The 518,695-nt window shown below is 45.6% G+C and overlaps 2 protein-coding genes across 6 annotated transcripts; one reads left to right on the forward strand and one right to left on the reverse strand.

Moving 5' to 3' along the window:
- The first annotated feature begins 33,985 nt into the window (after positions 1-33,985).
- Positions 33,986-396,675, forward strand: FAM168A (family with sequence similarity 168 member A). Of its 5 annotated transcripts, none has more exons than XM_077840133.1 (10): positions 33,986-34,191; positions 70,880-70,964; positions 189,844-189,931; positions 339,792-339,872; positions 348,474-348,500; positions 358,819-358,944; positions 359,890-359,928; positions 372,452-372,594; positions 382,363-382,537; positions 395,334-396,675. In XM_077840133.1, exons 3-10 carry the CDS (start codon positions 189,862-189,864, stop codon positions 395,543-395,545), a joined length of 873 nt encoding a protein of 290 aa, XP_077696259.1. In that variant the 5' UTR covers positions 33,986-34,191; positions 70,880-70,964; positions 189,844-189,861; the 3' UTR covers positions 395,546-396,675. The 5 variants fall into 5 exon arrangements, with proteins under 5 accessions (XP_077696259.1, XP_077696331.1, XP_077696409.1 ...); XM_077840205.1 differs by lacking the exon at positions 395,334-396,675 and adding an exon at positions 386,866-391,606; XM_077840283.1 differs by lacking the exons at positions 359,890-359,928; positions 395,334-396,675 and adding exons at positions 385,476-385,606; positions 386,866-386,993.
- Positions 396,676-419,356: 22,681 nt separating this feature from the next.
- Positions 419,357-466,190, reverse strand: RELT (RELT TNF receptor). Its single transcript, XM_077808015.1, has 11 exons — positions 466,169-466,190; positions 456,171-456,253; positions 446,078-446,191; positions 445,444-445,622; positions 444,420-444,505; positions 439,710-439,967; positions 429,868-429,948; positions 429,396-429,477; positions 428,350-428,592; positions 426,732-426,912; positions 419,357-419,408 (listed from the first exon to the last, which is right to left on the reverse strand). The coding sequence occupies exons 1-11, from the start codon at positions 466,188-466,190 to the stop codon at positions 419,397-419,399; spliced, it is 1,341 nt and encodes a 446-aa protein (XP_077664141.1). The 3' UTR covers positions 419,357-419,396.
- Between the last annotated feature and the right edge of the window lie 52,505 nt (positions 466,191-518,695).

The raw sequence follows: 518,695 nt of genomic DNA on the forward strand, positions 1-518,695 counted from the left end.
CTTCCCAAAGTGGAAGACTTTCTACCTGAACAATGTTTGTACAGAGTAGATGCACATCTCTGCACCCCGAAGAGAAACACCCCACAGAGGCAGATAATTAAATTGCTTTAGGAACCTGTCACAGGCTCATAGAAAGGCAGGGAAATGGGGAGACTCGATGGGATGGTTTGATTCTTCTACTCGAGGAATTTAAAACAATGGCATGTTCTCACCTCTGAAAGGGCCTGAGACTTGCAAGCTGATGGGTAGAGGTTGAGAGGGAAGCTAGGGCTCGAGTCTCCACTGCATTCTACCTTGGGGCCATCATTTACACCTGCACCAAGTGAGCGTGAGATGCCACCGACTCAGAATTCTCTCCTCCCTTGCACTGGGTCTACAATGTTTGCACCACTGTATATTACGGTACAGAGTTCAAGGCCTGTCTCTGCTCTCACTTACACCAATGTAACTCCCTTGAATTCAGTGTAGTTCCTCCTGATTTACACCGTATAAGTGTAAAGAGAACCAGGCCTATGAAGTTTAAATCATATGCCTGGAAAACAAAGTAATATTTTCCTGTAAGTCAAATCTTAGGATACAGTTGTAATTTCATGTACCTCATGCTGGGTAATAACATGAGAAGACTCCATGCTTGTAAAACTAAATGGCTCTTTATTAAGAGAACTATTTACAGAGATGCTGCAACGGCAGCTAATATTCCAACCATGTGCACACAGACTGCCTTCCTGGTGCCTCCTGCAAGTTCCTCCCCCATACAACCTGAGCTTCTCTCTCCAAGTTCCATGAACGTTGCTACCATTGTGATCTGCGTTATGTGCCCAGGGGAGGAAAGGACTATAAGGCACCCACTTACTTCTCTGGTCAGGCTAATTGTATCATGGGGAAAGGTTGTTGCGGGGGGGGGCAGGGCAGAGCCTACACACACACACACACACACACACACACACCCCTCCAGCCAACACACCTGAGCCAATGCACAAAGTCATTTGCACCAGGCAAAGGGCTGGCAGTGTGTCATAGGGTTTACAAGTCCCCCACTAAGACTAAAGAGATGATGGAGCAGTACTGGGCCCCAAAAACCTCGCCCCTCAGCAGCTGCAGAGCATGCTTCCAATGGAGGACTTGCTTAAAATGAGATACGGTTGTCAAGATGGAGGAAGAGTGAAGGAGAGGCTATCTGCAGGAAGGAAGTCAATTAGTACCTTCTGGGACAGAGGAATCTGCAGGGGAAGGCCCTAGAATGTGGGTAAGGCCTAGGAGGGGGGGCAGCTATGTGCCTGACCCCTCTTTCTCTCCCATTCTCCCAGACCAGGGGGAAACCGCCAGGAAGGGAGCTGGGGAGCCCCAGTGGATGGTCTGAATTGCTGAGGCTGCTTGAACAACCTTCTGCAAGGAGGGAAGTAGAGGACTATGACCACACCCCAAATTGAAGAGAACACTGGAGGTAGCAAGTGCCCCAGAGGAGGCTGGTCTGGGGTGTCAGCTAGAGAAGACAGAAACATTCCCCACCCCTCCTCCCTTCGGCCCTGGGCTGGGACCTGATGGAGTGGGAGGGCCTGGGTCCCCCTACCATTCCCTCCACCTCGAGACTGACTGGGGAAATCTGCAGAAGGACAGACTGTAAATTGGCCCTAGGCCCACCCAGGACTTTAGAGTCTGTTGAGCTGCAGCCTGCCTGCTGGCCCCTAAATGCACCTTCCAACACACAGATTGCTTCCTCCACGGAGCACAGGGGGAACCAAGGATCCGATTGTCCCTGAATCATAGTTCAGGCCCTGGAGCAGCACAACTATGCGCACCCCTTAGGGCTCCTGGTAACTCTACAATCTAGCCCCTGCATCAGCTTTAATTACAAAGGGTGTCTGTTATAAATACAGGTTTCAGAGTCTTGCCGGCACCCAGTGCCGAGAGGCTGAACAACAGCTTGAGTTGGTTCGTTACCCGGTGTGCTACACCCAATAATCACAACGGGGTGGAGAAGCAGAAAAGTTTATTTGAAGCTTCAAATAGGTACAGGGAGATTTGAATCTCAAATCCTGTACCCAGAGCAGGAAGTTACACAGGCTTTTATACATCCTTTTCCCCAGCATACTTATCCAATAGCAAGCTGCCCCAAGTATCCATATAGCCAGCCAATCCAGTTCCCAGCTAGTTCCCTGGTTCTCTGTATCATTTGTTAAACTATACATAAAGCTGCTTTATTCAGCATTGTTCTTCCATATCTGCCCTGTGTGGCCTTGCTTAGTTTCAGGCAGTCTGACTGCAGCATATTGTTGCAGATCCTCAGCATAACTGCTGTGTGTGCCTCCAGGCGGGGGGGCCAAGGACACTTGGGCCTAGTACGCAGAGCTGCTGCGAGTGCCTCCAGGCGGGGGGGGGGGGCAAGGACACCTGGGCCTAGTGGAGGGGGCTTCATCGACACTCGTGGTCTTCCATCCCCTCGAGATACCTAGTGGCCATGCCCCAGTGTCCCCAACAAGACTAGCAGCCGTGTTAGTCTGTATCCGCAAAAAGAAAAGGAGGACTAGTGGCACCTTAGAGACTCAAATAAATTTGTTAGTCTCTAAGGTGCCACAAGTCCTCCTTTTCTTGTTACAAATACACATTTCACATGTGGCTGAGCAGAGGGGCTTGTCTACACAGCCCCCCAGTTTGGAGTTGGGGGTGTGGACTGCAGCACGCACCAGCACGCTGTGCTGTAACTTCTGTGTGTGGCGCAAACTAAAAGGTCCCTCGTTTGCCTAAACAGAGTCCTCTTGAAACAGGGCTAAGTTAACGTGAGCTAGCTACCTTTTAGTTTGTGCCTGGAGCGTCCCCACGTGGGAGTTACCGCACAGCATGCTAGGGCGTGCTGGAACTCATACACCCCACGCTGACCTGCCCGGCCCTGCAGGCAGGAGCCAGGGCTACACCATAAACGATACATCAGTATAACTACATTGCTCAAGGGTGTGAAAAATCCACACCCCTGTCTGGCGCAGCCATACCAGCCTCACCCCCCACGTAGACAGTTCTCTCCCGTAGAGCGTTCTCCTGTTAATACGGCTACTGCCTCTCGGGGAGGAGGATTAACTACGCCGATGGGAGAAGCTCTCCCGTTGCTGCAGTAATGTCTTCACAGAAGCACAACAGCGGCGCAGCTGCAGAGTTTTAAGTATAGACCTGCCCGTAGACGGAGAGGCAGTGTGGCCTTTCAAACTGGGCAGCCGATGAGGACGTCGATGCTGTGTGGTCTAATAGTGTGTAGCAGCTGCCATTTGGGTTGACACACCAAGGATTAAACAGGGGACCTTCAGAGCTAAAAGTATGAGTTGCTATAGTTTGAGCTAGATAACCAAGACTCTCTAGCTGATGTCTGTTACAGACTCATATCCTCCGCAGAGCGGTACACCGGGGACTTATAACATACACTCACCAGTAAGTTACAACTGGTTCTCACAGTGGTTGTGAAAACCTGGGTGGGTAGTTGAGAACTCAATCCAATGGCCAGTGAAGTCAATGGGAGGTCATTTGATTAGGCTCTTAATCGCTCTGAGCCTCAGTTTTATCATCTGTAAAATGGGGATTGTGATTATTTAAAATATAAATTAAACATTTTCAGGATTTAAATACATACTGAGTCATGCCCATAGATATACTCTCCGCAGAATATTTGTGTACGTATCTTATCAACTATATGTTATGTATACATACACAATCACAGCATATTATGCTGGAAGGTGTTAATGGCTGCTAAAAAGCTGGTCTTTGATCTATAGACAATCACATACCTTGTTAAAACCGATGAGTGTAGTAACCACCTTTTATTTAGACTAAATGGAAGGAGCAGTTAAATGCCGCTTTATGTCATGATAGGTGAAACAGTAGAAGCCACTGTACACGGCATTGGGCTACTGGGTAAGGTCTGAGTAACAGCTAACCCAGGTTGAGTAGCGGTTTTCTGGGGATTGCAAATGCAGGGGCCAGGGCATTGATTGGTTGGAGCTGTGGGGTCTATGTGAGTGAAAGGTGGAAAGCCAGAAATGTAGCCATGAGCGTGGAGCAGTGGCAGAGCACCTTGCGGCATAGGACTGGCCAGAAAGGCAGGCTTGGAAATTGGGAGCCAGGAAACTGCCTACTGTTGTTTGTACCCACTGTGTTCAGGGAAACAGGACTTTGTACATTCTTGGTAGATAAATGGTGTTTCACCAAAGACTGTACCACCCTCATATATCAATTTCTTCTGCTAGCAGAAACAGTCCAACAAGAGACCAAATATTGCCGAACTCCTTGGGTCCAAAAGGGGCAACAATATAAATTATGGACACACATATCTGCTCCCACAGTATTTAACATACCCAGGTGCGTGTCAATGCATACACTCTCACACAGGCAATTTTAAAGGGATGAAATACAAAGCTTTTCTAAGCGGTCTTTTCATTGCATCAGAGGCGAGAATGCTTTTTTCACATTGCACTGTTCGTATGTGGGAAACAATCTAGCCCAAGACGACTTAGCAAGGGAAATCCCCAGCGGCTGGCTGGTGTTACAAGGCTTAAAATACGAGTCTGGTTATTTATAGTCAAAGGCTGGGTTGATAATAATAATAAAGATGTTTAATAAGCATTTGGCAGCCCTAAATACAAAAGTCCTATATTCCAAGCAGGTTTTTTCAATATAAAGCCCTCTTTCTCCCCTCCCTTTCCTCCAGTGCTGGGTTTACTGAGTTGAACATCAGAAGGAATTACGTTAATCCAGCTGCTTGCAGGTTGATTACAAAGGGGCTAAATTGTGATTCTGTATCAGGTCTCCACTCAGCAAACCCCCTCCCCACACGTACAGAGTGATCATCAGATATCAAAACAATCTAGTTGTGCTAAGCCTTTTAGAAAGATGCATGTTTGGAAATCAGGCTTCAGGGTTGGGCCAGATGCTTTGTTCTACAATGAATTAATAACAAGACTCCCTTTGGAAGGGTAATAGTTCGGCTGAAAATTTTACTTGCTCCAGGCCATCTGCTAGTACTAGTTTGAACCTCGATGTATTCCACAGTTTGGTATAATAGTTCCCGAAGCTTTTTCTCCCTCATATTGTGAGCTCTGCCATAGGACTGGAATAATTTGTCTCCTTGACAGCAAAAGGACATGCTGCTGACTGAAATAAAGAGATGCTCTATTTAAAATGGCAGCAGATTGTCATGGTGCTGAAAATGTGTAGCATTGCACTAATGGGTTCTGGTTGGCTGCTGTCCTCAGCTGGTAGGGAGAGAGGACATCAAGTTTATTCCAAAGGTGGGGGCGGGGAGAGGGGAGAAGAACAGAAGTATAACCCAGAGGGAACAAAAAACAATGTACGCTGTGTTTGTTATAAGTTGGAGCAAATGTAGGACACATGTATTTAAAACAGCAAGTGATCAGATGTGAAACAGCATTAAAATATTGCTGTATTGTCCTGTTTTCGTGACATCGAAAAAAATGAATGAAGTTGGCCTAATATTTTAAGGGCTTGATTTTTTTTTTAACTGCTTTCATTTTGCAGGTACAAACGGCAGTTTTTAGGTGCCTGATTCTGACATCCGCATTGTGGTGTCATCAGAACTCACCCTCCTGTTTACCGTACTTTTGGAAATGTGCTTTGGGGGGCAGGGCAGGAGGTGACTGCAGTGAGGAAGGCCCCAGGAGGAGTCTGGGGCTAAAGCCCAAGGGCTCACTGTGCTCTGACAGGTGGGTAAATAGAGGGGCAAGAGGGCAGGTACTTCATTCATGGATGACCGTAAGGCCCTTTGAGACGCTCTGAGTGAAGGTGCAAGGGATTCATGTGTATTATTACCACTGTGCACAAAAGCTGTGGGGTGGACTGCACTGAAAATGCAGGAGGGCTCCATGTTGGAAACAAAGCAGCATGAGAAACCTTGTTGCCCTTCTGATTGCCTAGAGAGGACAAGCCCACCCGTCGTCATCCCAACAAAAAGAATCCTTACCAGAGGCAATGGCAGGACCAAGCCCCAGTCACCTGTAAGGTGTATTTTCCTGCCATCTAATGAGTCAGGTGGTTATTCCTACATGACTGGCAAAAGCTAGAGAGGGCAGAATAAAGGTGTGTGTGGGGGGGGAGCAGGACACAACATAAAATCACCATCAGCCCTTCATGCAAGAGGTCAAAAAGGAGTAGAAACAACAACTTTTCCTCGAGATTATTACTAATGAGACCACAGATTACTAAAAGAGAAGGAGTCTGAAACATCCATGTAGTTGGCCGGCTGCCCCACTCCAGGAGAGCAGGGGTTAAAAGCAGCCCTTGGAGAGAGCTGTGGCTGGGACCCAATTAGAAAAGGGGTTAAGAGCAACCACAGCTGTGGCCACACCCAATCAGGCCACAGCTGGCCCTGATATATGGGCTCAGGGAGGAGCTGGGTCAGTCTCACTCTAGCCTTGGGGTGGGAAGGGTCTAGCTGTGTGAGAGCAAGAAGAGCTGGAGTGCTCGGGCCAGGCGAGTCCCCAGGCTGAGGCCTGGCTAAAGGGTGGGGGGTACTGGGGCTGTAGGGAAAGGCAGGAGGTCCACCCCCCCTTGTCAATGATGAGTGGCCATCCCAGGCTAGAGTTTGCCCCAGAGAAAGGGGGCTAGATAGTGACTGGCAGTAGCCTCTGAGGCAAGGTGGGTATAGGGGTTTGGGGGCCCCCTGGGAGGGGAGACCCAGAGTGTGGGGACTGCTGGGGCAGAGCTCCAAGGTAAGGGGCACTGGGATCCAGGAGGGACATGGGGCCTGCGGCAGCTGAGATACTGGCCAGCGGGAGGTGCTCTGAGTGCTGGAACTGAGCTAATTCCTGGATGACCCCCAGGAGGCGCTGTGGCAGTAAGTCAGCGCCCTGCTACAATCCCATTTACACTTCACCATCTCTTTGGTGGGGATTCAAGTGAGTTATGTGCCCAGCTCTCATTGGAAGTCAATGGGATTGGGGTGCAACCTAAAATCTGAGCCTTTGCCCTTCGTTGAGCTTCCACAGTGAAAGTGGGCTGGTCACTTTCACTGACTGGGTTTCCGGTGCCCGCTCATTCTATCTTTCTCTAGTCAGGTCTTTCCCTGCACTCATTGTCCCTGTCCTAGCGGAACAACAGAGTGTTTTGCAGGTTGGGTTTCTAGCACAGAAGGGTCCTGAGCCAAAGTCAGTGTGGCCCAATAGATGGGGTCCTGGAGTAGGATTTAGGAGACCTGGATTTGGTGCCCAGCTCTGCCAGTGACTTGCTGTGTGACCTTGGACAAGTGACTTCATCTCTCTGGACCTATGTATAGTTTGTCAGCTCTTTGGGGGCAGGGACTGTGCGCACGGCGGCTCTGAGCGAGCCTTTGGTGCTACTGTAATACAAACCACAGTCATTTATGCTTCCCACCCCAGCATTCTCCCATCTCGGATCCGTTCCCCAATGCGGCAATAAAAGGGCTAGCTCCTCAAGGCCTCCCCACTGAATTTTTACTCGGGACTCCAGAACAATTAAAGAAGAGACAAGCACCAAAGAATCCATTCCAGGTTTTACTCTGAGACTGGTGGATGCTGGGACAGGACTTCCAGAGTCTAATCGGTACTGTGGGAACACTCAGGCTGGCTGGTTTGTTGATTGGTTTGTTGATTGCAGGAGCTCCAGGGGCCATAACAGAAAGCTTGTCCTGCAGTATTGCTAGGTAGGACACCTCTTTCAGATCCACTAGAGAGGAAAATTTTTGTGTGGGGAGATATTGCCCTTGGAGTGCCCAATCTTTTTATGGGCCTGACACACAGGGTTTCTGAGCCTCTGCCAAAAGATGCTTATTGCCCTGTCCCAATCCTCCCCCAGCAGGTCCAGATCATATGTGATCTACAATTCAGGTGTAAATCCGGTACTTTTCCCTGCCCTCAGGATGCTTGCTCCATAGTCAGAGATGAGAGAAGCAGGGGGGGCTGTGTCCTTGGGTCAGAGTCACATATTGATTTGTTCCTGAATCTCTGACAGCTTGCCGTCTGCGGTGTGATCTTTGTGAAATTGAGAGATACAAAGCATGGCACGTCACTGAAAGATTCTGCTAGTGGCAGAGACAGATGCTTTTTAGAATTACACCGAGTATGACCTGTAATGCTTGTGGAGTCAAGTGTACGTCTGTATATTGCTGGCAAATGTCTTACACTGCCTCGGGCTCTCAGTGCTTATTATATTCAGCTGAACAGCATTGAATGTATTGTGCGAGTTGCAAAATATTGCGCAACTTCCAATTATTCAGAAAGGGTTTGGTTTGCAGGGGTAGAGTGTTTATTTCATTGGAAGAGAAATCAGTGGATCGAGGCTCATGCTCTTCATAAATTTGGAGGCCAAAAGGGGCCATCGGGATAATCTAGTCTGACCGCCTGCGCAACATAGGTCGCAGGATTTTACCTAGTGATTCTTGCATCAGGCCCATGAGCTTCTGGTTGAACTTGCCTGGTCTCTCTCTATTTGCAATATGCATGTACAGGCTCAAATCCTCAGCAGCAGCACACAGCCCAAGCACCGGGCGGGCAGGACTCTGCAATGGCTTGAGAGGAAAAAAAAATCCCCTCTCCAGGCTGTGGAGGAGCTCCGTGGCTGCTGCTATAGCCATGAAGCTGCAGTCTAACTCCCACTATGCCCTCTGAGTGGATTTTCTGACCCCAGCCCTGCCCTTCCCACAGCTCACCTTGCAAAGCTCAGCACTGAACTGCCCAGGGGAACTCTCACCCTCTGAATCCTGTCCAGCCCCACACCCGCCTCCACAGCTGTAGGGGCAGGAGGAGGAGTCACCCCATGTAGCTGCTGTGATTGCTTGGAAGGAGAATGGATGAGGCCAGAACAAGGGGCAGCAAAACTTTAAAGGATGGATCAGCCCTTTCAGAGCTCTGGGCAAGCAGTTCTCTCTTCAGGACCTTGAGCCAGATTGCTGCTCCGCTGGGCAGTCCCCAGCTCCTGTGCCAAAATGTCCCTGCTCGAAGCCACCTCTCTGCCCCATCACGTAGCCTTTGTGTTCTGTAGGATGTGAGTCCAGGAGTTACTCAACCCCACCTGCATAGGCGTGGACTGCGTGGGTGCTCTGGGGCTGGAGCACCCCCATGGGGGGGGGGGGTGGAGTGGGTGCTCAGCACCTACCGGTGGCCCTGCAGATCAGCTCCTCCCCAGGGCCTCCGGCCCGCCACGGATCAGCAACCCAGAGCACCAGATCCTCCACTAGTGTAAACTGGTGTCTCTCCACTAACTTCAGTGGAGCTGCTTCCAGCGGAAGATCTGGCTAAAAGGAACTAAAGCATAGCGGGCAGACGGGGGATGGTGGAGAAGCTAATGTGGAAGCACAGGGGCTAAAGGAAGCATGGTCAAATGACTAACTGGAAGAGGTGGGTGGTATGGCTGGGCATTCTGTTAAAAAGGAAGGAGTTGTGGGGAATAGCTGGGTATTTAAAACCAATGTCCTGTCAAGAATAATTTGACAGCAGAGCTATGATTAGAACTCAGCAGTTCCTGATTCCCAGGCCTGTGATCAGGCCACCAGACTATCCTTTCTGATCCCCTGTCACTCACAAGGACATCATGTGGCTTCAAAGAGCTGCAGCTAGGGACAGGACACAATCTGGGGACCCGGACAGTCAAATTTCATTTTTTGTGGGGGGAGGAATCTCCAGACAGTTGCCTGTTCCAGAATTTGGTTGTGCAGAAATGCTGAGTTATAAACAATGGGCCAAGTTCTCAGCTGGCATAAGTCAGCATAGTTCCATTGCAGAGCTGTCCTGATTTATACCAGTGGAGGATCTGGCCCTGTGAGCATTCTATATTTCTATAGTTCACATCTGTTAGGAAGAAAGACTTCCAAACACACATCATATTGTGATTTGTTCTCCTAATGGCGAACAATAAATGCTAAGATAAAACAATTGCTCTTTTCCCAGTGTGTATATGTGCAATGCAAATGCTTATTTTGGGATATTTATTAATGAATTTCATGCATACTTATGAGACTTGGAGAAAGCAATTCCCTCCTGGATGTCGTTAGCATATTTGCTTTGCCTGTTAGAGTACACAAATAGAAGTCAAACACCTGAAATAGTTCAAACAGATTCTGGAGACAATTAACGCAGGAAATAAGATGTCAGGATCAAATTTAAAATTTTTATTAAAGCTAATGTTAAATTATATAGTACACAGGTTAAGAAAAGTATCTGTACATCTGTGTATTGTATTTGTGGATAATCCAAGTACTAAGTTTGTTTTAAAAGTCATAAGATACATATAGTGCGTAATCAGCAATAACCCAGATTTAGGTGAATAAATTTAAGAATACAGTTTAGATATTAGCATCCAAGTACTCGGGTACATCACTCATGAAAAGTTATACAGAGAGTTGGTTGTGGAAAGTAAATATAGCAATGAGTGAAGATGGTCCCTCAGTAATTGAGAATTGAGGGTAGGTTGTTCCTTTAGAAAATACAATACATGTGGAAAGTATTTCAGATACTTTCCTGATTGCACTTCTCATTGGCACGCCAGCTCATCCCTTCTGGTATTGCCGAGTCCGGTGATGTGTTCTATGTAGATGTCCCTTGGCCACCTGATGGCATCCGACACCATGAGTTGCCGCATCAGCAGAGCGTAGCGCTGACCGAGTCTGCCTTCTTTCAACACTTGCTCATTACTGGGGTCCCATGCACCCAGGGCTCGGACGATCAGTGCGTGTTACTGCACTGCCTTGTAACCTGCAAGGTAGAAGTACTTGGAGGCATCTAAAGAAAGCTGAGTAAGGGGAGAGGATGTCAGGAAATACATAGATATGCCCCCTAAAGGACTTCATGTGACAGGGAGCAAATCACACTGCTCAGGAGGATAGTACACTTATGGTCTTAGCCCAAGATGTCTTTGTGCCCTAGGGAAAATGAGGGGAGTAGTTAGATCAAAGGGCTGGGTGTTAGAACTCCTGAGCCTGTCGCTGACTTGCTAGGGAAGTGAATTCACCTCTCTGAGCCTTATTAAATTCTTCCTAGCTTTTGTTTATACATTGTCAATAGGAACAATAATACTTTCCACTTTTCCTAGATCTCAGCAGGAAGTGTGTCAGTATTATTCCAATTTGAAACCTGGGATTTAAGTAACTTCGCTTCGGAGTCGCTGGCAGAGAACCCATGTCTCTTGACTCATCGCTGCAGAATGCCACCTTCCTGCTTTACATGACATGTGCCAATCCATTCCTGAGGTGGGGAAGAGATCCATGGAAAATGGATCTTGAGTGGCTGTGGGCTGACCATGAGATGTCCCTGAGGTTAGATGTCCATGCAGATAATAGCTTTTTCTGTATCAGATGGAGGTGGGATGATTCCAGATGGAGCTGGCAGCTTGGATGGGATTGGCAGTTGGAAGGGATGGTGATTACTACCTATGTCATGGTCCAACCATTACTTTCTTCAGTTTGGGGTCAGGGCACTCCTTTGTCATCAAGGGAAGGGGCCTGTTTCAAAGATCCAGGACTGATGGAGCCAGTGTGTTTCCAAATGGCAATGTGGAGAGACAACTGGGCCTTCCAACAGACTAGGCCACTGATGGCCCGGTGGGACCTCAGTGGCTTTTTTTTCCTGCTCTAAATGCCCTCTTCCCCATACTCATCCTTACAAATGAAGTGAGCAGGGGAGATGGCTGCAGCAGTGGGAGAGGACAGAGCACCAGGCTGGAAGTCAAGAGACCCAAGTTCTTTCTTAGCTCTTTGGCTGTCCTGAGTACCCTTGGATAGTCATATCACCATTCAGTGCCTCAGTTTCTCCACCTGTAAAACAGGGAAATACAATAGCTACTTGATAATGGTTAGGCTGCTGGCACACTGAAATCATGCTAATCAATATGGTCTCATTGTTTCCTTGCACTCCCCCATCTGTCTGTATCTATCTGCTGTCTCTTATCTTATACTTCGAATTGCAAGCTCTTTGGAGCAGGGACTGTCTCTGTTCTGTGTTTGTACAGCGCCTAGCACACTGGGATCCTGGTTCATGACTGGGGCTCCTAGATGCTGTGGTAAGACAAATAATAATACCTCCTTTGCCAAGTGCTTGGAGTTCTGTGGATGAACTACTATATCAGAACAGGGCTAAGTTGCATGCTGAGTCCAATAGGAGCAAGAAGATTCTGCTGTCCCATAAGAATGGCCATACTGGGTCAGACCAATGGTCCATCTAGCCCAGTATCCTGTCTTCTGGTTGTGGCCAATGCCAGATGCTTTCAAGTGAATAAACAGAACAGTGCAATCATCAAGTGATCTATCCGCTGTCCAGTCCCAGCATCTTGGCCTATTACTGAAAAGGAGGTGGTCACAGATAGATGAAACTGAAGTCTAAGGGGCTGTGATCATTCACTATTTTCCTGTGTAACCCTCAGCCTGTAGTCTGCAAGTGAAATTCTTAAGTGGGAGAGGGACTCTAGTTTGTTCTTTTCAGACTGAGAATCTTAAGTGAGGGGAAAACAATAACAAATACATCTGATGAAGTGAGCTGTAGCTCACGAAAGCTCATGCTCAAATAAATTGGTTAGTCTCTAAGGTGCCACAAGTACTCCTTTTCTTTTTGCAAATACATCAAAGAAACTTGAAAAGGATAACTGACCCACAAGTCATCCAGGAGAGGGAAGAGGGAACTGTATGTAAATGGACTGAATACCTATCCTGTCCTCATCAGAGCAGCAGCCACTGAGCTAACATCTACCCTCAGCCCCTGCCAGGGGATTGCCTTTGTTGGTAACTCAGAAACAACAACACAACATGTATATCTGCTGAAGCTGCTTCACTGTGATTAACTGTCCCTAGAGTTTTCCTCTGGGGCCTTTTTTGTCCTAGATTCCTCTTCCTAGAGGCTCTCATGTCCCAGGTGGTGATAATGAGCCATACACCTGCTGCAATGATTCATCACAACTCCTGGCAGTGCAAGTGCAAGATTCTAACACCTGCTAACTAAGTGGGTCAGCAAAAAAGTTCTGTTAGCCAGTTATACTGAGCTTATTAAAGCCCCAAATCCTTCAACCACTTATGCATGTGTGTAGTGCCATTGACTTTAATGGGCCTATTTATGTGTCTAAAGTTAAGCATATGTGTTTACAAATCATAACAGACAGGAATTTTACTGATAAAAGTTTACTTTCTACGCTGTTTGGTTGTTTGTGTAGTTTGCAATTTGCTCAGTTTGACAACTTGAAAAAAGAAACGCATTCCGTTCCCTTTCTGGCTCTCATGTGTAAGTCTGCCAATGCTGCAGAGGAAGGCTTCAACCAAAGAAAGCTATTGTTTTAATTTCAAATGAACAAAGAAACCTAAAACATTTGTAAAATATTTTTCTACAATCCCGACATTTTCACACTAAACTGCCTGACTGACCTTCTAACGTATTATTATTGAATAGATATGTTGATAGATTACAGTGAAAACTGCCTTAATAGCTTACTCAGGGGACCACCAGTGGGTTGCTTATGGCCTTCTAATAAAGAGCTACCATAATCCAATTATAGACACCACTGTTCTACTCCATGTAGGCTTTTATACCATGCTCATCTCTGTAGTATCTGAGGCCCTGTCTACACGGGCAAGTTTCTGCGTAGTAAAGCAGCTTTCTGCACTGTAACTCCTGAGGTGCACACGCGGCCAAGCCACTGCGTGAGCAGAAACTGCGCAGTTGCAGCGCTGTAAAAAACCCACCCCGACGAGAGGCATAGAGCTTTCTGTGTCGGGGCTGTGGGGCCAGTGTAGACACCCTGGTCGATTACAGCGCTGAGACTGGCCTCCAGGAAGTGTCCCACAATGCCTGTTCTCACCTCTCTGGTCATCGGTTTGAACTCTACTGCCCTGCCCTCAGGTGACTGACCATTATCCCCATCCTGTAAATTCCTTGAGAATTTTGAAAGTCCCCTTCTTGTTTGCTCGGTGACGCATGCAGTGGTCTCGGTGCATCTTTCCAGGTAGCCGTGCCTGCTCTATGCACCAGGTGATCCCCCGCTTGGAGCAATGCCAAGCTGCTGGACTTTATCAGCGTTTGGGGAGAGGAGGCTGTGCAGTCCCAGCTGCGCTCCAGCCGTAGGAATTCTACCTACGGACAGATTTAACAATGCATGACAGAAAGGGGCTGTGATGGAGACACATTGAAGTGCAGGGTCAAAGTGAAGGAGCTGCAGAACACCTACCACAATGTGCGGAAGGGAAACCACTGCCCTGGTGCTGTGACCATGAGCTGCTGGCTCTACAAAGAGCTGGATGCGATACTCAGGGGCGGCCCCACCTCCACTGCAAAGACCACTGTGGATTCTTTGGTGGCTCACGTGCCAGTCGAGAGTGGACCGAGCCAGGAGGAGGAAATCTTGGATGAGGATGTGGAGGGGGGGCACCTAGAGGCAGAGGATGACTCAGAGGTCTGAGATGCATACAGCCAAGAACTCTTTTCTACCCAGGAGGAGGCTAGCCAGTCACAGCTGTCGGATGTTGGCGAAGTCCAAACAGGAAAGGAGGACCCTAGTAAGTGGATTTGATTTTGGGAATCACTGATGTGAGTTGTTGGGGGCAGGACAGTGGCAGAAAGCAGGCTTGTCTCCCACCACATGCCTAGTCTGAGCGGTGGAACAGGCTGTTGATAGACTCCCTCACTTCATGGGAATCTCCCTCAGAGATCTCCAGGAAGCTCTTGTGGAGATACTGAGCAATCTGCTGCCGCAGGTTCCTAGTCGGAGCTGCTTTGTTTCTTGCCCCATTAACATGGAACTTTCCCATGCCATCGTGGCATCACAGGGTGGGGGGGAGGGTACCATTGCTGCACACAGACAAGCATAGAGGCCAGGGCAGAAGCTGCAGGCTTGGAGAAGACCCTCCCTTGATTCCCTGCTCACCCTCAACAGCGAGATATCTTCCATAATGAACACATCCTGGGGAAAGTGTGCGGACAGGAATGATTATCAGGCCCCCTCTACAGTGCAGGCTGTCCCCAAGAGCCACGTGCCCAGTGTACAGTAGAGCCCAGGAAGGGTGATTTATCCTGCCCCTGCGGCTACTCACCATTTTGGGGGTCTTGTGGCTCATGTGTGCTTGCCTGGGGTCAGACAGTTAGTGACAGGTGTGTGAGTACTGGCTGGGTTTTAAATCACTGAATCAGTGTTGTGTGTGTTGCAAACAATACTGCTTCTGTAAAACGTTGCGTTTAAACTTCACAGAGATGACCTTGGGAGTTCAGCCTCCCTCTTTGTTATCGGCAGCAGAATGGCTGCGCAGAATTAGAAAGCTGCCACAAAGAACTAAGGAGGACTTTCTGTATGATGTTATGATGCGCTCCACTCCAGAGAAACAGGAATTGAAGGAATGATGGGACAGCAAGAAGAGGGATCGAAAGGAGAATGTGGCATGCCGGAATGAAGCCATGGAGCGGCTCTTAAAGGTTATGGAGCGCCAAGTGGACATGCTCCAGGCGATACTAATACTGCAAACTGAGCAGCTCTGCGCCTGCCCGCCCTCCCCTGCAGCCGCTGTTGCAAAACTCTTTCCCATGCTCCCCCTAGACACTGCCAACACACTCTTATAAACCTCCTGGCTCCAGTCTGTATGTGTGGCATTCCACTCCTGTCCCGTCACAGTCCAGCACTGCGGACTCCCAGTATCCACTGCACTCAACAGCCATCCCTCTGCAGTTTAGCCCTGATGAGGTACAGTGCCTGCTGCATTGTACTCAAAAGGAGGCAGTTTGATATGATCCATGGACATACACAAATCTTTAACTGTCCAAGGACCAACCTCCTCTTGAGACCGACCTTCCTTCCTTCATGCCCCCCTCACTGCTGATGGGTTTTTTTGTTTGACTCTCTCCTCCAGTTTTTTTAATAAAAGAATTGTTTTGGTTTGAAAGCAATCTTTATTCTATTAATTGAAAGCAAAAAGAGCCCTGCAAAGCAACATACAATTATGTTAAACAACATTTGCATCGTCTGAACCAATCACCTCCTAGCATTACGAGCACTGCACTCCTACACATAGCAACAAATATTAGTGGCTTTCAGCTTCAAATTGCTGCCTCAAGGCATCCCTGGTCCTTACAGACCTGCACTGCACCCCTCTAATAGCTATCGTCTCTGGCTGTTCAAAGTCAGCCTCCAGGCAGACAGCCTCTGTGGTCCAGTCCTGAGTGAAGCTTTCACCCTTCCCTTCACAAATATTATGGAGCATACAGCACACAGCTATAAGCATAGGAATATTGTCATGGGCTAGGTCCAGCCCCCCATATAGGCAGCGCCAGCGGGCCTTTAAAGAGCCAAAAGCACATTCTGCACTTGCTCAGCCTGTTGTTGAACTGCTCCTTGCTGCTGTCAAGGTTCCCTGTGTATGGCTTCATAAGCCATGGCATTAAGGGGTAGGTGGGGGTCTCCCAGGATCACAATGGGCATTTCAACTTCCGCTATAGTGATCTTCTGGTCTGGAAAGAAAGTTTCTGCTTGCAGCTTCCTGAACAGGCCAGTGTTCCAAAAGATGCATGTGTCATGGACCTTTCCGGACCAGCCTGCGTTAATGTCTATGAAATGCCCACGGTGATCCACAACCACTGAGAGAACAATTGAGAGATACCCCTGGTGATTAATGTACTCAGTGGCTAGGTGGTCTGGTGCCAGAATTGGAAAGTGCATGCTATCTGTTGCCCCTTCGCAGGTAGGGAAGTCCATTTGTGCAAAGCCATCCACAATGTCATGCATGTTGCCCCGAGTCACAGTCTTTTGGAGCAGGATGCGATTAATGGCCTTGCAGACTTCCGTCAACACAAGTCCAACAGTCGACTTTCCCACTCCGAACTGGCTAGCGACCGATCGGAAGCAGTCTGGAGTAGCCAGCTTCCACAGTGAGATCACCAAGTGCTTCTCCAACTGCAGGGCAGCTCTCATTCTTGTGCTGCAGGGCTGGGGCGAGACCACACAGTCCCATGAATGTGGCTTTCCTCATCTGAAAGATCTGCAGCCACTGCTCATCATCCCAGATGTGCATCGTGATGTGATCCCACCAGTCAGTGCTAGTTTTCTGAGCCCAAAAGCGGTGTTCCACTGTGGTCAGCAACTCCGTAAATGCCACACTCAATCTGGTGTCGCAGCTTCTTTGTGTGGTGAGATCAGTGTCAAACTTCTCTTGTCTTTGTAGTTTAAGGAATAACTCCACTGCTACTTGTGACGTGTTGGTCAGAGCTAGCAGCATATTGGTCAACAGTGCAGGATCCATTCCTGCAGACGGAAGAGGTAGAGCACGCAGTACGCAAACCATTGAAAGATGGCGCCAAATGTGGATGGAAGCACAGGGATTGCTGGGATGTGAAGCAATGCATCATGGGGCATTGGGACAGGACCCAGGATGCCCTTCAACCCCCTCCGCCTTCCCACAACTCTTAGCGGCAGCAGAGGAAGAGGTGCTCTGTGGGATAGCTGCCCAGAGTGCACCGCTCCAAATAGCGCCTCAAGTGTGAACGCGCTATTGCGTAGGCAGCTGTCAGTGTGAACACACAACAGTGGTTTCCCTTCAGTGCTCTCTGAGTGGCGCTGTAACTGCCGGCAATGTAACTCTGCCTGTGTAGACATGTCCTGAGTGCCTACCAATAGTGTATTAAGTAACAGACTAACCTCTTTCACATGTTTCTTCTGTCATCCTCTCCCCTGGGGGAGAAGTGTCTTGTTTTGTAATTGTTTTTATTATATATATTCACCTGCTGCTATCTGTTTATGTTAGAGAAGACAGGTCAAAGAAATGTGTCTTTGACTCAGAGCGGGCGGTTTATGGTGAGGTTTATGATAAAGCCGAGCTCCTGGGGAGTTCATTCTGCAGTCCCCTGAGAAAGCTCTGTCTCCTGATGGTAGAGTGTTCCATTGTACTAGAGGAGCAAAGGTGTCAACCATGGACTTCATCCCAGAGCTTCATGTAATCTAAATGACTAATATTAGTAATATAATAATTAGGGCTGTTGATTAATTGCAGTTAACTCATGCAATTAACTCAAAAAAATTAATCATGATTTAAAAATATTAATCACGATTAATCAGTTTTAATCGCACTGTTAAACAATAGAACACCAATTGAAATTTATTAACTATTTTTCGATGTTTTTCTACATTTTCAAATATATTGATTTAAATTGCAGCACAGAATACAAAGTGTACAGTGCTCACTTTATATTATTTTTATTACAAATATTTGCACTGTAAAAATGATATACAAAAGAAATAGTATTTTTCAATTCACCTCATACGAGTGTAAGCCCCAAGCAGATTACATAGATTCCTGGGACTGTCTGCTGGCAGCCTGTCCATCAAAACCTGTAAGCAGATTGGCATTAAAGGAGGTAACCAGGTGGAGGGGGGCGCTACACAAGTACTGTAGTGCAATCTCTTTATTGTGAAAGTGCAATTTACAAATGTAGATTTTTTTTGTAACATAACTGCTCTCTAAAACAAAACAGTGTAAAACTATAGAGCCTACAAGTCCACTCAGTCCTACTTCTGATTCAGCCAATCACTAAAACAAACAAAAGTTTGTTTACATTTACAGGAGGTAATGCTGCCGGCTTCTTATTTACAATGTCACCAGAAAGTGAGAACAGGTGTTCGCATGGGACTTTTATAGCCAGCACTGTAAGGTATTTACATGCCAGATATGCAAAACATTCATATGCCCCTTCATGCTTCGGCCACCATTCCAGAGGACATGCTTCCATGCTGATGATGCTTGTTAAAAAAAATAATGCATTAATTAAATTTTGACTGAACTCCTTGGGGGAGAATGGTATGTCTCCTGCTCTGTTTTACCCGCATTCTGCCATATATTTCATGTTAGAGCAGTGTCCGATGATGACCCAGCACATGTTCGTTTTAAGAAAACTTTCACTGAAGATTTGACAAAATGCAAAGAAGGTACCAATGTTTGATTACTAAACATAGCTACAGCATTGGACCCAAGGTTTAACAATCTGAAGTGCCTTCCAAAGTCTGAGGGATGAGGTGTGGAGCATGGTTTCAGAAGTTGTTAAAAGAGCAAAACTCCGATGCGAAAACTACAGAACCTGAATCATCAAAAAAGAAAAACAACCTTCTGCTGGTGGCATCTGACTCAGATGACGAAAGTGAACATGTGTCAGTCAGCACTGCTCTCGATTGTTATCGAGCAGAACCCATCATCAGCATGGACAAGTCCCCTGGAATGGTAGTTGAAGTGCATGTGGCATGTAAATGTCTTGCAATGCCGGCTTCAACAGAGCCATGAGAATGCCTGTTCTCACTTTCACATGACATTGACCACAAGAAGCAGACAGCATTATCTCCTGTAAATGTAAACAAACTTGTTTGTTTGAATGACTGGCTGAACAAGAAGTAGGACTGAGTGGACTTGTTGGCTCTAAAGTTTTAAACTGTTTTCTTTTTGATTGCAGTTATTCTTAGTTCATAATTCTACATTTGTAAGTTCAGCTTTCATGATAAAGAGATTGCACTACAGTACTTGTCTGAGGTGAATTGAAAAATACTATTTCTTTTGTTTTTTACAGCACAAATATTTAGAATCAAAAATAAATATAAAGTGAGCACTGTACACTTTGTGTTCTGTGTTGTAATTGAAATCAATATATTTGAAAATGTAGAAAACATCCAAAAATATTTCAGTAAATGGTATTCTATTATTGTTTAACAGTGTGATTAATCGTGATTAATTTTTTTAAATTGCTTGAAAGCCCTAATAATAATAATAATTTGTATGATGGTAACGCCTAGAGGCTCCAGCCATGATTGGGGCCCTGCTACGCTAGGTGGTGTGTACACATTCAGCCCCCAAGGGGTTGACATTTAAATCACATCGAGACTTAATTCTTCACCTCCCAACAGGAACGCTCCCACTGATTTTCCCAAAAGCTTTTTTTCTCAGTCAGAAAACTAAAGCACTCCTTCCCAGTAATGGAGCTCACCCAAACAATGAAGGCATCCCCAGCAGCAACAGTTTCAGCAGCTCCAGTCTGGAGAAGCACGCTATGAATATGAGACGGGTTTGGGGTTTTTTGGTCTTCGCTCTCCTGTGGCTGAAGGGATCTGACTAACAGATGCTCATGTTTGAATTGCTCTCTGTTCACTCTGGTTTTGCTTAGTGAGGAATGGCTCCTCGAAGGCTTTATGTAAATTTTTTATGTCTCTTGCTCTATAAAAAATTAACAGAACCTTCACATTTGTGGAAAATGCACTTCATAACTAGATGCGCTCACAGCAAAACCTGTAGCAGGCACCAGCACTGTAAGTCAAGCTCTCTTCTGAAAAGCCCTTCCCAATGTATGGTTTCTAATTCTTCAATTGCTTCCATAAGGACAATTAAGAAACTGGTTTTTGTTGCTACTTTACATGGTCATTGGAGACAGATTTTACTGTAGTCTAATCTAATCCCAATATTTATGTATCTGGATCTATCATCTAACCACAATATATATGTATGTACCTAGTATCTGGATATGCACACACTGAAATAAAGGCAGATTATACATATTGCATTGATATGAATATCTGACTTACACATATGTGGGCGTGTTCGAATAAGTGTATCTCTGTCAGCAGACAGTACTAACCCTGTTGTGTGCTGATTAAAAGCATCACTTACATGGTGCTTCTGTCAGCTCTCATGAGTGCCAGACCTGATTTAAAGTAACCCTCTGCTTGTTTTTATCCATAGGGTTACTAATCCCACGATATGGCATCTGATACTAGGCTTCCCTTCTCTTTTGGTTTTGATTCCTCTCTTGGAGCGATTGACCTTTAACAAACTATCTGGAGCTGCAGGCCAGTCACCTTGGATAAAAGACCTACTTTCTGGGGGACAAGTTGAAGGTGTTGCCATCTCTATATCTTCTTATGGACGCCAAAGGTTCATTCAGTCAACATGTAGGCCTTGGGATGATTCTCCTATGCACAAGAGCTCAGAATATTCATAAGTGTAATTTTAACACAATATTTGTGGACAATGCATATCGATGTCCTCCATTTTCCACCCTAGTATGACATTAGTAATGTTGAGGGTTGGGCTTGTTGCAGGAGTTAAAGCTTTAGGCATTCCTGGGCAAATCACTTAATCTTGCTGTGTCTCGGTTTGCCACCTGTAAAATGGGCTCATACACCTTTTCTCCACCCTTGCATGTCTGTCTTGTTTAGCTTGTAAACTCTCTGGGACAGGGACTGTCTCTTACTGTGTGTTTGTACAGCACTTAGTACAATGGAGCCTGAATCTCAGCTGGGGCCTTTAGATGCTACTGTCATCCTCATCAATAATGCACTCAGTTTTACTTGATCTTGTTCGAAGACCCTGATCCTGTAATTGGCTCTGCACAGGCAACCCCGTACTTCCATGCCGAACCCAATTGAAGTAAGTGGAACTCCGTACAAGCACATGGGCCCTCCCATGCAGTTCCAATTGCAGGATCAGGGCCCAAGGTATTACAAACGTGGTTCAAACGATTGGTTTTCACCCTTTCCGCATTTGGCTTTACAGTGCTGCGGAGTGTCTGTCAGCAGGAAGCAGGCTGTCTGGCCTTTGACTTCAGCAGGGGCAGAGTTAGGCCAACACTGAGCACTTTTGAAGCTCAGATGTGTAGGCAATAGGCCAGGTTGTCCATGTCCCTACACTTGGGACCTGCTTTGTTGCCAGATCACAACTGCAGCATCGTATGCTCGCTTTGCTCAGCTACAGAAGGTGCAGGGCCGGGGTACGCCCGCTCCAGTGGCTGCGTGCAGCTCCTTTGCCAGCTCCTCCCGCTCCTGATCTGCGTCATCGCATTTTAAAAAGCACATGCTTGTGAAAATCCACAGCTGGGAAAGTGATATAAAGACCTAGTTTTTGTTCTAAACAGCTGTGTGTCTCTTGAAGCTCAGTTTGTGAAAATGCACCGGTGCGTCTCATGGTGGAAGAGTGAGGTCATGTCACCTCTTTCTTGTTGAGTGTTCATAGTACAGTAGCAGGTAGAGACCGCCAACAGAGACTGGGGCACTGCACAAACACCCAAGAGACAGTCCCTGCTTCAAAGAGCTTATGAGGTGGAGAGACAAGTCGAACAAAGGCAGGGGTGCTGGAACACTTAATAGTGAGGGTGCTGAAAGCCAGCCCCCTTACCCTTGTCTGACCCCCACAGAGCTGGGGCTGGGAGCAGGGCTGTGCCTGTGGGAGGGGGGACCAGGACAGGGGTAAGGAGGCTGAGGCTGGGGTCACAGCTGGGGGTAGGCGTGGGGCCATGAGCGGAGCCCTGGGCGTGGGCTGGCAGCCAGGACCCTGGGCGTGGGGCTGGCAGCCATAGGCATGAGAACTAGGGCTGCACAGGGTGCTGCAGCACCTCCAGGTTTTACGCAGGGCTCTGCTGCCGGCCCAGGGTCCCGGCTGCCATCCCGTGCCCAGGGCTCCACTTCTGGCCCCGCCCCAGCCTTGGCTCCTATACCTCTATCTGGGTCCCCCCATCCTGGAGACACGGCCCTGCTCTCAGATCCAGCTCTGGAAGGTGGGCGGATAGACAGGAGTAAGAGGGCTGGCTTCCAGCAGCCCCACGATTAAAAGTGTTCCAGCGTGGGGTGGCAGCTGGGACCCTGGGTGTGGGGCCATCAGTGGAGCCCTGGGGACGGAGCAGCTGCTGGAACCCTGGCCTGGGCGCGGGGTAGCAGCCAGGACCCTGGGTATGGGGCTGTCAGAGGAGCCCCGGTTGTGGGGACCCTGGGTGAGGGGCCGGCAGCCGGGACCCTGGGCGAGGGGCCGGCAGCTGGGACCCTGCGAAAAACCTGGGGGTGCTGCAGAACCCCCCGCAGCCCTACTTCCTGCGCCTATGGACCAAGGGTGGGAATGGAAACAGAAGCCGGGATGGTGAAGTGACTTGCCCAAAGTCACACAGGAGATGATCAGTGACTGAACTCAGACTAGAACCCAGGTGTCCTGACTCTCTCCCAGTGCCTGATCCACTAGAACAAACTGCCTCATAAGTGACCTCTGGGCAAGGGAGCAAAAGATGTTAATATAAATATGAAAAGGAGGACTTGTGGCACCTTAGAGACTAACCAGTTTATTTGAGCATGAGCTGTCGTGAGCTACAGCTCACTTCATCGGATGCATACCGTGGAAACTGCAGCAGACATTATATACACACAGAGATCATGAAACAATACCTCCTCCCGCTCCACTGTCCTGCTGGTAATAGCTTATCTAAAGTGATCATCAAGTTGGGCCATTTCCAGCACAAATCCAGGTTTTTTCACCCTCCACCCCCCGACACACAAACTCACTCTCCTGCTGGTAATAGCCCATCCAAAGTGACCACTCTCTTCACAATGTGCATGATAATCAAGGTGGGCCATTTCCTGCACAAATCCAGGTTCTCTCACCCCCTCACCCCCCTCCAAAAACCACACACATAAACTCACTCTCCTGCTGGTAATAGCTTATCCAAAGTGACCACTCTCCCTACAATGTGCATGATAATCAAGGTGGGCCATTTTCAGCACAAATCCAGGTTTTCTCACCACCCCCACCCCCCGTACACACACAAACTCACTCTCCTGCTGGCAATAGCTCATCCAAACTGACCACTCTCCAAGTTTAAATCCAAGTTTAACCAGAATGTCTGGGGAGGGGAGGGTAGGAAAAAAAAAGGGGAAATAGGCTACCTTGCATAGTGACTTAGCCACTCCCAGTCTCTATTTAAGCCTAAATTAATAGTATCCAATTTGCAAATGAATTCCAATTCAGCGGTTTCTCGCTGGAGTCTGGATTTGAAGTTTTTTTGTTTTAAGATAGCGACCTTCATGTCTGTGATTGCGTGACCAGAGAGATTGAAGTGTTCTCCGACTGGTTTATGAATGTTATAATTCTTGACATCTGATTTGTGTCCATTTATTCTTTTACATAGAGACTGTCCAGTTTGACCAATGTAAATGGCAGAGGGGCATTGCTGGCACATGATGGCATATATCACATTGGTGGATGTGCAGGTGAACAAGCCTCTAATAGTGTGGCTGATGTTATTAGGCCCTGTGATGGTGTCCCCTGAATAGATATGTGGGCACAGTTGGCAACGGGCTTTGTTGCAAGGATAAGTTCCTGGGTTAGTGGTTCTGTTGTGTGGTATGTGGTTGTTGGTGAGTATTTGCTTCAGTTTGCGGGGCTGTCTGTAGGCAAGGACTGGCCTGTCTCCCAAGATTTGTGAGAGTGTTGGGTCATCCTTTGGGATAGGTTGTAGATCCTTAATAATGCGTTGGAAGGGTTTTAGTTGGGGGCTGAAGGTGACGGCTAGTGGCGTTCTGTTATTTTCTTTGTTAGGCCTGTCCTGTAGTAGGTGACTTCTGGGAACTCTTCTGGCTCTATCAATCTGTTTCTTCACTTCCGCAGGTGGGTATTGTAGTTGTAAGAAAGCTTGACTCTTTGGTTCCTCTCCTGTGGTGTCTAGGTACTACTGTGAGGGGTGTGTTAAGGGTCTGCCCCCATTGAGATCCATGGCAAAACTCTCAAGGGCTTAAAAAGGAACTGGATCATGCCTAATAGTACCTAAGGTAGCCCCTACTCATTCTCTGTTCAGAACTGATATTTACAGAAAGGTGAAGGTGAAGAAGTTTTCCGTCACACAGATTTAAATGGCACACACAAATGAGGCTGGAATTAATAGCTAATACCCGGTTTGGGAATCTTAGCTCCATAGACAGTTCAAACATAGGGGGACAAATTCTGGTCCTGCCCCAGCGCAGAAGCTGGACTAGATGACTTTCGAGGTCCCTTCCAGCCCTACAACTCTATGTTTATGCCCTGATTTACACCAATGCAGCCAATGGTCTTCTTATAGGTAAGGCTCAAGAATGGCTGATCAAGGAGGCTGATCAATAGATCAACCATTATTATCTGGGTTCTGATAGTGTCTCTACCACAGATTTCCTCTGTGCCTGACCTTGGGAAAGTCACTTGTAGGGTGAGATTTTCCAACATGCTCAGCACTGGCTTAATTTATTCCCATTGAAGTCACTGGTATAATTCCTGTTGACTCCATCAAAAATGGATTTGGGCCAACTAGCTGTATTAGATACTTGCTTGGCCCCTATTACCATAGTACTTGAGAATTTCCCAATCTCAAATGTATTTATCCTCACAACACCACGGGGGGAGGTAGGGAAGTGCACTGCTACCTAGAAATAGCAATAAGTAAACTGAAGTCAGGGGGACTGAGTTATCTATCTGCCGCCCTGACCGGAAAAACAGAGAAGTCTGCTGCTTGCCAGGGGCTAAGATTCGCGATGTGACGGAGAGACTGCCGAGACTTATCAAACCCTCGGACCACTACCCCTTCCTGCTTTTCCACGTGGGCACCAATGATACTGCCAAGAATGACCTTGAGCGGATCACTGCGTGACTACGTGGGAAGAAGGATAAGGGAGTTTGAGGCACAAGTGGTGTTCTCGTCCATCCTCCCCGTGAAAGGAAAAGGCCGGGGTAGGGACCGTCGAATCGTGGAAGTCAACGAATGGCTACGCAGGTGGTGTCAGAGAGAAGGCTTTGGATTCTTTGACCATGAGATGGTGTTCCATGAAGGAGGAGTGCTGGGCAGAGACAGGCTCCACCTAACGAAGAGAGGGAAGAGCATCTTTGCGAGCAGGCTGGCTAACCTAGTGAGGAGGGCTTTAAACTAGGTTCATCGGGGGAAGGAGACCAAAGCCCTGAGGTAAGTGGGCAAGCGGGATACCAGGAGGAAGCACAGGCAGGAACGTCTGTGAGGGGAGGGCTCCTGCCTCATACTGAGAATGAGGGGAGATCAGCAGGTTATCTCAAGTGCCTATATATAAATGCACAAAGCCTTGGAAACAAGCAGGGAGAACTGGAGGTCCTGGTGAAGGCAAGGAATTATGACGTGATTGGAATATCAGAAACTTGGTGGGATAACTCACATGACTGGAATACTGTCATGGATGGTTATAAACTGTTCAGGAAGGACAGGCAGGGCAGAAAAGGTGGGGGAGTAGCACTGTATGTAAGGGAGCAGTATGACTGCTCAGAGCTCCGGTACGAAACTGCAGAAAAACCTGAGTGTCTCTGGATTAAGTTTAGAAGTGTGAGCAACAAGAATGATGTAGTGGTGGGAGTCTGCTATAGACCACCGGACCAGGGGGATGAGGTGGATGAGGCTTTCTTCCGGCAACTCGCAGAAGCTACTAGATCGCACGCCCTGGTTCTCATGGGCGACTTCAATCACCCTGATATCTACTGGGAGAGCAATACAGCGGTGCACAGACAATCCAGGAAGTTTTTGGAAAATGTAGGGGACAATTTCCTGGTGCAAGTGCTGGAGGAGCCAACTAGGGGGAGAGCTTTTCTTGACCTGCTGCTCACAAACCGGGAAGAATTAGAAGGGGAAGCAAAAGTGGATGGGAATCTGGGAGGCAGTGACCATGAGTTGGTCGAGTTCAGGATCCTGACACAGGGAAGAAAGGTAAGCAGCAGAATACGGACCCTGGACTTCAGGAAAGCAGACTTCGACTCCCTCAGGGAACTGATGGGTAGGATCCCCTGGGGGAATAACATGAGGGGGAAAGGAGTCCAGGAGAGCTGGCTGTATTTCAAAGAATCCCTATTGAGATTACAGGGACAAACCATCCCGATGTGTCGAAAGAATAGTAAATATGGCAGGTGACCAGCTTGGCTTAACAGTGAAATCCTAGCGGATCTTAAACATAAAAAAGAAGCTTACAAGATGTGGAAGATTGGACAAATGACCAGGGAAAAGTATAAAAATGTTGCTCGGGCTTGTAGGAATGAAATCAGGAGGGCCAAATCGCACCTGGAGCTGCAGCTAGCAAGAGATGTTAAGAGTAACAAGAAGGGTTTCTTCAGGTATGTTGGCAACAAGAAGAAAGCCAAGGAAAGTATGGGCCCCTTACTGAATGAGGGAGGCAACCTAGTGACAGAGGATGTGGAAAAAGCTAATGTACTCAATGCTTTTTTTGCCTCTGTCTTCACGAACAAGGTCAGGTCCCAGTCTGCTGCGCTGGGCAACACAGCATGGGGAGTAGGTGACCAGCCCTCTGTGGAGAAAGAAGTGGTTAGGGACTATTTAGAAAAGCTGGACGTGCACAAGTCCATGGGGCCGGATGCGTTGCATCCAAGAGTGCTAAAGGAGTTGGCGGCTGTGATTGCAGAGCCATTGGCCATTATCTTTGAAAACTCATGGCGATCGGGGGAAGTCCCGGACGACTGGAAAAAGGTAAATGTAGTGCCCATCTTTAAAAAAGGGAAGAAGGAGGATCCTGGGAACTACAAGCCAGTCAGCCTCACCTCAGTCCCCGGAAAAATCATGGAGCAGGTCCTCAAGGAATCAATCCTGAAGCGCTTACACGAGAGGAAAGTGATCAGGAACAGTCAGCATGGATTCACCAAGGGAAGGTCATGCCTGACTAATCTAATCACCTTCTATGATGAGATTACTGGTTCTGTGGATGAAGGGAAAGCAGTGGATGTATTGTTTCTTGACTTTAGCAAAGCTTTTGACACAATCTCCTACAGTATTCTTGTCAGCAAGTTAAAGAAGTATGGGCTGGATGACTGCACTATAAGGTGGGTAGAAAGTTGGCTAATTGTCGGGCTCAACGGATAGTGATCAATGGCTCCATGTCTGGATGGCAGCCGGTATCAAGTGGAGTGCCCCAAGGGTCGGTCCTGGGGCCGGTTTTGTTCAATATCTTCATAAATGATCTCGAGGATGGTGTGGATTGCACTCTCAGCAAATTTGTGGATGATACTAAACTAGGAGGAGTGGTAGATACGGTGGCAGGTAGGGATAGGATACAGAGGGACCTAGACAAATTGGAGGATTGGGCGAAAAGAAATCTGATGAGGTTCAACAAGGATAAGTGCAGGGTCCTGCACTTATGATGGAAGAATCCAATGCACTGCTACAGACTAGGGACCGAATGGCTAGGCAGGAGTTCTGCAGAAAAGGACCTAGAGGTGACAGTGGACGAGAAGCTGGATATGAGTCAGCAGTGTGCCCTTGTTGCCAAGAAGGCCAATGGCATTTTGGGATGTATAAGTAGGGGCATAGCCAGCAGATGGAGGGATGTGATTGTTCCCCTCTATTCAACATTGGTGAGGCCTCATCTGGAGTACTGTGTCCAGTTTTGGGCCCCACACTACAAGAAGGATGTGGAAAAATTGGAGAGAGTCCAGCGAAGGGCAACAAAAATCATTAGGGGTCTGGAACACATGACTTATGAGGAGAGGCTGAGGAAACTGGGATTGTTTAGTCTGCAGAAGAGAAGAATAAGGGGGGATTTGATAGCTGCTCTCAACTACCTGAGAGGTGGTTCCAGAGAGGACGGATCTAGACTATTCTCAGTGGTAGAAGATGACAGGACAAGGAGTAATGGTCTCAAGTTGCAGTGGGGGAGGTTTAGGTTGGATATTAGGAAAAACTTTTTCACTAGGAGGGTGGTGAAACACTGGAATGCGTTACCTAGGGAGGTGGTAGAATCTCCTTCCTTAGAAGTTTTTAAGGTCAGGCTTGACAAAGCCCTGGCTGGGATGATTTAATTGGGGATTGGTCCTGCTTTGAGCAGGGGGTTGGATTAGATGACCTCCTGAGGTCCCTTCCAACCCTGATATTCTATGATTCTATGAAGGCAGATTTTGGCCAGCATAATTAATTTCTCCCCCCAGGTTTCTCCTGTCCTTGGCAGTTTATTCTCTGAGCTCTCTCTCACTCAGGTCTGTATGGAACGCAGAAGAAGAGGATGCAGTGCTTGTCTTCTAATGAAGTTGCTGTATTGAGGCAGTTATCCCTTTTCTGACAACGGGGTATTCTTTTACCTTCCCCGTGTGGTCAGAAATCCATCTTATAGGGTCACTGAAGAAATCTGAATATGCAGAGATAACTTCATTATTCTAAAAAGAAAAGGAGGACTTGTGGCACCTTAGAGACTAACAAATTTATTTGAGCATAAGCTTTCGTGAGCTACAGCGCACTTCATCGGATGAAAGCTTATGCTCAAATAAATTTGTTAGTCTCTGAGGTGCCACAAGTCCTCCTTTTCTTTTTGCGGATACAGACTAACACGGTTGCTACTCTGAAACCTTTCATTATTCTAGACTTCAGCCTAGATACGCACAAAGTGCTTTATCAAAGCAAACAGTTTACTATACACATGTTCTCTCTGCCAGTGGATATTTGCATCGCCCTTTTATTCTATGCCCAGTGAACAGCCTATTGGGCATAATAATGTGTGGAACGTTAGAGCAGTAAAGTAAGTGAAAGAGAGACTATGAATTTAAATTATGAAATGGTCTCTCAAAATTTCCATCTGAAAGAGGCACTAGTGGGTAAAATTATTCCTTATCTTACTTACTAGATAGCTATCCTATACAGCAAAATCCATGTTGTCAACCCCAAGCATTCAAAAATCATAGTCAGGCTCCCAAAAATCATGAAATTGGATAAAATAATTAAATCTTAAAAATGAATGTTTTTGGTCCTGTTCATTTTCCTAATGTTCTTTCAGCTTTTTGAGTTTACGTTTCCAAGCATTACTGTGCTACCATGAGGGATAATCTGCCTGCCTTCCTGAAATCCATTGTCTTTATTTTGCTGTTCTCCCTCCTACCATTCCTTAGAATCATGAACTCTGTTATTTCATGATCACTTTCAGGCAAGCCGCCTTCCACTTTCAAATTCTCAGCCAGTTCCTCCCTATTTTACAAAATCAAATCTAGAACAGCCTCTCCCCTAGTAGCTTTCTCTGTCTTTTGAAATAAAAATTTGTCTCCAATACATTCCAAGAACTTGTTGGATAATCTGTGCCCTGCTGTGTTATTTTCCCAACATATATAATAACCTGACACTTGGAGCTGGAGTGTTAAGAAAAAACCCAAATGTTGTGAGACATACTGGTGTAAAACTGAAGTGATTCAGAGGTGAATCAGGCACAATAATTGCAATCCAGAGCAGTCAGACCAGACCTGTTTATATTGGACTTGGTGATGTACCTGAAAGGGGAAAATAAATGTCAGCAAGAGTATTCTTCTTAAGTGACGTAAGGTTGGCACCTGTTCCAGTATTTCTATTCTGAATTAACTGGGGTGAGTCTTGCACCACTAAAAGTGGTGTTGTGACGTGACAATGTTTTTGTCTCAGTGTGATGGTGTTTTAATGCTGCACAATGACACAAAATCAATTAGCTGTGCTCTATTGTTATTATTATTAGGAATTGGCTGGTATGTATATAGTATGTACCTGTATAGGATAGAATCAGAACTGATCAATTGTGTGTAGTAGGCTCTGTAAGGCTAACTGCTATGGAAGACTCTCTTTTAGAAGAAGTGGTAGGGACCTGTGCTTCTGGAGAAGAGTTCCAGTGAAGCTCTGTGAAGTTCCATGTCTCTCTGGTGTGCAGCAGGTTGACCACTGTCAAGTCAAAATCGGGCACGGACTGGTTACATTTTTGCTCAGTATTTGCTGAGTGCTGAAAATGCTCGGTCTTGTATCGAACACAGAAGAAAACGTGGTTCATACCACAAGAAGTTTAGATTCCAGTCCAAGATTTCTCAATTTCCCTAGCAAGGCCTATTTTGATGGTGCAAATAATATACATCCTCTCTCTTTTTCCTGCGTTCTCCCCGTTATGAATGGTCATTCAGCTGTCTGCTGCAGTCCTCTGTTACAACAATGTGACTGGTACTTTCCAGTATGTCAAAGCAGGTTATATCTTACTGATACAAATTTTCTTTGTTTAATTTCTTTTAATTTATTTCCTTAAACTAGTTCCTTCCTTCCCCTTAAATTAAAAACAAATGTGATGGTGGGGTGAGGTACTCAAGCTCAGAAGAGCCCTAATGGTTGTTACATGGCCATCTTCCCCGTGTGCTAGAAATGCAAGCTTGCCAAGCCCTACTTCTTCTCTGTCACACACCCACCACATGACTGTAGCTTCTGTTTATCCTCCAGAACAAGAAATACAATAGCAAACATTAAAAAGTCATAATTTTACCAATAGTTACCATGCAGAGCATTCCCTTATACTCACAGGTAACTGTTGATATTGATTTCTTAACGACAAGCAATTTTCCTCAATGTATAATTTGGCATTAGGTTTCTGTCTTTTGTCAAAATGTCAAAAATTCTAATGTTGATGTGTGTATCTAGCTCCACAACACCTACTCCCAGATACTCTGCCAGGGTGACCCAGAGCACCAGGCTAGTCAATTACAGATGAGACAGAAAAAATTATGCAAGATCACAGCTAGGAAGGCATTTTAAGGAGCGCTTTGAAAGAGGACAGTGCTCCCTGTATGAGCCAGGGGATGTTCCAGCTGACAAGTAGTTTTGGGGGCTGTCAGGCTTCTGGCTCCTGGCCCCCGTGATTGCTGGGGCTGCTGGTGCTCCAGGCTGCATTCCTGCTGGGGTGACTGCCCCTTAGGGCTGCTGATGCTCCAGGATAGGTGTAGTTAGACTTCTATATGTGGGTGGGGGGGGGGGGCAGCTCTAGCTAGGCAAAGGGGGCCATGCGGGGGGAGGGTGAATTCCCTGCCTGACAGAGGCCTGCTGGGGGTGGGGGGCACGCTCCCCCATTCCCTTCCCAAACTAGGCTCACAGGGGTCTAGGGTGACCAGGTATCAAGTGTGAAAAATCAGGCCGGGGGTGGTGGGTAATAGCCATTGATGTAAGAAAAAGCCCTGAATATGGGACTGTCCCTATAAAATCTGGACATCTGGTCACCCTATAGGTGTCCGATGGTCCCCCGGGGGGGGGGGGGGGGGGCTGCAGCACCAGGTCTATTGAATTTAGCATGAGCTTTCGTGAGCTACAGCTCACTTCATCAGATACATACCGTGGAAACTGCAGCAGACTTTATATATACACAGAGAATATGAAACAATACCTCCTCCCACCCCACTGTCCTGCTGGTAATAGCTTATCTAAAGTAATCGTCAGGTTAGGCCATTTCCAGCACAAATCCAGGTTTTCTCACCCTCCACCCCCCCACACAAATTCACTCTCCTGCTGGTGATAGCCCATCCAAAGTGACAACTCTTTACACAATGTGCATGATAATGAAGTTAGGCCATTTCCTGCACAAATCCAGGTTCCCTCACTCCCTCACCCCCCTCCAAAAACCCACCCCCATACACACACAGACTCACTCTCCTGCTGGTAATAGCTCGTCCAAACTGACCACTCTCCAAGTTTAAATCCAAGTTAAACCAGAACATCTGGGGGGGGGGGGGGGAGGAAAAAACAAGAGGAAATAGGCTACCTTGCATAATGACTTAGCCACTCCCAGTCTCTATTTAAGCCTAAATTAATAGTATCCAATTTGCAAATGAATTCCAATTCAGCAGTTTCTCGCTGGAGTCTGGATTTGAAGTTTTTTTGTTTTAAGATAGCGACCTTCATGTCTGTGATTGCGTGACCAGAGAGATTGAAGTGTTCTCCGACTGGTTTATGAATGTTATAATTCTTGACATCTGATTTGTGTCCATTTATTCTTTTACGTAGAGACTGTCCAGTTTGACCAATGTACATGGCAGAGGGGCATTGCTGGCACATGATGGCATAAATCACATTGGTGGATGTGCAGGTGAACGAGCCTCTGATAGTGTGGCTGATGTTATTAGGCCCTGTGATGGTGTCCCCTGAATAGATATGTGGGCACAATTGGCAACGGGCTTTGTTGCAAGGATAAGTTCCTGGGTTAGTGGTTCTGTTGTGTGGTATGTGGTTGTTGGTGAGTATTTGCTTCAGGTTGCGGGGCTGCCTGTAGGCAAGGACTGGCCTGTCTCCCAAGATTTGTGAGAGTGTTGGGTCATCCTTTAGGATAGGTTGTAGATCCTTAATAATGCGATGGAGGGGTTTTAGTTGGGGGCTGAAGGTGACGGCTAGTGGCGTTCTGTTATTTTCTTTGTTAGGCCTGTCCTGCAGTAGGTAACTTCTGGGAACTCTTCTGGCTCTATCCATCTGTTTCTTTACTTCCGCAGGTGGGTATTGTAGTTGTAAGAAAGCTTGACAGAGATCTTGTAGGTGTTTGTCTCTGTCTGAGGGGTTGGAGCAAATGCGGTTGTATCGCAGAGCTTGGCTGTAGACGATGGATCGTGTGGTGTGGTCAGGGTGAAAGCTGGAGGCATGCAGGTAGGAATAGCGGTCAGTAGGTATACCGGAAACCTGACGATTACTTTAGATAAGCTATTACCAGCAGGACAGTGGGGTGGGAGGAGGTATTGTTTCATATTCTCTGTGTATATATAAAGTCTGCTGCAGTTTCCACGGTATGTATCTGATGAAGTGAGCTGTAGCTCACGAAAGCTCATGCTAAAATAAATTGGTTAGTCTCTAAGGTGCCACAAGTACTCCTTTTCTTTTTGCGAATACAGACTAACACGGCTGTTACTCTGAAACAGGTCTATTGACTACAAGTCCCAGCACGCCACACTCCATGACTACAGATCCCAGCATGCCGTGCTTCCGCAGCCTCCCAGAGCCAGCCTGTCTGTGACTACAGGTCCCAGCATGCCATGCACCCAGACGAGGCCGTGCGCCATGGCTACCGGTCCCGGCGTGCCGCACTCCGCCGGGATCCCTGTCCGCCCAGCTCTCCGCGTTCCGCGCCCCGTGCGCGTTGACTACATGCCCCAGCAGGCCGCGATCGCCGATCGCTCGGGCGCCCGACTGTCGCGGTCAGCGGAAGACTACAATTCCCAGCGTGCTCGACACCAAGTCCCTCCCCAGAACTACAACTCCCGGCATGCAACGCTCCTGCCTGCTCCTCCCTTGTCCCCGGGAAGACTGGCGCGCCCACTGAAGTACTACAGCTCCCACTGGGCTAACGCCCTCAAACTACAAGTCCCAGCATACACTGCCCCCGTTTTGGTCCTGGGGAAAATTACATGTGTGAGGGGAAGACTACAACTCCCAGCATGCCTCGCGACCGATGCCGCCTGGTGGCCTCGCCGTGCCCGGAGCGTGGCCTGCCGGGAGCTGTAGTTCGCGGCTGGTCTCTAACGGTCCCGCTGGTGGTACTCTTCCCCCCCTCCTCTCGGCCTGTCCCCTCCCCCACTCGCTGGCTGCTGTGGGAAGAGACAGGAGCCGAGGCGGAGGAGGGGGAAGCCGCGCAGCCACCGCCACGGACACCGGGAGCGGGGACGCCGCCGCCGCCGCCGGGGAGACCAGCCACCGTCTCGTTCGCCTGCAGGTGAGCGGTGAGGAGACCCCCCCGCCCAGGGGCCGCGACCGGGCGCCCGGGGCCACCGCATCCCGGGGTGGGCCGGGCACCGCTGGGCTGGGGAGCGGGTGGGGTGTGTGTGGGGGAGCTGGTGGGGGGCAGGGGGTGTGTGTGTGGGGGAGCTGGTGGGGGGGAGCTGGTGGGGGGCAGGGGGTGTGTGTGGGGGGGAGCTGGTGGGGGGGAGCTGATAGGGGCAGGGGGTGTGTGTGGGGGGAGCTGGTGGGGGGCAGGGGGTGTGTGTGGGGGGAGCTGGTGGGGGGGGCAGGGGGGTGTGTGTGGGGGGAGCTGGTGGGGGGGGCAGGGGGGTGTGTGTGGGGGGAGCTGGTGGGGGGGCAGGGGTGTGTGTGAGGGGGAGCTGGTGGGGGGGCAGGGGTGTGTGTGAGGGGGAGCTGGTGGGGGGGCAGGGGTGTGTGTGAGGGGGGAGCTGGTGGGGGGGCAGGGGTGTGTGTGAGGGGGAGCTGGTGGGGGGGCAGGGGTGTGTGTGAGGGGGGAGCTGGTTAGGGGGGCAGGGGTGTGTGTGAGAGGGGCAGGGGCTGTGTGTGGGGGGAGCTGGTTAGGGAGGCAGGGGGTATGTGGGGGGGAGCTGGTTAGGGGGGCAGGGGGTGCGGGTAGGGGGTGTGGGTAGGGGGAGCTGGTAGGGGGGGCAGGGTGTGTGTGTGGGGGAGCTGGGTAGGGGGGCAGGGGGTGTGTGGGTGGGGAGCTGGGTAAGGGGGCAGGGGGTGTGTGGGTGGGGAGCTGGTTGGGGGACGGGGTGTGTGTGTGTGTGGGGGAGTTGGTTAGGGGGGCAGGGTGTGTGTATGTGGGGGGGAGCTGGTATGGGGGCAGGGTGTGTGTGTGTGTGGGGAACTGGTAGGGGAGCAGGGGGTATGTCCGGGGGATCTGATAGGCGCTGGTATGTGGCGGGGGGGAGCTGGTAGGGGGACAGGCGGTGTGTGTGAGGGGAACTGGTACGGGGCAGGCGGTGTGTGTGGGGGATCTGATATGCGCTGGTATGGGGGCAGGAGGTATGTGGGGGGGCAGGGGTATGGGGGGGAGCTGGTATGGGGGCATGTGGGGGGGGGAAGCTGGAACTGGGGGTATGTCTGGGGGATCTGATATGTGCTGGTATGTGGTGGGGAGAGCTGGTACGGACGCAGGGGGTGTGTGGGGGGGGAGCTGCTAAAGGGGCAGGGGGCATGTGGGGGGGAGCTGCTAAAGGGGCAGGGGGTGTGTGGGGGGAGCTGCTAAAGGGGCAGGGGGTATGTTGGGGGGAGCTGGTGCGGACGCAGGGGGGCATGTGGGGGGGAGCTGCTAAAGGGGTAGGGGGGCATGTGGGGGGGGAGCTGGTATGGGGGCAGGGGGCGTGGGGGGGGAGCTGCTAAAGGTGCATGGGGTATGTTGGGGGGAGCTGGTGCGGATGCAGGGGCATGTGGGGGGGAGCTGCTAAAGGGGCAGGGAGTGTGTGGGGGGAGCTGGTGCAGACGCAGGGGGGCATGTGGGGGGAGCTGCTAAAGGGGCAGGGGGCGTGTGGGGGGCAGCTGGAACAGGGGTGGGGGTATCTCCGGGGGATCTGATATGCACTGCTATGTGCAGGGGAGCTGGTGCGGGTGCAGGGGGTATGTGTGGTGGGAGTTAGTAAGGGGTCAGGGGGTATGTGGGGTGGAGTTGGTAAGGGTGCAGAGGGCATGTGGGGGGAGCTGGTATGGCAGAGGGGGTCATCTGGGGGGAGGTGGTATGGGGAAGGGGGTCAGGGATATGTGGGGGGAACTGGCAGAAGGGAAGTAGGGGGAGATCATACAGGGCAGGGGGGACTATGAGGAGACCTGGCAGGGTGTGTTTGTGTGTGGGAAGCTGGTATGGAGCAGGATGCATGTCGAGAGAGCTGGTATAGGGTCAAGATTTATGTGAGGGGAGCTGGCAGGGTGCATGTGAAGCTGATAAGGTATATGTATGGGGAGCTGATATGGGGCATAGGGGTTGTGTGGGGAGCTGGCAGGGGTTATGGGGGAGCTGGTTTTGGGACACGGGGTATGGAGTGAGCCTGCATAGAGGAAGGGGGCAAGGGAGGAGCTGGCCAGACAGTCAGTTGGCATGGGGGCATATGGGGATTAGCTGGCACGGTGTGAGGGGAGCTCATGTAGAGGGCATGCAGCTGGCATGGATGTAGCATATGGACTGCCATGGGGTAGCATGTTGGTAGAGGGCTGCCATGGTGACATAAGGGGAAACTGGTATGTGTAAGAAACTGGCCCCGTGGGGCTGGCCTGGAGGAAGCTGCCATGTGGGTCTGGGGAGGCATGAAGGAAACAGTAGAGAGCTGGTATGTGAGAGGTAACAGAAGGGGTTTGACATGCATGTTTGGTAGGAGGGACCCTTTTTTAGCATTTTGAGGGAAATAGGGAGGTATATTAGGAAGGGTCTGGAAGGCATGGAGTACATGTGAAGGGCTGGAATGTGAGTAGCTCACGAAAGCTTATGCTCAAATAAATTGGTTAGTCTCTAAGGTGCCACAAGTACTCCTTTTCTTTTTGGGCAAATAATGGAGGTGCAGGCCTGTGGGAGATGGCAGCAGGAGAGAGCTTGGGGGATGGTGGTGGTAGTATGGTGGGGAGTTAGAAAGAAAGGTAACAGAGAGCTAAAGGTGGTGTATGGGGAGCTGGAATGATTGCCCTGAGCCCTTGTGATAGGCTACATTTTATCCATATAAACAATAAATATATTAATTGCAGGAGTTTGGCAGGAAAACAAATTGTATGTGGAAAGCTGGCAAAGGTGGTATGGGGAGGTAGCATAAGGGCAGCTGCTAAGGCGGTGGTTCTCAAACTTTTGTACTGGTGACCCCTTTCACATAGCAAGCCTCTGAGTGCAACCCCCCTAATAAATTAAAAATACTTTTTTATATATTTAACACCATTATAAATGCCGGAGGCAAAGTGGGGCTTGGGGTGGAGGCTGACAGCTCGTGAGCCCCCATGTAATAACCTCGTGACCCCCTGAGGGGTCCCGACCCCCAGTTTGAGAAGCCCTGTGCTAATGGAAAAGCTGGCAGGGGTGAGAGGAATTGGCAAGGGTTATGGTGGAGCTGGCAGGTGGTAGGAAGGAGTCATAGGGAGACTTGGCAACCATTCGGGGAAACAGGATCTGGCAAGAGCATGGAGGTGGGGGAGGTAATGTGGGTTTCATTCCAACTTTCACCTTTCCTTTTGGTGCTAAAAAGGGAATTAAATCATTGGGGTCTTGGTTAAGGTTATTTATTATTTCTCCTCTTTATAAAGGCTATGTTTTAAACCTAGGTTTGTGTAGGCTCTTGGAAATCCAGGTAGGTTGATACAAAAGGGCTGTTTTTAAAATTACGGGATGCTTCTGTTTTGCAGCATACAGTGCAGGAATGTGTGCTAAATGTAAAGGAGTGGGGGGCAAACAGTGTGGAAAATAAAAATGGACTGTTGTATCATTTTATAGTGGGGAAGAAATGAATTGTGCGGTCTCCCTAGCCTGTTTTGTGTTGTATTGGAATTCAGGGTTTAAAATGACACAGATTTGATGAGATTGAAGATGTCACCACATAACATCTGTAGTCTGAAAACAGAGATCACAAGGTTGAGAAATATAAGGCTGCATTAATTTTCCATCCATATACTATTTTACCAATGTAAAAAAAAGGAGCTAGGGTTTTATCTTCTTAAAAATGGATTGCTTGAAGATTTCATTTATTGGTATCATGGTTTTCAGGGCAATTAAGTCCACCATCATTATATTGTGGGCTAATAATACCAGAGAGGAGTCTTGGCTTCCTCAGTCTTTTATGTAAACAGAGGAGTGGTGAAATATGGAAATACAATAAATATTCATTGAAGAAGGTTTTGTACTGGTTATTTTTTTTTCTGCACTGCTTGATGACAAGCTTTCAGGTTATAGCTTGTATTTCCATAGATTGAATTTCATCTAAAAGGAATTCAGTTGTTGCTGAATACTGTCAAATGTAGAAAAATGAGCAGGTTGAGTGAATTTTTCTTCCCAGACAAAGGCATGTTGTGTTAACCAAAAAGAAACTCCGTTTATGTTTTAATCACAATATGATTTAAGATGAGGTAGTGTGTTTATTCTTACTGAGAAATTGTGATGGAGGAAAGTAGAACATTTTCAAGGAATGTGGATGATGGAAACATTTTGCTGGACTTGATTGCATCAACTACATTATTTCATGAATTGTTAACTGTAAAGTGGTTGTTGATTAGAACTCAAACTGAGTGGAGATGGTGAATGATGTAAAGAAAAATGGAAATTAGTACTATGAGATCAAAATTATTTTTTATTTTTTACTGAAGTGCACCTCTTTTAAATTTTAACTAGTTTTCTCTTGACCTTTACAGTTGAGTACATAAAACAAAACTGATATGCTTAATGTTTGTACTTACTAGATACGTACAATTATAGAAAGGACTTAAATCAGTTAACATTTTTTAAGCTACTATGAAAATTAGAGCTGCTATTTATATGTCTTAAATGAAAGTGAAGTAATCAAGTTACCTAGTAGTTCTTCCTAAACTTTTTCCAAGGTAAATAAAAATATTTGAATTCTCAGTTATATTCTGGCTGGTTGATTTAATTGATGGCTTAAAATTCTAACTTTAGATTTTTCATAATGATGAAATGATGTGGAGTGTGTGTGTGCATGTGTGTATGTATATACATATAATTTTAAATTTCAAATTTCCATGTTTATTATTTTACATACTCTTGTTAAGATGGGCCCTTTTTTCTGTCTGTAAAAATGTTGCATCCTTTTTGGTTGGTTAAAAATACTTGATTATGCTTATAGAAAGGGTTTGCTATGTGGTAAATAAAAGACATTTTGAACACATTTGTTTCATCCTTTTCTACTATGGAACAAGCATGTTGGAAGCTAAACAGCTTTATGGTGCATAGGGTTAGTTGTGAATTTGTTATTCATAATGGACTGTTTAGAGTGAAAAACATAAATGATACATGTGTGCAACACAGAAATTATGAAGTGAAATATCTATACATTGTTCTTCCTTAATGAAGCTGAATCTAATGCAACTGTTACTTTTTTATTCAGCTGATGCTAAATTACCTGTCAAATTCAGTGATGATTGAAGGTTGTAGTGGATGAACTACTCTTGATGATGATTTTAAAGAAATAATTGAGGGCAAAGCTGCAAGAAGAAATTAAAAATAAGTTTTCATGTCCCATTATATTAATAACCACTGAAGAGGTACCAGGAAAAAAAAATACTGCTCTCGCTGCATTTAAAAATATTTCTTAGGCAATTGAAAACACTTCAGTGAAACATTTCCGCTAAAGAGTCAATAGTATCTCAATTGGAAGTATAATTAAATTCAGATTTAATTTCATTATAGTTTTAATCATTCAATCTGACTGGAAGTGCAGATAAATTTCAGTATGGCCAAAAAATTGCCAAGATACCTTCCTTAGGTGGGTATGTGTGTATACTTCAGATTAACAGCCACTTCTGATGAATTTTAAAATGCAACAGTAATGGGTGGACATTTGATCTTTTGTAAAACGCTAGGTGGATGGATTTGATGAGGTTTTTAAAGGGAAATTTTTATATTTTTGTTTCTGAGATCACCTTCTTTCCTTCAGTGCAGATTATGATCTTCATTTGTTTTCCAGTCATGCCCTTTGGGCTTGATTATATCTGCAGAAGCCCTGATTTCCTTTTTTCCCAACCCAAATGCTTTGTGTGTTTCCCATTTTCTCGGTAATTCATAAAGTCTCTCCTTAGACCAGTGGTGCCCAAACTTTTCCTGTTGCACCCCCTTACCAGTAATGGAATCTGTCTTTGTCCCCCACTACATTACTGCACAGTTGGCTCAGTGAGGAGCTGGGCCTAGAAGGAATAAGGACAACGCTGTGGCTGGGGGTGGGGTGGAGTTGTGGCTGCTGGGGGTGGAATGGAGCTGGGTCCAAAGCTGGGCTGGGTGGTGCTCCCTTCCCTGAATGTTCCTCCACGCCCCCCCTACAGAGGTACACCCCGCTCTTTGGGGACCACTGCCTTAGACCCTATGTCTCTTAACTGTGGTAGTTCACTGATGAATTAGTCATACCAATGTTTACTTGTGTGCTGCTGGATAGTAGTCAGTTTTGTCAGGTTTCCCTTGGCTGGAGGGAAATCACTTGCTGCTTTGGATGACAGCATGAGCTTTGTTTCCTTTCACTCCAGAGCCAATAAACTTCAGAAAGGAGCAAGTTAATCTTTGTCTTGAGGTAGGAGAAATATCATACTGTTGTGCTTACCCCTCCTTCAAATACATTTTTATCATCTCAATGTTTGAAGTGTCCTCTAGAGTCTAGGGAACCATGAATAACAGGCCAATGTATTTAGACTATAGCGATTCTTTAAAGCATGAGCAGAGTACATCAATTGCTGTAGCAGTGAGAAAAATGCAAATGATTGGCTTAGGAAACAGATAATTTTCATGCTTCTCCTTTTACGATGATTCTGTCCCCTTTTGGTTTTGAGGGCGAGGGAGTATTGAGTGTGAAAGGATGGTAGTGACAATTATTTTTCTTAGATTTCTGTTGTTCACATCTCAGACTATTCTATAGCTCAACAACTAATAAATTTGATTAAATTATTCTAAAGTTTAAAAAAATTTAACTCCTATTCAAACCATGATTTTGTAGAAATACTTGATATAGTATCATTTAATGAGTCAGGTTGTTTTTATGCGGTTTTCTGTTGCTTTGAAGAAAAATGTAAATAGTCCAATAAGGTCTATTACCTCATTCACCTTGTCTCTCTAATAGTATTCCTAGTTCATTTCAAATGTCAACACCTTTGTTCTTTGCTTGTCCTACATTAATAGAATTTCTCTCAAACTATTCATGTAACCACATAAAAGTTGCTTCAGGTCACAAAACTGAAGGATAAATTAAAAACCTCTTTGAAATATTTTACCTGTTAACTTATGGTATTTAACTATTTGAATGAAAACAAATATATTGGATCTGAATTGGTCAGTATTAGAGCCAGAGCAGGTTTCCCAGCATTATTCTAACATGACTACAATACCTGTACTCAAATAGACATTGTTCTCAAGAGGTCTTTAAATAGTTATTGTCAGTTTCAGGACCATTGCACCTGTATTTTCCCCCTCATCATCCACCAAGGGTACCAATTTAAAGTCTCCCAGCCATTGCCTTGCCGCACTTCCTCCTGACTGGGGTTTTTCCAGGCTGCACAGTTCTCAACCTACATTGTGATGTACCAGAAAGCCAGACTGCTTAAACAGGCCAGCATCTGCACATTGCTTTCTCTCTGAAGACTATGAACTTTATAATTGCCAGCAGTTGCAAGTTACCCCACAGCTTTCTCTAAGCAAGCACATTTATTCTTAAAGCAAGTGCATTATAGAGAAAACATATTTAAAAGTACCTACCATCAGCTTTGTTCTTCTCAGGGAGTAACACACATTTTGTTCATCTGCTCTGAGATTAACAGACTTGCTTAAATTTCTGAACTCTTTGAGACAGATTGCTGTAAAGCATTGAGGCACTATTTTGGTGGTTTTGTAGGACATCATAACTAGTCATCTTTTGTCTGTAGTTGTTGAAAATGGATCTCCTAAATGCCTTCCACTGTCATGTCATCCATGCACGTTACTGTAGTATTCAGGTGATGAATGACAAATCAAATGTAAAGGGAAGAAGGTAAAGTGCCAGTGGTAAAAGCTCTGCTCTGTTTGACTGAATTCAACATAAATAATTTTTAAATCTGAAGATATAACTCTATGGGCTCAAGGAACGTTTTGTTTTTCCTCCACTACAACATCCAAAGTCCTGATCAGCAGAACTCGGCCATGTGCTGGACAGTCTGGTGAATCTGGACTGTTTTCATCTGGAAGCAGAGTGAAAGGATTTTTGCTGAAGAGTTTTTCACAGTATGTTTTTCATGGATGAGGTTGATTGGATTCAGCCTGGTTTGGCTGCCTTTGTGATATTGGATTTATGTTGTGGGCAGGATAGATGGATGGGAACAAATATGGTGTCTTGTCTTGGTGAGTTTCAGCCATTCTTTCTCACTGACTTTTTAGAGATGTTGGGCTAACTTCAGGCTTTGACTTCTACTTATGTGAGCAATTGTTAGGCCTCTTCTCAAGAAATTATTTATTTTGTAATGATAGACTAGTCTATCTCTCTGTCTTTAAGCTTTGTTTTGGAAGGAAGGTTATTAAAATGGTTGTGTCATGGCAGCTCTGGTATCATCTGTAGTGCTTGGCCTGTGAACAGTACCTTCTGGTTTCAGAGGCATAATGGTATGGCAAACTGAAAATTCAGATGCAAGCTTCATTTAAATTCAGAAATGGAGGTTTTTATTGGATTAGATAGGAAAATGAATAACACATTCAGCGTTTTATCCCATATATTATTTATTTTGTTGTTTCAATGTTACTCCAGTCTTTGCTGCAGATTATTGTACTGACAACGTATAGTTGAAATTAGAAATTGGGAAGGCTGAGGGAAAATTCGAGGTTTTGATAGCTGGATATAAAACAGTTTGGCCTTTTAGAGAGACAAGGGAAGTGAGGTAATGTCTTTTATTGGACCAACTTCTGTTGGTGAGAGTGACAAGCCAACAGAAGTTGGTTCAATAAAAGATATTACCTCACCCATCTTGTGTCTCTTATATCCTAGGACCAACAAAACTACAACTCACAGCATACAGTTTGGGCTTTTGGCACTTGGGAAGACATGTGGAGTTCATGTTAGAGCAATTGTTGATCACATGATAATGCAAGTAATACTAATTATCTGCCCTAGTGATGCCCAGCCCAATATCTAATGCTGCATCCAACAGTAAATATTTTGGCAAAAATGGTCAGTCATGAAATAGGTAGCCATTAGTGTTAACACACAAGTTAGATGGATGTGTCCATTCATACTTCTCTTACAGCTGTTATTTAAGGCTGTTTGCAACGTCTAAGAAAACTGTAACTAAATTAGGCGGCCCAGTTATTTTAAAACACACATCCTCTGCCTCCCCTTACATTATGTTTAAAACTTGTAGTTAAACCATGTTGTTACTGGGCTCCCAGACTCTGCGTTAGATGCAGTGTCTGCGTTATATTAGTTATATTTGGGTCACATTTGGAAGGTTTTCTTTGTAGTTACAAAGGTGAGAAACTTAATTAAAAAAAAGCAGCTTAGGTTCTGCTGCACAATTTTGTTGTGGATTCTGTACAAGTGTGGAATATATATTATCTGATTTTTTGGCAATGGATATTGGCTCAGTGCTGATTCTTAATCTGTCAGCTCTTTGATGCCATTCACCATGAGGAGGTGGTGGTGTGCCTGCAGATCCTTCCAAGGGTGGATGGGAATTGCAGAGAAGGTGGTTGTATATAAGTAGGGGCTGTATGGTTGTCACAGTGGTAAAAAATGTCATGGATACCTTCATATGTCTGTTTGTCTGAGGCTTTTCTTTGTGTCAGTGATTTTAATAACTGTACCTTGCAGCGGTGGCTCCTGTTCTGTGGGACTGGCTCAATGTTCCAGGTGTTGTGACCTGGACAACAAGGTTGCAGTGCTGTTTGGGTTTGGCCCAACTGCCCTTCCATCGTAAATTTTTAACAGTGAGGGTAATTAGTCATTGGAACAATATACCAAGGATTGTGGTGGATTCTCTATCACTGGCAATTTTTAAATCAAGATGAGATGGTTTTTCTAAAAGATATGCTTTAGGAATTATTTTGGGGAAATTGTATGGCCTGTATTGTACTGGAGCTCAGACTAGATGATCACAATGATCTCTTCTGGCTTTTGAGCACCACTTGCTCAAATTTGACCTGTCCGCTCCTCTGTCATAGTGGAGGAGAGCTGGGTAGAATCTCAGCAGCGCTGCAACTCCATGCATCAGGTCATAACACCTGGAGTGGGGAACTGGGCCCAGTCTTGTGTGGTAGGAGTTGCTGTTGTGGGGTGACAGGACCTGACAACCCCTGCAAAGTCCTTTGTACTTTAAATAGCACTCCCATTATTTTACACACTATTTCCCCCATACCCATGTCTTTTACTACATTTACTGTGACTGTGCTGTGATTTTTATTAATTAAAAATGTTGTGACAAATTTGTGGCCTTACATATTAAGGCAGTTACTCTGAGATTTAGTGAGATGGTCTAGGCTACAGTGCCTTTAATATTTTGATGTCCCCCTCAATTTTGTCCCTTTTCATTAGATTTATATAGTGTGGGCTCTTTGTTTTCCTAGTACTTGGCCATGATTAGGACTTGAATGAAAGCTAGATTTTTGAAACTCGTTCCAGATAAGTCTGAGATGTTGCTGGTTGAATAAGGAAAAAGATACAAAGGAGATAGTATAGATATCTTCCTCAATTGAGGGCATATCTGTTTGCTAACATGGCTCAGAACCTTAGGGGTTCTCAGCTATTGATGGGTTCCCAGGTAACAGCTGTAGCTAATATTGCTTTTTTTTATTTTAAGTTGGTTTGTCCAGTGCTACATTAACTTTGCCATGGTTATCTGTGACTTCAAATATTAGTACTACTTTGGTAGCACCTTCCATCCAAAGTTCTCAGAAACCGTGCAAATATTAATTAAGTAAGCCTCGCATTATCCGTATGACTGGGTGGTATTATCTCCATTTTATAGATGGGGAAACTGAAGCAGAGAGGTGAAGTGGCTTTCAGAAGTTACACAGAAAATTTTGGTCAGAGCCAGGAATATATTTCATAGTTCAGGGCCAGAAGAGACCATCTTGTCTGACCTCATTAATATCACTGATCATTAAGTTTCACCCAGATACCCTTCTGTTGAGCCTAGTAATTTGTGTTTAACTAAAGTATAACTAACTTCTGTTTGGCTGAAGCATATCTTCCAGAAAGGCATTCTTTTGAAGACACCAAGAGATAGAAAATTCACCAATTCCCTTGGCAGCTTGTTCCAATGGTTAATCACCTTTGCTGTTTTTTTTAAGGGCCTTATTGATTGAATTTGTCTGACTTCAGCTTCCAGCCATTGGTTTTTATTACGTCTTTCTCTGCTAGATTAAAGAACCTTTTATTACCTTGTATTTTCTGCCTGTGAAAATATTTATACACTGTGATCAAGTCACCTTTCACTCTTTGGTGAGCTAAACATACTGAGGTTTTTGAGTTTCACACTATAAGAATCAACTATCCTATTGGAGAATCCATATCTCCAACCGCATGTCTTAGTGAGTAGGAAGGTAGTCCAGTTGTTAGGATACTAGCTTGAGATTTCAATTCCTTGCACTGCCACAGACTTGCTGTGTGACCTTGGGCAAGTCTCTTGGGACAGGTGTAACTAAAAAGTTAGCTCAATCCAGCTACGTTGCTCAGGGGTGTGAAAAATCCACACCTCTAAGCGATGTAGTTATGATGGCCTAGTCCCTGGTATAAACAGCATTCTTCCATTGACCTAGCTACTGCCTCTTGGGGAGGTGGATTAACTACAGCGACAGGAGAACACCACCTGTCATGATAGTGAGTGTCTATGCTGATGCATGACAAATGCAGGTGCAGCGCTTCTAGTGAAGACATAGCCTTAGTTTCTTTTTGCCTCAGTTCATCTGCGCAATGGGGTTATCAGCACTGCCCTGCCTCTCAGGGGTAATTTGAGGATAAATACATTAAAGATTGTGAAGCATTCAGGTACTGTGGTGATAGGGACAATATAGATACCTATGATAGATATAACAAGACCATCCTTCTCCCATTTGTGACCTGCAGATTGGATTACTGCAGTGTCCTCTGTGGGGAGCTACTCTTTAAATTCACACAGAATTTTCAACTAGTGCCAAATGTGTGGCCCCCATCTAATTAGAAAGGTCTCTTGTAGGAAGCATAACACATCAGTGATGCATAGACTACTCTGGCTTCCTATTTGGTCCTGTGTACAGTTCAAGGTGGTGGTTTTGATCTATAAAACCCTTGTTTTGAATCCTATCTGCCTAGGAGAGTTCCTCTTTCCCCATGCTTTATATTGACAGATGAGATTAGTTAGGATTCGCTCACTGACAGTCTCTGTCTATATGGGAGGGCTTGGACACGATGTTCTCTCTGGGGATACTTGACTCTGGAATTTACTTTCCCTATTGATCAGACAAACCCAGAATTCATTGGCCTTCAAGGCAAGCCTCAAGGCCGATCTGATCACTTATGCTTTTGCCTGAGGTGGTGACTTTAGGGGGGGGTTTAAGTATCTTTAATGGCTCCGGGTGTTTTCTTTGACTGAGATTACATTTTTCTTGTTTAGTTATTTTAATTTCTGTGGGTTTATAATGCTCTACCCTAGAGATTGAAAAAGTTGTGTTATGAAAAATAACGTATTCACAGGCTTTTGGCTCATAATTGTCTCCTTTAGGCATTGACAGAATGCACAGAAATACAGGTTGTGGAAATCAGATGGCTATGTTGACTTGTTTACTGTGTTTTTCATGCTCTAGAAACCCAATAGGGGACCTTTTTGACCACAAAGCTCATAACTTGTTTCCATGAAAGGTTGTGTTTTCTACTTGGTTCACTTTATTTTACCTTGAGGACCAACTTGGCTACAAATAGTTTCTGTATCTTGGAAAATTTCAAAACAACTTCACTACTGAATTAAAAAGGAATATTAACTTCTGCATGTGTCAGGTTCTGTGGACTATTACACTTATTGAGCTTGTTCCACAGGACAGCCATGAATTTAGAAATCTCTATCAAGCCCATTAGTGTTGCATCTGAATACTTAACAACACTGTAACAAACCAAATTTAAGAAGAAATACTATTTGCCATCAGTCATAAGACACCTACCATTAACACCCGTACATCCCCACAAATGATAAATGCCTTCCCAGCTTCTGATCCTAAAAGTCAGGTTACACTGGTGCCTTGCACTAAATCTAAAAGGTGGGAGCCAATTCCAAAGTAGAGAGCGGTCCACTGAGAATTTCCTGCCACCTGCCCCCAGAATTCAACACAACGTGAATCCTCACTGAATTTCTTGGTAGCAAAGCCCCAGAAGCCTTGGTGCCCAGAGCCTAGAAGCTCTGACGTTATTATTGTGTGTGGATTTTTTACAGTCATTTTACAGTAGATTCTTATTCTGAACAAAGTGCCTGCACAGATGAAAGTTATACTCTATCAAACGTCTTTGGATAGCCAAATATCAGAAAACTAAATTTCTATGAAATTGGCATTTTAACTATGTACAGAAACATATCTTAAAGTACGTTCATGCCTACGCTGCGTAGTATCTGAGTGCCTTACAATTTTTAATGCATTTATCCTTACAATGCTCTCATGAGATATGTCAGTGCTATTATCCCCTCTTTACAAATGGGGGACTAAAGCAAAATGATTTGCCCAGAGTCACACACACACAGTCTGTGGCAGAGTCAGGGATTGAACTCAGGCTGAAACAATGGACTATCTTTTCTTTCATTACCAAAAAAATATAACCCTCCCTCTCCAAAAACACACAGGCACCCAAAGGATTTCTGTTTTTAACAGTTTCCTCCCTAGGCATCGTACATTGACAGTTTATGAGGGGTGGGCATTGGGAAAGACAACTAGAAATTACATGTAAAGGTGCATTCTCAGAATGAAATATTTGTATTTCTCACTGGGGACAAATAGTCTCTACAAGTCCTTTTTTTGGTAGAAAAAGCATGTAATAGGAGTATCCAAATGCTACTTAACATCACTTGGAAGTATCCAGGCCCTAATCCCACACTGTAGAAAAAGAGCCTGTTTAAATCAGAGCAGATTTTTGAAAGCCATGCTTCCTTCCAGAGCCTTAATGATAAGAAAAGGAGTACTTGTGGCACCTTAGAGACTAACCAATTTATTTGAGCATGAGCTTTCGGGAGCTACAGCTCACTTCATCGGATGCATACCGACTTCCACGGTATGCATCCGATGAAGTGAGCTGTAGCTCCCGAAAGCTCATGCTCAAATAAATTGGTTAGTCTCTAAGGTGCCACAAGTACTCCTTTTCTTTTTGCGAATACAGACTAACACGGCTGTTACTCTAAAACCTGTCTTAATGATAAGAAATGACCAACAGTCAATCTACTAGATCCCAAAGATCTTGAACGTTTTACATTTTAATTCAAGTGGACTAAAGGAAAATAAAAAACAACAAAAAAAAGGCAGCCATGGAGACAATGACCAGTCTCTAAATTTCTGTTGGTGGAATCCTGGTGGATAAATTTCTGGAATCCCCTTTATGTCGCTTGAGCTTACTATAAAGAGATTACAGATAAAATATTTCTCTTTTTTCAGTTTTACTTTGTATAGTCAGTTTTGCTGTTTCTTCCTTTAGACCAGTTTCCATGTTTATGTGGACTTTTCATGCAGCAGCAGGAAAAATAAAACTATTTTAAAACAAAGGAAAGTGTAATTATTAAACCACAAAAATTGGTAAGGAGAAACCTGGGGACAGGTGCAGTACCTGAAACTTCTTCCAAGTAATTTTTTTTTTAAGCTAACCAAATTTCAAGTTGACTGTATCCCTTTAACTTGGCAAGAAGTTGTCCTGAACCCAGTGTCCTAAAGGAAGTGTTCTTTTCCAGAATTTCTGGCCCAGTGTTTAGCCAGTAAATGTATGGTTGCTTCAACATTTGCGTCTTAAAAAAGCTTTCCTAATAGGGACAATTTATTCCTCGTTGTCGGAGTACCTCTAATACAGATTACTACCTTATAGAATTTTTTATAGAACGCATCTTTTGATTACCTCACACCTGCTAAAATGAGGGGAAAGAAAAAAAACCCTTGTATAACCTGGGATTGCAAACTCTAAAATACCATAATTTTGAGTCATATGGTTATTGCCGTGGTATCTGTACAGGGCAGTTAAGGTTGTTTGGGTGCCTTAACTCTGCATTTCCGTAGCTTAACATGTTTGGATTTTTTTTAAGTTTAACCTTAACTCTGAATTCCTTGACCTTATTATGCTTATTTTTGGAATAATTGCACCATTCCTGTAATGTGTTTTACTGTAAATTGATGATTGTGTACTCTCAAATGCAACTCCATCTTAATGTTTTTGTCTGGGAATATATACTAAGGGTCGTGAATAATACACAATGCAGTATGTTGATATTTTCTGAAACCCTTGAGTTTTAACAGTGAATAAACTGAAATTGTGAAGACTCTAATTCAGGTTGGTCCCTGTTAAGCTATTGACATTTTGTATGTAATGTATTTCTGCTATATTTAGTGTGATAAATGTAGGTAAAGTAAACCTTAGCAATGAAGACTATTATGACACAAATAATTAGTGTATGTATGTTGTGGTGTATGTGCTTTTTTTCCCCTGAACTCTTTTAGCATAACACAAAAGGAGCCATAAGATGGAGGTCTGTGCTGCAATTTCCAACAAATTGCTGCTTCTGGTAAATGATAATACAGTTTGAACCTCTTTGCAGCAGTGGATGAAACAATAGTTACAATAATGCTATTTTTCTGATAAGAGTTGCTTAAATGGGATGCTTGTTTTAATAATTTGCAGGATTTATAAATTATTGTGATTTTATTCTCATGGAAATAGCTGTATTTTGGCTCCTGTTGTTAATTTCTGTAATATGCTGGTTGATACACTCTTTTATCCTGGACAGCTCTGGACTAGTGTGATCAATATGCTTGGGTAATTAGCGTGATGCACAAACCATTTTCCTTAGCTTTGGCCTGGCAGGTGGTTACTAGGTAACTAGTTGGATTGTGCAGGAAAAATGCACAAAATTGATGACCACCCTATGATTAAAGACTAAATAGCTCATATTTTTGTGTGGATTGCAACTTTGAAATCATTGTAATTCAAAATTTGTTTTCTTTTAAAAAAAATATTCATCCAAGAAGTTCTGAAGACGCATTTTCTAAACGTTATTTTGTTTTGGCTTATCTACCGTAAGATTCACGTTCTTTCTCTTTCTGTGTCTCATATATTTTTGCTGTGCAATAAGCAGCCATTTTAAAAAAAAGTCTTAATACAAAAACATTGACAATAAACTGAATCTCAAATAACGAAGGATTATTTAAAGACTAGAGAGTAGTGGTGGTCTGAGCAGTGGCAGGGAATATGCAGTTCAGGGAAGAGTGGGGTGAAAAGGAGGGCTTCAGAGTTGTGCAGTAGGAGGTGTTGGAAAGGCTTCAGCTCTGCTCTCACTGACTCCATGGTAGGTCCTACACTCTTTCTTGTATCCTTTCCCCAGCTCCTCAACCTGTGGGTCCCAATCCAACAGCTAGCACTGTGTGGGGAGGTGGGCTGTGCTATACAACTTGTGAGACTGGAGATGAGGAGATGCTTCAGGGGCAGTGAAGGGACTAATGTGCAGACAGTGCATTCCGTGGCTGGGGTAATCAGTTTTAAGGAGCCAGAAGGAGGAGAATTGGGCTGTGGGTATATAGGGATGCTGAAAAATGATTTAAAAAAAACCCAACAAACCTCCAAAGAGGTTGAATGTCCTCAAACTTGGTAACGTGGAGTTAAGGTTGGCTGGGGGTGCCTCATGCAGAACACTGAGTTCTGCTACCCTAGGACTTTTGAAAACCAGAAAATAGAGCTAAGGTACATGCCACCTCTGCAACTCAACCTTAGCCCTGCTCCCAGGAGCTGGCGATGGCTCAGTAAGAGGGGGTGCCATAATAAGTAGACATGAGGAAATTCTGAGAGAATATGCCAATATTTGTGTTTTCATAGATTTTGAATTCCAGAATCTGTCTGCATACACTTCAAATGCCTTCATTGTGTTAGGTGTTCATTTTATTGAATGGTTGAGTGATTAGTTGGAGTAGATTGGCATAACTATTACTGTGATATGAGAGACGATATGAGAGGTGCATGCATACTTCCGAGGGTCATGTATGCCTCATTTCAGTGTTGAGTTCTGTAGGATTTGTTAGTAGTGGCACGGGGGGTGTGGGGGGGTCATCTTAAGAACATAAAAATGGCCGCACTGGGTCAGACCAAAGGTCCATCTGGCCCAGTATCCTGTCTTCCGACAGTGGCCAACGCTAGGTGCCCCAGAGGGAGTGAACAGAACAGGTAATCACCAAGTGATCCATCCCTTGTCGCCCATTCCCAGCTTCTGGCAAACAGAGGCTAGGGGCACCGTCCCTGTCCATCTTGTCATGTGGATTGTCAGAATGAGGTAGTGTATCCAGCAGTGGTCTGTGGAGCTTAGTGAGGGGTAAGTGAAGGCACTGTGGTTCACAGAAGGAACCTTCAGAGCAAGGGTGAAAAGGTGGTAACATTAGCAAGTCTGGGGTGATTTGTGTGGAGTAGGGTCAGGGTTTGAGTGTAGGCCACGTGTAGGTAGCTCCTAATTTCTACCTCTTACATAAACATGAATGTTGCCTTAGCAAAGATAAAATGGTAGACTTTGTCCTGCAGTGCTCATGTGCTGTGTTCCCAGAATGTTCTGTAGCATTTGTTTAAGTAGGGTGCTAGTACCTCTGGTGTTGACAGGTTTGGGCGTCACTGAAAGAAGCCAGAGTTAAAGTTGTGTTGCAGGGATGGTGACTACTTTAACTTAGTATTTGCTGATGATATTCCTCAGATGCTTCAGCAGAACAGAGATAAGTTAAGTACAGCATGGATTGACATTTCCATTAGAGTATGAAGCACTTTTATCCCAAAATTTCCCCAACCTAAAAAATGAACTTGTACCTTTTGATACACTCAAGACAGAGATATCCATTATAACTGCACATAATATTGTGTGTGAATAGATATTTAAAGTGGAGCTGGTAGCAATGAAGGTACTCTGAAAACTCAGGCCCTAGCTGTCTCAAGTTGGGTACCCAAAATTAGTGGATACATTTGAGACAATTTTGTACTTGTATCTCTGGGCCTCAGTTCCCAATCCATAAAATGGGGATACCAACACCAGCTAACCTAATTGGAATACTGTGAAGATAAATTTGTTCATATGGGTGAAGCACTAAGTCACCATTGTGACAGCACCACAGAAATGCTCAAGAGGAGGTTATAAATTTTGTATTCTGTTCAGGCTTTGGATGTTATGCAGTAAATAAGGCCTGGGGCCACACACTGAATAGGGATATAAGGAAACAGAATCATAGAAATGTTGGACTGGAAGAGCCCAATCTAAGCTGCAGTTCTGCAGAAAAGGACCTGGGGATTACAGTGGACGAGAAGCTGGATATGAGTCAACAGTGTGCCCTTGTTGCCAAGAAGGCTAATGGCATATTGGGCTGCATTAGTAGGAGCATTGCCAACAGATCGAGGGAAGTGATTATTCCCCTCTATTCAGCACTGGTGAGGCCACATCTGGAGTATTGCATCCAGTTTTGGGCCCCCCACTATAGAAAGGATGTGGACAAATTGGAGAGAGTCCAATGGAGGGCAACAAAAATGATTAGGGGACTGGAGAACATGCTTCATGGGGAGAGGCTGAGGGAACTGATCTTCTTAAGTCTGCAGAAGAGAAGAATGAGGGGGATTTGATAGCAGCCTTCAACTACCTGAAGGGGAGTTCCAAAGAGAATGGAGCTAGGCTGTTTTCAGTGGTGGCAGATGACAGAACAAGGAGCAATGGTCTCAAGTTGCAGTGGGGGAGGTCTAGGTTGGATATTAGGAAAAACTATTTCTCTAGGAGCGTGGTGAAGCACTGGAATGGGTTACCAAGGGAGGTGGTGGAATCTCTATCCTTAGAGGTTTTTAAGGCCCAGGTTGACAAAGCCCTGGCTGGGATGATTTCACTGAGGTTGGTCCTGCTTTGATTCTATGACCTCAATAGGTCATGTAGTCCAGCCCCCTGCACAGAGTCAGGAGTAAGTATAATCTAGACCATCCCTGGCAGGTGTTTGTCTAACCTGTTCTTAAAAACTTCTAATGATGGAGATTTCACAACCTCCCTGGGCAACTTATTGCAGTGCTTAACCCGCTTGACAGTTAGGAAGTTTTTCCTAATGCCCAACCTACACCTCCTAGCTAGGAAGAAGAGCTGGCTGAAACTTTTTTTAAAGTAGCTAACAAAATCATCCAAAGCATAGCACTTGGTGATGATGGGCATGTTTACTGCCCAGACATCTGTTAGGAAAATGCAGCAGGACACAGATTATCAAACAAGTTCTTGGAATGTATTGGAGACAACTTTTTATTACAGAAGTGGAGAAAATGACTAGGGGAGAGGCTGTTCTATATTTGATCCTGAAAAATAGGGAGGAATTGGATGAGCATTTGAAGGTGGAATGTCTGCCCTGGCCCTTACTGAAAATTGGACGGGTCTGTATACTATGGTGCTACATAAAAGTTTCACAAAGAAACTAAAACTTCCTCCCCATTGTGAAAACCTTACTTTGGGTTGACCATGTTCAACAGAACATATCCAGTAGTAGTGGCAGATATGACTTTATGTGGCAAAAATCAGTAATGGATAGATTGTCTCGAGTAAATATTTCTTTATTCTTCATAGTATAGGAGAAAATAATGCATCACCAATTAGAGAAACAAGAAAAAATTATGAATGCTGAAAGAAGCTGGGTTTAAGCCATGAACAGTTTCCTGCCTCCTTCCTCTCTCCAAAACCACATGTACCTGAAACAGATGCCAATTTCTGTTCATTTGACCTCTTCCTAACTGAGCCTGTAACTGTATGATATTATGTCAGATACAGTAGGAATGAAATACTGTCTCATCTTATTAGTGTTGTTTTAATTGATTAAAATAATGGTTGAAAGCACTCTGTAGCTGTTTTAAAAAGTAGATGAAATGGACTAACTAATCAAAATATGTTCACTTAATGACAACATAACTATTACTTTTTAAAAATGCTTCCTGTCAAAAGCCAGAGTTTAAACGTGCACTGAGTGCAATTTGTTAAAAACTGATAACAGCCAAGTGAAAATTGTCATCACTTTTAACCATGCTAGCTCACTCACCAGTGTTAGTTTTGTATTTTAATCTTTTATAACCCACTTAATTGTTGGATACTACAAAGAAATGTAAACCCATTGAAAGAAGTTAAATCACAAATAATCCTTCTACTGTTGAGTTAATTGCATACACGTTTGAGTTTTTCTAAAATAAATTATCTATTCAACTATTTCAGGCTCTGCTTGAGACTTGCACACCTGTGTCTAGCTTGTAGAGGATTTTCCTCATTAATTAAGAGCTCCTCTCTTGTGTTATTACTTAATTGGATGCCACAGGAGTCTGATGAAACAATGAAATACTCTTAATTGCATGCAAACCCCTGTAACAAATGCACCATGCTGTATGTGGTGTTTCTGTAGCTGGTTAGTGTCTAATAGCTGTGTTGGTCAACGAGTAAAAGCAGTCTCTACTTAATTCAGTACACAGTTGATTCAGTACCTTTTTCTTAGAAGTCAACTTGACCTGTTTGTCAGCTTTATTTTAAAAAAAAAAAATAAATAAATCCAAGGTCAAGTGTGTACAACTTAGAAAATTTAAGCAAGTTTAAGTTTGCTTAGTAGATGTATTGCTTAAAAGGGGAGTGCATTTCTCCATAATTCCAAACATGTAATTCTAACTGTAAAATAGTGCATGGTATTTTCTCCCTTGTATATACAAGGTTTGAAAATTTTCCGGGCTACGTGTTAGCCCAGGGGTCTCAAACTCAAATGACCATGAGGGCCACATGAGGAATAGTGCATTGGCCTGAGGGCTGCATCACTGACACCCCACCCTTGCTGCCCCCGGCCCCGCCCCCACTCCACCCCTTCCATGAGGCCCCACCTCTTCTCACCCGTTCCCTGCCCTCATTCCAACCCCTTCTCCGAAGTCCCCATCCCAACCCCCCCCCCCTGCCCCCAGGGGGAGCAGGAGGGGGGTGGGGTGTGGCAGGGGCTTAGGGCAGGGAGTTGAGGTGCAGGAGGTGTGCAGGGTACGGCAGGAGCTCAGGGCAGGGAGTTGAGGTGTGGGGTGCAGGGTGCGGCAGGGGGCTCCGGGCAGGGGGTTGGAGTGCAGGAGGTGTGCGGGATGCGACAGAGGACTCAGGGCAGGGAGTGCAGGAGGTGTGCGGCGGGGGGCTCAGGGCAGGGAGTGCAGGAGGTGTGCGGCGGGGGGCTCAGGGCAGGGAGTTGGGGTGTGGGGTGCAGGGTGCGGCAGGGGGCTCAGGGCAGGGAGTGCAGGAGGTGTGGGGTGCAGGAGGGGTGAGGGGTGCAGCAGGGGGTCGGGGTGCAGGGTGCGGTAGGGGGCTCAGGGCAGGGAGTTGGGGTGTGGGGTGCAAGAGGGGTGAGGAGTGCAGCAGGGGTTCGGGGTGCAGGGTGTGGCAGGCGGCTCCAGGCAGGGGGTTGGGGTGCAGAAGCTGTGTGGGGTGCAACAGGGGGCTCAGGGCAGGGAGTTGGGGTGCAGGAGGGGTGTGGCAGCGGGCGGGCAGGGAGTTGGGGTGCAGGAGGGGTTTGGGGTGCGGGCTCCAGCCCGGCGCCACTTACCTAGAGCGGCTCCGAGGTGGCAGCGGCATGCACTGGGGCCAGGGCAGGCTCGCTGCCTGCCTGCCTGCCTGCCCTGGCCCCGTGCCGCTCTGCTTCGCTCCGCTCTGTTCCAGGAAGCAGCTGGAACCACGTCCCTGGCGGGGCGTGGGGGGCGGGGCGGGGCGGGGGGTGGGCACACGGCTCTGTGTGCTGCTCTTGCTGCTCCTCCAGGTACCTTCTCTGAAGCTCCCATTTGCCGTGGTTCTCCGTTCCTGGCCAATGGGAGCTGCGGGGGGGCTGTGCCTGGAAGCGAGAGTAACTTGCGGAGTCCTCTTCCGCCGCTCTGGGGCCACAGGGGCATGGTTTCGGCCGCTTCAGGGAGCGGCGTGGGGCTCATGATGCCACTGGGTAGGCAGAGGGGCGCACAGGAGGGGAGCGCAGGGAGCTTGTCAGGCTGCATGAAAGAACCCCGCGGGCCGCATGTTTGAGACCCCTGTGCTAGCCGGAGGTTGGCATGAAAGATGGGAGAGGGGTTTGCCTGTGTGTTTAAGAGGTGTTCTAGTGAGAAGACCAGTTTTTGTGGCTATATCTCTTATAGTAGCCTCTGGCTAGTCAATGTCTGAAAATTTGAAGCCTTCTCTGTTTTCCTCTGACAGCTAGAAGGAATTTCTTGACCTGTTAAGGTGCTTATGTCTCCACTACTCTATTTTCTTGCAACTTCTGTTTTTATGATGGGGAACGGTTCTCCTCAGTGTCTCAGTCCCATGGCTGTCTCTGCCGCTCATACCTTTCCCAATCAGCAGAACAGTGTATTGTGCATAATTCATGTCAGTGTCACTGCTGCCCACAGAGTTCTGAATACCTGGAGTGGATCTGGCAAGTCTTTTTTATTTTGCTCAACTGCTTTGGTACACTCTAGCAGCAGCAGCTGAGACAATGTAACTACCTGCAGGCTTGGAAAGACAGAGCTGCCTCTTTTCACATTTGGAGGGTTTTATTCACAACCTTAGCAACTAGAAACACCCCCCAACCCCACCCCAAGTAGAAGCTTAAATTTGGCAGAAATTGCTAGGTTAAACTCCCACCTCCTTATATCTCTAGGGCAAGCTGGTTACTGGATACTGGCAAATTGACTTTTCAGGTTCTGCTTAGATAGGTAGTTGTCTATAATGCTGTTATAAGAAATGGACTGAAAGAGACCTGATCAGTTTTTGAACACTATTATTTTGTTGTGAAAATGCCCCCTGTTCAGTAGTATTTGCCAGTGTAATTTTCTTGGGAGGGTTATATTAGTCCAGTGGTTTTCAATCTTTTTTCGCTTGCAAACCCCTAAAAAATTTCAAATGGAGGTGTGGGTCCATTTGGAAATCTTAGACATAGTCTGCAGACCCCCAGGACTCCACGGACCACAAATTGAAAACAATTGTATTAGTCTAAACGAGTTTTAAATTTTTTTTTAATGATAAAGTTCCACCTCTGTCTTCAAAATTAAATTTTTGATTCTCTGCTTAAGTATTTGCTATTGACTTTGAGATGGAGGAGATATTATTTATCAAGAAATAGATTCTTGTTAGAGCAGGAGACCTGGAGTTGAGTGATCTGATTTATGTTCCTTGTTCTAACATGGGATTCTTCTATGACATTGGACAAATCATTTTCCCTTTCACTCAGAGGAGGTTATTAAGATGTAACTCACATGGTGGTTGTAAGATTTAACTTTTTTAAAGATTTTGAGATTTGTGGATGTAAGGTGTTGTGCATTGGTGTATCCCAGGAAAAAGGAATGGAATAACTATAGATTTGTTGGTATTGAAGATAATAAAGTGATAAGTAACAGTCAAAATGGATTTTTCAAGAACACATCGTGTCAAACCGACCCAGTAGCTTTCTTTGACAGAGTAACAAGCCTCGTGGATGGGGGGGAAGTGGTAGATGTGGTGTATCTTGACGTTAGTAAGGCTTTTGGTACTATCTTGCATGACCTTCTCATAAACAAACTAGGAAAATTACAACCTAGATGGAGGTACTATGAGGTGGGTGCATAACTGGTTGGAAAATCATTCCCAGAGAGTAGTTATCAGTGGTTCACAGACAAGCTGGAAGAGGATATAGAGTGGGGACCCACAGGGATCAGGTCTAGGTTTGGTTCTGTTCAATATCTTCATCAGTGATTTAGATAATGGCAGAGAGTGTACACTTACGAAGTTTGTGGACAATGCCAAGCTGGGAGGGTAATAAGTGCTTTGGAAGATAAGGTTAAAATTCAAAATGATCTGGACAAACTGGAGAAATGGTCTGAAGTAAATAGGGTGAAATTCAATAAGGACAAATGCAAAGTACTCAGGAAGGAACAATCAGTTGCACACTTACAAAATCGGAAATGACTGCCTAGGAAGGAGTACTGTGGAAAGGGATCTGGGGGTTATAGTAGACCACAAGCTAAATATGAGTGAACAATGTAACACTGTTGCAAAAAAAAGCAAACCTCATTCTGGGATGTATGAGCAGGAGTGTTGTAAGCAAGACACGAGAAGCAACTCTTCTGCTCTACTACTCTGTGCCTGTTAGGCCTCAGCTGGAATATTGTGTCCAGTTCTGGGTGCCACATTTCATGAAGGATGTGGATAAATTGGAAAAAGTTCAGAGAAAAGCAATAAAAATGAATAAAGGTCTAGAAAGCATGACCTATGAAGGAAGGTGGGAAACATTACGTTTGTTTAGTCTGGAGAAAAGGAGACTGAGAGGGGACATAACAGTTTTTAAGTACATAATACAAAGAGGAGAGAGAACAAGCTTAAATTGCAGCAAGGGAGGTTTAGGTTGGGCGTTAGAAAAAACTTCCTAACTGTCAGGGTAGTTAAGCACTGGAATAAATTGCCTAGGGAGGTTGTGGAATCTCCATCACTGTAGATTTTTAAGAGCATGTTCCACAAACACCTGTCAGGAATGATCTAGATTAGTGGCTCTCAACCTTTCTAGACTACTGTACCCCTTTCAGGTGTCTCATTCATCTTGTGTTCCCCCAAGTTACACCTCACTTAAAAACTACTTGCTTACAAAATCACATATAAAAATACAAAAGTGTCACAACACACTATTACTGAAAAATTGCGTACTTTCTCTTTTTTACCATATAAATATAAAATAAATTGATTTGAATATAAATATTGTACGTACGTTTCAGTGTAGTATATAGAGTAGTATAAACAAATAGTTGTATGAAACGTTCGTTTGTACTGACTTTGCTCGTGCTTTTTATGTAGCCTGTTGTAAAACTAAGCAAATATCTAGATGAGTTGATGTACCTCTTGGGTATGGGAACCCCTGCTTGAGAGCCATTGGTTTAGGTAATAGTCCTGCCATGAGTGCAGGGGATGGGACTAGATGACCTCTTGAGGTCTCTTCCAGACCTCCTCTCGAGGTCCCTTCCAGACCTACTATTTTATGTTTGGTAGCTTTTTTTAAAGGTGAAAGAGTGTTGAGGAAGTAAATTATAATAACCACTTATCTTTTATCCAGCTACCTTGAACCTCTAATTAAAAACTACCTGACAAGTATACTGTTCATAGATTCATATATTTCAAGGCCAGAAGGGACTACTGAGATCATCTGCTCTGATCTCCTGTACAACGTAGCCCATACAACTTCTCAAAATATATTGATGGAAAAACATCTGATCTTGATTTTAAAATTGCCAGTGATGGAGAATCCACCACAACCTTTGGCAAATAGTACCAATGGTTAATTACTCACACGATTAAAAAATTACATCTTATTTCCAATCTGAATTTGTCTAGTTTCAACTTCTAGCGATTGGACCTTTCTCTGCTAGATTGATGAGCCCATTAATAAATATTTGTTCCCCATGTAGGTATTAAATGTCTGTCAGAAGCTGGGACTGGATGGCAGGATGTGGATCACTCTATAATTGCTGTTCTGTTCATTCTCTCTGAAGCATCTGGCACTGGCCATTGCTGGAAGACAAGATACTGAGCTAGATGAACTGTGGCCATTCTTATGTTCTTACAGACTGTAATCAAATCACCCCTTAACCTTCTCTTTGGTCTTTTGAGTTTTTCAGTATTAGGAATGTTTTCTAATCCTGTAATCATTCTCATGGCTCTTCTCTGAAACTTCTCCAATTTATCAACATCCTTCTTGAATCCTGGGCAGCAGAACTAAGTAGTTTCTGTTTAACATCCTCCAGAGATATAAGTGGAGTGGAACGAGTGTTGTTATATTATGAGAAGATATCTGTTTTTCCCCAAATTCAGAACAGAAATATTTATTGAAAACTTCTGCCTTTTCTTCATTATGATTGATAATTCTATCATTTCCAACTGGTAATGAACCGATAGCATTGTCAGGATTCTTTTTGTTGCTAATATAGTTTAAAAATTCCTCTTTACTGTCCTTAACTGCTGGCCATAGATTTTTCCTTGTGTCCCTTTGCTTCCCTTATCAATTTTATACAATTCCTACTTTCTGATTCATATTAATTACTGTGAATTTTCTCTTTCTTTCATTTATTATGTATTATGTTTTAATTTTTTTATAACTACTGTCACATCACCTCTAAGCTGTTTTGTTTTTAACCAGTACAGTTCTTTGGGAATCTAGTAAGGTGTTTTTAATGATTCCAAATTATCATTCACTTTTTTTTTTGATTAAATTCTTCCTCCCAGCTGATTTGGCTCATAATTGTTTTCAACATTTTGAAATTGGCACTATTAAAGCAACGTGTGTGTATGTAAAACACACATTTGATGCTTGAAAATATTCCAGATGTATATTATATATGTAAATATATAGTATATTTAGCTTTGGATGAACTCAGACACCTCTGGACATAGGAGCAACTGTGTGGTTTGTTTCCATGGGCACTTTTGGGCTTTGAAGTAATGGTGTTGGCATCTGGTGCAATTGATTTGTCTTCAGTTCACATGATCACAATTTTGGTTAGTTTTACCGCATAGTGAGATTTTTCCTCAGTGGAGATAAAATTACTGGTGGGTGGTTGGTGTTTCTGACCCCGGAAAGGTTGGGATTTGAGATAATGTCCCTTCCTGAAATTTGGCATCAGTTTGGCTTCACCTGATAAGGAGATTGGGTTTACATAGAGACCTGTGCACTAGTAGGAGGCCTGGTAGTTTTCTTATGAAGTGGCTTTGGCCTTAATTAGGCCTAGGAATAAGATTGACCTGGCAAGATCAGGAGATGTCAGGATGCTATGGATTAGAGCGTCAAAAAGGAAGGAGGAAGCCTTTGACAGCCTGGAGCAGCCAATAGCCTGAAAACCATCCCTGTCCTATTTCCTCTTTCAACCACTACCAGGACAGTTTGTTTTTAGGAGCTATATCAAAGTTCAATACAGTTGCAGCCATTGGCCCATTCCTGTTTCCCTCTTTATCATCTTCTACCATTTGCAGTACTTTCTTTCTTAGCAGGGGTGTTGTGAGAATAAATTTATATTTGTAAAGTGCTTTAAAAAAAACCTGACAAATCACTGTGGTACGTACTTAAATGTAATTCTTGCCAGACAAACTTGATTGCTTTTTATAGGATTATAATATTTTAGAAGGGACTATAGTAGCTGTGATATATTTGGAAGTTGTGTCTTTAAAATCCTCTTCAGTCAGTAACAGGGATCTAAGGATGATCTCATAAGAACAGCCATACTGGGTCAGACCAGTGGTCCATCTAGCCCAGTATCCTGTCTTCCAACAGTGGCTGATAGGTGCTTTTGAGGGAGTGAACAGAACAAGGCACTTGATTGAGTGATCCATTCCCTGTCATCCAGTCCCAACTTCTAGCAGTCAGATGTTTAGGGACACCCAGAGCATGGGGTTGCATCCCTGACCATCTTGGCTAATAGCCACTGATGGATCTATCCTCCATGAACTTACTTATTCTTTTTTGAACCCAGTTATGCTTTTGGCCTTCAGAACATCCCCTGGCAATGAGTTCCACAGCTTGACTGTGTGTTGTGTGAAGTACTTCCTTATATTTATTTTAAACCTTCTGCCTATTTATTTCACTGGGTGGCTCCTGGTTCATTTGTTATGTGAAGCAGGAAATAACACTTCCCTATTCATGTTCTCCACACTACTCATGATTTTATTGACCTCTATCATATACCCCCTTAGTTTTCTCTTTTCCAAGCTGAACAATGCCAGTTTTTTAAATCTTTCCTCATATGGAAGCTGTTCCATATGTCTAATAATTTTTGTTGCCCCATTCTGTACTTGTTCTAATTCCAGTTGATCTTTTTTGAGATGGGGTTACCAGAACTGCAAGCAATATTCAAGATGTGGGTGTACCATGCAGTTATATAGTTGCATTGTGATGTATTCTGTCTTCTTATTATCTATCCCTTTCCTAATGGTTCCTAGCATTGTTAGCTTTTTTGATTGCCGCTGCACATTGAACTGATGTGTTCAGAGAGCTACCTGCAATGACTCCAATATCTTTGTTGAGTGGTGATGTACAAATTGCGGGTCTAAATTAGCTGTTAAATTGGGATTCTGTTTTCCAATGTGCATTACTTTGCATTTATCAACACTGAATTTCATCCGCCCAGTCACCCAGTTTTGTGACATCCCTTCTGCATATTCTCAGGAAGTGGTGTGTTTTTCTGTCCTTCCTCTTTTCTCCTTACCAGGTGTATTCCTTAACTCAATACTTGTCATTTTCCGACTCCTTCCTCTTGCTGTCAGATGGCCCTTCATTCACTTTTCTGGAGAATGAACCTAGTTTTCATCTGGAATATTGTTGTATTTTTGTTACCGTGGTCTTGGCTTTCATATTAAAACTGTTTTAACCCGGCTGATACTCTGAAACCTACATTTTTTTAATGTGTGTGTAAACTATTTGTCTGAGACTATTGGAGAACACAGGAAGCAGACACTGCATGTCACAATGTATAAATAGCTTTGCTGAGAGCATAACAAAGGCGCTGTTGTTTTATCGCAGAGCCAATCAAAGAAACATCAGAACCAATGATCATGCCTCTTGTAGTTGTGTGAATAGTGGACAGGGCAATATGATGATGATGTAACACTGAGGTTATGACTTTCACATGCACAATGTCGGGAAATCCTGGGCTGAGATTTCTATAGTGACATTATACCTGCCCCATGTCATGAGTATATACACTTTACAATTGGTCATTTATCACACTTGTGCAAAAGCACAATACTTGGGGCTTGAAAAATCCACTTTCCAAATAGAAAAATTTCCCAGATGAGTGCTTTCAACCCCTGCAGAATCTAAGCTCTTATTTAAAATAAAATTCTATTGTTTTTATACTTGCAAAGAACCCCTTCCAAATGTGAGCCAACTGATGTAGAGCTGTTTTCCTGAGACTGCAGGCAGACAGACATCCAGTGCTTTTGCTACTGCTCAGAGTTTTCCCAGACTGCAGCAGAATACTTTCCAGAACCCTGTGAGGAGCAATGGAACTGAGACGCTTTTGCTTGGGAAAGCTACTGTATGAGCAGCATTACATGAGAGACTGACATGGCAGCTGTTTACTAGGGAGGATGACTTAGAAATGGAGGGCCTCAACCCACTATTTCCCAAAAGACCCAGTCTTCTCTGACAGGGCCCTGTCCTGCACCTAAGGAGGTGGGCATGGTTCATGAATAAAGTTATCTAAAGAAACTGGGCATGTTGGACAGAGTCCTAACCACTCTCCTGTATTTCTGCAGAAAGATAATATTGTTCCTGTAATATGTCCCAAGGCAATTTCCTAAAAAAAGCTTATCCCAGTCATCCTGGATTTCCTCCAATCCTGAGCCTCCCTTTGGTCCCAAAGACAGGTTACCTGTTAAGGTCTTGCCCTGTCATCTCATATTAGCTGAGGGCTGGTCTACACTGAAAACTTACAATTGGCATAGCTATGTCTCTTAGGGATGTGAAAAATCCACACCCAGAGGTGACAGGTTCTTCTTAAAAGTGGGGGGAGCATGAGGCCCTGCCCCTCTTCTTCCCCCCCAAGGCCCCACGCCCTGGCCAAGCCAGAAGCTGAAGCCGGGCTGGGGATCTTGGGTCATTCCAACTGCCTGGGGTGGGAGAGCACGAGTGCAGCCCCCAGCCCATGTCCCTGCCTTCTGGGCCCCTCACCGAGGGCAGGTGGAGGGTATAAGGCTCACGTGGCTCTTACCCTGACCTGGCTTTGGGCCTGGCCTGGGGATAGTGCCTCGAGGGCCGAAGATTCGCAGCTGGGCCATGGTAAGAGCTACCCAAGCAGTGGTGGGGAGCTTTCAAAAGTGGGTGGGCCATGGCCCTTTCGCCCCTCCCCCGCATTCTGGCACCCATCCACAGTCCTAAAAGATGTAGTTATGCCAGCCTAACTCCTAGTATAGACAGTGTTTGGTGGATGGAAGAATTCTCTGTCAACCTAGCTACTGCCTCTCAGGGAGGTGGATTACCCTGTGCCGACAGGAGAACCCCTCCCATCAGCATTGATAGTGTCTACTCTGAAGCACTACAGTGACACCACTGTGCTGCTGTATTGGTTTAAGTGTAGACAGGTCCTTATTACTTGACCTCCCATTAAGTTGCTGGTTCCTCCCTGGAGTCTGTTTGATGCAAACTTCCACCTCCACCTCATGTTTAGATTCTTTGAATCCTTGGGTGATTCTGGTTGCAGTGTAGACTTAGCCAAAGACTTACGAAATCCACTATGGTCCTCCTTATGCAAATCTTAGGGCACATCTACACTATTGCTTAAATCAATCTAACTTATTTCGCTCAAGGGTGCGAAAAAGATCCCCCTCCCCCCGCCCCCCAAGCAACGCATGTTACAGCGACCTAAGTGCTGTCCACACCGATGCTGTGTCGGTGGGAGCCGCTCTCCCGCCAGCATAGCTTCCGCCTCTCGTGGAGGTGGTGTAATTATGCCATTTGGAGAGTGCTCTCCTGTCTGCATAGAGCATCTTCACCAGCTGTGCTACAGCGGCAGCTATGCTGATGTAGTGCTTCTAGTGTAGACCTGCCTTTAGTTATCTGGAAAGCTCTCAGCTATGCAGTGATGTGTGTGAGAGAATCCTGCTAGTTCTTCCTCCTTTGTCCATGGATCTTTTTAAGACAGATAAAACCTGAACTTTTGATTTTTATTTTTTTTAAGGGGAGGGGGCAGGACACACATTTTATGAAATCCCACAAAGCCTTTCAGGACTCTTGCATGTAAATAAGGGAAAGGAAGACAAACTCATTGTCTAGACGCAGGGAAATTTGCACCAGTGTAACTTGGTCAATTTAGTGACATCGGTGCAAGCCCTAATGCAGACTCCTTTCTCTGGTGCAAGCCGCATCTTACTCTGGTGTAGTGCATTTGTGCTGGGCATTTGAATCAGTGTAGGTACCCTGGTGCAAAACTCCCCAGTATAGAAAGGGCCTAAATTGCAGATCAATTTCTGCCCTTGTTTACGTTTGTTCAACCCTGCTGAAAACAACATAGGGCAAAGTTAGGCATGCTGAATCTTTGACTGTTTAAGCCAGTAAGAAATCAGCCTAACTTTGCTAGGCTGCCAGTTAGAAAAAACAATCATCAGACTTGTAAACTGAGCATTTTTAAATTGTCTGAGCTGGAGTCATTTGGACGATTCAGAAATGCTTTTTTATATATCTAATCTTAGCCCAACTGAAAGGGTGGTAAAGGCTTGTTATGAAGGAGGTGCATGAGGTTAAAGAATGAAAATATTTTGAGGCTCAAGGGCTTTGGAAGAAAACCTGCTGAGTTTGAGGCCTGTTTAAAAAAATGAATTAAAATCCCTAAGGTGAATCAATATTTCTGTTCTGATATAGCATGGCCTTCGTTCTTGGAGTAGTTGTGGGAGGCAGAATGAGGAAACTATGGGGATACTTTTGCAACTTCCATTTAGCAAATCCTACATAACAAAACAAAAGATTTGCCTAATAAGCAATGAAGACCTGTTCCATAGGAGTTCATTCATCATTTAAGGGAACTTCTGGGAACTCAAGTTTCCGAGCCCTCCTCACAACAGTCAGATCTGATCTTATCCCAGGCTTGTTTAGTACATTCTTTATGTCAGAAAAGGTGAAGCCTCTTACTTAATTAGTCACTCACAGTTTGTATGGCTAAGTTATGGTAGCTGGGATGTTTTTCTTTTTGAAAGTCATGGTTTGTTTGAATGAATAGTTGCTTCCTTTGTCTTAATGGTCAGGCCAGGAAAAGACAGTCAGCTTCATAAATGTAAGGGCACGTCTTCACTGGCAGCGCTTTAACGTGGCTTGTGTAGTTGCAGCACAGCGCTGGGAGAGAGTTAAAAAACCCATCTCCCCGAGGGGAACAGCTACCAGTGCTGGTGCACTGTCTACACTGGCATTTTACAGCGCTGAAACTTGCAGCGCTCAAGGGTGTGTTTTTTTTCAAGCCCCTGAGCAAGAAAGTTGCAGCGCTGTAAAGTGCCAGTGTAGACAAGCCTTAAGTTCCTCATTTGCTTTGGCATTTTTGACACTGCTTGTCACATTAGTCTGCAGCTGTTACAAAGAGGGTCTTTCTGTAGTGTAAAAAGCCTCTTGATGGAATACTGTAGCAAGCATGTGTACACATGGAGTTGGGTTTGCCCTCCAGGAACTACCCAGCATTTTAAGGATCTCACAGGACTGTAGTTTCAAGACATGTTTTGTGGCCCTGGAGAACTGATCAGTGTTGCTCATTGTCAGGTTCATTGTCAGTGTTTTCTTCTAACTTCCCTGCTCATTATTCATCAGTTCTGCTTGGCTTTAAGTTATCAATCTGCACTGTGAGACACACAACCTGTGGCTACACAGATGTTAACACTGATAATGTATTACGTTTCTTTCATAGAAGGACTCCATTACATAAGGGGAGACTGCTTGCATTGTAGTGTTAGGTGCCTGCTATGTTAAATGTGGCCTCTGTGAGTCTGCATGTGAAGGAATGGAGATTTTGAAGTAATTGGTTCTTGCTTTGTTTACCCTGTTCTGCTGTAATAATTTCAGAAGTCTGTCCACAGCATTCAAAGTGGGAATCTAAACCTAGCCATTGGCTAATAACACAATACATTTTATGTAAAAGTCTCAACTTCACACAGCAATTATTAAACCTGTCTACCAGGTAAATGATAGCCTGTGACTCCTCATAGTCATTTGTGCCCTGCTGCAAAATGAGATCTGTTTTCAAGAAACTATTTAGTCAATACTTAATTACTAGTTCATTCTTTTTATATACCTTTTGTATATAAATTAAATTTGGGGTAAATACAGTATCTGAATATGGAGTAATAGATAAGCATTTTCCTGCAATGCAATTTTTTTGCCTTAAATTACTACTGTATATAATTTTATGTTCACATGTTGGAAATCACCTTGGTCTATTTCCATGAGCAAGCACGTGTCTTGCTTAGCATTTTTTCCAGTCCAAATGAAATCTGTTATGAGTTTTGCTATTGTCTCTAACATCTTACATCACAAAGGGTGATACTTGAGTAACATATAATGTCTTTCACAGGATTTCCCTTTGGGCTAAATTCAATATTAACAAAGTGGACAAGGACAAATATATTCATTCATCTGTTCAGATCAGTTTTAAAAGAATTATAAAAATTAGAGATGGAAAAGCCAAATTAGATTACTGTATCTTGTCCACCTTCCACCTTTCCAGTTCAGGATTGTTCCCTATAGCAGCCTTGCTAAATTCTACTTGTCCAACCAAGGTGAGAGAAATATGAATCACTTTTTTGTTTATTATTATTTTCATTCTTGTGGGAAAGGACAGGTGATATTCTAGGTCGGCTGGTAAATTTTATTTCAATTTACAAGGCTACCTTTTGCTTTATTTTGTTTTACTTTGTCTTTTGTTTGGTAGGTTTCCATTACTTCTCTTGGGAATGGTGATCTTACCATTAGGAATGTTTCCTACTGTTAAACTGAAGTTCTTAATTTTGCCCTATTACTCCTATCTATTATAGGCATCACCTACATTTTGGAATAGCTCCTCAGACCACCATAATCAATTTTTCTCCTTGATGTTTACACTCTTCGTATGTTTTTAAACAGTTGTTCAGACATTAAGCCTGGGATATTCTTTCTTACACATTGGCCAAATTTATGTGACTCTGAAGATTCAAATAACTTAAATCCCTTTAAAGATAACTCATATCCTTTCCTCCTAGCAGGAGGGCTGCAAAAGTTAGTGTATTTTGTAAAAATAACTTTTAAAAATGGAAAAGGGACCAGAATAATTGGCTCTTAAGCATGGTAACCTTAGGGTCTGAGATAAAAATCAGCATGTCAATGCTAAGCATGTTTAATTCAACAAATTTATTTTAATACCCATCAAATCAAAATATTGTGTCATGCCTATGCTTGTGGTCATAAAGAAAGATGGTGAGATGGAACACCACCCAGATCAGCCTTCTGATTAAGGAGAATGTTTCTGTAACCACAATTATAGCTATAGGATTAGCATGTAAAATCCTAAATAGGAATATGTTTCACTAGAAAGGAAGGAATTAGAAGGAATTCACATGTAACATGTATATCTACTGCTTATCTACCGTTGATTAAAATGGGGGAGGGATAGTTCAGTGGTTGGAGCATTGGCCTGCTAAAGCCAGGGTTGTGAGTTCAATCCTTGAGGGGACCATTTAGGGATCTGGGGCAAAAATTGGGGATTGGTCCTGCTTTGAGCAGGGGGTTGGACTAGATGACCTCCTGAGGTCCCTTCCAAACCTGATATTCTATGATTCTATGAAAATGGTCAATATTCCCAGATACCTCTCATTTTTATTCATTGGCCAGCGTATGTTCTCTGATAGAGAAGACAAATGAAATGACATCATCTTCGTTTTCACACCAGTCTGGGCTGTAGCTATGCGTTTGCTTTGTGCAAAATGAATCAAAACTTTCCTTCGTCTTTGGAAAACATGAAAGCCCCATTGCTTAACATATGAAATTAGACTGCCACAGCACAAGAAAGTACGCTGTAATGAATGATTCTACACTTGCAGGGCAATGGACTATGTGACTAGTAGATCTTCTTAATCTCTTGAACAAGTATGATTCTGCTGTAATAAGGTTACATCTCTACTGTAAGGTGTTGTCAGGGTTCCTTCCTCACTCTGAACTCTAGGCTACAGATGTGGGGACATGCATGAAAGACCCCCTAAGCTTATTCTTACCAGCTTAGGTTAAAAACTTCCTCAAGGTGCAAACTTTGCCTTGTCCTTGAATCCTATGCTGCCACCCCCAAGCGTGTTAAACAAAGAACAGGGAAAGAGCCCACTTGGAGACGTCTTCCCCCCAAGCCCTACACCCCCTTTCCTGGGGAAGGCTTGATAAAAATCCTCACCAATTTGCATAGGTGAACACAGACCCAAACCCTTGGATCTTAAGAACAATGAAAAAGCAATCAGGTTCTTAAAAGAAGAATTTTAATTAAAGAAAAAGTAAAAGAATCACCTCTGTAAAATCAGGATGGTAAATACCTTACAGGGTAATCCGATTCAAAACATAGAGAATTCCTCTAGGCAAAACCTTAAGTTACAAAAAGACACAAAACCAGGAATATACATTCCAGTCAGCACAGCTATTTTACCAGCTATTAAACAAAAGAAAATCTAACTCATTTCTAGCTCCATTACTTACTAACTTAACAGAAGTTCTGAGGAGTTATGAAGAGCATTCCTGATCTGTTCCCGGCAAAAGCATCACACAGACAGACAGACCCTTTGTCCCTTTGTTGGATAACAAGATTTTTTTAAACATTCATACCTGCCACTTTTTATCTATGTAGTTGTTTAGGTTTTGATCTAAAAAAACTCCACATTATGGAGTCCCCATCCTAAGCTCAGGGCTACTTGACACACATTTAAAAACACAAGAATGTGCGAATTGCAAAATATAAGTAGTCCAAAGCAGTAGCACTATTCCTGTCTCCCATTCTACCACAACAACACATAACTTAATCACCACGAGTTTGTTATCTGTACAGCTGTATAACCACTCCCACGCTTTCCTACCTGACAGATACACCACTCTGAATGGTTTGACCCTCCACCAATGCATTCTCAAACAGAGGGACTTTGTAATACTTTGGTCTGTTTGTTTTTCAGAAAGAAACATGGCAGTGTGGCCTACTGCAATGTACAGTGACTTTATTTTAAAACAATCTTGTCAGAAGGAGGGTTGGTTTTAAAAATGTGGGGTGTATTAACTTTTTTCTCCAATTTATATGAAATATGTGTGTATAAGGGATAGCATGTTCAGGCCTGCGATAAATTAATTCCTTTAGCAAAAGCACTAAAGTTATACTGTTCTTTTGCCAATTTGGCACAGGAAAACTACTCAAATCTCAAGAGGAATGCTCTGCCAATGAAAAGTCTCTCTGTACTTTTTAGATTCAGCATACCATTCTGACTGGGAAAACATTTTTGAAAAATGAACTGCTTTGTTGCATTGACTTATTAACTTTATTACATTTAGGTTTTTTGTACACAGGAGAAAAGCAAACTCTTCTGCCAGTCAAGAACTGTTGGGTGTTTCCTCTACTCATGTGGCTGAAGGGATGAAGTGGCCTGTAGGATCTCCAGCTGCTTGCTGCTTTCCAGCAGGAGTGTTAGTCTTGCTATTAGCACTTAATTTCTTATTTTTTAAGTCACTTCTGTCGCTGCAGAAGCTGTTCTAAATCTTTTGCCAAAGATAGTTATTTAGGGAAAAACCAGAAAAAAACATTGCTAGGGAAGGATGTGCTTAAAATATTGGGCCTAACTGTAGATGTTAACTGCTAGTCCTTTTTCTCTCTTGCTCACAATCCGTTGCTCATCCTGATTCGCCAGGATAGCAGAATGTTTTGGTGAGGTAATGGTAATGGAGCCTGACCCTGGTGGTCTTGGAATAGCCACTTCAGGCCTTGTAAACATGATTAACTTCGAGCACATGAGCAGTTCCATGACTGCAAGGTAAACGCATTTAAAGTTAAGTAAGTGAGTGCACGATAGGGACCTCAAAGAGGATCTTTGGTGTAAATCAACATAAGTGGACTATATAAGAAATCAGCAGGGCTGGCTGGGGGCTACCGAGTTCTTTTCTCATGTCTTGCTTCTGCAACCCCTTCCATCCTTGTTCTCATCCCCTACTTCTGCCTTCCTGATTGTAAGCTTTTCCCTCTGATATGTGGCTTTTGTGAGTATACACACTGTGTCCTTCTCCTGTTGATCAGGCAGGGAGTGTCTTTTGGTTTCTTCTCAGTTGTTTTCCTCCCTCTTTGCAGGAAAGCAGCAGGAGCTCTCAGAGTTGCTTGGACTCTGGAAGGTGCATGAAAGAATTTCAGTGGCTTCTAAGAGCATCATAGTAATGTGAGTAACATGCTTTGCTCCCAGAGCTGACTTTGTCTTGCTCTATAAGGCTGGTTATACCTGGAGTTCTTAGAAGGAGGAAGTGAGGTGTCAGTAGAGGAAAGTAAATAGTGGTCTTATGTTCTCCTGACAGACGTTCTAGGTGGAAATTATTTTTCCTTCTCATATGAGACACGACAACATTATTGAGCTATTGGCCTCTGCCAACAATGCTGGCCTTCATTGTCCATTTGTCCAATATTCTCAAAAGGACCATCTCACTTTCTTCTTGTTAATATCAAGGAAGCCACTATGTCACAAACAAGGAATTGGAATTGCTCCCACATAAGTATAAGTTCATTTGGTTGGTATTATTGAACCAGCTGAGATGATTCACATATTTGGAATGTTACAATCAATGGTTGTAACCTATTTAGTAAAGATCAAAAGAGAGTGGCGCTGTATGTCAGACATTGCATTATCTGTTTCAAAATCACTGGTAACTGGGAAGAAAATGATCCTGAAAACCTGTGGATCAATGTCTCGCAGATAAAGCACAAGATGGAGTGTTGGTGTCTGCTAGAGACCACCAAATCACTCTAGGGAACAGGATGTCCAGCTCCTTACACACCTATCTATAATGTATAGGGGGAAAAAAGCTGCATGTTCATGGGGGACTCCAATTTTGAGTGACATGCTGGTGGCTCATGCTGCCTGTACCAAAACATTCTTTTGGAATTTCTAAATATTGTAAATGACAATTTCCTAGCTCAAAAAGTGTTGACTCCAACATGGGGGAATTCTATATTCGACCTCATCTTGACAAATATGTAGAAACTGTTCACAGAACTAAAAATTAATAGTAACTCAGTTACAAGTGATCATGACTTGTTTCAGCATTAGAAATGCATCAGAATAAAGTCCAGGTGCTTTAAAAAGGCCAATTTCTGTCTAGTACAATGGAGCCCAAATTTTTCCTGTCACGCCCCCCCTTACCAGTAATGGAATTTGTCCGTGCCCCTCCCCCCCCATTACTGCACAGCAAGGTTTCCTCAGCAGAGAAGCTTAGGATGAAGGCAGAGTTGGGGGCACAGCTGGGGATGGGGAAGGAGCTGGGGCTAGAGGCAGAGCTGGCCTGGGGGCAGAGAGGGAATGAGGGCAGAGCTGGGCTGGGGGCGGAGCAGGGGGCGGAGTGGAACTGCAGCTGGGGCTGGAGCTGCGCTTGGGGTGGAGCTGGACTGGGGGCAGAGTGGGGCTGGATGGTATTCCCTCCCTGCCCTCCCCACCCTGTTCAGGCTGGTTCAGGCCCCACCGCGCACCCCTCTGAATGTTCCTCAGCACCCCCTACTAAAGTTAGACATTTTTATATTAACATATCTGGATAGCTTTCATCCAAGACTTTTAAAAGAGCTGGATAAGGAGCTCACTGGACTGCTGCTGATTTTCAGTAAGACTTGGAACACAGGGCGAAGTTCCAGAAGAAAGCTAATGTTGTGCCAGTATTTTAAAAGGGTAAATGGAATGATGTTGGTAATTGTAGGCCTGTCAGTCTGACATTGATTCCAAGATAATGGACCAGCTGATACAAGACTTGATTAATCAAGAATTAAAGGAGGGGTAATATAATTAATGCCAGTCAACATGGGTTATGGAAAATAGATCCTAATTTAATATCTTTTTTTTGATGAGGTTACAAGTTTGGTTAATTAAGATAATAGTGTTGACATAATATACTTTGCCTTCTATAAGATTTTTGACTTGGTACTGCATGACATTTAGGTTCAAAAACTAGAAAGATATAAGTTAACATAACATACATTAAATGGATGAAAAGCTGGTTAATTGATAAGTCTCAAAATGCAATCAATTGTAAACTGGGAATCATCATCGGGAGGGTGTGTTTCCAGTGGGGTCCTGCAGGGACTGCATCTTGGCCTTATATTATTTAACATTTTTATCAATAACCTGGAACAAAACATAAAATCATCACTGATAATGTTTACAGATGACTCAGAAATGGGGGAAGTGGTAAATAATGAAGATGACAGTCACTGATATAGAGCAATCTGAATCTCTTGGTAAGATAGGTGCAAGCAAACAATATGTGTTTTAATATGGCTGAATATAAATGTTTCATCTAGGAACAAAGAATGTAGGCCATATGTACAGAATGGGGGACTCTTCAAAGCAGTGATTCTGAAAAAGTTTTGGGGGTTGTGGTGGATAATCAGTTGGATGTGAGCTCTCAGTATGATGCTGAGGCCAAAAAGGCTAATGTGGCCATTTGGTGCATAATCAGGGGAATCTCAAGTAGGAGTAGAGAGGTTATGTTACCTCTGTATCTAGCACTGGTGTGACCACTTCTGGAATACTGTTTCCAGATATAATGTCCGCAGTTCAAGAAGGATGTTGATAAATTGGAGAGGGTTCAGAGAAGAGCCCCAAGAATGGCCCAAAGGTTTAGAAAACATGCTGTATAGTGACAGACTCAAGAAGCTCTATCTATTTAGCGTATCAAAGAGAAGGTTAGGGAGTGACTTGGTCACAGTGTATAAGTACCTATATGGGGAACAGATATTTAGTAATGGGGTTGTCAGTCTAGCAGAGAAAGGTATAACATGGGTTGGAAGCTGAAACTACACAAATTCAGACTGGAAATCTGGCATACATTTTTAACAGTGAGGGTAATTAACCACTGGAACAATTTACCAAGGGTTGTGGTGGATACTCCATTATTGGCAATTTTTAAATCAAGATTGGATGTTTTTCTAAAAAAAAAAACAAAACCAAAAACTCTAGGAATTTATCTGGGCAAGTTCTGTGGTCCCTTCTGGCCTTTGTATCTGAGTCATCCTCTTTTAAATCTTTCTCTAAAACTCACCTTGGCTGTGATGCCTGTAAAACACTGACAGTTGTGTGTTGAGGCTGTTGCTCTTTACACTAATCTTTGTTTTACTGTTTCCTTTTCCTCTCTTCCCCTCTCCTCATTTATTTGTTTTGTCCACATATTGTCTCGTCATATGCCAAGGTTGTGAACTCTTTGATACAGGAACTATCCTTTATTTTAGTTGTGTGTGCAGCACCTAGTACCAGAGAGCTTTGTTTTGAGGCTTCTAGGTGCTACTGCAATATAAATAATAGATAGATTGCAGAGATTTTGGAACACTAATTTCCACTGTCTGTTCTCCAGTGATCCTGTGTTAAAGGAGTTCTAGATTGTTGGAATTGATGAATGTAGAACCTTACCTGAAAATGTGGCGTTCGAGGTAATGGTGCTAGGTGCTCAGAAACAATGGTGATGGTGTGGTATATGAACCTGAATAGAAAAGAATAATGTGTGGAAGACCTTCAGGAATTCTGGATTGGAATTCTGATTAAGCTGAGTTAGACTTACTGGATGACTTTCAGTTTTGAGAAATCTTTCTTAGTCACTAACTTTTAAAAAGTAGAAGGAAGGTTTAGCAAGGTGGGAAACTCTGAAACTCTAGTTGCTGCTGCCTGTCAGTCTTGAGCAGAGGAAGCACCAAACAGTGAGACTGAATATAAGGAAGGCTGCTTTGTTTATATCTATTCATATGATTATTATATCTTAAGACAAATGCATGGTGGATAGAATTGAATTTCTCCTATTTTTTAGTGCTTTAAATATATGTAAAGATGAATACAGCCCTTACTTTATATAAAAACAAACCATTGTCTATCTTGTAAAAAAAAATTAAAAAGCATTGAAAAATTCCATTAATGTTACTCCAACAAACATTGTGGTTTTATTTCCATATCTCACGCATTGCCGTAGGGTTTAGCAGGACTCCCCTTTCCCTCTGGAATTACTGTGTTCCTGAGCTTTAATAGCTTTACTGACTCAATATTTAATTAAAATGTTTATATTAAAAGTATTTTAAAAAATCCTTTCTATAGGCAAATTTTGCAACTCAATAGTAATATTGCTTATTATTTATAATTAACACCTTTCATCTAAAGATACTCATCTTCATAAAACATTTTTGTAAGTGTTATCCCCACTTTTCTCAAGGGTAAGTCCAGGCAGCCAAAGGTTGTTGTTACCTGCCAAAGCTCTCACAGCAAGTCAGTGAACCAAGTGAATACAGGGCCCAGATCTCCTTATTCCTATTCTTTTGCTCTAACTTCTTACATGCAGCTTCCATAGACTAAGTAAACAGCATTTAGAAGCTATCTGAGGTTTTTGGCCCAGAAAAGTAAAGAAAATAGCTGTATTAATACCAGTCTAGTTCTTTAAAATATGAAATTTTGTAACTTAATTTTATAGCACAGGGAAAGGGTGCAAGTGAGGAAGCTAAACAAACAAAAATGATACAAAGACGTATTTGACAATGTCACAAAGCAATGCATCCCCATAAGTTTTTCTATAAATAATGTTTTGTCTACTAAACAGTGAATGCCTCTTTTAGTGCCTGTGAAAGCGTCAGACTGACATGCATGGAAAGTCAACTGTTCTGTCCACGGTGTACAGGTAGTTTCACTGCAACTTCATACCACACTGAGCTCAGTGGGACCACTTATACAGTAGTTGTGAGGTTAATTCAATTGTTATGTTGCCCCTTCAGTCCTTTGTCCCTGTTTTCAATTATCATCCATGATTCCACTTTTGTATCACTTTTAATAACAATACCTTTATGCCATGAGATGACTGAGTCCAACAACTCACTTCACATGATTGCTGGACAGCGCTTGGAATGAACCTACTTTGTTCACTGGTAACTGGATCCAGATTTGAACTAGTAACCTAGGGACAAAAGGATTTGTGTACCAACTGCAGTTTCTTGAGAATACCCTGATTTTTACAGAGTTTAATTATCTCATTAATGCAACATTAATTTGACTTTGGCTAATCAGGGTTACATTTATTTAAAACAAATCTGTTTTGTTTTCTCTTTGTAGGAAGTGTAGAATATAACATGCATTGATACACTCACAAACTAGTGGTTGTTTTTTTCAGCACTAGATAAACTAATGGAAACAAAGATATACAGTATTGATTTTTTTTTTCCTGTGGTTTGTGAGGGGTTGTTAATCCAGCAGGTACACAAGAGCACTCATGTCTGTCTGCACAGTAATCTCTAATAAATTGACTTTAAACATTTTTTTTTTAGTCTGTAGTTTCAGTGACTTGATTTGTGGAGCAGATGATATCTCGTGGCATGTAATTACTCATTCTGGGGTTGTGTAAAAGGATGGAGGATGAATTTTGATGCATTATCTGTAACAGTAAACTTCTCTCCTATTATTCATACAGGTTTCCCTGTATGTCTTCTTTCTTATTATTTGATATAGAGGTTTGAGAGACCATTCTCTTATTATCAGGAAACAAAATTTATGGAACCAGATACTTGTAGTCCTGGTCCTGGCACATAAGATTGCTATAAGGCAATGATTTATGTTCTGAAGGCTAACTATTCTTTTCTCTTAGGGTTACTAAATTATAAACAGTTTAGTGTCCATAATGTGCTGCATCCTTCTTTTGTTTATGGTTGCGGGGGTGGGGGGAGGTGTCAAAATACACAGTGGATTATAAGGAGCTGGTTGTACTGAATGAGTTTTGGCACATCTTAACATCAGAGTAAGAGTCAGCAAGATGGTTGTTTATTAAGGAAATCATGTTGGGGTGCTAAAGTACTTTGCTATCGTGGTTGTAGGCCAGGTTTCTCAATACTGAAGTATTATTTTATCTTGGATTCCTGAAGGAACCAGGGTCTGAGGAAGAACCCTGGGGACTGACAGAATAGGCAGATAAATGTTGACAGTTACATTTCCATGAAAGGTACTTAATGTTTTTAGTCTTTGTTGTTTTCTCTGTACATACTCTTTGTTTTTGCAGTTGGGGCTTGCAATAGATGTCTTGTGGTCACTGATTTTTTTTTTCCACCCCCACATCCAGCCCCTTAAGGTTTTTTTTTTTTTCCTTCTGAGAATGTGTTTCTCATGGCAGTGCTGCATTTTGTGTAGGATTTGCAGGTGCCAGAGGCAGAAGGTGTCCACAGTGAGTATGGTTCAATGATGTGGCTGACTGGATGGGATGTGGCATGGTGTGCTTCCAAAAACTGTGTGAAGACAGCAAAATGTGGAGGACGTTTGCTGGCCAGTGACTCCGTGTTTACTGTGCATTGTGATGTGACTTCATGGTGCTTTGCACTGTGAAAATAATAATAAATAGGCTATCATATTCCATCTCTTAAGATTAAGAAAAGGAAATAGTTGTTATAGATGTGTCTAAAGGTTTAAACATTGCTCTTGTGGTATAGTTTGTGTGGTCAGAGGCTTTGGGACAGACGGCCATGATGGTTGGCTGTGCTGCTCTTCAGGAACTTCTCTTCAGCAGCTTCTTCCATTCAGTACAACGTAGTGGCAGAAACACAGTGGTTCCTGGTCTCATTGTGTTGAGTCCTCTTGTGACAGATTGGTGGATGGGCATTCTATGGCTCTTCATGTCATGACCCTGCTACAGTTGACATCTCTCTCTCTTTGCTTCCTCCCTATACGTCATCCTTGTCTGTCCTGTTATCTTGTTTCAGTTCTTATCTTGTCTTCTTATGTGTGGTACGCAAAGTCCTCTAAAACTATTATGTCAGTCTTCACCGAAAAGGCCCTTGTCCCGGGGAAGGCAGCAGCATCAGTATAGGATTCTCTGGATAAGAAAATGTAACTCTTTCTCAACAGACATTGCAGGTTGAGAAAGCTGTTGTCCTGAAAGCAGCGGTGGTCCATGAAATGCTAAAAGCTGCCTAACTTTCCTGGTCTAAAGTCCTGAAGAAAATGAACAAGCACAAATATAAAGGCTCCAGTATGACCAAAACACGTGAAGGGTGTCTGCCTCTCTTTCTTTTATTTATAATGCTACTTGTGATGCTATAAAGCTTGCCTCATGCACTTTCTTTTGTATTCTTATATCAAGAAGGGACCAAAAACTCAAATGTCTGGGATGTTAACAGCAACTTCAGATCATGAGTCCCCTTTGACTAACAGAAGCTGTTTGAAGAAGCTCTGTGCAACAAAGCCATCAAGGAGGTGATAGATTTAGTTACTGAAGGAAAAGTGGTTTCTATTCAAAGTTCAGACTCTATTGGGATTCCAGTTTTTGAAGCCACAAGCAGGCCTTTGCCCTGCTGAATCTGGTGTTACTTCTTGGGGTCATTTTTCTTCAACTGGCAGTGGAGCAAACAGTCTCTTCACATTTGCACCATACCAACAGCAATAAAGGCCTGTGTCATAAATATAAAGGGAAGGGTAAACCCCTCTGAAATCCCTCCTGGCCAGGGGAAAGCTCCTCTCACCTGTAAAGGGTTAAGAAGCTAAAGGTAACCTCGCTGGCACCTGACCAAAATAACCAATGAGGAGACAAGATACTTTCAAAAGCTGGGAGGAAGGAGAGAAACAAAGGGTCTGTGTGTCTGTCTATATGCTGGTTTCTGCCGGGGATAGACCAGGAATGGAGTCTTAGAACTTTTAGTAAGTAATCTAGCTAGGTACGTGTTAGATTATGATTTCTTTAAATGGCTGAGAAAAGAACTGTGCTGAGTAGAATAACTATTTCTGTCTGGGTATCCTTTTTGTAACTTAAGGTTTTGCCTAGAGGGGTTCTCTATGTTTTGAATCTAATTACCCTGTAAGGTATCTACCATCCTGATTTTACAGGGGGGATTTCTTTATTTCTATTTACTTCTATTTTTATTAAAAGTCTTCTTGTAAGAAAACTGAATGCTTTTTCATTGTTCTCAGATCCAAGGGTTTGGGTCTGTGGTCACCTATGCAAATTGGTGAGGCTTTTTATCCAACATTTCCCAGGAAAGGGGGGGTGCAAGTGTTGGGAGGACTGTTCATTGTTCTAAAGATCCAAGGGTCTGGGTCTGTAGTCACCTAGGCAAATTGGTGAGGCTTTTTACCAAACCTTGTCCAGGAAGTGGGGTGCAAGGTTTTGGGAAGTATTTTGGGGGGAAAGATGTGTCCAAACAGCTCTTCCCCAGTAACCAGTATTAGTTTGGTGGTGGTAGCGGCCAATCCAAGGACAACGGGTGGAATATTTTGTACCTTGGGGAAGTTTTGACCTAAGCTGGTAAAGATAAGCTTAGGAGGTTTTTCATGCAGGTCCCCACATCTGTACCCTAGAGTTCAGAGTAGGGGAGGAACCTTGACAGCCTGCCTGCCCAGACCACACCAGTCTTATTATAGGTGAGGTGGAAGGGCAAACTGAAACATTTCTGCAGTGTCTGGGCCATTACAACATTTGTTCTCCCTATTGGTCCATGTTGTCTTGTTTCTTGTAATGAGTTTGGCCCGGACACAGGCTACATTAGACTCTCTTCAGAAGCCTTTGATATCAAAGTGCAATGTCCTGGGTGCCCAAATCGGAGCACAGGCTTTTTTTTCCAGGTTCCCCAAGGCCCCCACAAGAGTTTGGGTGCTTCTTATTAGCTCACTATTTATCCTACCCAAGGGGTTAGTAAGATGATGCAGGATCTGCGAGGAAAACCTCCCTATTTTCATCCTAGGTGGTTTCCTATGGGAACTCTTGTATAAAATATTTAAATCTGAAGGAAGATCCAATTAGTTTTGTATGCACCTGCCAAGTTACTCAGATAATTTTTGGATCACATGGTCAAATGGGAAAGGTACTAACAAAACTATAGGTACTATAGGAAAGGTACTAACAAAACTGACCAAGAGCTGTGTTTTGTGTAGCTTATTCTATTTGTTGTGATCTAATATTGAGCTAAGAAATTAGTTTAAATACACAGAAATCCAGGGTTTTCCTTTTCTAACTTCTTAAAAATAGATATAAACTGGAATTAGTGTAACACCAAGGTAAAGATGTGTTTCACTTGTCCTTTCTGTGCTGTCAGGTAATTTGTGACTTTTCCCCATATCACTTCTGGCACCTTCTGGAGGTCTCATAGAATTTAAGACCAGAAGGGACCATCATGATCATCTATTATGACCTCCTGCACGCTGCAGGGCACAGAACCTCACCCGTCCACTCCTGTAATAGACTCATAACCTCTGTCTGAGTTACTGAAGTCCTCAAATCGTGATTTAAAAACTTCATGTTACAGAGAATCCACCATTTACTCTGCAAGTGACCTGTGCTTCATGCTACAAAGAGGCGACCCCCCTCTCCTCCCAGGGTCTCTGGCAATCTGACCCAAGGGAAAAGTTCCTTCCTGACCCCAAATATGGCGATCAGTTGGACCCTAAGCATGTCAGCAAGACGTGTCAGCCAGACACCTGACAAAGAATTCTCTGTAGTAACTCAGAGCCCTCCGCATCTAGTGTCCCATCTCTGGCTGTTGGGGATATTTGCTACTAGAGGTTGCAGATGGGCCACACACCGCTGTAGTCAGTCCCATCATACCATTCCCTTCATAAACTGATGAAGCTCAGTCTTGAAGCCAGTTAGGTATTTTGCCCCCACTGCTTCCCTTGGAAGGTTGTCCCAGAACTTCACCACCTCTGATGGTTAGAAACCTTTGCCTAATTTCAAGCCCAAACTTCTTGATGACAGTTTATATCCATTGGTTCTTGTGTCAGCATTGTCGTTTAACTTAAATAACTTCTCTCCCTCCTTGTTATTTATCCTTCTGCTATATTTATAGAGAGTAATCATATCTGTCCTCAGCCTTCATTTGGTTAGGCTAAACAAGCTAAGCTTTGTCTCCTCTCATAAAGTAGGTTTTCCATTCCTCAGATCATTCTAGTAGCCCTTTTCTGCAGCTGTACCAGTTTGAATTCATCTTTCTTAAACATGGAAGACCAGAATTGCATGTAGTATTCCAGATGAGGCCTCACCAGTACCTTGTATAATGGTACTCTCACTTCCCTGTCTCTACTGGAAGTACCTTGCCTGATACATCCTAGGATTGCATTAGCCTTTTTCACAGCTGCATCACATGGTGGCTCATAGTCAAGGGCGGTGGGTCGCATAGGCTGGGGAAGACTTTGCCTCCCCAAACAGCCGGGTGTGACCCTGCCCCCTGTCATGCTGCTCCCTGAGTGCTGCTCCAGTCCTCTGGCACTTGCCCCCCAGTGCTCCACTGGGGCTGCCTGCCTCTGCATGCTCTGGAGCTGGGGAGGCTGAGGCCACACGGCGCCCGTTGTCCTGGCGCTCCTTTGGGACTGGTGGGCTAGCTGCGGGACTGGGCTGGTGGTCACAATGGTGGTGGTGAGGCTCTCTGGGCTCCGGCATGGGTGGGAAGGAAGGGGAGGCTCGGCTCTGGCGGGGCCTCGGGCGGAAGGGACGGGGCTGGGGGCTAGCGTCCCCCAGCCAGCAGTTCACACGCTGCCTATGCTCATAGTCATCCTGTGATCAACCAATACACCCTAGGCTTTCTCCTCCTCTGCTGTTCCCAACTGATAAATCCCCAGTTTATAGCAAAAATTCTTGTTGTTACTCCCTGAGTGCATGACCTTGCACTTTGCTCCATTAAATTTTCTCCCATTTCTATTACTCCAGTTTTCAAGGTCGTCCAGATCTTGTTGTATGATATTCCAGTGCTCCTCCATGCTGATAATACTTCCCAACTTTGGGAAATCTACAGATTTTATTAGCACACTCCCATTTTTTTGTGCCAAGGTCATTACTAAAAATGTTAAATAAGATTGGTCCCAAGGCTGATTTTTGAGGAACTTCATTAGTAACTTCCCTCCAACCGGGGGGGAATCCCCTTCTTTTCCTATTTAATTAATAATTTCCCTCGTGGAACTGTATCAGATGTCTTATTGAAATCCAGATACAAGCTCACCCACCTTGTCTCTCTAATATCCTGGGACTGACACGGCTACAACAACACTTCATTACTGATATCCAGGTAGATTAGATCTACTGCATTTTCTTTGTCTAAAAAAATCAGTTATCTTCTCAAAGAAAGAGATCAGGTTGGTCTGGCATGATCTACCTTTTCTAAAATATTGTATTTTATCCAATTTACCCTTTATCTCTACATCCTTAACCATGTCCTCTTTGAAAATTTGTTCCAAGGCATTACATACAACTGAGGTCAAACCAACAGGGCGGTAGTTTTCCAGATCATCTTTTCCCCCTTTTAAAAAAATAGAAATCCTGTGACTGGAGAATTGTAAATATAGTATATATTCATTGAAAATCCTTGCTGTTGGGCTTGTGGTTTCACATGCCGGTTCCTTTAATATTCTTGGATGGAGATTATTTGGACCTCCTGATTTGGTCGAAGCTGTTTGAGCTTGACTTCCACCTTGGATGTGGTAATTTCTGCTTCCCTATCCTCATTTCCATTAGCCACCCTGCCACTGCCCCTAAGATCCTCATTACCCTTATTGAAAACTGAGGCAGAGTATTCATTTTGGTGTTGGACCATGTCTAGATTATCTTTACTCTCCACCCCATCCTCAGTGCTTAGTGGTCCCACTTCTTCTTTCCTTGTTTTCTTTTTATTTATATGGCTATAGAAGCTTTTACTATTGGATTTAATTCTGTTTGCAAGGTTCAACTCTGCTTGGCTTTTGGCAATTCTCATTTTTTCTCAACACTTTCTGAGAGGTAACTTTCCTGGCTGAACTTTCCTATCTTCCATGCCTTGTAGGCTTTCTGCTTTCTTTTAGTAAACTGTTTGAGATGCTTGCTCATTCAGTTTGGCCTGCAACCCTTCCCTATGAATTTTTTCCCTTGCTTGGGATGCGGGCTTCAGACAGTTTCTTCAACTTGCTGTAAAATAATTCCAAGCCTCCTCCACATTCATATCCTTGAGTACTTCAGTCCACTCCACTTCCCTAACTAATTCTGTTAATTTTTTTTAAGTTTGCCCGTCTTGAAATCAAGGACCCTAGTTGCAGATCTATTTTTGTTTATCCTTCCATTTAGTTTAAACTGAATTAGCTCACAATCACTTGAACCAAAGTTGTCCCCATCAGCCGCTTCTTCTATGAGCTTCTCACTACTTACCAATACTGAATCTAAAATGGCATCTCCTCTTGTTGGTTGGTGAAGAAATGTGTCAGCTATCACACACAAGAAAATCTGGGCTATACCAAAACTCATGGAAGATGGAAGAGATTCCAGAGGACTGGAAGAGAGGGCAAATTAGGACTGGTCTATCAAGGGAATAAGAACAACCCAGGGAATTACATATCAATCATCTTAATTTCAGTACGTGGAAAGATAATAGAGCTGTCAAGGTTCCTCCCCCACTCTGAACTCTAGGGTACAGATGTGGGGACCTGCATGAAAAACCTCCTAAGCTTATCTTTACCAGCTTAGGTCAAAACTTCCCCAAGGTACAAAATATTCCCCCCGTTGTCCTTGGACTGGCCGCTACCACCACCAAACTAATACTGGTTACTGGGGAAGAGCTGTTTGGACGCGTTCTTCCCCCCAAAATACTTCCCAAAACCTTGCACCCCACTTCCTGGACAAGGTTTGGTAAAAAGCCTCACCAATTTGCCTAGGTGACTACAGACCCAGACCCTTGGATCTTAAGAACAATGAACAATCCTCCCAACACTTGCACCCCCCCTTTCCTGGGAAATGTTGGATAAAAAGCCTCACCAATTTGCATAGGTGACCACAGACCCAAACCCTTGGATCTGAGAACAATGAAAAAGCATTCAGTTTTTTACAAGAAGACTTTTAATAAAAAAATAGAAGTAAATAGAAATAAAGAAATCCCCCCTGTAAAATCAGGATGGTAGATATCTTACAGGGTAATTAGATTCAAAAACATAGAGAACCCCTCTAGGCAAAACCTTAAGTTACAAAAAAGATACACAGACAGAAATAGTTATTCTATTCAGCACAATTCTTTTCTCAGCCATTTAAAGAAATCATAATCTAACACATACCTAGCTAGATTACTTACTAAAAGTTCTAAGACTCCATTCCTGGTCTATCCCCGGCCAAGACCCAGCATACAGACAGACACAGACCCTTTGATTCTCTCCCTCCTCCCAGCTTTTGAAAGTATCTTGTCTCCTCATTGGTCATTTTGGTCAGGTGCCAGCGAAGTTACCTTTAGCTTCTTAACCCTTTACAGGTGAGAGGAGCTTTCCCCTGGCCAGGAGGGATTTCAGAGGGGTTTACCCTTCCCTTTATATTTATGACAAGAGCAAATAATCAAAAAATCAGTTTGCAAACACTAGAAGATAATAAGGTGATAAGTAACAGTCAAAATGGATTTGTCAAGAACAAATCATGTCAAACCAGCCTAAGAGCTTTCTTTGACAGGGTAATGAGCCTTGTGGATGGGGGGAAGCAGTAGATGTGGTATATCTTGACTTTAGAAAGTCTCTTGATACTGTCTTGTATGACCTTCTCATAAACAAACTAGGGAAATATAGCCTAGAGGGAGCTACTATAAGGTGGGTGCATAACTGGTTGGAAAAACATTCCCAGAGAGTAGTTATCAGTGGTTCGCAGTCAAGCTGGAAGGGCTTATCGAGTGGGGTCCCGCAGGGATCAGTTCTGGATCTGGTGCAGTTCAATATCTTCATCAATGATTTAGATAATGGCTTAGAGTATGCTTATAACGTTTGCGGACAATAGCAAGTTGGGAGGGGGTGCAAGTGCTTTGGAGGATAGGATTAAAATTCAAAATGATCTGGACAAACTGGAGGAATGGTCTGAAGTAAATAGGGTGAAATTCAATAAGGACAAATGCAAAGTACTCCGCTTAGGAAGGAACAGTCAGTTGCACACTTACAAAATGGGAAATGACTGCCTAGGAAGGAGTACTGCAGAAAGGGATCTGGGGTCATAGTGGATCACAAGCCTAATATGGGTGAACAATGTAACACTGTTGCAAAAAAAGCAAACATCATTCTGGGATGTATGAGCAGGAGTGTTGTAAGCAAGATAGGAGAAGTAATTCTTCTGCTGTACTCCATGTTGATTAGGCCTAAGCTGGAGTATTGTGTGCTGTTCTGGGAAAGATGTGGCCAGATTGGAGAAAGTCCAGAGGAGAGCAACAAAAATGATTAAAAGTCTAGAAAACATGATATATGAGGGAAGATTGAAAAAATTGTTTGTTTAGTCTGGAGAAGAGAAGACTGAGAGGGTACATAACAGTCTTCAAGTACATAAAAGGTTGTTACGAGGAGGAGGGTGAAACCAGATCCTGGGGGTCTGTAGAAGACCTGAACACTATCCCAGTGGAGCCTCTGGTAGCTTTCTTCTCCAAAGTGATTTTGACCCAAACAGGTTTTGTTTTATTCATTCCGTCACTTCTAATTTCTTTACATTCTACCCTATCATTATGCTACTCCACCACCTTTACCTTTATTTGTCTTTCCTGAACAGCACGTACCCTTCACTATGCGTACTCCAGTCATGACTACTTTTCCACCATGTTTGCTATCCCTATAATATCTGGATTAACTTCCAGCACCAGTAGTTCTAGTTCCTCCATTTTGTTACCTAGGCTTCTTGCATTGGTGTACAAACATCTTAGCTGTTTCTGCTTGGCTTCACCTAGATTGCTTACCCTATTAGGTACAGTAATTCTATTGCCAGTATTGCCTACTTGACTGTTAACTTCATTGGTATTGGCACTGTCTTTTCTCTTGATGTTCATTCTCCTACCCTCTACTGTTCCTTTCTCCATTGCTGCATCCTCTCTTTCTTGATTTTCCTCCCTCTCAATATTAGTATCAGGCATGGAGATTACATGAGAATCTCCAAGTCATCTCCCCCAAATTTGTAGTTTAATCCTGTTTTAATCAGTTTTGACTGCTTCCACCCCAGAAGTCTATTTCCCTCCCTACTTAGGTGAAGTGCATCCCATGAATGTGTGAGTCCTCTGTCCATGAATGCCTCCTAGTGGTTGAATATCCCATATCCATCCATATAGCACCACTGCCTAAGCCATATGTTGATCATCATATTCTTGTTTTGCCTTTTCTCCTCCTGTAGGAACAGGTAGAATCCCACCTGAGCCTCCATTTCTTTAAGTGTCTTCCCAGCCTGGCATAGTCTCCCTTGAAGCATTCCAAGAAGAATTTAGCAATATGATTTATTCCCACATGTTGGACAATCAGTGGATTTTTTTCTGCTCCCATTAGGATTCTCTTCTGCCTCAGGCCCACGTCCCATATCTTAGCTCCTAACAGAGAGCAAACCCTTCTGTTCTCCAGATCAGCGCTGGTCACAAGGCTGTCCATAGCAGAAAGTCCCCAGTCACATAGACCTGCCTCTTCCTTGTGCTGGTGTGATTCTCCAGTCTTCCTCCTGTTTTATTTTGGCTGCAAGTCCTCTGTCTTTAGTTCTCCCTTGTCTTCTTCTGTGAGTCATCCTCTGTGTGCCTGGAGCTCTGAACTCTGGCTGTCTCCACTGATTCTTCCCCTCTTCTTGTAGGACTAGCTGCTTTTCTCTTCTTCTTTGCCCTCCCACCTTCTGTTACTGCCTGCTGCACTCCTTCTTCATTTTCCAGCTCAGCAGACCTGTTCCTGAGCTCTATTTCTCCTTCACTGCTGGTCTTTTCCTCTGCCTGGTTCTCGTAGTTGCATGCTTCCACTGGCCACTGTCCTCACCCAGCAGTCTCCCCTCAGAGTTCTCCAGTCCAGCTTGGATCTGTCTTGACTTTTCCCTTCAGCCTCCTCTTGCCTTCCCTCCATCATCTGCTTGAATCCCCTTCAAAACTCAACCATCGTTTCTGTCTGCATCTCCAAACCTCAGATCTTCTCCTCCATCAGCTCCATCAGGTGGTAGTTTATATAAAGGAAACTCTTTTCAGGTACCCGCTCCAGGATAATCTACATCCTGCAGCTTCCACATCCAGTCATCTTCATTATGTCACCCATTCCTTGGGTCACTACCGCTGCTGTATCTGTCATAGCATTCCCACCTAAGCTCCTGTCAAGAAAACAAAACAAAAAACCACACACACAACGAAAACAGAACACCACCCCCACCCACCCCTAAACTCCCGAGTTTTCAACTCTGTTTGCTGGCTCCCGAGCCACTGCTCCTGTACTGCTTGGCTACCTTTATAATCAGGGACACCCTGCCCCGAAATGAGGGTTCTACTGTGATCAAAGGCTCTGCTTCTCTCACAGCATGCTGCCTCCTACCAGCATCTGTAAACTGAAAAACAAAAATCAAACCAGCAAGCAAGCAAGCAAATTTTCATCAGACAGTCATGATTTGTATGACTCCTTCCATTTTCCTCTTCTCTGGCTGAATCACTGGTTTTCGTCTCTTTCTGCTGGCGTCTTTGCTCTTCCTTTATCTAGTCATGTACCTCTCCTCTTCCCCATATCTTTTCCTGTATTATCCTCCCAGCTATCTGTATTTCTGTGCTCTAACCCAGTGTTTCACAACCACTGTGCCTTTGGGCACAAACAGGTCTGTCGTGGAATTTTTTGAAAAATCTACACGTGAGAACAAAAAAAAAAATCTTCCCTTATATTTTAATTAATATCTGATCCAGATTGCATTCTGTACTTTTGCTCCTTGGATGAAGCCCCTTTCAAATATTATGCATGCATCGCATTCCATTCCCCAGAATGAGGTTAAGATAGCAAATATGAGTACTGTGGAATTGTGGGTGGGGAAGGGGGGAAAGCTGCATTCTGATTGGCTGTTTGCTTCACTCCCCTGCCGCCTCCAATGGCAGAGCAACCAATCGGAGCTCAATCTCCCTCTCTCCTCCCCCCTCCCCCCGTGAGCAACAGGTCGTCTCCTCTACCCTCCCCCTCCCTTCTGCAGTCGCCAGCCTGGGGTGGGAGAAAGAGCCTCTGGAGCTGCTCCCCAGCCTGGAAGGGGAGCAGGGACCTGCTGCAGCCCCCCAGGATTGGGAGGTGGGAAGAACCCTAGAAGAAGCAGAGGCGGGTGGGGGCTGGGTGTGAGGTGGAAAAACTGTGGAGGGGGGCAGAATGTGTGGGGAAATTGAAGGGTAGAACTGATGGGGGTTAGGTGGGTGTGGAGGCAGAACTGGTTGGGGCTAGGTGGGGGTGGGGCAGAATTGGGGTCTTGTTAGTGTGAATTTGTGAGTTGACTAAAACATCATTAACTGTATTGTACAGACTGTGGATGGCCAGGGTGGTGTGGTAAACAGCTTAACCCAAGGCAATAAGAGGAGAGTTCATTCAGAGACAATATGGTGGGGTGCTTCAAAATAATTAAAGGTATCAAGGTGTGCTGTGGCAGAGAAAAAGTTGGGAACCACTGCTCTAACCAGCAATGGCTCTGTTCTCTTCCATTGTTGGGTATATCTGTGCCCTGTAGTGGTTCAGTTAGATGCAGTGACACCAGCAGGGCAAGAAGTGTCATTGCATTTAGACTGGGTTTTACGCCCCTCTCCTTGAATAGGAGGAAATGCTTGGGTCAAGTTGATCTGCTTCCTTGAGACACAGATGAGCAGACGGGGCTATTGTCTTAGTGATGTTCTTTTCTCCTTAGGATAATGGAAGCAGTAAATTTTGTACATGATTTTCTCCCCTTTAATTTTTCACATGTAGCTCTGTATTAAAACGTTTTTTTATCCCTCTCAATTAAATACAAAGCTTTCTGCAGAGGACCTTGGAGTGCCAGAATTAAAAAGTCTGCAGGGGGTATAATTAACCAAAAGAAACAGTCTTTGTAAGGACTGATACTCTTTCCCTTCTGTCTGAAGGGAAGTTATAGATCACAGTGCATGTGGAATGGCAGAGGTGTGAGTGACATAAGGGCTTTTTCATTCCTGGTCGTTTCAGGTTTTCATTGTTGTCCGAAATGCTGGTTTTTACACAGCTGTTTAGAAGATAATGACTTTCACAGGAAGGACTGGCAAGTTTGCATGCCAGGCTTTTTTATTGTGATAGGCTTTTAGTAGGTCAAGGAAATGTACTCAGGAGGGCTCTTAAAGCAGGCTATGAAATCATTTTGCTTAGCTTTGTTTTATCACTTATTTTTAAATAAGGCTCCCTCTTCTCCTCAGGCTGCGGCTTTTCAAAGCTGCATGAGCAGAAGCAAAACAATAATGGCAATGTTTCTGCCAGCGTCAGCTAAATTCATATATAGTGTTACATATACTTAATCCACAATTGCACAGAGGTGTTAGTTATGGCTACTTTTCCTCTTGGTTTGGTATCTAATAGTCAAACAGAGCTCTTAGTATCAAGGAAGCGGGAGAAACAATTTACAGAACTAGAATGTATGTTCGGTTTCATTACGTTAACTGTGTCCTCTCTCTTTTCTGGGAAACCTCTGAGAAAGGTCTCTCTCCCCATGCAGTTAAACAAGACTTACTAGATTTGTTACAGATGTGTTCAGGAACCCTGAATAACTGTTTCCCTAAAAGGCAGTTCTTGCGTTCTCTCACACACCAATCCCTGTCCCCCAACAGCTTTCTGGACAAAATCGTTGAAGTAGCTATGATCATCCTACTCATATTTCCCCCTGCATTTGTATTTCTTAGAGTTCACTTTTAGACTGATCAGTCTATTTGCAGCTGAATTTCTCTAGCTAGATCACTCATTTCTAGTCCCATGTCCATGTATTGCTAATCGAGTGTTCTGCTTGAGGTCTTTTGATCCAAGTTTGGTTTATGTAGTGCCTCTTGCTCCTTTAGTCACTCCATGCTTCTCTTCTGACACTTCCCTGGGTTACCTCTACCCACTTTAGACTGAGCCTTTTTTCATGCTGTCGCATATGTGCTTGGTGTGTTCAGTGCATGACAACTTTCCTTCCCTCCAGCAGAAAAATGTTTTAAAAACTCATCTATTTCTTGAGGCAATAGGGGACTAATGCTTCTATTTGTTTTGTGTTGTATGATATTCTATCTGCTATGTCTTTAGATTGGAAGCAGCTTCAGGCAGAGACCTGTTTACCATTTGTCACATTACACCTACTATACAGCACTGCGTACACCAAAGTTGTTTAATAAATATAACATAGACTTTTGGATGTGCCTCCTTAGTCTCATTAAAATGAAACAGCCTGTAAGAATTCCAAGATACCATGATTCAAATGATAGGTTTTTACAAGTTGCTTGATTTTATAAATAGGAAAACAATTCTATCTTAACACTATTGTCTGGCTATATTTGTCTTTCCTAATCCATAGAACTGGACCTCATTTTGGACTGCACGGTACATACTTTTTTGATAGGCATGCAGTACATTCCCAGTCCTAGTGTTAGAACATGTTGGACACACAGACCGCACTTAAAAATCACCAGGTAGTTCTTTGTTATATATTTTTGCTGCAAAGCAAAATACAATTACTTTTCTTGAGGAAGGTGGAAAAAGGGCTAAGGTCTGTTGGGGAAATAAAAACGCAGTCTAAGTCATGAATTGAAGTCTTCCAACAGCTTGTTGGCTTGAAGCATAAGTCAGTGAACGTGTCTCAGCTATGCAGACAATTTATGAGCTCACACTGTAGCAAACACACTTAAGACAAACATGTAAATTGTGCTGTAGGGAACTATCTTGCACTGACAGAATGGTCAGGTAGATGACTTAATAGGTTTTTTCCCCATCTCTATAATGAATGCATGATTTAAATAAGTTATGCTAAGGAAATTAATTGTTTTTGTGTGGCATAAAAATCTGCCAAACTAAGGGCAAAACTTTTACTGGACTGCATTAAGTGCAGTTATCTTATTATTACTCCCAAACATATACAATGGCATAGAGTTCTTCACATATACCAAGCGACATAGCAATCATGAATGGGAACTGCTTTAATTTAGTTAGCATAAAAGAGTCTGGGTAGCAAGCAGTAGAAGGTTTTCCAGGTAAACCATATTCCTTACAGCCTTTTTTAGGTACTGATAGTTCAGAGTAACAGCATGACTGTAAGTCTATCATTAAACAGATTTATCACACAGCAGTAGAAACCATTTGAATGTGCAGTTTCTCTTCCCCTGAGATGATAGTTGTGCAACCCAGCATGTGCAACAAAACGGGATAAGACAGAATACAGACTTCCTGTGTGATCTTGGGCAGTCATTAGTCTAATCTCTTTATGCTTCAGTTCCTCATTTATCAAATGGGGATAATAGCACTTCCCTACCTCACAGGAGTGTTGGGAAGGTAAATTCTTAGACTGTGAGGTGCTCAGGCACTGTGGTGATGGGGGCCACGTAAGTACTTCAGACGGATATATAGCTACTGGAATCCCACTCTGCAGGCATGTTGTAGAGTTGATTTCAATTCTATTTAGAGACCCCTCTTCAGTCAAACTCATGGGACTATTTGAAGATATGTCTCTAGCTTGAGAGAAGGTGCGTTGGAGGTTCTTAGGCAGAAGACTTCACAGGCGTCTTATGTATTGCCTGTGCTCTGATGCTTAGGAATATTTCTCTTGCCAAATTCAGTTTAAAAAAAAATTCTGTGATATGTCACTAAAAGTGTACATGCGCTTCACACTGAATCAGACATGGCACGGTTCTCTCCCTTATAAATTTACATTTTAAACTGAATGGAAACAATACAACAGCTAAAGGAAGAGGTGTGAGTAGGATCACTAGAGATCAGATCTGGTTAAAGAAATGGATTTGCAGGACACATTTGGAGGAGAGGGAGGATGCTTTTTGTTCGAGAGAGATGCAATTCCAAGGGCAGGGGTCAGCATGAAAAAAAGAGTAGGAGAAGCAGATAAAGGGAGCAAGAAGAATAGAGGATTGGACAGGGTGTGAGGAGGAGATGCAAACACAGATATACGCAGAGTAGAGTTGTTTAGAGCAATGTGTAATCATTTTGAATGCATAGAACCATATGTTGCAGTCAAATTTGACATGGAAATTGAAGGGCACCACTGATATACTGGGAAAAATGAAATAGCAAGCATTACTTAAAATAGCTAAACCCATTCAGTTAACATCTTGTGCAGGAAGAATCTAATGTGTGGGTGAGGTGTAGTGTTATGTAAAATAGCTAATGACTGTATAATTTCCTGTCTATTCACTGACTGACCTGCAGCAGATGAAACAGATGGGATGGAGGTTAGAGCGCCATTAGAAGGAGTCTTTGCAGGGACTGGCCAGTTGAGTAGAGTGAGTTATTTAAAAGCCTAAATGTTGGCTGCTGTTAAGGTTGAAGAAGTCTGTCTATCTTCTCCACAGTAGCTTCAAGGAATTCTTGTACAGCTGAAATATTGTGGATGGCAAGATAGTGATTTTGGGTTGCTGTGGTATGTCTGAAAAAAGAAGAGCATTTCTCTGAATTTTGACTTATTTTCTCACTGAGGCTCTAATGTAGGCTATTATCTGTGCAATTGGTCTGTGCCCCTCATGGCTAGGATAATCAAGTGAGATAAATTGGGTCCACTGGTGGCAGAATGCCTTCCTAAGGGAAAGGCAGAATTTTGGCTTCACTTGTTTTGCTCCTGTCAAGGTTCCTCCCCCACTCTGAACTCTAGGGTACAGATGTGGGGACCTGCATGAAAAACCTCCTAAGCTTATTTTACCAGCTGGTAAAACTGGGTCAAAACTTCCCCAAGGTACAAAATATTCCACCCGTTGTCCTTGGATTGGCCACTACCACCACCAAACTAATACTGGTTACTGGGGAAGAGCTGTTTGGACGCGTCTTTCCCCCCAAAATACTTCCCAAAACCTTGCACCCCACTTCCTGGACAAGGTTTGGTAAAAAGCCTCACCAATTTGCCTAGGTGACTACAGACCCAGACCCTTGGATCTTAAGAACAATGAACAATCCTCCCAACACTTGCACCCCCCCTTTCCTGGGAAATGTTGGATAAAAAGCCTCACCAATTTGCATAGGTGACCACAGACCCAAACCCTTGGATCTGAGAACAATGAAAAAGCATTCAGTTTTCTTACAAGAAGACTTTTAATAGAAATAGAAGTAAATAGAAATAAAGAAATCCCCCCTGTAAAATCAGGATGGTAGATATCTTACAGGGTAATTAGATTCAAAAACATAGAGAACCCCTCTAGGCAAAACCTTAAGTTACAAAAAAGATACCCAGACAGAAATAGTTATTCTATTCAGCACAATTCTTTTCTCAGCCATTTAAAGAAATCATAATCTAACACATACCTGGCTAGATTACTTACTAAAAGTTCTAAGACTCCATTCCTGGTCTATCCCCGGCAGAAACCAGCATATAGACAGACACACAGACCCTTTGTTTCTCTCCCTCCTCCCAGCTTTTGAAAGTATCTTGTCTCCTCATTGGTCATTTTGGTCAGGTGCCAGCGAGGTCACCTTTAGCTTCTTAACCCTTTACAGGTGAGAGGAGCTTTCCCCTGGCCAGGAGGGATTTCAAAGGGGTTTACCCTTCCCTTTATATTTATGACAGCTCCCTCAGACATGCAATTAGCAGGCCCTTGCTCCAGAAATGTTGACAGTCCCACTAACTATTTTGCTGTCTCTAACCTACCCTTTTTGGACTAGGCCATTGAAAAGGTGGTGATGAGGTAACTCTGGCAGTATTTAGAGCCCTCAGATTGTTAATGTGAGGGGGGTGAAGGGAGAAGGTGTAGCAGTGTTTTGTGCTGTGACTTTTTTAACCTCTTCAGGTTGTGTTGTTTTGGTTATTTTGCATAATCACCAGATCAAGGTTGCCAGTGCCAGTATGATCTAGCAGGAGGGCACAAAAGCCCAACTTTATAACTACTGCCTTCTTTTTTGGGCTGAAGTCAGGTAGTATAATTTTTCCAAGTACTGCTTTGTGTCACTTGGCTGGACATGCTACAGGAAGGTTCAGCTCATACTCAGGTGTCTTATCAGATATAATTTGGTAACTATCTTTAAAAACAAAAAGCCAGGAACAAAGAATTCAATACTTGCTGAGCCTGAAAGCCTTCCAAAGTGGTGAATATATTTTCTTGTTATATTTTTCATATTCTCCATACTTTATCAATCACTTCTAGCAAAACATAAGCAAATGTGGCTTTGGCTTGTGGTTGTCACTTCAAGTGTCTGGAGAACTCCTGTGAGGTTTCCCCTGCTATTTCTAATACAGTGCAAATCAAATCAAGATAGCAATTATCCCAGACTTTTATCCAAGAGCGTATTAAATGAAATCTCACTTTAATATAAAATTAAGTATTTTCCTTAAGTAATAGCATCAAGATAACTAATATCTACATGCAGTAATTGTTAAAGCATACAATACTCATTTATGTAGAATGATTATCAGGAGCACAAATGAAAATCTAGCAGATGCAGAAAGAATGTGATTGCTTTAAACCATATTAAGGATATGAAATGCTTGTCAATCTTATCACCCTAAAAGAAATTATTTTCCAGAGGTCTTAGAAACTTAAAAACAGCCAAACCAGTGCACACCTATGTGATGGTCTCTGTCTAGTTGCATCTATTCCCTTTCCTTCCTGTTTCTTTGCTCACGCCTTGTCTACACTACAGAGTTTTGTCAGCATCAGACAGCTTTTGGCGACAAGACAGTGGAGGTGTACACACTCCAGTGCAACTTTTGTCGACGAAACTCTGTAGTGTAGACAAGGCCTTACTCTCACCTGTGCTGATTAGGAGACTTCTGTCCCCTCCCCAAGTCTTATTTGAGATGTGGCTTCTGCACCTTAGTCCTGTCTTAGTCAAGTGGCACTGGTTTCTAGCACCACCATCCTTTATTTCTGGCTACTGTCAGAATGGCTTTCTAGGCCTCCATCTGAGTGATGCAAGTTTTGCACTGCTCACACTGGTGCTGTCAGTGGGAGACACTCTACCACTGACATAGCTTCCGCTTCTCACGGAGGTGGAGTAATTATGCTGATGGGACAGCGTTGTAATGTAGACTTACCCTTTATCTGTGCATATTATACTGGCAGAGCACTCCTGTGGCTTGTCTGTACAGGATGTTGTTGTGTGGCAAGCTAGCGTCTGAATTTAGGGTGCACCAGCTTGTTGTGCAGTAACATCCCATGTGGACGCTGCCACAGCACACCCAGAAGTGCCAGAATGTGTTTCCGCTGCTACGATTTGTAAAGGGTAGTAAGTCAAACTACATTCTGGGACTTAGTGTGCCGTAGCAGTGTCCACGTGGGACGTTACAGCGTGGTAACCCTGTAGCGCTGGAGATTCTGAACACAGGTTACATCAGCAAAATTGTGTTATTTCTGGAATAGCAAATTCCAGCCACCTACACTCCCCCAAACAAAATAAGATATAGCAGCAAAAGTGCAGTTTTGATGGTATAAACTGCTTCCACGCTGGGGGCTTTTGCTGGCGTGATCACAAATCGTACCCCTTATTGATATAGCTGTAAATCTTACCTTATTTACCTCTTTTCCTTACTGCTGTGTTTTATTTACTTAAATTAGCCAGATTGATAATTCTGGGAGTGCAGGTGTCGTCAGCCTTAATTTAATTGTTCTTTCCCTTTTTCTCTAAAATTGAAAATAATTATTGTTATTACTAAATATATTGTGGTAGTGCCCAAAGGCCCTAGTCAGGACTTGGGCCCCATTGTGAGGGGCTCTGTACAAAGAGAAGACTATCCCTGATTTTGATGGGCTTACTGTCTAAAGATTCAAACAGAAAAAGAGAGAGGATGTGGGCAGAACATACAAGCAAATGAGTATGGTGAAGAATTGCCATAGTTTTGTTAGTTACATTTACTGCAGAGTTTTTAAAATAGGATGAGAACTAGAGAAGAAGAGAATAGGAAGCAGGAAGAAGGACAGTCACAGCATGTCACTTGTGTAGCCATGAGCAGCAAATTGGGTTTTCTAGACATCATGGCAGAGCTGCGTCTTGCAGAAGTGTGTGAAGGAGAATAAGTTAGTGAGCGTTCAGGTTTTATCAGGGAGAAAGCATGGAGATGTTTAAAGAAAAAACTGGTGGTCAGTGGCAATGGGGTAAGTGTCATGATAGGTAACTAATTCATCTGAGCAGGACAGAGCTAAGTTTTGAAGCACCTTAAAAGGTAAAGACAAGAAGTTTACATTTGATGTGGCACTGAAGAGGGAGCCAGTGGAGGGTTTCAAAAAGGAGGCTGATGTGGTCAGAGCAACGAGCCAAAATGATTTTAGCAGCACCAATCTATTGAATAGACTTGAGGGGAGGAAGGTTACAGTAGTCAAGGTCGGAAAGGAGGAGGTTGCAGACATTCAGATGTGAAATGATGAGAACTCAAATGAGACTTTATCTACTATCTCTGTGTGGACATAGAGGAAAGACTGGATTTTAGAGAGGTGTAAAAAAAATGCAAAGATTTAGAAATGGCCTGAATATAGAGGTCTAGTGGGAGGGCTGAAATAAAGAGGACTCCTAGGCTGTGGGCCTGAGTGACGGGGTGGATGGTGGTGTTGTCCACGATGGTTGGTGGAGAGGGGAGGGTGTGTTGGGAGACGATTAAGAGCTCAGTTTTGGCCATGTTGCATTTAAGATGGTGACTGGACATCCATAAAGAGATGTTGAAAAGAGTTGTTGAGATACAAGGCAGGATGAAGGGAGATAACTCATTAGTAGAGGCTGATTTGTGAATCCACAGCATTGTGACGCTAGTTAAAGCCATGATTGTGGGTAAGAGCAGATATTAGAGTTCCGACAAAGGAAGGAGAACCCCAAAAAGCAGGGTTGCAGGAAGAGGTTACAGTAGCAGTGTGCCCCTTACCTTCTGCCTTGACCTCCTATGAAGCAGCAAGGAAGCCAGGAGATGAGTAGAACAGTGAACCGCCTAATAATCTATAGGCTATAGATACTAATGTCATATAAATAATAAGGCTTGGAGGAAACTCTTCAACCCTATCAAAGGGGGCTTGTTTCCATGGAGGGGATGACTGCCAAGCAAAACCAATGATAGACATTCCTTCCGTCTAGTTGGTAAATTGAGGGAGGTGGGAAGGCTTGAAAATCCTCTTGCAATCCTCTATAAGTATATGGAGCCCAGCTAATGGTTAGTAGGAGTGAGGAGCTTTAGTGAGAGATTCATTAAGCAAGGCTGCTGACTTTGTAAGGCACAAAAGAATAGAGATAAGAAATGTTTTCAAACTCAGACTTAAATAAGTTTAGCATTTGGGCTTTATTTGCTGAATTAAGTAGCAGTTTCAGAGACGCATACTTTGTGGACATAAGACCAGAAAGACTGCTGAATGGAAAGGGGTCACTTGGCGGCATCAATTAATACAGCTCTTTTGGAAAGCTGAATCTTCACCCAGTGTTCCCAATGCTTTTCAACAAACTAGTCTTGTGGAGGAAGGAGAAAGAACTGCATGCTGGATGTTCTGTTCTTTCCCTTCCTTGCACCCAAACTTTTTTCTGCTATGCCTCTTCTCTTCCCCCCACCAAAAAATAATTAATTGCAGAGTTGTGTAATTGTCCCTGAAGTTCAGGGAACTGAAACTGCAGCATAAGTCATCTTGATAAATGACTGTATGCATTCATGCGATGAAATTAAAACAAGGCTGTTATTTTTTATAGTTCTTGAAGTGGTAAGACTACTCTGAGTACAAGATGTGCTTGAAGCGGGAGTAATGCTGTGATACTGCAAACCAGGATGTGATGCACTTTTCCATGTCCATTGTTTTTGATGGAAGTCACTTATAAGTTTATATATCTCCTGAAGATTATATTTGTTTGTATTAGAGGGTTCCTCATGACTTTGAAGTAGAGGACTCTGAGCTGCAAATGAGAAACTCTAATATAAACAGGAGTGATCTACAAGGAACAGGTGTGCTTATTATAAAGGAAAATACAGTAGTTCCTAGTTTTATCTGCCTTCGCTGTGCACTTTCTATAGGCTGATCTGTTACAGAACTGTTTTGTGTGATGCACTCTCTCAACATAATAATGTTAAGACTGTTAGAACATGTGAGCTACAGTAAGGCCATGCATGGGAACTGTAGCGGCATAGCTGTGACACTGTAGCAATGCCGGCATAACCTCGTTGTGTAGGCAAAGCCTGCATGGACAGAAGGCTTTTTTCCATCACTGTAGGAACACTGTCTCCCTGGGTGGATGGTAGCTAGAGGTTAGCTAAGGGTAACACTGGAGGTTAGGTCAGCAGAGCTATGGTGCTCAGCAGTGTGGATTTTTCATGTTGCTGAGTGCTGTACTGTAGCTATGTGAACCTAAATTTTAAGTGTGGACCAGGCCTAAAAGTGCTGGTGTTTGACTCTCTTCCAGAGGTGTAGGACGAATGGTGTGTGTATATCGTTTGTGAGAGGTGGCTCCAGGCACTTTAATAAAAGCTAAGATTTATATCTTCATTCTGGGCTTCCCTTTTGTTTCATATTTCACTCCCTTTCTTCTTGCTGCTATTGAAGCACCTTCTGTCTGGGAGGCTGAATGAGTCCTCAATAAGGCTATGTTTTAGTCATGGGTAATTTTAGTAAAAGACATGGACAGGTCACGGGCCGTAAACAAAAATTCACGGCCCGTGACCTGTCCATGACTTTTACTAAAAATACCTGCCGTGACTAAAACTTGGGTGGGGGGGTCTGCGGGTGCTCAGGGAGGGCGGTTAAGGGATGCTGGGGGAGGTGACCTGGAACCTCTGCTGGTACTGGGGGAGGAAGGGTTGGTGGGGCTGGCAGGGGCTTCCTACCCGGATCCATGTCTGGCAGCTCCTAGGCGGCGGAGGCAGGGGCCAGGGCAGGAGCTCCTCCACTGCTCCCGTCACAAGTGCCGGCTGCTGCAGCTCCCATTGACCAGGAACCGCAGCCAATGGGAGCTGCGGGGGCAGGGCCTGAGGGTGCTGGCAGCATGTGGTGCAGAGCCCCCCCGCCCCTCCACTGCCTAGGAGCTGTAGGGGGTCCCCCCACCACAGGTAAGCGTCCCCCTCACACTCCCCAATCCCCTGCCCCTAGCCCTGAGCCCGCTCCCATACTCCCAAACTGCTGCTGATGTCCCAGGGGCTGCCTGGCTCGGGCAGCCCCTGGGCCAGCACCAGCCGCTGCAGAAGTTACAGAGATCACGCAATCTGTGACTTACGTGACCTCCATGACAGACTCGCAGCCTTAGTCATCAGTCGCAGCAATGCTGTAGTTAAAGTTGAGATGGCCTTGCTGCTGTAAAGCAATTCTCAGAAATTTTATTTGAGCTATGTTCCATCATGCCTTGTCTTATCCTAAAGGTGACTTTTTATTTTTAAAGAAAAAGTTGTCTCAGTGGTTAGACTTTGAGAAATATTTAATGTGGATCTTTTGGTGCTTGGATAATTCAAAAACAACTTGGTTGTAAGATTTCAAATTTACCATGCTCACAGTCCTCAATAACGTGGGTGAGGTTAGGTAGGTGAACCGCAGAGCAAAAAAAATATCTTTGACTCTTCTTTGATGCATAAAGAACTCCATTTTTACTAAGCTTTTTTCCTGCCTTTATTTTATATTTTTAGAAATTCCAATTCTTTGCTTCCATGATTTTCTCTGTAGAACTTAAATTATATCACCAGAGACTGAAACCTGATCAGTACAGAGAGGAGAGGATGTTAAGTTTAGAACATTTTTTTTGTTAAAAACTGTTGAAGTATGAATTCCTGACAAGCAGCTGGATGAAAATCTTTCTATGAAAGATGCAACCTATTTCCCCCCCACAATTTGAGGGCTGGGAAAGCTGTAGCTCAGGTTTCAGCCTGTTGCAGTACTGCTGTCCTGTTCTAGTTCTCTTGACTTCCATATGGTTCTCTGGCAGGCTGGATAAAAAACATTTTTTTTTAAATTAATTTTTATTTAAATATTTTCCTTTTAAAAATATACCTATTTAAAATTAAATTTGAAATTGATAACCTGTGTTAAGATCTAAACGTACCATCACTTGTTAAAATAATTTAAATATTTAAGCATAGTATGTTTGCTACCAAAGATTTAAAGGAAGTCAAATCCATTTGACTGATGGAAGGCACTGGCTAAGCACCTGGAACCAGAGTTTGTTGAAGTGCCAAACCAGCTTTTGGCAGCAGTAGCCTCTTCTGTAAGTGCAGAGACATTGTTTTCTTCATTTCAATTTATTCAGCTAGTTCAGTTCAATAATTAATTCATTCAAAGTTGAGAAACCAATTGCAGGAAAGTTTGTTTTCCTCATCCAATCTATGAATAAAAACGAGGCCCGAGTGGATAAGATCTACTAGTTCTAAAACCTTGAAAAGACATGGTGGCCAGAAACAATAAGATCAGTTTATAACCTACAAGTAATACTTCCTTTGTTTAATAAATTGATTATTTTTAAATGCAAAACATGTTTGATAAATTTACTTTATTTTCTGGAATATCCAGCACATTTACTTAATTATAAAAAACAAATTTAAAAAGCTGGTTTTGTGACTTTTCAATTGAATTCCAGTTTTCATCCCAATGTAGATTGACACAAACCATGAGTTAAAAAAAAAAATCAACTGATAAATAAGAAATACATCATTTACCATTTTCTAACATATTTCTAAAAATTAAGAATCTGATTAAATGTATGTTAGGCTATAGAACTGCTTAAATAAATGTGTATAGATGCTATGTATCCTTCCAGTTATCAAAAAGAAGTACCAAATTTAGTGCACAGGATATACTTAATTATAATATGTTTTAATGGTTACCAACAAGTGAAAATCAGCATTTATTTAGGGGAATAACTTAAAAAGTACAAATGAAAAACAAATTAAAATAGGTTATTTAAACCAAGGTTTCCTGCTTGCTGATTAAAATTGTGATTGAAGTTGGTGATTTAAAAGACCAGTTGAAATCTGCTGCCCTTCTTCTGCAACAAAATGTAGAGAAGTCATAGATTTTTAAGGCCACAAGGGAATATTTTATCATTTAGTCTGACCTCTTTGAATAACATAGGCTATACTGAATGAAATTGTAATTCCTGCATCAAGCCCATAATTTCTTGGTGAGCTAGAGCATATCATTTCCAAAAACCATACAAACTTGATTTAAAGACTTCAAGTGATGGAGAATTCACTACACTCCTTCATATCAAGACTTCAGTATATCTAAGGAGAAAAACAAACAGCAAAACCAACCAACCTTTTCATTTTTCAAGGGGGACATATCTTGAGGTCGTCTTGATACATAATAAAAGTTCCTTAAAGAATTTCATATTACCCATGCATAATGTCTATTTGCTTAATAATATGTAAGCGGGGGAATAGTCCTGCTCTTGTGGGGAACTTTCCTGGCTTCTGCACTACCCCGGTGAAGTGCGCTAGCGAAAGGATCTGAGTCCTCTCTCCCACTTCCTTTACCCAGTGGCCTCCCTGCCCTTGAGGACTCCCCTTCCACTCTCCTGTCTGGCAGAGTCCTCGTAACCCCAACAAGGCTGGGCCCAGGATTCCTGGGGGGCTTAACCCCCAACCCTGCTGCGGTCACCTAGGACAGGGGCTAGGGTGTCCCCACTCCAGGGTACTCTCTTTGCACTGGGCACTTCTCTGATCCACTGACCATTACATACAAGTTAAAGCAAATGCAAGTTATTTAATCAACAATGAATTTTAAAAAGAATAAGGAAAAATGGGAAAGGTTAAAGGAAACACATCACCCCGCTCTGTGGCAGGGAACATCACAAACAGTGTCTCTGGAACGTCAGGGCGGTTCACAGTCTGTTCCTTGTAAGTCCCAGGCCTCCTGCTCAGGCCCTGGCTGTGCTGTAGGGATGCTGTGGGTTGGACACTCGCTCTGGTGGTAGCCTCAGGCTCTAAGTGATAGGACCCTTCTTCCCAGTGTCGCCCCCACCCTGCTCACCGCACCCAGCTCCAGACTGCTCCAGCCCCAGCTCCACCACTCGGTCTCTGCGCTGCTGCTGCTCTGCCTCCAGCTCCCTGGGCTGCTGCTCTGGCCCCTCTGACTCTGGTTCCTGCAGCTCTGCTCCCAGGACAGGTCTGCTCTGCAGGCTGCTTCTGTGGCTCTGCTCGCAGCACTGACCTGCTTCCTGGGCTGCTTTTCTGGCCCCTCTGGCTCTGGTTGCTGCAGCTCTGCTCCCAGGGCAAGTCTGCTCTCTCTGGGCTGTGCCTCTGGCTTTGGGGCTGCAGCTCTGCTCCCAGGACAGGGTCTGCTCTCTCTGGGCTGCTTTTCTGGTCCCTCTGGATCTGGCCCAGCTCTGCTCCACAGCTTAGCTTGGGCCCCTGCTTTCTCTTTAGCTCGGCCCCCACTCTGTCTGACCCACGCAATTGCAGCTCACATGGAGGACGGGACCTCCCTGGCCTCCTGACTCCCTGATTAGCCTGCTCACCGTGTCATTCAGGCTGACCTGGAGCATTGGCCTCTCCCCATTGTTCCTGGGGGCTGTCAGTCTCAGGGTCCTGATTCCCCATCGACCCTTCCCCCTTTTTAGTACTGGGAGCTAGCAACTAAAACACCCCCACTGAATGTTAATAAGGGGGCAACAGTCCCCTTACAAATAGGTGAAAAAAGTTTCTGTAACCATCTAAACCTTGGCATCTCACTCCCAGCCTGATGGTTGGCTATGGTAGTGATCCCATCTGGTATGTCTCCCTACTCCTTCTTCCTTACAAGCTGTACTTTTTAAACTTCCCTGTTTCTCCCTTTGTTGGGGGTGCAGATGGAGAGCACTTCTGTACTTGTTTCCCCACTCTTTGCTGCAAACATTGATGCTGTCTGTTTGATTGGAGCTCTCTTCAGCTGTGAAATCTATAATTCTATTTTTTGTTCTGCTGTTTTAGAATTGTGGAATGTTGGGAAGACTCTAAGTGCCCTGCAGCATTAGGCAGATTACTATCTGGATTATCTTCAGCACAACGAAATTCATATACAAGAGGTATCAGACCAATAGCTTACACTCACCCTCAGATTGCACCATTGTAGAGTAGACTGTTATATTAGATCCTTCTTCCTGCTTCCGCCATAGTGTTGCCAAATTGGTAATATTTTAAAACTGGACAATAGAAAAAGACAAACTTATTTTTAAACAAAAGCTTTACAAATAATGTAGAATGTAAACTGGTGCAGGGACTGTCCTTTTACCATTTGTTTCTATAGTGCCTAACATGATGGGGAAACCTGACCTGCTTAAGGCCTCTAGACACCAATAGATGATGCAGCAGAACCAAATGTACCATTACTTAGGAACAGGTGAAAATTACAGGCTTTTGGGGGCGGGGAGGGGAAGAGGATTCTGCCTGCTTGCTTCTCCTGCATTTTTTGCTGCATTCTAAGAATTCTGACCTTTAACTTTAACTTTAAAAAAAAAAAATTAGCTGCCAATATAGAGAGAGAACAGCAGAAACAGGTGTTCTGTTCCCCACTCAAACCAGCATTGTCCAACTCGACGTGGGTTTTGGCAATAGCAGCAGCAAAGGTGGCTACTCTGTACTCTTGCACCCCATTCACTTCACTTTGCACATACATTAAGCACATTAAATTATTAAGCACAGGCAAATTTTTTTAAAAGGAAAATTAAATGCAAAAAACCAATGTGAATATGTAATCCACATACCTCCTGGGTGTGGTGTTCTGTCCCATCTAGTAGCACTGAGACCGCTTAAAGAGAGAGAGATAAAAAGAGTCTGCTCTACAATCTTAGCTAAGAACCAGTTGGCTTTTAGCTCATGCACTAAGCTTCAAAGGTCCCAGGTTCGATCCCGCCTGCCAATGACCAGGGTCTGTTGGCATTACAAATGCAGTCTAAATGTCACACAGTGATCATAAAATGTCAGGAAATGCAAAAGTAAATGGTGTTTCTAGAGCCAAATCGTGTATATTTTATGGTATACATGTAACAAAAAAAGTGTAGTTATCTCCACATTTAACAAGAATCACATCACCTTATCAAGAAACAAAAATCTTTCTTCCAGGCCCTTCTTCTCACGCGTCTCAACTGCTACAGTTCTTCCTCTCCAGCTTTGATAAATCCCATGTTGCCTCACTTATATCCATTTTAAAATGCTACTGCAAAGATCATATTTGTGGCTCATTGCTTCAACGATAATCTCTTTGAATCCTCTGATGGTACCTACTTCTCCATTGCATCTAACACAGACTACTTGCCTTCACTCCCAAGGCTCTTTGCCACCAATCCCTGCCATGGCTATCATCGGTCATATTAAGATGCTGACCTCCACCACTGTGCAGCCAGTGATTCAAGCCTTTTTTCCCCCCCCCATTTGTGAATTTTCAGACAAATACCTTTTGTGCTTTCTTCTTTCTTTTCTCATGCATGGGAGTAGCTCCCCATAAACATCTGCAAAGCCACCTCATTGTCCTTCTTCAAAGCTCTCCTTAAAATGCTCCTCTGCCATGATACATACAAGAAACTCTGAGAATTATTAGGCAGTGGGTGTACTCAGACCACTGCTTTTCTTACTGACCAAGATTATCTCATTGTTACCTCGTGCTCCCACGTGTTCGTAGTACCCAACTGTTGTGTCACATTGTATACTTCAGTTGTAAACTTTTCAGGACAGGGTCTATCTGTTTGTTATGTGTTTGTGCAGTGCTTTGCACAACATGGCCCTGATTTGACTGAGACTTTAGGTATTACCACAATACAAACAATAATAGCATGTGTATGCAATGGAGCAGAATTAACAATGCTATGGCCATCTTCATGTTTGCATTTCCAGTTTAACTATACAACCTTAATGTAGATTTTAATTCTATTTTGAATATACGTTTTATGAAAAACTTTACAAAATGCAGTTGTATTGAAATGTGCTTACTAAAATTATTTGTCCTTTGTACTCTTGACTTTGTCATCTCTGATCATTACCTCAGTCTTGTCTGGGCATAAACTTGCTTGGTAAATCAATTGTAATGAATGATTTTAGTTCTTGGCCCTCTAGAATTTGGACTAAATTATTTCTGGGAAATAAAGATACACTACCATTAGTTTACCATTCTGAATTTTTCAGCCCAGTGCATAAGAATGACTGTTGCTTTACTCCTGAGTAGACTAACTGGATAATTGAGAATTACAACCTTGCATGAGTTCCATTGCCTAGTGGGCTGTATGTAGGTCATGTTACCCTAAGACATTATTTTGTATTCCAAAGAATCTTGAAAACTTTCACATGTTAACAAAGTGAAATCACAGTTTAAAAAACTACCACTTTTAAGTGGGTTATTAGAGTTGGTTGTTTCCCTAGATAGGGAGAGGAACATAGCTTACTGACTGATGATTTGAGCCTTTTCTTGGGCAATACTTTTGACCTGAATGAGATCTGAAAGTTCCTTAAAATATTGTTTCCAACCATTAGCCTCAGAGTGAATTGGGATTTTTTTGGATCAAGGCTACTCAGAAAGGAAATAAACAAAATGATATTCCAATAGTTGTTTTTATATCAATTGTCACAAAAAAAATCCATGTATATTTAAAAATGTCTTATCTTTGTCAGTGATTTAATAAACCTTTATAGTTAATTTTTACTTTGTTATTCTTATGCAATGTGTGTGTATGCAATTTGGCATATCGTTATAGGGCTTTGTTTAAACTCAGACTCTTTGGTCTGCACTTCAAAATGCACAGGAGATTTAATTCTCATGAACATTAACAGTGATTCTTCTTTGAGTGCTTGTTCATGTCAGTTCCAATCAGGTGTGTGTGTGCCGTGTGCACAGTTGCCAGAAAGTTTTCCCCTAGCTGCTCCCTTCGGGTCAGCTGTGGAGCCCCCTGGAGTAGTGCCTTCATGGCGCTCAATATATGATCCTGCCGACCCAGCCCCTCCTGAGTCCTCCTTACCACCAGTGACGGTTGTTGGAACTGCGATCGCTTGCCTAGCAAGTTCTTCCCTTAGTGTTCTTTCATATAGTTAGTTTAGCCTAGTTTAGTTGTAGTTAGTCTTAGTTGTTAGTGTAGATAGTGAGGTTTGGGAGCGGGGTTTCCCCAATCCCAACCCCTCTCCCCCCCCTTGGGCTCTGGGGTATACTGTTAGCCCAATTCTTTAAACCCTGTGGAACCTGCAGCAAGCCTATGTCAATGAGCGACCCCCAGGACTTGTGTCCGAAGTGTCTGGGGGAGGCTCACCAGACAGATAGGTGCAAGATCTGCAGGGCTTTCTGCCCCAGAACTAAAAAGGAGTGCGATTTCCAATTGAAGCAGTTGCTCATGCAATCCGCCCTTCATCCCCAGTCTGCTGCGGACTGCCAGGACCCCACACCGAGCGCTTCTCTACGGAGTGCCCTGACATCAGTACGTGACACAGTGCCGAGGAAGGACTCTAGTCGAAGAGACGCTCAGCACTAGTGATCTCTGGCACCGCATGATGCACAGATGACCTGGCACCGCTTGCATTCACTGGTGCCATACAAGTGGCATAGAAAAGCCGACAGGGGGCGCTCCCCTGTGCAGAAAGCAGCAGGACCCGTGGGTGCTGTAATGGTGCATCCCATGAAGGAGCACTTGGCGTCCAACCACCAAGAGTCAGCGCCGTCGACCTTGGTTCCCACTGGGGGACCGTCGAGTACAGTGCCCAGTGACTCCCAGGATGGGCAGTGCCAGGTGGAGGAGTTGGAGCTACCCTCCACCACGGACACTTTTGAAGCCGCCAGAGACTTAAAAGCGATGACGGCTCCTCAGCCCCCGGTGGTCAGAGATAAGCCTATGGCGCCGCTGCAACTGGCACCATGTAGAGGCAACCCGGCCATGATGCAGCGGTCATCCTCTCCTGCCTAGCATCGTTCGCCTTGGCACCACTCCAGATCTCCATTGACAAGACACTGTTCTTCGGTACCAGCAGAATGACGCTTCCCTTCCCCGGCACTGATGAGGGAGCGTCACCGATCCCCGGCTCTGAGAGAGGACTGGCACTGGACCCCCAGCAACGGTTCCCGGCCTGGGCACCTCGACTCCGGTCCCCCGCATCATCAGTTCAGCACAGGTCCCCGGTGCAGTACCATGCAGTGCCACCATGGTCATCACAGTCAAGATCTGTGTCTTTGGACTCGGACAGTGACTCGCACTATTCCCGTCGTAGCAGGCATAGATCCGACAAGCAATGGAGGGAGGCACCACTGGCATGGCAACCCCAGTGGCAGCCTCCAGTGCAATGGCCTTTTTGGACCCCCTGGACTTACCATCAGGCCTAGGGGTCCCTTTCCAGGGGCTCCCATTCAGTGGCCTTGGAGCACCGACCACCCCAGATAGTCAAGGACCGACTCATGGATCCGAGGCAACCTTGGCTCAAGCTCCACAGCCGGCCCAGATCGCTGCCGAGGCAACTCTGAGGCACGACCCATTACAAGGCCAGGCTACTGCCACCTCAGCTGTGGTCGCCACAGAGGCCCCAGATGCTGAACAGGAGGAGGGCAGTGAGCCAGTGGGTCAGGAGGATCCCGTACCACCTCTGGCCTCCTCATCTTCATCCCTGGGCGAGGCGCTGGCGGGAGCTTCAACCTTGGGCCCTCTCCCAATTGACCACAAGGCCCACCAGGACCTTCTATGAAGGATTGCCTATAATGTGGTGTTACAGGTGGAGGAGGTGGTCAAGCCCAAAGACCCATGGTCGACATCCTTGCGCCAGAGGGACCATCCAGGGTAGCTGTGCCACTAATAAAAACTATTCAGAGCAGTATTAAGACTCTGTGGCAGACCCCTGCCTCAATCCTGCCCACCACCAGTGGGATAGAGCACAAGTGCTTCGTTCCCTCCAAGGGGTACGAGTACCTGTTCTCTGACCTGCAACCATGCTCCCTAGTAGTATCAGCGGTGAATGAGAAAGTGAGAGTTCACCATGTGCATCAAGACTAACCAGTCCTGTGTGGGGAATTATCAGTTTGACTTGTAAAGGCCATAAAATTGATAAATCTCTACCACAACAACAACAATTTGTGTAGTGGGTGTGCTGAGAGCCACTGAATCAAACTGTAGACACTGTGTGTAATGAAAAGCACTTTAAGCCAGGGGGTGTGGCAGCACCCCCAGCACCCGTAGTTCCAGCACCTGTGGCTGTCCTAGGAACAGAACCCTCAAGCTTGCTTTCTTGCATTTACTTCAACCAGACTTGCAGCAATAGCTTGATGACCTATTAAATGACAGAAGGAGCATCTCTGGCAAGAAAGCGGAGGCCATGTTGATCAAGCTAGGGGAATATGACTGCTCTTCATTCCCTCTTAGCCCTGGTCTACACTAGGACTTTAGGTTGAATTTAGCAGCGTTAAATCGATGTAAACCTGCACCCGTCCACACAATGAAGCCCTTTATTTCGACTTAAAGGGCTCTTAAAATCGATTTCCTTACTCCACCCCTGACAAGTGGATTAGCGCTTAAATCGACGTTGCCGGCTCGAATTTGGGGTACTGTGGACACAATTCGACGGTATTGGCCTCCGGGAGCTATTCCAGAGTGCTCCATTGTGACCGCTCTGGACAGCACTCTCAACTCAGATGCACTGGCCAGGTAGACAGGAAAAGAACCGCGAACTTTTGAATCTCATTTCCTGTTTGGCCAGCGTGGCAAGCTGCAGGTGACCATGCAGAGCTCATCAGCACAGGTGACCATGATGGAGTCCCATAATCGCAAAAGAGCTCCAGCATGGACCGAACGTGAGGTACGGGATCTGATCGCTGTATGGGGAGAGGAATCCGTGCTATCAGAACTCCGTTCCAGTTTTTGAAATGCCAAAACCTTTGTCAAAATCTCCCAGGGCATGAAGGACAGAGGCCATAACAGGGATCCGAAGCAGTGCCGCATGAAACTGAAGGAGCTGAGGCAAGCCTACCAGAAAACCAGAGAGGCGAACGGCCGCTCCGGGTCAGAGCCCCAAACATGCCGCTTCTATGATGAGCTGCATGCCGTTTTAGGGGGTTCAGCCACCACTACCCCAGCCGTGTTGTTTGACTCCTTCAATGGAGATGGAGGCAACACGGAAGCAGGTTTTGGGGACGAAGAAGATGATGATGATGAGGATGAGGTTGTAGATAGCTCACAGCAAGCAAGCGGAGAAACCGGTTTTCCCGACAGCCAGGAACTGTTTCTCACCCTGGACCTGGAGCCAGTACCCCTCGAACCCACCCAAGGCTGCCTCCTGGACCCAGCAGGCGGAGAAGGGACCTCTGGTGAGTGTACCTTTTAAAATACTATACATGGTTTAAAAGCAAGCATGTGAAAGGATTACTTTGCCCTGGCATTCGCGGTTCTCCTAGATGTAGTCCTAAAGCCTTTGCAAAAGGTTTCTGGGGAGGGCAGCCTTATTGTGTCCTTCATGGTAGGACACTTTACCACTCCAGGCCAGTAACACGTACTCGGGAATCATTGTAGAACAAAGCATTGCAGTGTATGTTTGCTGGCATTCAAACAACATCCGTTCTTTATCTCTCTGTGTTATCCTCAGGAGAGTGAGATATAATTCATGGTCACCTGGTTGAAATAGAGTGCTTTTCTTCAGGGGACACTCAGAGGAGCCCATTCCTGCTGGGCTGTTTGCCTGTGGCTAAACAGAAATGTTCCCCGCTGTTAGCCACAGGGAGGGGGGAAGGTTGAGGGGGTAGTCACGCGGTGGGGGGAGTCAAAATGCAACCTTGTAACGAAAGCACATGTGCTATGTATGTAATGTTAACAGCAAGGTTTACCCTGAAAGAGTGTAGCCACTGTTTTATAAAAAGTGTCTTTTTAAATACCGCTGTCCCTTTTTTTTTTCCCACCAGCTGCATGTGTTTCAATGATCACAGGATCTTCTCCTTCCCAGAGGCTAGTGAAGCTTAGAAAGAAAAAAAAACACACTCGCGATGAAATGTTCTCCGAGCTCATGCTGTCCTCCCACACTGACAGAGCACAGACGAATGCGTGGAGGCAAATAATGTCAGAGTGCAGGAAAGCACAAAATGACCGGGAGGAGAGGTGGCGGGCTGAAGAGAGTAAGTGGCGGGCTGAAGAGAGTAAGTGGCGGGCTGAAGACAGGGCTGAAGCTCAAATGTGGCGGCAGCGTGATGAGAGGAGGCAGGATTCAATGCTGAGGCTGCTGCAGGACCAAACCAGTATGCTCCAGTGTATGATTGAGCTGCAGCAAAGGCAGCTGGAGCACAGACTGCCACTGCAGCCCCTCTGTAACCAACCGCCCTCCTCCCCAAGTTCCATAGCCTCCACGCCCAGATGCCCAAGAACGCAGTGGGGGGGCCTCCGGCCAACCAGCCACTCCACCACAGAGGATTGCCCCCCAAAAAAAGTCTGTCATTCAATAAATTTTAAAGTTGTAAACTTTTAAAGTGCTGTGCTTAAAGTGCTGTGTGGCATTTTCCTTCCCTCCTCCACCACCCCTCCTGGGCTACCTTGGTAGTCATCCCCCTATTTGTGTGATGAATGAATAAAGAATGCATGAATGTGAAGCAACAATGATTTTATTGCCTCTGCAAGCGATGATTGAAGGGAGGAGGGGCGGGTGGTTAGCTTACAGGGAAGTAGAGTGAAGCAAGGGGCGGGGGGTTTCATCAAGGAGAAACAAAGAGAACTTTCACACCGTAGCCTGGCTAGTCATGAAACTGGTTTTCAAAGCTTCTCTGATGCGTACCGCACCCTCCTGTGCTCTTCTAACCGCCCTGGTGTCTGGCTGCGCGTAACCAGCAGCCAGGCGATTTGCCTCAACCTCCCACCCCACCATAAACGTCTCCCCCTTACTCTCACAGATATTGTGGAGCACACAGCACGCAGTAATAACAGTGGGAATATTGGTTTCGCTGAGGTCTAAGCGAGTCAGTAAACTGCGCCAGCGTGCCTTTAAACATCCAAATGCACATTCTACCACCATTCTGCACTTGCTCAGCCTATAGTTGAACAGCTCCTGACTACTGTCCAGGCTGCCTGTGTACGGCTTCATGAGCAAGGGCATTAAGCGGTAGGCTGGGTCCCCAAGGATAACTATAGGCATTTCAACATCCCCAACAGTTATTTTCTGGTCTGGGAATAAAGTCCCTTCCTGCAGCTTTTGAAACAGACCTGAGTTCCTGAAGATGCGAGCATCATGCACCTTTCCCGGCCATCCCACATTGATGTTGGTGAAACGTCCCTTGTGATCCACCAGAGCTTGCAGCACTATCGAAAAGTACCCCTTGCGGTTTATGTACTCGGCGGCTTGGTGCTCCGGTGCCAAGATAGGAATATGGGTTCCGTCTATGGCCCCACCACAGTTAGGGAATCCCATTGCAGCAAAGCCATCCACTATGACCTGCACATTTCCCAGGGTCACTACCCTTGATATCAGCAGATCTTTGATTGCATGGGCTACTTGCATCACAGCAGCCCCCACAGTAGATTTGCCCACTCCAAATTGATTCCCAACTGACCGGTAGCTGTCTGGCGTTGCAAGTTTCCACAGGGCTATCGCCACTCGCTTCTCAACTGTGAGGGCTGCTCTCATCTTGGTATTCATGCGCCTCAGTGCAGGGGAAAGCAAGTCACAAAGTTCCATGAAAGTGCCCTTACGCATGCGAAAGTTTCTCAGCCACTGGGAATCGTCCCAGACCTGCAACACTATGCGGTCCCACCAGTCTGTGCTTGTTTCCCGAGCCCAGAATCGGCGTTCCAAAGCATAAACCTGCCCCATTAGCACCATGATGCATGCATTGGCAGGGCCCATGCTTTCAGAGAAATCTGTGTCCATGTCCTGATCACTCATGTGACCGCGCTGACGTTGCCTCCTCGCCCGGTATCACTTTGCCAGGTTCCGGTGCTGCATATACTGCTGGATAATGCGTGTGGTGTTTAATGTGCTCCTAATTGCCAAAGTGAGTTGAGCGGCCTCCATGCTTGCCTTGGTATGGCGTCCGCACAGAAAAAAGGCGCGGAATGATTGTCTGCCGTTGCTCTGACGGAGGGAGGGGCGACTGACGACACGGCTTACAGGGTTGGCTTCAGGGAGCTAAAATCAACAAAGGGGGTGTCTTTACATCAAGGAGTATTTCAGGCAGGACTTCACGGAGGGTTCCAATAAGAAATGGTGCACCTAAGTTATCGATCTTATTGGAACAAGGAGGTTAGCCTGGCCTCTGATTGATACATGGCTAGATTTACCTCGCTGCACCTTCTCTGTGAGTGACTGCAGTGTGACCTAGAGGAATGAGTCCCCTAGACAGGGGAGGAGGCAAATGAGTACAAAACAAATCTGGTCTATTTCTTGTTTTGACCCACTCCATCTATCTTTTACATCTTTGGCTGGCAGCAGACGGTGCAGAAGGACTGCATGCCATCCACATCTCATGGCTGCTCAGCAGAAGATGGTACAGTACGACTGCTAGCCATCCTCATCTCTTGCCTGCCTGGCAGAAGATGGTACAATACGACTACTAGCAATCCTCATCTCTTGCCTGCCTGGCAGAAGATGGTACAGTACGACTGCTAGCGGTCCGTATCGCCTACCCGCTCACCATAAGACGGTTCAATAGGACTGACTGCAGGACTAAAGAGAATGACCTGGTCAAGTCACTCCAAATTTAGTCCCTGCGCCCATGTCTGTCCAGGCGCTCCCAGCCGACGTGGCCAGGAGCACCTCGGACACGACGAGGACGACTACCAGTCGTATTGCACCGTCTGCTGCCAGAAGGCAATGGGTTGCTGCTACTGTGTAGCAAAGCCGTACCGCGTCTGCCAGCACCCAGGAGACATAGGTTGACGGTTACCTGAGCGGGCCCCATGCTTGCCGTGGTATGGCGTCTGCACAGGTAACTCAGGAAAAAAGGCACGAAACGATTGTCTGCCCTTGCTTTCACGGAGGGAGGGAGGGAACGGGGGCCTGACGATATGTACCCAGAACCACCCGCGACAATGTTTTAACCCCATCAGGCATTGGGATCTCAATCCAGAATTCCAATGGGCAGCGGAGACTGCGGGAACTGTGGGATAGCTACCCACAGTGCAACGCTCCGGAAGTCGACTCTAGCCTCGGTACTGTGGAAGCGCTCCGCCGAGTTAATGCACTTAATGCACTTAGAGCATTTTCTGTGGGGACACACACACTCGAATATATAAAACCGATTTCTAAAAAACCGACTTCTATAAATTCGACCTTATTCCGTAGTGTAGACATACCCTTAGACTCTGTCTGCTTCATCTTCTCAGGCATTCCAGAGGTCATGGAAGGGAAAGGTATCCTTGAAAGTAAATCTGCTTAGCACAGTTCTAGGCCTTTGAGGATTTAGCTCTTGAATTTTGTCCAATTTGCCCCAAGTATCAAAAAACCTTACGGGTTTTGAAAGCTTTTGGAACCTATAACTAGTCTGCCACTTCTTGCTTCATAGGAACTTTATTCCTGAAAAGACCATTGGTCCTTTGTCTGTGACCAATGCTGGATGTTTTAGTAGAGGGAAATTCCCATGATACCCCTAGATATGCAATAAGATACCACGTGGGGAAATTTCTTCCTCACCTTAGCTGAAGATGAGCTTGTACCCTGATGCATGAAGATTGACCCAATATTTTATGCTAGTAATTTTCCTTGCAAATGCTATTCTTACTTGCTTCTAATCCTTTAAAGGATATTAAGCCTCTTGCCTTAATATCTTGTGACTGTGAGATGCACGGGATAATTATACAGCACATAAACTGTGATTGTGGATTCCTAAGCTAGCCTTCACACTTACCATATCTTCCTTAGTTGACCTGATTAAACCTAAGGTGCCCTCTGCTGGTCCATAATACATGATGATGCTGTGTTACAGGAATACAACGTAATCAAATAGGAGGATGCAAACATTGCTCTGGACATCCCACAACAATTATTTTATGGCACACTGCAACTCAGTTTGTTAACATAGTGGCTTTCCATTTCTTTATGGCTGAGTACCACTGCCATACAATAGTTAGAAGAAGAAAAAAAATGTGAAATGGCTAGTGTTAGTAAGATGAGGCTTCCTATGACAAGAATGAAAAGCATCAAATGTCAGAAACTGGCAAAAAGAATATTGCTTTAAGGTTACAGATATAAACTGTGGGGAAGATATTGGGCACAAGAAGTTCTTAGTACTAAGAACTTCACCTGCTTGTGATCCCACACGCCTAAATAGCTTATCAATGGATGATGCAGATATTACTGTGAATTACTGAGTGTGTGCACCAAGATTGTTTTTTGGCTCTCTGTTCAGTGCAGTGTTTCTGGGTGTGGGATAAGATAATGTTCCTCCTCTTTCCCCACCCTTATGGCTTATTGGTGGGAAGAGGTTCCCATTGCTTCCTTTGCTTATCTCTAAAGGGTTGGTGAGTTCAGCAGCACCAGTTGCTTGCTCTTAGGCACATGGCAGCTCAGGGGCCAGTCTTGTGATTAAATCTGGTCTCAGAATGAGTGGAGCACTAATGTCCACTAGGCATACACACTCCGAGAATCGCACGTGACTGTCGCATTAGGAACTGAATACCCATTGTGTGTAGGCTTTCAGTCATATTTTTTTTTAAAGGAAGTGTAAATTTTCTGAGGAAAAAACAATACCCTAATCAGAACTGCACAAATCTCTCTTCAAAGCTAATGCAACAACATACTGTGAAAATACTAAGCATAGTGGGAATATAGCATAGTGGGAGATCCACTTGAATACTAAGTTCCTATTTTTCTAGAAAAGTACAATAGTGTTCTCAATACTTGCAGCCTTTAAGTGGCTAGAACTATTGTAGAGCAAAAGGCTGCACAGACCTTTTGATGGTGCCTTCCCACGGTGCACATCCTACATCGCTGCGCATACAAAAGCCTGGTTGGAGGTAGTGGCCTTTATAGCTGATGTGTAATTTACCACCTCTTCCTGGTGTGTTAGCCTTGTTTGTATTGATAAATGCATGTTCTCTGTGTATAGCCTGCAGATAATTCTGTAGGTCACATACAACGCTGCTTAACATACCTGTTCTTTATTAAGTACGTTTGAATTTGTGACTTTGGTTAATAAGCTACTACTCTCACAAATTCTATTGTTAACCAGTAAAGTCTGTATGTTCTGATTTATAGTGCCACAAGGGGTAAACTGATGTTAAAAGCATTAATTAGTCTTGGTTGACTGCAGAAAGAATTGAGTTGGAGTGAGACAGCTTTTGATTTAGCCCTTTGTAGGCTTTTGATTTTTGCCTAAGCTTGTTAAAGGGCCTGTATCTCTGACTTTTTTTTATGCCTGATTGTATAATTAGAGAGAGTTTAGTATGAAATATAATGATTGGGCTGACGGAGCCAGGGCCCCAGACCTAAGATGAGTTACAAATATTTTTTTTCAAGTTTTTCTTTTCTCTGGACAGTGATGTAAATCAGTTTGGTGAAATTTACATATACTTTAATGGAGAATTTTTCTCCTAATTCACAGGAGCTGCAAACTCCTGTAAATCTGTCAGTTATTTTAGATTTGTAGTAACTATGTAAGAGGGTCTGTTCTAAGTTTTCAGTGCCCTGGACACATTCTGAACATTACAATTGATCATAAACAGACTCTGGCATTTACCCAGTGAGCGCTGCCTCAGCAGTAACATCTATGTAACAGAAATATAACAAGCCCCACAATTAAATTACCATAGTCCCTCAACTGCCCCCTTCTTACAGGTTTTTGCAGGCCAGAAAGTACAGATGGGCCTTAGTACTTTTCCTGAATGTTATGCTTGGAGTTCTTAAGCGATTTGATTTGTGAACAGAAGCCGATATAGCTTAGTTTCTGTAGCACTCAGTACTATCTATCTGGGTGCTGGACAAAAGTTTAAGAACAAATAATTAAAATTAAATTAAATTGAAGTCTAGTTTTCCATACAAACCTCCATAAATTAGACTTGTTGATTCAAAAAAAGAATAGAGTTGGAACTGGTTTAGATGTTGCCTATATGTATATGATTTAAGATTTCCCTCCTTCTCTTGCAACACTCAACTCTGGTATAAATGATCACATCTGCTTATAAAAGAAAAATGTTGCTTCTTAGTTGGATTGAATTTGGTTCACACGTTTTAATGCTTGCCAGTAAAAAGACAGCATTTGCCCATAGTTGTCCCCACACCGTGGTATTTCAGTTCCTGAGATTATTTCCTTTTTATTAGTATGTAATGCTGTGCAGTAGCTGGGGCGTAGGTTAACTTGTTAGTGGTGACCCAATACAGAAATGCTTTTTAAAGGTACACAAACATGCATAAGGAAATCCACACATACTTTGCATCAACGGATCGCTAAGCTACATATAGTTTTAGGGAGTCCTAAAATGAGTGAGATGGTACAAAAATGATAAAAGGTTTAGAAAACCTCATCTGAGAGGAAAGATTAACAAAACTGAGCATGTTAGTCTTGAGAAAAGACTGGGGGGGAACCTGATAAGTCTTCAAATATGTTAAGGGTTGTTATAAAGAAGAAAGTGATTAATTGTTCTCCATGTCCCCTGAAAGTAGAACAAGAAGTAATGGATTTAATCTGCAGCAAGAGAGATTTAGGTTAGACATTAGGAAAAGCTTTCTAATGAAGTTCTGGAATAGGCTTCCAAGGGAGATTGTGGAATCCTCATCATTGGAGATTTTTCATAACAGGTTGGACGAATGCCTTCCAGGGATAGTCTAGGTTTACTTAGTCCTGCCTCAGTGCAGGGGGCTGGACCTGCGTGAGTGCAAGGTGTCCCTTTCAGAAATTTCAAAATTTCTAAGATTCTGTGATCTTCAACTTCTGTCGTTTAAAAGAAGACTTTCACTAAATCTGAAGATTTTTTTTAATTGATTCACTGCCAAGCTGATGTCCTCTTCCATAAATATTATTTTGAAAGGCTTTGGGCTCCTTTCATTGGTCATGATCTACTATAGTTAAAGTAATAAAGTAAATGTGTTGTAAGATTTATTTCTATACATATATTCTCTATAGGTTGGTTCATACTATTTTCACACAACCTGCTTCCTTTGCTCTTCTTGCTGCAAGTTTAGCCTTGCACCTCCTCACTGCCACCAGAAAAATTCTCATTATTCAGAAGAATTGATGCTTATTTTCTAATGTATTTATTTATCTACTTGGAAATAGAAATAGATTGGGTGGCTGATAGTTCTGACATTCCTTAATGAAGTCATAAAGCAAGACTGGGGCTTAGAATATCTCACCATTATCCCTGCTGCTCAGAGTTCTTGCTTGATGCCATTCATCAAGTTTTCCTGTCTTGTTGTCATGAAAAATGAAAATTCAGAACCACTTCAAATTGTTATGATTAACATATCATTCAGCCCAGTCCAATGAAAGCTTAGGGTCAAAGGAATAAACCTTTGTTATTTTGTAAAAGGCAAATTGTGATTGTCATTCAGTTTTCTTGGCAAGTCATAATTTAAATTTTTGACAGCTACATGGGTGAACAAATTGATATTAAATCCATGAGCAGGCAACCAAATGGCAGTTTTTGGGTGCCCAATTCTAAATGTTGGTGGAGCACAAATTTCTCAGTGGAAATAATGAGATAACAAAGTGGGCAAGAGGATTTGCAGGAGATTCTTCTCTATCCTCAAGTCCCCCAGAGCAGGCTGATAGGTTGCGCTTCTCAGTGAGGTTGACAAGAAGAATCAGTAGTAAATCTGCCAAATCTTGCTTAAACTAGATTTTTCAGTGTGTGTTTTAAGAGTACAGTTGGGAGCCATCATGCAAAAAGAAGCACTTGTTTTTAGACGTGTCTGATGCAGTTAAAATACATGGCTTATGCTGCACAAATGTGCACCTATATAAATGCCCCCAATTGCACGTGCTGCTTCACTGTCCACTTGTGCTTTAAGTACATGGAGGTTTTGTGCTTGCAGTTGCACACTCGTATTATCTTCGTGCTCAGTAGCATAATTGTCCCCTCCTATTTGTGCTTTCATTTTCAGTATGTAAACAAAACTTTTAATGGCTTTCCCCCCTCTTTCAAATAATGGCCTTTGTACCGAAGGAGAAAATTAGTAATAGCTGAAGGCAAATTTAATGATGCAAAGGCAAAATTTTTATAATAAGAAAAACTTCTACCAACCCTGTTCAGTTAGATACCGTTATAATTTCTCATTTCTGAAATACTTGCATTTCTAAAGGAGTTTAAAAATTAACCCTTTGCCTGTTTTAGTAGTAGTAGTAGTATTCATTTAGTATTATTCTCAATTATTAGTTTAAGGTAGTGTCTTTGTGTTGCTAGTTGCTTTCAAGACAGGCAAGAAAGAATGGTCTTTGCCCTGAAAACCTCACAGTCTAAGGAAACACAGATGTATTGACAGAGGGCGCAAGCAATAGGAAACATACTTTTTTTTCTCTTTGCTTTATACATGTCATCTAGATTCTCTGTAGACAGCAGGGCAGAAGTGGGTCTTCAAGAGGGACTTAAATGTGGTAAAGATATGGGTCTAAAGGATGAACTCAGGAAAGTCGTACTATGCATAGAAGACTCAGAAGTGTTTGTTTATTGCCAACAGTTGTTTTCATGAAACTTTGTTAGAATATTTGAATATTAGAATAAATTTATTAGAATATTCTTTCCTATCTTTTGTTAAAGGGACGTCACTTAAAATATTATACTTACTGATTGTCTTCAGTAGGCAGGAAAAGAATGCCACTCTGTCCAGAAGTTTAGCCTTTCTAACCCAAGGAGTTCAAAAATGATAAGTCAGGCTCCCCAAAAATGAGATTCTAAAAAAATTAATTGGGTTCTTATTTTAGCTGTGGGGTTTTTTAACCTGTAGGATGTATTTGAGTGATGTTTTCAAGCTTATCTCTGCAACAAAGAGGGCTTGAAAGGTTTTTTTTTTTTTTTTTTTTTTTTTTTAAGTGAATGCTGACATTTTAATATAATTTGTAGAATCATAATAATATAGGGCTGGAATGGACATCGAGTGGTCATCAAGTCCAGTCCCCTGCACTAAGGCAGGACCAAGTAAACCTAGACCATCCCTATCAAGTGTTTGTCCAACCTGTTCTTAAAAACCTCCAATGATGGATATTCCACAGTCTTCCTTGGAAGCCTATTCCAGAGCTTAATTAGAAAGTTTTTACTAATAGCTAGCTAAAACTTCCTTGCTGCAGACTAAGCCCATTACTTCTTATCCTACCTTAAGTGGACACAGAGAACAATTGATCACCATCCTCTTTACAACAGTCCTTAGCAGATTTGAGACCCCCTCAATCTTCTTTTCTCAAGACTAACCATGCCTTGTTTTTTCAACCTCTTCTCATAGGTCAGGTTTACTAAATCTTTTATAATTTTTGCTGCTCTCCTCTGGACGCTCTCCAATTTGTCCACATTTCTCGAAGTGTGGCACCCAGAATTGAATACAGCTCTCCAGCAGAGGCCTCACCAGTGCTGAGTACAGTGGGACGATTACCTCCCATGTCTTACATACCATGTTCCTGTTAATACACCCCAGAATTATATTAGCCTTTTCTTTTTGTGGATACAGACTAACACAGCTGCTACTCTGAAATCTTTGAGTATGGTCCTTCAGCCAGTTGTGCACCCACTTTATAATTTCATCTACACCACATTTCCCAAGTTTGTTAGACTGTCCTATGGGACTGTCTCAAAACCCTTACTGAAATCAAGATTAAAAAAAAAATGAGGAGTACTTGTGGCACATTAGTGACGAACAAATTTATTTGGGCATAAGCTTTCCTGGGCTAAAACCTCACCTGTCCTCCATGAGTTCTCAAATGTAATTGCTAATGGTTGCAAGACTGTTTCCTTTAGTTCCTAAAGTATCGTATGGGTATGTCTACACTACAAAATTAGGTCGAATTTATAGAAGTCGTTTTTTTAGAAATCTGTTTTATATATTTGAGTGTGTGTGTCCCCACAGAAAATGCTCTAAGTGCATTAAGTGAATTAACTCGGCGGAGTGCTTCCACAGTACCGAGGCAAGCGTCGACTTCCGGAGTGTTGCACTGTGGGTAGCTATCCCACAGTTCCTGCAGTCTCTGCTGCCCATTGGAATTCTGGGTTGAGATCCCAATGCCTGATGGGGTTAAAACATTGCCGCGGGTGGTTCTGGGTACATATCATCAGGCCCCCGTTCCCTCCCTCCCTCCCTCCATGGAAGCAAGGGCAGACAATCGTTTTGTGCCTTTTTTCCTGAGTTACCTGTGCAGACGCCATACCATGGCAAGCATGGAGCCCGCTCAGCTCACCATCACTATATGTCTCCTGGGTGCTGGCAGACACGGTACTGCATTGCTACACAGTAGCAGCAACCCATTGCCTTGTGGCAGCAGACGGTGCAATACGACTGGTAGCTGTCGTCGTCATGTCCGAGGTGCTCCTGGCCGCGTTGGCCGGGAGCGCCTGGACAGACATGGGTGCAGGGACTAAATTTGGAGTGACTTGATCAAGTCATTCTCTTTAGTCCTGCAGTCAGTCCTATTGAACCATCTTATGGTGAGCAGGCAGGCGATACGGATTGCTAGTAGTCCTATTGCATCATCTTCTGCCGGGCAGCCATGAGATGTGGATGGCTTGCAGTCCTTCTGCACCGTCTGCTGCCAGCCAAAGATGTAAAAGATAGATGGAGTGTATCAAAACAAGAAATAGATCAGATTTGTTTTGTACTCATTTGCCTCCTCCCCTGTCTAGGGGACTCATTCCTCTAGGTCACACTGCAGTCACTCACAGAGAAGGTGCAGCGAGGTAAATCTAGCCACGTATCAATCAGAGGCCAGACTAACCTCCTTGTTCCAATAAGAACAATAACTTAGGTGCAACATTTCTTATTGGAACCCTCTGTGAAGTCCTGCCTGAAATACTCCTTGATGTAAAGCCACCCCCTTTGTATTTAGCTCCCTGAAGCCAACCCTATAAGCCGTGTCGTCAGTCGCCCCTCCCTCCGTCAGAGCAACGGCAGACAATCGTTCCACGCCTTTTTTCTGTGCGGACGCCATACCAAGGCAAGCATGGAGGCCGCTCAACTCACTTTGGCAATTAGGAGCACATTAAACACCACACGCATTATCCAGTAGTATATGCAGCACCAGAACCTGGCAGAGCGATACCGGGTGAGTAGGCGACGTCAGCACGATTGCATGAGTGATCAGGACATGGACACAGATTTCTCTGAAAGCATGGGCCCTGCCAATGCATGCATCATGGTGCTAATGGGGCAGGTTCATGCTGTGGAACGCTGATTCTGGGCTCAGGAAACAAGCACAGACTGGTGGGACCGCAAAGTGTTGCAGGTCTGGGAAGATTCCCAGTGGCTGCGAAACTTTTGCATACGTAAGGGCACTTTCATGGAACTTTGTGACTTGCTTTCCCCTGCCCTGAAGCGCATGAATACCAAGATGAGAGCAGCCCTCACAGTTGAGAAGCGAGTGGCGATAGCCCTGTGGAAGCTTGCAACGCCAGACAGCTACCGGTCAGCTGGGAATCAATTTGGAGTGGGCAAATCTACTGTGGGGGCTGCTGTGATGCAAGTAGCCCATGCAATCAAAGATCTGCTGATATCAAGGGTAGTGACCCTGGGAAATGTGCAGGTCATAGTGGATGGCTTTGCTGCAATGGGATTCCCTAACTGTGGTGGGGCCACAGATGGAACCCATATCCCTATCTTGGCATCGGAGCACCAAGACGGTGAGTACATAAACCGCAAGGGGTACTTTTGGATAGTGCTGCAAGCTCTGGTGGATCACAAGGGACGTTTCACCAACATCAATGTGGGATGGCCGGGAAAGGTACATGACACTCGCATCTTCAGGAACTCTGGTCTGTTTCAAAAGCTACAGGAAGGGACTTTATTCCCAGACCAGAAAATAACTGTTGGGGATGTTGAAATGCCTATAGTTATCCTTGGGGACCCAGCCTACCCCTTAATGCCCTTGCTCATGAAGCCGTACACAGGCAGCCTGGACAGTAGTCAGGAGCTGTTCAACTACAGGCTGAGCAAGTGCAGAATGGTGGTAGAATGTGCATTTGGACGTTTAAAGGCGCGCTGGCGCAGTTTACTGACTCGCTTAGACCTCAGCGAAACCAATATTCCCACTGTTATTACTGCTTGCTGTGTGCTCCACAATATCTGTGAGAGTAAGGGGGAGATGTTTATGGTGGGGTGGGAGGTTGTGGCAAATCGCCTGGCTGCTGGTTACACGCAGCCAGACACCAGGGTGGTTAGAAGAGCACAGGAGGGCGCGGTACGCATCAGAGAAGAGTTGAAAACCAGTTTCATGACTAGCCAGGCTACGGTGTGAAAGTTCTCTTTGTTTCTCCTTGATGAAACCCCCCGCCCCTTGGTTCACTCTACTTCCCTGTAAGCTAACCACCCTCCCCGCCTCTCTTCGATCACCGCTTGCAGAGGCAATTAAGTCATTGTTGCTTCACATTCATGCATTCTTTATTCATTCATCACACAAATAGGGGGATGACTACCAAGGTAGCCCAGGAGGGGTGGTGGAGGAGGGAAGGAAAATGCCACACAGCACTTTAAAAGTTTACAACTTTAAAATTTATTGAATGCCAGCCTTCTTTTTTTTGGGCAATCCTCTGTGGTGGAGTGGCTGGTTGGCCGGTGGCCCCCCCACAGCATTCTTGGGCGTCTGGGCGTGGAGTCTATGGAACTTGGGGAGGAGGGCGGTTGGTTATACAGGGGCTGTAATGGCAGTCTGTGCTCCAGCTGCCTTTGCTGTAGCTCAACCATACACTGGAGCATACTGGTTTGATCCTCCAGCAGCCTCAGCATTGAATCCTGCCTCTTCTCATCACGCTGCCGCCACATTTGAGCTTCAGCCCTGTCTTCAGCCCGCCACTTATTCTCTTCAGCCCGCCACCTCTCCTCCCGGTCATTTTGTGCTTTCCTGCACTCTGACATTATTTGCCTCCATGCATTCGTCTGTGCTCTGCAGTGTGGGAGGATAGCATGAGCTCGGAGAACATTTCATCACGAGTGTGTTTTTTTTTCTTTCTAAGCTTCACTAGCCTCTGGAAAGGAGAAGATCCTGTGATCATTGAAACACATGCAGCTGGTGGAGGAAAAAAAAAGGGACAGCGGTATTTAAAAAGACACATTTTATAAAACAGTGGCTACAGTCTTTCAGGGTAAACCTTTCTGTTAACATTACATACATAGCACATGTGCTTTTGTTACAAGGTCGCATTTTGCCCCCCCCCTCCCCCACTGCGTGGCTACCCCCTCAACCCTCCCTCCTCCCGTGGCTAACAGCAGGGAACATTTCTGTTCAGCCGCAGGCAAACAGCCCAGCAGGAACGGGCTCCTCTGAGTGTCCCCTGAAGAAAAGCACCCTATTTCAGCCAGGTGACCATGAATGATATCTCACTCTTCTGAGGATAACACAGAGAGAATAAGAACGGATGTTGTTTGAATGCCAGCAAACATACACTGCAATGCTTTGTTGTACAATGATTCCCGAGTACGTGTTACTGGCCTGGAGTGGTAAAGTGTCCTACCATGAAGGACGCAATAAAGCTGCCTTCCCCAAAAACCTTTTGCAAAGGCTTTGGGGGTACATCCAGGAGAGCCGCGAATCCCAGGGCAAATTAATCCTTTCACATGCTTGCTTTTAAACCATGTGTAGTATTTTAAAAAGTACGCTCACCGGAGGTCCCTTCTCCGCCTGCCGGGTCCAGGAGGCAGCCTTGGGTGGGTTCGAGGGGTACTGGCTCCAGGTCCAGGGTGAGAAACAGTTCCTGGCTGTCGGGAAAACCGATTTCTCCACTTGCTTGCTCTGAGCTATTTACAACCTCCTCCTCCTCATCATCATCTTCGTCCCAAAACCTGCTTCCGTGTTGCCTCCATCTCCATTGAAGGAGTCAAACAACACGGCTGGGGTAGTGGTGGCTGAACCCCCTAAAACAGCATGCAGCTCATCATGAAGCGGCATGTTTGGGGCTCTGACCCAGAGCGGCCGTTCGCCCCTCTGGTTTTCTGGTAGGCTTGCCTCAGCTCCGTCAGTTTCACGCGGCACTACTTCGGATCCCTGTTATGGCCTCTGTCCTTCATGCCCTGGGAGATTTTGACAAAGGTTTTGGCATTTCAAAAACTGGAACGGAGTTCTGATAGCACAGATTCCTCTCCCCATACAGCGATCAGATCCCGTACCTCCCTTTCAATCCATGCTGGAGCTCTTTTGCGATTATGGGACTCCATCATGATCACCTCTGCTGATGAGCTCTGCATGGTCATCTGCAGCTTGCCACGCTGGCCAAACAGGAAATGAGATTCAAAAGTTCGCAGTTCTTTTTCTGTCTACCTGGCCAGTGCATCTGAGTTGAGAGTGCTGTCCAGAGCGGTCACAATGGAGCACTCTGGGATAGCTCCCGGAGGCCAATACCGTCGAATTGTGTCCACAGTACCCCAAATTTGACCCGGCAAGGCCGATTTAAGCGCTAATCCACTTGTCAGGGGTGGAGTACGGAAATCGATTTTAAGAGCCCTTTCAGTCGAAATAAGAGGGCTTCATTGTGTGGACGGGTGCAGGTTTACATCGATTTAACGTTGCTAAATTCGACCTAAATTCCTAGTGTAGACCAGGGCTATGATGAATTTAATCAGGCCCTACTGACTTAAATACCTTTAACCTATCTAAATATTCTTTAACCTATTGTTTCCCTATTTTGGCTTGTGTTCCTTCCTCTTTGTTGTTAATATGAATATGAATTGTGTCACCATTAACATTTTTAGTGAAGACTGAAGCAAAATAGGCATTAAACACCTCAGCCTCAGGTAGGCCTGAGTGTATGGCAAGGCATATAGTACATTTAGCAAAGATGGGGAGAAACTAATCTCCAAGGCTATTTTTCCCCTGTGTTTAGTTAATTTAAATAGACTGATGAAGGAATGAGAGAAGAGTGCAAGGTGTATTGGGAAGATGATGTAGGAGGTGTTGTATGATCTGTAGGTTTAGTCCTGTTTTTGCCCTGCTTTAATATTTTATTAACACTTTATTAACACTGTTCTATAGCTTTTGTAATGAGTTTAGACCCCAGAATAGATACAGCGAACACATTTGAATAGATAAATTACATAAAGTAGGAAGTACCAAGCCCCTCAGAGAAAATCAGTTGCCTTGTGTATCAATCTCCAATTCTTGTATAGCTGGGAATCAGAATGTTCATTTTTGGGGATGTGGCTGCAGAGGGCTTTATATAGGCTGGAGCTGCAGCTAATCTAAACGTTAAGTGATCTCTATATAATAATCCTAAAGGGGAATTGAAATTTCCTTTCAACTATGTTGCTTGGAGATATTAACAGTGAACATGTATAAAGCTAAATTACAAACACATTTAAAAACAAAATCATATTAACTTTGTTCATCCTTCACTTATCTACCAAAACTGAGCTAAGTTTAGGCTCCCAAAGTTCTGTATCTCTTGCTACAGCAGATAATACCATTAATGCTTAAAACGGAGTGAGGAATGCAACTTGATGATCTAATCTGCTATGGACATTAGAGATATCATAGGTAGGAGAAGAAACACAATGCTTAGAGCCTGAATTCAGATTCTGGTAAAAAAAAAAATATCAGTTTACCTTTAAGTACTGTGTGTCATTCCTTACTGTCATTCTCTTTGCAAAGGAAAAAGTCCTTGAGGGAGTAGGAGTACTTGTGGCACCTTAGAGACTAACAAATTTATTTGAGCATAAGCTTTCATGAGCTACAGCTTTATATGAGCATAATCTTTCATGAGCTACAGCTCACTTGGTGAGCTGTAGCTCACGAAAGCTTATGCTCAAATAAATTTGTTAGTCTCTAAGGTGCCACAAGTACTCCTTTTCTTTTTGCAAATACAGACTAACACAGCTGCTACTCTGAAACTTGAGGGAGTAGTCATCTTCCAGACAAGGTGTTGTCTAATAGATCACTATTTCTAGCGCAGCTTTAGGCAAAAGCAAAAGATTAAGCAGGCTTTTGTTTAAATCTTTATTAATATAAAATTGTCTACTAGGATATCCTATATAACACACTATACTTTTATCCATCTGTGTATATGCACCATTTACCTCTATTAAATGGCATGACAGACCTGCTCAGATGTTCATAAACTTGTCTCCTTTTAGTGACTGCAGGCTCTGGAGGCTTATCCCTACAGTGTGAATGTTTTACATTTCTTGCCCAGTACTAGAAACCTTAAACGGATTATTTAGTTTTGTTTTGAAGCTGTGCATTAAAATGAATCACTGAAGTTCATGATATGAACAGGGATTTCACTGGACCCACTTTTCTACAGCAGACTCGTAGCATGTCTTAATTGCAGATTCCCTTAGTGGATTCACACGAATATTTTCTGTAATTCCAAATATGAGCAGCCCATTTTTCAATTTCCAGGGTATTATATGGTCCGATACTACAGTAACTGGGGAGGGGAGCCTAGACAGACGGGTTCAGATTATGGTGGAAGTGGTCTTGAGGGAAAAGGAATGCCCTCTTGTTAGGGTAAGTTGTATAAAACCCACTTCTTCCTTTCTTCCAAAACGTGAGGGCAGAGTAGTTTGCTGTTTGAAGTTTAGATATTCCATAGAATCATAACAATGTAGGGAAGAAAGGGCCATTGAGAAGTCATCAAGTCCAGCCTGCTGGCTGAGGCAGGATCAACTAAACCTAGACTATCCTACAAGATGCTGTAGGTGTGCTACATAGTATTTTTCTCTCAGTGGGGAAGAAAAGTATTTTTTTTCTGTGTTAGTGCCATTTCTACCACTTGAGACCTGATCCCAAGCAATCTGAGGGGAAAAAAAAAGTTTGCTTTGCCTGTGCTTGGGAATAAAGGCTTTATGGAGTCATCCATGGCATTAGTAGAATTTCTCTGATCAGATTCTCTAAGGATAGCTATAGCATTAAGCCTCAAATTAGACAGGTAATCCCCCGTGGAGTCTTGACCTAGTCCTGAAATTACTCTCTCCTGCTTTTTGAGCCTTTGGGTTCCACTCCAATGTATTTTCCTCTTCATCAGGACCACTTGCTTAATTGCTGTGACTGCTAGGCAGAAATCTTTCTTACTCTTCTGTCTTACAAGATCTCCTTCTCTTCAGTTCCATCACAATAAAATAGTTACTGGAATTGTGCCAAGTCTTTAGCCCAAAGTGTCTTCTAGCTTTCATATTAAACAAGGAATAGTACTGCCAGATTTCCGTCCTAATCCCTCTTTTGAGGGACAAATAAATCAACACTGTCTAGATGCCACTGCGCTAAAATTTTTTATTTGCTTTAGAATGCAGTAATTTAAGACTGCTGGTTCCCTGTTCCACCTTTTCATCCCACACATAAAGGGCCTCAGAGTCTCTCCAAATCTACCATCGCTAGATGAATTAAATCTTGGGTGACAAAGGCAAACAATTTGGGAGTAGTTCTATGTCTCTTTGAAAAGGAGAGTTCATTCTACAGCCAGGTATGAAACAACATCTACTAAGATTTGCAGAGTAGATGCCTGGTGGCCCTCCTAATATATAGTCTAAGAATTGGTCATTTAGAACCTTGTTTCATATCTGATTCTACATTGAGAAACAAGATATTAAACATAGTTGCCAGCTGCTCTTTAGTTCTTGTGCATCTTATGGCTTGCTCTCTGCAACACATTTCCCTTAGGCCTATGTTGGAGAGCTTGTTAGATGGGGGATGGTTCCTTACATGTTAGATTTGGTTTTGAACAGAAGCGTTTGAACCCCAGGTTTCTCTGATCCTTCAGAATTTCCTTCAGTTTCTTGATTAAGACAATTGTTTATCCTTCCATTCTCCTTTGTTTTTTGGAAGAGTTTTTTGTGGAAAGCTTAGCTATTCCTTACATCTGCTTAAATGGGTGAAAGACCCAAGTCTTTCAGGTCTTCCCTAACAAATCTGACTTCTGGGGGCCAAGTGTGATAAGAACTTATCCTTTCAGAACTCTTCAGAAGATTTGTCTTTGTAGAGTAGCCTCTGGTCTCTTGCTTCTCAGATCGATGGAATTTCACTCTTGGTGTGAGAAGGTGCAATTCTTTTATAATTGCACCTGTTTACATCAGTGTTTTATTTCACCCCGTGCATTTGAGTGGAAACAGTTGGGATAAGATGGTTCATTAACAGCAGCTTTGAGATTCCAAAGATATGCTGGCACCAGCCTCAGAGGAGACTATAAATTCATTTTAGCTTGGAAGTGAGCTTTTGTTTTATGTCTGTCTGTAAGTGAGAGAGAGAGTATTACAGTAACTCCTCGCTTTATGTTGTAGTTATGTTTATGAAAAATGCTACTTTAAGCAAAATGATGTTAAGTGAATCCAATTTCCCCATAAGAATTAATGTAAGTGGGAGGGGTTAGGTTCCAAGGAAATCTTTTTTGCCAGATAAGACTTTATTTTTATATATATATATATATATATACACATACACACACACACACACACAGTAGAAGTTTTAAATAAACAATTTAATACTGTAGACAGCTATGATGATTGTGAAGCTTGGTTGAGGTGGTGAAGTCAGAGAATGGAAGGGGGGGGATATTTCCCAGCGAATGCCTTACTGCTAAATGATGAACTAGCACTCGGCTGAGCCCTCAAGGGTTAACACATTGTTGTTAATGTAGCCTCACACTCTACAAGGCACCACAAATGGAGGAAGGGGAGACAGCATGGCAAAGAAAGACAGAGATACACACCGTGTGTGTGTGTGTGAGAGAGAGTCGTGCATTGCCCCTTTAAGTTCGCTGACCCCCCCCCCCCCCAAGTACACTGAGTTTTTAAGAAGATCAGCAAGTTGAGACAGCAGCTGAAGCTCCCTCTGTCCTGAACCCTGCCCTGTCTCCCTCCCCCCTGCTCTGTGGAGAAGGGGTACCGAAGTGGAGGGGGAGGGGGACACCCTGACATCAGCATCCCTCTTCCCTCCCCCCGCCCACACAGCCAGCAGGAGGCTCCCGGGAGCAGCTCCAAGGCAGAGGGCAGGAGCAGCACATGGCAGTGGGGGGAGGGACAGCTGAACTGCCGGGCCATTGATAGCCTGCTAGGTGGCTACCGCACAGGGAACTTAAGGGAGCGGGGAGCTGATAGGGGGGCTGCCGGTCCACCCTGGTTCCAAGCCCCCACCAGCTAGCTGCAATGGGTTGCTCTTTCCGCAAGCAGTGAACAAAGCAGGCGGCTACCAAACAACGTTATAAGGGAGCATTGATCAGCAACGAAACAACGTTAACTGGGTTGACAAGTGAGGAGTTATTGTACACCACAAACAAAGGTTCAGGGAAGTTCAGTGTCATCTGGATCAATGTGTGATCAAGGAGAAGTCAGATATGCAAAAGATATTTTTAGAAAAATAAAAATTATAGTGGAGCAAAAAAAAAGTTATCTTAAAAGTTCACACTCTCTCTAGTTTCCATAGTCCTGTGCCTCTCCCCTGTGCACTTTGGGGAGTAGATTCCTTCCATTTCTTTTTATTCCTTCTCCATATATCGAAGAATGGGGCTAGTTGTCTGGATGGCAAGACTGGAGACCATCTTCTGATTCTCCTCAGAATTCAAAATGGCTCCTCTGAACTTGCTTGGAAGGCAGCAAGTATTAAAGCCTCATAGCTGCCTTTCTTCTCTGCTGACCACACCTCTCCTGACTGAATCTTTCCTCTGTCATGGGTCTAAAGCCAGGAGGTGGGGACTGTAGTGGAGAAAAAGCATTAGAAGGTCAAAGAAAGTAATTAAGGAAAGTAATTAGTTAATTATAATTAAAAAATACAGACTAACCAAAATTTGAAGATATTTTTTCCTTGGTGCTTCAGAGCATGTCTTGTCACCCATCTGTCTGTTTTTTACATTGTAAGCACAAGAGACAATGGGGGGCTTTGTTTGTATTTTGTGTCTTGTACAGAAATCAGTGCATAATCTTTACATACATTCCACATGCTGTAATTTCTAGTAAATAATAAAAACTAACTTCCCAGCAAGCCTGTAATTTTAGAAGGGTAGCTGGAGTTGCACACCACTAACTGCTCTTTGATTTCAGTCTCTAAAAATGTATCCTGAGTAATGTTTCTATTCCCCCTTCACCTCCATTTCAAAAAACCTTGTAGTCTAGGGAAGTTGCATTGGATTGGGAGCCAAAACACTGTGAGTTCTAGTCTCTTCTTCCAGTGATTACTGTTAATAATTCTAAGCACTAAGATGTCACCTTAGAAGTACCTGACCAGAACAGAATTTGTCATCTTAAAAGAACTTGAATAAAAGTGTAAATAGAATGGTCAGTCTAGCAACAACTATTAGCTTTGAACCTCCCTTCTTCATTCAGACAGAGGCAAAGTTACCAAAATTTGATCATAATTGCAGCCATCCTCATTTGGCTAGTCAAGATCCTTTCTCCTACCTCCTTTTACAATGGTCATTTAACATAATTATACTTAAGGCAGTGGTTCTCAACCTATTTACCATTGTGGGCCGCATATGCAGCTCTCTGTGTTATGTGGGCCACATCCACACTATATATCTACTACCCGTACATCTACAAAAACAGTACGGTTTAGTATTTGTTATATGATTGCCAATCTGAATCATATTACTAAGTACTTTTCATTTCAACACTGACAAATGTCTACCACGAGCATTTTAAATTAGCAATGTAAGTCAGAACATTAACTGTTAAAATTAATTAATTTACTGTACGGATGGCGTAGCATGGTGTATTGCCACCCTCGCTTCCGCACTGCTACTGGCGGCGCGGCTGAGCTGAGCTCCTGGAGAGCACGGCTGCGCAGCCTGCCTGTAAATGGGAAGCTGTGTTCAGTGCAGGGTGACCCCCCTCCCCGCCAGGGACTTCCCCCCTAGCCAGGAAAGGTTCCCCATCACCTAACCCCCATGGGACTGCTCCCCCTCCTCGCTCCCCCCCCCAGCGTCCCGCAACACTGGGCTGGTACATGTGCCCGCCCTGCAGAGGCAGGGTGTCCTGTCCACGGCAGAATGCCATTCTCCGCCCGCGCCCAGCGACCGCTCTCTCCAGGAGCCAGTCCCCCACCTAGGACCGCCCCCCCATCGATTTCCCCATCCCCCAAGGACTGCCACCCATCACTCAACCCCCCCATCCAGGGACTGTGCTCCAGTATCTAGCCCCCCATCCAGGGACCAGTCTGCCCACCTAGAGTATCCCACATGCACCAGCTGCACCTCCCTCCCCAGCCCTCTGCACTCTCCCTCCCCGTGCCCACCTTGCTTCTACCTTGGCTGCACATAACTCAGCCATGCAGTCTGCTGCTGCGATCCTAATGCCAGGAAGTCTGCTCCAGCTGGGGGTCACTGGACCTGCGATCCTGCCCGGCAGGCAGGTGCTGAGCATCGTGGCATCTTGCTTATGCTGCTGAATCTGGTCCTGACAGGGCGGCTGATGCTGGGCCTCAACCTGCGCCACTCCATTTTTGCAGCCCCCTGCTGGGTGTGTGCCCAGGGCAGGTGCCCCTCCCATCTTGCCCTAGTTATGATCCTGAATATGTCAGATGGGTCACAGCTGTGTGCTGATCGGACTGCAAGTGGCCCACAGGCCGCAGGTTGAGAATCACTGACTTAAGGTATTCTTAATCCTGTCTCAGCATCCCTTCCAGTTTTACATTTCTGTGGTTATTATTTATTTGTATTACTGTAGTGCCTAGAAGCCCTAGTCACAGACCAGGGCCCTGTTGTGCAAAGTGCTGTACAGAGAGCTTACAGCTGAGGTATATAACTGAAGAGACGACGGACGGTGACAGACAGATGGGAGTACAAGGAAACCGTATTGGTCAATGATATAGTGGGTGATCTCAGCACACCAATAGTCTAATTCTTGCCCAGGCAACAAAAATTATGTTAAAAATTGCTTTCTGTAGCTGCTCCAGATAAGCTTTATAAGACAGGCATTTTGTAATATTTTAGGGTGTGGTTTCCACTTCTGGAGTAATTTTTATAAGCCAAGAAAGGATATACCTGTGTAACCCTTCTGCCCATCAGAGTTGGCAGCAACAAGGGCTGGGTTCAATATCTAGGGGATCCATTCCAATAACACAATGCAAACTGGCTCGAGCCCCCACCCAGTGACCTGGGACAAATATATACCACCCCCGCTGGGTGCCTCCCAGAGGCAATACTTCCCCTCTCGCAAGCACCTAGTCTGAGTGTAGCAAAAAGCCTTTTAATAACAGAGAGAAACAATGTGGCATTATGTTGGGGAAACACCACCAACAGGATTCATAACACAACCCATGAGCAAAAAAACCCACCCCAAGCAAATTGGGGCATGCCCTTTCCGTTTGGTTCTTGAGTCCAGCAACCCCAAATTACACAAAGTCCCAAAAGTCCAATGACCCAAAAGTCTCTGTCCCGGGTCAGAGCAGCCCCAGACTTCAAAAGTTTTATCTGCAGAGCTTTATCTCCCAACGTGGGTGGAGATGGGGGCGGGGGTAAAAGGCACCTTACATGATCTGAAGCTGACCGCCCCACAGCTCCATAGGCCTTCGCTCCGCTCCACCAGCCGCCCCACGAACTGCTCCACTCCGCTTTGCGGCCCACAAGCAGCTCCCGCCATCCCACGAACTGCTCCGCTCCGTGTCCCACCAGCAGCTCCCGCCGTCCCATGAACTGCTCCACCAGCCTGTCCACAAGGCACTCCAGCCGTCCCGCAAACTTCTCCACAATATATCTTCAGGCTCCCCCACTACTTAACACAACACTCAGTGATTTCAGCTCTTAGGTGAATTCAGCTTGTAGTAGGGGAGCCTCAGTGCTGGTGCACTATTAGCCCAAAGTGAGCTCAGCAGCATATTATTAGACTCCTAATGAAATCAAAATTAGCTCTGATATTCCACAGTGGAGAGAGGAGGACGTGCAGTTAGCATGTAAGGCCCTCACCAAGGGGGCCCATGCCACCAAGTATTAATACTTGTCCCCAACCTCTCTCAATTCACAGAGTTTTGGAATCCATGACCCTTGCCTAGCGAGTGCTACTTAGTTGATGGTGAGTCCCTCCATCATAACAAAAGGCCAAGTACAGTTCTAAGCACAGTTCCCATAATCAGGGTAATAACAATTTATTCGTCCTGCCCCAATAACAGAGACACTGGGGATCCCACAGCAGCCAAAGTGACCATTTGGGCAGCTATGGCCTCATTCTAGGCGGGGTGGGTGTGCCTATGCAAATGAGATCGGCCCCTGAAGTTCTTTTCCACAACTTGCCACACCTCACCACCAGATGTCAGGGTGTAGCTCACCCTGACACTGCTTACATCTGCATTCCAGCTTCATAGAAACCCAGAATCTGAATTTCTTTCTTTAGCTTGACGTATTCTTTTCTGGTCTTGATTTCCTACCTCAGCTTCCTGATTGTTGCAAGGGTGTTCTCTCTCTGCTACTCTGTTCCATCAGCTTTCATTCTGACAGGCTCTTAAATTAATATCTCCATTGCCTGCCTTTGCTGCTTATAGCTTTCTCCAGCAGCAACACCAGAGTGAAATCAGCCTAATTCTTGTCAGTTTCACAGTTCCCCACAGAACATTGAATAGTGGCAGTGAAAACTGACAAGACTGTGGTCTGTTTTCACTCTTCCTCATCTTGGAAAAGTTCAGAGTAGAAGCAGCACCAAAGGCATTTTAGCTGTTTGCAGACCTGGGAAGATGGCACTACATTGGTTACCTGCAGGTCAAATTTAGAAGATTTTCTTTCAGTAGAAGTGACTGGCACTTGCCTGGAAATCTTCATACCCATCACAGGTGAGCAGATAGATGAGGTGAGCAGGTGACCATTAATAGATTGCAAATATTGTGTCTTACATCATGCTGAAGGATTTATTTTTTCTTCTTTTGCTGACATTTATTAAGACAGTCATTGGGAATTAGAATCTGGTTGAATGGCAAATCAGATTTAATTTGTTCAGATATGCTTAGTTTTTTGGGGTTGCTAAATACTTTATTTAATATTTTAAGGGATATGTTGCTGAGAATTCAAATCTGGACATCACTTTGCTTATTGCCTAAAATATTTCCTGTGACCTGTAAGGCATCTGCTTAAAAACCTAATTAATATAATGAAGCTGTATGGAAGGAAGCTGTCAGGGTGCTGCTGTTATAGCTTATTTACAATCAGTTGCTTCCCTTAATGTGGCCCTCCATTTAGTGTTCTTCCCTTAGATGTATAACTCTAACATGTCACTGGAGCATCCTTAGGTTCCCTTCCCCCATCAGTCTGTGCGGAGGAATGGTGAGCTATTCTCATCAGCAACATGCTCATTCCCTTCTAGCAAGTCTCAGTGTAATTCAGTTATGAATCATTGCTTTATTTGTCATGTCAAGCTCCAGCAGGATGGTTTAAAGTGCTTTTAGTCGGCAATAATTTGAGGCACTCTGCCAAGCCGTTCAGCTGTTGTCAGACCTGGCAGTGGCTGCAGCTGATATGATGATAAAACGCATTCTGACTGCAGATTATTTCAGTGGCTGTAGGAATGCTGTTCATTTTTGTGTGTGGCAGGCAATAAGAGCTAATTAACAAGCATATGAATTTGTTGGGTTTATCCCTGAGGATTAGAGAAGGAGTGGGTGTAGTTGAATCGATTAGAGGATTTCTTAGTGTCTTCTGTATTTATAAATTAAAATTCATTTTCTTGAATGCTATTTTATACTCAACTTTTTACTGAAAAATTATCAGCAAAATGTGAGTAGTCCAATCAGAATATATTCTATATGCAAGGAGGCTTTTATAATGTTCTGTGCGTCAAACAGAAATATAGTTTGCCTTAAGGAAGAACCTTAGGAGGATTTTTTTAAATTACCTGTACATTTGGCATTTACATAGATTTCGTTTGAATGTAGGATTCCAGTTGAGCTCCATCTAAGCATTGGTGGCTGCTAAATTTGGTTTAAATAATATCAGAGTTGCTCTGGAAAAGAAAAGTCATTTTAGCTAACTGTTGTTGAGACAAACAGTTCTAGCAATCTGTCTTTAATGTTCCAAAAACCTCTAGAAGAGGGTGGGGGAAGAGGATTTTAACTTTTGTATACTAAATCAGTTTTAGTCTGTTTGTTCTCAAACTTGAAAGAAGGTATGTATTATATATAGACTGGTTTTACATAGTATAATACTAAAATATGAACCATCATATTTCTCCTTATCATCTCTCTCTAAGGTTTAGCGTGTGAGTGTAAGTAAATATATACCCACACACATTCCTCTCCTTACTACCATCTCCTTGTTCTGGAACTCACTATCGATACAACAAGAAAATTGCAGGATTTCTTAAAACACTGCAGTTGCATTACTCTAAGCCTCCATTGTCCATATAATTTTAAAACACTCCTTTGTGTCTACCTTTCTGTTTTGAAATTCAGACATATACCTGTTACTCCTCTGTTCTCATCATGCTGTCCTCATTCTCTTAAATCCATGCTTTCTTTTTTTGGATCCCACCTACTAAATATGAGGCAGATTAAGAAAAAATTGCCAGGTTTATAGTATGCTTCCATGGTCTCACCACTTCTCTCTTCTGATAATCGCTTTCTGCCCTGCTTGGAACCTGGTGGCTTACAAATAAATAAAAATCAGCTTTTATTTGGAATAGTCATAAATCTGCTTGTTTGTTTTGGGCCATTTTGCAACAGGGCAAACAGAAAACAGGAAAAACAAAATGTAAACGTAGGGTGGCTGAGACAGTCTCTCATTCCCAGAAGAAGTGCTTCTGGTGGAGCTGAGCTACAGGCAGTTTTATGGGAACCATAGCCGAACTTCAAATGCTGCTCTCCTCTTGCATCATCCTCACACCAGTAACACAACACAGTCGCAGCCACTGACTGGAGACTTTGGAATGCGGTATTTATACTTGTGGTGGGTTGATGCATGGTGGCTAGCAGGGGGTCTTGTTCTGTACCATGGTACTGCTGCCCTCGAGGTTTAAACAATTTACGGACTAAGAGTGTTTCAGGCTCATAGTAAGGAGCTATAACCCAAGAGTGGGAATCCTGCAAGATCATATCTTTAAGGGGCAAAATTAGAAGGGAAATAATATTCCCTGTATTGAGCATGACAGAAGTCATCCATTTAAGAGAGGCTTGCCCTCTCAATATGAGGCGCTGACAGTCTGTTCTAATAACAGCTCAAATGTCCCTCATGAAGATTTTACTAAACAAGAGGGGACATGGTCCCACATTGCAGGTTGCACCTCCCTGGTGGCTCCTGAAGAAACCTCAGTGTCCAAAACTGGATGGAATTCATGCTGAAGTAGCATTGACTCTTGTTCTCAGTGCAGTTTCGCTGCCATTGAAGCTGCCAGTGTGGTCTGGATCTGAGCTATCTTATCTGCAAAGCAGCTTGAAAACTCACAGCAAGAAACTCAATTAGAAGGTAGCCTTTAGCCAAAATACATCCGATAGGGTAAAGAGCTAAAACAAAGTGTATAAAGGGTGATGTAAATCCATGCTCATAAAAGTTTGAGGCTGTGCTACTTTTACGCAGGTTTTGCCCTCAGTCTTCAGGGCAATGACAGATTTAGTGCAGAAAAGCTATTTACTTTTGAAAAATAAAACACAAAATCCTCCTTGTTCAGTGTAACGTTATTAACACTGAAAGATCTTTTTCATTGTGGACTGTTAGTTGTTGCAAAACTGGAAGTAACAAAGGGCAGTGATCAGGAATAGCTTTCCTGAGTAAAATGATCCATATTTTGTTCACCCTGCACAAACTACCAATGTTCTGGAAGAAGAATCCATATCCTACACACTTGAAGAACCTCAGTTTTGCCTTCACAGACTTTGACAAATAACTTAGATAATCATATGCAACAGGAATGGCCATCCTGGATCACACCAGTTGTCCTACTGGTCCAGTATCATGTATCTGATAGTGACCAGAACTAGGTGCTTCAGTGGTATATGCAAGAATACTTGTAGTGGGCAAATATGGAATAACCTGCCACTAGGAGAAGTTTCTTTCTAATGTCTTTTGATTGATGATTCAGACTATAACCTAAACATCAGAATTTGTAGCCCTTCTTTTAAAAACAACCGTTCTGATGTAATTGTGGATGTTCTCGTTATCCATAGTAATCTTAAGTTCCTTTTTTAACCATTCCAAGATCTTGGCCTCAATTACATTATTTTGAGTAATGAGTTTCACAGGCTAGTTATGTATTTGTGTAAAAATATTTTAATCAGTTTTTAATTTGTTGCCTGTCATTATGTCCTTTTGTTCTTGTATTATGAGAGGGTAAATAGTAGTACCTGATTTACTTTTTCTGTAGCATTTATTATTTGTATACCTCTTTTGTGTCCTTTCTTATTCTTCTCTATGCCATACAGTTGCAAACCTTTCAGCCTCTTTCCACATGGCAGTATTTCCTAGCATATTAGCCGTTCTTGTCAGCCATATTTGAACCTTTTTTAAGATGTAAAGAGATCATCTGTCACAAAGGTGGTAGGTATTGAACACAGTATAACTGGTGAGGGTTACCCATTGATTTCTAGAAAGGCACTATGACATTTTCAGTATTGTTTTTGATCCCGTTACTTTATACCAGTGTTTCTCAGTGTTCTCAGGTTGACAATCCTTTATTCAAAGTCAAAAAAAGTGAGGCCCCTTCCCTCCTTATTTTTATAGTAAATATAAGAGTTAAACTGTATCAGTGATAAAAATTATATAGGGTTATAATTGTTATGTTGTTTCAAAAGACTGACAGAGAATATTTGACCTTGAAGGATAAGGGTGTGTGGGTTTGACGCTGGCAGGCCAACTGGCAGCTCATGCCTAGGCCTCACTGAACAGTGACAAATTCATAGCTGGAAGCCAGTCTGGCTCACCAGTGTATTAGCATTGTTAAAATAGATGTTAAGTTTATAATTATGTGTTTAATGTTTAGACTTTATGAAATGCTTGTAGGATTCTTGTATTAATCTTACTTATAATATATATGTGTATCCAAATGTTATAAGTTAATATTTAATTGTTTGCTCAGTCCCTATAAAAGTATTTGCTCTGAAACGGTAAACCCAGTCAGGAGAGAAGTATTACCAAGTGTGAAATATTTGTTTACCACAAGGAGTGTCATCTCCCCTCCGACAAAAGAAGGCCCATAGACCCCAGACAAACCATTGTGCAACATCAGTGAACAAAAGACCTTGTTGTTTGCTCCCCCGCCCCCCCACACCCACGAAGAGGAGATGTGCACAAGCACTTGTTCCATCAGCTTGAACTTGGAGGGAAAGGGCATAAAAATCCTTGTCAAGAAGAAATTATTTATATGCTGCTTGAAATCTGAGGGGCAAAGATTTCTAAGCATAGGCAAGGGATCCCCAGCTGTTTGGCCTGGGTTAACCTAGAGGATTTATAGACCTTGCATATTGCAGCAGCTTCTATTACCTTTTGGAACCTAAAGGCTGTAACTCATTTGTATGTGTATGTTTATCTACTTTAACTTTGTAAATAACTCTTCTTCCTTTTTCCTAGTTAATAAATCTTGAATTACTTTATTACAAAATTGGTTAGAAATGTTGTCTGTGGTGAGAGATTTAGGGTGAGACTGGTCCTTTGGGACTGGGAGTAACCTGAATATTATTGTGATTTTGGTGTACGAGATCATCTGTCTGTCACAAAGGCAAGCTCAGATAAGTGGCAAGATAGATTGGAGTACCCAAGGGGACGGTCTGTAACTCCATGTCTGTAGTGCCTGAGGGGTTCATACTTAATACTTGGTTGGTGAAAACTAAGTTCGGGGTTTGTGCCCTGGTTTCTAACAGTCTGCCCATAGGTTGGTACTCACGTTCGTGAGCCATTCCAGACAGCTTGACAGTGGGGAGTGGAGGAATGAGATTTTCTTTGCTTTAGATTGTAATAAAATTTTCAGTGCTTCACAACTTTTTTTTTAACACCCTGGAGGTTGCAACCCACAGACTGAGGAACATTGTTGTGTATAACTCAATGTTTGTTGGTCACCATTGCTCATGGAACAGAGGTTTTCATTGAACCATCCACAGTAATGGCCAAATCTCCTTCCTGAGTGGTTACAGCTAATTTAGAACCCCAGCGTTGCGTGTGTGAGTGAGTTGTGGAAATTAGAAGGAATAATGTGTATTACCTTGTATCTGTCAACAGTGAATTTCTTTTGCCTTAGCTCTGTTAGGTCCTTCTGAAGCTCCTTAGTCTTTACTAATTTTGTCTAATCTAAACAATGTGTGATGCTGGCAGGCCAGATTCCAGCTCTTGTCCATGCTGCACGCATGAACTAAGAACTAACAAACTTATAGCTGTATGTTAGTTTTGCTCAAAATAGGTATTAGTCTTATCAGAATGTATTTAGTGTATAGACTCTATGAGATGAATGTAAAATGCGGCATGCATTAATCTCACTTGTAATGTCAATATTCCATGCTATAAGAAAATATGTAAGTTTTGCTTTATACCTTTAAAAATGTTTGCTCTGAACTTGTGAACCCAGGCACCAGAATTGTTCCCGCAGCCCATTCAGAAGAATTATCAAAATCAGATGGGCCCTCCAGGACCATTACAATACAAAGGATTACAATACCCAACGGCACCTTGGAAATGCTGCATGGAAGGAAGCTTGTCCGGTGGACTTAAAAGCACAGTTGCCAACTTTCAAGCGGTAAATAAGCACCCGACTTTCACAATAAACCAAAAATCAAGCTAATCCCATTTCAAGTCAAGGCCAAAACAAGCTAGTCCCTAAGAACTCCAACACTCTATGTGACTAGATCCCCCCGGCATGCAGTCTGGGACTGTGGTGGGCCCTCAGTGCACCCCTAACTGACCTCCCTTGCCCCTGCTTTCCCTTTGCCCCTGCTTGCTGGGAGCCGATCAAAAAAAAGAAGAAACAAGCTACAAGCCAAAAACTAGCCAACAAGCACCTCTCACAAGCCAATTAAGCAAAAAACAAGCCCAATTTCTGCTTTTTTTCCCACGGGCTTGACATGTCTGCTTGGAAGCTGAATGAAGGAAATAAAAGAAACTCACGGGAAATGTTCTCTCTCTCTTTTTGCTGTTTGAACATTGACAGGTCCGGAGACTCTTAACTGAGGCAGAAATCCCCAGGGTCCATCCTGAGAGACTCTTTGAATTGACAGATCACTACAACTCTGTCACTCTTAGGATTTAGATAACTCATTTGTGTATATATGTTTGCTTGCTTTAACCTGTAAATAACTCGTATTTCTTTTTTCCTAGTCAATAGACCTTTAGATAGTTTATTACAGGATTAGCTATAGGCATTGTCTTTGGTGTTAGATCTAAGAACATAAGAATGGCCCTTACTGGGTCAGACCAAAGGTCCATCTAGCCCAGTATCCTGTCTTCTGACAGTGGCCAGTGCCAGGTGCCCCAGAGGGAATGAACAGAACAGGTAGTCAACAAGTGATCCATCACATCGCCAATTCCCAGCTTCTGTCAAACAGAGGCTAGGGACACCATCCCTGCCCATCCTGGCTAGTAGCCGTTGATGGTCCTATCCTCCATGAATTTATCTAGTTCTTTTTTGAACCCTGTTATAGTCTTGGCCTTCACCACATCCTCTGGCAAGAAGTTCCACGGGTTGACTGTGCACTGTGTGGAAAAAATACTTCCTTTTGTTTGTTTAAACCTGCGGCATATTAATTTCATTTGGTGACCCCTAGTTCTTGTGTTATGAGGAAAAGTAAATAACACTTCCTTATTTACTTTCTCCACACCAGTCATGATTTTATAGACCTCTATCATATCCCCGCCCCCTTAGTCATCTCTTTTCCAAGCTGAAAAGTCCCAGTCTTACTAATCTATCCTCACACGGAAGCCATTCCATACCCCTAATAATTTTTGTTGCCTTTTTCTGAACCTTTTCCAATTCCAATATATCTTTTTTTTGAGATGGGGCGACCACATCTGCATGCAGTATTCAAGATGTGGACATGCCATGGATTTATATAGAGGCAATATGATATTTTCTGTCTTATTATCTATCCCTTCCTTAATGATTCCCAACATTCTGTTTGCTTTTTTGAGTGCCTCTGCACATTGATTGGATGTTTTCAGAGAACTCTCCACAATGACACCAAGATCTCTTTCTTGAGTGGTAACAGCTAATTTAGACCCCATCATTTTATATGTATAGTTGGAATTATGTTTTCCAATGGCCATTACTTTGCATTTATCAACATTGAATTTCATCTGCCATTTTGTTGTCCAGTCACTCAGTTTTGAGAGATCCTTTTGTAGCTCTTCACAGTCTGCCTGGGACTTAACTATCTTGAGTAGTTTTGTATCATCTGCAAATTTTACCACCTCACTGTTTACCCCTTTTTCCAGATCATTTATGAATATGTTGAATAGGACTGGGCCCAGTACACGATTTACCTCTCTCCATTCTGAAAACTGACCAATTATTCCTGCGCTTTGTTTCCTATCTTTTAACTAGTTACCAATCCATGAGAGCACCTTCCCTCTTATCCCATGACTGCTTACTTTGCTTGAGAGCCTTTGGTGAGAGACCTTGTCAAAGGCTTTCTGAAAATCTAAATACACTATATCCACTGGATCCCCCTTGTCCACATGCTTGTTGACCCCCTCAAAAAATTCTAGTATATTGATGAGGCATGATTTCCCTTTACAAAACCATGTTGACTCTTCCCCAACAAATTATGTTCATCTATGAGGCTGACAATTTTGTTCTTTACTATAGTTTTAACCAGTTTGACTGGTACTGAAGTCAGACTTACCAGCCTGTAATTGCCGGGGTCACCTCTGGAGTCCTTTAAAAAATTAGCATCACATTAGCTATCCTCCAGTCATTTGCTACAGAAGCTGATTTAAATGATAGGTTACAGATGACAGTTATTAGTCCTACAGTTTCACATTTGAGTTCCTTCATAACCCTTGGGTGAATACCATCTGGTCCTGTTGAGTTATTACTGTTTAGTGTATCATTTTGTTCCAAAACCACGAAAATTGAGGTGTCCTCTAATGACACCTCAATCTGGGACAGTTCCTCAGATTTGTCACCTAAAAAAAAATGGCTCAGGTTTAGGAATCTCCCTCACATCTCAACTGTGAAGACTGATGCAAAGAATTCATTTAGTTTCTCTTCAATGGCCTTATCGTCCTTGAGTGCTCCTTTAGCATCTTGATTGTCCAGTGGCCTTAGTGGTTGTTTAGCAGGCTTCCTGCTTCTGATAATGCTTAAAATTTTTTTGCTATTACTTTTTGAGTCTTAGGCTAGCTGTACTTCAAATTCTTTTTTGGCCTTCCTAATTATATTTCTACACTTCATTTGCCAGAGTTTATACTCCTTTCTATTTTCCTCACTAGGATTTAACTTCCACTTTTTAAAGGATGCCTTTTTGCCTCTCACTGCTTCTTTTACTTTGTTAGTTAGCCACGGTGGCTCTTCTTTGATTCTCTTACTGTGTTTTTTAATTTGGGGTATACATTTAGATTGAGCCTCTATTATGGTGTCTTTAAAAAGTTTTCATGCAGCTGGCACGGATTTTACTTTTGGTGCTGTCCCTTTTAATTTCTAACTAACCTCCTCATTTTTGTGTAGTTTCCCTTTGTGAAATTAAATGCTACAGTGTTGGGCCAATGTGGTGTTTTTCCCCGCCACAGGGATGTTTTAAATTTAATTATATTATGGTGACTATTACCAAGCCGTTCAGCTATACTCACCTCTTGGACCTGATCCTGTGCTTCACTTAGGACTAAATCAAGAATTGCCTCCCCTCTTGTGGGTTCTGGGACTAGCTGCTCAAAGAAGCAGTCATTTAAGGTGTCAAGCTCTTTATCTCTGCATCCTGTCCTGAGGTGATATGTACCCAGTCAATATGGGGATAGTTGAAATCCCCCATTATTATTGCGTTTTTAATTTTAATAGCCTCTCTAATCTCCCTGAGCATTTCACAGTCACTACACCATCCTGGTCAGGTGGTCGGTAATATATCCCTACTGCTATATTCTTATTATTCGAGCATGGAATTACTATCCGTTGAGATTCTATGGTACCAACTGATTTGGGGTGAGTGACTGATCTCTTGTGACTAGAAGCAACCTGAACATTTTGTGATTTTTGGTATAAGTAGCCATTTACCACTAAGTCCAGTTTGTCTGGGTGGCAAGATAGACTGGAGAGTCTAAGGGGACTTTCTGTGACTCTGTGGTAAAGATTGTTATAGTGATCCTGGAATTCACATTTGTTACTGGCTTAGTGAAATCTAATTATAGAACACCTCACCAGTTTGGGGTGTCTGCCCTGTTCTTGACAGTCTGCCTTGGTAGCACTCAGTCATGAGCCATTCCAGACAGTGTGACAATATAGTCTGGGCAAATGTTTCTACGTCTGTTTCATTCCGTTTTCCAGGCCAGTGATTAATATATTAACTCTGGTCCTAGTAAGGGATCGTGGGGCAACTCGCTGTTGACCTTTTAGCATGCTGAAAATTGAACATTTAATCCTACTCTGTTTTCTCCATTAGCTGGTTTCTAATCCATGACTGTTCCTTACCTCTCATCTATTGACTGCTTAGTTTCTATAGTAGCCTTTTGCAAGGGACTTTGTCAAGGGCTTTTTGAAAATCCAGAAAATTAAGGAAACTGGTTTCGCTTTATCCACTATGGTTTTTGACATGCGCAAAGAATTCTAGCTGATTTAGAGAAGTACAGGTTTTTTACAGAAGTTGTGCTGGTTTGTCCCTTTCACACCATGTTCATCTAGGTGTTTTAGAATTCTCTGTTTAATTATTATTTCAACCAGTTTACTTGATACTGAAGTAAGGCTTATTGATCTATAATTCCCAGGGTCACCCATGAGATTGCTTATTTTTGTAAGAACCACAGCTTCTTCATTCTTAAGTTCCCTCAGAATGCTCAGATTTCTGTCATCTAGTTTTACACACTTGTTGCGCGTTAATTTATCAATTTCTTCCATCACCACCTCTTTTTGGCATCTCAGTCTGATCGTGCCTCATCTTTACTACATGAAAAAAGTAGGTTTGGCATAGTTAACTTCCCCCACCATCCTCTCTGGTGAAGACTGATGCAAAGAAATCTCTTATCTTCTCTTTCTCCACCTAATTTGCATTAAATAATTTTGTAACTTTTTGTGTCTTTGGCAGTTAGCTCCTCAGTGTTTCTCTTAGCCCTTCTAATTTAAGTCTTTCATTTTATCCTCCTTTCTAATTGTCTTTGCTGGGGTTGGGTTTGCATTTTCTGAAGGATACCCATCTAGTTTAAATGACCCCTTGTCTTGCTGTTTCATCATCTTTTTTACTCTTGCTTTCCTGCTTCCTTCTTTGTTTAGCTACTTCCGAAATTCTATTATGGTATCCTTCAGTAGCCTCCATGCCTAGTCTAAGGGTTTTAATTTTCTCACTTTTGACTTTAGGCTCTTTTGACTACTTTCCTCTCTTTTTTTAAAGTCACTGCTAGTTTGTGGTATGATTCCTCCTCTGAAGGTGTGGTCCTTCATTATATTATGGCCATCATTATACAGTGGCCCACCTGTAATTATTTTGAAACCAACTCTTTTGTGTTACTTAGGACTAAATTGAGAGTAGCCTCTCTCCTTATGTACTACGGCTGTATTGTATTGCTCATGGTATTAAGAAATTTCTTCTCTAATTCTTGTCCAGTCTGACAATTGACCTGTTCAATTATCCACACATAAACAAGGCAATGTTCAGAGAATTAGTTTCTTGACACCTTCAGTAATGGTTTCTTGGAATGGCTAGTTCTGTAGCATGGAAGAAGCTGTTCTTCTTTACAGGCAACATAGAGTGGTGAAGGAATATTAGAAAAAAATCTGGCTCTCTGCAGCTTGCAAGGTCATTGTACTGAATAACAGCTCAAATTAGCATGCTTGGAGATTGTTCACTGTGTACTCCAGATGCTAGATAAGCTTTCTTTCCAACACTGAATCAAATAACTGATCTGTAACCCTTTGGTACTTTTAAGCGTCATGCATAACTTTCTGCAAGGATGTAGCAGTAAATTAGATGGGTAATATTGTGTAACCTGTTTACTTGGTCCAAGAAGATGGGTTCGCATTGTGTAGCCCAGCCACCAGAGCTTGAACTCAGGTTGACCTTGAAGAAACCATAGACTGTAGAGACTAAAACTGGACATAGCTTGCCTAAAAATAAAACCACGCAATAAATGATCCATTCATGTCACTACCACAAATTGTCTTTACTGACCCTATTGATTGGCTCCAATTCAAGAGACCAAGTTCTTGTAGATTGTGCTTGGCCAGCTGAAAGTTTAACATTGGTGTAGAATCACAGAGAAAACACATAAGTAACTTGTAATTTAAATATGTCAGTTGTTTGTTGAGTGCAATTTAGTTTTTTTACATTTTGCTTCAAAATGTGGCGTCTATCATACTATTCCACAAAAATAAAAAAAAATACATCAATGAAAGGTTATTGCGGGAATCAAAAGTTGTTAGGTTGATCCTTCTGGAAACAAAGCAATAGACCCTTGAAAATATTATTGAATGTTTTTTTAACCAAGTCACTCTAAATGAAACATCCTTGGAAATAGGTTGGTGTCAGATAGTTGTGTGCAATATCAGATACATACAAGAGGGCTCCGGACAGATTGCCCAGAGATGAGTACTAGTGATTTGTCTTGGATGCTCTATAAAGGGATTCTATTCCAGATCAGGGAAGTCTCTTTATTGCAGATGAAAGGATGGACTGTAGTGGGCTGCCCTATTGAATACTGTAATTCTGGTGGTGCTAATTTTTTTAAAGTCAAAGTTGTTCAGGGAAAGAACCAATAATCACGTTAGAAAACCAGCAAATCTGTTCTTCCAAGAAATACTTCTGGTAATATGCCTTTAATGTACATCTAATTGTACCTCTGAGTGCATCAAATTGTAGCTTATTTTTTGCCAAATTCTTGCATTCTGGTAGATATTATATTTAAGATTGAGAAGGACATTCCATCCTGGCATACGTCTGGTCCTTAATGAGTCATAGCCACTTTGTTGTGTTTAAAAAAGAATTTGGATCAAATTCTAAGTCGGCCAACTTGAGCCTGAGTAGGAGCCAGAATTTACCAAAGTACATTGCCAAAGAGCCAGAGTATTATGTAAAGATTATATACGTATATGTATGTGTGTGTGTATATATATCTGTGCACCCACATAATCATTATAATTTGATAATGTATATTTATTATGCTTTTATAATGTATAGTTAACGATAATAATAACAACTTGTCTTAACCTTTTACTTAGTGGGACTTCTGGCAATCTTTGCTTTTAACAATTCTCTGGAAGTTTGGTTTGTGTTCAGTTGTGCTCACATGCAGCAGTTCTCTTAAGTAGCTGTCTGTCAAAACGGATTGGTGCTTGGATTTCACATGTTTGAGTGTCGAGAAAACAGACTCACAAAGATAGGTTGAGATTAATTTTATGGCTGCACCTCTGATGTTGCAGTATTTATCGTTTGGTACAGATTTCCAGAAAATAAGGGTCCCCTCTGTCTTCTGAACAGATTTCAATCTGTCATCTTCTAAAAGTTCTATGACTTCCATCTGGAATGTTGCTTCGTCAGTGACTAAAGGGAGCTTCCAACAATCGGCTTCAGCACTAAAAGGTTCAATCAGAAATCTGATTTGAGGTCTTTTCCGCTGCAAATCTTGGAATCTTTCCTCAAAACTATCCTTAAGATCTGTAATCACGCTCGCATATCTAGTTGTGCTCCGTTTTCGAGGTTCTGCTGCATTGTCTTTTGATCTGGCTGGAAGGTGTGACATTGAGGTGAAAGTGTGTCAGCTCTCCCTCAAGCATTTGTCTGTGAAACACCTGCGGTTTGTTCATGAACGCAAATACGCTTTGCATTAGATTAGACAGCAACTGCAATTTTCCTTGTAAGTCCACGTTTAGTTTATCCAAATGCAGCAGCAAGTCTGCAAGAAATGCCAAATCTAGAACCCACCCAGGATCTGTAAGCTTGGGTTGTATTCTGTGCTTCTCCTCCATAAACAATTTTACTGGTTCCAGGAGCTTGAAAAAATGGGAAATAACTTTACCTCTCGAGAGCCATCGAACTGCGCAGTGAACTGGCAGATCAGCAGGGAAGTAGTCTTCATCCAGTTCTTTGATTAGATTTTGAAATTGTCTGTGATTGAGTGCATTTGAGTGAATGAAATTCATAATGTGCAAAACAGGTTTCATGACGTGATCAAATTTGAGATTTTTATATACCAGTTGCTCCCGATGAATAATAGAGTGAAGTGTCCAAAATTCGGGAAAGCTCTCATAGGACTTACAAAGCCCTACTAGTCCATTCGCAGATCCCCACATGGACAGAGCCTCGTCCGTTGCAATGGCAGTGAGCTTCTGTAAAGGGAAGTGGTGTTTCGCAACTAACACCATCAATGCCTCCTTTAGATCTCATTCACGAGTTCTGTCCTTTAGTGGCATGATATCAAGGAGTTCTTCCTTTACAACACAGTTGTCAGACACAGTCCGGACAAATACCGATAATTGAGGTTTATCCTGTACATCGCATGACTCATCCAAAGCGATGCTCAAATACTCACACTGCTGAAGTTGCAAGTGCATTTGCGATTCGATGTCACTGTTCAGGTCAGAGATTCTGCATTCTATTGTGTGGCATGAAAGCTGCAGGCCAGAAATTTTCTTCTGTAGATTCTTGTTCTCTGGTGACAGGATTGAAATCACATCAGTGAGGCACATTTTTATAAACTCGCCTTCAGAGTAGGGCTTTTTTGCACGGGCTATGTGTCAGGCCACATAATAGGAGGTTAACGTTACAGTTTGCGGTCGGTTGGCAAATCTGGTGAAGAACTGGTCTTCTATATCAGTTTGTTTTTTCAAAGTTTTCAGTTTTGAAGTGTGGAGTTCAGAATCTTGTGGGAATTCTTGATATGCGCATGGGCAGAAGCGAAATGATGCTGCAAGTTTGAAGATTTGAACTGAGAGATACATGTCTGGCAAAGAAGACACATGGCTTTACCATTACGTTCAATGAAAAATTACGTATTCTCCCACTTCTGTTGGAAGCCTCAATTTTCATCTGTGTATTTTCTTTTCTGTTTGCACTTGCCTTCCATTGTTAGATGGTGTAAGAAAAATTTTGATTAAAAATTTCTACACCAGTTAGTCACCGTGTACTTTACTTTATTCAAGGAGACACAGACACCAGCCAGGGGTTGCTGGACCCCTGCTCTGCTGCAGGCCCCGCCTCCCACTCCACCCCTTTCACCAAGTCCCCACTCCCACCCTACCTCTTCCTGCCCCTGCCCCACCTCCGCCCTCCTCTTCCCACCCTATTCCGCCCCCTCCCTCAGTGAGCTGTGTCCTCGCTCCTCCCCCTCCCAGAGCCTCCTCGATGCCGTGAAACAGCTGATCGTGGCGGGCAGGAGGAGCTGGGGGAGGGAGGAGGGCTGAGCACTGCTTCCTCACTCCTCCCCCCCAGAGCTGCCTCAATGCTGCGAAACAGCTGATCGCGGTGGGCGGATGGGAGGGGGAGGCATTGATGGGGGGGGTGCCGGCAGGCGGGAGGTGCAGGGGGAAGGGGTGTGGGGGGCTGACAGGGCTGCCGTTGGGTGCTGAGCACCCACCATTTTTTCCCCAGAATCGGCTCCTGGCAGGAGCTGCATACTATCTTCTGTAGAGCCGCATGCAGCTCCAGAGCCGCCGGTTGGCCAGCCCGTTCTAAGTGAACAAAAACTACAGAGCATGTGTGTACTACATAACTTCCCTTAAAAATTAAGCACCCAGTTCCTACTAAGTCTTACTCACTGAGTGAGTAGTTTCATTAACATTTTTGGACTACTCATGACTAAGGACTACGCATGCAAATAAAATTTTGAAATTAGATGAAGGTTTCTGACCTTCAGAGGAGTGAAGTTCTGGAACAACCTTCCAAGGAGACTAGCGTGGGGCAAAAAAATCTAACTTGTTTCAAGACTTAGGCTATTTCTGCCTATGTCACCCATGTCACTCAGGAGTGCGAATATTCCATCCCCCGAACATCATAAATTACACTGACATAAGTGCTGGTGTGCACAGCACTATGTTGGTGGGAGAGCTTCTCCCGCTGACAGCGCTTCTGACGCTCACGGAGAGCTCTTTCCTGTTGGCACAGAGCGTCTTCACCAGGTGGGGGCTGTACATGTAGACAAGGCCTAAGCTTGATAAGTTTAGGGAAGGGATGGTGTGATGAGATTGCCTACAAGGGCATATGGCCCAACTGCAACTGCTATTAGCAAATGTTTCCAATGGCCAGAGATGGGACACAAGAGGAAGAGGGCTCTGAATTACTATAGAGAATTATTTCCAAGGTATCTGTTTGGTGAGTCTCACCCATATGCTCAGGGGCTAACTGATCACCATATTGGGGTCAGGAAGGAATTTTCCCCCAGACTGACATTTCGCTTAGATTGACAGAGACCATGGGAGGTTTTCACCTTTTTCTGCAGCATGGGACATGGATCACTTGCTGGTTTGAACTTGACTAAATGGTGGATTCTCTGTAACTTGAAGTAATTAAATCAAGTTTTGAGGACATTGGCAACTCAGGCAAATGTTATAGGCCTATTACAGGAGTGGGTGGGTGGAGTTCTTTGGGCTGCGATGTGCAGGAGGTCAGACTAGATAATGATAATGGTCCCTTTTGGCCTTAGTCTGTGATGATCAGTTCCTGAGGGGAGATGCTAATTAGAATCTTGTTCATTTACGCTCATGTTTGTAATGGTTTTAACTTTAGGACCCTTTTGCTCCCCACCTTCTAACATAACTTCTCCCAACATAACTTCTGAGCTCCCCTACTTATGTTTCAAATGGTGTTGGGAGGGGACATGGTAGATTTGATTGTCTTTCTGTTAGGTCTTGGTGACAGCTGTGGGAGCTCACTGAAATCCTTATGTAGCCATCTGCCCCTAGTCCCTGCAAACTATGGTCCTGGACTCGAATTGGAATAATGCAAAAATACATACATCAATTATTTCTTTTTCACTGTTTTAACACCATCTTGCTAACAAAACCTAACTGTGAATAATAAAGTGCCAATTGAGGAATTCATTTTTCTCTAGTTCTGCATTAAATATATTGCAACATCCTCATATTGGATATGATGTTATAGAGAACATTATGATCCCATGTACCATAACAAAATTAAAGGGTTTTACACTTTTGGAAATTAACCTATAATATTAAATTGTAAGCATCCCTCTAGTCATTTATGTAAATGCATACATAACCTCCATAGGCAGTTTTCTTTCCATTTTGAAATTAGGAATAAATTTGTTGATGCTAATTATTGTTTTATTAGTGATGGCATGGTACTACTTGTTTTTTATCATTCATGGACTAAATGTAGCATCTGATGATTCGCTTTTCTTTTTGTTGCTCCCCTCCCCTCCCAAATTAACCACATTCTATGATATTCTGGTTTTATAATCAATCCCAGAATACTACAGAAGATATTTACTAGTTTTCTGAAAAGATTCATTGGAAAAAAAATTAGACATACATGTAATTAAAATGAAATGCAATTGTAGGATTAGTGCTCACTGCAAAACATGTATGGCCAGGCTCTTGTTTGTTGGTTACAACTAGAGGCAGTGACTTTGAAATTGATTGCTGGGCTTGCAGTCTCATTACACAGATGCATAAGTGAACAAGTGAGACTGGATTGTTGTATCTGTTGTTGTTTTTTTAAGCTGTAGACATGCATTCATTGAAGGTAAAGGGATAATATGCCAGGTTGGAATTGCAAATGTTTCATATTATTGAAGCTTTGAATTTTAATTTTTGGCTTAAAATCGGACATTGGAATTTACATGGCAGTAGGTGAAAAGTATGTTCTTTACCATTCAGATCAGAGCAGCTCTTCTTACTCAAATGTCCAAATAATTTAAATAATTCTGGAAAATTTTAAAAGTCTGGTTAATTGTTTAAGTTCTCTCAAATTTCCATTAATTATTTTTTAAAAAATGAGTATTAAGTGTTTTATCCTGAAGGGTCATGAGCACTGTGGCCTAATCCAGGAAAACGCTTCAGCACGTGCTTATTTTTAAACACCCGCGTAGCCAGACTGAGTTCAATTGGGCTCTGATCCTGCAGGGAGTTCCACATGGCGTTCAGAACAACCTACTCCCATGTGTAGGGACACTTGCAGGGGAAAATCCAGGTGGTGCATGAAGTGGTGTTATTGATTCACCGGGCAGCATTCTTCTCTCAGAATCTGCATTGGATCAGTACTTCAACAGAGTGCTAGGGAGCACTGTGCTGCTGGAGATGGTACCTTGAATGAGATGTAAAATTGAAGTTCTAATTGCTTGTCATTGTTGTCCAGGCCAAATTGCAATGTGGTTAACTGCATTCGACCACCCCTTAATTTGTTGTTTGACTCTGAAAAGTGACTATTTAAAAATGTCAGATTTGCTTAACAGACCAGCACCATGTGTCTCCAAGTTATTCTTGCTGACTGTAGTGACTAAAATACGTGTTTTGCCCATGTTAATCCTACAGAACTATCCCGATTATGGGAGAAAGAGTTGGAATCTGTTCCACCTTATACATCCTCAAAAGAATTGTTTGCTAAATTCCAATTGGTCACCCCTCTGCAAAGTGATTGATGGCATTAAGAGTATAAATTGGCCATCAGAATCTTTATTTACTGTTAGTGAAGGTATGAGAAGGCAAGAATCCAGCTTGACTTTCAGATCTTTTCTGAGTTTGTGGCACTGAAAAATCTTTATTCACACAATTGAGTGTATTTAGAGTAGAACCTCAGAGTTACGGACACCTCGGGAATGGAGGTTGTCCATAACTCTGAAATGTTTGTAGTTCTGAACAGAGCGCAGTTCGGGCTCCAGATCCAGCAGCCGAGACTCCAGGCCATGATTCAGCAGCAGCTGAGCTCCCTACTCAGCCCTGGCATGAGTTTCCAAGCTTGTCCCACTCTGAGCGGGGGAGGGGGGATAGAAACAGCATGTCCTCTTGCTGGGTGGGGAGAGGTGAAAGTGGTGCAGACCCCAGAGCTGCTCCAGTTCTGCTGGCTCTGGCTGCCTTGGGCTGGCAGCTCCAGTGTCTTGTAAGTGGCTGCCCCACGATTGGGGGTGGTGTGGGGACAGGCAGCCCAGATGTGCCTACCTTTAAAATGCAGTATAGACATGGTACTGTACTTGCTTTTTTTTGTCGTGGCTGCTGCTGCCTGATTGGTTACTTCCAGTTTCACATGGTGTCCGGTTGACAGGTCAGTTTGTAACTCTGGTGTTCGTATCTTTGAGGTTCTACTGTAATGTGAAATTAAGGAGACCATAAACAGGGAGTCCCCAACACCATTTTTAAAGTCACCTTTCAGAATCAAACTGTATATTAAACTTTCAACTGGATACATGGTGTTTTTCTTCAGCGCTTGATCTAAACTCTTGTGGAGTACTGCTACTAAATAGTTACCACATTCTGCCCCCAAGGTGGCTACATTTCAGAGAATAGCAGAAGTCTTGCTCTAAATCTGTAAAATACTTCAGGATGATTGAGTAAAAAGGTGGAGAGAAGTAGGGCACCTTATGTAGTGTGAGTTAGACATTTCCTGTTTGTCACATGCTGTATCTCTTCTGTGTTTTAAAAACAAATTGATAAAGGAAGAATAATTCAGATTCTTCTGTCAAAGTTAAAATATGATGATAGCTGAATCAGTGCAATCGGCCTGGCTTTCCTGTATATGGCACCCTGAGTACTTTAAAGTACTTTGTTTATTGAAGGTCTTCTAAAAGTAATTAATCTGGAATTATTTAGTTGTTTTATGACTGGCTAGCCTCAAAACGACACTTTTGAAGAAGTTGCCAAATAGAGCCATCTGTTTTCTTGTATTCCTACTGCTCATCCAGCCCAAACAGCTGAGTAGCTCCAAGTAAACAAGATAGTAAAATTAGCAGACAGGGCCAAGTGTTGATAGTTGTTCTGAGGTTCTCTCCACTTGAATTAAAGGACTCCTTGTCAGGAGTTCAAGTGTAGGACCATGGAGCACTAACTCTGCACTTCCCTACTTACCAGATTACGTCCCTGGTCACATCCACTCTGCAAATGATGTTCGCTTTGGGCAGGGGAATGGCAGTCAGTGGAGGACGGGGCTGATAGTAATGTACTGTAGGTCTGCACCGTCAGTAAACTGCTACCCATTTTCTGTTAGCTCAGCTACTCTGGCTCTGCCAATTCACAGCCCACTTGCTTCAAAGCGGATAAGCAGGCATTTCCTTACTGCTGTAAGAAGAAAAGGAGTACTTGTGGCACCTTAGAGACTAACCAATTTATTTGAGCATAAGCTTTCGTGAGCTACAGCTCACTTCATCGGATGCATACTGTGGAAAGTGTAGAAGATCTTTTTATACACACAAAGCATGAAAAAATACCTCCCCCCAGGAGTGGGGGGAGGTATTTTTTCATGGGGAGGTATTTTTTCAGGTGGTATAAATATGTGTGTGCGTGTGTACACATTTTAGAGTGGATTACTGTTGATAGGTATCATGGATAGATGTCTGACTCACTCACTCAGGACGTCCTCTGTGGGGAGACAGCAAGGGAAGAAAATATAAAGAGGATACCCATCCTGCAAAGTAGGTCTTGTTGGCTGAGGGTTCAGTAACAGGTGGAGAAAATATGGTTGAAATGAAATGTGATGGGCCTAAAGATAAACTCAAGAAACAAACCACCATGGAAGAAAAATAAATTGTTTCTTGTAAAACCTACTGGAGTACTGTAGCGGTCACATGTTGTATTATAGCTTCCTCCACTGGTTAAGCAAATTGTGTTGGTAAATTCTGTGGGATACACCTGTGTAGCTGCTGAGCTCTAATGGCAAAGCCTGTGGAGCATAATAACTCTATGACCCAAATAGGGAGCAAGAAACTTACAAACTCTGCTGGCATAAATGAAGTTGACAGTACTTTCTGGTGATATGTCCCATTCTTTGCTCAAAGAAACATTTGATAGTTGAGGTGCTGTAATTTTTCTTGGTGGGCCTGAGTTTGGTTTGACCCAAAGTGCAATATATGAGAGGGGCTTGGAGGAACACACACTATTTCATTCACCCTTGCGTTCTATTGCAAAGGAAACCATTAGTTCACTTGTGCATCTTGCTAGGGTTCCCAAAGGGAATACACTCCCTTAAGATTTTATTTGAGGACAGTTGGGCACATTAAGTGCACAGTTAGTACAGTACTTGTCCCTTAGATCCCAATATTAGCGCTTAAGGGATTGGTCCTGCTTAATGGCTGCTGTCAGTAATTTAAAAGGGCACGGAATCTATCCTTGAAATTAGCCTCACTGCTAATACAGAACTTTGGGGTGGTGGCTGCAGTAGCTTTGTTTTTTTCACATTGTGTCCTCTTTATGTTCTCACATGGGTCACTCGGGTCAGATGGACTTCTTTTTATCCAAGATTAATTATTTGTCCCATACCAGAGGTGCAGGAGTTTGGCATAAATTTGCTGTCTGGGCTGTGAATTTTATTTGATAGAATTAGAGGTTGATCCAAATCAGATGATATTCTCATTCTTTCCATGTTGCTGAACAAAACAGGGCTGTTTTTATTAGAAAGATCTGTGCTTTCGTTAGAGAGGTGAAGTCCCACATCATGTCTAAAGGGAAGACATGGTCCAGTCAGGCAGTGTGTTAACCTCCTTTACAGAGTGGGAATTAATCTTTTGTGTAGAAGATCTCTTGATAGAACCTAGAAGTCTGGTCACTCTTTCCTCCAGCACTGTTAAGGTTATTTCTGAAGCTTCCATAGGTTTGTTTGTTCCTAAGGTGCAATGCTATCATTGGTCATATTCATTAAGAGGGTTACCTTTCCCAATAGTGTCTTTAACTTCTCCAGAAAAAAATAGTTTTTACGTGATGCAACCCCTTTTTGGAAATGTGTTTCTTGGATTTGCATGCACTTATCCATACCTTGTCCTAGTGTCTGCTGTGTCTGAAAGTGATGTACTGTCTGTACTTAAGTAGGTATTGGGATACCATGGTGTTGGGTAAAATATAAGAACTGGAAAATAGAACAGGGTTTGTACACTTCCTGAACACTGGTTGATTTATTTGTAGCGAGGCAGTCCCTGCCTCGAGTGCCGCCCTAAGACAGGCCACGGCACAACCAGTATGCTTGCCTCAGTTTCCCCTTCACTTACCCATAAAACAGGTTACAGTTTTTGTGTCCATATGAAGTCCTGCCTTTGGGCATAATTTATTCATGTACACGTGAATTCATCTGCAGCACCCTTGTGATAAAATCAGTCTTCCCAAAGTATCAGAGTACAACAGAATCACAACAGTTTTTCAGAGCCACCATACCCCACTTTTCAGCAAAAAAGTGACACTTTTTGATTTCATCTGGGCCAGTCTCCAGGCGTGTTTATAACTGGGGAATGTATTGAATATTTAATTGCATGTTATTTATCAACTATGTTCTCATTCCAAATAACTGTATCTCTCTCCTTAATTTTACTAAATAACAGAATAAAGTTAGTGACGTTACCTTCCATTATGGGGAAAGGGATTCTTAAACCTGATCTCTACCCCCTGTGAAGTTAAAGCCTGACTTTGAAAGCCTTACTTAAAGCTTCAGTGCAAGCCAAAATTCAAACAAAAGGGTATTATGCACAAAGTCAGACCCAAATTACAACACTTTCATAAATGTAGCAAGATCCCCTCCAAACAAAAGTCATTGAGGGCTGTTTGGAAAATTATTGAAACTTGCCAAGTCCTAATAAGATAATTATCTTCATCGGAAAGATTAAAAGGAACTCGTCAGACTTCAAGGCTACATCTTTTCCTCATGGCAATTGGAATGCATCCGATGAAGTGAGCTGTAGCTCATGAAAGCTTATTCTCAAATAAATTGGTTAGTCTCTAAGGTGCCACAAGTACTCCTTCTCTCATGGCAAAATGTATCTCTTGTTTTGATTGTGAAGTATCTGTACATGGCAAAGCACTACTGGCACAGCTAATCAGAAGATAAATCAGATTGGATCTGGAAAAATAGTAATCTTCTGGATATAAAGGCCCAGAGAGCCTTTACAATTCATCTTCAGCCCGTTTCCAGTTTAGGGAGCAGCACCAGACCTGCCAATCACTGGCAGAGTGGGCATGACCAAACTTTTGAGGAGCCTGCCAGTTCTGTTTTGCTGCTTTAGCTGCTGGGAGGCATTATTACTTGACCTCCCAGATGTACAGATAAAGAGATTTTAAAGCTAGAGGGGACAATTAAAATAATCTAGTCTGATTTCCTACATAACCCAGGCGATAGAATTTAATCCACGGATGCTTGCATCGAGCCTATAACTTCTTGTTACGCTATACCATGTGGAGGTTCTAAGTACCGTTGGTGCTTCATGAACTTGATGTTCCATTCATTCACTTCACAGCAATTTTTAAGTTGATATGTGAACCAATAAAATTTGGCAGCTGCTATGCTAGAGTCTGGGTCGGGGCAAATTTCCAGTAGTGGAGTTTGGGTTAGGGGCAAGCAGACAACTCTACCCACCAAACCTCACTTGGCTGGGCAGAAGAGGAGCCAAGTCAGCTCAGAGAACTAGGTGGATATAATGTAGCAGTGGCTCAAGGCACCACTGGTCTCTCAGTCTCTACTGGGAGAACAAGCTAAAGCAAGCCTTAGAGAAATTGCTTGGGCTATGTGGAACCCACTATCCCTGTGGGTTCGGGGACAGAATAGGCCCACTGCTCCTCCTGCATGTCATAAGAGGCGACTAAAAGTGGGCTGCCTGGAGAGGGATGGGCTCTGTCAGTTTAGAAATTTGCCCAAGACACACCATATGATGAACAAGTCAACCATGTCCATACCAGATTGGTTGCAGCCCAGGTTAATAATGACTGCACCAAGAGTCTCCCACCAGGGCAGACACAACAAGTATACTACTGGTGTAACTCCAACAAAGAGGATCCTTGGAAAATATTGCATCACCATAGCCACATGGAATGTAAGGACATTGAGACAAATAGGGAGGTTGAGAGAACTCACATACAAAATGGAACAAGACACCTGGCACCTCCTAGGAATCTCTGAGGTCAGATGGAAGAACTTTGGAGAGGTACTACCAGAAGAAGGCCATGTACTCTATTACAGTGGAGAGGACAAACACGTCAACGGTGTAGGATTTCTTGTGCATAAAGATATCAAGAATTCAGTATTAGGATGCCACCCAATATCCAGCAGGCTTATTTCCATCCATCTAACGGCAGTACCGTTCAATATCACAGTGGTACAAGTCTACGCCCCTACAACAGACTATGATGATGAGCAAATTGAAGATTTTTACAGTCAGCTCCAAGACATCATCAATAAGGTACACAAGATATCCTGATTGTACAGGGAGATTGCAGTGCTAAAATGGGTACTGATGCACAAGCAGATTGGCGAGATTATTGTGGGCCTTTCTGTAATACAGTAACCAATGAGAGAGGACTGAGACTTTTGGAGTTTGCCAGCTATAACAATCTGGTTCTTACAAACACATTAGGAGCACATAAAGCATCCAGACGATCAACATGGCGTGCACCTGATGGTTTACATCACAGTCAGATCGACTACATCATGGTGCAAAACCGATTTCATTCTAGGATTAACAGAACTAAAACAAGGAGCTTCCCCGGTGCTGATATCGGAAGGGATGTCAACCTTGTGATGCTAAACTTTTGGCTGTGGCTAAGGAAAATTGTTAGGCCAAAGTTCACCAGAATCAAGTTTGACTTAGAAAGACTTAGAGACCGAAGTATTGCAGAGTCATTCCAAGCAATGATTGGTGAAAAATTTGCTCCACGGCTTGCTCTAGTGAAAGACATAGAAACAATGACCAACAATTTCAACGCTGAAATGAATGAGGCACCAATGGACATTCTTAGGAAACACCATAAGAAGACAAAACCTTGGGTCACAAATGAAACACTATAAATGTGTGACATTAGAAGAGAACTCAAGAGAGACAAGAACAGTACTGAGGGAGCTGATAAATATAGAGTGATTTGCAGAAACATTAAAGTGGCCAAGGAGATATGGATTGAAAAACAATGCTCTAAAATTGAAGAGTATATCAACAATAAAAATAGCAAATGGGCCTTCCAGATTGTAAAAGATCCGATGAAGGAAAGATGGACCAAAGCTAACGCAATTCAAGTTAAAGAAGGGAACAGTCTTACAGAAGAAAAGGACATCAATCGGTGGACAAATTACTGCTTTGTTCTATACAATCACCAGACAAATGGAGATCCTAGTGTTCTAGACAACCCGGATTCAACAAAGGAGGATGACTTTCCAATACTGTGGGAAGAAGCGGAGACATCTGTGAAATCACTCAAGAATGGAAAGGTTACAGGTATTGACAACATCCCAGCTGAACTGATGAAATTCGGAGAAGAAATAGTAATAGATGTACTCACCAAGATCTGCAACAAGATCTGGCAGACCGGTGAGTGGCCCTTCATGTGGACACAGTCACTAATCATCATTCTGCCAAAGAAAGGCAACCTGCAATTGTGTCAAAATTACCGGACCATAAGCTTAATTAGCCATCCCAGCAAAGTGATGTTGAAAGTCATATACAGATTTTTAGTCTTCGTGTTCTATGTGAGAAGTACTTAAAATACGAGCAGGACATCTACCATGTCTTTGTTGACTTCAAGAAGGCATTTGACAGAGTATGGCATGAATCTCTCTGGGCAACCACGAAGAAGTACAAACGTTGGTCGTAAGCTTATTCTTACCATTAAACAACTATATTCCAAGGCCAGCAGTGCAGTTCTCGTCAAAAGCACAATAGGAAAATGGTTTTGTACCACTGTTGGAGTCCGGCAAGGCTGCCTTCTCTCGCCCACATGCTCAGTATCTACTTGGTGTGCATGATGACTGATGGCCTAGAAGATCATATATGCGCAGTCAGCATCGGCGGGCAAACAATCTCAAGTCTTTGGTTTGCTGATGGCATTGACAGACTGACAGGTAGCAAAGGTGAACTTGCCAACCTTGTGAAACGATTGGATGAAACCTCTGCAAAATATGGTATGAAAATCAGTGCAGAGAAAACCAAACTGATGACAAACAAACGTGACAGGATCAGCTCACATATCACTGTCAGTGGACAAGAGCTGGAGACAGTGAAACAGTTCAAGTATTCGGGGCAGTCATCACTGATGAAGGATCAAAGGCAGAAATTCTGGCAAGAACTGCGCAAACAACAGCAACAGTGGCAAAGCTAAAGCCAATTTGGAGGAACAAGAACATCTCCCTGGAATCCAAACTGAAACTGGTCATCTCCATGCATGCGAGACAAGGACCCTTACAGCAGAACTTGAACGGAAAATACAGGTAGTAGAGATGAGATACTTCTGTAAAATCCTGGGCATCTCCTACTTCAACCATGTCACTAATGAAGAGGTCAGCAATATCATCACCCAACGCGCTGGGTCATATGAAGACCATCTGACAACCATGAAGAAGCACAACCTGAAGTGGTACAGCCATGTAACAAGATCATCTGGCCTATCCAAGATCATCCTCCAAGGGACAGTACAGGGGAAGAGGTAGACAGAAGAAGAGGTGGATTGAGAACATAAAAGAGTAGACAGGAATGGACTTCATGGAGACTCAAGCACGGACACAATTGTCAGGGGTGGAGACAATTAGTTGATTGCTCATCCATGATGGTGCCCCAACGACCAGTGTGGTTATGGGAGTGATGATGGTGTGGAGTAGAACAGTGCTTCTCAACCAGAGGTTCAGGGCAGGGGCTGTGGGCAGGTTTCAGGGGGGCCGCCAACCAGGGCCAGTGTTAGATTCACTGGGGCCCAGGGCAGAAAGCTGGAGCCCCACCACATGGGGCTGAAGTCCAGGGCCCTGAGCCCCACCACCTGAGGCTGAAGCCAAACTTAGCTTTGCGGCGGTCTCTGTGGCATGGGGCCCCAGGCAATTGCCCTGATTGCTACCCCTTAATGCCGGCTCTGGCTTTTATACGCAGAAAAACAGTTGTTGTGGCACAGATGGACTGTGGAGTTTTTATAGCACGTGGGCGGGGCTCAGAAAGAAAAAGGTTGAGAACCCCTGGAGTAGAAGACCTTGCAGTGGAAGGATACTATCAATTTAAAAAAAAATGCTTTATTATAAGCATGATCATAATGCGGAAGAGGTGAGGACTTTCTTTTTCAAGTGAATTTCATGTTTATGAAAGATGTTAGCTGAAGACCCAGTGAACAGGTACAGTTACAGCAGTGGTAATGCAACAAGCCTGTTCCCACACTGCCCTGCCAATGTACTGTGCTGTCTCCTGATTCTGGAAGGTGCAGCTGATGGAGTGAAGTGATAGTAGTCTTTATGCCCATTCAGTTTGTCAGCAAGGTTGCATATTATGTTGATTTATGAGATGTGGATACTTGCCCTATAGGAAATGAACAAAAACCACTAGCTCACTTCTAACAGGGTATCTAACAGTTGGTAATGACTTTTAGGTCTTACTCACCTTGGCATGATTTGGCACACAAATTTAGAAAGCTGCATATTGTATTATTAATTCTCTGAACCACCTAGTCCAACAGCTTCAGAGAGCGAATTTTGTATCAGATACCTGGGTGCATTTATACACTTCCGTAATATGATATAGTAATAGTCGTTGTTAATGCAATTAGCAAAACTGAAGATATATGGTAGCTGATTGAGACAGAAGTGACATGTGTCTGAGCATTTTTGTAATGCATTTCACTGTAATAGCCAAGTACTGATATTCATGTTAATTTCACTGAATTAACAGCTAAGTAACTGAGACTGACTTTTCTATTACAAAACAAATAGGCAGCACAATATATGGAAAATTATGAAGCTGAAAGATATATGATAGACAATATGGCAGCTAACTAGCATAAGACATTTCAATGCACCCATTGCTATAAGCTCATGACAAACAGGTATAGCCAACCTCCATAAATCTGCCCAGCTCACTAGGTGGAAAGGACTCTAAAATCTTAGTGCAGTGTTAAGCAAATGCTTGAATGAAAAGATGAACCTTTTACTGTGATCTGAAGGTTGGTAAATTCAAGCTCTTGACTGATCACGTGGGAGAGCAGGTTGCACAGCTGGAAAACTTGCATGGGAACACCCCTGCCTCTTCTCAGAGTTCCCATCTTGGGGAGTCTCAGTAGGAGCACCTCACTACTCGCAGTGGTCATGATAGTGCAGAGAGAGAGAGAGAGATGGGTGGTCCATTAGGTAGTGAGACCTTAAACCACTTAACAGGCATACAAAAGATAAAATATTAATAGTAGTCGTGATCTCTAGATGGACAAGCTTCTGGGACTTGTACATCAACAATGTTGAAGGTTAAAAAAAGGAATGTGCTATAATGACTAAACTTATATCTTGCGAAAAATTATGATATTGAGAACAAAACTCCTTTGTCGAATGGAATCAGGTTAATCATGCAGTTAATCAAGAACATAAAAGAGCAATAGAGGTCTCCTGCCGGACTCCATGCAAGCTAAATTTTTAAGAACAAAGTGCTAGTGAATATTTGAATAACCGTGAGCCCAGTCCTGCAAATCTTTCCTTACATGGGTAGTGAGTAAATCTTAGAGGATCGGGGGCTGCAATTCTGTCTCCCTACATTTTAATCAGACTCATCCTTGACTTTTTAAATGAATGATTGAACAACCTGGCAGAAGTGTATTATCGATTGATTTTTTTGTAAGTGTTGTGAAATGCTTTTCTTACCAGCAGATCTTCTCAGTATAGTGTATGATTGATATATGCCCTAAAGCTCTACATTGGGATCCATGTACTGTATCAATATTTTGAATTATAAAGCGATAGTCACAAAAGTTTTTATCATCTGTACCACGAGTTTCTGGATCCAGGTTCAACACTTTCTCATTGCAGAATATTTCAGTGCATTTTAAAGCAAAGGAAAAATTATTTTTCTGTTTATTTTTAGGGTGGCAGGGGAGGGGTTAATTTAGTACTGGTGAAAGGTGCTAGATTGACAATCTTGGAAACTGAAGGCCTCTGTCGATTGAACACATGCTCACAGGGGTGTCAGCTCTGCAGCTTCAGTCAATGTGCCTCAACTCTGACATGGAAGGATCCACTCTTAACTGAATGAAGAATGGATTCTGAATTTGTCTCCCTCACAGGCAGGCAGCACAGGGAGTGCTAGTTAGTGCCAGTTGTGGATGTGGACATCTATCCACTAGGATCTAGACTGAGATCATTAACTTATTTCACATAGGCTACAAAGCAGCCATCAGATGGAAACAAGCAGGCTGTACAAAATGCAGACACTGTTACAACAGGGAAGGCAGACAAAGGAAACTGACCTCATTCAATGGCATCAGCTCAAATATGAAAGAATATGGTGCAAGGGAGGACCACAACCCAGTGAATATTTTTGCTAATAACTTGCTGCAAGATGTAGCAAAAAAAAAAAAAAAAAGGCATGAGACAGAATTGCTTTTTTTTCACCCAATGTTTGCAAAAGATTTTCTAAATAAGATGGCAACAGTGAATAAACCAGAAGATTAGCATTTGTATCAAACACAATTCTACAGAAGAAGATTACAAATTCTGGGTCAGTTGACAGACAGATTTAGAAAGCATAGCTATAGGATGAGTGCTGGTGTACTAACGGAGGTTAAAGGAAAAAAGACAGGGTAGAGAAACACAAAAAGATGCTGATAAGTGGGCCAACCTGGTGGTCTAGCATTATTCCTCTGCATTGCTATGTGGAAGATGTTTTGATCCACAATCCAGATTTTTCACTCTCCTATAACATAATCAGGCTGTTTTAAATATTTAAACATTGATTCATTTTCCCTTTCCTGTTCCTGGAAATAGAATTAAGACCAACATAAGAGGAGGTAATTGTCAGTCTCTAATTGGCACTGATGAGACTTCGGCTGGAGTACTGTGTCCAGTTCTAGGCCCCACACTTTAAGAAAGATACAGACAAATTGGAAAGAGTCCAGAGAGAGCATAAAAAATGATGACAGGTTTAGAAAACCTGACCTGTGAGGAGAGGTTGAAAAAACTAGGATGTTTAGTCTTGAGAAAAAAAGATGGAGGGGGGACTTCATACATCTTCAGTTTTGTTAAGGGCTGTTATAAAGAGGTGATAAATTGTTCTCCATGTCCACTGAAGGTAGGACAAGAAGTAATGGGCTTAATCTGTAGCAAGGGAGATTTAGGTTAGATATTAGGAAAAGCATTCTAACTATAGGGGCAGTTAGGCACTGGAATAGACAGTTCCAAGGGAGGTTGTGGAATCCCCATCATTGGAGGCTTTTAAGAACAGGTTGGACAAAGACCTGTCAGGGAAGGTCCTGCCTCAGCAAAGGGGTATGGACTAAATGAATTCTTGAGGTCCTTTCTAGCCCTTCATTTCTGTGATTTTATAATAATTCTGCATTCTTAATTTGATACTGTCTGTTCTAAAGACTAATAGTAAATGGATGACACCAGCATAGCGTGATCAACAAAATGAAGCTATTGGTTGACGTTATTAAATACTATTTTTATTTTGTCTTTATTTTTATTATTACTTTAATGCATACTGTGCAACACTATTTTCTGATATTTCTCAATGTTGGTATTTTGCTTTTCTTAATAGATAAAAATCAAGTAAAATACAGACTTGAGCCATATCTTTCTTTTTAAATGGCTGCTTTTTATATAAACACTAGCATGAACAAACAGCTGATATGAGACCAGTGAATTTCATTGGTAGCTTCATCCAAGATGTGAAAAAGGACCTCACTCACTCATGCAGTTCTACAGACTACAGTACTTACAGTTTTGTATGCAGCCAGCATAATGTCATGCTAACTTGGGAAAACCTGCTCTCCCTCTATAAAGTGGTTAAATGCTAAAGGTACACATCCAGTTAATTGCTTGCCTGTGGCAAACAGATTGCCTTTGGGTGAAATTAAAGTGCCACTCTTAGAAAGCTTTCTAATTACCTTTATATAGCCCCCAGCTACATTAATTGGAAAAGCTTGTCTCTAGGTTGTTTGAAATCTGAATATAGGCAATATTGCTTTATTATACGGTACATAGTATATGATAGATCACTGGGTGGTGTTTATACTTATACATGAAACATTCCATTTAAATACATTATACATTTAAATCTCTTCATTTACAATATACTTTAAATAGAAAAATAAGTATCAGATTCTATCTTAATGTACTTGAAGAAATCAGTATTTCCGAGATAAAAGGAGGAGGAGAATCTTTTGGATGCTTTACTTGTGAGGTAAAGAGGTAGAAGTTAAAACATTGTCTTTTTTTAAAAAGTGTATTTTGATATGAGAATCATATTTTCTTAAGTAAATAACACTAAACCTGTTTAAACTGGCGATGCTGGAAGAACCATCTGTTCTGAAGGTCTAGATGGAGTCTATTTCATTGCTTTTTGGAATGCCTTTAAGGAACATTGGGCTGAACTCATCTTGATGTAAGCAGGTGCAGCTCCTTTAGAATCCATTAGGAGGAGCATCTGTGGAGGGGTGAGTTAGGTGTTGCAGTGATTAGTAGATAGGCATTTCTCCCTTTAGTATATAAACACTCATTCTGTATTTAATCCATATTAAATTCTACAAATTGGCTTCTGCTTAGCTACAGTATGTAGGAATATGATAAGTATTGAATTGTTTTCACTCTGTAGTTCATTTTCCAAAATTTATGGGGCTTGATTTTTCAGAGCCAGTCTTGCATGACATTCTTATTTCATCATGTGATGATACGAGTATTCTTATTACCAGCCATTTCAATTATGGATGGCTGTAATATAGATTCATAGATACTAAGGTCAGAAGGGACCATTATGATCATCTAGTCTGACCTCCTGCACAACGCAGGCCACAGAATTTCACCCACCCACTCCTGCAAAAAACCTCTCACCTATGTCTGAGCTATTGATAATATGTAATAGTTATTCTTCATAGGAGTAGGTAAACCCCTTTTTTAAAACTTGCATTCAACATTCTTTGGGGATATTTGTCTTTTAAAGCTTGTTTCCTTCTATGCTGAGGGTAAAGATGGTCCACAGACTAAACCTCTCAGCCTCACTTGTGCAATGGAGTTAATACTACTCTCCTGCCTTACAGGGGTTTAAGGAATATAGGAATTGCCATGCTAGATTGTTGGTCTATCTAGTCCAATATCCTGTCTCAGTCAATGTAAGGATTTCCTCTTATTAATTTTCTCCCCAGGAGAGAAAACTGATTCAACGGATTCTAGATCACTGGCTCTAGAAATATGTTATTTTCCCTTATTCGTTTAGCAGCTGCAGCCTGACCTGGGATATCTGCCCTTGTTTGCTTGGCTCATGGAGAGGCAAGAGCTTTCAGTCCACCTAGTTGCTTGGAAGAAGTCTACCCAGACGACCATAAGATTCCAAGTGGCAAAGAAAAATCTAGTGTTTAAAACATGACTGGCCCAGTTCTCTCTTGACAAAGCTTTATTATCAAAATTCCCAATTCCTTTAGCAGTCCCAATGATTCCCATTACATTTAGAGTTGTGCTTTTGTTATGTAAAAATGATTTAATATGCTTTTTAACTGAATCCCTAAACCTTTGAAAGCTTTGGCTGCTCATATTCAGTCTCAGGCTTACGGTATTGGGGGATGACTGCAGTTTCTTTAATTAAAGTGTGTGTGGCACTTGGAACATATAAAGCACTGCATTTGTGTTAAATTGTCAGGAAATTTTTCCTAATGGTGCTCTGATTTATATTTTTGTAAACACAGTCTTTCACAATCGCATGGAATTCATTACCCCATTTTCAGCTGTGTACCCATCAAGATTAAAATGAAACAGGGGCAGAGGTTGTATATTACTTTCTCTTTTATTTTGCACATAATCTGAGAAGCTACAGACTTGTATGTTATGTTAGGGGTTTTTTTTGTTTTTTTTTTTAAATTCAACAGTTTTGACAGAGAGCTTGCAAAAGCAAGATATCTGGACTAGGCAGGCCAAGTAGTAAAATTCCATGTGCTTTGGTAAATTTCTTTCTTTCTTTCTTTTTTTAATAGCTACTGCAACAACAATGTTGTGGTAATATCTCACTGACATCTAAAAGTAGTACTCAGTTGGCAGTGAAGAAAGTAAACTCTCATTCTTGTAAAACACAACATTATTGCTAAGGCACAACATTGAATTAGTTGATACTGCTGCTAGGTGGATAGCTGAAAAAAATGGTTGGTAGAATAACTAGTTTTACATGGTGGGTGTGTGTGTATGTACATATACATACGGTGACACAGCATGGCCAGAGGGCAGCAGGAGAGTGTTAGGAGGGAGCCTTATTCCCTGTAGAGGGAAGAAAGTTTGCTATAAATTAATTAAAGCACCTGAAGCCAGTTAGAGCAACTGAAGCCAATTAGAGGACCTGAAGCCAGTCACGTGATAAAAGCCCACTGCTTCAATCAGACAGGAGGAGGAGTTGAAGCAGAGTGGATTGGTGTTGGAGCAGAGAGCAGTTTGGAGGGAAGCAGAGGAGAGTTTGGAGAAGTGCTGCGGTGGGCTAAGAAGACCAAGACCCTAGGTAAAGCAACACCTGGTTTGTGCAGAGGGAGGGCAGGAAGCCCCACAAGCTGAAGGGCAGGAGAGGGAAGTAGCCTGGGGAAGGAACCACTAGTTCTAGTGGTTTACCGCTATCCCTAGGGCCCCTGGGCTGGGGCCCGGGTCCCTCCCTCTCCACTCCCCTCCTCAAGGACACTAGTGGGGCAGTTAATACCCCAGTTCAGGGGCAAGAAACGATGCCTTGAACACCTCCCCTCCCCCCCAAGAAGAGAAAGCGCGAGACCCATCATAGTAGTGCTGGCAATTTGCCACAATATATAAATATGTGTATATAATATTATGGAGGTGCCAGTTGTGGTGCTGTAATTAAGGTTGAGTTGATTTTTTCACTTAAATCAGGTATTCAATTTGTTACCTACAAAGAATAGGGCATATTCTTCCTGAAATTTACAGGACTAACTCCTTGAGTACTGAATGAATTTTCTGAGAATTTAGAATAAATCTGGAAATGAGTTCAGTTAAAATTGATTTTTAAAGGGTCCTTTTAAAAAAAATTCAAAACTTGTCAGAATAATCTCAACTCAGGCATTGTATATTTACACAAAAAAGGCCAGAGAAGAATCCCGAATGGATCAGATGCAGCAAATAGTTTGTAGTTTTAAATAATTATGTAGGTTTAATGGTAATTTTTTCCCAGTATTCTTCATAAAAAAAGCTTTTGCTTCAGCAAAAGCTGAAGAATAATGGTGTACTTCTGAGAAACTCTCACCATTCAAAATGGCTGCTGTCTCCTGTTGTCCTTAAGGGTCTGAGGCACAGTTTGCCTTCAGCAAAGATGGCCACTGCCTCCATTCATCAGCTCCTCACAATAGTTCCCTCTTCCTGAAACTGAGATGGGAAACGTGTATTTGAAATCCTTTTAATTTGGGCCCACCCCACACTAAACTGCATTCAACATAATTGTATTGCATGACATCACAACAGGGCAGAGTTAAAGTTGTGTGCATGGCTTAAATGTACATTTCTTTACTGTAGTGCTGAATTTCTTGAGTTTTTAATGCTTGATTTGTGGGATAATTACAATATCCTGGTAATGTTTTTATTTTTATCTTTAAGTTACTGATATGTACCCTCAACCGTAACTCTATGTTAACGAATTTTTGTCTGGGAATATATATGTACATATTATTTAACAATGTAGCTTTAAGGCTGTTTAGGAATAGCAATTGTTCATTTAGAATCAAACTGAGTTCACAATTCCATATTTTCAAATCACCACTGTTATATGTAGTGTACTTGTGTGATGTGATATAGCAGAATTCATTTCAAACATTTAATTCAACTGACATGAAGAATTAAGGCAAAAAAATTGTGATATATACAGAGAGAATTTTTATTCTGGCCGAATATGAGTACCCCTACTTGTTCGCAGGTTAAGGGCCAGATTTTCAAAGTTAAATGCACAAATAGTAGATGTGCATGTGCAAATCAGGTATTGTATTTGCCTAAAGCGTACTGGGCCCTTTACAGAATACATAAATGATCGTCTTTGCCCTGAAGATCTGACGGTCTAAAGCCCTGATTCTGCAGACACTTTGCATGTGCTTAACTTTAAGCTCATGTGTTGTCCCACAGTGGGACTTAAAGTTAAGCGCGATTGCAAATTTGGTTTCTAAGAACAGCCAAATCATAAGTGGCAACAGACAGTATATAGTTATACACCTATTTGGACACAAGCAAATGCTTGATTTGGTGTTTATATAAGTGCTGAAATGTAACATTTGGTGCATATGCAATGGAGCCACAGGAGGTGTGTCAATTAATGGGTTAACATACCCCCAAATTCAAAGTTTTTCAACTACATTTGTTTATGCATGGTACTTAGAGTGAGTCACTAATGCTAAGATGCTATTTTGCAAAGTGTCATTAACTTTAAAAATGATGCACTTTGGCTTTAATTAAACTTTCCCCTTCATAGGTATACTGGCACCAAAATATAAAAATCAGAATGCTCGTGCAAAGCATAATTTATAATATTTTGTAGACACCGTCTGAGCCCTAGTGGCAACATGTGAAAGAGTTGAGGTAAACTTGACTGTGGATGACATTTAAAAAAATCCTCACTCACTTAATTTTATGAAATTGGTTTCTGGTAGGGGTTAATGTGAAATTAAGCCATTGTGTAATAAATAAAAGCTTTTATAATTTTTTATCAATTTGGGAGTCATAACATCAAAGAGACTTTGGGCAGAAAATAAGATACTCATCATGGCTATAATGAAAGGCATTGTAGCTCTCTGTATGGAGGCTGTGGCATCATTCAAATTTAAGCAAAAGTGAGTGACAGATTTGTGAATTTAACTAATACACTCTTCTTTGACAGTTGAGCATATTTTTTTTAATAAACATTGCTTTTAAGAAAAAATAGTGTCTTGGTTGTATTTTATTTGAAAATAGCATTCCACGCAGAGGATCAGCAGAATTTCATCTTGTACTTGCTGGGTTCGTGTGGGTATCACATTGTCTTTAGCATTTTAAACTAAAGAGCAACGTGACTGTTTCTAAGTCCTAAACCTGCAAACACATATAGAACAAAACACCATATAGAACAAAACAACAAAAAGTCCTTGTAACTCACGGTTTGTACCTATCATCTGAGAGTAACTACATGATCAAATTCCTGTAGCATGTGTCTCTATTCTCCTTGGTTATTTGTACCTCTCATTGCGTCATTTATGAAATTAGACCGTACTCTTTTGGAGTCAGGGTCCATACCTCTTCTATTTGCTCTGTTAAGGACCTACAGCACTTTTGAGTTTTGTACAGTACTAGCTCTTAGTGTATGTGCAACGTGCCTCAGGTGGCACATGACCAGGATTCATCACCAAATTTGGTCTGTTGGTTGGATCATTTGCTTCCCCAGCCTGGGCTGGATAATAATAGAGAGCAGCAAGGGCTGAGCACAGGAGTTAGGAGGAGCCAGCCCCAGGACAGACCCCTTGATACTGGCTGCCAAGACTCCGCTTGATACTGGCTGCCAAGTAGACATCGAGTTGTTGTCATTACCCGTTGAGCCTGACGATCTAGCCAGCTTTCTACCCATCTTAAATTCCATTCATCCAAACCATACTTTTTTAACTTGCTGGCAAGAATACTGTGGGAGACCGTATCAAAAGCTTTGCTAAAGTCAAGATATATTACACCCACCGCTTTCCCCATATCCACAGAGCCAGTTACCTCATCATAGAAGGCAATCAGGTTGGTCAGGCATGACTTGCCCTTGGTGAATCCATGTTGACTGTTCCTGATCACGTTCCTCTCCTCCAAGTGCTTCAAAATGTATTCCTTGAGGATCTGCTCCATGGTTTTTTGAGGGAGTGAGGTGAGGCTGACTGGTCTGTAGTTCCCCGGATTCTCCTTCTTCCGTTTTTTAAAGATGGGCACTTATTTGCCTTTTTACATTCATCCAGGACCTCCCCCATTGCCGTGAGTTTTCAAATATAATGGCCAATGGCTCTGCAATCACATCAGCCAACTCCCTCAACACCCTTGGATGCATTAGATTCAGCCCCAGGGACTTGTGCATGTCCAGCTTTTCTAAATAGTCCTTAACCTGTTCTTTCACCACTGACGGATGCTCACCTCTTCCATATACTGTGCTGCTCAGTGCAATAGTCTGGGAGCTGACCTTGTCTATGAAGACCGAAGCAGAAAAAAGCATTGAGTACTTCAGCTTTTTCCACGTCATCTGTTACTAGGTTGCCTCCCCCATTCAGTAAGAGTCCCACACTTTCCCTGACCACCTTGTTGCTAACATACCTGTAGAAACCCTGCTTGTTACCCTTCACATCCCTTGCTAGCTGCAACTCCAATTGTGCTTTGGCCTTCCTGATTACACTCCTGCATGCTTGAGCAATATTTTAATACTCTTCCCTAGTCATCTGTCCAAGTGTCCACTTGTTGTAAGCTTCCTTTTTGTGTTTAAGCTCACCGAAGATTTCTCTAAGCCAAGTTGGTCACCTGCCGTATTTCTGCACATCGGGATGGTCTGTTCCTGAACCCGCAATAAGGCTTCTTTAAAATACAGCCAGATCTCCTTTCCCCCTCATATTAGCCTCCCAGGGATCCTGCCCATCAGTTCCCTGAGGGAGTCAAAGTCTGCTTTTTTGAAGTCCAGGGTCCGTATTCTGATGCTCTCCTTTCTTCCTTTTGTCAGGATCCTGAACTCAACCATCTCATGGTCACTGCTGCCTAGGTTGCCACCCACTTCTACTTCCCCTACCAATTCTTTCCTGTTTGTGAGCAGTGGGTCAAGAGGAGCATGGCCACCAGCTGGTTCCTCTAGCACTTGCACCAGGAAATTGTCCCCTACACTTTCCAAAAACTTCCTAGATTGTCTGTGCATTGTTGTATTGCTCTCCCAGCAGATGTCAGGGTGATTGAAGTCTCCCATGAGAACCAGGACCTGTGATCTGGAAACTTCTGTTAGTTGTCCTAAGAAAGTCTTGTCTACCTCCACCTCCTGGTCTGGTGGTCTATAACAGATGCCCACCACGACATCATCCTTGTTGCTTTTGCCTCTAAACTTAACCCAAAGACTCTCAACAGGCTTTTCTCATTTCATACTGGAGCTCTGAGCAATCATATCAATGACAAGGTCCCTCACCAAAGGCTCTTACATAAGTTAAGTTGTCATGGGATAAGAGGGAAGATCCTTTCATAGATTGTTCCCTGTCTTTTACTAGTTCTCAGAGGATAGGAATAAATGGTAAATTTTCAGAATGGAGAGGGGTAACTAGTGGTGTTCTCCAAGGGTCAGTCCTAGGACCAATCCTATTCAACTTATTCAGAAATGATCTGGAGAAAGGGGTAAACAGTGAGGTGGCAAAGTTTGCAGATGCTATTAAACTGCTGAAGATAGTTAAAACCAAAGCAGACTGTGAAGAACTTCAAAAAGATATTACAAAACTAAGTGATTGGGCAACAAAATGGCAAATGAAATTTCATGTGGATAAATGTAAGGTAATGCACATTGGAAAAAATAACCCCAGCTATACATACAATATGATGGGGGCTAATTTAGCTACAACTAATCAGGAGAAAGATCTTGGAGTCATCGTGGATAGTTCTCTGAAGATGTCCATGCAGTGTGCAGCGGCAGTCAAAAAAGCAAACAGGATGTTAGGAATCATTTAAAAAGGGATGGAGAATATCTTATTGCCCTTATATAAATCCATGGTACGCCCACATCTTGAATACTGCGTACAGATGTGGTCCCCTCAACTCAAAAAAGGTATCCTGGCATTAGAAAAGGTTCAGTAAAGGGCAACTAAAATGAGTAGGGATTTGGAATGGGTCCCATATGAGGAGAGATTAAAGAGGCTAGGACTTTTCAGCTTGGAAAAGAGGAGACCAAGGGGGGATATGATAGAGGTATATAAAATCATGAGTGGTGTGGAGAAAGTGAATAAGGAAAAGTTATTTACTTGTTCCCATAATATAAGAACTAGAGGCCACTAAATGAAATTAATGGGCAGCAGGTTTAAAACAAATAATAAAAGGAAGTTCTTCACACAGCGCACAGTCAACCTGTGGAACTCCTTGCCTGAGGAGGTTGTGAAGGCTAGGACTATAACAGGGTTTAAAAGAGAACTGGATAAATTCATGGAGGTTAAGTCCATTAATGGCTATTAGCCAGGATGGGTAAGGAATGGTGTCCCTAGCCTCTGATTGTCAGAGGGTGGAGATGGATGGCAGGAGAGAGATCACTTGATCGTTACCTGTTAGGTTCACTCCCTCTGGGGCACCTGGCATTGGCCAACGTCAGCAGACAGGATACTGGGCTGGATGGACCTTTGGTCTGAGCCAGTATGGCCAGTCTTATGTTCATACTGCTCTCTTACATATCGTGTAGCTCCTCCACCTTTTCTTCCCGGCTTGTCCTTCCTGAACAGTTTATACTCCTCCATGATAGTGCTACAGTCATGTAAGTTTCCCCACCAAGTCTCTGTTGTTCCAATCACATCATAGATCCTTGACTGTGCCAGGACTTCCAATGCTTCCTGCTTGTTTCCCAGGCTTCTTGCATTCGTGTACAGGCACTTAAGATAACTAGCCGATTGCCCTACTTTCTCAGTATGACTCAGGAGGCCTCCCCTGTTGCACCCTCCTCCTTGTGTTTCCTCTTGGTATCCCCACTTACCTCAGGTCTTAGGTCACTGACCCCCAGCAAACCTCTTTTAAAGCCCTCCTCACTAGGTTAGCAAGCCTGCCTCCGAAGCTGCTTTTCCCTTTCTTCATTACGTGGATTCCATCTCTTCCTAGCAATCCTCCTTCCTGGAACAACATCCCCTGGTCGAAGAATCCAAAGCCCTCTCTCCAACACCACCTGCGTAATCATGCATTTACGATGGTCCCTATCTGGGCCTTTTCCTTCAACAGGGAGGAGGGACAAGAATATGACTTGTGCATCAAACTCCTTTATCCTGAGCGAAGAAGTTATACGGGCCTGACCCCCAGTGTAGATTGCACGATATCTGTGGGACCCATCAACATAGCTACCACCTTTCGCGGAAGTGGATTCACTATGCTGACAGGAGAAGCTCTCCTGTTGGCGTAGTAGCATCTTCGCTGAAGTGCTGCTGCTACAGCCGTGCCGCTGAGTTACTGCAGCGTTTTAACTGTAGACCTGCCCTTAGCATTTGAGGAAATTCCTTTGGGTTCTAACAACATTTAAGGTAGGTTAGATTTTGGACTCAGCTGGTAGTGTCACTTTAAATTCACTGTGCAAAACTGTACTCTTGCTTCACCGGAGATGAACTATTTCCTCTGAGATAAATGATTTTATTTGACAAATGCCATGTCATCAGCATGTGTTTTCATTATCATGGCTAGGGTGTGTGCCTTCATTTATGCTTGAACTCGTAAATTTTCATAATGATACTGTAAAGCAGATTTTAGTCCTCTTTGATTTGACTAATATATTATTGTACAGTACGTAGTGAATGAAAAGACCCTGGTAATTCTGCCAGAGAAAGCTTAGAATGTCTGAAGTCAAGAGCAGTTAAGGGAAGCTTGCCACCTGGCATTGGGGAGACAAAATGAAGATTGAGAGAAATGAAATAGCTGCAGCTCATATGTATTGGGGCTGAGCTGTTAATGGACCATGTGAAAGCAAATGATATTGAAGTGTTAGTAGACTTAAAGCACAGAATATTAGATCTTTGAATATCTGTGTGTCAAGAATGTAGAGACAAATGAATGGGAAAAATGTGCAAGGACTAGAAGTCTTCTGAGAGAAACAGAAAGGATTTATCATCCAGATGCTCACATCTGAGAAATATTTTTAGTAAAACACAATGAGTCAGAATAATTAAGATAAAAGAATTCAAGATAATCGCTGATTTCCAGAGAATGTGACTCCGTTGGAATACAAAACTGGGATATTGGATTCTGAGAGTGGAGCAATGTTGCTTTTGCAATAGGACAAGACAGCAAAGAGTCTCTAAAGGATTGGAATATGCCATGGATGTAGTCTGAGAACATAGTGGGTGTTAACTGGTATATGGGCTTCAAAATTAATACATCTCTTTTAGCTTGTGGAATACTATAGAAATGAGGGAACAATTAATCTTTGGGGGTACATGTATAATAAGAATGTGTGGACTCTAGTGACCTTAACATATGATAAATCAAAAGGGTGGTCATATTTTGCCATTGGTCACAAACAGTTTAATGACAGGTTTCAGAGTAGCAGCCGTGTTAGTCTGTATTCGCAAAAGGAAAAGGAGTACTTGTGGCACCTTAGAGACTAACAAATTTATTTGAGCATAAGCTTTCGTGAGCTACAGCTTACTTCATCGGATGCATTCAGTGGAAAATACAGTGCGGAGATTTATATACATAGAGAACATGAAACAATGGATGTTACCATACGCACTGTAACGAGAGTGATCACTTAACGTGAGCTATTACAGGAGAGTGGGGGTGGGGGAACCTTTTGTAGTGATAATCAAGGTGGGCCATTTCCAGCAGTTGACAAGAACATCTGAGGAACAGTGGGACGTGGAGGGGGTGGGGGAATAAACAAGGGGAAATAGTTTTACTTTGTGTAAAAAGAAAAGGAGTACTTGTAGCACCTTAGAGACTAACAAATGTATTCGAACATAAGCTTTCGTGAGCTACAGCTCACTTCATCATGTCTTTGTGTAATGACCCATCCACTCCCAGTCTCTATTCAAGCCTAAGTTAATTGTATCCAGTTTGCAAATTAATTCCAATTCAGCAGTCTCTCATTGGAGTCTGTTTTTGAAGGACTTTTTGGTGAAGAATTGCAACTTTTAGATCTGTAATCGAGTGACCAAAGAGATTGAAGTGTTCTCCGACTGGTTTATGAATGTTATAATTCTTGATGTCTGATTTGTGTCCATTTATTCTTTTATGTAGAGACTGTCCAGTTTGGCCAATGTACATGGCAGAGGGGCATTGCTGGCACATGATGGCATATATCACATTGGTGGATGTGCAGGTGAACAAGCCTCTGATAGTGTGCCTGATGTGATTAGGCCCTATGATGGTGTCCCCTGAATAGATATGTGGACACAGTTGGCAACGGGCTTTGTTGCAAGGATAGGTTCCTGGGTTAGTGGTTCTGTTGTGTGGTGTGTGGTTGCTGGTGAGTATTTGCTTCAGGTTAGGGGGCTGTCTGTAGGCAAGGACTGGCCTGTCCCCCAAGATCTGTGAGAGTGATGGGTCGTCCTTCAGGATAGGTTGTAGATCTTTGATGATGCGTTGGAGAGGTTTTAGTTGGGGGCTGAAGGTGACGGCTAGTGGCGTTCTGTTATTTTCTTTGTTGGGCCTGTCCTGTAGTAGGTGACTTTTGGGTACTCTTCTGGCTCTGTCAGTCTGTTTCTTCACTTCAGCAGGTGGGTATTGTAGTTGTAAGAATGCTTGATAGAGATCTTGTAGGTGTTTGTCTCTGTCTGAGGGGTTGGAGCAAATGCGGTTGTATCGTAGAGCTTGGCTGTAGACAGTGGATCGTGTGGTGTGGTCTGGATGAAAGCTGGAGGCATATAAGTAGGAATAGCGGTCAGTAGGTTTCCAGTATAGGGTGGTGGTTATGTGACCATCGCTTATTAGCACCATAGTGTCCAGGAAGTGGATCTCTTGTGTGGACTGGTCCAGGTGAGGTTGATGGTGGGATGGAAATTGGAATTCAAGGGCTTCTTTTCCATGGGTCCAGATGATGATGATGTCATCAGTGTAGCACAAGTAGAGTAGGGGCATTAGGGGACGAGAGCTGAGGAAGCATTGCTCTAAGTTAGCCATAAAAATGTTGGCATACTGTGGGGCCATATGGGTACCCATAGCAGTGCCGCTGATTTGAAGGTATACATTGTCCCCAAATGTGAAATAGTTATGGGTGAGGACAAAGTCACAAAGTTCAGCCACCAGGTTTGCCGTGACATTATTGAGGATACTGTTCCTGACGGCTTGTAGTCCATCTTTGTGTGGAATGTTGGTGTAGAGGGCTACTACATCCATAGTGGCCAGGATGGTGTTTTCAGGAAGATCACCGATGGATTGTAATTTCCTCAGGAAGTCAGTGGTGTCTCGAAGATAGCTGGGAGTGCTGGTAGCATAGGCCTGAGGAGGGAGTCTACATAGCCAGACCATCCTGCTGTCAGGGTGCCAATGCCTGAGATGATGGGGTGTCCAGGATTTCCAGGTCATAAACAACTACACAAGAGCCCTGGCAAGTGTACTGAATATTTATAACAACATTTCTAACCACCCCATTGTCCAATGAAAAACTTTCCCTCTCCCTAAACTGGGAGCTCATGATCTGTACATGTCAAAAATGGCTTTGGTTTTTCAATGATACCAACTGGTGACCAGAAGGAAAAACCCACATATCTTGTGTATTTGAGGAAAGGAGTTAGTCCTTTTCACACTATTCACCCAAGCATAAGTTTTCTTAGCAAAATCCTTTGAGCCAAAGATAACAAATTGTCACTGTGGAGGTGGACAGGTACCACAGTAAAAGTACACCATGTTTATGTTGGCGTGGCATGAATGGATTGTAGTGGGAATTAGAATCTGGGCCCAAGTTTTTAATATGACAGACCCAAGTCTGAGCCACTTAGCTACACTGCCTTTCAGAGTGATTCTATCACCACTAGAGAACACCCCTCAACAGAGCCAGGGATAGAACCCATAATTCCTGATTCCCAGTACTCCTCTGTCTCCTAAGTAGGTGTGAAAGCCCAAGGCAAAGGTATGAGCCATTCCTTGTAATTGCTAGTCTCTGTAAAGGATAACAGCACATTACTGCTTCCAATTTAGTCTTCTAGCTCAAAGGGTAGAGATCTGGGTTGTGGTTTTAAAGGTCCTGAGTCCCAGGTCATTGTAATTCCACATGATGGAATCTGCTTTTTCAGTTTGCCTTTTTTTTTTTTTTTTTTTGAAAGTTGCAAATTACAGGCCCCCCCCCCACTCCTCAACAACTTCTAAAACAAGACATATGTATGTTAAGAGAATGTTAAGGTTGCCATGTCAAGCACTCAAAATAAATGGTTGAGAAATAGCTGTAAATGAATGAAAAGAACATATTATGGATAGCTCTAGACATTCTCCCTACTGATTTTAACTGGGTATACTTACTCACGAGTGTGCACGTTGAAATACAGTCATTTGTGCATTTGAGTATTTGATCACATGTGGGACAGTGAACAAAATGCAAGTTCGTTGCTCTGTTTCTTTATTGATACATCCCACTGTTGTATTTGCTTCCCCAACTGTGGCCAGACACATTGATCTGATGGTTTTACGTTTCTGCCCCTCTCACCCTTCAGGATCCTTAAGGCGTAATCCCTTCTGATGGTTGTCAATTTTTAGCAGGTATATTATTTCATACTTCCTACACCAAAGTTACACTGTTCCACCCATGGCCCTATTTTTTCTGTGTCTTCAGCTCCAAGCTCTGTGTTTAGATAGGGCGCTTACAGGTACTTTGTATTGCTGAGATCTTATGAATCTGATCACTAGTCACTCGGATTTCCACATGGCACATTTCCTGATAGATAGATGTCATCCAGTCTGAAAGCGGGTTATTAATAAATGTGCAATGATTTTTTTGTTGATGAAGTTCTGTTACTGGTAAGCTATTCTCTGATTGGCTGAAGTACACAAGTCTGTGGTTTTTATTTGCCATGCCAAATTCAAATATTCAGTAATAGTACAAATAAGCAATTGTCATTTTGATAACTTTGACAGTGGTACAATTATTTGTCCCTGGGCGCAACAGAAATAGGCATAGCCATAGAATGCCATTTGGGGATAATTTACTGTGTTTTATATATTTATAATACAATTTATATATTATATATTTACATATTTATAATACAATTGCAGAGGTTATATACAGTTTTTATATAGGTATATATTTAACTGTTCACTCAAACCTTTGTATGTCTATTTTGGTCTGGGTTTTGAGGGCAGCAACCAAAAATTGTAACTCAAAGGGGAAGCTCAGTTCAAAAAGTTGAAAAAATCTCTGATTTAACTTTCTGTCCCGCAGTCTTGCCAGTATGTAAAATGAGTATAATGACCTGCTTCTCAAGGGTGCTCGAGTAAAAGGTGCTATGTACTTGCAAGGTGTTCATGTGGCATTTCCTTGCTATTGTTTCCTAAACAAGGTCTTTGAAATTTAGTATGTCAAGTGCTTTACTGAAACCCCTCACTTTAAGGCAACCTGTGTGTTTCCAATTTTTTAGCTGATTCTCTTCCCTCTTCTTAAGTATCCATATACATTCCACATCTGCTTCTGATTTAGATTTCACTTGAATAGACAGCGTTTCTTTACCCTAGCAACCATACTGCTGTGCACATTGCATGTGTGGGATCTGATCAGTATTGTCTCATTGCTTTCTTTCCTGTCTCTCTCTGCTGTCTAGCCACCTGTTTTATTCTGAGATCATTAAGCTCTTTGTGATGGGGAAAGCCTTTGTTTTGTTTGTATGATGCCTGATGCAATGGGGTCTTCTTCATAGAATCATAGAATATCAGGGTTGGAAGGGACCTCAGGAGGTCATCTAGTCCAGCCCCCTGCTCAAAGCAGGACCAATCCCCAATTAAATCATCCCAGCCCGGGCTTTGTCAAGCCTGACCTTAAAAACTTCTAAGGAAGGAGATTCCACCACCTCCCTAGGTAACGCATTCTTCTTTGATTGGAACTCCTAAGAGCTGTTACAAAACAAATATATAAATAATATGTACACAACGTGGTATGGAATTAAAAATTCCACAAAGAAAATATATTCTCTTTTTAACTCATGGCTAATATGTTTTAATCCATATCCAGACCTGCTATGAAAGATCTTACATAAATGCACCTGTGATAATAATCAGGTGTTTTATATTCACTACTGAATTAGCTACCCTTCATGTTTCTGTGTTTAACCTACCTGATTGTATCGGATGATAACCCTGATCTCATTTTTAATATTTTCTTAGTATCCTTTTAGCTATTATGTAAATTCAAGAGATTCCAATTTTAATAAAGGCCATACCCTTATGTAAATTAGTTCTTGTAATGATGCTTATATAGCTATGATGCAAAACAGTACTTCATTTGGTCAAGTGTCTTTCATCAAACCATGTCTCAAAATGGTATTACTAAAGCTTTGTCTTCCAATACAGTTAAAATGTACAACCTCCTACTGTGGCTGTAGTTGTGACACACTAAGCTGTTCCCACACAGGAAGAGGGATAACATATAGTGGTGTAAGGTTTATACTGATATCATTGCATCCACACTATGGGTTGTACTGGTATAACTAGATCAGTGAAAATCACACTCCTAAGCAACACTACCAAAAAAAAAAAGTGTAGACCTGGTTAAAGGAGAGTGTTAAAGGAGAAGTGACATTTTTAGTTGAGATCAGAAATATGGAAGGTTCCTGAACCAGAGAGCTAGAGGAAAGCTGTTCCAGATGGCAGAGGAGAAGGGTCTCCCACAACCAGTGGCAAGATTTTTGTGAAGAGTCAGATGAGGCTAGTGCTAGGTGGGTAGGGAGTAGAGGGAGCGAAAGAAGGGCTGCTACAATATTAGTTGGTGGAGAAGGCAGCTGTGAACTGAATTCAGAAATTAATGGGGAATCAGTGAAGTGGTTTGAGGATGCGGGTAACATTTGCGCTTGTTTTGATATGAGTTTAGGCAACAGCATTTGTTAGGGCAGTGATGCTCAGACTGAAACTCGCAAGCCACAAGTGGCTCTTTAATGTGTGTCCTGCAGCTCTTTGCAGCACATGTTATTAAAACACTGTGATTTAATTATTAACCAATCAGGATGCTTTTTACTGTGTTATTAACCAGTTGTAATTGATATAATAATACTTAGTCATTTTGCTGTGAGAATAGCGTGTGTGTATAGACACACACATCTATATAGTAAATGAAACCATGAATTCACACGACTGTGGCTCTTTTGGGTAATGTTCATGGCTAATTTCGCTCCTGAAGCACTGAGGTCTGCGTATCACTGTGCTAGAGTCTGGAGAGCTGGAATTTTAAGAGAAAATAGGGAATTGTCATTGTCCAGGTGAGAAGAGATGAAAGCAAAGACTAGGGTTTCACCAAAAGGGGAGTCAACCCATTGGCCTACATGAGAAGAGGAAGAAGAAAAAGTTCAGGGTCCAGCGTGATGTCCTGGCTTAATTTTACAAACATAAGAAGTATAGTTTAAGGAATAGTCTAAATTATGCTATTTTGTACAAACAAGAATTCGAGAATTAACCTGCGTTAGTGTGAAACTTCAAAAAATCCTGACTGCATATAAGTGGATTCTCGATTTCCACATTAAAATTGACCTTGATTTTTTTCTAAACCTGAGATCATACATAAGTAGTAATGTTAACTTTGACCAGAATTTTTCAGGACAAGAATCAGTGCTTGGGTAAGACCTTCAACACATTAAATACTTTGCTTTTCCTGAAATTTATAAAAATAACCTTTTAGTCACTATAATAAAATTAAAAATCAGGCCACAATTATAGGAAATTACTCAATGCAAGTATATCTGAGATCATATAAACTGGTCACAGTGGGGTTTTTTTTTTTTTTTTGAGAGCGAGAAATGTGTAGCCTCATAGATTCCCTGATTTAAACTTTACCTGGTGAATCAGAAGCTGATTAGATATTTTTAGAGAATTGCATCTGAGGATCAAGCTTCAAACAAGTGAAAATTTGTCAAACTATTGGAACTCAAATATAATGTAGTGTCAGAAGGTCTGGTCATGTTTATAGAAGGATTTGGGCTGAATATAATTATAGACTCTTAGTCTTCAAGGTCAGAAGAGACCATCATTATCATCTAGTTTGGCCTCCTGTACGTTGCAGGCCACAGAACTCCTGTAATAGACCCACAACCTCTGGCTGAGTTACTGAAGTCCTCAAATCAAGGTGTAAAGACTTCAAGTTACAGAGAATCCACCATTTATTCTAGTTTAAACCTGCAATTGACCCAGGCCCCATGCTGCAGAGGAAGGTGAAAAACCTCCAGAATCTCTGTCAGTCTTCCCCAGGGGAAAATTCCTTCCTGACCCCAAGTATGGTGATCAGTTAGACTTTGAGCATGTCGGCAAGACACACCAGGCAGACTCCTGGCAAAGAGTACTCTGTAGTAACTCTCAGCCTTCCTCATCTATTGTCCTATAACCAGCCAATGGAGATATTTGCTGCTAGCAGTCACAGATCGGCTACATGACATTGTAGACCAGTGGTCCCCAACCTTTCTGTGGGAATAGCATATTGCTATTCCCAGAAGACTGGTGGGTGCCGGATACCCTGCCGCCGAAATGCTGCTGAGAAACGGCAACAGTCTCGGTGGCATTTCAGCAGGCGGTTCTCCGGCAGCTGTGCTTGGCGGCGGCATTTTGGTGATGCGGTGTCCCATGGGCGCACAAAAATGCCCCGGCAGGCGCCATGGCTCCCATGGGCACCACGTTGGGGACCACTGTTGTAGACAGTCTCATCAAAGCATTCCCTCCATAAACTTGTCAAGCTCAGTCTTGAAGCCAGTTAGATTTTTTTGCCCCCACTGCTCCCGTTGGAAGACTGTTCCAGAACTTCACTTCTCTGATGGTTAGAAAGCTTTGTCTAATTTTGAGCCTAAACTTGTTGATGGCCAGTTCTTGTGTCCACATTGGTGTTGAACTTACATAAAGTGCGTGATTTATACATAATAGGTGATTTTCAGAGTGAGGAAAAAGTGTATCTTGCTGGTTTATCTTTCAATAGTGTCCACATTCACTTGATCCTATACTTTCTTTTGTGAAGGAAATCATTTTTAGTCTGTACGAAGACTCAAAGGCGAAACTTCCATTCCACCTCCAAAGAAATGCGCAAGGGTCCACACCTATTTCAAAGTGATTAAGTGACTTATAAGCGTAAGTCCCATTTTCAAATTTCAGTTAGGCACATAGGAACCTCAATCTCATGGAATGTCAATGGGAAAGTCAATTTGACCAAAGCTCTAAAATTAAACAAGTATCTTTTCTTTCTGGGGCATTCAGAATTATCCACATGGAGCATGATGCATTCAGTTTTGAAGTGTTAGATGTATTTATTTAGACTTACAAGAGCCACAAAGAAATGCCTCAAATTATTTAAAAGCACAACTAATATAAACGTATTTGTAAATAACACTCTGTGTTTAGAAGGACACTATCTATTTGAAATCTAATTAACATAAAAGGTGAAAAGTACTTTCAGGTATTAGCATATGTCCCTGAGTCTCTTTTGCCAAATGTTGTGGTTTTTCAATAGCATTATCCTACTCACAATATTTTTCTCTCCTTGGTTGTTCTATGAAATATGCAAACCCAGGGAAGATGGTGCTCTAAGTCCCAAATCCTGCAAAAACACACACACAGGAGTAGGACTGTTGAGTTCAATGTGTAAAGTTGCCAATGCAATGCAATTTGCAATGGTGTAATTAAACACAAAGTAAAGTAAACTGGAAAAAAAGATTTTTCCCCGTAATTTTTCATTTATAGTAATTTTAGGTGGTGGTCATAAAAAAAAAAAAAAGTCAAGCAGAAGTGATTTTTAAATTGCCAGTGTCCTTGAGTAACCATTGCCTGATGAATGGAATGGACAAGAGGACAGAGAACTGTGGCAGCAGTCTTTTCTGATTCTCGTAGCTTTGGCAGCAGCCGTGTATAGTGCTGAGCTTCACACTCATTTCATCACACTATCTAGAGGCACTCTTTTGTTCAGTGAGGCGAGAGCACCGGAGTGTAACTGTGCAGCCACTTAATAGCATGGAAAGTTCAAGCTCAGCATTCACCGCACAGAGAAGGCTGTGTGTACTACTTTGAAATCTCCCTAGTAAACCTCTTTTGACTGACACATTGGCCTGCTGAGTGATGTGATGCAGACTCTTGGGCTGACCTCTCTTGTATTTCTATTTACACTTCATCTGAAGTAATTTCCCAGTGTGATGGAAAAATGTCGTGCACTTTGGCTGGAAAGATAAAATAGATAAAAATGTAACCAGGTTACAGCAGGAAAGTATCCCAAGGTTGTTTGCCAGCAGGTGCTTCCCATGACATTCCTTCTGGAATTCTTACGACTTCAACTGTTTGGTAAAGAGTCTGAGCAGCTTCTAAGAAACCGAGCGTCAGTGCCTTGGGAACTGAAAAGCAGTGGAAGATGCATGTAGTGGAGCCAGACTTTTGTTTGCCTGTTTACAGTTAATTTCTGGTAGTCTTTTTATTGTGTATTCATGGCCACATGGAAGCACCACAGAATGCTGTGCTGAAATAGGTTTCATTTTGCTAATCCTGTTTTATTCTTATTTCATCGTAGCTTTGCAAATGCCATAATGAATTTGAAATATATAGTCGAATGATACAGTGTCATGGAATGTATTGGAAGCCAACCTGAATACATTTAAAACTAGATGTGAATTTTTTTCATGTGAAATGTAGTTCACATTCACTCAATCACACGATCTTGAAATAAAAGCCCTGCATACCAAACAGGGAAGGAAGTGTTAACCTCTATTGCTGCAGCATGCTCAAACCCATAATGTGAGTGCAATCATTTTATCCATGCCAAAGAGGAACTTTTCTTTCATGAGGACCTAATAAAGGAATTTTCTTCCACTTGTTGTTACTGTTTATACAACCCAAAGAGTGCTAGTTGCTTGAAATGGGTTTGCTAAATTATTACTATTTTATACTGTGCTCGCATGTAGAGGCCCCAACTGAAATTTGGGCTGCATTGTGCTGGCCCTGTACAAACACAATAACGACAGTACCTACCCTGGGGAGCTTAAGCTTTGTCTACACTACACATTTTTATTGGCAAAAGGCACCTTTTGTTGACAAAGCAGTGGAGGTGTACATACTGCACTGCTCCTCCTGCCGACAAAACTGTCCTGGTCTGCCGACAAAATAAAACCACCTCAATGAGAGGCATAGAGGTTTTTGAGGCAAAGTTAGATCGACAAAGTGTCAGTGTAGACACCGCACTTGGTTTTGTCACTGTAAATGGCCTCCAGCAGGTGTCCAACGTTGGCTATCCTGACCATGCTGGTCAGCAGTTTGAACTGCGCTGCTCTGCACCCAGATACGCAAGCATCCACCCCTTCCCCTTTAAAGGCTTGAGAATTTTTGAAATTCCATTTCCCGTTTGCTCTGCGTGGACTGGACATCACATCACATCTTCCCAGCTTATCATGGCGTTGTCAGCAGCAAATGCTCTTCTGCTTCGACCACAGCTGAATTGTTGGATCTGCTGAATATATGGGGAGAGGAGGCTGTCCATCCCAGCTGCACTCCAGCTGTAGGAACTTCAATACCTTTGAGCAGATTTCTCGTGGCCTGTGCAATGAGGGCTACGAATGGGACACAGTTCAGTGCTGAGCAAAGATAAAGGAGCTGAGGCAAGCATACCAGAATGCAAGGGAGGCAAACCCTCACTCTGGTGTTTTTGGAAAAGACCTGCTGCTTCTGTAAGGAGTAGACCCCATCCTCGGTGGTGACCCCACCACCAAAAGCCCATGGATACTTCGGTAGGGCTGGAAGTGGCAAACAGTGGATCTAACCCTGAGGACAAAGTCGTGGACAAGGAGATTGAGTTGGAGGATGATGTGGAGCACACGTCAGGGTTGTCCAGTGGCGTGGCAAGTCAGGACCTCTTTTCCACTTTTGAGGGATCTGGCCAGTCGCGGCAGTCCGTCTCTGGTGCACATAATGCAGAAGAGGAGAGCCCTGGTAAGTGATCTTTTTTAGTTGATGCTGCTCGGTTAGATGAGGCAGAGCTGTCCTTTGCTCTGTGTATCGTAGAAGAGGGTGAAGGGATAGAAATGTACAAGACTAGCTGTATTTGTATGTGCTCAATGTTCCCCTGTGCAGCTAAGCAGTGCAGTGGAACAGTGTGTTAATGCACACCAAGATTTCACAGGAATCCTCCAGAAAGATCTCTAGGAAACTTTGCTGGAGGTACTCGCCAATCCTCTGCTGAAGGTTCCTTGGCAGAGCTGCTTTGTTCCTTCCCCCATTGTAGGAAACTTTTTCATGCCACTCAGCAATCACTTGTGCAGGGACCAAGGCAGCACACAGGTGAGCATCATAGGTACCAGGGCTGAACCCACACGCATGCAATAGATGCACCCTTACATCCTTGCTTGCCCTCAGGAGTGAGCTATGGGCTTCAATGACCCCTGCCTGTGGGATACGGTGGCAAAATTTACAATATTGTCCATAGTTGCCTTCACTGATCCCCCTGAAAACATCACCTACACCCTTGCCCCATCTTGAATGCCCACGTCCCACTCAGGCCTAACAAACCATGTTTAGGGTACATGCCAAAATATGTGCTTGCCAAGAGTCAGTGAGAGAGTGATTGGTATGTTACAAGAGGTGTATTTTACTGTAACGATTGAATGCTGTGCATGAACTAACCATCATGCTTCTGTGTATTGTTTCTTGGCTTCTGTAGATGTGGCTTTCGCGGGAACCTCCTACACACTTGCGGAGTGCCTCTGCCAGATAAGAAGGCAACCAAGGCATAGCAAGGAGGACATGTTCTGAGAGGTGCTCCAATCCTCAGAGGCTGAAAAAAGAGAACATGGAGTGGAGAGAAAAGGAAAAGGCAGTACAGAAATGAGAGAGGAGCGCATTCTAAAGGGCCATGAATGGGTGATAAGTGATAGAGGAACAAACAGGGATGTTGAAGTCCCTAATCACGCTACAGTCAGAACAGATGTGTGCTCACCCCTCCCTCCACAGCCAATACAGAACTATTTTCAATGCCCTCCCCAAACTCCTCCCACACATTTGGTGCAACTTCCCAGCATGTCTGAGTACCCTGTTCGCGCCACCCCTTTGGACAGGTTCCAAAATGATAGCTGGACTTATGCACAGCTCTGAAAGCCTTCACTGTTATCTTCCCTTCCCACCAAACCTTTTCTGTGTTTTAATTGGTGTTTAATAAAAACAAACTCTGTGAAAGCAAACCAATCTTTATTTGTGTCCTACATGTAGTGATTGGTGCGGGTAGTAATATATAGGTGCAGTTTAATCATTTACTTAGTATAAATTCCACTCAGGAAGCATCACAATTTTTAGGCAAAACAAGATAACTGAAGTTAATGAAGCATGGCAGATTGCTGTGTCGAAGTACACGTTCCTGGTGCTCCTTCTCAAAATGTTGCCTCAAAGCCTCCTTGATTCTAACATCTCCCCCATTGATCCCCTCTAATAAACCCTGGTTTTGGGCTGCTCAAAACCAGCAGCCAGGCAATCTGCCTCAGCACGAGCACTCCATCCCTGGAAACTTTTCACCCTTAGCCTCACAAATATTATGGAGCGTGCAACAGGCTGCTACGATGATAGGAATGTTTTCCTCATTTAGGTCCAACCTGCCATAAAGGCAGCACCAGCATGCCTTTAATCTGCCAAAGGCACATTCCACTGTCATTTTGCACCTGCTCAGCTTACTGTTGAAGTGCTCCTTGCTGCTGTCCAGGTTTCCTGTGTAAGGCTTCATGAGCCATGGGAGTAAGGGATAAACTGGGTCTCCCAGAATCACTGTGGGCATTTCAACATTCCCCACTGGAATCTTCTAGTCTGTACAGCCCAGTGTTCCTGAAGATGTGTGTCATGCACCTTTCCGGACCATCCCACATTGATGTCAGTGAAATGCTCATGGTGATCCACAAGCACCTGCAATACTATAGAGAAGTACCCCTTTCTATTGATGTACTCCATTGCAAGATGGTCTGGTGCCAAAATTGGAATATGCGTTCCATCTATCACCCCTCCGCAGTTAGGGAATCCTATTTCATCAAAGCTATCCACTATTTCTCACACATTGCCAAGAGTCACCGTCCTTCGTAGCAGGTTGCAATTAATGGCCCTGCACGCTTGAGTTAACGCAGCCCCAGCGGTTGACTTCCTGACTCCAAACTGATTCGTAACTGACCAGTAGCAGTCCGGAGTCGGCAGCTTCCACACAGCGATAACCACGCACTTCTCCACCGAGAGGGCAACTCTCATTCTGGTGTCCTTGTGCCGCAGTGCTGGGGCGAGGTCTGTACACAAGGTGGCTTTCCAAATCCGAAAGTTCTGTAGCCGCTGCTCATCATCCCAGACCTGCGTAACAATGTGATTCCGCCACTCAGTGCTTGTTTCCTCTTCAGGTTGGGAGCTCATGATATACTGCATGACCAGACATGATATGGTCATAACAGTGACCACAACAGCAGAGAGCAGTGCTGGATCCATCTTTTCAGACAGAGATGGCGAGCACACAGTAAACAGGGACTGTTGAAAAATGCTGCAAAATGCAGTCAGAAACCCATGGAATGCTGGGATGGAAAAACTTCATCATGGGACATTGAGTCTGCACTTATGATGTGCTGCGATCCACTCTGCCTTCCCACAAGTCCTAGCCGCAGAAGGTAGCGAGTAGCACAGTGGGATAGCTACCCACAGTGCACTGCTCTCACTCTTGATGATAGAGCACCAAGCGTGGAAGTGCTCTGCTATCAGAGGGAGTCTTCTGTGAACATGCACTAGCGATATAATTATAGTGCTTTTTGATTGTCAGCATAACTTTTGTCAGCAAAAGTTTGTAGTGTAGACAGGGCCTTACAAATTGTAGCAAATCCCAGCCATGCAGTCCAAAATGCCTTGTGTCCTAGGTTTGAGATTAATTTATCCTTAGTTATGTTAATTGAAGGCTGAGTTCACAGCCATCCATTTCCATGAGGTCCATATTCATCCCATCATTAGCACCTTTCAATTTAACAGTACAAGGCAACAGAAGGAAATTTTTTTTGGGGGGGGGATGTATGCCTGTATCTCAGGAACCCCTTGGTCAAATTACCTTAAATTAGGACCACTAATGCTTCTTTTGTGCCCCATGAGGGACACCAAATTTTAAAACTACCCGAGGAACTGTTTGGATTTTAGAACATTTACAAGAGTCAAGCTTTAAAGCATATAATGTGGTGGGAATGGAAACCCTCTGGCCATTTTTTTTCTATTGGTGCATGCACATGGTAAAAATTACATTTTCTTAAATACCATTCTTAGTTTGGATCCCCCCCAAGAGGTAAAGTGCCATATGCTACCTTGGATAAACCGTTGATAAAAGGCAGGACCATCTTGACCTGTGTGATATAAATAGTTTGATGGTTTCCTCTGTGTGAAAAAGAAAGAAAGAAACCCACCTAGAAACTTTTTGAAAAATGGCTATTTTTCAGGGCTTTTATCATCGCAAACCCTGCTCAAAAGACCCCCACATTGGGTCACTAACCCTACCCTGCACCCTTCTGAGGCAAAGCAAATTTCAAAGGAATCCAACGAAGTCTGTCAGCTTTAGAGATTTTAGAAAGGTTGAGTTTTAAGGAGAAGTCATGATGCAACCTTAACTCTAGTAGTGCTGCCGTGCCCCTATAATATAAGTCAGGTTTACACTAAAAAATTAGGTCAACCCAGCTGTGTTGCTCCTGGGTGTGAAAAAAACCCCACACTGCTGAGCGACATATTTAAGCTGACCTAACCCCTGGTGTAGACAGCGCTAGAATTCTTCCATCAACCTAGCTACTACCTCTCAGGGAGGTGGGCTAACTACAGAGACAGGAGAACTACTCCCATCGCTGTAGTGAGTGTCTACACTGAAATGCTACAGCGGTGCTGCTGTAGTGGTTTAAATGTAGACCATAGCCATAGTAACATGCAATGCTGGCTGAGAGCAATAGGGGCAAGTGCCAATTACTGTGGAAACCATAAACTCTGTCCTGACGATTCTGGGAAAATCTCCAGGAACCAGTTTCATATAAGTAGGTTTTTGCAATGATGTTATTTGTTAATCTTTTTAAGAAACATTCCATTGTGTATTTCTGAAGCCACTTTGGCTTTGACTTATTCCAGTCAGTGTTGTAAATACATTTATTTGGATTCTGTAGCGTTATCCTTTGCCATGTTTGGCATCCCTGGTCTTCCCTTTGTTACAGAATTGCGAGCTAACTTGGGAATGGAGGGAAGACTAATTAATTAAGTAGTAATTGTTGTCAAACCAATTGTTGCTAGCATTTAACATTTGACTTATTTACTATCGGAGGTGAAACTGAAGGAGTTAATGATCTAACAAATTGCACATCAATCAGGAAAGACTAGTTTGAAAGGAATGGTTTTATTTTATGAAGTGTAAATAAAAGATTTTTTAAAAAGACAGTTTAAGGTAAGTGTGGTGGGCTCCATGTTTGAAATTGTCACAAGATAGCTGTGGAGACAAATGTGTTGCCTCATAAAGCTTAATGACTGATTTTTCCATTAATCAGAATTGAGAATGTGCTTCATTAAGCTAATTAGCTGAGCAGTTGCTTAACTGACAGTTACTAGACACAAATTCCCAGGTCCCTTGCTTTCCTCTAAATAAAAGCTTAAGAAAAGATAACCTGGCTCTCTTTAATCATCTTTATTAGAGAGATAATGAGCAGAAATGCTATTAAAAATCTTACTGGTCATTTTATGTCTGGGGCAGTGACTGTGGCGATTTCAAATAGCACTGCGCACACACTGATGTTCAATAAATAATAGCTTAGTACGCTGTGCTGTGAAGGAGTAATGTTAAGGCTGGTCTTTTAAAAGAGGCTTCAAAGGAGATTAATTTCCAGGCACAAGGTTGTTGTGTTCATAGAGGCACTCTGTAAAGTGCTTGAGAATTTCTGTATCTGCAGCTCTTAGCATTACCAGCAGGGAGTGCCCTTTTGCCAACTAATCTTTGAGAGGCTTGTTGTTCATTGGTGGTTTTTTTTCAATACCCAAAAAGCATTAGCTCCCCCTAGTGGGGCAACTAAATTAGTGCAGGTTTTGCACTTCAATCTCTGTAGCCATTGCACAGTAGAAAGAGGATCCTGATTTTTTCCCCTTCCTTTGCTCTGGAGTAATTTGCAAAACACTGTGGAAGCTGGGGATGTGTAAGACTAATTTTATCCTACACTCCAGATGCTTTGTAAGGAGGACATGTAATGGTGAAGAATTTAAGGGAATTAATTGAAGGATCTGAAATTTGAATTATTAAATACACTATCTAGTTATAATGCCTAATTGTAAATATTTTTTTTTTTTTTTTGCCGCTTAGTGTGTCTTGAATAATAACATGGTAGCGCTAGCATCTAGTACAAGCAAAGACCTTTCAGCAGAGGACTGGTGTAGAAGAAAAATGACTGTCTTCTTAATTATTTTTTTTTCCCCTCCTCCAGAGTTCTCAGTCTTCCACAATGAATCCTGTTTACAGCCCTGTTCAACCTGGGGCTCCCTATGGAAACCCTAAGAACATGGCTTACACAGGTAAGTTTGGTTTTAAGTGACTCTTGGAATTTGGCATTTTGTGGTTAGAGCAGATTAAGATCAATTGGTAAATTTCTTTTTTTCCATTCTAGTTAGCCACTATAGAAAGGCATTCTGTGACGTGTTGTTATAGCAAAGTGCTCAGCACAATCCTAGATCTTTCTGTTTTCCTGGAGTTTCCACAAAAAGCTCAATCTTAAGTACCAGTTTATGCTTTGGAAGGCCACTCTCTTAACAGATAGACAGCTGGCATGTTCTTGCTTTCCTGTCTTTTCACACTGTTTTCCCTACAGCTTTAGGCACAAAATCCTCCCCCCCGCCCTCCTTAGTTTCCTAATAATCTCCAGGAAACGAGCAATTCTCTGTTAAGGCTTTCAGAGATGGTTTTAAGTGTCCAAAATGCCTATTTCAGAGTCTCTTATGGTGCAAGTCCATTGTTGGAGCAGGCAGCTAGGAACAGACTATCAAGTTTGCAGTAGAAACAAATAGGGAGGAATAATATGTTGCTCTCCAAAAAAACTCTTTGCCAGTTCTGCAGTCAGTTTCATTCAGCAGGAGAAAATCTAAAGTACAGGCGGAGGAGATGATGCAGAACAAAGATGAAGGACATCATCACAAGGGAGAAGGCATGGGGAAGATGGATGACCCATTAGAGGGCTGTCCTGGAGAGAGGAAGGAAGAGTCAATGTCCCAGCAGAAATTCAGAGAGATCACTGGGTGGGAGTGGGGGAAGGGAAAGAACTAGAGTCTAAAAATTCATTGTTTAATTTGTTTGCATGTCACTTTAGAACATTTATGCGGAATATTGGTCAATAAAAATTGACTTAGTTGATCTTAATTCCATTATTTTTTAGTGTAGCAGAGAAGCTAAAGGCACTCTGAACGGTGTTTTTTTTGTGCTTAATATTCAATGAAAAATTCAAAAACACTCATAGGAAGCACTTTCCTGACCCTAAATTATTTATCTGCAATATTTGCACTATATGATGGATATTTTAGACTGCTGCAACTCACGTCACTCCTGACGCCATAGAGAAATAAAGTTACTCATTCGGGTACATTTGCAAAAGCTTCAGCTAGGAGAGGAAACAAATAATACAGATTTCTGAGAAGTGCTTCTGGGAAAGCCTTTTTTCTTTTGAAATTACAAAATCACAGTATTTTGAGCTCTAACAAATTTCCTTCTTGAATTAATTAAAATTAGTGTGGTGTTAATTTTGACAAAATATTTATTTTCTTGTAATGCATCTTTCCTCTTGCAGATAAGTATAATCTGTCTTAACTTTCACTGCTGTGCAGATACTTTTAGAAAAAGAGTGTTGATCCTTGGCTTTTGGCCTTGCTTTCTTTTAAAGCACATGTCAAGGTTCCTTCCCCACTCTGAACTCTAGGGTAGAGATGTGGGACAATGCATGAAAGACCCCCTAAGCTTATTCTTACCGGTTTAGGTTAAAAACTTCCTCAAGGTACAAACTTTTGCCTTGTCCTTGAATCCTATGCTGCCACCCCCAAGCGTGTTAAACAAAGAACAGGGAAAGAGCCCACTTGGAGACGTCTTCCCCCCAAGCCCTACACCCCCTTTCCTGGGGAAGGCTTGATAAAAATCCTCACCAATTTGCATAGGTGAACACAGACCCAAACCCTTGGATCTTAAGAACAATGAAAAAGCAATCGGGATCTTAGAAGAAGAATTTTAATTAAAGAAAAAGTAAAAGAATCACCTCTGTAAAATCAGGATGGTAAATACCTTACAGGGTAATCTGATTCAAAACATAGAGAATTCCTCTAGGCAAAACCTTAAGTTACAAAAAGACACAAAAACAGGATTATACATTCAGACAGCTTATTTACCAGCCATTTAAACAAAAGAAAATCTAACGCATTTCTAGCTAGATTACTTACTAACTTCTGAAGAGCATTCCTGACCTGGTCCCGGCAAAAGCATCACACAGACAGATACATTACACAGATACAGACAGACAGACCCTTTGTTTCCGCCCCCGTCCTCCAGCTTTGAAAGTAACTTGTCTCCTCATTGGTCATTTTGGTCAGGTGCCAGCGAGGTTATCCTAGCTGTACACAGAAAGGTGATTACCCTTCCCTTTTATATTTATGACAGCACAATAGAAATTAGGGTGACCAGATGACAAGAACAAAATATCGGGACACATGGTGGGGAAGCCACAGGCTCACCCCCACACCGCCCTCCAGGGCCAGCTCTAGGTTTTTTGCTGCCCCAAGCAAAAAAAAAAAAAAAGCCGGAGTGCCGCCGAAGCAAAATATTGGGACAAACAACTAAATATTGGGACAGTCCCGATTTTATCGGGACATCTGGTCCCCCTAATAGAAATGTCCCTATTAAATCAGACAGGAAGTAGTAAATTGGCCAGAATACATAGCAAATTTGATGAACCTATGCAACAGATATTCTTTCTCATTCTTTGAATGAATGTGATTCAGAGGCAATGTCAGGCATCTCTGTTACATCCCCTGCATCTCTATACCAAATCAATAAATTCTGACAGGGCAGTCTGTAGACTATCACACAAATGTCAAATTAGTTTTTGTGGACAGATTAAATTTTTAAAAAATGGAATTTTAATGGGAATACTTGTATAATGTTGACCTTGCTTGTAGGAGACATTATAGAGGGAATAGGGTTATTAGAAGGTATTGAAGCAAGTCCTATCACAAAAAAAAGTTGGCCCAACAATTCAGAATGAGAATTTCTGTGATAAATTGTTGATAATCCAATTTTGTTCTGCATATACGGTGTTCTAGTCTGATACTCAGAAAGCAAAATATAAAATTAAAAAACCTTTGGTTTGAATTTGATTAAGTATCTTGGTCTTGTACAACACTGATCATACAGTTGTGACTTAAATGATAATGAATGGTCTGAGGGAATAGCGAGAGGCACTGATTGTGGGGATAGGAGCCAGGAATTTCTAGATTCTAGCTGTGGCTCTACGGCTACTCACACTGTCATTTTTAATCTATCTCAGTTTCTCCATCTCAAAAATGTGGACAATACTTACAGACCTGACAGGGGCTGTGTAGGAACTGAGCAAATAGTATTTGTAATGTGCTTTGAAAAAAGTGTTATGTGAGTGAAAAGAATTATTGATGTCATTCGTGCTCTGGAGTCCAAATTAGTGACATGTTGTGCAATACTTACCATAGCTGACATTTAAAACTCCATTGTTGTTTAAGGATGACCAGGAGCTAGCTAATCTTATGCTGAACAGCGACACTGACGTCTGGTTTGAAGCCCAGTTGGGGCTGACCTAGTGTAGGGTCTGTTCTCCCCCACATCACCTGTTGCACTGTCCAGTAAAGATTCTGTAACACACTGGTCATTCTGGCTGACTGTTCTCTAAGTAACTGAGCTTCTTTCTGAACTGATGAAAATGTTTCTTGGGTACGACTAAAACTGTCATCTTTGCATTATTGTATCCTCAACAAGGAGTCCAGATATGTTCATTATAATGGCTGTGTAATTAGTAGCCAGGGTACACTGCGCTAACATCAAGTTACCCTTTCAGTGGTTCTTAACCTTTACTGCAGCCTGCACCCCTTTGGTTCTCAAAATATGTTCTTGCACCCCTTACCAAAAATCAAAATATGTTCTCCCACCTCTTATCAAAAATCATTGAAGTAGGTCAGTTCTTTAAACCTAGATATATTTTTGTTTGTATATTACACGAATCGTTAAAAATGTATCATCATAAATACATAGGTTTGATGAAACAAAGTAGTTGTACTTAAGTGCCTGTGCTTAATATGTGTTTTCGATGATTTACCTTCTAAAAACATCTGGCGTGCCTTGCACCCCCAGAAAGGGCATCTTGCACCCCCAGGGGGCGCGTGCATCCCAGGTTAAGAACCACTGCTCTAGAAGATGGAAGAAATATGGGATCCTCAAATTGATCTGTTCTGCTCTGCTAAAGACTAGTGTTTGTATCTGAGAGCGAGAGGGAAGAAGTGGTTATTTGAAAATAAAAATAAAATAGACTTGGATGTAGCCTGAGTTATTAATTAAGATGTTTACCAACAAGTATTCTATTGATTTTGCTAGGAGTCTATAAAAAAAAATCTTTATTTTACTGAAAAACATATCAAGGAACTCATTTAGCTTCATATTAATCCAGAGAATGAGCACTGTACTTACATTGTGAACCTGTATTTTCTTGTTAACACAAAGTGTATGGGCACCTTCAAAATTAAAGTGCCATATCTCCATTCCTTCGGATGCACGGCTGGATGTGTAGAGGTAAGATTATGTAATTATCTATTAAGTGTCTTCCTAATTTATGCTTCCTTCTCTCTTTTGTAGTGGGTAGGATGTGTTGACTCTTTCCAAGGTGTGAGATTGGCAGGGGCTGTGTTTTCATGGAGCAGAGGAAAGTGATCAACAATCAATGGAATTGTACATCAAGGGATAAGTCTTGCTCACAAATATTCTCATTGACTTCAGTGCGGTACTCATATGGGTAAGGCAAAGCAGGATGACTGCACAGCCAAGAGGCGGCCTGTGGGGTAATCTGTGGTGTAAATAACAAGTAAAGGGCATTTCCCCACTTCTAGTCATGTTTGATTTCTTAAAAATCAATGTACGTGTCCTGTTAAATTTATGCTTCTTCTAGAAGAGATACTGCTGCTCAAGGGATTTTTGGTCTCACAGAGTTGAAACAGTAGTGTACAGATTCTCCAGGAATGATAGTCTCATCAGTAATATCACCATTTTAAGAGTGACTACAGATTCTAGCAATGTTGGAGTGATTGAGCTCATAAATACACATTTATCTTCCTGCCTTAGAAAGCAACAGAGATTTCATGCTCTCTAGCAAACAGATGGTTTTGACAAAGCGTCCACTTGTCTCTCATTTTAATGCTTTCCATGTCTTTAAATCTCCACATTAATACACTTTCAATATAGATCTCCTAGCTCTGCTCTTAAACTGTCTGAAACATTTTATAAACAGCCTACCTGGCATTTGACAAGGCAATATTTTTTAAATATTGAGATGCAAATTGTATAAAGTTGGTAACTTGACCTTTGTGAAAGGAGAATTTCAGAGAGTTGTGTCTCTTCTAAATAAGTTATCCCTACATAACTGCATGCTGAATGCTTCAAATAGCAGCAAATAGCCGATAAAATTACCCTCTGTGTGCCTTTTACATTCTAAAAAGTCCCACTGGTTGTGTCCCAGTTGCTGTGAGGTTTTATTTTGTGTTATAATATAAAAAGGGCCCAGAACTAGACACAGTACTCCAGATGAGGCCTCACCAATGTCAAATAGAGGGGAACGACCACATCCCTCGATCTGCTGGCAATGCCCCTACTTATACATCCCAAAATGCCATTGGCCTTCTTGGCAACAAGGGCACACTGTTGACTCATATCCAACTTCTCATCCACTGTAACCCCTAGGTCCTTTTCTGCAGAACTGCTGCCGAGCCATTCGGTCCCTAGTCTGTAGCGGTGCATTGGATTCTTCCGTCCTTAGTGCAGGACTCTGCACTTGTCCTTGTTGAACCTCATCAGATTTCTTTTGGCCCAATCCTCCAATTTGTCTAGGTCCCTCTGTATCCTATCCCTACCCTCCAGCATATCTACCTCTCCTCCCAGTTTAGTGTTATCTGCAAACTTGCTGAGGGTGCAATCCACACCATCCTCCAGATCATTTATGAAGATATTGAACAAAATCGGCCCCAGGACCGACCCTTGGGGCACGCCACTTGATACTGGCTGCCAACTAGACATGGAGCCATTGATCACTACCCTTTGAGCCCGCCAATCTAGCCAGCTTTCTATCCACCTTATAGTCCATTCATCCAGCCCATACTTCTTTAACTTGCTGGCAAGAACACTGTGGGAGACTGTGTCAAAAGCTTTGCTAAAGTCAAGGAACAACACGTCCACTGCTTTCCCTTCATCCACAGAGCCAGTTATCTCGTCATAGAAGGCAATTAGATTAGTCAGGCTTGACTTGCCCTTGGTGAATCCATTCTGACTGTTCCTGATCACTTTCCTCTCCTCTAAGTGCTTCAGAATTGATTCCTTGAGGACCTGCTCCATGTTTTTCCAGGGACTGAGGTGAGGCTGACTGGCCTGTAGTTCCCAGGATCCTCCTCCTTCCCTTTTTTAAAGATGGGCACTACATTAACCTTTTTCCAGTCATCCCCCGATCACCATGAGTTTTCAAAGATTATGGCCAATGGCTCTGCAATCACATCCGCCAACTCCTTTAGCACTCTCGGATGCAACGCATCTGGCCCCATGGACTTGTGCTTGTCCAGCTTTTCTAAATAGTCCCGAACCACTTCTTTCTCCACAGAGGGCTGGTCACCTTCTCCCCATGCTGTGCTGCCCAATGCAGTAGTCTGGGAGCTGACCTTGTTCGTGAAGACAGAGGCAAAAAAAGCACTGAGTACATTAGCTTTTTCCACATCCTCTGTCACTAGGTTGCCTCCCTCATTCAGTAAGGGACCCACACTTTCCTTGACTTTCTTCTTGTTGCTAACATACCTGAAGAAACCCTTCTTGTTACTCTCAACATCTCTTGCTAGCTGCAACTCCAGGTGTGATTTGGCCTTTCTGATTTCACTTCTGCAAGCCCGAGCAATATTTTTATACTCATCCCTGGTCATTTGTCCAGTCTTCCACTTCTTGTAAGCTTCTTTTTTGTATTTAAGATCAGCAAGGATTTCACAGTTAAGCCAAGCTGGTCGCCTGCCATATTTACTATTCTTTCTACACATCGGGATGGTTTGTCCCTGTAACCTCAATAAGGATTCTTTAAAATACAGTCAGCTCTCCTGGATTCCTTTCCCCCTCACGTTATTCTCCCATGGGATCTTGCCCATCAGTTCCCTAAGGGAGTCAGTCTGCTTTTCTGAAGTCCATGGTCTGTATTCTGCTGCTCTCCTTTCTTCCTTGTGTTAGGATCCTGAACTCGACCATTTCATGGTCACTGCCTCGCAGGTTCCCATCCACTTTTGTTTCCCCTGCTAATTCTTCCCGGTTTGTGAGTTGCAGGTCAAGAAGAGCTCTGGCCCTAATTGGTTCCTCCAGCACTTGCACCAGGAAATTGTCCCCTACATTTTCCAAAAACTTCCTGGATTGCCTGTGCACTGCTGTATTGCTCTCCCAGCAGATATCAGGGTGATTGAAGTCTCCCAAGAGAACCAGGCCTGCGATCTAGTAACTTCTGCGAGTTGTTGGAAGAAAGCCTTGTCCACCTCATGCCCCTGGTCTGGTGGTCTATAGTAGACTCCCACCACGACATCACCCTTGTTGCTCACACTTCTAAACTTAATCCAGAGACTCTCAGGTTTTTCTGCAGTTTCATACTTGAGCTCTGAGCAGTCATACTGCTTTCTTACATACAGTGCAACTCCCCCACCTTTTCTGCCCTTCCTGTCCTTCCTGAACAGCTTATATCCATCCATGACAGTACTCCGGTCATGTGAGTTATCCCACCAAGTCTCTGTTATTCCAATCACATCATAATTCCTTGACTGTGCCAGGACTTTCAGTTCTCCCTGCTTGTTTCCCAGGCTTCATGCATTTGTATATGGGCACTTGAGGTAACCTGCTGATCGCCCCTCTTTCTCAGTATGAGGCAGGAGCCCTCCCCTCTCACACGCTCCTGCTCGTGCCTCCTTCCGGTATCCCACTTCCTCACTTACCTCAGGGCTTTGGTCTCCTTCCCCCGGTGAACCTAGTTTAAAGCCCTCCTCACTAGGTTAGCCAGCCAGCTTGCGAAGATGCTCTTCCCCCTCTTCGTTAGGTGGAGCCCGTCTGCCTAGCACTCCTTCTTGGAACACCATCCCATGGTCAAAGAATCCAAAGCCTTCTCTCTGACACCACCTGCGTAGCCATTCGTTGACTTCCACGATTCAACGGTCTCTACCCAGGCCTTTTCCTTCCACGGGGACGATGGACGAGAATGCCACTTGCACCTCAAACTCCTTTATCCTTCTTTCCAGAGCCACGTAGTCTGCAGTGATCCGCTCAAGGTCATTCTTGGCAGTATCATTGGTGCCCATGTGAAGAAGCAGGAAGGGGTAGCGATCTGAGGGCTTGATGAGTCTCGGCAGTCTCTCCGTCACATCGCGAATCTTAGCTCCTGGCAAGCAGCAGACTTCTCGGTTTTCCCGGTCGGGGCAGCAGATAGATGACTCAGTCCCCCTGAGGAGAGAGTCCCCGACCACCACCACCCGCCTCCTTCTCTTGGGAGTGGTGGTCGTGGAACCCCCAACCCTAGGACAGTGCATCCCATGCCTTCCAATCGGCGGAGTCTCCTTCTGCTCCCTTCCCTCAGATGTATCATCTGGTCCACTCTCCGCATTAGTACCTGTGGAGAGAACATGAAAACGGTTACTTACCTGTATCTGCCCTGCTAGTACATGGACGTTCCCCTTTTTTCTTCTGGAGGTCACGTGATGCCAAATTTCTTCACCGTCCTTCTGTCCCCGATGTGCAGCCTGCTCTGAATCTTCAGAACATTGTGCCCGTAGAAGCCTATCCTGACATCCATCCAGGAAATCTTCAGTTTCTCTTATGCAACACATGGTCAATACCTGTTGCTCCAGACCTCGAACCTTTTTGTGTCTTTGTTTTCACTAGCAAAGTTAATGGTAAATGGATTTAAGAACTAAGCTTCCTTTTTAAGAGGGCTTTGAGCTAAATTGTAAAGAATTCAGGGAGCAAGGCAAATTTACACATCAGCTAATTAGGTACTGAAATGACCTTCCTGCGTGCAGGGCAAAGACCCCAGCGAAGGCAGAAAACCTTGAATGGAAAATGGTGGTAAAATCAGACTTACAAAAGCTTAACAAGGTCCCTAGGAATGTAGATGAAAATAAAAAAGGAAGATGATTTACTTGGTTACAGTGTGAATTTGAGCATAGTTCACTGATGCAATATTTGAATTACACTAGCGCTTGGATTTTAAATTGGTTGTCCATGAGGTAGAGTCAGAATGGAGTGAATCTTTATTTGGAAACAGACACAGAAATATCTGTAATAAGTCATTCAAGGAAACGGCTGTTGCCTTTGCCAGGTAATATTTCAAACCCTTTTCTGAATATGGATTCAGAGGACTTTTTTTTGTTTTTTTATGGCAGCCTAAGGGTAAATTGCAAGATAAAACAAAACAAAAAAGTGTTTTATCCTTTACTGCCTCTCTTTGATGTATAAAGTTTGCCTCAACCATCATCCAAAAAAGAGAAAAGAAACCATTTTGTTTGTTAGAAAAATATCCTGCCTGACAATGTCATTTCTTCATACTTAAACACTCCATTCGTCATAGCTTAACTAAGCAAGTTAATGGCAATTACATTAATTACTCTTACATCCTTGCAAACTGTTCTGGAGGATATTAAAGCAGAGAAACTAAATGTGCTTTCTCACAGAAAAATTAAATTGGAGGAGTTTGAGGACATTTTTCAAGTTGCCTTGAAGATATTAACTAAATAATTACGAAACCGTTAGGTGTGGTACGGGTGGTCTGAGGCTCCGGTCCTGCAGTGGGTCTCTCTGTGGGCACAGGAGCTCGTTACAGGTCTGGGGCCATAGACCTCTCTCTGTGTGTGTGATACTGTCACAGAGCTAACAGCTGCCTGGTTTAGGAAGAGGGTGTTTTCCATGAGAAATGTTTTGACTCTGGAGTCCTATTCATTTTGGTGGGATAGCATGTCAGCAGTCTCTTACAGTGATCACTTTGCAGGATTCAGTTGATGGGTATTAATCTTGTAATTCCAATTGTGTAGTATAGTTTCCTTATTTTAAAATATCTAATATTATTGTATTCTAAAAAGTCTGTCTAAGTCATCTAAAATGTTGGTTAGCATAGGTGCAAGACAGATTGCTGTTGTGCAGGGAACTTCCAAGATCTGTTGAAAACCCTTATTTGTTTCCCAGCTGAATAACCCAGGATTATTTCTGCATTCTTGTTTGAGGGGGACTCTTCTCCCCCCCGCATCCCCCCACTTTTAAGGCAAACATCTACCTTTGCTGTAATGCGAAGGTTTAAAAAAATACGAGGCTGTATATTGACCAAGAAGATAGGACTTAAAAATACTACATATATGTAGGTTTCAGAGTAACAGCCGTGTTAGTCTGTATTCGCAAAAAGAAAAAGAGTACTTGTGGCACCTTAGAGACTAACCAATTTATTTGCGCATGAGCTTTCGTGAGCTACAGCTCACTTCATCAGATGCATACCGTGGAAACTGCAGCAGACTTTATATATACACAGAGAATATGAAACAATACCTCCTCCCACCCCACTGTCCTGCTGGTAATAGCTTATCTAAAGTAATCATCAGGTTAGGCCATTTCCAGCACAAATCCAGGTTTTCTCACCCTCCACCCCCCCACACAAATTCACTCTCCTGCTGGTGATAGCCCATCCAAAGTGACAACTCTTTACACATTGTGCATGGTAATCAAGTTAGGCCATTTCCTGCACAAATCCAGGTTCTCTCACTCCCTCACCCCCCTCCAAAAACCCATCCCCATACACACACAAACTCACTCTCCTGCTGGTAATAGCTCATCCAAACTGACCACTCTCCAAGTTTAAATCCAAGTTAAACCAGAACATCTGGGGGGGGAGTGGGGGGGGAGGAAAAAACAAGAGGAAATAGGCTACCTTGCATAATGACTTAGCCACTCCCAGTATCTATTTAAGCCTAAATTAATAGTATCCAATTTGCAAATGAATTCCAATTCAGCAGTTTCTCGCTGGAGTCTGGATTTGAAGTTTTTTTGTTTTAAGATAGCGACCTTCATGTCTGTGATTGCGTGACCAGAGAGATTGAAGTGTTCTCCGACTGGTTTATGAATGTTATAATTCTTGACATCTGATTTGTGTCCATTTATTCTTTTACGTAGAGACTGTCCAGTTTGACCAATGTACATGGCAGAGGGGCATTGCTGGCACATGATGGCATAAATCACATTGGTGGATGTGCAGGTGAACGAGCCTCTGATAGTGTGGCTGATGTTATTAGGCCCTGTGATGGTGTCCCCTGAATAGATATGTGGGCACAATTGGCAACGGGCTTTGTTGCAAGGATAAGTTCCTGGGTTAGTGGTTCTGTTGTGTGGTATGTGGTTGTTGGTGAGTATTTGCTTCAGGTTGCGGGGCTGTCTGTAGGCAAGGACTGGCCTGTCTCCCAAGATTTGTGAGAGTGTTGGGTCATCCTTTAGGATAGGTTGTAGATCCTTAATAATGCGTTGGAGGGGTTTTAGTTGGGGGCTGAAGGTGACGGCTAGTGGCGTTCTGTTATTTTCTTTGTTAGGCCTGTCCTGTAGTAGGTAACTTCTGGGAACTCTTCTGGCTCTATCCATCTGTTTCTTTACTTCCGCAGGTGGGTATTGTAGTTGTAAGAAAGCTTGACAGAGATCTTGTAGGTGTTTGTCTCAAGCAGCATCACTTGCCCCATAACCTCAGCCATGCGGAACGCAATGCCATCCACAGCCTCAGAAACAACTCTGACATCATAATCAAAAAGGCTGACAAAGGAGGTGCTGTTGTCATCAAGCTTTCTTACAACTACAATAGCACTAGTGGATAAAATGGTAGATGGACTCCAAATAGAAGAAAAATAAGAGTGGTAATCAGAATGTTGGCATTTTAAGGTCTGTTATCTCGTGGCCTGTTATTGCTTGAAATGAAAGCGGTATGTCATTGAAAGGCCAGGTTCCCTAGATTTTTCCGCCAAGACATCTGTTTCTGTTTTCTTACTTTGGTGCTACTTTTGCCTTTAGTTCAGCACTGAATATTTTGTAACAAGTCCTAAAATTCTCCCCAGTGTTTTTCATTTTCATATAAATCCAATATGGTGTCAATCGTGCAACCTGCCCTCACTTGGATAATCTCACTCCCCTGTTTAGCACTATTAACTTCAGTGGGAATACTCACATGAGTGATGGTTCCAGGAACCTGTTGACTGTTGGCACGGAAGAGTCTTCAGTCATACGGGTAGTGTTTTTACCATAGATTTTAAACTACTAGAATCACAGAAATGTAAGACTGAAAGGAACTGTGCAAGGTCAAGTCCAGCTCCGTGTGCTGAGGAAGGACGAAGTAAACCTAGACCATCTCTGACAGGTGTTTCTCCAGCCTGTTCTTACAAACCTCCAATGATGGGGATTGCCCAGCTTTCCTTGGAAATTTATTCCAGAATTTAACTACCCTTATTGTTAGAAAGTTTTTTTTCTAATATCTAACCTAAATGTCCTTTGCTGAAGATTAAGCCCGTTGCTTCTTGTCCTACCTTCAGTGGACATGGAGACCAGTTGATCACTGTACAGTAACTCCCCACTTAACATCCTCTCGCTTAACGTTGTTTCGATCTTACGTCCCTGCTCCATTCAGAACATGCTTGTTTAAAGTTGTGTAGTGCTCCCCTATAATGCTGTTTGGCTGCCTGCTTTGTCCATGGCTGGCAGCCCCGCTACCCGCTTCCCCCCCCCCGCCTGCCAGCGCACCCCACAAATCAGCACCTTCCCTCTGCTCCCCCTGCCTCTTGCCCACTACAGTCAGCTGTTTTGCGGCATTCAGGAGGCCGGGGGGAGGAGGCGAGGACCCGGCACACAGCCTCCCCCCTCCCTCCCCCACCTCCTGAATGCTGCAAACCAGCTGATTGCCATGGGCATGAGGCAGGGGAGGGAGGAAGGAGGCTGCACGCTGGGTCCTTGCTCCTCCCCGCCCCCCCCCGCCCCCTGAACGCCACAAGACAGCTGATTGCCACGGGCAGGAAGCGGGGGGAGCAGGGGAAGGTGCTGATCTGCGGGGTCTGCTGCTGGGCGGGAGCTGGTGGGGGGGCGCATGGGGGGCTGCCAACCTGTTTAATACCTGTATTAAATTGCTTGTTTAAAATTGTTTAAAATGTATATAATGCCTTTTGTCTGGCAAAAAAAAATTTCCCTGGAACCTAACCCCCCCTATTTACATTAATTCTTATGGGGAAATTGGATTTGCTTAACATCATTTCTCTTAAAGTCGCATTTTTCAGGAACATAACTACAACATTAAGTGAGGAGTTATTGTACTCCTTATAGGTTTCAGAGTAGCAGCCGTGTTAGTCTGTATCCGCAAAAAGAAAAGGAGTACGTGTGGCACCTTAGAGACTAACACATTTATTTGAGCATAAGCGAATGCATCCGATGAAGTGAGCTGTAGCTCACGAAAGCTTATGCTCAAATAAATGTGTTAGTCTCTAAGGTGCCATAAGTACTCCTCGTTCTTTTTGTACTCTTTTTATAACAGCCTTTAACATATTTGAAAATTATTATCAGGTCCCCCCTCAGTTGTCTTTTCTCAAGACTAAACATGCCCAGTTTTTTAAATTTTCTTCATAAGTCCGGTTTTCTAAACCTTTGACTATTTTTGTTGCTCTCCTCTGGAGTCTCTCCAATATATCCACATCTTTCCTAAAGTGGGGAATCCAGAACTGGGCACAAGCCTCCTGCTGAGTCCTCCCCAGTGCCAAATAGAGCGTGTCAATTACTCCCATGTCATACATATGTTCCACCTGTTAATACACCCCAGAATTATATCTGTCTTTTTTCAACTATGTGACATTGTTGTCATTATATTCAATTTGAGATCCATTATGACTCCAGATCCTTATCAATAGTACTAGCATCTAGTCAATTATTCCCCATTTTGTGTTTGTGCATTTGATTTTTCCTTCCTAAGCGCTTGTCTACCCTACCGCACGGGGTTGATCTAAGATACGCAACTTCAGCTACATGAATAGCGTAGCTGAAGTTGATGTACTTAGATCTATTTACCGGGGTGTCTTCACTGCGGTAAGTCAACAGCTGACGCTCTCCCATCGTCTCCGCTTACGCTTCTCGTTCTGGTGGAGTACCGGAGTCAATGGGAAGCACTCAGTGGTTGATTTATCGCATCTATACTAGACACGATAAATCAACCCCCACTGGATTGATCGCTGCCCACTGATCTGGCGGGTAGTGTAGACAAGTCCTAAGAGTAGTACTTGTCTTTATTGAATTTCATCTTGCTGATTTCAGATTAATTCTCTAACTTGTCGGGGTTGTTTTGAATTCTGATCCTTTCCTCCAAAGTACTAGCAACCTTTCCCAGATTGGTGTCATCCACACATTTTATAAGCATACTTTTCACTGCATTGTCCAAATCATTAATGAAAATAATGAATAGTACCAGACATAAGACTGATCCCTATCGAACCCTACTAGATACACTCTCCCAGTTTGACAGTAAACCATTAATAACTACTGTCATAAATATAAAGGGAAGGGTAAACCCCTTTGAAATCCCTCCTGGCCAGGGGAAAGCTCCTTTCACCTGTAAAGGGTTAAGAAGCTAAAGGTAACCTTGCTGGCACCTGACCAAAATGACCAATGAGGAGACAAGATACTTTCAAAAGCTGGGAAGATGGAGAGAAACAAAGGGTCTCTGTCTGTCTATATGCTGTTTCTGCCGGGGATAGGCCAGGAATGGAGTCTTAGAACTTTTAGTAAGTAATCTAGCCAGGTATGCGTTAGATTATGATTTCTTTAAATGGCTGAGAAAAGAACTGTGCTGAATAGAATAACTATTTCTGTCTGTGTATCTTTTTTGTAACTTAAGGTTTTACCTAGAGGGGTTCTCTATGTTTTGAATCTAATTACCCTGTAAGGTATCTACCATCCTGATTTTACAGAGGTGATTTCTTTACTTCTGTTTACTTCTATTTCTATTAAAAGTCTTCTTGTAAGAAAACTGAATGCTTTTTCATTGTTCTCAGATCGAAGGGTTTGGGTCTGTAGTCACCTATGCAAATTGGTGAGGCTTTTTATCCAACATTTCCCAGGAAAGGGGGGGTGCAAGTGTTGGGAGGATTGTTCATTGTTCTTAAGATCCAAGGGTCTGGGTCTGTAGTCACCTAGGCAATTTGGTGAGGCTTTTTACCAAACCTTGTCCAGGAAGTGGGGTGCAAGGTTTTGGGAAGTATTTTGGGGAGAAAGACGTTTCCAAACAGCTCTTCCCCAGTAACCAGTATTTGTCTGGTGGTGGTAGCGGCCAATCCAAGGACAAAGGGTGGAATATTTTGTACCTGGGGGAAGTTTTGACCTAAGCTGGTAAAGATAAGCTTAGGAGGTTTTTCATGCAGGTCCCCACATCTGTACCCTAGCGTTCAGAGTGGGGAAGGAACCTTGACAACTACTCTTTGAGTACAATCTTTAAACCAATATTGTACCCTATTTTGTACATATTTCCCTAGTTTGCTTATGAGAATGTCATTTAGGGCTGTGACAAAAGCTGCACTAAAATCAAAATATATCATGTCTAATGCTTCCCCTATCCAATAGACTAGTAACCTTGTCAAAGAAGGAAATTAAGTTGGCTCGGCATGGTTTGTTCTTGACAAATCTATTCTGGCCATTCCTTATAACACTTAGAATTCCAGATGGAATTCAGAGTAGCTGTGCCAATACTAATCAAAGTGCCGGGTGAGTCAATTTTTGCTAAGACACACTTTTCTGTGTGATTTTAAGTCTTAGGGTGTGTGCCATTCTTGAGACAAATAAATTAGCTTGATGGAGTGGAATCACTAGTAGAGGATCAATATACATTGTAGGTTTCAGAGTAGCAGCCGTGTTAGTCTGTATCCGCAAAAAGAAAAGGAGAACTTGTGGAACCTTGGAGACTAACCAATTTATTTGAGCATAAGCTTTCGTGAGCTACAGCTCGATGCATTCAGTGGAAAATACAGTGGGGAGATTTATATACACAGAGAACATGAAACAGTGGGTGTTACCATACACACTGTATCGAGAATGATCAGGTAAGGTGAGCTATTACCAGCAGGAGAATGGGGAAGGAGGGGAAACCTTTTGTAGTGATAATCAAGGTGGGCCATTTCCAGCAGTTGACAAGAACGTCTGAGGAACAGTGGTTTATTTGACTTCAGGCCTAGAAACTGTAGAAGTGTCTATTATAAATTGCCTTATCTCCCTCCCTTGTCAGAAAATGATGGTTACATTTATAATATGCTGTGATTAATGAAACTTTGCTAGAATGATTTCATGATTTTTATTGTAGTTACGAAATAATGTTACGGCAGTATGTAGAGGCCCTAAGTTTTGAAGTTGTCAATAATGATCTGGGGGAGTTTATGTATTATACTGGAATAGTGCATGACATCCCCTGGTGGCCTGCCACAGTCACCCTACAGTCCTGTCCCTTCTCAGTAAAGAGTTTTTCTTTAGCAGGTGGTAGAGGATTGTGCTTTTGGTGCTGAAGAGCCTGCATTTGATCCCGGCTAAGAGACCCGTGGCTATATGTGCATGTGCCCACAGTCCATTACACTGAGGCAAAATATTTGGGTTTTTATTTCTTTTTCAGTAACTGCCCACAACTTTTATTTGGAAGGAGTTTTTTAAATTGTAAGAGGAACTAAACAAGGGCTGCTTTTCCAGTTTCCCACTATTCTCTGAGCAGGCAACCCACTGACTAGCATTGATATAGTGTATGGTCTTCTCTGTTCCTGCACTGCCCATGCATCCCTAATTCCTTTGTATCCTTCTGCCACAGTCTCTTTGTACCCTCTAACATGCTGCTTCCTACAGTTAGGTCCCTGTTCCCAGTGTGGCATGCATGTGTACTGTCAAACGCTTCTTCAAAATTTACTAGTTCATGCATTCTACTAGTCCTAATCCTCCACCTGCAGAAGTGCTAGCATCTCTCTCTCTGTCTCACACTCACACCCCTACCCCTCTCTCTCACACACATCCTTCACAGTTATGAGATTATTCCATCTCCTGGTCACCTAATGCTTTGTCTGTGCGTTATCAGCTGTTTGTCTTTTAAAATTATAAAATCTTTAATGCAGACACCATATCTCCTTCATGTGCAATACCCTTCTGCTTTCTGGTTACTTGTTATGGGAAGATAATTGGACATTTGAGACAATACAGGAAAGAGACTATTCATTGTATGTCTTTGGATTTCTATAATAATAATGAAGCTACCTTCCTAGTGCTCTGGATGCTTCTGATACAAATTTATATCTCTATCTAATCTACATAATATTTCTCTCACCCCCCCCCCAAAAAAAACAAAACAAAACAAAATATCCCTCCCCACTATCTTCTTTCTCAATCACTGTGGACAACACCACCATCCTGCCTGTCACTCAGGCCCATAACATGGGCAACACCTTTGACTCAGACCTCTCTCTGCGTCCTCACATCCAGGCTACATCTAAGTCTTGCAAATTCTTTCTGGCAAACATCTCTAAGACACAGCATTTCCTGTACATCCACATGGCTAAAACTCTTGTCCAGGCTCTCATTATCTCACATCTCAATTGCTGCACCATCCTTTTCGCAGGCCTTGACAATTGCAGTCCTGCCCTGCTCATATCCATTCCGGATGCTGCTGAAAAGTCATTCTCCCTAGCCTGTTGCTTTGAACATGTCACCCCTCTCTGTGCATCCCTTCACTGGCTCTCTTTTCTTTATCACATCAAATATAAGCTACTTGTCTTCACTTGCAAGGCCCTTCATGTTATATCCCCACTCTAACTATCGTCTCTCATTCACTATCAGTGTCGACTCCGGCCGCCAATCGGCCCATGATGCCAACCTCTATCACCTATTTGTTCAATTTTCAAACAAGCCCTTTTGTGCTTTCTCCCATACTGTCTCTTTGTTCTGTGTCTATGCAGTTCCTACTACAGTGGGGCTCTCATCCATGAGCAGGGCTCCGAGATGCTACAATAATACGAATAATAAATAACAGTGATAACCCAGCCCTTTAAAAAACATACAAGCACCAAGTTCACCTCTCCTGCTCAGATCTCTAACCCGCAACAGCCTACACAAATGAATACGCTTCACAGTATGCCCTGAAGGCCATCTGCTCAAGGCTGTTTTGGACCAGCTTGGTTCAGAACTGAGGGCACCTCAATGGGAGACCACTCAACGGCCAGGCCCCCCCCCATTTAAATTGAGGAGGGATGCAGCTTGAGTGCCTCCTGTGAGCCAAGCTGTGGCAGCATGACAAAAAAGAGAGGCAGTCTCGCAATTTGGAAGTTCCCAAGTCACTTAGGATTTATAGGTCAAAACCAGCATCTTAAATTCCATCTGGGAACCAACAGGCAGCTAGTACGGATCACAGAGCACAGGTGTGAGGTGATGCTATCAGGAAAGCACCACTTAATAAGCAGGCTGCTGCATTCTGCGCCAGTTTATTGACTGGCTGCCTTCTGCTGCCCAGAGAGATTGCTTTAACATTTTGCGTGTTTGTCTTTCATTCTAACCTTACAAAATGATGCGTTAGATTAAGTTGTTTATGACTTTTGCTAAGATTTCAAAAAGGAACACACTGTACTTCTGTCCCTCATTAAAATCGTTAATTTTAAAATCGAGGAAAGCTACTAGTTTATGCAAAAAGAACAGGAGTACTTGTGGCACCTTAGAGACTAAGAAATTTATTAGAGTATAAGCTTTCATGGGCTACAGCCCACTTCATCGGATGTATAGAATGGAACATATAGTAAGAAGATGTATATATTTATGCAGGATGCTAACTGCCTAATCCTCTGTTTCTGATAAATAGAAATATGTTTTCAGTCTTAAAAGGACAAGTACAGCAGGTTCCCATTCCCTTTCTTTTCATAATTAACCATGGATGACTTCCATAGTTCTTGGGCTTCAGAGGTAAAAGAAGAATAAATAAATATTTCACTGTGAAAAGAAATCTTGAGATGTCATCCCTTGGTTTAAAGGTGATGTGTATTGTAGACCATAATTAGGGATAGACAGGAATGTTGCAATAGATTGATAGATTCAACTTAGATGATAAAAGGGGGCAGTTCCTGCTGCATGATAAACTTCTGTCACTTCCTTCCTTTCTCCAGTAACTTTGTTGATATGACAGATTTGAGCAAACAGAGTAGCAGTGGAAAAATAGATTTTTTTCATGTTTACAGTTCATATCTAATCTGGTGGCAAAATGCAATATATTCCACAGCTGTTTTTCCTAAAGAAATTTGACATTTCTTCAGCAGCTTGAAACATAAAACCTTGAGAAAAAATATCTTCTTTAATATTCTCGTATGTAGAAGACCATAATGCCTCCGTTGCTCCTGGCGGAATGCGGTGCCATTGCATGCATGTAGTATTCCAGTCCCCCACATATTTCTTTGCTTCCCTGCAGAAAAAAAACTTTTGATAGGGAAGCAAAGGAAAGCCACAAGCACAGTGTCCCCAGTAGTGCAGGCATGTCATTTCAGGCGCCCAGAGCAGCCAGCGGAGAGAGAAACCACTGCGGGGGGGTGAGGCTGGGGAATCCCCGACTGGTGGCTCTTATCCTATGCTGGGCTCAGCTACTAGCCCCAGCTGGGGACAGGGAAGGATGGGACTTCCTCTTCCCCTGCAAGGAACAGCCGGGGCAGGGTCAGACCCAACACCAGAAACCTCCCCTGCCTGCAGGAAGCTCTGCCCCCACTCCTCCACCGCTTCCTGCCCTCATCGCTCTTCAGCCTCAGAGGGAGAGGTCACTGTACAGGGAGCTGCTCCCCCATCCGCCTAACCCCCCAGGCATCCAGACTCCCTATACCCAGATCCCCCACACCCAGACCCCTCCCCGCTGAGCCCTTCCCCCTGCATCTGGACTACCACCTCTGCACCCAGACCACTCCCCACTAAGGCCACCCCACACTCAAACCCCTACCCTGATTAGCCCCACCCCCTCTGCACCTGGATCACCAAGACAAGCCCTCTACACCCAGATCCCAACCCCACTGAGCTCTAAACAACTGCACATGGACACCCATCTCTCCAAGCCCCACTCCACCAGCACCCACCCCATCATAAAATCTTAGCTCTGCTCCTGGAAACGATGCATATTACATCATTATAAATCCAAAAATGATCCATAATAAATGATCATTATAAATCCACACTCTAGCAGATTACTTTCCAGCACCTCAAAACCAGTGAGTTCATCACCACATATAGATCACCACTTAGACAGAGAAGCTGGCAGACAAATAAAATTGCAAACCAAAATGAGCCTACCTTTGCGAACAGTTTAAGGGTGAAATGGACACAGGGAGTACTCTTCTGTGCCAAAAGAATAAAAAATTCTATGCACAATATTTTAAAATTCTGCAAAATTCTGCATATTTCATTTGTCAATAAATAAGTGTGGAGGCTCCAGCATGGCAGTGGGAGCACAGGCCACTGGTTGCACAGAGGTGGGAGATCAGTCTGCAGCCCCCCACCCCTCATGGGACATGGACTCGGTGGTGAGGCTGCACCCGACCCTGACACAGCACAAAGGCCTGGTGGGTGGGTGAACCAGTATGCAAACTAATATACAAATTATCTTTTATATTCAGTTAGAAACAAAACCAGTGCATTTCATACACTTTGTTGGTTCCAAAAACTTGGAGATCTTTCAAATGGACTCCACAAAGGGTTAAGGATCCTTGTGGGCTGATCCTTTTATAGCATCATGGGTCATGCTGGCAAGCTACAAAAGTTCCAGTCAGAAACAAAAGTCACAGGGACACCAAAGCTTAAATGTTGTTTGGAGAGAAAGCCCTATCTTTACAAAAGAGAGTTTAATTGTTAGAGAAAAAGGTGGAATCAAAACAGTTTACCCCAATCAAAATTAACTTTCTCTCCAGAGATTTGTAAACACTTTAAACTGAAAAGCTAGAAATGTGATGTTTAAAAATGCAATATTTTCAGCATGGGAAGTGTGAAAGATACCTCTGAAGATCCAGCTAGTCCAAGGAATGGAGAGATGTAGTGGACACACCTGTGAGTCACTGCCCTGCCCAACCAGTAAGAAAATCAAGCTTGTCCACAAAGAGATCTCCAACAGACTAAGGAAGATAAACAGTCCTTTTTGGTGATTCTGTACTAAGAGAATCTAAAGAACATTCTGCAAGGGACAGGTAGATAACCAGATGGGTGTGTCTTCCCAGAGTCAAGACATGAGGTATCACTCTAAGATTGGATAGGCCTCTGAAGTCAATGGGCCAGGTTTCACTGCCGCTGGTTAATATTGAACCTAATGCCAGGGCATCTCAGGATATTTTGCAGATAACAGATGACTGTAGGGTGATCTTCTGGGAGATGCTTCCTGTTCCACAAGCTTAGGAAGACAAAAAATTCTGGAAAAGAATCAGTGGCTAGGTAAGTTGTGTAAGGTAGAGGATTTTGGTTTTGTGGACCATTGGTCCACCTTTTATGGGGATAGGGGTCTGTCTACTGAGCCTCCAGCTCAGTAGAAGGGGAACCAATCTCCTTGGGAACAACTGGCTAGAGTAGTCAGAGTGGCATTAAACTAAAAAACAAAGAGGGTAAAAAGAGGGAAGAAATGAACATTCACTTAAAGCACAAAATTGAGATGTTGAAAACATAATAATCAAGAAACAAAAGGACATGAAGAGAAGAAATTCGTTAATGGTCTGTACTCCAAAGCTAGGAGCCCAGGTAACAAACAAGAAGACTTGGAATTTTATGAGCATAAATTGGATCCAGTTGGTATTACTGAAGCCTGGTGGGATGATTCACACTATTGGAATGTTAAAATCAGTGATTCCTGGAAGGATCAAGTGAGCAAAAGGGGAGCAGGAGTGGCATTCTATATCAAAAATGGCATTACCTGTTTAGAGTCACTGACCACTCTGGAGAAAATGATCTTGAATGCTTAGGGATCAGTGTCCTAACAGATAAAGCACAAGATGGGATATTAATTGGTGCCTGCAAAAGACCTCCAAATCACACTAGGGAACAGGATGACCCTTACATACCTATCTATAATATTGGGGGGTTTGGGGAAGCTGCATGACTATGGGAGCCTTTAATTTGAGTGATATGCTCTAGGTCTCATGCTGCAATAAGTAACACATCATAATAATTTCTAAATATTATGGATGACAATTTCCTTACTCAAAATGGGTTGCACCCAACATGGGGGAATTCTATATTAGACCTTGCCTTGACACACACAGAGAGGAATTGATCGCAGAACTCAGTTAGCAGTAGGTGAAGTACAGGTGATCAAGAGTTAATCACATTTGAAATGTGCAAATGGAATAAAGATCAAACCAGAAGTGTGTGTGTGTGTGTGTGTATATATATATATATATATATACTTGGTGTTTTAAAATGGCCAATATCACAAAGCTGAAAACAATTACAAACCAAATCAGCTGGGATGAAGTATCAGGAATCAGGGTCTGCAGCAGAGCTAGTCTGCAGTCAGATGGCCTGTAGTAGGCTGGCTGATTGGCTACATCACCCATTTGGTTGAAAGAGTCAGCAGACCGTCTCTTAAGCCCAGAAGCTGCTCATATCATTCATCCACGGCTGCGATAGCTCCTGTGACTACTTGTTCCCGCCTTTTTCCAGTTCTGCTCCTCCCTTTTTCCAGCCTGGTTCCAGTCCTGCTCCTGTCTTGGCCCCAGTCTTGCCTCATTTCAGGTAACATAGTCCTGACTCTTGGCTCCAATTCCTGACTTCTGGCTCCAGTTCTGATCCTTGTTTCTGGTGCCTGGCCTCTGACTCCTGCTCCAATTCCTGACTACCTGTTCCTGCTCTAACCCCACTAGGCATGACTGCTGCTCTAACCATTGGGAACGAACACTCAACTCCCAGTTACTGCCAGGAAAAATTTAATCAGAAAAATGTGAATGGTGATTGGGAATTGTTTAAGATGTTGCTCGAGATCCAAAAAGCCACAATCAAGGAAGAAACCCATATTGGTCAAAAAACCAACATGTCTTAGAGGGGAAGTGAAGCCAGCGTTAAATAAGTATAACAACTCAGTCTATAACAAATGGAAGAAGGGAGACGTTGATAGCAGTGAATGTAAATTAGAAGTTAGCAATTTTAGCAAATCAATATGGGAAGCAAAGAGACATGAGGAGAAATCTATGATCAACAGCATTAAGGCCAGTATGGAGTTTTCTAAACATATTAGGCACAGAAAGAATACTAGGATAAATAATGAAGAGGACAGGTCACTGATTCAGCATGATCTGGATCGCTTGGTAAACTGGCTGCAAGCAAACAATAGGAGTTTCAATATAGCTAAATGTATGCATCTAGGAACAAAGAATCTAGGCCATATTGCAGGATGGGGGACTCTACCCCAGGAAGTAGTGACTCTGAAAAAGATTTGGGGGTCATGGTAGGTAATAGGCTGAATGTGATCTCCCAGTGAGATGCTCTGGCCAAATGGGCTAATGCGATCCTTAGATATATAAACAGAGGAATCTCGAGTAGGAGTCAAAAGGTTATTTTATCTCTGTATTTGGCACCAGTGTGACTGCTGCTGGAATAGTATGTCCAGCTGTGGTGTCCACAGTTCAGGAAGGATTTTGGCAAATTGGAGAGGGTTCAGCAAAGAGCCACAAGAATGATTAAAGGATTGGAAAATGTGCCTAATAGTGACAGACTCAAAAGGTAAAGGGGTGACTGGATTACAATCTAGAGGTATCTACATGGGGAACAAATATTTGATAATGAGCGCTTCAGTCCAGAAGACAATGATTGGAAGTTAAAGCTAGACTAAATGAGACTAGAAATAAGGTGTAAATTTTGAACAGTGAGGGTAATTAACCATTGGAACAGTTTACTAAGGGTCATGGTGGATTCTCCATCACTGACCATTTTCAAATCAAGATTGAATGTTTTTGAGAGAGATGATCTAGTTCAAAAGCAATTATTTTGTGGGAGTTCTATGGTCTGGGGTATACAGAAGCTGAGACTAGTTGATTACAATGTTCTCTTTGCCCTGGAAATCTGTGAATGAATTCTGCTGCTTCCACTTAGAATCATAGAATATCAGGGTTGGAAGGGACCTCAGGAGGTCATCTAGTCCAACTCCCTGCTCAAAGCAGGACCAATCCCCAATTAAATCATCCCAGCCACAGCTTTGTCAAGCCTGACCTTAAAAACTTCTAAGGAAGGAGATTCCACCACCTCCCTAGGTAACGCATTCCAGTGTTTCACCACCCTCCTAGTGAAAAAGTTTTTCCTAATATCCAACCTAAATCTCCCCCACTGCAACTTGAGACCATTACTTCTTGTTCTGTCATCAGCTACCACTGAGAACAATATAGATCCATCCTCTTTGGAACCCCCTTTCAGGTAGTTGAAAGCAGCTATCAAATCCCCCCTCATTCTTCTCTTCCGCAGACTAAACATCCCCAGATCCCTCAGCCTCTCCTCATAAGTCATGTGTTCCAGTCCCCTAATCATTTTTGTTGCCCTTCACTGGACTCTTTCCAATTTTTCCACATCCTTCTTGTAGTGTGGGGCCCAAAACTAGACACAGTACTCCAGATGAGGCCTCACCAATGTCAAATAGTGGGGAACGATCACGTCCCTCGATCTGCTGGCAATGCCCCTACTTATACATCCCAAAATGCCATTGGCCTTCTTGGCAACAAGGGCACACTGTTGACTCATATCCAACTTCTCGTCCGTTGTAACCCCTAGGTCCTTTTCTGCAGAACTGCTGCCGAGCCATTCGGTCCCTAGTCTGTAGCGGTGCATTGGATTCTTCTGTCCTAAGTGCAGGACTCTGCACTTGTCCTTGTTGAACCTCATCAGATTTCTTTTGGCCCAATCCTCCAATTTGTCTAGGTCCCTCTGTATCCTATCCTTACCCTCCAGCGTATCTACCTCTCCTCCCAGTTTAGTGTTATCTGCAAACTTGTTGAGGGTGCAATCCACACCATCCTCCAGATCATTTATGAAGATATTGAACAAAACCGGCCTCAGGACCGACCCTTGGGGCACTCCACTTGATACCGGCTGCCAACTAGACATGGAGCCATTGATCACTACCCGTTGAGCCTGACAATCTAGCCAGCTTTCTATCCACCTTATAGTCCATTCATCCAGCCCATACTTCTTTAACTTGCTGGCAAGAATACTGTGGGAGACCGTATCAAAAGCTTTGCTAAAGTCAAGGAACAACACATCCATTGCTTTCCCCTCATCCACAGAGCCAGTTATCTCGTCATAGAAGGCAATTAGATTAGTCAAGCATGACTTGCCCTTGATGAATCCATGCTGACTGTTCCTGATCACTTTCCTCTCCTCTAAGTGCTTCAGAATTGATTCCTTGAGGACCTGCTCCATGACTTGTGGGCAAGTTCAGGAAAACACTGAATGTTTATTAATGTGAATGGAACTTTAGCATTTGCTTAAGTGCTGAGCTGAATCTGATCCTTGAACACCTATATGCATAATTGTATGCTCTCTCCAGAATTTGATATATTCTTCCTCAGGATCTGCTCTAGTATTTGCAGCGCTCCCCCGGATGGTGTATGGGTTACTTCTATGATAGTTCTCCATGTTCGTGTGTCTTAGAATGGATGATGTGTTTCTGGTTTAGGTCATTTAATGCATGTTAATGGAGGAAGTTTTCTCACTTTTCCTAAGGTGAAACCAGAATGATTTTGTTTTGACATAGTGCTTGTCAGAGGGAATTGGCTTGTTCAGCTCTGCAGCCATTGGACTCAAGATTTGTTGGCAGCACAATAGGTACATGGTGTCTACTTGTATTTTATCCTGTTCTAAATAGTTTGTATTGATGTTGAACTCGCCTGATTTATATTCTCAGCTTTTTTAGGGCTTCAAGCAATTAAAATAATTAATCGTGATTAATTGTGTGATAAAAAAAATTAATTGTGATTAATCGCGCTGTTAAACAATAATAGAATACCATTTATTTAAATATTTCTGGATGTTTTCTACATTTTCAAATTGATTTCAATTACAACACAGAATATAAGGTATATAGTGCTCACTTTATATCTATTTTTATTACAAATATTTGCATTGTAGAAAACAGAAGAAATAGTATTTTTCAATTCACCTCATACAAGTATTGTAGAGCAATCTCTTTATCATGATAGTTGAACTTACAAATGTAGAATTATGTTAAAAAAAACCAACACCTGCATTCAAAAGTAAAACAGTGTAAAACTTTAGAGCCTGCAAGTCACTCAGTCCTCTCCTATTTCTTGTTCAGCCAATTGCTCAGACAAACAAGTTTGTTTACATATGCAGAAGATAATGCTGCTTGCTTCTTGTTTACAATCTCACCTGAAAGTGAGAACAGGCATCTGCATGGCACTGTTGTAGTCAGCATCGCAAGATATTTACATGCTAGATACTCTAAAGATTCATATGTCCTTTCATGCTTCAACCACCATTCTAGAGGACATGCATCCATGCTGATGACAGGTTCTGCTTGATAACGATCCAAAGCAGTGCGGACTGACGCATGTTCATTTTCATCAACTGAGTCGGATGCCACCAACAGAAGGTTGAATTTCTGTTTTGGTGGTTTGGGTTCTGTAGTTTCTGCATCAGTGTTGCTCTTTTAAAACTTCTGAAAGCACACTCCACACCTCATCTCTCTCAGATTTTGGAAGGCACTTCAGATTCTTAAATCTTGGGTCGAGTGCTGTAGTTATCTTTAGAAATTTCACATTAGTATCTTCTTTGCATTTTCTCAAATTTGCAGTGAAAGTGTTCTTAAAATGAACAACATGTGCTGGGTCATCATCCGAGACTGCCATAACATGAAATTTATGGCAGAATATGCGTAAAACAGAGCTGGAGACATACAGGTTCCCCCCCTCCCCCCCCCAAGGAGTTCAGTCACAAATTTAGTTAACACATTTTTTTAACGAGCTTCATCATCATGGAAGCATGTCCTTTGGAACGATGGCTGAAGAGGCATATGTATCTTTAGCACATCTGGCACGTAAATATCTTGTGATGCTAGCTACAACAGTGCCATGTGAAGAACACCTGTTCTCGCTTTCAGGTGACACTAATTAAAAAGTGGGCAGCATTATCTCCTGTAAATGTAAACAGACTTGTTTCTCTCTTGTTTAGCGATTGGCTGAACAAGAAGTCGGACTGAGTGGACTTGTAGGCTCTAAAGGTTTGCATTGTTGTGTTTTTGAGTGCAGTTATGTAACAAAAAAATGCAACATTTGTAAGTTGCACTTTCAAGATAAAGAAATTGCACTACAGTATTTGTATGAGGTGAATGGAAAAATACTATTTCTTTTGTTTATCATTTTTACAGTGCAAATAGTTGTAATAAAAAAGAATATAAAGTGAGCACTGTACACTTTGTATTCTGTGTTGTAATTGAAATCAATATATTTGAAAATGTAGAAGAACATCCAAAATATTTAATAAATTTCAGTTGGTATTCTGTTGTTTAACAGTGTGATTAATTTTTTGAGTTAATTGCATGAGTTAACTGTGATTAATCGACTATCATTAATGTAATGGTGTGTTGAAATTATCTAGCCTTTAGTTTCATAGAAGGCTCAAAATGTTCTCTGATAGAATTTTATTGTCAGTTTTGCGGGATCAAGGTAGTTGTAATTTTGGGTGTGGACTATTTTTTCTTAGTAAATTTTTTTTTTTTTTATTATTCCTAGGGACTTATGTCAGGAAGGCCAATTCTTTGGTTTTACCAGATTAGTGCCTTGGCCTAGAAGGTTTTAAGATCTTTTGGATTTGCTCTATGTGAGGAGATAAGTTGTGACGGGGGCAGACCAGGTGCCAGCTGAGGTCAAGATCCCCATGCCTCAATTGAACACTGACAAATACCTAGCTGGAATCAGTCTCTCACCTGCATGTTCCTATTGTTAAAATAAGTATTAGAATTATAAGAATGTATTTAGACTTTATTGAATGCCTGTGAATTGTTGCCTGCATTAATCTAGCTTATAACATCTGTATCCCAGACTCTAAAGTATTGGTTGTGCATTTGCATTACATTTGAATTCACAACCAGTTTGGTGTTTGTGCCCTGAAGTCTGACCTCAGGTTGCCACTTCTGCTCTTGAGCCCTTGCATGACAGTCTGACAAATGTAGGCATCATATTTCAGTCATTTCTTAGATGTTTGGGGGAGTTCTGAGGTACAGTGGGCAAATCACTTTGGTAGATGCTAAAAAGGATAGGACTGAAGTACTCGCCTGTCTCTCTGTGTTACAGCTCATTGGCACCTGAGTGCATATTTCTCTTCTCCACTGTTTGATAAATACTGTATCTGTATTTAATTAGGTGATACATTTCCCCATCAGTCTGGGAATTAATTTTAAACTGAGTCCAGAGTGCCAAAGTGAATCCAATGCCATTTTAATTTATGAAGTAGATACAATGAATATTTTCCCTCTGGCACTTTTGGCATGTTTGTTAATTGACGTCTGTAGAGCAGGCTTGTGACCCATAGCTTGGTGACTGGGAAGGAAGGTAGCTTGTTGCTGGAATAAGTGTATCATTTTTGTGTGAATTATGCTACGGAACAATTCACTGACTTCCACAGTGTTGGAAGCTCCCTGAGTTTAGGGTGTATGGTCAACTGCTCACTAATTGCTAATTAAGTGTCTTTGTTCATAGTTAATCTACTCATGTAGCTGCCTGAGCTCCATGGCACATTGAGCCTATGGAAATCAGATGTCATGTTTTTTGGTTATTGGAGATTAGGTTTACTTCCTAGAATGATTGTGCATAATGCAAGTTAGTTACACTCACTGTGTTTGACACCTGTGTTGACATTTTAACAATTCTCCTGCAATGACACCACTGTTGGATGATGTGCACAGAGTCTTACATAGAGCTGGTAGAGATGAACATGTGTAGGTAGAGATGAAATGGGTCTGTTCCTCCTCTTGATCCATGTGACAAGTTTATGTGTATAATAAACCAGCACATCAAGACAATAGACCTCTGTATTTCTGTACTATTAAAAGTGGGTGAATGACTTAGTAATTTGTCCGTTTACAGAGGTTTCCTACACAAAATGCATATGTAAATAATGTTTGCAGTGTTGCTGAAGACGACCAATCACCTCAATTCACACAGGAATGTAAGGAAACCATCAAATCCTTCCCCAAACAGCTCTGAGTAACTCTACAACCTCATCCCTCTATGAACGAGAGTAGATACAATTGATGTTTTTTTTTAAAAAAAAAAAATCAAGGTTTTTTTCTTTTAAAAAATAAACCTGTTTAAAATGAAATCTGAATTTAATACAAAATATGTTAAGGCCTAAATTTATGATCTCTTAAAACGTTTAAATAATAAATATACTGAAATCTATGAGCCTCTATTTAAAAACTATGAGTTAAAGGTTGCATTTCAAGAGACTGTGGCCATATCTACACACAAACTTATGTCGACTCAAGTTATGACAGCTACCACAGTTAGTACATTGCTTGCGTGCGTGCATACTTGGCTTCTTGTGTCGGTGGTGCGCATTCGCACTAGGAGTGCTTGTATTGATGCAGAGTGTGATGCACCAGGGGTAGGTATCCCACTGTGCAACTTGCCACTGTCCAGTGCACTGTTTTTTAAGCAGGTTTTGGCAATGCATGATGGGGCCAAAAGAAGTCGTGCAGGGGTGATTGGCAGCCTGGGGCAACTTCCCAGTTTGCAGCTGTCTCTATCTCTTAATGTTATCTGATTCCCGTAATTTCCACGCCTTTTTTTTTCTTCAAAATCCCACAAACCCACGTGGCCCTCCTTGCTGTCCACCATCTCTGACAGCAGCATGGAGCCTGCACAGCTCTGCACTATTGGCATGAATGTTGCAAGCACAGAGCCCGTGATCCTGCAGTATTTGCAGAGCCACAAGAAGAACCAAATGAGTGGGGAACATGACGATTTCTTGGTGGACAGATTGCTGTGGGATACGGTGAGAACCATTTCAAGGTGGTTGGTGACATTCGCCAATCAGCTGTAGGTGATAAAGTGCTGCTTCTGGGCCCGAGAAATAAGCACTGACTGGTGGGATTGCATTGTCATGCAGGTTTGAGATGACAATCAGTGGCTACAGGACTTTGGGATGCACAAGGCGATGTTCCTGGATCTGTGTGGCAAGCTCGTCCCACTTGTCTAGTATAGGGTCACTAACATGAGAGCTGTATTGACGGTGGAGAAGTGAGTGGCGATCGTACTGTGGAAACTTGCAATGCCAGATTGCTACCAGTCAGTCAGGAATCAATTTGGAGTCGGGAAATCCACCTTGGGGGCCGTTGTCATGCAAATGTGCAGGGCCATTAATTGCCTCCTGCTATGCAGGACTGTGACTCTCAGCAATGTGCAGGATCTAATGAATAGATTTGCAGCAGTGGGGCTCCTGAACTGTTGAGAGATGGCACACATATCCCTATTTTGGCACCAGAACACCTTGCCATGGGGTACATCCACAGAAAGAGCTGTTTTTCTGTGGTTATGCAAGTGCTGGTGGATCACCAGGGACACTTCACTGACCCCAGTGTGGGCTGGTCAGGGAATGTACATGATGCTTCTGTCTTTAAGAACACAGGACTTTTCAGAAAGCTGCAAGCTTTCTTTCCTGACCAGCAGATCACCACTGGCAATGTTGAAATGCCAATAATGATCCTGGGGGACCCAGCCTACCCCTTGCTTTCTCTGGGTCATGAAGCCGTACACCAGCCACCTCGATGGCACAAAGGAACTGTTCAACTACTAGCTCAACTGGTGCAGAATGACAGTTGAATGTGGTTTTGGTCGTTTGAAGGGACACTGGTGTTTACACACAAGATTGGACCTCAGTGAGAAAAACAGCCCATTGGTTGTAGCTGCCTGCTGCGTCCTGCATAATATCTGTGACGCAAAGTGGGAAAAGCTTGTGCCAGGGTGGAGGGCTGAGTTGGAGCGGCTGTCTGCTGAATTCCAACAGCCAGATACAAGGACCATGAAAAGATCTCAGCACAGAGCTGGACTGCTCAGGGAGGCTTTGAAAGATCATTTTAACAGTAAGCCCAAGGAATGGGTGGTGGTGGTGTGTGCTCTGTCTGGCCCTGCTCTTTTGTGGTCTGGTCAGATTTGTGTGGTGTTTGTCAATACACCTATTAATTTTGTTTGTGACTGAGCTTATGAGTTTTGTGACATTGTGCAGTAACAGGTAATTTATTGTTTTCAGAACTGCTGAGCACTCAGTAGCGTATGTTGTGAACTCACGGATGAATTATGTTCCAAATAGAATTTTATTCTGTAACACAATCAGAGCAAAAAAGGGCAATTTTAGAACAAATACATTTAAAAACCTAATAAAACAGAACTTATGATGGGGAAAGAACATTCATGTCCATTTCAGCTACACATACACCAACTGTGGCTTTCACAGGGCAGTGTATGTGAAGTTGTGATTGTCTTTGATGTCCCCTGGGATGGAGTGGTAGGGGTTGTGCAGCAACCCCTGATGCCATGTAGAATGTTGGGGAGGGTTTAGGGGGTGTGATCCCGAGGTGGAGTGCTCAATGGACTGCAGAGGAAGGCAAGCCCAGGATTGTTGAACCTGCGTGTCCACCAGAGTCTGCAACATCTGTGTTTCTGCCTGAGAAGCCCCATTATGTCCTGGTTTGTCTGCCTCTCCTTTTTCTGCTCGGACTCCTGGGTCTTTCTCCTCACTACTCTTTCCTTCTCCAGGCTGTCTACAATGTCCATCCTCCAGGCCCTGTGCTTAGTCAGATGCAGCATTGGCTTGTAGGACCATGTCATCCCGAGTCCTCTTCTTTCTCCTCCTTATTTGGCTCAGGTGTGGAGAGGGAGACCCTGAAGGCCACAATGGTAGCAGCTGCAGGTAAAGCATACAGAATTACCATGGTTATTCTGTTCACTACGGAAAGTGAAATTTACGCTGCCGAACTCACTTCTGGTTGAGATTACTTGTACATGGTGCCTGTCACAGCACCAGTCATGGTGAGTATGGCCCACAAGGGGTGAGGAAATGAGGAGGGAATTACTCGGTTGCATGAATCTACTAGCATAGGGCAATGACACTGAATACATGCACCATTTTCCAGAGGCAGTGGTGATTTTAGCAGAAATCTCACTCTTGAGGGTAACAAAGGCAGTGAGAGCACAGCTGCTGCTGGTGTCCCAAAGTCGCCTGGGCCGGGATACTGCTATCCCATGTACTGCAGTGGCACCGGCTGAAGTTATCACTGAGTGGCATGGGAAAATGTCTTACCACAGAGGAAGAAATAACGCAGCCCTCCATAGAAACCTTAAGAGGATTTCAGAGTACCTTAATGAAAGTTTGTAATGTAATGTAGTAAAAATGAACAGTTAAGAATCTGAAAATGTTAAGCTATATAATTGCTTAAATAAATGTATATAGTTATAGTGTACCCTCATATATAGGAAAAAGATGTACCAAATCTAGTGTAAAGGCTCTATTTAGTTGCAAATCAGTATGTTCTAATGGTTAGATCAACCAATGAGAATGCACCTTTCTTTAGAAAATAACTGAAGTAGAAATGGAAAAGTTGATTGTAGTCAATGATTTACATCAAGGCTTTCCACTTGGTGATTTAAATCACCTTGATTTAAATCAATCTACCATAGCACAGGTGCAAAAATCCACCCTACAGACCTTCTGCACGCTTCCTAGCATACTCAGCTAAGGGAAACCAGGCAGACCTATCATATCTGGCCACAGCACTCTTACTGAAAGAATAAGAGAACTCCTAGAAACCATCCTCATACCACTCACCACACAACGGGCCATTCAGAAACTCTGCAAATAAAAAAATACTTTGTCCGAAACATGAGAAAATATATGGGTACTAGAATGAGTCCCCAATATGCCAACCTCTTCATGGGCTACCTCAAGGAAGAATTACTAGGAAAAACGTACCACAAAACCAATGAGGTACATCAGATACCCGGATGATATTTATAGCCTGTGGATGGACCTAAACTCTATTAGATTCCATCAGAACTTCAGTAACCACAACTCATTAATCAAACTCTCTAGAACACTCCCACACCAGCATCAACTTCCTGCACACTATGATCAGCTTCAGTAATGGAACCCTGCAGACAACTATATAAAAGAAACCCACAGACTACCACACTTACCTCCACAGATCCAGTAATCACCCCAGACACGCCAAGAAATCTGTTATCTACTAACAGGCACTCCGATACCATAGAATATGCTCTGAGGAGAAAGTCTGGGGGACACAACTTAACAATTAAAACCTCCTTCACCAAACAAGGACGCTCGATGAAGTGAGCTGTAGCTCACGAAAGCTTATGTTCAAATAAATTGGTTAGTCTCTCAGGTGCCACTAGTACTCCTTTTCTTTTTGCGAATACAGACTAACACGACTGCTACTCTGAAATCCATCAGAGAATTAGATCACATAAAGGAACAGGCCACCCAAATACACCGAGAGAACCTGCTCCAAATACAAGAAAAAGGGTATCATCAAATAATTACAACCCATACGTGATGGGGAACACATCCTGAAAGAAAGCTTTCCCAGACCCCCTCTTCTGACTTTCAACAGCCCCGCCCACCTCATAATCAGAAGCAGGCTCCCTGTTGACCAGGACACAACAATCTAAAATAGCACCAGACCCTGCCAGAACAATGGATGCAAAACCTGCAGCCATATCTCCACTGCTATGATGATCAGTACCCTCCATGACACACCTTCCAAGATCTGTGCATTCTACACATGCTTATCCCAATGCGTGGTGTACCTCATCCAGTTCATCAAATGCCCCAACAACTACTATGTAGGGGAAACCAGACAAACACTATGCTGTCAAATGTGCTCACATAGAAAAATGATAAAAGACAAAAATACTCTGTCACCCCTGAGTGAACGCTTTTCATAAAACATTCATTCCATATCTGACCTCTCAGTCTTCATCCCCAAAGAAAACCTGCCCGACATTTTCAAAAGACAGTACTATGAACTTACATTCATGACTCTGCTGGGCAGTAAAAACCATAGACTTAATAGAGACAATGGTTGTATGGCTCATTACAACAATTGGTAACAGCCTGCTGCCTAATACCCTCCTTGTCCTACAACAGCTGATGTGTTAATTGCCCTCTTCGGTTTAAGTGGTCTCCTACAACATCTGTGAACCCCTTGTGTTTAGCAGTCGCCCCACCTTGTATGTAGCTTGGACACGCTGGTTACCTTCCCTAGACCTGAGAAAGAGCTCTGTGAAGCTCAAAAGATTGTCCCTTCCACCAACAGAAGTTGGTCCTCAGCCACTTTGTCTCTGAGTAAATCATGTAGGGTTGGGCATTTGACCATTACAAAATTAATTTGGTCAATTGACTGATCAAATAATGTCAAAAAGTTTTAAAGCACTAATTTATTATAACAGTAACAAAAAAGATTAAGAGTAACAGCCGTTTTAGTCTGTATTTGCCTTCAGCCCCCAACTAAAACCCCTCCAATGCATTATTAAGGATCTACAACCTATCCTGAAGGATGACCCAACACTCTCACAAATCTTGGGAGTCAGGCCAGTCCTTGCCTTCAGACAGCCCCCCAACCTGAAGCAAATACTCACCAGCAACCACATACCACACAACAGAACCACTAACCCAGGAACCTATCCTTGCAACAAAGCCCGTTGCCAACTGTGCCCACATATCTATTCAGGGGACACCATCACAGGGCCTAATCACATCAGCCACACTATCAGAGGCTTGTTCACCTGCACATCCACCAATGCGAGATATGCCATCATGTGCCAGCAATGCCCCTCTGCCATGTATATTGGTCAAACTGGACAGTCTCTACGTAAAAGAATAAATGGACACAAATCAGATGTCAAGAATTATAACATTCATAAGCCAGTCGGAGAACACTTCAGTCTCTCTGGTCACGTGATTACAGACATGAAAGTTGTGATATTACAACAAAAAAACTTCAAAACCAGACTCCAGCGAGAGACTGTTGAATTGGAATTCATTTGCAAATTGGATACAATTAACTTAGGCTTGACTAGAGACTGGAAGTGGCTAAGTCATTATGCAAGGTAACCTATTTCCCCTTGTTTTTTCCTACCCCCCCCCCCCCAGAAGTTCTTGTTAAACCCTGGATTTGTACTGGAAATGGCCCACCTTGACTATCATACACATTGTAAGGAGAGTGATTACTTTAGATAAGCTATTACCAGCAGGAGAGTGGGGTGGGGGGAGAGAAAACCTTTTGTAGTGGTAAACACCCATTTTTTCATGCTTTGTGTGTATAAAAAGATCTTGTGTACTTTCCACAGTATGCATCCGATGAAGTGAGCTGTAGCTCACAAAAGCTTATGCTCAAATAAATTGGTTAGTCTCTAAGGTGCCATAAGTACTCCTTTTCTTTTTGAAAAAAGATTAAGACGTTCTGGTCTCCAGTAGACTTAGCCCTAGACTTATGCCTAATTACAACAAACCAAGTTGCTTCACTGAGTAATTTTAACTCAGCAAAATGTGAAACACAATGAAATGAAGTTTAAAAAAAAGAAAGACTGGAACTATGATGCAATCAAAAGGGTAGGCCACCACTGTCAAAGATCTTCCTGGAATATTTGACAGTATTTGACTGTGATCAAATAATAAGTGGTTAATAGATCAGCTTCCCAAGCCAAAAATCACAAAACACCATCACAGAGGCCTGTAAACTTGGTCACTCTGTAGAGCTGTTCGTAGTGTCATCCTTTGAAGCAGCTTTATAGGAAGCTTAATCTGACACTGTTTGCTCCTTATTTTGTGTTGCAACTGGTTATATTAGTTTTTAACTTTTCTGTTATGATAAATAAATAGAACATGCTTAGATCTTAAAAACAAACAAAACTCACATTGTTTTCCTGAATCATCACACTTTGGACGTTTTAATCTTGTGTACTGAGTAGGTATTAGGCTATTTTGTGCTGCACCTCATCTCTTTAGTGTAATGCTTTTGTTTTTTCCATCATGGAAAAAAGATTAAATGAATAGAACTGAAGAGGTCCAAAGAGAATATACATGAGGAAGAGGACAGGAAAGACTGGAAAATGATCTGTAGTGGGCTTGGGAACATGTTATAAGAACAAGAGTGTTAGCTTAAAGGAAAGCAGGCAAGAAAAGACGTAAGAAAAATAAAAGTTTTTAAAGGTGTTTTTCAACATGAATTAGTTACCCAGTAGATTTTTTTGGCATGTAATCTGAAACCACTATTTTTGCATTTACCTGTGGAGAAAAATAAACTGTTTTTTTAAGTGTGAGATCCAGTGAAGCTTTGACTTATACAGAACACGAAAAGAAGCTGGCCAGTGCTTACTTGTGATTTTAAAATGAATAATATAAAAATTGGGAAGGGTAACACACACAGACCTTTTCCTTCCCAGTCCATCCCCCTACTGGTGTGAGGTTATATTTTTGAGCGTTTGGCCTATCTAGTTTACAGTGGTCCCAAGCGATGGGGTTTCTACCACTTCTCTCAAAACCTTATTCCAGAGCCTAATCATCTCACAGTCCAGGATGCTTTCTGGCCATTCCACTTAAGTTTTGTTTCCCCTCCCCCTTTTCTCAATTTCTTCCTTTTAGTTTTAATTACATTCTTGGGGACCATTCCAAATTCTTCTCACTTTGTATTCCCTTCAGTTCTGTGTCAATAGTTATCAATTCCCTTCATCATTACCTATCTAAACTATCCACAGTTAATTCTTTTCATGTTTTCTCATAAATCAATTTATCCTGTTCCCTTATTGCTTCTATTGCTCTCCTCTACTGCCTCCAGTGTGTCTGCATCTTTCTGGTACTGTTGTGCCTAGAACTGCACACAGTATTTTAGGTTTGTTCTTGGAAGAGCCAAGATTTCTTTTTTGTTTAATGGGTAGCAGCTTGTTCAGAATGGCAAACGTACCTATAGCTGGTTTAATGTGTGTTGAGATTCTATCCTTGTTTTATTTATGCCAGTGTGAAACTAGGATTGGGTACTTGCTTACCCACCAATGCTCACACTCATTTGAAAGTCTGTATGTGTTCCTCCCTTCCTCTCTCAGTGCTTGCCAGCATTCAGCCTCACTTCATCTAATGTAGTACTGGGCTGGAATTTTAATGTCTTTGCAGCCAGAGATGATTTATGAGATCCCAAAGCCCTGGCTCAGAGCTCAGGAAGAAAATATCGCATCAGAGAGTTTGCTTGGCACTGTTCAAATAAATGAGGCCTGAAGGACTCTTCAGTGTTGTGGCCTTCCCCCATCCCCCTTCTCGTTACAAGTTTCTGCTAATAATGAAAAGTCCTAGTTTACTTACTGGAATGGAAGAATGAATGGATGCCATCAAAAGCTTTCTTTTAAAAGTGAATGTATTGGTCAACAATCTAAATGCAAAGCCCTCTGGGACCACAGGCCTGTTGCAAGAACACCTCTACCCCGGTATAACGCTGTCCTCGGGAGCCAAAAAATATTACCGCATTATAGGTGAAACTGCGTTGTATCAAACTTGTTTTGATCCACCGGAGTGCGCAGCCCCACCCCCCAGAGCGGTGCTTTACCGTGTTATATCCAAATTCGTGTTATATCGCGTCGAGATGTAGTAGCAAAATCTAACTAGAATTGTTACTGGAAACCATCCTTTTTAAAGAAATCTCTTTGGAAGGAGGTGTGTTCCGTGGTAATGATCAGGTGTGTTCTCATAGCAGGTAATTTACAACAGCAAAATGCACGTCAGGCTTCGTAATCCAGTTCACTCATGCAGAGCCCCAGTTCTGAGAGGTACTGAGTGTTGTCAGTTCCCAATGAAGTCAGAGTGCTCAGCAGCACACAGGAGCAGGCCCACAGGTACTTAGCATCCACTGCAGAGTTTTCTAAATTGTTAAAAGACAGTTGTCTACGTATTGTCAGATTTATGCTCCTCCTTGGAAAATCTGGTTTCTCCATTAAGTTTACTAGATCCAGTAAATCTTTGTTTAGCCAGGGATTAAAGCTGTGCTGCAATTTAAAATGTCCCAACAGGCTGTTAACTCACTGCATGATAATGAGTTATGAGTTCATGGTTATATTTTTTTATCTCTTGTATTCATAATTTGACAGGTGTTTTAGTTTGTCTTACCATTCCATTTCGCCGACAGACACAAAGATCAGCACTATCAATAGTTTTTGTTCTGTATAATAGTTCCAGCAATGGAGGGGACTCTTTTTTCTTGAATAAAATATCAGCATACACTCATCCCATGCACTGGGTGCTTTCTAGTAGCCCCAAGGCTGGTGGAGATTAGAGTGTCACTCAGGTGCTATCCTAGTGCAAGCTGCTCTCTGGATAACATGGCTATTAGGTGGGTGTATGCAGGGCCTTGTTCGCACAGTTTAGCGATGCTAGTCCCATCATTGACTGATAACTATGTTTGCTATTGGTCTTGATTATAATTACATTTCTCATGTTTCAAAGATAAGATGCTGCAGAATTGACCACTAGTAATGAACAAAGAATAAGGAGATTTCAACGAATAATTTTAGTCCGTGTGAGCCCAGCAGTGAGCTGGGTGAAAAGTATGTACATTGTTCTAGATGCCAATCCCCACACCATCCCTATACTCCGTCCCTGTCCACATACGTCCACATACTCTGTCCCTGTCTATATACAGGTACATAGATTCTTCTCACACATAAAGAACAGGGAACTGTGTGAAATTTTTAAAAAACATTCTACTGGGGAAAATGGTTGCAATGTTGTTGTTACGGTTGTTGTTCTCTCTCCATGAGTAAGTAAGATTAGTTGGCTTCTACTATCTATCTAACATATCAGGGGCAAGTCATTCTGTGGGTTTGCAGAATTAAAACTCCCTGAAATATTTTCTGTGAAGTATTCCTGTGAAAATGCTCAGCTTACGATTATTTTAGGGCCACTCCATTGGGATCTGAGACAATGTGCTGTGCACCCAAAAATGGCAAGTTCACTTTGGTAACTAGATCATCAAATAAGGCAGTTATAGAATCCCAATTCATAAAGCTGACTTGTAGAATTCTCAGTGGATACAAGTTTTGAGGAGGTCAGGCTAAAACATTTATTCCATTGAATAATCTGACTAATTTTGTTAATCATTTCATAAGCAGGGATGAAAGTTCCCAGGGACAAGAGAAAACCAGACTGAAGAGATGAAAATGGAAAGAATGGGGCTGAGAGAAATTTAAAAATAAAGCCCTGGAGAATGGGGGGAAAGATTAATTTAACCATGGGTAAGGATGTGGGTTAGTGGGTAAATAGAGGCAATTTGTCTTGCATTTGGTTTATTAAAGATGATGCTACTACCTCTCATTATTAAAAACCTAATGTATTATAGTAGCAATTGTCAAATTATGGGGCAGGCCTGCCAAGGGAGGCACGGGAATGTGTCAAGGGAGGTGCATGCTGTTGGGTTGGTTTTTTTTTAGAGCTCTGGCTATCAGCCACAGGCAGCTGAGGCTTGTGCAGAAGGGCCGTGCACACCCGGGCGGTGGGTGCAGGAGATAAAGGGGTCAGCGGGAGCCGCAGCCAGCAGGCTGACAGCAGGAGCTCTAGCCGCACAGGGCATTGCAGGGCTCTAATAAACTATGGGGAGGTGCAGTCATTTTTTTCATAGCTCAGGGAGACTCAGTGTGACAAAGTTAGAGAACCCCTGTATTATAGAAATGAGCATTCATCTCTAGGGAAAGGGAGTTAACTGCCCATTTCAGTGCCATTCTCAGGAGGCAGAAGTACATGGCAGTAATAAACCATAAATGAGAGGAGACGGAGGAAAACTAACTTGAACAGATTGCCAGCAAGTTGTCTCTTTAAAAGAGAGGTCTGAATGTGTACACACTTGAACTTCTGTGTACGTAAGCCAAGTCCTCTGACTCCTTTTGCTTTCAAATCCATAGCTATATTTCTCCAGGTAGTGACCATTTTCTGTTGTGTTTTGAAAGTGATGGTAAGGACACCTGTTCTGTTTCCATTCTGTTGTCATGTGTTTGCTTAGTTCTTTAAAATGTTACATTCTATACAGTGCTTACAACAGCATATATTCATATACAGTAGAACCTCAAAAATACAAACACCAGAGTTACAGACTGACCGATCAACCGGACACCATGTGAAATCAGAAGTAACCAATCAGGCAGCAGTGGGGGGGGGGGGCGAATATTATGCAATAGTATTGCATCTTAAGACAGGCAAATCTGGGCTGCCTGTCCCCTCCCCCTCCCCCATCCGATGTGCAGAGCACCCACTTACAGCTAGACATTTCACAGGCAAAGCTGTGAGCCCCCACTGCCAGCCCAAGGCAGCTGGAGCAGGCACAACATTGGAGTCGGCGCTGCTTTCCTGTAAGCCATGGGTACTGTTTTCACACACCCCTCCCCCGGCCAGGAGGCGGGGCGCTGTTTTCACCCACATCCCAGCCCAAAGCTGACTAGCTCCCTCTGGAACCTGGCCCAGAGTGTGAACTGCTGGAGCCTGAGCTTCAGAGTTACGAACAACCTCCTTTTCCAAGGTGTTAGGAACTCTGAGGCTCTACTGTATGTGAGAGATGGAAGGAAGCTCCTGGGGTCATTGAGACGAATGCATTCTCTGCCCCTATACATGCAAGAAGTTCAGCATAGCTTAAATGCATGTGCTCTAAACTAGGGAAAGAACCACCATTTCTTCAGTAGATATATATTTTTTATTGAATATCAGTGTAATTTGGGACTGAAACAATGAATACAAAGACCAGTCCATTGTTTTAACATATATTTTAGTTAATCTTTAATAGACAGCAGGTACATACGTCGAAAGCAGAAAACATCATTGTCCATTACCAGTTAAATGCTTTCTTCCTCAATTAGCAATTACACATTTCTTCCTCCTCCCCCAAAATGTGGGGAAAGAGAGCAGTGTTCAAATGAGGTGTTGCAATAATTTGAGAGTGATTGAGAAGTTTTTCCATAACCAGTAAGATGCAAGGCAAGGTTTTAAGGAAATAGCTAAAGCTTCGAGAATCCAGCAGTGTAATGGTAAAGACTAAGTAGCCCTTCAAATTAGGACGTAGTGGATTATTATTGTTTGAGGCCTAAGTTTTTAAAAATTAATCTGAGTCTAGTATTGTCAGTGTTTGAGGCAAATTAGTATAGTCTGAATTTGAAATCATAAATCACTCGTTATTGCATCTATAAATTTTTGTGGTACTTGGTCCAGGATTGGTGGACAAAGTAATTTAGTCTTGTTCCTTGTCCGTATTTCTGCCATATGATACTGTTTTCTTGATAGTAGAGTACAGAGAATGCCATCTGTGTGTCAAAGGGGTGACCCAGGAATGCAAAATACATTTAACATCAAGATAAGTTGAATTCTCTCCTGAACTTACAGTTCTTCAGTTTGACCACAACTTTTTTGGACTTGTATGATATATATATATATTTGAAATATTCTGCCCCTGTATTTTCTGAAAGGCAGTACAGTAACTCCCCACTTAATATCCTCTCGCTTACTGTTCTTTCGATCTTATGTCCCTGCTCAATTACAGAACATGCTCCATTTAAAGTTGTGCAATGCTTCACTCTAATGTCGTTTGGCTGCCTGCTTTTCCACAGCTGGCAGCCCCTCTATCAGCTCCCCTATGCCCCTGCAGTGCCTCCCGCCTGCTGGCAGACCCTGTGGATCAGTGCCTTCCCCCCCCCACTCCTGTCCGCGGCAATCAGCTGGCTTGCGGCATTCAGGAGGGACAGGGGAGGAGTGAGGACTCACCGCGCAGGCTCCCCCTCCTGCTTCCTGAACACTGCAAACCAGCCGATTGCTGCGGGCATGGGAGGGAGGGGGAGGCCGTGTGCCGAGTCCTTGCTCCTTCCTGCTGCCCCCTGAACTCCGCAAGCCAGCTGATTGCTGTGGGCAGGAGGTGGGGGGGGGAGGAGGGAGGACACAGCACGCCTCCCCTGCATCCTCCCTCCCTCTCCTGCCTGTGGCAATCAGCTGGCTTGCAGTGTTCAGGAGGAGGGAGGGGGAGCCTGCGCACCATGTCCTCCCTCCTACCTCCTGAATGCCACAGGCCAGCTGATTGCCGCGGGCTGGAGGGAGGGGGAAGGAGTGAGAGCGTGGTGTGTGGAGTAAAGGGGGAGGAGTGGGCGGAAGAAGAGGAGGGTTAAGGGTGGGGGCTTGGAGGAAGGGGTGGAGTGGGAGAGCCAAGGGTTGACACCCTCCCCCCCCCGTCCCTGGTGCTTGCAGGGTAGGGGAAGCTGCCACTGCTACTGAGCAAAGTGCTTCTCCTAGCCTACAGCACCTTCAGCCTCCTTGCCTGACTCATTGTCTCTAGTGCCAGTGGGCTGTGCCTGTGTGGGGTAAGGCGGGGGCACCTCCCAACTATACTACTGTACTGTATGGCAAAAAAAATTTCCCTGGAACCTAACGCACCCTATTTACATTCATTCTTATGGGGAAATGGGATTCACTTAACATAGTTTCACTTAAAGTCTCATTTTTCAGGAACATAACTACAGCGTTAAGTGAGGAGTTATTGTACTATGTAAATCTACCATCATTGCGAAAGACTGATATTAGTTCCTTTATGCAAATAAATAAAGTAGAAAAGAAATGCCTTCCCATTAATTTTAAAACTTTTTGGTTATCATGGCAACAGGTTACAACTCTTCAATTGCCATGACAACCTGCTTCAAAACTGTTAAAATGTCATTTCATAGTTATTTTTAGTTTGTCCTCTATTCCTATGGAGATCAACTTTTCTTGAAGTGTATAGTGCCATGTACTCTGAGCCTTTAACAAGCCTTGGAGAAGAATGGAAGCTAATATTGGCAAAGACCTATTAGGTCATCCAGTCTCTCTACCAGCCACTTCAGGAATGTTTCTTACAGTAATTTATCTTTGTTGTGCTGCATATAGCTACATTTTATGCTGCTATATATTTTAAACTGTGTTTTAAATTTGAGATAGAGCCTCATCATTTATATGCCCTTGTAGAGCACATGTACGTATTATTTGTTACATTGCATTGCTTCTGAAATTCTTTACTGCTTTTATTAAATGCTCACCCTCAAAAAAAAAAATAAAAATATGAACTAGACAGTTCAAATTGTTACATTTTCAATTACTACTTAGCAAGCAATGAGACATTACATTACATGTAAAATACATATGTATAATATGTATATAGTAACTTTATTTATAAAGTGCTTCACCTTACCCCCCTCCGGTGGAGGTGATTATATGCTGCTTGAAAATTTGAAATGGGGGAATCAAAATGGCATCATAGAAATGTAGGGCTGGAAGGGACCTGGAGAGATTTGAAGACTATTAATCCCTGCCCCCAGATTTCTTTTCTGAAGAATAAACATGCCCAGTTTTTTAACCTTTCCTCATAGGTCAGGTTTTCTAAATTTTTCATCATTTTTGTGGCTCTCCTCTGGACCCTCTCAAGTTAATCCACATACAGTAAAACCTGTGTTATCCGGCCCTGTAGCAACCAGAAAGTTTTATAAACCGACGTTTCTAATCTTCATAGAAAGTCTGGTTTATAGTCCGGTTGGCGCGGGGCCAGCAGGCTCCCTGTCCGGCTCCATGTGGCTCCCCGGAAGTGGCAATGTTTTCCTGCTGCTCCTAGGCAGAGGAATGGCCACGAGTGGTTCGGAGTGCAGGAGTGGATGTGAGGCTGGGGTGTGGGAGGGGTGTGGGAGGGGGCTCGGGGCAGGGCGTGGGGCACAGGAGGGGTTTTGGGGTGCTGGATCTGGCGCTGCCCCCGCAGCTCTAATTGGCCACGGTTCCCAGCCAATGGGAGCTGCGGAGTCAGTGCTCAGGGTGGGGCATGGGCAGCATGCAGAGCCGCCTAACATGCCTCCATCTAGGAACAGCTGGGACAGGTTGCCACTTGCTGGGAGCCGCCTGAGGTGACAGTCCCCCCCAGGATCCATCACCCCAAAACCCCTCCTGCGCCCCCGCACCTGCAGCCAAACTCTCTCCCTCTTAGTTAACCAGTATTTTTGACTTACTGGCACCCCCCATTACACCAACATGCCAGATAAAAAAGTTTTTACTGTATTTCCTAAAGTATTGTTCAGACCAAATTCTGTAATTTATCAAGACTGTTCTGAATTCTAATCCTGTCCTCCAAAGTGCTTTCATAAGAAAACATAAGAACAGCCATACTGGGTCAGACCAAAGGTCCATCTAGCCCAGTATCCTGTCTTCCAACTGTGGCCAATGGCAGGTGCCCCAGAGGGAATGAACAGAACAGGTAATCACCAAGTGATCCATCCCCTGTCACCCATTCCCAGCTTCTGGCAAACAGAGGCTAGGGCAGGGGTGGGCAAACTTTTTGGCCTGAGGGCCACATTGGGGGTCCCAAACAGCCTGCCCCACTCCCCTCAGAACCTCCCACCCACCCAACCTCCTCTGCTCCTTATCCCCTGATTGCCCCCTCCCAGGACCCCCTACCCCTAACTGCCCCCCGGGACTCCACCCCGTATCCAACTCCCCCCTGCTCCCTGTCCCCTGACTGCCCCAATCCCTATGCACACCCCTGCCCCCTGACAGGCCCCCCGGGACTCCCATGCCTATCCAACCCTGCCGTTCCCCATCCCCTGACCAGCACCCTCCGGGATCCCATGCCCCTGATCCAACACCCCCACTCCTTGTCCCCTGACTGCCCCCTGGGACCCCCTGACCCTTATCCAACCTCCCAGCCCCCTTACCCTGCTGCTCAGAGCAGCATGTCTGGCAGCTGTACTGCCTGGCGGGAGCCAGCCCTGCCGCCGCGCTGCCTGGCAGGAGCTCGCAGCCCCGCCGCCCAGAGCGCTGGTGACGTGGCAAGCTGAGGCAGCAGAGGAGGGGCTGGGGGCTAGCCTTCAGGGCTGGGACCTCAAGGGCCGGGCAGGACAGTCCCGTGGGCCATAGTTTGCCCACCTCTGGGCTAGGGACACCATCCTCACCCATCCTGGCTAATAGCCATTAATGGACCTATCCCCCATAAACTTCTTTGAACCCTGTTCTAGTCTTGGCCTTCACAACATCCTTTGGTAATGAGTTCCACAGATTGACTGTGCATTGTTTGAAAAAATACTTCCTTTTGTTTGTTTTAAACCTGCTGCCTATTAATTTCATGTGGTGATCCCTAGTTCTTGTGTTATGAGAAGGAGTAAATAACACTTATTTACTTTCTCCACACCAGACATGATTTTATAGACCTTATCATACCCCCCCCCCGTCGTTTCTTTTCCAAGCTGAAAAGTCCCAGTTCTATTAATCTCTCCTCATATGGCAGCTGTTCCATACCCCTAATCATTTTTCTTGTCCTTTTCTGAACTTTTTCCAATTCCAATATATCTTTTTTTTCAGATGGGACAGCCACATCTGCACGCAGTATTCAAGATGTGGGTGTACCATGGATTTATATAGAGGCAATATGATATTTTCTGTCTTATTATCTATCCTTTTCTTAATGATTCCCAACAGTCTGTTTGCTTTTTTGACGGCCGCTGCATATTGAGTGGATGTTTTCAGAGAACTCTCCACAATGACTCCAAGATCTGTTTCTGGAGTGAAAACGGCAATTTATACCCCATCATTTTATATGTATAGTTAGGATTATGTTTTCCAATGCCATTACTTTGCATTTATCAACATTAAATTTCACCTGCCATTTTGTTGCCCAGTCACCCAGTTTTTGTGGGTACCTTTAGGAAAGGATCTCCTTCTTAACTGCCCGATATTGCATTGTTTTCATGTAATTTAGATTGAATGTGAGAATGTGACTTTCTGTTTCTTGGCTCAGGGCTGCTGCTCTCCTAATAATGGCTGCAGAAAAAGGCCTCAGACCTTAGACTATGCTTTCCTTCATCTTTCTCTTGTTCCTAATCTATTTAAAGAACCTCTACTTATTGCCTTTAATGACCATTGCTAGGTGTAACTTGTTTTGTATCTTAGCCTTTCTGATTTTCTCCCTGCATATTTGTGCTATTCTTTTGTACTCCTCCTTAGTAGTTTGTCCATGTTTCTACTTTTGTAGGATTCCTTTTTGATTTTCAGATAATTAAAGAGTTCCTGATTGAGCTATATTGACCTCTTAATATTCTTATCTTTCCTTCGCTCTGGGATAGTTTGCATTTGTGACTTTAATATTGTCCCCTTGAGAAACTGCCATATTTTCTGAACTCCTTTTTCCCTTCAATTTCCTTTCTTTGGGACCTTATCTACTAGTTCTATGAGTTTGTTAAAATCTGCTTTTTTGAAGTCCGTTGTCTTAATTCTGCTGCTTCCTTTCTTTAGAATCATGACATCTATCGTTCCATGCATTTCTTCCTTTTGATCGGAGTTCTACCTGCACAGATGCTTCTCCCCATACAGAGTCAGATCCAGTGTCTCCCTTTCAGTCCATGCTGGAGCTCGTTTGCGATTCTGGGGGGACTGCATGGTCACTTGTGCTGCTGAGTTCGCCACACTGACCAAACAGGAAATGAAATTCAAAAGTTCTCGGGGCTTTTCCTGTGTATGTGGCTAGTGCATCGGATTTCAAATTGCTGTCCAGAGCGGTCACAATGGAGCACTCTGGGATAGTTCCAGGAGGCCAATACTGTTGATTTGCATCTGCACTACCTGAAATTCGACCCAGCAAGGTCAATTTTAGCGCTACTTCTCTTTTTGGGGAAGAGTACAGAAGTCGATTTTAAGAGCCTGTGACAGGTTGCCCTAGGGGGCGATGGAGAGCTATGGTCCCACTGGCAGGCCTTAGTCACACCTTTCGGGCACTGGGGAATTAGCGGGGAAGGTGTGCCGGCCTGACTCTGCAGCGCGCCGCTCGGGCAGGGGGAGCGCCGGCCCGAGTCTGCAATGCACAGTTCTGCTACCCAAGGCAGGCTGGCCGGGGTAGGGGAACTCAGGCCCACCCAACTCCACTGCATTCCAGCCCAGAGCCCAGTCAGTGGTGGGAGGTGAAGGACCTGCCACTGGGTCAGCGGGGCCGTCCGCGCCTGCTGACCAAACACACGCACCCCACTGTGCAGTTCTGCCCCTGGGCTACTTCCTACCCAGTCTCTCAAGTGAGTCTCTCCGGTCCCTCCAGCTTGTCCGGGTATTCCGCTGCTGGCAGCTCCAGTTCCCCCTCTGTGTCAGACTCACACTGGCCCGGGCTACAGCCGGGCCCCTCCAGGTCCTCCGGGTATTCAGCGGCTGGCAGTCCTGGTTGCCACAGGCCTTCCTCGTGGTCAGGTTCCTCCTTGCCCAGGGCCTCACCTGGGTCAGCAGCAGAATCGCGAGGGAGCAGCCAGCAGCCGGTGTCTGTCTCCCTCCCTGGTGCTCTCTTCACTGGGCAAAGGGCTCTGCCCTTTGTACTTCCTGTCCCACCCCTCCCCTTCCGGGAATTGGTGTAAGCTTGGTCTGGCCCTGCCCACTCAACCCGAGAGGGTGGCTCTTTTCCCTCTGGTTCAGAGGGGAGCCACCCTGGCTCCCTACAGAGCCCTTTAGGTCAACGCAGGTTGTATGGACGCAGTCATTTTTAAATCAACCCAACGTGGCTAAATTCGTCCTAACCCTGTAGTGTAGACCAGGCCTAACAAGAATATTTGTGTAGGCAACTGACTCTGGCTGATCCTTCATGGTGCCTGGGTTTACTTCACAATGTTTCACGCCAAATGCATCCAGTCAAAGATTTCTGTTAACACAGTTTCATGTCCTTTTCAACTTCTTTGCCTGTGGGTGTATATTTGTGAAGACTGAAGAGTATCATATTGTGACGCAGATAACCACTCATTAGAGTCCCTCTTGAAGATGTGTGAGAGACTCTTTAGCCTTTTTATGGAGTACTTGTGGCACCTTAGAGACTAACCAATTTATTTGAGCATAAGCTTTTGTGAGCTACAGCTCACTTCATGAAAGCTTATGCTCAGATAAATTAGTTAGTCTCTAAGGTGCCACAAGTACTCCTTTTCTTTTTGCGAATACAGACTAACACGGCTGTTACTCTGAAACATAGCCTTTTTATGTTTATCACATCTTGAGTGAGTTTCCGTTACTTCCATTGGGAGACTCTTCCACAGTCTAATAAATCTTGTGATTATGCAGAACTTCCAGATAGTTAATTTTAGCCTGTTGCTCTTGGCTTATACCCCCTCTACCTTCTTTATGCATACAGCCTATAAATACTTATAGACATGTCCCTGTAAATTGGCATTTAGCCAAGCTTATCCATGTTTAGCTCCCTTAATCTTTCCTCATAAATCAGTATCTCCAGCAACCCAATCATTTTTAGTTGCTCTTCACTGATTTCCCTTCAGTTTGACTTTATTGGGAAGGCGATGGATATCTTAATTAACCATAACAAATGTTTTGTCACAGTGACAGTAGTTTGTATAATCGAAGGAGCTCCTTTTTCGTAAATATGAGCCAATGCTGTAGTTTGTTCGTATTTTCTTGAAGTAGAACTGGTTCACTAAGATGGTGTGTGTGTGCATGTATTTTACCAGTAATTTTAGGCCTTTATAGATAAGACAGTCTGAGTTACTTGTTTCAGAGTAGCAGCCGAATTAGTCTGTATCCGCAAAAAGAAAAGGAGTACTTGTGGTACCTTAGAGACTAACAAATTTATTTGAGCATAAGCTTTTGTGAGCTACTGCTCACTTCATCGGATGCATGCTAATTTGAATTTGAGCTACACTGTTTCTCTCTGAAGATGAGAATACCTCCTTTTGCTGTTAAAGATCATGCTTTATCTTTTTACAGCTGATAATAGCAGTCAAGAGGAGATTGCTTTTATGATGTCTTGCTCATGGTATCTGAGCATGCATCAGGCTGGCTTTTGCCCTCTTGTGCATTCTGCCTTTGCATTAATGTAAGGACTAGAAATGTAAGATTCCTTTTTGCAGAACCCAGCAGTTGTCTGTAACTTGAAAGCCTGCATCTTGGATGTAAATATTTCCTGGGATGCATAGCTCTTAATTCCATTTGTTCCCCAATTATGGGGAAGATGAATATGAAATATTTTTATTTGTATAGCACCAACAGTATTGTATATGTCTCTCTGTGTTATACGTAGTGTAATGGTGACACAACCAACTGTGTTGTGTGGACTATCACAGTTCAGGGCAACTGCACCTGTATTCCCCCCACTGATCCCTTGAGGGCACCTGTTCTAGGGCTTCCATCTCCCAGCTATCATCTCTCTTGGGCGGAGACCCACGTCTCTCTCCCTCCTAACTGGGGGTTTTCCAGGCTGCACAGTTCCCTGCCTACATTGTGATATTCCCAGCAAACCAAGTTGTTGAACCAAGCTAAGGTCTGTGCTTTGCTTACTCTTTGAACTATAAACAGCTGTAATTTCCCACAGTCACAAGTTACCAGAGACGGTTCTTTATAAGTAAGCTCATTTATTCTTAAAATGAAAGCATTCTGCAGAAAACATTAAAAATAATAAAAGAACCTACACGCATGCAGATAAGCTAGCCGTGATCACCCCAACTCCAGCCAGAGCTCTGGTGGGAATCAGTCCTTCAAACTCATTGTGACTGGGGTCCCGGGGATGGGGGAGTGGGGTGTCACACTAGGTTGCTCAAATCAGGGCAAACTACAAAAAATGGGACAGACAATCCCCAAAACTGGTGGTTATTCTAATACTCAAATCCACCAAGTTAGCCACAAAACAGCTTCCACAGTACCTTACTGATTACACAGAAGCCAAAACACAGTTACCTTAAAAGCAACCCAGCCTTTGGGCTCCCTCCCAGACAGCCCAGTCAAGTATGAAAGTTCTACCAATCGCAAAGGATCAGACACATTACCTCCCAGGTTAATGAATATTTCAGGTCTTACCCAAATACAAGCTTACAGCCAATTCTTCTTAACTAAACTTAAAAATTCTTTTAAAAAAAGAAAAGAGAGAGTGAGTATTGGTTAAAAGCTCTTTACACAAACAGACATGAGCACAGTTCTGAGATCAGTTTCACAGTAGAGATGGTGAGCTTTGGAGTTGCACAGAGTTCTTAGAATTAGTCCATAGGTTATAGTCCAATGTTCCATACCAGGGTGATCCAAATAAATTTGGAGTCCTCAGTTTTGCAGCTCAATGCATTCCCTGATAAAGCATAAGCAGGTCTGAGATAAAAAGGCTCAAGACCCAAGAGTCCTTTATACAGTTCCAGGCCTTCTTTTGAAAGCAGGGAGTCCTCAGGTGAACAACAGGCAATCATCCCGACTTTGCAGTAGACCTATTTCCTAAGCAGCATCAGTAATTATTGACACATATTAACAGAAGGCAGTTGCCTATCTTCCACCATTTGCAGGTGATCTGCTATATACTTCAAGGAAAAATCAATACAGTGATATCAGTATATTTACTGTTCATTTAAATGTCAAGATCTCCTTTGATCTCTGAATTAACAGAATACAGCATAGACAGGAACTGTTCGGTTACATTGTCAACCTCTAATAATATATATGTAAACACACACAAACATTATCTACCAGTATGTCTCTAAAGGCTGAATCTGGGTCATTTAGCCTGTGAGCTGCTTAACCCTTTCTGGCCATGTGTCACACTCATAAAGGAGTTTTTCTGTGGTTACAAGTTCACAAGAGCCATAGCTCAGATGAAGCACCCAGGCTGGAAGTGGCGGCCAGTATGTCCCCTGGCCCGCGCCACTTCCAGCAGCTCCCATTGGCCTGGAGCAGCGAACCGCAGCCACTGGGAGGCGTGATCAGCCAAACCTGCAGACGCGGCAGGTAAACAAACCGGCCCAGCCCGCCAGGGGCTTTCACTGCACAAGCAGCAGAACAAGTTTGGGAACCACTGCCCTAGGCAAACCCTTGATACTGTTTGCCCCTTAAAGTCTGCTCTCATATCCTACATTGTTCAATATATCCATGTTTTTAAGGGGATATTTTACATGCTGCAGGTTTCCCTGATGGAATTCACTTTGTTATATCAGCATCTGTTAAAGTAAGACTCAAGCCTATCAGCTGCCTCAAGAGGCGAAGTTGTTAAGGAGTCAAGAGAAGTAGTTAAGAAGTTGCAATCTGCGTGGTCACTGTCATCAGTCTGTCAGGGTTGAGTATGTAGCCAAAGGCAGTTACCTGTGTCAAATGTTATTAAGGTCCCACATTGGCAAAGTACTGAAGCATGTGCCTGATTTAAATATGAGTAGTCTGTTTGGAAGAAAGCAATATTTTGTGCTTCCTCTGCTGGGTGCGTGTCTAGAGCAGTTAACAAACAAAGCATTCCCTGAGCTGTGCTGGGAAGATTCTTTTTAATTTAATGAAAACATCTGTATTAATGTTAGATTTAGTAAACTTTTTTAATACACAGGCATGACATAAATTGGAGAGCAAGGCTCATGAGTGGAATTTGGGCCTAAATTATCTGGGATGGTCTCTTTAAGAGCTAGAATGATGAAGAATTTGCTCTTGTGGTAAGCACTGATTGTCTGAATTTACTATTCTAGCTCCGATTGTAGATCCAAGGTCACTGATCTTATTATAAACAAAGACTTCGATAAAAATGTTCTGCATGCCCCTATCAGTGTAGAGCTATTGCCTCTTCACGGTTACATAACACTCACAAAACCAAGGCACAGATGATTGCAGGGTGAGTCTAAAGTATTTGCTACTTTGTTCAATATTTCTGGAATAAAGTAAGACTAACTTGTGAAGAATACACATTCATTTCACAAATAAATAATATTGTCATCAAACAGCCACAGGCTGCTTGAGAGTTCTTTGGGATTCCAAAGAAGTCATCTTATTTATTTATTTATTCTAGTAAAACAACAAATCATCAAAGACATATTCAAATAGCAGCCAAACACGTAGAACCATACACAAGTTCTAAAATCCCATGCTACCTGTTTCCCACAAAAGTATTGCTGGTATTTATTGTGGTAGGCATGGCGCTAACATGCGGATCTTGTATCACATTTCTTTTTACAGTCTTTCTCTATTGTACGTGTTGTGGTGCAGTTTCGGTCCTGTTTCTGCAGCAGCATTTCATTTTACTAAGGTTGATTTTGCTACTGTATGTAAATGTTCAGTGTATGGCAACCATCAGGCATGGAATTGCCTGCCCTGCATGGAGAATTCAATTGAATAACAGTGAGTTGTTTGGAATTCAAGAGTAGGTTAGGGGCACTGGAACAATTTTTATAGTGGGGGGCTGAAAGCTATTGAACAAAACTGTGTATGATGCTGTGTATGATGGAAGCCATGCATTAGATTGCTGTTGTTACTCCCCCCTGTCCTAGACCCTCTACAGTCTGGGTCTTTCACCTTGTGTTTCCACTGAAGCTACTTTTGACAAAGTCTCCAATGACCTCTTCCTCATCAAAGCTCAGACACAGTACTCCAGCTACGTCCTCCTTGACCCGTCAGCTCCCTTCAACACAGTCAACCATGCTCTTCTTGAAATCTTGTCCTATTGTCTGTTGTTTCCTGACTGTACTACCCTGTTTGTCTGTATCCCTCTGTTGTTTCTTGTCTTTTACTTACATTGTAAGCTCCTTGGGACAGCTGTTTGGTTCTGTATTTGTATAGCACCTACACAGTGGAGTCCATGTCCATGTCTAGGGCTCCTAGGCCCTACAGTGATACAAATAATAACCACAAAACAACACACAAACAAAACGCTACTCTTCCTTCCTGCATGTCCTGTGGAATTTTTAAGGCTTCATGACTCCTTGGCATGGGCCAATCAAATAATAAGTTAACAGTCTGAAGTGATAGTTGGAACAGTACAATACAGCATAAATATGGGCTACCCTGAACTTCTTGTTCCTACTATCAATGATGTTAGCTTTGTGGGTAAGCACTAGTGTAGATAATATCTTACCTGAGAATTGGGCAGGTGTGAGAGGGCTGCTACGCGCATGAGAGTCATACAAGCTGTGTGACGCTTGACGAGTCTGATTTCGGGATGTGGCCCAACTCTGAAGAATAGCAGTCTATCACACTAATAAAGTGGCCAGAAGTAAAAGGGGTGTGAACTGACTGCACAACGAGATTGGAACAATGTGTAACCATAGCCTAATTACAAAAACTCCAGTTGGCCTGCATCTCTGGCCATTTTAAGCCTTCCATTGTTTCAGCTGCTACAGTATAAACAGAATAGAATTTCAAGTAGTTTTAGATAAAAGGTACTTGAGAAAACTAACTATTTGCCATGTAGGAGCTCTTCTAGTTGGCAGTCTTTCTTGCAAGAAGAGGAAGAAAGCTATGTGGGAAAGTTTGACCAGTTATACAAGTGTAACTCCCACTATGGACACTCTTATCTAGTCTAAGAGTGGCTTTTTCCAAGTTCGCTTAAACCCCTTCTCAAAAAAATAATCTAAACCAAAAAAGGCACTGTTTGAACAGGAAATCAAGGTGTCCACTTGGGGTATTATACAGGTATAGAGATTTAAATTCACATTTTAGTTTATACCATAAAATGTTTTCTGTGTAGTCAAGACCTAATATTTTCAGCTGTGGGTGACAAAGAGCACCAGACATTCATGTGTCTGTTAGTCCTTTAGTTCTGACATCTCACTTCAGTGGACAGGGCGAGGGTTTAGTGCTCCTCTCAACTGTCTTTGCAGCTTCACCACTCCCCCTGCTCAGGTATGCAGCTCCTTCACATTGCATGCCTCCTTATGTAGAGCCTTGCGTGGATACAAAATTAGTATCCACATCCAATACACAATCTGCAAAAATGGTCCGTGGAGCAAGGCTCTATCCATATGCACCTGCTAACATGCCAGCCACCGAGCAGCTCCTGTTCATTCATCCACCCAGCTTCTCCTGTTCTTTAGGCTCCCTTGCTTCTGCTGTGCTAGGTCCCACATCCTAAGCCATCTTCTCTTCTGGCTCTCAACTGGCTCTTCTGTTGTTCCTTTTCTCCCCTCTCCTCCTCTTGGTTACCAGTCCTTTTCTCTCCCACGTCATTCAAAAGAAATTAGGGTTCAAGTTAAATAATCACAAAATTTGTGATTCTGTTTTCTCAATTTTTTTTAAATTACCCCCCCCCCCCCAAATATAGGAGACATCTGCCCATCCGTACTTGTTAGTGAGGGGGAGATAAAGGGTCCCATGACATTTGCTGAAAAGCCTCAGACATAAAAGCTTAATATCCCAGCCAAAATCCCCCTCTCAGTGACACAGATAAGTCCCAGGCTGGGTTTGAAATATTGTTGAGCGTGTTGTTAGCTGCCTTTGTCTAGCTACTGATCTAGTTATCTAAATTCATACATGGTGCTCTTACCATAGTTTCTGATGATGCAAATGTGTGTAACTTATACATTTGTCGCATTACTTTGAGTATGAAAGGTCCTGTAATATTCAGAAGCAAAATTTGGTAATTAGATGGCTGAAGGGATCAAGAATGGAATATTGATGCTTTCAGCCATAAGTCACTGATTCAAATGCATCCTAAGCAGCTAATGATGGAAATTCAATACCGTCTGATGGCTGGTTATTAGCCTGTGTGAAGTAAGTTGACAGACTGTATAACTTCTTTTTCACTAAAGCATGAAAGTAGCATTATGCATTCAAGTGAGAAGTACACCTAGTATCTGATACTCACAAATAAAGGGATCTTCATTGGGTATTTCTACATATTCAATAATCAATCCTCCAACTAGTTGTTTAGCAAATGTAGTGTTATTATTTATTGAGCAAATATTCAACTAGAAGTGTTTGTTGGAAAATTTCCATAGGAAAATGCTGTTTTGCAATCAATCAGATTGTTTTGCAAAATTGTATTGATTTTGATGATTTCTATGAAAAAATGAAAAATTGTTTCAATATTTTTGTAATGGAAAGTTTTTTGCTTTTTTTTGTTTCAAAAGTTTTTCACTTTTAAATTTACTTTATTTTCTATATTTAAAAAGGTCAAATCTGAAATGAAACTTTTGTCAAAACTAAACATTTTGATTGACCCAAAATGCAATTTTTTAAGAGTTTTGTTTTGTGAAAAACATTGGAATTTTGGCTTTTTGTCCTGATTCAAAAATTTCCACAGGACAGAAAATCTGTTTTCCAGCTGTCTCTATCTGTTGGTTTATCTTCAAACCCTTACGCTAACCAAGAGTTAAATCAGTCCCTAGTAATCTTTGGGGCTGCTTGCCTATGTAATATATATTGTAAGATCTTAAGGACAGGAATTGGGTTGCCACTGGTTTCTGTGAAATGCCTAGCATGCTTCTCAGTGCTTGGAAATAGTTAATAATAAAGTAAGCAGCATATTGCTACAACCAGCAGCTTCAGTCAGCTGTTCATATGTAGGGTGGAAAGACCTTTCCCCTGGTGCAGAGAAATGCAGAGTTTTTTAGCACATGCAGGCAAAGGCAACAACAATTCATATCTGTTGTGAAAGTCACAAATCTTTTATAAATAAATATCTGGTGAGCATAAAGCGCTGTCAGAGCAAATTTCTGTACTAAACCTTTTGGCAAGCTCATTCAAAACAGTTCTCAAAATCCATGCAAAGCCAAGCAGTTCCAAACACAAGAGGAAATAAGTCTGCATTTCTGTAAACACCTCCAGTCAGCATAATCATTGACTCCTATTGTTTCTAATTTTGCTGGAGCATAGTACAAATTACACAACAAAAATAGAGGAGAGAAATGATGTTGCTATGTAACTGAAATTGACGAGGTCAGATTTCTTATTCTGTATCTTTAGAAGAAGTGTGTGTTTTGCTCTCTTCCCCCAGAGCAAACAGGAAGCTACTTCAGCATTTTCAGCCAAAACACCAAAGAGCTTGTAGGTAGACTGTACAGTTGCTGCCCTTATTGTACCTATTCTGTTAACAATCACTTTCCGAGACTGTTGGTCCAGCACATTTTACCAACAATGTTAATTTGTTCTAAATATTTCTCTTTTATGCCTTTTCAGAATCTGCCTCAATTGCTGTAGTATTTGATTTTAAAATTAATACTTCTGGCACAATTATTTTAAGCAAGAGATAAGCCCCCAAATACCTTAAAACTCTGAGAAAGTTCATATCTAGCTCAGATCTTTACAATTCAGGACTGTGATTAACCTGACACATCTACATTAGCATGAGCTCTCCTATCCTATACCTAACCCAAACCTAAAGGCCAGTCCAAACAGAGAGGCACTAGGTTTTCTTCTAATATTACCCTAACTATTCCCTCTATGCCTCTGGCTCACATGTGTGGAAAGCAGATTTTTCTGGCTCATTTTATGCCTCCCTGTAATCATTCTTAGCTCTGCTTTAATGTGCTGAGGAATTAAAACTAGTAAACGAAAGGAGGAAAAAAAGGAATCTTTTTGTAGGTCTAATACTTTTGTTCCTGGAAGCTTAGGGGACTAATTAGCATTCCAGTGGAGGGACCAGTTACTATGGCAGTACATATTGCTGGAACACAGTTGGTACAAGTGAGATAATTCAGATCAGCCTAGGGCCATATGTTTAGATCTGTCGTTATATAACAAGTTTTTGAGGCCCTTAAAATTTCAGAGTGGAAATGACCTTCAAGGAACGCTTAAAATAAAAATTGGCCTTCTTCTTTTGCGCCAGCACACAGTCTCATTAATTATATAAATAGGATGAAGGATTTTAATCTCCTTTTTAAGAGCTGTATGCATCATTATTGAGACTTACCATGCCTTTTTCACTTGGTATTCTATTGATCTGAAAGCAGAGGACATAAGCATAGATATATCTACATACTTTCCCAAGATTCATCTCAAGAGAGGTTATCTCACTCCTTTAGATGAGACACAACTGCAGAAGTCACCTTCACCCTAAAATCAATAAAGCAGGAATGTCTTGGTATTTCTATGAATTTTGTTTAAATGTTCAACATGTCTCTTGCTGTAATTTTTGAAGCTGTCTACCTATGCTATTCCTCATTGACCTTTAAAGTAAGTAAATCTCTATAGCACTGAGAATGGTAGCAAACAATTTTACTACAGACTAGAGACACTGGATTTCAGCAAAACTTCATTCTAATGGGTTAGATCCAGTTTTAATCTCTCCTTGTTGAAGAGGACCAACTAAGGTTTAACAAAATTATTGTAGGGCAAAGAGCATGTGTTGGGCTTATCAGCATTATTGATTTTTCAAAACAGGCTTTTGTTTGTTGGTAATATGTTTGCATTGCTGGAGAGAATGTGTTTTAAGGATAAATCAGTTTGCCAATCACCTCTGCATTAAACCCATTGCTACGCTTCACAGTCAGAGAGCAATTTCACATTTCTTTGCAGTGGAAAGGACAACTAGACAAAAATGTCCCCATCCACATCTCTAATATATCTCTGGGATTCCTTGGCAAGCTGGAAATCATCTAACTGAATCTCACGCAGTCGAGTGCTGTACAAATGTTACTTTTTGCAAATGCTGTTACAGACCCCCCACAGCATTTGAGCAGTATTAATGGCATCACGTTAAGTAAGGCTTCTAAAACTTGAAATCATAAAAACACACACACAAAAAAGAGAATCTGCTTTTGTTGAGATGTATGGAGTTTCACTTGATTACAGGCCAAAAAAGTGCCATAAAATGCAGAATATTAGATTATGATAATTAAATTACACGAGGGCTATTGGGTTCTTAATAGCTAAATGCCATCCTTCTAATTAAATCAAACCAGATAGAGTGCAGGTATCTTTATGGACGGACCAGCAAGGAGTTTTGTGCTTTACTGGGTTGTGGCTGGCTAGTGGGAAGAGCAGAAGATTCTTTGTATAAATTGTGTTTTGGTCATGGTCTCCTTGCCCACCCGCAGTGTGTGAACACAGGTTCTTCCATGCTGCCCTAGGCTCCATTGCACTAGCTAATCCAGAGAGGGGATGGAGAAGTTTTCTCCTCTATTTCTATTTCATTTTGTCGTCATGGTTTCACGCACCCCCATCTCTGAGAAAAAGCAAGAATTGTGGTCCCCAGCAGGTCACTATTAATACTGGCTCCTTAATTTTCTGCTAGGCTGTGTAGAGAGTGATGCAATCTAATCCTGATGTTCCTCAGGGTTTGTCTAAACGAGTAGTTAGGGAGTGGTAGGCTGCTGTGTAAATCTACAATGCTGCAGTGTGCTCCACTCTGCCTGGTGGACCCTGCTGACATACTAAAAGTTCCTTAGTGTGCATTGACATACTGCTCCTCCAAACTGCGATTCGTCAGTGCACAGCAGGGGAGCTAAACTTCCTAGCTGAGAAATCATAGATCCGAAGGTTTCACTTGGTATGCTTCTTAATTGCTGTCACCGTGCCTCAGTTCATCACAGCTGAGGATGCCAGGTTCAAGACAAACTGCTGAGAAATAGGGCAGACTCACCCCAAACTAGTGGTTATTCTACCATTAGATTATACCAAGCCAGTAACAAAAGTAAACTTCTGTCTCGCCACACTGGTTAACAAGAAGTCCAAACTGCAATCTTCTTAATCATCCCAACCCTTGTTTCACCATCCAGATACTAAACTTTATGATGAGTGATTATTGAAAACCTATTTCATCAAACAAAGAATTCTTCTGATCTCAAAAGATCAGCCACATACTCCGATTGATATATAACTCAGATCTTTACCAATAATCATGCTATTGCCAATCCTTTAGTATCTAATATCTAAAGGCTTATTTAGCAGAGAAAAGAAATAGAAGAGAGTTAATAGATCATATACATAAATCATTGCAAAGTTCTTATGTCAGGTGTGTAGCAGTGATGGAATAAACTCTAGTTTGCAAATGTCTCTCTGGAAATTACCCAAACAGTTTGGGGGGTGAGGTGGCCATCAGTCCTTGTTTAGAGCTTCCTTGTTCGAAATCCAGTCCAGAGGAATGAAGCAGGAAATTAAGACAAATTGGAGATGTTTCCAGCATTTTTATGTCCTCCCCCATGTGGAGGGAATTTCACTGTCCCCAAACAAAGCTCTCAGCACAATCAGACACAAGATGGAGTCCAGGTTCACATGTTCTTACGTGCTTTGATGACTCACAAGAGCAGCCATTACCCAGATTCTGGCTAAAACATCTACAGGAAGACTTGCGGGGTGGGATGAGTTTCTGCTGTGGCCCATTGTGAGAATCCAGTTGTCTTTGATGGGCTATCAACACAAAGCTGTCTGGCGACAATGTAGATTTAAACTGGTGGGTGTTACGCCAGGATCCAACACATCTGAAATACTGGTACATAGTCAATATTCATAACTTTAGATACAAAGATGATACATGCATACAAACAGGATAGTAATATTTGATAGATTGTAACTGTTCCATTGATACCTTATATGACCTACTTTGTAGAAGAAGGTGGCTTTATATAAGATTTGTTGGAATTGTATAACATGGTAGCAACATTGATATACATGGTAATGTTTCAATCTTACAGCATCATGCTTGCACTCTGCATTGTGTAGGCAAGCCAGTTGGATTTGACTGTACCTTAACTACATTTTCATTTGACTTACCAGCTTTGTGCTAAGACCTGACATGGGAGGCTTAGATTGGGTTCCCAGTTCTGGTCTCTTGTTTCCTTGCCCTGAAGAGGTTGGGAATGCTTTAACCTACAAAGTGAGTGCCATTAGCACATCCTGAAGGATGTCAGCCTATTGTTCCTGGGCCTGAAGATTACTGGCTGATTTGTGATCAACAACTTAATAACAAGGTTCTTTTCCTTTTCTTTATGTTATATTGGTGAAGCTGCTATTTGGCAAACAACTTTTTCCCTGGTCCTCTTACCACTAGCCATGTACTGATAATGCACCCATCCTGGCCAAGTGCCAGTTCCAATTTTCTCATTGACATTTCGACTCCAACTTGTCAAATACCTTTGATCAACCGTTTACTTTAACAGAAGAAACTTGCATGCAAACATTGGCATATGTTGAGCTGGGCAAGTGTTGGCAATGAAATGTTAGATATTAATGAGCTCTTGACCATATTTATGAGTAAAATGGAGGCTTGCATGCTTTTCTAAACTAGACTAGACTCATATTATGTATTACTTGTGCTCATTTAACATATTGTTAAAAGTGTCCTTCAGAGGGAGTTATTTTGCAGTTTATTTGCCCCATATTTATTTGTTTTCATGAAAACTTTCTGGTAAGAATTCCAGAGCCTTCTGCTTAAACATCTCTCCACTGTTTTGCAGTCATTCACTCACAGAGGATATATTACGAGTTGATTACTGTTTGTTTATTTGATAAGTGCTGCCAGTGCCCTAACTTATGTAATAATAATAGTTTATATATAGTGCTTTGCAAATACTAATCCTAACAAAGCAGGTAGATCAGTATTTTCCTTATTTTGTAACTAATGAAACTGAGACAGAGAGATTGGGATTTGCCTGAGGCCACTCAAATGGTCAGTGTCAGAATCAGGATTAGAACCTAGGGTATGTGTACACAGGGATAAAAAACCCACAGCTGGCCCTGTCGGATGATTTGGGCTCAAGCTCTTGGGCTGAAAAATTGCTGTACAGATATTCAGGCTTGGGCTGGAGCACAAGCTCTGGGACCCTGCAAGGGTGGAGGGTCCCAGAGCTTGGACTCCAGTAGGAGCCTGGATATCTGCACACAGTTTTTCGTAATGCAGCCCAAGCCAGCTGGCCTGGGCCAGCCATGGCTGTGCCACAGGGCTCTTATCCCTACACAGACATGCCCTAGGTGTGCTGGTTCCAGTCCTATGCTCTAGTGACTCGTTTAAGCCCCAGTCCAGCAAAGCTCATGCTTAACTTTAAGAACCTAAGCAATCCTACTGAAGTCAATGCCACTACTCATACGCTTGAGGTCCTTTTCAGTCCTATATACCTATGATTCTATGTGTTCAAGTGCTTTCCTGGATCAGGGCTTAATATCCACTTCTGTGCAAAGGGATAGATAAAGAACTGCTGTTAGCAGGTACTATTTACATAAGAGGACATGTTTTTGTGTTGCTTTTCTTTAAAAGTCCACTTTTGAGCCATATTAACCTTGTTAATTTCAGAAATGTTTGGTTTTTTAAGTGTCTTCTGGTTTTTAGCCTTGACAATTTCATTACTCCGGCTTAACAGAGATGCCAGATTTGCATGTGATTGAAAACAGTCTTGTCCATTGTAAAGCAAATGAATATATTTAAATATTTCCTCTCCTATTCAAATACAATGTATTACCACTTTTTAGAGGGAGTAGTAATATGGCTGACAAGCGAAATGAGACATACAGGATGTCAGACTAATCTCATGCAGAGATTCTGCTATGATAACTAACTTGGTGCATTTTTGTGAAATGATTACTACTGAAAGGAGAAAGAAAATACAGTGAATAGTATGGTACATAGTCTGCCAAAATACTTCTGATAAAGTTCTGTACGTGGTGTCTGTTGTTTCCTATTTGAGGTTTTCATTTTTGAGGCCTTTCTGTGTATCTTTTTAGGTGAACTTTTTAAAAAGAAAAAAAAGTGTTTAAGAAATAATCAGGAATTCTATCACAAAGTCCATGCCTCTGGTGAAGGAGCTCCAGTGAGTAGAGGGGAAGGGGTTAGGGCATGCTGGCCTCCTTGGCAAACAATTAGTCCTTCCTGTGGAAATCAACAGGTTTTTTTTAAGTAAGGACTGCACATTTGGACCCACTGAATTAATTCTCATTAAAGACTTAAAGTTGATAAGTAGAACTTCAGAGTTTCGATCATCAGAGTTATGAACTGACTGGTCAACCACACACCTTATTTACAGAGCAGTAGTGTTTTCTGTGTTAAATGTAAACTACTAAAAAAATAAAGGGAAAGTTTTAAAAAAAAAAGATTTGAAAAGGTAAAGAAACTGTTTCTGTGCTTGTTTCATTTAAATTAAGATGGTTAAAAATAGCATTTTTCTTCTGCATAGTAAAGTTTCAAAGCTGTACTAATTCAAGGTTCAGTTGTAAACTTTTCAAAGAACAACCATACCGTTTTGCTCAGAGTTATGAACATTTCAGAGTTACGAACAACCTCCATTCCCGAGGTGTTTATAACACTGAGGTTCTAAGGAATAACAGAAATTAAAAACTGCACAAGGTTTGGTAAAGGACTGAAAGATGTGGTCATGCTGAGGGGCTTAATGTGAAAAACAAGAGGAAGAAGATGGGGATTCAGGATGTGCTATTTCAGCTAGAGTAGGCTATGTATTGAATAAGTAGCATGGTGCCTGTAAGGATATAGTTTAAAAGATTTTGAGACAGCTAGACGTTTTTAGGGAAAGATTGGTTTAAATGAAAATACAACAGAGAAGTGTGGCATGAAGTTAAAATATACCTTTAAGGAGACTGGGCTGTTCAGTGGCCTTTTTTGCTGACAATTCTGTGTCCTCTTTCCTCTGCCAAGCAGATACTCTGTAATAAGTGTCACTCTAGTGTAGGAGCATGTGACTTTAACTGAGAGGTCTTCAGCAGCTTAATTCCGACCAGAATAAAGACAAGGTTAAACATTTTGTAGTCAGCTTGTTCTTCTGTTTTTGACTTTGCCAAAGCAAATTTTTTTTATTAGCAGCTATAGTTTGTAATGCTGATTGTCTGGTTTTGCTAAAGTAACGTTGTATAGTCTGTCTTTCTACAGTACCTGTGCAAGCATCTGCACTGCATTCATCATATCATTGGTTGCATGTTAACCATGCATTCAGTATTCGGATGTGGAATTATTATTCAGTAACAGTACAACCTTCAATGTGTTATCCAAGTAACCAGACTGGCAGCCTTATTATCTTTTAATCTTGTAGAGTAACCCAGTAATTTCTTCTTTGCTTATATATTTACACAAGCTTTTATAAATATATATTTATTAAACATTTATAAAAGCAATTGGACTTGGACTGTAGTTTAACTGAAAACCTTTTAGAGTCAGGATTTTGTAAAGAAAAGGACAAAGCAAAATGTGCTTTTTTCAATTATTCACAATATTCATGTTTCAGCATTAAATCACTGGGCTTCATGCATGAGCAGTCACCAAAGCATGAAGGGAAGAAAAATGGATCACTACATAAGGAGAAAAGAGAACTTTACAGTCATGAGTGGAGTTTTCTGAGGAAAGAAAAAATACATTTAATCATGCAGTAACACCCATCTTGTGAAAAGTGCATACTGCTCAGTTTAGCCTGATTCTTAGTATTTTGCACTTGAATGTAGTGGTTGAATGACAGGGAGGTTTACTGTTTTGTAGGGTGCTGTAGCAGGAGGTTGTTGATAAGATGAAGGGAATGTTATTTTTATTTTTGATTCTTTCCAATTTTATAAAAAGCACCTAATTATGATGAGGCATTTTCAAATACAAACGTGAAGAAATAAAGGCATTCCAGAGGTATCCCAAGACCGTGGCATAACTCCCACGCAGAGCAGTTTTACAGTCAGCCATGCTTTGTCTTTCTTAAGCTCTCCTCTCTCACCTTGGCCACATAAGCTGATGTGGCCATCAAGTGGCTGCTATTGAGGAGTCTTTTGTGGGGAGATCCTCAGCTCTGGGATTGGGGTGGATCATCATCTCTGCTTTTTGTTCTCATTCTTCTCTCCCAGTCATGCATACTTCTCCAGTGTTGCCAACTTTTTTGTGATTTTATCGTGTCACAACATTTGGTAGTTTTGTGAAAACCCTGTCATGTTTCATGAGAATCTCAGCTTTTATTTTTGAAAAAAGTTTCTAGCCCTTGTGCTTAGATAGGAAAATGTGACCTCTGTGTACCCTGGAGGCTCACAAACCAGAAAGCAAACAAAACTCCCCAGTTTTATTATTTTTAAAAAAATCCTCATTTTAAGCCAATCTCATGATTTTTGAATGCTTGAGGTTTGCGATACTGAATCTACTCTCACTCTCCTGGATCAATCCCTTGCTAAGCCCATTACCCATACAGCAGCAACCACATCACTGCAGAAGAAATTCCTCTTATCTGCTGTTTTCCATGATGTGGCACCATAAGTACAGCTTTTACCTACCTACCCACCCACTTTATGCTCTGATCACCATGGTTTTGGGGTGCCAATGACCCATCCCGTGGGTATTGGATTTCAGCCTAAAGGGTAGGTTTAGGGGGAGGATAATGTAGGATAACCATTCTATATTTCATCTTGGGAGGTTCTCAAGTGAAGCCTGGCACTTCAAGGAAGTAGCATCTTACTCTGCTAGTACACCATCAGCCAACAGTGAATTTGATGTTTTAACAAATTAGTTGCTGCTGCGTGAAACTTTAGCATTGTGGTTCCTGTTGAACTCTGACCAAACCTATAAAACCATTACAGTAATTTTAAATTAAATGCTGTCAGTGGCTTCTGCCTAGTCAGCATCACAAAACTTTCATCCTCCATGGCTGAAAAGAAGCCAGAACCTTGAATAGGCAATAGTGCAGGCAAAAATCTGGGAGAAGAAGATTCAAGACATTAGAATTTCCATTATAAAGCACTCTTTAAGGGTGAATAGCTCTGCTGTCAATATTTTCTACAGGTTGAAACTTGACATGTCAGGGCTGAGAGTCATTTTTATTCTATAAATATAATGCAGATGATACAGCCTGACTTTGTCTTGTATTTGGTGTGGGTTGAATTTTTTTTAATAGAGCCATGTAAAAATAATTTGGTTTTCCAGTTTAAAAAGAAATCCACAAAATTTAGCAAATGTATCTGATCTTTCTTTATCCAAAACACGACTGTGGTATCACTGGTTTTTGTACTTACTTTATATATGCCATAAATCAAGCTTCCTTTTAGGTATTTTTGGGGTTTATGATTTTTCCCCCACTTGTGCACTATCTATGTGCACAGATTTTTAAAAATCATATCAAATACAGGCTGTTCCTGCTTGTGTTAGCTTTATTCTCTAGGCAAACTAATATATGCTGACAGTTCTATGTTGGTAAATGATGGTGTGACAATCACTACCAATTGTAATGTGAATACCTCTCCACTAGGAAATGGACTGCAAAGGCACCTCATTTTGCAGGGGCAATGCTAATGGCTTAGAATGTTAATGTGTATGCTAATGACTTTCTTTGAAGAGCCTCCAGTTTGGAATCTAGACAGCTGCTCCTAGCTGGTTGCTGGGCTTTGGGTGCTCCCAGCAGCCCTCACTCAGCTCCATTCTCCTGCTACCTCACAGTCAGACAGGAGCTTCTGCAGCCATGGTGGCAGCTGGATCAGAGGGAGGCAGCAGAGGGAGGGGGCTTCTGCAGAGTTGGAGAAGCAAGCCCTGGGTTTATCAGAGGTTTCATGAGGCATATTCCATACTGAGGGAGGCTCCTCACAGAAATGGAGGAGGGATAACAGGGGAGGGATAGTTCAGTGGTTTGAGCATTGGCCTGCTAAACCCAGGGTTGTGAGCTCAATCCTTGAGGGGAACATTTAGGGATCTGGGGCAAAAATTGGGGATTGGTCCTGCTTTGAGCAGGGGGTTGGACTAGATGACTTCCTGAGGTCCCTTCCAACCCTGATATTCTGTGATTCTATGATAAACAACTAAAGCAGTGCACCACAGTATTCTGCCTTGTATTTAATGTTTCATCAATTAGCACAGGTAATTAGGAAGTGTAGGCTGTTTTGTCTAAAAGCACATGCTCTGTACTTAGTGCAAATGTCTCTATCAGGTAATGTCCCCCCTCCATCCCTATGCCAGTATATAGTCCCTTTATTCTTTGGTTTCCTTTCCATGGGGTAAGCTGAAGATGAGGACTCTTTGACTCTCTAATGCCCACGTATTAATGAACATTGTGTGTACATAATGTGCATTGACAGTATGTAATTCTGCCCTAGATTAGTAGTGTAGTTGATTAGTTTTAAAATATATTGTCTGTTGTGTAACTTGCCAGAAATTCTGATTTCTAAATTCCAAATTTTATTATATTACTTGGTGCCCTTAAGCAAGGATAGATTATTCCTGTCCCATTTATGCAACCATGATGTGGGCACTAAGCCTTGAGAAGGTATCTACATCTGTATTGTCTTTGTAATCTCCTAAAAGCCATTAGGAATTCCAAAAAAGAGCTGTCTGGAAAATTGCAGGAAACTTTATCCAACTGTATTTTGGCATACAAATATGGTAACCTGTATTGTCATGAATACTGAAGGGTCTGTTCTAGAAAGTCTCTCATGAAGTCCCTAACACAATAATCTGTTAAATATGATCATTTGGCCTCCTTTTTAAAAGTAAAGCAAATCTAATTGAGTTGCAGAAATGGTCTGTGTTCAAGCACATTGAAACTCATGGTGACGATCTCATGAATAATTATCACTCCTTTTTCTAAGCTTTCAGTTTGTTATGGTTTTAATGAAAATTGCTGTGATATACTTTAGTAGATAAGGTTTGTTTGAACACAAAGGTTTTTTGAATAAGTAATTATACATTCCATTGGCTTTCTCTTGTAGTGTTGTGATTGTTGATTCATCTTGTTTTCTTAATTTATATCTTTCCCTTTTTGAAGTAGTACACTGGGAAATTGTTCCAATTTTGCTACTCTTAAATGCCTTCGGTTTTTGTCAGTGTTTATAACACTTTCTACAATAATGGATCACTTTTTGTGCTCCAAAGTTTGAAGTAAAATATGAAGAAAAATAAGATTACAAGTATATCAGGGCTTTAGAATACTTAGGGTATGTCTACACTATGAAATTAGGTCGATTTTATAGAAGTCGATTTTTAGAAATCGATTTTATACAGTCGATTGTGTATGTCCGCACTGAGCGCATTAAGTCGGCAGAGTGCGTCCTCACTACCGTGGCTAGCATCGACTCACGGAGTGATGCACTGTGGGAAGCTATCCCATAGTTCCCACAGTCTCCACTGCCCATTGGAATTCTGGGTTAAGCTCCCAATGCCTGATGGGGCAAAAACATTGTCATGGGTGGTTTTGGGTACGTGTCATCAGTCTCCGCTCTCTCCCTCCATGAAAGCAACTGCAGACAATCATTTCACGCCTTTTTTCTTGGGTTACCCATGCAGACGCCATAGCATGGCAAGCATGGAGCCCGCTCAGCTCACTGCTGCCGTTGCGAGCATTGTAAACGCCTCGCGTATTATACTGCAGTATGTGCAGAACCTGGCTAAGAGACAACAGCACAAGGATGATTGTGAGGAGGATATGGACAGAGACATTCCTGAAACCACAGGATGTGGCAATTGGGACATCATGGCAGCAGTGGGACTGTTTGATACAGTGGAAAGCCGATTTTGGGCCCGGCAAACAAGCACAGACTGGTGAGACTGCATAGTGTTGCAGGGATGGGATGATTCCCAGTGGCTGCGAAACTTTCACATGCATAGGCCACTTTCCTGGAACCCTGTGAGTTGCTTGTCCCCGCCCTGAAGTGCAGGAATACCAAAATGAGAGCTGCCCTGACAGTTGAGAAGTGAGTGGTGATAGCCCTGTGGAAACTTGCAATGCCTGACTGCTACCAGTCAGGCGGGAATCAATTTGGAGTGGGAAAATCTACTGTGGGGACTGCTGTGATTCAAGTAGCCAATGCAGTTACTGATGTTCTGCTATCAAGGGTAGTGACTCTGGGAAATGTGCAGGTCATAGAGGATGGCTTTGCTGCAGTGGGTTTCCCCAACTGTAGTGTGGTGATAGATGGAACACATATCCCTATCTTGGCACTGGACCACCTTGCCAACCAGTACATAAACTGCAAGGGGTACTTCTCAATGGTGCTGCAAGCCCTGGTGGATCACAAGGACGTTTCACTGACATCAACGTGGGATGGCCGGAAAAGGTGCATGACGCTCGCATCTTTAGGAACTCCGGGCTGTTTGAGCAGCTGCAAGAAGTAGACTTACTTCCCAGATCAGAAAATTACTGTTGGGGATGTTGAAATGCCAATAGTTATCCTTGGAGACCCACCCTACCCGTTGCTCCAATGGCTCATGAAGCCATACACAGACAACCTGGACAGTAATAAGGAACAGTTCAACTATAGGCTGAGCAAGTGCAGAACGGTGGTAGAATGTGCCTTTGGACATTTAAAAGCTCGCTGGCGCTGTTTGCTGACTAGGTTAGACCTCAGCGCAACCAATATTCCCATTGTTATTACTGCTTGCTGTGTGCTGCATAATATCTGTGAAAGTAAGGGGGGAGATGTTTATGGCAGGGTGGGAGGTTGAGGCAAATTTCCTGGCAGCCAATTTTGAACAGCCAGACACCAGGGGGGTTAGAATAGCACAGGTAGATGCGCTGCGCATCAGAGAGGCTTTGAAAACTAGTTTCATGACTGACCAGGCTACAGTGTGACAGTTGCATGTGTTTCTCCTTCATGCAAACCCACCCCCTTTGTTGATTTTAATTCCATGTAAGCCAGCCACCCTCCCCCCTTTGATCACAGCCGGCAAAGGAAATAGTCACTATTGTATTGAAACCATGCATTCTTTCTTTATTAATTAAAAAAAAAGAGGGGGGGAGATAAGTAGCCCGGGTGCGGTGGGGTAGGGTGAGGTGGGATGGGGGAGGAGGGGAGAAGGGAAGGACAAGGCCACATTGCTTATTGTAGACAGGCACAAATCAAAACTGTTTGAATGACAGCCTTCTGTTGCTTGGGCCTGTTTTCTGGAGTGGAGTGGCTGAGTGCCTGGAGCCTCCCCCACCATGCATTCTTGGGCGTCTGGGTGAGGAGGATATGGAACTTGGGGAAGAGGGCAGGCGGCTGTACAGTGGATGCAGCAGCGGTCTGTACTCTTGTTGGCTTTCCTGCAGCTCCACCAGATGCCTGAGCATGTCCGTTTGCTCCTGCATTAGTCTCAGCATTGCATCCTGCCTCTTCTCATCGAGCTCACTGAATGCCTCCATGCCTCCTGTCAGTGCAGGAGGACTCCATGAGCTCGGAAATCATGTCATTGCGAGTGCATTTTTTTCACCTTCTAATCTGCGATAACGTCAGGGACGGAGATGATAGGGGGAGCATAGAAACATTTGCACCTGCGGGGGGATAAAAAGGGAGAGTAAAATTTAAGATGATACATTTCTCAGAACAAAAGGGAGACTCTTTCACAGTGAATCAAGCAATTCACAGCAGACAGCACATGTGCTTTAGGTGTACAAGGTCGCAGTTTGCCTTTTATATAGAGTGCCTGCCAGTATGATGACACATCACACAAGGCTGGGCAACAGCATTTGGTTTCCAGTCAGCCATGGTAAGCCAAAGGGTATGCAGGTTTGGTTTCTAACACCTTCATAACATGTGAGAATGTTTTCAAACTGCAGTGCCCTCCTTTCCCATAGCAAGCAATGCTGGTTGGGTTTCACATTTAAAAGGAGGGGGTGCGGTTTTTGGGTGGATGTACAGCACACATCTCCTCCCACCTCTCCACGTGGCTATTTGGGATGATCTCTTCACCCCTCTCCTGCCGCATGGCTATTCTCAGGGATGATCTCTTTTAGCCAAGCGCAAACAGCCCAGCATGAACAGGGTCCTTTTACTGTTCCCTTACAAAAATTCCCCTTTTTCAACCAGGTGACTATGAATGATATCACTCTCCTGAGGCTAACACAGAAAGATATAGACAGAATGTTTCTTGAATGTGACCAAAACCCAGGACTGTTCTCTCCCATGCTTTGTGCCGCAGTGATTCCAGACTACTTGCTACTGGCTTGGCGTGGTAAAGTGTCCTACCGTGGAGGACAAAATAAGGCAGCCCTCCCCAGAAACCTTCTGCAAAGGCTTTCAGAGTACCTCCAGGAGAGCTTCATGGAGATGACCCTGGAGGATGCCCGCTCCATCACCAGACATGTTAACAGACTTTTCCAGTAGCTCTACTGGCTGCAAATGCATCCCAAGTCTTCAGGGCAAATCAAACATGAAACACATTGCTTTTAAACCCTGTACTGTAGTTACAAATGTGCACTCACCAGAGATACCTTCTCCGCCTTCAGGGTCGGGGATCCCGCCTTGGGAGGGTATTGGCTCCAGGGTGATGAAAAGGTCCTGGCTGCCGGGGAAAACGGATTCACCGCTTGTCTGCTGCGCATTCTCCTCCTCCTCATCATCCACAAAATCCTCCTCCATGTTGCGTGAGACTCTCCCCTTACAGGTGTCCACGGACAGTGGTGGAGTAATGGTAGGTAGGGTCCCCCCCTAGAATGCCATGCAGCTGATCATAGAAGTGGCATGTATGGGGCTCTGACCTAGAGCGACCGTTTGCCTCCTTTGTCTTTTGGTAGGCTTGCCTGAGCTCCTTGACTTTCACGCGGCACTGCTTTGTGTCCCTGTTGTAGCCTCTGTCCATCATGCCCTGTGCGATTTTGGCATATATATTAGCATTTCTTCTTTTTGATCGGCGTTCTGCCTACACAGATTCTTCTCCCCAAACAGCAGTCAGTTCTAGTGTCTCCCGTTCATTCCATGCTGGAGCTTGTTTGCGATTCTGGGGGGACTGCATGGTCACCTGTGCTGCTGAGCTCGCCACACTGACCAAACAGGAAATGAAATTCAAAAGTTCCCGGGGCTTTTCCTATGTACCTGGCTAATGCATCGGAGTTGAAAGTGCTGTCCAGAGTGGTCACATTGGAACACTCTGAGAGAGCTCCTGGAGGCCAATAATGTCAATTTGCGTCCGCATTACCCCAAATTCGACCCAGCCAGGTCAATTTTAGTGCTACTCCCCTCGCTGGGGAGGAGCACAGAAGTCAATTTTAAGAGACCTTTAGGTTGACGGAACAGTGTTGCTTGTGTAGACGCATTCATTATAAAATCAACCAAACACGGCTAAATTCGACCTAACCCTATAGTGTAGACCAGGGCTTATAAAAACAACACTGCAGGGCTTGAGAAGGGGACCTATCAGTCTGTGCTCCCATAAACCCTAGTTCAGGAAGGCACTCAAGCAAGTGCCTTAAATGCATCTGTGTTCAGGAAAACACCAAAGCATGTGCTTAAGCGTTTTCCTGAATAGGGAACTTTTCCTGAATCAGGGCATTACTCTAGATGACTTTACTTTCTCAGTTTAAAAAGCTGCTTGATCAGCAGCACTCCCATAAGAATGTTAGTATATCATGAATAATTTTTTAATTCAGATTTTCCAGATGGAGGATGAATTATTCCTGCTATAATGCAAACTATGTAACTTCAGTACGTATTATGTTTTGGCTAATGAAAAATAATCAGTACCACTTTTTAAATAGATAATTTCAGAATAAATGGCTAATGGAGGTTAGACACATAGACCTAAAGGCCAGAAGGGACCATCATGATCATCTAACCTGACCACCTGCACATCACAGGCCATGGAACCTCACTCACCAACTCCTGTAATAGACCCCTAACCTCTGACTGAGTTACTGAAGTCCTCAAATCATGATTTAAAGACTTCAAGTTATCAAGAATCCACTATTTACCCTAGTTTAAAACTGCAAGTGACCCATATACCATGCTGCAAAGGAAGGTGAAACCCCCCCCGGGTCTCTGCCAATCTGACCAGGGGGAGAAAGGGTGGGGTGTGAATTCCTTCCCGACTCCCAAATGTGGTGGTCCGATGTACCCTGAGCATTTCTGCAAGACCCAACAGCTAGACACCTGGCAGAGAATTCTCTGTAGTAACTCAGAGCCCTTCCCATCTGGTGTCCCAACACTGGCCATTGGGGAAGATTTGCTACTAGCAGTCACAGATCGGCTACCTGCCATTGTAGGCTGTCCCATTATACCATCCCCTCAATAAACTTATCAGGTTCAGTCTTGAAGCTAGTTAGGTTTTTTGCTCCCACTGCTCCCCTTGGAAGGCTGTTTCAGAACTTCATTCCTCTGATGGTTTGAAACCTTCACCTAATTTCAAACCTAAACTTGTTCATGGCCAGTTTATATCCATTTGTTCTTGTGTCCACATTGACATTTAACTTTAATAACTCTTCTCCCTCCCTGGTATTTATCTCTCTGATGTATTTATAGAGAGCAATCCTATCTCCCTTTAGCCGTCTTTTGATTAGGTTAAGCAAGCCAAGCTCTTTGAGTCTCCTCTCATAATATCGGTTTTCCATTCCTCCGATCATCCTAGTAGCTCTTCTCTACACCTGTTCCAGCTTGAATTCCATTTTCCACATGGAAGACCTGAATTGCACTTAGTATTCCAGATGAGGTCTCAGCAGTGCCTTGTGTAATGGTACTAACCCTTCCCTGTTTATTGGAAATACCTGGCCTGATGCATCCTAGGATTCTATTAGCCTTTTGTACAGCTGCATCACATTGGTGGCTAATAGTCAGCCTGTGGTCAACCAATACACCCAGATCTTTCTCCTCCTCTGTCACTTCCAACTGATAAATCCCAAGCTTATAGCAAAAAAATCTTTTTGTTAGTCTTTAAGTGCATGACTTTGCACTTTGCACTATTGCATTTCATCCCATTTCTATTACTCCAGTTTTCAAGGTCATCCAGATTTTCTTGTATGATATTCCAGTCTTCCTCCATGCTGGCAATATCTCCCAACTTTGTGTCATCCACAAATTTTATTAGCACAGTCCCACTTTTTGTGCCAAAGTCATTAATAAAAATGTTAAATAAGATTGGTCCCAAGACTGATCCCTGAGGAACTTCACTAGTAACTTCCCTCCAGCCTGACAGTTCACCTTTCACCATGACCCTTTGTTGTCTCCCCTTTATCCCAATTACTGTTTACCTCTATGTCCTTATCTATTTTCTCTTTCAAAATTTGTTCCAAAACCTTACATACAATTGAGGTCAAACTAACAGGCCTGTAGTTTCCCAGATCACCTTTTTTCCCTTTCTTAAAAATAGATGTTATGTTGGCACTTCTCCAGTCATAAGGTATGAACCCTGAGTCTACAGATTCAAAAATTCTTGCTATTGGGCTTGCAATTTCATGTGCCAGTTCCTTCAGTATTCTTGGATGAAGATTATTCGGGCCCTTTGATTTAGTGTCATTAAGATGTTTAAGTTTGACTTCCAACTGGGATGTGGTAATTTCTCTTTCCATATCCTTATTTGCATTAGCCTCCCCCCCCCCCAACCCCATCCTTAAGGTCCTCATTACCCTTATTAAAAACTGAGGCAAAGTATTTGTTTAGGTGTTGGGCCATACCTAGATTATCTTTAATCTTCACCCCATCCTCAGTGCTTAGTGGTCCCACTTCCTCTTTCTTTGTTTTCTTTTTATTTATATGGCTGTACAGCCTTTTATTATTGGTTTTAATTTCCTTTGCAAGGTCCAGGTCTGCTTCTCTTTTGGCAGTTTATTTTCCCCCCTATGCTTTCTGACCTCCAAGAGATCGCTTTCCTGGTTGACCCTTCCTGTCTTCCATTCCTTGTAAGCTTTCTGCTTTCTCTTAATAAACTGTTTGCAATGCTTGTTCATCCAGTTTAGCCTGCAACACTTCCCTACAAATTTTTTTCCCTTGCTTGGGACGCAGGCTTCAGACAGTTTTTGCAACTTTGACTTAAAGTAATTCCAAGCGTCCTCCACATTCAGATCCTTGAGTTCTTCAGCCATCACATCCAGGAAAATCTGGGCCCTACTATTATTAGTAGCACTTGTCCTCCAATCTGTATCTGGGAAGTTAGTCATCCATAATCACACAATTGCCAGTAGTATTTATTTCATTAAAAACATTAAAGAGGTCTCTGTGCATATCCAAATCAGATCCTGGGGGTCTGTGGCAGACCCCAAGCTCTATCCCAGAGGAGCCTCTAGTAGCTTTCTTCCCCAAAGTGATTTTGACCCAAACAGACTCTGTTTTCCCCATTCCATTGCTTCTTATTTCTTTACAGACTACCTTGTCATTAATACAATGCTACTCTGTGATGTTTACCTTAATTTTTGTCTTTCCTGAACAGCACAAACCCTTCAGTACCTGTGCTCCAGTCATGACTACTAATCCACCATGTTTCTGTTATCCCTGTTGTGATGGTGCCCCCATAAGGCTTTATGGAAATATGTTTATGAATATATATGACATAACTGGAATATGTTCTATGCTACATATGCCATGTAACACATCTATGTGAAGATTATGATCTACTGAATCTATTAATCCTTTTTGTATGCATGTATCATTTTTGTATTCGAGGTTATGAATATTGGCCGTGTACTGGCTTGATTTCTAAATAACCTTAGTAGAGCATTTGGTCAGTTCCTGGAGAAAGGAATTTGCAAAGTTAAGTGCCCAATCAAGAAGCACTTAAGGAACAATACATCTTGGAATACTCCAATCCACATTCAGGGTACCATGTAGGCAATGGCTTTTGCCTGTTAAAACTGAGAGTCATGCATGGACATGTGACTTGCCCAGGTGACTCCAGAACTCCATCTTGGAGCTGGACTTTGCATAGGAGAGAGGAGGGGGTCTCCACCCACAAGAGAAAGTCTATTTAAGCCCGTAGGAGACCCCTCCATTTTGCCTTCGTTTGGCTAAAGAGAGAGCCTCTCCACCCCCACCTGAAAGAAAGACACCTGAAAGAAACGGGAACAAAGGACAGTAACTACAGGGGGTGTGAGTGCTTGCTGGACCCAGACTAGAAGGAGGCTAGTCTGTAAAAAAGAGCTTACTGGAACTGGTGAGGTTTTTATCTGTATTCAGTTTCATTAGACATCGACTTACATGTTTTATTTTATTTTGCTTGGGAATTCACTTTGCTCTGTCTGTTACTACTTGGAACCCACTTGGGGGGGAGGGATAGCTCAGTGGTTTGAGCATTGACCTGCTAAACCCAGGGTTGTGAGTTCAATCCTTGAGGGGGCCATTTAGGAATCAGGGCAAAAATTGGGGATTGGTCCTGCTTTGAGCAGGGGGTTGGACTGGATGACCTCCTGAGGTCCCTTCCAACCTTGATATTCTATGAAATCCTACTTCCTGTATTTAATAAAATCACTTTTTACTTATTAATTAACATAGAGTATGTATTAATACTTGGGGGGGGGGGAACAGCTGTGCATATCTCTCTATGAGTGTTATAGAGGGTGAACAATTTATGAGTTCAGCCTGTATAAGCTTTATACAGGCTAAAACGGATTTATTTGGGGTTTGGACCCCATTGGGAGTTGGGCATCTGAGTGTTAAAGACAGGAACACTTCTGTAAGCTGCTTTCAGTTGAGCCTACAGCTGTTAGGGGACATGGTTCAGACCTGGGTCTGGGTTTGCAGCAGGCTGGCAGGTCTGATTCAAACCAGGCAGGGTGCTGGAGTCTTAAGCTGACTGGGCAGGAAAGCAGGGGTAGAAGTAGTTTTGGCACATCAGGTGGCAGCTCCCAGGGGGTTTCTGTGATCCAACCCGTCACACCTGTAATATCTGGTTTCACTTTCTGCACCAGTAGTTCTAGTTCCTCCATTTTGTTACCCAGGTTCCTTGCACTGGTGTACGAACGTCTTGTTTCTGCTTCGCTTCACCCAGATTCCTCACCAGACTCAGCACAGTCATTCTACTGCCAGACTCGCCTACCTGACTCTTAGATTCATTGGTATTGACATTGTTTTTCCTCTTCATGTCTATTCCCCTACCCACTGCTATTCCTTTCTTCATCGCTGTATTCTCTTTCTTGATTTTCCTATCAGTCAATATTAGAATCAGGTGTCAAGATTACATGAGTATCTCGCAGTAATCTCCCCTGAGTTCCTAGTTTAAATCTCTTTTAATTAGTTGTACCAACCTCCATCCCAGAAGTCTATTTCCCTCTCTACTCAGGTGGAGTCCATGACTGCCTCACAATGACTGAACATCCCAAAGCCCTCCTTATAGCACCACTACCTGAGCTATCTGTTGATCGTCATAATCTTGTTTGCCTTCACTCTTCTCCTCCAGGGACAGGTAGAATCCCACTGACGACCACCTGAGCCTTCATTTATTTAAATGTCTTCCCCAGCCTGGAATAGTCTCCCTTGATGTGTTCTAGAAAGAATCTAGCAGTATCATTTGTTCCCACATGAAGGACAATCAATGGATTCTTTTCTGCTCCCATTAGGATCCTCTTCAGCCTGAGGTCCATATCTGGTATTTTAGGTCCTAGCAGACTGCACACCCTTCTGTTCTCTGGATCAGGTCTGGTGACCGGCCTGGCTGGTAGTGTTAGTAGCAAGTCCCCAGTGACGTAGACCTGCCTCTTTCTGTATTGTTCTCTGGCCTTCTTCCTGTTCTTTCAGGATGCAAGTCCTCGTACCTTTTGTTCTGGTCATCCTCGTTGTCTCTTCCATTCCTTGGATTGCTACCCCTGCTGCCTCTGTATTTGTCATAGCCTTCCTGCCTCAGCTCCTGTCAAGGGGGGAAAAAACAAATAAACTCCAAACATACACCAAAAGAAAATCAGAACACCACACGCCCCCTCCCCCATACGCCCCCTACAAACTCCTATTCAAACTCCACTGCTTTCACCTCTGTTTGCTGGCTCCTGGGAGACGGTTGGCTGCTTGGCTGCCTTTATAGGCCCCCCTAATCTAGGAAGTCCATCCCCCCAGTCAGGGCAGCCCCGCCTCCTAATTAGGATTCTGCTGTGATGGACTGCTCTACTTCTGTCATAGCACACTGCCCCTTAACAGCCCCTGCAAAGAGAAGTTAAAAAACCACACAAAACAAGAACTCACTCATTGCCCATAAGGAACAGGTGCTTGCCTCCTCCTTTCTCCTCCATAACAACTTCCACTCAAACTCCCCTGTTTTCAGTTCTGTTTGCTGGCTCCTGGGCCTCTGCTCCTGTTAGACATGTAGCAGCCCTGGAACCTGAAGTGTGTTTGTTTATAGAATTGCAGTGATCCATGTCATCAGTGTGATGGAGTGCTCTCAGGGATGAGAGGCAATTCAGTGTAGTGCCCACAGAATTGATCTGGTCCCTATTCTATTTCCTACCTGCCACTTTCATCATGTTTCATGTTTCATCTGTGTATTGAATACAAACATGAGGGGCAACAGAACTGACAGGTCTTGCATAATCCTTTCTCCTCATCACTAATGATTCACTGTTATGGAGCTGATGGCTGATGAATCACAGAAAAGCTGGAGTTTATAACCTTTACTGCTGAACTTTCACATTTATCAGAAATTGCTTGGTTCCAAATTGCATTCTGTGGGTGAAATGCAATTGTTGTCTACAGTAAGTAGAAACTCGAGCACAATCAGTAGGTTTAGTTAAAAGGGGTCTTTTAAAACATAATTTATGATAACCTGCCTTTTTCTACAACATATATTGTCTGTAACTGATGATGTTACATATTGAAGTGGAAGTTATTTATATCCCTGCACGTTGCCTTCAAAGTGTGAGTATCTTTAGATAGATACATGCAAGCGTGCACACACACTCTTATACCCAAGTCTGCATTTCACCCCCAAACAATCCAATAAGAACATAAGAATGACCATTCTGGGTCAGACCAATGGTCCGTCTAGCCTAGTATCTTGTCTTCCAACAATGGCTCATACAAGATGCTTCAGAGGGAATGAACAGAATGGGACAATTATCAAGAGCTCCATCCCCAGTCATCCAGTCCCAGTGTCACATGGTGGCACAAGTTTCCTTCCCCTTTTCCCTGCGCCCTTTGCTTGGCCTGGCAAAAGAAAGGGTCTCAGATGCCTTTTGCAGGTGCTTCACCCATGTTCTTTTATTTACAGTGGCTCTACAGTCCCAATTCCCCCAACACTGGTCTCCGCTCCGACCCCTCACTGGATCCTCTGGCCCTTGAGGCTTGTGTCAGCCAGCAGAGACAGAGCCTCAACCCTCCTATCTTCCTGTCTGGCTCGACCCATTCCTGAGCTCTTCCCTGGGTTTATATGCCTTCCCAGTCATCAACCCAGCTTGTTCCAGTAGGCTCAGCAGATCACCCTGAACCTGTCCTCATTAGGGCCTGCAGCTGGGCTCCCTGCTAAGGGTCCTAGGCCCATACACCCAGCCATCCTACAGGGAAGCAGGGGGAAGCTGGCTCTTTAGCAGGTCACCCAAAGGTTTTATTCCTCTGCTCCGCGACACCCAGCCTCTGGCCGTCATTGGTTTAGGGACACCCAGAGCATGGGATTGCAACTCTGACCATATTGGCTAATAGCCACTGATGGACCTATTCTCCAGGAACTTATCTAATTCATTTTTGAACCCAGTTGTACTTTTGGGCTTCACAAAATCCCCTGGCAAAAAGTTCTACAGGTTGACTAGGCATTGTATGAAGTATTTCCTTATGTTTGTTTTAAACCTGCTGCCTATTCATTTCATTGGGTGACCCCTGGTTCTGGTGTTATGCAAAGGGTTAAATAACACTTCCCCATTCACTGTCTCCGCACCAGTCATGGTTTTATAGACCTCGATCATATCCCCCCTTCTTCCCTAGTCGCCTCTTTTCTAAGCTGAAAAGTCCCAGCCTTTTAAATCTCTCCTCATACGGAAGCTGTTCCAAACCCCTAGTAATTTTTGTTGCCCTTCTCTGTATTTTTTCCAATTCTAGTATATTTCTGTTGAGATGGGGTTGACCAGAACGGCACACACTATTCAACGTGTGGGCCATGGATTTATATACTGGTGGCATGATATTTTCTTATTATTATCTAACCCTTTCCTAATGGTTCCTAACATTGTTCGCTTTTTTAACTGCTGCTGCACACTGAGTGGATGTTTTCAGAGAACTCTCCACAGTGACTCCAAGATCTCTTTCTTGAGTGGTAATATCCAATTTAGATCCCATCATTTTGTACGTATAGGTGGAATATGTTTTCCAGTATCCATTACTTTGCATTTATCAGCATTGAATTTCATCTGCCATTTTGTGGCCCAGTCACCCAGTTTTGTGAGATCCCTTTGTAACTTCGTAGTCTGCCTGGGACTTAACTATCTTGAGGAATTTTGTATCGTCTGCAAACCTTGCCACCTCATTGTTTACCCTTTTTTCCAGATCATTTTTGAATACATTGAACAGCACAAGTACAGATCCTTGAGGGAATCTGCTATTTACTTCTCTCCACTGTGAAAACTGACTATTTATTCCTATCTTTTGTTTCCTGTCTTTTAACCATGAGAGGACCTTTCCTTTTACCCCATGACTGCTTACTTTGCTTAAGAGACTTTTATGAGAGACCTTGTAAAAGGCTTATTGAAAGTCCAAGTACACTGGGGTGGGCAAACTTTTTGACCTGAGGGCCGCATCTGGATATGGAAATTGTATGGAGGACCATGAATGCCCAGTACGGGAGGGGGACTTTATGGGGTGTAGCATGGAGGGGATCTATAAGGGATGTTACCGAGGAGGGGGACTCCTGGGGTGTGGCGCAGGAGTGAGGGGGGGGCTCTCCAGGGGCGGTACCGGAGACTCATAGGGGCCCTGCCGGAAGTAACACCAAGGAGGCCGTACCAGGCACTGCCCCAGGCGGTGGCACCCTAGCTGGGATGGGTGCGGCCCGTGGGTTCGAGGCTCTCGAGGGTGTGGCTGTAGGAGACAGGAGGGGATTGGGTGTGCTGCCGCATAGGGGGGCTGCCACGTGGGGGTGGAGTTCTGATCCCGGAAACAGCGTGGTGAAGTCGTGCCTGCCCAGTGTGGCTCTGCGTGCCAGAAGATGGTGCTCATCAAGGAAATTGTGAGTTGGGGGCTAGGGAGCACCGGGCGGGCGGAGTGGAGCAAGCCCTCAACCCTGCTCCCCGGCAGGAGCTCAAGGGCCGGATAACAATGTCTGACGGGATAGAAGCAGCCCGCAGGCCGTAGTTTTCCCACCCCTAAAGTACACTATATCCTCTAAATCACCCTGGTCCACATACTTACTGATACCCTCAAAGAATTCTAATAGATTCGTGATTTTCCTTTACAAAAGCTGTGTTGACTCTTCCTTAAACATATTGTGTTTATCTATGTGTCTTTTCTTTACTATAGATTCAACCAGTCTGCCTTGTACTGAAGTTACGCTTACCAGCCTGTATTTGTCAGGATCGCCCCGGAGCCTTTTTTTTAAAATAGGCGTCATCTAAGCTATCTTCCAGTCATCTGGAACAGAGGCTGATTTAATTGATAGGTTACATACCACGGTTAGTAGTTCTGCAGTTTAAGTTCCTTTAGAACTCTTGGATGAACTCCATCTCGTCCTGGTCACTTATTAGTGTTTATTATATCAGTTTGTTCCAAAACCTCCTCTGTTGACGCCTCAGTTTGGGACAGTTCCTCAGACTTGTCACTTGAAAACAATGGCTCAAGTGTGGGAATCTCCCTAATATTCTCTGCAATACCAATTCATTTCCCCACCTAATAACCACATTAACTGCTGATGAACTTCAAGACTTTAACATATTGAGCAAAAAGATCTGCTAATTAAAACATTTGCTATTGCAGGGTTGACCTAGCATGGACCTTTTTGTATTGTATTGTATTGCAACCAAGCCACGGGCAAAGAAAGAGCTACTAAAAAGGGGATGTGAGGAAGAAAATAGTTATGAGAGTAAATAGTACACCGTCATATTTTATTGAAAATGCTCAGCCTCAACCCAGTGCAATCAGGTTTTCAATGCCATGAAATGTACATACTCATTTGTAACACTGTAGTATCATGACAGATTCCATAAGAGAGTTTACCTATATTTTGAAAGCTCTGCATTTGCTCTTCTCTGTTATATTTAGGAGAAAAAAACTTAAAAAGTAGCCTCCATTCTGCAAACTCATCCACATGCTTAACTTTAAGCATATGATTAGTGAGCGTTCACAGGATTGGGGCCTAAAGCGACCACTGAGATGCGCAGGCATATTTGGGGTCAGGAAGGAATTGCTCCCCAGGTCAGATTGGCAGAGATCCTGTGGTTTTTTTCGCCTCCCTCTGCAGTATGGGGCAGGGGTCACTTGCGGGTTTAAACTAGTGTAAATGGTAGATTCTCTGTAACTTGAAGTCTTTAAACCATGATTTGAGGACTTCAGTAACTCAGAGGTTAGGGGTGTCTATTACAGAGGTGGGTGCGGTTCTGTGGCCTGCAATGTGCAGGTGGTCAGATGAGATAATCACGATGGTCCCTTCTGGCCTTAAAATCTATGAGGTCCCTCTCCTCTCCTGCCTATTGATCATAGCAAGAATTATTCCTCATAAGAACATAGAACATTATAGCTATTTATACCATTGCCAAAGACAGGACTTACGAGGCAGCCAGTATAGGATTGTGATTCTCTGTGGGGGTGATTGATTGTGAGTGGAGGAGCTGAGTCTTTGTTCTAGGAAGGTACAAGTGCAGTGCTTGCTTGTTTGCAAGAGGTTTGTCTCAAGCTGAGAGGCAATAACAGAGTTGAGCTCTGGTTCTAAAGGCGTTTAGACTCTGTGGGCGTTCAGGCGCTGAGTCAGGGTATTAGACTTCTCAAAGAGAATTTAATGGATTAAATAAATAACCCCCACTAAAAATAACTTTTGAAAACACAAATATGCACCCATCCATAGAGAAATCAATCTTACCCAGTGTTAAAACCCGCAGAGAGCTACAGGTGGCCAATGAATCAGGAAGTCTAGTCACTGCTGGGGTTTTACTCAGTTTATTGCACTGATTACAGGCTGGATGATTACTTGCCAAGTGGCATTCTGTACCTATATATCTGGTACAAACAGCTCCAGGCCCCCCAAGCACTGCGTCTTGAAGCCAGGCTTGGTGTACTAAAGGATGAACAAGACACAGAAATGTTTATAAGACACAGGGTTACCCACACACTCTAGGGTTCCCACCTTCACCCAGTTTCTAGGGCTCAAGGCGCAACCAGTTGATTTCGGCACCCCTACCCTTTCCCAGTTCCTAGGGCTCTGCGGGAAAAGCATTTACCTTTACCCAGTTCCTAGGGCTTAGGGCCACCCTTAACCAATTCCTAGGGCTCAGGGCATAATCTTCTGTGGGTTTGCAGGATCTTTTACTAGTGAAAGAGCTTTACACATATCTTTATCCTCTATTTATTAACAATTACCAAGCAGAATACGCATGCTAAGCATACAATGCTATGCTCACTAATCCTGATCATGCTGGCGGACTTTCCCTGTTGGCCAGACACGGTCAGTCTCATCTGGATTGTGGTTGCTGCACGTTACGGTTGTGCAGAGGATTCTTAGCAGTTCTGATCTTAGGCTGTGTCTTAGAGATGAGTTCTTCTTCTTCATCGTATTCTTCCAGGTCTTTCCTTCTTTTCTTTTCCCAGCTGGTTTCCTTCTTGGATCCCAGATTATATAGTGAAACTTGAGTCCTGCTTAGTTGTACCTTAACAAATCATTTTACTAAAATATTACAAAATAATTCTTTGACCAATCCTAAACTTATAGCAAAACAATTCTTTAACCAATCATATCCCACCACCTTAGTTGATTTAAATCTTACAAAATTACTTATGCAACAGACAGAAACACTCAAAGAACCAGACAGAGACCATACAGATAAGCAATAGAGAAGTGGGGACCATAAAAACAAAATAGTAAAGAAGTAGGGATTTCACAACCACAACTGTTGATAAGTGATTTATTGCCAGACAGAATGCTATCAAACAAAATTTTTCTTTAACCATCTTAAGATCAGTTTCTTTATCTGGTGATGGTGGGTACTATGAGGACAGGATCGCCTTCTTAACAGCCCGCTATTACATTGTTTTAATGTAATTTAGATGGAATGTGAGGATGTGATTTTCTGCTTTTTGGCTCATGGTTGCTGCTCTCCTAATATGGCTGCAGGGAAAGGCCTCATCCTTACAGCAGTGCAATTTTAGAATTGTCCCACCTTAGAACCAATCCCTTAGACAAGGAAAGCCGCCCCATGTAGTGGCGACTCGTGAGAGGGGTCCAAAGGGTCAAGTGACCCTCCAGCCGGGTCAAGTGATCCCTGCAGCCAGCCCAGGTGGAGAGGAGAAGGGGCGGGGCCAGAGCTGGAAGGGGAGAGGTGGGGCTAGAGCCTCTCCTCTTCCAGCCACACTGTATGGGACGCTGCCCGGTGCAGCACAGCGGCTGACTGGGAGAGCGCCTGGCTGCAGCAGCAGCTGGCTGCCCCCTGCCCAGGCTCAGCTTCTGGGAACAGTGGCCGAGCGAGCCAGAGCCCCCCCACCCCTGCAGCATGTTCAGCGTCGGCTCCTGTCCCCAGCAGCTGAGCCTGGGCTGGGAGCGGGCTGCCGCTCTTGTCAGGGGGAGCCAGTGCAGCAGGAGGACAGAGCCCCCTTCCCCAGGTAACGTGGGATAGGAAGGGGATGGAGGAGAGCACAGGGGCCCAAGGCTGGGGGTGGGGTGGGTTGGGGAGGAATCACATGGGGAGGTCACGTGTCTTCCTTTAGCTGGTGCCCCCTTTGTGTCCATCCCATGGGTCGCTGGAAGAGGAGTGTAATTATTCCTCATGCTCCAAGTTCAGTTAAGTGGTAAGGACGTAGAGGATTCCACCATCAAAAATACTGATATCTAGTAAGGAGGTGAGCGCAAGAAATGTTTGATGACTTGCCTGGCAGGTGGAAGGGTAATGGAATTCATGAGACATATAGACAGACTTTTAGAAGTGCTGAAGAGGCCTGTGATGCGTCCAGTTTAAAAACAGCTGTAATTGGTACAGTGATGTAAGAAAGAAATCTTGGAAGCTAAATTTATAGAAGGTAGAAAACTCGGTGGTGTTGGTCCTGCTTTGAGCAGGGGGTTGGACTAGATGACCTCCAGAAGTCTCTTTCAACCCTAATCTTCTATGATTCAAGTAAGAGACTTCACACTAGTTTTCACTGTAATGTCTCTGGTTCTAATAACAAAGATAGTTAGACAAGGAATGCATATGGACTCTGAAACAAAAACAAAAGCAGAAAGGTGGGGGAAAATATGTGATTAAACAGCAAGATACAAAAGTATTCAGATTAAAGTTATCCTTCCATAAGACAAAATGCAATGCAAGGGACGTCTGTACAAAGGACGTAAACTCTGACAGGTGAAATGTAAGATGAAAATTATGAGAGCAAAGACTGAATCTGAAAGCAAAAAGCCAAATGGTGCATTTAACTGGAGTTTATAAAACAGATATACCAACAACAGTGTTGGTAAGAGTTTGCCATTGCTAGAATTCAGTCCTCAGTTCTTCATCTTTATACTCTGTTTTTGCAGCATCTTTGTCTTTTTGGTGCATTTTAACACTGAAAAAATTCTGACAAAGTATCTCTGGAACAATATAAAATAAGTTGCCCCATTTATAACCATCTCTTGGAAGCTTGAAATTGAACTCTGTTTCCTTAGGCTTGGTTTACACTACAGACTTATGTTGGTATAGCTCAGTCGCTCAGGAATGTGGAAAATCCACACCCCTGAGCGTTGCAGTTATACTGACTGAACTCCTGGTGTAGACAGTACTATGTTGACAGGGGGGCTTCTCCATCAACATAGCAACTGCCTCTTGGGGAATTGGAGTACCACACACTAAGTACTACAGTGGTGGTACTGTAGCACTGTATGTGTAGACAAGCCCTTAAGACGATGCTTCTCATTTCACCTTGTATATTATTATAGTTATATTGCTTTTGTGTGGGGGATTGATTAAGGACATAGGAACTACTAGACTGTATCAGAACTGCAGTCCATCTAGTTCAGTATCCTGTCTCTGACAGTGGCTGGCAACAGATGTGCAATAATGTGCCCCTCTCCCTCCCCCCCATGTTAAGTCTCATCCTGCTCTCCAGTTGGTTTAAGCCCTGAAACATGAGGTTTGACATCCCTTCCACAATATTTTATTAACTATGATAACTCTGGATGTTCTTGATAACCATATAAACGTCCAATCCCTTTTTAAATGTTGATAAATTCTTGGCCTCAATGACTTCCATTGGCAATGAGTTCATTAGTTTAATTGCATGTATGAAAAAGCATTTCCTTTTTATGTGTTTTTAATTTCTTACCTTTTAGTTTAATTGCATATCCCCTTGTGTTATGAGAAAGGGAGAATAAAAGCTCCTGAGCTCCTCTGTCCAGACCGTTCATTATTTTATAGACTTTTTTCATGCCCCCCCTTGTTGATCTCCTTTCTAAAGTAACAATCCAGATGTTTTCAATCACTCCTCATAGGAGAGTATTTTCAGGCCTTTGATCATTCTCATCGTTCTTCTCTGAAATCCCCTCTGCCCCCCAGCTCTGCAGTATCCTTTTGGGGTGGGGTGACTGGTACTGCCCAAACTATCCAGATAAGGGCACACTACTAATTTATACAAAGGCATTGTAATAATATCCATGTCATTCTCTATTCCATTCATTCCCTGTGCATGCTAACATTTTGTAACTTGTTTTGACTTGCAGCTACACATTGAGCAGAGGTTTTCATTGAGCTGTCATTGCAGACACCCAGGCCCCTTTCTTGAGCTGTTAGTTAGTTTAGTGCCATGCGTGGTGTGTGAATATTTTCTTTTCAATATACTGCTTTGCATTTACCACCACTGGATTTCATTTGCCATTGTTCTGCCATTTCCCAGCTTGCTCAGGTCCCTCTTACAGCCCTTTCTAGTCCTATTACCTAAATACCTTTGCATCATCTGCCAATTCTATTACTTCACTATTCCTCTCCCTTTCCAGATGACAGGTAATAAATTAAACATTAGTTTATTCATTTTTCTTTTTTTAATAAACATTAAACAGTATTTTTGGTCTGTGAGGATTAATATATCATTTTTTAGACTTTGTAACCGGATATACAGTTTTGGGGTGGGGGAAGGAAGAGCTACTCTTAACTGCGTCATTAGCTATCCTGCCTCGATATCTCCAGTAAAGTAGGTTATTGGTTTTGCCTTCCAAGTTCCAGCTCTCTTCCTCATCACCAGCCACAGATAAAGGCTTATGCTTGCTGATGCTGCCAATGCTTATAATAGACATTAAAGATGTTAGACCAAGGTTGTAGGAGTCCTTGAGATTGAAACAGGCCTTTCATTGTAGAGCAGCTTTTCCTCCCCAGGTACCCATGGAGATGCTCATCTATTTAACATGACCCATCGCCAGCTCTCCAACAGGACCATTCTCATCCTGCTGTGAGCACCCCCACGGTGACCTCTGAGCCAGAAGGACAGGATCAGGCTTCCCATTGAACCCTGTTGTCACGGCCAAGAGAGTTCATTAGCATAACAGTGCCAGTTGTTTCCTTCCCCTAGAGCTGAGAACACCCTACCCAGAACCCTCCAAGCCCTCGTCAGGCTGCAGCGTCAGCATGTATTGCAGGAGCAAACTGTTTGTTTTCCGCTTTGAAACATGCAGTTCTTCAGGTATCTTGTAACTGAGGTGCCAAAATAAGCATGGCAGTGATAACGCCGTGTGTGCTTGAACAGTTGGTAACTGGAGTGTAGAGGGGGGGACAAGGGGCGCGAAAGAGGGCTGGATGAGTCTGTCTGTACTGGAACACTTGATGATTGGGTTGCTGTACACCATGAATGGCAGCTGAAAGCGAGCTGAGGAAGAGCTCTGTGAAGCTTCAAAGCTTTTCCTTTCCACCAACAGAAGCTGTTTCGAGAAGAGAAATTACCTCACCTTCCTTGTCTCACTCACATTCTGGGATGAACACAGCTACAACAACACTGCAAACTGTTGTTGAATTATCATTTTAGGGTGTGTGTGTGTGTGTGTGTGTGTGTGTATATAGACAAAATAAATTCCTTATGTAGATCCAGTGCTGGGGATTAATTTAAATGCTTTCATTTCACTCTCAATTTTTTTCTTATTGCCAAACTGTGACTAAATTTGATTCACAGTTCATTTTAAAAAGTGCTTGGAGCCTTTTGAACCTGAAGAAATTATGTCTCAAAGCACCTAATCATGAGGCTCCATTTCAGTTCACATTGTCACAAATATACATCACTATTGTGAATTACATTTGTGCTTCATATCCTCGGTTCTAAAACAGCTCTTTACTGCAAATCATTAGCAAACAATAATACAGAACCTCTGTTCCTGATTGGTAGCTGATTTGGTATACACCAATATTCCATTCTCAGTTTTATTTACCTTTTAATTAAGTTTAAGTGGAGTGGCCCCCAAACCTACTCCCTGGCTGGAGTGATGGAGTGGGGCTGTGCCGCTACTTCTGGGAGCCATGTGGACTGGTCCTTGACCCTGCTTCCCTGCTGGATCCCCAGAATGGGGCAAGCCCCAGATCCCGTTCCCTAGCGGGAGCTTGAGCACCAACTTAAAATGGCTGGCGGGCTAGATCCAGCCCGCGTAGTTTGCGCACCCCTGCCCTAGAATTAATTCCTGTTTGAACTAGAGCATCTTTTAGAAAAATATCCTATTGAAAAAATGCCAGTGATAGAGACTCCACTACAATCTTTGGCCTTGTCTACACTGCCACTTTACAGCGCTGCAGCTTTCTCGCTCAGGGGTGTGAAAAAACACCCCCCTGAGCATTGCAAGTTTCAGCGCTGCAAAGTGGCAGTGTAGACATAGCCCTGGGAGCTATGCTTTGATAAGTTGTGTTACAGCAGGGGTGGCCAGCCTCTGGCTCTGGAGCCACATGCAGCTCTTCAAAAGTTAATATGTGGCTCCTTGTACAGGCACCGACTCTGGGGCTGGAGCTAGAGGCACCAACTTTCCAATGTGCTGGGGGGGGGGGGGTGCTCACTGCTCAACCCCTGGCTCTGCCACAGCCCTGTCCCCACTCCACCCTCTCCCGACCCCTTCCCTGAGCCTGCCATGCCCTCACTCCTCCCCCTCCTCCCCCCCAGAGCCTCCTGCATGCCACAAAACAGCCGATCAGGAGGTGCGGGAAGGGATGGAGGGGGTGGGGCTGCATGTGGGCAGGAGGTGCTGGCAGCAGGGGAACTGATGGGGGGCTGCTGACGTATTACTGTGGCTCTTTGGCAATGTACATTGGTAAATTCTGGCTCCTTCGCAGGCTCGGGTTGGCCACCCCTGTGTTACAGTTTCAGGGTAAATGCATCTGTATTTCCCCTCCATGGTTCCTCTAGGGCACCCACTTAAAGAGTTTTAATGTTGTACTTTTAAATTGATCAGAGCAAAATATATAACCATTGCACAAGTCAACAACCATTGTACAAAAATGTCAATATGTTTTTTTTTTCTCCAGCATATATAGTTGAATCTTTTGACTTGTAAGAGCAAGTTCCATATCTCACATCTAAATGGGTTTTGGATGCAACACTGTAGCCTTTCTAGGCTCCCCTACTCCAATCATTTTGTCTTTGGACTACATATCCTGCTCCAACAAGCTTGTCCTTTTAAGCACTGCAGCATGGCCCAGACAGTCCTTCTGGGTTTTCCGTCCTTGCACAAAGCCATTAGATTCCTATCAGTTAGAATGTGTATGAAGGGTTTCAAGATGAAATACAGCTGTCTCCTTCTTATGCCTCTGTATATAGTAAATGCCTTTGTTTCTAGGCTTAACAGAACTACAATTCCATTTGAAAACTCCATTAATCCCAGGCATCCAATGATAAAATGAACAAATACGTTACAGCATATGGTTCCCCTTATATAGATGTCCTTTTATGCAGTTTGCACATAGAGAGCTCCCAGAAAATGGTTTCATACCTATTATCGATAGATGTTTAAAATTTCCCAGCCTAAACGTGCCAGGAAACTTTTTTTCTCTTTCCAAATCTTCTTTTGTTTCTTGTAGATGCTGTGTTCAGTATTTATAAGCAGAAAAATTAGGTTGTAGATATCGCTACTGTTTAAAGCTTCATCACTGGTCTGCGGGCACCGCCACCAAAGTTCCCCTCATTGATCTACCATTTTCATCCTAACATTTTTCCACTCTCTCTAATGTGGCTGAGCACTTATCACTTGAAAAAAAATCTTTTAAACTCAGTCTCTGGGTAAAATTTTGGCTCCATTGAAGTCAATGGGGATTTTGCTATTGATTTCAGTGGGGCCAGGATTTCACCCTCTATCTTTCATCCCCTTAGGTGCTATCTTAATGGATCGGGAAGAGCGATTTCTTCCCCACTCATGTACACATTGATTTAGGAATTAATAGTTCACCATCATATCCCACAATTGTATGGAGGATTCTTATCCCTCCTGTCCTTTTGAAGTGCGTTTATAAAAGGATCGTAAAGATTAAATCACAGTATTGCAATTGTGGCCTGTATCAAGACACAAGGCTATCACTGTGTCTATGGCAACTTACTACATGCTGACCTGGACAGATCTCTTTTGTTTATGTTGTATGCAATTCAGGGAGAGGCACCTGATTGATTGAACTGCAAGTTTCTGCATCCAATTCTAGTGCAGCTAATTTGCCAAAATTGGGGAACCGTTGACTCTCGTAGCACTGGAAATCCTTCATAAAGTACAGAGGTGCAAGAAATCAAGAAATCAATTACATTGATAGTCAAGAAAGAGCAGTAGATACGTGATGATAAACTTGACTGAAGCTTTATTCGTACATGTTGCTATTCCAGCCTATAATCCACAAATTTTGAGATGTTCAGATGATAACATGGTCAGAAAAGCTGCTGTTAAGTAATAGAAGAGGTATGCTGAGAATAACCAGATAACCTTTAAAAAAAAGAGCTTGGTCTTCATTCTCTCAAATTCCTCAGCAGATGTGAACAGAAGCAGTTTGAATCCTACCATGTCCCTCAGTTTCTCATGTTAGACTCTCAGCAGGGAAGTTTTGACAAAGTGTGAATATCAGCAAGCCAATGTTAAAGATGGGAACAAAGTTAGCCATTCAAATCTGGAAATGATCCTCACACCATGTGGATTCTTTACAGCTCTTTCAATAAATTTAGTCTTCAGTCTTTTTGTGGAAATTTAATCCCTTTAAAAATTGGGCATCTTCAGCTGACCTTTCCTACTATAGTAATGTTATCTTTTCATCAAAATAGTTTTTCTTAGTTATCTTGCTCAGCTTGGAGCTGCAAGCCCTCTGATTACTCTTCAGTTTTATAATTCTCCAAAGATAAAGTAGTATTAGGAGCAGACCCCAGTTTTCTCTTGAAAGTTATTTCTGATTTCAATAATAATAATAAAGTTTTACCTTCATTCTGTCCTAATCCTAATAACAAGGAAAGAAGATTGCATTCTGTAGAGGTTAGAAAAGCAATTAAATTTGATTTGAGGGGGGGAAAATACCACTTCTGCTCTCTGTGGACCGTATAAGGAAATACCCTCACCTCCAAAATATTGCTTTCTTACTGGATCCATTCCTTTACCTTTTAGAAGTGAACTGTGCAAAAGCCTCTTGTCTGAAGATCAAAAATCAAACCGCATGTGACTAGAATTGGCTCTCCATGATGGGCATAATGTATAGAGATTTTCTCAATTGATATGTTCAAGCCAGTCATTCTTTTACTAATTACTATCATTTAGATTTTTGTTCTTGGGAAAGTTTTCAGCAGAGAAAATAGTATCTGTCTTTTAGGTGAGTTTTGTACACTTGTTGTTTGGCCATCTTTTTCTTCTTCATTTATTTAAATTTGTTCATAATCTTTGTCCATGATCAGTTCATATGTGTGTCGCTGCTCCAGAGGGAGATGGCAACCTTCTGTGTGCCTTTGGTCCAGTACACAGAAAGCAGCCTTCATCTCACTGAGGTCAGAGCATTGGAAATGGCAGATAGTAAGTACCCCAGAAATAGAAATCAAGGGTCACAATTCAGTTTAGCCACAACAAAAGGGAATGTTTATTGGCCAAAGCTTGGGTGTGGGGAGAAAGTGCACACACCAGTCTGTTAGTTTAGCAGAGGTCCCACACTGTAAAATACAGCACTGGGAGGGTTTTTTAATAAAAGAAGAAGTTTATTAATGAACACAGATTGACGCAATACCCAGCAAGAATAAAAGAGAGAGAAAAGGTGTGATGAAGTGGGAATGTTCATAATGTTTTCTCTGAATACTGTGTGGGTGCCTCAGTTTCCCCTAGGCATTTCTTAAGTATTTAGGTGGTGGGATATGTGTGTGTGATTGTTGCAGAGCCCTAGAGGGCCAGTGTGATGCTGTCTGTACAAAGAATGGCTGACACCCTATCTCCTGCCAACTGATGGCCTGGCCCCCTCCTCTGCAAAGGTGTCAACTGAAGCTGTTGGAGAACAAAGAGATCAGGTGGCCTCCTGGCCCAGGAAAGAGACAAAAGCGAGAAGAGGGGTTGGAGAGTTTCAGTTTGGAGCTAGCTGGGGAAATGGAGGGAGGCCCAGATGGGGCTCTGGGCTCCCTGCCCCCCAAGACGGACCTGGCTGAGGGGTCCTCTTCTCTGTACCTACAAGCTCTTTTAGACCGTGTTCCTGTTGTCTAATAAAACTTCTGTTTTACTGGCTGGCTGAGAGTCATGTCTGAATGCAGAGTTGGGAGGCAGGGTCCTCTGGCTTCCCCAGGAGCCACGCCAGTGTGGACTCGCTGTTGGAAGTGCACGGGGTAAAGAGGGGATGCTGAATGCTCCGAGGTCAGACTCAGGAAGGCCGAAGTTGTGTAAGCTGCTTGCCCTGGAGACGGTCTGCTCCCAGAGAGGAGGCTCCCCCAGAGTCCTGACTGGCTTCGTATGAAGTAGTTCCAGAGCATTGCCCGGTGACTCCATGACAAAAGGTTACACAGAAAACAAAACAAAAAACCCACACTTTCTAGTGCCTACAACTTAATTCTAGCAAGCTATATCTTTGCTTAAAACAGTGTCTCACTTATATCAAGTTACTACCATCTCTAGCTCTCTGGGCAAGAGGATCCAACGTTCACAGAAACAGAGGGTGCTGTCCCATTTACTCCCTGAGTGATGGATAACTAAGAGGTTCTCTCCCCTTCTTTTTATAGTTCAGTAAACCTTTGAAATATATTCTTTTGATGTGAATCCCCAGATAAAGTTCTTCTCCCCTGCTGTTTGTCTTTTCCTGTTGATTTCCCAACCCCCTGTTGACTTGTATTAAAATGTAACTTCCATTGTTTCTGGCATCACCTTGCTCAGGGGTTGTCTATGTGCCAAAATTAGGGCTGCTTAATTTAGGTTGACGTACAGCCACCACAGTAATGCTGTTGGTGTCCACACTACCCTCATTCTGCCAGTGGTGCACATCCTCACTAGGAGCGTTTGCACCGACTGTGATGGGGCATTGTGGGGGCACTGATGGCCACGCGGAGCTCACAGCTGGAGCCACCCACCCACTCTGGGGTGACCGCCCAAGCTGAGGGCTTGGCATGGGTTTACAGAGCCTACCAGCAGCCCCTTCCCCCATTCCTCCACGTCCTGCTAGGGGTCGCACCCAATTTTCTTGGCAAAACTGTGCATTTGTTCCATTTCCTCTTCCCAACTGATGATCAGTTGGCAAGCGCAAACAGGACAAATGCCAAATTTTGCCCAAAAAAATCAGGACAGCTGGGACAGAGTTTAAAATAGGGACTGTCCCAGCCAAAACAGGATGTATGGTCACCGTACTCAGTATGATTCTGCTATGATAAGGTCTTATTTTGTACTCTGACTCTTTAAAAAAGCCTTTGTTTTTATCAACAGCAAGTGGAATCTTTTGAAAGTCCATCTAGATTTTGAAATGTTTGGTATCCCACATTAGGTTCTCCTGTGTGGGGAGGAGCTCCACAGTAAAATGAAATGGCTGTCTTTGTGCCTTTTTTATTGTACTTTGGCAGAAAGTTGCTTGGGAGGGGATGTTAAAACTTATTCAGCTAGAGCTGTGACAGTGACAAACTGTCCTAATAACATCCGATGAAGTGAGCTGTAGCTCACGAAAGCTTATGCTCAAATAAATTGGTTAGTCTCTAAGGTGCCACAAGTACTCCTTTTCTTTTTGCGAATACAAACTAACACGGCTGTTACTCTGAAACCTGTCCTAAGGGTATTTCTGCTTCTTGACATTTGCAGGTCAGCCAGTTGAAGACCTTTAGATAACTTTACAAAGCTTTACTTACTTGATTCGGCGGTGCAGTGGGACTTTAAATTTCACTGACTATTGTATACATAGTGCTGTTTTGAAGGTCCAATATTGTCTGATGAATTTCTTTTTTGGAAATATCTGTTTTCTTTATTTTCTGTGTCTCCATGTTAAAATATGTTGTAGGTATTGCTCAAGAGAAAAAAGTGAATGTGCGTGCGATATACCACGTACGTGTTTGTTTCATATCTCGCAATTTCTTTTTCTATATTGGTCATCTTTCATCCTAAAGGATTCCAAGGTGCTTTGCAAATTATTAAATAGGAATTTCTACATCCAACCCGGAAGGTGGAATTTCCTAGGTGTTTCACAGGTACATCAAGGCTACAGAACACAGTATGACTAGAAGTGATGAATAATATATTGTCCAGCTAAAACTCCTGTATATAGTTATCATTTGTGTTGTTTGAATGAGTAGTCAGATGTCACCTGACCAAAGCTAGTTTGTCCCCAAACCCAGTCAGCTGGTTAATTGTTGGGCTGCATGAAACCGGATTGATTTTTGGTGAAACCTTAAGAGCAAGTTTGCTTCTCATGGCTTCATGACCAACCTATATTTTTATTCTGGGTTACTATGAACCAAAAACCTCAGTTCCAACCATGTCTGAAATGATGTGACAGCAGGTGAGTTCACACACCCTCCCACCACGGGTCCTGTATGGCTCCTCCTCCTCTCCTTTCTATAGAGTTTCCTCACGGGCAGCTAGCCATTGTGCCCTCCCCATACCCAGTTCTCTACCAGAAAGGCCCCTGATGCCATCACTCCACTGAACACTTCAACCCTTCAGCTCAGGCTAGAGTGAAATAATACTGAGACACCCATGGGGTAACAGTGAGAAACTAAGTAGGTGTGAGTTTGCACCAAAACAAAGGGCATTGAAGTTTTGGGTTGCAGTAGCCCAAGCACCACATCCTAGACCAGAACATCACTGTTCAGCTTTCTTGTGACTTCATCTAGAATACTGAGCTCAGCTCCTGGAACCCCATTACCAGAAAAATATTGACAAATTGGAGGCAGTTCAGAGAACGAAGAGATGAGTGTATATGCTTGGCTAAGGAACACCACGTGGCAGACTGAAGTGTACCAAAGTCGGAAGGGTTAAAACATGATGGCGGGAGGGGGATTGTTTAGATTGGTACAAGGGAATATAACCAGGAATAATGGACTGACACTAAGAGAAACCTTAAGATATCAGAAGTATTCCTGACAGAACATTTTAATTGCAAAGTTGTCTCCAAAAGGAAGTGATTAGTGGAAGCTTTGGGCATTTAAAACTAGATTGCACATGAACTGTATGGAGCAATCTTGCATTGACAAAGAGATGGAATGGGTAACTTAAAAAATCTTTTCCATCTCTAAAATTTCTGTTACTTGGTTTCAAGGGCACAGCCAGCTCTAATGGAAAACATCAACAAAGTTAATGAAACCAAACACTGCAGTGATCAGGACAGAGGAGCAACTTGAGACTTATTGAGCCGCAGGCTTTATTGACAGCAGAGGGTAACTTTCTTTTGTTCAGAACCACATTTTATTCAGCTGCTTCTGGGTCACTATTTTTATTGCCCTTTGAAATAATCCTTCAGAGTAAACAATAGTGAAATAGAAATTTTTGACTTAAAGAAACAAGTTTTTAAACTGAAAAAAAAAATGGCTTTCTTTATTTTCAACACTATATATGCCCAGATGCAGGTTTTTATATATAATGTAACCATACTTCCTAACCCCCATCATTCAGATCTAAAACTTTGTTTATTAGAAAGTTACAGATACCTGTTTAAACACCAGGATCTGCACAACCACATGAAATTTTGGCTTAAACTTTGTTATTGTTTTAAAGCAGCAAGTGGTTGGGAAGAAAGTGCCATTCCAACTGCTTCTTTTTAATGTAATACTTTGTTTTGGTGGCTATCCTAGATTTTAAGCAAATTTTCAGTTGAAGATTTTTTTTGACAGTGAGAGCTTGCATGGAGTTGGAAAGAGTAGAAAGTTTTAATAGCAGTATGACAGCACTCCTGTTTGTATTGGTGTAGCATCCAGAATGTGCTGGGCACTGTATAGTCTTTAGAAAGAGACAGTCCCTGCCCCAGAGAAGTTCCCAGCTAAGGCTCCAGTCCTGCAAACACATAGACTGACTACTCAGGCATGAAGTTATCCATGTGTCTATTTGGAGGCTGTGGTCCTAAAAGACACAAACGAACACATGGGTAGGTGAGGGAATGTGATACAACATTCAATCAGAGTGTTCAGGGTGATGATCACTGGTACACCTATTATTAATTCCACTTCACTGATTTTACATTTATTTGTATGTAGTATTATCCCAATCTGCCTTTTTACATAGCTATTTACTTGACTAAATTCTTGTCTACAGGTTTTTTAATATTAAATTTTATATCTGGGTAATTCTGAGAATCAAGACCTCATTTCCAAGTGTCTCCAGGGCTACAGTGACAAAAGAACGCTGGAGTTGAGAAAGCTGGGTAAATCACACCTGGGTCTCTGACTTTTTCAAGAGAGGTATAAATTATCATTTAGGACTAGGTACAAACAGCAGTTATACAAAGCCAGAATTCTAATTTAATTTTGTTTGAATATGAGATTTGGAAGGATATGAGAATAAGTGAATTAATGTAATTTTTTTATCTAATTGCAGAAATATGTTCTACTATAATTACTACTCTCTTGAGACGGGTGCCCTGATTAAGATTTATGTAACAGTAATGTAGTCAGCATGTCTCCATAATTTTTCTCTTATACCTCTCTGGGATTTCATAGTTTTACTACTGCTTTTTCAGAAGAGAAACTGCATTATGGGTTTCCTAGTTATTCTGGTTGTAATTCTTCTCACCCTGGTCCTTTGTTTTCAGCTGTACTAGTTTGGGCCCCGATCCTGCAAATGTGCAGTTGACTCATTTTGAGCACATGAATAGTCCTGTTGAAGACAATAGGACTGTGCACATGTGCAAGTGTTTGCAGGTTTGAAGACTTAATCTTGATGTAAAATAATATCCAGGTATATTTCACTGATGTAAACATTTCAAACTATCTTAGTATTTCTAGAGCTCCAATTAATGTACTGTGATAGAAGGGGGAAACTCTAAAGTTACTGTTTGCATCTTCATTATATTCTAATTTTTTTTACTGCTGGGTTACTTCATATTTGTTTTGTGAAATTCACTCCCAGAGCCCTAGTTTCCTTCATGTCAATGAATTCCTAGCTAGGCCATCTGGTTTTGAAGTTTTATTGTTTGATTAATTCATTGTTAAAAATATGGAGAAGTAATATAATTGCAAGTTCAGGGTGTTTCTGGCCCTTTAAAGCACTGGCCTTTTTCAGATTTCATAAAAACACTGATCGTTTTATATTGAAACTGGTGATTTCTCAGAGGACCTTAAAAAAATTCTGTCAACACATTGCTGTGCAGCATCAGTTTCATTTTCAGTGCATGTTCTGGAACAATGCATCATTCATGGTATGTCCGGATTTTAAAATTAACATTATACACTAGGACATGGTTGGAAGAAAGTAACTCTTTTGGGATAGCGGTAATAGTGGTGTTGGATTTTCAGTAGCCATCTGCTGACCATCAGCACTGAAAATTTGAGCTACGTGCTTTGGGTGGTGAGAAATTCAATGTTTTTGGCCCCCAGCTCAAATGAGGTTGTTGCTGACTCAGGCCTCATCCGCTGGCTATTAAACTCTGTGGAAAGCTTACCATTGATTTCAATGGATCAGATACTCTTAATGGGTAAACATTTTAAAGCTTTTATTTTTAAATTTTATTTTGGGGGCAGGGACACAGATTTAACTCAAAATTTGAAAATTGGATTCAGGGAATAGGAATCAGGTTTTTAGGTTTCATCCTAAAGTTGATCCCGTAGTTAAAGCTCTCTCCCCTACCCCTCAGTTCTTTGCTATGTAATGTTGTTTAATGAAACTAGCTCAGTATAAAATGATTGGAGTGCACTGGTCTTGCACTTACATATCTAAAGAAGTTCATGAGTGTTGAACAGGCTGATATGGGTATCAGCTGCTGAACTACTCAAAGGCTGATTGACCAAAATGAGTAGGAGAATAGACTGGAAAAAGGGGGTACATATGTAGTCTGCATGCTCTGAATAAAAATGCTGAAAATACCTGTGAACCAATTAACTGGGTATAGTATGCAGTACTTGCCAAGTGACCTGATAATTGTGCTTTTCAGTATCAAGGGAAGGGGCAAAATCTGTTATGATTTTCCTTGTCTTCAGGAATGTTTCAATGAGACAACTTCTCAAACGATTAAGGGTAGGGAACAGCTTCCGTATGAGGAGAGATTAAAAAGACTGACTTTTCGTCTTTGAAAAGAGACAACTAAGAGGGGATATAATAGAGGGTTATAAAACCATGAATGCTGTGGAGAAAGTGAATAAGGAAGTTTTATTTACCCCCTTCACACAATGTAAAAACCAGGGGTCACTGAATGAAATTAATAGGTAACAGGTTTAAAACAAACAAAAGGAAGTACTTCTTCACCCAGTGCACAGTCAATCTGGGGAACTGGTTGCCAGGGGATGTTGTGAAGACCAAAACTATAACAAGATTGAAAAAAGAACTAATAAGTCCATGGAGGATAGGTCCATCTACAGCTATTAGCCAGGATGGCCAGGGATGGAACCCCATGCTCTGAGCGTCCCTCTCCTCTTTTTCCCAGAAGCTGGGAGTGGATGTCAGAGGATGAATCACTCGATGATTGCCTGTTCTGTTCATTCCCTCTGAAGCACCTGGCATTGGCCACTGTCAGAACACAGGATACTGGGCTAGATGGACCATTGGTCTGACCCAATATAGCTGTTCTTATATCAATCTGATAAAAGCAGATTCCTATTGAAAAACTGGCTATAAATCACACACTTTCTTGAATGAATGATGGATATTTGAAAATTTTCCACTGGAGACCTTATGTACGATCTTACAGTCATAGATATGAGAATGCATGTAGGTGCACAGTGTTAATTCTTGTGAGAGTTATTCATTTGGTGCTGAGAAACCTACACATCATTCGTAATACTAGATTGTTCATAATTGATAAGCTTATTTACTTTCATTTGGATTTTAAGTAAATTTCCTTGTAAAGCTTGACATCATGAGATTGATTCAATTTACTCTGTAACCAAGACAGTGATTTTACCAAGGCTGGTTAAAAGTTTAGAAGACCTCTCCTGTGGTGTGGGGCTACATTTTAAAAAAAAAAAAAAAAAAGTCTGCATTAAAACATGTTGTCTGGGAACTAGTTTGTATAAAGTTATAAAATATAAACACACTGGGGAAATACCTTACAGTGCACTTAAAAAAAATATAACTTGTCACCATATAAAATGTGACCTCCCTCATAAAAGGCATTTCTGGCTTGACATTTGTTAATTATTTATTGACTAGTGTACGTTATTTGAGAGCCTCACATTTTGCAAGAACTCTAGTGAAACTTTAATCATCAACAGGTGCTCAGAATTACTACATTGGCAAGTCCTGAACTGAGTTTTAACTAAGGTACAGCCAATTGTTTAACGACACCCTGGGTTCGATATTAAAATTGTTTGAGAGTACAGATAACCAAGCATAGTCAGTTTATTAGTTAAAGACAAAGCAGAACAACACAAAAAGGAGGCATACATACCACTCCTTCTGGGAACCAGTCATTCTTGCAGGATTCAGTTCACCTTATTCAGAAGGTCTCCTTCAAAATTATGCACCCAAGATTAACTATGTTTAAGTACAACTGCTTACAAGTTGGAGAGCACTCTCTATGTCACCCACCAGTTTGTAGTTGTTTTTCTGCACTGTCCTGTACCTTCCTTATCTTTGTTTTGGATACCACATTCCAGGTATCAATGCAGAAAAGGACCTAGGGGTTACAGTGGAAGAGAAGCTGGATATGAGTCAACAGTATGCCCTTGTTGCCAAGAAGGGCAACGTCATTTTGGGCTGAATAAGTGCGGATTTTGCCAGCAGATTGAGGGACATGATCGTTCCCCTCTATTTGACATTGGTGAGGCCTCGTCTGGAGTACCGTGTCCAGTTTTGGGTCCCACACTACAAGAAGGATGTCGAAAAATTGGAAAGAGTCAAGCGGAGGGCAACAAAAATGATTAGGGGGCTGGAGCACATGACTTATGAGGAGAGGCTGAGAGAACTGGGATTGTTTAGTCTGCAGAAGAGAAGAATGAGGGGGAATTTCATAGCTGCTTTCAACTACCTCAAGGGGGGTTCCAAAGAGGATACATCTAGACTGTTCTCAGTGGTACCAGATGACAGAACAAGGAGTAGTGATCTCAAGTTCCTGTGGGGGAGGTTTAGGTTGGATGTTAGGAAAAACTTTTTCACTAGGAGGGTGGTGAAGCACTGGAATGGGTTACCTAGGGAGGTGGTGGAATCTCCTTCCTTAAGGGTTTTCAAGGTCAGGCTCGACAAAGCCCTGGCTGGGATGATTTAGTTGGGGAATGGTCCTGCTTTGAGCAGGGGGTTGGACTAGATGACCTCCTGAGGTCCCTTCCAACCCTGATATTCTATGATTCTATGACTGGTCCAGACTGAGGTTGATGGTGGGATGGAAATTGTTGAAATCCTGGTGGAATTTGTGACGAAGTGGGACTGTTCTTAATGTTTCCTCCGAATATTGTGGGGGTGCCTCAGTTTCCCCTATGCAGTTCTTAAGTATCTAAGTGGTGGGGTAAGGGTGTATGATCATTGCAGAGCCCTAGAGGGCAGGTGTGTGCAGGGGTCTGGACACAGAGAATGGCCAACACCCTGTTTCCTGGCAACTGATGGCCTGGGCCCTTCCCCCCCTGCAAGGTGAAAGCTGAAGGGTTGGAGAACAAAGGAATCAGGTGACCACCTGGCCCAGGAAAGGAACAAAGCCCAGAGGAGGAGGGGCTGGAGGGAGTTTCAGTTTGGGGCTGGCTGGGACATGGAGTGAAGTGCAGACGGGGTTGTCTGGCTCACTGCCCCCCAAAATGGACCCAGCTGAGGGGTCCCATTCTCTGCACCTGCAAGCTCTGTTTTAGACCATGTTCCTGTCGTCTAATAAACCTTCTGTTTTACTGGCTGGCTGAGAGTCACGTCTGACTGCGAAGTTGGGGTGCAGGACCCTCTGGCTTCCCCAGGAGCCCCGCCTGAGCGGACTCACTGTGGGAAGCGCACGGAGGGGCAGAGGATGCTGAATGCTCCGAGGTCAGACCCAGGAAGGTGGAAGCTGTGTGAGCTGTGTGTCCTGAAGACAGGCTGCTCAACGAAAGGCGACTGCCCCAGAGTCCTGACTGGCTTCATGGGGAGCAGTTCCAGAGCATCGCCCAGGGACTCCGTGACAGAATTCCTCAAGGGCCTACTTACCATAGATCCAGATGATGATGATGTCATCAATGTAGCGCAAGTAGAGTAGGGATGTTAGGGGGCAAGAGCTGAGGAAGTGTTGTTCTAAGTCAGCCATAAAAGTGTTGCCATACTGTGGGACCATGTGGGTACCCAAAGCAGTCCCACTGACTTGAAAGTATAAATTGTCCCCAGATCTGAAATAGTTGTGGGTGAGGACAAAGTCACAAAGCTCAGCCACCAGGTTTGCTGTGACATTATCAGGGATACTGTTCCTGTTAGCTTGTAGTCCATCTTTGTGTGGAATGTTGGTGTAGAGGGCTTCTACATCCATATTGGCCAAGATGGTGTTTTCAGGAAGATCACCGATGGATTGTAGTTTCCTCAGGAAGTCAGTGGTGTCTCGAAGATAGCTGGGAGTGCTGGTAGCATAGGGTCTGAGGAGGGAGTCTACATAGCCAGACAATCCTGCTGTCAGGGTGCCAATGCCTGAGATGATGGGGCATCCAGGATTCCCAGGTTTATGGAGCTTGAATAAATTTGTTTGTCTCTAAGGTGCCACAAGGACTCCTCATTGTTTTTGCTGATACAGACCAACATGGCTACCACTCTGAAACTTGTATCACCACACTGGTTAACAAGAAGCCAAAACATAAGTCCCCTTAGGCATTCCAGCCCCAGCTTCCTTCTCAGACCAGTGGGTATTTATTATGCATGATTATTAAAATCAAAACACCACATATAAGGTTCTTCTAATCCCACAAGACCAGCCACTACACCCAGGTCAATATATACACTTCAGAATCTCACCAAAATATCAGGCTGCAGCCAACCGTTAGTAAATTAACTAAAGATTCCTTAGTTAAAAAAAGGAAAAGAAGAGTTATTAAATGCTTAAAGGAATGATAGACATTTCACATAATTTCAGAGTCTGTAGATCAGGACTGTAGCAGTGATGGCAAATTTCCTGGCTTGCACAAAGTTTCTCTGGATCATCCAAAAGATTCGAGTCCAAACGACAGTTTAGGTGGTAGAGTCTGTTAGAGTCCTTCCATGAATTACCCAATTAGCTCAATCCAAGTCATTGCTTGGAGATCTCCATCCGATGGCTTAAACTTTCCGTGTTTAAACTTTAGCAGACTAGAGATGACAGGATCGTGCCCAATGCCTCTCTTTTATAATTGAAACAAGCTGCCAGGTGTCTTGAGCGCAGCATGTGTTGGAAGATTTCTCTTTGTTGAGCCCACAATGACCCATCCTTTGAAGTTAACATTGTATTTCCTATTCATACACAGGTAATCCCTCTATACTGATTTACATAAGGCAATTGCGGGTTACTCATTATAACAGGGATAGATAAGCTGAAGACAATGTAAGTGATATTATTAGTTCGTGCAGCATTTATACATCTTTGATCTTAAGGTTGATTGAACACAGTCGCATACATAATGTAAAGGCAATTAAGACATGAAAAGGATTTAGCATCTAAAAGCCAATTTGGTTACATTGGTAAACTTCTAACAGGATATAGATACACAAACACATTTAGCATCTATCCTTGATTCCTGTTACTACAAATGAATGGGTTAGTGATTTCTGGTCTATTTAAGATTTCTTGATACTCACACACAAGTCCTGATTACAATGGCAATGTCACTATTAAGCTATAAGGGTCATATATAGGTTAGCTGGTTTGCCAGTGTCACACCCTTGACTTTAGTAACATGTGCCAAATGTCCTTTGTAACAGGTGAAGCGGAGAGGTGCAATCTTCTTTTGTTTAGATCCTATGACCAAAGTTGTCTTTGAATCTCCACCTCCTGACCAGTTTGACAATGCATCAAGCACTAAGCCAGCATAAGAACATAAGAAAGGCCATACTGGGTCAGACCAAAGGTCCCTCTAGCCCAGTATCCTGTCTTCCTATAGTAGCCAACGTCAGGTGGTTCAGAGGGAATGAACAGAATAGGTATTCATCAAGTGATCCATCCCCCGTCGTACATTCCCAACTTCTGGCAAACGGGCTGGAGACACCATCCCCCATCCTAGCTAATAGCCATTGATGGACCTATCCTCCATGAATTCATCTAGTTCTTTTTTGAACCCTCTTATAGTCTTGGCCTTCACAACATCCTCTGGCAAGGAGTTCACAGGTTGACTGTGCATTGTGTGAAAACATACTTCCTTTTGTTTGTTTTAAACCTGCGGCCCATTAATTTCATTTGGTGACCCCTAGTTCTTCTGAGAAGGAGTAAATAACACTTCCTTATTTACTTTTTCCTCACCATTTATAATTTTACAGACCTCTATCATATCCTCCTTAGCTTTCTCTTTTCCAAGCTGAACAGTCCCAGTCTTTTAAATCTCTCCTCATATGGAAGCTCTTCCATACCCTTAATAATTTTTGTTGCCCTTCTCTGTCCATTTTCCATTTCTAATATATCATGTTTGAGAAGGGGTGACCAAAAACTGCACACAGTGTTCAAGATGTGGGCGTACCATGTATTTATGTAGTGGCATTATGATATTTACTGTCTTATTATCTAAGCATGCCCCTGTACCTCACCTTTCCTGTCACTATCCCTTCTTACCCCACGAGCTGACAATCCAACCCCCCGCCACATCCAAATCCCGTGTCAGTCCTTGTTATTACAAAACACACACTCCCCAGTTCTTTGCTAGTTGGTCTTTTGTCCTTCACTCTGTGCCCAGGTGTCAGTAATCTCACAGACATGGAACCCTGCTGAAGCCAGGAGCCATCCTAGAGGGTTTTGTAAATGGCTGTTTGTTGTTTTTCTACAATGTGTGGAATTGCAGGGGTTTTAATCTGAATGTTTGATATCCCAAAGGGTTTATATTAATTTTGAAAATAATGTAATGTAGCTTTTAAAAGATCATCCTTATTTAGTGGAATATGACACCACCACCTCCCTTCGGCAGGCCAGTTTATATAAGGTTGTATGGATGAAGTGAGGTCACCTGCCTGCTGTGGTGGACTGGAAGTCAGCAATCCAAGCCGAGTTGGATGTTACGAGATCTAAAAAGAAAATATAGTTTATGTCCTGTGATACTGTCCTGACTGCCTATTGGATCCTTTCTGCACACACTGGTATTGCAAATATTGAGGGGAATTTGACATTTAAAAAATGCAGTGGCAAACAAATACCTATTATATTTCAGAGATCTTTTCAAACTTCACAGGGGACCTCAGATGATCCATTAGTTCTTGACATTAGAAATTGTACACCTTAATGTACACATATAGCCAGATAAAAGTGGTTTATGATTTTTCGTGAACAGTCATATTTGGCATGTTTCCTATATGCAACAGCCCATATTGACTGAGTGTACCAAATCTAACAAATCCAGCTCAGTGGGAACATGGAAGTAGTAATTCATGTATTACAAGCATCTATATTACAAAGGTGTGTGTGACTTGTGTGTTACTCTCACGATAGTTTTGGCCAATCAACTCCTCTTGTCCTGAGTTTGTGGCATTAGACAGTGGCCATAACATGACCTATAGTGTTGCGGTGATGGCAGTTTTCTCTACCTACCTTGCTTTACGAAGTTCCCAAACTAAGGCTATGTCTACACTACAGCCGGGATCAACACTCTGAGATGGATCCACTGTCAGTCGATTTAGTGGGTCTAGTGAAGACCCGCCAAATCAACAGCAGATCGCTCTCCAGTCAACCCCTGTACTCTACCCCGACGAGAAGAGTAAGGTAAGTAGACGGGAGAGTTTCTCCCATCGACCTCCCCACCCCCACCCCCACCCATGGTGTAGACCCTGTAATAACTCAACCTAAGGTATGTCAACTCCAGTTCTGTTATTCACGTACCTGGAGTTGCATAGTGTAGGTTGACTTACCGCGATAGTGTAGACATAGCCTTAGTTTTAACAAACTTCCTCAAGAACGACAACAACATGAAGTGCAAATTCAGTATGGCCCATTATAGCTGTGGCCACTTTAACTGGACTTTTTCAAAATACTTCCTTTAGAGCTCCAGGTAGAGAGTGCTTTTCTGTATCCCTGCATGAAAGGGAAGGTGGTTATGCAATGGAGTTTCACAGTGGGATGAGCATGTACTCCATCCAGAGTCAGAACGACATTGGCCTACATCTGGTATCTACAGAATGGACTGTGATACGGAATCTGTGTGTCATCTTCCATCCAACTGGTGATGCCACTAAGTTGGATTGATTATGGTGATGCTGATATCAGCCAAGTGATGCCACTCACTTTCCTGCTGGGAAAAAACTTTTCTACATTATCCATCATCATGAGCAAACAAATGGGAAGATGATGCTAGTGGTGGCCTACAGCACTTGGCAGACACTGCAGAGTACCTGACAAATCAATGCAATATGGAGAGAGGAGCACTACAATCCAGGTTCCTCATTCCATAATGTAAAATCACCATTAGTAAAGACACTCCTGACCAAAACCACACTATTGGCAGCTCTGATTGAAATGACTTTTTTTTTTTGCTTGTCTCCTTACAGAAGATAGTCACTCATGCTAGTGATGTTTCTCAGAAAAATGACTCTTCCCAGAGCAAAACAGCCTGCAAGAAATTGTAGGAATTTTCAGTTTCATTTATTACTATTTTTTTCAGTTTCACATGCCTCCTATATTGAAAATAACTGAAGGGGTATTTTTTCCTCCCTCTCTTATAGCGTATTGCAGTGAGGCGAGCTAATGGAAGCCTTCTATTATTAATGGCTTTTTTCTACATTAGTATTTCCCTTGAACACTGTGCAAAAGACTCACTTGAATACACCCTTTTCTCTGTATAGCACAGCATGATTTAAAAACTCCATGTGGCGTGGGTTCTGCTGATAAACCTAACGCATGTCACTGTTTTGCTTTCCAGCATGTAACTAGTTGCCTTTGATTTTTTAAAAAAAAACTACATATACATTGACTAATACTATAGGAGAAGATTGACACTAAACATCTGATTTTCTTTTGCCCAGCACAAATGTCTTTCATTATTCAGGTTTCAGAGTAGCAGCCATGTTAGTCTGTATTCGCAAAAAGAAAAGGAGTACTTGTGGCACCTTAGAGACTAACCAATTTATTTGAGCATAAGCTTTCGTGAGCTACAGCTCACTTCATCGGATGCATAAAGTGGAAAATACAGTGAGGAGATTTATATACACACAGACCATGAAAAAATACACATTGTAAGGAGAGTGATCACTTAAGATGAGCTATTACCAGCAGGAGAGTGGGGTGGGGAGAGAGAAAATCTTTTGAAGTGATAATCAAGGTGGGCCATTTCCAGCACATTTCCAGGAGTTAACAAGAATGTCTGGGGGGGGGGGGAGAGGGGAGAGGTATACACAAGGGGAAATAGTTTTACTTAGTATAATGACTCAACCACTCCCAGTCTCTATTCAAGCCTAAGTTAATTGTATCCAATTTGCAAATTAATTCCAATTCAGCAGTCTCTCGTTGGAGTCTGTTTTCAAAGTTTTTTTGTTGAAGAATAGTCACTTTTAGATCAGAAATCGAGTGACCAGAGAGATTGCAGTGTTCTCCGACTGGCTTATGAATGTTATAATTCTTGACATCTGATTTGTGTCCATTTATTCTTTTACATAGAGACTGTCCAGTTTGACCAATGTACATGGCAGAGGGGCATTGCTGGCACATGATGGTATATATCACATTGGTGGATGTGCAGGTGAACGAGCCTCTGAGTGTGGCTGATGTGATTAGGCCCTGTGATGGTGTCCCCTGAATAAATATGTGGGCACAGTTGGCAACGGGCTTTGTTGCAAGGATAGGTTCCTGGGTTAGTGGTTCTGTTGTGTGGTGTGTGGTTGGTGGTGAGTATTTGCTTCAGGTTGGGGGGCTGTCTGTAGGCTAGGACTGGCCTGTCTCCCAAGATTTGTGAGAGTGATGGGTCGTCCTTCAGGATAGGTTGTAGATCCTTGATAATGCGTTGGAGAGGTTTTAGTTGGGGGCTGAAGGTGACAGCTAGTGGCGTTCTGTTATTTTCTTTGTTGGGCCTGTCCTGTAGTAGGTGACTTCTGGGTACTCTTCTGGCTCTGTCAATCTATTTTCTCACTTCAGCAGGTGGGTATTGTAGTTGTAAGAATGCTTGATAGAGATCTTGTAGGTGTTTGTCTCTGTCTGAGGGGTTGGAGCAAATGCGGTTGTATCGTAGAACTTTGCTGTAGACAATGGATCGTGTGGTGTGGTCAGGGTGAAAGCTAGAGGCATGTAGGTAGGAATAGTGGTCAGTAGGTTTCCGGTATAGGGTGGTGTTTATGTGACTATCGCTTATTAGCACTGTAGTGTCCAGGAAGTGGATCTCTAGTGTGTACTCCTTTTCTTTTTTCATTACTCAAACTTTTGAGGGCCCCCCCCGCTTTTTTTTTTTTTTTGATGCAGTCTGGTACTGCCCATGGAGGTGAGCTGTTGATTCTTTTCCAGTCTCCAGGACATGCTGTGGGAAGTGTTATTTTTAAATCAGTCTTACTACCTGGAACAGAGTGAATCATTATGGATTTGTGATGTTCTTAACAATCCAGTTCTGTAGAGGATTCAGCTTCCAGGTTTTAGTTCTTGAGATTCTGTTTAGAATCCAGCTTGAAGTCCCGAGACCCCTTTAGGACAATAAACTAAATCATGAAACCTCTACTGAGTGGTCTAACAAGAGAGGATCTCCTCTCAACCTGTTGATGGCAATCTATTGGGTCAGAGGGATTTGTATGGGAACTGACTGTGGCATACTGAGCTACTGCTAAATGAAAAGGTTTTCTTGTTCAGAATCCCCACTCTTTTAATCTACAGAGTGAACAAATATATATCTTTGTATACTGGTGAAACAATTCATCAAAAGAAAATGTGTAGTCAGCAAGGATTTTCCTCAACAGATCATATATAGAGCAAGAGGCCTAAACAAATTAACATAAGCAAGATGGAAGTAACAGGATGCTCCCCCAGCCTGCAGTTTAAACCAGTCTTATGAACCTGTGGCTGTGTGGAGCCCTGACTTTCCCTGCACTGACTTTTCCTGCGCACCTCTGTAATGAGAGGGGGAAACTGAGCTCAGGTTAACCTTATGGTGACCAGGGAATAGCTATGGCTTGTGGCCCCTATACCTTATCACAAAGTTTCAGAAAGACCAGTGGTTCCCAGGGTGTGGTCTGTGGAGTATTTGCTTCTGGTCCCCAGAGAGAAGGCTAGGCACATGATGCTGTATCTCCTTGTTTCCAGCTGCTGTACTGCATAATTTCCTTTCCCCCCATCCTTTGTCTGTCTTGTCTGTTTACATTGTAAGATCTTTGGGTCAGGGGCTGTCTCTTACTATGTATATTTATTTGTACAGCACTTGGCAAAACAGGGCACTGATCTCAGCTGAAATCTTTTAGGCGCTGCCATAATATTAGTATCAGAAGCTAAAAATACATTAAATGCTTTCCTGGTGTTACCTTTCCAAGTAAGCAATTGCTGTTGTTGCCACAAAGATGTTAGGCTCAGGCTGTACTAGAGAACTTACTGATGCAGCAGCGCTGCTGTAAACTCTCTGAAGTAGCCACTCTAAGCCAATTGGAGAGAGCTCTCCCATCGACTTAAGTAATCCACCCCCAATGAGTGGCAGTAACTCTTCCACCGACATAATGTTGTCCACACCAGTGCTTAGGTCAGTGTAACTTATGTTGCTCAGGGTGTGGCTTATTCACACCTCTGAGTGACATAAATTATACCGAAGTCAGTGGTAGTGTAGAACAGTGGCTTTCAACCTTTCCAGACTAAGGTACCTCTTTCAAGAGTCTGATTTGTCTTGCGTGCCGCCAAGTTTCACCTCGCTTAAAAACGTACAAAATCACACATAAAAATACAAAAGTGTCACAGCACACTATTACTGAAAAATTGCCGACTTTCTCATTTTTACCATATAATTATAAAATAAATCAATTGGAATATAAATATTGTGCTTACATTTCAGTGTACAGTTTACAGAGCAGCATAAACAAATCGTTGTCTATGAATTTTTAGTTTGTACTGACTTCGCTAGTGCTTTTTATGTAGCCTGTTGTAAAGCTAGGCAAATATCTAGATGAGTTGATGTACCCCCTGGAAGACCTCTGAGTACCCCCGGGGGTACACATACCCCTGGTTAAGAACCACTGCTGTAGACATAGTCTTAGTCAGTCATCGGTGGAAGAGGGGAGAAGGTCCACACAGTCATGAGTGGCAGGGAGGTGTGTGAATGATCAGGAATGAGAGGGGAGGTGTCCACAAGACAAAATGTGGGTCTGCCCCCTGGAAAAAGTTTGAGAGTCCCTGACTTAGACCATTCTCTGCCATAGGTTTTGTGTACACTACAAGAACTATAGCAGCATAGCTATCGCATTTTAGCGACACCAGCATAACCCCATAGGGTAGACGCAGCATACAGAAAGGATTTTTCCAGTGCTGCGGGAACTCCACCTCACCGAGTGACGGTAGCGAGGTCGAAGAAGCATTCTTTTGACAACCTAGCTGTATGTACACTGGGGGTTAGGACAACATTGCGACAGTGCTCTGGAGTGTAGATTTATCACACCCTTGAGCGTTGTAGCTATGTCAACCTAAATTTTAAGTGTAGAGTAGGCCATACATACAGTGTGACCTTAAGCAAGTAAAGTAGGTAAAATGAGGCTCAGAATGTATCTATAAAACATACTACTTCCCTAAATTGGATGTGGCTGTGAGAGTGTCTCAATGTGTGTAAAGTGCTTTAAGAGCCCTTAAAGAAAGGGTCTAGAGAAATACAAAAGAAGCCAATAGAGTTTTCAAATTTATTTCTATGCAAATTCATCTATGTGTAAGAATTTAAATAAAGCTTAAAATCTTAATAATAATAATTAATAAAAGACTTTAAAGCACCTAAAAAAATTATGTCCTTTGTGGGGAAAAATAGCTAGCAGAATGAAGTGAAATTTTAGGGCAGGTCTACAGTGTGCATGTACTGAATTTTGTTTGTCATGTGCCCTTCTGAGAGCTGCACTTCAGACTTAAATCATACAGAAATTCTGCCTATAAAATGGCACTGAAAAAATAGGAATGTGATTATTTATTATTTTTGGTGCACTGTCATTATGCGCAGAGCTTTATGAATCATGGAAAAATTATGTCCTTGCTTCAATGAGCTTTCAGCCCAACTCAGCCACATACAATACATGGGAAAACAGTCTATACCAAGTGAGGAGGTCAGTGGGCTGCTTTTGATCATTTGAATTTGTATGTATCAACACAGTATCAGAATACCATGGGGCTTCCTATCCTGTAGTTGGAATGATTTTACTGTTACTTGGTATGTTTTCAGTTTGAACAGAAAGGTGTGTATGTCCTGAATATAGATCTACCACCTCTGCAGCACATTCACGTATATTATATATTTCCGGAAGGCTTGTATATTTGATATAACTTCATAAATATTTTAAAATGTGTGTAGCTAAATCCCTCCTGTTGTTTCCTATGAATCAATGATACTCCTATAATGTAATAATTTGTTTTGTGGTCTAGTGCTGCAGTCTAAGGGTGCCTTGGTGATCTAGGTAGAGCAGGTTCTGCAAATGGTGCTGACCTCCTCCTTCTTGTTTCCAGTTAATAATGCATTAAAGACAGCTAAAAAGCAAACACTATTCCTATTATTTTTTCACATGAGCAATTCACTGTAGTTGCTATGTACCAATAAATGGGGAGCAGAGTGTGTGCATGATAGCAAATGAACAGGGGGTGGTCTGTGCAACAGTCCCTTTATTGAGATGTAGGCCACTCTATGAAAAGATGTGAGGACCCCTGGTCTAGTGATAAAATATGTTTTTTCTAAAAGATCTGCTGTAGGAAATATTTTGGGGACGTTCTATGCCCTGTTTTACAGGAGGTCAGATTAGAGGATCACAATGGTCCCTTCTGGCCTTGGAATCGATGAATATGTATTGGAAGTCAGTGCCTAGGTAGGGTCTATTTCTGGCCTTGCCGCTGACTTGCTGTGTGACCTTCAAAACGTCACCTAGCTTCTCTGTATCTATATTTACCCAGGTGTTAATACCTGCCTAACAGGAGTGTTGTACAGCCATATGTTTGCAATCTGTTTTGAGATTCTTAGATGAGCGGTGTGATATACACCAAAAGCAAAGTTGCAATGAGACAATACTACACTACAGTCCCGGTGTTCGTTGTTGTTGTTGTTGTTTTTTAACAGACAAGCCAGATTCTTCACTGTGACAAAAGCAAGAGAGTATAACAAAAGAGGAGAGATTTTATCACTCATAGACTCATAGACTTTAAGGTTAGAAGGGACCATTATGATCATGTAGTCTGACCTCCTGCACAACGCAGACCACAGAATCTCACCCACCACTCCTGTAACAAACCCCTAACCTATGTCTGAGTTACTGAAGTCCTCAGATCATGGTTTAAAGACTTCATTGGGCAGAGAATCCTTCAGCAAGTGACCCATGCCCCACGCTGCAGAGGAAGGCGAAAAACCCCCAGGGCCTCTGCCAATCTGCCCTGGAAGAAAAGTCCTTCCCAACCCCAGATATGGCGATCAGCTAAACCCTGAGCATGTGGGCAAGACTCACCAGCCAGACACCCAGGAAAGAATTCTTTGTAGTAACTCAGATCCCACCCTATCTAGTGTCCCATCACAGGCCATTGGGCATATCTACCGCTAATAGTCAAAGATCAATTAATTGTCAAAATTAGGCTATCCCCTCATACCATCCCCTCCATAAACTTATCAAGCTTAGTCTTGAAGCCAGATATGTCTTTTGGCTCCACTGCTCCCCTTGGAAGGCTATTCCAGAACTTCACTCCTCTGATGGTTAGAAACCTTTGTCTAATTTCAAGTCTAAACTTCCTGATGGCCAGTTTATATCCATTTTGTTCTTGTGTCCACATTAAATAATTCCTCTCGCTCCCAGGTATTTATCCCTCTGATATATCTATAGAGAGCAATCCTATCTCCCCTCAGCCTTCTTTTGGTTAAGCTAAACAAGCCAAGCTCTTTGAGTCTCCTTTCATCAGACACGTTTTCCATTCCTTGGATCATCCTAGTAGCCCTTCTCTGTACCTGTTCCAGTTTGAATTCATCCTTCTTAAACATGGGAGATCAGAACTCCACACAATATTCCAGATGAGGGTCTCACCAGTGCCTTGTCTAACGGTACTAACATCTCCTTATCTCTTCTGGAAATACCTCGCCTGATGCATCTCAAGACCGCATTAGCTTTTTTCACAGCCATATCACATTGGCGGCTCATAGACATCCCATGATCAACCAATATTCCAAGGTCCTTCTCCTCCTCTGTTACTTCCAAGTGATGAGTCCCCAGTTTATAACAAAAATTCTTGTTATTAATCCCTAAATGCATGACCTTGCACTTTTCACTATTACATTTCATCCTATTACTATTACTCCAGTTTACAAGGTCATCCAGATCTTCCTGTATGATATCCTGGTCCCTTTCTGTATTGGCAATACCTCCCAGCTTTGTGTCATCCGCAAACTTTATTAGCACATTTCCACTTTTTGTGCCAAGGTCAGTAATAAAAAGATTAAATAAGATTGGTCCGAAAACCGATCCCTGAGGAACTCCACTAGTAAGCTCCCTCCAACCTGACAGTTCACCTTTCAGTATGACCTGTTGTAGTCTCCCCTTTAACCAGTTCCTTATCCACCTTTCAATTTTCATATTGATCCCCATCTTTTCCAATTTAGCTAATAATTCCCCATGTGGAACCATACCAAATGCCTTACTGAAATCAAGGTAAATTAATTAGATCCACTGCGTTTCCTTTGTCTAAAAAAATCTGTTTCCTTCTCAAAGAAGGAGATCAGGTTGGTTTGGCACAATCTACCTTTTGTAAAACCATCTGTGTTTGAGCAAACAAGGAGAGCACACTAACTATAAAATATAATCCACCTAATTAGCTGTAGCTGCCTGTTAAAGTTTGACTGATTATAGACAACAATATCCTGTGGCAACCAGATAGAAATAGTACTTTATTAAAGCAATCTGCTGCTGTTATCTATCACTTTCCACCCACCCCCCGTTACGTTTGTTTTAATGTTTGTAGTTTCTTCCTTGGTAGAAGTCTGTTTTAGTAAGAAGTAAAATATTTACAACACAGTGTTATAAACTTCACTTTAGTACAAGTCCTACTGAACCAGCTGGTGGAGAAATAGAAATCTAATTAAAACACTTGCTAAATTGAGTTTAATTTTTTAGGGAAAGGATCGAGGGGGGAGGACATTATTTATAGTTTTGTAGTAAGTTGCAGGATATAAAGATCCATCTGTGAAACACACATACTTGATTCAGAGCTGTCAACATGTGCGCATTGTTAGCCTATGTAACCACGTGCTCTTATTACTGTTACCCTGCCTTCCCTTCTCTTGCTTGTTACTCACTTTTTTCCTGTTTTTAATTGAGAGTTCTTTGGAGCAGGGACCATACCTGCCTCTGTGTTGTACAATACCTAGTCCAAGAGTGCCCTGATGCTGGTTATAACTTTTGATTGCTCTCACAATATAAATAATAATTAAATCAGGATACCAACCATTGTGGGCCAACAAAATTTTCCCTCCTCTTTGAGAAGAACTTTAACACTTTCCAGCACATGAAATCAGATTTATTTATTTATTTGTTTTTGCTGAATTCTTTTGCAAACACAGCTGTGGAGTTTTGCCAGTTCCCTCAAGCATCGTTTGAATCTGATCTCCTGGCCCAAAGACATGAGAGAAACCCATTAAGCCTTTTAACGTGCTAAAACTGGTTTTGTTAGTATTGAGTGTGTGCGCTCCATCTGCTTTGCTGTTTGTCTAAAGCAAATGTATTTGAGAGCAATTCATTTTGTTGGTATAAATCCAAAATACCATATGGACATTTTAATTAGCATTTAAAAATTAAACATCTCAAGTTCAAGGGTGATGTAAACTTTGACTCTTCAGCGTTCCTGAATTTAGATCAAGACTGACCTGTCTGTACAGCACAAGACATTTTATAATGATCAATTTTTATCTAGGATAACTGGCAAAGGAAGAATATAACAGTACTGCTAGCCAGATTGGCAGTTACACGTGTTTCTTTGGAGACCGTGTGCTGTCTCCCACAGCCAATCCGTATGGCATACTGATACGCTAAATAGCTGTTGCATGGCATTTTTACTATGAATGTGTTGCTCTGGGAAAGAATACCTGCAACTTCACTGTGTTGTATCTGTCATCTGTTTTAGTAGCTATCTGCATCTGACCTTTTATTCCATTCACCTTACGTGAAGCATTTTTAGAAAGCTATCTGTAATAAACAGATAACCCTTGGATATGTAGATTTGTCACTCTTAATTTTGAAATAATTGATGTCTGTATAATATGGTGATGGGTGTATTAGAAATGCATATAACTAGATATAGTTGAAAAATAAATTCTATAGCCCCAGGAATTTGTTTGAATATATGAAATATTTAGTGCAAAAAATTGAATTGTATTTTGATACTCTAAATTTCGTAGGCCTGAATTCTGTGGCACTTACACTGGTGTAAGTCAGGAGTAACTCCACTGAAGTCAATGGAATTGACACTGCCACTGATATAAAAGTAGTGTCAGAGGGGAGCCAGGCGCAGGAAATATAGAATTCAGGGAAGGGAGGCAGATGCCCGCCTCACAGGCAGGAGGCTTGGCTCCCATTGTTGTCTGACAATTTTCGTTGCACGTTCAAGTTAATTTTGCAAGCTTTGCGGATGCATGAATCAGTGTGCAGTGTATTGTGTCACACAGAGCAGCCAGTACTTGAAGTGGCCAGGAGGCGTGGCGGGATCGTATCAGAGATGCTGAACCCTTCAATGCCATCTTTAAGATAGGTGGGGCAAATTCAAAATTAGTGAGCTCTTAAAGGCTGAAATTCAAGAACATAAAAAATAGTAAAGACAATTAAATACATTGCATGCCCAGTATGTAATATTGAGCTCATTGCTTCTCTTTGAAGTGACCCAGCATACCTTTACATGCTGTAAAAATAATGAATAATTATCTCCATACAAAGGCAAAAAAGGTACACATCAGAGCTCTGGTGTGTAGTATTTTTGACATTGGACTTTTGAGAGCGAGAAGGTGCCTGGCCAACAGAGTACCTAGAGGTCTGCAGTAACAAGGCTTCTTATATAGGAGTGGAACACCTGATACCCTGGAAAATTTAGAAATACATTTGCTATAATGATACATTTTTATACCTCTGAAACCAATGACAGCCAAAAATGACAAGTTTTTAAAATGCTTATATATCAATGCTAGAAGTCTAAATAATAAGATGGGTGAACTAGAGTGCTGAGTATTAAATGAGGATATTGATATAATACGCATCACAGAAACCTGGTGGAATGAGGATAATCAATGGGACACAGTAATACCAGGGTACAAAGTATATCGGAAGGACAGAACAGGTCGGGCTGGTGGGGGAGTGGCACTATATGTGAAAGAAAGCGTAGAATCAAATGAAGTAAAAATCTTAAATGAACTAAATTGTACCATAGAATCTCAATGGATAGTAATTCCATGCTTGAAAAATAAGAATATAGCAGTAGGGCTATATTACAGACCACATGACCAGGATGGTGTTAGTGACTCTGAAATGCTCAGGGAGATTAGAGAGGTTATTAAAATAAAAAACTCAACAATAATAATGGGGGATTTCAACTATCCCCATATTGACTGGGTACATATCAGCTCAGGAAGGGATGCTGAGATAAAGTTTCTTGACACCTTAAATGACTGCTGCTTGGAGCAGCTAGCCCTGGAACCCACAAGAGGAGAGGCAATTCTTGTTTTAGTCCTAAGTGGAGCACAGGATCAGGTCCAAGAGGTGAATATAGCTGGACCCCTTGGTAATAGTGACCATAATATAATTAAATTTAACATCCCTGTGGTGGGGAAGACTCCACAGTGGCCCAACACTGTAGCATTTAATTTCAGAAAGGGGAACTATATAAAAATGAGGAGGTTAGTGAAACAGAAATTAAAAGGTTACAGCACCAAAAGTAAAATCCCTGCAAGCTGCGTGGAAACTTTTTAAAGACACTATAATAGAGGCTCAACTTAAATGTATACCCCAATTTAAGAAATATAGTAAAAGAACCAAAAAAGAGCCACTGTGGTTAAACAACAAAGTAAAAGAAGCCGTGAGAGGCAAAAAGGCATCCTTTAAAAAGTGGAAGATAAATCCTAATGAGGAAAATAGAAGAGAGCATAAACTTTGGCAAATGAAGTGTAAAAATATAATTAGAAAGACCAAAAAAGAATTTGAAGAACAGCTAGCCAAAGACTCCAAAAGTAATAGCAGATTTTTTTTCAAATACATCAGAAGCAGAAAGCCTGCTAGACAACCAGGAGGGCTGCTGGACGATAGAGATGCTAAAGGAGCACTCAAAGACAATAAGGCCGTTACGGAGAAACTAAATGAATTCTTTGCATCGGTCTTCACTGTTGAGGATGTGAGGGGGATTCCCATACCTGAGCCATTCTTTTTAGGTGACAAATCTGAGGAACTGTGCCAGGTTGAGGTGTCAATAGAGGAGGTTTTGGAACAAATTGATAAACTAAACAGTAATAAGTCTCCAGGACCAGATGGTATTCACCCAAGAGTTCTGAAGGAACTCAAATGTGAAATTGCAGGACTACTAACTGTCATCTGTAACCTATCATTTAAATCAGCTTCTGTACCAAGTGACTAGAGGATAGCTAATGTGACGCCACTTTTTAAAAAGGGCTCCAGAGGTGACCCTGGCAATTACAGGCCGGTAAGGCTGACTTCAGTACCAGGCAAACTGGTTGAAACTATAGTAAAGAACAAAATTGTCAGACACATAGATGAACATAATTTGTTGGGAAATAGTCAACATGTTTTTTGTAAAGGGAAATCATGCCTCACCAATCTACTAGAATTCTTTGAGGGGGTCAACAAGCATGCAGACAAAGGAGATCCAGTGGATATAGTGTATTCAGATTTTCAGAAAGCCTTTGACAAGGTCCCTCACCAAAGGCTCTTTAGCAAAATAAGCAGTCATGGGATAAGAGGGAAAGTTCTCTCATGGATTGGTAACTGGTTAAAAGATAGGAAACAAAGGAATAAATGGTCAGTTTTCAGAATGGAGAGAGGTAAATAGTGGTGTCCCCCAGGGATCTGTAACATATTCATAAACAATCTGGAAAAAGGGGTAAACAGTGAGGTGGCAAAATTTGCAGATGATACAAAACTACACAAGATACTTAAGTCCCTGGCAGACTGTGAAGAGCTACAAAAGGATCTCACAAAACTGGGTGACTGCGCAACAAAATGGCAGATGAAATTTAATGTTGATAAATGCAAAGTAATGCACATTGGAAAACATAATCTTAACTATACATATATAATGATGGGGTCTAAATTAGCTGTTATCATTCAAGAAAGAGATCTTGGAGCCATTGTGGATAGTTCTCTGAAATCATCCACTCAGTGTGCAGCAGCAGTCAAAAAAGCAAACAGAATGTTGGGAATCATCAAGAAGGGGATAGATAATAAGACAGAAAATACCATATTGCCTCTATATAAATGCATGGTACGCCCACACCTTGAATACTGCATGCAGATTTGGTCGCCCCATCTCAAAAAAGATATATTGGAATTGGAAAAGGTTCAGAAAAGGGCAACAAAAATGATTAGGGGTATAGAACGGCTTCCATATGAGGAAAGATTAATGAGACTGGGACTGTTCAGCTTGGAAAAGAGGCAACTAAGGGGGGATATGATAGAGTATAAAATCATGAGTGGTATAGAGAAAGTAAATAAGGAAGTGTTGTTTACTCCTTCTCATAATACAAGAACAAGGGGCCACCAAATGAAATTAATAGGTAGCAGGTTTAAAACTAACACAAAGTATTTTTTCACGCAGTGCACTGTCAACCTTTGGAACTCCTTGCCAGAGGGTGTTGTGAGGGCCAATACTGTAATGGGGTTCAAAGGGGAGCTAGATAGATTCATGGAAGATAGGTCCCATCAATGGCTATTAGCCAGGATGGGTAGGAATGGTGTCCCTAGCCTCTGTTTGCCAGAAGCTGGGACTGGATGACAGGGCATGGATCACTTGATGGTAACATGTCTGTTCATTCCCTTTGGGGCACCTGCCATTGGCCACTGTCAGAGGACAGGATACCTGGCTTGATAGACCTTTGGTCTGACCCAGTATGGCGGTTCTTATGTTCTTAATGACATGAGAAGAGGGATGGTCTTGTTGTTAACGTGTGGGATTGAGACTCAGGAGACCTGCATTCACTTCCTCACTGTACCGCAGACTTCTTGTGTTTCCTTGGGCAAGTCACTTAATCTGTCTGTGCCTCAATTCTATTGTAAAATAGGGATAACACTTCCTTGGTCTGTCTTGTCTACTTAAACTGTGAACTCTTCGGGACAGGACTGTCTTTTCAGTGTTCGTACGGCACTTAACACAATAGGCCCTATTCTGGTTGGGACCTCTAGATACTACTGTAATACAAATAATTAATTGGTAATATTTTCAGACCTGTTCCACCATGCACACAAGTGGACAGATTAGAAAATAAGAATTATGGTTTAAAATGATGCTGAAAAATTCACTATTTCAAGTCAAGAGCAAGTATGAAATAAATAAATTTAAGATTGCGCCTTTCCTTTACATAGTTTGAAAAGTAGAGGTATTGATCATATTATGCCATGTGTTATAGAACATAATGAAATATAGAACAATGTGCTGGGACTGGAAAATATTTTTCTCAGTATTGCTGCCAGGTGAAGTTAGCAGAGAGATTTGTGTGCAGAGCTGAAACTGATGAATTGAAAATTAGCCAGATGAACAAATACATTGAAAAAATAACAAAGGAATGTTTTCTGAACATTTATTACGAATATACTGTCATAACCTATAACCAGAGGGAACAAAGAACGTGGAATTGCTCTCAGACAGGGAGACATGCCTGACTGAATTTATATTACAACTACTCCAGAAAGAGCAGAACAGAAATAGTTCCATTCAAGACTATCAATGGAGTTGCTATGGAAACATTCCCAGCGTGATCGGTAAAGCAGAAGGTTAACCAGCAATGCTTGCTTTTGAAAGGGTTGGTGATGTTTTAGATGTATCAAAGGCTTGTCAGGAGCTGGTAAATGAATTACATATGATAATCATTCACACTTCTATAGCATTGTCTGTCTAAGGATGTCATCTGTACAAAAATTACTGACTTAAGCCTCACAGACACTGCTGTGAGTTAGGTAGGTAGGTAATGGTGTCCCCATTTTACAGATTGGAAGACTTGAGCCATAGAGGGGTAGTCTCCCTGCTCTTCCTGTCAGAAACTGGGATGGAGATGGTCAGGCCTAGTGATCAGCACTGGAGCGGTCGCACCTAGTGGTCGGAGCCAGAATCCGGCGTCCAGGATGGGATTGCAGCGTGACTGGGAGCAGGGCACTGGCGAGAGCAGGGCTGGAGCCAGGGGTGAAAGTAACTGAGGCCACTTACCTGTACGGGGAGGGGCAGGGCGGCTCCGGCCCCCGGAAGGGGTGAGGTCTGGGGTGGAAAGGGCGGGGCTGGAGGGATCAGCATCCCCCAGCCAGCCCTTCCAGTCTGGCTGGCCTGCGCCACCCAGGGCTCCCGTGTTGACTTAAAGGGCCCGGGGCTCCAGACGCTGCTGCTGCCGTAGCGGCTCCGGCGTCCGGAGCCCCGGGCCCTTTTAAATTGCCGGCCCAAGGGCAGCTGCTCCCTTTTCTCCCTGCCTGTTGGTGGCTGCGGGCGCCAAAAGGGGCAGGAACATTAAAGCGCTGCAGGGTCCTTTGCCGCGGCAGCCCTTTAACGTTGCTGCCCCTTTCCTCCCCTCCACAGACCCTACCAGCAGGGCCTCCGACAGGGGAGGCAAAAGGGGCAGGGACATTAAAGCGCTGCCGCGGCAATGCTTTAATGTGGGCTGGGTATGGGCCGGTGCGGGTTCTTACCGGTACGCAGTACCGGCCTGTACCCGCTCACTTTCACCCCTGGCTGGAGCAGGACTAAGAGTAGGTTAAGGCCTGGGAAGTCTGTTGCCACCATCAGGCAGGAGAGAGTTCCAAGCTCTGGAGTCAGAGTAGCAGCCGTGTTAGTCTGTATTTGCAAAAAGATGCATCCGATGAAGTGAGCTGTAGCTCACGAAAGCTTATGCTCAAATAAATTGATTAGTCTCTAAGGTGCCACTAGTACTCCTTTTCTTTAGGCTCTGGAGTGAAGTTGAGCAGATTGAGCTGCTGTTCCTCCTGTGGGACTTATATACTTGGTCTGCGGGAGACACAACCAGATCCTGGCTTGTGGATTGACTGGAGCCCAGCAGAGGAGTGACTCATCACGTTACACTTCCTCTTCTTTCTTTCATGGGAATATCTATCTGCCTGCGCTAGATATTTCAGGATGAGAGTCACCCACTACTCTCTGAGGTTTAGAACTTGAGGCAAGTGTGAGGCGAATTCTACGGAAAGGAACTCTCAAGTTTTGACACCCTAACTAGACTGTGGACTGAGCGGAAGAAGAGAAAGCAGACTGTAAAATGTAATACAAAATAGTATTTTTAGGTTTTATATAGTGTTTTGCAAATATTAATAAAACTGAATCTGTCAAAATGGCATCATGGGATGCCATGTTCAAGTAAGAAAGATGGGCACTTTCAGCAAGTAAATCAATACATATTTTGCCTTCAGAACTTAGTTGATAATTCAGTTGATGATGTGTGAATCAGAATAGAATCCAGTTCATGCTCCCAGAGCTGTGCTGACTCTTCAGGGCTACCAGGAGTGAACTGTGGGTATGTCTGCACTGCAATAAAAGGTTAACATCACAGCCGCAGCTGGCCAGGCTTGTGGGGCTTGGGCTGTGTGCTGTAAAATAGCAGTGTTAGATACTTGGGCTCAAACTGGAGCCCAGGCTTTGAGACCCCACAATGGGGGAAGGTCTCAGAGCCTGGGCTCCAGCTCAAGCCCTAATGTCTATGCTGCTATTTTATCCCTGCAAGCCAGAGTCAGCTGACCTGGGCTCTGCAGCTCAGTGCACTGGGTTTTTACTGAAGTGTACATGTACCCTGTAATACAAACCTGGCTCTGTCAGTGAAGTAAGCAGATTTGACTCTGAGTACATGCAGCAAGCAAATCTGTTGAGAAAGAAGATGACACAGGCACTTTTCTGACCATAACCTCACTTTAGTTTGTCATCCTGGATCTGCTTAACTGCCATATCAGAAATTCTGCTCTAGCTACCATTTGCCTGATGTACACTCTGGCAGCTGACCTTTCAAATGTTATAATCGGTGCTGGGAAAACAAACTTAGTGATTTTCAAGAAAAAGAAGAGAGAAAAACCCTTTGGGGTGGGGGGGAATGAGTTATCATAGCTAGAGTGGGTGGGAAGAGATATTGTTATTATCTCCTTTTAATTTAAAATCTTTCTAATACAACTTGCCTGATGCAGTATAGTGTTGTTGGGGTGTATCAGCGCTTCACCCTCACCGTTCTGTCTGAGAAACATATACTTGAAAACATTTCCTGAGATGTCTAGATTTTGAAATGGCAAAGATTTAAGAGGAAAGGATCTAGCTCAGTCTTCTGAGGTAGAGTGGTCTAGTGGATATGGCACGAGACTGATGTCAGGGGACCTGGGTTCTGTTCCAAGCTCTGCCTCTGACCTCCTGTGTTACCTTGGACAAATCACTTTGTTTCCACATGCCTCAGTTTTCCCATCTGTAAAATGGAGCTAATAATACTTGTCTTTGGTGTCTGTAAAGCACTATATAAGATCTAAAACGGTTACTATTTTTGTTGCCTGTACCTACTCTATCTTCTTCCATCCAGTTCATAGCATGGTTCCCCTATATAGAATCATAGAATCACAGGGTTAGAAGGGACTACAAGGGTCATCTAGTCTAACCACCTGCCAAGATTTAGCATGTGTTGTGTCTAAACCATCCAAGACAGGTGGCTTTCCAGTCTCCTTTTGAAAACCTCCAGCGAAGGTGCTTCCACAACCTCCATATAGTTGCAATTGTCTTTTGATAAACACTTGTCCTCCATTTTAGTACAGTTCAGTGTATTTAATGAAACATGAACACTAGCACACAGTGAATCTAACCGTGGATGAAATTAGAACAGCTTTTCTGATGGTGGTTTACCAAACTTATTGTTGGAACTCGATGGTGTTGAGCTCCTGCAGTACCCCCACTGACTGGATTTGGAGTTGTGGGAGTTCAGCACATCTGGAATTTGAGCTTTAGGCTTCTCAGGTTGGTACCTAAAATCTGACACATCCAAAATTAGTGGCTAGTTTTGTACATTTAGGCATAAGTGAGCAATTAAATAGGTTTAGGTAGCACCCTGTGTCTGTTCTTTGCTCTTCTTAGGAATTTCAGATAGAGAAAAAGCTTTGTCTGCCTGTGCAAGAGAACTGAAAGAGTCTTCCTGTGGGGAAGCACATATAGGGGATATATCCAGTATAAAACTCACACTCTTAAAGATGAGGCTTGCATTGCTGGTGGTATCACACTGCTCCGGATGATCCAAACCAGGGTCTGTAGCTGACTGCACAGAAGCTATTCAAATCTTGGTAGTGCACACTTGCTCCTTGGCTCACTCCTCTATGGGATGATTCAAAACTGTAAAAGTTTTTAAATGGTGCTGTGGAGCTGAATGAATGGTCAGTTGCTAATACATTGGTATATTCACTTTTAGGTTGACCGGATTTCTTCTAGAAGTCCAGCTGTTAGCTGGCATGCGACCCAATTACTGATGAATCTTTCCTATATTACTTACTCTATAATGGTAGCCAACTATCCTTTCAAAATTCCTTTTGTCTTTCTCTAGTATGAGTTTTTAATTTAATGTAGACTCTTTGAGAATGCTTGCTTCATTTAATTTCACCACCAGAAGATCTGTAGAGCTGGCTGAGGCATCTTCAATACACTTCTTTTCCTTTGAGCTGGTTTCTATAGTAATGCAGCATCTTCAGAGAGGCAGTGTTTTCCTTGAGGGGTTCCTTTAAGAGATAAGCCTCATCCTTAGGGGAGGGTCTGAAGTTGTCTGCTAAAAAGAGGCCTCTTCCTGAGGCATTGATTCCACTGCTTGTGGGTGGCAGCAATTCCCGAGACACTGGTAACAATCTCTTTGCAAAGGTTTCAACTCCTGCTTTGAGGTTTAGAGTATTTACCTTTTTATGTCCCTCTCTCTCTGTTCAGTGGTGTAATTCAGCCTAGCAAGGGTTGTGCTTGAAGATCAGATAACATACTCATTGTTAGTTTGGCTGCATGGTCTCTTCTGTCTTGTCTGGGCTAGTATATTAATGATTATCCATTGTTCCTGTGGTGGATATCTGCTTTAATTTGCATGGGAGATAGGCGACTTCACTTTCACTTAGACTTTCACTTTCTTTAAGGGAATTGTTCCTCTCTTTTTATCTGAATATGCTGAAAATTCTTTGTGTGTGAACACGTCTTAGGTTCCTTTTAGTCTAGCCGTCTTCCACTATCAAAAACTATTTTAATCTACTCAACCCAGCATTTACTGTGGGGTTACAATGAATGAGTGTGTGGACCCACAATTTAAAAGATCAGCATTTAAGAATAATTTCAATGGATTCTTTATCAAGGGTTTATAATTTCTACCCAACAACATACAGTCTTATCTCTTGTTGGTTCTGCTGCTGTTGTTTTGATGAATTAACCAAATACAGAATGAAGTATATAATTCCAGGGAGCATTAATATTACACAAAATATCTAAGCCTGATCTTAAATAGTTTTAGAAATCTACTTTACCTTAGGGATCTAATTTATTTTAGTGGTTTGTCTCAGTGTAGTGGGAGAGAAAGAAGGATGTCTGCTGTTAAGAAGGTACATTGACTTATGCTTCAGCATCTGTCAGCTAATGGCCATGCTGATGTATGCATCTCAGGAAATGTCTAATGGTAACAGATCATCCATATCTGCTCCCTGGCAAAAGGAAGGGCATAGGTTAGTTGTGGTTGGTAGAAATATATAATTTTCTGCCTCCCTGCGTTTCTGTGTGGCAAACTAGCAGGCTATGTCATGTCATGATTCAACTATGCCTTACAGGACTCCACCCTGATCTCAGTACTTGAGGAGTAAAGAGAAGCTACAAAGAACTTGGTTGCTGAGAGGAGGACATTAGCCAGGCATAGTGTGAGGATAGCTTATGACCCCTCAGATTCAACAACCAGGGCTATGGCCACTGGGATAACTCTACAGAGATCATCGTGGCTCTGAACATCAGGCCTTGTTCCAGGCTTTCAGAAGCTAATCAAAGATTTGCCTTTGAGGGCTCTGACCTGTTTAGTAATAAGATGGATGACATTCTGGAAAAGATTAAAAGTAAGAGTCCCAATCCAAGTCTAGGAGCCTCTCCCAGTATGCATCTGTTACTAAAAGGAAGCCATATTATACAACCATTCAGTTTCAGAGGCAGCTCCCTGCTGTTCAACACAGAATACCCAGCCTCAGAAGTGATAGGAGGCTTTAGACTCTTTTAAAATGGAGAACTCAGTACTGAAGATCACTTTTGATAGGCTACTTAAGAGCCACATTTTTTCCTCTGCAGTTTAGACCTCACAGACTCATAGAAGATTACGGTTGGAAGAGACCTCAGGAGGTCATCTAGTCCAACCCCCTGCTCAAAGCAGGACCAACCCCAACTAAATCATCTCAGCCAGGGCTTTGTCAAGCCAAGCCTTAAAAACCTCGAAGGATGAAGATTCCACCACCTCCCTAGGTAACCCATTCCAGTGCTTCACCACCCTCCTAGTGAAATAGTTTTTTTCCTAATAGCCATCCTAGACCTCTCCCACTGCAACTTGAGACCATTGCTCCTTTTTCTGTCATCTGCCACCACTGAGAACAGCTTAGCTCCATTCTCATCTCTGGTCTCATCTTGAGTGTAGACAAGAAACTTTTAATTAAAGGAGGGAAGTAACTCAGCATTAATTTGGGAAAACACCACAAATAGGGTTCCTAAACATAAACCATGAGTAAAAGACCTACCCCAGTAGGTTGGGCAGTGTCCTTTTTCCCTCAGGTTCTTAAGTCCAGCAACCCCAAAGTGCCTTTCATGTGTCTGACTCCCCTCTGCACCCCACTCACAGTTGCTGTCCTTGGTCAGTGCAGTCCCAGAGTTCAGAGGTGCATCTGCAGAGTTCACCTCTCCCCTCCACCCCCTCCCCCCAGGTGGGGTAAAGAGGTACCTTACTCACTCCGCTGCTTGGGTATTCACTCGCCTCCCACCCTACTGGCCGCTCACCAGCTCACTACTTCCGCTGGCCGCCTGTTCACCGTTCTCCACTGCCGCCCTGCTGGCCACCTGTTCACTGCTCTTGACGCACCTCTCCACCAGCTCGCACCTCTCCACTGCATCAGTCACTCGTTCACCAGCTGACCGTCAGTCACCTGCTGCTGCCACCTGACTCTCTGCTGTGACCTCTGCACATTAGTCTCTTAGTAATTTTCAACTCTTTGCAGGCTGGGCAGAAACACTGCCCCATCTCGAGTGATTTCAGCTCTCAGTGATTTTCAGCTCTTAGCAGACAGGGCACAAACAAAGTTCTACCACAACTGATTTCAGCTCTGATTGGGCATTTAACATAACAAAGAGGCTCCTAATGAAGCCTGTTTAGCGCTATTCTTTGAACAGTGGGGAGGAACAGGTTAAACCAGTCTAGGGAAGACCCTTGAAGGTGTACAGTCTCCTGACTGGGGATACCTGTCCCCATCCCTTTTACTTTCACATGGCTCTGACATTCAAGCCCCTGGCTTGATGTGGTTCTTTCAACTGAGTGGCCCCCTCATTTGGGACAGGTTAAGTACAGTCCTGCTTTCCTGTATTCCTGCAATAATTACAACACTGGTAACCATATTTCTCTACCCCTGCATTCAGTACTAAGGTGATTTGTACCCAACACCAGCCAAAGTTGATCATTTTGACACCGCTGTATTTGCTGCATATGTAAGCAGAGCAGAAGCAACTGTATTTACATAAACACATTAAAGTCTCTCCCCCTCCCAGTTAGCTGGCAGGGAAGCATTCATTCAGACCCTGCTTACATCAGTTTCATGTTTCCTTAAAGGATTGACTAATGGCTTGTCTACATGGGGAATTTAGTACAAAATAGCTAGGGAGTATATTTAAAGAACAATAGCTCTTCTGCACTAGCTCCCTGTATGGACGGTCTTGTTCCATACTAAGAGCACCTTTGTGCACTTCAACTTAATCCACTTCCAAAGTGAGTGCACAGAGGCATCTCTCAAATAACTTCAGTTACTAGTAAATAAGCCCTTTATAAAATATTTTAATAAAATCCTTGTGATTTCCACAAAATCAGTCAGACTATATCCTTGACCTAGTGTTGGTAGCAACAAACATAGAGTACTTTTTGTGACACAGTGATAATGTATACAACATAAAGTTTAAATCAAACTGTACCATTCCATAGTGAAGTCAAAGTTTAAAAATGGGAAAAACAACAGTACGACAAACGTTGTCGGTCTGCTGTCAGTAAATGTGAACCTCAGCTTTGTACAATCATAGCCTGTGGGCAAGAAGTGACTCATTGCTGCTGACAAGGAAAAAAGAGTAGACGGAACAAAAAAACCCAAATCTTTAAAAGGTATACAAGAGAGCTGTGTAGTTCATCAAGGGCTAGAACTAATCTTTTCAAATAATTGCTGAGCCTGACTGCATATATTTTCATTTGGTCAGTGTTTTACTTTACCCCTTGGGCTGATGAAGCTTGAACCAGTAATAAGAGGAAGGCATTTCTTCATAAGAATGAATGTGTTCATTATCCTTTGTGACTTTAGAAACGCTACATTCTTCACCATACATTAGCTCACTCTTCCAAATGATACCACCCTGGCTTTGCACTCCCTCTCTATTTATACATTTAGTGCATATAGGTTGGAATAGGTTTGTGGTAAATGGATGGCTAGGATCTGGCAATACGATATGAAGACCTACATAAAATAACAAGAATCAACTAAACCTCTGACCTCCCCAAAGCACTAAACTGCTTCTCAGACTCTAGACCCTTGCCTTCTGCACTTGAAGTCTAATTCCTGAAAAACAGAGCTTGTGTGTGTGTGTGTGTGTGTTTGCCAAAGATTGCCATGCAAATGTGTATGTCCACAGAGCCTACCTTTCATTATTAAACTGTTTTGGTGAATTCTTTCTATATTTTTAAAAGTATTGTGTTTATGTACTGTTTTAATGGTATTTGTAACTGAGTTAACATGGCTGACTTTATGAAGCTCAAAAGCTTGTACCTTCCACCAACGGAAGCTGGTCCAATAAAAGATATCACCTCACCCACCTTGACTTTATGAATTCAGTCTCGTGTTTTAGGAAGTTAAGATACTGCACTCAAAAGTCAATCAGAGCTGTTTAGTAGAACTCACTATGTCCTCTCACAATGGAGATTTTGCTTCTAAACATGTTTCATTTGGGAAGTTCCCTGAATTAGGGGCAGGGTATTTTGTACCACCAAAAAGAAACTCATTTCAATACACCAAACTTTCCTTTTAAACATAAAATGCCAAATTAAACTATGCCTGAATGCCTCAGTACTGAGTTTGACCAGTGTTTTAATCGTATCCTGCTGTTTGACCATAAACTGTGTCTTCTAATCCATTCTGCAGTGTCCCTTCCTCATCTCAAATAAATAGCAATAAATGTATTCTTAACATCTTCTGTCAGTGGGACTTACTGAAGATCCTGAGCGTATAAGTTGCTCGGACTTAAACTCCTAAATCATTTAGGTGCTTTTGAAAAATTGGCCCTGCTTTCCCCTTTCTTGGGGCTGATATAGCAGTACTCCCAATGCAGATGCAGCAGGAGCACTGTTATACAAGCAGCCTGATAGAGAAGGCCAGCAACAGAACTTCATGAGAGTCAGGCAGCAGGAGGTGCAGGGGAATAGATGAGCTGGCCAGCAGCAGGTTCTGGGGGGAGCCAAACAGCAGGCTGATGAGGGATACAAGACTCAGACAGTATTATACTATAGGATTGTGAGGGCTTTACATCTTAAACTAAGCAAATTCTCTTGTAAAATCAAATGTCTGTGAAAGGAATCACATAAAAACTATGTATTGTTAAGGCTTTAATTCCCCACTTCCCCTTGGATTCCTACTTCAGTTTTCCAGTGCAGAGCAGGACCGTTAACTGCATCTCTGGGACAGCTCACAACAAGGAGCAGGAGACACCTGTGAGCCAAGCCCACAGCTCTATCATGGAAGGGAGCCATAAAAGTGCAAAGAGTCCTGTTAGCCCAGACTGGGGGAGCCTAGTATAATAGTTGCAGAGCACCTGCACAAAATCTCGGATGTTAGTCATTTCCTTAATGTAATAGCCCTTCATCTCTGGAGACTTGGTTTCAAATACTGAATTAGTTCACAGGTGTGCTTATCATATGTTTTCTCCATATCCCTAAATCATCACATAATTAGGTGCATTATTTGTGCTTCCAGTGCTACTGGCAATCACTGCTCAAGGAGGGCATTGTTGCAAGTCTAGATTATGAAGCATTTGGCAGAGCTGTGTGAGGGAACCTGCCTGGTGCCTCACTATGGTGTTAGGATATAGATATTCAAGCCTGTCTGTGAAGGCCTATACTCTAAGAATTTAGGTTATTCTTATCACTTAGCTAGTTACAGAGGTATAAAAGAGAGAATCAAAATCACTGTCTGCCGGTGTAAGGGCCTTCTCTTACTGTGACAGTCTGAGGCCCTGTTCTTAGGCTAAGATCTTTGGCTAAGCAGCAGAGGCAGCCATAAGCTGGGAAGCAAACGGTCACATCCTTACATTGGAAACTAGTCCCATTGGAAATAAGGTGCTATTGGGCTGTTAAGAATACAAACCTGTCCTGATAATGCCTATCCCCTCCAGAGAAAGGGAAGTGCCTAGAAAATGTAAAAGGAAACTTAGGTTGATAGCATCCTGTCTGGCAAGAACTCACTTATCAATAGCTGGGATGTGAAATCCTCATTTCTGTGTTGTTCTATCATTGTAGTCCCCATATCCCTATTGTTTGTCTGTATAATCTCTGTCTGGTTCTGTGATTGTGTCTGTCTGCTGTATAATTAATTTTGCTGGGTGTAACCTAATTAACGTGGTGGGATATGATTCGTTAAATAATCATGTTACAATATGTTAGGGTTGGTTAGTTAAATTTCAGTAAAATGATAGGTTAAGGTATAGCTAAGCAGAACTAAAGTTTTACTATATAGTCTGCAGGCAATCAGGAAATAAGGTGGGGAATGGGAACAGGGGTGGGGAAATTGGAATCGTTTTGCTAAAGGGGGAAATGGGAACAGGAACACAGGTAAGGCTCTGTGGTGTCAGAGCTGGGAAGGGGGACACTAAGGAAGGAAACTGGAATCATGCTTGCTGGAAGTTCACCCCAGTAAACATCAAATTGTTTGTACCTTTGGACTTTGGGTATTGTTGCTCTCTGTTCATGCAAGAAGGACCAGGGAAGTAAGTGGATGAAGGAATAAACTACAGTAGGCTGGAAGTACCTGAGGACATGAAGAGGCACACTTTTGCTGTGCCCATGAAGAATGCAATAAAGATATATTATCTTTTGAGTATTTCTTAGGTAGATCTAGGAAATAACTGAATGAAAATTGGTGAAAAGGCATTGGCTTAATATCTCTGAACTGAATGTGTCACAGTAAAGAAGAAATATTTCTCGTTGCACTGAAATTTAAAGATGTCACTTAATGGAAACAAATTGGCATAAATATGTTTGGGGTTTTAAAGGGAGAATTAGTAAAATGGTCCATTGAATTACTCGACTTTTAACAATGGTACAGTTTCTCTTGACTGCCTCGGTTTTTATTGTATTGAATTTTAGTAGTTAATTGGCTTTCGAGATAATGCAGGAGGTGTCTTAACAACAGCTAGCTTGAGCCCTCAGTGATAGATGGTGAATGGATCGAAGCATCATTTTACATAGTGCCTTGTCCAGTGCTCAGATAAGGGACTTTATTATCTGTCATTTGAAAATACTTGTGATATAACTGCTATTAGAAATGTATCACTGTTCTAGAATTATATGGGGAAAGAATGAAGTAGAACATATTGTCTTGTAAGTTAATGTAGTCTGCTTGTAGCAATTTAAGCAATAATCAGATAATAACCAAGAGAGAGGCTAAACCTATTGTTGAAAAAATAAATGATACATTCTGGAAATCAGTTTTATAAATCACAATTATTGTACCCAACTATGGGAAACTAAAAATGGGGGGTAACAGACTGGTCACTTCTGCACAGAACTGCAATCTCATTTTCTATTTCCCTTGTACATTGTGATTTAGGGTAAAATTTTCAAAAGCACCTAAATCCAATTGATTTTCAATGTGATATAGAGCTCTAAGCCACTTAGGTGCTCTTGAAAATTTTACCCTTCATCTAAAGCTAAAATATCATTCTTAAAGTGGGTGAGAATCATGGACTGTAAAGATTGTTTAGGTCATCTTACTGAGACCCCCATCAGTGCAGGATCATTTCCTACAGAATATTTTCAAGTGCCTTGTCCACTCAAGTTTTTAATCTCTCTAGTGACTGAGTTTGCACCTCTGCCTTTAGTGACACTGTTCCACAGTCTAATGGTCCTCAGTATTTAGGCAATGTTGCTATGTAGCCTTCATTTTCATTATTTCAGTTTTCTTCCATTACTCCTATATCCATGACACGGCTGGATGGAGCTGCTTTTGAATGACTCCATTCTTTTCTCTCTGAGAATCCTGAGGGTACTTTTAGGTGATTGCTCATCTACCCCCAAGAGCTCTTCCATGTGAGGCATCATGTTGTGGGTTTTTTTGGAAAGGGGAGAGGGTTGGGTTTTTTGTTTTTTTTTTGACATCCCTCCTGTTTATCATTTATATGAGTTAATGTGGGATGTAGTGAGGTGATGTAGACTGTGATGCCTTTGATATGCTGAGGACAGCTAGATCCGTGTCTTCATTTCACCACATGCAGCGGGCACATGTAATGGCTTTTCCAATGTTTAGTTAATCAAAGTAAGGATGTGGGATGGGAGTAAGCTGGCTGAGACTCAGGACATGTCTTGTTACCAGATTTGCCCGTTACTTTGGGGTGTGCTCATTTATTAGGGTTACTCTTCTGGAGAGGTGGGGGTTCTGTAATCTTTCAATGTACTGCTTGTGTCACTTGTGTTTTCATATGGAGCTCTACTTCTCCCGTCTGTAAGTTCCCTCCCAATAGAGCTATCCTGCAGGACCTAGGTTCCTCAGGGCTGGGTTCTTCCAGCCCCAGAATCAGATGAACACGCACACATGAACGAACACACACACAGCGCGTCTGAGTGGACCGGGTCAATCAGCACTCCCAAGCTGACCCCTTATATGCCCCTGGACTCAGCAGGCTGGGTCAAGCAGCACTTCCAAGCTGCCACCATCCTATGCCACAGGTTCAGTACATCCCTATCCCCACTTTCCAATTTGTTCTGGTAGTAACCCACTTGATGAGCAAACCCCATAGGATTTTTGGGCGCTAAAGGGATCTTTAGCTTAGGTAAGAGGAGCGGTGCTGCGGAGCAAATGGGGAAGCCAAAAACACAAAGGGGGGGGAAGGGAGGGAGGGAAGCCAAGCAACCAGCTTAACCATAAGTTATTTATTGCAAGGTAATAACCGTACAAGGAGAGCCAAACAAACAAAACAGGTACAATATTAAATCTAGCTTAAATTTTATTACAAAAATCAGGTTTAAAAAAAGAAAAGGAGTACTTGTGGCACCTTAGAGACTAACCAATTTATTCGAGCATAAGCTTTCGTGAGCTACAGCTCACTTCATCGGATGCATACTGTGGAAAGTACACAAGATCTTTTTATACACACAAAGCATGAAAAAATGGGTGTTTACCACTACAAAAGGTTTTCTCTCCCCCACCCCACTCTCCTGCTGGTAATAGCTTATCTAAAGTGATCACTCTCCTTACAATGTGTATGATAATCAAGGTGGGCCATTTCCAGCCCAAATCCAGGGTTTAACAAGAACGTCTGGGGGGCGGGGGGGAGGTAGGAAAAAACAAGGGGAAATAGGTTACCTTGCATAATGACTTAGCCACTCCCAGTCTCTATTCAAGCCTAAGTTAATTGTATCCAATTTGCAAATGAATTCCAATTCAACAGTCTCTCGCTGGAGTCTGGTTTTGAAGTTTTTTTGTTGTAACATCGCAACTTTCATGTCTGTAATCACGTGACCAGAGAGATTGAAGTGTTCTCCGACTGGCTTATGAATGTTATAATTCTTGACATCTGATTTGTGTCCAATTATTCTTTTACGTAGAGACTGTCCAGTTTGACCAATGTACATGGCAGAGGGGCATTGCTGGCACATGATGGCATATATCACATTAGTGGATGTGCAGGTGAACGAGCCTCTGATAGTGTGGCTGATGTTATTAGGTCCTGTGATGGTGTCCCCTGAATAGATATGTGGGCACAGTTGGCAACGGGCTTTGTTGCAAGGATAGGTTCCTGGGTTAGTGGTTCTGTTGTGTGGTATGTGGTTGCTGGTGAGTATTTGCTTCAGGTTGCGGGGCTGTCTGTAGGCAAGGACTGGCCTGTCTCCCAAGATTTGTGAGAGTGTTGGGTCATCCTTCAGGATAGGTTGTAGATCCTTAATAAAGCGTTGGAGGGGTTTTAGTTGGGGACTGAAGGTGACGGCTAGTGGCGTTCTGTTATTTTCTTTGTTAGGCCTGTCCTGTAGTAGGTGACTTCTGGGAACTCTTCTGGCTCTATCAATCTGTTTCTTCACTTCCACAGGTGGGTATTGTAGTTGTAAGAATGCTTCATAGAGATCTTGTAGGTGTTTGTCTCTGTCTGAGGGGTTGGAGCAAATGCGGTTGTATCGCAGAGCTTGGCTGTAGACAATGGATCGTGTGGTGTGGTCAGGGTGAAAGCTGGAGGCATGTAGGTAGGAATAGCGGTCAGTAGGTTTCTGGTATAGGGTGGTGTTTATGTGACCATCGTTTATTAGCACTGTAGTGTCCAGGAAGTAGATCTCTTGTGTGGACTGGACCAGGCTGAGGTTGATGGTGGGATGGAAATTGTTGAAATCATGGTGGAATTCCTCAAGGGCTTCTTTTCCATGGGTCCAGATGATGAAGATGTCATCAATATAGTGCAAGTAGAGTAGGGGCGTTAGGGGACGAGAGCTGAGGAAGCATTGTTCTAAGTCAGCCATAAAAATGTTGGCATACTGTGGGGCCAGGCAGGTACCCATAGCAGTGCCGCTGATTTGAAGGTATACATTGTCCCCAAATGTAAAATAGTTATGGGTAAGGACAAAGTCACAAAGTTCAGCCACCAGGTTAGCCGTGACATTATCAGGGGTAGTGTTCTTGACGACTTGTAGTCCATCTTTGTGTGGAATGTTGGTGTAGAGGGCTTCTACATCCATAGTGGCCAGGATGGTGTTATCAGGAAGATCACCGATGGATTGTAGTTTCCTCAGGAAGTCAGTGGTGTCTCGAAGGTAGCTGGGAGTGCTGGTGGCGTAGGGCCTGAGGAGGGAGTCTACATAGCCAGACAATCCTGCTGTCAGGGTGCCAATGCCTGAGATGATGGGGCACTCAGGATTTCCAGGTTTATGGATCTTGGGTAGTAGATAGAATATCCCAGGTCAGGGTTCCAGGGGTGTGTCTGTGCGGATTTGATCTTGTGCTTTTTCAGGGAGTTTCTTGAGCAAATGCTGTAGTTTCTTTTGGTAACTCTCAGTGGGATCATAGGGTAATGGCTTGTAGAAAGTGGTGTTGGAGAGCTGCCGAGCAGCCTCTTGTTCATATTCTGACCTATTCATGATGACAACAGCACCTCCTTCGTCAGCCTTTTTGATTATGATGTCAGAGTTGTTTCTAAGGCTGTGGATGGCATTGTGTTCTGCACGGCTGAGGTTGTGGGGCAAGTGATGCTGCTTTTCCACAATTTCAGCCCGTGCACGTCAGCAGAAGCACTCTATGTAGAAGTTCAGTCTGCTGTCTCGACCTTCAGGAGGAGTCCACCTAGAATCCTTCTTTTTGTAGTGTTGGTAGGGAGATCTCTGTGGATTAGTATGTTGTTCAGAGGTGTGTTGGAAATATTCCTTGAGTCGGAGCCGTCAAAAATAGGATTCTAGGTCACCACAGAACTGTATCATGTTCTTGGGGGTGGAGGGGCAGAAGGAGAGGCCCCGAGATAGGACAGCTGCTTCTGCTGGGCTAAGAGTATAGTTGGATAGGTTAACAATATTGCTGGGTGGGTTGAGGGAACCACTGCTGTGGCCCCTTGTGGCATGTAGTAGTTCAGAAAGTTTAGTGTCCTTTTTCTTTTGTAGAGAAGCAAAGTGTGCGTTGTAAATGGCTTGTCTAGTTTTAGTAAAGTCCAGCCACGAGGAAGTTTGTGTGGAAGGTTGTTTTTTTATGAGAGTATCCATTTTTGAGAGCTCATTCTTTATCTTTCCCTGTTTGCTGTAGAGGATGTTGATCAGGTGGTTCCGCAGTTTCTTTGAGAGCGTGTGGCACAAGCTGTCAGCATAGTCTGTGTGGTATGTAGATTGTAATGGATTTTTTACCTTCAGTCCTTTTGGTACAATGTCCATCTGTTTGCATTTGGAAAGGAAGATGATATCTGTCTGTATCTGTACAAGTTTTTTCATGCAGTTGATAGATTTCCACTCCATACGGCTAAATGCAGTGCCTTGCATAATGACAGGTTTCAGAGTAACAGCCGTGTTAGTCTGTATTCGCAAAAAGAAAAGGAGTACTTGTGGCACCTTAGAGACTAACCAATTTATTTGAGCATAAGCTTTTGTGAGCTACAGCTCACTTCATCGGATGCATACTGTGGAAAGTATAGAAGATCTTTTTATACACAAAAAGCATGAAAAAATACAAATTGTAAGGAGAGTGATCACTTTAGATAAGCTATTACCAGCAGGAGAGTGGGGTGGGGGGAGAGAAAACCTTTTGTAGTGGTAAACACCCATTTTTTCATGCTTTGTGTTGGCTGATCATTCCTGGCTATGGGCAGTATTCCTTCGAGGGAGCTCATAAGTGCAGTTAGGCAGCTTCAGTATTTTGGATATCAATCAAGGATTTATTACTAGAATTGGTCTGATAACTACTGAGCTGGGTGTGTGCAGGCGTGGGTTCATTAACATCTGGAGCAGAGATCCCCCATCATGCAGTGCTTCCCTGCTTTTCTGGTCCCAGAGTTCTGTGCGGTTCTTGCCTTGGAATCTCTGTTCTCCATTCTGTATACTAATGGAGATGCCTCCCTGTCCCATCTTCAATGCAAATGAGGCTAGGGGAGTTGCCTCAATCCTGTCACTCTTGTCCAGAGAGGTTCAGATGTGTCTCCCATCGCTTTTTCATTGCTTTTTGTAAGTCTTTCTTCTGATCGGTTTTGGTTCAAGCAGAGACTGGGTGGGTGGTGTCCTCCGTGAGTCAGACAGGCTTGATCCTGTACCCTGGTTCCCCAAGAACACACAGCTGACAGGTAACAGTCTACACTTGGTCTGCGCTGCTGCAGCATTTTTAGCACAGTCGCTAAACTGTGTCACTCAGGAGCGTGGATTTTTCCTAGTGTAGACCAGGGCTTAGTCCACATAAGAGACATTGAAATAATGCAGCAGAGTCCTGTGGCCCTTATAGACTGACAGACGTATTGGAGCATAAGCTTTCGTGGGTGAATACCCACTTTGTCAGAAGCATGTAGTGGAAATTTCCAGAGGCAGGTATAAATATGCAAGCAAGAATCAGGCTAGGGATTATACCTGCCTCTGGAAATTTCCACTACATGTATCCGACGAAGTGGGTATTCACCCATGAAAGCTTATGCTCCAATACGTCTGTCAGTCTATAAGGTGCCACAGGACTCTTTGCTGCTTTTACAGATCCAGGCTAACATGGCTACCCCTCTGATAATTGAAATAATGGTGAGCATTTGAAGGGGAAACAGGAAATGGCAGAGATGAAGGAGGATTTGCATACCTTTTGTTGATCAAGTTCCCTTTCTCTTCGTCTTGGATTTTCTGCTGCTTCTGGATGTCCAGACAGTGCTCTCTTGCATCTGTATGTGGCCAGGTTATGATCTTTTCATAGTGGTGTGGGCCTCAATGTTGTTATCCAGGCCTTTGTCACCTCTGAATGGATTACTGCATGCAACACTTCCTATGTGAGGATTACTCTGGAACTTCAGTTAATACAGAATGCAGCGGTCTGTTTTGTGCAGGGAGCACATTACTTCTGTGCTGTGCCATGTTCACTTTCGGATGTTCCTAGTTTTGGTCCTCAGATTAAATGGCAGAATGCTAAAGGGGGGGTGATTACAAAGAATGGTTTCCACTGGCATTTGTGTTCCATGCTTGGTCAATTAGAGCTTGACTATGTTGATCTGCAGGACAAGTTAGAAGGCCCATGTCCCAAGCTTTTTTGGTATGTTGGAGGGAGAGTTTTATTTTAGGCGATTTAGAGTAACTTAACTATCTTAGCAAATTATTTGCAGCATCCAGAACTATGAGTATGCACATTTCAAATGTTTAAATAAATGAAGGAAATACTAACCTTTGGACCACCCCAAAAAAAACCCTTTCCCTCTGATTTGCCTTCTCGAGTTCTGTAATCACTCCACCCTATGAGTAGCCACGTACCCAGGCTGCATATCTTCCCTCATGGGTAGGCTTGGAAGAACTAGATTTTTTAAAAATAATTTTAATGAATAATATCAATGTTTATTTTTTAACTTTTTTATGTATTTAAATTTTCACAGTCTTGCAAAATGATGGGGTTTAAGCATTTTAAAATTATTTTTATCAATTAGATTTTCACAGTTGTGGGAAATTATGGGGGTGTTCAGACAATGGTGGCAGGTCAGACAATAATTATTTAATGATAGTTGAGATTCAAAAAATTAAACCATTAAAAAATAAAACTATTAAAACACAAATTGTCAACATCATGTCAAAATATACCAAGTAAATAGCATTAAATCAAACTCTAATAAGTTCTCAATCAGCATTTTTCTTACTTTGCCTATCTGTACATTTTGATTCTTATCAATCATATTAAATAAATAAATAAACAAATAAATAATATATGTTCATTGCTTTGTGTGTGTACAATGAAATCGACATTTATCAGCATTTTCCAGTAAAAATCTAATCCACGTCCACTCAGATGTCTGTCCTTTACCCACTTAATCATTTTAGTGGCTCTCCTCTGAATTCCCATCAGTTTGTCAGTCTTTTTCTGGTGTTGATGTACAGTCTTACTGCAGTGGCCTCTGAGGAAATGCCACTAGTGGGACAGCTGGCAGTTTGGGGGCAGGAATAAGCCATCACAGAAATACAAGGGAGCAGTGTTAGAGGTCAGCAAAATGGAATGAGACACCTAGGGAGGTGGTGGAATCTCCTTCCCTCGAAGTTTTTAAGGTCAGGCTTGACAAAGCCCTGGCTGGGATGATTTAGTCGGGGATCGGTCCTGCTTTGAGCAGGGGGTTGGACTAGATGACCTCCTGAGGTCCCTTCCAACCCTGATATTCTATGATTCTATGTCTTTGATGCACCATCAGGATATGCTGTTCACTACACCGCTAAATCTCAGTGTATCAGAAGGGGTAAGGTATTGTGCTGGTCTTCACATGTATAAACTTAAGCACTTCTGTCTGGATGTAGGCAGTAAACTGTGTGGCTGGAAGTAAAAGCAAACTGCTTTGTTATGAGCAATCTGTATAATCTTCAGGGACTGAACTAAACCAAGCTGTTCCTTTTGCTTTAAAGCAGTCAACAGGCTGTATCCATCAGTTATTATAATTTATTGCCGGAACTCCTTTCCTTTTGTGTTTCCACAAGGTGTGTATATTAAAATTTATGCAAAATGGAGGGATTGTGGGGTGGTTAGGAACCAAGGCCTAAGAACCATTAATCAAAGGCAGCACTGCATAGGAGAACAATGAAGAGCAGAGATGGTAATAATTTTCTAGAAACATTTAGAAATACATGAAAAATAAAAGGCAGCTTTAAAATACGTGCTTGAGTAATTAGTACAGCCCTGAGTGCTTTTCATTTTACTCAGCCAGTTATTACATCATAATTTTTAAACTTGTTCAGCTGGTGTTTCTCGGATCTATAGTGCCATAAGTCTTCTGCAGGGAGAATATTAAATGAACATTGAGTTTTCTGCTACTATTGATTGTGGTTTAATTTTCAGAATGATCGGAAATTAAAATGTAAAAAAAAATTATATTTTTTCTTCTCTAAGGAATAAAATTTTGCTTGACATATTCCCCCCAAATTCTCTCAGTACTCACGTCGTTGTTGTTACAGCAACAGCACCTAGATGGCTCAGCCAGTATCAGGGCCCCATTGTGCTAGGACAGGTGGTGTACAGACACATACTAAAAGATAGTCCATGCCCCAAAGAATTTAAAAATGTAGGTCCCCAATCCCACAAAGAGACTCGTCAAAGTCTTTGGGGCCTCCCCACAGGGGCAGCGGTTCGTCGGCACACGCAGTTCTCTGTGCAGGATCGGAGCCTATATAGACAAGACAGACAGAGCGTGAGAGGAAACAGGGTCATAGAGAGGGAAAGTGACTTACCCACAGTCAGACAGGAAGTCAGTGGGAGAACCAGAAATAGAACCCAGGTCAACACAGTGTTGCCAGCTCTCATGATTTCATTGCAAGTCTTGCGATATTTTGTTGTTTTCTTAAAGCACCAGCACCTGTAGTTATTGAAAATCTCAGCTTTCTCTTTTTTAAAGAAGTAAGTTTGTAGTTGTCATGGTTGCAGAGAAAAGCTGGAAATGCTCAAATAAATTGGTTAGTCTCTAAGGTGCCACAAGTACTCCTTTTCTTTTTGCGAATACAGACTAACACGGCTGTTACTCTGAAACCTGTCATAAACTATACAAAGTCTCAAAAAACAGAAGGCAAATTAAAAGACTCAAAATGTATTATTTTTTAAAATCTCACAATTTTTAAGCCAATCTCATAATTTGGGGGGGCTCTAACTTGTTATTTTTGAATACTTAGGGTTGGCAAAACTGCCTGACTATCCACTAGACCATACTGCCTTGGATTCTGAGACTTTCTCATCTTTCAGTATTAGCAGTAGGAACAAAGCAGCACCATTTCTCCCACTTCTCCTTAATAAACAAAAGACAATTATTTGTTGCTGAAGGTCAAGACTTATAAAGTTATTGAGGTATGTGTGATCTGATTTCTTTAAGTGGAAGAAGGATTAGAGCAAAGGTCAAATATGTGCTCCTGTGGGTGAGATTATTAGAATTTCTTTAATGGAATAAAGATTTATTTGAAATGAAATCATTTTTAAAATGGTCATAGCTTTATTGTATTTCAAAGTAAAAAATAAAAATGAAGAACTCAGACTCTGCGTAAGCTAAAAAAAAGACTCAAACCTGAGTAATTCAACACAAATAAGAATATCCTGTAACACCCTGTTGTCTCTGTATGTGTTTTAAATAGCATCCAATTATTTGAATAATTAAAGTAATCAATTCAGAGAAATGCAACAAAAAACACAGCCCAGCATTTTCAAATATAGGTACCTAATGTTAAGCACCTACATCTATACAAGCATCTAAGTAAAAGTGGTCTGATTTATTTTAGCCCTGTTTATTTAACTTCCTAACCTTGAACATTTTGGTCCAAGATTTGTTTTTAAAAACCTTGTGAAGAGAGAGGGTGGTTTGGTTTGGTTTGGTTTGGTTTTTTTTGCAGTGAATGGGTAGTATAGAATATTTGCTGGAAATGTACCAAAGAGAAAAGATGGGACCTTTTCAAAATGTAGCCACTTAGGAGTATACTTGCAGTTAACATTTGTTGAACTATTCATGTACCATTATTTATTAATTGTATTGCAGTAGTTTTCAGATGCCTCAGTCAGGATTGCGGCCCTGTTGTGCTGGGTGCTGTACAATCAGGAAATAAAGCAATCTGCACCCCAAAGAGCTTATAGTCTAGGTATGAGCAAAATGTCACCAGCCGAGTATAGAATGTACAGGAAAGGAAGACAAGGACACAAGGTGTTCCTGTTCCTACTAATGTTGCACATGCAGAATAGAAGTAAAGACTGATATTGCATAAACTAGGCTCTGCCATAATACAAATAAGTGTCTTCCATCAGCCTGTGACAAATTCACTTTAACGTACCGATAAATCATATTTGAGATATAGTATGGCCTAGTGAATTGAACATTGGACTGGGACTTAGGAAACCTAGGTTGTTCTTCGAGTGTTTGCTCATGTCCATTCAACGTAGGTGTGTGTGCTCGCCTAATGCAACAGCACTGGAAGTTTTTTCCCTCAGCAGTATCCATAGGGGACCGGCTGCAGTGCCCCCTGGAGTGCCTATGCCACGGTGTATAGGGCGCCACTGGCTCCACCCACCCTCAGTTCCTTCTTGTCACCAGTGACAATGCTGGAACTGTTGCTGCTTCAGCTAGTGCTGTTGCTTTCTTGTTCGTACGAACTGGTTAATTCTTGTATTAGAGTGTGTGTAGTTTTCTGTTAGCGTTAGTAAATCCCTTAGCTATAGTTAGAGACTTCGTAGGTCCTGAAACGGAATTTTGCCTCAGGACGGGGCATGCCCCGGTCCCCAGGCTTTAAGCCAGTGATCACTGCAAGAGGCCCATGTCCATTAGTGATCTACACAGCAGCTGTCTGCATTGCTTGGGCAAACGGCACATTGGGGAAAAGTGCAAGATTTGCAAGATCTTCAAGCCAAGAACTAAGGAGGAGTGTGTTATTCGCTGAAGAGCGCTCCTTATGGAGTCGGCCCTCACCCCGGCATTAAAGCAACACTTCGACTCGGCGCCGAGCACCATGACCTCAGTACACAGTGCCCCACCAGGACTGTCCACTCGCTGGCAATGGTCTCCGTCCATTGCTCTGGCCAAGAAGACGGTGCAAGGTCGGTCTCCAACCTTCCGCAAGGGAAAGGATAAGACAGGGTGCAAGCAAGGTCCTGTGCCAGGCAACTCTTCAACCCCTTTGGGATCTTGGGCTCAAGTTCCAGTTGAGCTGGGTCGCTCAGCCCACTCCCCACCAGCCACCCCAGATAGTGGCAGAGACCTCTGCCAGCTCGGGGTACCGTCCAAGCCGAAGGCCCTGCAGGTGGCGCAGGAGATCATGTCCCTCCCAGTGCTGCCCACGCCAGCTCCTGCGGTTCCCTGGTCACAGGATAAACCTGCATTTGGACCTCCACAGTCCCCCTCTCCCCCCAGCGGCACTGTTTCCCCTCGCGGGAAATGTCCCACCAGAGCTCACCCTCCCATAGCCACCACGCCCCTGACCATAAAAGGCAGAGGCAGCGCATTCCCATTCAGTCCCCGGACCTTGGGCTCAGGCAGAGAGGCTCAAGGTGCAGCTCACTGGCGACCGGGCACAGACATCTGGAGGCATGTGCCCCCCAGCAGGAGTACCAGTCCTGGCACCTGGTATCTCCAAGACCACGATGCCACTCCAGAGACCTGTTGAGAGTTCGACGCTACCGTTCCTCAGACCGTCACCGATCCCGTAGGAGGACATCACAGAGCGCGGGCACTTCCTGGCACCGGGCCTGTTCCAACTCCCATTCCCGCTCCTCATCCCTGTACCATTTGTCAAGTGCAAGGTGTAGATCACCAGCTCCAGGCCGTCGCGCCTGTCGAGCACCACTGGTCCCCAAGACCCCGTTCCAGATAAGAATCTGGGCGGAGTGACCGGTATCAGTTGGGGCAGAGCCACCATTCCGCTCTGTCCTGGTTGCCTGGGAGGACCCTATGGCACCATCCTCCTCATTGTCGCCAGATGAGGCTCTAAGAGGGACCCCTCCCCAGCTCCTCCAGATGACACTAAAGCGCACCAGGAACTGCTGAAGAAGGTCACCGCCAACCTGGGTCTTCAGGTCGAGGAGTTAGAAGAGCCCTCGGACTCTCTCTTCGATGTCCTCTGCTCCACAGCACCAGCCAGGGTGGCTCTGCCCCTTCGTGAAGGGGTCTCAAGGATCACCAATGCCCTGTGGCAAACTCCCTCCTCCCTGCCCCCATCTCCAGGAGGGCCGAGCGCAAGTACTTTGTGCCATCCAAGGGCCACGAGTACCTGTACATCCACCCTGCTCCCAACTCCCTAGTGGTAGAGGCGGTTAATCACAGGGAGCAACAGAGTCAACCTGGGCCTACGCCTAAGAACAAAGACTCCAAGAGACTAGACTTGTTTGGGCATAAGGTTTATTTGTGCTCTAGTCTCAGCTGAGGGTGACCAACCATCAGGCCTCCTGGGATGCTATGACTTTAACATGTGGGAAGCCATGACCAAGTTCAGGGGCTCTCTCCCTGAGGCTTCTAGGAAGGCATTCAGGGCAATCATGGAGGAGGGCATGACTGCGTTCAGGGAGAAATTCCAGGCAGCTTCGGATGCAGTGGATGCTGCCGATCGAACCATGGCCTCGACCATCGCCATGCCCTGCTCATCCTGGCTGCTCCTCTCTGGCTTGTCCACGGAGGCTCAGCAGTTGATGCAAGACCTTCTCTTTGATGGGCAAGCCATGTCTGCGGAACAGACAGTCAGTCAGCTCCATGGCCTCAACGACTCCCGCACGACCCTGAAAACATTGGGCCTGTATGTTCCTGGCCCGGCCTACATGGGGTTCAAGCCACAGCAGCCTTAGGACCAGGGAAGCCATCCTCACCAGGAGTGTCCCCATAAGAAATCCAGAGGCTACAAGCGTCGTCCTAGCCACCAGCCTTCGCGGGCTTCTCAGTTGAGCTCATTTTGAGGGTATGCCCAAGGTCGACCTATTGGACTGTTCTAGGATCCTTCCTCCTCTATTTTTGCCAACTGTTTTTCTCCTTTCCTCCCTGCGTGGGCATCTATAACATTGGACCGATGGGTCCTCAGTACGGTGGCGTGGGGTTACACTCTTCAGTTGCTTTCTACCCCTCCTTCCCACGCCCGCTCCCCGTCCCTCTTCAGGGACCCTTCTCATGAGAGTCTCCTCGCACAGGAGATAGAGGGGCTCCTGCAGCTAGGTGCAGTGGAAGTCGTTCCTCCAGAGTACAGGAATAATGGTTTCTATTCCAGTTACTTTTTAATCCCAAGGGTGGTCTGTGACCTGTCCTGGATCTGCGAGACTTGAACCACTTCAAGCTGAAGTTCAGCATGATCTCTCTGGCTTCCATCATCCCCTCCCTGGATCCGGGAGACTGGTATGCCACCCTCGATCTGAAAGATGCATACTTTCACATTGCCGTCTTCAAGAGACAAACACGCTTCTTCCGGTTTACGGTAGGTCCCAACCACTATCAGTTTGCGGTCCTCCTGTTTGGCCTAGCGACAGCATCGCGGGTATTTACCAAGTGCATGTCAGTGATGGCTGCTTACCTCGGACATCGAGGTGTCCAGATCTACCCATACCTTGACGACTGGCTAGTCAGAGGCAGCTCCAGGTCCCAGGTCCAAATGGATGTTGCGATGCTGTTAGCCACTTGCCGTTGCCTTGGCTGTTGGTAAATGACAAAAAATCCACATTAGTTCCGGTACAGAGGATAGAGTTCATCAGAGTAGTCCTCAACCTGTGCCAGGGCATTCCTGCTGCTGGAGTGGTTCAGGGCACTGACAGACCTCATCACGGATACTTACCTTGCTGCAATGGTGGACCGACCCCAGAAAAGTCCTGGAAGGAGTTCCCTTCATCAGCACTCCTCACTCACTCAAGTTGGTTTTGGACGTCTCGGACCTTGGCTGGGGGGGGTGCACCTCGGCACTCTCCAGACCCAGGGCAAGTGGTCTCCACAGGAAATGACGCTACATATAAACGTCAAAGAGCTCAGGGCAGTGCGCAGGGCATGCACGGTCTTCCTATCTCACCTGTCGGGCAGAGTGGTCAGAGTCTTGACGAACAACATAGCTTCAATGTTCTACATCAACAGACAAGAGGGAGGCAATCCTCGGACTTCTGCATCGACCACAGAATCCAGCTAGAAGTGTGTCACCTTCCGGGTACCGAGAACACGGTAGCAGATCGCCTAAGCAAGGACTTCTCCTCTCACAATAAGTGGGTGCTCCACCCGGAGATAGCCAGCACGATCTTCCAGAAGTGGGGAACTCCCCAAGTGTATTTGTTCGCCACCTGGCAGAACAGGAGGTTCCACAGGTTTTGCTCCAGATGGGGTCTGAGTAAGGGCTCCCTCTCCGACGCCTTCCTCCTGCCACGGGCGGGAAGCCTGATGTACACATTTCCTCTGATTCCGCTCATCATCAAGGTCCTTGCAAAAATCAAGAGAGACAAGGCTCAGGTTATCACGATCGCCCCGGAGTAGCCTTGCCAGCAATGGTTTGGGATGCTGTCGAGCCTGGCTGCGATCCCTCCGTGGCCCCTGCCGAACCGACTGGACCTGCTGTCACAGGATCACAATCAACTCTTGCACCCCAACCTCGCGTCCCTCTGCCTCACGGCATGGATGTTGAGTGGCTGAATCCTGAGGAACGGGCCTGTTTGGAAGGGGTCCAGAAGGTCCTCCTCAAGAGTAGAAAGCCCTCTACTAGACAAACTTACCTGGCAAAGTGGATGAAGTTCTCCTGCTGGGCGGCCGAATGGGGCGTCTCCCCTTTGCAGTCTTCGGTGCAGTTGATCATAGATTACCAGCTTAATTTAGGAACCAGGGCCTCGCACACTCCTCTATCAGGGTGCATCTGTCGGCCATTTCCGCCTTTCATCCTCCAATCCAGGGGCAGACGGTGTTCCCCCATGACATGATGGTCACGTTCCTCAGGCCTTGAGAGACTTTTGCCAAAAGTTCGGTCCCCGGTCCCTCAGTGGGATCTCAACTTGGTTTTGTCCAGGCTTACGGGCCTGCCCTTGGAGCCTTTGGCCTTGTGCTCCCTGTCTCACATGTCATGGAAGGTAGCTTTCCTGGCGGCAGTGACGTTGGCAAGGCTAGTCTCTGAGCTGCGAGCCCTAACCTCAGAACCGCCGTACACTGTCTTCTATAAGGACAAGGTCCAGCTCCAGCCCAACCCAGCCATCCTTCCCAAGGTGGTGTCTATTTTCCGCATGAGCCAGGACATCTTCCTTATGGTCTTCTGCCCCAAGCCGCATGAGACTGGTGAAGAGAGGTGCCTTCACGCTTTGGACATAAGAGGGGCCCTGGCTTTCTACCTAGATTGGACAAAGCCTTTCCATAAGTCGACACAGCTTTTCATCTCTACAGCTGACAGAATGAAGGGCCTCCCGGTGTCCATGCAGAGGATTTCTAACTCTTGCATTCGCACCTGCTATGAGTTGGCGGGAGTCCCTCCACCGCTGATCGTCAGAGCCCACTCGACCAGAGCGCAGGCATCTTCGGCGGCCTTCCTGCACATTTCCCGATGCAGGACATCTGTCAAGCCACGACGTGTTACTTGGTGCACATGTTAACACCATCACTCAGCAGGCCAGGGATGATGCTGGGTTTGGCAGAGCTGTGTTGCAGTCTACACGTCCATGAACTCCTACCTACCTCCAAGGGATACTGCTTGGGAGTCACCTAAGTTCATTAATGATCTGGAGGATGGCATGGACTGCACCCTCAGCAAGTTTGCAGGTGACACTAACCTGGGAGGAGTGGTAGATACACTGGAGGATAGGGATAGGATACAGAGAGACCTAGACAAATTAGAGGATTGGGCCAAAAGAAATCTGATGAGGTGCAACAAGGACAAGTGCAGAGTCCTGCACTTAGGATGGAAGAATCCCGTGCACCGCTACAGACTAGGGACCGAATGGCTAGGCAGCAGTTCTGCAGAAAACTAGGGGTTACAGTGGACGAGAAGCTGGATATGAGTCAACAGTGTGCCCTTGTTGCCAAGAAGGCTAACGGCATTTTGGACTGTATATGTAGGGGCATTGCCAGCAGATCGAGGGACGTGATCGTTCCCCTCTATTCGACATTGGTGAGGCCTCATCTGGAGTACTGTGTCCAGTTTTGGGCACCACACTACAAGAAGGATGTGGAAAAAATTGGAAAGCATCCAGCAGAGGGCAACAAAAATGATTAGAGGACTGGAACACATGACTGATGAGAAGAGGCTGAGGGAACTGTTTAGTCTGCGGAAGAGAAGAATCAGGGGGGATTTGATAGCTGCTTTCAGCTACCTGAAAGGGGGTTCCAAAGAGGATGGATCTAGACTGTTCTCAGTGGTAGCAGATGACAGAACAAGGAGTAATGGTCTCAAGTTACACAGGGGGAGGTTTAGGCTGGATATTAGGAAAAACTTTTTCACTAGTGGTGATAGCTTATCTAAAGTGATCACTCTCCTTACAATACGTATGATGATCAAGGTGGGCCATTACCAGCACAAATCCAGGTTTTCTTCCCCCCCTCACCCCCCAAAACCCACTCTCTTGTTGGTAATATCTTATCTAAAGTGATCACTCTCCTTACAATGTGGGGGGGGGGGAGAAAACCTGGATTTGTGCTGGAAATGGCCCACCTTGATTATCATACACATTGTAAGGAGAGCGATCACTTTAGATAAGCTATTACCAGCAGGAGAGTGGGGTGGGGGGAGAGAAAACCTTTTGTAGTGATAAACACCCATTTTTTCATAGTCTGTGTATATAAAAACATCTTCTGTATTTTCCACAGTATGCATCCGATGAAGTGAGCTGTAGCTCACGAAAGCTTATGCTCAAATAAATTGGTTAATCTCTAAGGTGCCACAAGTCCTCCTTTTCTTTATATTAATGAGTGACTGTCATCTCCTGCTCTTTGAAGACGTCTGCATAGATCATGGAGGGGGATGGGGCAGATGAAAGTAACCTGAAAAGGGGTGTAGGAACCAGAGAGACAAGGATGCGGGAGGACACATACTCAAGGCAGGATCTGTATATATTGCCCTGCCAAAGCCTCACGAGGAAGGGGCAAGGAAGGCAGAAGGAGGCAGCACCCTAGCAATGCAGTAGTTTGTTCGTTGATCATGATGACCTGGATTGTGCCCCGGTAGATTAGTTTGTGCAGAGGGTAAGACTGGCAGGGCTGTGGAGACCATTTCTTTTGTTGTAATCTCCAGCTCCGACAGTTTCTTGCTGCTGTTTGGGAACTTCTTACAGATTGTCCAACGAGATCAGAAACCAAAACAACACCTCTTCCGCCTCTAAGGTCCTGTCTAGATTAGGGTACAAGGTCTGGTGCTCAAGGCAAGTGAAGCCAGGGAACATACACTGTCTTTAATACACTTTAAAGTGGTTGAGTTATAGCCTAGCGGTGAGCCCTAACTGCCAGGCTGTGTGGTCAGTCTGTGTGTGTCTTGCTTACAGTTTCTCCTGTTGAAACTGTTCCACTTTGTATGAATAATTAACATTCATTGGGCCAGAGAGAAAGACTGACTCTATATCCCAATGGTCAGGGCACTGTCGTGGGAGACTCGGGTTCAGGCCGAGCACAAACGTGAGCCTGAGTTTCCTAGGTGAGTGCCTTCGTCATTGGACTAGTGGATATTTTGGGCTGGGGTCTTTTTGTGCAAAAAATGTTGAAAAGTCTCAGTTTTGTTCTGCATTGTACTGAAAACAAATACCAAAACCTGCTTTTCCCCCCCAGCCAAACCTAGCTAACCTGTTCTAACAGTTCACCCTTTATCCTGCTCTAGACAAAGCCTAAGCATAGGGAATGAAGGAAGGCTAGCAGAGCCTATCCTGCTTGAGCAAAAAAGGGGAATCGTTTCCTACAAGCCGTGCTGCTCTCAGGCCAGAGATCTCAAATATGAACTGCAAACGCCTAATGACCGTAGATGAGAACAGAGTTCACAAGGCTTCAAGTGGCACAACAGCAGTCTTCATGGATCTTGCAGGTTTTCCATCGTAGGTGAACATCCTGAAAAGGTTTTTGACGTGAAAAGTTTGTGCTGGGGTTTTCTCCTTCCTAGCCCAATTCAGCTCCACCTCTTCCCTGTCTCCACGCCAGCTGCCCTTGGGGGGCTCACAAAAAAGTTACTACAACTTCAAGCAACTGTTTAGTGGTTTGCCTGGCTGTCAGGCTGGTAGGGATGATGGCACATGTTCTCTGGCTTGGCACTTTGTGAGCCACAGAGCCCATCTGTTGGGTTGGGGGGTGTCACAGTCTGGGTGCTCTGGAACTGCTCTGATGTCAGGACTCTGGTGCAGCGGGACTCCCCCCTCTGGTCTCTCTTACACCATGGCAGGAAGCTTCTTTGGCTTTGGCGCTTCCTGGGTCTGTCCTTGGAGCATGCAGAACCCCTGTTCACCCCGTGAGCTCCCTGTAGTGAGTCCACCTGGATGGGATACCTGGGGAAGTCTTACACACACACACCCATGTACCCCATCTTCACAGTCAGCAGTGACTCTCAGCCAGCGTGGAAAAACTGGAGGGTTTATTAGTTGACAGGAACACAGCCTAGAACAGATCTTGTTAGAACAGGAATCAGGAACTTTCAGCAAAGTCTATCCTGGGGGGAATCCAGGGCCTGGTGCCCTGGATTCCCCCCTCCGAGTCCCAAAACAGGAGACTGACCAGTTTCCACCAGCCCATCCCCCGACCCCCAGAACCCCTACTCTGTCCTTTGTCCCTTTCCCCGGGCAAAAGGTCACCTGATCTCTTTGTTCCCAACACCTTGGGGAGGATGTGGGGGGCGGGCGGGCTGGCTGGCTGGCTGGCTATCAGTTGCTAGGTCACAGGGTGTTGATGTACTCTCACCTACCCTCTAGGGGTCTCTGCAATGATCACACACTCTTATCCCACCAGCCAGATATTTAAGCAATACATAGGGGAAACTGAGGCACGCACACAGTGTTCAGAGAAAACATTAGGAACATTCCCACTTCGTCACAGGGGGAAAAGGGATCAGTGCTGCAGAGGTGGCACTCTCTCTCCCTTCTGTGCAGCCTGGGCTCTCTGCACATGGTTCCAGGGGTCCAGTGCAATGGATGTGTGTTATATCCTGAAAACTAGCGACAAACAGGCTGTGGCAATATGGACATCATTTCGGGTGGGCGGGAGGTACTTCAGAAAAAGAAAATGAATCTTCTAATAAATGTGAAACTAAGTGTGGATATTTCTGTATTTCTGATTTGACTGCTTCCTCATTAGGGTTCTGTGTGCAATCACTGAATCTATAAATAACTTTCCTACGAGCTGCTTGATTGCTAAAATCCTGTATATTCCCAAACACATCAACGACATGGTTTTATATAGGGGGGAGGGGGAATCTGTTAAACCTCAGCATTAATGATAGCAATTTTTAATTAACCTGATTTAGAAGCCAAATGTAATACTGATGAAAATGAAAGGGTAGAACATACAGTAATTTATTCCAGTACAGTGGTCATGACTGTTGAATTAAATTTATTCAAATTAATGTTAAAAAAAAATCTTTGTAGCACTAGGCTTGGTGCTGGATGCCACGCTTTGGAAATCAAGTTAGAGTGCAAGCTTGGACATTGGGTATGTGAAAGCATGGCTGTGCAAGCAGTGTAGGATGAAGTGATTCTTTAACAGTGAGGGAAGATCGGGGGTGGGTAAAGACCAATCTTGGTCTTGTTTAAAAGAGGGGGAAAAAATCAGTTTGTGGTCTTTTACTAACTGCTCCTCTCCGGGACGTGCTGGTTACAGGAAGATGGTCCTTGTCAGTTCAACATAGGAAACTGCCTAGGATTCACTTTGTCCTCCACAGAACAGTTCCTTCCCTGGGATGAGGACCATTATAATAAGTACCTGGATAGATAATGGGCAACAGTTGTTCAATAGCACACTCCACCACTGTACAGCAGGAAGTGAACCTGTCGGGCTGTTGAACCTACATGAGGGGTTTAGCTAGAAAGAATGTAACTGAGTTGGAATTAAGTATTCAGTCTGTGAAATGGACCAAAAATTGTGCTGGTTTTAAAAAAGCCAAACAAACCAACCAATCCCCCACAGGCTGAACTCCAGCAAGAAGAGGGGAACATACAATAACATGGTAGTGTATTGAGAAAAGCGTGCTGCTGGGTATGTGCATTGTGTATGTATGCATATGTTTCTGAAAGCACATGACAGCATGATGTTCAGGTGTCCAGTAAATGATGCTTTTTAGGAGAGGTTAGGGTCCTGTTGACTTCAGTTGCACTGCTTATGTGAGCAAAGGTTGAAAAACAGGGCTTTTAGTTTTAAAAATGATTTTCCTCTGAATTCACTGGGACTTATGTGTCCATAGCTGTTTGAAGAAGGATCATTTGTAGCCTTTGTTAAAATGACTATTAAAACCCTTTGCCTTACCTGTTAGTTCCAAATGGTACAAATTGTTTTGCTTGTCATTTTCTAGGTGGCTGGCAGATAATTGGGTACAAGTGATGAGTGGTCCCAAGAGCTGTAGTACTTTCATGCAATGTTTCTAGCTTTTCCATAACAAGGGAATCTGGCTTATAGAAACTCTGCTGATGGTGAGGAAGGGCCCAATTGAATAAAGTGCTGAGCCTTTGCTGTGAGATGTAGAGCTCTCTCAATTCCCAGTGGGAGTAGGACTAAACAGGATTGGATCATAAAGAAGCAGTAGCATAACTTGCTAGTTTGATATTTGTTTTTAAATTCAGTGATTGTCTATTTAGCAAAATGAAGACTTAATAAAACGTGTGTACTCCAATCTTGAAATTTAATTGTGAGTTCATTCAGACTAATACATCACGTTAATATGGCACTGCAAGCAGCTTAGTAGGAGTAGTTGTGTTCTACAGAGCAGGTAGTTTTCTACAGAATACGTTGAATATTCCTGTGTTCTTTAACATGCCGGTTATTCGCCTTCAGTTTCCAGGGGAATAGTTGCAGATGACAAGGGAAAACTTATACTGTTCTGTGCTCTCTACGTTTCCTGCCCATCTGATAATATATGTTCAGCTTTATATCTCAATTGTGCCAATCATCCTTGTGTTCAGACAGATTTTTTTTTTCTCCTAGGGTGCTCTCTTTTCTCCTTACTCTTATTGACAGAAGTGTATTTTCTCTGTCCTTCTCATTGCAGGTTATCCAACTGGGTATCCCACAGCAGCCCCTGCCTACAATCCGAATATGTATCCAACCAGCAGCCCTGGCTATGCCCCAGGTAAAAATAACTTTTCATTCTGGAAACAGTTCATGACATGGTTAAGGATACAGGAGAGTCTCACTCATTTGCCGTTGGTTAACTAGCACACGGAACCCTGCTGTCTCCATGTTTTTCAGCAAATAGTACAGAGGCTATAGTAAACTCTCCCATTACTTCACAAAATATGTCACCACATGTTTCCCAATCCCTGTCATAGATATGTCTGTGGACCCCTCACCACAGCATCTGAGCTCCCACACAATCTTTAGTGTATTGATCCTCACAATCCCCCTGTGAGGCAGGGCAGTGCTATTATTATGGGGAACTAAGGAAGTGACTTGCCCAAGGTCACAGGAAGTCTACGGCAGAGCAAGGAATTGAACCCTGGTCTCCCAAGCCCTCAGCTAGTGCCCCAATCGCTGGACCATCCTTCTTCTCTAGAAAGTTATCAAAAGTATCATTATAAAGAATTAAAACAGAACTGCATTGTCATATAGGTGAACACAGAACCTGTTGTAATGGATTATCCTTCCTTTTCTGTGTGGGCACTTAATCAATAATTGGCAAAATTCAGTAATTCACAATAAATTGTTCCTGCACATCATCAGTGCAAATTAGCGAGGTTCCATTGGTGATTCATTTTGAATATTCTAAAGTAATTTTCTTGCCTAAGCAAACCACTTGCGTTTCATGCATTTTGAGCCCAAACCTGGAAGTCCTTACTCAAGCTATATTCTCCTTGGAGCCCGTAGAAAATTTCCTTTAGACCCCAATTCAGGAAAGTGTCCCTATTCAAGAAATCACTTAAGTATGTGCTTAAATTTAAGCATATGCTTAAAAGCTTTTCTGAATCAGGGCCTCAGGTAGAACAAATAAAAACCTTTACTCACGTTGACTAGTTCCTTACACTATGAGCAGGCTCTTAGACTTCAGGGGACCTACTTGTTGAGTAAGGTACTACTCAATATGACTGAGGATGGCAGAATCAGAGGCTAAATAAGGGCTTCAGGATATGGCCCTTGTTTATTTTTTGCTTCGTATACAATGTAATTTAAACAGTACATAGCATAAAAAGATGCAATATCTCCTTTTGTAACCACAGTGTTTTTGAAGTATATAACTTATTACCTGTTGCTTTTTAAGCCACAAGGTTGTTCTTACAGGGATATTGGCAGGGAGGGGTGAAGAAGCACAGGGACTAGAGGGATGGGGTAGTGGCCATGGGAGAAACAAGAAGCAAGAAGAAGTGGGGAGGAAGTGGGGGAGAAGCCAGCAAATAGGGACCTGGTGAGGACAGGGAGGAGTGGTGTTTGGTGGTGGTGGAAGCAGGGATCTGGGGTGGGGGGAAGTAGTAAGGGGGTGGGATGGTAATGACCTGGAGGCAATTGGGGGCATGGGGAATGGCGGTGGCAAAAGAAGCAGTGACACAAAGGGGAGAAGTGGATAGATGGGGATGAAAGCAAGGAACTGGAGTTGGGGGCATTGGAGATGGGGAGGGGAAAGGAGGGACCTGGAGTGTATGTGGGGAGGAAGGGACTGTTTGTTATAAACCCTGGGTTTTTCAGTTCCATTTTCCAGCAGAAAAGCATTGTGCTGGAAAATTTTCAACCAGCTTTCCTAGTGACAATTATAGGATATACCTAGTGTACTAGATACTTATGACAGACAGAGACCCAGGGAAGTTTGGTAAAGAGATTGTCTCTAGTAAATTTGAAGGTTGAGAGGTAACCCTTCAGAAGAGGACATCTGGGATGATATTCTTCAGGTTTATTACCAGTGTCAGATAAGGGTGTTAGATAGCCGGGATAAGGAGGTCAGTTTAAGAAAATGGTGCACATAGTCAGGATTTAAATGTATAGGACCCTGAGGTAGATTTTGAGGTCGTCCTCATCTATACTGAGTAGAGGAATTTCACTTATTCCAAAGGGAGGCTAATAAAATTAGCAGTTGCATTCTGCAGCCCCAAGCAAAAAGAGAAGGAGTATGTGGAGTCTCTGATACAGACATTCAAGGAGCAGTCAAGGAGAGAACGAGGAAAGCTCTGCACCTTGGAGCCCCAGGAGGATCGTGTGTGTGAAGCTGGAGGGAAGTGATCTACTGTGCAGTAGCCTAGATGGGAATTGATGACCCAGCTGCGTATCTGTGCGTGTCCCCCTTCTCAAGTGCTCTCATTCCAGTTGAACATCAGCACTTAAAAGCTTGCTGCCAAATGAGTAGGTGCCTACCAAATTCAGGGTCCATTTTGGTCAATTTCGTGGCCATAGGGTTTTTAAAATCGTAAATTTCGTGATTTCAGGTATTTAAATCTGAAATTTCACAATGTTGTAACTGTTGGGTCCTGACCCAAAAGAGGGTAGTGGGAGGGTTGCAAGGTTATTTTAGGGGGGTTGTGGTTTTACCACCCTTACGTCTGCACTGCTGCTGGCGACGGCGCTGCCTTCAGAGCTAGGCATCCAGAGAGTGGCAGCCGTTGGCCAGGAGCCCAGCTCGCCAGCAGCTGCGCAGAAGTGAGGATGGCCTGGTATGGTATTGCAACCCTTACTTCTGTGTGGCTGCCTTCAGAGCTGGTGCCCCAGCCAGCAGCTGCCACTCTCCAGCCGCCCGTTGCCACCCTTACTTTTGCGCTTCTGCTGGCAGTGGTGCCTTCAGAGCTGGGCGCCTGGCCAGCCGCCACCGCTTTCCAGCCACCCAGCTCAGAAGGCAGTGCAGAAGTAAGGGTGGCAATACCATGACCCCCCTAATCTAACCTTGCAACTCCCCTGCAACCATATTTTAGGTGAGGACCCCCAGTTTGAGAAACTCTGGTCTCCCCTGGGAAATCTGTAGAGTATAGGATTAAAGCACACAAAAGACCAGATTTCACGGTGGAGATGAGATTTCATGGCCCATGACGCATTTTTCACATCCATGAATTTGGTAGGGCCCTACAAATGAAAATATCACATGGAGATGCTGGTGCATTCAGCAGCAAAGGAGTTAAAGCGGAAGAGAAGCTTTAGCAGAGGCAGGTGCAAGATATGGACAAGTTCTGGCCACCTTCCAGGCACACCACCTCAGGGGAAATACGGGAGGAAAAAGGATGTTTACAGTCGAGAATGATGCCAAGATTTCAGACCTTCAGAGCAGCATTAAGGAGAGTGATGGCAGTGTCAGAGACATGGGACAAAGAGGACTTTTTACCCAGGAGGAAGACTTCAGGCTTTGATTCATTCAGTTGTAGGAAGTTATGGTTGGAGCCAATAATTGAAACCTTCTGTCCTGTTTGTGGGTTTTGGAGAGCTGCTGGCATACTTCAAACTGGTTAACCAACCTTTTGGAATTCAGCCTGTGCTGATTATCCACATGTGTGCTGTGCAATTAATAAAACCCAGTGGAAAGGGGATCAAGTTACTAACATATATAAGGAGAAAGAAACTAAGAACAGACCCAGGAGAGAGAGAAGCAGCATCGAATAATGGGTGAATGGACTAACTGATGGATTTTGGCAAAGGGGGACAGGCATTTAAAGGTTCATCTACACTGCACACTCCTTTGGGTATCATATAGAGAATATACACTATATGTCCCCCTAGCATGGATATAGTTAGCAAAGTGTGGATGGTGAGGCACTACTTAGGCGAGTAGTGACCCCTGTGGACAGTGATGAGCTGCCAAAATCTTAACAACCGGTTCCCTCCTCACCCCACAAGGGGGTTGTGGCCCATCCCCGCCCCCTGGGGACTCCTGCTCCATCCAACCCCCCGCGTTCCTTCATGGGCCTCCCTGGACCCTTGTCTCATCCACCCCTTTCCCCTGTCCCCTGATTGCCCCCAGAACTGGGCAGGAGGGTCTCGTGGGCCACCGTAGTGGGTGCCCACCCTGCCCCTAAGAGCCAGAGGGACCTGCCAGGGGGTGAAGTGGGGAGTCCCAGCAGTGCTTACCTGGGACAGCTCCCAGGAAGCATCTGGCAGGTCCCTCTGGCTCCTAGGGGCAGGGAAGGGTACTGGGGGGGGGAGCAGGGGCAGCGGCCGCTCCCCCCACTGATCACATCAAAAGTGGCGTCTTAGGCGCTGACTCCATGGGTGCTCTGGGGCTGGAGCACCCACGGGGAAAATTTGGTGGGTGCAGAGCACCCAACTGCAGCTCCGCACCCGGCCCCAGCTCACCTCCGCTCTGCCTCCGCCCCTGAACGCACCGCCCCACTCTGCTTCTCTGCCCCCACTTCCCGCGAATCAGCTGTTCGGCGGGAAGCTGGGGAGGGCTGAGAAGCAAACGGCGGCTTTGCACTCAGGCCCAGGGTGGCGGAAGTGAGCTGGGGCAGGGAGCGGTTCCCCTGCGCGCCCCCCGGGTTACCTGCTGCAGCGCGTGTGGCCCTCCTCGCGCCCCCCGCCCCAGCTCACCTCTGCCTCCCTGGGCCTGAGCGCGAAGCAGCCGCCTGCTTCTCAGCCCTCCCAGGCTTCCTGCGCGAACAGCTGATTCACAGGAAGCCGGGGGGGCGGAGAAGCAGAGTGGGGCGGCACATGCAGGGGAGGAGGCGGAGCGGAGGTGAGCTGGGGCCAGGCGTGGGGCGGGAAGCTGCCAGTGGGTGTTCTGCACCCAGCAAATTTTCCCCGTGGGTGCTCCAGCCCCGGAGCACCCACGGAGTCGGCACCTAGGGCGCCACTTTTGGCCAGTTGTTAAATTCAGAAGCCCTTTTAGAACCAGTTATCCCCTTGGACAACCGGTTCTAAAAGGGCTTCTAAATTTAACAACCAGTTCTAGCGAACCAGTGTGAACCGGCTCCAGCTCACCACTGCCCGTGGATATGTACCTGGGTACGCACCCTCCCTGCCCAAGCAGTGCTTCTCCCATCTGTACAGTGGTTTTTAGCGGTGTAATGTCCCACTGCACCTCTGCTGCTGGAGTCATACCCCGCCAGAGGGAAGCAGTCCAGCAGTGGGGAAAGAGTCTGGCAGCAGGGTTCTGGAAAGGCTCCAACAACCTTAAAAAAGCACATGTAACATCTCATAGTTCTGTGTACTATTCTCTGCGGAGCACACAGAGTCGAGGAGCGTTATTCGTATGCAAGATGTGGAGTGAATGAGCCAAAGGCTCTGTGCTGTGCCATGTACACGATGCATCTTCAAAGGTTGTTTAAAAACTTGTATGATATTATATTGCATTTGTTTTAAAAATAGCCCAGGAAGAGAAATTGGAAAGATTAGGACTGCAGTTCAAGGAGAGAGGCGAAAAAGGTATATAAAATGATGAAGGGTACAGACAAGATTAACCAGGGTCTCCTATTTTACCTTTTACAAATGCAGGAATGAGGAGAAAACCAATGAAACTGAAAAGAAACAAGTAGTAAAATGATAAAGGAAATTGTTTTGCACAATGCTTAGTTAACCTGGGGAACTCCATGCCACAAAGCATAATTGAGGATAGGAGTTCAGCAAGATTCCAAGAGAGATGAGGTATGTATACTGATAATGAGAACATCTACACTTTACGTTAGAAGGGACCAAAACATAAAGGATGGATGTACATCTTAATACGTCAGCACATAAGCCAGCCACTGACTGTTAGGGGTTAGGGACAGGTTATCTAATATTTGACAGTTACAAGAGCTCTGTCACCTTCTTCTGAAGCATCCAGAACAGACCTTTGTCAGAGACAAGATGTCAAATTAAATGGCCCACTGGTTTGATCTGGTGTGGGAATTTGTAAGATATATTCTCAGATCAGGAAAAGCAAGCACTCAAAGCACGAGCCTCTTAATCTTTCTGACACTGCTTATTAAGCTCTGTAATGCTGGTGGTAACCAAACACTCAAACATCCAGAGATAACAGTCCAGCACCCCTTTTGGTAAACTGGAGCCAAGAATGCTCAGCACATACTACAAAAAAACGAAACAATCGCCACTAGATTCTAAGGGGGAAATCCAGAAGTCCTGGCCGAAGTTCTTGTTGTTAAAGTAATTGCTGTAATTTAATTCTTGATTATCCTAGTCCCCCATCTCAGAGAAGCTACTACATTCCTCAACTTCTGACAGACCTCCGCTCACATCACACCAGGCCTATATTGATCCCTCAGTTACTGTGGCCAATTCTGAGGTTTCTGGTCCTCCATGCATGTTGCGAGCTTCTGGGTCCAACAGCAACGTGCGTCCCTGTAAAGGCATATAAATATTTGTCCCAAACATTCTTTACTCATGCGGGGGGGGAGTGCTTGGAGCCAGTAGATTTAACCATATTCTGCACGGATTTGCGTAGTACTCTAACAACAAACTCTCCTAAACTGTTCTCTTCAGGTTCTCCTACTGTGATAGCAGAGTGCCTTATCTTTATGACATGAATAACAGAATGGCAACAGTGCCTGGCACCATCCCTTCCTACATACTCCACAGCAGCTGTGGAGGAGAGAGAAGGATTTTGTAGGCACTAAGGGTTAAATTTTCAAAAGTGTTGAAATAACTAAGTCACATTTTCAAAAGTGATTTTGGCACATAGGAGCCTGGCTCTTTGGAGCCAAAGCCTCATTTCAAAATGGGACTCAGGCGCTTTTGGAAATTTTAACCAAGAACAAAAAGTCTGACACCTCCTTTATGTATCTCCTACCAGACAGTGCAGGTGAAGTCAGACTCGTTTCTTCTCTTTAATGACTTCTAACCGATTCTTATAATTCATTCGTAGAAGGGGATTTAACAATCAGCTGCTGTCAAACTAGTGCTCCCAAATTGCTTATCAAACTGACAGTAGTTCAGAAATAAATCAGCTCCACATCTGACTCTCAAATTACATCCACTGCAAAACATTATTTTGCCTCACTTATGAAAAAGTTTCTAGGTGCATTTAATAAGAAGAAAGAAAGAAATCCCCAGTTAAAGACTGATTCACCAGGATATCTACATGTGGCTGAGCACAGTTTTCTCTTAAGCTTCTTAGGCTACGTCTACAGTGCACATCACTGTCTGCAGTGTGTATGGTACATGTCGCTACACACTGCCATCGGTGATGATTAGCCACTGGGCCAACGGGGCCGTGCCCAGGTACCCTGGCCAACTGGGGGGCCCTGAAAAATGGGTGCCCCTGTGCCCTGATCCCGCTTTGCCTGCCCACCCGGCGCTTCTGCCAGGGAGTGGGGTCAGGCCGCAGGAGCTTGCCCCACTCTGCCAGGTGCTCCTTATCAGTATACATACCTCATCTCTCTTGGAATCTTGCTGAATTATAATCAGTCATGCTTTGTGGCAGGGAGTTCCCCAGATTAATTAAGCATTGTGCAAAAAAAATTCTTTTATCATTTTATTATTTGTTGCGTTCCAATTTCATTAACCATCTCCTTGTTCTTGCATTATGTGAAAGGTAAACTAGGAGAGCCTGGCTAATCTTCTCCATGCCATTCATCATTTTGTGTACCTTTCTCTCCTCTTCCTCTGAACTAATTCTTCCAATTTCTCTTATGATATTTTTCAAATAAATACAATAATATCATACAAGGTTTTTAAACTGCCTTTGAAGGCTTACCTTGTATGGGGCACAGCACTGAACCTTGGGCTCACTCATTCTGTGTCTTGTGTACAAATAACTCTCCTGGACTCAGACAGGTATACAGAGCTTAGTACAGAGTAGTATGAGATGTTGTGTGTGCATTTCTAAGGTTGTAGGGAAAAAATGTGTGATATGTTATTTGAGAAATAGTGCGTGGTCCTGTGAATAAAACTGCATCCTACAACATCCTCATATGGGGCAGAGTTAAGTTGTATAGGTATCCTTACTTTAACTCCTAGGCATATTTGACATCTCCTGAATTTCTAGGGCTTTTCTATGCAGCTAGCTTTCTCAAAGTCCCTCTCTATTTTTGTGAGTGATCCTCTTTAAGGTCCAATCCTGCATCGTCAAGATCCGCTAGAATGGGAGTAGGTGGCTAAATTAACTGGTCCAAAAGCTCATTGGGAATATTTTTTTTTAGCCAAAGCCCTCCTTTGGGATTTAGTCACTCCCACTGAAGTTAGGAGGCCTTCAGCACCTTGCAGAGTGGGCCCTTTGTTAGCAGTCACTTCATTATAGCCAACATACAATTAAAACAGAAACATGAAGATTTTTAAGAAAAAACTAGTACAAAAGGAGCTTTCTATAGTATTCCATCCATGGATATACAGTATGTGACAGAGTGAGGAATGTTCTCCACTGTGTTAAATGGAATTGAATTTAAGTAATACTGTGGTTCAGTGGTTGAGTTAAAACCAGTGGTCTGTATCGATACAAGGAGCTTTTACTCAAATTGAATCAGTTTCTGTCATAGAGCAGGCTGGAAATAATCAAACTGCTGAAAGGAACATGCTGTCAAGGTTCATGCAACCCACTATAAATGTGTGTATAGCAGAGGAGACTCAACTTTATTTAAAGAGTTGTAATTTTGAAAATATAAACCAATTTTAAAATGTACATGTGGGTTGTTTTAGATGTTAAGACTTCAGCTACCTTGCTGTGGAAGGCAGTACTGTACATTTTCAGACTCCAGAACTACTGTTCTCAATTCTGTCCAGTTTACAGGCAAACTGGTTTTACTGGGAAACATATTTGTGTAGCATACTATATGCTGTGTACATATTGGCACAAATCCTTAGTGATCATTTAAAACAAATAATTTTTATTCAACAGAGTTTCAACTCCTGCATTCAGCTAATGGTAGGAGAACTGTTTATCCTCGTCTATGTTAAGCTTATGAATGTGTAACATGATAAATGTGTAGAACTGATATGGAGGGGGTAAACTCAGCCTGAGGGAGAGAGTGTCTTTCACCAGTGATCCCTTACGGCATGCTGGGATACGTATTCATGATTAAAAGCTGCTTTTTATGAAATGCAAAAAAAGGTTGCTACTAGAAAGACTGGATGGCTCAGAGGACAGAGCACCTTTCATATTTGGTCAGTAGGGACCAAATTACTTTCTGCTGCCTGTTCAGTAGCCTCTCAGGGCATGTCTACACAGCAGCTGGGGCTCTGGGAGCGTGCTTTCCAGTGGGGACAGACACACGTGCTAGCTCTCCTCAAGCTGGTGTGCTAAACACAGCAATGCGGCCATGGTGGCACGGACAGTGGCTTAGTCTTGTGGTCCGAACACAAATGCACCCGCCCCCTTGGGTGGTTAGGCCAAGACGCTAATAGTGCTGCTGCGGCCACGCTGCTCTTTTTACCGTTGAGCGAGCGCATTTGTCTGCCCACGCTGGGAAGCATTTGTCTGCTCCTGGCTGCTGTGTAGACATAGACTGAGAAATGAGTAAGTGGCTCTGTGATGGGGTGGACTAGGCCCAGAGGCCCTCTGCTAGAGGCCTCAGGGTCCTGTCCCATCCCATCCTAGAGAGGAGCACCGCCGACCGGGCCGTTAAAAGTGCAATCAACGGTGCTGTGGGGCTAAGGCAGCCTAGTACCTACCTGTCCTGTCTTTGCACTGCACCCTGGAAGCGGCCAGCAGGTGGGAGCTCCGCACTCTGCCCCCACCTCGAGCTATGACAGTGCCTGCGGGCAAGAGCAGTGCGCGGAGCTTCCTGCCCCCCGTGCCTAGGAGCTGGACCTGCGGGCCACTTCCAGGGCACAGCGTGAAGCCAGGGCAAGCAGGAAGCCTGCCTTTGCACCGCTGACCGGGAGCAGCCCGAGGTAAGCCCACGCCCCAACCTCCTGTCCCAGCTCTGAGACCCCCAAAACCTGGAGCCCCGTCCTACACCCCGAACCCCTTATCCCCGGCCCCACTCCCAGTCAGAGCCCCCAACCTCCTGCCCCCCAACGTCCTGCCCCAGCTCTGAGCCCCCCCAAACCCAGAGCCCTGTCCTACACCCCAAACCCCTCATCCCCGGCCCCAGCCAGAGCCCTTACCTTCCTGCCCCAGCCCAGAGTCCACTCCCACACCCTGAACCCCTCATCCACGGCTCCACCCCAGAGCCCACACCCCTAACCGGAGCCTTCACCCCCTCCCATATTCCAACCCCGTGCCTCAACCTACCATGCCCTCCCACACTCCAAATCCCTCGGCCCCACCCCCCAGCCTGGAACCCCCTCCTGCACCCCAAACCCCTCATCCTCGGCCCCACCCCAAAGCCCGCACCCCCAGTTAGAGCCCACACACCCCAGCCCTCTGCCCCAGCCCAGTGAAAGCGAGTAAGGGTGGGGAAGAGCGAGCCACCGAGGGAGAGGGAATGTAGTGAGCAGGGGGCAAGGCCTCGGGGAAGGGGTGGGGTGGGGAAGGGGGTGTGGCCTCGGGGAAGGGACAGGGCTAGGGTGTTTGGTTGTGTGCGATTAGAAAGGTGGCAACCCTAGTAGGGACAGGGGGAGCTAAGAAGAGCTCCTGATTGGCTGCTGGGCCTGAGCATAGAAGAGAGCTAAGGGCAAGCCACTGGTGAAAGCCACCCCCCGCCCAACTTCTTTGGCCCACAGTGGCAGCTCAGCCGAGGCCAAACACTAAATGGACCAGGGAGACTGACCTCCTCCCTTTGCCGTAGAGGGAGCTGGTGCATGTTAGCAGCGGAGCAAAACTGCAGTGTTGCAGCTCATGCTGCAAACAAAGAGCGTGGGCCTCCAGGCCTGTTGATCGGGCGACCAACTCTGTACTCTCTCCAAGCTCCGCGGCGTGAAACTGGCAGAAACTTGCTGCTTAGAGACAATCCGCTTCTGTCCTTGGTAGTCCCCCAGCACAGTGAGACAGGCTGAGTCCATGGAACGCAGCTGCTCAGATTTCACTCGGAGGAGTCACCAGCCTCCATTATTTCTTGTCAAATCCATTTGACATTTAATTACAATCCCTGATCTATTCCAGACTATTTATACAATAACAAAACAGTGCTCCTAATGACTCCACAGAGGAAGGTGACAGGAGTAGATACCATCATCTTCCATAGGGGTTCTTTAGAAAGGTTGCTAGTACAAGATATTAGCTGGTTCCTAAAAGAACTGTAATGCTGAAGATGGAACTGGCAGAGGAAAGTGAGTTTTTTTTCAACCTTCTTGGCACTGACAGACTCGAAATGCTCAAACAGCCTAAAGCGACACCAGACACCAATTTTCAAAGCCAGGCTAGAGGAGTTAGCATCACAGACCTCCTGACTTCCAGCACCAGAGGGGCTTAATGAAACATGGAGGGAATTTTGGGAGAGCCCCCGAATCCGAAATCCTCTCAATCCTGCCACTTTCGTCCAGGCTTGACTCTCATTAGAAAAACAAAAGCAAAGCTTAGCTGGCATCAATAGGTCTCTCTCCCTCTCTATGTGTCATTTATAGACTGAATAGTTGCAAGTTTTCAAGTGAAATGTAGTTTAAAAGAAGAGAGTGCTACGGTGTCTCTATTGATTTATTTTGCACCAAACCTTTCCAAGAGATAGTTAGCCACCAGCCATTGCATTCTCTGCAGACCTGATTTACATCCAATGAAGCAACAAAACCTGGCATCAGGCGGGTGAATGTATATCTCATTCTGCTGGGATTCAGAAACCTTCCCTCACCAGTGCAAAAATACATTTCTAGCTTACGCCAACTCCTTGTTGTGTGTGACTTTGTTTTAGAGCTTTCAATATCTTAGAATGAAAGAGACAAGGCAGGTTGAAAGATCAATACAGAACTCCAGCATGTCAAATATTGATAAAGCTTATGCGAGTCTGGCTGCCAGGCAATTTCGCTATAACCTTTCCTTTCCCATACACAAAATGCGTGTGCTTAGAATCCCGTGCTATAAAGAAATGAAGCATGCTAATTATTAAGAGATGAGTGATATTTTTAAAGGATATCATTCTCTTTCCAGAGTTAGAGGATCTCTGCGTTAAACCTAATGCATATTCCCCTTTAGGCCTTCTGTCTTTCTGTGATTTTTTTTTTTCAAACATCCATTTTATTTTCCTGTAAGTAGGACACACATTTATCCACACTGAACATGGTTTCTGCCTTAACTCTACCTATTAATAATGCAGTAGAGAATAACGCAGGCCATCCATTACTTGGATGCTCTCATTTGGCAGAAAATCAACCCAGGAAATTAGGTTTATCTGTTTTTCATTTCATGATATGGAGTTTGTACGTTATCTTCCCTCTCCCCACCCATTTCCCATTTCTGGTTGCTTCATCAAGATAATTTCTGTTCTGTAAAGATGTAAAGATAAAGTATCCTGCATATGCCCCCTCCCTCCCCACTCATAGATCACATGTGCTTGAGAAGGAGGATAGGCTAGGGGTTAGGATTCTAGCTAATGCTTTCACAAATCCATGTTCAATTCCCAGCTCTGCCAAGGACTTCCTGTATGACATTGGGCAAGTCACTTAGCCTCTCTGTGCCTCAATTCCCCATCTGTGCAATGGGGATAACAGCTCTGCCCCACTTCACAAGAGTGTTTGAAGATAAATACATTAAAGATTGTGAGGTGCTCAGATACTACATTGATGGTGACTACATAAGTACCTACAGTAAGACTATCCCAAACCTGGCTCCACATTCCAGGCATTCTTTGCAAGATGCCAGGTCATGAATAAATGGAGACCGAGGAAAGGATATATTCCATCACATATTTAAATGCTTAGTTCCACTTTCTTTAATCTAAGGATCGGTTGTGTGCTCTTATTAATGATATTGGCTCCATACATGCACATGTACACTTCTAGTTGAGAGTTTTGCCTCTTTGGCTTTCCATGTGTTATCATCATGTAGTCATGTTGTCTGGAGCACATGTTCCCTTAAATATAGTTGATGATCAAGGAGTCAGGACATGAGTACCCATCATTGCAGTGCTGTAGCTATTAGGTTCAGCTCAAATTACTTGTCCAGTCTCAACAATTGGAATTCAGAGGGCCCCTGTTAGAGATGGATAAAAGTGAAAGCTTTTCCTTGTCAGTTAATAGTCTTGGAATGAGGCTAAAACAAATCCAGCAGATACTGGTGATAACCAGGTGAAGAACTATGTTAAATCATCTGAACTGTATTTGTCTCAGACAATACCTCGTGTGGTGGAAGAGTGCCTGACCTGACATCTGGAGGGTAGTTTACAACCGCTAGCCTTCCATGGTATCTCTGCTTACAGAACCTGGATGTTAGCTCTGACATCTGCGTACGAGAGAACTGTATTTGTACCATCCATGCTGTGTAGCTGTTTCAAAGGACCATAAGCTATTTCTGTTCTTAGATGCATCCTGAAATTCACATTTTGTGTAGCTCTAAGCCAGGGGTAGGCAAACTTTTTGGCCCGAGGTCCACATTGGGATGAAAAAGTGTATGGAGGGCCAGATAGGGAAGGCTGTGCCTCCCCAAACAGCCTGGCCTCTGCCCCCTCCCATTTCTCGCCACCCTCAGAACCCCCAACCCATCCAACCCCGCCCCCTGCTCCTTGTCCCCTGACCGCCCCTCCCAGGACCCCCACACCTAACTGCCCCCTATCTAACCTCCCCATCCCCTGACTTCTCCCCCTCAGAACCTCTGCCCTATCCAACTGCCCCCTGTTCCCTGTATCCCGACCGCCCCCTCCTGGGACCCCCGCCCCTAACCACCCCCCCAGGACTCCACCCCCTGTCCAACCGCCCCCTGCTCCCTGACTGCCCCCCAGGACCCTCTGCTCCTTATCCGACCCCCTGGCCCCCTTACCATGCCGCTCAGAGCAGCATGTCTGGGAGCCACACTTGAGACAGACATGCTGCCGTTTTGCCCTCCATCAGTGCACAGGCCCACCGCCCAGAGCGCTGCCCGTGCAGCAGCGTGGCTGAGGGGGCGGGGGGACAGCAGGGGAGGGCCGGAGGCTAGCCTCCCAGGCCAGGAGCTCAGGGGCTGGGCTGGACAATCCCGCGGACCGTAGTTTGCCCACCTCTGCTCTAAGCCATGTATTCTGTGAGGGTTAGTGATTTAAGAACAAACTGCACAAGGCCAAGATGCAAACTTCCAAACTGCTCAATCCAAATAATTTGAACCATTAATCCATTGAAACTGGCCAGGGGCTGGGGGGGGGGTCACCCACAAGGATTTGATTCTACCCCTAAGATAATTGGTCTTTCCAGAAATGCAGATAACATGTCAGGGTCTTGGAGATGAGAGCAGTCTTCAGGTCTGGAGAATAAAAGTGTAAGTGCAAACAGTCAACAAAAGGGATTTTGTAACCTTTAACATCGGGCATTAGGCAGTCTCTAATATGACATTCACACTGCTGTGTGCCATGCAGGAATAAGCAATAGATATGGAAATCCTCAGTCCCTCACAAGCACTCAGGAATGGTTAAAGGCTCACGACACAGCGATCAGATCTTCAAGTATGGGAGGGATCAGAATCCAAATTTCTTTCTTCACTACAAGCCCACATAGGAAACTCCCAGTGTTCTATATGAGAAGACAGAAAGGGAACTTTGGCAATGGAGACAATAGCCGACTGTAGGAGACGCAGTTCTTGTGTCCACTGACTTGTTCCACTGATGATGGACAAGGTCGTAGCTGATCACACTGGATTTCCAGTCTCACCAGCTCTGATTACTTGGATCCAGAGCATGTTTTTCTCACACACCTTGGCCCCTGAAATGAGGCGGATCAAATAGTTTGGTCCATAACTGGTGTGTCAAGTCATCCTAGCACCTAACAAGGAATTCACAAAAATTGTTTGTTTTTGTGGATTTTTTTAAATAAGAATTAAATGGAGGACATTTGTAACAATTCAAACTTCCTAAATATTGGAAGCCCTCTATTGTGCTGTCTGACTTAGAGAGTTCCAGTTTCTATAACTCATTTGCAGCAAGTTCTAGTACTGACCCACCCTCTACTAGAATATGAGGTGTGAGCAAGTTGGTATTTTCAAAGGCCCTAAAGCAGTTAAGCTGGGAATTGGGCACTCCCTCAGGCCCCTTTGAAAATGCCAGCCAAAATGCCCAATTTAACTGGCTACCCATGAATTGTATGGTACCCAAATTTACACTGGGCCCAGAAGGGTGAGTATTGGACAGTAGGTATCAGTGTTTAATACTAATATGCAGTGATGAGCTGCCAAAATCTTAACAACGGGTTCCTTCCTCACCCCACGAGGGGGTCGTTGCCCACCCCCGCCCCCCGGGACTCCTGCCCCATCCAACCCCCCGCGTTCCTTGCTGCCCCCCCCAACCCAATCCACGCCCCTCCCTTGTCCCCTGACTGCCCCCAGAACCGGGCAGGAGGGTCTTGTGGGCCACCGTGGTGGGTGCCCAGCCCACCCCTGAGAGCCAGAGGCACCTGCTGGGGGGCGAGGTGGGGAGTCCCAGCAGTGCTTACCTGGGGCAGCTCCCAGGAAGCATCCAGCAGGTCCCTCTGGCTCGTAGGGGCGGGAGAGCGTAGCTGGGGGGGAGCAGGGGGAGCAGCCGCTCCCCCCACTGATCACATCAAAAGTGGAGCCTTAGGCGCCGACTCACTGGGTGCTCCGGGGCTGGAGCACCCACGGGGAAAATTTGGTGGGTGCAGAGCACCCACCAGCAGCTCCCCACGCCCGGCCCCAGCTCACCTTACCTCCACTCCTCCTCCTCCCCTGAACCTACTGCCCCGCTCCGCTTCTCCGCCCCCTCCCCTGGCTTCCCGCGAATCAGCTGTTCGGCGGGAAGCCAGGGAGGGCTGAGAAGCAGGCGGCAGCTTCCCGCTCAGGCCAAGGGTGGCGGAGATGAGCTGGGGTGGGGAGCAGTTCCCCTGCACCCCCACCCCCGGGTTACCTGCTGCGGCGTGGGCGGCCCTCCTCACCCCACCCCCCCCAGCTCACCTCCGCCCCCCTGGGCCTGAGTGGGAAGCCGCGGCCTGAGTGGGAAGCCGCAGCCTGCTTCTCAGCCTGCCCCAGCTTCCCGTGCAAACAGCTGATTCACAGGAAGCCTGGGGTGGGGGGCGGAGAAGCAGAGCGGGGCGGCGCATTCAGGAGAGGAGGCGGAGCAGAGGTGAGCCAGGGGTGGGGAGGGGAGCTGCAGATGGGTGCTCTGCACCCACTAAATTTTCCCCTTGGGTGCTCCAGGGCTGGAGCACCCATGTAGTCGGCGCCTAAGGCGCCACTTTTGGCCGGTTAAATTTAGAAGCCCTTTTAGAACCGGTTGTCCCTCGCGGAACAACCGGTTCTAAAAGGGCTTCTAAATTTAACAACCGGTTCTAGCAAACCAATGCTCACCACTGCTAATATGCAACAAAAAAATTTGAGGGCTCCATACTGTCAAAGAAAAAGGAGACCTGTTAAACCTTTGAATAACAAGCTCAGGGTACAGCATGTACCTACTGCAGAGCTCAGCTTGCAGGAAGCTTTCGTATTGATGAGCTGACCTCGCTGTTCTTGATGTGCTGCCAGAAAGCCCCTGGTTTAGTGACTGCCTTTTTGTCACAGTTGACAATGCACTTGATTGCAGTATAAAAGACTCTTTAAGATCAAAGCCAGTGGTAGTCCTTATCAGCTTGCTTTGCATGTTTTCTAATGTCCTTTTCATGCAGGGCTTTGGAGCTGTGCTCCGGCTCCACTCCAGCTCCAGGCAAAAACCTGCAGCTCCACTGCTCCGGAGCTGCTCTGCGCTCCAGCTCCGGGCTCCGCTCCAAAGCCCTGTTTTCATCTGAGAACAAAGACTTTGGGTCCTAAGTAGATACAAACACATGAAAAAAATGAACATGGAAATTCTTTCCAAAGTGTTCTGAATTTTTGTCTTTCAATTTTCAGTTCAATTCAATAACACTTGTATTGGCATGATAAGCTGTCCATATTTTGCCAGTATTTTCTCTGCCTTTCATACAAATCCCAGTAAGGCCATGCTCCATGGAGAAGATCTGAATAGCTCTCAGGAGCTCTGTCTGGAGTGGTAATGCCACTCTTGAAAGTCAAAGTCAATCCAACTATTTGTTTCTTATAATCAGAGACATAACTGTTAGTTCTCTGGTGTCTAAGAACCATGTCTAAGTGGATTTGTGGTTTTTTCTCAGTGTTTTTGGAGTCTGTTACTTGAAGGTCATAAAAGCTCGTTTTGTTAGAGGTGTATCAGTGATGGCAGGCAACCTTAGGGGGTTTCCACTCAAGAGCTTCAAGACAGCCATATTAACCAAACATCATCACCCCTCCCGAATCATGCAGTGCCTCAAGCTTTGATCTGTTTTGGGGGTTTTGCAACTCTTCTGACTTTGACTTTGTACGGACGATGATGATCTAAACTGGGAGGAGTGGTAGATATGCTGGAGGGCAGGGATAGGATACAGAGGGACCTAGACAAATTGGAGGATTGGGCCAAAAGAAATCTGATGAGGTTCAATAAGGATAAGTGCAGGGTCCTGCACTTAGGACGGAAGAACCCACTGCACAGCTACAGACTAGGGACCGAATGGCTAGGCAGCAGTTCTGCGGAAAAGGACCTAGAGGTGACAGTGGACGAGAAGCTGGATATGAGCCAGCAGTGTGCCCTTGTTGCCAAGAAGGCCAATGGCATTTTGGGATGTATAAGTAGGGGCATAGTGAGCAGATCGAGGGATGTGATCGTCCCCCTCTATTCGACATTGGTGAGGCCTCATCTGGAGTACTGTGTCCAGTTTTGGGCCCCACACTACAAGAAGGATGTGGATAAATTGGAGAGAGTCCAGCGAAGGGCAACAAAAATTATTAGGGGTCTGGAACACATGACTTATGAGGAGAGGCTGCGGGAACTGGGATTGTTTAGTCTGCAGAAGAGAAGAATGAGGGGGGATTTGATAGCTGCTTTCAACTACCTGAGAGGTAGTTCCAGAGAGGATGGTTCTACACTGTTCTCAGTGGTGGAGGAGGACAGGACAAGGAGTAATGGTCTCAAGTTGCAATGGGGGAGGTTTAGGTTGGATATTAGGAAAAACTTTTTCACTAGGAGGGTGGTGAAACACTGGAATGCGTTGCCTAGGGAGGTGGTGGAATCTCCTTCCTTAGAAGTTTTTAAGGTCAGGCTTGACAAAGCCCTGGCTGGGATGATTTAATTGGGGATGGGTCCTGCTTTTGAGCAGGGGGTTGGACTAGATGACCTCCTGAGGTCCCTTCCAACCCTGATATTCTATGATTACCTTCCAAGTTACAAGGTGATCTACCAAAAGCTATTGTTTGAACTGAACCCTGTTTCCAAAGGGCATAATCTGTTCTATAACCAAAGCCAGTCTAAACAGGGTACTGAGGAACTGCCAATCCCTTCTACCTTCTGATAGGCACAATTAATTCTATCTCATACTCCACAGCACCTGCCGTATGAGCGTCTGGCTAACACTATGAATCACTAGCTGTGAGGTAGGCGAGAATTAACCTTTCCATTTTACAGATGAGGAAACTGAAGCACGGAGCAGTTGTGACTTGTGTGAGGTCACACAGGAAGTAGTGCCAAAGCCAGGCATAAAACTTAGCTCTACTGACTCCCAATCCGTCCTTTATCTGCAGACTGGCCTTCTCCTCAGCCCTGGCAGTCCTCTCACATGAGTTCACATTCTCTCCCGCACCTCTTCTCGAGAGCTGGAGTCTGATGCTTTCTAGATACATATTGTCAGTATTGCTCAAAAAGAAGAGGGTGGCTGGGGGCTATATATACGGCCTTAGCCTGCTGATGCTGCCTTGAAAATCCCTGGGATTATCCCTGCAGACCATATGCCTAATATGTAGATCTGTGTAGGTCTCTCACCCATAGGCATAGTTTGACTTCTATATTTGGGGAGGCAGGCAGCTCCAGTCAGGCCAATGGGGCTGTGTATGGGGATGTGGGCAGCAAATTCCTTGCCTGGCAGTTTGCAGAGGCCTGCCCGTCCTCCTTCACCCCCACCCCCACCCCCCAGCCCAAAAAACTACTTCCATGCTCTCTCCTTAAGAGACCATCAATCCTTGATAGGTAATTTTCTGGTTTTCCGTATCCTTTAGCCTCAGGAAACGTGACAAATCATGATATGAAATTCCTGGGGTTTTTTTCCTTTAAAAAAGTGACAGTTTTAATTTCACTATCAAGAAAGGGATACCGTGTTGTCACTGTCATTGACATTCCACTGTTCGTTGCTGTATAACACCTTTTCTTCTGTCTTCACTCAAGCTACACTTCTGATGAAGCAGGCCTGGCCACAGACATCCTCCTCTTGTGCCACAGAGGGTACCTTTCACCTCCCAGTGGACACTGGGACTGAGAACAGAACTTACCAAGCTTCATCTGCAGCATTCAGTAAATACATCTTTTCCTCTGGGGTTTTGCTTTGTTGTTTTGCTTCTGTTTAACTCCTCTCTCTCTCCAGTGGCTTGGGGGTTTATGTGGGACATTTGGTCTGTTGGCAATGTGTTGGTTAACTTTGTGTCTGTTAAGGCTGCTTTGGGTATTGGGAGCCAAAAGAAGTAAATGATTATTAATAATACTGGGCTCAATAGCATTTACATACGTAGTTGGGAAGAACAATTCCCTTCCACTGCAGGAATTATTGGCTGAAATTCTATAGCAGGGGGTCACATTAAGGTGATCATAATGGTCCCTTCTGGACTTAAATCCTACTAATCTCTGAATGCCTTCTTGTCCTGAAGACAAGCTAAATATCACTGCCCCAAATAAATTTGCATCCATAAAAAATATGCCAAGAAGGAAAATATTTGCGCCTACTTGTGTTAATTAAAAAGAGATAAATATGGGGTTGAGTAGGAAAGCCTCTATGTTTAAATTGTATCCTTGATCACTGAGAAAAATTGAAATCATTTTCAGATATTATATAAATACTTTAGTGTATGATGCCCCTCCTCTTTAATGTGCAGAAATCTATTTAGTACAGGTTTGGCCAGATTACTGTACTTGGAATCTCTCTGGTCAAATAATGAATTCTACTTTGGTAATAAGCAACAGAACACATGCATATACACACAGTAATTAAGCAAAATAGTTTGTGTAGAGCGGAATCCAGGAGAAGAGAGGGTCACTTCATCTTTCATTCAAGAAGGCAACAGAAGCTGGTAATCCCAAAATAAAGATGATTTTCCAGGGATTCCAGTGAAACTCTCAGTAGGACTTTCCCATCGACTTTCCCGCTGTTAGGCTTACTAAGCCCCAGTTATCACAATACCCCAACTGATGGCTATGTATCCTTCTGTTGATAAGTTTCCTGTTTTGTTTTGTTTCAACTTGCAGGGCAACAGTTTTCCACTACACACTTCAACTACGGTCAATGTATGTATTTGTCACGAGGGTACCTTTGTTCCAGTGCAAATCCTTTAATTAACTAGGCAATTTTAAAGTTATACTGTGCATACTAAAAGCTCATGCAACAATTGCCATTTTAAATGCAAGCCATACGTGGTCCACAATCAGCCCCCAAAAGTCACTGCTCTTTACCTCTGAAGTGGCTGCACAGCTCTGTACTGATATAGAAGGACAGTAGTGAATACATCTGGTTTTTCTATTTGGTGATAACCCAACATCTGTCTGTGAAATATTATTTAGGTAGGAGCAACAGAAATCCTCAGATATGGAAAATTCTGCCTGTTTAGGATTTTTTTCTATCAGTCTAAAAGTTAATATGAAAAAATGTGTCTGCTATTCAATGCACTGTAGTACCGCAGAATCTACAAGTTTGAGATTTACAGGGTAGAGGGGATTTAGCCGCACATCTTCCACTAATCATAATGGAAGATGGATGACTAAGTGGCCTGTACTGCTTTTAGCAGTGTTGCAGCCATGTTGGTCCCAGGATATTAGAGAGAGAAGCTGGGTGAGGTAATATCTTTTACTGGACCAACTTCTGTTGGTGCTAGAGACAAGCTATTTTGCTTACACAGAGGTCGTCTTCGAAAATCTCAGCCTGCAGCCAAACACACTAAAGGATAAATAAACTTCCTTATTCATCCCAAGAAGATGCTAATAGTTAAATCCATAGGTGGTGTAATGGAGGCTGGGGGAGGCTAAGCCTCCCCAAACCTCGCACTGCTGGACGAGAGGGCAGTGCTGGATTTGAGGCCCAGAAATCTCCACCTCCCACAACCCCAGGGCTGCAGCAGGGGCACAGAGCTTTTCCGGTCTTGGGGCCACAGCAGTGGGGGGGAGGGGGGAGAGAAGCGAGAAGGGGGCGGGGCCGCAGTGGAAGGGGCAGAATGGGGACGGGGCTGTGGGCGGAATGGGGTAGGGCTGCAGGAGAAAGGGTGGAATTGGGGAATGGCTCCTAGCTCAGAGCTCCAGCCAGGTCTCTGCTGCAGTCCTGGCTGAGAGCTCGACCCAGGCCAGGGCTGAGCTCTCAGCCCCCCTTCATCCCCCGTGGCCCGAACCGAGTTCTCAACCCCTCTTTCCCCCTCCCCCCCCACACAACCCGACTGGGGCCACGGGGGGCTGAGAGCAGAGCAGGGGTGTGGCCTCAGCCGGAAGAGGCGGGGCAAGGGGCTAGCCTCCCCCAATTATCACAATTAGGCTTTAAAATGATCACAATTAGGCTTTAAAATTAACACTGTTCTAAACTCTGTTTCTAGAACTCTCAAACATCTTGCGTCATTAAAACTTGATTAAAGATTTTAATCCACAATCTAGAACAAATTGTTCTGTTTTAATTTTTTCCAATTAATAAATACATCAGATTTAGATTACATCTGTCTAGAGTACTGTGTCATCTATTTTTTATTTTGAAATAACAGCTAAATTATCAGTGAATCAGGAATCCTGAAACTCTGGCAAGTTTGAGTTATTACAGATCATAGCAGTAAAAACATGCAACACTTAGCATTTCTACTTCCTGTAAATCCACATATAAATTTAATCAGGAATGAGATCTGATGCCAACTAATCACAATCTAGTAGGTCTTTGTTAAACTGATGAAAAGAATATAGGCCAAAAGCAGAGAGAATGCTATTGTGGAGGAGAATGGGGTTGTTGAGTAAAACCTTTGTAAATGGATTTGCTGTGTACTTAAAGAATTCTACCAGCCTTTAAAATAGCAGTTCCTGCCCCTTCCACTGATGTGGTGAATGTGAATGTGGAGGTGAATGGAAAGGTCGTTGCTTTAATTGTGCTTTTAAATGATTACGCATTTAGCAATATCACTTTAAAGCTTTTTTCAATCTCACTTCCCCAGTTTTAGTTTAGTTCCCATTGCTAGGCTAAGTTTTAGTTTAGTTCCCATTGCTAGGCTAACCATGACCTGGCAGCATTTGGTAGGTCAATGTCTGTGATCCTTAATTGTGATGCTAGATGCAGAACTAAAACATTAGCTACATGGAAAGTGGCCCACTTTATTGTAAAAGCCAGCACTGCTTGCTCTTGGCACTTTTAAGATGGAGGGCATTTGCTATGGAAACACAGGAGGTTCTTCCTTTAGGCTGTTAGATTGTCTGTGTGAAATGAATGGGTTGTTTCAGTCCACTTCCTAGAGGGTAAGTGACACCCCACAATTTGTATAATATTAGCAGTGTTGTAGCCATGTTGGTCCCAGGATATTAGAGAGACTTGGTGGTGAGGTTATATCTTTTATTGGAGAGCTTCTGTTGATGAGAGAGACAAGCTTTCTAGCTTACACAGAGTTCTTCTTCAGGTCTGGGAAACTTACTCAGGGCATGTCTACTCTTAAAATGCTGCATCCGCACCACTGCGCTGCTGTAGCTCTTTAATGAAGATGCTCTACGCCGATGGGAGAGAGCTGTCCTCTCAGCATAGTTAATCCACCTCCATAAGATGCAGCAGCTGTGTGGAGGGGAGAAGCTCGCCCATCAGCGTAGAGCTGTCTACACTGGGGATTAGGTCGGTACAACTAACGTCACTCAGGGATGTGGATTTTTCACACAGGAGCGCAGAGGTGACGCGTGGGGGGGGAGACATGGGGTCATGTGCATCCCCAGATTTCTGCGAGTGCTGAGCTGTTCTCCTCCTGCTGCGCCTCCCGCCCGACATGTTTCTGGCTTGCTCGGCCCCTCTCCCTGGTAGCCGGGCCCGGGACAGAGCCACTTCTCATACTGGGTGAGGGTGGCCTAAGGTGGCCACGTGCCCGTTCTCGACTGGAAAGTTCAGTCAAAAAGGGAACCTGGCAATATCCGGTCAGATCTACTGAGTGGACACCCAAAGTACGGTTACTGCAGGGAGGCAGGGAGCCGCTGGGTCATCACCTATTCAGACGGGGCTGCCTCCTGCCTGGCAGGCAGGCTGCAGCTCCCAGCCTTGACTCTGCAGGCGAATCCCTCCTGACCTGGGCAGGAGGGGTGTGAGGGGAAAAACAGTAAGCGACAGTGGGGAGGTGGGAAGAGGAGTGGACAGGGGCAGGCCCTCGGGGGAGAGGCGGGGCAGTGGAGGTTCCGGCACTCCTGCCTGAGTGCCCGTTTTTTAAATATTATCAAGTTGACAACCCTAGGGTGGCCGCTTTGGGTTGCTGCCTCTGTGCAGTGCAGCAGCTGCCTGAGAGACAGCCTGGCTGAGGAGGCGGCGGTGGCCCACCCCCTCCGCTCCCAACCTGGGCCTGGCTGCCAGGAAGTGGGACCAAGCGAGCCAGAAACGTGGTGGTGGGGAGGAGTTCTGGCTTACTCCGCCCCTGTCCCCCGCAGTTGAGCCTGGGTGGGGAGTGGAGGGGGCGGGCCACCGCCACCTCCCCCAGCCAGGCTCTCGCAGGCACAGAGGCAGTGACCCTGAGTGGCCATTCTCAGCTAGTGTGAGAAGAGGGTCCATCCTGCCCACTCCACTCCCTGCCCGAGCCCATCTGCCAGGGACAGGGGCGGAAAAAGCCAAAAACGTGCCAGAGGGGGAGGTACAGCAGGAGAAGGACAGAGCCCTCTGCCCGCAGGTAACTCTGTCGGGGAGAGTGCGGCAGCCCCAGGCCAGGCGCAGGATGTGGGGGTCGCTGGAGGGGGTGCCAGGAGCAAGTTCTCTGGCCTCTGCTCAGCCTGAGTTTGGGGCATTACCCATGTCCTTCCCCCTGCTGAGGTGTCCGTGAGGGTATGGGATCTCTGGGGAGACATTGTGGTGCTGAGAGTCCCCTGGGGCCAGGCCCAGCCCAGAAGCATGAGCTCCCCACTTCTGTGGCCTCAGCCCCCCAGGAGCCTGCAGGATTGGCTGCCCTGGCCCAGGGAGGTGGGGCAGACCTGTGCCCCCTCTTTACCTTGTGTCGTTTCTCCCCCCCCACCCCCTCGTATCAGCAGGCACGAGTTGTCTCTGGCTGAGCAATGTAGTTATACTGGTGCAGGTCTGTAGTGTAGACCTGACCTCAGAGTGTCACAATTAGCACCTTTAATGGTCGTGTCAGCAAAGACTGAGGCCTGGCTACGCTCTCAGCGCTGCAGTGGCGATGCTTCATCGCTGTAGCACTTAGTGAAGATGCTGCCTGCACTGACGAGAGAGCTTCTCCTGTTGGCCGAGGCACTCCACCTCCTTGAGAGGAGGTAGCTGTGTCAACAAGGGAAATTCTCCCATTCCCATAGCACTCTCTCCATGGGGGTTTAGATCAGTATAACTGCGTCACTCAGGGGGGTGATTATACAGACGTAAGTTTGTAGTGTAGACCAGGGCTGAGAATTGAATGGGCCCTGATGACTGAGGGCTGGTCTACACTGAAAAGTTACATCGGCATGGCTACTTCTCTCCAGACCCTTGGGAGACCGAGTTAAACCGACCTAACACCCAGTGTAGATGGTGCCAGGTCAATGGAAGAATTCTTCCGTCTTTCTAGGCCTGGTCTACATTTAGGTTGACCCAGTGTGTGAAAAATCCACACCCCTGAATAGTGTTGTTAAGCCAACCTAACCCCTGGTGTGGACAGCACTAGGTCAATGGAAGAATCCTTAATTCGACCCACCGCCTCTTGGGGAAGTGGATTAACTTGATTAACCCCCAACAAGAGGGTTCTTCCATCGGCATAGGTAGTATCTACATGGAAGGGAAGCAGCTATGCCACTGTAGCATTTCAACTGTAGACAAGCCCCTAGCTACTGCCTCTTGGGAGGTGGATTAACTATGCTGTTAGGAGAACCCCTCGCAACACTGTAGTATGCGTCTACACTGAAATGCTCCATTGGCACAGCTGTCGCGCTGCAGGTGTACTACTGTAGCATTTTAAGTGCAGGCATAGCTTGAAACTCCCCCTTCATCCCTAGCAATGGTCCCTCCAAGCCAGAGCTATGGCACATTACCAGAGAAAGAACAGATGAGGATTACTCTGTCATTTACAAATTGTACCTGCGTATTCCCTTTCCATGCTTCCATCTTAGCTTTAAGAAGTTTTTACTCCCACATACACACATTACTGTAGGTCAGAGAAAAGGTAGGTTATGGATATTCTGCCATTTATTAACATGTTTGTTCCAAACTGCAGGAATCAGAAAGCATTTAGAGGCTGTTTGCTAGTCCCATCCAGTGTGCTATTATCTACAAGCTGTTTTAGGCTTGTGAGGATAAGATGGAATATTAAAGGCATTGAAATCTTGTCCTTCATTAATTGCTGTCCTGAACATTGGCAGATTAAATTTTCATTGTGTCAGAATTTTTTGATGTGTAATCACTTTTTAAGAGGCTCCACTTTTCCACTGTTTTGAAACTGTGCTGTAGCTCATCAGTCTTCTGTGTTAGATTATCTGGTTTTGATGTTGCACAGGCTTCATAAATATGATTTCTAACGTTCACAAAAATGAGAGGCAGTCCAGTGAGAGGCAGGCACTGGGGCTGTCTTTTCACATACACCTCAGTCCTCATTTGCAGTACCTTCTTGTTCATCTGATTTTCCAATTCCCCTGCACAGTTCTGTTTACCATTCTGACCTGCAAGCACTCCTCTTTATTCTAGTCCTTAGTTACACCTCAGCATAGACTAAATGTAATGCAGACCTTTGTGGTGGTTTTGTGAGATGAACACATTTCCATGGATGATATTAATACTCTCCAACTCAATTTGTGACCTAAGTCGAGTTTGTACTGAGGCGAAAGGCTAGAGCGCATAGAGACATATTAGTCTGCCTTAAAAAGAACTTAAAGCACAGCTGTAAGGTTTTCTAGCATTCCCCCACTAATTTACCATTAAGTACAAATGATTCAGTCAAAACTTCATACACATGACCTTCATTGTAAGTGTCTGTGTAACCCTTTAACTTGAAAGAGAGAAAATCAACATAGAATTCAGGTACCCTTACATCCTTTTTTTTACAGGAATCCAATAATTTCCTCTGTCCTGGCTGTTTTCAGTAGTTCTTTATATATCTCAGAATTTTGTTTACTTTTTTTTTTTTTTTTTTAACATTACTGTTCTACACTGTAAGGCAAAGGGCATTTTTACATAAGAATTGGCATGGCAAGTGAGAGGGGTGGGCAGGATCTTGTGCTCAGCATGGAGGCCAGCTCAGCTGGGGCACACTGCTATCAAAGTGAAGTTTGAGAAGAGGTGGGGGTAGAGGATCCACTGCTATATGTATCCAAGTCTAGCCTTTCAACTGAAATGACTGAGATCTCAGCATACTCCTTCGAAGAGAGAAAATCAGTCTTTGGAATCCATGCTTCCAGTGCTGGTTGAGAATGTTTTTGTTAGGCAAGTGTCATCTCTTGCCATATGACAAATTTCCAGACTTCAGTATGGCCAACTTCGAACATTCAAAAATGCGAGTCAGGGCCTCCAAAACCAGGTGATTTTTAAAAGAATGGGTGGGACATTTTTATTTCCCTTCTGGTATCTGAGCCTTTAAGTTTCAGAGGGGTAGCCGTGTTAGTCTGTATCAACAAAAACAACAAAGAGTCTTTGTGGCACCTTAGAGACTAACAAATTTATTTGGGCATAAGCTTTCATGGGCTAGAATCCACTTCATCAGAATCATGGAGTGGAAAATACAGGAGCAGGTATAAATACATGAAGAGATGGGAGTTGCCTTACCAAGTGGGAGGTCAGTGCTAATGAGCCAATTCAATTAACAGTAGGATACCAAGGGAGGAAAAATAACTTTTGTAGTGGTAATGATAGTGGCCCATTTCAAACAGTTGACAAGAAGGTTTGAGTAACAGTAGGGGGAAATTAGTATGGGGGAAATTAGGTTTAGGTTTTGTAATGACCCAACCACTCCCAGTCTTTCAGGCCTAATGTGGTGGTGTCCAGTTTGCAAATTAATTCCAGGTCTGCAGTTTCACATTGGAGTCTGTTTTTGAATTTTTTTTTTTTTTTTGTTAAAGAATTGCCACTTTTAGGTCTGTTATTGAGTGACCAGGGAAATTGAAGTGTTCTCCTACTGGTTTTTGCATGTTATAATTCCTGATGTCAGATTTGTGTCCATTTATTCTTTTGCATAGAGACGGTCCGGTTTGGCCAATGTACATGGCAGAGGGGTGTTGCTGGCATATGATGGTATATATCACATTGGTAAATGTGCAGGTGAATGAGTCCCTGATGGCGTGGCTGATGCGGTTAGGTCCTATGATGGATTTTCCTCCTATATTTTCCACTCCATGCATCTGATGAAGTGGGTTCTAGCCCATGAAAGCTTATGTTCAAATAAATTTGTTAGTCTCTAAGGTGCCATAAGGACTCCTCGTTGTTTGAGCCTTTAAGGTTCACGTTTGCCAGCTTTTCTCTGCAACCACAAGGGATGGAAACTGACTCTTTTTAAAAAGGAAAGCTGAGATTGTCATGTGATCCCAGGAGCGAGGCATTTGAGGAAAAATTGCCAAGTCTCTTGAGACTAGTTGGCAACGCTGAGTCCTCCTGTAGTCTAAGGTCAATAATTCATATATGGTGAGCAGTAGCAGAATTTAGAAAAGTCAGTCTGCCTGCCATTGTTGATAGTATCCAGGTGGAAACTCGGCTGATACAGTCATGCTTTCTTCCCCTCTCCCAGGAAAGTGTAAATGTTTCTTCCACGTATTTGTCTAAAAAAACTGTTGCTTCTTTGAAAAGTTTCTTTAGTTCATTACCCATCAGCCCAACAACTTTTTAACTCTGGAACACATGTGAATGGCTCATAGGACAAAGGATTGGCATTTATTATAAATAGTAAATTAACCATGTGTTCCTTGTGTTGAAATGTAATGTGGCACCGCTTTCAGTAAAGTGTATTTCTGAACCGCCAAGGTTGCAGCTAATTATCCTTGTTAAGAGCAGAATTGGACAAAGCCGGAGTGTCTCTGCTTTTTTTAAATGGACAGGAGATTAAAATGATTTATTGTGTCACTGATCTAAAATTAGTGGATCGTATGCTGAATTGATAAGCGGTGCACTTTCTACAAAGGGATATTTCCCAGTGAGGCAATGGAGAAATCCACCCTTGATCACCCAGACTTTACCCTCCAAAAGCTGGGTTCTTCGTAGCTTCTCAGAAGCTTTGAGGGCTGCACTGAAGTTTCATAAAGCACAAGAGGCTGCAACTGCTATAGTCATGACAGGTGCATCCCTTTGAGGCTTAAATGGCGGCGCATTGCATGCTGGGACGAGTAGTCTTTGTGAGCCACACCTCTGTCTGAAATATGCAGGTAACCACAAGACACACTGTTGAACTCAGTTAAACACAGCATGGCAGACACATATGAGCCACTTCTGTCCTAGAACACAGATATGGGCCCCATTTTTCCTGCTTTATGTCATGCTGGTGGGACAAAGCAGGTAGAAAGCTGACTTACCTGGCTGGTTGGGGAATCCCCAGAGGGTGTAAAAACCACTTGAGGAGAGGAGGGGAGATACAGAGTAGGTGCTGTTCTCCTGGGGTTCTAGTAAAACTGGGCCCAACCCTGTTATCATCTGTCCATGACAGAGGGGCTTCTTTCTGAAGGAGGGCAGAACCTATAAACCTCCCTGTGGAGATTTTACTCTGATTTTCCTAACAGCTCCACTGGATCCAGTGTTTGTCTGCACATAAAAGAATTGATGCTTCTTTTAAGAAGTGTCTTTCATCCTTCAGTGATTGCAGCACTATTGGAGAAATGTTTTGGTCCTGGCCCTCCCTCTCTCTGAAGGGTCCTGCCGGCTGTGGGACCAATGCAGTTCAGCGTCAGGGGGACAGGATTGCAGCACCCCATATGCGGGAGTCTACACACCATGTGCCCAGGTGGAACCTAGCTCCATGTGGGCTCACTGTTCCCCGGGGGAGTGGGGAGTGCTCGGTCAGAGCATGCACAGCTATTCAGATCAGTTAGCCATCGGCACCTGGTAGAATGATGGGCAACAGTATTAATTTGCCATTGCAGCCCTGAGGATGCCGTCCTGTTTGTGGAGTGGGTCCAAAACCACTCTGCTGCATGAGGAGAGACGTTTCCATCCCATGCTTTCTCAAGACAGCCCTGTGCCAAGCCTCGTTATTCTGGTTTGATGCGTAAAATAGGATTTGCCTCTGTAAGAGGAGGGGTAAGGTTCCCTTTTCTGGACTCCAGCCGCACACAAGGAGCAAGTGGCTGTGTTTCTTAATAGCAACAGAGCTGGCTCACTGCTTTTGTCAATAATGCAAATGGACGGCAGGGAGCAGGCTGGTACAAAAGGTATTTGAGAAACACCCTATGAAATAAGGTGACCTTTGTAGATACACTACCCGTTTAGTCACCATAAACAAGCCCAAAAATCCCCTATTACGATCTGTCATATATGGGGGAATCAGCAACTTCAGCTTAGCTGGAAGTCAGCACTTTTCCATATTTGTCAGGTGCAGCTGCTTACATTTCAGGTCTTTGTTTAAAATGGGCTTCTGTTAATTGCAGACTTAAAGGGGAGAATAAGGCAATTGTGACACTGATGGGATTCAACAGTGCTTCAGTTGCAAGATAAGGAAAACAAATTATTTAGTGTACAGTCTTGTCCTGCCAAATCTGTGCAGCTAGAAACATAAAAATAAGTTATGCCATGGATAGATGCTAATTATAACGGTGCGTCAGCTGCATAGAGCAGACAGAGCTGCATACAGACTCGTCAGCAAGCCAGTTGTCATTGAGAGCTTGCTCCTCCTGCCATTGAAGTCAGTAAGAGCTTTGCCTTTGACTTCAGTGGGTATGTCTACTCTGATTACAAACCCACAGCTGGTCCATGCCTGCTGACTCAGGCTTGCAGCGCTGTTTCATTGCAGCGTAGAGGTCTGGGCTTGGGTGAGGTGTGAGGGTCCCAGATCTCAGGCTGCAGCCCAAGCCCAGAAGTCTACACTGCAATGAAAGAGACCCGCAAGCCAGAGTCAGCTGGCACAGGCCAGCCGCAGGTTTGTAATCACAGTGTAGATATAGACCAGTGCAAGCAGCATTGGGCCCTTCTTACTTATTGTTGCACACTTCACATGCTGTGTTGATAGGTGACAATAGTCATGGCCTCCAATTTGCATTGGATTCCTAAGTGTTTTATTCCTACGTTTGAATTATGAAATCACCAGCACCTACTACTGCAGGTGATTTTATTATATTATAAAATGCCTTTTAAAAAAAAACCCACACAGCTCGATCCATGAAGTTAAATCAGCACACTATTCATGTGGACATTGTGCATATTTCTGGCATCGGGGCTCATCAGGAAGAGCAGTCATACTCTTGCACTTCTGTAGCATCCTTCATGCCAAGCTCTCCCAAGTGCTTTGCAAACATAAGGCCTGATCTTGAATCAGTGGAACTGAGGGTTTGGCATCTCTTAGATGTTCAGGACCTTAGTCGATTGGGTCCATTGTATGCATTGTTCAATTGCCCTGTGAGGCGGGGAGCACTGTGACCACTTGACAGATCGGGAAACCATCCATGGAAACTTCTGGCCCAGTCTGTTGATTTTAGGTGCTAAAAGGCTCCTCGTCACTCTAATGTCTAAGCAGTTATTTGGGTTCATATAGTATCATCCACAGAAGACCTTGTGCTGCACCCTGCTGTTTGCCTTCCCCTGCTTCTACAAAGCTTTGCTTGCTATTTTTGTTATGATGTATGAGTATTAGTAGTCAGGTTACAGCTGGAAGTGTGCGAACCCACTTCCGTTTGCACAGTCTAGCTCTAACATCTAATGTTGAACAGGATATTTTTCTCTGAGTAACATGTTATGAACCTAGATTAGAGTATGTTACCTAATGGGAACAGTCTGTAGCATAGTTTGATTAGCACACTTGTCAGAATAAGATCCCTGTCAGTACTGCTAGGTTTAAACACTGCTATGTAGTCACAGCCTGGGTTCACCTTGAGCTTCTAAATCTTAATGAAGATGAATGGTTAGAGCAGTGGGTTCATAACAGCTTTCAGACATCTTAATTGTTCACGTTGAAAGGTTCAGCGCTAGGGAAGGACAAGAGAGATTCAGCCCTTCCTCTCCAGCAGAGTTATCACAAGCTTTCCAGACACTTGTAGGTGGCATAAACACTTAAAAATGGTCTCGTGCAATCTAGAATCCCCAACAATTATATTACTGATGTAACCATCCAGCAGACAATGAGAGAGGACAAAAGCTTCCAGATTGGGGAGAAAATTACTTGAAATATATATATTGTCTTGAAGGACATTTTGAGTTCTGACGCAATCCCTCAAGTCATGCCGGGTTTTTTTAACCCTGTGAGTACGGTATTTCCCAGGGTGACACCACATAAGTTTTTGTGTCTTCATAAGCATTCAACTGTTTGGACAGTTGTGGATATGTTACAGACACATTTTTCAGACACTAATCTGCATCCCCTCCCCCAGCCAAAGAAAGAAAAATCCCACAAGGACTTAAGCTGCCATACAGAGAGGTGAACCCATACAGTGAGGTATACTGTACATCTTCAGGCCCCAGATTTGGTGATCTGGCCCCGTGTTCTGAAATGTATTGTTCTAAGGACCCATAATGGGTTCACGTTTGAGAACTGTTCTGAAATCCTTATATGGCATCATATCCAGACTCAAACAAGTTAATAAAAATGACATGGTGGTTAAAAAAATCAGTCTGACCCTAGCCATGTCTCCCCTAATGGGACAGCAGTATATAGTCAACAGTGTAACATCTCCTTTAGACTTGTACACCCTTTGGGCCAGCGCTGTCATTTATTGTGTTTCTGCCAGGCACAATGGTGACCCTGACTGGGCTGAAGCTTCTGGATCAGAAACATTTAATAATAACAGAGAGACATGCCTTTAATATGTAGCTCATGTACCTTCCTCCACCATGGTCCCAGAAACAGGGTATTGTTCCCCGCAGTCAGCGGGAAGAGGCGGACCTCCAGCTGACATTTTGATGATGTGATCCCAAAGCAGTGGCTGGGCAGTCAGTAGATCTGTCAGTCTCCAGCCAGGAACCAGCATTGCTATGTTGCTTCCCAAACTGGCTCAGAGTGAGTAGTTTTACCTCAGCTGTCCTGACCATTGGTGCAGTCTTTCCATGCCAAGTGCCCCCAAAGAAATGGCATTGAGAGATGGAACCTATTGTAATTATTTAGTAACTGTATCACAGTAACACCCTGAAGCTCCAGTCAGGATCAGGGCCCCATTGTGCTGGATGTTAGACAGGATCCCTACCCCAAAGAGCATTTAGGTTTATTGTGGCCTCATATAGCTCAAACAGCTGCAGATCACACTGTGTTCCATCACTCAGAGCCCCCCCCAATTCTTTGTTGATATGGAAATTGTCCTTCATGCTGAGCCAATGATTTGCTCTAGACTCCTAATGAGTGGCTTCTGCATCCATAGGACCACTGGTGGCTGTGTATCTTTTATGGCACGCTAAACGTGGAGTGAAAATGGTGTTCTCAGCATGGTTTAAATTGCTAATGCGCTATGTCAGCCTGCTCAGCTGTTGTCTCCCATAAGCTTAAATCATGGCACTAATGCAGGCTGTTTTTGTTTTTAACAGGGTACACCGCTGGGACTCCATACAAGGTCCCACCTACCCAGAGTAACAGTGCACCACCTCCCTATTCTCCATCTCCAAATCCGTACCAAACTGCTATGTACCCCATCAGAAGTGCCTATCCACAGCAGAATCTGTATGCCCAGGTACGTGTCTAGCAAATTACTGAAAAAAGCAGCAGTAAAAGCTTGTGTATCATCCAAATAGCTGAGAACATATTACTGGTGTAAGATACTATGTTTCAGACTACGTTAATTCACCTATTTCTATCTTGTATCTACACCATCTGTGCAAACTTCAAATCACATCCTATAAGCTTGGACCTGGTCGGTACGTGGATGGGAGACCTCCACGAAAAGTCTTCTGTAGGTGTTGGAGGAAGTGATGCTGGTCATGCTGCCTAGCAGAGTGGACCTACCTCTGAATGATAGCTGATGGTGTTGTCTTTTACACTTGTGTAGCTTGTCATGTCAGTGAATTGGATTGAACTGCTCTGTGGTGCTCTCTGCTCTGGATCAGTACTGAACCAAGCCGCTCTAATGCAAAGAAGCATTAAGCTGCTGGAGGATGCTGTCTTTTGGATGAGATCTTTACCACTAGTGCTCATTGGCCCTGTGGGGCTTTTAGTTAGCGTTAAAGGTGTTCACTAATGCTGCATGCATCTTGCAGGCTTTGGTTTGAATGGTCCCTAAGAACCAAACTCAACATGCTGCTGCACAAGGAGCAGCAACAAATCAACTCTTGACAATTCACTTTCAAGGAGTCTCCCCCCTTTTCCCCAGAAACCTTTGTCTCTTGTTCAGTCACCTGCCTTTCTCAGCAGTCCCTGGCACACCCTGCTTCAGTGTTAGACGTGCTCCAGGGAGCTGTGGCTTTACTCCTCTTTTTCCCTTGGAGTGTGTATTTCCTCTGTGGCTCTCCGCAATTGTCAGAGCATGGCAGCTTCCTCAGTCCCTGTGCGGATTCTTCTGGGGGTGCCAGACAACACTGCTGCCTCTGTGCTCCTACAAGAGACTTCAGGGAGCGAAGATGTGGCATGGCCTCCTCTCAACAGACCAGTGTAGACTGTAAAATGTTCTAATTCCTGCTGCCATCTGCTGTGTTACTGACACGCCATAACCCTGGTAGTGCCCCATAATGAAGCATATTGTGCATCCCTTAACTCTTTGTGTAAGATTGCTGAGGTCCAACAACTGTAGACTAGGGATGAGTGTTTCTGGGCGGCTCCAGTTAAAGGTCTATCTGTCTATCAAAGGGTTTTCTTCACTGCCTTATTATTGCTGTAGTTTTTGAGCACGGTTGAGCAACACTTGACCCTACTCAGAATCACAGCAGCTGGCAGCAGGACAGGGGCTGTTGGTTCTTGGTGGGCTCAAAGCTGGGCAAAGGAAAGTATTCTGTTCTGTGGAGGATTTCACTTTGTCAAAATTTGGGTTTGTTCCAATTCACAATGAAAATCCTAAATTTTGAATTTTTCCATAAAGTGACCTGGGGACCCTGGAAGCCCTCTGGTCTCTGACTCAGAGGCAGTTCACCAGGTGTGCATCCAAGGAGCCAGGAGGACCAACTGTCAAGAAACCAGGCAGATTTTGAAAACTGTCCTGCATGCTTCCTGGGGCAGCTTCGTCGAAATCGTATGATCTCCTCAGAACATTTCCATTTCAACCAACTGGCTAATTCCAACAAAAAAAAAATGTTGGAATTTTCTGACCAGCTGTCATGAGACTCCTCTCTGTCAAAGGTGCTTGTCACCATTGTGTCTAAGCTCCTCTCCTCAAATTGCTTTCTGGCCTTTAAGTACAGAGGGCTGGAGAATGATGGCCTCTCTGAATGCAGTGAAGCCCTGACCACCCCACTCTGCCCCCAGAAAAGATGTAATAGTAAGTAGGGGGCAGGACCTCAGGGACAGCTAGATGCTGTGCAAACCTCATCAGCACACATGTGCTAAACTTCTTTTCAGTATGTTAGACCAAGGCTGCTCATCTGTTTGCCGAGCTGCAGAGTGCTCCAGATTTTCTCCCATCACCAAATACCAACACGTATTACAGTAGAAATGGGGTCTTTATTACTCTGCCCTATAAAGGAGCTGGGGCCATTTGCTGGTTTCTAAAACGCTGTAACTGCAATAGAGCAGCTGGCTAGGATGGAGGAAGAATTTGTGCAGGGTGAAGATGAAAAATGGGGGAAAGTCGTATGTCTCAGTATTTGTAGTATAAGACATACAGGACTTGATCAAATGCCAAGTCAATGGTTACACTCCCATCAGGCTGTACGTCCAGAACATGTCTGACTTCCAGGTTCTCCAGTTCCAAGGCTGTGTGCGCTAGCCTTTTGTTTCTGATCTTCCCCACCATTGCTAGCTCCAGGTCAGTTCCAAGAGGGGTGGTAATGGTGGGAGCATCAGTGTATATGGGGCCAGGCTGAGGCTACCCAACCCAGAAGCACACACATTGGTGACCTTTGGACCTTGTCTACCCTAGTGCCTCCACCCTCGCTATCTCCCGGAGAGCTGCCTTGGGGGCACATTTTTCAGAACAAAGCCTGTGTAGACAAGACACAAACACTCCCCCTGCCCCCCCCGTCTTTTTTATGGAACTCAAATAAACTCCTCCATGTTCATTCAGTACTACTGCATCCACATATGCATCCAGACTGGGATTTTCCAACGTGACTAGTGATTTTATGGGCCTGACTTCAGACACCTTAAAGGGGCCTGATAGAAAGTGCTTATCACCCACCCTCGGAAAATCAAGTTGGGCACCCAAAGTTACTAGCCACTTTGGGAAATCTGGTGCCTGACAACCTCCCATAGTGTTTGTATGTCACTTAGTGAAACTGGGGCATCTTCTCTTCTCATTTTTTACATCCTAACATTTCATTTCTTCATGCTGACTTTTACATAAGCCATTTTAGACATATCTCCCTGTCCCCCTGTCATTCTCCTTGGCCTTGTGACCCCCTGCTCCCAACTGTGTATCATCCTCATATGAATGCCACTATCCTACATCCACTCTTCCTGCTTACTGATATGCAAAGAACAACATTTCTCCCAACACTCAGCCTGTAGCACGACACCAATGACATCCCTATCTGCCAAATTGCTTCTGTACGCAGACTTACCCTCTGTAAGCTGTATTCAATCCAGTGACTCAGTACTAATGTACTGACCTTAAAGTGTAATCATCTCTGTATGGCATGCATTAAATCCATGGATTGTACTCAGTTCCTTTTACAGTGAAGAAGGATGTTTTTGTTAAGGTGTTCTGCAAGGGGAGTGGGGAAATGGGAGCGTGTCTCCTCTTTTGTGGTTTTGATATATGAAGCTCACCTCAAAGGTTGTGGGATTTTTTGTGTTGTTTTTTTTAAATCTACTTGATTTTTTGCATTAGAAACTCAGATCTTACCTACCCTGGAAGGCTGTACGGAGATGGGCAAACTAGTGGGTATCATACTAGTGGGTATCATCAAACTTATGATATCATACAAGGCTGAAAGTCAAACAGTTGAGAAAGGAAAGGATTTTTTAGCCAGACTTTTTTAAACTTTGTTTTTTAATACCAGTTTAAAACTCCAATGCAAATAAGGCCTTTGGAATGGGAGAAAGAATGGTCTTTAAGGATTCAACATCCCACCCCTTCTGGGGAACTCACAACACATATGGAGATCTCCAACAAGTCTCCAAGCAAAACGAGCAAACACCAGACTTGATGGTCTCAATTTTTCCTATGACCTAAAAAATGATGAAACTTTCATCCCTTCTTATATCATAAAGAAGGGGGAGAAAAGGTACTAAACGTTTTTTTCCCCTGAGCAGGTCACTGTTAAACATATCTATGAAAATTCCAAATTCCTCTCCCTCTGCTGATGTCAGGCGGACTCTACACAGAGTTAGAATGTGAGATCTGATTAAATTACAAGTTTCTCGTTCCCAGCGGAGCTGGTGGTGAAGCCATTAATGGAGTCTTCACTGATTGATTGAGTTTTACCACAGACTGAAGATCCCCTGTGGGTTTGGTACACGTAGCTCGACCGTTGATAATGATATAGGTCCTGGCAGGTAACTCCATGGACTTTCTTTTTGGTGCCACTTGTATATTTTGGAGGCCAGTTGTGGCTTTGGGGCACATAACTGCCCTGCACTAAGGGTAGAAAAGGATCCAGATTGTGACTTGGAGAGTTATAATCTGCTTCTCAGTTTCCTGCCTGCTCCAAGTGCCGGGGAAAGTAATGTATCCCAGCACTGTTCCTGCCATCCCTTATTCCTTGGGGTGTTGATGCAGCTGTGCTGGCTGGTGCCTTGGGAGATGGCACCAAGGCTCATTCCATTCCCTGCTTCTTCTCCCACCTTCATGGGAGGGGACATAGCTCCCCTGTTATGCTGCTATCAGCAGTATAGAATGGCTGGCACAAGGGAACAAGAGGGAAGTGCCTTATATGCCTCAGGATGACCAGAAACTGGGTCATTGGGTACTCTGTGTGTATGTGTGTTTTGAACTGGGTTCACTTTATGGATGATTAATTAATTTCTTTTAAAGATCTTTGCTGGAGACCAGGTAAATTATGCCCACTGCTCCCAATCTTCCATTCCACCCCCATCAACTCTTCACTTCCTCCCACCTTTCCCAACTCCGGTATCATAGTGATGTGGGGGGGGCAGGGGGGTAAGAACCTAGATACAGCTGAACACAATTCTGTCGTGTTTCTTAGGAAATACTTTATTTCTCTGAGCATTTACAGGCTATTCTTAGCTTCCAAGAGTGGCTGGGCTCTGTCCCTTGCTATGACAAAATTCTGCCATTGGGCAGTGAGGTGTTCATTTTGAGGGAATACATGGGCCTTGGGGGTCTCTGCGACCCAGTCACTGTACACCACTGAATAGTTAAACATGGTTCAAGGTTTTGAGAACCAAGACCTGGGCCTGCGTAGCCCCATGGCAACAACCACCTTTCAAAGTCTGTTCAACTTTTTATTAAAGATACAGACAGAGGGAAAACAGTGAAAACATTTGAAATATAAAATATTAAATAAGGCTTTCATTCTAACATCCTTTGTTCTCTTTAGTTGTAGACAATTTTTACAGGGAAAGCCCCCATTTGACAGATTTTTAGATGGTATTAAATGTGGTAAATACTGTCCATTTTGGGGAAAAGAGAAAAAGTTTGTTGAGCTGATTTACAGCTGTTGTTGTTGAAGTCCAGTCCTGTTTCCCTGAAGAACAAAACAAGACAAATGCGCACACAAAAGAGTAGAGAAAAGAACAGCAAAGACAGAAAATTTAACTTCTGTCTCTAGCGTTGACTCTCACTTGCAGCCTCACCGCTGGAGAAACACAGACCCAGCATAGGGTCTTATCAGCCACTCCAAGACCTGTCAGCGAGGCTTGGAGACTTGTACCAGCATTGGGCAGTTTAGGGCATTGCTTTTAGCTGCCTCACTGGTCACAGACTCACTGTAGTGTTGCAAAAGATATAGTTGTCTTGTTCGGCTCAGCCAGATGTTTATTAAACAGAAGGGGAAAAGAGAGACTAGACAGGGAAGAGAAGAAATAAGGCAGGGAGGAAAAGGACAAAGGAGGGAGGAGATGAGAGCAGGAACCCAAATCTCTCACATTCCAGGTGCTATTCAGGTTTTTGCTGAAAATAGTGGCGGTGACAATGTCATTGGTTCCCTCTCCCTGGCCCAATCTGGTCAGGATGCCTGTCCGGATCAGGATGATGAAGGCCCAACAGTGTTCTGGTGGATCCCGGATCCCAGAAGATGGTGGCGGTGGCAGCCAAGGTGGCACAGCTGGCTGTGTGCAGTTCCGCAGCGTCCTCCACATTTTTATCTCCCCGCAAAGTTTCCCTTTTAAAGACCCCAAAAACAGGTGATGGGGCAGAATAGCTGCAACTCTCATTATGTTGTCCACCAATTTCTGAAGTACCAGGTTTGGTCTATGTATTTCCATTTCCATCTTCTTTTGTTTACCAGTCACAATCTTAACACGGTCAGTTGGCAGTGTCAGTAACCCTTTTTGTTTGGACCAATTCAGTGTTTCTGTCTTCTTTTATTGTCTATCTTCCTATCTTCCTTTTGTACCTTTTTCTGTCAACATTCTTTATTATGGGTGATTGTGATATTTTATGAACCTTCAGCAACTTCCCAACAGTTACGCTCACAATCAGGGCAGGCCTGATAGACCCCCAGTTATTACAACAGGCATTTATTAGGGTAGTGTTCCCAGTATCTTCCCCGCTGCTGAAACCAAAGGTAAAGCTGGATAGTTTCTGGATCTTTCCTAGATCCTTTCCTCTCTTATTATATCAGCTTCTCCACTAGTTCAGAGTTCGCCTATTTTCCTGCATGTTTTAAACATCAGCGAAAAGTCTCCTCATTGTCTGGTTCAATAGGAAGAACAGTGGATCTTGCACACTGTGTGTGTTTCAGTATATTAGCTGCTTTGGCTTCTGAGGAAGACTGTGCAGCTGAACTTCAGTCTTTATTTAAATTGTGATACATGTGATTATGTTCTCATATGCGTGTTACATAAATCCGGTGTGATGTCTGAATGGTTGTCAGTGTGCAGTGGTTTCCCTGTATGTCTGTTGTGCCAGCCCCTTCAGAATTGGGGGTAGAATTCTACTTGATCCTTGACATTCTCTCTGTCTTCAAAGGCTGATTTCTCAGTCGCCTGCTTTGGTGTGATCCTGATTTATCTTAGCACTTCTTCCTCTTCCCTTGAGAAATATATTTCTGCTTCTGGGATTTGTCCAATCAGCCTTTGTGAATACTGAAGGAAAGAGCTAATTCAATAGCCCAGGTTTATCCCCTTTTTCTGTCAACACCATACCTTGTTAGAGGTTCTCCAACGGCTATCACTGACTTCTCATGAAATCTCTCTTCATTATTTACACACCCTAATCTTCCCAACCCTCTTTGTTTTACATTTTTAATAGCACTGTCCTTACATGTCTCCATCTACAGTTTCTCTTCTTTAAACCACTTACATTTAATGCAGTTTATTTTCTGGACACATACCATTTTCCATCCGTTTCTTTTTCCATCCCTTGTGTTATTCCATCAGCACTACCGCTTTGGTCCAGAATCTGCTCTGTTGAATTTCAGCAGCCTTCATTTCCCCTTTTTCAGTCTCGCTTTAGGCCTGCTCACAACCCTGACTAGATTATGTTCCCTTTTGTGTAGCTGCTAACTCATCTCTCTTTGCATCTAGTTATGTCCTTAATGTTCCTCAAAACTAAGTCAAGCGTTCCTCCTTTTCTTTTACTTGTCACTCATTTTGTAAGGTAGCAGCTACACAAAATATCTACTGACCACACTTACTGCTCAACGTATGTGTACATAAGCAGTATGTTCTTCTCAGCAATATGCATGGGCAACTCTTAACATTTCATCTTTTGGCTCTTGCAGGACTTGAATAGTTTCACAGCAGCCTCCCTAAATAGAGACAGCTAAGCTGGCTCCTACTCGTTGTTTTGAAGCTGCTTTATAGCCCTCCACAGATGACATGCTGGTAAAAACAACTGTTCCCTGTCTAATACTTTCACCATTGTGGCCACTGGTAGAGCTAGACCAACAGTGGGGAAAGTGTTAATGCAGACAAAACCTTTATAACAGCCAGCACTACATGGACCAACTGCAAGGGCTCAGTATGGGCCACAATTTGATAACGTGTGGGAGATGGCATTCGTCTTTGCTTCCTGTCCCATTTTATTGTGTACTGCTGTAATGTCTCGCTGTTCTGAGTTAAAGAGCTGCCATATTCTGCCCCAGAGGTAGCTGCACTGCAGTTGGGCTGAAGTAATCCCGGGGCCCAGATTCACACCTATGGCAAGTGACACTTACAAGGAAGCCGCTGAGAGAGCTGGGTGTGAGGGGCTTGTAGGATCAGACACCCTGTAAAGTACCTTGAGAGCCTTCAGGTTTAAGGGTACTATATCAGTGTGTAAACTGAAAACCTCTGCTCAGTGCAGATGTTGTTTGGGGATTAGAAGGGCTAAAGTCATAGGAAAACAACTCGCTGGTCAAAAGTGGTCTGGGGAAAATTTTTAAAAGACTGGAGGCCTAAAACTAAGAAGTTGTACATGGATGAAATGGGAGCTGTTGCCAGTGCTTCATGCACAAAAGTGTTTCAGTGAGAATTTGCCAAAAAGTTAATTTCACAATAACAGAACTGCTTCATTATATTCAGTGTATTCGATATTGTGTTGTACTGTGCATTAGATTATGACCCCACTGGGGTGGGTTACGTATCTTCTCCTAGCTGCAGCATCAAGCATGTTGATGATGATGATATGCTCTCTTCTGTGACTCAAAAGCATGAGTACCAACCTCAGGGCAGATGGTTAAAAACCAGGGCACAAACCCCAAATTGGTGGTGAGTTCTCTACTTAGATTTCACCAACCAGTTACCAAGTGTAAACTCTTCAGGCACTATAGCAGCCTTAATGTGGGTCACAGATGGTCCTGTTGGATACTCCCATCTGTCTCACCACCCAGATAAGCTTGTCTTTGTGGTAGATGGCCCTTACACCAAGAATCACAGGAATATTCAGCTTATTCCCAGTCCCAAAGGACCAGTCACTTACTCCAGGTCAAGTGCACCTTAGATCTCACACCAAAGACAATCCTTGTAGCCAATCTATAATAAACTATATAAAGATTTAATAAATAGGAAAAGGAAACAAGAGTTATTTACAGGGTTAAAGCAGGTAAACATATATAAACAATATAGTTACAACCTTAAATTTCAAAAAGTAATAGATGATTCCAGACTACGCAGTTGGGGATCTCTTGCTTATGCCTAGATACCTTGTCCTGCGGAGTCCAAACAGCATAGAAATCCAGTTCCTTCTCTTTAGAGATTTTTATCCCGTTCCTCACTTACGCTCTTAGCTACAAACCAGGGGCATAGCCATGGGTGGGCCACTTAGCATCCAGGCCCACCCAAATCTAAACAAGGGTGCAGTGCTGCCAAAGTGACCCGGAGCATCACTTGAGCACCTGCAATCTGTGACGGAGCTATGCATTCACCCTTCAGAAAGCTACACTCTGGCAGTTCTGCCCTGCCATTTTCGGAGCTGCCCCATGCATGTGCCCAACTCGGCAGGTGAAGCCCTGCGTGTGGGGGCACTGGGGCTAGGAAGAGGGCATGGCATCAGGGCAGAAGCTAGGCCAGCACAGTCTTTCGTTGCCCGTCCACCCGAAAGTCAGACCCCACCCAAATTTCCACTCCTAGCTACGCCACTGCTGCAAACTCAGCTGACGGAAGGAATCCACTTGCATGACTCATCTTCACAAGGAGGGGGCAAAACAAAAAATGTCTTTTGTCCTTTTTACTGTTCCACAATAGTGCATCTGGTGTCTATGGACCTTCTCTGTTGGGCAGAGCATAACACCGTCTGTTGGAGACCAGCACAAATTAATGTCTCTTTCATGTCTGGTGATTTACACAGTCACAGGGGCTTGCAATACAAACGGTCAAATATTACCTTACCATAGGGGATAGAGATGTTACAAGTGAGATTAATGTATGCAGCAATCCAATAAAGTCGAAACAGTAAACACATTCTTATCATCTTAATCCCCATTTTAACAGTACTAACGCATGGAGGAGCCAAGCTGATTCCAGCTATGTATTTGTCAGTCTTCAGTTGAGACATGGAGACCTTAGTATGAGCTGTCACCTGGTCTGCCAGCGTCACAGGTCACAATAAATCATCATGATTTAAGCCTAAATGGTTGTACTGGTGTAATTCAGTGCTGACAATACAGCGTGTGTTATCAGACTGATATCTAGGGCATGCAGAGTCTGCGATCATCTTGAAATAAAGTAACGAATTCAGAGATTGTCTGTCTATCCGGACGTGTGCTTTCAGTCAAACGGAAAACATTTTCCTGTTTATTCTTTCCAACAGGGAGCTTATTATACACAGCCTGTGTATGCGGCACAGCCTCACGTCATCCATCACACCACCGTGGTTCAGCCAAACAGCATTCCATCGGCTATCTATCCAGCCCCTGTTGCTGCACCTAGGACTAATGGTGTGGCCATGGGAATGGTTGCTGGGACCACCATGGCAATGTCAGCAGGTGAGAATTAACTCTTGAATAAGGCCAGTAAGGGGATCCCTCAGAATATCTGCACAAGTAATGCAGCTCTGTTGCTGTGTGATGGGGGGGGGTGGGGGGGGGTTGTAGCTGATTGTGCCATGAGAAATAAAAAAGATGCCAGCGCACACATATGTGTCCATTTTAAATTCAGTGCCTGTCTCTGCGGTCTTTCCTCCTACGGTGCACAATAAGAATTTGCCAGAATAAACTCTGCAGAATCAGTCTTTAAATGTTGATGTAATATAGCTCATTGCAACAAAGTAATTTCAAAACCAGTTTATACATGATTGCTTCTGAAATGTGGCCAACAACCCTCAAAGTTATTTCAGGGATTAAATTAAGGAAGCACCCAGTGCAAACTACGTTTTGTTGTCCCTGATTTCCATAGCTAATTGTGCAAAAGTGCTTGCCACAGACATAATGAGTTTTTCCTGCACTAAAAGGGAAGCTAAATGTAGCTTTATTTGCCAACCTCAATTCCTTTTTAAACAAAGGTTCAATCCATTTGCTCCCAGTAGTGGTTTAACATTCACATTTTCAAAGATAACAAAGTAGACCCTCCAATTGGCTCACCCTATAGGGACACATTCTTAAGACTTTAGGTGTATTATTCATATGCTGTTCCATCTGTTCCAGGAGCAATGTAATAAGCAGCTTCATTCCTTATTCACAACACTGTGATCATACCCTCAAGTTCCTTTTATAAGGTACTTATAATGTTGTTGAAGATGTTAATATTAAATATTTTGACAACAGAAACATTAATGTTGGCATATGTATAATTCCCAAATTATATGTAATTTTTGCTCGATATTTAAATCCTGATAAAAGCAGATTAATTGATATCATCTAAAACAAAGGACAAAGAATCTTTTTATTCGCACTACAGTTTATATTTCTGTCCTTTGCTGATATTCAAAAAAAAATTGTCAGTATTGCTCCTTGAATTGTGCAGCAAGGTTTTTAAAGACTGTCACAGCTATAAATTCACAGTAATATACTGCACATCTTCATTGCTTGCTCCAGTAATCTGCGAATCAAAAATAGTTGTTTGTTATGGGAATCTCTGTCATGAATGGCAATGCCACGGTCTGTGTACAGCAGGTACCATTCAAATGGACAGTTCTCTTTCCTGTGATACGTGTAGTATTCCCTAAATTTACGTTAGGAAGGAAATGCAATTGCTCCATGTGGCCAGTGGCCAGTTTTTAATGATTGTACAATTAAAAAGTTCTATGGGTATAATTGTTTTAAATAGTCATTCTGAATATCAAGATGACACTTAGAATAAAACAGTCTTGAATTGTATTCTCACATCACACATATTCCAAAGGCTGTGTGAAAGTGCTATTTTGAAAGCCTTCAGAACTCTTGATGTGTTAGCAACAATGGACTAGTGGACTTCATAGAAATTATAGGTGGAAGAGACCTAATAGGACATCCAGTCCATCCTTGTCGCCTGCTGACATAGCTTGGTTCCCTGCACAATATTCGCCAATGCTCTAAGTAACTCAAACAATTGACATTCCTCCCTTTCTGTGGGAGGTAATGCCCAGTCTCATAAACCTGATCATGAGTTAATTTGCCCTGATAGACTAAACTTCATCCCATCACTTTCAGTTAAAACGTCCCTTGTAATTTACCCTCCTTGGTGTTTATGTACTTCACATTTTTGTTGTGTCTGCTGCTGTAACTTCTTCCATCATCTTTGCCAGGCTGCAAAAGTTTTCAATGGGCCACTTTTTATATGCCTCTGGAAAACCTGGAGAAAGGAAGCTAGTAGAAGAATTGAGTGTATGCAGATATGTTAAGCCTAAATGAATTCAGAGTTTTGAAGAGGTTCATTAAAAAACTTTATTCTGTTCACTGTTTTATCTAACGTTGCCTACTTGAGCAAAATGCCTGGGATTGAGTCCTCACTAGCCCAGTAATGTCTGGAAGAGTTAAAGAAGAATAAAGGCAGCTTGCAGTATGTTTTCCCCTCAGATATAGTATTTGTGGCACAGTGCTCTGTGGACAGTGTGATATGTGAGCTGAAGGTGCATATCTGTTCAGTTTCAGGCATCCTTATCACAAAACTCATCCAGCAGAATGCTGTAAAGTCTTGAGGGTGTTAATCTGTAATGCAAGGCCAGTGGCAACTCTCCCTCCCTCTCATGGGGCCTGATGCTCAGAAATGAGGGTTCTCAGCACTCCCTCATTTCCCTCCCTTCATTTCCTCTCCTGGGCAGCTGTGTCAGCTGTCAGTTGGATCAAGATCTAGGAACAGGCCAGTTTGAAGCTATGCTTTTGCTCCCAAGTTAGGTGGTGGTCACAGAACTGGTAAATTAAATCCTCCATCACTGAGCTGAAGACACCTCTATTCAATTCTGACAGTTTGCACATAAAAGACGCTATGTTAACAAGAAAGCGTCTCGAAGTGTTGGCCCAGCCACACAACTTCCGTAATGGTAGCAGAGATTGTGGGCAAGTGTGAACTGGAGCTGGAGGTGTAATTTCCATCTTGGATCAATGTACGTGCACTGGCTTTGACTGACCTAGAGTGCTGAAAATAGCAGGGTAGCCCCAGGGGCCTGGGTGGTGACTTGGGCTAGCTGCCCAGGTACAACCTGTCCAAGCCCACAGATAAGTCCTCACACAGCTCACCGTGCTGCTGCCTTTGCTGCTACGGTTACACCTCTATTTTTAGTGCACGAGCAAAGCTAGCACATATGTCTGCCGGAGCTGGAAATTACACCTCCAGCTCCCGTGTAAACATACCCTGTGTGTAGGCAAACAAGGAGCCATTCTGTGCTCAGCTACAGCCGCACTGAGCCTCTGCAGCCTGCCTCAGTCAGAGCAGGGAGGCTGACCCCAGTCAGCAGAGCCACCCTTACTCTAAATGCTGTCTGCCCTCTCTCTCTCCTCCCTGTTTCAGGAACCCTGTTGACCACTCCACAACACACTGCAATTGGAGCACATCCAGTTTCTGTGCCAACGTACAGGGCTCAAGGAGCCCCTACCTACAGCTATGTACCTCCACATTGGTAAACGTGATGGCCAATCCATGTAAGTGCTGACACATGTCTAATGTGCATGAGGTTTTTAAAATCTTCATTGTAGGCCTTAAAGGTGAGCTGCAAATATCAAGCCACTGTAGCAGAACACGCTGCATGTCCCAATAGTAGCAGTCAGCATAGCATTTACTTTCCCCTTTCTGCAGAACTGCAGATTTTCTCCTTTCTTTATGCCTTTGTAAATACAGAAAAACCTACTAACAGTAGCCTCCAAAAAGCCGAATAGCACAGGGTAATGAAAATGGAGGTGCTCCAGCTGGTGTTCATGCAATGCCAAACCCACCTTTGTCAGGCCTGCACTCTAATGTAAAGCTTTACCGGTGACCTCAGCAATGTTAAGACACAACAACTTCCCAAACGCGTGCAACATGCTGCTGTCAGATGTGCTGATCTCTTGATAGAACTGATACAAAAGCATGTCAGGTCCCTGGTAAGGTTTTGCTTTAGAGTGCAAGTTCGAGGAACTCCGGGCACGTCTTCCTTTTGGATGGCTGTTGGAGATGGCAGCAAAAACCTTACGGAGCCCTGGGGTGTGTTAGCGAGAGTGGTGTTGGCAATATGAAGGTGGAAAGGAATGTACGAGTCTTTCCCTTTCACTTCTGGCCTCCGTGCTTTGAAGGTTTTGGGTGGATGGCTATGTCCTGCCACAGGCTTCGCTGCCACTAAATGTCATTTTGGTTTGCTGCTATTTATTGGGACAGCGTCTCTTGCTATCTGCTGTTGTTCATTTATATATCGTGGTGGCCCTCACAGGGCCCCCATCAGGACTGGGTTCCTATTACTCTTCGGGTCCTGGGAAACCCAGCTGGCTATTTAAGCCATCCCCTTTGCGCTGCCAGACAGCCCTGGGGGAGTGGGGAGAATACCTGGCCCAGCCTGCTCAATTGCCATGCAGCGCCTCTCACAGCAGCAGATGAAGCTCTGAGATTTCCCTGCATGCCACACAGGTGAGGTGAAAGCATTTGCGTCTCAAATTCGTCCTGAGGGCAGTTATCGTAAACAAATCTCTCCTCACAGAATACATTATGTCTGACTAATCTTTCCTGTGAATAATTGTTAGCTGAGAACATCTCAGCTGAGTATTTCTAATTCTGTGTGTGTGTTTAAAATGGATTGTGAGATGCACTGACATTGCTCGAAGGCCAAAGCCCTCTCTCGTTATATCCGATAGAAAACCCATTCAGAGGAAACCTGTCTGCTTCTGCATCTGTGCTTCTAACTTTTTCCTTTAATTCGTTTGTTCTTTTACAGATCCGGAGTCAAACATTGTATGCAACTACTCAAGTCTTACATCGGTGCTGGAGCAACTGTTCCACAGCACCAAGTCTGTTTGCAAGAACAAAACAAAAAGTGCAAGGGTCACTTTATGCATTCTTTAGTGTTTTTGTAAAAGCTGCTTTTTCTAATCTTCTGTCTCTATTTTTTCCTCTTCTCCCCCCAGTCCCACCCAAATTGTGAAACACCACATACTGACACTGAGCAGTAGCCAAGGTCTCTCTTTGATCCTCTCATTTTAAAGTTCAGAATATTCACTTTTCTATGGTGCCCCATTCAGTGGTGCAAAGATCCCTGTTGGTTGGTTGGTTACTTTTTGTTGTTGCCGAGAGTCTGTTTTATTTGACTAGTAAGAGCAATTGATGTTCAGGGTACTATGTGAAAAGCACATCATTGGTAGGCAAGTTTCTTCCAGTTTGGTTTCTTTTTTTGTTTGTTTGCTTAATAATATAAATTATTCAATTTTCCATAACACATTACAAGAAAATTGGTGTCTTCCAGATAGGTGTTGTGGTAGGCTATAATTCATTCTCCGCATATAAATACTGAGCTCATTCCTTCTTCTGTAGGATTAAGGGAATATAAACCTTATTAGCGGCATCACACACTTGTCTTCGGAAACAGAAAGACTGTTCACCACCAGGGGTTTGTCTGCTTTTTAAAATTGGGGGAATATACTCCATACAATGAGAATAGAGATGGAGGGGAGATACACACTGCCATAGGAATTGGATCTTATTGGGGAAACAAGACACCCCCTGTGCCGGTCTGTATTAATTTCACTGTGTAACAGACAGGACGGTTCCTTTCACTTGCTAACACAGATGTATGCTAGGCAGTTGTAAAAGGAAACAAAGGGATTTCCAGTTGTTAGTTGTAATAGCCTCCACAGGGGCCAGCGATTTGGGAAGAGAAGTGGAGAAGCTGGTGGAGAAGAGTGTTTAAGGTCGAGCTAGGGAGAATATAGGTCTGCTTTGCCCTGCATCCACTCCAGGCTCAGTCACACCAGTGTGAGGTTTGTGGCTATATCAAGACCTCTTTTTAGTTCAAACTCACTTGGGTGCAATTTGTATCATGATGTAACTTGGGTTCTGAAGCAGGTGAAAGTGTCTCCAGTCACTTTGATTGCTAATTGAGCGCAATTACTGTACTACTGGGCAGATCATAACAGTAAATTGGGGTGCCAGTCTTGTTTCTTTGTATACAGTTTAACTCCATAGTAGTCACAGGGAGAGCTTTATCTGAACACAGTTTCTTACATTGTAGAGAACAATAGTATTACAAGGCATTCGCCAGTGGATGGGATGATACAGGGTGCTAGAGGTCACACTGCTTTGAACAGAAAAGAATAGGAAATATGGTGACTAACATGAAGCAATAGCAATAAATTTGTTGCCTTACTAGCTAAAAGGCACTTACCTGGAGGAGATGGAAAAATGAGGGCAATCAGTCATTTAGTTTAATTAGAAACTAAAGGCAACAGGCTTGCACAGCCAATGGGACGTGAGCAAGTCACTGATTTTTTTAACCCTGGAATTCCCAAAAGGGAGAGCTGGTGTCGTCAGCCATGTGTCATTTCCATTTTGTTGGCTTTTTGTGAGGTGTCTGAGTAGAGCAATAAGGTTTTGCAGAGGGAAGGAGGCAAGAATACAAGTATTTAGAAATGATGGTGAAGGTACCTATGATTTATTTTTCAGTTATTATCCCAAAACACAGCACACAAGACAGAGGAGGTGTTGTTTTGTGTTTTGTTTTGGTAGAGAAAAATGTTGCTGTTTTTTCTCAAGCTGTGCCAAAAGAGTTCCATTCACCCAAAGGCATGTGTGTCTGCAGCTCTGATTTCTCTGGGCCTCCAGTACAATGGTAGTGGGCCCATCTAGAGTCATGTTTTTAAAAAGAATCGAATTAACAGAAGTATTGATGGGGAATAATTTCTTGTGCAGCCAGCAGGCCTGGACTCGGTCCCCAGCCCAAATTAATGGTGTTGGCCAATCATAGTTAAATGTCTGTGCTAACCGCTGGACTTGGATCATGCATACACTGGACCTTTACCTTTAGCTAGGGATGACAAAAGAGTAATTTGCAAGGGGGAACCTGTTTGGGGTTTTTCCCCCAGCTAATGATTCTGTTCTTCTAGATGCCAGATCGTAGAATCTTTTTTTAAAAAATTAATTATCAAGGCTTTCAGCAGCAGGTTAAGGCTCCAGTCCAGTACAGCGCTTCAGTACAGCAGTCATCCCATTGAAGTTTAAAGTCAAGCCCGTGCTTAAGTACTTGCCAGCTGAGCATCTGCAGCTCTCATTGAAGTCAGTTTTGGGAGCTGCTGGGCATCAGCACCTTGCAGGAGCCTGGTTTTAACTGGGGCATGTCGGGGCTGCTTTCTCTGCTGCTGGTTTTGTTGTTGGTGTTTATCCTGGTCTTTTACCAGATCAGATGGTGTGTCAGCAACTCTGAACCGGGAGTTTATTTTTTTGAAGGAACTCTTTTTAAAGGAGTCAAGCTCCGATTCTCCTTCCCTGCCCCCAAAGCAAGCAAACTGGCAAAGCCGGAACGCCGTCATTTTAATCACTTGTATTTTTTATTTTTAAACCAATCATGGGGGAGGGGGAAGCAAAATTTCATAAGAATTTATACCGTGTGGTACTTTGTGTTGCACTTTGATTTTGTAAAAAAGAAAAAGGAAAAATAAAAAAATTAAAAGAAAATATTCAGTGTTAACCTATGTAGCTTTGCAAAGTCCGGTCTTAGGGTTAGTACTTAAAGGGGAATGTGTGTTTTAACTGACGTAATTACTGTACTTCATTCTTTCGCTGTTTGTAACTCACTGAAATTAAATCCAGGCAAATATCAGGGGGATTTAAGAGCACTCAAATACCCTTTTGCCCTCACTATATTGTAGGTTTCCTATTAAAGTGACTACATATCGAGGTTCATCTGTCAGTCGTGTTTAAACATGCTGTACTGAACAGGTACCATACAATAAACTATGCTAGTAAACATGATGGTACTAGAATTTACAGTCTCAAGAGCTGTGTTAGCACACTTTGGGCTATATAAACTAGTATGTTTCAAAACAAACATCCTCAAGTAGCTATTGTTCTATTTGTATGTAATATACGCTGTTAATTCAGGAAGCAGTTAAGATAGGATCCCTAAAATGTCACAATCCCCTTTTTCATGTCTAAAAAGAAAATACTAAGCTTTTTATTAAAAAGAGAGAAAACACTCAATTTGGGTTTGAAAGCTTCAGTGTGCCTAATAGAGCACAGAGAAATCATTCTAGATTGACAAAGAACTCCACGTTAGCTGTTTGTTCAAAGGACGTTTAACTTCCCCAAAGCAAAGCTCTGCATTGCAGTGTTGAAGTTTGGAAAGCAATTTAGGCCTAAAACTGACCTATTTTCCATTACTACTGACTAAGGTTCTAAAGATAAAGAGGAAATCCCTTTGTTAAGGGGAGAGAGATACTGATATGTGTTGCCATTAGTGAGATCGGCTGAGTGTTTTTTCGTCACTTGGATTAATAGCAGGTCTATTCCATCTGACCATGTTATGCATGGGCAGAAATGTCCGTTAGCACAATTGGAGTGCAAGGATGTAGAATCTATATAGCCTATCTATACAGGTAGGGAATACCTTTGATTAGCCACCACATTGTATAGATGCTGCCAGGGTTTTATTTAGGGTTTTCCCATAGAGAAGAACCTCAAACCTAAACAGTCACACACAGGTACACATTATAGAGTTTGAGTTTTATTGCTATATTCTGACTAGTACATTGCAGGATGTTGGATTGCAGTGCCTGCTAAAGTATGCAGTAGTTCATAACGACCATTTTACCTCTGAAACAGTAATTGCTTATAAGGAGGGACCCAAATGTAAACACTCCTGACGTTTAAGAAGGTTCAGAATCCAAACCCAGGACCAAATTTTGCAAAGGGCCTCTGTCCCTAACGATGGTTCCCAGCTAAAACTCTGGATCCACTCACCCCATGAGTGTGTTCGAAATCTGGATCTAAATGTTGTGGCTTGTGCCCATTTCCAGTTCCCAAATTGACTGGCTTCTCCAGTGAAGCCCTGCTACCACGCAGTTCTTTAATACCTTGCCCTCGTCTGAGCAAAGGACAAGAGAGCTCATGTCCCCTCAGATAGGCAGGGGCTGCGAAATAGATCACTGCAGCTGCAGGCCCAGAAGAAGCTTCTGGGCACCAGAGTTTTTAGTGCAAACTTGACTTAGCTGCTGATTGACCACAGTCACTGCCTTTGATTGACACACATTGGAAAATGGAGGCAAGATTATTTGCAGAAATACGGCTGTTATTTGTCACCAGCTTTATAAGCAATGATTGTGGGTGCACTAGAAAGTTACAGTGTATCATGGAAGTGGCCTTACAGTGAATAACTGAAAACATCTGCAAGTGGCTAAGTCCAGTTTAGTTATTTCATAACATGCAGGACAAACACAGAGCAGTTGTTCCAGGCGTCATTATAGAGAAGAGCTAGGAGCGTATTGGTCCAGTATAATAAGGAAATTGCAAAACAGACCTATCACGTGATTGATTTTCCTGGTGTCTGACATCCAAGGTTAGGAGAGTGCCAGGAAAAGCTGACTCTGCAGAAGAGTGCTGGGGTATTTCAGATCATGAACAAGAGACCAAATTCCAAAGTTGCTTTGTTCTAGCTCCCAGGACAATAGATTCTGCCACGGTGTGCTCCCACCCCCACTTTGCTGTTTTTTAAATACTATGGATGTGCTCTTAGTTCAGTTCCCTAGCAGAGAGAGATCCCCGTGACAAAGCCACTAGCCTGCGGAGTACCAACGAATACCTTTGTTGGCCATCTGCTTTGGAAGGGCTGAGAGAGGCTGAGCTGTCTGTTCATCCTTAGAGAGGGGCTCCAGAAGAAGACTCAGGCACACTGGTGGGGAGCAGACTGGGGGAAGCCTGCGCTGCCTGGCACCGTCCAGCCTCATTCGAGTTCACTTTCAAACAAGAGAGAGGGGCTAAATTCCAACCAACAAAAAACCCTCTGACCCCTATTTTAGTTTTAATAATGTTATGGTCAGTTGCAACACTAAACCCAGCGGGCCTGATTCCCACATCACATACAGTGGTGTAAATTCAGTTACTCTATTAACTGAAGTGAGATTACCCTGGATTTATACCTGCAACGCTGAGATCAGAAACTGACCTGGTGCGTTCCCATTTGATGCTGAAATGAGGGCCTCCCATAGCAGGGTTGAAAGGACCCCCCTCCTAAGTAGTAAACCATTTGCAGGAGGCCAAAAAACCCCAGAGGACATAGACCCATACTGCATTTTAGACATAGGAGCTAGATGGATTGAGGTGGCAACCCTAAATTCTATTGGAGAGCAAGACATTTCAGCTCAATCGCAGAGCAAGATTAAGTCTAGTAACTGCGGTGAATGCCAGTACTGACTCCAGTCCGGGTGTACCAAACCGAATAGTGCCCATGGGATTTTGCTGTCCATGCCTGGAAGTAAATCAAAGGAGCTTAGCTGTGGAGTGAAATTACAGTAGGCTGATGATTAATTTGCATTTGCCTGGTCTCTGCTTGGATGACAACACTTCTGGTTGTTGCAGTATCGGATCCCATCTGTAAACTGTTATCCTAGAAATATTCCATTGTCATTTTTTAAATAGAAGTGTCTGGGAAATAACAAGGCCAAGAAACATTCCAAAGCTAGTAAAAGCAGAAGGCAGGGGGCCTCCTTCCTGCAAGCAGTCAAGTCTTCTGTAGTGGTTCTGTTCCTTTTGTACTTGTGTTTGATTGCTGGAAAGAGGGACCTAGTTTAAATCAATTAAGGATAGAAAAGCAGGAGACCATCCAGTAACACACAACAATGAAGATATATTTTTAGTGGAAAGAGAAGGGAGCCAGAGCTAATGGCTGTGCAGGTGGACTGATTGAAATGTGTTTTCACATGGTATAATCCTGTAACAAATGCAGAGATTAGGACTTTGGCAGTGGTTTAATGAGAGGATTGCCTGAAATATTGGTGGCAGAGAAGCAAGTCCTTGCCTGCTATAGAGTGGTCTGGTGGTCTAATGCTTAGGGGTTCCCTTCCAGCACATTTGATCTGTCACGGCTGTGGCAGTGATCTGGAGTCTGGCTGCTGATTCCCTGTGTTTGTGAATTACACTTTCAGTTGGCCCGAAAGATCCTGCTTAATATGCTGATTTAGAGTTTCAAATACAGTCATTATATGTCCACCTTGCAGGGGGAAAGTAGGCATCATGGGCCACTGAGTCTCGGTCTTTATCGAGTCTTAACTTAGGTGAAGCTCTCACTGAAGTCAGTGCCTGATGAGGGACTGCAGGGTAGGCTCTGTGGGTGGGATTCTGGTATGGGACAGAATTTTAACATAGAGGCTCAGACACTTTTACTCACAATGAAAATTGCCTTATTCCTTGAATAGTTCCACTGAAATCAGTGGGACTAATTGATAAGAAAGGCGCTAGGATCTGAAAATCTGGCCCACGTGTGAGTTAACTGCAGTAATTGGGATCCAATATTTAACACACGGACTCTTTGCTGGAGCACTGCTTATATAGATTTCATTTTGATTGAAAGCAGTTGAGTGGAGGGAGAAGGGGGCCAAAGGGCTATGGAATTGCATCTCTGATTAACTGGGAAGAGGGTTATTGTTGGACCAGTGCAGAAGGGGTTAAAATGCATTCACATTTTGTGGTGATGCGTTACCTCTGTTGTGACTGTTTTTCTCAACTTTAAAGGATACCGTATAAATTATATGGTGATTAAAATCCCACGGAAACGGTGGAGAGATGAAAGCATTGTAATGAAAATAACGATCAAAGTTCCAGTTATGTCCATTAACCAGTCTCTTATATACCTTTGCTTTAAGACATGTACTGTAATGCAAGACTTGAAAAAATGCATATTAATAGTTGTGCTGGCCCAAATCAATGTCAAAGAACCTTGGAGCACATACAGAATGTGATTCCAAGAGACTCAGCTGTGTGTACGAGTATTTGCTCCTGTATTTTATGAACAATAATAACCTAGTAAATCTTTTGGCAGTTCTGATATGTAATTTAAGCGCTTTTTACCATACGTGTTATTTAAGTTTTTGTTTTAATGATTGATGTTTATTATTCTTAACTAGAGGAACTTTATGGTTGAACTGAAGTTGGATGCTTCTTTGAGCTACAGGGAGCATTTCAGAACACAAGTCTGTGGGCTTTCATTTCAAACGGGAGTATGCAACATTTCCTAGAGTGCGAGGCAAAAACTAAGTGACCAGGACACAATCATCCCAATTAAAATGTCCATTCCTAAGGTTTATATTTTCCTCACCCCTTCCTTCCCGTGTAGCTATCCCAGCTGTACAGTAAGCCAGGCTGCGTCTGATAAAGGTGTTGGTTGATTTCAGTGGCGAGAGCAGCCAGGTGTCAGAGCATGTATGATGTGTATAGCACGTACCTCACATACCCTCTTGCACTGAAGGAGAAATTCCCCAGAAACACATAAAACAGGGCCCCAATCCTGCCAACAGCTCCACACAACAAGCCCCTTAGTCTTCACAGGGGCTCCATGCAAGCGCATGGGTCTGCGCCTGCAGAGGTGCTTGCAAGATGAGGGCCCCAGACAGAAACGGTGTCAGATCTGTTTTATGTTGTAAGGTTAACATTGATCTAGAGTCCAGACAACATGTTAAACATTTCCCTACAGTCAACTGTCGTCTTGACTTCTTCAATTCCCTAGTACTAATTTAAGAAAAATCTTCTAGGGACTTCAGATTACATATTCCAGTGTTTTAGTGCTATGTGGACATTGTTAGTCAGAGAAGCCGACGAGAAGATGAAATCTGGCCTTGCTGTTTTAGAAAGGAAAACCAAGCTGGAAACACATTTTATTTTTGTTTTTTGAAGAAATCAACCAGCTTAAAATAGCAATAAGAACCATCAGGCAATCTGTAATTCCAATTTTCTTTTATTTAAAATATTTTCAGTCCAAGTGAGCTCTTCATTTAAGTTCACATGCTCAGTCACAGAGTTGTAAGAAATGTTTAGACCCTACCTTGCCTTAGGGAGCAGTCTTTTAAATTCATGCAATTTGTGTTTCCTGACTGTTTATTTCTCCATAAGATAATTGCACTTCATTTGGAGAGAAACCATTAGATGGGACCATTTTGATTTAACGTCTAAGGGCCACATTAACATTCCTGAAATGAGTTGGGATTGTGTCCGTTCTCCCTTAGTTTTCTTGGGGCTCTGATCCCGCAAACTCTTAAACACTTGGACCCATTTTGCTTGCGTGAGCAGTTCCATTTCACTCCTTTGGGCTCACCCCCAAGTAAAGTTACTTGCCTGCTGGAGGGTGTGCGGGATCATGCTGGATGTTTTCTGTGCCATGTGCGATTGAATCTGATTTTTAAAGAAACGGCTCTTTTTCTTCAACAGAGATTGTTTGCCGGGGGGGGGAACTGAAGAGGCATCTTCTGATTGACATTCATGTGGGATCGCTTAGATTCTTTGGTAATCAGGTAATAATCTGTTATGAGGATTATCTCTACGTCTGTGAAAAGTGGGAGCGTCAAACTATACAGTATAATTACAGCTTTTCCCTGTTGATAATGGTAAATTGCCGAGTTTTTTTAAAAATCATTATGTAACATTTCAACCCACAATATTTCTTCCTCTTTATATTTCAAGAGGTTATAGAATTCCATCACCCCCACCCACTCAGACCACCCACTCCCCTCACAGATCCTGACTTTTCCTTTACTATGACTATTAAACCACGCTTGTGTACTAGTCCCCTTGGGTCCACGCCTGTGCTATGGGTGAGTGCTTCCTATGCCATGACCTGCAGCAAACCATCCTGGTTTGGCAAAGTGCTTAAGCATGTGCTAAACTTTAAGCACATGCTTAAATCTTTTTCACTTTAAATTAGATTTAGGCATGTGCTCAAGTGCTTTGCTGAATTAGGGATTGACTCAAGCGTTTTGCCAAACTTGGGTAACTGGGGGCTGAGGGTGCTCAGTGCTTGGTAGAATCAGGATCTTTGATAGATCAATTCACAAGGATAACCGCTGTCATCAGCTATGGTGAGGAATAGAAGTGGATGCATTTTCTATTACTGATGTCAGCCAGCCTTAAATTTGCATGGCTCAAGTTGTCTCTGATTATTACTTACTTTGTCTCCCCTCCTCCTACCCCCATTTGTATCATGTTCACTTACAAGCAGGACAGAATTCTGCACCTTTTTGCCATTTTACATTTGCGTCCTAAACATGACTGCCAATACAATCCATGCCAATACCCAGGAATTGTTTAGATTTCATAGCACATAACAGAGAAATATTGCTCTCGGAGTGTGTATTATTTTTGCTTTTTTCTGGATTTTTTTATAATTTTTTAAATTAATTTTGAACAACAGTACAGCTTGGATTACCTAGTTTTAAATTTTATTGGGAACTCTTAAGCAAAAAATGAAAAAAGAAAAAAAGAAAAAAAAAAAGAAAAGTTGAAAAAAAAAGTAAACAAGTCTTCCAAGTTTAAATCAAAGGACTCAATGGTGTGTAAGAAACACGGCCTTGAGTTTAAGAATTGGAAAGCCCACAGCCGCAGCTTGTGAATATGAAGTGTAAATCTGTTTTGGGTTATTTTGTTTTGTTTTGTTTTGTTCTGAAGATCAATTAGTGATCTCCCTGACAGATTTAAGCCAAGAGTTTGTAACTGTATGATATTTACTGTAAGATGTAGAACATTCGATAACTATTAAAATGTTTCCAAAAAAATTGCTGGAAGTTTGTTTCTGGTTTGTGAGCATTTATATGAACGGCAGCTGAGCATTTTTGGGGATTTGTCACGCACAAGAATTCTAGGGGAAAGAATATCATGAATAACTTGGGGCCTTACCCTTTATTGATCTGTCCTACAGAATTTAACCTGGTCAAAACAAAAGGGATCAGTTGAAATTGCTCTCAAAACCTATAGACTTTAATTGAGAATGAGCTCTTTGTTGAACCACCCAATCGGATGCAATAGCAGGACTTTTATCATAAAGCTTTTCTGCTCTGGTTGAAGTGTATGACAGTTTTGCTCCTTGTCACTGTCTGGAGTGGTTCACGGCCGTGAGTGCCAACCTCAGGGCAGACTGTCATGAAGCAGGGCAGAGACCTGGTGATATCAAACTGGTGATAAGTTCTATAATTAGATTTCACCAACCCAGAAACAAATGTGAACTCTTGAAGCACTATAACGGTCTTACCATGGAGTCACAGACAGTCCCCTTGGTCATGCCAGTCTCTCTTGCCACCCGGGCATGCTGGGCTTAGTGATAGTTGGTTGCAATACACCAAAGGTCACAAAAGATTCAGGTTGCTTCCAGTCCCAAGAGACCAGTCACTTACCCTAGGTCAGTTTGTACCTTAGATCTCACACCAAAGACCATGCGTGTAGCCGGTCCTACAGTAAACGAAGTAAGGATTTATTAACTAGGAGAAAGAAACGAGAGAGTTATTTGCAGTTTAAAGCAAACTAAGCTATATGCACAAATGAGTTAGTCTAGGGTTCCAAAAGGTGACAGAGTTGTAGCAATCTGTCAGCACTGAATCTCTTTGAAGACTAACCCAGGTTGACCCTGGGAATCTCTACTTCTGTTTTGTAGCTCCAGCCCTGAGAGAGTCTAAGCTGCAAAAGAGATGAAAAATGTTCTTGTTCACTATCTTAATTTCCCTCTTCCAGAATTCAAGCTGATTGGATGAGCCGTTTTGCATGTAGCCTCTTCATGGGTGTGAAAGGGCAATTAATGAAGTCTTTGAATTGTGATGTCCCACAATGACCCCATTTAGTTCTGATAAGCCTTCTTAATGAGCAGGTGAGCTGGATTGGTTTCCAGCAATGAATGTGTCAGTGCTCAGCTGAGGCCTAAAGCCTTGGCACAAGCTGGCACCTGGGCTGCCAGCATCACACTCCTGACTTAAATGGCAGCAGGAGCACCTATTAAGCATTGCGAAGGTGCAGGCTGACTGCTGGGGAGGAGGATGGTCTTGTGGTTAAGGCAAAGGACTGGAGCTCTTCAGACCTGACTTCTCTTCCTGGTTCTGCCAAAGGCATTAGGCAAGTCACTTTGACACTGTGTGCTTCATTTTCCCATCTGTAAAATGGGAGTGCTACCCTGGGGTGCTGTGGGGTTTGTTAGTAGCACTTGTCCTCCAATCTATACCTTGGAAATTAAATTCTCCCATAATCATACAACTCCCAGTCATATTTATTTCATTCAAAATATTAAAGAGGTGTCTCTCCATATCCAAACCAGATCCAGGGGGACTGTAGCAGATCCCAAGTGCTAATGACTTTGCACTATTACATTTCATCCCATTTCTATTACTCCAGTTTTCAGGGAGTTCTTGTATGATATTCCGGTCCTCCTCAATATTGGCAATACCTCCCAACTTTGTGTCATCTGCAATTATATTGGTACACTCCCACTTTTTGTGCCAAGGTCGTTATTGAACATATTAAATAAGATTGGTCCCAAGACTTATCATTAAGGAGTGTGGATTGCACTCTCAGCAAATTTGCGGATGATACTAAACTGGGAGGAGTGGTAGATACGCTGGAGGGCAGGGATAGGATACAGAGGGACCTAGACAAATTGGAGGATTGGGCCAAAAGAAATCTGATGAGGTTCAATAAGGATAAGTGCAGGGTCCTGCACTTAGGACAGAAGAACCCAATGCACAGCTACAGACTAGGGACCGAATGGCTAGGCAGCAGTTCTGCGGAAAAGGACCTAGAGGTGACAGTGGACGAGAAGCTGGATATGAGCCAGCAGTGTGCCCTTGTTGCCAAGAAGGCCAATGGCATTTTGGGATGTATAAGTAGGGGCATAGCGAGCAGATTGAGGGACGTGATCGTCCCCCTCTATTCGACATTGGTGAGGCCTCATCTGGAGTACTGTGTCCAGTTTTGGGCCCCACACTACAAGAAGGATGTGGATAAATTGGAGAGAGTCCAGCGAAGGGCAACAAAAATGATTAGGGGTCTGGAACACATGACTTATGAGGAGAGGCTGCGGGAACTGGGATTGTTTAGTCTGCAGAAGAGAAGAATGAGGGGGGATTTGATAGCTGCTTTCAACTACCTGAGAGGTGGTTCCAGAGAGGATGGTTCTAGACTATTCTCAGTGGTAGAAGAGGACAGGACAAGGAGTAATGGTCTCAAGTTGCAGTGGGGGAGGTTTAGGTTGAGGAGGGTGGTGAAGCACTGGAATGTGTTACCTAGGGAGGTGGTGGAATCTCCTTCCTTAGAAGTTTTTAAGGTCAGGCTTGACAAAGCCCTGGCTGGGATGATTTAATTGGGGATGGGTCCTGCTTTGAGCAGGGGGTTGGACTAGATGACCTCCTGAGGTCCCTTCCAACCCTGATATTCTATGATTCTGTGATTCTCTAGCAACTTCCCTCCAGCCTGACAGTTCACCTTTTAGCATGACGCATTGTAGTCTCCCCTTTAACCAGTTCCTTATCGAGCTCTCAGTTTTCATATAAATCACCATCTTTTTCAATTTAACTAATAATTTCCCATGTGGAACTGCATCAGTTGCCTTACTGAGATCCAGGTAGATTCGATCTACTGCATTTCCTTTGTCTAATCAGTTATCTTCTCAGAGAAGGAGATCAGGTGGGCCTGGCACAATCTCTCTCTTACAAAACCATGTTGTATTTTATCCCAATTACCGATTACCTCTATAGCCTTTACTACTTTCTGTTCCAAAATTTGTTCCAAGACCTTGCAAACACTTAAGGGCCTGTAGTTTCCTGGATCACTTTTATTTCTTTATTAAAAACAGGTACTCTGTTAGCAATTCTCCAGTCATAGGGTATGACCCCCAAGTTTATGGATTCATTAAAAATCCTTGCTATTGGGCTTGCAATTTCATGTGCTAGTTCCTTCAATATTCCTGGATGGTAATTATCCAGGCCTCCTGATTTGGTTCCGGTAAGCTGCTTTAGTTTAGCTTTCACCTCAGATGTGATCATTTCTACTGCCATATCCTCATTTCTCCATTAGCCACCCTGGCACTACCCCTGAGCTCCTCATTACCCTTATTAAAAACTGAAACAAAGTATTTGTTTACGTGTTGGGCCATGCCTAGATTATCTTTAATCTCCAGCCCATCCTCAGTGCTTAATGGTCCCACTTCTTCTTTCCTTGGTTTCTTTTCGTTTATATGGCTAAAGAAACTTTTACTATTGGGTTTAATCTTCCTTGCAAGGTCCAGCTCTGCTTCGCTTTTGGCAATTCTCATTTTTCCCGTACATTTTCTGACCTCCAAGAGGTCGCTCTCCTTGCTGATCCTTCCCATCTTCCATTCCTTGTAGGTTTCTTCTTTCTGTTAATAACTTGTTTGAGATGCTTATTCGTCCAGTTTGGTCTGCAACCCTTCCCCACAAATGTTTTCCCCTTGCCTTGGGATGCAGGCTTCAGACCATTTCTGGAACTTTGACTTAAAGTAATTCCAAGCCTTCTCCACATTCAGATCCTTGAGTTCTTCAGTCCAGTCCACTTCCCTACCTAATTCCCTTAATATTTTAAAGTTTGACCTTCTGATGTGAAGGACCCTAGTTGCAGACATAGTTTTGGTTTTCCTTCCATTTAGTTTAAACTGAACGAGCTCATGATCACACAAACCAAGGCTGACCTCTGCAATCAGGTCATCTATGACTGTTTCTCAACCTGGGGGTCACGGCAGGGGTTTAGAGGGATTGCAAACAGGGCCAGTGTTAGGGGGTAGGAAGCAGGGCAATTGCCTAGGGCCCCACAAAGCTAATTTACATGTTTTAGACCCACGCTGGGCTGAAGCCCAGAGCCCTGCGCCCCTAGTGGGACTGGAGCCCAAACTCCCACATCCCACAAGGCTGAAACCCCAAACCTTACAGGTCTGCCCTCTGAGCCGTGGAGGGATGAAGCCCAAAGCCTCAAGCCTCGGGGTAGGGGGCTGAAGCCCAAGCCTCATGCTTAAAGTAGGGGGGTGTCGCAATTTTTTCTAGGGGAGGGGATCATGATTTGTTTTAAGTCCAAAGGGGGTCACCAACACAAAAAGGTTGAAAAACCCTGATCTGTGTGGTCCTTGCTAGTTATCAGCACTAAATCTAAAATTGCATCACCTCTTGTTGGTTTTGTGACTGGTGAAGAAATCTGTCAGCCATCACCTCCAGGAATATCTGGGCCCTACCTTTTTTAGTAGCACTTGATCTCCAATCTATGGCTGGGCAATTAATATCTTCCATAATCACACAACTCCCAGGAGTTTTGATTTGATTAAAAACATTAAAGAGGTCTCTATGCATATCCAGATCAGATCCTGCGGGTCTGTAGCAGACCCCAAGCTCTATTCAAGGGGACCTCTGGTAGCTTTCTTCCCCAAAGTGATTTTGACCCAAACAGATTCCATTTTATCTATTCCATCACTTCTAATTTCTTTACGCTCTACCTCGTCATTAATATACAATGATACTCCATCACCCTTACCTTAATTTCTGTCTTTCCTGAACAGCACAAACCCGTCAGTACCTGTTCTCCAGTCATGACTATCATTCCACCATGTTTCTGTTATCCCTGTAATATCTGGTTTCACTTCCTGTACCATTAGCTCTAGTTCCTCCATTTTGTTACCCAGGTGCCTTGCACTGATGTACAAACATCTTAGTTGTTTCTGCTCAGCTTTCCTCACCCGACTAGGTACAGTCATTCTACTGCCAGTATCACCCACCTGACTGTTAGCTGCATTGGCGCTCTTTTTCCTCTTGATGTCCGTTCTTCTACCCTGTGTCATTCCTTTCTCCATACCTATATCCTCTCTTTCTTGATTTTCCTCCTGCTCAGTATTAAAATCAGGTGTGGAGATTCCATAAGAATCTCCCGTCTTCCCCAAATTCCTAGTTTAAAGCTCTTTTAATCAGTTTAGCCAACCTCATTCCCAGAAGTCTATTGCATAGAATTGTAGGACTGGAAGGAACCTCGAGAGGTCATCTAGTCCAGTCCCCTGCTCTCATGGCAGGACTAAGTAATATCTAGACCATCCATGACAGGGGTTTGTCTAACCTACTCTTAAAAATCTCCAATGTTGGAGATTCCACAACCTCCAATTTATTCCAGTGCTTAACCACCCTGACAGGAAGTTTTTCCTAATGTCCAACCTAAACCGCCCTTGCTGCAATTTAAGCCCATTGATTCTTGTCCTATCCTCAGAGGTTAAGAACAACAACTTTTCTCCCTCCTCATTGTAGCAACCTTTTATGTACTTGAAAACTGTTATCATATCCCCTCGTAGTCTTCTCTTTTCCAGACTAAACAAACCAAATTTTTTCCATCTTCCCTCATAGGTCATGTTTTCTAGACCTTTAATAATTTTTGTTGCTCTTCTCTGGACTTTCTCCAGTTTGTCCACATCTTTCCTGAAACGTGGCACCCAGGACTGGACACAACACGCCAGTTGATTTCCCTACCTATTCAGGTGGACTCCATCCCATGAAAACAGTCTTCTGTTTATGAATGCTTCCTGCAGTCAAACATCCCAAAGCCCCCCTGATAGTGCCACTGACTGAGTCATCTGTTGATCATCATAATCTTGTTTACCTTCACTCTTTTCCTCTAGGAACAGACAGAAACCCAGTGAAGATCACCTGAGCCTCCATTTCTTTAAGCATCTTCCCCAGCCTGGCATAGTCTCCCTTGATGAATCCAGCGAGAATCTAGCAATATCATTTCTCCCCACATGAAGGACAATCAGTGGATTCTCTCCTGCTCGCATTAGGATCCTCTTTGACATCAGGTCCACCCATATCTTAGCTTTCAGCAGACAGAACACCCTTCTGTTCTCCGGATCAGGTCTGGTAACAGGCCTGTCTGTTCTTCTTAGTAGTGAGTCCCCAATTACATATAGACCTCCCTCTTCCTAGTGTTGGTGCAGTTCCTCCTCCTGTTCTTTCTGGCTGCAAGTCCTCTTATCTTTTTTTCTCCCTTGCCATCTTCTGTGAGTCATCCTCTATCCTCCTGGAGCTCTGAACTCTGGCTGTCTCCACTGATTCTTCCCCTCTTCTTGTAGGACTAGCCTGCTGCACCCCTTCTTCATTTTCCAGCTCAGCAAACCTATTCCTGAGCTCTGTTTCTCCTTCACTAGCCAGTCTTTTCCTCTGCCTGGTTCTCGTAGTTCCATACTTCCCACTGGCCACTTTCCTCACCCAGCAGTCTCCCCTCAGAGTTCTCCAGTCGAGCTTGCATCTCTGAGTCTTGACTCTTGCCTTCCCTCCATCATCTGCTTGAATCCCCTTCTAAACTCAACCATAGTTTCTATCTGCATCTCCAAACCTCAGATCTTCTGCTCCATCAGCTCCATCAAGCGGCACTTCGTAGAAACTAAACTCTGTTTGGGTACCAGCTCCAGGATAACGTACATCCCACAGCTTCCACATCCGGTCATCTTGATTGTCTCTTCCATTCCTTGGGTCACTGCTGCTATCCTAGCCTTTCCTCCTAAGCTCCTGTCGGCGGGGGGCGGGAGAGAAAGCACAAAACAAAAACAGAACGCCGCACCTACTCCCCCGACTCCCACTCACACGCCCTTGGTTTTAGCTCTATTGTGCCGCTGCCCATGGTTGTGAAGCGCTTTAAGAGATGTCAGTGGCAGCTCCCGTGGTGATGCAAGTCAATATTGCCTAGAGGTACACTAATGAGGATGTTTATTTTTGATACATGCAGGTGACCATTCTGAAAGGAATCTATTGGCTGAGTAAGGATCCAGTGGTGCAGGTCTGCAGTGTAACTGCCATTCGCTCCCTTTTAAAGTCCTCTGTGTTACCTCCAAGACTGCAGTAAAGCATCTGATGTGGTATCGCATGGGAAATTATTAGTTAAGCTGGAGAAGACGCAGATCAGTGTGAGATGGGTAAGGAACTGACTAAAGGGGCGATGACATAAGAACGGTCATACTGAGTCAGACCAAAGGTATCTAGCCCAGTATCGTGTCTTCCAACAGTGGCCAATGCCAGGTGCCCCAGAGGGAATGAACAGAACAGGTGAACATCAAGTGATCCATCCCGTCGCCCATTCCCAGCTTCTAGCAAACAGAGGCTAGGGACACCATCTTTTTGAGATGGGGCGACCACATCTGCACGCAGTATTTAAGATGTGGGCGTACCATGGATTTATATACAGGCAATATGATATTTTCTGTCTTATTCTCTATCCCTTTCTCAAAGATTCCCAACATCCCGTTAGGTTTTTTGACAACAAGTGGTGCTGACAGGAGAACTACTAGGCTGGAGCGTGGCGACAAGCAGCTCGGTCTCTGTACTGACAAGGCCTCCCAACTTTGTGTCCTCAGCACATTTCATTAGTGCCCTCCACCCATGTGGCCTTGAAAAAGGGAAATGTGACCCAAGGATGTATCAGGCAAGGCATTTCCAATAGAGACAGACAAGCTTCGATACTGTTGTACCACGCACTGGTGAGACCTCGTCTGGAACACTGTGTGCAGTTCTGGGCATCCGTGGTCAGGAAAGGCGAACTCAAGCTGGAACAGGTGCAGAGAAGGGCTGCTTGGATGATTCGAGGAATGGAGAACCTGTCTTACTAGAGGAGACTCAGAAATCTTGGCATGGGCAGCCTAGCAAAACGAAGGCTGAGGGGGGACCTGATTGCTCTCTGTCAACATACGAGGGGAGCGAACACCAGGGAGGGAGACGAGCTATTGAAGCTAAAGGACAATGTTGGCACAAGAACAAATGGGGATAAACTGGTCCTGAATGATGTCGGGTTGGAAATTAGAAGAAGGTTTCTAACCATCAGAGGAGTGAGGGTCTGGAGCAGCCTCCCAATAGGAGCAGTGGGGCGAGCAACCGTCCTAGAGTTAAGATGGACGTTGATCAATTTATGAACGGGTTTACATGACGGGGTTACCTGTGATAGTAGGGGACTGAATTTGATGAGGTACCTTCCAGTCCTATGTTCCTCTACAGCTCCAGAGCCTCAGAGTTAGGACTGTCTGCATTGCTCACCCATGGTGTCTTCCAAAAAATGTGTGTGTCCTTTGATGGGCTCTGAAGGAGAATTGTCCATTCTTCCTTATCTGGGGAAGATGGTGTCTGCTATAATTTAGGGGCCATGGGGGTTCCTAAGAACTCCAGCAGAAATGCAGCTAATCCCTCAAGGAGGACTACCATGTGGGGAATAGACTTGGAGTGTGTTTATACTGGATACTCATAATTACTTATCAGAGGGGTAGCCGTGTTAGTCTGGATCTGTAAAAGTGGCAAAGAGTCCTGTGGCACCTTATAGACTAACAGACATATTGGCGCATAAGCTTTCATGGGTGAATACCCACTTCGTCGGATGCATGCATGCACCCACGAAAGCTTATGCTCCAATACGTCTGTTAGTCTACAACGTGCCACAGAACTCATAATTACTTGTGACACTTGGCCGTCAATTCCTAATGCACTCCAGCTGTGTGCGGGACCAAGTATCTACCAACTCCAGCTTTGACCAGATTCTGCCCCCAGTTACACCAATGCTGCCCTACTGAAATGACTGAGTAGCACCGGTATAAATGCTTAAATCTCTCCTTTTCATGTTTAATTGTGGGCATGTTTAGTAACTGCTTGCAGAGTAACTGCTTGCTCGCTCGCTCATTTGCCCATTGTAATGGGAGAGACTAAGACAGCAGGCCTGAAAGAGGAAATTTAGCTAAGAAAACACTTCTCTGCAGCTACAGGTGACAGCAAAAGTCATGGGGAATGGCCACTTTTCACAACATGCAGCCAAGACAATTTCATCTGAGCTTGGACTGAGTCCTTATTAGTGCAGAGGAGCTGCCAGAGTAGATTAATTGCCTTGAGCTACAGCAACAAAATGACCAAAGAAGCAGGTATTCAGTGGCTCTGGACCGGAGCAGCTCCCGTGTTCCTGCATCACAGTTCCTGTGGTGTAACCCACCCCCACTGCCACCCAAAGGGTAACAACCTGGATCTAAATGCACACACAAGTAAACACAAAAGCACAAAACCGCCAAGGGCACACCTGATTGTGCAACAAGCCGGGCGTTTCTTTTTTACCTCTGCCAGCTTAAATACCCACCTGGTAAAGTATCTCAACGGGAAGTCTCCCCTGCCATGCTGCTTCTGAGATCTGAGTTCTTGGCATTAATCCCAGGCTAGCGGGCATCTATTGGGATCTGGTAGTGGCAATTTTCTTATCACCTGGTTTTATCCTTTTTCAGCTGCTCTTTGGCCCCTCGTTGCTGGGGAAACATCCTGGGATCCAGGTTCCTTACCTCAGCTATTGAAATTTGGTGTTGGCTGGTGAATGTGGGACAAAGGCTGCAATTTCAGGGAGAGGGTGTGAAGGGAGCAGCCTCTCAACAGCTGCTGAAAGGTGATACCTGCCACAGTAATCTCACCCCACTCTTGGAACCGTGCTGGGGCCCCCATCCTAGGAGGACCAGCTGGGGAGAGAAATGGAGGGGAGGTGAACACAGGAGAGAGACAGGGGGTGGATGGGGGAATGCAGAGAGAGAGGGCTCTGTGTGTGCTACTGTAACCGTTATTTTCTAATCAATGGCCATGTGCTTGGCCCCATACCAGGCACCAGACAGAGCCAAGGCCCTGCCCTCCAAACAACAGTGAGCTTGCTACACCCTTCACAAACCAGCTTCCACCCTGTCCCACCCCGCCGGAGCGGGAGCTCCAGGCAGCGAGCCCACTGCAGCTGGGAAGTGGCTATAACTATCAAAGAGCCATGGCCGGCGTAGGAAGGAAACACAGCCCTGTGCTCTGCAATGCAACCTCCTGCTCCCAGCCCTCTGAACACACACCAACAAGGCAACCAAGCATTGGAGGGCTCCACCTGGCGGCCGCATGTCAATATCACAGTCGCTAAGACAACCGCAGCTTGCGGACCATTGTGGATTCCTCACATTTCCTTCATTTTGCCCTGAGTCCGGGGGCGTTGAGCCTGGAAGCTGGCACAGGGCGAGGCCCAGGGAGCCAGTTTGCAGGTGCAGCTCCAGGCGGTCCTGCGAAGGAGTGAAAGCAATGGGCTGAGGGCTATGCTTATGCCCCTTGCTTCAGATCTGCCAGGCCGTTGGAATAGGGATGTTCTGCAAAAGGCAGCGGGGGTGGGGGAGCTCAGCCTGCGGCTTTTCATGCTGTACCAGCCCTGCAGATAACCATGCCTCTGGGCTCCAAGGGCTGCGTCTCTTTCGCCAGCACTAAATTCACACAGGGGGCGGGGGCAGGCATCCTGGGGGGCCTTTGTCATGGGCTGGCTTGGCCCTGACGCTGCCCTTCCTCATACCCTTGTGTGGCAGGATTAACTAGCCAAAGAAAGTCAGAAAAGAGCCACCACTAAAGGGCCGCTCACCTGCCTGACCCTGGCGCTCCCAGCTCCTCGCTGGGCTGCTGTCAGCGCGGAGGTGAGGCAGGGGCCCGTGCATGCCGGCGTCAGCGGCGGCTCTGCTGTGGTCTGGGCAGGGAGCAGAGGAAGCAGCCTGGCCCCAATGCAGCGTGAGCAGACAGCCTGGAGCCCAGCAATGCATGTGCTGTCTTCTGCTGGGCTTTCCTAGGCCCGAGACACCACAGGCCCCTGCAGTGCAAAGGGCTCCTTGCAGGAGCATTATGGCACCAGGGCCAGATTAATCTTTTGTGGGCCCCCATGGGGGCAATGTGGCATGGCGTGGGGGGTTCCCAGAGTGAGGGACCAGCTGGGGGCAATGGGCATGGCACGGTGGGGGCAGCCCCACTCCGCCCAGCCCGGGAGGAGGGCACTGTTTACAGACTGACAGCCACCAGATACACCCGGGCCCGCTTGGCCCTGCTCTGCCAGTGTGCCCCTTCCCCTCGGGGTGGGCTTGTGCCACGTGACACACCACACTGCCCCTTGCCCTCCCGACTCACTAAGCCCATCCCCCTCCAAAAGATCCCCCACAGACCCCTGTGCCCACCCCGCACACAACTGCACAGCTCCCTGAACCCCAGCAACCTGCCCCAATGCCTCCTACAGCCCCTCCCCCACAAGTACCCAGCAACCCCCCCGATCCCCACTGCCCAACACCCACAGACTGCCTCTGCGCTCCCCCCGGCCCTCCCCCACTGCCCAGCACCCCAAAACACACAACCTGCCTCCAACCACTGCCCAGCACCCCCCCGCAGCCTCCCTCAGAGACCCCCGCACCCAAACTCACCAGCCCACTGGGGGTTGAGCTGGGATTGCTTTGGCCTCTCGGGAACGGCGTGATCAGCCAGGCCAGAGAAAAGCGGGACCTGCGCAGGCCAAGCTCCCTCAGGACCCACTTGCCTGGCAGGGCCCAGCCAAGCCCCCCGCACTGGCCCTCGCCCCCACTGGCCAAGACCAGCCTCTGCATTGGCCCCACGTGGCTCGGCCCCGGGGAGGCGAGCAGGCGCAGGGCCCCACATGTGGTGGGCAGCAGAAACTGCTCAGAGCTGGAGCTGCTTTGGGGTGCAGGGAAGACCCTGGGACACGATCCGTCGAGAACCTGCCTGGCCGCGCCCACTGGCCTCGCAGCCGGCAGCCCTGCCCAACCTGCATGGCAGAGCCTGGCTGCTGGGCAATGGGCACCCTACAGGTGGGAGAGCCCAGGTCTCCCACAACTTAGGGGCCTGCCCTAATGACCAAGGCGAGGGGCCAGACCTGGCCGTATGGCTGCGTTAGACAGGTCCGTAATGGGCACCTTCCCAGCATGGGCCCAGTGCCATTGTAAGCCCGGTACTGACCGGCACAAATCCTGCCCTGCTGGCTTTGCTGTGCGGCTGGCCCGATGCGATGGTACAGATGCCACCCCATGCAGCTCACTCCTTGCCTGTGACCTGGTTCCCCGGTAATGGTCTGAGCAGCCAGGCAGGGCACGGACAGCGAAGGAGTAGCCAAAGACAGCAAGGCCTCACGAGGTCCCCCCAGCCCCCGTGACAGGCCCTGCTGCTGGAGGGTTGAGCAGAGCTGGAGCTGGATGGGGGGGAGTTTGGTGCAGCATCTGGACCACAGCAGGGAATGGCTGCAGCTCATTAACTCTTTGTTGCCTGGCAGGTGTTGCATGGGGCAAATGGCAGTCTGAGCAATCACAATGAGCCCAACTCCCTTCCCTATGTCTTGTTCTTTTAATAACAACCCCCCTCCCCGGCATCTAACTCGCTTATGGGCCAGCTCTGCCCTCCCAGGTGCCACAAACCAAGCCCACTTATCATGCAGTGTGTGGAGGACGCATTTGCACTTTGCTCACACCCACAGCTGCCCTGCTGCAAACCCCTGTTGTGAACCTGACTGTCACTAGTGCAGCTTGCCCTGGCAAGGGGGTGGGAATGGTGCGAATTGTGTCTGCACTAGGGATTGCATTAAGGCAGCCACATGGGGGTGGGAGGTGGGGGGGTGTTAGTGTCGCATGGCAGCCAAAGGTTAAGTGTCCCTTACCAGCGCAGGCCCTGCTGCATGGAAAGGTGACGTGGGGTGAGGGGGAGGATTATTGATAACTCGGCGTGCGTTATAGAATCATAGACTATCAGGGTTGGAAGGGACCTCAGGAGGTATCTAGTCCAACCCCCTGCTCAAAGCAGGACCGATCCCCAAATAAATCATCCCAACCAGGGCTTTGTCAAGCCCTGACCTTAAAAACTTCTAAGGAAGGAAATTCCACCACCTCCCTAGGTAACCCACTACAGTGTTTCACCACCCTCCTAGTGAAAAAGTTTTTCCTAATATCCAGCCGCCAGAGCATTAATGAAGCTATTGAACAAAACTGGCCCAAGGACCGACCCTTGGGGCACTCCACTTGATACTGGCTGCCAACTAGACATGGAGCCATTGATCACGACCCGTTGAGCCCGACAATCTAGCCAGCTTTCTGTCCACCTTATTGTGCATTCATCCAGCCCGTACTTCTTTAACTTACTGGCAAGAATACTATGGGAGACTGTGTCAAAAGCTTTGCTAAGGTCAAGGAACAACACGTCCACTGCTTTCCCCTCATCCACAGAGCCAGTTATCTCGTCATCTAAGGCAATTAGGTTAGTCAGGCATGACTTGCCCTTGGTGAATCCATGCTGACTGTTCCTGATCACTTTCCTCTCCTCTGTCTGCTACTGCGGGGTTCTAACACCTCCCTCTGCAGCACCGGGTGCCAGCCGCTGGCACAGCCAGGACACTGGGTTGGGTGGACCGCGGGGGCTGATCCAAGTCGCCAACTCCTTTGTGCATCATGAGGCCAAGCTGTAGTCACGCTCAGCCCTTGTCTCGTGCTGCGTGAACGTTGCTGTCTGCTGGGGACCTCGCCCCCGAAAGTTCAGCCCCATCATGCTAAGGGGACGTCAGGCCAGAGGTGACCCTGGTGTCGCTCCAGTGACTTTAACTGGGTTACACCAGGCATCAGACTGGCCCACTATGTTGGCTGGACAGCTCTGGGAAAGCACCACGCCCCTCATAAGAAGGACAGGCTAGTGGGTATGGCCGTGGCCGGGGACACAGCACAGGAGCCCCCAGTTCCATTCCCTACTCTGCCACCGAGTCCCCGGGTGACCTTGGGCAAATCGCCGAGCTGCTGTGAGTAAAGCCTGCGTGAGAGCACAGCCCTGCCGAGCAGGGGGATGGGGAGGGTGAAGCTGTGAATGGCTGTGATGCGCTCTGCTGGGGAGAGGGGGGGAGGGAGGGGGCATAGCAGTACTGCCCTAGGCAGGGCCCCTTGGCAAAGCTAGCCTGCCCCCCTAAAGAAACCTCCGTTGGCTTGGCCAAGAGTCCCTCCCTGAGGGGCCTGGCTACCCACCGTCCCTTGGCTTCCCCACTGTCCTCTCCAGAGCCACGGTTACACCCCCAGAGAGGACTGTGCAACCCGCAGGCCGCCTCCTGCCTCCAGACTCTGCTCCCCGTGCGACTGGCAAGCTCAGCAGAGGTGCCCTGGGCAGAATGCACAGGCTGCCCTGCTCTGCCCCCTCCCCACCACCTCCACCCCGCACAGGGTCGAGGCGCGCCGCACATTTCATCAGAGGGGTTGTGTATGCAATGTTGCCTCTGCAGGTGGCCGAGAGGGTGAGGCCCAGAGCCTCAAAGGTGTTTGGGCGCCGAACGTTCAGGAGCCGAAATCGTTTTGTGGCTCTGGTGACAGGCGAGAGGTGCTGCGGCGGAGCTGCCGGGGGCCGGGCTCTGTACCATCCGCCCCCAAAATCAGGCCTCACGCGCCCACCCCAAATCCTGAGATTGGCTTAAAAATGAGCGTTAGAAAGACTGATACATTTCTGGTGGCTTTTTCTTTGCCTTCTATGGGTCGCACCTTCCAGACGCACTCGGGCAGGGGGCAAGGGCGAGTAACTGACGCTTCAACAAACGACAGCTGAGCGGCTCACAGTCACATAACGCAGGGGCTGGGGGCTTTAAGAAAAACCGCCAAATAACATGCGACTTGGGGGTAGGGTGACCAGACAGCAAGTGTGAAAAATCGGGACGGGAGTGGGGGGTAATAGGAACCTACATAAGAAAAAGACCCAAAAATTGGGACGGGGGTAGGGGATAATAGGAGCCTACAAAGACCCAAAAATCGGGCCTGTGCCTATAAAATCGGGACATCTGGTCACCCTACTTGGGAGCAAAGCACAAGCACTGACCACACTGAGAGCTGGATTCATTTTGGGGTGGGGCTGTAAATGACAGTGCCTTGAGCCCTGGCGTGAATGCTCAGGGGCAGATTGTTGGCGCTGAGGAATTCTCCGGCGAGTCTGCACTGGTGCAGTGTCTGGGCTGCGACACCCCTCCCAGCCGCCTTCACGCAGGCCATTCCCTGCTGAACAATGCGGTGTTGATGCCATCGAGTGGCTGCAGCAGCGTGCTGCAGGGGAGGGCTTGGTAACAGGGCAGCAGGCGGGGTTCCTGCGGGCCTGTGCTGGCTCCAAACCCTTCCAGGCCAAAGCACTCTCCCTACACAGGGCAGGTGACTGTACGCACAGAGGGCCTGGTTCTGCCCCAGGCAGCATGGGTTCTGGGTCCCCGGCCACAGGGGAGCTGGGTCTGCCCCGGGCAGCGTGGGTTCTGGCTCCCCGGCCGCAAAGGGGCTGGGTCTGCCCCAGACAGCATGGGTTCTGGGTCCCTGGCCACAAAGGGGCTGGGTCTGCCCCAGGCAGCATGTGCTCTGGGTTTTTGGCCACAGAGGTGCTGGGTCTGTCTGGGGCAGCGTGTGCTCTGGGTCCCCTGGCCACAAGGGGTGGGGGGGGGGGGGGCTGGGTGTGTCCTGGGAAACATGTGTTATGGGGCTCAGGCCACAGAGGGGCTGGGTCTGCCCTGCCCCAGGCAGCGTGTGCTATTCACAGTTGTGACGGGGTTTTTTTTGAAGGCCTCACAGCAAAGGAGAATTTGAAGGATGGGATGGGAAGGGGGGATTAAGGGTTGCTGTTATTTACAGGGCACTGCTCCCATACATGAGGGGCAGCATGGGAGGAAACACGAAGGCGAGTGGTTGAAAATGAAACAAGTGGGCCATGGCAGCTGAAATCCTGGGCTGATCAAAGCTGAACACTGAGAGCACCACAGCAAATGAGAGGTGATAGGTAGGGCAGGGCTTGACTATGAAGGGTCCTGAAACTGAAGCCAAGCAGCTTGTGTGATACGATCATGAAGGGAGGGGGTGTGCAGGTGGAGGGCTGCAAAGAAGGAGGTGACATGGAAAAAAGGGCCTGGCTAGGAGAATGATCTTTGCAGCAGCTTTTTGCATGGCTATGAGTGAGCACAGCGAGTGTTCATCAAGGCCAATGAGCAGGACGTTGCTGTAACTGGGAGGTGAGCTGATGAGAGCCTGGCTGAGAGTTTTAGCCGTGTGGTGGGCTAGGAAAGGTTGTACCTTGGAGACGTTCGGCAGAAAGACGCTGCAAGACCTAGAGAGAGCCTGGAGGTGAGGCCCTAGAGAGAGGGCTGAGTGGAAGATGATGCCCTGCGTGACAGGCCGGATGGTGACGTTGTCCACAGGGTACAAACCTAAGTTTCTTTTGCTTCTGGTTTTGCTCTCCCCGTAAACATTAAATCATTTATCTGGCCTGAGGCTCAAATAATTACCAAAGCTGGCCACTCAAGTGTGACAGCATTAGAGTTCAGAATTAACATTCGTTTGCAATGATTGTGGGCGGTTCACACCTCTCCGCACTGTCCTTCCAGTACTTGTGGTTGGTGACCCAGGCAGGCAGCGTTGGACGCTTTTCTCTGCAACCAACATAGACAAAAATTGTGGGAGGGGAGCAAACCCCGAAACTCGCAAATGGCGTTTGGGGCCGGGGGGCAGGCCAGGCAGGCTGCGCTGTCTCCTTCAAGGCCAGACAGTCACTCATGCTCTGCTAAGTCTAGTTTTAAATCTCCTACTGGCGACAGAAATAATATGTAGCTACAATGAGGCTGGGAGGCGTCAGCTGCTGGCTAAATAAGAACGAACAAGAGCGAACTATTTACTGTGGCTCAGATTGCATTACTAAGCATCTGTGGTTTGGCTCATGTGTAAAATCTGATATTTCTTGCTGGAAACTGGTATTACAGAAAGATAAATGGTGATGGTCCACGACTAAGACAAATTGTATTCTAGCTCCTGAATATAAAGACTATTTATATTTGACTCTCTTTCTCCATCGCTCTTAAGTCATAGATATATATAAATAGCTGAGACTATGAGAGACCGAGCATGTCCTGCCGTTATGTGTGTGCACGTATAATAAATAGGCCCTGCCCATTAAGGCAGCTCAGAGGCTGCCAGTATATACTCAGCATGTGGGTGGTTTGAACTAAACATGCCTGGCTTTTATTCTTCCCCACCCCGCCTGGCTTTACACTTCTCCCTTTAACTGCGCACGCTGGCTGCTTGGCTTGCCACACTGCTGTGCGTGACTGCATGTTTTAACCTGCTTTTTCAGAGGTGTTGAGCCTGTCTGAGGCAAGCGGGCTTGCTGCATCCCTCGCCCCCCGCTAACGTGAGGAGACCAACTAGGGCTGCCTGCGCCACTGCCAGGCACGGCCGGAGAAACAAGTAGGAAGCGCTCCAGGCTTTTTACCAAGGCGGCGCTGGGCTGGTGATGCTTCCGCACTTCCCGTTGCATTACTGATGTTGATACTCTGTGCTAGGATCACCCCTTCCTTTAAGGCAAGGGGCAAGTCATAGGAGAAAGGCATGGGTTTTCCCCAGTGCCCAGACAGGGAAACTGAGTCTGACAGCGCCAGGCCTCTGTTCTAAATAAATAAGCCACAGCCTGAACTCTAGCTCAGGTGTATGAAGGGCTCCGTTTGCTCCCTCAGTCCATCGCTCTGGGCCAGTGCAGGATTCGTTCTTGGGCCTGCCCCTAAGGATTTTGTCCAGTCTGGTTATTTATTGGTGTCTGGCTCTGGATGACCCAGGGAGAGCAACAAGAATGATGGGCTTGGGCTGGTGTTTTAAAGTCTTCTACGTATCTGAGGATGTAGGTGGGGCAGAGCTGTTAGGGAAACTGAGGCAGAGAGGCTGCTGTAAGGGATGTGCTCAAGGAGCATTGGCAAGGCAGGGGCAGGACTAGAACACCCTGCCCGTCGCCTTCTCTATCAGTAAACTAGGGATGATATTTAGTATTGGCCCAGGGAGGCCACAAGGCTTAATGTACCAACACTTGGTGATCCTTGAGCATAAAGGGCCCAGCACGCACTTATGCAACCACCAAAGCTGGGACCAGAACCTGTTCCAGGTAACTGCTGGGTGGTTCCGTGCAGGATGGAAAATGCCGCTCTGCTTTGTTAGTAAATGGCATTAGCTTCCTTGTGAAGCTTTAAAATCCTCACATCCCCACACAGCAGGAACACACACGCTCTGCGGAAGCAAAGACTCTGGGCCTACTGCACCATCGAAAGGTTAGCCTTGCCCCTCAGCCATCCAGCACTAGCCCCTTGGCTCCAGCTGGGGCTTTGCCTAGTGCCAGCCACTGGCCTAGACTAGAGGATAGACCCATGGCAGCCCCAAGGCAAGCTGTGATTTCTGACCATAGTACCTGAGCCCCTCATAAGCTAAGGCAGGGATGGGCAAACCTTTTGGCCTGAGGGCCACATCTGGGTATGGAAATTGTATGGCGGGCCATGAATGCTCACAAAATTGGGGGCTGAGGGGGTCAGGGTGCAGGAAGGTGCTCCAGGCTGGGACTGAGTGACTGGGGCACGGGAGGCAGTCAGGGGTGCAGGCTTCAAGCAGCGCTTACCTCAATCAGCTGCTGGAAGCAACAGCATGTCCCCCCTGCAGCTCCTAAGGGGAGGCGTGGCGCCGGCCAGGCAGCTCTGCATGCTCCCCCATCTGAAAGCACCACCCCTGCAGCTCCTATTGGCTGCAGCTTCTGGCCAATGGGAGCTGCAGAGCTGGCGCTTGGGGCAGAGGCAGTGTGCGGTGCCCCTGGCTGCCCCTACACGTAGGAGTCGGAGGGGGCACATGCCACTGATTCCAGGAGCCATACAGAGCGGGGCAAGCCCCCGACCCCACTCCCTGCCAGGAGCTTGAGGACCAGATTAAAAGATCTGATGGGCCGGATGCTGCCCGCAGTTTGCCCACCCTTGAGCGAAGGTATTTATCTCCCCCCCACCCCCCATCAGTTGCCCAGCTGTACAATGAGCCTAATAGTACTCAAGAGGGCAATACGATTAGCCTCATTGTACAGCTGGGCAACTGAGGCAGAGGCCCTGACCCTCAAAGGTACTTAGGGGTCTCTGCTGCACAGTGCAATTCTCAGGCCTGAGCTAGAGCCCCAGGCTCCCTGGCTGATGCCTGGGGAGAGTGAGGTGCTGGAGCAGTCTCAGAAGTGAGCAAGCAGCTGCGTACAGCCACCAGGAGTGAAATGCCAAGGAAAGAGGTAGGGCCTAGGCCCCGATCTTCAGTTATTTATGGTTCTCAGCTGGGAACCCCTTCTGGAAGAAGGTGCCTAAGCCATGTCCGCTTCATCTTGTTCTTAAATCAGGCAGCCCAGGGACTGGAGCCCAGGTCTCTCACAACTTAGGGGACTGCCCTAATGACCTAGGCACACACACACACCCACCCGGCTCACCTCTAGCTGCCTTTTGTATGTCTCTCAGCATGCCTGGTAAGCTGGGCGTGGGCTCACCGCCTGTGGGAATCCTGAGGCTTGAGCGACGGCTCCAAGCAGCTCATTAGCTGGAGGGCAGCGTCAGCCCTTGAGGTAGCTTTGCACATACTAACCGATGCAAACGTAGGCACCTCTACGGTTACGTGGCAGCTGCATGATGGTTTTGAGAAGGGCAGTGGCACCCGCCCATTAGAGTTAAGCACCTACGTCCCTTTCTAAGTGACTTTCCCATGGTCACAGAGGAGGTTTGTGGCAGAGCAGGGACTTGAACACAGGCCTCCCAAGTCCTAGGCTGGTGCCCTACTCCCCCCACCCCCCCAGCCCATCCTTCCTCTCAACGCAAGCAAATGGTGCAGCAGTGCCTGTGAAATACGCCCGCTTCCCCGAACGCAGGCCGAGAAGAAAGAGGCTCGACCAACAAACCAATCCCCTAACGCCCCACCTTCACTTGACATTGGATTTATTTAGTTATTGACTTACAGAAATAAACCAGGAGGCTAAAAACAAATGATGGCTTTAAAAAACCACATTATCTTCAATAAATAAAAGGCACGGGCCCAGCCGGGGACGCTGTCAGCTGCAGGGGGGTGGGGCGCTTGTACAAACGTGGTTAAAAAGCAGGTCCCCGCACCGCCCTCATAAATAACAGAGCATGTGATGTACAAAACAGATCAACGGAGCGACTGACAATAGATAACAGAACTAACCCTACTGTAAACAATGGGATGACACCCCAGGAGGGCTGGGTAAGGGATGCCAGCCCAGGGGCCACATGCTGGGCTAGGACAGAGCTGCTGGCCCCAAATCTGACATCATGTCTAGCACATGACAGTAGCGCTGCAACATGCATACCTAAGCTTCCCCCCACCCGAGAGGAGGCGGCTCATGGGCCTCGGTTACCTGCTCGATTATCATTGGAAAGCCAGAGGGGCTCCCCCGCCTCGTTTTTGAAGGGCTCAGTCCCGGAGTTTCTGACCTGCTGAGAATTATGGGCCGGTCTTGCTAATGCAACACTGCACTTTGCTAGAGTGATGGGCCAACGTGCCGCACGCCTGGCAGCAATGCCGCCGTGTTATCAGGGCCGGGCCTGGAAGATGCTGTTGGAGTTTGTGATCCCAGGGTGGGTTTGCTGGGTAAGTGCCCCCAAGTGAGTATTAGTCATTGCTCACAGGATGGGCCCTGCAATAATGCCCGCTCATAGAGGAGAGCTCTGAATGGGATCTAAGTGAGATGGAGTGAAAAGGCAGCAGCCCCCTGGGAGATCCTGCATGATGCCCTCTCCGACGCAGGGAGCCATTGCCGTGTGAGAACAAAGCAAGTGGGGTCAGCCCCAGGGTTCTCGGTGGCCAGGAGGCCCCTTGGGCAGGGAGCCCTGAGGAGAGTCAAGAGGCTTCACAGATGCTTAAGCCAGACAGCTCATTAATCTGATTGCCTGTAGATCCCAGGCCATCAGAACAAGTGGGTGAAATTCCCGTCCAGTGGGCAAGGATGGACGCCACTAAAGGGCTGGCTGGGAAAACTCACCCATCCCTTTTTCTAAAGGGGGTGGTGGATTGCCCTAGGGCGGCGTAGGCAGAATGGCCAGCCCTTTCATGGACACCAGGGGGAGCCCGCAAGCCCTGCTCTCTCTCAATCACCATTAAGTTTCTTTAAATCGGGGCAGTCATTCTTAACAGCAACGATTTCCCTTCTTTAGAGGGGTAACTGCCCCCAGCAGAACATTGTCCTCAACTGAGGGAGCCACTGCTCTCCCATGACACGGACGAGGCTCTAAGAAAAATACTTCACTGGAAAGTAACCCTGAGCTGAGAGTTTGAAGGGGAGGGGGAGGAATTCCCCACAGCCTCATGTACAGTGTTAGCATCCAGAGCAGGGACCTGGCTGGGGCCTGAATCAGCTTCCACCACAGCAGCAAACACAAAGTCAGCCACTGACTTCAGTAAGCTGGGGCAGCCTCTTAGCGCTGGGCAGCAGGCAGAACCCAGCCCCAGACACTGACCATCCTGTCACAACCCAGCCACAGAGCTCTTCCCGCGAACGGCAAAGATCCACAATTAACCACCAAAGCAGAGAATCCCTGAGCTTCTGAACCAGTAAGTGCAGCTTCCTGCTTGACAAGCCGACCCCACACAAACAAAAATACAGACCGTCTGTCTGAGGCAGGGTTAGGCACCGCTCAGCTCAGTGGAGCCTGGTCCCTGCTTCCCTCGCGGGCAGGAACAATGGAGGAAACGTGCCTTGTTTGGATTCCTCCCCTGCAGCTTTTGTGCGTCTCTTGGAAGCACCATTAGCAACTACAATGCTACTCGCCCTCTTAGGGGGAGATGGGAGCACCATGGCCAACTGCACACATTCAAAAGATCACGAGAGGGGCTTAAAAATTATGATTTTGGGGGTGGGGGAGCCTAAAATTTGGGTTCATTTATGTCATTTCTGGTTTCTGAATCATGGGGGTCATGTTTTCAAGCTTTTTCCTGCAACCATGTGAACTAGAAATTTAGGGCAAGGTGAGCAAGGGGGATTAATGAAAGCTGAGAGTGTCTTCCAATCACATGGATCCAGGAGCTGGGGGTTTAAGAAAAACACCAGATGTGGCAAGAGATGATAAAATGACACTGCGAGAGCTCTGCCATTACTGGCCCAATGCAATCACCACGGGGACATGAAAGTAGACAGAGCTTTGGTCACATTAGGCTGGGCTGACTCCAGCCAGAGAGTTTCACTACAAGTCCCCCTGGGTTTCCCTTTGTTCGTGAAGGGAGAAAGAGAAAGCCAAACTCGCCCTCCCCATGGCCAGCCGCCAACCCCAGACCGGTACACTGCAATGCTCCGTTCTCCTTCATCCTGGAGCCCCTGGGAGGTAGGAACATGCTCCAGTCCAACAACAAGCTGCCTCTCTCTCTCTCTCTACCCTAGGCCCGAGCTTAAAAACACTGCTCTCTGCTGGAACAACAGCCCCTATGATCTAAAGAAGGTAGCATGTTTTTTCCAGTTGGGCAGCTAAGTATCCCCCATCCCACCCATAGCTGCTAGAACTAGGGGTGCTGCCGTGCCCCCTGGTTTGAAGTGAGGTTTACAGTTTGGTTCAATGGCTCTGACACCCCCCACTATATGAATTGTTCCAGCACCCCAAGCCCCCTTCCCCTCCCCCCCAAGTCCTTCCCCAAAAGAAAAATGCTTTGGGATGCTGGGCGTGTCCTTCGGCTCCTCCCTGCCAGCCCGGGCCCTGGTACCCGGGGCTGCGCCTTGCCATTCTCCGGGGTGGTGGAGCTCTCCCGAGGGGAAAATGAGTGTCACGCTTCTCCTTCAGCAGCGCCCAGGGTGTGCGTTTTGTGGGTGGACTGTTCAACCAGAAGCCTCCAAGTGAGCCGCTTCTCAGGTCTCCTGGTGCACGAGGGAGTCAGATGATCACCTGCAGTGGGAGGCAAGAGAAGAGACGTGTGACCAACACTCAGCCTCTGGGGCGGCAGCCAGCCCAGAGGACTAGGGTGAGCTTGGCAAAATGCTGACAGAGCTGGGGCCTGGAGTGAGAGGAACTCCTGGGTCCCATCCCCAGCCCTGCCACTGGCTCACAGTAGGACCTGGATCAAGTTGCTTAGGGCTTGTCTATACTGGAACACCCAGCTGTATTAATCCAAAGTAATTTAAAGTGGATTAGTTAAAACAAAAAAACCCTTGCTCAGAATTAAAGTAGCATTAATTTAGTTAACTAAACCAAATTAAGGCCTGTAATCCATTTTGAATGTTAATTCAGATTAACTGTCCTGTGTGTCGACAAGCCCTCAGTGTGTCCATGCCTCAGTTTCCCCAACTGTAAAGTGGGGCTAACCTACTTTTCCACCTCACGGACGTGTTGGGAGATTTAGCAAGAGCTTTGGGGAACCATGCAAGGGAACAGGTGAGTTAAGGATGGCCTTATAACAGGCTGGTTGGGGAAGCCTTGGTGCTGGGTTTGCTACAACGCCCCATCCCTTCAGCCTTGCATCTAATTGGAAGGTGCTTGAAGGGTGAGGGCAGGTTACGGTCTAGAAAGCGCTCCCTGGCAATGCTGCCCTGGAAGATAATGGCTACAAGTCTCCAGGGGGTAATACAGCTCCAGCCCCGTAGCATGCCACACACACACCAGTGTACACACACACACAACTTAGCCATACCCAGCCCCACCTCGAGGGTGAAGAGCCACTGGCAGCTGGTGCTTGACACCCAAGTCTTTCCTCTTCTATGGGAACAGAAATTTGGCCTGAGGCCATGCCGCCCCCTCGACCAAGAGAGACCAGGAGAACGTTACACTCTGCGCAGTGGGGACAGGATCTGGGTTTAAAAGGTCTCAAGGACCTCCCCTACAGAGCAAACCCAACAGCATCACGTTAGCTGCTTCACGAGGGCCTGAGTCAGCCAGCGCTCTGCTGGGCTGGGAATTCACGGTTCCATGGAATCCGGGGGTTTTCAACCGGCTGATACTTAGGAGCCCAAGCCACCCCCTCCCTTATCAGTGTGAGCTTTGAGCGTCTGACCGGGGGTGTCCCCATACGTCAAAACTCAATCGCTACAAGACGATACACAAAAACAGGTGGCAGGGACTGCAGTAGAATGATCAACAGATGGACAATCTGCACCTGGAGTTACACAACGCCCTCCCCCCCCCCCCCCCGCCTTGGGCAGCCAGCTCCCTGAAGGGCACCCCTTGCTGGGCAGCTCTTCTTGCCAGATCTACCACCACAGGAGTGCTAGCATGATTAAAAGCTTCACACGTCCTTGGAAACCCCCCCCCTCCACTCATGCATTGGGATTATTGATAACACAGCCCCTCTTAGGAGCACCTCTCCTGCCAAGGGACCGGCTCTGGTCCGAAGAGCTTTCAGTCTGAAGCCGTACTGTTCTCAAAGACATCAGGGTGCATGGAGGTTCAGATAATCAAGGGAACTGCTGAGACCATAAAGCAGCAGGGCAGGTCAATGGGTTCAGGTTTTTAGGGAAAATGGCTCAAATGGCCTGGTTTGGCCAAGGGTTTCACTTTGGGTCATGGACCAGGCAGGGCCTTCTCTCCCAGCACCTGGTTTTTTGCTGCCATAGTTAGGAAGGGTGAGTATTTGTAGTGGGGTAGGATCTAGGAATCCTGGACAGAACAGAACAGAACAGAGAGACCCCCAAGTCTACGTAATGCTGAAGGGTAGCGTTGACCAAGTACGATTTGAATCTCTGATTTCAGGGTAAGAAGCCTCAGCATTGGCCTCTAGCAGCCTGCTGAGACAGAGAAGGGCTTCGCTGTTAGAAGGGAGGGTGATGGATGACTTAATTTGCCAAGACGTCCCCACCCCAAAGAGCTATGCAAGCCGCACAGCTGGACTCACCACCCACATTAAGAGAAAGCCTCGCACCTCAAGTGGACAGATCATCTAATATCAGGGGCAAGGGATTCTGCCTAAAAGTGGGAGGGCCACAAGACCTCGCCCCCTTCATGGCCCTGCCCCCCTCTTCCTCGCCCCCAGGGCCAGGGCCTTGGCAGGGAAGAGGAGAGGCAGGGGTCCGAGGCTGTGGTGAAAAGTGGACTGGCCAGGCCCATCCACTTTCAAAAAGTGGGAGGGCCATGCCCCACCCCCACCCCTCTGTTCCAGCACCCATGCTGAGAGCCCAGGTTCACAGAGGCCAGTGGGGTTAGACCCAGAACAGCTGCCCAGGGCCAAGTCAGCAGACACCGTCCCCGTGACAACACAGACCCTACACGCTCCGCAGCCGTTCTGTGGTGCTACAAGGGGCTGTCTGCACTGGGCACCACGCTCCAGCACGGCTTGGTCTGGTCTGATGTAGATAAAGAGACACTAGAAATCCCTCTCCAGCCCTTCTGCATCACAGAACAACCAAACGGGGTGCAAAGTCTCCTTGCTTCCCTCTGGCTGTGCCGGACAAGGGTCACAGGGCCAGTATACCTGCCCCTGCATGCCTGGCCATATGAGAGACTCTGGAGCCCCATGGAGGACCACTGCTGCAGTCTGAGGGAGGAGATGCATCCCTCCCCTCCCTTTGGGCTCCACGGCGGTGGGATAATTAGGATGTTGTGTCTGTCGACACAGGCCTGGCTCCTGCGCTCTGTTCTGTGGGCTAGAGTGGGCAAGTGGCTCAAGCGAGGAACAGAAAGGCAGCCCAGCTCTGCCTTTGGGGGAGCAATTTCACTGCCTCCCCCGCTGGCACTACAAGCTCTGCCCCATGCTGGGCTGGGGGACTGGGGCTATTTCCCAGCCAGAGGCTGATGCAATAATCAGCTTTGGACTGAGCTATTTGTGTTACTTGTCTGAAATCGATCACAACAGAAAACCCCAACCAGGCCAAGCCAATTCCCCTCTGCTTGGAGAGAGGGATCCTTAATTGCAGCACAGGAAGTGTGTGTGTGCTTTCTGCGAAAGCTCCTAAGTCACTTGGGCCATAGTCCCATTGGAAGCCAAGGGAACCAGTGCTCCTTAATCACTTAGACTCACCAGAAAATCCCACCCTCTATTTCAGAACACTTCCATCAAAGCGCAGCCTAAGTCAGTCTGGCAGAGCCAGGCACAGAACCCAGGAGTCCTCCTTCCCTTCCCCCTGCTCCGACCACTGGAGGGCATTCCTTTAGTTGACCCACAAAAGCAGTGATGTATTACTCTGGGGTTATTGCTGCCTCTCACTCATGCCAGGCAATGGGAAGTCAAACCAACAAGGAAGTGGAGACTCAGGACCGTGTGTAGGTGTTGATGGCAGCATTGTCTCCCACTCACAGAATTGCCACCCTTTCGGAGATGCGCTGCCAGGGCCTCACCCATCCAGCGTCAAGGCGCAGGGTTTGGAGAGTCCAGCTGAACCCTTCTAGCCAGCAGGGCTGGAGGTGACCCGAGATGCAAGCTGGGCTTCAGTTTGCTGCCCTGGGAAATCTCAGGCTGGAGCCGACAGGCCATAGGACAGGTGCATAGGAGGGATCAGTCGGTCCTGCAGGATTCCAGGGCAAGCGACCATTTCACACGGCTGCTGCTGCTCTGGAGGTGCCTTGTGGGGTCAGCCACGTTCTTCTGCGAGGAAGGACTAATGAGCCCGCAGGAATCAGAGAGGCCCACGACACGACGCAGACAAACCCTGTCCTAGCCTCTGATAGAGCCGTTCCCTCTTTGAAACCTGCTGCCTACCCTTCACCGTGACACTGCTGCAGCCTATGGGGTGCCCTGCGAAGCAGAGAGAGCCCTGCTGAGCCGAGCTCTCCCAGACCAGCTGGCTCGGAGCTGAACCCGAACAGGCCCTCGAGTGCCCCTAACCCTCTGCCCCCCGTGGCAGCAAATCCAAAGGGCTCTGTTACCTTCGGAGGACAAGGTTACGCTTGCCAAGGCTTATGACCTAGGGGCTGTCCTGAAACAAACCGCTGATGTGTCAGGTGTTCACACCTGTGTATCTTCCCTTTCAGCACTGCCCGCTGCTTTGGCAGGTCCTTTGCTGGTGCAGTTATGTGTAATTCAGCGACTGGCCAGCAGGGGGAACCGGAGGCCCAGGCACCTATACCGGGCAGAACCATGCCCGTTCCAACTCGCTCTGTCTCCATTAAGGGACAAGTGCCAGCAAACACCCCTGACGTGGCAGCCCGTCTGCCCCCAGGAGGCTGTTTCTGCATGTTCACGCTCCCTAGCTCCCCGGCCATCTCAAGGCAGGCAGCGGGGCTCGGCGGTCTGTGGCTGCGAGAATGCCAGCAGCCTGCCATGGCACAGCATCCCTGCTCCCCGCCCCCCGAGCAGCAGTGTCATGGCCAGGATGGAGAAGTGGGGCAATGGGGATGGTTTCTCTCTGGGAAGGAGGTGGGGTCTGGGGAGCAGCTGCAGAGGAGTTCGCCCGCCCGCTCTGAAGCCTCACCCCGCACTCTGCAGCCCCGTATTACTTTACACCTCCTGACTCGCCTGCAGTGACCGCGACAGCTGCCCAGCCCCATTCTGCAGAGCCCAGAGGAGCGTCCCAATGCCGAGGGTGCTTACTGAACTCTGAATACTTCGCGGTAGCTCTGCGGGCTCACAGCCCTCCCTGGGACACAGCCCTGCTCTGTTGCTCACCTGGACTGATCCCAGGCTCAAATTCCCTGTGCTGTAGAGCTGGGGATAGGATCTGTGCACATACACGGTCGGCCAGCCCCGGCTCCCCCTAGCCGCTGCCCACCATCTTGGGGAGAGAGATGTGCCGCGAGAGCTCCCACAAGACCACAGCCCCACTGTCAACGACCATCAAGGGCAGGAAACACAACGTCCTGAAAACAAGCCCGGTCACCCAGCCGCGGGCATAAGAGACTCCCAGGTAAACAGCCCTGTGCGGCTCGGGCCTCAGAGCCGAAGATGATCCCAGCTCTGCACTGCCATAACACCACCGCAGATCCCATCGCTGTGGGTCAGGGCACCCCCCTGCCTTGGCCAACGGCTGCTTTTCTAGGAAGCACCACAATTAAAATGTGCCATGAGGCTCCCATACAGACTGGGTGTGACGCTGCGGCTGCACATGGTCGATGCTGGAGAGCAGCCCATTTGCCAGCACTCCCTGCTGGGTCTGTCTGTACAGCCAAAAGCCCGGAAATCGGGGATAAAGTCCTAATAGGACTAAACTACTGGGGGTCTGTTGCTTTTCAGATCCTGAATTCAGTGTCCTCAAAATATTCCAGCATGTGGCAGCTGAGAGGCCGAGGACACGCTGCAGGCTGGGAAAAGGGGAGGTCACTGATTTGAGGTACACTCAGAATCTACCCACAGTCGCTGGCTGTTTCTAGGAGGGTGGTGCGGCAGGGGGTAGTTAGGGGTCAGCACCACAGGAGCCGACTTTCTTCTGCCCAGGTGGATGCTCTGCCCTGAGGTCTTACCCCCATTCCCCCAAGGTCCCCCCCTTCCCCCGCCTCTTCCTGCCCCACCTCTGCCTCTCCCCCCACCCCTGCTCTGCCCCCTCTCCCCCAAGTGGGCTCTGTCTCCTCCCCGCAGCACCTCCTGCCTGCTGCCAAACAGCTGATTGGCGGGTGGCTGGTGAGCACCCACAGTGTTGGCCCCTATGGTCAGCTTTAGGCCCCAGAGTTAGCGCCCCGTTAAGGCAGTTCCTGGTGCTGGGGTTTCTGACGCGGCCGGCTCACTAAAACCACGCTGCCCTGCTTCACGTTGGGTATGACCCCTTGGCAGCCAGAGCTAGAAGCTTGTGGCCTGGTGCTCAGAGGTGCGGAGCACCCACAGCTCCTATTGACTTGGGTAAGAGCTGGGGAGGGGAATCGGGGGGGGGGGCTTGGCACCGTCCAGGGCAGCGGTTGCTTGTACGTAAACGGTAGGCGTGAAGTCTGCAGAAAGCGGTGGCTCTCCTAGAGAAGGGGTAGCATACGGCAGCCGCATCCAAAGCCTAGCCAGCTGGCTCGGGGGCACTGCTGCCTGACAGCTGCTTTACGTGCAGCGAGCCTGGTGACTCTTTCCGGGGCCCAGAGGACAGGTGTCCACGGCCCCCAACGCTCTCCTCCACCTGGCGGCGTCAGCAGAGAGGCTCCAGGCCAGAGGAGCCGTCTCGTTCCTCCTGACTCAGCAGCGTTCTGACCGGGAGAAGGAGGTTCGGGTCCTCGGGCCTCTGGCTGCTGCCCAGCTGGCTTATGCTGGGGATTTAAACTGGACGGCGCAGCGTGTGCGTATGATCCCAGGAGAAGCCGACAGACGCCCAGCTCTGGAATTCAGCAGCTTGTCCAGGCCACGCTGAGAGACAGATTTCCTTACGGCCGATCCCCAGCCAGCTGGCTGACAACGCAGAGCTCCCCGAGACGGGGAAGGGAGGCTAGCTGTGCCTCAGAGCCACCCAGGGGATCACAGAGAGCCCAGCTATCGCCTCCGGGCAGGGGCACAGTTCATACACGCTGGGGACAGGAAGCTCCTAGAGCAGGGGCGGGCAAACTTTTTGGCCTGTGGGCCACATCGGGTTTCGGAAATTCTATGGTGGGCGGGTCAGGGGAGGCTGTGCCAGGCTGCGCCCCCGCCCCCGATCCACCCTCCCCCCACCCCCTGACGGCCCCATCCCCGGGACTCCTGCCCCATCCAACCCCTTCTGTTCCCTGACGGCCCCGCCAGGACCCCTGCCCCATCCACCCCCACCCCTCCCACTCTCTGTCCCCTGAAACTGCCCCCCCACTGCCCCATCCACCCCCCCACACTCCCTGCCCCCTGACCGCCCTGGAACTGCCCCCCCACTGCCCCATCCAACCCCCCTCCTTCCTGACTGGCCCCCCAGGACCCCCGCCCCTCAACCACCACCCGAACTCCCCTGCCCTCTAGCCACCCCCCCGGCTCCCCGCCCCCTTACCGCGCAGCACAGAGCACTAGGGGCGCTATGCCGTGCCGGTGAGTGCAGTAAATCGCTCTCAGCAGCACATTCCTACGCGGAGCATGGTGCGCTGAGGCTGCGGGGGAGGGAGAACAGCCGGGGAGGGGCCGGGGGCTAGCCGGCCGGGCAAGAGGGTCCCGCGGGCCAGATGGGGCCCGCGGGCCGCAGTTTGCCCACCTCTGTCCTAGAGCATCGTTCCCTCCCTGCCACTGAAACCAAGGTCCAGGGTTTAGCTCATCTCCAGCCTTGCTTTCCAAGCCAAAGCTTTGGGGAGCCTGTTGGGAGGTGGCTGATTCTAGCGGGAAGAGGAGAGGGGAGTAAAAGCTGGACCAGAGTCCTCAGCCTGCGGGGGCTGGAACCCCTGTTGTTCAGGAGCCCCTCCCCGGCCCACCCCATGCACACTCACCTCTTGTTGGCTGTCGGCCGTTTTCAGCCATTTCGACCTGGCTCCGGTGCCCACCAGGGGTTTCTGCTCGGCGGGGAGGCCGCTGCGGGGGGAGTCAGCCGGCTCAGCCCCACTGCACTCCGAGATGGTTTTCACTTCTGGAGGGTTGGGCTTCTGCTCGGGGATGCGAGCCACTCGGAACCTGCAGACACAGCAGCGCATGGGTCAGAGACACTATGGCGGGGCATGGGGACGACCAGCCGCCCTGGGGGCATGAGCAGCCCAGCCAGCATTACCCACATGTGCGGAACAGCCGGCAGGGCTTGACTTTGCACAGAGTCAGCTGCCTGAGTGTCGTGCATCTCCCCGCCTGGCCTTACAAAGGCCGGTATTTGCCCCATTACACAGATGGGGAAACTGAGGCACACAGACTAAGCAGCCTGCCCAAAGTCACACAGCGATGGGTAAGGCGACGATTGTGTCACGGCTATTTGTAGTAAAAGTCATAGACAGGTCGCAGGCAAAGAAAAATTCATGGAAGCTGTGACCTGTCCCTGACTTTTACTAAAAATATCCACGACAAAAAGGGGGGGGGGGGGGGCTGGGAGCTCCTGGGTCCCCCTCCGCTGGCAGCTCCGAGCGTGGGCGTCCCCCCAGCTGCCCGCAGAGCTTCCATCCTCTGGGGCGGCAGGGGTATGCTGCCACTTCCTGCCTCCCCAGGCGGCAGGAGACCCTGCAGCTCCCAGCCGGCGCTGGCTGAAGTCACGGAGGTCTTTGGAAGTTATGGATTCCGTGACCTTGGGGACTACATCGCAGCCTTGGCAATGAGTGGCAGAGCTGGAGGCCTGGCTCCTAGTCCCCGTCTCTAGTCGGATGATCACACTGCATCGTCTGGGTTCAATACGAAGTGTTTGTGCATCTCGGCTAGCCCTCCATACCCAGCCCACATTAAACCCCAGCCCGGGTAGATCCCGGAGATGGCTAAACAAGTGACCCCACCTTGGCACCCTGCAGATAGTCTCCCTGGGCACCAAGAGGGGGCAGTGTGCCATGCCCAGTCTATGGCTCTGCTTGGGGAGGCCTGTTCTGTATGTAATATGGGGCATCTGGATGGCTTGTTGGCAGCGGGGACTGAACCCAGGATTTAAAGCCATGAGCCTCCACGGCCTGGGCTAGAAGACCCAGCTCTTAGCAGGCTCAAACTCTGATGTGGTCCAGCCACTAGAGCGGGGAGGAGAGCCCACCGGGTAAGGCCCTGCCCAGCCGTACATGGGACCCAGCTATGCGAGAAGCCCTCTCGGAGCAGAGCCATTCCAGGCCTGGTGGCATCGAGGGCTCGGGCAGGGGCTGCTGCCTCTGGGACTGGCTCTCTGCAGCGGGCTGGGGATCATTAGGGGAAGGCTCCCTTTAACAGGGCCTGCCAGACAGCGGGGTTGAGATGAACAACAGGGTGCTGAGAGCTGCAGCAAGTGACCCATGCCTTGCAGTGTCCCCCTGCGCGCTCCTAGAGGTGGGCCCGAGCTGTGATGGGGGGCTGCAGGCCCAGGCCTCGGGGCAGGCCCAGCTCCACTCCTGAGGGCTCTGCGTGTGACAGGCAACGACCCCCCGGCCCCCGGGACCTGCCCAGGGTCCCGCTCACCTGCCCACGGAGAGGATGGTGATCTCTCCCGGCCGGCTGGCCTTGCCGCCCGGCTTGGGGGTGATGCTGGCAGGAGCGGGGATGATGGCGGCCGCGGCTTCCGGAGAGAGCAGCACCTCCGGCCACTTCTTCTGGCAGCAGCGGGTGCAACTGGGGCCAGAGCGAGTGGCCAGGCCCTGCACCGTGTGCAGGTGATGCTGGTGCCGGCAGATGTGGGGGATGTGCGGTAGGAAGTGCAGCCTGCTGGGGAGAGACACAGTCAGGAGGGAAGGAGGGGGTGTGAGTGAAGCCCTGGTTAAAGTCTCCCTGCGAGGACGGGGCGGGGGGGGAGGCCAGGGCCTGGCCCAGGGGAGATACAGGTCATGCACATCACAGCCCCGATCACCTAGCACGTCCCCTCCGGCATCCCCACCACCAGAGCGGCCTGGGACGCTGACTACTCTGTACCCCAGCTCCCTGCTGGCGAACACCAACACCCAGCCGCTCACCTGCACCTCCCCCCAGTGCCGTACGGTTTAACCTGAGCGCAGCTAAGCTGGATCAGTGGGTGGAGTGACCGGCTGTATCCTTCCCCCGGCAGCCAGCTCCTGGATGTTTCCTAGAGCTGCCCACCCTGTGCAGCGACCAAGGGGTCAGCCTGGCTCACTCCCACGTACAGTAAGTGCGGTGGGTCCTTTGGTCACATGGTGGCAGTGTTGGTTTCCCAAGGGGTTACGGCACGTTTGCATCAAGCCCCGCTACAGCCCCGCTGAGTCCGGCAGGGGTTTGTCTTGGGACTCAGGGAGTTGGGTTTGGTCTGGGCTGCAAGACGGAGCCGTATCGGGACGTGGGCGCATATGATTCCTTGTTGTCCTGGGGCTTCCTACAGGGAGACCCTTTGGGAAAAGGAGCAGTGCCAGGCCTGCCCCTCTGATGCCAGCAGCAGCCCTGGATTTTCCACACCCTGAACAGACTCCCAGCCTTCCCTGCTCAGGCAGGCCCATCTCCACTGAACGGCCACAAACGAAGCCAGCATCAGCAAGGGGCTGCCGGCCCAAGGCCCTTACCTGTTAGCAGGCTTGTGGGTGGTCTGCACCAGCTGCTTGCTGTGGTACTCCTTCAGCAGCTCCTCCAGGGCCGCAGCGTTCTCTGTGCAAAGAAATTCAACATGGTCAATGAAGACAGATGCAAAGGGAGACACAAGACCAGCCGTTCAGCCATGGGTCAGCTCAGGGACAGAGTTAGACCGTCACAGGCCTGGCCCTACTTGTTCAAAGGTTGGGCTATGCAGGTTCACATCTGTGGCCCAGTTAGGGTCCGGGTGTTGAAAGACCTGTGCCCTTTGGCGTGCTGGCTAAGGAAACAGGGGACAGCACTCAGGTGCTGGAGTTGTACAGAGGAGCCTCTCTGGAAATCAAAGTCACTGGCCAGCACCGATGCAGCGCTCAGCAATGAAAGCCACATGTTCGGTCTCTCCCCTGAGTGTAACATGCAGTCACACGGGTCAGAGATCCCTGCCTCCCTTGGTACTGTACTGACCTTTCTTCTCCGTGATCAGCTGCACAAGGATCCCGATGGTATCTTGGTTGGCATCGTCTATTCTGTACGCTGAGTTATTACCTGGAGGGGGAAACCTGGGTATTAAAACCTGCTGCCATTCTCCAGGCACAGTAACACAGCGGCTCAGCACCTCACCCACGTCAGCTGATTAAGCCTCATGGTGATACACAGACAGGCAAGGGGTGTGCCCATTTTACAGATGGGGAAATGGAAACGAAAGGACTCCCTCAAACTCAGTCAGTGGCCTGGCCAGACAGAACCCAGGCACCCTGGCTCTCAGTCCAATGCCCTAAGCACCCTCCCCTTGCAGACCTATGAAAAAAAAAAAGTTACATTTTCCCTGATGTGACATTTAGAGCCCTTCCCCGCAAGTCACAGAGTATTTTTAAATGCTTCTCTACCACACAAGTCAGCTGGTGTCCGGCTGGGAGTCTGCCAGTCCTTTTATTATATAGGAGTTCTATCACAATATGGTCTAGACAATACTTAGTCCTGCCATGAGTGCAGGGAACTGGACTAGATGACCTCTCGACGTCCCTAGAGCCAGCTCTGTTATGAGAGGTGCTGTACACACACTCAAATCTGCTAGCCTGAAGAGCTCACAGTCTAAGCAGACAAGACAAAGGGGGCGTTATGCCTGTTTTACAGATGGGAAACAGAGGCACAGAGGAAATAAGGGACTTGCCCAAGATCAAGGAGACAAAGCTGGGAACTGAACTCGGATCGTCTGCATCCCAGAGCCTTAGCCACGAGCACAGACTCCCTTTAGCCCAGGACAGCCAGCCAAGCTGTCCCATTTCATTGCTCTCCAGCTCGTGCTGCCTTAGAGCAGGTGGCCTTTCCCGTACATTTAACGGGTCATTGGGGCGAATGGCCTGACCCAAAATCCCAGATCCACGCTTGATTCTGAGCCCCAACCAGGCGGCATGAGCTTGGTTCAGATCCTTAGGGCCATTCATTCTGCCAGCATTGCCAAGCTCTTCGCTCGCAGGCCCTGTCTCTTTCTAGGGTAGACATTCCTCTGGGCACTCCACCCCTTCCGGCCTTTCCCATGACCCTCAGATATTTTGAATACCAACACCACTACACCCGCTGGCCAGGAGAGGACACTGCTGTCCCAGCCCAGCCCATGCAATCTGGGTTGTGTGGAGACAGCTGCGCCTTCATTCCCCCTTAGCACAGGGGGCTGAGGTTGCAGGCGATTGCTGACTAACGCAGCAGCAGCCCAGATGGCAAGGGGAGCTGCAGTCACAGCTCATAAAGCATCGCCTTGGGCCAGCGTCTGATCTCACGCCAGAGAGGTGGCAAGTGACAATTAGCAAAAAATCCAGCTAGGCCTCCCAAAGCCAGTGGTGAGGTCTTAGGAGGGTGATGCCCTGGACTCTGAGCTAGTGCGATATGTCCTTGCAGGAGGCAAAGCAAATAGCGCTATCTGTCCAATACCCTGCTGTGCCAAGGATTGGCGACTGCTGGCTCCAGCAATAACCGACCTGTGGTTAGTTACCAGGCTCGCTGCAGGCATCCCTGGGAGCAATTCTCTGGCCTGGGCTGTGCCAGAGGCCAGACTAGATGATCACGATGGTCCCCTCTGGCCATAGAGTCAAGGACTCAAACTTGCAGAACACTTTACAGAGAGCAGATGGGGAAACAGACACAGAGAGAGGAAAGATTGAGTCCCAGTCAGTGCACCAGACCACACTGCCACCCCCTAGGGCATGCCCAGGAGCCAGCTGGCTCCTGCTCCCATTCAGCAATATGGGAAGAGCAGGATGGTCACAACTCCCGGGTGACCCCAGGTTGGGAATCCCCTGCCAGGAACCATTCCATACAGATCCTTCCCTGACTCCTCTTCCCTAGGCGCATCAGAGGTAATGTTAGGCCTTCATCAGAGACGAGATCATAAAATCATAGAATATCAGGGTTGGAAGAGACCCCAGGAGGTCATCTGGTCCAACCCCCTGCTCAAAGCAGGACCAACACCAACTAAATCATCCCAGCCAGGGCTCTGTCAAGCCAGGCCTTAAAAACCTCTAAGGATGGAGATTCCACCACCTCCCTAGGGAACCCATTCCAGTGCTTCACCACCCCACTAGTGAAATAGTGTTTCCTAATATCCAACCTAAACCTCCCCCACAGCAACTTGAGACCATTGCTCCTTGTTCTGTCATCTGCCACCACTGAGAACAGCCGAGCTCCATCCTCTTTGGAACCCCCCTTCAGGTAGTTGAAGGCTGCTATCAAATCCCCCTCACTCTTCTCTTCTGCAGACTAAACAAGCCCAGTTCCCTCAGCCTCTCCTCGTAAGTCATGTGCCCCAGCCCCCTGAACGGGTACCCAGTTCCACCTCCATCAGGTACCTGTGCCAGCTGTTCTCTCTTATCATGAGCCCAGCAGCCCTGCTGCTCTCCTCTAACCAAATCTCGCCTGAGGGGCTCAGCGAGTCTGACACCAGGGAGGAGCCCGGCCAAGCCCCTTGCAAAGCAGGTGGGCAGTGTCTGTGGCTGACGGTGTGGCCTGGTGGATGGGATGCTGGAGAGACGGCTGGCCACTGATGCACTGAGTCTCCTTAGGCTCGGGTGCCTCAGTTTCCCTAGCTGTACCATGGGTAGAATAGCACGTGAGATGACAAGCGCGTTATGTGCCCTGTATTATAATTAAGGATACGGTTTTGTCACGGATATCTGTAGTAAAAAAAGTCATGGACAGGTCGTGGGCAATAAACAAAAATTCATGGAAGCCTTTGACCTGTCCCTGACTTTCACTAAAAATATCCATGACAGAGGCCAAGGCGGGTTCAGCACCCACTGCTGCTGGGGCTCCCGGGTCCCCCACCACTGTGGTGCATAGGAGCTCTGGGGTCCCCCTGCCCGGGGGGCTGGGCTGCGGCGGGGTCCCCTAGCCCCAGGGGCAGTGCTGGGCAGCTGCAGGGGGTCCCCCCTGACACAGTGGGGCAGCTGATGGGTCCCCCTACCAAGGCAGGGGCTGGGAACTGCTGGGACAGGGCTGGTGGGAGCTCCAGCCCCAGAGCAGAAAATGTCAGAGATCAATGGAAGTCACGGATTCCGTGACCTAATCATTGCCTTAGTTAGAACGATTCTTTCGTTAAAAAGCAACTGGACAATCCTGAGAAGCCCCAGCCCTCTCAGATACTCCCTGGTCACTTAATTGTAGCTAACACTGATCCAGAAACTAGGTCAGCCCCAGCCCCCTTCTCATGCCCGACTTTTCTACACCGCAAACACTGGCGCTGCAGACATCAGGGACCGCGAGCCCCCGTAGCCATGGCGACGGCAGCTGGGGCTGGGCGCTTCAGGGTTATTTAACGTTCATTCAGCTCAGAAAACAAACAGGGGAGGCGCGCTGCAGGGCAATCACCGAGGGCCGCGGCGGGCAGGCCAACAGCACGCCAGGCTGCCCTGCAGGGCTCGCGCTCAGAGCCAGCAGGCGTGCTGGACAGGTGTTGGTTGTCGCCGTGGTTCTAGAGGGGTTTTGTGTTGCTTGGGAGTTCGAGTGAGGAATCAGGGTTTAGAGGTGAGTCTATTTCTGAGGGATCTGGAGAGGGTGGAAGACCAGGTCGGGGGGCTGGGGGGGGGTAACACAGATGAAGACACAGAGACAAATAGGAGAAGGCAAATGAAGAGGGTGCTTGGTCTTGCCATCTGTCAGTGTGTGTTGTGTAGGGGAACGGGGGGTGGAAGAGGGATGCTGTTGTGCGGTTACTTTGTTCATAGCCTAAGGGAGATGTAGCAGCTGCATAGAAATCACTCGCGGTGCCAACTCTCACATTTTAAGCACAAGTCTCACAATATTTGCCGTTTTCTTCTTAAAACTCCAGCCCCCGGAGTCATGTGATTACAACCGAATCTCAGGTTTTCACGTACAGAGTCCGTAGGCCTCACTGCTGCAGAACAGAGCCCAAAAACGTGACCCCGTAAAGGCTCAAAACCCAGAAACTCAAACAGACTCCCAGGTATGTTTAAGTCTCGAGATAAAGCAGCCATTTTCCTGGTTTTTTGGAGCCTGACTCAGGAATTGTGAATGCACGGGGGCAGCAGGCTCCGTTTTAATCAACTCCAAGCTTCCCTCGCTCCAGTTATGAGCCCCACACATCTGCATCACACAGTTTTATCTGGAGGATTCCCCTGCACTTCTGCAGGGGAATTTAAGAGAAATGAACGCATGCCCCCATCATGGGCTCTACGTAACAAAGAGGGTGGGCTCGACGCATGGAACAGGTCCAGAGCCCACTGCCTGAAAAAGCGAGGTCAAAGAACGTTCCCACAGCTCCTATCTGGCCCAGGGACTAATGACAGAAGGGCAAAGCGAAGACCCAGACTTCACCACAGCTCAGGACTATCCCATGCCAGGATTTTGATTCAGATCCCAAAGTGGTTCACAAGCTCCACATATACAGTACTGCAGAAACGCAGCCACCTCTGGGATGGAAGGTACCAGCCAACTTGCACACAGCAAAGCATGCCAAAGTGGGGTGGGGCAGGGGAGTATTTTGCCCTGTTGTGTCTTGCCCATGAATGCTGTTCTCAAAAGCACCATGGCATTTCTATTGACCACACAGAAAAGGGGATTCCAGTTTTAAGTCGTCCCTAGAGAATTTCCCACACAGCAACCCTCAGCCACCTGGGTGAGATAAAACACTGGCTCACACTTGCCAAGTTCTGACCCGTGGACTCTGGGGGTGCCAAACCAGAGGATTAGGGATCTAAGCCATCCCCAGGCGCTACTAACCAGACTCAAAATGGGCCTCTTGTTTTCGGAGAACAATTTATCTCAAGGCTCTTGATCTACCCTGGGTTTTGTTTCTATTGTCTCCAGTGATGAGCAAGGCACCGGGGACAGGCGTCATGGGGTGACGGAAATGTAACAGCTGGTCCAAGCATCAATGCTGAAGAGACGCATTCCTATTGGCTGAAGTGCCAGGTGCATCTAAAGCAACCGCAAGCCAGCCTAGTCAGCCAAGTGCTATTGGTTAGGAACAGGCTGGCTTCTGGCTGAACTCCTATAAATAGAGAGAGTCTTCTGGGATAGTCACAGACAGCCCTGTTGCTACCCAAACTGGCCCCCTCCCATGCCACCACAAACAGAGGTATTAGAGTCTTAGTTACCCCTAGTATTATGGCCTGTATTGCAGACAACAGCTAGATCTCAATGTGCTCTACAAGAGCTAAGTGTTGTACAAAGGGGGTCACAATATTTTTATCTCCATTTGACAGATGGGGAAACTGAGGCATGGGGAGGGAGGCAACTTGCCCAAGGTCACACAGCAGGCCAGTGGCAGAGCTGGGAACTGAACTCAGGTCTCCCGAGTCCCAGTCCAGTGCCTTATCTACAGAGAGGGCTATGCCATTCCTAGCACAGTTTGGCTAACACCTCAGAAACCACCTAAGCATCCAAAACAATTATAGAGGACACTGAGGCTAAAATAGCCCGAGATTCCAGCCATCAGGCACTGGGGACAGAGCATTCCCAGCAAAGGGGCCTCACCTGAGGAACTCCTTGCCACAAGATACTGGAACCCGACTGGGGGTCAGGGAAGGGTAGCACACGCCAGTTGTATAAAGTTGTCTCCAGGACTGATGTGCCCGTGATTCAGAGGAGAGCCAACCACAACCCACCCTTCTTCCTCAGCCTGTGTTACTTGGGCAGCTGTGCATTGCTGTGCCTATGTTGGGCACTGCAACAAATCCAGGCGCTGCAAAGTCACACCCCTGGGGAGAGGGGATTCAAACTCTGCTCCTTCCGAGGTGCTCTGCACCAAACATGCAGGACGCAGCAGTGTGAGCTACAAGAAGTCTCCCCTGACTGGGGGCAGCAGTAGGTGCCAGACCATCTTTGCAGCTCAGACACTGGAAGGCAACCCTAATGCCCAGGTATTACAGCCAAGAAAAGAGGTTTTCAGCCTGCAGAGGCTCTAGTGAAGTGGGGAGTTGTGAGTTTTGACCAGCACCCTAACAGCAGATGTCACCACCAGTGTCATGAGTCATAGCATTATCTGCCCCCTTCTCCCTCAAGGCCCCAGGCTGGAGAACTTTCTTCAGGCAAGGACAACTGGATGGGGACTCCCATCACAGAGTTGCTGCCATTCCCCTACTAGCCAGAGGGGGTCACTACAGAGCAGCTAGAAACACATGCTCCTTTCCCTGCCCAGAGAGAATGACTGGGGCAGGATCTCAAACCCAAGCCTCTTACAAGACCCCAGGCCTGAATCTCTACCTGAGAGATGGCCAGATCCGATTGTCTCAGAGCAGAGCAAGTTCGCTCCAGAGCGGCCGAGCTCAGGCCCATTCTCCAGGGGGCTTGTTGTACAGCTTCATTCTGGCTTGCGTCTGGCAGCTCTGGACTCTCTTTCAGCAGCTGTTTGTCTATTCACAGTGCCACTGGGGTAAGGTTCTTGAAATACTGATTAACTAAGCATGGGGGGAAGATGATCTTGGGACCAGCCTTGGAATTGCTTAGAGAATTCTGGCACTGCATAGCCAGGCTGCTCCAGAAACGCAGCATGCTAGCCATCAAGAGCTTAGCAATAGTCAGGGACCGGGGGCAGTGGAGAAACCCTTCTGTAACAAACCCACGTGCTGCAAACACACTCATTCTCATATGCACCCAGAGGGGAACCAGACTAAAGCCTGGCTCCTTAGCTCCAAACACTGAGACTTCTACCGCTTGATCTAAGAGCTCCCTAAGATACCAGCAGATCCCCTCTCCAGGCCAGTCACCAGAGGGCAACCTCTCTCTCTCTCTCACACACACACACAATCCTTAACTAACCCGAGCCCTGTCCTCACTGAGAAATTCCAGAAGTGCCCCCCACCCTCAATCAAGCACAGGTGAAAAGGCTTGTGCGTCCAGGAAGCAGGAGGGTTTATTACTGTCACCTGGACCCATAGAGAACCTGTGGCTAGCTTAACACTAGAAAGGGGTCTTCTGGCTGGAGAATGGGGCGGACTTTCTGCACAGCTGCAGGAAAGGAACTGGATTGACTTCAGAGGAAATGAACTGGCTACCGGAACTGAAATCAAGAGGAACAAAAACAAAACAAAAAGGGCGAGGAGAGAAGAGAAACTGAATTCCATCCGCCTTTAGCCTCTGGCCGGCGAGGCAAAGGGCCTGGAAGGAGGGCAAAGGAAGGGAGTTAGCAGATTCCTCTCCATGATCCAGCACCGCACCAGGGTCGAGTCACATGCCAAAAAGCAAAAGGATACAGCGAGAGCTGCTGGAACACTAGAGGATGGGACCAGGATGGAGCGGAGGAACTCGACACCAGCCTGCTCGGCTTCCTGGGCAAACCGCACTCCGGGGGGACAAAAGGGAACCGCTGAGCTGCTAGTCCAGCAAGCACTGCTGGCAGGGTCCTGGCCAACGCCTTCCCCTCTCAGATCCTCTCACTCATTTCCCTTCCCCCTAGCCAAAAACCGGACGGTCAGCAGGAAGCTGCCTCACTGCTGTGACTTCCACCCCAAGCCTGACCAGGGCAGGATGATCCATGCACCAGGACAGAGGCCCCTCTCTCCTGGCGTCAGCTCTGGCAGTAGTTAATGCTGCCAGCCGTGGGGAGACAGCGGTCTGTACACAGGAGGAGCAGCCATGCGCCCCAAGCCTGCTGGATCTCATGAACAAGGACAATGTTGCCTGCCTGCACTTCCCCCTTTGGGCCACTAGGGGCTGCTGTGCTACACACGATGCAAGCGGCAACCTTAGCAGCCGCCAGCGGTAGGGGGTGCCCTGAGCTGCCCCACACCCAGCCCACCCTAAGCTTAGCAGCAGGGGCCTCCCCCCCCGTGCAGGAAGTTAATGGAGGAGGGAGCTCAGGGCAGCCCCTCCCCGGCTGCAGCAGCTGGGGCATTGTCCGGGGACCCCAGGCCCGCCTTGGCATGCACTGGAAGCTGCATCTGCGACCTGTAAATCATCCCACCTCATGTGCACATGGAGGGGGAGAGCAGGGAGAGTTCAACTGACAGACAACCCCTCCCCTGCCCAACCCCCCATCAAACAGAACGAGGATTTAGTTTACATCTCCTGGCGTTTAAGCCAACCTCACGTTTCTGGAGGTTTCCGACTCACGACCTTCTGTCCCCCCCGCCCACCTCGCGCGGACAGTCACGGCCCATCACTCTCCCAAGGATGGCGAGCCCTTGGGCAGCGCTGTTCAGTCCTCGCCCGTGTAACTGCAGAGGTGTCTGGCGGCCTCTCCTGCAACAACTCCTGCCCTTGAGGTAACCTGCTGAACAGGGCTTTGTTCCCTGCGGCAGGCCCTGACGCGGCAGCTCAGGAACTCACGAGCTGGGGGCGACCCCTCCACATCGGCCCATCCCTCCCCGGCTGCAGTCAGGGGCTCTTCTCAGTACACCGCCCAAGGGAGGGGATCTGCCGTCAGTGCTGGGAATGAGGCACCCTTTGCGGGTAACCCCACACCCCAGGAGACGTGGGGCATGGAAGGGGTTAGTTGAGAAGGACTGACAGCGCCGAGGGGAGGTAAAGTCACTGCAGCTGCACCAGGGCAAGGCCGACACCAGAGGTGCTGCATTGCTAGAGAGTGGATCCTGCTGGACCACCCAGGAGGGAGCATGGACTGGTGGTCAGACCAGGGGGCAGTGGGTCAGGCAAGCCCACCGCTGCCACCACTGGTACTGCACTGTGCCTCGGCTGTAAGTCGGGGGATAATACCAGCTGCCTGGGAGATGTGAGAATTCACAGTTGTAAAACGCTTTGAGATCCTTGGGCAAGAGAGACACTGTGGGCCAGACCCTCGCTGGGGTAAACAGGGTTTGGCTCATTGATTGGACTGACGCTCTCCTGATTCACACCAGCTGGTGCTCTGGCCCACAAAGTGCAGAGCGTTAGCTGCTAGACGCGAGGCAATGCAGCCACTCAGCCGCTGCCAGGACTCTGTGCTCTGCCAAGGAGGAGGTGGCTTTCCAGGCTCACTCTGGGCACCCTCGCTAGCCGGTGTCCCCAGCGCTCACCATTGCCCCAGCTCATGAGAACTCAGGAGGTGCAACACGGCCAGTCCCCCTCCCTCCTGGCTCCATGGCAAGGGAGAATGCTGCCACAGGAGAGCGGGCGGAGACAGGGCAGTGAGACGTCTCTACAGGAGGGGTGAACTGATCAGTCCTGCTATGGGCAGCGTGGGACTGACGCAGGGTGACCTCCCTTTCCCTCTAACTACAGGAGAGGGAGTTTGTTTAGCGAGCAAAGAGCCAAAAGCAGACAAAGAAACAAACCCAGAGCCCCTGCCAGAGGAAGGAGCTGGTGACTAAGGCGTTTATCACACGAGATCTTGAAAAGAAACTGCTCCCCTCCCTCCCCCCAGTTGATCCTTGCACCCCAGGTGGGCAAGAGCTCCTGGGTTCGAGTGCCTTAGCCGCTGGCAGCCTGCCTAGAGACCAGAGCAAATGCGCTGGTGCGGTCAATGCACCTGGGCTGCCAGGCTTCCCAGCACACATCCACAATGCCCGCTCTGCCCCCACTCTGCCCATGGGGTGGGGGACTCAGAGGCCAATCTCTCCCCTCTGCCAGGCTGGGGCTGGTCTAGTTCTTGCACATCATCATCATCATCATCATCGGTATTTCCAGTGTGCCGGTCGTGCCACCCAAAGGGCGGGCACAGATCAGCCAGGGTGGGGCGCTAGAGCGGCAGTGGGGAGTCTGGCATCTGGGGCTGCAGTGCCGCAAGGCAACCCAGTGCCCTCCTACTGCTGGGGGCGGCCCCTGCTGCCCCTAGTCGGTGCTAGGCACGAGCGCTCAGGCAGGGATTGCGGGGAGAACGCGGGGAGAACGCGCAGAGCCCACTCGGTGGCCCTTACCGCCTCTCTCTGCCTTTGCCACCTCCTCCTCGCTCTCCTTGTGGGCCGTGCAGTGGTAGCCCTTCTTCTTCAGCAGGTTGCAGAAGAGGATGCCCAGGAGCCCCATGACGCAGAAGACCGGCACGATGGCCAGCACGGCGTACTGCGTGGCGTTTTCCTCCCGCTTCCCGTCCCGGGTGCCATTGGGAGCCGCCCTCTCATCCCGTCTGTGCAGGGCCTCAACGTTCCTCGCCAGCCGGGTCAGCCACTGCTTCGCGCCTGGAGGGAAGAGGGTTAAAAGAGCCTGTATTGACGGTGGCCTAGTAGCTCGAGCACTAGACTGAAGGCCAGGAGACCTGGGTTCTAGTCCTGGCTCTGCTGAGTGCCTCAGTATCCCCATCTGTAAAATAGGGATAATGCTACTTGCCTCCTTTGCAAAGAGCTAGGTATGTTGATTAAGAGGGAGGGAACACGCCTTTGCCAGGCAGTTATCTTAGGCACCACTGCCTGCTTGTCAGTGAAATGTTCATTTTTTGGTTCACGTTTCCTGGGTTTCGGTTGAGATTTCTGGAAACATGGTCAGGTTTTTGGGGAGTTGGTTTCAGTTTTTCCTTGAAAACTGGGAAAAAACAACCCATTCTGGGGTAACTGAGGGGCCGTTTTGTGAGGGGTCTGTGACTCAGTGGGCACTCTGTGCCCAGACCCCTTGTGCTGGAGAGCTGTCGCTCTGCAGCAGGGCGCAGAAGTGGCTGGGATTTGGGGAGCCAGGCCCCCGTCGTTCAAGCTAAAATGCTGGTCAACAGCAGGACGTCGCTCCGGCTTTCAGTTCCCGCCACCGCCCCCAGGAAAGAGACAGTCACGGATGGCTCAGGACAGGCTGCAAGGGGCCTGCTGAAACAGCAGCCCAGCCCCAACTCCCAAAGCACAGGCTTCCCATCCCCCAACTCCTCCTCACCCCAAAGAGTCTCCCTCAAGGAGCCCAGACCGGGCTCTTCAGCCTTGCAGGGAGTAAATCGTCCCACTGTAAGCTCCCCTCCCCCACCTGCACTGCCCACCCCTTTGCTCCTTCCTGCCTGCAGTTTTCACCACAGGTCCGGCCCCCTGCCCCTCCGGCCAGACTGGACACCGGAGCCTGGCCCAGGTAAGAGCGGCCCAGGGAGCCTGGGCCGCTGTGGGTACCACAGACCCTCCACCTGCCTGGGGTGGGGGTCCTGAGAGCAGCCCCCGGCCCATGTCCCCGCCCTGAGCACATGGAGGGTCCGCAGCTCCCTGTGCGGCTCTTACCCCAGCTCTGGCTCCGGCTTCCGGCCTGGCCTGCGGGCGGTGCCGCGGGGGCCGAAGAGCCGCAGCCGGGTCGGGGTAAGCGCTCTCCCACCGACACAGCACTGTCCACTTTTGTCGGTCAGGGGTGTGTATTTTTCACACCCCTGACGGACAAAAGTGCTGCCAGCAGAAGTGGTAGTGTAGTCATAGCCTCACGCAGCCCCTGGGCAATACTGATCCCCCGCTGGGGATTCGATTTCGGATACGCCCACAGCTGGAACAGAGCTCGGGTGGGCACCAGTGGAGGGATGGGAAAGCAGCTCCTGCTAGCTCCATTCCAGCAGGACAGGGGAGAAGAGATCCCAAACCATAAAAAGGCATGGGCCAGTTCTCCTCCGAAATGCACATCCGCCCTCCTGCCTCCCACTTGGAGTGAGCAGAAGGGGGATCCGTTCATGGCTTGGGAACCTGTTCAGACACACCTCCACTCCCGTCCTTGGGGAAACCGTTCCAAAGGGACGCCAGGATCAGACCACACATCTGAACTGGCTGGGCTGTGGCAGGTAGGCAGAGGAATCCCCACCGGGCCATCCCCCCACTCTTTCCATCCAGTTCCCTTAGCCAGGGCCTCTCCAAAGCACTTACTTGGCTACAGAAGCCCCACCCCCAGCCCTCCTATGCATATGGCAGCAGCGCCCTGGCTTCACCATCCTCCACGCTCCATCCATAGCCTGTAGGGGTGAGTCAGGTTTCCAACTAGGTCCTAGACACTGTGGGCAAGGACAAGGGGCCAAGTGTTCTACTCTTGTGGCCCTGGGAGCTTTTGTGACCATTCAGGATCTAGGTTGTTACAGGCCTAACCCACTGCAGGGCTCTGCTGGGATCCAAACCAGTGCCTCCGGGAGTTTCAGGCTAGCCTGGTCCCAGGTGAGTCCACACGTGAATCACACTTTGCAGACAAAAAGAAAAGGAGAACTTGTGGCACCTTAGAGACTAACAAATTTATCTGAGCATGAGCTTTCGTGAGCTACAGCTCACTAGATGAAGTGAGCTGTAGCTCATGAAAGCTTACGCTCAAATAAATTTGTTAGTCTCTAAGGTGCCACAAGTACTCCTTTTCTTTTTGCGGATACAGATTAACACGGCTGCTACTCTGAAACTTTACAGACAGGGTTTGTTTCCTTCCATCCAGCTCCACGTGACCCCCCGCAATGCACCCCGCACACCCCCAGATCTGAACGCGGCAATCTCAGCATGGGTGGGGAGGGACTGCCCCCCAGAGAGGAGCTTGCACTGCAGTGATATCCCCACACCCTCCTGCAAGGGCTGTCTAGCTAGCTAGCTCACCACCGAGCACCTGGAAGGTGTGGCCCTGGTCGACGTGGGTGGCACTCACATGCCTGGGATGCAACTGGGCAGCTACGTGGTGCGTGAACCTGACTGCGCAGGCAAAGTGGGCTTGGGTGGTACAAACAGGCAATCCACGTGACCAGGCACACGTGGTGCATGCAATTATGAGCTTTGAAGTGAGCTGTAGCTCACGAAAGCTCATGCTCAAATAAATTGGTTAGTCTCTAAGGTGCCACAAGTACTCCTTTTCTTTTAACCATTATTATAGTTACCAGCCCCACTAACTAAATCCCCCTCTACGTCAGTTCCCCTTGCAGGTTGTGTCAGCCATGGTGTCCCCCCCTTCCCTGTCTCCCGCAATGGTGCTGCTATGCACTGTGACAGCAGCTGAGGCGCTGTGCCCTAGAAGCAGCTGCATTGCAGGGATCTCTTGCTTCAACACGCTGTTTGTATTACAACAGCGCCTAGAGGCCAGGGCTTCGCTGGGCTAGGCACCGTGCAAACTCTGAACACGAGACAACGCCTCGCCTAAGCAGCTCTTTCTCTGTAACTCCTGGGGCGTCGTCGGCGACTCTGCAGGTGGAGATCTGCACTTAAAGCGGGGCTCCAATCCCGCCCCTTCACGCGTCCATCAGGACAGCCTGGCACAAGAGCTCTGCAGAAGAACAACTGGATTTGAGGCAGTGTCTCCTTTAGCGAATTCTGCATTGCGCCCGCCCAAGTGCTTTAATGAAGCGTTGGCACAAAGAGTGCTTGATAAATACATTACTGTGGAGGCATAAATCACCGTGGGACTGAAATAGCTCAAAGAACGTGCAAGTCAAACTGAGCGACTGAGAGCACGCTTGAGTCCCTGCCATCCCCAGCTGCCAGGCAATTCTCAGAGCCAAGAGGCTGGGCCTTTTCTACCCGAGTTGCCAACAAACAAGCTGCTGGCCAGGACCAGCAGACCACATCCGGGATCGGTGGGGATCCGCACTTGCACCGCTCTGGCTCTTGGGGGGATCCCACCTCAGTGCTGGTTTAGGTTTCACACGCTCTTTTGTCCTGCTCTTTAAAAATCCTCAGCGCTTCCCTTTTCACTGATCGTGTGGGGTCACTTTCCTTGTTTCCCAGAGCAGAGGTGGGTGAAATAGCTCCTTAGTCTGTCCGTGTGGCTCTTCTCCCCACCCAAGAACTGTCCCTTCTGCCCGAGAGAGGGCGGGACACGTGGTCCTCTGCCCCTAAAGGAGGCTCCCTGCTTCTCCAGGAGATCGTGGGCATTCTCCTTTCCTGGCAGCACACCTGGTCTCTGCTAGACAGGCAGAGAAAGATATTACAGTCCATATAGTACTGGTCTCCTGTCTGGATGGGTGCCTGGGGCTCTGGGCTGGACCCACTTGGGTGTCTGAGACCTGCTTATCCTCACACTGCTAGTTATCGGTTCTGCTGCACTGGCAGGGAGCTCAACTCGATAGCCTGTTTGCCCCCTTGTCGGACTCCCACCATCTCCAGCTGCGCCTGCTGGGCCAATGTTCCCTCTAATTTTTTACATCCATGTGCGGAATTAAATTTGTTACGTGCACCAATATGGAGGTGATGTGTGGCGGGGGTGGGGCTGAGGGGTTTGGGGTGCGGGATGGGGCTCAGGGCTGGGGCAGAGGGTTGGGGTGAGGCCAGGGATGAGGGATTTGGGGGCTAGGGTGAGGCCGGAGCCGCAGCTCCAGAGCTAGGGCCAGGGGAGAGGCACCTCTCCCCGCTGCCACGCCCCAACTTGCTCCCCGCCCACCCCCCACCTCTCTCCTCTCCAGGCCCCTGTGGTGGCCGTGCAGCTTAGAGGGAACTTAGCTGCTGGGTCAGCGATTGCGCGGCCTGCAGCAGAAGGGCTGCCCTGGGTGATCACAGGTCCGGCAAGGCAGAGGATTGGCCATGCAGGTAGCGATTCGAATCCTGTCTCCCTGAACTGCATAGAGACAGTCTCAATGGGCAGCAGAGGCTCCCAAAAGAAGGTTGTCCTCCCTTTTGGCCCCGACAAACTCCTGTGCCCCACCAGGGAAGCCCCACCCTTCCGCCCCTGGACACGAGTTCTTTGAGCGTGACAGCTGTGGTGTCCGTTCCCCTCTCGCTGTTTACACTAACCTGGGCAGCCCCGCACGCCTTTGGGAGCAGAGGAGCACAGCAGGCATTCAGCTGTTGGGTCCGTCTCTCCTTCAGGGCTGTAAAACCTGCCAAGAGCAAAGAGAGGTTAGCAAAGGGCCGAACGCAGATTGAGACCACGGCTGGCAGTTAAACAGCTCACAGGCATTCTCAGTGGGCGGGGGCAGCTGCTACCAATTCCAGCTCGGACAAAGCCTGACTACAGTGGAAGCAGGTTACGTTCCCTGCACTCCACAAGCGATTCACTTTCTTTCCTACTCTGCACTGCTAAGCATCTGCCACGTTCCTTTCCAGAAGTGGCTGCATTTCAGCAGTGGGGCAAAGCCATCTCTCGCTCACTTATACAGTGCTTGGAGAGCATTTTCGGAGCAAAGCACAAGACAGTTTCCCCCAACAGGGAAAGGAAGATATATGCTCATCACCCCTTCTCCAAATCTCTTTCACCCACTGCCGTTGACTCACTGGGTTTGCACTGGCCAGACTCACCCACTATGGAGCTAGTCAGTAGCCCAGAGCAAGAGAGGTGACTAAACTGGGGAGTTTCTCTCCTCCCTCTTGCCTGAAGGATACTGGCTTGGAGGAGCCAACTGACTTCTAGTGACTCATGAGAACACTCACAGGCAACCGCCTTCCTGCTCCGCAGCTTGGATTTTTGCTCTCCATGGTGCATGGAGGTTGCTGGGCAGCTGGAAGCGTTCCCACTCGACAGGGCTACACCAGCCCTGCTAGCTGGTCTTCGCTCTAGTAATAACACCCTGCAGAAGGGCCCTAATGAACCAACGGCTCAGATCCAGATCCACAAAACTTGTGAGATTTGGGCCCTGTCCAATGTAGCGCTTTGAAGTCCTTACACATGATTACCCGCTGGGAGGCCGGCAAGAATCAGGACCCTCATTTTGCAGATGCCACCCAGCTCTGTGCACGGGCCAGACTCCCCCCTCCCCCCAAAGAGGGCCCCAGCTGCCACTGCACTGCCCACACCAGGACAAGCCACAAAGCAAGTTACCCTGGCATGCAGCCTCCACACTGGCTGTCTGCTGCAGCTGTCCCGGGGCTGGTGCGGACCCTCTTCCTGGCCTCACAGAGGGTCTGAGGCAAGCAGGGTGCCGTGCCGTTGCTGGCTGAGAAGGTGCCCGGAGAGCAGGCTCGACAGGTCACACCTAGGCCTTGCCCAGAGCCGCACTTCTACAGGAGAGCAAACGGAGAGGGAGTCAGGAGAGGAGCTGGCACTGCTGGCCGCCCCATGGCACTGGGACGCAGCGCAGCAAGCTCCTCTCTGCGCCAACGGGCCTCCTCTCTGAGCTGCAGGGAGAGCTCAGTCCCCATGGCCCATTCCACCCACAGCCTCTCTGCTCAGGCTGCCGACCAGCGCTAACTGGGACTGAAGTCCACCAGCGGCCCACCGCACAGAGGCCACCCATCACCGACTCCTGGTTTGTACTGGGCTGGGTTTGAATCAGCGAAAGGGCTTTAACCTCCCGTCCCCACCCCGCCCTCCCAGGGCAATGTGCGGAGCCATTCACTTCCTGATTGCGCCAAGGGCCAGGGAGGACAGACACCCCCATCCCACCCCTGGGCAATACTTCTGCTCAAGCTGCTGCCAAGCAGCCCCTTGCTAAGTAGCAGGCAGAACGGCTTACCCTATCGGGCTCCTCCCCAGGGGGACACTCCACACAGGGGGCACAGTCCCGCTCCACGGTCCAGTACTCCTGCTCCCCGCACACCAGCGCCCAGGCCCGGGGCCGGCTCAACAGCTGAAAAGAGAGAAGCAAGTGATGGGAATCGGGGAGGGCTGTCGCTCCCGCCCCTTCTCCCTGGGCTCAGAGACCGTGGGGACCAGCCTCGCACCGGAACAGCCGAGCCCCACCGGGCACTGGGAGGAGGCACTGTCACCAGGGTCCTCTGAGGTCCCCCAAGGCCCTCATCCAGAGAGTCTCCTGGAGCATTTTCTGCCCTCCAGGACGGGAGGAGCTAGCAGCAGCTGGAGTGGGGAAGAGTCCAGGCAAGTCATTGCTAGTTCCTTTCTCACCTCCAGGCTGGGCAGGGGTTCCCCCTACATGACACCCACCCTTATAGGAAGAGTCTCGAGAGAGGAAGCTCCCCCTGCTTCCCTTTGGGAGTGGTTTACATCTCCAGGGCAGCTTGATGCCCACCAGGTACAGATGTGGACCCCAGGTTGCTTCATCAGACTCGCTTGCAGGGCATCTCACTTGCCACAAATAATTTCTGGAGGGGGAGGACAGTTAGCTGGACGACATGGACCCAGGCAGGACGGGTGCCCCCAAGCCTGTGACCTCCACAGAGAACATGAGCAGCAGCTTCGCCTTCAGGGCAGGCAGGTGAGCCCAGCGCATTCGGAGGGGCTGATGGACCTGCCCCCACGCTGCAGAAGAGGTGGCTTGGCCAGGCCCATCACCCTGGTATCTGAGCAGCTCCAGCCTGCCAGCTCAGCCCTCAGCCTCTCCTGGGCAGGATTCCATTGGGACAAGTCTCTCCCCTTAAAAAAAAAACAAACAACCCCCCCACCCACCCCCGGGGCGGGGATCAGTAGCACACTGTCCTGCAGCAGGCTCGCAAAAGCAACGCAAACAGTGCCCCAGATACACAGCCTCCAACCCCTTCCCAGAAGCACAACTGGGAGACAAGAGCCAGCCCGGCACCACCTGCTTCCTTAGCTAAGGGGGGAAACGGTCCCGCTCCTGTGGGGCACTTTCCTGGCCTCTGCACTACCCCGGTTGGGATTGGCTAGCGAAAGGATGTGAGTCCTCGCTCCCACTCCCTTTACCCAGAGGCCTGCCTGACCTCGAGGGCTCCCTTTCCTCCCTGCCATGTGGCAGAGTCCTTGTAACCCCGACAAGCCTGGGCTCACGATTTCTGGGGGGGGCTCAATCCCCAATCTAGGACAGGGGCTTGGGTGTCCCCACTCCCAGGCACTTTCTCCACACCGGCCACTTCCCTGACCCACTGATCACTAGATTAAGTTCAAACCAATTACAATTTATTAAACAGCAACTGTAAGAAAGACAGGGGGAAAAGGTCAGAGGAACAGGGGCCCCGCCCTGTGGGCACAGGGACCATCACAACCAGCTGTCTCGGGCAATGTAAGGGAAGTTCACAGCCAGCCCCTCACACGTCCCAGGCAGGGGTCAGCATCACCATGTTGCGGGACGGACACTTGACAAAAATACCGGACTTAGTGACGGACATTGGCGGGGAGCGAGAGGGGGCTCTGAGCTGAGGCTGCGGGTTCCGAGGTGGGACCTTAAATGAGGGGTTCAAGGTGTGGGAGGGGGCTCTGGGATGGAGCAGAGGGTTGGAGTTCGGGGCGGGGGGTGTGTAAGGACTCCAGCTCGGGGTGCAGGAGGAGGCTCCGGGCTGGGCTGGGCCGGGCTTCGGAGGGTGGGAGGGGGATCATGGCTGGGGCAAGGGGGTGGGGCACGTGCGTGCGCTCTGTGCAGAGCTTACCTCAAGCAGCTCCCAGAAGCAGCGGCATGTCTCCTCTCCAGCTCCTATGTGGAGGCACGACCAGGTGGTTCTGCGTGCTGCCATGGCCACAGGCGCCACCCCTGCAGCTCCCATTGGCCGCGGTTCCCTGCCAATGGGCTGGGAACCGTAGAGTCAGCACTTGGGGAGGGGGGGACGGAGGCATCGTTCAGAGGCACCTGGCCGTGCCTTTGCCAGCAACAGCGGGGACAGGGAGCTACCCGTGAGCGTCCCTCACGGACCTAATATTTTTTACCGTGGACTTGTGTCCGTGTACGGACACATTGCCGACCCCTGGTCCCAGGCCCTGGCTGTGCTGTACTGATACCACGGGTCAGACACCAGATCTGGTGGTGGTCATGCGCCCTCAGCTCCAGGGAGCAGGGACCCTTCTCCTGAGTACTGGTCTCCCCTTTCCCCCGTTGCGGATCACAGCTCCCACTCAGAGTCCAGCGTGCAAGGCCTCTTGTCTGGCGACATCTACCTGCACTGGGCCCTTTGCCCAGAACTGCCCTTGCTCTCCCCAGCTGCTCACAATGCTGCTGTCCTGGCTCTGGCCCAGCAGTCCCCTGCTGGAGCTCAGCCCTGGCTCCCTGTTGGCGTGGCTGGTCTGCGCTGCCCCAGCTCCTGGCTGCTCTGCCTTGTGGGCTGCTTCTCTGGCTTTGGTTGCTGCTACTCTCCCCTTAACTCTGCCCAGCCCTACTCTGCCTCAGGCAGCTCCAACTCACACGGACGACAGGCCCTCGGCTCCCTCATTGGCCTGCCTGCCCGGTCAATCGGGCTGACCTGGAGCGTTGGCTTCTCCCCATTGGCCCCGGAGACTGCCAGTCTCAGGGTCCTGATTTTTCTTCATCCCGTCCCCTTTCTTTTCATAATGGGAAAGGGCCAGCCAAAACCCCCCAACAGCCCCATCACCCTCGATCGCCGCCAGGGTGCCGCCCCAAGGGTGCTCAGGCAGCATGGCAGCAACGGCACCATGCAACACCCAGAGAGACAAGGCCGGGGAGGGGGATTTCTTTTATTTGACCAACTTCGGCCGGTGAGAGAGACCAAGCTCTCGAGCCAGACGGAGCTGATCCTCAGGCTGTACAGCAGGACAACAGAAACTGGTCCAGTGAAAAGACATAGCCCCACCCACTGTGTCTCTCTAACATTACTTTGGTTTTCTGCGTGACTGCGCCCCCCGCAGAATTCCTGTGCTTCCCCGCAGAAAACGGCAGGGAAGCCAAGGAAAGCTGCGCAAGGGGTGGGGAGGGGAAGACGACCCTGGGTGAAGTTTTTGGGGAGCCGTCTCCCCGCAGAGGCAAGGCATGGGGGGGGGCACACGGGGCTATGTGCCACTCCCCCCCCCCCGCCCCCGCATTTCCACAAGCGCAGAGGTGCCCAGCTGAAGGAGTTTGTGTCTCAGCTCCGCTGACTCTGCAGCTGGATGCTGCCTCCTGGGTCCTAGTCCCATTTGTGCTCCCTTCTGCGTGCTGGGAGCCTTCCTGTTTTCTGTGCAACAGAGTGTGCCCACGGTGGGGCTGGGTAAGGGAGGTCGGGGGGGGGGGGAGAGGCAGTGGGCATGGAGAAGAAAGGGGAATAGGGGAATCATGGGGCGGGGGAGAGCGGGAGCCCAGCATGCGGCATCCTCTCAGCAGCAGCTAAGGCTCCCCCATTGAGTAGGCCCATCAAACCCTCACCCTGACAAGCCCTACCCCCTACACCTGGACCCCTCCGACGAGCCCCCAGCACCAAGCCCCATCTCCCCACACCCAGACCCCCCCATGCTGAGCCCCATTGTCCCTGCACCCAGAACCGCCCCCCCTCAACGATCCCCCATGCATCCAGATCTCCCACTGAGCTGCCCACACCCAGATTGCCCCACACAGAAACCTCACCCCCCACACCTGGATTCCCCCACACTAAGCCCCTCCACACTTGGATCCTGCTGGGCTGAACCTGCCCAGCCACACCTGGTGCAGAGGGGCAGGACCCCAGAGTGTTTCTGGGGCAGGCCCGGCCCTTGCACTGCGTCAGGGTCAGGTGCAGCTTCATTGCCGAGTCCCTGTACTGGGGGAGGTAGAGGCTTCAGGGTGATCTTCCACCTCATTGCAGCCAGTGGCCTGTGCTCCCCTCTGCCATGCTCGAGCCACATTTATTCATTGACAAATAAAATTTTGCAGAATTTTAAAATATTGTGCGCATCATTTGTAGGTGCAGAATTCCCTCAGGAGCACAACATCCTGGGAATGACATGGCTTCAACTTCATTGCATACAGCCTACGTAACATCCAGGGCTGATTTCACAGGCGTCACACACAGCTGGGATCGGCTCTTTGCTCCCCCCCTGCCCCCAGAGCTGGGCCTGATTCTGCTGCATAGTGGCTGGGGTCGTAGGGTTCCAGGAGGAACTTTACTAACCCCGGCAGCCTCCAGCCCCGAGAGCTGAACAGGGAGGGCCCAGCTGCTCTGACAGCTCCGATTCCGACTTGCATCCGAGCCAAAGGGCCAAAGCAATGCTCATTAGACCCAAGCATTTTGGTTGAGGTAGGTTATAAGCAGCATGTGTCACCCTGTGAGTAGGGAGCCAAGCAAGTCAGGGTGAGGGTTACTTGCCTCCCACAAGCTAATCCTTAGGCAGGCTCCTGTCCCGCTCCCTGCAGATGGGATGTGGTAGCTACAGCCACCTCTGGGGAAGCAGAGAGGAGAAGAGCTGGAGCCAGCTGGAGTCCCTGACAGCCCTGGGGCGAGGCAGGAACAATCCCTCCACCTGCCTGCTCCCCCTCCCAGCCACAGTACCAGATAAAAGTGCTGCCAGGCAACCCCTGCACAAGCAAACAAAGCACCAAGAGAGCTTTAGGCTATTTACTGGCACAAAAGCGGGGGCAGAGGCTCTTTCCGAGCCCGAGCACGGTGCTGGTCACGTAGGAAACCACCGCCCAGACCTGGATCAGCAGGTGGGAGCCTTGGGACACAGCGCTCACCTAGCCTGTGCTCGTGGGCATTTGCTTGGCCCTGTGTTTCTCCAAGAGGCTGCCCTAGTCACCTGCTCCTTTCATGTTCTCCAGCCGTGTTCTCCCCCACTACCGCAGATCCAGCTCCCTGAATGCCAGTAGCGCTACGCCCAGCCGCGGCACTGGTGTAGGCAGAGAGCATTGTCCCTGGGCAAACAGCTCGCACGTTGGCAACTCTGTGCCTTCTCTGGTCGGCAGCACCTTCAGCAGGGGCACAGGGCACCAGGACAGGCACCGTTCATTAGCCCGCTGCTCACTCATTGCGTCCGCCAATAGCAGGCTTGGTGGGGACAGCTACAAGGGACAGCAAACGGCAGCCCTCCCAGATTGCCCTCAGCCCACATCGCAAACATGCTCAAGTGGTGACCATGTCCCAGGAAAGATGTCGAACAAAACTTTTTTCCTAGGGAGTTTTTTGACCAAACAAAAATAGATTCATAGATTTGTTTCAGTTCATTTCTTTGGCTTTCCTTCACCCCTTTTTTCCTTCCCTCACTCCTGTTCCATGCCCCCTTTCTTCCACTGAAGAAAAAGGAAGGAGGAAAGAAAAGGGAGGAATTCCCCCAAACTGAAGTGAAATAAATGTCTGAGTTAAAAGGGAAACTTTTGTTTCGCGGTGGGAGGGAAGTGGGAGAGAGAGGAGGTGTCAAAGGATTGCATGACAATGTTTGAGGAAAACAATGAAACCTCTCAAAAGTTTTGGTTTTCTTCCAAAAGAGTCTTTTTTCATTGGGAAAAGAATGGATGAAAAGATTTTGGTGAGCTCCACGCTCTTTGAAGGCTGAATGTTTCACCTGTGATGTATCCACACTCTAACAAGCTAGGAATGAGGTTCTATCTCTGATCTCAAAGTGGGGCCTCAGTGCACAACAGAGCTGAAATGATGAAGCCTGTATGAACTGGAAGAGACTAAACAAAGTTGAGTTGTGAGTGTATTACACACACACAGAAAGAGTCCAGTCCCATGAAGAAGAGTTCTAAATAGAAACTGCGAGTGTATAAATAAAATGTCATAAGACTCTACAGTAAAAAGACTGAGGAATGCACATGTTGCATCATACACAGGCTAATTGGCAGATCACAAGTCAAAGAAGTGGCGTGGCTTTTACAGAGAGGCAGTGTGGTCCAGTGGATAGAGCACAGGTCTGGGGCTCAGGGAGATCTGGATTTTATTCCTGGCTCTACTACTGGGTGACCTTGGGCAAGTCACTTTGCTGCTTGATGCCTCAGTTTCCCCATCTGTAAAATGGGTGATAATGATACTGATGGCCTCTGTAAAGCGTTTTGAGATCTGCTGAAGGAAAGCATTACATATGAGCTAGGTCTTTATTAATAAAGTGTTTTATAGAATTATTTCAGTTTATACAGTTTTCAGAGTAGCAGCCATGTTAGTCTGTATCTGCAAAAAGAAAAGGAGGACTTGTGGCACCTTAGAGACTAACAAATTTATTTGAGCATAAGCTTTCATGAGCTACAGCTCACTTCATCGGATGCATTCCTATTCCTTCAGTGTCCAGAAGCTATGACGGGCACTTTACATCATCGGAAATTTGTTAAATAATTAATGCAGTACACATAACTGACCATTCACAAAGTACCGCCCCACCTGCCCGTAAAATTATCTATTAAGCCTTTCAACAGTCCCCTCACCTAAACTTTGCTTGCACCCAAACACCTCTGAAAAGAGAGTTAAAGGTAATGCAGAACAGAACAAAATTGGCTTTGAAGCCCTTTTTGGCTTCTTTACAAACCTCTGAAGGTGGCCTGAAAGGATTTCCATTCAGTTTCTTTGCCTGTGTTTCTTTGCTTAAAACAAAAGCAAAACAGGAAATTCAGGTCTTCTCTACTCTAGAAAACTATGGCAAGTGGGAAAAACTAATTCAGTGCTAACATCTCACGAGACTGAAAGCGAAGGGCGTTTTAGTCATGACGATGGTAAATGTGCTGTTGGTTACACCTACTGAATTCCAAATGACTAGCAGAATCTTTGGAGAAAAGAAGTCTTTGTTAAAAATGCACCTTAATTAAAAGAATGGGTGTTCTAAGCGCTCACAGACATTCCATAAACCTGCAAGAGATCCTCCAACCAAACTAGATAAAGTGTTTTTGGTTAAAAATATATTAAACACGTAGGGGGAAGAAAACTATGCAGACTGTCAGGCCTTTTTTATCCCGCATAAAGAAGCCAAAAAGAATGTAAAGCCAATTAAAACAATAAAATTGTAATGCCCCTTTAAGTATGGGCTCTGGAACACCAAAGATACTGAGTTAATTTCCGAACTCAGAAGGCTGCAAGGAGGATGCCCTGCCAGCAACTCCCTTATATAGGTGCTCCAACTGGAGCATACTGTATTGATCACAGCTGCACGGGCAAGAGAAATGGTCTCTCGCGCATCTTGGGTACTAAGCTATAAAAGGTCAAAACCACAGCCTCTGTCTCCACCCAGCAGCTCATGAAACAGCCAGGGAGTCATTAGGTAACAACTAATTTTGTCAGTTTGCAAAGTGCTTTGAGATCCTCACCAGGAAGGCCTTGCGGAGAGCCAGGTTAGTGTAGTCAAGGGAGGAAAGAATGGGGCAAGCCCAGATCTTCTCATCTGAACCCCTGTTCTTGGGTCGGTTCCAAAGCTGGGTGGGCCCTACTGGCCTGGTCTGAGCAGAGGTCAGGTGATTTTATAGAATGGCTACTATCTGGGCTGAGGAAATCACACCTCTGAAACCCAACCCTAGCCCTGATCCCTGTTTTAATCCTCTGAATGCTGCCTCCTCCGGCAGCGTAACCGAGGATGGGAATAGCACGTTGCAGCAGTGAGACGGGGAACCGCATCTGTTCTCAAGTGGAGCACCCTAGGCTCTGCTGTCCGCAACATGTCCCAGCACCGGAGGACACGGAGCAGCAAGCCACGAAACCATCCCCACCAGCAGGGCAGATTTGGGGTATCTGTTCTCTTACCACAACAGCCAGGACCAGCTACTTATCAGCCAGCACAGCTCAGCTCTGACCTAACGCTTTGCATTTGCCCAAGGCCAACACTTCCCAGCCAGGGTAATCAGGGACAAGCAAGGGGCACAGGGCAGTCAGGAATTCCCCTCGGCACTTCCACTGCCTCCACAGGATTCTCCTTGGGGCAGCAGGCCAGCCATAACCAGGGTAATGGCCACCCCCTCCCGCCCCTCAGCAGCTCCGCAGGGCAGATGAGTCTGAGTGGAGAGGCCGGCCAATGGGACCCTGCGTCCACAGCTTTTAAAGGGATCGAGTTGGAGCCGCCACATTGATTTCTAGATATTGCAGCAAACCCGATGCCCAGCTCTGCCTCTGCGTCTCTAATGGATGGGGAGATGAGCTCAGGGAGAAGGGCTCTCGGGCCAGGACACACCTGGGAGCACAGCCTTCTGGTGCCCAGGATGGCAGCTCCCTGCTTTTCCAGGCCTCCCCTGCTGTGTATTTAAAGCAGCAAGGCAGGGGGAGGGTGTGTTTGTGTGGGGAGAGAGGGGGATTAACCCTTTGACTTCTGACACAGAATGCCTGTTATTTCCCTCTCAACCAAACACCCCCACCCTCCCCCCCACATCGCAGCTGCCCTCCTTCCGGCCCATCAGCCTGAGCACAGCGCTCTCCCACAGCACGGCTCCCGCAGCACCCAGACGGGCTGCGATAGCCAGACAAGGAGGGGCGCCCCTCGCACCAGCAGCTGCCACATGTGCGCTCCTTGGCATTGCCTCCTCTCCCACCCCAGCCCCACGCACGCTCCTCGGCATTGCCTCCTCCCCAGGGTCATCCAGCTCCAGCCCCCCTAGTCCAGACCGAACCCCGCCAGCTCCTGTGCCCAGGCAGCAAATCGGGCACGGGGGTCGAGGAGGTGGTTACAGGGGACTCCACGCACACTCCCCGTCACCATGCTGCAGGGGGCTGCTTCTCTCATCTCTCTCCTTTCCAGGCCTTCCTGTCCTGCAGCATGCCTTAAAAAACCCACACTGCCAGAGGATCCAAGCAATTCTCCCTCAGCACCACTGGCCCCGCACAAGCCTCCTTCCCAGCCCTGCCAGGCTTCACCATAAGGACGCAAGAGGCAGAGTCTTATTTTGGGCAGTCTCCAGGGGCAGCCAGAGCAGACTATTTTAGCCTCCTTTCTCCTGCGTCCCCTCCCCCACACTCCTGCTGCTTTTCTGCAGCCAGAGGTAAAAGTCTCAGACCTCAGATGCTCCAGTGTGACCTTTTCTAGCATTGTCCAGTATTCAGTAAGAGGAGGCTGGGGTTGAGGAGGGCATGAGGGAGGCTGAAGGCCTATTACAGAAGCACAGCCTGCTAGACCCCGACCATTCTCTCTTAGCAGAGGGTATCCAAAATAGCTTCACAGCCAGGGCAGGGAGGTCTCCACTCACGCAGGGCATCCATGCAGTCGCTTCAGAACCAGCCTTGTCAGAGCAGTCACGCGATAAGCATCAAACACTCATTTATAATCACGTTACCACAAGAGCATTGATAAGGGAACCGGGGCGTCGCGGGCCTCCAAGAGAGGCGACGGGCAGCGGGTGGGCGTGACCACAACCCCTTCGGCTCTGGGGCAGGAGCGGTGGATCTGGGGGACTTGGTATGATGCAAGCAGAGTTAGGACACTGCTGAAAAAGACCATGTGGCTAGGTTGCCCAGAGGGAGCCCAGAGGCTGGAAGGCGGCAAAGAGGAGGAGAACTCTGGGTAAAGAAGAGCTCCCTGCCCTGAGATCATACAGTCAGAAGCCCAGAGCCTGCTGTCAGATCGGCGTGGGTGGCCTCGGGTGTCTGCGTACAGCCCAGTTGACTTCAGCAGGGCTCTGTGTGGTGGCAGGGGCCCGTCCGGGTGGCTTCAGGCTGGGAAAGCAGACAGCAGAGCGTGTGACACTGTGTGGGGTGCTGAGGCACACTTCAGCTTGGTTTTACTGTCACTCTTGCTCGATTGCCTGGGTTTTTAGTCTCCTCCATCGGCTTACCCCAGCCTCTTCTCCCCCTGCCCCCCGAGCCATCCGCTAACACCAGCTTCCTCTTTGCCTCTTCACCCAGCCCCACCCTGGCCAACACAAGAGCTGTCTCCCGCGCAGCCTGCCTGACTCTCGGCTACAAACGACTCGCCCCCTCGCCCCCGCTCTCCACGGCCTGGGGGATACCCGTGCACGTGCAGCCACAGCTTTACACCATTGCCCCACGCTTGTGCTCGATGGGGTGCAGCCGGCCCAGGCCGTGCAGACCAGAACGAGCGCAGGATTACATTGTACTCACTGCGAGGAAGACGACGAGCACCCAGCAGACCAAGTTCCTCTTCATCCTGAGGGCTGACGACTGCAACGAGCCACGGAACGAACCTGATGGGACAAGGAACAGGAGGGTCACTGGCGAGTCAGCCTTCCTCTGTGGCTAGTTCAGTATCCAGCAGGACGGATGCGCCTTGGCACCCCCATTACAAACCCGGATTTGCCTCCAGCACACACAAGCCTGATGATCCCTGCAAATTACAGGGAGCCAACAAGAAGACTTAGAAACCTGTGGTTAGTTAAAGGAAAGAAACCCACAACCAGACAGGCTTCCTCTGACAGCACACGTCCCCTCGCCTTTGGGTCTGTGCCATGCAGCAGAGTCTGGAAGGGTTGCCGGTGATGTACAGCAGCCCTGGAACCCAAGTTGGAAAATCACCAGTGGCGACAACTATCAGCCTCAGTGGATCTGTGCCCACTTACAGCAGCAGTGCTAGATTTACAGATTGGTCCTATATTTAAAGGCTGCCCCTCTTTTCTGACATATCTGGGTAGTTACAGTTCCCCATTCTTATCAGGCCTTGTATAACAGAAAACCTCCCACATCAAAATGGGCAGGGAAGAAGAGAGACATGGCACAGAGGAAAGCTGTTCGGTTTGACAGGCAGATGCCTGGTTTTCCTTGCCAGTCCAGAAATTTCTCCTACAAAGTCTCCTGCAGGGAGAGGCTGCTTTAGAAAGCCATGTACTAAGCCTCACGTCTAGTTTCCAAAGCCGCCAGCAAGGACTTCCACACTGACTGATGTGCAAGGAGCTTGATGCAGTTAAAGCGAGCCTGGCCTTAGAACGATTTTAAAGGATGATGCATTAGACGTTAATTGTGTCTACAGAGCCCGCAATTAAATGCCCAGAGACCTGCACTTGTTTAATATGATTGATTCGGTTGTTGGTGAATCCATCTGTCAAACGCAACATTACAAGGCATTATTTCATTGCTAGCAGTACATCCTGAGCCTGCGTGTTGCTTTAGAGAGTGCTCTGGAGCATCAGGGGATTTTAGGATTGGAGCCAGGGGCAAAGTAGGCACAAGCAGGGGACAGAAGCCAGCTGGCATCATTGCAAGTGGACAACATAAGCTAGAAATACAGGGTGAAATCCTGGCCCCACTCAAAGTCAATGTGAGTTTTGCCATTGACTTCAACAGGGCCAAGATTTCACTGCATCTTGACGAGGTTTGCTTCAGAATGCTGAGTGCAGCTGACGTGCTGTGATTGGCCGCTAGCGAGGTCATACACTTCCAGCGCCTTGGAAAGATGCCTGAAGGAGAGCCATTTCCCTTATTTCACCTCTAAGTTTCACCACAGGAAAGTGACGGTGCTGCCTCTCAGTCCCATCTCAGAAAGGTAACTGCACTTTCCTGGATGGTTAGAGTCACGTGGCTTTCGACCTCTCGCTTTAGAGCATTAGCTCAGCCTCTGCTACTGTCCCCAGAAATTCTGCTCATCAGGTGTTTACTCCTCAACCGTTCTGAATTTGCAGGCAGGCTTGGCAGAGGCTAGAGACTCAGACAAGAGGGGATTGTTGCACAGAAAACTAGGTGGCACCAGCTAATGCAAGGAGACCCTCCAACCCTTAGAGGCTGGGTGTCCAGTTTGGCTTCGGCTGCATGTGACCTATTCTGATGGTCTCGTAAGCCCACCTCACAGAAGAATGGTCTGACTGGCATTCAGCTGCTCCAGGAATCTGGAGCGGAGTTCTTAGCTCTGGCAAAACTAAGCAAGGGGATCGGAGGTCAGATTGGTAGGCAAGGAGCACAGATGGGGAGGTCGATTTGTACCATTCAGTGAAACCCAGGAGTCAGGCAGCACGACCAACAGGGATCTCCTACCCTGGGTAAACGGTCTGCTCTCAGATTTGCACTTTATTAGTGTCACGGCAGTGCCAATAGCAATCGTGGCCCCATTGTGCTGTTGAGACAATTCATACTTGGAATCGGAGAGAGTTGCCTGCCCTTATCTAGTAGAAGAATTTGGCTTCTGGGGTTGTTTCCAGCCCACACTGCCCAAGACAAGTATTTTCAGCCTCAGCAATTGATTTTAGATTAGAGGCAAGGCAGGAGTCCCAGGATGTTCACAGGAAGCACCTACTCGACCGGTTCAGAGGTCTGACTACCTTAGATGCAGCCTATAGAAGGCAGTCTCAGTTGCTTTGCTGTATATGCCACAGCTAGGCACAATCAGGGGAATTGCAAATACTGGCCAAATCCATCCTTGGTGTATCACTGGCTCCAATGAGATTACACCCCCAGCGAGGGATTTTATCTAGTCTGTCACAGAATCATAGGACTGGAAGGGACCTCGAGAGGTCATCTAGTCCAGTTCCCTGCACTCATGACAGGACTAAGTATTATCTAGACTGTCCCTGACAGGGGTTTGTCCAACCTGCTCTTAAAAATCTGCAATGACAGAGATTCCACAACCTCCCTGGGTAATTTATTCCAGTGCTTAACCACCCTGACAGTTGTTAGGAAGTTTTTCCTAATGTCCAACCTAAACCTCCCTTCCTGCAATTTAAGCCCATTGCTTTTTGTCCTTTCCTCAGAGGTTAAGGAGAACAATTTCTCCCTCCTCCTTGTAACAACCTTTTATGTACTTGAAAAGGTATGTCCCTCCTCGGTCTTCTCTTCTCCAGCCTAAACAAACCCAGTTTTCTCAATGTTCCCTCACAGGTCATGTGTTCTAGACCCCTAATCATTTTTGTTGCTCTTCTCTGGACTTTCTCAAATTTATCCACATCTTTCCTGAAATGTGGCACCCAGAACTGGACACAATATTCCAGCTGAGGCCTAATCAGCGCGGAGTAGAGCAGAAGAATTACCCCTCGTGTCATGCTTATAACACTCCTGCTAATAAACCCTAGAATGGGCTTTTTTTCTTTTTGGGCAACAGTGTTACACTGTTGACTTATTTGGCTTGTGATCCATTATGACCTCCAGATCCCTTTCTGCAGTACTCCTTCCTAGGCGGTCATTTCCCATTTTGTAAGTGTGCAATAGATTACTCTACTTCGTAGCTAACACTTTGCATTTGTCCTTATTGAATTTCATCCAATTTACTTCAGACCGTTTCTCCAGTTTGTCCAGATCATTTTGAATTATAATCCTACCCTCCAAAGCACTTGCAACCCCTCCCAGCTTGGTATTGTCCGCAAACTTTATAAGTGTACTCTCTATGCCATTATCTAAATCATTGATGAAGATATTGAACAGAACCAGAACCAATCCCTGTGGGACCACACTCGACATGTGCTTTTAGCATGACTGTCAATCACTGATAACTATTCTCTGGGAACAGTTTTCCAACCAGTTTTGCACCCACCTTATAGTAGCTCCATCTAGGTTGCATTTCCCTAGCTTGTTTATGAGAAGATCATGTGATACAGTATCAAAAGCTTTAGTAAAGTCAAGATTACCACATCTACTGCTTCCCCCCATCCACAAGGCTTGTTACCCTGTCAAAGAAAGCTATCAGGTTGATTTGACACTTGACAAAGCTGTTCTTGACAAATCCATGCTGACTATTACTTATCACCCTATTATCTTCTAGGTGTTTGCAGATTGATTGCTTAACTATCTTTCCACATACTTAAGTTAAGCTGACTGGTCTGTAATAACCCCGGGGTTGCCCTTATTTCCCTTTCTATAGATGAGCACTATATTTCTCCTTTTCTAGTCCTCTAGTATCTCTCCCGTCTTTCATGACTTTTCAAAGCCAATTGCTAATGGCTCATACCACCTCAGTCAGCAACTTGAGTATTCTAGGATGCATTTCGTCAGGCCCTGGTCACTTGAAGACATCTAAACTTGTCTAAGTAATTTTTAACTTGCTCTTCCCCTGTTTTAGCCTCTGATCCTACCTCGCGTTCACAGTGCTTGGATGTCCAAGCACTACTAACCTTTTTAAACTGAAACTGAAACAAAAAGAGAGTCATTTAACATTTCTGCCATTTCCAATACTTTGTTATTGTTCCCCCACCACCCCGGCCCTTAGTAATGGGCCCACCCTGCCCTTGGTCTTCCTTTCTAACATATTTATAGAACGTTGTCTTGTTACCCGTTATGTCTCTAGCTAGTTTAATCTCATATGTGCCTTGGCCTTTCTAATTTTGTCCCTACATACACATGTTTGTTTATATTCATCCTTGGAAACTAGGTCAAATTACAACTTTTTGAATGACAGGTTTTAGAGTAGCAGCCGTGTTAGTCTGTATTCTCAAAAAGAAAAGGAGTACTAATGGCACCTTAGAGACTAACCAATTTATAGATTTCCACTCCATACGGCTAAATGCAGTGCCTAGTCTCTAAGGTACCACTAGTACTCCTTTTCTTTTAACTTTTTGATGGACTCTTTTGAGTTTCAGATCATTGAAAAATCTCCTGGTTAAGCCAGGATGGTCTCCTGCCATACTTCCTATCTTTTGTATGCGGTGGGATAGTTTGCTCTTGTTCCCTTAATAAGGTCTCTGAAAAACTGCCAACTGTCAATTGTTTTTCCTCTTAGACTCGCTTCCCATGGGATCTTTCCTACCAACTCCCTGAGTTTGCTAAAGTCTGCCTTCTTGAAATCCATTGTCTTTATTGTGCTGTTTTCTCTCCTACCACTCCTTAGAATCATGCACTCTACCTAGGCGTCAGGCCTAGATTTAAAGCATCCTGCTTGTGTGACTTTAAACGAAGCCCGGAGTGTTTCCTGAAGCCATGCTTCCTGAGATTGAACAGCATGAGGTTATGGCAAATCTAATTAAATAGAAAGCTGACTTTATCTGCCACCTAAGCAATAGTACACCGCTATACAGTATGACTCAGGGGCTGGTGCCTGAAGCAGAATGAAAGCACTTTACTGTATATGACTGCATCACGGCGATATTACAATAGATCGCTTTGATTTTCCTCATCAGTCCTTTTGGGAAGGGAAAAGGGAACGAGGTCAAGAAAGTGAGAACCGCCCAATACAAGTTGACCTCAATAGACACATTATAGCAGGAACAGCCAAATTTACTGACCTCCGAACCGCACACAATAATCTTCAGCAGTTTGAGAGCACAACCTGCCCTGTGGGGTGGCGCCTGCCCTGATGCCCCTTCCCCCTCTGCTAGGCTAAAGCCCCTAGTCCTGCCACCATCTTGCCACCGGGCAGAAGCCCCCATTCCCCCTGCCCAGTCTTGTAAGGTGGAGAATGGTGGGGGGGGCAAGCAGGGGGGAGGCTCTGGGAGCTGCACTTTAACTGTACAAGAGCCGCATGCAGCTCACAAGCCACAGTTCAGCCACAACTGCATTATAGGTGGTTCTCAAATACTTATTAACAACTAGGAGTCTGGTGGCACCTTAAAGACTAACAGATTTATTTGGGCATAAGCTTTCATGGGTAAAACACCACTTCTTCAGATGCAAGTGGTGTTTGACCCACGAAAGCTTAGGCCCAAATAAATCTGTTAGTCTTTAAGGTGCCACCAGACTCCTAGTTGCTTTTGTGGATACAGATTAACACGGCTGCCCCCTGATACTTGACATTACTTATTGTCACCTTATTTGTTCTTTTTCCTTTAAAGGCAATATAATCCCAGAGAACTGTGCTGACCTACCGTGACGAAGTGGGAATGTTCTTAATGTTTTCTCTCAATACTGTGTGTGTCTCAGTTTCCCCTATGTATCACTCAAGCATCTAGGTGGTGGGATAAGGGTGTGTGATTGTTGCAGGGACCCCTAGAGGGCAGGTATGACTGCCGACTGTGGCCAGAGAATGACAGACACTCTGATGCCCAAATAAATCTGTTAGTCTCTAAGGTGCCACAAGTACTCCTGATTCTTTTTACACTGTAGCCTGGCGACTCATGGCCAGGCCCCCTCCTCTGCAAGAAGCAGCCAGAAGTGTTGGAGAACAAAGCGAAAGGAAAGAGACAAAGGATGGACGCACAACGGGGGGGGGGGGGGGGGGGGGGGGCGGCGTAACTAAGGCCAGGCAGCTGGAAGTGAGTCAGTCTGCTGGTTTGGGACTCAGGCCCCCCCCAGGGCCCTGAGCTCTGGATGCCCCCCTCCTTGAAGATGGACTTTCCTAAAACTTCCTGATTTCTGTGCGAACACTATCTGTTCTACGCTGGGTTCCTCTCGACTAATAAACCTACTGTTTTACAAAGCTGGCTAAGAGTCTGCTGACTGCAAAGTTGGGGTGCATGGCTCTTTGGGGACATGCAAGGCTTCCCCAGGCGTCCCATCCAGGTAGATGGGAGCCCACGGTGTGAACAGGGGTGCTGCATGCTCCGGAGGTGGACCCAGGAAGGGCCAAAGCTAAGCAGGCTTCTCGCTCTAGTGAAAGTGTGCCCTGAGCAGGGAACCACACTGGACCAGAGGCCTGGCTGAGCTTCACTCAGAGCAATACCAGAGCACCAGACTGACACACCTCATCTCTAAAGCAGAGTTGTGAAAGGACTGAACAGGAAGCGATTAGGGTTTTTGACTGTGAAAGAAAACCCACAAACCAGTTTCACCTCAATCTGGTGATGAGGTAAGTTTAGGGAGAGCGTGCTTGTGAATGGATCCCTCAACATGCTCTAGGCATCTGAACTTCACCAGCACTGTTAAGCACAAAAGGCTTGTTTTGTTTATGGAAGTGTATCTAGCAGACAGAGCAAAGCCGTGCAAGTAGAAGTGCCAGGTTCTATTCCCAGAATTGCCACCGTCTCACAGATTAGCTTTACACACTCAGTTACCATTGGTTGAAACAAAACGCCACAGGAAAAATTTTAATATTTTTCAAAACTGCTCACAAAAAATGTTTATTCAACTAAAACCAGATGCTGAAAGAACGGTTTGTGAAAAAGAGATCGGTGTGTATTTGAAAACCAATCTTTTAAAACTGAAAGTGAGACTCAAAACATGAAATGTTTTTTTTCCACTGAAAATGGGGGGGAGGTGGGAAAATAGGTTTTTCCCCCCAACATACATTTAAAAAAATCCTACAATAAAAAATTCACCAAAAAAATTTTTTTAGTCTGTAAAGCTATTTTTCCATCAACAAAAAGTTGTTTTGATCAAGAAATTTCAACCATCTCTCGAAATCCTACTTCCGTATTGCCACAGTGCCATTCCCCATGAAGTCTGTAAGACGAGAGCACCCCATTGGGATTGCGGAATTTGGCCTCTGAATAACTTTGTTACGCTCCAATGACAGACACGGAATGCAAGAACCAAAAAGAGTAATGAAGAGATTAGTGACCAATGATCGCTTTCACAGAAACAGTCAGCTAAAGGCTCTCAGTTACACCCATGCAACATCCGCCGAAGTGCATGCTTTTGGCTGAAGGCAGAATTTAACATTAAATGTGTCATCAGGCTTCGTGGTTCATTAGGAGTTGCTCATGTGTGTATGGGAAGTACATGAGGAGAAAAAGCAAAGGAATGAGTCCATTCCTGCAAAGAGCTATGTATCAGCCTTTGCCAGCAGCAAGATACTCAACGCAGCTGTCCCATTCATCACCCGCCCCCCCCCCCCCCCCAAAAAAAAGTTTAAAGCAGTTACTCATAGAGAGGAGACTAAAGCTCACATATCTTTAGATTCCAGCTACTCCAGCTCAAATGTGCCCTGCTTGCAAGTAGATTCATAGACTCCCCAGCCCGAAAGGGCCCTTGTGATCATCTAGTCTGACCTCCTCTGTAACACAGGCCAGAGAACTCACCTCCCCCCTCCAAATAATATAGTATTTCCCCCCTCTTTCTGCTAGTGCCACAGGCCCAACCTGGGACCTAAGAGCTGGGTTCTGCCCTTCTTCTGCATCAACACCTGTAACAGAGGCTGAAGGCCTTCAGAAACAGCTGGGAAACCAGGATTTTATCCAGAGATTGTGCTGCGTCTTTATGAGATTGCTTCAAAACTCTGAGCGCAGCTGAAGCTTTGAGCATGGCTGCAGGTGAGATCACACATACTTCCAGAGCCTTGTAAAAATGACTTTGTCTAGCTGTTTCCCTTATTTTTTCTATAAATTTCATGCCAGGAAAGCAACCGTGCAGCCTCTCAGTCCTGTTTCAGGGCAATAATTGCCCTTTCCTGGATGGTTAGAATCACCCGGCTTGTGACTTCTTGCTGTTGCACTCAGCATCTGCTACTATCCCCAGAAACTCTGCCCGGCAGGTTTAGGGCTCAGTCACTTTATAAATTTGCATGCAACCTTGCGTAGGCCATAGCTACACGAGCACTTTTGTCGGTCAGTGCAGAGCGATTACCCAGGAGACCTTACAGGGGCACAGCTGCACCACTGTAAAGGTCTATAGTGTAATCATAGCCTTAGAGGCAAGAGATTGCCTCTCTAGAAACAGTGGGGCAGCCCTATCACCTTCAGATTATTCCCTGAGTGTCCCCGCAGTGTTGCCAACTCTTGTGATTTTATGGCGCGTCTCACAATACAGTATTTGGTGATTTCCTCCAAGCCCCAGCTTCTGGAGCTGGATGTTGAAATTTCAGCTTTCCTTAAAAAACAAACCACCCCACACAGCCAGGAAGCAAAGAAAAAGAACCCAAAGTTTGGTTTTTTGTTTTTGTTTGTTTGTTTTTTTTAAAATCAGGAATTTTCTCTTTTTTTAAAACCTGACTTATGACTTTTGAATGGCACCACCACCTATGGAAGCCCTGCTTGGAACCTCACAGCACTGTTGGGGATGTACAGGTGGGAACAGCCTCCAGCTAGCTCGGCAGGACTAACAAATATTTTTATCCTTGAGCTCAGCAAATCTGGCTCCAAAGCAGATCTGCTGAGTAAACAGGTGCCACTGTTCCACAGCCTCGTATCAGAGTATCTGAGCTCCCCAGATTCTCATTCTGTGCTACCTGGCCGCCGCAATGGGTTGGGGTGGATGTGCGCAAAAGGAGCATGGCGCTGCAATCAATCATTTCCCTCGCGGGCTGCAGCGTTTCATGGGTAGCACTAAGGGGAATGCAATCCCAGGCATAGCACTTTCCCCACTTTATTTCCCCTAGGAAAGAATGTGAATTGCCCAGAGGCTGGGGCTGAGCAGTGGACACACTGGGAATAAGGTGGCCTGGGCTTGTTAGAGAGCTGGATGTATGAATGCTATTTTTAATGCAGCATTAATACACTTCACACCTGCAGCTCCTTTTCCCGCAGAGAACCAAAGCCCTTGGATCATTAAACTTCACGAACTCTAGTGAAAGTAATGCATCATCCCATGGAGAAACTGAGGCACACCCACGTTAACTGTATTGTCCCAAAGGGCAGAGAGCTAGAGGCCTTGTGTAAACACATATGGCTACATCTTCACTGCCCCAAAAGGTGTTTAGGTAACTAGCTAGGACAGGGTAGTTTTCTGTAAGCCGGGGTGGTGTTACCACAGTGACTGAAAACCCCCCTTCCGTTACGGCAGGCTGCATCTACACCAGGGGGCTCTGCTGGTATAGCTACAGCCACCTAGCTATGCCAGGGTAATCTCCGTCCTGTAGACGTAACCCTAGTGGTGACAAGTCCGTTAGTTTTTAACTGCGATGCAGCCAGGTGACTCAACCACGGGTGCAGGGGATAGCTAGCATTGACCTCACCTGGCTACATTGCGGTAAAAACTTCTGTGTCTTGCCTCCCCTAGGATTTTACAGCAAGCTAACTAGCATGTGTTTTTTTATAGCGAGATAACCAACATTTCCTGGCTGTGAAGACAGGGCCTAAGAAAAGGTGGTTTTCCTTCTAACAAGCTTTAAACACTGCTTAGTGCCCGTCGTAGAGAGGGGTTAGCACCTGGGGTAGACCACAACCAGCTACCCATCTTTGAAAGCGTTAAGTTCTGGGCACGAAGGACTCATCCACTAACTTCAGCGAAAAGCCAGCACTATTTCCTGCTCTCGGCAAGGGCAGAGCAAGGTACGGGAGCCAGGATTCGTGGGTTCTATTCCTGGCTGGAATGCCCACAGAACGCTGCCTCCGGGGTTACACGCTGCTTGTTCGGGGTGGTGGTGGTGATGTTCTCACCTTTCACGGGAACGGCCGCCATTTCCCCCTCTGCCTATCCTGCCCCAGTGAACGCTGCCCTTTTGAGAGATGCGTGTCAGTAGGAGCAACCCCGCCCCCCCAAGCCAGTGCAGTCCCAGCCACTCTATGGAGCCCTCCATACTGTCCTACAGACAGACACTTCCCAGGGTGGGCGCATGCAAATCACCAGGCTCCCTTGCCCGCACCTACTGGAGAATAAGAGCCAATTCCATTGTCTTACAAGAGGATGGCAGTAAAGACACTCAATATACAGTCGCCTCCACTCTCCTCAGAGGAGCCAAGCAAGCCACGAGTGATCAAAGGCACAGCACCGTGGCTTCAGCTCTCGTCTTGGCCGCACTGGGAGTTAAGCGCCAGACAGCCCGGCCTCACTGCAGGATGAAAGCTCTGAACCCCCGCCCCAATCTATTTTTGGCCCTGCAGCTCTCAGGAAAGGCTGCCTCAGGGAAGCCTCTGCCAAAGGTAGACACCTGTGACATAGCAGTTATAATTAGGCACCATTCAGCAACCTTTCCACTGAAGCCTCCTCAGGAAAGCGGGGAGCAGGAGCAGCCCCAGCTTCAGGGGAGAGATTTAGCTTTGCTGAGGCTGCAGCTTCTTCCAGGGAAAGGCAGGAGGGAGGGAATGCACAGGACTTTGGGAGAGGATTTAAAGACGACAGGGCAATTCCCACTACAGCTAGAGTCAGGACCCCTGCATGAGGTGCAATCTTGGACAAGTCAGAACACGGCCTTGTCCCTCAGTTTCCCCAACTGTAAAATGGGGATAGTGATACTCCTCTGCCTCATAGGGGTGGTGGGAGGACCAAGGTTCGCAGAGTGCTAGTGATGCTCTGATGGAAGGTGCTATGCACCAGCAGGCAATGAGGCTTCACCCCTCTACAAACCTGCACCAATTTAATTCCAGCAGTGCAAATCTCTGTGAGGACACGGATAGCCCAAGGCTGTTCCTAACACAAGAAAGCCGGATTTAAACCAAAATAAGATCATATGCACAGTCTTTCGCGCCAATTCACTCCTGCAGTAAACCCTGTGCAAGTTTCTTTTGTAGGAAAGCCCTGAAGTGGGCAGCGGTTGACACCAAGATTTCCACAAAAATGTTCAGCAGACTCAGTTTCTAGATCTGCAGCAGGGGGGTTTCCAATCTTTTTTCATTTGCGGACCCCTAAAAGATTTTGAATGGAGGTGCGGACCCCTTTGGAAAAATCTTAGGCATAGTCTGCAGACCTCAGGGGTCCGAGGACCACAGGTTGAAAACCATGGATCTGCAGAAACCACTTCCCTTTTAATGATAATCTGCCCACAGTTTTAAATTAATCCAGCACTTACTCGAAAACTTCATCCACTCCCCCGCCTTGTCTGGAGCAATCACACTTTTCATTTGTGATGTAGTCATGTGTCATACTCATCCCATTCCCACTGCTCTAATTAAATGTAATTAACTATACACTATTAAAGCCTGACTGAAACAGGAATTTTCCCAGTAGCAGGGCTGTAAAAAAATTAGTATGTAATAATAGTGCCACTTTAGATTCATATAGCACTTTCCATCCAAGGGTGTCTCAAGACACTTTACATATTGGGAGACCAAATTCGCCACTAGAGTGAGCACAATTTCACTGACTTCGATGGTGTTGTGTTGCTTTATGCTAGTTGCAAAATTAAGCCCCACAGCTCACAGGGAAATTAATCCACCACTGAAATGCAGCCACCTCTGGAGTGAGGTGTGGCAGTCGTGATGCACAACAACATTCCACAGTGCTGAGCAGCTTATCCAATCAGAGCTAAAGGGAGGATTTATCAATGGTATAGATATTACTGTTCAAAAAAAAAAAAAGGGGGGGGGGGGGGGAGTGCTTTATGTCAGACTTCCAAATTTAAAATCAGTGAAACAAGATTATTGGAGAGAAATGGGTTGGTACATTCTTACTACAACGCAGCAGAACAGAACAGTCCTGCGAAGAGAATGGGAACAAGTCTGAGTGAAATCTTTATCTCCAACATTTAAAGCCTGGCTAGCGTAGTTTAAAGTGAATGGAGCAAGACGGCCCCATTTGTTTTTCACAGTGGCAGAAGAAATCCCCCATTGCCAGGCTACTCTTGTAATCAAGTTTCAGAGTGGTAGTAGTGTTAATCTATATCAGCAAAAAGAACGAGGAGTACTTATGACACCTTAGAGACTAACAAATTTATTTGGGCATAAGCTTTCGTGAGCTAAAACCCACTTCATCAGATGCATGCAGTGGAAAGTACAGTAGGAAGACATAATATCTATACACATCCATTTTTTCATGTTCTCTGTGTGTGTTGCCGTACCAACTCTAACGAGACTAATCAGTTAAGGTGGGCTATTATCAGCAGAAGGAAAAAAAAAGTTTTGTAGTGATAAATGGGCTTTCCCAATTATCACTACAAAAGTTTTTTTCTCCTGCTTATAATAGCCCACCTTAACGGATTAGTCTCGTTAGAGTTGGTACGGCAACACCAATTTTCTCATGTTCTCTGTGTATGTTAAAATGTATCTTCCTACTGTATTTTCCACTGCATGCATCCAATGAAGTGGGTTTCAGCCCACAAAAGCTTATGCCCAAATAAATTTGTTAGTCTCTAAGGTGCCACAAGTCCTCCTTTTCTTTTTATTGTAATCAAGACAGTCACTTATGCAGGGAGGGGGAGTTGGGGGGTGGTCAGGACTCCTGGGCTCTTACTCTAGGCCAGGCAAACTTTTTGGCCTGAAGGCCACATCAGGTTTCCAGCATCGTATGGAGGGCTGGTTAGGGGAGACTGTGTCTCCCCAAACAGCCAGGCGTGGCCTAGCCTCTGCCTCCTATCTGACCCCACTGCTTCTCGGCTCCTCATGGACCCATCCAACCCCCCTCGTCCCCTGATGGCCCCCGCAGGACTCCTACCGCATCCACCATCCCCTGCTCCCTTGTCCCCTGACCACCCCCAGACCCTGCACCCCTGACTGTCCCATCCAACCCTCCCACCCCCAATTCCTGACTTGCGCCCTGGGATCCCCTACCCCATCCAACCCCACTGTTCCTTGGCCTCTGACCAACCCAACCCCTATCCACCCCCAACTCCCCTTCCCTCTATCCAACCCCCACTGCTCCCTGCCCCCTTACTGTGCTGCCTGGAGCACCGGTGGCTGGCGATGCTACAGCCGTGCCACCCAGAGTACCAGGTCAGGCAACTGTGCTGCCTGGCTGCCCAGAGCATTGCACCAGCGGCGTGGCACGCTGAGGCTGTGGGGGAGTGGCTGGGGGCTAGCCTCCTGGGCCAGGAGCTCAGGGGCCAGGCAGGAGGGTCCCGCGGACTGTAGTTTGCCCACCTCTGCTCTAGTCAATCAAGGTCATGCAGCGAGCTGATGGCAGTCTGGGTGTCAGGAGGCTTAGATAACATTTTTAATCCTTAAAAAGTATTAATGGAGACAGCAGTTCTCTTTTGTAGGAGGTTTCACTCTACAGTCCCATAGCCCCTAGAGAGCCTCCCACGGAGGCTGCAAACCCATGAGGAGACCATCTTTGCTACAAGAGTCAGAATTCTAAATGGACAAGACGAACAGTGGCAGGGAAGGCAGAAGCACAGAGGTGCCCAAGGTCACCCAGCGGGTCAGTGGCACAGCTGGGAATAGAATCCAGGTCTCCCTGGTACAAAACACACAGTGATTTGACCAGAAGAAGGAAATCGCCCAAGACGTTGTACACCTTGGCTAATCTAAATAGAAATCTCAACACATCCTCATGACTTCAGGGGAGTATGAGGGAAGGATACGCCCACCAATTTACAGAGTTAATACAGCCTCCCATGTGGTTTGACTTGCTGTACTACAAATTGTACATGACTCTGGGTTCCAGAGAACAGTGACGTCTTGAGAGTTCTGATTTGTGAAAGGGAGTTTGAAGTTTCCCCTATTTTGATTACTCAAACTTCTTCCTTGTAGTGGATAGTGAATTGGGTGTCCTCCTTCCTGCTCAAGTGACTAGATAACTTCCTCTAAAGAATGACTCAGCCTCTCATTTGCTTACCTTAATGATTTAATACAAGGCATTATGCAAGGTGCTGGTGAGACCTCATCTGGAATGCTGTGTGCAATGCTAGTCTCCCATGTATAAGAAAAAGATGAGGCCAAACTGGAACATGTACAGAGAAGGTCTATCAGGATGATCAGAGGAACAGAGAACCTACCCTACAAGAGGAGATTTAAGGAGCTTGGCTGGTTTAGCCTAACCAAACGAAGGAAGAGGGAACATAATTGGAGGGATAAACACCAGGGAGGGGGAAGTGTTATTTAAGTTAAGCACTAATGTGGACACAAGAACAAACAGATACAAACTGGCCATCAATAAATTTAGGCTTGTGATTAGCTTATCCTCTTATTTCTAATCAAAGGAATGAAGTTCTGGAACAGCCTTCCACAGGGAATGGTAGGGGCAAAAAAACCTAACTTGTTTAAGATGGAGCTTGTAAGTTTATGAATTTGGTGGTACAATGAGATGGGCCACAATGGCACGTGGCCCCTCTGCGACTGCTACTAGCAAATATCTCCAACTGCTGGAGATGGGACCCGAGCTGGGGAGGGCTCGTAGTTACAGAGAATTCTTTCCCAAGCCTCTTGTGTGCACATGCTCAGGATCTAACTGACGGCAATATTTAAGAAGGAATTTTGCCCCAGGTCAGATTGGCAAAGACCCTGGGGGTAGGGGGGTGGATGGTGAAGGGTTTGTCTTACTCTGCAGCATAGGGTCATCTGCTGGTTTGAACTAGAGTAAATGGTGGAGTTGCTGTAACTTGAAGTCTTTAAATCATGATTTGAGGACTTCAGTAACTCATCCAGAGGTTATGACCCTATTACAGGAGTGGGTGGATGAGGTTCTGTAGCCTGCAATGTGCAAGAGGTCAGACTAGATGATCAGGGTGGTCCTTTTTGGGGCTAAAGTCTATAATAAATATGAAATCTCCAAGTTATACGCTTACCTAATACATGCAGCCTTGCATTCTGGTTATTGTCACCCATATTTCCCCCCACCCCCTGACATAATACCCACCTGTAATACGTCCCTCTTTCAGGCAGGGGCAGTCTTAGCTTATGTCTGTACAGCACCCAGTACATGGGGTCCTGATCTCGACTGGGGCCTCTGATGGAGTTTAGGCTGCAGTGCTCAAGCGTGGATGTCTAGAGTCAGACAACTAAAGCTAGGTTTAAGGATCAAAATTAAACATGGCTGTTCCCCAAGCTGCTGAGAACCCCAGGGGAGAGGCCATAAAGCCCACCAGCTTTGGTTTAGGTGTCTAATTCCTCAAATGTAGGGGAGGGAAGTTCGATCTGTCTCCAGCCTAGCCTACGAGGTATGGAATTGGTACTGCGTGACGTGCTCTGGTGCACAGCAGGTGGTCCTGCCAGCACCACCTCCCCAACACAACTTTACTGTGAAACCTTCCAGTCCTTCCCCCAAAAACAGCATCTAAGGTGGCAGCGGAAGGCAATCTAGTATGACCACGGGCTCAGAAAGGCAGGGACCTCTTGTGCTCTACAATTGCGTCCACACATAGGGACCATGTTCTATTAAAAGGCAGCCTTGCCTTCAGAGAAAGCAAAGGGCAAGAAGCGAGACTCCAAACTAGCGAAACTGAGGTTTGGGGACATACAAGGAATGGTCTGAAGATCAGCAAGAGTTACAGAGCAGTGTGATTTCCAGGGATAAAAGCCAAAAGGATGAAAAAGTTTGCATCCGGGGGAAGATTAGGATCTCTCCAGGAACACAAAACTCAATATATGCAAAACCTCATGACATGCAAACAAGTCAGCAGCAGATGCAACCCCAGGGCATATTCCAGCAGGTTGCTTCTGTCAGGAGCTATTCTAGATGAAATCCTGGCCCTGTTGAAGTCACTGGGAGTTTTGCTGTTGACTTCAATGGGTCTAGGAATTCACCCCGAGTTTGTGACCTGTGTTTACATACAGTGAAGGATGGGAGGGGGCTCCGGGTCTGGCTTTCCTGCTGCCTCCAGACCAGAGGCACAAGTGGTCTCTGTTGTTGGAGAAGGCAATTTGTGAGAGAGACTGGGAGGAACCCCCGCCCCCCCAACAGCTCATCATTGTTCCCAGCAGCCCTGCAAGTGGCTCCTTTGTTGCACTGGCCTGGCGGTGGGCCGTGAATGGCCATTGAAAGCCCTTTCTTTGACCAGCTGGCTCAAAGCCAGCATGTTACGCTGGAGATGCTGGCCTCTTTCTGTGTGGCCAGTGGTGCTACATGAGTGGCAGCCAGCCCAGAGAAAACAGCAGCTGGCCAAGATTTTAAATAGTGGGTTTAATCCCCCCCAAAAAAGCCCTTCCGGAAAACCCTAGAGAATTTAACAGGAGAGGGTAAACCTTCCTGTAGGTTTGTTCTTGCACCATCCGATAGAATTCTCAATTAAATTCTATCCCTGCTCTGGGATGGTTCAGAAAAGCCATAGGAAGGAGAATGGTGTATTAAATTCTATCAGGTGCTTGGAGTAATTGCTATAGTCATCTACTGGCTTTCTGCCTCTTACATTCCATAGGACCTTTCATAGAGGACAGTCCCTTATAGCACCAAGGGATTCCAGGACTTTCTGGCCTGCTCAGAGAACTGGACTGACACCACTCAGAAGGGTGCAGTGTTCAAGCTAGTGCTGGTGAGAGTCAGGTGGGACGTGCATGCGTACTCTGTTGGAAAATGGACACGCGCCTCTCCTTGTGTGCAGGGGACAGCAGCATAGCTGTCAGCACCGGCTTCCCGCTGTGCGGCTGGAAGACGGTCTGAGACCAAGCTTCCCAGTGGGGGCTTCTTCTTTGAGCGTTACAGCGTGGTGCATTGTTTCCAGAAGAACAGCGGCCCCAGACAGCACGCTGTCCTCTCCAAACGCAAGCGAGAGGCAAACAATCCCCAGGGTGCTATTGAAAATGTTGCCATGCCCTTTACTGGGGGAAGTAATTGCATTTCAGGGCTTTGTGTAAAGTGTCACAGAGCTTCAGCTGTCAGACAAAGAGGGAAACAGTTTCCCAGGATGCAACAGGCAAATACCTGCTAGGCATTCACTGTGCCTTTTGCAGCAGCGGACAATTGCCATGGAGAGAAAATGTCTGACATTCAGCAGACCAGAGACAGATCGGCTGTGCCATGCACTCTGCTCCTGACGCAGGGCCCACCTTGTGGGGGCGTCAGGTGATCGGCATAAGTAGAAGCGATGTGCAGCTTTGTTATTAAGAAAAAAAAAATATCTGCATGGGTCAAGAGAGGGGCCTCACAGACATGCAGGACTGAGAGATGCTGCAAAGCATTGAATCAATGAGACCCCAGGACCGCCTCAAAGAAAAAAAAAAAAAAAAGGGTAGTTTCTGCTTATTGTGCATGGACTGCTCCCCCAGCTTAAATAAAATCTCTTGCTGGCTCACGAGCCATCTCCTGCTACTGCTCACCGCAGCGTCTGTCTGATTGCAACATGGATTTCAGTAGGTAACCTAGATTCAGTTGGAGCTGAAGTCTGGCCCTTTTCTTTTGTAATGTTCATGTCCTATATTAGGAACAAACAGCTCAGAGAGCATAACATAATGGAACATTCAGTAAGAAACATTCTGCTAAAAATACCTTGCAATTGCAAGTGGTTGCTCGTAGAAAGTCAAACGTGGAAATATTTGAAATTTGTTTAAGATCTTGCACATTAGCCACTGTTTAAACACACTGCCGGAGATGGATAGCGATAGGACAGCAGTTCTGGAGAAGCTGCAGTATGCGTGGGATTATGAAGAAGTGGCAATAATTAAATTGTTTGTTGGGGAGGGGAGAAGGAGGAGTGGAAGCTACAGAAAGGGACATGTTATGTATTGAGAAGTAGATTTATCAGTTGATTTGACAGTCCTATGGCACAGGTTTAGCAAATAACCAAACAACTGATGAATTTTCTGTTCCCTTGCCACATCTGAAGGAGTGCTTTATTAATGGGTCTGGTAGGGAAATCTCAAAATGTCCCCCGTGCCCTGCCCCAAAATGCCCATTCATCAAAATGAAGACTTCCTGGAAAAACGGTTCCGTTTTGATGAATTTCCCAACTTTTTTGAGTTGGAAGTTGTCTGAATAGCCCATTTCGACATTTCAAAAAAAAAAAAAAAAAAAAAAAAAAAAGTTGCATTTTTCAGGGCCTGTTGAAAAATTTCACTTAAAAATCACACTCAAGTGTCCAGACAAGAAGGAAGGTTGAAATAATGAAGTGTTTTGATGGACCCAAACTGAATTTTTCTTCTGCTTGTTGGTTTGCATTAAGTTTCCGGATGAAAAATAAAAACTGCCAATCTCAAATCAAGAAGAGTTTTTGATATTTTAAATTCTTGCGTGACAGCAGGAAAACCTTTTCCCGTCCAGCTCTGCTTACTGGCAAGACACACAAAGCAAAACTAAGCACCCAGGAGAATTTCCTGCAACTAGGGGCATTATGGAGAGAAGTTGGGAGGAGGCATTTAAGCATCCACTTTAGATGTATCCAGCACTCTCAAGAGATGGAATGAATCCTCACGACACCAGCAGAGGGGTTAGCCCAGAGACTGTACAGAACCAGTAGTGCCAACCCCAAATGTTCAAAAATCATGAGTCCGACTCACCAAAAATCGTGATTGGCTTTAAAATAATGAGATTATGTAAAAAATGATAGGGTGTTTATTTGCCTTGTGCTTTTTGAGCCTTTAGGGTGCATGGGGGTCACATTTTGAAGCTTCTTCCACAGCCATGAGGACTAGAAGCTTCATTCTTAAAGAAAAAAGTAAGGCTGAACTCATCACATATTCACTTGCCTCCAGGAGCTGGGGATTTAAGGAAAACAATCATTATGAGATTTGGCAAGGAACTGAATGAGAGGGGGTAAACAAGCAAAGGACAATTTGAGCAACCCTTTCAGGGAATTTGTCCAGTAGTCTCCCACAAGTCTATTGCAGATTCCCTTCAGCACTTTTGGAAATCTGAGCCTTAGCTAAGTACTTGACAGATCTCTGAAGAATGGACTGTAGGGAACAGACAGCCCCTGGCAGAGAGATGGACAAGGTGGCTTCTTACTGTAAAGAAGCATGCATACAGAACTATGTTCTCTATAGATGTCTGTGGCTGCAGGTTTAAGGCCGAGGCTCGGTGTCTTAAGGGAGGCCAGAAGGTTGCAATATTTCATCCAATCAATCAAGACACTGAGATCTAAGAGGACAGGCTCAGGCTCCCTTCTGAGAAGCAGAAGTAGGGAAGTATCACTGTGTTTTTGCTGAGGGCTGGGTGAGGGAAATGGCGGGATCACAGGACAGTTTGGAGGTTGCCGAGACAGGGGAAGAAGTTCTTGTCCCAGACAGCAGGACACATTTCACGTCCGAATGTAACGCAAGCAACGCCCGACAAAGACCACACACAGGAAGGTGAAGTAAGTCGTGATGCTGCAGCTGGCTTTGTTAGGCATTTCTGATCCCTTTAATTATTGGGCACTTTGAGGACATTTCCCAGACCTGAAGGGCTCTGCGTAAGCTTGTCTCTCTCTCACCAACAGATATTGGTCCAATAAAAGATTACCTCACCCCCCCCCCCTGTCTCTCAAAGGGATTGGTGGTGGTGTACCCATGTCAGTCCCAGGATATTAAAGGCAGTGTTGAAGCTAAAAGCATCCCACTGCCAGAGGGCAAGGGGCTCACTGGTATCAGGAAGTGAGTTTCACTTGGCCTGACCAGTTCAGGGTACACCAGTTCATTGGCGTCATAATCTGTATCACTGGAAAAAACCAACCCCACACTGATCATTAAATATTCCCACGTGACTGTGTACGGTAAAAGCCCAAAAGACTGTACAAATATGAAGGAAATATGGGACTAAAGCGTGTTTGAATCAGACAAGCCTGGGGAGTAGGTAAACAGGTTCCCTCCCCAGCCCCTACAAAGGAGGCCAGCAGCTCCTTCCAGGTGCAATCAATCACGGTCAAGTGGCCAGTCATTGGCATTTCTGAGGCTGCAGGGACAGACCAGTGTGCAGTGCAGAAAGCACCAGCAGGAGAGAGACCAGCATGGAATCTGCTCCAGACTCCCTGGCCCCTTTCCTCATGGCACATTTAAAAAGAGGGGCAGAGAACCCCAGGGATCTTTCACTGAAGATGAAAGGAACAAAGCCCCTTTGGGCTTGGTGGGAGATCCTGACCACAGGGCCGCCAAGTCGACTGGTAAGGAAACCACCTTGAACAAAGCCTGTAGCGTTAAGTATAGTCACTAGAAAGCATTCTGCTCTTTTGTTTGTTTCTGACTTTATCCCTTCCACATAGACTCACTGAAAGCCTCTTTGATTAAATAAAAGCGTTTTACTTTGTCTCTAAGTCAGCCCAGTGCGGGGCTTCACCTGAAGGGGTTGGTAACTTCAGCTGCAGCAACCAGCTGCTGTGTGTGTCTCTTTTTAAAGGAGTGACCGGCCTTAGCACTCCTCTGAATGTTCCCGGGGAGGGCTGGCCATGTCAGGGCAGTCAGGGGAGATTTGGAACCCTTGGTGCATTTGGGGAGGGGGGGGGGTGTCACTTGGCTAGTAGTAACCAAGGCCGGTGGAGACCAGAGCATGGCTGTGGTGTAAGATGCTGGGGGCTGGGAATCAGAGCTGCTGAACCAGGGCCACTCAATGCACAGCCCCTCAGTGCAATGCTTGTATCCTGGCTAGGAGCATCCAGACAGGGAGCTACAGCAGAGCGTTTTAAGGCACTCAGGGTTACAGAACAAATGGTGACAAGCTCTCACTGGTCTGGGTTGAACCCCAGACCACAACAGCCGTGTGTCCCACGCTCTTGCTAGTCAGCTATCATTGGTCAAATCATGCCTCCCCATCCCCAGCAGGGGTCTGAGCAGTAGGTGGATTCACTGATCTGGATCCCCATGATCCATGAGGGCTGCCCCAAACCATAACAGTGGCACATGCTGGATACCCAAGGTGTCCGCTGTGGTCCCACACAACACTACAAGCTTGCATGGGTCTAGCACCAACCTCTCCCAGCCTCTTGCCCCTTGCGTATCCCAGAAGATTTGCCTTTCTTACAGCCTGCTGCCTCCCCCTTCTCCTGCTGGGGCTTGGACAGAGGGGTTTGTGTGGGGCACAGGCTGGGGTTTCCCGGTATAATGGAGGATCACAGCAGAGCTGGCTCTATCCAGGGGTCTCAATCTGCCCCAGCTTCCAGTGCCCAGAAACCTTCCCTGCCCCTCAGTACGGGCAGCCCTGCTGACACCCTCACGCAAACCCGGGAGGTTAGCCAGAGTCCCAAGCATTAACCTGCCCCTGAAAACAGCTTCTCCAGCCTGCTTCTCCCAACAATGTCCATTCACTGCCCCATCAGCACACACCCAGTCAGCTGCAGAATTAGCATAATCCCCCACCCACTGCAGACAGCCACTTCCTTACACCCCCACCCCAGTTCAGTTCCCTGGTGGGGTGATTTACAGATGCTTCCCGGTAACAATTACTATGGCTACACTCAGCTTCTGTAACAGAATCAGAGCAGCTGAGAGAACATGGGCAAACTTCATGGCTGAGGCTGGTTTTCTAGCTGCCTTGGAATGGATAGACACTTCAATCTTCTGAACACCCCTGGGAGGGCAGTATTACATACAGTTCCCACTGGGGAAACTGAGGCAGAGAGGTTATGCAATTTGCTCAAAGTCATGGGGGGAGGGGCAGAGCTTGGATTAGACCTTGGGAATTCCTGGCTCCCAGCTGTGTCTCATATCCCCACAAAGAGGCACAGGTTATTTAAATGCTCCTCCCCCTCAGAGGGCTATTGGCAGTACATTATCCCAGATTAATTGCACTAGACAGGTTCACATGCAGACACCAACAGAGAAATATGGGAAATATGGGGTTGGGGTGGTGCAGTTGCAGAGCTGCCAGCAGCCACTGCAAACGCCCATCCTGGCTTGTGGGGGAGAGGAAGTTCAGATACCAAGCTGCCCTGCGGGAACGGGAAAAGCACAAGTGAAATCTGGGCTCAGCTGCCAGCATCTGTATAATCAGACACACATCAGCTAATTCCTAGCAGGCACCAGCAGCTTCCTAAGCTGTTGGTCAAGAGTATTAACGCCTGGCAGCTTGGTACCCCTGGCCCTGCCCCCCCACTTCCTGAAATACACGCAACTCAAACCAAGCTACCAACAAGCGTCCTCTTGCCTCTGGACCAGCGCAACCTAGAGAAACTGATTCCCAGCTACAAGCAGTCACCCAGCCAGGCTCCAGCTTTGCATGCTGTCAGGGCGAGTGGTTGCATTCCAGAAAAAATCTTTTCCAATGTGGTACACCCTCCTCCACCTCAATACAGCACCAAATCTCATCAGCCAGGAGAGCGCAAGCAGGGAAGCGGTAATCCGTGGTTTGTCTGAAGGGTTAGATCAAAAACAGGGGAGTGTTTAAACTCAGAGGGCACCTGGCAGCCCAACAGGCAAGACAAAGGGTAGGAGGAGAAAGACTAGGAGGCACAGACAGGAAGGGACTTGCCCAAAGGCAATAGCAGAGCTGGGTACAGAAGGCAGATCTCCTAACTCCCAGCCAATGCTGCCTCCTTTATACACGTCTCCTCCCACCCGGTGTCTCGGCCTGGGTTGTGTGTAACAGACTAAGCTGCCTGAAGCAGGGGACCCCTCATTTTCACGTCTCTGAAGCGCCATGGACATCCGTAGCGGCAGCTGCTGAGCTCCCAGGATCACTCATCCAGCCCACCTTGCTGCAGATTAAAACGCTGCTGGGGATAAGGGAACAATTCTATGGAGTCAGCCTGCACCCTCCTACTCTGCGTCTGCTCGCTGAGCTGCCCATTTCACAGACAGGCTCATTCCCACCCTGCAGGGCCAACGCACGAGCGAGCTGCCTTCCATTCGGCCTCGCACATCGGCAGCTGGGCTCAGGCTGCAGGCCTCTCTCACTGATGAGGATTTGAGAGGCTGAGCGAGCAGAGCGGATTGCTGACATGCAGGTGAAGCCTGAGCTGCTGCAGCTGGCAGGGAAAGGTGGATCAGTCTAGGCTGACTACACAGGAACAAGAACAGTTGCTGACAGACAGACACTGAGTGCGAGGCCCAGGATCAGAGCCAGTTTGGCTCTAGCGCGGCTTAGCATGGAGTAGCATTAGTGTCAATCCTCTGCTGCTGGCTTCACAAGGCTCAAATCTTTAGAGCAGATATGACGGCAGAGGCTAATTAGGTTCCCTTTGCTTTGAGCCATACCAAAAATGAACTATAATCTCGCAGACTTGTGAAGCTTCAAAGAGATCCTGGGAGAGGGAGCCACAGCATGAGAGCTTTAGCGTCACTGATTCCAGGTCAGGCTCCTGTTTGGGATGATGTAGCCGTAGCCCCAGAGGTGGCTGCTCTGAGAGCACATGGCATCTGCCATGGGCTAGGAGAGGAAGGCCGGCCTACTGGCTAAAGCACCGGATGGGGATTTCAGAGCAGGGGGGTTGATTCCCAGCTCTGGCAGACTGGGTGCAGCTTTAGGCAGACTGCTTGATCTTTCTGTGCCTTGGTTTGCAATTCTCATCTGTAAAATGGGGAGAACAGCACCGCCCTGCCTCACGGGGGCTTTGCGAGGATAATTTCATTAATAGCTGGGAGGTGCTCAGATGACAGGGGCTATCCACCACATAGCCAGAGATCGCTCTGACAGGCCAGCCCTGGACACATTCCATGCAGAGATACTGCACCAATTGCTCACTCCAGGGCTAATTTTTTGAAAGTAGTTTTTGTCTGATAGAGAAAGCCAACCAAGAAGCTAGGCTACAATAATCCTGGCCATTTCCAAAGTAACAGGCACCATGGTCTAGTGTACAGGACTGAATTCCCATCACCCAATGCAGTCTCGGGTAAGTCACACTCCCTCTGCTTTGGTTTCACCATCTGTTGGGCATAGGTGTTGTGAGTATTAGCATATTCTCCACAAGGCACTTAGAGATGCTCTGGTGGAAGGTGCGACAGTATCAGCCAGGACCAGCTAAATCAGTTAACAGGCAGCAATCCTATTCTGGAAACCCCAGAGTCTGATGAAAGGAGGTGCAGCACTGATGCTCAGCTTTGGAGCCTTTATGGGCTCTTTGGCATCTAAGCCTTTAGGGGTCATGCTTTTAAGTCATCTGGAACCATGAGTACTAGAAAACGTGCCTTTATAAAAAAAACGAAAGCAGAGAGCTTCCCTTCCCTAGAGTCAGCTGAATTTGTGACTATCAGGAAAACACCAGCCACTGTGAAATGCATGTGTAAGCGGGGGGAATAGTCTCACCCTTGTGGGGAACTGTCCTGGCTTCTGCACTACCCCGGTGAAGTGGGCTAGTGAAAGGATCTGAGTCCTCGCTCCCACTTCCTTTACCAGTGGCCTCCCTGCCCTTGAGGGCTCCCCTTCCACTCTCCTGTCTGGCAGAGTCCTCGTAACCCCAACAAGGCTGGGCCCAGGATTCCTGGGGGGCTCAACCCCCAACCCTGCTGCGGTCACCTAGGACAGGGGCTAGGGTGTCCCCACTCCGGGGTACTCTCTCTGCACTGGGCACTTCTCTGACCCACTGACCATTACATACAAGTTAAAGCAAATGCAAGTTATTTAATCAACAATTAATTTGAAAAAGAATAAGGGAAAAAGAGAGGTTAAAAGAAACACATCACCCCGCTCTGTGGCAGGGAACATCACAAACAGTGTCTCTGGAACGTCAGGGCTGTTCACAGTCTGTTCCTTGTAAGTCCCAGGCCTCCTGCTCAAGCCCTGGCTGTGCTGTAGGGATGCCGTGGGTTGGACACTCGCTCTGGTGGTGGTCTCACGCTCTCAGGCTCTAAGTGATAGGACCCTTCTTCCCAGTGTCGCCCCCGCCCTGTCGGGGTTATGATCCACGCCTGGCTTGCAGAGCCTCTTGCCTGAGGCGTCTCCCTGTGCTGGGCCCGCTGCCCAGGGTCCCCCTCGGCCTCCCCAGCTGCTCACCGCACCCAGCTCCAGACTGCTCCAGCCGCAGCTCCACCACTCAGCCTCTGCACTGCTGCTGCTCTGCCTCCAGCTCCCTGGGCTGCTGCAGCTTTGCTCCCAGGACAGGTCTGCTCTGCAGGCTGCTTCTGTGACTCTGCTCCCAGCACTGACCTGCTTCCTGGGCTGCTTTCCTGGCCCGCTTTCCTGGCCCCTCTGGCTCTGGTTGCTGCAGCTCTGCTCCCAGAACAGTCTGCTCTCTCTGGGCTGTGCCTCTGGCTTTGGGGCTGCAGCTCTGCTCTCAGGACAGGGTCTGCTCTCTGGGCTGCTTTTCTGGTCCCTCTGGATCTGGCCCAGCTCTGCTCCCCAGCTTAGCTTGGGCCCCTGCTTTCTCCTTAGCTCGGCCCCCACTCTGTCTGACCCAGGTAATTGCAGCTCACATGGAGGACGGGACCTCCCTGGCCTCCTGACTCCCTGATTAGCCTGCTCACCCTGTCATTCAGGCTGACCTGGAGCATTGGCCTCTCCCCATTGTTCCTGGGGGCTGTCAGTCTCAGGGTCCTGATTCCCCATCGACCCTTCCCCCTTTTTAGTACTGGGAGCTAGCAACTAAAACACCCCCACTGAATGTTAGTAAGGGGGCAACAGTCCCCTTACCCATGGGTAAGCTAGGACTCCATGATTTGTCCAGGGCCATCAATGAGTCAGCTGCACAGCAAGTGACCCAGGGATTTCCAGCTCCTATACCAAGGAGCGGGAAACTCCAATTCCCTGCCCCGTGGGTAGGGGGAGTACACAAACTGACCAGACACCACTCTCCATTGTAACAGCTCACACTGACAAGAACGTGTCTTTTAGGTTTCGCTATGTGCAGAGGAATTGACTTGACAAGTCATTCAGTTCCTTCATTGCCTGCTCTTCATCACCCACATGGTGCCAGACTGCCCTGGGCCAATCAAGCATCCAGTGAGATGCATCACATTTGCCAACATGTGCATTGCTCACCACGGGCAGGGTGTGTGCAGGGAATGAGTAGCTGCGTGCAGACTGCAGTGTGTGGGGCTATGTCTGCCTGTAGAAGATTCCGGCAGCAGGACTAACAATAGCAATGTAGACAGGAGAGGCATCGCTTGGGCACGTAGGGTACATACCTTAATGGTTCAGGTGTGTCCATCGGTGCAGACTTCCTAATGTGCTGGGGGAGGGGTGCTCCCCACAGCTCTGCCCCCACTTCACCCCTCTCTCAAGGCCACACCTCCACCCCACCTCCTGCTCAGCCCCCACCCCATTCTGCCCCACCCCCGCTCCTCCCCTCTACCCCTGAAGGCCTCCTGCACGCTGCAGAATAGCTGAGCCACAGTAGGCGCTCAGCACCTCTCAGTAGGTGCTCAGCACCCCCCAATTTTTCTTCTTGTGGGTGCTCCAGCCCAGAGTCTGTGCCTATGGGTGTGTCTTCACTCACTTAAGCAGTGCCTCACCATCCACCTCACTATTTATCCCTGTGTTGGAGGGCAGGTAGAGTACGTACGCTACACACCGTGGTAAGAAGAGTGCAGTGTAAACATACCCTTTGTAATTTACATGGCCGGTGTCATGGAAAACCCTGTCTAAAGTCACAGGAGCAATTTAAAGAAGGAACACATGCTGAGAGTGTGTTTCCATAACGTTTTTATGGAGAGCAACCACCCTACTCTCACAGGGCAGGAGCATTGCTCAACTTTGAAGGAAGAGGAAGCTGTTGCAAAGGGGAACATATGCTGTTCACTACTTCCAGCCCTTTCATGAGACTCCTAGCACCGTAAGCACCAAGGGAAAGAACATTCCCCAGGCATCAAGGTTAGGCTGGCCAGAAAAACCACAATTTGGTTTTGTGAAAAATAAACCAAGAGGGGAGGGGTGTGCATGGGCATCACACCTGGGCACTCCCCTGGGATGTGGGAGACCCTATGTTCACATCCTTGCCCTGCTCAAGGAGGCGTCTTCACTGCAGAGTTAGCCCATACCTGAGCAGCTGGATTAGCTTATCCCGGTTGAGCAACCGCAGTGCGGAAGCCGTACCTACCCGAGTTACTGGTGTCCTCATGGGTGCTGAGAGTTGCTAGGACTTCTGGAGACTTATCCCATGGCACGCTGGGCTGCCCCAGGCGGAGCTGCTCTAGGGTTCTTTCCCAATGAATCGCAGCAGAACTGGTCTGTCTGGACTCACAGGGGGAATTGTGGGAAGGCACTGCAGGACATCAGCACTCCAGCGATTCTGCCTGTGCCCTCATGGCAAAGTGAGTGGGTTACCACCCCAGTGAAAGCAGCACCTGGGCTTCAACCCACCCTCACAGCTGGGCCAGCTGGCCGGGGTCAAAAGCACGGCCAAACTCAGGTGAGAGGGTTGTGTGTTTGGAGGGGGGGGGGGGGAGAAGAGACACAGACAGACACCCAGGCAAGAGCCTGGCCTAACTTGGCAGTGAAGACAAAGCCAGAGTGAGACAGAGACCTTATACCCAGAGTCACTTTCAGACCTGCTCTGCAGGCAGAGGTTCCCAAAGAGGTGGCGAGACCGGTGCTAGCAAGACAAGCAGGAGACACTGGGAGCCTCAGACACAGCAGTTTGTTCCTCAGACGCCCCTAGTCATCAGAAGAGGCAGCTGGATAAGGAGCCTCTGGATGAGAAAAGGGCAGAAATGGCTGGCAGCTGCTCTGCGCCAGTCACAATCCATTGCCAGCTGAAGTCACCCTGGCAAAACCAAACAGGCTAACTCTCTGGGACATGTGGCCTGAACCTCATCCCCTCTCAGCACGGTCTTGTTTGGCAGGAGAGGAGGAGTGCAGGGCACCATGTAGATGGGGCTCAGATCAACAGCTGCACTTCATTGAACCCAGGTGGTGCCATTTCTTGGCTTTCTCAGTGCCTGCCTGAGGTTTGGGGCTAGACAAGAGTGACCCAGACAGAAGGGGTGGGGGAAAGAGAAAGAGGAGAGCTAGAAATGGACAGTGGGATTGTGCCGGTTTTCCAGGGCTGTACTGCTACCCTTTGCCAGTGGGTTCACATCATGTCAACTGCTGCTGCAGTTAGCAGATGTAAGCCTACCTATGGGCACAGCAAGAGATTCAAGGAGCTGTGGGCCCTTTACCCACAAGCCATTGCAATTCAAAAGTCAAGTCAGCCACACGCTGGCCCAGATTCAGCTCGCAAAGCAGCTTTGCACAGGTGTAACTCCACTGATTTCCCCACAGCGACTCTCAATTTCCCCTTCCCTCATGCTGGTATAAATCTCGCCCGCAGCCTTGCAGCTGACCAGGAAGCTACCGCTTTGCTTTCCAGACAGACCTTTTCTTTCTCTTTCAGACACACCACACACCCCGCCTCTCTCACCTCGGGTTGCAATATGGTCTAACAATTCATCACTGCACCCATTTTGTATCAGTAAAAAGCATTAGGATGGATGCAATTAGCCTGAAAAAGGTATTTCACCCTCCACCACTATGCATCACCCAGGATAGGTGGAAATGTCTGGGGGGGGGCCAGAACAAAAAAAAAAAAAACACAACACACAAATCCGAAGTGCCAGGGACTCGGTTTCATTTAAAACCCAGTGAACTAGAGGAAATGTGCCGGTTCACCCCAGCTGGGGATCGAAGTCTTTAATCTCTCCTCTTCCCTCACTCCCCCTCTGGAGCTTAGGGACAGCGATTCCAGCTTGCAGTCACCTGTAGCTCTCGCACTGTTGAGTGTTCATGGCCTGACGAGGGACACAGGTGGTGCCAGCATTAGCTGCATTAGGATTGAGACCAGGACTAGGCAGCAGCAGCAGCTGCAGGTATTTTCCAGACCACATGTTCCTTGAGAGAGAGACTGACTTATTTTCAAAGCTGGCAGCACATGGTTAGGATGCTTGATGCTTTTCTTCTCACTTCTACCACCATGATGGTGGATAGGGAGACCCAGAGCATGCACAGGGTGACCTCACTGAAATCGAATTGCCCAGCTCTGAGAATTTAGCCCACAGACCAAAGGATCCCAGCTAGGCCTACTGTGTCCCTTGTAATTGTTCATCCTGAATACAGTTAGTTTCCCAGGGCTTTCAGACCACCAGCAGCCTGTGCTGAGAGGGGAAGGCGGATGCATGAGTCACGGGGGGAGAGGATGGCTTTGATGAGATAATTAAACTCTCAAACTTTCCAACAAGCTTCTAAAGTTCAACTTCAGTGAAAACAGTGACAGAAAAAACAGTCAGTGGTCTGGACTGGGAGATGGGGTCTGTGTGTTCTAATCCTGGCTGAAGACCATGGAAGGAGCCACTTAGCTTCTCTGCCTCAGTTTCCCATTGGTCAGTTAAGGATAATGGTTACATACTATACTGTCAGGGTTAGTGTTCATAACACACTTAGCACTTACATAAAGAAAGGAATGCTTTAAATTTCTGTACTGTGCTGAAAATTCTTTCCCCCCAGGTTTATAAAACATTAATACCACCTAGCTCCTACACAGCACTTTTCATCCATGGCTCTCAAAGCACTTCACAAAAGGACATTAGTGTCCTTATCTTCATTGTTCATATGGGGAAACTGAGGCACAGATAAGTGCCTTGCCTAAGGTCACTCAGCAACACAGTAGGGAACAGAATCCAGGTCTCAAGTCCTAGTGCAAATCCTAGGTCTCAAGTCCTAGCCCTGTCTGCTAGGCTACACTGTCTCCACCTGCTGTTCCTCCTCATCCCTTATAGCAGATGAGGGCAAAAGATCAGTCCTGTTCTACCAGCAGAAAACTCTGCTCTGTATAGACGTCTCACTGGGCAGATCACAGAACCTTAAAATAAGAATGTAGACACCACCTGGCAGTGAATGAATGCAGCAGCCAGAGGAAAAGGAAGTTTACTGAGCTTCACATAAAGGGCTGCTCTGAAATCAGACCCAGCAGGAAGCTAGGACAGGGCAAGATGGAAGGGAAGTCATGGACAGAAGGTTAAGAGAGTCACCCTCTGAGCATTGAGCAGAGACCCTGGAGAGTCTGTTGCCTGGTGTTAGCTGGGCGGGCTGGTACAAGGCCTGGAGGACAGACTAACATTCTGGGATACTGAATCAGAACCAGGAACAAGTGGCATAAGAATGGACATACTGGGTCAGACCAAAGGTCCATCTAGCTCAGTATCCTGTCTTCCAGCAGTAGCCAGGTGCCCCAGAGGGAATGAACGGAACAGGTAATCAAGTGATCCCTTCCCTGTCGCCCATTCCCTGCTTCTGGCAAACAGAGGCTATGAACACTTCAGAGCATGGTTTCGCATCCCTGCCCATTCTGGCTAATAGCCATTGATGGACCTACCCTCCATGAACTTATCTAGTTCTTTTTTGAACCCTGTTCTAATCTTGGCCTTCACAAGATCCTTTGGCAACGAGTTCCACAGAGCTTACAATCTGGGGAGACCAGACAAAGCATTGGTGTAAAAACCAGAGGGGAAGGGATTTACCTAAGGTTACCCAGCAGGGCACTGGCAGAGCCAGGACCAGACCAGAACCCAGCTCTCCCAAGCCCCAGTCCTAGGCACTGGAATACACAGACTCTCCAAGGAGTTTGCAGGAGAATTTCTCAGCCTACTTCATCCTCCCCAACTCAAACGATGCCATGCATTTTACACTCCTGGCCACAGCCTCGAGGTTACAGGAGATGTCAAGATGTCTCTGGCTGCAGGAAAAGAGCTGGAGAAGCCCAGGAAGGGCTGCCAGTTTGAGGGAGTTCTCCTAGCCCTAGTTTAAGGGGTCTGGGTGGCTTGTAGGACTGGCAGGGAGCCCTTCACCCATAAGGCACCAGTTCAAGGCTGGTCCTGGTTAGCGGCAGAGTGAAACCACTAGAGGGCTGCTGGTGGGGGGGTCTCAATTTACTTTTAAGAGGGCAGACATCAGCCATCATGTGTGGTTGTCACTGCACAGAGGCCAGAAACTGAGAAGGCCACAGAGACTGAACCAGACCTTCTACCTCAGCAGTGTCTCAGCCCGACTGATGCACAGTGGGAGAAGCTTGCATTGCTGCTGGTGCCCTGGCTGTCCTCTCTGTTGGAGTGGCACAGAAGCCTGCAGGGCTGCCTATCCCATGCAAACTCCCCTCATTACCCAAATGGCAAGTCCCAGCATAACAGAGCCTGGATTGTTCCCCGGACACACACGTACAGGGCAGCAGATGGGGGGAGGTTGCGCATCGTGTGTGCCATTTTGAGGTCAAATGAGCAGGATTCATTAATTCTCTGCTCAATTCCATGCTTGTTTTCTACCTCTTCTGTCAAACTGGCTTCAAAATGTGGGTTTTATGCAGCGAGCCAGCAGTCGTCACAGCTAAATTCTCAATCACGTGCAAGACGAAATCTGGAATAAACTGAAAATGAAAAAACCCCAAACTCAATCTCATGTGATGGTTTGGTAGAGGACAACTGCCCTAGGCTGCAGGGATCTCTAGCTGGGTTACTATAGCCTGGCAGCCATCTCTCTCGGCTCTTTGCCAAGGTGAGTTTATTTGTCTGTTGCAGGCCGCTTGATTGTTTGCAGCCCTGTTTTTCTGAAACATCTTTGTTACAACAGCACAGAGAGGAGCAGCTGATATGTAAACAAATGCACAAAGACCAGTCTCTCCGGCACATTGGTGGAGTTTTAGGCACCACATTTCAGTTTTGCTGAGGGGGGAGGGGGAAAAAAAGCCACAGTAGTGTTATTAATTATTTGCATTACTGTAGCACCTAGGAGCCTTTGTCATGGACCAGGGCCCCGTTGTGCCAGGGGCTGTGCACACCCAGAACAAAACTCCAACCAAAAAGAAAATAAAAACCAGAGAGCCAGGTTTTATACACGCCCCCGAGTAACAGTGTCACCTTCCGAGGGCACAAAGATCTACCCAGGGTAGAACTGACAAGTCTAGTATTACTCTCGAAGCTGAGTGACATCAGTTTTAATACACAGGGTTATTGGTAAAATGCTGGGGCAGATTTTCTTCAATAGGGTTTTCACAGCATCCCTTGAAAAGTAAACCCCACTTTTCCCCAGCATTTTAAATGCTAGAGAAAGCCTAAAAGATCTGCTGGAACAATAGGGTGGTTGTTTTTTTGGCTGCCTTTGTAACCTCAATAATATTAAACCTCAAATCTTGTTTTCCCTGGAGGACTTGAGTGGGAGCTCTCAGCACTCTGCTGGAAGGGCAAAGAGGTTACATTGCCTAGAGAGGAGAGTATATATAGGGCATATGAAAAGATCCATGGAGAAGGGTTGCTCCTGTTTAATTCACTCCCTTTGTCACAACCCTGCTTGTCCAGAGAATCTTTATGGGAAGTGGGACAGACGAGACTGGAAATGTCTAAAGGTAAAAGCAAGCAGAGAAGTTGCACACAAAGCTTTTCAGATCTCCTTTGTGCACAGTGAATCAGCAAAAGATACAAAAAAAAAAAAAAAGGGCACTGCCTCATTTCCACAGACACACACACAGCGCGCGCAAATCCCCTTTAAATGAAAGGGAACTCCGCAAGCGACAGCCTCCTTTCGGGGCTCTCTGGCGACTGGCCAGTACAAAGAGTTGGAGAAGACAAACCTCTGTAGCTTGTTGCCACACAAAAGCAGCTAAGCACCCTGAAAATAAAATGGGGACCTGGGATCAGTGTCCTGGTGGGTTGCCAGGCCCTGCGGAAGGACGACGGTTATTATAGAAATACACAGGAGGCAGAAATAGAACGCAACATTCACAATGAAGCAACCATGAGGCTTCTCCCTCAGGAATGAGCTGTAAGGCAGCCTCCCCTCCCAGACAAAACATTAGGACAACGCAAGTCATCCACTGTGATACTCAGTCACAAGATGCTATGCTGGGGGGAGGCAGCTGGGGGACTGACAAGAGACTTACTCAGAGACAATGGGGGAGGAGAGAGATGAAAAAAATTTAAAGGGATACACAAAACCAGACCCGTTTCCTCACCCTAGTGACACCCTCAATGGATTAGAGCTACCAGCTGTAACCATCATCTAGTTTACCTTTTACAGCTCAGTCTGCCTGGATGGTGATCTACACACGTACATGCATTAGTACAAGCTGCTTACACACATGCATAACAGTGCACCACCAACAGGGACAGGACCCACTCCTACTGACAGCTCAAGCGGTCCTCCTTTAGCTCACAAGACAGAGGGGCTTTATTTTTGGAACTCATGGGCCAGGGCTGCAGCTCTAGGTGCCCAAGTGTGGGAGAACAAGGGATGGATACATCAGGTGTCTTGTGTGCAACACGCAAATCCCCCATCACAAAGGCTGTCGGATTTGGATTTCTGGTCCAGAAGAGAGAAAGGTTCCAAATTCAAAAGACAATCAGTCTGACTCCAAGACTGCATGCCCCTGGGACGCAGGCTGTCTGGTTATAGGTCTGGACAGTGCCTAGCACAATGGGAACCTGCTCCTTGAGTGGGATTTCTAGGTGTTACCATAATACAAATCACCCGCTATTTCCACGGAGACTCAAAAAAGGGGCACAGTCTGAGCAAAGAACCAGTAGCTCTCTAGCCAACTCCCTCACTCCCGTCATGGCCTGGGAGGCGACACAAGACATCTTGCCAGCTCCCACTCCAGCAGAGGGAGGCCACCAACAATAGGGAGAGATGGTCTGGAGGAAGGAGGGGGCAGCCATGATTAATGCTCAGCAGGTACTTTGGAGATTAGCAGCACTGCCTTTTTCATTCTTTTTGAGCACTGACAAGGCGAGAGAAAAACCGAACTAAGCTTCAGGCCTAAGCTACTTAAGAAAGATGCAACTGACTACGCTTGCAAATTTGTTCCAGCCAAGGACCCTAGTCCTGCAAGGAGCTCAGCATGGTGCACCTGTGTGTGAAGACAGAGGGCTCCGCCCCGCTCACACTTGTGGATCCTACCTGCTGCCTAGGTCAGCTGCCTAACAGCTGCTGAGGTAACTCTAGGACATGTCTCCCCACCTCTAAAGTGTGGGTCTGGACCCCGCTCCATGCGGAGACAGGACAACATTCCCTGGAACATAAGCACCCTCAATGTTAGATCTTTCTCCACTTCCTCTGCAGCCTGTGTGTAGCTTGTGGGGATGGCCACCTGCTAGGGACAGTTCCCCTGCCCTGAGCTCATGCGGACCCTGATTTCTCAGTAAATCCAGAGCAGCAGAGCTACCCCCAGCAGAGAGCAACACCAGGCTGAAAACTTTCCATGGCTCCCCTGGTCAGTGTGGTTAGAAAAGGAACCGCCAGACTGTCTGCCTGTCCAGAACAGTGGCAGCAAGACCCCCATTTCCAGCCATCTCTTGTTCAAGATAGGATAAGGGGAGGGGGGGGGGGTTAAAAAGCCACAGGATGACTAGAAGCCAGTGTCTTTCTCTAAGTGCCCTGTGATTGGGCAGGAGAGCATTAAAATGACAATCCCTGCACTGCCAGGAGCACCTCCCACACCCTCCCCATGGGGAGACGAGCAGAGGGTGATTGCTGTACCACACCTTAGCATCACCCCACTGCTCTTCCTTGTGGCGGACCCTCTGCCTACGCACGCCACGGATGACTCTGAAAGCAATGCTGACTTGGCAAAGCTAGTATCCAGCCACAAACGCATTCCATCATGAGTCTCGTTCACCTAACTTTGCAGCTAGAACCCAAAACCCTTGTGCCCCAGCTGCAATGCAGGGGGATCCTCCATTCCTGCTGGTGTTTTGCCTAAAGAGCCTCACTCAACAGCACTGCATGAGTGACGGGGCACTTTCAGATTTAGGCACCATGAGTGACCACAACTGATTAGAGTCACAGGGTCAGAAGCCTCAGCTGGCATATGGGTGTAACGCCATTTGACAGCAAAAGAACTAAACTGATTTACATCAGCTGAGAATCTGGGCCAGTTTCCACAGGAAGTTGTGAGTGTGAATGGAGGCGGTGGGGCAAGGGGGAGAAGTAATTTCACAAGCGGATTTTGTTTTCTAGGGGTCCTAACCAGGGCAAGGCATGGAAGAAAGGTGATAATGTGAAACTGGACTCATCTTGATTAGCAGCAGATTCTACAAGAAAATAGCACTTTTAAGTCTATCAATCCTGGCTCTCTTCTTGGTTGTCCTGTGTATATACACCTAGGATTTTCATCACAGCACCGGGAGATCTCAACAAATCATGAAGTCTCACAATTCACCTTCCTTTGTGAGCAGTCATTCTTCATGCTGGGATATTAAAACTGGAGGCAAGGGGAGGCTAATGGCTTATTTATGAAGGTGCTGAGCATTTGCTGTTCCATTGGACCTCAAGTGCTCAGCATCTTGGATAATCCATCCATAAGCAACTGGCATGAAGTCACATAATGGGTTGGGGCAGATCCGGTAACTGAACCTCAGTGTCCCAGCTCACCTCCCCCACACTAATCATTAGACCACATTACTTCCAAAGGAAGGGGGGGGGGGAATGCCAAACAAAATTGCAGGTGCCAAAAATAAAGAGACAGACAAAACAAACCCACATGCACAGATTACAATTTCCATGTCTAAGTAAACTGCAAACCAGTATGTAATTGGAGCAGCATGAACTTGTCAGATGGAGAGAGAACGCTTTGAAATGCGGTGATTCATCTCCCACCCCTTGGGGAGAGTGGAAGGGGAGAGAAGAGAACATTGCGGGGGTCCTCCCATCTAAACGTGGCCAATTCCCTTTTCTGGCACGTATGCCATAGATTAGACACTCTCCCACTGAGCAAAAGGCTGGTTAGCCCTGGCTGCTTGGCAGATTTTCCTGCGCAGGTCCGCCTGGGAGTCACGAGGCTGTCACCCACACAACCTGGGACCGGAGCAAAGCGAAGATTCGGCCACAAAAGCATCTTTAGAGGCTACCCAACACTTGCGGAGCCCGCCGGGTTTCTCAGGCCACGGGTGTCAGCTTGCTAGCAGGGCTGGAAGGGACGTTCGCTGGGACGTTTGATTCCGTTTAAAGCAGGGTTTTACAGCGCAGGACCCACGACCCACAAGCGCAATACTGCAGCTCCCAGAGGCGGGTAGCACAGACCTGGCAGTGGCTTTGTACAGGTGCTTTCCCTCGTTTTCAGGGGACTACGCCCAACTGTGGGAAAAGTGAAGACACCGGACAGCATCATTACCATCTTTCACCCGGGCCCCCTCCCACCATTACAGACCTCAAACCACAGTCAGTATCTCCATCATGTAGCATCTGAACCTGCAAATAGGCCCCAAATTCCCTCCCCCCCTTCCCCCCACCTCTGAATCTTGGCCCTTCCCACCACACACAACCTGGCATTTGTACAGCAAACCAACACAGTCCAGTCCCTGATTGGCCAAGGTCAAGCAGAATAGCGCAGTCAGCCTATGACGGACATGCTCCTTGCCAACCATTCCTTGATTAGCTTTAAAGTCAGAGCCAAGCAGCCCCTGTGCTTCAGTTTCCCTCATTTGATTCAGAAACCCCCAGCCACTCCTGCCCCTCAACCTCTTCCCTTGGGGGTTTGGTTTCCTGAGCAACTGGAGATATCTGCCGGAGCCTACCCAGGCACCCAGCCGAAGGAAACTGAGGGGTCTTTGTTACTCCACCTCACAGATTTCTTGGTGGTCACAGGTCGGCAGGAACGCTAACACAATCATAAGTGTCCTCAGTTAAACACGGGAGGGTTAAGGAAAGACCGTGTAAAGCATGTTACTGACAGGGCTGTTTTGGAAGCTGACAGCTGTTACTGCAATGCAGATCCCCACGCAGAGTCTGTAAGAGATCAGAGTCTGTAGGAGATCGTTGTAATCCCACCGGGGCGGGGAGTTAAGTTCTGTTAAAAGAGAACTACCTGCAAAGTTATCCCCCCCGAGGCTGGGGAGTACAGTTATTGCTCCAGAGTCAACAGGATGCCAAGCTCCTGATCTCTCCAGTCATGCAGCTCTGGGGGAGAGGAGAGAGTTAAACTGTGTGGAGTGAAACAAAGGAGTGCTGGATACTATAGCCCCTTCCCTGAACTAAAGGGAGAATCTCTGGTGGCAGTATAGGGCCTGACACACAGTAGAGCAGTTCTGAATCCCTCCAGTGGAGGGCAATGCAGCACACAAACACAACCCAGTTCACTACAGTATTAAACTCTACAATCACCTCCTGGCTTGCACACGTGCCCTGTAAGGATTTGAGGGAGGAGGACTGATGGTCATTCTAAAATAACTGCATCTTCAAGTTGTGATGCAGCATTTAGCTGACCCGTGCTATATGTGACCTGAATTATCGTAGCACTTAGGAGCCATAACCACGGAGCATTGCTCCCCACTTTGCACCCCACCGTGCTAGCAGCTGTACAAACACACAGCAAGAGGACTACCCCTGCCCCAGGAGCTTACAATCTACGTATGATACACGTGACTGGTATACAGTCTAGTCCATGTGTCTACAGTGATGGGGTACAGGCTGTTAGAATGGATTGAGACAATCAGACTGGACCAATGATCCGTCAAGGCCAGTAGTCTGTTGGATGCAGTGGTCTCCCTTTGACAAAACAAAAAGCAGGTCGTGTGTACTAGTAACATCGGGTTCGGTCGTGCACTTGCTAATGTGCCCACACAGAAGGGACTTCAATTACCCCACATACAGGCTAGCCACATGCTACGTTTCCCAGCAGCTCTGATTCATCCCCTCTGTGGGGAGTGTTACCCAAGAGGGTCCTTTCTAGTCTGAACCCTGCAGGGATGGGCCTTTATTAGCTCCCATGGGAGATAATTCCACAGCCTAACAGAGCAAGCGAGCCTGCTCCCTGGAGCTTTATTTCCCTTAGGCAGAAGAATGGCTTGGTGGTGGCAGAGAACATGCAGTTCCAGGCTGTGCCTTGGCTTTCAGCAGCACCGGCTGGAACTTCAGTGAGCTGCACTGATCACATTTTCCTTCCTGTCCCCATTTTCTAATGGGGAAGCACACACTTCCCACACGATCCATGTACAGGGGCCTGAAAGCTACAGCAGAGTGTCCAGTAACAGGCAGCCAACCCACACCTCAGGGATGCTGGGAAAACAAACACCCCCCCCCACCCACATGGTTTCAGCCACCTGAGGAGTCAATTCCAAGAACTTGGGTGCCAGGAACTCCTGGGCCCTACTCCCATCTCTGCCACTGACTCACTCACTGGCCTTGGGCAAATCACAATGCTACCTTGATTACCCCACCTGTAAAACTGCAAGGTTACTAATTATCTACACCACAGGGATGTTGTGAGTAATTAGCAATTAGCTTTGCTGAGGGCACTACATAAATTCCAAGTATAATCAGCCTAGTGAGGCAGTGTGACCTAGGGGATAGAGCACTGGACTGGGTCTCAGGAGACCTAGGCTATTACTGACCCTGCCACTGGCCTGTTGGGTGATCCTGGGTCACACTGTGCCTCTCCCCATTTGTGAAGTGGGGATGCCGAGCAGGTAGGGTCTGAGTCCGGGATCATAATGATCCCCTCTTCTGGCCTAGTCTATCTTCTGATTATTCCTGTTTCTGCATCAATAAGGATGAAAACATGTACACACACGCACGCACCAAATAGAAGGTTGCTGCAACCTACATATGCTGGGCGCGCTCCTGCCAGAAGTCAGACCAAGGTATGAGTGGTGTGTTACCTCACTTTTCAAAGAGGGGAGAAGCTAGGACATCATCCCAAAGGCCCACAGCCTTTGAACAGTCAGATTCAAATTCAGGCCTGGGGACGGAGGGACGCACACCCACTTACACCAAGACGGAGGCCGCAGCGTTCATAGCCCCATGACATTCCAGTGCTTCAACTGCACACAAAAGTAGCACAGATCCTTTCTGGCACATGTCCCACAAGAAGCCATGAAGTGATCAGTGGCGTAGGATTCATGCAGCATAATAACTAAGGGGAGGAGAAAACCCTGCATTTAAAAAGCTATTTTTCCTGCAACAATCCCAGCTTTTAGACAGATCCATTACCTTGTGCATACAGTGATACAGGAGTAAGCTTTAGGGATTTTGGGTTTCTCTAGATTTCCAGCAAGGAGAGAAGGGTGTATAACACAAAGGTGTCCCTACTGGGAGGGAAACTTCTAACTTTGGCAATCTCTGTATTAAGAGGATTACTTAGTACAACACAGCAGAAATGCTAAAAGAGCTGGGACCAAAATAGCTTTCCACTTGCTGATGTGATGGTTGCCATTTTGGCCAACACCAGGGAACTCCAGAGCTAAAAACACAGATCTCTGGCTGGGGTTATAACTCAAGCTGTAAAGAGCATGGCTCTTTAACACACGTGCAGCCTCTGTGGATTGGGTACAGAGGTAGGGACACAATCCAAATTGACCAGTGGATTACACAGACATGCTTTGCCAAACCTCCCACTCCTTGCTAAAGGCAATTGGGGGGTTGTCCAAGTCTTGGGTACGAGGATTACAGGATCCTTTTGGTCACCCATGGAACAGGTTTGCCTAATCTTGCTCCCCTCCCCATATGGACATGTAAATATCAACAGCTCGATGTCTAGTTGGCAGCCAGTATCAAGCGGAGTGCCCCAGGGGTCGGTCCTGGGGCCAGTTTTGTTCAACATCTTTATTAATGATCTGGAGGATGGGATGGATTGCACCCTCAGCAAATTCACAGATGACACTAAACTGGGGGGAAGAGGTAGATATGCTGGAGGGTAGGGACAGGGTCCAGAGTGACCTAGACAAATTGGAGGTTCAATAAGGACAAGTGCAGAGTCCTGCACTTAGGAAGGAAGAATCCCAGGTACCACTACAGACTAGGGACCGAGTGGCTAAGGAGCAGTTCTGCAGAAAATGACCTAGAGATTACAGTGGACGAGAAGCTGGATACGAGTCAGCAGTGTGCCCCTGTTACCAAGAAGGCCAACAGCATATTGGGCTGTATTAGTAGGAGCATTACCAACAGATCGAGGGAAGTGATCATTCCCCTCTATTCGGCACTGGTGAGGCGACACCTGGAGTACTGTGTCCAGTTTTGGTTCTCTGCATGACAGAAGGGATGTGGACAAATTGCCTGTGATGGGATGTTATATGGGGTGGGATCCAAGTTACCCAGGAAAGAATTCTCTAGAGTATCTGGCTGGTGAATCTTGCCCACATGCTCAGAGTTCAGCTGATCACCATATTTGGGGTCAGGAAGGAATTTTCCTCCAGGGCAGATTGGAAGAGGCCCTGGGGGTTTTTCGCCTTCCTCTATAGCATGGGGCACAGGTCACTTGCTGGAGGATTCTCTGCACCTTGAAGTTTTTAAACCATGATTTGAGGACTTCAATAGCTCAGACATAGGTGAGAGGTTTATTGCAGGAGTGGGTGGGTGAGATTCTGTGGCCTGCATTGTGCAGGAGGTCAGACTAGATTATCATAATGGTCCCTTCTGACCTTAATATCTATGAGAGAGTCCAGCAGAGGGCAACAAAAATGATTAGGGGGCTGGAGCACATGACTTATGAGGAGAGGCTGAGGGAACTGGGATTATTTATTTAGTCTACAGAAGAGAAAAGTGAGGGGGGAATTTGATAGCAGCCTTCAACTACCTGAAGGGGGGTTCCAAAGAGGATGGAGCTTGGTTGTTCTCAGTAATGGCAGATGACAGAACAAGGAGCAATGGTCTCAAGTTGCAGTGGGGGAGGTCTAGGTCTAGGATGTTAGGAAACCCTTTTTCACTAGGAGGGTGGTGAAGCACTGGAATAGGTTACCTAGGGAGGTGGTGGAATCTCCATGCTTAGAGGTTTTGAAGGCCCAGCTTGACAAAGCCCTGGCTGGGATGATTTAGTTGGGGATTGGTCCTGCTTTGAGCAGGGGGTTGGACGAGATGACCTCCTGAGGTCTCTTCCAACCCTGATCTTCTATGATTCTATTAGCACCTTGGAGAAGGTGCAAAAGATCTAGCCCCATCTTGACATGGTTTGAGACTCATGATCACTTATTTTCAAAAAGGGACAATTCTTGCTGAAAGAAACTTTGCAAATACAGAGGAGAGCGAAGGGATTGGAATGCAAGTGATAAGGTACCTCTCCTCCCCTTCTCCCTGCTGACCCTCAGCCCACCCTGTCATTTACAAGCACGCAGACTTTGCAGCCGAGTCAAGCTAAGCGTTCTTTCCAGAGCCCACTGCACACAAACTGCCCACCAATATCCCTGTTAACAGAGCCTTTCATCTTTTAAGGACCACTTGGGGTATTTTTTGGTTTTGGTTTTGTTGTTTTTTTTTTAAACAGGTCGGGCAGCTCTTCGAAGTGGGAAAAGAAAGCCGGGGGACAGTCAGTAGCAGGCGCTGGAGTTCCGGCTGCTCCCAGCAACCTGCAGAGGGTACATCTCTGACTTGCAACCTCTAGCAAACAAAGCTAAAACTGCAGGGCAGAGTTTGCTGCAGCTGCTGTTTCACAGCATCCCCCAAGCCCCGACTGATGGGCAGCAGAAGCCTTTCCTGGCTCAGATGCAGACCGGGATCATGTAAGTTAGAGCAGGCACCACAGAACATGTGCAAGTTAATACCTTGATGTACTAACAGTGAATCAAAAGTTCTTTCCTTCCCTCCTCTTACAAGATCGGTTTCCTTAACTGTTGTTTCAACCCTTGCATGGTGAGCTCCCTTGCACCATTATCCAAGGAAACGAGCAACACAGAAGGCCTGTACTTAGCTCCCGCTCAGGGAAGTGCAAGATCTGAGGGGCCACCCATTTGTTGATAAAATGTACCACACAGGAATACGATACAGATCCTCAAGGAGTCAGCAGAGGGAATTAGGTCACTCATACTCTGAATATCTCTAGCTACAGCATCTCGGGGTCTGATCTTCTAGGCGACCTCCAGACCCCAGCTGGTTAAACAAAACAGGGTCGCCATTGTAAGTTTAGCGTAACAGTCCTTCCCAGCTGGTTTTGCTATGCCAGAATGATCGTTTAATTTATAGCTCCAGCCATATAAACAGATACAGGGGCCGTTAAACAGCGGATGTTTGGAAACTCTGCCTGCTCTCACTTTCCCAGCCCAGGTGCCCGCAAAACAACTGGGACCCACCTCAGCTACCGGCATAAAACAAACAGAGGGTTGGAAAAGAAGGATCACGACACAGACAGGGCTCCTAAACTCAGACTCATTAGCCTTCTATTTCACTCCATCACGAACCCCCCCCCCCAAGAATAGGGGACTCTAAACCAGTTCATACTCAACAGATCAGCGAGACATCACGCCAGCCAGCCCCCAGCAAATACTTCAGTGCATGTTTAAAATAAAAAGAAAAGGAGTACTTGTGGCACCTTAGAGACTAACCAATTATTTTGAGCATGAGCTTTCGTGAGCTACAGCTCACTTCATCAGATGCATACCGTGGAAACTGCAGCAGACTTTATATATACACAGAGAATATGAAACAATACCTCCTCCCACCCCACTGTCCTGCACCCAGCCACGAAATGTCAATGGGGTGAAAGGAGGGTTTAGGATTTTGCCCCCATGCAGTTTTCTATCTCGCCACCGCACAGCAAATGCCAACTCCTAGAGACGGGGAGCAGGAGAGAATAAATGAAGGGAACTACAGCAGATTTTCCTCAACTTAATTTTCCTGCCCTATGTTAGAGGGGACCCAGCTAGGGGCTACGAGACGGAGTGCGCCAGGGACTCCGCTCGCAAACCAGCCCCAGAAAACCAGCCCTGTGTCTGAGCAGATGATAACTGCTCGGAACACGCAATCCTTCGCGGGAAGGGGCGTGGGGCTTAGGACGGGGGTCTCACAAGCATTAGTCCCCCTAGAGCCACTCCTTGAACAATGATTCCCGCAAGTCAGGACCAGCCTCCTGGGCGGATAGACACAGCGATCCCAGCCAGCTCTTTACCTTGAAACGCCTTCCCAGGAGCCGGCTGCCAGATGTAGCCCGAAGCGGAGCCTTCTTACAATACCCTACAGCCGCGTCCAAAGAGCTTGAGACTGACCCCAACCCAGCGTCGCTCGATCCCCTTATGAATGAAAGGCGCCGGCTGCAAAGTAACAATTTGCCGGGAAGCCCCGCCCCTCTTTATTGCGTCACAATCGAACGGGCCACACCCCCAACTCCGGTGTCTGACCGTTCCAAGCCTCAGCCTCTCCCCCAGCAGGAGGCTGCTTGCTCCGCAGTGCCGGCTTGCGGTGGACGTGGGGCGGGATGGAGTATGCAAGAGGAGGCGAGTCCGGCTGCTGAAAGGCGGATTTCTGCTCCTCGCCCCACAAAGATCGCTGCAGATCAAGCGTCCAGGCATTTGGTCCAGCGGATTCTGTAAAGTTCCAGCGAGTTAGGAGAACAAGCAATTCCTGAGGCCCAGCAGTGGGGAGGTGTAAAGGGAGGAGGCACAGAGAGAAACCCAGATTTTTGGGAAGGGGGTAGCGAGGGGAAAAAATCTCTGGGCCTAGTGTCTCCTGCTTTGTGCAGAGGTTGACCCCCATCTTGGGCACAATAGGTTCCCACTCTGCCCAGGTGCAAAGGACTGCCCCATGGAGCAACTTGCCAGGGGATCAGGAATGGCCACTGCTGCCCAATGGACACAGGATCCGACCCCATCCCACACCCAGCCCTAGTCTTCCACAGGCCTCTGACAAACACCTGAGGGGGTTGGTCTCTGTTTGAGCACTTTAGCAACACTTGGATAGTTGGTCACATCAATGGAGTCTCTTTGAACTCAATTGGCTGCACAAGGCACTTGAGGTCAGGGCCTGATTCTCCTCTCACTCACACTTGTTTAAGTAACTCCATGGACTTGCATCCGATGAAGTGAGCTGTAGCTCACGAAAGCTTATGCTCAGATAAATTGGTTAGTCTCTAAGGTGCCACAAGTCCTCCTTTTCTTTTTGTGAATACAGACTAACATGGCTGCTACTCTGAATCCATGGACTTTGTCTATGTTGGCACTCAAGGCACCCTCCTAACTCAGTATGTCCCAGCTCTTAGTGAATTTATCCTCACAGCACGCCAGGGGGAAAAGTATTACTGTACCTAGTTTATACATGGGGGGGGGGGGGGGACTGAGACAGATCAGGTGACTTGTCAAACATCATCCAGGAAGGGTTGCAGTCTCCTCTCACTTGACTAGGGTAAGTCAGGAATAACACCAGTGAAAACAGAGTAGAAGTCTGAAGTTTGTAGCAGAGGTAGGAATTGAACCCAAAGCTATAACCCAAAGGTTTAGATGGGTCTTTTTTTGGGAGCCCGGTTCTCAGCTGAATTCCGTGGAGCCTCACTCAGCAGCTGAGAATCTAGCCCTGTCATTTAGAAACAGGTTGCAAGTAGCTTTCTCCATTTCCCCTGATAAATAGGACTGGGGAGACCTCAAGCTAAGCACCTTTCATCCTAGAGCAGCAATACTTTCTTCAGGGGGGAGATTTCTGATTTACCCTCATGTGAGAGGAGGATCCCGCCCATGGTGTTTACTTGGGCACTCCTTTGAGTTCAGAGTGTCTGCTTCAATTTAACCCAGAGAAGGAACAGGGCTTTCACCCATAAATACAGTAATCCTTTCCCACAGCTGACAAACACACCCAACACCCATTGTTAACTAACCTCTAAACTCAGCCAAACAACACACACACACACACAATATATGACAAGCAGGTGGAATGCAGGAGTAATGATGTTTTGAAACCTTCCTTATATAGCAATCTTTCCCACGGGGAGATTATTTTCATACCATTAGTCCTGACTCAGCAATATCAGTTTCATAAGAACATAAGAACGGCCATACTAGGTCAGACCAAAGGTTCATCTAGCCCAGTACCCTGTCTTCCCACAGTGGCCAATGCCAGGTGCCCCAGAGGGAATGAACCGAACAGGTCATCATCAAGTGATCCATTCCCTGTCGCCCATTCCCAGCTTCTGGCAAACCATTCCCAGCTTCTGGCAAACTTTAAAAAAAATATTAAAGCTCTCCCTTGTCCTAAATCATGAAATGCAATCAGAATACAGTTAGCCACCCATCCTGCCATCATCTGGGAAGTACCATCTTCCCAATAAATTGGACTTTCTAACTAGCTGAGAAAAGTGTTGTCTCCAACTGTTAGGAGAAATGATTCGTTTGTCCAGCTTTGATCACGTCAGTATCCAGGTTAACACCCCATATCTGGGGGAGGGAGGGGCGGAAGCAAAGCTTTGAATCAGAGAAATCAGTTGTTAATGTTCCATGGAGCCAAAGGTCCAAAGCTGGAGACTGACAGAGCTTTATGGATGTCAAGGGAGTTCCACTAGTTTCCACCAGCAAAGCACTTGGTGGTGCAAGAGAACATTCGACACACAGCAGATTTGGTTCAAAGCAAATACCTAGGCTTTTTCCACTTCATAAAACACATCTTGTTATTGTTATTCATGAGAGGCTCCATAGCTCAGTGGACTGGGAGGCAGGAGATCCAAGGTCCATTTTGCCACTGACTTGCTGTGTGACTTAGGTAAGGCACTATTATTAATTTGCATTGTGATGATGCCTAGAAGCTTTAAGCATGGACCCAGGCCACATTTGGTGCTAGGTGTTGTACAAACTCAAAATGGATGATCCCTGCCCCAAACAGTTTACAATCTAAGTCTATGGCAAACCCTTCTGCCAGTCGGAGTTGACAGCAACAAGAGCTGGGTTGGGGAAACACCACAGACAGGATTCATACCACACAAACCATGAGCAAAAGACCCACCCTCAAGTAAGTTTGGCAGTGTCCTTTTCCCCTCAGGGTCTTACGTCCAGCAACCCAAATGTTACCCCTCCCACAGTTTCTGTTCTTGGTCAGTGCAGCCCCCAGAATTCAGAAGTTCATCTGCAGAGTTTACCTCCCAGTCTGGGTGGAAGTGGGGGGAGGTGAGGGGGGGCATCTTAAGTGCTCTGCTGCACAGCCAATTGCGACACCTCTCTGTGGGGTCTTCACCACCAGCTGCACCTCTCCATCAGCCCCCTACTACCCGCACCCCCTCAACTTAACACAGCTCTCAGTGATTTCAGCTCCTTAGTGACTTCAGCTGGTAGTAGGAGAGCCTCAGTGCTGGTGCACTAGTAGCCCACAGGAGGTATAATACTTAGACCTAGGTATCAGTGATTTCAGCTCTGCAGCATATAACAAGACTTCTAATAGAATAAAAAAATTAGCTCTATAATTACACAGTGGCAAGAGAAAAGGATCAACACCATGCTCCAAGCACTCCCCTACTAGAAACAAATACCTATCCTCAATGTCTCTCAATTCACTGGGTTTTGGAACCCATGTCCCTTGCCTAGCGAGTGCTACTTAGTTGAGGGCAAGTCCCTCCATCATAAAATGCCAAGTACAGTTCTACTGTCCTTGATACACATAACCAGGATAACAATGCTTTATTACTCCTGCCCCAATAACAAAGAGACTGGGGATCCCACAGCAGCCAAAGTGACCATTTGGGCAAGCACTCCATCATGCTACGCAGGGTGGGTGTGCCCATGCAAACAAGATCAGTCCCTGAAGTCCTTTTCCACAGCTCACCACCAGATGTCAGGGTAGAGCTCATTCTGACTCTGCTTACACAAGGCAATGATGAGACAGTAAGGTTACCGTTATGCTAGTTAACATTTTTAATCAATGCCCTGGAAGAAAACACAGAACAGAAGAAGTTTGCAGATGACAAAAACTGGGGAGTGGCAAATAATGAAGAGGACAGGTCACTGACTCAGAGAGATCTGGATTGCTTGGTAAACTAGGTGCAAGCAAACAATATGCATTTTATTACAGCTAAATGTAACATATAGATCTAGGAACGAAGACTGTAGGCCATATTTACGGGATGGAGGACTCTATCCTGGGAAGCAGTGACTCTGAAAAAGATTTGGGGGCGTGATGGATAATTAGCTGAACCTGAAGTGGGCTGTAGCCCACGAAAGTTTATGCTCTAATAAATTTGTTAGTCTCTAAGGTGCCACAAGTCCTCCTTTTCTTTTTGCGGATACAGGCTAACACAGCTGCTACTCTGAAACCTGAACTCCCAATGTGACACTGTGGCCAAAAGAGCTAATGTGATCCTGGGATGCATAAACTGCAGAATCTTGATTAGCAGCAGAGAGGATATTTTGGCACTGGTGTGACTGCCGTTGAAATCCTGTGTCCAGTTCTGGTGCCTGTAATTCAAGAAAGGTGTTGATAAATTGGAGGTTTCAGAGAAGAGCCACAAGAATGATTAAAGGAATAGAAAACCTGCCTTAGAGTGATAGACTCAAAGATCTCAATCTATATACCTTAACAAAGAGAAGGGTGATTTGATTCCAGTCTTAAGTACATACATGGGGAACAAGTATTTAATAATGGGCTCTTCAATCTAGCAGAGAGAGGTATAACACAAGCCAATGGCTGGAAGCTGAAGCTAGACAAATTCAGACTGGAAATAAGGTGTAAATTTTTGACAGTGAGGGTAATTAACCTTTGGAACAATTTACCAAGGGTCGTGGTGGATTCTCCATCACTGACAATATTTAAATCAAGGTTGGATGCTTTTCTAAAAGCTCTGCTCTAGGAATTGTTTTGGGGACGTTCTCTGGCTTGTTTCAGAGTGGTAGCCGTGTTAGTCTGTATCAGCAAAGACAACAAGGAGTACTTATGGCATCTTAGTGACTCTAAGTACTCCTCATTGTTTTTTCTATGGCCTGTGTTATACAGGAGGTCAGACTAGATGATCACAATGGTCCCGTCTGGCCTTGGAATCTATGAAGTATAGGCCAGCATTTTCTCATTACATCTTGGAAGTACCAGCATCGCCAACCTCAAGCGTTCAGCCATCATGACTTATGCTCCCAAAAAACAAATAAGAGTCTGCTAAAAAGACCCAACAATTTATATTAAAACATTGCATGATTTTTATTAGCCTGCTGCGTCTTAAGCCTTTCAGATTCGTGACTTCACGCTGCTTTCTGCAGCCAGAAGAGCTGCGAACTTAGGTTTTCATTTTAAATAAAAGCTGAGAGAGATTCTCACATGATCACATAAGTCTTGAGGGAAAAACAAGCAAAAATCTCTATCAACAGGGCATGCACCTCTACTTTGCATAGCAGCTCTACATGCTTTTGGAGCCTCGATCTCTGTATGACAGGTATGTTAAGGTAAAAGGACATTTTACAGTCTCTGTTCAGACGTTATTGCCCAAGGACCCATCTACACAGGTTTTGTACTGCTATAATCAGTTTATAAACAGACTAGCATGAGCACAGTTACACCAGTATAAAGGTGCTTGTCTAGGGATAGCTCATTCCCATAAATGTAACTAGTCAGAAACAACCTGGGGTCTCCCATCTCCTCTCCCTTCCCGAGAAAGGGCAATTGTGAGCTATATCCCCAAAGACATCATGCTTAGGGCTGGTGGGGAAAAATTACGTTTTCGGTCAAACAACGATAGTTTCATTACAATCAAAACCTTTCACAGAAATGTCGATTTCCACAAGCTGTCGACAAAGAGAAGGTCGACCTTTCATTCTGATCAGGTTTTGATTCAATTTGATTGTCTGTTATTTAATATCTTAATACCATATAACAGCCAACACTTTCTGACAGTCCCAAATAGAGTTTGGGGATTTTTGTGGTGCAGGAAATTTCAGCTCCTCATTCCTAATCAGGGAGCTCTTGCCTTCTGTGCAAAATCTTTCTTGGATTGATGAAGCCCACATCAAGTCCCTCCCCTCCCTATTCACACCCACATCTATTAGCTACTCAAGCCAGGTCTCCTACAGGCTGGGAAGGAAGAGAGGTCATTATTTCTAGTTTTAACTACTCCAGGGGTAGGGCCAGATTCCCTCCTAGACAGATAACTCTCTCCTCCCCCATCACCTTAGGGCAGTTGCTACACAGTCCAGCTGCCAACTGCCCAGCATGAAATCCCAGACAGGAATAATGACCTCTGTCTTTGTTCCAGGCCTCCTGCTATTCCAACTTCTGTGGCCTTTCCTGGCTACCAGGTAGGACTTGTTTTGCTTGCTCTCACAGGCAGGACTTTTAAGAGCAATTAAGTTTCAAAGGGGCTAGTGATCTGTGAGACTTTGAGCACTCAGCTCCCGCCCATTTCCAGAGAGTGGCAAGCTTTCGGACCCTCTAGCATTTTGGCCCATAGTTCTGTGCATGACAAGCCGCCAGTGGGTTAGGGTCTAGCTGCCGTGAAGTATGGAGATTCTCAGACAGAAGGTCCGACACAGCAAACCTGAAAACGATATGCTGGAACGTGGGTCCCTCTCCTGCAAACATTTCTTCCTGGATCACTTTGTGCTCATGAGAAGGCCCACCAGTCCCCTGTACTCACAGAAAGAAACTTTAATTTTCAGCTGGTATTTGATAGTTTTGTAAAATGTAGCTCAGGGCGGTGGGATCTTTTTCGATCTCCTAAGCTAGGGAAGCAGCACGGTCTCCAGAGAAGGGGGCCTGTGACTAGGACTTGGGAGACCTGGGTTCTGGTCTCAGCTCTGCCCCTGATCTGCTGGGTGACCTTGGGCAAGTCCCTTCACCTCTCCTTGTCTGTTTCAGGGCAGGGACCTCGAATGTACAGCACCTGGCATAAGGGGGCTCCCAGCTCATTTGTAGCTCCCAGATCTCTAAAAACTCTAAAGCAGGTGCTAAGCCTACTCAGGGCTGGAACTGGAGATCTCTGTGCGCAGGAAGTGGTCTGAGTAAGCCAGGAGGGACGCTCTCCGCTGGGCCCAGTGCCCTAGCATGGACACTGGAACACTGTGCTGCTGAGGGTGCCATCTTTCAGGAGAGATGGGAAACCTCGCTGGCAGCTGCTTTGAGATTCCATGGCACCTTTTACACACCCCATGGTTTCAGTGAGAACTTCTTCTTCACTTCCGGGCTTGAGTAGTTGCATTGCTGGGTGCTGTTACACAGCTGGTGCGTTCCACCCCAGAGGAGGTGGCATGTCAGTGCTGCTGTATTTACACCCTACATCCTAAATCCTCATAATTAACACCCCAATAAACTTTGGGGAGCAGGTGAAGGGGCCTAAAGACTGCAGCCTAGTTCCCCCGCATGCCCCATGTTGCCTTCTCCTGCTGCCACTGCTCCACTAGCCCTTGGGCTGTCAGTGAAGCATATGGAGCTGACCCCATAACAGGGAATAAAATCCACTGGCACATTGGAGGAGCTGTCACAGGCCAGCAGCCTCCTGGGCTGACAGGGCTCTGAGCTGCAGCTGCAGGTGGGAGGAGAGGCGGGAGTGGGACTGCAGCATCTGTTAAACAGAGAACGAGAGCGGCAAACACTCCACTCGCCCATGTGTCACTTGGAGAACCCAGCTCAGAATGGCTCAGCTGCCTGGGGAACAGAGGCTGGGGTAGGCAAATGGAAAGGGATGAAAGGCCAGAGACAGCTCCAGGGTCTTAGTCCTAGTGCTGAGAAGGCTTCTGGGCTCTCCGTGTAGAGAGATTCCAGTGCAATCAGATTAAGTATGTAACAGACTCCGTGACTCCCTGGCCCCAATCCCAGCTGCCCCATCAGGCTTTGGGGTTCTGGACAGGACTTTGGGTGTCCGGTCAGTAGATCTGACCCGACACTGTCAGATCCCCTTTTCGACTGGACTTTCTGGTCAAAAACCGGACACCTGGCAACCCTAGTCTCCCCAGCGTGCAAAGGACCCACAGCCTGAGTCTCTCTTAGGCAGTTTTATTTGCCAAGCGGAAGCCAGCAGGACAGACAGTTCCACAAGTCACCCTGGGCTACAACTCCCAGAGCGTTCTTCCCCTGCACCCCTCAAGTTCTCACTGCCTCCCCTCCAATAGCCCTGCTCCCTGCAGCTTCCTACCTCAGCCTCACTGGCTCTCCCCTGCCCCAGGGCCAGGGCCAGGGCCAGGGCCTCTTTCAAAGCCCCATCTGAATCAGCACAGGTGTTCTGGCCCTGCTCCCTCTTAAAGGGCCAGTTTCACCCTGTGACATGCAGGTTCAATGGGTAGGGCCAGATGAGATGGCATCAGATCCACATTGCCATGTGCCAACAGCTACTGTAACCTTGTGCTTTGAGAGCTGTGTAGCCATTTAAAAGGCCTAATTGGAAGTTTCTACTTGAGCATGCACTTCTCATTGGGGGCCTCTGGTCCCGGTACCACTCTGGGAACTGGAGATGAAGCACTTGAAAGCATAATGGTGCAACCTCTTCCCTGGTGAAACAGAACCAGCTTCAGTGGGCTTACACTGGGGATGAGTAAGGCCCCATGTCTCACCGTACTACAGAAACAAGTGCACTGTATCGCCGGCGACACTCCACCCCAGAGATGGCTGCATTTCAGAGGAGCTGTATGTATCTAGCGTGTGGAGTGCTTTGGGATCCTTTGGGCTGGAAGGATGGAAAGAAGTGTAAATACTGTAATTAACTGTAGGGTGAACGTGTGAGTTATTGCCACCTTGTGGTTGGAGACCACACTTCTGTAGTTAGAAGAAAAGGAGGACTTGAGCCACTATCAGAGGCTCGTTCACCTGCACATCTACCTTTGTGATATATGCCATCATGTGCCAGCAATGCCCCTCTGCCATGTACATTGGCCAAACTGGACAGTCTCTATGTAAAAGAATAAATAGACACAAATCAGATGTCAAGAATTACAACATTCAAAAGCCAGTTGGAGAACACTTCAATCTCTTTGGTCACTCGATTACAGACCTAAAAGTTGCAATTCTTCAACAAAAAAACTTCAAAAACAGACTCCAATGAGAGACTGCTGAATTGGAATTAATTTGCAAACTGGACACCATTAATTTAGGCTTGAATAAAGACTGGGAGTGGATGTGTCATTACACAAAGTAAAACTATTTTCCCATGTTTCTTTCCCGCGCGCCCCCCTCCCCCTCGACCCGCCGACCCCTTACTGTTCCTCACATGTTCTTGTCAATTGCTGGAAATGGCCCACCTTGATTATCACTACAAAAGGCTTTTTTCTCTCCTGCTGGTAGTAGCTCACCTTACCTGATCACTCTGGTTACAGTGTGTACGGTAACATCCATTGTTTCATGTTCTCTGTGTATACAAAATCCTCCCCACTGTATTTTCCACTGAATGCATCCGATGAAGTGAGCTGTAGCTCACGAAAGCTTATGCTCAAATAAATTTGTTAGTCTCTAAGGTGCCACAAGTCCTCCTTTTCTTTTTGCGGATACAGACTAACATGGCTGCTTCTCTGAAACCTGACTTCTGTAGTTGTGGGGCTTATGACGCACAGATGAGGAGATTCCCGTTAGCTCAAAAGTTAGGGGCAGATGCTTTTGGAGCAGTCGGCTCAGTGTTCCATCCTGGTAATCGCTGTGAAGTTCTGAACAGCTGGGTACGCCAAACCAGAGATCAAAGGCTACCACTGATTTGTTAAATATTACAAGTCAACCCCTGCAGAGCCTTCTCCCACACTGAGGGGAAGCTCAGAGCTGTGCGAGAGAGATGCCTTCACAGCTAATGCACTCCTGACCTGCATTCACCTGCCTGATGAAGTTTAGTTCAATTAACCTTGTATCAGCTTTTAATCCAGACTTGTGGGCTCCCTCTGGGGCTCCTGGGGGCTGCTTCTGACCAGCAAATTCAGACTGTGTTCACAAGGGACGAGGCACATGGGTGGCCAGGGATGCTTTGCTCGCTGCCCTCGAACCCAGAGGCGCATTGGTCGCAGTTCCTTCCTGCCTTAGCCCCAGGCCCCTCCTGCGCGGCCGACCAGACTTTTAACGGCCCAGTTGTCAGTGCCAACCGGAGCCGCCAGGGTCCTTTTCAACGGGGCGTTCCGGTAGAAAAACGGACACATAGGAACCCTAATCCTCAGCCAGAGATCCCACAACCAGCTCTGCTCCCAGCTCTTTTATTTCCCTGCCCCCAGTCCCAGCATGCCCTGCCAACAGTTCCCAGGGGCCCTCTGGGAATTGCACCACCCAGAATCTCGGTTCTGGGCTGAAATGGGATGAGGGCTGAACTTGGCTGGAGCCTCCCTTAAAGGGCCGGCCTGCCCTGTCACAATCTCTAGTGGCAACATGGACGTTAAATGATTAGCCCGCTGCAAGTCAGTGGCAGAGCCAGTCCCAGAAACCAGATCCCTGACTCTTGGTCCCCTGGGCTATCCACAAGCCCAGCCAGCTTTGCTACAGCACCTCGGGATAAGAACAGATAACATGGCTACTGCCAGCGTGTGTTTGTGACAAGGGCTCTGCAGCAGGCATTGGCTTGGCTTATAGTATCTCTGCAAAACACTGGCAGGTTAATTACCCAGGGCCTGATCCTGCTAAATGCTGAGAGCCCTGATAACCCACTGAAAACAATGGGAGTTGGGGGTGCTCCTTGGCTCACAGCAGTGGATCCCCCAGCATCCAGATGGAAAAGGGGACCAGAGGAGTAGTACGTTTCTGAAGAGCACGGTATTTTCCCTTAAATAATACAAGGGGAGAAAAGTGCAGGTGTACAGATGTTACAGGGAGATGAAGACACGAGCTGGAGAGATAATAGACATGGTCTGGGATTAAAATGCTTTTCTTCATGGGCCCAAAGCTACAAATCTGGGGCTACCTCCTGCCCTTCACCTACAGGTGAGCAGCAGCATGGGTTAATGGGTAGTGCACTGGGCTGGGACTCGGGGGATTACGTTTTGAGTCCTGTCTCTGCTGTGTAGTCTTGAGCAAGTTACTACCCCCCTCTGTGCCTGTTTTCCCATCCGTCTTGTCTAGACTGAGAACTCTTTGGGAGCTGCGGCTGTCTCTCATGATGTGTATGTACAGTGCCTAGCATAATGGGGCCCTGATCTCACTTGGGTCTTCTGGGTGCTGCTGAAATAGCAAATAATAATGGGCTGCTCCCACCATTGTAAATGGGAGCAATATGTGACCTGCAATCCCTGGCGTGGTGGCTCTGGGAGGTGCATCTTTCTTCCACAGAGAACATGAAACACTGGGTGTTACCATAAAGCTTATGCTCTAATAAATTGGTTAGTCTCTAAGGTGCCACAAGTCCTCCTTTTCTTTTTGCGGATACAGATTAACACGGCTGCTACTCTGAAACCATCTTTCTTCCGTTAATTCTCCTGCCAGCGCAACTGCGGAGCAGCAAATACATGGTAGAGAGTTTCACGGCAGGGGTGTGTGTGTGGCCAGTAACAGCCCTCAGCATTTTCACAGGGGATGGTCAGTGTCCCCGTCCACTCTGAGTAGCGGTAATGTCTTATCCAGCACCCTCCATCCCAAAGCACTTTGCAAACTCAGCAGCTGGGCGTGCGCCCATTGACTTCAGTGACCAATTTCCCACTGAGCTCAGCATAGCAGCTTCACGGCCTTTATGCGCAGGAGTCACTTCACCCGTCAGGGACATGAATGCAGCTGCAGCTGCGGGGCGGCCCAGGAGCTGTTCTGCACGACACAGCACAGCCGCATTACGCTATAGCTTAGAGCTGGGCTCGAGTTGCAAAATTCAGGTGCAGATCTCAAAGTCTGGGAGTGTTCTGATCTAGGGGTGTTATAAAGAGAGGGGGGATTTGTGAAAATCAGATCTGGCTTTCACAGACCCCACAGTTCTGGGATGTTCAGCTCTCAGTGAAGTGAAACTTTTTGTGGAAAGTGTCAGCTGGACTACATCTCCCAAGATGCAGCATAGCCATGCAACCGCCATGATGCCTGCCCTCCTCTCACTAAGAGGGGAGACTATGGTGTACCATGGGAGATGTAGACCAGGCACTATGCTGGCATTTCCAAATCCAAATATTTCAATGAAAACTCACCATTTTCCACAGAAAAAGGCCCCATTTCTTATTGTTCACTGCTTAGATGCTGGATACCCTAAGATAGCTGCAACCCGCACTGGGAGAGTGGAGGTCTTTGTCCCCCACTAGTGACTGCTCTAAAAATTAGACTTATGAACCTGCTGAAGATAGTGGCTTGCCAGGCTTAGACCTTTAGTTCGAGCAATAGTGTTTCCTGCTTTTAGAGCTGAAAGACATTGATTCAAACCCCGCTATCAGTTACGAACTGCCACAACAGGGCGAAGGAAAAGAACACACACAGATTTGGGCTCTGACATCAGTGACCTTTAATGACAAAGAACCCACGGTGACAAAATAAAAAACAAACAAACCCAGGCATAATGTGATCGTCGTAACACCTCACGGGACTGGTAATACTTCAGGAGTAAAAGCTTTTTGTTTTGTTCTGGTCTTTAATGCACTGTAGTAGTTATAACTTAAATGTGGTCGGCACCCCTTGCTGTGCCTGTGAAACTTAAACAAGTATATAAAAATATGCCATTAAATTCATATCAACAATCAAAGACTTGAGAACACTATGTACAGAGGCGGCAATATATACCAATATTTACAGTACGTCTCAGCGGGATCTCTCACCAAACAGAGAAATAAAGCCAAGAGAACAGAGTCAAACAGGGAGGGGAGTGAGCATGGGAGACTGTGCCTTGCTTTGCCTGTCCTCTCCTCGGGTGCATCTCAGGTGCAAATGCCAGTCCCTTAGTTCTCTATGGAGTAGCAGCAGCATACTCCTCAAAAGAAAGACCCAGGGCCTGGCTGGAGGAGCCAACCGCACCCGCCTGGCATATGGGTGGTATCAGCAGTGATGTTTGAGCAGTTTGTGGAGTGGGGGTGCCGAGAGCCATTGAACAAAACTGTAAACCCTGAATATGATGGAAACCGCTTCAAGTGGGGGGTGGTGCCGCACCCCCAGTTCCAGCACCCCTGGGTAGCAGGGATTGGCCCTTTGATGGATCACACGCAACTCTGCCACCATTGCGTCTCTAGACTGCGCCGGGAGACGGCACGGTCTGGGAGCCTGGCCTCACTCGCGGCCACTGATGAATGGAGCTCCTTTCTACCTCTCTGCCAGGGGGAGCAGCAGTGGTCTGCACCGCTATGTGCAAACGGCGCCCCCTAGCGTTTACAAATGGGAGGGACTTTGCTTTAAGGGCAAAAGGCAAAGAAAATATTTACAGCGTCTTTCACAGGACGATGGGATCTGAGTTGCAGGCCTCTCTATGTCCTGTAGGTATTGACAGGCCCACATCGCTTTGGGAAAGCCTCACAGTCACTCACGGATTTTACACGCTTCGAGGCGGGTCCCTGAGCCTGCAACTGAGCTGATGGGGGAGGGGAGGAGAAGTGATTTTTGGACAGATCTAAGAAACAGCATCCTCTCAGTGGTGGGAAGGGAGCCCCGCAGTGCCGCATGACATCGCCACTCCGGCCGGCCAAAGACCTTGCCAAGGTCCTCCAGCCACGCGAGGGCTGGGAGGAGCTGAGATGTCAAATGGAAAAGAACCAGGAGAAATGCCTCCCTGCACCTTTTCCAGACACAGCTGGGTCACCAAGGAGCAGGCAGGAGTGAGCGAACACGCCTTTGGTTTTGCTTGTCAGTTCACCTCTAGCCAGCAGAATGAATCCTTCGGTTAGGATCATTAGACACTTTTCTAGGCTTAACTGAAGCTGAAGGTGGGCTGCAAAACACATATGGGACATACATTCCTGGAATGGTTGGAGATCCGATAGCAGCAGAACCCTGCACTGAGAGACTGAACAATTCCTACAGTTTCACCCTGCGGGACATTGGTGTGCTGGGCAGGAACGCAGACTCTGACCCCCATGGACCCTTTTGGCCTTGAAAGATAAGAATTTATTTGAAGACAGAGCTGGTTGAAAAGAGGGGGGAAATTGCCCCAAATGTCCCAATCCCTCTGACCCCTTGCAAAAACATTTCAATCAGCTCATTTCAACTGGCCCCTCCCTTCGCTCACATGCTCTATCCCAGCTCAAACTTCGGTTCTTCCCTGCAGCCATCAATCTCACCACAAACACCTTAACTAGAGGGCAGGATGGCGGTACTCAGCGTGTGACACCGGCAACCGCCCCGGGGGAAACCTGGAACGTGACCTTGGGGCCCAATCCTGAACAGGGACTCTTTATTTCCATGGGAGCGAAGGGTACTCAGCTGCTCCCAGAAGACTGAGCCAAAGTCCCTTGATGTCAATGGACAGACTCTCAAGACCCTCTACAAACAGCTGAAGAGGGAGGGATTTTCATTCTGGTTTTAAGATCTACTTGCCGGCTTTAAGACTGTACCCAGTCTCAGCAGCTGATCTAACAGGCCCATTCTAAGAGTAGTTCAGCAAAACCCATTCTCACCGAGGACCTAGTTGTCTTTAAGGGAAGCATCCAGGTCACTGCATCTCAAGGCCAAGCCCACCTCACCTTCTGTGAAACATCCAACAGGGATTTTACATGGATCAAGTGAGCAGGATTCACCCTTCACTGCTGGAAGAGTCTGCTCGGAGCATCTAGGAGATTGCAAAAGCTTCGATGAGAGGAGGTGACTGTGAGATCATTCTCTTTTTCATCTCCCAGTCAGGTCTGTTACGCCCAAGCTCTACTGAGCATCCAAAGTCCTGTCATGCCAACCAATTCCCTTCCAACTGAATCCTCACCGCGTCTGAGACCCCGGCCTGTTTCCTTCTAATATTCATTTGAAATGTGAACTAATGTGGCCTAGCAGTTTAAGATCATGATGACCCCTCCAGTGGGAAAACAGACAGACCGATGCATGATCTCTTGCACCCTGCCAGTCACATGGACTGAGATGACAGTGACGAGGCTTTCAAAAGGAGAAGCCATTGGGTTAGAGTTATTACTGGGGGCGCATTGCTCCTAAGTGGTGAACACTCAATAGGGATGCGGAATCTGGGACCATGTTGGTGCCAGATGCTGCAGCTAAAGTGACTCAAAGCACAGACAGAGGGCACAAAATATTCATGAATGTTCACCATATATAAGGGCTGGTATGAATTACCAGGGGACAAATCAAGGTCCTTTTAAGCATGGTGGAGATGACAGGAACGATCATCCTCCTTCCATGGCCAACGAGCAGTTATGGTCCCACACTGGATTTCCCTTGGAAGTTTGCTCCTTGGAGACCTCCAGGATTGGGTGTGATAAAGAAACAAAGAATAGGAATAAATGGTCAATTTTCACAAAGGAGTGAGATAAATAGCAGGGTCCCCCTAGGATCTGTACTGGGACAGGTATTGTTCAAAATAGTCATAAATGACCTGGAAAGAGGGGTATACAGTGAGGTGGCAAAATTTACAGATGAAACAAAATTACTCAAGATAGTTAAGTCCAAAGCAGATTGTGAAGAGCAACAAAGGGATCTCACAAAACTGGGTGACTGGGCCACAAAATGGCAGATGAAATTCAATGTTGATGAAAGCAAAGTAATGCACATTGTAAAACACAATCCCAATTATACATAGAAAATGATGGGGTCTAAATTAGCTGTTATCACTCAAGAATGAGATCTTGGGAGTCATTGTGGAGAGTTCTCTGAAAACATCCACTCAATGTGCAGCAGCAGTCAAAAAACCGAACAGCATGATAGGAATCATTAGAAAAGGGATAGATAATAAGAGGAAATATCATAATGCCACTATATAAATCCACGGTATGCCCACACTTTGAATACTGCTGCAGTTCTGGTGGCTCCATCTCAAAAAAGATACATTAGAACTGGAAAAAAGACAGAGAAGAACAACAAAAATGATTAGGACTATAAAACAGCTTCCGTATGAGGAGAGATTAAAAAGACCAGGACTGTTCATCTTAGAAAAGAAACGACTAAGGAGGGATATGATAGAGGTCTATAAAATCATGACAGGTGTGGAGAAAGTGAATAGGGAAGTGTTATTTCCCTCTTCACATAACACAAGAATTAGGGGTCACTCAATGAAATTAATAGGCAGCAGGTTTTAAACAAACACAAGGCAGTACTTCTTCACACAATGCACAGTCAACCTGTGGAACACATTGCCGGGGGATGTTGTGAAGGGCAAAAGTACAACTGGGTTAAAAAAAGAATTAGATAAGTTCATGGAGGATAGATCCATCAGGGGCTATTAGTCAGGATGGTCATGGACACAACCCCATGCTCTGGGTGTCCCTAGCCTCTGATTGCCAGAAGCTGGGAATGGATACCAGGGGATGGATCACTCAGTAATTGCCCTGTTCTGTTTCTGCCACTGTCGGAAGACAGGATACTGGGCTAGTTCCATGTGGGCCTGGCACATGGCAGCTAGTGCTCAGAGTGGGACTCGAGCTGCTGCAGGCTGCCCTGTCTTGGGTTGATTAGGTCACGGATTCAGCAAAGCACTTAAGCATGTAGCTAGGCCCCACTGACTCCAAGGCATGCCTCAGGGCTCAGCTGCTCCTAAGGTGGTGCTAACTGGGAGAGCTGCATGTAGGGCTGTGACATATGGGTATTTTCCGACAGGTAGGGACAGGGTGCAGGACAATCGCTCCATTATGCCGGCCGAGGAACTGTCTGTCTATCCCACCTGCGCAAGAAATTCTGCATCTCCCCAAATCTCCACCCTCAAATTCAGCACCTTATACCCCACTCAGCTAGAGACACACACAGCTGTCAATCAAGAGCCATGCTGACCCGGCCACCTGTTCTCCGGGGGCGTGATCCACTGCCTACCAAAGCCGACTAGAACCTTTCCATTGGCTTTGATGGAGGTTGGCTTGCGGCCTAGGAGATCACCCCATGAGGAAGAGAACGGCCCCGGGGGAAGCTGCTGTATCTGACCCACATGTCGCTCAGACACATTGGGCCAATTCCATCCTGACCCGCGCCCTGGGAATGGAGACGGGGCAGTTCCTGACGTCAGCAGGTGAAGACTCTGCGATTTGTGAACGAACCTCTTGGAAAAACCACTTCTACCAACACACTGTGCACACACAAGGGAACCCGCCTGTCTTAAAGGAAGGTAAATCTCATGCAGCATCCCCGGAGGATGCCTTCTCAGAACATGCCTGACCTGTCACCTGTATTGTTTATATCGCAGTAGCATGTGGAGGTGCCAACTGAGATCAGTCTCACTGTGCTAGGTGCTGTGACAGACACAGGATAAGCAACAGTCCCTGCCACAAAGAGCTTCACATCTAAATACACAAGACAGACAAAGGGAGGGAGGGGAAGCAGACGCATAGAGAGGAAAGTGTCTTGCTCCAGGTCACCCAGCAGGTCAGTAGCAGAGCTGGGAATGGAACCCAGGTGTCCTGACCGCCAGCCCTGTGCCCTAGCACCTAGATCATGTTTCTGTGCAAAATCCCAAACCACTTGATGGAGCTAATCAGCCGAAGAGGGAAAGGGAGGAAGGAGAATTTACACGTTTTCAGATGAAACAGGAAAACAGATAGTATGCAGATGAGGCAGAGAGATGAAAGAAAGCTGCTTCGCACGACAGGAATTGCAGAGGAGAAGGCTCTTGCATGAAGACTTACATATACTTGTATATAGTGTTCAGGTCACTGGGGACACAAAATGCTGTTTAAGCTTTTGGTTAAAGTATTTAAAATGCTATAGAATAAAGTATTTTCAAATACCGCAACAGGGCTAGAAATACAGCTAGGGTAAGCAGGCATAGCCACGTGGGTTGCAATGGAGCGACGTCCATTGACACTAGCTAGATGTGTGGCATGGAGCTTGTAAGCACATTGTTCGGGCACTCAGTTCTTCCACCAGAGCTGCTGTGTAACTGGGAGAACCCAGTCAGGGTTGTCTTTAAACCTACTGAAGTCTGCAGACAGGCCAAGATTTTTAAAAAACAGGTGCTTAAAGTTAGGTGCCTAAATCCATCTTTCGACATCTAAATGAGTGGCTTGATTTTCAGAAGCGATGAGGACCCAGCACGTGGGGAGACGTCTCATCAGGAAGCCATGGGCACGGTGTTCAGGCAACACATTTAGGTATCTAAATATTGTTATTCGTAATTATTTGTACACTGGAAGGGCCCAGTCACAGACCAGGACCCCGTGTGCTAGGTGCTGTACAGTGCAGAACAGAATGATGGTCCCTGCACCATAGAGCTGACAATCTAAGTAAATATGGATTGAGAAGTTGGCACCCTGGGCTACCTTTCCAAAAGTGACAGGCGATTCTGGGCACCTCCATTTTTGGAGCCCAACGTGAGAAACCTTAGAGGTGGTTTTCAGAAAATGTGAGCAGCCAGGAGCAGATTTTCAAAAGAGCCAGGGTTCCAGAGTATTGCCAGTCCAGAGTGTTCAAACTCCCCAGACTGTGTTCAGAATCATGAGAGTGTTTAAAAAATCCTTCGTCTGGGGTTCATTTTGATTTGCCTTCTGTTTACCGAGCCTTCGGCGTACACTTGGGTCCTGGTTCCCAACTTTTTCTCTGCAACCATGAGGGCTAGAAATTTAATTTAAAAAAAATGAAAGCTGAGAGTCTCATGAAATAACATGACTCCAGAGACTGGAGCTTTAACGTAAGCACTAAATATCACGAGATCTGTAAGAGCTGGCAACACTGGCGACTTAGCAGCACAAACCCCATTGAGAGTCCACGGCACATGAATTCTTGTCATGTCAGGTGCTTTTGAAATTCCCAGTGCTGCCCTCTGAAAAACCAGTCCTTAAGGTGTCTCCTGTTGGGCATCCAATCCTCACTACTCACCTTGAGGCCCCATCTTGGCCACGTGAACCCCCACAGGCAGTTCTGGGGGGGGGAGCCTGCCTGTAAAACACCTTCGTTTGTGGACATTTTTGGTGCAAGCTGGCTGACAGTGGATTCATACTCTCTCGCTAGGTGAGTAAACCCCCATAATTCTCTTTGCTCCCCATCCCCACACAGGATTCGGGATCTGGAAGCTAAATACATAAATTAAGTGCTGGGGACAAAAAGGTAAGTAGTTAAAAAACAACCATAAATACTGTACAATGCAAGAGACAGTTGCAGTCGGACAATGCCCCTCCTAGTTCTGCCCCGGCTGTAGGCCACAATAACCAACTGGCTTTGCTCTTAAAGCCAAAGGAGCGTGAAGCTGCCTTGGTCCTAACAGTGCCCCCTTGTGGCGCTGCCCGCTATCAGGGATCCAGCTAAGTATTGCACATTTTTCATGCAGCGGCTCCCCTCTTTGCTGGCTGAATGGAGATCAGCTCTCCGCCCCCTCTGCAATCGGAGCTGTTGACTGTCAGCCAAGACGCTCCCACCTCTCCTCTCCCCTCCAGACACTCAGGTAACCCTCTGGGATCAGCGCTCGTGGATGAATGGACCCTGTTGCCATTGTAGGACATTTGCTATGTGCAGCTCCTCATTGGTTGGGACTGACTGCAGGCTGGGGCGTCGGCACCCTGCATACAACTCCCTGGGCCCGAAGCTGCCACTGCTTCCATGCAAGCTCCTTGACAAATGTCCGCCCCACAGAAAATAAATAAGGATATTGTATACGTATCCAAAACAACCACCACCCCCACAAGCGTTCTTTGGGTGACCGCGATGAGTGAGCGGGTTAGCTAGAGACCTAGAGATGCTGGAGCAGCTGCGGCCAACGGGGATGCTGGAGCGACTTCCTCTGACAGGAGGAGCGGGGAGCCCTGTGTGCGGGGGCCCTCGTGAAGGTGGCGGTGAAGTGAATGCGACGGTTTGCTGATTCTGGCTGGGTGGACAAGAGACAGAGAGAGAGAGAGCAGGCAGGCTACCGTCCAGGGGTGTGCTTGCTTAGACATGGACCTTCCGCTTCCAAGAGCCTGGATGCAGAACCCCAGGCAGGTCAAAGCACAACACACAAAAGAAAGGCCCCCTGCCGACTGCACGAACAATGGATTCTCTCCTCTGCTAAGCCCTCCTCTTTCGCCTGGATG

The sequence above is a fragment of the Eretmochelys imbricata genome, chromosome 1 (assembly GCF_965152235.1).
Source record: "Eretmochelys imbricata isolate rEreImb1 chromosome 1, rEreImb1.hap1, whole genome shotgun sequence".
Taxonomy (NCBI): domain Eukaryota; kingdom Metazoa; phylum Chordata; order Testudines; family Cheloniidae; genus Eretmochelys; species Eretmochelys imbricata.

Coding starts and splice junctions, on each gene's coding strand:
- FAM168A (XM_077840133.1), top strand. CDS start 189,862: ATGAATCCTGTTTACAGCCCTGTTCAACCTGGGGCTCCCTATGGAAAC. Junction 339,873..348,473: donor CAGCCCTGGCTATGCCCCAG/GTAAAAATAACT, acceptor TTTATTCAACAG/AGTTTCAACTCCTGCATTCA. Junction 358,945..359,889: donor AGCTTCATCTGCAGCATTCA/GTAAATACATCT, acceptor TTCAACTTGCAG/GGCAACAGTTTTCCACTACA.
- RELT (XM_077808015.1), bottom strand. CDS start 466,190: ATGGCGGCCGTTCCCGTGAAAG. Junction 429,949..439,709: donor GGCAAAGGCAGAGAGAGGCG/GTAAGGGCCACC, acceptor TTCCCCCTCCAG/GTAATAACTCAGCGTACAGA. Junction 428,593..429,395: donor ACCCACAAGCCTGCTAACAG/GTAAGGGCCTTG, acceptor GTCTCTCCCCAG/CAGGCTGCACTTCCTACCGC.